Source organism: Homo sapiens, chromosome 5, assembly GCF_000001405.40.
Source record: "Homo sapiens chromosome 5, GRCh38.p14 Primary Assembly".
Taxonomy (NCBI): domain Eukaryota; kingdom Metazoa; phylum Chordata; class Mammalia; order Primates; family Hominidae; genus Homo; species Homo sapiens.
The window spans coordinates 161,254,564-161,807,234 of NC_000005.10; the positions used below are offsets into that span (position 1 = coordinate 161,254,564).

At 35.9% G+C, this 552,671-nt stretch overlaps 2 protein-coding genes, 2 long non-coding RNA genes and 1 pseudogene across 6 annotated transcripts, besides 6 other annotated features; 2 read left to right on the plus strand and 3 right to left on the minus strand.

The window, feature by feature from the left end:
* Positions 31,623-31,992: an enhancer, noted in NCBI's record as "active region_23572". NCBI's record gives its function as "activates an Ori minimal core promoter by ATAC-STARR-seq in GM12878 lymphoblastoid cells {active_cell/tissue: GM12878}" and the evidence as "EXISTENCE:reporter gene assay evidence [ECO:0000049][PMID:35858748]".
* GABRB2 (gamma-aminobutyric acid type A receptor subunit beta2) lies at positions 33,873-293,841 on the minus strand. 3 transcript variants are annotated; one of them, NM_021911.3, is made up of 11 exons: positions 293,496-293,841; positions 292,004-292,232; positions 291,759-291,850; positions 290,664-290,731; positions 205,061-205,281; positions 156,412-156,494; positions 82,069-82,206; positions 80,189-80,341; positions 76,320-76,564; positions 71,805-71,918; positions 33,873-39,865 (listed from the first exon to the last, which is right to left on the minus strand). In NM_021911.3, exons 2-11 carry the CDS (start codon positions 292,078-292,080, stop codon positions 39,518-39,520), a joined length of 1,539 nt encoding a protein of 512 aa, NP_068711.1. In that variant the 5' UTR covers positions 292,081-292,232; positions 293,496-293,841; the 3' UTR covers positions 33,873-39,517. The 3 variants fall into 3 exon arrangements, with proteins under 3 accessions (NP_068711.1, NP_000804.1, NP_001358656.1); NM_000813.3 differs by lacking the exon at positions 71,805-71,918; NM_001371727.1 differs by lacking the exon at positions 293,496-293,841 and having other exon boundaries at positions 292,004-292,162.
* Positions 44,811-44,870: an enhancer, noted in NCBI's record as "active region_23573". NCBI's record gives its function as "activates an Ori minimal core promoter by ATAC-STARR-seq in GM12878 lymphoblastoid cells {active_cell/tissue: GM12878}" and the evidence as "EXISTENCE:reporter gene assay evidence [ECO:0000049][PMID:35858748]".
* Positions 56,749-56,978: an enhancer, noted in NCBI's record as "active region_23574". NCBI's record gives its function as "activates an Ori minimal core promoter by ATAC-STARR-seq in GM12878 lymphoblastoid cells {active_cell/tissue: GM12878}" and the evidence as "EXISTENCE:reporter gene assay evidence [ECO:0000049][PMID:35858748]".
* On the plus strand, positions 126,537-152,861 carry LOC105377694 (uncharacterized). The gene is made up of 4 exons (XR_001742957.2): positions 126,537-126,617; positions 132,608-132,684; positions 146,462-146,520; positions 152,338-152,861. It is a non-coding gene; the product is annotated as an uncharacterized LOC105377694 (long non-coding RNA).
* Positions 356,714-357,215: an enhancer, noted in NCBI's record as "NANOG-H3K4me1 hESC enhancer chr5:161038283-161038784 (GRCh37/hg19 assembly coordinates)". NCBI's record gives its function as "activates a minimal SCP1, AML or CMV promoter by ChIP-STARR-seq in naive H9 embryonic stem cells {active_cell/tissue: H9 hESC(naive)}" and the evidence as "EXISTENCE:reporter gene assay evidence [ECO:0000049][PMID:30033119]".
* Positions 397,092-397,877: an enhancer, noted in NCBI's record as "OCT4-NANOG hESC enhancer chr5:161078661-161079446 (GRCh37/hg19 assembly coordinates)". NCBI's record gives its function as "activates a minimal SCP1, AML or CMV promoter by ChIP-STARR-seq in primed H9 embryonic stem cells {active_cell/tissue: H9 hESC(primed)}" and the evidence as "EXISTENCE:reporter gene assay evidence [ECO:0000049][PMID:30033119]".
* On the plus strand, positions 431,158-448,029 carry GABRA6 (gamma-aminobutyric acid type A receptor subunit alpha6). Its single transcript, NM_000811.3, has 9 exons — positions 431,158-431,464; positions 431,667-431,785; positions 432,373-432,440; positions 434,386-434,606; positions 434,691-434,773; positions 435,073-435,216; positions 435,638-435,790; positions 437,378-437,637; positions 446,935-448,029. Exons 1-9 carry the CDS (start codon positions 431,427-431,429, stop codon positions 447,208-447,210), a joined length of 1,362 nt encoding a protein of 453 aa, NP_000802.2. The 5' UTR covers positions 431,158-431,426; the 3' UTR covers positions 447,211-448,029.
* GABRA6-AS1 (GABRA6 antisense RNA 1) lies at positions 432,779-434,847 on the minus strand. The gene is made up of 2 exons (NR_189170.1): positions 434,697-434,847; positions 432,779-433,083 (listed from the first exon to the last, which is right to left on the minus strand). It is a non-coding gene; the product is annotated as a GABRA6 antisense RNA 1 (long non-coding RNA).
* Positions 458,369-458,975: an enhancer, noted in NCBI's record as "OCT4-NANOG hESC enhancer chr5:161139938-161140544 (GRCh37/hg19 assembly coordinates)". NCBI's record gives its function as "activates a minimal SCP1, AML or CMV promoter by ChIP-STARR-seq in primed H9 embryonic stem cells {active_cell/tissue: H9 hESC(primed)}" and the evidence as "EXISTENCE:reporter gene assay evidence [ECO:0000049][PMID:30033119]".
* GLRXP3 (glutaredoxin pseudogene 3) lies at positions 495,893-497,269 on the minus strand (annotated as a pseudogene).

Consider the following 552,671-nt stretch of genomic DNA (forward strand, 5'->3'; position numbering starts at 1 on the left):
GCTATTTCATTTTATTTTTCTGATTAATGTAAGAAGACAGGAATGTCAGGCCTCTGAGCCCAAGCTAAGCCATCATATCCCCCGTGACCTGCAGGTACACATCCAGATGGCTGGTTCCTGCCTTAACTGATGACATTCCACCACAAAAGAAGTGAAAATGGCCTGTTCCTGCCTTAACTGATGACATTGTCTTGTGAAATTCCTTCTCCTGGCTCATCCTGGCTCAAAACCTCCCCCACTGAGTACCTAGTGACCCCCACTCCTGCCCGTCAGAGAACAACCCCCCTTTGACTGTAATTTTACTTTACCTACCCAAATCTTATAAAATGGCCCCACCCCTATATCCCTTTGCTGAATCTCTTTTCGGACTCAGCCCGCCTGCACCCAGGTGAAATAAACAGCCTTGTTGCTCACACAAAGCCTGTTTAAGTGGTCTCTTCACAGGGACGCCAGTGAAAACGGTTAAAGACCTTGGCTCAAACTTAAGCCTAATATGTTTCCACTGAGGGTTAGACAGAGAAGTGATGTGACTGCATTTCATTTTAAAAGATTACACTGACTGCTGTGGAGAACAGATCAGTGGTCAGGAGTGGGGAAGGCAAGAGTATGAAGTACGGGAACTAAAAATAATCCAGGCCGATTGAAAATTCAAGAATAATGTGGCTGGAGGGTGATAAGATACGAGGTTATAGAGATGAATTGGAGGTGGGGCATCATAGAGTATATTGTAATGATATGGGAAGATGTCTACCCTATGATCCAACAATGTACACAGGACATTCATTTCTTCTACATCCTCCAAGTATTTCTTTGTTTACAAGGCCAGCCATTTGACTACATTTAATGCCTCCTGTCCATCAAATCAATTTGTCCAAACAACCAATTTTTTAAAAGCTAGAGTCTAAAAAGAATACCTTTGATAAATGTCATGATATATCCAATGCCAAGTGAGTTAGTTAGATCCTGTCAGAAAGAAAGAAAGAAAGAAAGAAGAAAGAAAGAATGGAAGACAGACTTTTTATCCTTTTCTTTTAATGCCAAGCCTCACCATTGCAATTATGATTCATTTCATAAGGTAAACGTTTCCAGAAACTAATATCACATTTGCACTTGCATTAATTATTCTGATTATATGTTATGTTGAAAATACTCCACCAAAATGTTTGAGTCTTTTCTCCCCTTTATTTCAGCTTGTCAGGAGCCCAGAGAGTACCAAATGAATAGAATTTCTCAAATAAAAAAAATTAGACATTATATTCTCTATGATTTACAGAGTTGAGCTCAATGCAAGAAGTTCCCAAAAATGATGAGTTCCTCATTTCTGAACACATTTAAGCAGAGCCTGGAAGATTACTTGAGAGCAAGAAGGTGAAGTAGATGCACGAGAAAAAAATGACCTTAAAAAATTCTTCCCAGCTATTCCCTTCAATAATTTATTGTCGGTCCACTCCACATAAAGATCGAACGGCATTTTAGCTCTTAAGCTTCATAACTCTCGAGAAAGTAAATTTTTTTTTATATTTACAATTATTTATCTCCAATTGCAGAATCTTACCAAGGCTATTGGACTTATCTTATTTATCCTGTTTATTAAAGGGGGGTTTAATTCACTGAGAATTAAATGAGGTTGCTTTTGAGTTCTTATGATGTGTGCTTTGCCAAAGCAGATTTTAGAAGATGTTAAGTTTCTATTTGACCAAAATCATGCTTCCAAATGCGACTAAAATCTCTTTGTTTTACAGAGGAGGAAACTGAGTAATTTGAGTTTTGAATATAGGCATTAGCTGATGTAAATACTTTCAGCTTTCTATATCCTTCCATAGCCATACCCCAGCATAGCATGTGAAAAGTGCATAGATTTTAAAGATAGATAAACATGAGTTTATCTCTAGCTCTGATATTTACTGTTTACCCTTGGAAAATTTACTTAACCTCTCTGAGTCTCTACTTTCTCATCTCTAAAATGCAGATGTAGTATTTAACTTGATATAAGTATTAGAACAACTTATGAACAATGCTTGGCACATGGCAAGACACTGGAAATGGAAGTTACTATTATTATTAATAATGACCTCTCACTCCCAAGATACCAATCTCTGTCACATTTTGATTTTTTATCCTCTCCTTTGTCGTATGTAGTCTGGGGTCAACTTGTTTCCACTTTATCTCTGCTTGCTACCTCACTCCTACCTGTTCAAAACCAGATCTGCAGGGCCAGAACTGGAAATGGTAATAGGAAAGAAATGCCTTCTGTTGGTTTACTTGTGGAGCTGTGATGGTTCCAGCCACCTCCCACTTTTTCTGCTCCTTTTCTGGAAATCTGAGCCTCAGCCCAGGAATCCTGAGAACAATATCTTCCAGTGGATGTGGATGAGTCCTCTTTCATCCTTTTCATTCTTTGTGTATAAACACACTCTATTAAGTGGCGACTCTTCCAGGAACTAAGAATAAAAAAAGTAAAATAAAATTATTATAAAGACAGTACCTGCAGGAAAGGAACATATAAACCTCCTGGCCACCTTTCCACTGCCAGCTGTCTGACCCACCCCTCCCCACCTATACATACACTCTCTTTGCACCAGAAGTGAAACTGTGGCCATTCAACATAGGAGGAAGCAGCATAGTGAAGAGCTGGCTGGACTAGAACCACGTTTTATAAAATCTTAGTCTGTGGCTCTTTTTACCAAGGCCTCAATCTCTAAAAGATATTCTTATGTAGAATTTAAATCAACTCTTTGTTTTTTCTAACTTAAACACAGTCAACACCCAATTTCCTGCACTGATGAAGAAAATAAGTTATGGTTGATGCTAGAATACTTTGTATAATGAGTGTTAGTTTTCTAGAGATATACTTTTCTAATTACATTCAGCTGAAGGCAGCATAGTGGAAAGGAATGGGTAACAGCTTAGGTGTCAGAGTGTTTGAGTTATTATTTTGTAGACACTGTCTATATCATCTATCATTCGACCTTAAGATGACAATTCATCTCTCTAGGATCTTTAGCATTTTTTTCCTTTTGGAATATTCATGAATATTTAGAGAAATATGCCATACCAGAATTATGCATTTTAATAAAAGGTCGCATTGTGCAAATTCATCTATGTGTCCATGGCATGTACTGCAGAACCTGGAACATAGTAAAAGTTCAGGTAATGCTTGTACAAAGAAGGGTCTGCTTTGCTTTGTCCTCTGCCATGCACTAGTTGTATAATTTGAGGCAAGACCTCCCTTCTGCTTCTCAATTTCTTCCTCTACTAAATGAGGATTAAAAACCTTCCCTAATAAGTTATGATGATAATAATCATATCTAAAGCTTATTTAGATACGATAATTTACATTGGATACGTCTGTGCACTTTTCTTGCTTCATTTCTTTTGTTCCATATGACAGCTTTATGTAGTAGGCATACTGGTTCCATTTAGCAGGTGAGAAAATAGAGATCAAAAGCGCTTAAATAAATTGGCTTACCTAGAGAATGATTGTTTGAGAAAGAATTCAAACAATGTCTTTAGCTTTTCAAATTTAAGATCTACTAAAGTGGATTTTCATACCCTGAGCACATCACACTGGCTAAAGATGGAAGATGATCAGAAGGTGGCTGAGTGTCACCCAGAAGCCCTGCAGAGGGAAAGTTGCAGCAGGATAGAGTACATTCAGATGTAGATAATAAGGAGTATTGTCCTCTGCCTCAGCCATTTGGGGTAGGCTAGGATATTTAAAAACTGCAGTCTTCTGAGTTGAGTAAGGCTCATGCTGGGAGAGTAAGAGGGGCAGCAAAGTATGAGAAAAATCACAGGTAGGAAAAGAAAGCATGAGAGGACATAGTGTGAAGGCATGGCTGTCAGTAGTGTAGCCTGTGTACAAATCTCTGTTCTTTACCATATGATTTGTGACCTTGAACAAGTTTCTGAACCTCCTTGGACCTCTGTTTGCTCATTTAAAATGTGGATAATAATAGTACTGACTTCCCTCAGTGGTCATCAGTGGAGGATGAGATGATGTAGGTAAGTTCTCAAGACTGGGCACTTAGTAAGTGCTTAGTAAATATTAGCTAAAACTATTAGAGATGGAAAGATCTAGACCATTTCCTGTATGTAAATTGGTGAGTATGCTTAGATGTGTAAAGAGAAGGCATGCTTCCCTGTGCCTGTTTGTGACTGTCCTACTTTGCCTGACAGTGGCTCTTTTTTTGGGAGTGACATTTTAAATCAGTCCCCTCTGGTTTCTGGATAATGATGCTGCCTAATATAAAGGTTATCTCTCAGGATCACATCACTGTCCTGTGGCAGGTGGTGGCAATGGGTTAGATTAGATGTCAGCAATAGCTTAACTCCAGAAGATGCTAAGAAAATCAGTGATGCATAGCTTAACCTAAGCAGTAGTTCAACGTACCACACTTTTCTCCAACTCCCCGTGGTCTTCTCTCTCTGACTTTAGTTTTCTTTATTTTCTCCCCCCGTCCCCCTTCCCCTTTTCTCCTTTGAATTTGTCCCTGAGGGATGTGACTGTATTTTGAATCCAAACATGTATTATAGAAACACAGAAACAGATAAAAATTCTGCTTGGAGTTGAGACTGTGAGACAGTAAAGCAGATATTAAGGGTTATCAGAAGAGCAATATATCTCCAAATGTCAAATCTCTAAGAGTAAAGATCGGAGAAAGGAACCCACTGCCTTACAAACAAAAGATTTTGTGTGTACAATTTGAATGTCCTCACTTCTCCAACACTGTGTCATTTTTTAAGTCGACGAACACAATCTGAGTTCCCATCCTCCACAGCTGCAGGAAATCTGTCAGTTTCTCTCCTTTACCCTTGCAAGTCATTGTGGAAATCCTCTGGGAATGGCAACATATTGTGAAGATTCATTCTAGTTGCTTCTTGCTTTCTCTTACTCTCTTTACTATTCCTCTGATTATCTTTTCCTCCTATGGACACCCTTCCAGCCTACTTCACCCCACACGTGAACCAAACGTACGTCATCCCCCCCACCAACCATGGCTGACACCAGGTGATGGTGCTTAACCAAGCTGAACTAAAGGCTTAAGTGTAACATATAGAAATTTAAATGCAGAAATAGTACACTTCCACCTCTAGAACTGGCTATCAAATACCACTGTCCCCAGGGACCATGATTTCAGCTATTCTTGGGGGATCCCGAGGACTATCGTCCCTTCTTTCTCCTCTGCCCTGACCTACCACACTTTTGCAGATATGTATGTACTGCCCTCTTCTGACCCTTGCCCCTGCCAAGGCTTCCCTGTGGACACAGGAATCAAAATTAAAAATCAAAGTAATCCGTGTGGAGTCATACTCTGCCACTGATGAAGACAAGACGTTCAGCTCCCCATATCTGTACCCCTTCATTCCAGTATAGGCACTCAGCTTGACTTTGCAAAACTGAGATGTTTTCAGTGGCATATTTTTCCCAAAACAAGAGAAATGTGACTCTTAACATCAAGTTTAAGACTCTATGAAATCACAGAAAGTACTTAATAAAACTTGGCATTTAATTTCTCTACTTAAGGCTTCATTCTAAGATCCATTTCTTAGGTTGGGCTCAAGGTCAATGTCACTGGCATTCCTTCCTGGTCCAGACTCAGCCTGTGAGAAGCTTTTTCCAAATCTATGGCAGTGATAGTGGGCAGCATTCAGACCAGGACTGAAGAGATCTTTCTATCCCTTTCAGAACAAAACTTGGGAGTCTCAGATTTATTTTCCTGAAAAATAGTGTAATACCACATCTTTGTCCCTTTCTTTTTGGGAGAGAATTATTCATCCATAATAAGAAATTATTAGTATATTTTAGATAAGCACTTCAATTACCCTTTCTTGACATTCATTAGTTTCTTCATAAGGATTTGAGGAAAAAATAGAGAGATCTGAAGAGGCTAGCACTTCAGCTTTCCCACATATGTACCATGAGCTAAATGTCACTGTGCCATTCATGTAGATGCCATTCAACTTATTTTTATCTGTTGTCTCTTACACAAAGGGTTTCAAATGTTTTACAATGAGAAAGATAAGAAGTAAGAGGAAGGTGTTTGACAAATTGGGAGGAGTTATTGCTGGGGAAACAGAATAAAAATGGCAAAGCAATTTACAAAGAGGGAGAGAAAACTGAACTGTAAATAATGAGCAAGTTTGGAATGCTTTCCTAATGTGAACTTTGTTTGTATAATATTTAGGGGATAGAAAGAGGAAAATATCCAAAAATGTAAGACAAAATACTTGCAATAACTATGTGGTTTAGGTAGGCTTGAAGGTGATCAGAATATAACACCACAAAATAAAATAAAGAGTAGAAGGTGCCATGAGAAAGGTAATAGGAGGCTGAGGAGTGAAGATGGCTTGAGCCTAAGAGTTTGAGATCAGCCTGGTCGACATATTGAGACCTTGTCTCAACTAAAAATCAGAAAAAAATTAGCTGTGTGTGGTGGCATGCACCTGCAGTCTCCCTGCTTAGAAGATTGAGATGGGAAGATTGCTTGAGCCCAGGAGGTCAAGGTTGCAGTGAGCAGTGATTGCACCACTGCTTTCCAGGCTGGGCGGTGGAGTGATAACCTGTCTCAACATAAATAAATAAATAAATAAATAAATAAATAAATAAATAAATAAATGTAATAATTTAGTAGAAATAAAAATATGTTTGTAAAAGTGACTTTATTAAAGAATAGAGTTGGTGAAAAGGTAGTGAAAGGTTTGTGTGGGTGAGGAGTGGAGTCCCCACTTTGTCCTTTTGGATGGAAATTTATCTGGGACACACAAAATGGCACCAAAGTCAGGCCATGTGTAACAAGCAAATGCAAAAACAAAGAATTTCTGTTGTTTACTAAGCCAAGACTCAATAAAGGAGGAGCTGTGAGCAGAAACATAGAAGATAAAATCCTAAAGGTAAGACAATCAATTCTGGAGATTGGAGGTATAAAACCCACAAAGCCCACTCAGTAGGCAGAGAGGCTGCCCTTTCCGAAGGCCTTAACCACTGTACTGTTCTGCCGGTCAATCTGTAACCCGTGAAAGTTAAGGGAAGCAGAGTAGGAGGAGGATACTATTGAATCGATCTCTCTGTGGCTTTGTTTGCCTAGAAAGTGCAGTATTATATTGTAATGGAAGTGTATCGGGTACAACTTTGCTGGATGCCAGACACTGTGCTGGGTTCTTTTCATTCATCATCTCTAACCTCTACCTCCACTCTGCATGCATTTTACAAATGAAGACTGAAATACAGATTCATATATGGTAGTGACTGGTGAAGCTGGGAACAATTAGGGCATTGTTGGAGGACTCAGTTAACAATTCTAATTAATAATAAACCAGGAACTTCTTTTATGAAACTGGGGTTTGGTCACAGGGCTTATCTTCTTCACCTTACAGAATATGCTGTGGAAGGTGCAGGAGTGTGGAAGTCCGAAGGCTCCAGTATATTTCTGTTTCTGTCACATATGACTTATGTGGTTTTAGAGGTTGTTTAACCTTTCCATGCCTCCTTATTCTTATCTATAAAATGAGTTTTGCTTCTATAGAATGGTATGGCAGTCAAATTTTACAGTGGCTGTGAAAGCCCTTTGGCAATGATTGCCAGTTCTGTGAGTAGTTATTTTGAATGACGGTGCCCTGATTTGGCCACGAGTATATTCTTGTTCTTCTTCTGTTCTAATGAATCTTCAGTTACTATCCATTTGTTTTAATCAAGATGAAGAAATAGGAAATTCTCAATCTAATAATAGCAAGAAATAGAAACTGACTTATGGTAAGTTACTAAAATGAGGTGTATTCTAAGAGTCCTGGATATTTTGTAAAACTTGATAAGTAGAGCCCCATACTTCATAAGGACAACTGCCAAGAACTCAAGCAATTTCTTTCCACTTCCTTTTTTCTTTTGACATTGGTATCTTGTAGACATTGGTTTAATCTTTTTCTTTTTAAGATCAGCTTCCCTGCCCATTTACCTACGTGCATATGGCCATTTCTTGCGACAATGGAAACCCCTGTAGTCTACATGATCCTTCATTTTGTCAGCCTTGCATCAGATTCTGTGTTTCAATTCTAAATTCCTAAAGGAGAGCATGTGAAAGGCTCAGGCTAGTTCAGGTATATGCCTCTGTCTTCAACCAGAGAGAGAGGTTCTGGGGCTGAGATTAAGTTCATCTTTTCTAGGCTACAATAGGACATTTGTTACAAGAGAGAAGTGGGGCTGAGGAAGAGGGCATTGGAAGAGGGTGTTATCATCTCTTCTCTAGGTGGGCACATTATATGTCTTACAATAAACCCAAAATGTTTTACATGTAGTATCTTTCTACATTAAAATGATCCTTTGATATACCAGAAATAAAGAGTAAGAAAAGATAAGTCACTTTTCCCAATATTAGTCAGGCATACTTGGATATAATTATGTCACTGAGAAGAGACCTAATGTCATTACAGGCCACGATAAGACATTTAGGATAATACACATTATCCTTTTACTGTACAGCACATGCACTCTCTGTGCTTTACAAATATACCCTACCAGGTAACTTTCATAGCTATAACCTTCTCTGATGCTGAAAATATTCCTTTAGGGTTACTGGAACCCCATAGACAGTGAATTGAAAAGGCAGAAATGCAGTTTTACTATTTCTTTGGACACCTGTAGAGAAATCATTGTCCTGGGTTTGATTTAATCAGCCAAGAGTGTTAAACTCTAAATATTTAAAATAGATAAGTGAATGATTCTTTAAGGATCATAAAGTTTCTTTGCATCCCTTGGCAAATGCATTATTTAAAACAGGACAATCACTCCAGTGTTTAAAAGTTGAGTTCTGCTCCAGGACATGGGCTTCTTGCCAGGAATGAGCAAAGTGCAATAACTTAGAAAAGGCTAATAACTGTGAAATGTTATTACATTATTTGGACACTGCTCTGAGAGAGACTAATAGCAGTGACTTTAATGTGTGAACTGCTGGGCTACAGAAGCAAACAGAACTGGTTTTCTGTCCATCAATAATTCCAAGGGATAACAGACCTTATTCAATTGTCCTGTGTGCAAGCCTCATCAGAATCTGCAGGCTTTTGGATTGCCCCAAAACACTGCCACAGGCTCTTTCCCATCTCCCCACTTTCCTTGGCTGAAGCACTGATTCTTTTTATGCTTGAAAAAGTTGAGACTGATGGAATTAGTTTTTGAATTGCTTAGAGAAGAAAAGTGTGGGACACTTTTGAAAAAGAAAGGTAAGGTGAGAAACAGCCATAGTGTGTCATAATAGCCACCTTTTGGGCAAAAATTCAACCCCATTCTCTCTGTCAGTTGCTGGAAGTGCCTCTCTGAATAACTTTATCTGGGCCAGGAGAAAAAGCTGAGCAATCTGGACTCATTACATTCTCTTCTCAGAGTTTGGAATTCATTTTTCAAAGAATTTAAAAGCTTCTTTCGAGTGAAAGAGAAAAGAATGAGTCAGACGTATACAACAAAAAGTAAAGAAGTGAGTTTACAAGTTTCCATAGAAAGAGAGAGTAAGAGTGGTCGCCGTGCTGGCTGATGGCTTTCCCTCTGCTGATTCATTGTAAAGCATCTCCTGCCTTTGGTTTCTGGGAGATAATTCTGAAATCTTAACTAAAACAATAAATACTAAAGTATTCATATGTGAGGTAGTAGGAACAGGTTTCTGTTACTTGTAACCAAAGGAGCTTTGAGATAATTGACAGCAAGTTGATAAGTCAATGAGAATGGAGAAAGGATGAGATAATAAGGAGATTAATTGAAGAGCCCTTTTACAAAGTTTCAAGACTTTGGTACTTATATTTATTTTGTTTGGGATTTTAAGCTTGTTTTTGAAGGACAAGTCTTACAAATTCCTCTTTTAGAAAATAGAAAATTGAGCAAAATAATTCTTTGCATTTTATTTTACTTATATAAAGCTAGTCAAGATATTAATTTGGGGGAACAAAATAATGAAGCCAGCTTACAAATTCTCAAAATGAATACTTGATTAAAGCAAACCTCTTCCTTGACAATCAAACTCAAAATGAGAGAAACTCTCTCAAAACAGAGCCCACGCTCTTCACCACAGAAACCATGGCCCAAAGAAATTATTTATTTTACATAATAGTGTGGCCACTTTTAATGATTATGGGTGTAACTGGTCATTTTCTTTAATAAGTATGAAGAGATAAGAATGACAAATCCACTATGTATAAGAGAAAAGACTGAATCAAGAGAACACATTGAAACAGAGGTATTGAAGATGGAGCCATTGCTCCTAAGACAAAAATAGAAGGAATGTTGATGGCTGCTGTCATTTCTCATTCAGAATCAGACAATTCTCAGTTGGGGGTGATAAAGAGCCAACAGCTTCTCAGTACCAAAACTGAGGAGAGATGTGATTGGGCAATACTATCATTTCTAGGGGGAGCAGCTAATAAGAATGTAAAAGATGAAAAAAACACATTTATTTGATATAGAATTGAACTATGTTATTAATGGAAAAAATCAATATTTGTCTTCATGACAGGTGACGAGTAAAGGGAACCAGCCGGACTAAGGCTGAGTGTTGAGAAATCTGATCTGTAATAGTGGGAATTACATTCACCCATGTTAATACAAACTTCCTACCATATCGAAGAAACAGATAAGACCATCATGAACATCCTGCTTATGCCTGAAGCAGTTGTTATGCTTCAGAAGACAGAAGCAATAGCCAAAAGGAAAACCTCCTAAGGAGAGAAGTTGGGTTACCAGCTGCATGAGGCAGTAAAAGTGGGATGATGAACTGCAAAAGACAATTACAGTTAAGAAAGTTGCGGTAATGGCATTCTGAGATTTTCTTATCCCATAAGTTGTGTATCTATGTTGTAGTCTAGGTGAAATAAAGTGACAGGGAAAGGTGTGGTTCAATAAATACCATTTCCTTTAAATTAGTAATTCTTGAATTTTAATGCGCCCATAAATTACTTTGGAATCTGGACAAAATGCAGATTATGATTCAACAGATCTGGGAAACGGCCCCAAATTCTGTTCCCAGGTGATTCCAGTACTTCAGGTTTGGGGACCACACTTTGAAAAGCAATTCTTTCCACTCTGTGGAGAAGTGACTGGCAGGATGTCATTGTCGACAGGGATGTTTTGAGGCAGAATCATCTTTGTTTACTCTCAGTACTAAGACTTTTTTTTTTTTTTTTTTTTTTTTTTTTTTTGAGACGGAGTCTCGCTCTGTCGCCCAGGCTGGAGTTCAGTGGTGCAATCTCGGCTCACTGCAAGCTCCACCTCCTGGGTTCATGCCATTCTCCTGCCTCAGCCTCCCCAGTAGCTGGGACTACAGGCACCCACCACCATGCCCTGCTAATTTTTCTTTTTTTGTATTTTTAGTAGAGATGGGGTTTCACTGTGTCCACAGGATGGTCTCGATCTCCTGACCTCGTGATCCACCCGCCTCAGCCTCCCAAAGTGCTGGGATTACAGGTGTCAGCCACTGTGCCTGGCCCTCAGTGCTAAGACTTCTATAGCTTGGGAGACAAAGAGAAGAGCCAGGTGCTGGTGAATGTAAGACTTAATTTAAGGTTGCCTTAAGACTCAAATTACTAAATTCTGAAATAAAAGAGGAAACATTACTATCATGCTTACAAAATAAAATGTATCCTAAGATAATGTAATGAATAGTTGTATGCCAACAGAGTACATAATCTAGATAAAGTGGAAAGATTTCTAGAAAAACTCAACCTATCAAAACTGACTCCAGAAGAAACAGATATTTTGGGTAGACTTATAAAAAGTAAAAAGATTGACTTAGTAATCAAAATTTTCCTATAAGGAAAGCCCAGGACCAATGGCTTCACTGGTGTATTGTACCAAATATTTATAGAATAATTAATATCAGTCCTCACAAATTCTTCCAAAAAATAGAAGAAGAAGAAATACTTTCTACAAGATAGGTTAAAGACTTAAATATTAGACCTGAAACCATAAACATTCTAGAAGAAAACCTAGGAAAAACTCTTCTGGATATTAACCTAGACGAAGAATTTATGACTAAGACCCCAACACTAAATGCAGCAAAAAAAGGAAAATAAATAAATGGGATTTAATTAAACTAAAAAGCTTCTGCACAGTAAAAGAAATAACCAACAGAGTACATAGATAACATACAGAGTGAGAGAAAATATTTGCCAACTACAGATCTAATATACAGAATCTACAAGGAACTCAAAGAAATCAGCAAGAAAAAAATAAACCCATTAAAAAGTGGGCAAATGATGTGAACATTTTTCAAAAGAAGACATACAAGCAGCCAACAAATGTGAAAAAATGCTCAACATCACTAATCAAAGAAATGCAAATTAAAACAACAATGAGATATCAGCTTACTCCAGTGAGAACAGCCATTATTGAAAAATCGAAAAACAATAGATATTGGCACGGATGAAGTGAAAAGGAAAGCTTATACCTTGTTAGCAGGAATGTAAATTAGTTCAACTTCTATGGAAAACAGTATGGAGATTTCTGAAAGAGCTTAAAGTACATCTACCATTTGATCCAGCAATCCCACTACTCAGTATTTACCCAAAGGAAAATAAGTCACTATATCAAAAAGACATATGCATTAATATGCTTATCACAGCATAATTCACAATATGGAATCAACCTAAGTGCCCATCAACTGGTGACTAGATTAAAAAAATGTATGGATTTTCTGTGGAATTCTACTGTGGAATACTACTCAGCCACAAAAAAGAATGAAATAATGACTTTTGTGGCAACTTGGATGGAATTAGAGACCATTATCCCAAGTGAAGTAATTGAGGAACAGAAAGCAAAATACTACATGTTTTCACCTACAAGTGAGAACTAAGCATTGAGTATGCAGGGGCATACCAAGTAGTATAGTGGACATTGGAGACTCAGAAGTGAGGAGGATGGGAGAGGGGTAAGGGATTAAATACTATCTATTGTGTACAATGTACTCAATTATTTCGGTGACAAGTGCACTAAAAGCCTAGACTTCACCACTGTACAATTCATCCTTGTAACCAAAAACCCTTGTAACCCTAAATCTATTGAAATTTTAAAAATCTGAAAAAATTTGTTTAAAAGCCCAGTTTGTAGTCTGTGAGGACATAGAGTACTTTTTATAATTTCAGTAATTCCTCATGCCTTACTTCTTCATATTCCCTGCTTCCTAGGGCTTCTCCATTTCACAGATGTTCTGTTCACTTTGTCCTGCATCCATGTGGAAGAGAAACAGGCTCCTCTTTAGTTTCCTGTAAATTCCTTTACACTGACTATTTTGTAAATATAGGAATTAAGCTTTTAGTATACTTTCCAAAAACTGTGAAAGTTTCTTCAGAAACTTTTCCATTCAAAGTCCAGAGTAATACTTTTTATGTGTTTGTTTATTTTCCTTTAATTGACAAATAAAAATTATATATATTTGTGGTGGATCACATGATGTTTCGATATAGGTATACATTGTAGAATGACTAAATCAAGCTAACATATCAATTACCTCAATACTTATTTTTTGTGTCTGATGAAAACATTTAAAATATACTTTCTTAGAAATTGTCACACATATAGTATGTTTTTATTTCACTGTAATCACCATGTTGCATAATAGATCTCCTGAACTTATTTCTTTTGTAATTGGAATTTTACTTTTCATTTACAAATAATAATTGTATGTATTTGGGGGTGTATAGTGATGTTGTGAAACATATAACATATAGTGATCAGACCAGGGTAATTAGCATATCTATCATCTGAAACATATATCATTTTTTTTGTGTGTTGAGGACATTCAATATCCTTCTTCTAGCTATTTGAAACTATATATTAATTATTGTTAACTATAGTCATCCTTTAGTGCTATAGAACACTGGAATGCATTTGTTCTATCTAGATGTAATTTTGTATCCTTTAACACATTTTTTCCTATTGCCCCCTTTCCCCTACCCTCTCCAGCCTCTAGTATCCTCTGTTCTACTCTTCACTTCTATGAGATCAACTTTTTTTTTTTTTAAGCTCCCACAGATTAGTGAGAACACGTGGTTTTTAACTCTCGATTCCTGGCTTATTTCACTTAACATAATGCCCTCCAGTTCCATCCATCTTGCAAATGACAGGATTTCATTCTTTTTGATGGCTGAATAGTATTCCATTGTGTGTATACACACCACATTTTCTTTATCCATTCAACTCTCACCTGGAAGTGAAATTTTATTTTCTTTGACAAACATCTTCCCAATTCCCCATTTTACCCTTGCCCCGCACCCCTAGCTCCTGGTAACCACTGTCATACTCTGTGCTTCTATGAGTTTAATTTTTTAGATCCACATATAAGTGATATAATGTGGTATTTGTCCTTCTGCACTTGACTTGTTTCTCTTAGTTTAATGTCCTTCAGATGCATCCCTGTTGTTGCAAATGACAGGAATGACTTCTCTTTGAAGACTGAGAAGTATTAACATTTCATTGTGCATGTATACCATGTTCTCCTTATCCATTCATCCACTGATGAACAGTTGGGTCTACCCTATGTCTTGGCTGTTGTGAATAGTGTTATAATAATCTTGGAAGTGCAAATATTTTGTCAATTTACTGATTTCATTGATATCCAAAACTAATACTTTTTAAAGCTACTTGTTCTTCATCTCATTTTTGTATTTTGTATGTCACATACACTATAGCTGCCTCCACAAGCTCTCTCCTCCCACACAAGTCTTCCCCAAACTGCCACCCCCCATCTCAATCTAGGAAGGGCCTATTTTCTCTTTTGTTTTTTAATTCCTGAGTCAGCTCTTTATTATACTAGATTCCTTCATTTAATTTTCTTCTCACCTATTTCCTGGAATTGGTGTAAATAAGGAGGATCCTGAGGTTGATTTTTGAAGGCAAGATTTGTTCCTCTTTGGACCTAGAGATGGAGAAGGTGAGGATATTCTGCAGATGGTTAAGGTACTAGGAAACAGAAGGCATAGCCTTAAATTGAAATATTAAAAATACACATATAACTTTTGTTTGTTTTTTTGAGATGGAGTCTCGCTCTGTTGCCAGGCTGGAGTGCAGTGGCGCAATCTTGTCTCACTGCAACCTCCGCCTCCCGGGTTCAAGCAATTCTCCTGCCTCAGCCTCCCAAGTAGCTGGGACTACAGGCACGCACCACCACACCCAGCTGATTTTTGTATTTTTAGTAGAGACGGGGTTTCACCATGTTGGCCAGGATGGTCTCAATCTCTTGACCTTGTCATCCGCCCACCTCAGCCTCCCAAAGTGCTGGGATTACAGGTGTGAGCCACCACGCTCAGCCAAAAATACACACATAAATTTCTATTGCTATTTTAAGGTAATAATTATTGTGCTTCATAGATGGGATGGCTGAGCTTTTCGAAGGGTGATAACTTTCCCATGATGCATAGTCAGAAAAGTCTTTGGTTTATACTAAGAGGCTTACTGGGAGATTGAACTCTCTCACTCTGGAAAGACCCTCACTGTCTCATGGCTGATCAGTACTGTGGAAGCATGCAGGTCCATGAAAAGATTTAAATATTCCCCAGAGCTCATAATAATATAATAACCAGAAAAAAATAGCTATGTGCCGGGATCTTTACTGAAAGGTATTTAGTATATCTCCTGGTTACAGAAAATGAAACTGAGCCTTAAAGATCTTCAGTGATTTATTCAAGTTTTCCCACCTAATATGTGGAAGATATTCAATCTGTGATACTACATTCAAAAGTCTACGCTCATTTTACTATATCTCTCACAAACTGGTGAATATAATTGAAAATGAAATGCTAATGTTGAACTCTGCCTTCAGAACTCTCTAGGCCATTTTCAATAGCAAATTTAGCATCCCAGAGAGGGTAAATAGCTTGTCAATGGTCATATGAAAAGTCAATAGCAGATCTGGAAGAATTATCATCTGATTTCCATCCAAGTATTTTATAGTGGGGTATGAGACATCTTTATTTTATTCTATAAGTTATTTTCTTGTGTGAATCTTATTTCCTTAACAAGACTTCAAGATCTTTGAGGGAAGTATTGCCTCTTAGACTTTGCTAGCTGCCCCCTTTGTGTGCTCTCTCTCCTGTGTTTGCACACATCCAAGCCTAATTGGAATAACATTGCATTTCCATAGTGTTTTTCAGTAGGGGTTATCAACTTTTGATGCTTTTGACATTTTGGTCCTCATCATTCCTTGGTGGGCATGGAGAGAGGGGGGCCAGGCTGTCCTCTGCATTGTAGGACGTTTCACAATATCCATGACCTTTAATCATTAGATGCCAGTAGTAGTACTCTCCTCCATCAGATGTGACAACCAAAAGCCTCTTTAGGTACTGCTAAATGTCCCCTGAATGGGTGGTGGGGGGAATGGGAGGAAATATCTCCAATTGAGAAGCACAGCTTTCAGTTTGCAAAGGGTACTTAAAATGTTTGCATTTATTTATATATTTTCAACTAACTCATAATTCTTAGCCATTGTGAGGAGGTGGACTGTCACCATTTTACAGAAGAGGCTTCAGGAGACTAAGAGCAGATCAGGTCAACTGACCCATAGGTTCATCGTTTTTCTTCTACTTACCTCCTTCTACCACAAAGTTAAACACACAGAGGTTTCTGGGTAATATACACTAACTTTAACAATCTTTTTAAAAAATGTGCTATTTTCACTCTCAAATCCTTCATCTTTTATGTTCCAAGCTCTCCCATACCTGAAGCCTTCTTCAGTTAGGCAAGGTAGCCATTTTATCCTTTATTTTACATATGAGGACACTGAGACTAAGACAGATGAAATTTGTTGGCCAAAACAAGAAACTGTTGAAGGTGTTCAATGATTGAATGTTCTTCTGTTTTTCCAGGGAACAGAGACTGTCATTTGTAAAGTTTATTCCTACATCCTAGTATCTAACACATTGTCTGGCACATTATAGGTGTTTCATGAATGATGAAGGAAAGAGTAGAGGAAGGAAGAAGGAAAATCAAGATTTAAACCTAAGTCTGTCTGGTTTTGTCTCCTTTGCTATCCTGCCTTATGATCCCCTCAAGTACTGTTGACTAAGTCCCAGTGACCTAGGTGGTCACTTCTGATAGGAAAAGTTTTAAGAATGGAGGGGGTGGAGGCAGGAGGAAAGACATGACCCGGAAGTCCTCCACTTAGCCTGGCATCCAAGGAGGTTGCACAGCCTATTCAATGGAAGAGGTCCAAATAAGAGTGAATCATCATTTGAGTTTGAAATTAGATGAATTCCACTCAAATTGGAGACAGGCTTTACAGCAGACATCAAACGCCATTCCCATGTCTAGATGGGCTGGGGGTCCATTCATTAGGATTCCATCAAAAAAAGCAAGTAGGGATAAATGCAAAGGTTTTGCTTTCAGGACTCCCTTGATCCCAAACTGTTGCTTGCAAACCTATTTCTCCATCTTCTTTACTGGTAGATTCTCACTACTGCTGAGGCCAGCTGCTCACACAATATGCTTGTAGCAGCATTCCTGGCAGGCTCTTTCTCACCTAGTCTGGTTTATGGCCTTTCCAGCTGACTCTGTGCTCTAACACTCACCTAGGCTTCAGAATCAGGAGATCACAAATGCCTGTAGGTATGGATGCCTAGGGTCAGGTCAAAATTAGTGGGTTAGAAATCACAGTTATGACACTCATAGCTTCATATTAATACACCAACGATAACAATGGCAGCAGCAACATCCTGGAACACTTTTGTAAAATGCTTAAAATCAGCCAATCATTGCTGAAGACGACTGACTTTGCTGTCAGAATCAAGGGATGTGGGAGGACAAAGTTGGTTCCAGTTCTTTGTAACCTAGTATTTCAGACCAATGAAATTAGACTCTTAATGGATCAAATCTACTTAGCTCAAGAAGAAAAAGGGATTTTATTTACTGATGTAACTAAAGAGTCCTGGGCTTTTGTGATATTTAGATATAGGAACTAAACAATGCCATCAGGTATCTCTCTCTGTCCTCTGCCCAAGAAAGGAAAGATCTTTCTCCCAAATTCCATTATCTGTCTCCCCAGAAGAACTCCAAGTGGTCTGTGGGTGACATGTCCATCCCACAGCAAATTATTGAGGTGGGAGTGATTGGTTGATTGCTTCACAAACCACTCTGGAGGTAGAGAATGTGGGGGACCTCCACTGACAGTCCCACTTGCACACACGGGATAGGGCCCCTGATGGGCCTACTCCATTGCTTACTGAGTGTGGAAAGTCAAGGAGTTGAGTTGGGCCTCATAGCGTCATGTGAATTGGATGTGCACTGTAGCACATCCATACAGAACGAATCCTTTCAGAATCTTTTCCTATACTTCTGACATTAAAAGCAGGGTCTTTTCCCTGGTCATTCTCTGCCATTTTTACATCAGAGGTAGAGGCTTGTTTCTTATTCATTTTTCTACCCCTAGAACCCACTCATTAGGAATAGTGGCTTTCTTTTTATTGGATCAACTGGTTTGTCTTTGCCAGAGAAAGAAAATTTCAGTAACAACAACAACCAAAAAAATTAAACAATTTTGAAGCTAGGAACTTGCTTCTAGTAATTGAATATATTCATCTCAGATTATATGGTAACTCAATTATCATATAATAATTGATAACTCATAATTTAATTATCATATAATAATTGATATCTTGTAACTCAATTATCATATAATCTGAGAATTATTGTATAATCTGAGATGAGGGGAAAAAGCCTTGATGCCTGTTCTTGTTTCTCATCTTTGGGGTCCGCAAAATAGACTCATCAAATCCTCCTATATTAAATACGTAAAATCTACAAATTACAAGCTCCTGCAACTCGATGTCATGCCATATATATTCTTTGACCTTGCACATAGTACATATTTTGATTAATCAGTTGCTATCTTGGGCTTTACTAAGTATCTATCAAGGGCTAGGAAATTTGCAAATATTTATAAACTTACAAAGAAGAATAACTTTTAGCCACATTTTACAGATAATGAAGTAGATCAGAAAGTTGTTCTAGCAAGGCCACTGAGCTAATGAGAGAATCTAGGATTCATATCCAGATCTGTCCTGGCTCTAAGCCCATCCAGCATGACTCTCAGGACACTACAGTTTTTATACATGAGACACTGTTCTTTGTCATTTGTGCAAAGATGTTTTTCAGTTGACTAGGTCTTATTAAAATAGCTAAGTGAAGGCACTCTTAAATAAGAAATGCTCTGGGTTTTTGGTTTTGTTTTGTTTTCTTTTTTGGCAAGACAGGGGAATATTGTTCATCCAAATCTTCTGGATCATTAATAGTTAATTTTTTTCTGCAAGTTGATTCTCTCACGTCATCGTTTTTCCTTTTTTCTCACTCTACTTGAGTTAACAAGGGAATTAACATGATCAGTGCATAAATACCACAGCAAAATCTATGAGAGGCTGAAATCAAAGTTGAGTCATTCAAATGCTTGCCCCCATCCCCAAAGAAAGAGAGGTAATAATTAAATATCTTAGATAACAGTATGTAACAGAATACCCCCTGACTTGTTTAAAAAATGAAGCTTCTTTAAGTTTTAATTCCAGAAACCATGATTTGATGAATAAGAAATGGGACAAACCCAGGTGATTCAGATGCAAGCGACTCACCAGCATGTAAATTTTGAAAAAGTCTTGTCTAGGGACTCAGGTATTAACTTGATTCTCATTTGATGTGGTCTCATGACTAAGTAGAAGATTGGTAATTATAGTTTATAATTGCTAGATTATATTAGAAAGGAAGTAGTGGAATGATAGCAGACTGGATTAAGTACCAAGGATCAATAGAGTTCTTTTATGACTGTGGAATGTCTTCTAAAATAATTTTGACAAGAATCTAAATCTATTTCTCCAGCCTTTTCATTATTCCAAAAACTAAGATGGATATTTCAGTGTCTCCAGATACATACCCATAACATGTACCTAAAAATCATTGGGAAAAGAACAATAAAATACACTGATTGACAAAGATAGTCATGTTGCTGTTTTTGATCACTCATTAGTAGGAGGAGAAAAGCAAAGGACTTTGCCAGAAGTAATCAGAAATAATACAGTTTTTTTAAAAACATCCTTCAAGAAAGATCATTTGTGGGTATTGGTCCAATTATAAGCTGCTTGTCATTTTGCTGAGCTCAACTCTGTTTAAACTGGTAGCCCAGAAATGTATCTATTTTCAAATTTGTGCCTTCTGGGCAGCTCACAAAATAAGAAATAAAAATGGGCAATAAACATAAAAAAATTTAATCTCACTAACAATCAAATAAATGCAAAAGAAAATGGTTGTTTTTTCATGAATAACAAATTGGAAAATGCTTTAAGATGAGCAAAACTGTAACAGTGAGAGAATTGGGTAAGCAGTTACTATCATTTACAGAAGATAAAAAGCATGGTTCAGTGAAATGTATGAAATTTTCAAAAACATTCATATAGTTTGTCTTAGCAATTCCCTTTATAGTACAGTACTGCAAATAAGAGTAAGCAGTAACTTGTCCAAGACTGATCTTCCAAAACCTAAAGTGCCACCCACTTAAGGAGTTTGTCATAATGGAAAGCTCTATGGAAAGGCTTTGCCTCCAGGAAAAGCCACTCCAGTCTAGTGACTAATCAGTCCTGAGGGAATATAAGGCTGGGCTCTTGTCCTGATCATGTCAAAAGAGAGGTGTCGTTTCCCCAGTCATGAACACTAATGTAGTAAATTATGTCAAATTAGTTGCTACATCACACAGCTGCGAAACATGAAATTCTAAGATGCAAATTTTAGAGGAGGGCCTTTGACAGGAATATCACCAGTAAGGATCTTACTCTAGAACATAAGCCCCTCAAGAGCTGGGGAAAGATCTGAGGCTATTCTCCTTTCAATTTATGGTCCCTAGCAGGTTACTTGCAAATAATGCTGGTGATGATAATAATGCCGGTACAAATTAATGCTGATTGATTGTTTACCAGTATCAGAAATTTCACATTCACTATCAGGAGTAAATTCTGAGCCTTTTTTTTAAGGGAGAAGATGGACTGCAGCTGCTCTAGTCTAGCTGAAGTCTTTCTTACTTTTACTTAAATATATTGCCATTTAGTTTGGCCTCTCAGGCAATCGATTAATATCTTCAGAGCAATAAATTATATTCTATACAATGGATGTATTTTTTCTACTCCTAGGGCCTATTCATTAGGAATAGTGGCATCCTTTTTGTTGGATCAATTGGTTTGTCTTTGGCAGTAAGAAAAAATTTTGATACATAGGATGTATCCTATCCCTTCATAACACACGGAATCCAACATATCACTCTTGTAAGAAATATCCATCCCACGGTATATGGAGTGACCATGTATACAGTGTGGCTGTGCAGTCACTTTGGGATAGCAGCAAACAAGGCCTTTTATGATTTCACAGTCTGGGCAATTAGTTTAGCACCTCTGTCTCTCTTGAGCAAATGGAAGGTGAGTTAAAAACAGGGTAGACAGAGAAAAGGGACCAAAGTAATCTCTCCCCATTACCTATATAAGCAAATGAACCTCTATTTTGGCTTATGTAAATTTGAGTTGAGTTTCTGTTACTTGAACCTTAAAGAGTCCTAAATCATCGAAAGATTATAGAAAACTCTAAGATGAATGACTGAGAAAGCAAACTCTAAGATGAATGATTAAGAAAGTATTCAGCGTCATAAAGAATGTGCTAGCTAGGAGAATAAAAAAGGAATGAAATCTGCTTTAGCAGGCTAGGGCTGCTGTAACAAAATATCATGGACTAGATTGCTTGAAAAACAGAAATTTATATTCTCACAGTTCTGGAGACTGGAATTTCCATGATCAAGATGCCAGCTGATTCAGTTCCTGGTGAGAGCTTTCTTGCAAGCTTATAGATGGCTGCCTTCTCAACAATGTCCTCATACAGCTTTTTATCCATCTGTGCATGGAGAGAGAGAGAAGTAGAACTCTCTGTCTTTTTCCTTTTATAAAGCCACCTATGCAGCCATGAAGGCCCCACCTTCATGACCTAAACTAACCCTGATTACCTCCCAAAGGCTCAACATCCAAATACCATCACAATGGGGGTTATTCAACACCTGAATTTCAGGGAGACACGAGTATTCAGTACATAACACGATCTGAACTATAATAAAACAGTAAATAACAACAGCAATAATACTAGCTAGGATTTATTTAGCAAGCACTTTGTGTGCTGAATATTCAATGATAATTAAATCATATAATCCTCAGAAAGAAATTATGAAATTGGTATTGGTATTTATCATCACCTGTTTACAGATGAGGAGAGGAAATTAAGGACTGGTTCTGTATTTTGCCCAGGGACTTATATCATAAGGAGTAGGACTTCAGTTCTAGAGACTGTGATGCTAAAGCCCTTGCTGTTAACCATGACCCTTTACTTCTGTTGTAAATATTTTATATCCCCTACCTCCCTTGGCCACTGAAGTTGTGGAAATTCTATAAAGTGCATACACTGCCATTTGAACAACCAACCTCCTTTTCAATGTTTAAAATCTATTTTCCAAAATGGACACCTTGGGTATTTTAATGTATTTTCTGCCTTAAAATAAAAGCAACCATGGTCATTCAATCACTCATATACTTATCTGCTGGATACCAGTTGAGTTCCTGCCTGCACAAGCCATATTGCTGGGCATAATGATGCACAGAGAACGAGAGCCTTTTTCATTGTTACTATGGTTACTTCTGCCAAACTTCTAACTTCAGGAGAAATGCTTTAAATGAACAAAAGCAATAAACTGTATGGGGCTTTATCTCAGAAACCATGTTGCCATACAGCTTCAGGAGAAAATTCTTTCCATTCTAGTGTGTGGAAGTGAGGGGTTTTGAACTATTCAAATATCTATGATAGGATGTTGAATCACCAGGTATGGGAAAAAAGTTGACTATCAGATAAAATGACTGCTTCAGAAAAGTCAGAGAAACCTGAAAGTAGATAATTGCAGGGAGGAAAGAAGATAAAAGCCAAGGGAAAAGGACCTAGGTCAATGTAACAGCTTGTTTTTAAAAATGCAATAATGTGATATAGCAAAGAATTCCCATCTTCATAGCTTAAAGGAGCAAGTATTTGTTCTTGGCTCATGGATCTGCTGGTCAGCTGAGAAAGCTCTGCTATAGACAGTATGCAGAATTTAGATCTACTCTCTTTGCCCCTCTTTTATTGGAATCAGTAGCTTCCAGGGGCATCCCCTTCCCATGGTGGGTGGCAGGGCCAGACGCTGCAGGATTTAGGGGAGGATGTTTCCATGCTTCTTCCTAGCTTCTAGTGGTTGCCAGCAATCTTTGGGATTCTTAGTTTGTGGTAGCACAACTCCAATCTCTGTCTTCGTCTTAACAGAGCCATCTTCCTTTTGGTCTCTGTGTCCAAATTTCCTCTTCTTATGAGAACAACAATCCTTGGATTAGGGCCCACCCTATCCCAGTATTATCTCGTCTTTACTTGGTTACATTTTCAGATTTAATATCTCTCCTTCCATCTCCCAGACTTTATAGTCACTTAGGCAATTTCTTTTGCATGATATGTGCTTCCCTTTCTCTGCTTGTCTACTGGTTCCTTAAGGCCTAATTCATCCATCTGCATCCTCCATTACATTCTAAATCGATTGTGTGCAGGTTTGGAAGACTTTTTCACTTCTCAACTTCTATCCTACTTGGTATTTGGTAAGGAGTCAAAAACAGTTTGTTGAATTTATTTTAATCAAGAAAAAAATCAGTCATAAGGATTTTACCCTGTGCCATCACATGCAGGAAACTGTCCTTCCCTAGGAAAATAGAATAAAGGGAAATGGCATTGAAATAAAAGTCTTCTATTTGGAATTCTGATAACTGATACTATTAGGCATAATTTTTTGAGATATCTCTAATTGGAGTCATGCCTCATTCAGAAGTGATTAAAGGTGTCATTTAGGTGAAAAATCAAACCTCTCTTTTTGATTACATCTGTAATTATAATGCACTAACAGAACGAATGTAAATACAGAAGACTCATGTGCTTTTGACACCAAAATGTAGTTGTAATGGCAAAAATGAGATGCTGTGGCAGCCACTCATGTTAATTACCTCAGGATTTCCATATAGTCAATCCAGTGTCGTAATGCATTATAGAAATTATGTTTTGCATGTTTAATTGATATGTTTTGGCAGGTGGTTCAAGGTCCTTCTTCTATTTTCAAAGCTAGAGCAGTTTCCAGAATTTCCGTCATGTACCAAGTTATGCCTGAGATAGACTTGGAAACTTTTGGAGTCTGAAGGAAATTTTGAATCATCCTTCAATCATCTATTCTACTTTTCTCTCCCTCTCTCACTCTGTAGGTGGTGAAACTGCAGCTCAGAAGTGAGATGCACTAGAACTCAGGATTCTTTCATTGGGCCACGTGGCACACTTTACTTCTGGCATGAACTAACCTTTCACTAGCATGCCTCCCAGTGTAAACCAAACTCCTTTTAACAAAGACTTTTGTCTCAGTTATATTCAGAGTGCAAGTGGTAAAATACAAAAATAAGACTAGTTTTGAACTTTCATATTCGCAAAAGTAGAGGCACAGGTGTCTCCATGTGATCCAATGAAACCATCTGGACATGGTCTTACTCTTTGCATTTCTTGTCTCTGCTCTCATTTGTGTTGGCTCAGTCCCCAGGCAGACACTCTCCTTGTGCTGGCAGATAGCTGCCAGGAGTGTCGCTCTTATGTCCTGCCACATCCTCAAATCCAGCTGCAATAAAGACATATCCCACCCACACACTGAAGTCCCAGGATTGCAGGCCATGGATGGGACTGACTTGGTCTCTTACTTATCTTTCTACAAATCCCTGTGGCCAGGTGGGATAGATTAGATTAATTGGTCAGGCCTGAATCATGTGGCAGCTCTGAAGCCCTAGTCATCACAAGGGTTATGAGTGGAGAAAGGTGGTTCCCCAAGGTGTGGGTGGGATAATGAAGAAGTGTGACTCAGTGGGGGAAGTGGTATTTTACCTCTGAAATTGTTGACCATTGAGGGATTATGATGATAAAGCTAACTTTCAGTCAATTTTATTATTGTTTTGCAATTATTTTCAGACAGCATATCTCCTTATTGTCTACATCAGGGAGAACTCTTGTCTTATCTAATGGTAAGCCATTATCCTCAATATGGTATAGACAGGACAATATAAGAAATGTTCATTATAAATGTAGGTCAGAAAATGAAGATGACTAATTATGTCGATGTAAGCAGCATATACAGCATATACACTTTGCATTTATAGCTGCATATATACTTTACACATATAACAATAGGTATAGCATATACACTTTGTACTTTGCAGAATGTTTTCACATAAGTACCAAAAGATTATTTCTTCTACTTTATATATGAGAAAGCTGAACTTCAGAGGGTTGAAATGAAGTTCCTGAGCTCATATAGCAAGTAAGGCTGGTAGCTAGTTTTGTGACTAAGTTTTGGGCTTTTCTATTTATACCCTATATAAAATATCTAGGTCTCATTTTCATTGTCATTCTCCTTTTCTCTAATAGGTGTTGGGGTCAAGAGAAGAGAAAATTGTGAGTTGCAAATAAGTAAGATACATGTAAACATGACCCTGACCCTGTGGCAAACTTCTGCCTGGGCATCCAGATGTTTCCATACATCTTCCAAAATCTAGGCTGAGGTCCGTTCTGAAACCCCAATTCTTAATTTCTGTGCACTTGCAGACTCAACACCAAATGGAAGCTGCCAAGGCTTGGGGCTTGCACTCTCTGAAGCCATGGCCCAAGCTCTGCATTGGCCTCTTTCAGCCACGACTGGAGTGGCTGGGGCAACTGGGGTGCAGGGCACCAAGTCCCTCAGCTGCACACAGCTCAGGGACTCTGGGTTCAGCTCAGGAAGCTGCTTTTTCCTTCTAGGTCTCTGGGACTGTGATGGGAGGGGCTGCCACGAAGACCTCTGACATGCTCTGGAGACATTTTCCCCATTGTCTCGGAGATTAGCATTTGGTTCCTCATTACTTATGCAAATTTCTGCAGCTGGCTTAAGTTTCTCCTCAGAAAATAGAATTTTCTTTTCTATTGCATTGTCAGGATGCAAATTTTCCATACTTTTATACTCTGCTTCCCTTATAAAACTGAATGCCTTTAACAGCACCCAATTTACCTCTTGAATGCTTTGCTGCTTAGAAATTCATTTTGCCAGATTCCCTAAGTCATCTCTCTCAAGTTGGAAGTTCCACAAATCTCTAGGGCAGGGGAAAAATGCCACCAATCTCTTTGCTAAAACATAGCAAGAATCACATTTGCTCTAGTTTCCAACAAGTTTCTCATCTCCATCTGAAACCACCTCAGCCTGAATTTCATTGTCCATATCATTATCAGCATTTTGGTCAAAGGCATTCAACAAGTCTCTGGGAGTTCCAAACTTCCCCACATTTTCCTTTCTTCTTCTGAGTCCTCCAAACTGTTCCAACCTCTGCCTGTTACCCATTTCCAAAGCTGCTTTCTCATTTTCAGGTATCTTTTCAGCAGCACCCACTCCTGCTATGAATTTACTATATTCGTCTGTTTTCACACTGCTGATAAAAACATACCTGAGACTGGGAAGAAAAGAGGTTTAATGGACTTACAGTTCCACGTGGCTGGGGAGGCCTCACAATCATGGCGGAAGGCAAGGGGGAGCAAGTCACATCTTACATGGATGGTGGCAGGCAAAGAGAGAGAACTTGTGCAGGGGAACTCCTCTTTATAAAACCGTCAGATCTCATGAGACTTATTCACTATCATGAGAAGAGCACGGGAAAGTCTTGCTACCATAATTCAATTACCTCTGCCCAGGTCCCTCCTACAATATGTGGGAATTCAAGATGAGATTTTGGAGGGGACACAGCCAAACTACATCATTATGCACAACTTTTATTATCATTTAAGAGAAAAATGGGTCAGCAAACATTTTTTTTCTCTGTTCAGGACGCCCTTTGGGCCATGTGCTGATTTATAGATAGAATGAAATCTTTAACAAGAAGCCTGTTGTGGCAACTCAGGAAGTTTAGGAGGCACTGACCTTGTCAGGGTAAATCAGGACCTTGAGGGATCTTCAGCAGCGATCTCAAACTTTAATGACTATGACAATATCTAGATTGCTTGTGAAAAATACAGGCCAGTGAGTCCACCCCCAAACTTACTAAATTAGAAACTTTGGTTGTTGCCAAGGCAATATTCATCTAGTAAGTGACCCAATTTATGCCTTGGATAGGTATTTGGGTATTAAACTTGTTTATTTATTCATTCTTCATTCAGTAAATATTTATAAAATATCTACTCTACATATTTTTCTACATTGGGATAAATCGGTGAAAAATACAAACAGGACACATACCCTTAAGGATCTACATTCTAGCAGGGGAGACAGGTGACAAAGAGCATAATGAATAAGTTGACTATGCAATAGCCTGGGTAAAGAAAATAACAAGTAGAGCAGAGAATGAGGTAAATATTGAGGATGGTAAATATTAAGGATGGTAAATATTGAGTTAGGGAGTAGAGGGTTGGTAACAAAACCAAGTGAGGTGGTAAGGATTGGGCTCCTTGAAAGTTTTGAAGAGGGTGAGGGAACTAAGCAGATTCCAGGGAGATGGGTCCAAACAGAGCGAGCAGAGTGAAAGCCCTGGCAGGAGTGTGTCTGGCTTGTTGAGCTGAACAATGAGGCCAGGGTGGCTGGAGCTCAGAGTCAGGGGGAGTCAGCATCAGGGGGCCAGTGAGGGGAACCAGGCTGCCTATGGACTTTCAGAACATTGTAAGAAAGTTGTCTTTTACTCTGATTGAAATGAGGAGCCATTACAGTGTTTTGAGCAGAACAATTATGTGATCTGACTTGCTTTTTAAAAGGATTACTCTGCTGCTATGTTGAAAACATTCTGCAGGGAGGCAAGAACAGCAGCGGGGAGACTAGCTAGGAGGCTATTGAAATAATCTGGGGAAAGATAGTGGTCACCCAGAAAGGGACGTAATAGAGAAGGGAGTGAGAAGTGGTCAGATTCTGGTTATATTTTGAAGGAATGGCCACTTTAATTTTCTGATGGATTAGACGCAAGTTCAGAGGAAAAGAGGAATAAAATAGGACTACAAGGTTCTTGGCGGGAGAAACTAAAGTTGCCATCAAGTTTGGAAGAAAGATCAGTTTTAAATATTTTGTGTCTGGGATGTCCACTAGATGGTTGAAGTAGGATCTCAAGAAGATGTTTTGAGTTTAGGAGGCAGATGTGGAATGAAAATGTAAATTTGAGGCATTCCAACACGAAGAGGTTGAGGAGCAGATGAGGAACCAGCCAAGGACCCTGAAAAGGGGCAACCAATGAAGTAGCAGCAAAACTCAAAAATTGCTAACAAGATTGGTTCTATGAGCAAAAGCACCCATTATTAAATAGCATATTCTTTCATTTTTTTTCAGTATTACATAAATATGTGGTAAAATATTATTTTGAATGTCTCTGTAAGGGTGTTTTTTGGGTGAGTTTACATTTAAATTGGTGGACTTTGAGCAAGGTAGATTGCCGTCCATAATGTAAGTGGGCCACATCCAATCAGTTGAAGGCCTGAATAGAATAAGAGATTGCCTCAGAGCAAGAAGAAATTCTGCCAGCAGATGGTTTTCAAACTGGGATGATGACTTTTTCCTGAGTCCTAGCCTGCTTGTCTACCCTGAAGATTTTGGACTTGCCATCTTCCATAATCATGTAAGTAAATTATTTATAATAAGTATTTCTCTAAATGTACACACATCCCGCTGTTTCTGTTTCTCTGGAGAGCCCTGACTAATACATCCTGGAAAGAGGCATTGAAAGCCAGAGAGCCCACCAAGCTCTGCATGTGCTGTATGGGCTTGGGAAACTCCCCCAGCATTTGCCTTTCCCTGTCCACTGCAAACCAGGGATTCCAAAGTGGCTGTCCCAGTGCTCCAAGACTGCTCCTGGAACAAGAACTGTAGCCAGGAGCCAGCGTCCCTACTATCTGCCAAAGCCAGAATGGGAAAAGCTCCCTTACAAATTGGCAAGATCCCCCATGTTATTTAATTTTAGATGAAGCTTCTTAAACATTTAAAAGTTTTTTTATTTATTAATCATTTTGTACTTTGTATGCATCAATAGTTTTGTTTTATATATAGTGAGAGATTCTCTAAATGTTCAAATGAATTCCTGGCAAGTGGAATGACAAATTAAAATGAATAAATAAAGATTTGGCAAGGCACTTCAGAAAGGTCGCCAACCTTGAATGGAGCTTTGATCCCTCTGAGGGTGTTCTTAAGCTTGTAAAGAGAATGAGGCATGGGGAGAACCCTTCCATTTCTCTTCAGTCCAGTTTGGTTTACGCAGAGAATGACAACTGTGACCTCTACCCTGGGCCTCTCCTCTCTCAATGTACCCAGAACTGTGACATGTCCCTGACACAGATCTCACACAACTTTTGGGAGGGATTTATTAGCCTGCAAGTTCGCAAAATCACTTGCTTCCTTGGGAAGCTTCAGCTTCCTCATGTCTAGTTGTCCAGATGATAGGAGAATCATGCTTTCTCTCTCTGTGTTGTCTTAAGTATATTCAAGGCTTTGTTTGGGGGTGTAGAAAAAAAAACATAATCTTCCACATTGAGAAGTATTGCATTTATAAATTCAAAAGTGATTTAAATGAGGGCATAACAATAGCCATACGTAAAAAGAGATAAAGCAAGCAGTAAAGTTGGCTTTCAAAAATTTGTAGAAGACATATTTAAGTTACTCATATTTAAGTTTATTTCAACGACTGTCTCCTGTCACCCGAATAAATTAAGGGAAACACCAACATATCTAGACTTTGGCAGTTCTCAGCTTTTCAGAATAACTGTAAAAATCTAAAACCATAAACATAAAATAGAAGTTTGGAAATAAACACTTCTTTTTTTTCTATCTTAAGGATTTAGCCTTATTTCTAATTTTACTCTCAAAGGTGCTGTATCCCCAGAAGCTAAACAGAAGTAAGTAATCTATTGAGTAGCAGTCAAGTAAAGGGGTGAAGTGCCTGAGGCTTAGAGCTAGCCCCCTGTGGCATGCAATGCCTGTGGTTGGCATTTTGTGTCCTCTGCAGCAGAGATATGGCAATAATTCACACCTTGCTCTAGCGTGTGAATTAAATTCACAGCTCATGCTGGGGGGTGGTCAGGTGCTGAAAATGTTTCCAAATTTCATCTTTTCCTCTTCCTTTTCTTTCTTCCCTCCTTTGCTTTCTTTCTCCTTCTTTCTCTGGTCTTCTCCAGGGACACCAATGGGGGAGACCAGGTTCCTCAGTCCGCCACAAGAGACTAGCAATTTTCAAACTGTTTTCTTTATCAGCTATACACATATATTATTATCATTAGAGTCAATTTCTTCTTCCTATTTGTACACTCCTTCCTTCCCTCACTGCTGATTTATCCCAAAATTTCTGGATAAACTTCTATTAGTTCTGCACTTCAGGTTCATGACTAAACTCCAATCTACATTGAGTCTCAGGGTGGTGGAAATGTGTTAGCAGCTTCTATCGCTCATTTCATTTATGTCCCATTCTCTATCACCAGAGTTGTTGATGTAGTGAAGACAGGGCTCCCTGAGTCTCCTCTTGAGTCCTGAACCCCTGCCCACCCCTTGTCTCTCTCCAAGGCTCTTCCAACCATTCCTTACCCCTTCGTAATCCTTAGCTTCTCACTAAAATCCCTCTTCTGAGGGCTTTGTCTGCTAGTCTAAGTCAGGCCCACCTCAATGCAGAGTGAGTCCAGGAAACGTTGGGAGGGTAAGGGGCTGCTGATGCAGAGGAGAGAGACACTCTGCTGATGCAGAGCGAGCCTTCTAAAAACCAAACAGACTTTGTTCACACTGTGAAAACGTGTGCTTGCAATTTTCTGTACCCATTTATACTAACATGTTTCTATCACTTTCTTCTCTTTCAAGAACACATAAAAAAGCCCTGTTTTACTTTCTTACATTTGCAAGATGTCAACCACCAGGAAAGGGACATTGCTCCAGCTAAAATGGTATAAAAGTTTGCTCAGTCTACATAAATTCTCAGGGAGTTCCTAACATGCTCCCTCCTCAAATTCAGCTTGAGGCTGACAGCTATAGAAACATCCACGTAGAACTCTGGGCACAGGAAAACTTGATTTGCCAGCATCTCTCTGACCATTCTGTACCTGTCTGGAAAGTGGAGGATTCAATGTTTTGGTTTTTTTTTTTTTTTCTTGTATTCAAAGATGAATCTGGCAACACTGAGCTTGCAATTCCTCACGGCAACAATCAGCTAGGGTTCAACAGTGGCTGGGTCTTTAGAGCATGTCATACCAGTTCCCTATGGTTCCCCTGACACCCTATTGTATGACATCAGACCTTTATTACTTGATTACAATTCCCACTAAGCCCCCTGTATGCATTTGGGTTTGCAAGACATAGGATAATGGGCTATATTAATCCTCTACTCAAATTTTGGGTCTCATTAGCCTTCTATCTTTCAGAACTGGAGCCATGACCTCTACACTCTTGGATATCTATTTCTAGGAATAGCATATTAAATTCTGATATCGAGTCCATCTTGTTGTTTCTCATATCACTTCCTGGGGTGGAGAGACCAGGGACCCACCAGGTCCCAGATGGAAGTGTAGTGATGAGCCTCACTTCTTAAATGAAACTGTGTAGGAAATGCCACATTTCCTTTCTGCTGAGGAGTCCCAGCCTGTTTGATTCTTGCCCTGTGTTCCCAGGACTCTGCTGCTTTAGCAGTATGCCTGGGGCGGTGCCCAGGGCCTGGCACACTAAATGTCACTGTGCCATCTGCTCTGAGGCCTGCCATTCCCCAGGTCTCTACCATTGAAGAGATTGCATGTCTCTACTGCTATGGAGCCCTGCTGTCCTTCTTCCCCCTCCCAGTCTCTGAGAAACTGCTCCCCTTCTCCTTTCACGCTTACCCTTATACTTTCACTTTCCTGAGTGCTAAGTTTCATCTGCATGTCTCAGTAGTTTCTCTTTTCTTTACCATTAAGATTTCTGAAGTGCAAAAACAAATATATAATCAATACTGTAGCTTATTTGAAACAAAAGAGGAGAAAAGACCAGAATACACACAAATCAATACATTGATAAAAGGACTAATTGTTTTGGGACTTGTCATCCCAAGATTATTCTTGGTTCTAATCCACGTAGTGGGATGGGGTGCTATGGTGCAGAGGATGAGAGAGGATTTGAACATTTGGCTATTGCTCTGTCACAGATATTTTAGGGAACATTCATGAATTTATGAAAATTTTCTCCATTAAACTGGTATTACTCTGGGAGATGGGTTTCCTGGCTTAGAGAAATACTCTGCATGAAAAATGGCATGTAATATTTGAGAATTAGAACAAGTTTTAGAAGAGAGCAAGGGTATCTAAAGGGTCCACTTTAAGAAAATATAGTTTTTGGAATATGGAGGGGTGAAATTATCCCAACACCAACTGGCCAGCTTTTTTGGGGGACAGTATCTGGAGACTTTCCCTTTCTGAGGTAAGTTGTAAACTGTGAACCCCATCACTGGTAGCATTTACTACTGGCCCTCCCACCTTCCCCTGACTACATGGGCTCATAGGCACACTCACATGCATACACACTAACTCCCTGACATACCATCACCATTTATGTGAGCACGTGCATGTATGTGACCTTACAAATATTTTCTCTGCTGAAAGCAAATACCGAAACTTACCATGAGGGATGTCAAGCACAGATGTAGGTATTTAATATTCCTAGGTTTTACCATTTACAACATAACCTGATAACTGAGTCTTAAGCATTTTATAGGTGGGTCTTTTATGTAGCTTATACTACTCCTCGACCATAACTCTTTTTAGTCTGTGACTTTATTGAACAATTGTGTTCTGATAGCCTCTCTCTCAAGTTAGCAGAGGCTACCAACCTGCTGCTTTGGGCATTCCAAAGTCATTGAGAGTGAAAAACACTAGGCTTGTCACTAAATGATTCACTGGAGTCAGGAGAGTTTCTCTGCCTTTGAGAGGTGCCACATAATTCAAGAAAGCAGAGACTTTGTGTTCACCATTGTTTTTTCCAGTATTAGCACACACTCTGGCAGATGGCAACCTCTTGGCACACGTCTTTTGGGAAATGTTTCTCCTAAATGAATGAGAATTGGACAAACCTGTTCCCCAGTTTTAATGATGAGGTAGAAAGAAGTTTCAAGGATGTGGGGGTAAGTCCAGCCTGGGTAGAAATCCAGGCTCTTTCTCTCTTGCTGGCAAGGAACTTACTCTTCCTGAGCTCAAGTTTCTTGTACTTTCAGGAATATGGTGAGAATTAAATGAAGATCAATTTTTAAGAAGCGATTACCCAAATGTCTTCAGCAAATATATGTTGAATGTGAACTAAATGAACACCTCATGTTTATCCCTTGTTTTCAGGATTAAAGCCAAATTTTTAATTAGTTATCCTTAATGTAAAATATCTAAACTTAAGGAATATTTACTAATTTTGGTGAAGTTTTAGATCTGGTAATAGCATTTGTGAGATATACGCAGAATCATCTGGAACGATGATAATAAAAAACAATAGCATCTACTCTTTATAGACCACTTACCACGTAGCTTGTACTGTGCTAAAGTCTTCTTTGGGGTTATTTCATTTTGCCTTCACAACTACCCTATGAAAAAGGTAAAATCATGTCTTTGCTTTATGGATAAGAAAACTGAGAGGCAGGTTGTCACTACACAATTACGCCTCAGAACTGGCAAATCAATGCTCAAATTCAAGTTTGCCTGACAGTAGGTCCCAAGTTCCCAGGCTTCTTATTTCATTTCACAAAAGCCATCATTCTACAATATAACTCATACTAACAGTTCAAACAAGAAATATTCTGAACACAATGAAACCACACACACAATCTTTTTATTTTTATTTATATTTCTTAGTTCAAGAATTACACACTAGCCAACATTATTATATATTTACATGCTGAAACTGGCTGCAATAAGTTTAAATTCAAGAAAATAATTCTTATGTGCTATTCATTTATAATCCTCATTTTTTACTATCTCATGTATCCCAGAGATTTTAATAGTCCTGTTTTTAGAAAGACATGAAAATAGATGCAATGATATCCACTGTGTTTTGCATTTTTCTAGCCATCGGAAAATGTGCATTATGTGCATATTAAGAAAGGCTACAAGGTAATTAGTAAGGCTGATAATCACTACATTGTGAAGAAACTAGAATATCACTTTTTTTTTTTATAAAAGGACAATTTAGAACTGTGCAGGGACAATATTCGTAACAGAACTATTTAAACACCCATGCAAAATAAATTAAAAATGCTGTGAGGTTTAAATTAAACTATAGGCAACTTTGTTGGGATTAATTATGTTTAAAATGACGATGGTTGAACTCAAATTATTGAACCAAAAACAAAAACAAAAACAAACTGATGGAACTGTCAACTTGCTTCAAATGGCGCAAGGACACACACATGGGCATCAGATTAGAGGATGTGACACGGCAGTGACATTTGGTTTGGGAACTCAAAGGACATACAGTTTTGTTTTTCATCATTTGAATCATATTGATCTTCATCACAAATAAAACTTCTTTAAGCAAATTAAAATTTGATGTCAGAATTTTGAATATATCTACAGAAATATTTTACTTCAATTTCCAAAAACCTAGTAGCTTTTTAAGAGTGCTGCTTTTTTTTTTTTTTTTTGTACAGATTTCTTTAGGGCAGTATCTTCATTAGCATTCTGTTCACTCCTTTCTGGTTTTTACAATGTTCCTAGTGCATTTGGAAAATATTTTTTTAAACCTTTGGTGTGAAGCAGCGTCCTTTTTTTCCCCCATTATCTCATTTTTTTTTTCCTTTTTTGTTTTTCAATAATTCTGGAGTCTTTGGTTGAAAGGAACAATACTACCTAAGGACAAAATACTATTATTAAAAAAAAAGTCTTCTAGTGTATATTGTGTAACACATTTCTGGAGCTGGTAGGAATAACCATTTTTATTTTTCTGTAGTGCCATCTATACAAACTTTTACTGTTTGAAAACTGAGATTTAAGTTGCAAACTTTGGTTTCTTGAACTCTGACATATAAAAAAGTCTATTAAGTTATCAATGATCATTTTTGCTTTTCCCAATTGCCATTTCAAAGGCTATCTCTTGTTTGTTATATTGACTACATAAATAGTAGAGTGTTTCCCATAGACGGGCAGAGAGACAGAGTGGGTGAGCAAAAGATTATGTGTGTTTGAGTGTGTGTGTGTGTGTGTGTGTGACTGTGTGTGACTGTGTGTGTGATAGCAAATTGAAACCCTTCTGTCTGGGATTCCCAAACCATTTATGCAAAAGGGTGTTTAAATTACTCTGCTGGGGGCACTGCAGTAATAGTACTTAGTAAAAAATAAATAAAAATTAAGAAAAAAACTAAACAATTATTTGTATCTATTGACTATTCATTTACAGCATGTTTAATTATTTACATATTATAACACATCAACTTAAGCCATAAACGGAATTAGCACATTGCCTTACCATAAAATACAAATTAGAAGTTAAAAATATTTAAGAAATCTGTTTTAATATTTACACACGTTCAGTGAAAGTTATGGTTGCTCACATTACATGTACTCTGTACATTTAGCCAAATGGCATGATTGCTACAGTTGTGAATACTTAGTATTTTGCCCTAACCAACATGGTGGGGTTTAGTTTTTTTTTTTTCTTCCTCTTTGGAGGAATTTTTATCATTTTTCATTTTCTTAAGACATGTTTGTTTTTGACTCACCAATGGACAATGTTATTTGTTTCCTTGAAAAAGAGAGCAATTAGACAAGCAATGTGACAACTACTTAACTTCTGATGTTCTGGGGTACAGTACTATTGTCGAGTTGAACTGTGCAATGGTTCATAAAAACTGTAGGCATTGATTTGCTGATAGAGAAATGCTCAGTACCCTGTATTACTTATTTCAGTATGTTGATTTTTGTTTGCCAAATTAAAAATACTCATATACTGGTTTAATGAAGGAAATAAAACATATTAGCTTATTCCTTTTGTTTTCCAACATATGAATGCATATATATGTATGTATGTTTATATGAATCTATATATACACATATATACATGTAGATATGTTGTAAGACCTATTTTGATGATGTTGCTTTGCCATTTTTCTTGTTGAGTATGAAGGTAATCATTAAACTGGAACACGGTTACCTATAGAAAATGGAAATTATCTTAGTTGCCAATTTAATGCAAGTCTTGCTTTAAACATGATTCATTTCCCCATTACGCATTCCACTGCTCTTTCTTTATGTGTTGTGCTTTTGTAAGCTGACAGATTTTTTTGTGTGTGTTCCTAATGCTAGAATGTAAAGTCTTTTGGTTCATAAACCATTTTTATTATTATTATTTTACTTAGCACTGCTTTTGAAGAAATGAGAAGAGAAAAGGTCTAGATGGCACTGCTTGAATCTTTTCCCCTGTTAATAAATTGTAGTAGAAAGAATTTTAACATTCCTTATGCAAACACATGATTATGTTGCATGAGTTTTCAACTCTGAAATGCATTTCATACCTACTAGCGGTCATGTACAATATATATATATACAGATTGAGATCAAAGATTTCATGTAGACTGTGCATTTTAGAGTCAGAATTTGTCCATGAATTTCACAAAGATGAAAAAACACCTTAATTGCTGGCTATCTGGCTGTTTATAATTAAAAGAAAATCTATACATATGTATAAACTGATAGTAATCCCATATCAGAACTACTAAACACACCTTTGTGGTCCTTTAGTTTAACAACTGGCTATCAAGCTGACTGGTCTTCCTAGACTTATCAGGTCTAGCACCCCTCCTCGCATTTGATGACTGCATTTCATTTCAACGAAACATATATTTAAGAACAAATTCTACATCTACTGTTATTTCTGGAGAGGCTGAGTCAGTTGTTTCTATCTCTGTGGTTACTGAGTGCCAATGTATGCTTTTTACTCTAGGGCATTGCTTCTAAGGTCCCATCTTTTTTCCTTTGCCTTGTTTCTTGTATCACTGAGAGCAGAAATGAATTCCTGGTTTTATGCTTTTGAGGCTCAAGCTGCAAAGATGCTTCTCTACACTTTGATCTGGATTGTTCTGTTGACTTTCTTGGACATCTAAAATTTTGTTGTAATCATAAATGGCAATATCAAAGATTTTTATGGCTTGTACAGTGATTGCACATAAGAGCCCACTTCTACACTTGGGCTCTGAGTTGACTCTAGAAGAGCCTTTTCAGAATGGCATTTTGGAGTTGTGCCCCTGAGTTATCAATATGTTCCTTCCTGATGTTTTTTAGTCAAACTTTACCCCCTGTTGACAAGGGGCAGGCACTTTACTTAGTGTGATGCCCCAAAATGATTGCCTAGGAGAAAGTGTGTCCTGGAGAAACATGAGGAATCTCTACTCTGAGCCTGTGAGAAGAATCTTGGTCAGATTCTGCCCAAAGATGATACTCAGAGGTGCTCAAGATTATGTAATCAAAATATAATGGCCAAGGTTTCCTACACTGGTGAAAAACAAAATACCATTCCATTTTGGGGCAAATTCAGAAAGCTGAAGGATAAAGGTTTGTTGTTGTTCTTGGACAGCTGGAATGCAAGGGCAATAGTACTCCATCATATTCCAAGCTGCTAAATCATGAAGGAAACAAGGAATCAAGAAAACATACATTATTCACAGGTGGATACTGGCTGCTATGCACAATTAGGGATATTACTCTAAAAAGAAGAGCTTTCTTTGTTTTCAAAATAGAAATAGCAAAGTCATCCTCCAAGAAAAAGTTCAATCAAATTCAACTTTAAGGAAAATTTAGCAATTCACTATTTTCTATAAGAAAAGCAAAATATGAGCCTTATATTGATAGAAGGAAGACATATTAGCTTATTCTCCTCTTGTCCAACATATGAATGCTTATGTCCAATTAGTGTAGAAAGAAGCACAATGGCATAACTTAAAAATAGAAAAAAAATACATCATGCCTGCCTGATTAACAGTTATATATTTTTCTGCAATATCAACTGAGGCTCATAACATTTATCATGTTAATGTGGCTTTGTTATTATTTTCCACTAGTTTTCATATTTTCCTTGATTAGGCAGATTGCAACATATACAATGAAAGCACTCTTAAGAAAATCAAGCCCCAAACCAATGAATGCACAAATTAACTCTCTGTGTGTTCATACTCCTTGAAGTATTATTTGCTTTGAAAAATACAATGGTGAATTTCATTGCATATAAGAAAATATAGTTCACTCAATCTCTCCAAAGCCTTACTTTGCCAGTCTCCTAAGAATATAATCAGAATTTTGGAAGCAAAAAAAAAGCTGGAGAGGACCATGAATCCTTTAAAGTGATGAACAAATCCTTCTCTTGAAATACTCTATTAAATTAAGAAATAAAATTATAGGGACAAAAATTGCAGGGACAGCTGACTTCGTCTGAGAAAAACAATCTGTTTGCTAGTTTGTGCTCTGTATTTGTATATTTGAATGACTCTGAATCTAACCTGAATATCTAAGACAATTCTCATTTCTCTAATTTTTGTATTTCATGGTTATCTTCGATTAAACTATAAAAACCTCTTTAGGTATGCTGTCAAAAGCTAGTGATGTTGGAAAAACAATCTCTCTTACTCACCCTCTGCCACTAGACACAGTATGTATAGACCAGATGCTGTGTGGAGCTGATAAGGGTCATGCTTTCTTGCTTGCTTGCTTTTTGTTACAACCGTCGTTTCTGATTTTCTACTCTGCTCTGTGTTGTTAACTCTTACTTTAACCACCTAGGAAATAGCCGTTTAGCAAAAATTTTCTTGGCCACCATGCATGATATTGTCCAGAAGTCTCCTCATCTCTAAATGCCAAAATGAAAGACATCATAGTTGATTCTCCGTGCTCAAGCAAAGGGACTGGCCAAATCGGTTTCCTGAGTCTCTGTCTTGATTCCCCTAGCCTGCTCAAATCACAAGAGAATCTTTTAGAAACCAGTGGGAATAATCTTCCCATGACACCATTATCATCTCAGTAAGAAAATCATAGATCATCTTCAAGTAATGTGTTTGCATGGCATTACAGATAATGTTTCATAAGGACAATGCCATCTCAACAGCATGCCGACCTTAAAAAGGAAGATGAGGAGTATCTGGTTATGACCAAATGACTGACAATGCTGTTGAGCCTTCTAAGAATATCTTCCAAATTATTCCCCTCTGAGTAGGCTGCATACTAAACAGACAACATGGAGCACTCAGGCTGTCTAGCCACCATGTGTAAAAATCACTTGCGTTTTAACTGGAAAACCACAAGGACCTTAGTGTATTCATTACTTAGCAGAAGCAACCCAAATGGTATGAAATGGACCACAGGATAGGCCAGCAACTAAGGTATTTTAGCGTCACTTTTGTCCTGGATTGATGTGTTTTCCAAGTCCTACATCAGGCTGTACAACTGGTTTGAGGAGGAATCTAGTCCTTGCTTCCAGTGGGAGGCCATGTTTTAGTTCACATAATAAAGCCAATAGACGATGTTGAAGAAGGAAAAAACCACTGGGAAGAATATGCGGGACCACCGATCTATGGCATTCACATCAGTCAAGTCAGGGATGGTGATTTTCAGTTGGGAGGCGCGTCTCCTCAGGCGACTTTTCTTTTGCGCCACATGTCGTTCCAGAGCATTTCGGCCAAAACTATGCCTGGGCAACCCAGCTTTCCGATACTGGATGCTGGAGGCATCATAGGCTAGCATTGTGCTTCTGGGGTCTCCAAGTCCCATCACAGCCTCAGATGTGGCCATTTCATTTTTTATCTCGAGAGTGCTCAGTAAGATGTTCTCATGGGGGTCCATCTGCAAGGGAAGAGAATCAAAAAGACAATCAGAACAATGAAGCTTTACAGGTGCTTACTAGGCAAGGCACTATGATCGGCACTTAAGGGATTTATAGGAGTGGTAAAGAGAGCTACCTTTGCGATTACATTACCAAAGTCTGAATTGAGACTCTACCACTAAAGCTATTTGAGGTTCAGTTTCTCCATTTATTAAATGATATAATAATCCAACCCTAGAGGGTTGCTGTAATGATGTAATTATATAATAGACTGTTGCTAGTATCATTTTCATTAGTTCTACTTAGGGCACGCAGAGAAATCGAAGGCATGGTACCCTTTTGAAGAATTTATAGTCTTGATATGAACACATAAAAATTAAGCTGTGCTAGGCATGCAACAGTGTTAGGAAATTAATTACTGAATTGTGCTCATAATAGTAGCCTAATTATAGATGAATTAATAACAAAACTAGAACTAAAAATAGTGGGTAACTATCAAGTACTTGCCATTTATGTCAGGCATTTTTTTGGATACAATTTCATCTAATTGATGTTTCTTAAAACCCCCAGTTATGAGATGTCACCTTAAATTTGTAATGTCAATACAAATAGGGTAAAGAAATAGTGTTGAAGAATAAAATGCAGGACATATGTGACTTGCCAAAGTAACCACAGTATTCAGAATAAGGAGGAATTCAAAAATAGGAGCATAACAGCCAGATCCACTGTTGGTGGGGAGGGCTGAGAAGAGGAAAGGGAAGAGGGTAGGATTAGAGAGGAAGCAACAAGCCTGCAGCTGACTGTGCTCAACTGAATTCTGGGCCTCAGGAGTACAATTAGTTGGCTATGCAGATAGTCAAATCACCTCTCTTGGATAATTTCTTCTTGCAAAGCTAAAAGCAAAGGATAAATAGATATCATGATTCCCAAACATTAAATTATTACATAATGTTCTTTCTTGTGTTAAGAAGGGAAGATTTGTATGCCTTATTTTTAAGAGGCCTCAACTGCTACAGATAATAAAACCTAGACAGAACAAGTTTTCATTAATAAGAGTATATTTATTTTGGTAGATAATCAAGATATACCAATTACCAGTAAAATTTCTGAAATTATAAGGAAAAAAGATGGCCAGTGATAGGCTCTGATGATATATGGAAACAAGGCATATAACCAAACGCTTAATTGGAAGATACAATGCTCTGAGCTTCATGAATTATGCAGAAAGCAAAAAAGAATGTCATTAAGATTATATATTAACAATTAACTTTCAACTGTGGTTTAATGGCCATGTATTATAAATTCAAATCTAAAATCTTTTGAGAAATAGAAGCTATGAAATATGCTGGGACATAATAATTGACCAATTAATCTCTGCCTACTGATCAGACATTCTGCATGTTTACTTTATGGTATCATTTTGCTTAGAGGAAACACTAAACAAATAGATTATTAAAATGAGTTGTGAAAGTTTATATCATTTGGAAACAAAGCTGAATAAATGTTATAAAAGATCTGCCAAGGAAGGGCCAGGTGGTGGCTTTAATGAGGGCTTCCTTGACCTACAGAAGGAAGGAACATTTAAAGGTTCCTGTTAAGTACCAGTGCTTTGCAGCAACTGATTCATTGAATGCTCACAACATTCCTTGGAAGTGGCATTTTTTCCCAGAGGTTATAGGTGAAGGCCTTCACCAAATTTCTCAAAGCCACATAGTTACTAAATGGTGGAGCTGGAATTCAAATTTTGACTATTATAGTAGAAATGCTGGGAGTGGGGAGTCCTTTCCAACACTTAAGGAAAGTAAACCTGATGGAAATGGGACACCTATCCTTTACTGTTATTTCAACAGCATGGTTGTTTTCTCTTCTTCTCTGGGTTGTTAACTTGCTTTAGTGACTTGGAAAATAACTTAATTTGCAAAATTTCCTTGGCCACCATGCATGATGTTGTTCAGAAATTTCCCTTCTTTAACCACCAGGATATTTGCTTCTCTACTGAGCAATTATAATAAGAAGAGTTATGAGTTGACACCAGACCTGGCTGAGTTCAAACTATAACATAGCAATAATGATCATAATAAAAATTATTGGCAGCTATGGATTCCTATTAAGGGAAATTTGCCTAAAGCTTAAAACAAATTATTTTTGAGTAATTTATTTAATCTTAGTGGGTTTCTGTTTCATTATCCAAATTCAAGAGTTGAATTAGGTAATTCATAAAGTTCTATTAGTTACATAATTTTTTATTCATGAATTAAAAAAAAAATGATTGAACATCCAATGTGTGTTTGGCCCTATGCCAAGCATCACAGGTACAGCGGTGAGAAAGACGGAATTGCTGCTGCATCCTAGTGGGAATAACAATCTCCAAAATAATACTGGGGTTGGAGTCAGAGTCAAAAGATTGTACTTATGGCTCTTCCGTTTGTTATTTTTGACCTGGAAAAATTACCTAATCCTTTCAATCTAGTTTCTTCTGTGGACTAAGAATAGGATTCGGGAAGACTAACTGAAATAAAATATGTGAAGAAAAACTTGGAAAAACTAAAGCACCAGGCAAAGTTGATTATTATGACATGCCATAGATGAAGTTTATTTACTTACTGGTTCCACTGACATGGCAAAAAACAACAAATAATTATACCTAAAAGAAAATTAAGTATGTTGCCCTTGTGGTGTAGATGTATGAGTGATGAAATTTCTATAGGTAAAAATCATCTCAGCCTTACTAGAGATCTTGACAGGCTGAAGTGGGAGGGTGGTAGGGTGGGGAAGGTGAGGTGTATTGAACACCTGTATCAATTTATGAAGTGCAGCTACTCCTTAGTGTCTTTCATATCAACAGAATACTTCAACTTAAAATAGACTGCTTATTTTAATTTTTATTATTTTACATTAAGTTCTGGGACACATGTGCAGAACATGCAGGTTTGTTACATAGGTATAAACGTGCCATGGTGGTTTGCTGCACCCATCAACCAGTCATCTACATTAGGTATTTCTCCTAATGCTATCCCTCCCCTAGTCCCCCACCCCCTGACAGGCCTTGGTGTGTGATGTTCCCTTCCCTGTGTCTATGTGTTCTCATTGTTCAACTCCCACTTATGAGTGAGAACATGTAGTGTTTGGTTTTCTGTTCCTATCTTAATTTGCTGAGAATGATGGTTTCCAGCTTCATCCATGTCCTTGCAAGGGATATGGACTCGTCCTTTTTTATGGCTGTATAGTATTCCATGGTATATACGTGTCACATTTTCTTTATCAAGTCTATCATTGATTGGCATTTGGGTTGGTTCCAATTCTTTGCTATTGTGAATAGTGTTGCAATAAACATATGTGTGCATGTGTCTTTATAGTAGAATGATTTATATTCTTTTGAGTATATACTCGGTAATGGGATTGCTGGGTCAAGCGGTATTTCTGGTTCTAGGTCTTTTAGGAATCGCCACACTGTCTTCCACAATGGTTGAACTAATTTACACTCCCACTAACAGTGTAAAAGTGTTCCTATTTCTCCACATCCTCTCCAGCATCTGTTGTTTCCTGACTTTTTAATGATTGCCATTCTAACTGGCCTGAGATGGTATCTCATTGTGGTTTTGATTTGCATTTCTCTAATGACCAGTGATGATGAGCTTTTTTTCACGTTTGTTGGCCACATAAATGTCTTCTTTTGGGAAGCGTCTGTTCATATCCTTCATCCACATTTTGATGGGGTTGTTTTTCTCTTGTTAATTTGTTTAAGTTCCTTATAGATTCTGGATATTAGCCCATTGTCAGATGAATAGATTCCAAACACTTTCTCCCATTCTGTAGGTTGCCTGTTCACTCTGATGATCATTTCTTTTGCTGTGCAGAAGCTCTTTAGTTTAATTAGATCCCATTTGTCAATTTTGGCTTTTGTTGCCATTACTTTTGGCATTTTAATCATGAAATCTTTGCCCGTGCCTATATTATTTACTTTATTTCTGTCTTCCCCACCATACTATACTTCTTGATGAAGAGAGACACAAAATCTGTCTCACTCATTATTCCATTCCCAAACTTCTGGCATGGCACCTGGCACATAGCAGATGCTCAATAAGTAAATATTTATTAATGGAATTAATTTTGTGAACTCTTAGTAACTCACTTCACCTCTTTGTGAGTCATCAATAAGATGGGTTTAACTTTGCAACACCAGCCTAAAGACTGGAACTTCTGGGACCACCTCTTGAGTTTCTTCCCTGCTCTAAGGCTTCTGCCTTTATTTATACAGGTCTCTTGCTAGAGCAGCATGCTCAAGTACCTGAGATCTGTAAACTGTTATTTTCCATAGTGCTACTTCCATATCAGATGCCCCTTTTTAACCCTAGAGAAAGGAACTTTGTGAGTACAATTAGAAGCCATAACTAACCATTTTACATATTGACCTCTTTCAGTTATCCCAGTATCCCTGTGGGGCAGGCACTGATCTCATGTGTGGAAAATAAGACACAGAGAGGTTAAGACACTTAATACAAGTTTATGTACTGAATAGGTGGCAGAGCAAGAAGGAGAACTGGCTATTTTTATGCTTTTTCATACTGAGGCATGGCAGCCACCCAGATAATCCCTGCAGCATTCCATGGCTCATAAAATAAGGCACTCTCAGTGCATGGTAGGGGCAGTCAACTGGAGGGGCAGGGTAGGCTTGCAAAATTTTCCTTAATGAAGGATGGATAAGAATGTCTACAGTTAAATATGTCACTAAATTTCAGAGTCCTGCTAACTGCAGCACTTGCAAGTAAAGAGAATAGACATCTGTGCTTTGCCTGTTCATCAAGCACCACGCACTCCCATTTCTGTATGGGAAACCACCACTTCCCCATTCTCAGTTACTATGTCTCTGCTGTGGGTGTAGGCCAATCAGAGCCATTCTGACACCATAATTGACTCAGCGTTGGGCTCATGCCTTTTCTGAGCCAATGGCATGCCGTGAGTCTTCAGATGGGAATAGCAGAGTAGACTCTCAAATTTTCTCCCTGGATCTGCACCTAGAAGTGAGTGGCCCCAAATCAACAGAATCTGCTGAGATGGTTCAACTGTAAGAGGAGATGCTAATTTGGAAAGAAGCCAACACTAAAATGAAGAGTCTGTGATCTAATGGTGCCTTGTGTCTATATCTGGACATATCTGACTTGCTGATGCTAAGCAAGACAGTATATTATCTTCCTTCCTTCCCCTGTCCCTTCCTCTTTCTTTCTCTCCCTCTTTCCCTCTTCCTCCTCTTCCTCCTTCTTATTCCTCTTTCTCACCTGCTCCCTTCTCTCTTTCTTTCTTAAGCCAGTATTACTTTGTTTTTCTGTTATTTGCATTCCAAAGAATCCTAACAGATTCATCTCATTTAAAGATCTCATTTAATTCATCTCATTTAAAGATCTCAACAACTCTATAAGACAGTATAGGTAGGGCAGGATGGAAATTAGAGGCATTTAATTTATAACAAAAATTTGCAAAACTCAAATTTTCTTATAACTAGGAAAATCTATTACAATAATACCATCTTCAGTATGCAGAACAGTGTTGGGTTTCAATATTTTAGGCTAGGACCTAAAGAACATAGGTGCTGCTAAATTTTAGTGGCTGACTGCTAAACTGGCATCATTTCCCTTTCTTTTCCTTGTCTTGTTTATTGTTCTTCTTTTCACTTCACAAGGTGTGAGATGTGTTGGGAGCAAAATTACAAGGTCAAGAGCAAAAGTATAGGAGATTGACAGGACCTTTTACATGTGTTTTAAAGGGTAAAAGTGGAGAAAGCCTGCACGTAAACTACCCGTAAGTTTATTGAATTTTAATCTCTTTTACTGTTTATATAAAAGAAAAAATGACTTTACAAATCTAGATGTTAAATTCAATAGCAATTATCATTCCTTTTTCTCCTTTGAAATATCTGTTTTCATAAGGTACTTTCTATTTTTAATTTTTACTTTTTTGGAGGCCTACTACACCACAGCAGAACAGCAGCAGAACAGGATACATTCCCATTTGACAGGGCAGGAAACTGAAGTTCAGAAAAATGAACTGAATTACCCAAAATCTTATGACAAATAAGTCATAGAACATTTTAACAATTCTGGGTTGTTGATGTTTATCTTAATCCAGTAATATTCCATGTTGCCTCTAGCCTGTCTTAAAATCAACCAGGGAAACCTGACTCAGGTAGTGGTTTGGTGAGGGATAGTCTATTTCAGTGCTTCCCACACTTGAATGCATATCAGACTACTCTGGAGGCCTTGTTAAAACAGGTCTGGTCTCCACTCCCAGGACTCCTAAGTGAGTAAATCTGGAATGAATCTCAGTAATCTGCATTTCTAACAAGTTCCCAGGTGATGCTGGGATGCTGGCTTGGTGTCCACACTTGGAAAACTGCTAGTCTATTGGACAGAACGACTTCAAATAAAGGAGTAGCAGAGGCCAGAGAAGTAATACACAAGCTGGAGACTGACCACAGTCCACACCACCAAGCTGAAAAACAGCTTTCATAGACAGAGAACAACATATGCAGCTTCCATTTATTGAGTATTTACTGGAGGCAGGCATTGCATTAAAGGTTTTACACAACTATCCTATTTAATGTTGATCTTGAAAGCCCTATAAACAGGATTATTAATATTCCAATTCTAAAAATGAGGAAATTGAGAATTAGGGATAGTTAGCAATTGGCCCGGAGTTACACAGTAAGCAATGGAGCTGGCATTTAACCTGTTTGTTCCAAGGTTTCTGTTCCCAATTACCAAACTATACAACTGCATTCTCAAAACTCTCCTCAATTACGAGTTCTGTCTTGGTGTGCCTTCTCTGTACCAGGCTATATTTAGGGGACTCAATTTTAGCAAATGGAAGACATAATAATGGTCACATGAATTTAGCTAATCCTTAAAATCGAGTTTCCACACCAGCCCTTTTAGACTTGCCCAAATGGATTTCCTGATTATCTTTCTCTTCACTTGAGCAGTGCAGACACAAGAGAAACCACTAAACTTTCTTTCTTTCTTTTTTTTTTTCGATTAGGACATTAAAGAAAGACAATTTCCCTTTAACCAATCAGAAGGACCATGTGGCAATCTCTATTGCCCTGGAAAACATAGAAAAATATTTATCAAATTTTTCTGTCTTGGCATTTTTGCCTATTCAAGGGGCCATGGGAATTTTGTTGTTAGTAGTTGAAACAAGAGGGAGGAAGAAGCAAAAGTAAATGAAACGAGAGGGAGGGAAGAGGTAGACTGGTGAATAAACTGCTATTCTCTGCAGATAAATTGCCTTTACAAGGACCTATGCTGCAGGCCTTGCTTCAGTACAAGGCTCCTTACCATCTGCTTTCTAGTCCAGCTTTAACTCCCAAGTCCATTCCTGACAAGGTTTTTTGGAGAGGCTCTATTAAGCATGCCAATGCCAACAAAGAAGTCTCCTGCTTCCCAGTCCAGCTTTAAATCCCAAGTCCATTCCTGACAAGGTTTTTTGGAGAGGCTCTATCAAGCATGCCGATGCCAACAAAGAAGTCTCCTGCTTCCAATTCAACTATCTATTCTGGAAATCATGCTTTATCTGGAATTATTGTGCTTATCAATCAAGAAACAAGTGCTGAAATTTTAAGATGGACTGATTTATTTGCACTAACATTCCAGAGCCTTCTCCAGATGATCCTCTGTGAATGAGGGCAGTTTGTATAGCAACTGAATCAGCTGTTCTGTTGGTTGAAAAATGGACTTCACTGCGGACTTGAATTATTTTCCAGACTGACCCATGTGATGATGGTTCTAACAACCATCATGTTAAATGTTTTGGATTAAGAAGTTTCCTTTCCCCTCTTTCTGTGTCTATCCTAACATTTTTCATGACAAGAAAAGAAACAGGCTTGGTTAACAGAGTTCCATTTTATTTAAAATATATTGTATTAAACCCTGAAGAGGGGACCTTATTTTTATATAATAATCAGTTAATTCCAAGTTTGGTTTAGGCTTGCTGCTTCCCTTCCTGCAACTTTCTTCATGGTAGGAATATACTCTGGAGAGATGTCCTTGTGATAGTCTATAGTCATATACAGAAAAACAACTCAAATCCCTCAATAACCTAACAACATCACAGGCTTACCTTGCAAAGGGGAAATGGGACTATCTGAAATCCAAGTTCACCAGTCATATCATCAAGAGAAGAGTGAGAAATTGTAAAAATCCAAGAAATCCTAACTGTGAAATTTCCAGTTACTGTGACTTGTGTGTGGGTAGAGGAGATGGTGTTTTATCTTCCATGAAATGGCACTGTGACCCAAGTGACTTGAAATGCTTAAGCAATGGACTGTTAATCCCCTGGGAATATCCAAAGCGCTCTTTCCAAAAATAGCACTCTGAGACTACCTACCATGCACTTAGTGTTTTAAGAGGTCAAAGAAAGTTCACTCAATCAGAATATGAAATGCAAATTCTATGAGAGCAAGGGAGGGCCAACATCTTTGACTCTTCAAATCTCTGTGCTGAAGAAAATGGAGCAATACCAACAAAAATTGGGAGTTTGGAACTGGAAAGTAAACAGGAAATACTGCTAAAATACCCAGGTAGTTTTATGAAAGTAATTTTTAATAAAAAATGGTAGGAATAAAAGAGTGAGAATTCTTTTTACTCTGCCTTTTTAACTTCTATTATGCAATGATAAAGTTAAATCTTACAGCCAGACTATGAGAATGGAGTTAGTACTACCAGCATTTTATAACAGCCCTTCCCATCAAAACACAGAAATTCATGGCTTGTTCGAAGCTAGGTAAGTTGTAAAACAATAATTTAAACTTATGTTTATGGATTCAAACCTATGCTTTTTCTACTAATTGTTTTCAATATATAACGAAAAGATACTTATGAAGTGGACGCTGTTGGCTCTAAGATATGATGCTATCTAGTTGTTGTTGTTTTGATTCTTAAATTTTAAATTGTAATGAGTAAGCCACCTGAATGCCTATCTTCACGTTTCCTTAGTAAACAAAACCTTTGTTAAAGAATCAAATTAATGAATTCATTCTTTATGGATCGGGGACCTATGTCATCTTCTACTTCTGACACAAAATAATTAATCTGATCAAGTGGGTAAATCAAGTGAACATGTATAGCTTTACACTGCTGTTTCAAGTGATGATGGTTTTGCAGGAAGTAAGAGGCAGATATGTGGAGTACAAAGAGAAGAGTAAGATTTTACTCTTCAAAAGATCCCAGAAGATACAGTTAATTAATTAATCTGTATTAATTGCAAGGTGGTGAGAAGACCTTCGAAAGCATGAGCTGCCAAGAGAACTGACACCCCTTTGCCTTATGGTCCTTCTCAAAGGGGTTCCTGCCCCTCTCAAAGCCCACAAACAGAATGAAAATAACACTAACCTCAGAGATGAGCGCAGGTTCTAATCCCATGTTACTGTCTCTGGCCCTCAGTGTTCTTTATTTAGATGGCCTTGTGGAATCTTCTGCTAACTCCCTCCCCCAGTTTCAATCCTCTAACTATAAGTTCAACAAATTCGTGTTTCCTTTATGATGGGAAACATGTGGGCAGGGACTGTGTCTTGTTGCTTAAGTATCCCTAAAGCTGACCATTACCGTTGGTACAAAGTAAGTATTCCAAACAATACTTACTAAATTGAATTACTGAGAGGGCTAGAGTAAGTCTGGGATCACACTTTCAAATAAGGCTAGGGAGGTCATATAAGAACGTGAAGCAGGTGTAGTGGAGATTAGGGAAAAGTTCATCCTGCAATGAACTAGACTAAAACACAAAAGCCCTTCTGAAGGACATTTAAATTCCAAACTTTAAATATTATAGTGGCCCAAATCACATCTTGGTCTAAGGGTTTAGCCCACAGGCTGCTGCATCAAATTCCTTTTCAATTTAATTTATTAAAAATTTGCCTTCCACTTCCATTTAATATAGAATTACCTACTGCCTTTAAAACATGTATGGCATAACAGAGGGATGAAGGTTAAGAAAAATTTGCCTGGCAAAAATCCCATAGTCTTGTAGCTTCCTTGCTGTGATCTTGACCCAGTGCTAGTATTTCTTTTCCACACTGTGTAGGCCTTGCTGTGGCAACTTCTCTAGTAACCCTTTGGATTAGAAATTCTTGAGGAGCCTGCTTAATTTTTTGTGGCTTGGTATCTTCCATTTCTTTTACTCTCACAGCATCAAATTCATTTCTTTTGGAAAATGGTTCCTTTCTATATATCTGTTAATTTATGTGGAATTCATTAAGAATGGTAAATAAACTATAGATCACTGATTTGTTTTTTTTTTTAAAGAATAATATTCAGGTTGAGATAGGAAGATGAATGTTAAATTTTGGGGAGAGAACAGTACATTCGAATTGTTACATTTAATATTATTAAAGCACATTTAATAAAATGCATGATGAATTGAATAATTTCTTTTAGAAGGCTAGAATTATTTCTGGGTGCCTCTTATTATAAAGTACAGGCTACTAGTTTCAATTAAGGTTGAAAGTAGGGATTCATTTTCGTTGTATGGGGAAAAAGATTGGGATCAGATTGAAAACACCTGAAGAAGGAAAAGGGGAAGAAAACTATATTTATGATATATCAATTTTTTTTTTTTTTTTTTTTTTTTTTGAGACGGAGTCTCGCTCTGTCGCCCAGGCCGGACTGCGGACTGCAGTGGCGCAATCTCGGCTCACTGCAAGCTCCGCTTCCCGGGTTCACGCCATTCTCCTGCCTCAGCCTCCCGAGTAGCTGGGACTACAGGCGCCCGCCACCGCGCCCGGCTAATTTTTTGTATTTTTAGTAGAGACGGGGTTTCACCCTGTTAGCCAGGATGGTCTCGATCTCCTGACCTCATGATCCACCCACCTCGGCCTCCCAAAGTGCTGGGACTACAGGCGTGAGCCACCACGCCCGGCCGATATATCAATTTTAATAGACATTTCTTTCATTCAAAGAAGGCATTGGCTTCAAATTATTATGAACCCTCAGGAAGTGCAGAATGAAGTTAAGTTTTGCAATGAGCTTACATAAGCTCCAAATCCTATTTTTGACAAGTTTCAGGGAGGTAGGAATGAGAATCTGCCTACCCAATCCTGATAACTCAAAGAAGTTTTAACACCTGTGAGCTTACATCCTGACAGGTGAAGGCTTGTTCTAGTTTAATTTTCATCTAGCTTATTGACTCAACTCCCAACCTGGAGAGAGATAACTGATCTAATCTTTTCATTAGCTGGTTCACACAACTCAAAAGCATTATGGGTGATGACTTGCTAAAGATTTTTGTACACACCATTTACCTAGTAATTCAAAGTATCCCAATCCACTTTTAAATAACACCACAGAGGACATTTGTTTTGGTTTCTTTCCACAAGACTGGAGACAGTCCAGTCAGTCAACCATTTCTAATGCACAGGAGTAAAGGCAGTGGGGAGAAGAGCCAAATGTTAGGAGAAAAGGAGCTATGTTTTTTTCCCTGGGATTATACATATTGTCAATGATGATGACAGTGCACATCACTAAGAGGGAAAAGGGGTGGCTGACAGCCATACTCCTTTCCCCTTTATAATCTTCCAAAATCTCTGACAGTGAGTAGTAAATGTGAAAGTGGATCATGTTAAGTTTCAAGATTTACTGACAGGTCATGACTGACTTAAAGGTTGTCATCCAAATCTTCCCAGGTCGTTGGAGGACTCATGGTTCTCTCTTGTTCATGGGTTTTGAAACTGACGTCAATCTTGTCTCAAAAAGTAATGAGGATGGGTTTGGACATACAAAACCAGTCACTGCCTCAGTTCCAGGCAAGAGGGAAATTATAACCTGCCTCTAGTTTTCTGTTGGAAGCAGAGAAGCCAAGGTTTGGTTTCTGTCGCCCTGAGGCAAGGCACTAATGTTTGAATCCTTCTAAAAATCTGACAACTTTTTCTCCCTGGAAGATATTGACTGAAAAAGAATTTCTAAGCTCAGAGACTTCACAAACCCCATCTGGACTATAAAAATTTCTACTCAGATGTATAGAGATATTTTTTTCCATATATTCCTACTCCTACCTCCTCTTGTTTTTTATTTATTTGTCCAAGAAGCCAGAAAGCTGACCTAATGCAAACCTTATGGCAGGACTCCCAGTGAACACAGAACAAAAGGTTAACAGAGAAGCAGCAGCCTTCTTTTTCATAGGTGTGTGGGGAACACAGCCAGTGGACTTCGCTTCTACAGATTCCGAGTTACATTTGGTTCTTGAATAGCAGGGGGCATGAGGGTAGTGCCAAAACAGAGATCTTGAACTGAGATGAGTTGGATGGGGAGGGTACATGGAATCTCATGGATTACTGAATCCTGTGAGAAAAAGTTTTGACACACGTTTAATGCTCAACTAGCATTGGATCTAGTAGCTGTGCTTAAAAAAATTAGAAGCACTGAAGGGAACTGACTCAGCACTAATTAATAAAACATGATGTCATCAAAATAACTCAGTGTATGCTGGTAAGCCTGTGCGCACTGTGTCCAGCAAAAGCCAAATACCTAATGCTAAGGGGAGTGTGATTATGGAACAAATGTCTTTATAACAAATATGTATGGCAAATAACTAACTGCAAAAAGCATTTATAAGCTAAAGTCAAATTCTTACTAGCGCATGGTTGATGCTAAATGATGTGCAGCTGTTTGAATAGAACCAAGGGATTTCTAATATTTGCTGCATCATATAATTGAGAGGAGGATGATCCTTCTTCCTCCTTCCTCACCACTACACAGCTCCCATCTTTCAGACCTCAGTTCAAATTCTTTTTTCATGAGGAAGTCTTTCCTGATCTTCCCTTACCTGATCAGGCGCCCCATTATAGCAATGTAGGCACTTCCTTCACTGCTCTTATTTCCATTTATAATTATATATTACTTCTAAAGGAATTTGTTTAACCTCTGTCTTCACATTAGAATGTGGTCACTGCGAGGGCAAGGCACATATTTGGTAAGGACTCAATAAATATCTGCTGAAATAATAATATAAAATCACATTTTGTAGATGGTCTTTTGAAAGTAGCATCCTGAATTCCAGTGTAGATAAGACCATTTATACAGTTTCTTAAGTGTTGAGGACATGAGGTTTGGAATCAGCTTTGAATGCTAGCTCCTCTGCTGATTAGCTATGTGAGCTTGGGCATGTTCCATTGCTTAGTTGAGCCTTCGTTTCTTCATCTTTCAAATGAAGTTCTATGACCTAATCTTAAAATGAGCAATGGTATTTGTAGGGATGTTTTAAGACTGAGAAAAAAATCATATTCTTTTTGGTGAGATAAGATAGTTATGGAGCCTACCCTCATGTCTGACATACATGGGGGTAGGTGTTAGATGTTTTGTTAGACGTGTAACAAAAGGTACCCATTGCTATGGATACTTGCAACTTTAAACTTCTCTACCTGAGAGAGAATATATAAATTCATTGATTTATATAGGCAGATAAGACTAATTCTTTTTTTTTTTTTTTGACCGAGTCTCGCTCTGTTGCCCAGGCTGGAGTGCAGTGGAGCAATCTTGGCTCACTGCAAGCTCCGCCTCCTGGGTTCATGCCATTCTCCTGCCTCAGCCTCCTGAGTAGCTGGGACTACAGGCGCCCACCACCACACCCGGCTAATTTTTTTTTGTATTTTTAGTAGAGATGGGGTTTCACCATGTTGGCCAGGATGGTCTCGATCTCCTGACCTCGTGATCTGCCCGCCTCGGCCTCACAAAGTGCTGGGATTACAGGCGTGAGCCACCATGCCCAGCTGACTAATTCTTTATATTTTCTCTCTAGCTTCTCACAGTGGATGTTGTAGTTAAATCAATCCCATCCATTGTGACAATAGTTGAGACTGACCCCCTGTTTAGGTGTAGGCCTGATTGTTTTAAGTCAGTCTTGGTACCTCCCCTCCCTTGCCAAAGATTGGTTCAGGAATGGGAAGGACTACATCAATTGAGCCAATGAAATGAAAAGAGAAAAACATTCCATGCTAATGGATAGGAAGAATCAATATCATTAAAATGGCCATACTGCCCATAAGCAACTTACAGATTCAATACTATGCATATTAAACTATCATGGATATTCTTCTCAGAACTAGAAAAAACTATCCATATAGAACCAAATTCCTAAAGTACCAAAAAGGAGCCCAAATAGCCAAGGCAATCATAAGCAAAAAGGACAAAGCTGGAGGCATCACTCTACCCGACTTCAAATTATGCTGTAGGGCTACAGTAATCAAAACAGCATGGTACTGGTACAAGAACAGACACATATACCAATGGAGCAGAATAGAGGACCCAGAAATAAGACCACACATCTACAACTATCTGATCTTCTACAAACCTGACAAAAACAAGCAATGGGGAAAGGAATCCTATTCAATAAATGTTGCTAGGATAACTGGCTAGCCATATGCAGATGATTGAAACTGAACACCTTCCTTACACTATGTACAAAAATTAACTCAAGACAGATTAAAGACTTAAATGTAAAACCTAAAATGATAAAAACCCAGAAAACAACCTAGGCAATACAATTCAGGACATAGACACAGTCAAAGACTTCATGATGAAGACACCAAAAGCAGTAACAACAACAGAAAGATTGACAAATGAGGTGTGATTAAACTAAAGAGCTCCTGCACGGCAAACAAAACTATCAACAGAGTAAACAACTTACAGAATGAGAGAACATTTTTGCAAACAATGCATCTGGCAAGGGTTTAATATCCAGCATCTATAAGAAACTTAAGCAAATTTACAAGACAAAAATAAACAACTCTATCAAAAAGTGGACAAAGTACACGAACAGACACTTTTCAAAAGAAGACACACATATGGCCAATAATCATATGAAAAAAAGCTTTACATCACTGATTATTGGAGAAATGCAAATCAAAACCACAATGAGATACCATCTCACACCAGTCAGAATGGTTATTATTAAAAAGTCAAAAAACAACAAATGCTGATGAAGTTGTGGAGAAAAAGGGATGCTTATACACTGTTGAAAGGAGTGTAAATTAGTTCAACCATTGTGGGAGACAGTGTGGCGATTTCCCAGAGACCTAAAGACAGAAATATCACTTGACCCAGCAATCCTATTACTGGGTATATACCCAAATGAGTGTAATTTTTTATATTATAAAGACACATGCACATGCATGTTAATTGTAGCACTATTCACAATAGCAAAGACATGAAATCAACCTAAATGCCCATCAGTGATAGACTAAATTTTTTTTTTTTTTTTGAGATGGAGTCTCGCTCTGTTGCTCAGGCTGGAGTGCAGTGGCGTGATCTCGGCTCACTGCAAGCTCCGCCTCCCAGGTTCATGCCATTCTCCTGCCTCAGCCTCCTGAGTAGCTAGGACTACAGGCGCCCGCCACTATGCCCAACTAATTTTTTTGTATTTTTAGTAGAGACGGGGTTTCACCGTGTTAGCCAGGATGGTCTCGATCTCCTGACCTCGTGATCTGCCCATCTCGGCCTCCCAAAGTGCTGGGATTACAGGCTTGAGCCACCGCGCCTGGCCCTAAATTTTTTAAAAAAGTGGTACATATATACTCTGGAATACTATGCAGCTATAAAAAAGAAAAACGTTACATCCTTTGCAGGGACATGGATGGAGCTGGAGGCCATTATCCTTAGCAAACTAATGCAAGAACAGAAAATCAAATGCTACATGTTCTCATTTATAAGTGGTAGCTAAATAATGAGAACACATGGTCACATTGAGGGGAACAACACACACTAGGGCCTTCTAGAGGATGGAGGGTGGGAGAAGGGAGAGGATCAGGAAAAAACTAATGGGTACTAGGCTTAATACCTGAGTGATCAAATAATCTGTACAACAAACCCCCATGACACAAGCTTACCTATGAAACAAACCTGCACGTGTACCCCTGAACTTAAAATAGAAGTTAAAAAATAGAGAAATGAAAGGAAAGTTTTCTTGAAGCCTTTGTATAAAAATAAATCTCCATCTCTCTTAGATATGAATGGAGAAACATGAAGCCTTGTTGCTACTGGAAGCCACCTTATCTCAGAACAAGAAATCATTACCAAGATTTCTGGCTGGCTTGCTTGTTTCTCTCTCTCTCTTTCTTCCCATGCCTATGCATGATTTTTCATAGGCCAGATACATTAAAGATGAGTGGAAAATCAGAAAAGCCTCATTATCACAAACTCAAAATTGCAATCATTTCAGTTAAAATTCAACCTAGGACGATGGCATGGTTTCTTTCGTGTACACACACATGCACACGCACGCGCACGCGCGCACACACACACACACACACACAGATTTTTTAATATCTTTTTCAAAAAATAAAAAACTTCAAAGAAAGTTTAAAGTTATGCTACAGCATTTTTTTTTTTTTTTTGAGATGGAGTCTCGCTCTGTCGCCCAGGCTGGAGTGCAGTGGCGCAATCTCGGCTCACTGCAAGCTCCACCTCCCAAGTTCACGCCGTTCTCCTGCCTCAGCCTCCAGTAGCTGGGATTACAGGCGTCCACCACCACGCCCGGCTAATTTTTTGTATTTTTAGTAGAGACGGGGTTTCACCGTGTTAGCCAAGATGGTCTCGATCTCCTCACCTCGTGATCTGCCCGCCTCGGCCTCCCAAAGTGCTGGGATTACAGGTATGAGCCACCACGCCTGGCCGTTATCCTAAAGCAATTTTAACAAAAATGCCCTCATGTAAGTCCCCTAGGTTTTGTCTAACTGCTTTCATATCTTTGATCTCCTTGCCATCTACACCATTAGAATATATTTGACATACCAGGCATGGACTTCCTCATCTCATGGATAATAAAACTAAAGGTCCTGAGAAATATTTTTCCACAAAGTTGCAGAGCTTTTCAGAGACTTAGCTAGGCTGAGTAACCCTGGCTTCTTGAATTCAAATTGGATTCTATGGCTGCCAATAATAGAACTGAAGAAAGATATTTTAAAACAGCTTCACACGCAATCTGTGATTCAAATGTGCAACTCAGATAGAGAAATCTAGATTTATATTCCAGCTTTATTTAGTCCTAGTTCTACCACTAACTTGGTTATGTGACCCTGAGCAAGTCACTGAAATTTCTGGGTTTCAATTTCTGTACGTAAAAGTGAAAGAGTATCTTCAGGTAGGTTTCCTGTTCTTAAACCTGTGTTAGGCACTGCTAATTGACCAGCTGGTCTCAGACTCAACTACAGAATCCTCAGTGTAGTTCTCAAGGCAGCAACCAAGAGATATTCTGAGTTGGTACTTCAGGTATAACTCATTTACATTTCCTAGGATGGATCTTTGCTATTTAATTTAGTCCACAGATCAGCTGCTTTGGCATCTCTGGGAAGTTTTTTAAAAATGCAGAATCTCAAGCCTTACCCTAGACCTACTGAATAAGAATCTGCATTTTCATAAGATCCCTAGGTCATTTTTATGCATGTTAAAGATGAAGAAGCACGGGGCTAGATAATATCTTAGATCCCTTAAAGTTATAAAAGTCAATGACTATAGGATTTATAAAACAGGTGTTACAGGGAAGAATTTTCCAAGAACCTTGGTTACCTCTCCAAGTCTGCTAAATGGTCTTCATCTATTTGGTAAAGGGTAGAAGAGTTAATCAGTAATGTTTTGTGTGTGTGTGTGTGTGTGTGTGTGCTCCCCTTTCAGAATGCTAAATCAATCTCAACCAAGGTACTGACTAAACCCTCAGGGGAGTCTAAGATGTAGAGGGAACTATGAATTCACCTCACCCAGGGATGCCTTGTGCAGCTGCAGTCTGATGGCTTCTGTGCATTTGGCCAATTACACAGTGAATTACCCCAGTGAGTATTCGTCAAATGCACCATCCGCTCTCACTCCTCAACTCCCTTGTTAGAATTCTTGTTAATTTGACACAGCCTTGTCAAATATCTCTCTCTTTCATTCTAACACCAAATTACCCTTAGCTCTGAGATCTGAAGATGACGGCAGACAGTGAAAGTTGCTAACTTTATAAAACATAAGCTGCAAGTTGAGTTGGGAAATTAAGAAAATTATAAATTTAGAAAGGTAAGAAGGAAGGTCAACCCCAGCTGATAATCTGATGCTTTGCCAAAGAATAAAATCTCAGCTAGATTCTGGGTCAAATATTGAAAACTCTCAAAACAAAACAAAAAATACCTGGATTCAAATCCCAGGTTTGCCACTAACTAGCTGTGTGAATGAATACGTTACTTTTCTCTGGGCCTCAACTTTTTCACGTTAGTAAAATTAGAGCACATCAGTAAAACTGAGAATATATCACCTAGTGAACCAGCAAGATTTAAAGTTTTGTGAGCATCGAGTCGTTTTGGAAATTTGCCGAAATTTGTATTATTAGGCAAACAGAAATTCTGATTCAGCAAATCCAGGGATGAGGGACTTTACATTCTTAGATTGTTGATTCTGATGTTACAGTCTGAGAATGAACCTCTCTATAAAGTGCTGTTATGGGGCAGTGGACGATAAGAGATAACTCAACCAGAGCAGCTCCTGGCTTTATGTAAGCTCTTGGTAAACACTAGCTTCTGAAAGACATCATTAGCAGTCCAGATAGTGGAAGTGGCTTGCTCGATTTTACACTGTGGGTAGGAGAAGGGATAGAACCTTTTCTACTGCACCGGAATGGTTTCCTTTGTGCTAGCATTTCTCAGATCAGCTTTGTTGGAACAATGCCAGGGACTGAGGAAGGATGCAGGTCAAGCTGTTATGTCCTGTGAAGTCAAGGAATGAGAAGCAGTGCTGCAGAATGAGCCCGCGATACTGGAGGCCTGGAATAGAGTCTCGTGTTTGTTATATAACTGCTCTGTGACCTTAGACTAGTAACTCCCTCCTCTAGGTATCAGTCTTTTCATTTACAAAATGATAGAATCCTTTAAACCTCTTTCCAGGGTTAAATTACTGTAATTCTATGGTAGACACATACATTCTGGTTGGACTGAGCAGCTCTTTGCGCCCCTCCCCACTACGTTTTTTTCAGATGGAATGTACCTTTTACTGTGTGAATCTTTTCCTCAACATGCATCTGAAGAAAACACCTCCGTCCTCTGAAACTCAGCAGCATGTATTATCTGTACCATAGACTATTCATTCTGATTAATGATTCAAAAAACACCACCACCGAGACAGTGGACTGACTGCCGTTAGACTGAGAGAGCCAATGCTACTGAATTTAGAAATAGATCTTAGGAAAATGGGAAAAGTCAGAGTTCTGCCCTTGTGATCACTTTCCTGGTAGATATCAACTTCAAAGTTACCACCTTCCAAATGGCAGCTGCTGTTCCAAGCACTTCCCCTGTGCTTCTTCATGTGATCCTTAAGACATGTTTCCAGGGTGGGACTGTAAGCCCCATTTTACAAATGAGGGAACTGGTGCTCTGAGCGCTTTCCTATCCTCACATAGTGATTAAGGGACAGTCTTGGGGCTTGGATTCTGGGCTTTCTCCAATCTATAATCGAGTAGGTTTGATTATGTTCAGGACTGCCCGTGCTCTTAACTGTTGGCTTGGTCTCCAAGAGGATTAGTTTAATAAATATTTGCTGATCAACACATTGGTGATGTGCCTCCCAAACTTTGTGAGAAAAGTTTCGTGTTATACTGCAGCTGGCTGCATCAGGGTAGCAATGTGAAGCTGAAAGGCTCTCACGGGAATGCAGCCCATGTCTGTGGCTTCAGAGACCAACATTTTCCACTAAACAACTGAAGTCAACAATCCTGGATCACGGGCTAAGGAAATCTGAAATCCTCTGTCACATGTGAGGACTCACTATTACAGTGTGCTTTCAAGGTGGCAGCTGGGGTTAGCAGGCTTGCCCTCTCATGACTCATAGATGCTTAACCTGAACCCTCTTTAGGGAGCCACAGTAGGTACCCTCTGACTCAAGGCAGCATGCCTGCTTTAGTGCCCTTGAAACCGGTCCAACTTCCAGAAATTTTCTGCAGTAGAAGCTAGCAGAAGTGTTGAGAGGCAAAGAGACAGCTTGTTTATTGCTGAGGGAGATTTCAGGATTATGTCAGGTCCATTTTTGTTATGTCTCCCTAGGTGCCCTTTGCCAAAACTAAGTAAGCATCAAGTAATCCTGCAAACCTCTTCTCAGCAGAGGCCATAAAAAGTTCCTAATTTCTATAGGAGCACAAGACTTGCTGGAGGTATTGTACTTGTTTTATTTTGACAAAATAATTGAATATAATAATAAAATGGTAATAAAAAATTAATGCCAGCCCTTGATTCCCAAAGCTGTTCATGGAAAACAGTTTCTCTCTCTCTCTTTCTCTCTCCCCCCTCTTTCTGCCATCTCCCTTCCTTCCTCCCTTTGTTCTTTCCCTCCCTCCTTCCTTCCTTCCTTTTCTTTCAATAAATAGTCCATAATCTTTCCAGAATTTTCCCAGTGAGAACTACTTTCATGATACCAGAATTTCCTAGGATCTGCTATCGATATATTGACTGATAAAAAAGGAAAGAACGAAATAAATTAAATGTTAATAATATATGTAAGTCTCATACTAACTTTGGGGGGCTTTAAAAAGGTAATCTTTGTCTTAAGATTGAAAACTATGGCACATTTTTCCTTAAAGGCTATGTTAATAATCCACTAGAGGTGGATTTGGCTTCTGGTAGTGATCTAGTAATATGGTAGAAGTATGTTAGTATTGTTGTGTTTCAAATTCTAGAATAAAAATTGAGCATAAAAATAGGCAAAATATTACTGCATGCTTTGAAAAAACCACATGGCATTACATATAAACTTTTAAGTGATTTATTATATTTGGTTTAGTGCTGAGCTAGGTATTCTGACAGAATAAATATGTTTACAAAATTTAACTTATTGATTGTGATTCTTATGCTTGGAAGAAACCCAATTGAAAGAAAATTAGTCATAGTTAAGTCTTTCACTCTTTGCAGGGCAGGAGATGTCCAGGTTCACTGAATCAGGTGCGATTTAGAGAGAAACTGACTGCATTAATAAAATACATGGCAGGAAGATTCAAGGGCTTTGGTCCTGGGAGCATGTTTCATCAATGACTTCCTAGGTGTCTTTTTTCATTTTCTCATCTATAAAATGGGGATTATATCTACCTTCTGTATATCTAGTGATTATTGAGATAAATGAAAATGATATCAGGACCCATTATTATTATAATCTAATGTGCCTGACTGCTTGGTTATTTATTACTTTACAACTTAGAAAATATATAATTTGCATTCTAATTTATCCAGTGTAAGAAGCATCTTTTTATGGATTTTTAAATTATTATTTGTTATAGATACATAGTAATTATACATATTTATGGTGTACATGTGATATCTTGGTACATACAATGTGTAATTATCAAGTCAGAGAAATCAACCACCTCAAACATGTATCATTTCCTTGTGTCAAGAACATTTTAGGTCTTCTTGCTATTTTGAAATATACGATAAATCTTTATAGATGCATCATTTTTAGGACAGAAATCACATCCGAAGCACATTAAATTGTTGCTAACACGAGGAATTATTTTATAATATTTCTTTCCATAGACATTTTTCATATTTCCAAAGGGAAACTTGTTAAAGCGAATAGGTTTTAAATAACAGTAAGATGTATACTCTTTGTAAGTGTATATAAATTGTACATTAATTACCACTCATTTGTAGTAGAAATAAATGAAAGTAGGTTTAACTGAAAGGAGGTAATGAGACTGATGAAATGCAGACAAGGAAACAATGAGTATCTTAGAGCTATGTAATTTTGAGGTTACTGGATGAGATCTTGATGATCACATCCTTATTTTTTGACAGAGGTTGACATTTCTGATATCACATATATGGCTCCTCAGAGTTGAGACCTGAAGCCTGAGACTCCTGAACCTCAGTCTGCTGCAGTGAGGTAGATAATTAATTTGTCTTCGTGAAGACCCATATCTGCAGAGCCATGAGCAACACTGCTATAGGTACATCCAAGATTGGAAAAAAAAAATATTAGAGGTGACTTTGTCTAAATGTGTCACTGGAATCTTGACTCTCTGGTGATAGCATTGCAAGAAAGGCGGTCAGCATGGGTTTGCCTACACCCAAGGCAGGGCAGTTACTGTTCAGGCTTAACTATTCTTTCTTTTTGTTTATTTTTACTTTCCTTCCTCCTTTACTTCTTTCCCCTTTTTCTCTTCCTTGTCTTTTTTCCTTTCTTTCTTTGTTTCTCCCTCTTATTTATTCATTCATTCTTTCTTTCTTTTTTGACATAGAGTCTCACTCTGTTGCCCAGGCTGGAGTGCAGTGGTGCAATCTTGGCTCACAGAAAACCACCTCCATCTCCTGGGTTCAAGCGATTCTCCTGCCTCAGCCTCCTGAGTAGCTGGGATTACAGGTGCCTGCCATTATGCCTGGCTAATTTTTGTATTTTTAGCAAAGACAGTGTTTCACCACGTTGTCCAGGCTAGTCTTGAACTCCTAACTTCAGGTGATCCACCTGCCTCGGGCTCCCAAAGTGCTGGGATTACAGCTGTGAGCCCTTTCATTCTTACTTGACAGCGATAATCATTAGAAATCACTAGAAACGTTTAATGTGCTATTTACATGGGGTTGTAATTATCTTGTGTTACTCCAGTTAAAGGCTATATAAATTGGAAAAAGTAGGAATTTTATTTGTGTGTAGTTTGCATGTGTGTGGCAGGTGTGTGTGTGTGCGTGAGAGAGAAAAAAAATGACAACGTAATGAAAAGATCATACTGGCAAGAATATGCACACAGACACACACTCACACGCTTATGTATTTTAAAAGTGATATATACTAGTTGTAACAATTACTCAATATGAGTACAGTGTATGTTATTTGGGTGATGGATAACCCAAAAGCCCTGGCTCGACCATTATTAAATGTATGCATGTAGCAAAATTGCATCTGTGCCCCATAAATTTATACAAATGAAACAAAAACAAAAACAAACACTTTAGAAAGATATAAAGAGAAAAGCAGAAGTGCCCCTACCATCCCGTCCCACTCTCCAAATGTAACCACTGGGGAAAAGGTTCTAAAATAAGTGAATGATGCTTGTGTTACTCATTTTACTTCTGGAAAAATATAAAGTTGATCATTCTTGCACTAACAATAACTCATCGTTCAAGATGCATTAAATGCAAAACATGAAACAATAAATTAACTATTTTAAAAGTCTCAGAAAAATTTAGAAGAGCATATGCTTAACCTAGCATTCCAAGAGGAATTCAGCTATTCCAGAAAACATACAGAGTATAATAGAATAAGTACATGGACAATTTAAAAATTAAAAACTTGTCATAGCATGAATGAGAGTTTGGGGAAAAATATCTGAAATACACATATTAATAAATGTTAATATTTTATTATACCTAGAACTCTTGAAACTGAAAACAAAAAAAGCCCTTAATAAAAATGGGTAAGAATAAGAATAGGCAATTCACAGGGAAGCCAATTCAAACTGTGTATGAATGTATGAAAAAATGCTTAATATTTTAAGAAATATGATAAATACAAGTTAAAATAACAAGATTATACCCATTATAAACTGCAAAGGGAGAGCAACAATCAGTGCTGCTGAAGGGAAAGTGAGAAAGAAGTTCTTATAGATGCATAAATCGTTATATATATGAAAAACTTGCAAAGTACTGCTGGTGTTTTTTTTCTCAGGAAGATTGGGATTCAGAGAGTTTTACTTTCTTATATTTTTGACTATTATGTAAATGAAAGTAACCATGTGCTTTAAAAATGTAATTAGAAAGAAAACAATATGGTCACTGTGAAAGGAAAAGATTTATCTGATAAGATTGGTAAGAGAGAGAGAAAATATATATAGAAATTAAATATTTTTGCAAGGTTAAGAATACTATCATTCTTTTATAGAGTCTGAATTTTCTGCCGTGTTTCATCTAATCCATGTTTATTCAAACATTTATACATGATTTTTTGCCTTTTATGTATTTCTGCCTATTTTTAGAAAAATATTTCAATCTTTGACTTATCTAAAATTTAATTTGGAGAAAGGGGTAGGTTAGATATATGGTATTATATTTAAATACTCCCAAATCATTGCTCACTGTTTATTGAATAATTCACAGATTTCCAATGATATGAAATTATACTTTTATTAAGAACTTAAATTTGTTATGCTCTAAGTTAATTTATGTTTCCTTTACATAGAGAACACTGGGCCAGTGCTATATTGCATTCACTGCTGTGATTTTATCAGTCACTTAAACTTCCAGTACAAAAATTCTTCTCTAAAATTTTTCACTTTCTGGATTCCTCACTTACATACTTTTCTTTCAAATAAACTTTAGAGTTATTGGGTCAAATTTCTACAATAAACCACCAAAGAAATAAAATCAAAAATAAAACCCATTGGTTTCCAATGACATTACACAAAGCTCATAGAATACTTTAGAAAAAACTGATCGCTTATAAATTTTACCTTTAAAAAATACTTTAAAAAAACACAAAGTTTTCTTTTATTAAAATCTTATTACTGTGAAAAGGGCTCTTTTCTTCCCTTCCATTACATTTTTGTTATTGTTTATATATTTTCTATATAGGAAAAAAGCTGTGGGAACTTCCCAAACTTCTCATATTGTTTCTAAGTCTTTTGCAGTTCATTCCCTTAAATTTTGTTTGAATAAATTGTCGTTGTTCCTGTTTAAGAGTAAAATTATTTCTTATCCTTTTCCAATATTCCTTACTTTCCCTAATGTAATTTTATTAGCTGTTTTTTTTTTTTTTAAATAAACAATAGTGGTGATGGCGGGCATCCATTTCTTGTTCTAGCCTGAACTGTTCCATCCTAAGCCAAGAGGCAAGAGTCAGAGTTTTTCATAAGACAGGTAGATAAAGAGAAATAAACACAGAGACCCAGGCAAGGAAGCATTCTTCACTTTCTAATTTCCTAAGAGATTTTAAATTTATAACCAAGAATGAATATTAAATTTTTGTTAATTTTTCTTAATGTCCTTTTTGGTATCTATGGAAAGGCTATAATATAAAAATATATTATATATATTTTATATATTTATTTTATATATATATAAAGTTTTTCACCCTTTCAACTCATCTATATGGAAAATGTTACCCTTATAATTTGAAATAGCACTCTGTGGTTATGAGGTAGTTTGCTTTCTGTATTTTCCTGATTTCAGTTGAAAAATCAATTTCAAAAAAATTTTCCCCACTAATGTTCACCAGTTAAGTGGGTCCATTGTTTCTTTCACATGCTTTTGTTTTTTGAAATATAGTGTTGGTACCTTATTTACGTTATGTGACCATCTAAATCATTTGGAAGTTTTTCCTTCTCTTTGTTATTATTTACAAGAGTTTAAATACCACTAGAGGTATTTGAATTTTCATGTCTGATAGAATTCATTGTTGAAATCTTATGGGCTAGATGCTCTTTTTGAGTGGGAGTTATATTTTTCTGTCAATTTTGTTAAGTTCATCTTTAGTTAATTGGTCGTTTTTCTTTTCTATTTCATCTAGGCTAATTTTTTTTCTAATTCATATTTTCTAAGGACATGATGAATTATATATCCACATTTTCTAAGATCTTTGCATAGTTTTCTTTTAATTTCCCCTTAATGTTTAATTGTTATGCTTTTAAAAATTACTGCTTTGGTATATTCATATTGTCTTCCTCTTTGTTTCCTTAATAGCCTTTTCCTTTATCGATTATGTCTTTATTTTACTTGTGGGTTATTTTGATTTTCTAATTTGTTAATTTATAATTGATCTTGATTATTCCTTCTGCTTTATTTAGGTATTTTGTTGCTGAACTTTTTCTAACTTCTTAAATTGTATGTTTAATTCAGTTTTTAAAATTACTTGCTAGAAAGATGTTTTAAGCTATGGCCATCTCACTGTTAACTAATTTAACCACACAACTGAGGATTAATTATGTAGTATTTAAAATTAGTATTATTTTCTAAATGTTCTTCAATTTAATTTTTATTGTATCTTTGACACACGTGACTTGTACATAAAAGAGTTTATACAAATAGTAAAATTTATAATTATACCACTTAATGTTTCTGTCATTTCCTCCTTTGATTTCCTATCACTTCAATTTATTTGGATGCTCTTTTGATTTAAATTATATGATTCATAATGATTATATCTTTATTTGGGATAGTAATTATGATTATAAAACTATCTCTTGGTTGTGATACTTTTATCTTAAATTCATCTTTATATAGTAATAATGATCAATTCTCAGCTTTCTTCAGATTTGTAATTGCCTCATTTGTTTTTTCCCATGACTTTATTTAGAACATTTTCTAATACCTTTACTTTAGAAATATCTCTATTATAAAGCATTTTGTTGGATTGGTTGCTAGATTCAATCTGAAAATCTTATTCTTTTCATAGATGAGTTGATATATGCTCTACACAGAGAAGCTTGGCCTTAATTTTGTCATCTGAATTTATGCTCTAAATTAGCTTTCCAGTCATCTTTATCTCTATTTCTGACATCAAGATTTAGCTACATCATCTGTATCTTTCTTCATTTCCTTCAGGTTATGAAGGGTTTTTGCAAGATTTATCAGTTTTTACATCTTCTACTATAATGGTCCTCAGGCTGTCATGCTGTAGTGTATACCACAAAAACGTGGGACATAGAAAAATGTAGATTACTAAGCTTTCCCCACTAAAGATTTTGATCTATATTTTCTCAGGTAGAATCTACTTTTAAGCAGATGTCCCAAGTGACTCTAGGTTGGCAATCTATGATAGATCCCTTGAGAAACACTGTCATAATGGTGATCTATGTTATCTATGCTAATTTTATTATTAATCTTTAACTTCTGGATTCATAAACTCTAAAAATAAAAGAGTAAATACTAAGTTCCTGTTATAAATTAGCAAATGAACATCTCCTCTCTCCTCAAAAATACCACTGCATAATTTTAGTTTACATCATAAGATTATTCTGCTGTTTCGCTGTTCTTACACATATTTATTATCCAGCTTTTTAAAATATTTCAATTCCGTTTTATTTGGAAACCTTAACTCCTGGACATGTATAGCTTTAGTTCTACGTGTTATCTTTAGTTCTAAATGCCAGTACACTGGTCTTTCCTGTTCCAAAGTTCCTAACTTTGACGACATTTTACCAGAGGCTAGATTGTTATATTACAATATTATTTCCCACAAATAAGGACTCACAGAAGCTATTCCTTAATACCTTGCAAATTGAGGATAAAGTATCTTTCATTTGTCATTATGTATCAATAGTAATAACTTAGGTTATACTTTCTCCCTCTCAGAAACTTATAAGAACTTTTCCATTGTCTAACGATATTTAATATGCTGTGGAGTATACTGAAACCTAACTTTTTTTTCTCCCTTGTAGGTCATTCACTTTTTCTTAACTGGAAATTGAGTAATTTCAGAGGAATATACTAAGTAGTTAAATATGTTGTATAATTTTTAATCTTGGAACCCATTACATCCTTTTAAACTTGTTATACATACCTGTAAATAAATTAATTAATGTAATTATTTATTAATTTCAAACGGTGCTAATAGGTACAGCAAAATTTTTCCAGGGAACAACCTGGCAATTAGCAGGATTAATTACTTTCATTATATATATGTACAAATACAGAATGTACATCATAGCAGTTAAATATGTAGCTTCTGTAGTCATATTTTCTGTTCAACCACTGCTTAGCTATCTAACATTAAGAAAGTTAATCATGTTCTCCAGGTCTCAGCTCACTACTCAAAAGAATATAGTAATAAAAATATGGGGTAATAATAAAAACTGACATAATATATGTAAATTGTCTAAGCATATAGTAGGTATTCAAGAAAAGTTTATTATGTTATTATTATTATTGTTTTGAGATAGAGTCTCCCTCTTTCACCCAGGCTGGAGAGCAATGGTGCAATCTTGGCGCGCTGCAACCTCCACCTTCGAGGCTCAAACAATTCTCCTGCCTCTGCCTCCCTTGTAGCTGGGACTACAGGCATGTGCCACCATACCCAGATAATTTTTGTACTTTTTCTAGAGACAGGATTTTACCATGTTGCCCAGGCTTGTCTTGAACTCCTGGGATCAAGTGATCTGCCTGCCTCAGTCTCCCAAAGTGCTGGGATCACAAGTGTGAATCACTGTGCCCGGAGAAGAAGTGTTTATTATTATCAGCATTTTTATAATTAGATTCTGACATTAGACTTAAATATTTTTTTCTATTCCATTTTTTTCCATTCTTTACTAACATTAAGGTTCTGCATGGTTAATCCACAGTACCTGTTCTGTATATTTATTATGCTTCCTCTAAAAGATTTTTATCCATACAACTTTTTCCTCTGCATTTGGCATGATTTACTACAGCCTGAACTTTGTGCTACTGCCTTGATTTTTTGGCCAAATTGATTATCTTTCTTACTGTTTTAGATTGGTTTGTTAGTTTCATAAGGATTGCTTTGCCTTCATTTTCTCTCTTTTAATCGCTTCTTGTTTATTATTTTATTTTTGATTTTTGGTTTCACATATTCTTTCAATTTTGGTGAGAAAATATTTTGTTACAGGAAGTTTTAATTTATCTTGAAATATACTTTTTAAATATACTTTTAAAATACTTTTTAATACATTTTTAGTATCTTGAAATATACTTTTTTTTTTTTTTTGAGACGGAGTCTTACTCTGTCATCCAGGCTGGAGTGCAGTGGTGCGATCTCGTCTCACTGCAACCTCCACCCCATGAGTTCAAGCATTCTCCTGCCTCAGACTCTAGTAGCTGGGATTACAGGCGCCCGCCACCACACCCAGCTAATTTTTTGTATCTTTAGCAGAGGCATGGTTTCACCATGTTGGCCAGACTGGTCTAGAACTCCCGACCTCAAGTGATCCGCCCATCTCAGCCTCCCAAAGTGCTGGGATTACAGGCGTGAGCCACCCGCCCAGCCAAAATATACTTTTTTAAAAATATAAGGGTCATTATCTGTCTTTGCATGTTGAGGTCTTCTCCTTGCCTTCCCCATGTGGTGGTTTTCTCGCATAGCTGTCATGCTGTTTCTTTGTTTAGATGCTTCATCTTGATGGAGACATTGCTTCTGGGTTTTCCCTTTATGTTCACTTATAATTTAGGTAGATTTCTTCTGATTCTGCTTGCGCTAATTATGGGATCTGCTTATGCATCTCTGCATCTTTGCAGAGCCTCAGTTTGAGCTGGGTGTTGATAGTTTCTATTTTATTTTTCTATTGACATTTTATTATTGATGGCTTTTGGAAAGAGAGGATAGAGACTAGACATGGGATTTTGGAGTCTACTCTCTCTCCTCTTCTCCAGCACTTATCACAATTGGACCAAGTTAAACATGTTTTCTGTTTCTTCCTCATTTGTGGGAGTGCAAGGTAATTGTGTGCGTATACACTGTGTGTATGTGTTTATATGTATATGTGTGTACTACCACACTCTCAGATGGCTATTAGGTATGTAAACTATCATAGAACCTTTCTAGTGAACAACCTGACTACATATATCACCACTTTAGAGTCATATAACTTTGAACCTAGCAAATCCATTTTAAGAAATATATCAGGAACAATGGTGTGTAAACCTGTCAGCAATGTGATGTTTATTTTATACTTGTTTATAATGGAAAATCACTTAGAAACAATGCAAACATCAAACAATAGGTGCTCATTGAATATATGTTAAATGAATTATGGCATGCACATTCAATTACATATCTTATAGCTATTAGAAATGGTGTATACTTATACTAAAAGATATGAAAAGTTAACTGGGAAATAACTGTATACAGAAGAGTAGAATATGATTTTTATATAAAATATGTCATTAAATGTGAATAAAAGGCAATGTTGATAATGATTATATCTGTGTGGGAGTGTGCAGGTGATTTTCACTATACTTTGTGTAATTTTAAGAATGACCATGAATTTGTTTTGTAATCAGAATAATAGTTATAGAACTAAATAAAATCTGAGAAAGACACACAATCCCTGGCACCATCTCCAGAATAATTACAACTATTATTTGAATGTCCTTTGCTTGGTACTACATAAGGCCGTTGGTATAATTATCTCACTTATTCTTCTCAGCAGTTGTATAAGACAGAAATTAGTAGTTTTAGTTTTCAGTTGAGGAATTAAAGCTTGGAAAGGTTAAACATGTCTAATGTCACACAGCTTATAAATGACAATGCTTGAATATGAACCCAGTTCATATAGCTATAAAATCCACTAATCTTCCCAGTACCTTTTGCAATTGTGACATATATCTTGATGCTCTTATAGGTTATAAGTTTACTAGAAAGCTTGTTATTTGAACTTTCAAATACTAGACCTTATTTCATAGTGTGAACTTAAAAGAGGACTTAAAGGACAGCATAAAGACATAACCAACATAGAAAAGTATAAAAACAAAAGACGTTAGAATTCATATTTCAATGTAGAATTCATATTTTCATTGAACATTTTTGTTAATATGATATTTTATGAGATAGAGGAAGAGGTCTTAACAAATTAGTGTTCAAATCATGGGATAAGAGAGTATTAACGCTTTCAAGCCATCAACTGCACACTTTAATGCACCAATGAGCAAATTTTCAAAAATATCCTCATCATCTGAGGATATCCTGAATTTTCATGTGGTTTTACCCAGTCTTTACAATAATCATGTAGTGTGTTTGATTTTCGTTTTCAGAAATACAGCCTTCTTCAATCATTTTCATCATAAATCCAACTTTCATACATGTTTTCTTCTACATAATTAACAATTGACCCAGAATAATGCCCAATCAAATCAGTCTACTTTAATTTCAACAAGCGTAACTAAAGTTAAAAAATAAGGACAGCAGCAACAACATCAATGAGATAGTCTGAGAGCACAGACATAGTAGGTGATGGAATGTTTAGGGGATTGGAACAAAAAATAGTGATTAACAAAATTTCAAACATCTCTTCCATAATTTAATTATTACTATTTACTAGACTTTATTACTATATAACACAAGTAATGAAGTCAAAAAGTGACAAAATACCAGCACAAAGGAGCAATTCAGTAGCTTATCCATTCTGTCCCCTACCCCAATGGCAACAACAATGATGTATTAAAGATTCTGGAGTCAAAGCCACAAAATTAAGGGATAGCCTGATACTTAGAAGATATAATAATGGAAGCACTTCTGGCATCAAGTCCTCATAGAAAAGATTCACAAATATCCAATATCATTTGCTAAACACTGGAGTTGAACAAGTAGTAGATGATAGGGTGGAATGGTGACAATTATCATTTTCCTCCTTCAATTTGGAGGGCAATATGAATGACAACTTGCCAATTAAGATCACCAACACATGAGGATTCAGAAACTAAACTATGAGTCAAAAATAGGCTTTCTTTAGAGTTCATTTAAGTCAAGAGTTTTGGTAAACAACAATGTCAATTATTGGCTTTTATCTATCATAATAATGATGAGCCTGCCAATACAATACCTATTTGTGAAATAAATAACAAGAAATCAACAAGGACTTGATGCAAGCATAACATTCTTAGACACAAGTTAGTAATGTAGACAAATTTCTGAATTCTCAGCCAACCAACAAAAGAAATGTTTAATTCACCTATTCAATCCAAAGAGTCTGAAAAAAGCAAACACAACAATAAAACTAAGAAATAATGACACTCTTGTCCTCTCAGTACAAATGAAAAGGATTCTCAAAATACGATCCATTTAATTTCTTTCCCTAACACAACAACAATTCCTGAGTGAAACACTGAAGCTTAGGTTCACCAAAGCTATACTGAAAAAGCAAACCTAGGAAAGTCCCACTAAGGTCTCCTGAAAAAGTTTTAACTTATCCCCAAGACTCTGTGGATACATGTTCATAGGTTATCTGCAAAGATCCCACACATTTTTTAAGGGAACAGCTAAACAAATTGGCCCCAACAGAAATACAAATAAATGGATTAAAAACTGGCTATCTAACCGTATACAGAGAGAAATCGTAATTGGTAGTCCGTCTAGTTGGGGAGAGGTTTCCAGTAGGGTCCCACAAGGATCGATATTGGGTCCCATTTTGTTTAATATCTTTATAAAAAATCTGGAAGACAAAGTAGAGAATGTGCTAATTAAGTCGATTGATGCTACTAGATTAGGCCTGATGGTTAAAGTAAATTGGATATAGATAAATGCTACTGGCCTTTAGAAATCCTTTAGATAAAGGCTAACAGAGAATGGGAATTTGAGTAAGTTTTTAAAAAATGTTTTGTTTTAAAAACATCAAATTCCAAGCAGTAGAAATAAATTGATTGAAAATATCTTAGTGGCTTTACATTAGAAAAGATTACACACAATGGATAAAGACAACACAAAGAGTCACAGCACCCATGAATGCAGAATAAAGAACACCCTTAAATGGAGATCTCTGTGGTGCAGCTTTAGTTAGAAAACTGTTGGCTGCAGGTGCATTTGATATGTGCAAATACCACGGTGGTAAAAAGGCAAGAATAACTTGATTCTCAAATATGCGTGTTCTTAGTATTTGGCAGAAAAATAAACAAGGAAACAATATAAAGCTTAAAAGAGAAGTAAGGGGAGTTGAAACTTGAAGCTACGGGCAAGAACAGTGGGTGAAATCAATCAAAAGCAAATTCCATTAGGACACACACACACACACACACACACACACACACACAAACTAGAAGAATGCAAGGGAAAATAGGAAAGACTCTCCTAGCATTAGAATAAAGATCATGTTTAAACTACTCCAAAGGACACTTGGGAAAAAATATTCAGTAGACCTCATGTTGGTTTAAAGTTTATTTTTAAAATCTTAGTACTTTACTACTTAACTTGGCACATGAAGACAACGGTGAAAGTGACACTTGCTTATAAACTTTCATGTGCAGGTAGCTGGGATTTTTCAGGTGAAATCAACTGAGTTGGAATACATAAACTAACATGGAATTAGCTTTTCAGTTTTTGTTTGTTTTTTACTTTTATTTTTTATTTTATTTTATTTTTTTTTGCCAGCACACTTTTATGTACACTGGAGAAGGATAGAAAAATCCATATCAGAACTTTTAAAAGCTTGCTATGTGACCTTGGCTATTTCACCTTCTTTAGGCACATAGGCTTTTACGTCAGTGAAATGACAGGACAGGAATTATTTTAAGAGCTGCAAATTCACTTATTAAAACAAACATTTAAGAGACGCTAATACCAAAAAGAGGCTGAAAAAAATGCGGTAGCATCTGCTGAATCAACACTGGGCTCCCACCTGGGCAGGCTTCCCGTTTTCAACCCTCCCTGACCTCAGGACAGAGCACAGTTCAAAAATCACTTTAGATAATCTGACACACTCCTTCCATCTTTAGGAAATCACCAAAGGAAGGTGAAAAATTTAATCCCACTCCTGATTTTCCCAGAGCAGCCAACAATGCTTAGCTGATTATAAGTGCTTGATCTTGGAAAAAAAAAAATAACTATAGAATTACAGTTGAAAAGAAGGGACATTCTTGATAAGAAATGGGGTGGTATTATTCATGATGCTGACACAAAGGACAGCACCGCATAATCAGGAGCAATGTGGACCTCCTCTAACCTTTCATGCTGGGTGAACAAAGAAATAGTGGGAGTCTGGAAAGCTTGATGGTCAGCATTTTGTTTTAATCTAATCAAAATGGGTTGTAGGTTTTCTGCTCTAAGAAATAATTAATAGAGTTTGATGCAGTTGATTTGCTATAGATTTTATAGCTAATACCCTTTGAAAAATGATTTTCTTGATTTGACTTTAAAACTTCTAACATAAAACATTCCTGTCTAAACAATACACTGCTTTAGGGATGCTACTGCATTCCACATGGTAGAGCATATAGAACACACACGCTAGCATCACCAATAAGTATGGGGACTGCAAATTTTATTTTAAAAAGTAATAATGCCTACCACTTATTATATTTTAATATTTTATTAATATTTATCACTTCCTGAGTGCTTACCATGTATTGAGGACTATATTACCCTCTTTGCACATTATCACAATTATGTTCATGAGTAACTTTATAAGAGAGGAATTAACCCTGTTTCACAGATGAGAAAACTAAAGGGCCAGAGAGGCTAAATTTTTTGTCTACTGTCACCCAGTTGTTAAATGGGAAGGTAAATATTGAACTTGAAAGACTCTAAAATATTTGTTCAGAACCATTGTTCTAAACCATGACTCATGATGTCTTGATTCTTACACATGCTGCTCAAAGAAAATGGAGAAACAACTTTGCTAAAGAATATTTAGACGACAAGGATATTATTTTTTCAGTACCTCAGTTTCTCATGTTTGAAAACAAGAAGTTACAGGGAAGCTATCCTGCACACTGCCAAATGTGTAGCAGCAACCTGGGCCTCTACACACTAGATACCAGTAGTAAACCTCATCCTATAGTTTTTACAATGAAAGATGTCTCCAGACAATGCCTAATGTCCTCTGGGAGAAGAAAATGACCCTGTTTTGAGAACCACTGAAAAATACTAAATAATCTCTGGTATCTTTTTTGTTCTCTCATATTCCATCACTTGAATGGTAGGGTCTACCTTCAACCAAGAGGATAGGCTTTTCACCACTATGGGGTAACTGCCTAGTGAACTTTTCTCTATTTCCGTTTTAGAACTATCTGAAGCTCTGCAGGTTCAGTTTGTATAAAACCTCCTCCCTCTAGGTCTTAACTTTATCATTTAAATGCAAATTGGTATAAAAAATAGGGTAGATGAAAGTGAAGAGATCAGATGTTATCTTATTAAGTCAGCCTTTCATTATGCAATTGATTTAGACTCATTTTGAAGTCCTATGAGATAGCATTATTTGTTTGTTTATTTATTTATTTATTCTCTTCTCTTCTCTAAGACTACTATGTCATGAAAATCAGAAAATAGGTTTAGAAAATACTCTTTCATTTGACAGCCTGAGAGAACCATAATGGTAAATTGTGATTCCAATAAGTAAAACCTTGGGTGTGGGAAAGAATTTGACAATTTCCTAGACCCTTACGGTTTTTTGGTTTCCAAGGGCCATACTTAAAATTTGCATTGTTGCAAATATCATCTTCTAAGCAAGAAGTGCCTTGGATTAGAGAAGAGTCTAAAACCAAATATTAGACCTATGGATATGTGAAAAACATTACTGAGTTAGAAGCTTCCATATGGTTTGCTCCAAATACAACTCAATGGCAGAGATTATTTATACTTTGCTATCCTTGAAATTAATTTGAAGTTAGAAATATCAAAACATCAAGGAAATAATCAGCTTTTGTTATAATTAATAATTCCAAATGGTTTAAGAGGATTGATTAATGTTTTCCTAGTCCCATCATGATGAACTATTTATTGGTCCAATATTAGACACTACTTCATAAACAGTATTTAGGGCAGATATGAAAATAAGACTTTTCTTTGGCTATTGCTAAAGGTCTAAATGTGGCCTCTGGGAAGATACATATACAAGTATTCTGTTAGTGCAGCAAGTGCTATAACAGGAAGCCAGGTGAAGTTTAATATTGAGAGTAAAGAGAGCTGGCTCTACTGGGACTACCATCAAAAACCTTAAAGTGGTGATTCTCAAATTTGGATGCAGATTAGAATAACTTGGGGAACTTTTTAAAATTGTGTTGCCCATGCTTTCTCCAAGAAAATCAAATCAGATTTTCTGGGGAGGGGACCAAGGCTTCAGTATTTTTTTTTAATCTGTTCAGGTCATTCCATTGGCACCCATGATTGAAAACTACTGACTTAACAAATAAACAGGGTTTATAGTTTTGTGGGAATCTTTGACCATGTCTGACTTAAGCAAGATGGTGGCCTCATATAGTCAAATGCTGCAATGATAAGTGGTATATGTGCAAGGCATTGTCATTTAAAGGAGAAAATTATTTGTCTTTTCCCCCTTACTCTTCTTATGTTCTTCTGATCGCTTCAAAGAAAAAGTCTCAGTTTGTTGCTTGGTGGGTCTGTAACACATCTGTATACTTGCTTATCTTTCCTTTAAGTCAAAGAGAATGCAGATTTCAGGGCCAGAGACTTCATCTAGTATAAATTAGAACTTAATGATATAGTTTTTTAAATTTGTTACTTATATATTTGTAAAGCTATTGTCCAGCAAGTAATACTGACTGAAGCAACATTAAATTTCCTTTTTAAATAAATTAGGTGAATAAATTTAAAGAATGCATAAATAATTATAGGTACTATACTCAATATGTGAGAAAGCATCATAAAGGTCTTCTCATGTTTGGTCACTCCTCTTGTTAATGGAAAGGGCATCCAAATCTTGTGTCATGAGTTTGGTCCCTAATTGTGCTTCCATCATTAATTGTTTGTGTGCTTTGGGGAAAATTACCCATTCTCTTCCCTGGGCTTGGTTTCCTCATTTGCTCAACAAGGTCATCAACCTGTATTGCTAGCATTCTTCCATGAGTTTAAGAAGCAAGGAGGGCTTGCCCTCTGAATTTACCTTGTTGACATCCAGGCGCATCTTCTCATTGTTGGCACTGGCAGCCTTCTCAGCTGCTTTCTTTTGGCGTTGGGGCCCCCTCCCAAAGAAGATGTAGTTGACTAGGGCATATTCCAGAAGGGCCATGAAAACGAAGACAAAGCACCCCATCAGGTACATGTCAATGGCCTTCACATAGGGGATTTTAGGGAGAGTTTCCCGGAGGTGGGTGTTGATTGTGGTCATTGTGAGGACAGTTGTGATTCCTGAAAAAAAATGGGAGAGTTAGAGTAATAATGTTCCTATCTCTTTTCTTCTTTCTTAATAGCTGGAAAGGTGATCTATATTCATTTTCTCATTCATATATGCCACAATCTATTTATTGGGCCTTTACTATTGCATGCCAGCCCTAGGATAGGGAATGGATATAGGTATAAATTAGCTTACAGTGATCACTGAACGTTTGATCCCTTCTTTTAATTAAATTTTTGTATTTATAGTTATATATCTAGTGCGGGGTTAAAACGTGAATTAAATGCTATGATGGGCACATGTGTAAGGTAAGAGTTCAGAATATGGAGAGGACTCTAGGTCAACTTTCTGATGTGCCAGGGATGAGGTTAGGAAATAGAGACTTTTGAGCTGATTTCTGAAAAATGAGTGAAAGTCACCCAGGCAACCCAGAACTGGGGGTCAAAAGTCATTTTTGACTTATGGGGACTGCTGGTGGAGAGAGCTTTTATATCAAGGTTGGATTTGGGGGAGAGTACACAGTCCATTACCATGATCTCGGAAAAATCATTGTGGGTACATTGCAAGACAGGATGGGAAGAATCGTGAGAAGACTGGAGGTTAAGGGCCATGCAGAGAGCCTAATGGGGGAGTTTGAACTTAAAATTAAAGGCAATGTGGAGCAGGGGCCAGCTTCAAGCAAGGGGGCAATTTGCATTTAGAACAATCACTGTGGTGACAGTGTGGATGATGGGGAGAAGCAGGCATGGCAGGAGTAAAGAATGCCAGTTGGCCGGGCGCGGTGGCTCACGCTTGTAATCCCAGCACTTTGGGAGGCCGAGGCGGGTGGATCACGAGGTCAGGAGATCGAGACCATCCTGGCTAACACGGTGAAACCCTGTCTCTACTAAAAATACAAAAAAATTAGCCGGGCGTGATGGCGGGCGCCTGTAGTCCCAGCTACTCGGGAGGCTGAGGCAGGAGAATGGCGTGAACCCGGGAGGCGGAGCTTGCAGTGAGCCGAGATTGCGCCACTGCACTCCCGCCTGGGCCACACAGCAAGACTCCGTCTCAAAAAAAAAAAAAAAAAAAAAGAATGCCAGTTAAGAGGTTTTCAGAGTAATCCAACTGAATGATGGAAGTGAAGTCAATTAAAATAACAGCAAGGGTACTGAAATTAAAGAATACATTATACAGGCAATATCAATAAATGATTATAAACATCTGGGAATTTGGAGTGGAGGGTAACAGAGAAGCAGGAATCATAGCCCTCATGTATATGGATCGGACAATTAGGCATATAATGCCTAGATAAATAACACAGATGCATTCTAGGACTGCTTATGGAAAATGTGACACTGGGTCAGGCTGTAATTGTTTGTCCTGTTGAGTTGGTATCTCTTGACAGTGGGAAGTAGTTTCCCTCTAAGCTGTAATCGGAAGGTAAATGCACTGAAAGTCCAAGGTCCTGAATATGATAAAGTCCAGCTTTGTAGCAAAATAGTGATGTGAAAATAGACAAAGCTCAGAGGTCAAGATCACACAGATGGAAAGTTATAGAGTTGCCATTGGAATGAGAATCTTTCTGACTCAGGAATCCAGGCCCTTAAACACTATCCAATAACGCATCCTGAAGGTTAAATTTCATTCCTATGATTTTGGGGGGACACAGTTTTCTGATTTAATTTTATCTCAGTAGTAATAATGTCATAGTTTCTATTTTGTTTTTATACTCCACCAAGAAACAGCTACAGAATAAAAAAATAAATCTGAGCATTTGATTCTGAGCACGCCCATAAAACCTTGGTCTTGCTTTAGATACAGGTATCTTACATTTCTCGTGTCCTCTTTATAGCTGTCATTTTGAGACATTTTCCAGTTTCAATTTTCTCTTCATCATTTCAACTACGGATGATCCTGTATCATACGTATATAATAAAACTGACATTGCTGATTTTACTACTTATCTAAATCTCATTTTAAAGTATTTCTGAAACTAGTAATAAATTGCTCACATAAAGACATTTTAAAAATGTCTTCTAAAAAGTTAATGAATTATTTATTGTTCCTGTAATCGATACAAAAAAGACATGTTTCAACTTTGGAAAAATGGGATATTTGCAAATTTTATTCCTTCTTTCATTCAGCAAATGTTTACTGAGCACCATTCCCCATGCAAGACACTGCAGATATAAAACTAGATATGGACCTTTCCTCCATGGATCTTTCATTGCTGAAGGGGAAAAGGACATCACACCACTAAGAAAACAAAAGTTATAACTGTGGTTAGTCTACACACAGGGGAGGTCTATGGTACTGCAAGTGTATATATCACAGGTGCTTGACTCAGCCTGAGAGGTCATTTCTTCTCCTTCCTCCCATCCTTGAGCCACATAATTTAATTTTAACCCAGTAGCCGAAGTGATCCCTTTAAAACAGAAATCAAATCATGCCACTTTTATGCTCAGTCAATGGCTATTTCATTCAAAATAAAAGCAAAGCCTTTGTCGTGGCCTACCATCCCTTTGTAATAGCCCTTTTGTGATCCTTTAGGCCTCTTTCCCTAACATTATCTTTGCTACTTCCCCTGAACTCACTTGGCCTCATTAGCCTCCTGCTGACACTGTTGGTTTGTTCCTACCCAGGGCCTTTGCAGTCATCTGGAATATTATCACCCAGGTATCCACATTGCTCTCAATCTTCAAGTCTTAGTTCCAATGACAACTTCTGAGTGAAGTCGGCCCTAATTATTCTAAACTGAACTTCTAGCAAACCCATGCCCCCTTGCTTTATATCCCTCTATAGATTTACCACATTGTATAATTTATGTGGTTATTAAATTTATTGTATATCTTTTACTGCTAGATATAACTTTCAGAAGACTGCTCTATCTCCAGTGCTTAGTACAATTAGCATATATTAGGTATTTAACAATTACTTGTTGAATAATAAATGAGTGGCTCTTCTAAGAAAGTAATGATTGAATTGAGATCTAATGGTAAAAGTGAACAATTCAACATTTTAAAGGGAATAGTCAGAATCCATAATAATCAAGATCGTGTAAAAGGCCATAAATTTACTTTATCTGAAGTTAATAACAAAAATGTTCATGAAATGTAATTTATTCTCCTTTTGTGTTTGTTAGAAAAAAACAGCATAAGATGAGAGATGCCACAGATTACTTCTCAATATTCTTACTTTGTTGTCTCCTGCCTTAGTCATGCTACTCTGAAATGTTAACAAGACTTTAGAATTCTTTCTGCTTATCCATTTGCTACACACAACATCTTCTTGTCTTTCATGGAGAAAAAAACGTAGAAGGGAGGTCTTCTTAGGTAAAGAAGCACAGATACAAATTGAACAATTATGCAAGCAATACTATATGAAATATGTTTCAATAAAAATATCAAACTGATGGGACTAATCTCATTATCAACAGATATACGGTTAACTAATACTGACATGAAAGAGCTTTACTTCGTGTTTAATTGATTTAATGCTGAATCAGATCACCCAAAGTCTCATAGCGAAACTCTTACAGTGTGAGAGGTTCAGTTGCGTCATGCACCACAAATTTCAGGATAAGGAAAACGCGTGCATGCGAACACAGAAATGTACACACAGAGTCAAAATCCACAAGCAGTAATAAAATGGCCTACCTAATGCCACCCTTGCAGCTGAAGCATCGTAATTAATCCAGAAGGAGACCCAGGAGAGGATGGTAATCAGGATGGAAGGCATGTATGTTTGCAGGATAAAGTAGCCAATGTTTCTCTTAAGCTTAAAGCTGAGGGATAACCTGGGATAGGAACCTAGAAAGGCAATTTTAGAACATCATCATTATCAATCAATATTTATAGGATACTTTTCTTTAAAGGTGCATAAACAGTACCTCTTCTCTCAGTTCAGTTTTAGCTCTTAGTGAAGGACACTTTCTTCTGCAAAAGTAGTCTGAGAGCCCTGAGTTTCTAATTACCAGGAGTTACTCAGTGTGGAATGCATCCTGTACTCACCAGTAATTAAAAGAATTCCAGCTCTTCCCTACTCAGCCTCATAGAGTGAATCAAACATACCCCTCCTCTGTAATTGTTAGGACAATTTGGGACAGTTCTTTTTTTCATTCTTTCAATTGTTCCTTAGTAAGTTCATCCTGTAAGTTTAATCTTATGTGAGAGTGAGGCTGCATGTTCTGGTCATAGTAAAAGAAAACTCTTCTCAAGACACAGATTGCAGTTTAAGTCTGTGATCAGTGGTGATGTTTCAGGGAATGCAGGTTTTTGTAGGTTTTCACGTATATGCTTCTTTTTTTTAATAGTTTCATTGCTTCCATTGGAGTTCTAAAAGTATACCTTATCAACCAAAAGGTGGAGACCCATTGCATTTGAGCAATATTTGTGGGAGATACAACTAAAGAATCAGCTTCCTAAATCTGGGTTCTTTGATTGGATGACCTGGGCAATTACCCTTTAATAAAACAAGACAAATAACAGAGCACAGTCTTAGACTATAGGAAGTTCACATGATAAGTAGCTTGGAGAGGATATTCTCATTGTTTGGAAGAAAGCCTTGTTTAGTTTTTGGAGGGCTAGGCTAAGTGTCTGAATACGATAGTAAGAATATTCTAAGTAGGAACTCATTTCCATAGATTTTTAGGAATTCAGCGGACCTCAAACTTAGGAAAAGTTTCTGTTTGTCGTTGTTGTTTTAAAGTTAAAGGCATTGTATTTTTATCAAGTCACAGAGCTTTTGCCTGAAGTGGTTTGTAGGCACAAAAAGTATGTGACTTCTTAGCAGAAGGGCCATTACAGTATTAGTTATTTCTGTGCCTGTGGGGTTTATTTCAATAAGAAAAATATAAAGAAGGATATCCCTGTGGGTTTAATATTTTTTGCCTAAATGAGTGTCTAGCAAATGATTGCTTTCCTCAGCTTTATTGCTACAAAAATGCAAAAATTTTGCTGATGAAATAAAGTATGACCATATAAAATCTCCATGCCGTAAGGGTGAAGATGGCAAAGGCCTCGGGATAATCTTAACACCTGAAACAGCTTTTAGCTCACACAGGAGGTGAAACTGTGTAAAGAAATTCTTATCCTTTGAAGAAAATGTGAATTCCTCCCATTGTCTTTGGAGAATTTCACGTGATCAGACTTGAATGAACTGCAACTCGGGTCTCCCAATCATAATCATAATCAAGGGATTATGGTCAATTCTGTGGGATGTATAATGTTATAATGTTGGGGAACAGCTCTGAGCCAGGTCTTTATTTCTCTTCCTGTATTCTTTCTAAAAATTAGTCGCTTCTCTGGCAAATGGGATACACAGAGATGATCCTCTCAGCTCTGCTGGGGTGGCCTCTGGAAAATAATAGTATGGGTCCCGAGTAGAACAATAGACTTCATGGGAAACTGAGGGTTTTCAGTGGATTTGTCTTGTAAAGTCATGGTGCTTCCCTGGGACAGAACTCTAATATAAGTGAACATGTTTAACAAAATACGGTGAAGATTATTTTCCCTTAACACTTTTCCATGATACAAACCTGTGGAAAAAACAACCTTCTTGGTGATAAGTTTGTAATCTACAATAGAGAACTGTGGAAGTTCAATTTTCGTTACTCCTGTTACTGCATTATCATCGCCACGCCAGTAAAACTCAATGTCATCAGTTGTGTATCCATCTGTGAAAGGAAACATACACACACACACACACAAATACAGAAAACAAAAAAAAAAAAACAGACAAAACAGAAAAAAATACCTGTTTAGAAGATGACCTATATAAATAATATAAAGATATAGCTAAAGGCTGTTATGTGTTTGGTATCATACTAAACATTTCAAGTCTATTACTGTATTTAATCCTCATGACGATCTCATTAGGGTAGTATAATTAGGCCCATATTAGACTTACAAAAGCTTAGAGAAATTAACAGCATAGATTCTCTTGCAACTAGGAATAGTATAGTTGGGACTTAATAATAAAATAGGAATAGGTGTAGTTGGGACTTAAACCCAGGTTTACCTGATTAGGAATCCCATTCTATCAAACATTATCACATTATCATATAACATTATCACATAACACTAGTTTTTACTTTATAAGAAGATAAAATAAGAGAACAATAATTTAAACTATTAGTATAATGCTGATTATCAAATTCTCCCCCAATATAAAATATATGAATTACAATACATTTGAATTTCAAGTCAGAAGAGAAGTGATTACGAAGAAGAATCATCTGTTCAATATTCATGTAGTTGATTTTCAAATTTGACTTTGTAGCATATTTAGTTTCAAAGAAAATCTTCCACAGAAAAACTCAAAACAACATTAACTCCAATCACTTTGAGGAGTAGATATAAATGCATAGTGTACACTGGACATGCACAGTGCATTTTGGAGGCATGCTTCCATTCATTCCACAACTATTTATTAAACACCTACTATGCATATCAGGGCACAGTTGCTGGGGATGAGAGTCTATATAACAAAGACATATTCTCTGTTATTAATGATACTCTCAATACACAGGGTGGAGTACAATCTTAAGAAGTGAGCACACATATAATCCTAGCTAGTAAGCAAACATATAACAGCAATGAATAAGCACATATTAGATTGTAAACAGTGCTGTACAGGGAAGTATGCCATAAAATCCAGTGAATATTAATAATATCTTACAAATTCACCCACCCTCCAAAAAAAAACCCAAATAAAAAGCATATGTCACATTCCATGTGAAGAGATATCACATTTATCTTTTCAAAGAACTTTTGCATCTGGATAGTTGATGTTCACAAGTCTGGGAGACAGGCAAGGTGGACATTGCTCTGCCATTTCCAAAAACAACCCAATAAATTTAAAAGACTGCTTAAATTCTTTGCCTTTTGACATGTGACTAGTCAGTGTGACAGAGATGACAAGAATACCAATCCTTGAATCTTAGCCCCAGATGATTTTCAACAAACCACTTCTCTTTCCTCCAAAGAGAGGGAGTTCAATCTTTAAAATAAGGTAGAAACAAATTTTTTTTTCAAAGAAGTAGGATACCTTCAATTGGAGAATCTACATCAAACAGCACAGCTCAGGCTGTATGGTTTAGCTTTCCTAGAAATCTACAGTTCCCTTTATTCATAAGAGTAGCCATCTTTATCTGATGCAGAACTACAGTTTTTTGGAAGAGTTATAGAGCATTTGAACTTCTAATACCACAACAGAAGCCCTCCGGATATAGTTAATGATTTTTAAAAGGCTTCTTTACTTGCAAACACCACAAACTATATTGAAATCAAAATTGCAGAGTTTTAACTGATTATACGTCAGCAATATTTTATTAGTATGATCTAACGTAGAGCCATCTGCTTTGCTATAAATTCTTTTTTTACATAACTTTCATTTAAAAGTAAATTTCAGGGCCAGGCACAGTGGCTCATGCCTGTAATCCCAGCACTTTGGGAGGCCAATGCTGGAGGATCACTTGAGGCCAGGAGTTCAAACCATCCTGGGCAACATAGTAAGACCTTGTCTCTATGAAAAAATAATAAAAAATTAGCCAGGCATGGTGGTACATGCTTATAGTCCTATCTACTTGGGAGACTGAGGTGGGAGGATTAAGTTCAGGAATTTGAGGTTGCGGTGAGCTATGATGGCACCACTGCACTCCAGCCTGGGTGACAGAGCTAGACTCTGCCTCTAAAAAATATATAAATAAATACATAAAAGTAAATTTCAGACTCATGATTTCAACATACATTCTAGGTATTAAGTGAATTGAACAGTAGGCAAATTCTCAGAAAAGAGCCCCTCGCTTCTGTATAAAATTTTCTACCCAATCCTGAGACATGAGATGCCTATCCCATAGGATAACTGTACTTTTCCTATGATTTCAACTTTCCTAATATGGTGACAAAATACTCAGTCTGAGGCTCCATGTCAAATGTAATCCAATTTCTTATCAGTTCTTTATCCATATCTCTCAGTTATGAAATCGTTCAGAGACAATGACAATCCTACCTTTGATAAACCAGTTCAAAATAACAAAATGACTACAGCTCCTAGAACTGAACTAAGTACTCAGAAATGCACTGTAAAATTTTTTATTACATAAACATGAAAAAGGTTATTTATGAAAAAAGATGGTAATCATTTCCCATGAAGTTAGTCTAACCAAGATTCTCCTTGGTTTTCCAAGATAGTAACTGGCAGCATGTTATAAAGTAGCAACTGCCATTTATTACGTTAGTTGGTGGTATATACTAAGCACTTTGTTAACTAGACACCAACCCTTTCTACAGACAGCTAAAGCCTCTACTTCAGGGATACTGGGTTTAAGATGCCCAAGAAACCAGTAGAGATTCTTATTTAGCTAATCAGGAATTGGCTTGGGGATCTGATTTTCTTTTTGATAAGCATTCCAGATAATTCTATTGTAGGTGACACATAAAAACACTGAGAACCACTTGTCTAGCAAATGAAAAAGATAATGATAGCAATTAAAATAAATGCTGTTATTTATTGAGTGATGTTATTCATTTTACTAGGAAGTCTATTAAGCACTTCACTTCCATTATCTCATTTAATCTTCACAACAATCATTTTATAGGTGAACAGTATTTATACACATTATTTGAAATAATGAGCCCTGATACTGCAAGTTAGTTACTTTTGTCTTTATCTCATCGTTGAGAAAACTAAGATTCAGAGAGATTAAGGACCTTGCTAAAAATCACACGTCTGGCAAATGATAGAGTAAGGACTTGATGCCATATCTATGTGACTGACCTCAAAGAAAGCATTTTTTTCCCACTGCATTCCCTGCCCCACCATTAGGACATAAAAAATACATGCTATGTTTAAGAAATGTCCATTTTTTTTTACAAAAAAATGCAGCCATCTTCCAAAGAAGAGAAAAGAAAAATGAAACAGTATTTCTTATATAAGGAACTAGGTCTAAACTAATAGAGTATATGTGGTCCTCCAGGTTTCTTTCCTCCTAATCTTCCTCAGTATTTACCTTCTTTTATCCATTGCGATAAATATTATAACAGAAGCTTATCTGTAGGCAGAGGAATGCGAATGTCTATAGCATTTCAACCAGGTTATATAAGAGATGCTGATTAGTTTTCCAACAGCAGAAACATTACTAGGAACTGCAAACTTTTGGCAAAATGACAGTGTTTGCTAGGCAATACCTCGTGTGAAGTAGGCACTCAGTAAACATTATTAAATTAATAAAACAATTATTTAATGCACATGTGACTTTGGGCTGGTGTTGGTTTATATAAATGCTTTCTCCAGATGTTTATATATTGTAAATGATCATGCACTGCATTTTTATTTCTGCCTCTTGCTCTTACCATAGTGCTGGCACACAGTTGGCACTAAATAAACATTTTCTGAGTGAGTAAAGAAACACCCAATAAAGAGAACTCTTTAGAATAATTCAAGGTTCTTCACTATATATTTCTCCCTATGTATTAGTTCATCCTAAGTTACTGCACATCTCTTTGTCTTTTGTTTCTCAACCTGTAAATTGCAACACTAATATAATAATAATGGCCACTTCATAGAGCTGTCAGGCAGAAAAAAAAAAGTAAAATGCTTAGAACAGCATCAGCAGATAATAACAAATATTTCAGTTGATAGTTATTCAAATAAGAATTATTAAAAATAAATGTAAAACATATTTTATGTCCCATTTTGTGGTTATTAAGTGAATACATACAATTTGCACAATGGAAAACATAGCTGTTCAACCACATTTATAGAACTCTCCAACGTTCTGGAAATTGCTAATAAGAAGTTTCAAAGTTATTTTGATGTTTTGGGTTTTGGAATCTGACACAATAAACACCACACTGTATTTACTTCTGGCTACTGCCTGTCTTAGAAAATCCAATCCTCTTGACTTTATTTTAGGCTAACCAAGAATAGAAGATTGCAAATGGAAAGCAAATGTTGCTATTGCATCATTGGTTTCTGAAGACGAAAGAGCAACGAGCTCCATGACAGTTCCAGGGTGGTCAAGTTAAAAGCCAACTCAATATACTATGTAGGATGAGTTTAAAGCAGACCTTGTTTTCTTCTTTTCTTTGGATATTCTCTGGAGGAATATTTAGCAGTCTCTCAAAGTGATTAAAAACTAAAAGAAAACATATGCAAATATATATGACCTGACTTTTACAGCTTTCATAATAATGATGAGTAAAAAAAAAATTAGATTTCTTTAAAAAGATATCAGAAGGAAATGCACTGAAGCACTTCGTTAATGTACTGCAAATTAAACTCATCATTTATATTTTATTCATGGGATTCCAGAAACTGAGTCATTAAATAATTTTGTATTGTTATATCATCAAAAACATAAGACACATAATAATTCAGAGGGCCTATAAATAAACTAAAATACAAATTCACTGGCATTCACCTGAAGAAATTAAAGCAATATGAAATGTTACAAGCCTCTGATCAGGAAAAACAAATATAAAAATCTATAAAATATATATCTATAAGATACGAATGGTAGATACGTTCTCATTGAAACATTGAGAAAAACATGTATTATATGTGATCTAAGAAATAGAAATACCATTTTAAAACATTTACACAATAACTAAATATGATCTCACAACTGTGACATTATCTGATTATATAACATGGCATTTTAAAAAGTTATTTTCTCTCTTTACTGTCAATCTATATATTTTGTTATCTACTAAGTCAATATTTCATTTTAGAATTGTTTTACTGTGCAAAAAATCTGAACCTGTGCCAAGATATTAAACAGCAGGAACCAATGAGAACATTTAGAAGAGGTGAATTAATGCCACTATTTATTTTTTCTTTTATATATATATATATATATATATATATATATACATACTTTATTATTATTTTTTCTAGTGGGAAATTAAGGTGACTTATTGTTCTCTCATTACTTTTTTAAACTTTGTTTCTCATTTGGATTGGTAAATATTCTAGGATTGTATCCAATATAACAATTGTCACACAGCAGTTTCTTTAATCTGTTAATTTTGTCATCATAACCAATTGGCAATCAATGAGAACTATGGGTCAATGTTATTGCGATAGTTCACACTAGTCATGGTGGTTTCAGTCTTTTAAGAACCATCTCAAAACGTGCATAAATTTAATGTGTACATCACAGCATTTTATGTGTACATCACAGCACTTTTTGAATAAAATACCTCATCATAAAATAATTTAACACATACCCTCCATTTGTATTTAAAATGTTGTATAGTTACTATTATTAGTCTGTAAATAACTATTAGTAAAACTTGATTTCTGTTCTGAGAAACACTAATCTGTAATGTGTTTCATGGAAAAGGGTTATGCAATCAATATATTTGGGAGTAACTACACATTTTGGCTCTCTATTATAGAGTCATAAAACATTTAAAACAGTAGTTTAGGAAAACCTGCAATAAATAATCTGCTTAATTTTACTTACTCCTGGAATATTCCAAATTTATTTAACCATATACATTTTTTAGCATATAAAAATACCCTCCCTGGTATAATCATTCCATAAAATACTGGATTGCAATTATTCACACATTTTAGGGAAGCCATACACAGTGCTATTTATTTATGTCCCCTCAAAAGCCAGGTAAGCACTGGAGAAGACCCACAGTTCCTCAGAACCATATTCTGATTTTTAGTGGGTTAACCATTTTTCCCTCCAAAAATGTTTCCAGGAGAGAAAAAAGTTGCAATAACATAGAGATAGAATTATCTTTTAATGGAGCAAAAGAGACAAATATTTCAGGGAAGCAGCATGATTGAATGTTCAGCCAGAAGGCAAGCATTCTTCTCATGACTAGCTTGAGTGACCATAATTAGAAGTCTGTCAGTCCACCGTTAGAATGAAATCCACTCCATGCAGAGGCCTGTATGCTCTGCACAGGTACAGGACTGAGCGCAGTCAATGCCAATTAGAGTCACTGGGATCTTTCGAGAGGCAGAGACAGATACACACTTCTCAGTCATAACTCTTTCAACTCAATATCGAAAGTGTTCCAAAGACACTCTGAGTGATTGCTCTGACTCCTTAATTGCATCTTATTCTTCACTCTGCTCTTTAGATGAACTGCTAGACACACATTTTTTTTTGCTGTCAAATCATTTCTAGACCTCAAGTAGCTCAAAATAATCGACCTAGGGTAGGTCAGGCTTGATTATCTAGTGGCATCTTAGTAAGGACACCATCAAGTAAGTCATGGTCCAGCATTCATCCTTCATCAGAGATGACCTATTTTTTTTTGTGCATGTTCAGTTTTTTGAATTCAAATCTTACGATGTAGGAGAATAGGAAATCGTTAACAATCAAGTAAAATGTCAGATTGTGGGTTTTAAAGACCATATATCTATTAAAATTCCAATGCAAAACTGTGTATTTGTTGTCTTTGTATGGGAGCAAGGTGATCTGGTGGCTGTTTCTACAAATTTGGCTCCACGATGTGTTTCTTAAATTTTCTTACGTATGTTTAGAGAGACTAAGCAGTTAATCTACTGACACAGGTAAAAGAAAGCAGTTAATAATAATAAACAAAATAGCCACAACAACAACAATAATATATAGCAGCTATCAACTATAGAGCCCTATGTACCAGGCACTGCCTTAAGCTCTTTATAAGGTCCGTCTCTACAGAGAACTGAAGTGTTATCATTATCAGGATTCTTCCCCTTCATCTAACCTTGATTTGTCCATATGCATGGGCTCTAAGTCCTAAAGTAATGTTGACAAGTCAGAAAACCTTTGGCATACAGAGTAGGCCAATGCTTCTTAAGCTAATGTGCACAGAAATCACTTGAAAATCTTGTGAAAATGCAGATTCTGATTTAATAGGTGAAACCCCAGATAGTGAAGTTCTGATAAACTCCCAGGTGATGCTGATGCTTTTTGTCCATGGACCACCCTTAGCATAGCAGGAGATTGGGAGATTTTTAATGAGCATAAGTCATTTGCCATGTGGTAAGTGTCAGGCAAGGAAAATCTTGTATCTAGCCGTATCCAAAGAAGAACAAAATTTTTTCTGAACAAAGGTTTTCATAAGCTCCAGCATTAAAATATTTTTTCCTAGTTCTATTTCCTTTACAAGGAATAGGAGGAAACATTGCTGATGCTGTCTCTATTCAGGGGCCTGGTTTCCTTAAATAGTCTATAACCTACAATCACCAATAGCAGAAAATACAGAGATGGGGCTAGGTCCAAAATTTTTCTGCAAATTTGTAGTCACGCTAGTTTTGTGTAAATATTTTGCCTCATTAGGCTAAGAATACTGCACTCTGGCATTGGATTTCTGCATCTTTTATTCATATTCTTCAACAGACTTGTCAGCAACCTTTTAGGGTTTCCGCCTTCCTCCAATTTATGCTACATATGCTGGTACTATTTGTTTTTTTAAAAAAAAAAGTTGATGGGAAACAACAGATGCTGGTGGGGCTATGGAAAAATAGGGATGCTTTTACACTGATGGTTGGAGTGTAAATTAGATTAACCATTGTGGGAGACAGTGTGGCTATTTCTCAAGGATCTACAACCAGACATACCATTTGATCCAGCAATCCCATTACTGAATATATACCCAAAAATTATTAATCATTCTACTATAAAGACACATGTACGCATATGTTTATTGCAGCACTGTACCCAATAGCAAAGACTTGGAACCAATCCAAATGCCAATCAATGGATAGACTGGAAAAAGAAAATGTGGCACATATACACCATAGAATACTATGCAGCCATAAAAAAGATGAGTTCATGTCCTTTGCAGGGACATGGATGAAGCTGGAAACCATCATTCTGAGCAAACTAACACAGGAACAGAAAACCAAACACCACATGTTCTCACTCATAAGTGGGAGTTGAACAGTGAGAACACATGGACACAGGGAAGGGAACATCACACACAGGGCCCTGTCTGGGGCTGGGGGCTAGGGGAGGGATAGCATTAGGAGAAATACCTGATGTTGATGACCGGTTGATGGGTGCAGCAAACCACCATGGCACGTGTATACCTATCTAACAAATCTGCATGTTCTGCACATGTATCACAGAACTTAAAATATAATTTAGAAAAAGAAAAAAATTTAATCAGTATACTTCATATTTGTGCACTTTGTATCTTATAGCGCAATAAAAATTTTAAAAGATGAAAAAAAGTTGATGATCTATTTCTATGCTTTAAAAACCAAAACAGAATAAAAAAACAAAAACATAGAAAACTCCTTGATGGATTTCCCAGTTGGGGAAGTGAGAATTTCCCACTTCAATTCAACTTCAATGCAAATTCTTCAGGCATTCAAAACTCCATCATTGTGGCTTCTACCTGCAGCCTCATTTTCTATTATTCTTATTCTTTTTTCAAATCTCTCATCTTTTGCTCATACTCTTCAGCAATCCTCAGAACTCCTTTGACCTCAAGGTTCTGGTTCAAGTTATTTCAGTTACTTGAAATATTTTCTCCTTTCACATCAAATTTCTGCACCCTTTAAAGACACATTTCAACTTCCAACTTTCCCAAGACACTATCTTGGTTTCCTTAAGGTGGAATTGTTCTCTCTTTACTCCTCTAATATTTCCACAGCACTCTAGTTGAATTTCTACTAGTGTGGTCCTCACAGCCACTTTTGCATTAGAGGATTTGTGGATGTGTTGGATAGTCTTCCCCTCTAGACTATCTTTCAAGAGGGTGAAGAACCATGTCCGGTCCTTCTCTATAGCTCTTTTCCTTCTTAATACAGGTCTTAATTCAGAGTGGCATTCACACAAGTTTTTCTGAACTGAACTGTCAACTTGCTAATCCTTTTACTTGTGGCTCCTCAGATCCCCCTCTGAGAATATAGTGATGAGCAGATGTCATTCGCAGAATTGCAAGGTAGTCGGATTGCAATCCTAAGCATCATTAGTGGCTTGGAATATGGAATATCCACGCACTTGTGTCAGAGTATCAGAGTCATCAAAAGAAAGGCAATGCTGCCAGTACCTGTTTATAAAAGGTAGCTACCAAGTTAGAGTAAAGGCCTCTGTGTTGAAGGAAACTTCTTGATGTTGCTGACTTTTAATTCGTAATTTCATTCCTAAGTTGAAGAAAAACTTCCTTTGAATGGCCATGACCCTCTGATAATAACTTTCACTGGCCTGATAGATTTTGGAAACCACTCTGCCACAATTTTCTCCAGAAGGAGCTAATACCTACAGCTCAAATGGAATAATGTTCCCTGGCGAAAAGTGGATATAGTCACACAGAAGAGTTTGTTAACTCAAAAGTGATAATGGAAGATGTTTAAATTAACAAGGCCAATTGAATGGTCCAGGTGATATGCACAAATGTGCAATAAAGTGTCAACTGTTACACCAACATATCTGCTTTCTAATAAGAGGTAACAGAGAAAGTAAAGTCCCAGCTGAATGATGTAGGAACTAGTCTGGGTCTCTCCATCTTAACCCATTCTTTTGTACATCTTCACTGGGATGGGGTCAGCTGAAGACTTGCTTATTTAAGGGATTGCAGGCAGGATGCTCCTGAAGATAAACTTTGGGTCTAAAAGAGTTATTAGTCTGTAATATGTACTGTTAGCGTGTATCTTGACTAATAAGACAAATTTTCATACTGTCCCTAAACTCTAGATATGAACCCTTATCTGTGCTATCCTCTCTTAGCACTTAGTACATTTAATTGAAATTATCTGGTAAGGAAATTATCTTTTTTACTCAACTATGAGTTTTTATTTAAACAGAGATCATTCATTCTTTAAATTTGTAACCATGGCTTGGAGCAGAAAGGAGGCAAATATCAGCTATTTAGTACATATTTACTGAGATAGACTGAACTTGTGTTAGAAGAAAGGGCTCATGTAAATAGCAAGAGAGAAACTTCGGAGGTGGACAGCAGGCCTGCTGCTCATGTAGACATATATGCACAGTTAAACATGGCACTGCTATTTTGTCTAGGAGAGTCAGTTCAATGAATTGATCTAGAGCATGAGCTTTTTAAATGGCCACTAGCTAATATTTCTAAAGCATTTCTTGTGTGAAGCCAAGTACTTTACATGCATTGCCTCATCTAATCGTTAATAGAATCCTTTACTGGAGAAACTATTTTTCTCATTTTACAGATGAAGACTGTGCAAGTTAGAAAGGTTAAGTGACTTGTCCAAATGCCAGAAATAAGGATTGAACTCAATCTGCTTTAACACTGAAATTCAGTCCCATAGTCACTACATTTAACACTTGACACTATTATTCAAAGCCATATTTTTGAATAATTTTGTAAAATTACAAAAAAATCTGTAATTATGTACACTCTACTTTGTAATGTGACTTTGCAGCTCCCCGCATGCAGAGGTAGAGTATTTCCCCACGCCTTGAATGTGAGCTGCCCTTGCTACTTGCTTTAATCAAAAACAGTATCCTTGGGCCAGGTCTAAACTTATGCTGCAAACAGGCCTTGGATAGCCTGCAGTATGATGAGGGCCATGTGATTCAGTTACCTTCATCATGGCAGCTAGCCAGACAGTCTTCAGCCCACCTGTGTGAGGACCACAGATGCATATGTGAGCCCAGCTAAAATCATCTGGGCCTGGCTTGGATTGGCAGAACCTCCCAGCTGACCTGCCTTCTGAGTGACAATAAATGTTTTTTGTTTTAATCTACTAGGTTTTGGGTTAGATTAAAAAGTAGCAAAATCTAATGGAGAATGCTGGGTTCTGTAGCAAACAGAAAACAAACCATTTTTTTCCCCATTCATTGAATGATTTACACATCTTTAGTTCCAGGATGACATTCATAATCACAGCTGGACATTGCTAAAGGGAATTTCCAACTGATTTTATGAATATTATAGGTTAAGCCATATGACATAACACAAATCAGAAGTCCTACCTAGGTTCCTGTCCCCGCCCTGCTATACATGGGCTGTAGAATTTTGAGCAAATCATATACTCTTTATAGAGCTCAGTTTCTATATCTGAAAAAAATTGTTATTCTAAAACAGCAATTCTCAAATTTTTGGTCTTAGAATCCCTTTATACTGCAACATTATTAAGGATTACAAAATAATTTTATGTGGGTTATAGCACTTCATAATTACCATGTTAGGAATTAAAACATAAATTTAAAAATATCATTAATTAATTGAAACCAACAAAAACGATCCTATTATCTAATGAATATAAATAACGTTTTATGAAGAATAACTATATTTTCTAAAACAAAAGAAAATTAAGAAGACTATATTGCTATAAATTTCTGTAAATCTCCTTAATGTTAATGATTAACAGAAGATAGTTGGATTCTCACATTTGCTTCTACATTTATTTTCGAAATACCTTATTTCATTTAGCTCCTGGAAAACATGACTGTACATTGTGAAAAAATGAAAGTGAATAAGGCAAGTCAAGTCTTGTTTTTGTTATGAAGAAAGTGTTGACCTCAAGGACATATCAAAAGGGTCTCCGAAACCCCCAAGTGTCTCTGGACCACACTTTGAGAATCACAGTTCCAAAGGATCTATAATCTAAAATCCTGTGATTTAATTAAAATTATAAACAATTCATTACAATTTTAATTATTAAAAATTACCAAAAAGTAGCCAACTTGTCTTCCTCTGTAGTAGAAGCAAACATAATTCACTTTTGAATAGCTAGGGATTTAAAGGTCATTGTTATGTTTTAGACTAAATTAATATAAATATATATTTGAAAAGTTTTAAATTTAATGTAACTCATTTGGTTATCCTTTGATGAAGTGGAGCTTGTATATTTTAAAAAGGAAACTAATGCATTTGTATATAATTGAAGCTATTGTTCATTCATATCAGACTATCAACCTACTGAAAGGCCAATGTATGTGAATAAGTGAATTGCCAACTCTCTTCATATGCCCCTTAAATATCTATGCAAATTAATTCACACAAACAAGACTCTGAAAGTGACTTCATTAGTGCCGGCCAAGAAGTTACCATTTGGGACTTCTCGCATAGAATAAAACATTTTCATCTCAAAAAACAGTTATGCAGAAAATAGCTCAAGTAATACAAAAAGCCTTGACCAATATTTATGCAAATCTGTTCTTTTCTAAACTACCAATTATATTCCTGGCTTCAGGAAAAAAAATTCCTTAAATAAACTTAAAAAAAAACCCAAAACAAACTACGGGACCTATGAGAGATATTAAATGATTATTAAGATATTGAAAATTAAATAACTGCCATTTATTAAACAATCATCAAGACCCAAATTCTGTCAAGATAAATGCAACATCCTTAAGTATTTATAGTTCTTGTATTCAAGTTGAATATGGAATTAGTATGCTGTGGTGATTTGAAATATATGTACACAAATTCTTTGATAGCCCACAAATGGTGGAGCTTAATTCCCCTCCCCTGGAGTGTAGGCTGTATTTATTGATGCACTTCTGAAAAACAGAATACAAGAGAGGTGGTGCGGTGTTCCTTCTGAGATTAGGTTATAAAAAGACTGAAGGTTCTGTCCAGGATTTCCTTGCAGCCTTTTTCTCTCATTCTGATTTCTTGCTCTTCCATGTTGTAAACTGCCCCATGGAGAGACTCGCATGGTGGGAAACTGAGGGAGCTCTCCAGATAACAGTCAGAAGAACTGATGCCCTTTTCCAACAGCCTGCAGGAAACTTAAGCTTGCCACAACTGCTTAAGTGGGCTTGAAAGAAGAGCCTTTCCTGTTTGGGCTTTCAAACGAGACCATAGCCCCAGAAAACAGCTTGATGGCAACTTCATGAGAGACCTTGAGCCAGAATCCCCTAGCTAAGCCAATCCTTATTTTTGATCCTCAAAAGTTATAAAATAAGAAATGTCTGTTTTAAGCTGTTAAGCTTTAGGGCAATTTGATAATCAGAAGTAAATAAATAACAAACCTTTTCATAATAATAACTCTTAGCAAATTAGGTATAGAAGGAATGTGGTCAGAACAATAATGGCTGTCAATGACAAATCCACAGCTAACATTCTACTTAATGGAGAAAAGTTTAAAGCTTTTACTCTAGATCAGGAATAAGACAAGGATGTCCACTCTTGTCCCTTCTATTCAACTGGAAGTCATAGAGCAATTAGGCAAGAGAATATAAAAGGCATCCACATTAGAAAGGAAGAAGTTAAATTGTCCCAGTTTGCAGATGATATGATATATACAGAAAATCCAAAAGGTGCCACCAAAAATTTTTTAGAGCTAATACACAAATTCAATAAAGACTCAAGAAATAAAATCAGCATAAAAATCAGTAAAGTTTCTGTACACTAACAACAAAGTAACCAAAAAAGTAATCAATAAAACAATTCAATTTATAATAGCTAAAAAATAAAATTAAGAATAAATTAAACCAAAGAGGCTAAAGACCTGTACACAGAAAGCTATAAAACACTCATAAAATACATCGAAGATAATACAAAGAAATGAAAAGATAGCACATTTTGATGGTTAATATTGAGTGTCAACCTGACTGGATTGAAGGATGTTCCTGAATATGTCTGTGAGGGCGTTGCCAAAGGAGATTAACATTTGAGTCAGTAGGCTGGGAGAAGCAGACCCACCCTCAATCTGGGTGGGCACCATCTAATTAGCTGCCAGTGCAGCCAGGATAAAAGCAGGCAGAGGAACATGGAAGGACTAGAATGACTAAGTCTTCTGGTCTCCATCTTTCTCCCATGCTCAATGCTTCCTGCCCTCGAACATCAGACTCCAAGTTCTTCAGCTTCTGGACTCTTGGACTTACACCAGTGACTCTCCAGGGGGTCTCTGGCCTTTGGTCACAGACCGAAGGCTGCACTATTGGCTTCCCTACTTTTGAAATTTGGGGACTGGCTTCCTGGCTTCTCATCTTGCAGACGGCCTACTGTGGGACTTCCCCTTGTGATTATGTGAGTCAATTCTCCTAATAAAGTCCCCTTCACATATTCATCTATCCCATTAGTTCTGTCCCTTTAGAGAATACACACATGTTCATGAGTTGGAAGAATTCAAATTATTAAAATGTTCATATTACACATTAAATGCACTCCTTATCAAAATTCCAATGACATTTTTCCAGAAATAGAAGTAACAATCCTAAAGTTCATAGGAAATTACAAAAGACTTTGAATAAGCAAAGCAATTTTGAAGAAAAAAGAGCAAAGCTGGAGGCATTATACTACCTGACTTCAAAATATATTACAAAGCTATAGTAATCAAAATAGCATGGTACTGGCATAAAAACAAACACATAGACAAATGGAACAGAATAAGGAGCCCAGAAATAAATCCACATATTTATAGTCAATTGATTTTTAACAATGATGCCAAGAACACATAATGGGGAAGGACAATCTCTTCAATAAATAGCATTGGAACAACCAGTTATGCATATGCAGAAGAATGAAATTAAAACCCTTGTTCCATGCCAGATACAAAAATCTATTCAAAATGGACTCAAGACTTAAATGTAAGACCTAAAAATGTAAAACTACTAGAAGAAAACAAAGCGGGAAAAGCTCCATGACATTGGTCTGGGCAATAATTTTTGGAGCTATTACCCAGAAAGCACAGGCAACAAAAGCAAAAACATACAAATGGGAATACATCAAATTAAAAGGCTTCTGCACAGCAAAAGAAACAATCAACACATTGAAGAGATAACCTACAGAATAGGAGAATGTATTTGCACACCATACTTCTAATAAGGGGTTAATGTCCAAAATATATAAGGAACTCAAACAACTCAATAGCAAGAAAACAAATAATCCAATTAAAAAATGGGCAAATAACCTAAATAGACATTTCTTAAAAGAAGACATATAAATGGCAAACAGGTATATAAAAATATGCTCAATCTCACTAATCATCAGAGAAACGCAAATTAAAACCACAGTGAGATATCACTTCATGCCTGTTAGGATGGCTATTATCAACAAGACAAAAGATATGTATTGGTGAGGATGTGGAGAAAACGGGACCCTTATATACCACTGGCAAGAATGTAAATTTAATATAGCCTATGGCAAACAGTATAGAAGTTCTTCAAAAACTTAAAAATAGAACTACCATATATATGACCCAGCGATTGCACTACTGGGTATATATACAAAGGAATTGAAATTAGTATGACAACAAAATACCTGTACTCCCATGTTCACTGAAATATTATTTATAATAGCCAAGATATAAAATGAACCTGTGTCCATCAATGGATAAGTGGATAAAGAAAATTTGGTATATATACCTAGTGAAATACTACTCAGGGTTAAAAAGACAAAAAAAAAATCCTGTCATTTGCGACAACATGAATGAACCTAGAGGACATTATGTTAAGTGAAATAAGGCAAGAACAGAAAGACAAATATTGCATAATTTCAATTGTATGTGGAATCTAAAAAGTTGAACTCATCTAAGTAGAGAGTAGAATGACGGTTACCACAGGCTGGCAGGAGTGGGACTGGGGAGATGGTAATCAAAGGTTACAAAATTTCAGTTAGATAGGAGAGATAAATTCAAAAGATCTATTGTCCCACATTGTAGCTATAGTTAATAACAAAGTATTTTATGCTTGAAAATTGCTGAGAATGGATTTTATGTGTTCTCATTGCAAAAAATAAGTATGTAAGGTAATGTATATGTTAATTAGATTGAGCTTGTCTATTCTACTATGTGTACATATTTCAAAACTTCATGCTGTACATAATTTTACATATATATAATTTTTGTCAAGTAAAATTAATAAATAAAAAACCTAATAAACCTGTTATCTTGGAAATGGCCACACGGTCTTAGTAGAACAAACACAATTTTTGGAATCAGGTAGATTTCCATTCAAATTCTGCCTACTTTCTACTAAGTCACTAAAGCCTAACTACTGTAAAAAAGCCAATGATACTGCTTATATTTTCCATGTTGTTCTAAGAACTATAGAAAATACCTGCAAAGCAATTAGAACACTGTCTTAATGATTACTGGCTATTATTATTCTGATTACTTATATTTATAGCTAAGGCAAAATATTTATTTTTAATTTTAGATAGTTTAACAATTAAGCTTCTAATACAACTTTTGGCTTCAGTTCAAATTAGAAAATAGTTGTTTATTTCTTATGCACAAGCTACTAAGTGCTCACTCAGGGATTTGGAATTGGGCAGATCACTTAATCTGCATTGTCAGTGAATACTAAGCACATTAAAAATATCTGATAAAGTAATATACCTCCTGTTGCAGGACTGGACAGAGTAGTAAAGGAAGGAGTACCTTGACCACTACCTTTCCAAACTTGGTAAACCAGTTGAGAATGGGGAAGCCCCTTCCTTCCACATTGGTTATTGACAGATACAGGAACGTTGCTCTTATCCTAACCTAAAAGTAATTAGGTCAGTGATTTCAAGCTGATAAATATCAAAAGCAAGCTCATAATTTCAAGATAATGAGGTGTTTAGGTGAGGTGTGCAAGCTGTTACTGGCCTCCTGAATTGTAGCTCTAGTACTTACAACTTGAATCTGTAACCCAGCTTGTCTAAGACAAGTTGCCTAAATGTCTAAAAATAATTAAGGCAGTATATTTGATTTGGTAGCAGATAAGTCCAATGTACATGGTGTCTTTGTGCTGACCCTACCAAACTAAATCAACTGTTTTTATTAGTAGTTTTCTATATAAAACTTGGATATTCCTTAGGATCCAACATTAAAGCAAACTAGCTACAGTGATTTAATAAAGCAAAACAAAAAACCTAAAGTACTAAAAGTTATTTCTTTAGTCCCCAAGGATTGTGCAATTGCAGATAATAGTGCAATTTTTTTGACTGGAGCAAAACTCAATTGATTTTCAGATCCAAGGGGCAGTTTTCCCCAAACTACATTATCTTTATAGAGCTACGGTTTTACACACAAATGGTTTCTACGATGAGAGAGAAAAGTAAAAGACTAATATTACCAACACAGCAAATTGGTATTTAAGACAGTAGCACTAAGACTTAGTGGATGATTTTCCTCTACAGTGTCCTCAGATTTTATTGGGCCACCAAATCACCTATAGAACCTGCTAAATATGCCTAGTCCTGGGTCTAACTGTGTAGGCCTGAGGTTGGACCTAGGAGCCTACATATTTAATAAACGTACCAGCTGATTCTGATACAAGGACCACACCTCTATGCATAGAGTGAAACTCTGCTCTAAAGTTTGAAACATTCCTTAAAATAAATCAAGAATGTCCTATTTATATATACATGCATATATTTATATATTCTTAGATATGGGGTATCCTGGGACTGTGAGACTCTCTAATATTTAAATCTATATCTAAGAGAATGAATAACAGATGTATCTGCAAATGTGACACAACCGCATCCCAAAAGAAAACTCTAGCAACTTCTATGGGCTCTACCTCCAAAATATATTCATCGAATTCTCCTTGTCTCCCTCAGCTGATATCACAGACCATGACTACATCATCTCATGCTGGGGAAACTGATATAGATGCCTAATTGGTTTGCCTACTTCCACTTTTATCCCCTTACAATCTATAGTGGAAGGGAGCTTAAAAACAGCAACAAACAAACAAACAAAACACTAACTATGGCACCTTGCTCAAAATCTTTGAAAGGCTTCCCATTTTATCATATAAATAAAACAAACCTTTTTACTTGATCTGACTGTGTTCCTGCCCACCTCTTTGAAGTCATCTATTAAGACTAATGCAAAAAAATTACTTTTGTAATTAAAAGTAATTACTTTTTGCAATTGCTTTTAGTTGCAAAAACTGCAATTACTTTTGTATAATCCTAATATTACTACTTTTTCCCCTGCTCTTTAAGCCAAACTATACTGGCCCTCTCTTTTCTCTTTAAACACAAAGAGCTCATTTTTGTCTCTTAGCACTTGCCTTGTATTCCCTTCATGAAGATCTCTACATGGATGTTTCTTAATCCTCATTCAGGCTTTAGTTTCAATGAACTCCTCATAAAGCCTGACTTCTCTGTCTTATACTAAGATGTCACCCAGGTCCCCTATAATAATTGCTTTTTATAATATTTCCTTGGTTGATTTTCTTTATAGTTGATCATTCAGAAATAATATTCTCTACTAATTAATTCCATTATCTGTCTCCCTGAACTAGAATGTAAATTCCTAGAGGGCAAAAATGTGTCTATTTTGTTCACTGTGACATATATATAATATATAGAAAATATATGTTATATAAAAATACATTAAATATATTATATAACATATGGTATATATGATATAATATATACATATAACAATATATAATGATGTCATAACAACTGTCACAGTTGTGTATATATAACATATATACATGCATATGTATATAACACACACATATATAACAACTATACACATACATATATGTATGCACATTGTATATACATATCAAATGTCATAGGCATTGCATATATATAACATCTGTGACATTGTTTGGAGGACAGTAGGTGCCTCATAACTGTTTTTGAATAAATAAACTCTACTGATTAACATTTACACAACAGAAAAAATTGGTCTTTTTATCTGCTATGTGTTCCAAGTAAACCATAAACATCTTCAGTAGGTATGTAGTTAAAAATCTATCAGATTAGTAACTGATAAAAAAAAAGGATCTGACTCAAACCATGTCAAACATATATACACAGATAGAAAGTTATTCTGATGGTTCTTTATTTAGATGGAAGCTTTGCCATTTTGCAATATGTATAGGAGTGTTTGAAGGTTTATTTAGTATCCAACCTACAGAAGAATAGGTCTTCTCAGTTTATTATTCATGCAAAAGATTTTTATTTATACCAGAAAAAATATCTTACTCAAGAACCAACTTTATTTATTAATTTGCTGACATACCAACTTTAGTTCTCATTCCTTTTCTGCTCTCAACCTCAAGTTTCTCCAACATTAGAGGGCACAGGGGTGGATATGTGGTTTTAGGAAATAAAAGGAGCAAGGATGAGGTGATTTAAATTGAAAACAGAATTTAGAGCCAATGACATACACATGAATAGGATCATGTGAAGGCAACAGTAAACTAATGTTTTGTGACTTTTTCAGATGTAGAAACTTACCCAAATTTAAGCAAATAGTAACTTGAATACGCTAATTAGACAATGTGTTTTAAGATATATTGTAGTAAGAAACCACCAGAATAATTCTATTTATTTTTTAAGTAGCAACATTATCTCCAAGGCCCTATGTGATTTGAATCTGCCTTCTGTCTTTGTAATTTCTTCTAGAAATACGGCACATTAAAAAGGATGACTATAGTGGATAAATTCAGGTTTCTCTGCCCATCTAGAGCCAACCTTATTGGGCACTGCTCCCCTCCATAGCCCCTGATGAACCAAGGACTATGTCCTCATGTTTGGCATGGCTAACTTTCCCTGGGTGGACATCTGTTTTAGGCTGTATCTATCATATTCTTTTCTTAAAAATGTGGACTCAAAATATTGAGAGAGTGAGTCAGTTCATTCATCATTAGAATATGAAAAGGTCATGGTTTGGAAAGGGCGGAGAGGATAGCAACAGAGAGAACATAGCTGCCTATGAGAAAGTGGAAGAAGTCAATACACAGTGGCAGAACAATGAATCGCAGGTGCCATGGAAAACGTGCACAGGGCTCCTGAGCAAACCAGAGATGCAGAGAAAGAAACACAGAGAGGCACTCTTTGTTCCTGAAGCCTGCTTTAGGTCCTAGTGCTCAAAGAACCCTGGATATTTTTGGAATACTGGATTTTCCCAAATCTTGGGCATCCTATTCTGGGATGTGTCTGAGATTGCTTGTTGTGTTCCTATTCAATACATATTTATTTAGTGCATCCTATGTGCCAGGCACTGCACTTGGCACTTATGGCACATTGGTCAAAACAAAAACAAAAACCACAGATTAAAAATATCTGCCCTCATTGAAAATACATTTTAGCAGGGGGAGATGGGCTATGGATAACAGGAGTAACAAATAGGTGAATTACGTACTATGTTTGAAAATAATATGAGTTATAGGTGCTTTGGACAAATGAAAAAGTAGAGCAATCTAAGAAGTATCTGTTGTCTTGGGAGGACACTGAAGTTGCAATTTTAAGCAGAACCATCAGTGAGGGCCTCATTGGCAAGCTGACATAAATGAACAAAGACTTAAAATGGATGAAGGCCTCAGTTATAATCCTATCTATAGAAAGGCATCCGAGGTAGAGAGGGCAGCCAGTGCAAAGGACCAAAGCCAGGAACATGTGTGGTATATTGGAGAGGCAATGAGAAATCCAGCATGGCTGGAACAGAATGTGCAAGGGGAATGAGTAGAAAATGAGGTCAGAGAAGTGCAGGGTTGGCAGTCACATAATACTCAATCTTATAGGCTATTGTTTGGAATTTGAGTGAGAGTTTTCACTATTATGAGTGAGAGTTTTGAGCAAAAAAAAAAAAAAATGATATGATCTGGCCTGTGTGTTAAGAGAATTATTCTAAGCTTCTTTGTTGGGAATGTTCTACATTGGGTTGGTAAAAACTGAAGAAGGGAAACCAGTTAGAAGGCTCTTGTAGTAACCCAAATAAGAGATAATGGTAGCTTAGAGCAAGGTGGAAACTAAAGAAATGATGAGAAATGATGGAATTTTATAAATATTTTGAAGATCCAGCTAATAGGATCTTCAAAATATTACAAGTGGGATATATGAAAGAGAGAGTGGACAATTATGACCTCAAGGTTCCTGATCTGAGCAAATGGAAGGTTGGAGTTGGCATCAAGGAAGATAGGGAAGGCTCCATGCATTACAGGTTTTAGAAAGGACACAGGAGTAAAGTTTTGGACATACAAATTTTAATACACAAAGCTTGGCATTTAAGAGAGAAGCCTGATTGGAGACAAATATTTCAGTGCAATCAGCATACTGATGATATTTAAAGCCATGCAACTTATGAGAAATTCCAAAGAAGTGAATGCAGATTAAGAAGAAGACCAAGAATTAAGCCCTGATGTCTTGTATTAAGAATTCAGGTTGATGAAAAGGAAACCACAAAGAAATCACTGAGAAAAAATTATAAGTAAGGTAAGAAGGAAACCTATTAAGAGTATGGTCAATAAAATCAAAGAAGGAAAATGTATTAAGGAGTGGAGGCTAAGGAACAGTTTCAATTGCTCCTGCTAGAACAGATCATGCAAGATAACACCTGGATTGTCCATTTAAGTTAGCAATGTGGAGGTCACTGGTAACCAAGATGAACACAATTTGGGTGTCATGGTGGAAGGGAAAGGCATACTGGAATAGTTTTATGTTAAAATAGAGACTAGGTGACTAAAGTAATTTTGCTAAAAAAAAAAGTGGGGGGAATAAGTGGCATGGTAGCTAGCAGGTTCACTGGGGAAAATTAATTTTTTTGAAGTTAGAAGAAATAACAGCATGTTTCTAATATTGTCAGTAGAGAAGTAAAAAAACGATGGTGTGGAAAAGAGAGGGTGAATGGCTGGCGCCATCCCCTTGAGTGGGCAAGATGGAGGGATTATATTTAGATGGAAGCATGAGAACAGCAAGGACAAGGCAGAGCATGTGGGTGTGGATTCTGGTAGGTGGGTAGAGGTAGTGGTGGGAGTATTCAGTGCTCTTATATGATGATTCAGTTTTCTTAGTGAGGTGGGAAGCAAGTTCATTAGCTGAGAGTGAGAATGCAGAAAGAGGTGTTGAGAAAGTAAGGAGAGAGGGGAGAAGGTATGAAGTAGTTGTTAAGGACAGAGGGAGAATGAATGGGCCAGGCAGGTAAAATGTTATTTTCCAGCAACGTCCAAGGCCTAGGTGGCTTGTGGTCATGAATTTAAAGTGTGAGCAGTCACTGTCCTTTACTTTAGTGAGCTTAAGTGGGCTTTTTCTTCACATCCAAAAAGCCTTGACCAGAATATAAAATTGCATGGAAACAGCTTTGCCTCCTTGAAAATCTGTGGGTGGCAACTTTTTATTTTGATGTCTTAGTGATGAAAATCTAGGGCACCATTATGTGTGACTGTCTTTTTTTGCATTGGCAGAGAGGGGGAAAAAACAAAAAACCCCTAACTCAACCAAGTACATATAAGCACACTTAGTCCAAACTGTTAATATTTCATGGGTAAAATGTACTAGAAAAAAATACGTATTCAATACTCAAAAAGATGATTATTTGCTATTTTTTCCTCACCTATGTCATTTTCTTGTCCTTCACTATTATGTAGAGTTGACATAGTTGTAAGACTTCCATAAAACAACACTGATAAACTTCTATAAACCTAAATTTTTTCCATTGTTTAAATAGCATTTTTAGCTAAGTTTGAAATGTAATACCTTTCAAGAGCACAAAATTGCATCTGACACACACACACACACACACACACACAGAGATTGCTCATGAAGGCATAAGAAGGCATAAGATTTCTTTCCCTCAGGGTATAAGGATGGCAGTAGAATAGGTACGCTTTTACCATAATATTGGTGATGATAATACATGATAACAAGAAGACTATTTTTAAAACTTTACCATTTGCCAAACACTATAAAATGTTCTAACTTATGTCTTAATACAATAAAACTACAAATGAATTATTTTTATCCTCTCTCTGATTTATAAACTGTTGATAACTGGGATTTTTATTAGGCTAGAAAAGCACTACAGATGAAAGATCAATGAGTAAGTAATTAACTCATGTTATACTTTGTCTTTAAAAAATGGAGGCCGGGTGCGGTGGCTCATGCTTGTAATCCCAGCACTTTGGGAGGCTGAGGCAGGTAGATCACGAGGTCAAGAGATCAAGACCATGCTGGCCAACATGGTGAAACCCCATGTGTACTAAAAATACAGAAATTAGCTGGGCATGGTGGCAGGTGCCTGTAGTCCCAGCTACTCAGGAAGCTGAGGCAGGAGAATCACTTGAACCCCGGAGGCGGAGGTTGTGCAGCAAGGCAAGATTGTGCCACTGCACTACAGCCTTGGCGACACAGCGAGACTCCGTCTAAAAAAAAAAAATTGTAAAAAGATTATGTATTTCATAGAGTAGGCTACTGAAAAGACCTTGCAAATGACAAATCCTGTAGCACTGGACACTCCTGTTACCTAGGTTGTAATCTGTAACTATTATATTCCATTAAAAGCAACAATGGCTCTTTAGAAAAAAAAATGACTGATTCCCAGTCTGGGATAGGAAGAGTACAGGATGAGCTTAGAATATTTTATCATATTAGAAAGCAAGGAAGAAAACAAAGAACACTAGGTTTGTATATAAGAAGGTTCAGATGTTGATGTAAAGAGGTTCCCAAGAGGCAAAAATAAGGGGATAATATGGATATCAATAAAAATGGCATCTGCATGGATCATAATACTTGTAATATGTTTATTTCTACAAGTTGTTCTCTTTTTCTCTCTCTCTCTTCAACAGTCAACACTGGATGATACTACAGAACCAATTTATTATTTTAAAAACTGGCAAATACGGAGCATAAAGCCTTGTCCATTCTCAGGGTAATAAAATCTTTGAAATAAGGGAAATTGTTTTTATGTAGAAATATTCCAGCTAAAATATTAAGAAAGAACAATAGAATGAGAATATGACCATTCTCTGAGGTGTGATGAATAAATGAATTGAGGCTGCTAACACCACAAAAAGAGAGGCAATTAAATGTTACGTATTTCCTGATGCAAATACCTTTCTCATTTTGAATTATTTTGGTCAAAAAATACAGTAACCTGAATATAAGTTTTAAAACCTAAAAACAAACCCAAAACATAACAATACAAAACACTATGGGAAATGGAAGAAAAAAAAAACAGAGATAACATGTTAAAGGATACTGCACCCTCACTTGAGCCCAAGAGTTGGAGGCTGCAGCAAACTATGATTGCACCACTGCACTCCATCCTGGGTAGCACGGTGAGACCCCGTCTCTAATAAAAAAAGAAAAAAGAAAAGAAGATACTGCACTACAATAATACCATCAGCATTCTTTCAGACTGTGAGAAACAAAAAAAAAGACTCAGCTTTTCTAACATAAAAATTATAAAAGAGAAATAGAAAGAGAAGGAGGCAAGAAATGAGAGACAATTACAATTGTATGGGCTTCATTTCAATCCTAATTTGAACAACCAAATTGTTAAAAAAATGATATATCTAAATATATAGGAACACTGAATTTTCAATGATGTTAAGAAATTATTTTATTATATTTTTATTTTTTAAACTTTTAGGGAAGGAATTATTTTAAATTGTTAAGTGTAACAATGGTATTTATTTATGCTTTAGAAATAATCCTTATCTTTTGGTGTTACAAAAGAAATACTTATGGATATAATTGCATGATATCTATGATTTGATCCAGACATATCTGGATCACGTTGGGGTATAATAAGGGTATAGACTAAATGGGACTGTTGAAGCTGGATTGTGAGTTCATGAGAGTTCAGTACACTATATTTTCTATTTCTGTATATGGTTGAAATTTTTGATTATAAAAAATAAAAAGAAATAAGGAAAAAAGACAAGAGAATTTGAGTTTTCTTGCCTGTTGACATAGCACTGGTAGAGAACAGAGGTGGGATTTAAATTCAGGTCCATGGCTTGTGTTTTTACTTTTTCATTTTTTAAGCTACATCTTCCTGTTTCTTCAGCATATCAAACATCAGATTTGGGAAGCTGCAGCTGAAGGAACCCTTGAAGCCAGGAATTCAAGTCCATCCTGGGCAACACAGCCAGACCCTGCCTTTATAAAAAATTTAAAAATTATTTGCCCATACATACCTCCTGAATGGTATTGCCTAGGTTTTCTACTAGGGTTTTTATGGTTTTAGGTCTTACATTTAAGTATTTAATCCATCTTGAGTTAATTTTTGCATAAGGTGTAAGGTAGGGGTCCAGTTTCAGTTTTCTGCATACGGCTAGCCAGTTTTCCCAGCACTATTTATTAAATAGGGAATCCTTTCCCTGTTGCTTGTTTTTGTCAGGTTTGTCAAAGATCAGATGACTGTAGATGTGTGGTTTTATTTCTGAGGCCTGTGTTCTGTTGCATTGGTCTATATATCTGTTTTGGTACCAGTACCATGCTGTTTTGATTGCTGTAGCCATGTAGCATAATTTGAAGTCAGGTAGCGTGATGCCTCCAGCTTTGTTCTTTTTGTTTAGGATTGTCTTGGCTATATGGGCTCTTCTTTTAGTTCCATATGAAATGTAAAGTAGTTTTTTTCTAATTCTGTGAAGAAAGCCAATGGTAGCTTGATGGGGATAGCATTGAATCTATAAATTACTTTGGATAGTATGGTCATTTTCATGATATTGATTCTTCCTATCCATGAGCATGAAATGTTTTTCCATTTTTTTGTTCCTCTCTTATTTCCTTGAGCCGTAGGTATGGGTAAAGACTTCATGACTAAAACACCAAAAGCAATGGCAACAAAAGCCAAAATTGGCAAATGGGATCTAATTAAACTAAAGAGCTTCTGCACAGCAAAAGAAACTTTCATCAGAGTGAACAGGCAACCTACAGAATGGGAGAAAATTTTCGCAATCTATCCATCTGACAAAGGGCTAATATCCAGAATCTACAAGGAACTTAAACAAATTTACAAGGGAAAAAACAACCCCATCAAAAGGTAGGTGAAGGATATGAACAGACACTTCTCAAAAGAAGACATTTATGCAGCCAACAAACATACAAAAAAAAAGCTCGTAGTCACTGGTCATTAGAGAAATGTAAATCAAAACCACAATGAGATACCATCTCACGCCAACCAGAATGGCCATCATTAATAAGTCAGGAAACAACAGATGCTGGAGAGGACGTGGAGAAATAGGAATGCTTTTACACTGTTGATGGGAGTGTAAATTAGTTCAAACATTATGGAAGACAGTGTGGCGATTCCCCAAGGATCTAGAACCAGAAATACCATTTGACCCAGCAATCCCATTACTGGGTATATACCCAAAGGATTATAAATCATTCTGCTATAAAGACACATGCACACGTATGTTAATTGCGGCACTGTTCACAATAGCAAAGACTTGGAACCAACCCAAATGCCCATCAACGATAGACTGGATAAAGAAAATGTGGCACATATACACCATGGAATACTATGCAGTCATAAAAAAGGATGAGTTCATGTCCTTTGCAGGGACATGGATGAAGCTGGAAACCATCATTTTCAGCAAACTAACACAAGAACAGAAAACCAAACACCACATGTTCTCACTCATAAATGGGAGTTGAACAATGAGGACACATGGAGATAGGGAGGGGAACATCACACACTGGTGCCTGTTCGGGGCTGGGGGGCTGAGGGAGGGATAGCATTAGGAGAAATACCTAATGCAGATGACGGGTTGATGGGTGCAGCAACCCACCATGGCATGTGTATACCTATGTAACAAACCTGCACATTCTGCACATGTATCCCAGAACTTAAAGTATAATAAAAAAATTAATTTTTTTAAAAAAATTAGCTGAGCATGGTGGCCCATGCCTATAGTCCCAGCTACTAAGGAGGCTGAGGCAGGAGGATCGCTTGAGCCCAGGAGTTCTAGGCTTCAGTGAGCTATGATGGTGCCACTGCACTCCAGCCTGTGCCACAGAGCAATGCCCTGCCTCAAAAAAACAAAAAGAAACATTAGGGTTAGAAAGCAATCATTCTTTCTTTAGCTGCAGAAACACAAACTATATTTACAAATAAGGCTGGATAGAACATTAGGAACAGTTAGTTTCCTGGAAACATAAATAGCTGGTGTTTCCTGAATAACCAGAGAGGCTAGAATCACTGTAGTTGTAATTGTAAAGAAGATTCTAAAAGAAGTATATTTTAAATATTCAGTGTTTTGTTTATAATTTTAACAAGTTACAGGGGAAAATTGTTGTATGTTTTCGTAAGATTCATTTTCCTGTTTCACATTTTATCCAGGGTGCTGAAGTGATAAAAATCACATAGTATTTTCAAAATATAATACATTAAACACTCATTATGTAAATGTGTAATCCAGGAGTAACATGTGCAAGTTATAGTATTTATTCTATATTCCACACTATGTCATTTTTAATGTATATATACTGAATGGCAGATACACAAAAATAGGATTATTTATGATTACACACACACACATATAAATCTATATAGGACAATATATTTATTTCTATAACCATAATTATATTTGGTAGTCATTTCATCTTTTATTCTTTGAAAGATTTTTCCTCTAGTCTCCTGTTTTAAATTCATCTAGACATTGTGATAGCTAGGAAGAGTATACGATATAGTTTTGGGTTTTTTCTGTTTTGTTCACAGTATTATCTCCATTCCCTGGAACTGTGCCTAGCATATAGAGGTTCTTGATAAAGGCAGAACGAATGAATACTGAACTCTTGATGCTAAATTTCAAAATGGTAACATTCCAAAACATTCATATGTAGGATGATCACTTAAATATAAAATGTTGGAAATGTTGGATTTAAAGGGATCTTAAAATGTCTCTACTCCAACTATCCATTTCATATTTGGTTGTACTTCCCTCTGTATACATAGGTGTACGCCCATAGCATACCTTAAAGTGAGAAATAAAAAATAACTTTTGATACTTCTTTCCCTCAAATATTTACATTAGATCCTTCTGGCTGACTGATAATTAGCCACTTAACCTAAAGAAGTACCATTCTAGTCACTGTAATTATTACATGCCATAAGCCAGGTTTCTTACAAATTCATTTTAAATTATTGAATAATTTTTATATTATTTAAAAGACTCTTCAACTATATAATAAAGAGACTTGTCCAGAACAGCCATTCCGTAAGTACTTTTTAAAATACTTTAATTAAGAAATTTTTTTCTGGCTTTTATTATAAAATATTTCTCCCACCAAATCTCACTCCCATGAATTTTCCTGTGGTCCTTAATCATGATCACAAATGTATGCTTTTTCAAATGAAGAATGGTTTGGCCATGTTAAGACAAATTAGTGGTACTGAGAAAGGCTCAAGCTACAGCTAAAGAGAAACCGTTTTTTGGGCAGAGTTAGTAGGAAGTGCAGACCAATGCTCTTCATCATAGACTTATGATTCTTTAGCCTAGGTTTATAATCCTAGTTTCATGGGTCTCTAACATACATTCCACTTGTGCAGAAAAGAAAACAAGGTGTCAATGTCAATAAATGTCTTTCAAGCATGAGGCCCAGATGAAATGGCTTAGAGGAAGAACTTATATCTTTAGTCCGTATTAAGTTCCCTCTATCTTGAATAACTTTAAAGCAAAATTTGTCATGTCTATAAAGTATTTCAATTTGTTAGTTAATTACACCGTGCCTCTTTGCCTTATTTTGTAATATACATTTCAATGTAGTATTGTTATGTTTTTATATTGACACATAATTTCACATATGTATGGGGTACATAGTGATGTTTTAATACAGATAATGTATAGTGATTAGATTAGGGAAATTATCATATCTGACTTCTCAAACACTTATCAATTTTTTGTGTTGGGAACATTCAATTTTTTAATGCACATTAAGTAACCCTATTAGAAAAACATAATTGTTATGTAGTTTTGCAGATGAAGAATTAGAAACATGGAGAGGTTAAGATATCTGCTCCAATCAACTAGTAAGCAGCAGAGCCATGATTCTTTCCTTTGCCTGTTTATCTCCAAAGCATGTTTAAATTCACTGTGCTTTGGAGCTTCTCTAGCTGACTGCCTCATTCAAGTAAGATGCACAGGAGCCTCTTAGACAGCAGTGTAATGAAGACATTGCTAGTTACTAATGTTGCCATTTTATTTTTATTCTTTTATTCACTACGATTTGGGAATAGCTATTTCTTTCTCTGAAATTTGACTGTATCACACAACTTGTGACACTCCTTATGCCTGGGGTTATACTTAGGTGAGCCTTTCACCTGCACCTGGCAGATACTATTTACTTCAATTGTTCAATGAATTCGCATGAAAAGTTGTCAAGTTATCTAGTATGAACTCCGTAAAGCCAGCTAAGTTGGCACTTTTATGTCAGGGAGCATTTTGTTCTGGCCAATTCCATAGAGATTCAATGTTATAAAAAGTAACCTAGATTCTACAGAATACAATAAACCACTGCGAAAGAAAATGACAGTCATAGAATGGGAACCTCTTTCAAAACTGGATCTAAAATGAAAAGTATGACTGGCACGGCTAGCTGCAAGGCAGAATGCTGCTGATGAAGCAATGACCAAAGAATACCTATTATCTCTCCATCATCTAAGGGTTTCTATGTTTCCATTGCTCTTAGCCATGAAATAGACAAGTGATTGTTCTCCACATTTGGATACTTGAATCTCATTCAAGTAAATGTGCACAAAGGACTATAAATTTAGAACCAATCATTTGACATTATCTGAACAAAATCAGCAGAGATCTAATTTAACTAAAAATTTTTTTTCTATCCAAATGCCAGTCAATCTGGGTACCTGAGAGCAGAAATAACACTCACCATTATACTTTTAGCACAAGGTAAGTGCTCAATTAACTGTTAACTGAAAGAATCCACGCAAAAATGCATGAATGGTACCCTATTTTTAATAGAAAAGTAAGAACAAGGCCAGGCGTGATGGCTCACGCCTGTAATCCCAGCACTTTGGGAGGATGAGGTGGGTGGATCACCTGAGGTCAGGAGTTTGAGACCAGCCTGGCCAACATGGCAAAACCCCGTCTCTACTAATAAATACAAAAATTAAGTAGGCGTGGTGGCAGGCCCCTGTAATCGCAGCTACTCAGGAAGGCTAAGGCTGGTGAATCGCTTGAACCTGGAAGGCAAAGGTTGCAGTAATCCGAGATCGCACCAATGCACTCCAGCCTGGGCAACAGAGAAAGACTCCATCTCAAAAAGAAAAGAAAAGAAAAGACAAATCAGTTAGTATCTACTCTATTGTTGATAAAGATTACTAAAATATTGTTTAAAGAAAAATCAACCTTTTCAGAAATTCAGATATTGCTCTAAGAATATATTCCACTGATAAGGAAAAAAATCTGTGAGAGACAATAACATATTTTCTAAGTTATTAATCTTTCACTGTCTTGTTTAGGAATCTCTTGATATCTATAGTCCATAAAAGTTTCAAATTCTATTCTTTGAATTTCTTCAAATTATCATTTTGCATTTTTAAAACTATTTCAAATTGTCATGAAGGAAATGTTCTGCATGTGATTTAAAAAACATTAAAATACTACAACTTAATTCAAACATATGGGGCTCTTGTGAAGATAAATGAGATAATTCACATGAAAATGCTTAGCATGAGACCTGGCATATACTCAGAACTTAATCAGTGTAATCAGTGTTAGTTATTATTGTTGTTATTATTGTTGAACATTTAAATAAAAATTGAAAAACAACCATATATTTTTCGTTTGCTTAACTATTCTGAGTTAACGTATTTTTTTTCTCTAAAAGCAGAGACTAAGAATTATCATCTTTTTCCAGCCTTTTCCAATTTGCACTTTAGAATTTCTAGTTTGTTGTATTTAATTCCATTTCCCCTCCAAATTTTCTAACCACACAATTCATATGCACATACACATTTATTATATGTTGCATCTTCCTCAGTTGCATTAGGTAAAGCCTAATTTTTTTCGTGCCTCTAAAACACGGCAAAAAAATGTCACTTTGAGTGTCAAAAAATGTTACCACATGTTCCAAAGTTCAGTGGGAATCATATACACATTCAAAGACTAAGTTTAGCTTCAAAATACTAACACCAGGAAATAGTCAACAGAATTTCACAACATTAAATGTCTCTTCCAAAGATAAATAGGCATTCTAATGGGAGATTTTCAAGATGCATCTGGAATAAAAAAATAAAACTTCCCAAGTCCATCTGCAGTCAGGCATCTCATCAGAGATTCAATTCCCTGTACATGGCATACCTGATGTAGGTAGAAATCTTAACACTATTGTCCAATATGCACAGGTTGGTCTATGTGACCCCCAAAATTGGGATCTTGTTTTACAAGAATATCCTATTTAATTTATAATCCAATTCTCCCTCTCTGACACACACACACACACACACACACACACACACACTCTTCCACCTCCTAAAATATTTTGAAAAACTAAGTATAGATAAAAAATAATATTAGGAAAGGTGGAAAAATTGGAGCTCTGTCAGCCAAAGACAAAAATACACACAAGGAAGCAATATTTTTTCTGAAATTAACTGCTGAAAAGTCTATTCAATTAACAGTGAATGATCAATAATAGGCCAGAGATTTGAGGAGAGACCTCTGTGTCACTTTGTTAGATATTACAGCTTAGGGGATGGAATAACACATTCAGCAAGGGGTCTATGATGCCCAAAGCTGTATGATGCCCTTATCTTCAAACAATTGTTTCTCAAATCCTAGTCTAGTAGAAATATCACTTTGCTCATTCTGTAAAAAATTCTACTAGATTACAATTTGGAAGATTTCTAGCTTCTCTTGGAAAAAGAAAATTAGACCTGATGGAAATAATCTCCCGGAGTTGAGTAGAGGCTGCCTGTTCGAGATGTCGCATACTCTGCACACCTGGACAAACTGATGTATACAACCTACCTGACATTTGGAGGCAATTCGTTTTTCAGTGCCAGTCTAAGAAGCGATAGTCATCCAAACAAGACATGATAAAGACTTAGACTAGAGAAGTGTTTGTGGGGTTAGACAAGGAAAGAAGCTGAGGCATTTTGAAGCAGGATTTGTAGAGATGTTAGAGATTAGATGGAAAGTGAGGTGTAATTTTAGTTAATTGTCTTCTAAGTTTCTGGATTGACAGACTGCTGGTTACTCAATCTTTACTTAAGGTAAAGGCTTCACATTTAGCTAAATGTTTGATGGTATAATGTAGGGCCCTGCATAGCAAATTGTATTTATGACAGAATCAGTTTTATTAGATCTTATTTTTAAAAAAGAGAAGGCAGAAATCGATCCAATTATACATGTTGACAACTAAGTAATGCCTATGGGCCCCACCGCATTTACATTTGGCAACTTCTAACCCTGGAGCTTCTTATCTTTGAATTCTTTAGATCTTATTATTAGAACAACTTGCTTTAGAAATTCTGATAAAGTTCCCGGTTTCTCTCATGTGGCTGTGAACTGATTAGTATGCCCAAATCTATGCTGTGAAATAGATTTCCTGCAGGGAAACTGGCAGCTCCTGCTGTGAGACCATTGAATTGTTCTCAATCAAGGAGTTTTAAGAGCAATACTCTTTTTCTAAAAATAATATTTTAAATGACAGTTCTATTTTTGACTCTGTAGATAAGAATATGCATTAAGATAGGCATATAGTGCAGATTTCTCAAACATATGAGTGAATAGCCTCTTTTCTTTTATAAAGACGAAATTTATATGAGATGGATTTAAACTTGTCCTTTAATTTAGAAAGAACGAATGCTTTCTCAGAGAAAGAGAGAGAGAGGAGGAGAGGGAGAGAGAGAGAGAGAGAGAGAGACTGATGTCCCCTATCAGAAATTGGAATTTATTTGCATGTTAAGTTGTTTAAATGATCAAACTTTATTGAGAAAGAGAGAGAGAGATGCTTGGGGGAATGTTTTTTTAACCCTTGGGAATAGATTTGCCAAACTTCACATGGAATTTTCATAACAGGTTTGCTATATTTGCCAATAATTAGAATTTATCCATGTTAATATCGACCTGAAATCTTTCATACAATACTCTTTAGTGTATTTGCCTGACCTCTTATCTGTCTTTCTTCAGTGTTTAATATGAAATGGTGAATTTCTTACTGTGCATCTAACTTGTGAAGGCAATTTTAATGATGTTAAGGAAGTTTCCCTGACTGATCTCTTCAGACCTTTTATTTCAAAATAAATTAAATTGTCTCTGCTTGCCAGGCTCCTCCTTTCAACCTGCTGAAGACCAACTCATGACCAGAATCTCTGGGTAAGATCTAAGTTATCATCTCAGTGATGGCTAAAGTTCAGTATGATGAAACTTTCAGCAGGGCTAAAAATCTTAAGACCAAATTATGAAGAAGAAAAACACAAGGTAAGACTTAGTTCAGTGTTGCATGGCATTGGGATATGACCTTGTCAAGAAGATATTTCCTTTTCAAAAATGAAATAGCAAAAAAGTCTAGATTACTTACAGGAAAACAAAGATAGACTTGCTAAAAAGGAGGACTATAGTGAGTTAAAGCAAGTATCATTTGGTGTCCTGTGCTTTTGTTAAGCAGTAGGTAAGCTTAGCTCAGTCTACCCATCACAGTGATGATAAATCTGAATTTAACTCCAGTTTTGAGAGGCTAGCTTCTGCAGAAGTAGAGTTGAAAATAATTCTAGGAGAACTACGTGACTTGGGATGGCCTATGTGGGAAGAGAAAAGTGAACAGATCTACCGCCTCCATTTGTTAAAATGTGCCAGGGGCTTTGTGGCCAAACTCTGTAGATCTGTCATTTCACCTAGAGAAAACTGCTCTGTGACTTCCTATGGGCTCTGGATCATCCAAAAAATCTTCTCTCCTTCTTCTCTCCCAGCATTCAATTAGGACTTTTGGCAAGACTGGGTACTCAGTGTCTTCCAGCAAGAGACTGAAATCTTCTGCAGCTTGTAAATAAACTTAACAATTTAATAGTCTAGATACTTCAGAAATCCTCCTGCCATGTAGGTGGCAATAAAACCTGAAGTCAACAGGCAGAGGCCACCTTTATTACTCACCGGAAAATTTAACATGGAAGAGTACCCAAGTGGCCATTAAAAATGTCCTCTTAATTATAGGTTGGTGGAAAGAGCCATCCATGTGAACAAGTAACCCCAGACTTTACGTTTTGGAAAAGTCAGCAACGACTTTGCTATAAATTTCCCAGAGAGCAAGAAATAATGTTCCTAACCTGTTTTTCAAAAAATCATGTAGCAGTATGTTAGTATTATTTAAGAGTTCTAAGGTTAGAATAATTCCTACACTTTTTCTCACTTCTTCCTCCTCTTAGCTCTGACAGCTGGTCAGACTGGGCACTAAGAGAGTGTTAAGACATATTCTTGCCTCCAACCCCCTCTCTGACAAGAATCAATCTCCAGAATATAACAGGGTGGATTACAAGGCTGTTATTACAAGACAATACTTTGTTTCTGACCCATGATCTGGGCAGAAACTCTCTTGAAAATATACTTTTAGAAAGACCTCAAAGTTAAAAGACAGGAAAAATAATGACTAATTGTTTAAATATATATTTAAGCCATAAAGAACTGTCCTATAATAATAATCTACATGTATGTATATCTGTATGCATGCATCTGTCTATTTTAGGCCATTTCTAAAATATGTATCTAAGGAGAAGATACAATTCAATCTCTTTTAATAGCCTTCAGTGCATCTTTGCACCAGAAATGAAAAAGCTTATTGGTTTGAATTTCTATGAAAAGAAAGTGCTGATGGGATGATACAGCATAGCACCCCAATCAGCCTATGCAACAGAGCCTTATTCTAGAGCTGGTTGTCAGGAACAAGGGCAAGATCAGGTAATACATTTTCTATGAGATATTGAAAGGAGATAAATTTTAAATTTAATGCTAAAAGTCTGAGGATAAAGAGGGGGTAAAGTCCTGATACTAGAACCAAGGGAAAGCCAACTATATGGCTCATAAAAATGTTGGGGTTTTTTTTTATTGTTTTTGAGACAGGGTCTCACTCTGTAGCCCAGGCTGGAGTGCATTGGGGCAATCACAGCTCACTGCAGCCACGACCTCCCAAGCTCTAGCGATCCTCCCTCCTCAACCTCCTGAGTAGCTAGAATCACAGGTGTGCACCACTATGCGTGGCTATTTTTATTTTTATTTTTATTTTTGTAGAGACAGGGTCTCCTTATGTTGCCCAGACTGATCTTGAACTCCTGGGCTCAAGTAATCCTCCCCTCTCAACCTCCCAAACTGTTGGGATTACAGGCATGTGTCACTGCACCTGTCCATAAAAATGTTTTATAATGAGATAAATTCTATGATTACCTAGTCGATTAAATCCTTTTTCATTTGTTTTACTTGGAATTGGTAAACAGGCCAAATCAGATCTGCAGATGTGTTGCTCTGGACCACCCACAGTATTTTATTTTTTAAAAAATTACTTGCCAAAATTTTCAGGTCCTCATTTTATATAATTGAACTTGCAACTTCTCTTTGAAAAATTAGGAAGTGTGGACCCACTGGGGCTGCATCCCTGAAAAGGATGCCCCTGCATGGCCAGGATCATCTGCAGCTGATGGTGCCTGCCCTCTTTAGGAGGAAGAATGTGCTCTTTTACTTATGCCTAGTCCCCATCACCCCCTTTTGTTGTATACATGGTTAGGCTTACTTTTTTTCTTAACTCCCTAATCGCAATAGGTGTTTGACATGATAGCTCCTATTTGGGGCTGTTTCTAAAATGTGGCTGTAAGTCTGGGAAACTTACTCATTTACATCTTCCCTAAAACCCAGGATAACTTAGCATCCACTGAGGTATGTCTCCCCCTTTTCTTATACTGTTCTGCCCTCAAAGGGAAGCATTCATGTCCCTGTCTTCCCCTATCAGTATTATTTAGATAATATTAACAATAATAAAAGCAGTTAGTATTTACTCAATGCTTACTCTGTTCCAGACACTGTTCTAGGCATGCTACAGAATTCATTCATTCATTTAAAATTCACATCAATTCCAGCTGGGTATTGTAATTCCCTTTTTTACAGATAAAGCAATTAAAGGACCAGTTATGAAAGCAGGGGCAGAGTCAGGCTGTGTACCGAGCAGTGTGACTTCAGAGCCTGCATTCCTCTCTGCTATGCTGCATGCACTAAGCTCTCCTGCATTAAAATCATGGGAACAGTGTGTCTCCATTCAGGGAATAAGTAGCTCCCAGCATGTTTAGGAAGAAAGCACTAACATAGGACATTTATTTATAGAAAAATTCAACACAGTGAAGTGCTATGAGTATCAAGTATTCCAAAGCAACACACTTGCTATTGTATATATTGATGCTTATTTTTTTTTCCACTTAGAAATTCCTAACCGTATGCAAATGTGTGTTACATAAAGACATCCCTTGGGCATCCAAGTGCAGTCAACATGGGTAAATAGTCATTAAAAGAAAACCAAAAGACCCAAGCAAAAGTCCCTTCTCATCTCATACACAAGATATATTAGTCACAGACATGCAAGTTCTGCCTTTCTGGTCTTACTGTCCCCACACATTCCCACTGATTCTGTGACTTGCAGAAGCATTTCAAACAGACAATGTATTTCAAGGGAATCAAATTCAGTACACTCATAAAATTAAGAAGAAGACTAAACAATATATAATATGCCCAACAGCACTGGTATTATCAGTTCCAGAACCATGCTCTTTTGGGGCTCATATCTGAGGAGAACCTCATCTAAAAAAAACCCACCTCCCACATATTGTTCCACTGATCAAACCCATTTTATCAGCCACTGTGTACCAACCCTTTCTACTTTCACTTTGCAACATTTTTCTCACTGTCTCTTGATAACAGGCCTTTTTTTGGAATAGATTCCTAAGTGTCAGAAGTATTGAGGACTGTTCTAAACAAAGAAGATGGGAAACTAAAGTATTTTGATTCTTTCTCAGTTATTATATATTCCCAGCTCTAGCCTCTGTGCATGCCAGGTCTTTGCTGCCTCTGAGTTTATTCTACAGCTTTTCCTCCTTTATGGTCCAACTCATCAGTAAGCAACTTCCAGCCTTTTCAGAGCACAGCAAAGTCTTTATTCTCTAAACCACAGTGCTTCAAGTCTACGCCACTCCCTTGAGTTCCTTCTTTACCATCTCCTTCACGTTGTTGTCTCCAGTTCAGTCTTCTCGTCTTCTTTATTTTATTTTATTTTATTTTATTAATTTTATTTTTGTTGAGACTGAGTTTTGCTCGTGTTGCCCAGGCTGGAGTGCAGTGGCACGATCTCGGCTCACTGCAATCTCTGCCTCCTGGGTTAAAGCAATTGTCCTGCCTCAGCTTTCCTGAGTAGCTAGGATTACAGGCATGTGCCACCATGCCCTGCTAATTTTGTATTTCTAGTAGAGACGGGGTTTCTCCATGTTGGTCAGGCTGGTCTCGAACTCCTGATCTCAGATGATCCGTTGGCCTCGGCCTCCCAAAGTGCTGGGATTACAGGCATGAGCCACCACGCCTGGCCCCAGTCTTCTCTTTTGAGCTCTATCCTATTGAATCCAAGTGCCTTCTTGATATTTCATCTAGCATCACCTCAAACTTAACATGCTCAAAATGGAAATCTTGATTCCTAGGACAGACTATTAATAGTTCCTCACATAATGGTCCCTACTTGTAAATGAAACATCCTTTCAATTATTCATCCATAACTCCTCAGTTCTCTCAAGCTGTTCATTGAACCCATCAGCATACTGCATTGGCACTGTCTTCTAAATATACCTAAGATCCAATCATTTCTTACAAACTCCACCCTGTCAAAGCTATCAGATCTGGAGGCAATTAGCAAAAGCCTTCAAACTGGTTACTGTAGAGTCTTTGCATTTAATTTAGTTTCTTCCTAGGCATGCTGTTTACTCAATAAACACATGACTCAATACCTAACTTCCTTCTGTTCTCTGTTCAAATCCTACCTTATTGGATTGACCTTTCATGATCACTGTATATTGCTTAGCAGTTTTTTCCTCATTACTCTGTTTCCCTACATGGTCTTACTGATCTTCATGGGTACACATAACTATACACCACATTATATATTTATTAGTTTGTTATCTGCTTCCTCTATTACAGTATTATCTCCTTAAGCCCAATAATTTTTTTAATTGCTTATATTCAGCTTATTGCTGAGGACAGGGCTCATGGTGCGTAGTAGACATCCAATAAAGATTTGCTGAATAGATAAATAAATAAATATTCCTGCTAGACAAAAAGTCATTTTTTGCATGTTTTACTATTGCTAACCATGTATAGTTCAGCGTGAGAGACAAAATGATATTTAGAAACTGATTATTTGCTTTTCACATACTTCATTTTTCAGGAAGCTATTTGTGTGCATGAGCTGAGTCCTAGTCGTCTTCCAGGGCTCAGACACTAACATACATCACAGCCCACAGTAAGCATTCAATGACTATTTACCAAATGAATGACTTGAAAGCACCAAGGGGAAAGAGAGCAAGTTTAAATCTTCATGATACAGGTTACAAAGAATTGGCCAGGGGACTAAATCTTATAACAGTGAGTGTCGCTTAAATATAATTTCATATAAAAATTTAGGTGTCTAGTTTCCCTTGAAAAATCAGAAGATCTAGCAACAGCGGGTTGGTGTTCCCTTCAAGGAGTAATCAGGGGAGTGGAAGAATGGCTCATTGTTTCAGAAATGGTATGTGACTGTGATACTGTCTCTGCATTTCCTACTTCTCTCATGGATGTTGCTCCCCAGAGCCTTATGGTGGTTTGTCTTTGTGATTCTTCCTTTGCACAAATAACAATCCACCTCATCCCATAATTAAATAGCTTCTGAATGAACAACATTATAGCAAGAGTAAGAACGAGGCTTTTGGAGTCAAACAGGCTTTGTTTTCAGCACCAGCACTATCTTTCTAGCTGTGGGATTAGAATAACTATTACTTCAGTTCTGTAAACCTCCATTTTCTCATACTTAAGACAGGGGAAACACAATAACATCATACGGTTTAAATGAGATAATGCTTTTAAATAGCCCAGCATTTAAAAATACTCAATGGGTGTTAGCTATGATGTCAATAATGATGAAGAAGATGATGATTATTATAATGACTAGGATGATGATTCTTGACCAACCAGGATAAAAAAGTACTACTATCTCTGGCTAATCATTAGAAAATGTAATCATTGCTTTAGGTTCTGTCATTAACCTTAGCCTTCTGTTGCTTATTCTATTTAATCCATAGTCAAGATGAAACATCTCCTTGGATAAAAATGTGCATCTTGATCCTTTTAAAAATTATTTATTCCATAATACCCTCAGGATTTAGCCACATAGTCTAAAATCTATTAAGTAAAAAAAATTTAAATGGTTCTGCATTCATCACTGAAATAATCAAATCTAAAATCTGAAATCATGCATTGGGGATCACAAAGGCACAGCCTCATCCATCTTTTAAGCAGAAATAGAAAAATAAAAGGGGAAGTGGGAACTCCTCTCTTAAAGACATGTGATGGGTTGATGGACAGATAACTAATTAAACTTAGTTTATGCGAGCAATGGAGCTGACTTTCTATACATGAAAATGTTTGAATTAGAATCAACCATGGTGTCAAGAGAATTCTAGGATACAGAGGAATTTGAACTTTATAAGACCTGACCAAATGCATAGATAGCAAGGTCCATCAGAGGTAAAGTGGAAAATGAAGCCCACATGTGAAAAGACGAGAAAAAAATGCCTTTTTCCTAAGTTGAGGAAAGATAATAAAAAAAGATATTCAAGAGATATTGAGGGAGTGAGGTTGCAGAAACTCTAAAACTTTTGGTTTCATGTGCTGTTCATGTAAGGATATTTATGTGCTGCTGGATTTTGTAGGAAATTAGCTAATAGGTTAATTGAATATAAATTTATAACTAAATATATCTTATCTGCAGTAAAACATAATAATCCCAGCCCAACATTAACCAATACACTGAATGTTCATAAAAAACAATATAAACTGCCATATACCCTAATTCCTGCAATGCATTTTAATTACTGCTGTAATTATGGTAAATTCCACTGCAGGTGCAAGGCAAATGGGCCATGTGATAGAAGTAGGGAGAAAATAAATATGTACCCTGCATTTTAAAATGTTTGAAAAGGTAGCTTGGGTATATATAACAAAAAGAATTTATATAGAAACATCAAAAATGAGCAGGGAGGAAAAGAAGAAAAAAACAAAGAAGAAGGAATAAAAAGTAGGAATGGAACCTAGGGCAGCTAGGACAGGTTATTAATATAACCATGTAATAATATTCAAAGCTTTATCTAAATTAAGAAAAACTATTTTAACTATTTCTGCTCTGTATATGAAATAAAGCATTTAAAAAATTTAAGTCATAATTGGCAAGCTTTAAATAAGTTTTGGTAAATGATCTTTTAAAAATATATATGGGCATAAACATCACTTAATGAGTTTTGAGTGTCTGTAGAATCACTGTGTTTGCAGGCTGACACTCATGTGGAATCAGCTTTTGTAGCCCAGCAGCATTTTGTAAAACCCTAATGAAGGAACAGGGCCTCTGTATCTTGAATCTGCCTCCCTAAAGGTAATCATCATCCCTTATCTTCAGGAATTAGTCATAAGTCTTTGAAGTAAGCTTTTCATTTTTATAGAGAATGTTTACTGATGGAGAAATATAACACATGATGCTGTTACTGAGAGATTAAACCTGTATTACTGAGAAAAGAGTATCCTCAGCAATAAATGTAATTAAAAATCATTCTACCTGAAAAGATTTTTTCTCTATTTAGTGACTTGAAGGTTTTATAAAAAGAAAACAAAACAAAGTTTCTAATGCCTGCTGAACAGAAATGATTAAGAATTGTTTTAGATTGCAACTTCTTTGATGGCAGGGGTTACTTTAAACTGGAAAGCAATTTACAAAATATTCCAGAGTAAGTGTTCAATATATTATTAAATTACTTGTTTTCACCAACTTATGTGTGGCATAGGATCCTAGAGATTTCAACATTTATTTTTCCCCTTAAAAATAGCCCTTTATTAAATTTATAAACCAGTAATTTGGTACGTGAATCTAATTTCCTATAAAAAACACACAGTGTCTACATTTGCAGATCAACTTATAAATATTTTATATATGTTTAATTTGTGTAAAATATTTATGTAATACATATTTGTATGTATTTTTATTACATACATATTTAATACAAATACATAATTTGTCTAAATGTATTATTAAAATTGCTACAAAATATTTAACCAACATGCATAATGCTAATTAGACTGAAAATCTAGTCAGAGTTTCTTTCTTGGAATTCTAGTTTTCATTTTTCTTACCTATTTAGTTGGGGTTGAGAACTCTGGGAACTCTGAAACTAAACATTTAAGACAATAGGCTTACTAGCTTTGTGTCTTAACACAATTTATTTAACCTTTTGGAAAATCTGTTTCATTATCTGTAAATTGGAAGGATAATCATAGCTAATGGGTGGTTGTAGTGAGACTTAAGAAGGCTAAATTATGTAACTGGGTAGTACATAGTAAATGTTCAACAAGAGTTGCTCCTAATCATGAGAAGAAAAATATCCAGTCTTAAGTATACTGAAATATGAACTTCTAGATGAATTAAGCCATTGTTTCTATATCAATTTTGTTTTCCTACAATACCTGTAAATAAATGTATTCCCAGTACACTTATTCTAGCCCTTAAAATGAGCTAATGGTCACACATGTTTGGCTTCAGTTTATGTGTTTTTTGTTTCTTACTTGTTTACTGTGGTTCTAGGGGCAAAGACATGTTTTTATCAACTGGTCATTTCTGGGTTCAAGGTGATAATGGCCTTGGTGATGTATTTACCATGATGCTCAAATGAAAATGCAGTTATGGGAATTTCTAAGAGTAGATAAAGGGCATTCCCCTAACCTATTCCTATTATGCTAAAAATAACATTTAATATATGTAGATTACAATTACTTGGTTTGAAAGTTACAGCTACTAGAAGTGAAATGCCACGAAATGTCTCAATAACACAATAAAGAGTATATTTGAAAAGTGGCATCTTAAAATGTTGAAGCAAAAGTGAGAGCTATTAAAATGGAATCAGTTCCAGTGTAATTCAAGCTGGAGTGCCTCATGGAAGGCAACATATGTTGCAAAGGAGCACCTGCACACAAGGCCCAGGAGAGCTAGGCAAGCCATTTCATTTTAAAGCAATTTGGAGAAGTGGCCATCTAAAATGATTCAAATAGACTAGAAATTTGATCTCCTCATTTTCACCACTCTTCACTAAACTGCCTTCTCTTACTTTTTGGTTTAAAGTACCTTAGAAATGACATTAGTTATCATTTTAAATGAAACATCTAAAATACACTTTTAGTCTTTCAGTGAATCTGGCCCCCTTAAAAAGATGAGGTCTTCAGGAGCTGGTGCTCAGTGAAAGACAGAACTGTTTAAAACATAAACTCATTGTAGTTATCTAAGCAATGTAAGACATATTTGTTAAATGCCAACAAAAGCAAAAGCAACAACAAATTGTGGACATTGATACTCATTTTCATGATGTGGAGCTTACAATGAGATGCAAACACACCTCCTTAATATTCCAAGAATTACTACTACAGGATGTGTGTGAGTGTATGTGTGTGAATTTCCTGAGTTTAAAGAATTTATGCCTTTTCCTGAGAAGTATGCTTAGATTTATAAACATTTTAAATATTTAAGCACAATGTAAAAAAAGAAATCTCACAGCAATCACAGAACAAGACACCTACAGATGATCTGTATTAAGATATTTCAAATAATACATTCTCAAATTTCATTCCATTTCTATTATGTTGATTCGCCTCTTCAGGTGCTGAAATATTCTGGATGATGGAGTCCACACTCTGGCTATAGAAGCAGACATTCATACATTAATTCTAGCATCCATTAAAATAAGTTTTCACTGCCTGCCACTTCCAATTACCCCCTTTCTGAGTCAAATCAACTTGCACTACTAGAGCTTCATTCCTTGGTTGAAATGAAGCTCAGGTTTAACACATGTTAAATTGTAAATGCAGCTTCCAGAAAGGGGAACATTTGAAGCCACTGTCAGTTACCAGTGCCACAGTGTGAAAGGGCTGACTGCACTCTTTCTGGAGAGAAAATGTGGTAAAATATGGAGGAAAATCCTGAAGAAGAAAAGGGACAAGATGCAAAAAGAGGGGCAAAGAACACAATTAACTACAGCAATAAACTGAGGGTCCTGCCAACTTTACAGAGTTTACCTCATTCAATTCCCTTATAAAAAACTTATCTATGTGTCCCTAATTTTTCTTTTTTATTGCTTGGGCCCCTAATTCTATAGAATCTAATTCATTAAGCTTGAAATATGGCCCAGAAGTCTACATTTTAAGCAAATATCTCAGGTATTGATATAAGAATTATAAAGACTACACATTAATAGACAAATAGATTTTGAAAAAGAACCTATTGTTTTTGGAATCAGGTATGCCTTATCTCACAACTCCATAATACTACAATTTCCTTCTATAAAATTTTACCTCTTTAGGAATTTAATTTACTACTGAGGGTGTGAATTGTCACCTAGGCCCTGGAAAGCAACTTTATTATTTTATGAAAAGCCAGATCACTTTCACTGTAGCCTACAAAAATTATGGACTTTACAATTTTCTTTCTCTTTCTTAATGAAATGCTCAAATCTCTATTTAAAACCCAATTGTAGTAACTTTGCACCCAATTGCATTTGCAGGTAACAACTACTGCCTTGAGGCATTGAGAGTTGAGCTGCATTCTGACAGTTGAGGGGAATGAGCTTCCTGGGCAGAGTTTCAGGAGCATTGCTAAGTTGCTAACTTTTCTGTTTAGAACATGCAATGCTCTTGTGAAAAAAAAAAATCTGACGTTTTAAAATTGAAGAGCTGAGAGTTTCCAGAGCTGAGTTCAATCAAGTCTTAAGTAATGCAGAAAATTTGAAAACCATAAATGCTGCAAAGACAAGGGTGAGCACACACTTACATGGAGCCAGAATGAAAGACTGTATAGTGAGGTGGAAATAAAATGGTTGTGTATTGGTACACCACAATCTTGAGGTCAGTTTTTCTCAAGATTTTACAAGGGTAAAAAAAAAAGGGCTTTACTGAATGTGGGGTGAGTAGGAGGGGTTTAAAGGAAAGGTATAAAAATGTCATGGGATTTAAAACAAACAGATCTTTATGTGACTTCATAGACCCTATCATGGAGCTTCAGAACAAAAAACATGCAGAGACACAGAGGCTTGTCCACAAATGACAGAATTAAGAGACCTCTCAATCTTCCCTGTACATATACTTATTTCTCTTTTAATCTTTTTCAGTAGAGAAAACATGAGCTTTGGAATCACACAGTACTGGGTTCAAGTTCTAGCATTTGCATGTACCAGCTTGAGTGACCATGGGTAAGTCACTTCAACTTTTTGAGCCTGAGTTTCTACATCTGTAAAATGAAGATCATAATATCTACTGTTGGGACTACTGTTAATGTGTAACACACTGAGTATAACTCCTTAGATATATCAGATATTCAGTGAATGGAATCCATCACTCTCAGCAGCACTACCATCACATCCTTATAATGACAGCAGTATCATTATAAGAATTTATTTAGAATGATGAAAAGTATATGAAGTCAACTTGTGCCCTCCTTGGCACATAAGGCAAGAGAAAGACTCAGGGTGGGGAATTAAGGGTGAAAAGAGAGTCTGCAGGTGATTTGTATAGATAATTCATTTATTACATGTAGAGATGTACTCTGACATGGTTGATGCATTGAGACAACATCCTAGAAGAGGAGATGGGCTTTATTCTGAAGGGGGTGAGTGGATATTCAGGGTACACTTTACAAAAGGAAAAATGTCTCTGCCACTTGGAGGCAGGTCAGGAGCTAAGTAGGGTGACACTGTCCATGGATCTCCATGCTGAAGATGAAATAATAAAGTATACTGAAGAGGTTACGAGCATGAGCTTTGGAGTGGGCAAACTCAGATTCAAATCCAGTCTCTGCTATCTTTTAGCTTTGCAGTTTATAACAAAAGACAAACACTTCTGAGCTGTTTCCTCATCTACTAAATAATGATAGATATTTCATACATCTGGTGTGCAGATCAGATAAAATGATATTTATATACACAGTACAGTATGGGATATGCAGTATAATTTCAACACATATAACCCATTAATATTATGAACCAGTTACATTATCTGGTTGCATGTTCAGCATCCTGTTCATTTCCATTTTGATGTAATTACACCTTTAGTGAAGTGCTCTTGAAACAGTCAATCTAATCTCAGCCTTGCTGTGCAAATGAAGAAAATATCTGGTTTTTGTCCATACTTGGTCCAATACATTGAAGGCAAAGAAGGAAAGAAGGGGGAAGAACAGGGAGAAGAACCTCTAAGTGGCAGAGGAAAGCAAATGTCAGGGCTATGTGGTTCAGTTCCCTCCAGTCCCAGGAAGTGCGCTATCCTCTACAGCCAACTGGAAAGTCTGGAGAGCATGTCGTTATGGACTAAGAAAGTATTTCATCAGAAACTTTCCCAAAGTTACTGAGATACTCATCAGACTGAGGGGGTACAGAATTGAAGCTTCTCCCTGTTTCCTAGTGCAGAACAAATCCATTTATCCTCAGATGCTTTCACGGATCATAGCTTGAACTTCTACAGTCCTTTATCTGGATCAGCCTTTAATCACATAAGCGAATGATACCATATCAATAACACTTCTGTTAAAAAAAAAGACTGCTTATTCCAAGCCCTTTTCTTAGCTCACTGGGTAAATAACATTAGGATATCTCCCTGATTCCCTGTGTCTTGCTTTATATTTTACCCTGGGCCTTCCTCCTTCCCAACCATACTCATTGTCCCATGACTTGGCTCCTAAGGACCTAAAATCTAGTCACTGGTTTAGAATATTCTGGCTTATGTGACTTGTTATGTGTCTGTCCCTTACACATTATTGGAATGGCAGCATATGGCTCAATTCTAAAGCACTATTCATGCTCACCCTGCAATCTAGTCCTATAGGCCTATTCTTCACTTTGACAGATCAAGCTTCCATTTTCCTCTCGAGCAACTCCGTGGCTACTCAGAGCTGTCATGAGGTCCCCTGAGCCGATCTCTTGGCAACCTCCTCTGAGGAGAGGCTGCCAAAAATCCAAAGAGCCTCTGCTCATCCTGCAAAGCGAGACTTGGATGGACATCAATAAATAGGGCTTTAAAGGCTTAATTTTTCTCCTCTACCTTTGTCTACTCAATGTTTTGTTTTCCCTTTTTTCTTAATTTTAAAATACGTAATTGACAAGTAAAGATTGCATATATTCAAGCTGTACAACATAATGAGTTGATATAGGAATACAATGGTTAATAATTATCATAATCAAATTAATTAACACATCCATCACTAACCATGCTGTACATTAGGTCCCCAAAACTTTTCCATCTCATACCTGAATGTTTGTACCCTTTGATCAACATGTCTTCATTTCCTTCGCTCTCCAGGCCTGGGAATCACCATTCTACTCTCTGTTTTTATGAGTTCAACTTTTTATGATTCTACATATTAATGCAATCATGTGGCATTTGTCTTTCTTTTTTTTTCAATTTTTCTAAATTTTTATTATGGATGATTCCAAACATATAATCAAGAAAATAACTTACATAAGTCATGTTCTCATTACCCAGCTTGAAGTATTATCACTTCATGCCAATTACATTTATCTGTTTCTGTGCTGTTAGTACAGTAGCCCTTCACCACTTATTAATTGATTAAAATTAAATACTATCAAAAATTCAGTTCCTTGACTGCACTAGCCATATCTCAAGTGCTCAATAGCCACATGTGGTGAGTGACTACCATTTTGGATAGTGAAGCTCTACAAAACAGTTGAACATTTCCATCACTGCGGAACAATTTATTAGATAGTGCTAATCTACATCCAACCCTCTTCCCCCACCATAGATTATTTTGAACCAAATCCCAGGCAATATCATGTCATCTAAACTTAACACTAAGAAATTAGCAATACTTGCTGAATGACGCTGAACATGTAGTTGACAAGGTTACAAGCAAAAATTGCTTAAAGTATGTATGTATAGATAGATATATGCATAAAATGTATATATGTGTGTGTATATACACATATATACGCGCAAGCTGGAGTGCAGTGGTGCGATCTCGGCTCATTGCAACCTCCACCTCCTGAGTTCAAGTGATTCTCCCGCCTTGGCCTCCCAAAGTGCTGGGATTACAGGCATGAGCCACTACAACTGGGCCATATAGACGATTTCTAAGGTCCATTGTGTATATACCCACACATATATGCATTTTATGGGAAGATGATTTATGGTGGTTCTCAATTTCTGATAAAGGTCATCTTCTCCAAATTCAATAATTACTCCTTTAAAAAGATATGTGGTCAATTAATAATTCAAAAGATGAGACACTTTAATTGCAAAGGCCACTGCAAAACTACCTTTATAAATATGGAATAAGGAATTTATTCACAGAGATAAACGTCTTGTATATATCTTATCTCTTTAACTTGTTAGAATGTAGATGAGTGCCTGGATTTTTCATCTGTTATATGGTGGTGTGTAATTGAGGAGGGGGTGGAGTGAGGTGAGACATGCTTATCAGTTTGTCTTTGTATTGATTAGGTTAAGACAGAAAAGTGGAGATTGCCTCAGGCTTCTTTCACGGTAACAGTGTTCAACTTCATTCCTTTATCCAGCCATTCAGCCATTCATTCATCCGACACCTGCTTACTAATAGCTCCAGCTATGTGCCAGGAGTATAAGTTCTTGGTTTTAATAAGGATAAGAGATGGTCTCAGCTTTTGGTGAAACTTCACCAGAAATGCAAATTTGGCTCTTGGGACAGTTAGTATTACTGAGGATAATTGTGTCAAAGCCCAGAGACAACATAAGAGAGTTTTCTTAATTTAACAACAAATGTGAGTATTTATCCAATACTTACTCTAAGGCAGGGCTTGTACTAGGTGAACCCAACAGATGAAATGCTTTCCTTATATAGGTATATGCTCCCTTTCTATCCTGCCTACATCCCCATTCTTAGAGTTGGGGGAAGAATTGCCTCTGGATGTATGGTAGAAATGATGTAAGAATGAGAAGATGGGATTATATAGTTACATACATATGCTGTGACTGCTTTTCTTTCATCCTCTGCCATCCTCTCAAAATAGAAGTTTGCCTATTCCCCTTTAAATATGCTTTTCCAAGACCACAGCCCAGGCACCCATGAAGTCGACTACAGAAGAAGCAATCCCCAGCTGCAGCTGGAATCTCCCGCATTGAGCATCCCTGACCTCTTCCAGAAAGTGCCGGGTCTCTGATTTCCTCTGCTCTCTTTTAAACTAAGAGGCTCCATCACAAGAGCTGGGATGAATATTCCTTCCACTCCAGATGCAAATATCTGCCAAGTGTATCTGCATCTCTACATACTCTGCACATATTCCCCACTGAATTCTAGCACATCAATCATTTTTGAAGTGTTTACTGCAAAATCTCTCATAAACATTTCACCGTGAAACTTTTTGCAGCAAATTTCTCTCTCCTTGTTCCTTTCTCATCTGTGGTAATATGTAGAAGCTCTCTCATTTGAAAAATTCTTTTGGAACAAACAGAAACAGTCTTGGTAACCGATGCTTGAAACTGTCATTTCATAGTATCCTTAGTACTTCAAGATTTTTTTCTTTGTGGGTGGAGACAAAAGACTCTGGGTAGAGAAATGGGAGCTAGAGAAATTGCCCTTAGCTTGTTAGCATTTTGTGGTTTAAGAATCACTATATTCATAAAATCTGAAAACAAAATTATTTTATGAAGTCAACAAATATTAGTTGATCATATAGCCTGTGCCATGCCCTGCGTTAACTACTAGGTATAAAATATTGGGTGACACAAACATGATCCCTGCTGTAGTGGTGCTTATACTTGAATGAGTACCAGAGTAAATACATAAGCTTAGTCTTTCAATGATGTATTCCAGTAAAACCGCAGGAGAATTAGTAAGAAAGCAGGTAAGTCTAAAGAGACTGTGTGTGGAAGACAGATTATAAGAAAAAAGTGAGATAAGTCAAGTAAAACATCTAAAACATTTAGGATAGTGCTTGGCACATAGTTAACTTTTAGTAACTGTTACCTATTGTCTGGTGTGTGTGTGTGTGTGTGTGTGTGTGTGTGTGTGTGTGTGTGTGTGTGTTACTTGAGAATTCCCAATTCGAATTATTTCTTTTCTACTGTTCTCCCTTTATGTCCAAGTTATTCAGCTAAATTGACCACTAGACAGTTTCCACAGATTTGTAATTTGATGCAATGGACCCAGTCATCATTTTCACCCATTTGAGGTTTGTATTTATCCTAAGTGGCCCTCATGGATTTATTTAAACCAGCAATATCTGCCAACATTTTAAATAGTGACATGATTTCTCCCATAAAATCTCCTAGCCTAAATGACCCTTATTGTGATTTAATGGCACAAGAACCACTTCAATAATTTTCGATGTCATTCAATTATCTCCACAGTAAAGACAGTCCAGAAGCTAAAAAATGAAATTAGCTTGGTGCCCTGATATGCTATAAATGTAGACTGCGAACTCCCCATATTCCTTTAGGAGCATACAGACCTTATTCCTCATACATTCCAGGAAGCTGAGTGATATTTAGAATGCTGTCAAATAACTTAAGGAGATCAACTTGTTATGGAAATATTGAGTTATACCAATATATTTGAAAAATATAAAATTTCATACTTTTTAAAATTTTTTTGAGACAAGGTCTCACTCTGTCGCCCTAGCTGGAATGCAGTGCCTTTACTTCTGCCTCCCAGGCTCAAGTGATTAACTGATTCTACCCATCCTCGCCCCAGTGCTCCCTTATGTGGGACTACAGGCGTGCTACCATGCCCAGCTAATTTTTGTATTTTTGGTGGAGGTGGGGTTTCACCATGTTGCCCAGGCTGGTCTCCAATCCCTGAGCTCAAACCTCCCAAAGTGCTGGTATTGCAGGCATGAGCCACTGTGCCCAGCCAAAAAAAAAAAAAAATTATTATTGTTTAGTAGCAAAACATCATAAGAGAAACACAAAACCTAGAAGTCAGAAGGCAAGAAGACTAGCTGACTTGACCGCGTAAAAATGTATAGTGTACTTGGGATGGAGGAGGAGGTACAGAAGAGTGTGCATAGAATATAGTTCTAAAGGGCACATAATCTATTAACACTGGCTACCTCTGGGGAACGGGGGGGAGGAATGATAAAGAAAATTTATATTTTAGTTTTTATATTTATATATCATGATCAAATAGAAATGCAATATTTTGTAATTACAATAAATGTAATTATTTTCTAATAATGTCTATTTTCTAATCCTGTGGCAGGTGTGCTGTGCTCCCTAGGTCTGAAGGCCTTGTGAATGACTGACTTCACCCTTCTGCACACTGATCTTCCTAACAATGTAAGTTAAATATGTTGGAATTGTTGGTATAATGTGGGGCTTCCTGTGTCCTGGCAGGCTCTCACCCAAGACAAGCAAAATACCAATATCACGAAACATCCCTATGGAACCGAGAGGCTGTGCTCACTGAAGCATTCTGCAGCCTGGTATCCTCTAGTCTTCTCTGCTGAGAATATATCCTTTGAGGTTATCACAGTAACCTGAAGCTTCTTGAAGGTTTATGTGTGATATTTTAGCTTTTTGTCAAACCTAGCCCTCTGGGTTTTACAGAATCAAAGAGCATGTCCATTAAAATCACTGGTGCAAATGTAAAGAGTGTCAGGTATATATGCCACACAGAATCCATCTACTACCTAGTAACTGCTCATACTTTTCTGTTTTTATGCTGAAATGGGTAATAAATCCCATGTAATAGATCTGAGAGACCCCATCTTTCATGTCAAACTGTTTTCTTTAGGGAAGAACTATATAGCTAAAACTTAATACTTAAAGGCAGAAACTCTAAAATCAAATGCAGTGTTATATTTAAAAACTTAGCTTAAATAAATAGTTAAACTATAATAGACTAGCACGTCTAGAAATTTTTTAAATGGCATGAGTTTTGAAAATTAACCAAACTTAATTAAATCTGGGGATATAGTAATATACAAACCCTAACAGTTTTAAGGATTTAATTTCAAAACTAAACCTTATAAAACTGGCTCACAAAGCCAACAGCAAGTTTTGAAAGACAAAGTAAAAAAAAATGTAGGTTGGTCACAATACCGACAATAAAACTATTATTTGGGATCATAAACTAAGAACATGTATCTTTCAATTCCAAGTTGCTCTTAGTTCACTTGAAGTAAATTTGCTGACTATAATTCCAACAATCCATGGGAAGATTTGAGAGTAGAAAATGCTGTTTCAATACATATTCCTCTAAAGTGACTTTATGGGGTGCAAAAAGTATCTATGGATGTCACATACATGAGTTGCTGTCTCCTTAATTCCAACTTGTAAAAACATTTCTGAAAGATTCAGCAGAAAAGATACTCAAAACAGCATTCATCAAAGCTGTCAATAGAAGAAGGCTTTAAAAATTAATCTGTTAGTATATTAAAAATAGCCATTTAAAGATGTATTCTTCCACAAATTTATTACTTATAGCCTATCGAAATTTTTCAAACTGAGAGGTATAAATTGCTTTTGATGCTAGCTTTTTATTATGCACATCACATATTGCTGGAACAAGTGTTGTCTTATAAAGATACACACATTCTTGACTAATTTTAACCTAGAAGATGGATAATATGTATTAGCATTAATAATCTAATAATTCTTAATGCCTTTTATAATTAAAGAATAATTTAAGAATTAATCATTTAAGAATAATGATATAAGAAATAATAATTCTTAATGCACTTAATAATTCTTATACCATACAACATCTTCCATAAAATTAGATGCTTTAGGGCTTTGTGTCTTTTTTTAGCTTTTTACTACCAATAAGTAGTATAATGTTTACTACATCACCAAATCTTTAGCCTTCCTCATATTCTAATTTGTCTTCAACAGCAACATGTTGCTTAATTACTCTATTTCAGAGTACAATAGTTAGGCTTTATTTTTGGTAAAAATGGAATAAAATCACATACAATATCCATATAATGTGCCATAAGCCTTGAATAATTCTTTTTTATAATGAAATGTTAAAAATAAATATAATTAGAAAGCTTTATTTAACCAATACCTAACTCATTTATTTTCCAGAATCACAGACTATCAAGTAAAAAGAGACTTATAACCCATATGTTCTAGCCCTGATTCTGTCATTAACCAGATCAGTGACCTTGAAAATATTGATTACTTACCTATAAAATTGGATTGTTAAACTAGACAATGTGTAGTTTTCAATTCAGTGAACTTTCTTATAGCAACAGAGAGTGGGAACAATTCTAGAATTTGATGCATCCAAGTTGAGGCTTAAACCATTAGAAGCTATAGTTTTAACAGTTTGTAATCATCCAGATGGTTCAGTTTAGTAGGTGTACCTGATTTGATCTTAGCTTGTTTACCCCGTGGAAACTAGATAATTAAGCTTCTAATACATATTCCCCAAATTATTTCTTCTACTGACTCATGTTAACAGTGAAAAACACTGGACTTTGACTAATATCATCTTGGTACTGAAGCATAAGCAATTTCAACAATTAAGGAGGTTTGTTTTAAAAGTATGATCCTTAATATATCTCATATTCATTAAACCTGCAGATAGATTGATAGATATATAAAAACATATAAAATGTGTATGTGGCCTGTGGGCTCTTGTGTATGTTTGTGGAGTGTGTGTGTGTGTGTGTGTGTGTGTGTAAAGAGAGACAGAAACAGAGAGAAAGAGAAATGAGAAAAAGAGAAGAAAATGAGGGATTAAGGAATTGTTTGGGAGTATGTGTTTAGCAGTGCTGAGGAAATCTTTTTTCTAAAAAGTTTTCACCAATATAATATCAGTATCTTTAATAACTCAAAAACCTCTAGGATACATCTCAAAGGTAATATTTTACATGGGTTTCTCTCAGAGGAGGAACAAATTACCCCAAACCTGAAGTTTTATTTCTTAATGAGTAAACAGGATGGCTTTTGGAGTCAGAAATTATGAGCTGTGCAACTGGGAACTTACCTAAATTTTTCATGAGTTTAAATTTCCTAAATTATAAAATAAAGATAATAATAATGATAGTATTAACAAAAACAGTAATACCTATTTCATAGGGCTGTTTGACAATAACAGTAGGCAATGTATAATTAGGCAACATATATTACTTGGTGTTAGTTTTCTTTCAAGAAAGTGTGAAATCAATTTGCATATGACAAACTTACAACCCATATGTAAACTAATAGATAATTAGGCCAGTTTAATCATGTTGACCTTTACGTGGCCAAATGTAAATATCTCAGTGTAGCCCTGCTACTCCCTTGCACTCAAGTCATCTCTGCTGAATTTTGTGTACTTTCTTAAATAAGTAAATTAAATATTTGGGCAAACCAGTCTAATGATGAGAAAATACCAGACAGAATGAAATTGAATGACATTCTAAAGAATACTTTCCATTTCATGACCTTGCACTTTGGAATAGTACTGGCTCTTCCAAAGAGCAAAAATTTCTCAGAAAGACTGAGAAATTCACATGCCAGAGGATACTAACTAGGCATGATAACTAAATGCAACACCCTAGGTTGGATTCATGAACAGAAAAAGACTGGATTCCATTAGTGGAAAACCTGTTGATATCTGAATAAAGACTAGTCTAGTTAATAAGATTTTATCAATGTTAATTTCCTAGTTTTGATGACTGCCCCATGGTCATGTAAAATATTAACATTAGGCGAAGTTGGGTGAAGAGCATGAAGGAATCTCTGTACTATATTTGCAACCTTTCTGTAAACCTCAAGTTATTTCAAAATTTTAAAAAATTTAAAAAAATAGGTGAAATCTGAGAGCTAACACTTCTTATAAGTCCTCTGGCCTTTGTTACTAGTCTCCATGTCCTTTCTCCCAAATCTTTGCATCTAGTCTCATCCCACAACGTAAGGCTTTCAGCACCATCTCAAACTCGCCTATGTTCTTGCTTCTAAACCAGTAAGCCAAGTAAAACGGTTAAACATATTATATCTACACTTAACCATGTGCATCTTCTTAGGTTTCAAATAAGTGGCAAAAATAGAAAATTTACGGTTCAGGGACTGTCAGTGTTGTTGGACAGAACTCATTCCAGTTAAGTTCTAAGAACACAACATCTTTTATTACTCTAATAAATTAACCAGCAATGACAGTTTTGTGGCAATTAGGTTATATAAACTTTTTCCCATAAAGACACATCATTAGGTTATATTTTTAAACCTCCATATGTCACCCAAACTTAGGCAGAAAGAAACATGCAATGCAATCTTTATGACAGATTTTCTTAAATTCCCCAGTTTTCCCATTTCTCCTGACATTTTGTTGAAATTTTAATACTCTACACTTTGGCATTTGACAGGTTTGCTTCAACTAGCTTTGTTAAGCAGGAGCATATGTTTTAAAATGGCAAACTATGTCCCCCTCTTTTTTTATGTGAGAACTGTGGGTCAATTTAACGAGACAGGTTTTTAAACAATCTGTGATATCAAAGAAGGGTTAGTAGGCTATGCTCTTTGCAAAGCAACTTTAGCTTTTAACTTATTTAATCACTGAGATATTCTCCTGGGTGGTGGGAGCAAGGGAGAGTTGGATGTGAAATATTTCACAGTGGAATAAGGCTTTGTTCTATTTGAAATACAAATTCTGAATTCTCTTATGGATTAGAAAACATAACATCATCGCCAAAAAAAGATCATGTAATATTAGCATTAGGAATCATGCCCAGAGAGAAAATGGGGACAACAAATTAAGAAATGTCTTTATCTTTCTTTCTATATGCAAAATGTAAGTAAACATGTTTCATTATTTCTCCAATTAAAACGATAATAGGTACTGACCCACAGAAGTTGGTTGCAGATACCAACAAGATGTAATGGAAAATTTTGCTTTTCTAGAATGTAAAAGGCAAGAAATGAAAACAGACCACCAAACCAGGAGACTCAGCATTCACTGATCTAAGAAGGGACTGACTCTAAGAAGGGACTGACTGCTATTATGTTCCCACACCAGGGAGCATTTCCTAGCCCTGTAACCTATGCTAAGCCTTCTGCTGTCTGTGCAGCACCTCAAGACTACAGCAGAAAAATTGACAGCAGGATTGGTGACAGATTTTGTGTGTGCAAAATTAAAATGTGGGGTCCCTTGCTCATAAATTATTAGGAATTTCAGTACCATGACAGCAGAGTATTAATGTGAGGCCCTTCTCATCATGGCCCCTGTGTTCCAGGCCCCTTCTCATCATGGCCTCTGTGTTCCAGGCCTCATGCCCATGGAGCCAACGCTGCTAAAATCTAATTCTAAGGGAAGACAGAGCTGTGCTCAAAGCTCATTTCTGTTAGGCACAAAATGTTTATCTAGGACCTTGACAGAAGTACTGTGTAATAGTATTTATGATTATCCTTGCCTCTTCTTCATATGGAAATGATCAAATAGCTAAGTAAACAAGAATAATAATATTTTGAGCTAAAGAATACCTAGTAACTTTTTGGTATAACGCCTCCATTCTTTGAAAAACTTAATTGAAATCTGGTACTTATCAATGGCTCAGACTCAGGTATCATGACCCCAAATCAATGCTCCTTCAGTAACAAAATGGTGCAAGAGAGGTTGTTAACAGCTCAGGCTTTGGGAGCAAACAGCCTGGGACCAAATTCGGACTCCACCACTCTGTGTAACCTTGGGCATGTTGTTTAACTTCTCTGTGTTTCACTTTCCAAATCTGGAAATGTCATTACTGATAGTACTTTACAGGATTAAATTAACTACTTCATATAAGCAATTCAAAACACTGACTGGCACATAGAAAGTGTTTAAGAGATGTTAGCTATTCATAGTTCATGCTTCATTTACAGAAACAGCTGTTTTTGAATATCTATAGATAATCATTTTGATTAGTAGGTGAAATGAAAGCTAAATTAGAGGGTTAAGTAAATCTACAGCTAGTTGAGTAAATTCATAAAAAAATTATTAATGGGTTGACATTTATGTGACAGAGTGCATTATTCTTGTATATTATTCAAACTTTTTATTAACAATTCAGATAAAAGGTATGTAATATAGTTATAAAATGTGTTAACAGTACAATTCTGGGAGAAAATTCTTCTAACCGGGATGCAGAAATGACTGCCAGAAGGACCAAATAAACAAGATTAAATTTCTTACACAGATCTTTTTTTTAAAAAATAAAAAAATAAAAACATGAAAGGTATCTGGTTGAAAATTTGACTGAAAGCTCCATTTGAAATCACAGGATACCTGATTTCCCAGAAATAAGTATAACAATCAAGTTGCATTAATAGTGTATACAGTGAAGGAAAGGGTAATGGGGCCAAAAGGAACTGCTAAGGTATAAGATTTCTTTATATTCTCCCTTTTATAACTCTTTAAAAATGTAAAAAAAAAAAAAAAAAAAAAAAAAAAAAAAAAAAAAAAAAAAAAAGCCACACACCCATTTTTAGTGTGTGGGCAGTACAAAAAGGCCACGGGCTGGATTTGGCTTATGACTCATAGTTTGCCAACTATGGTCTTAACATTCTCATCCAACTAAAAAGCAGGAGGAACCGTCAAAGCATACAAAAAGCCAGACTCTACTATGTGAGTCCTGAAAGAACCACTTTAAATATAAAGATACAGATAAAATAAAAATAAACAAAGAGAAAAATATTTATTATGCAAAAAGTATGGATAATGTCAGAAAGGTTATTTTAATATCCTATAAAATGCACTTTGAGACTAAGAATATTACTAGAGATAAAAAAGGACATTTCATTATGATAAATGAGAAAATTCATCAGGAAGACCTAATAATTCTCAGTGTATATGGAACAAATAATGGCCTCAAGATAAATAAAGCAAACATTTGCAGAATCAAAGGAAATATAAATTACAAAAACATAGTAGGAATTTTTATACTTCTCTCAGCATTTGATAGAGCTAGAAAATAAGCTAATATAAACATAGAAAGTATGAACAACCACATTAACCATTTTGATCTAATTGTCACATTTAGAACAGTATTAATAACCTTCAACTGCACAATACACATTTTTAATGCATGATATATTTACTCAAGATGGACAATTCTCCATAAATTTTAAAAGGATAAAAACTATAAAACAAACTACAAAAGTATTGAGTTAAAAATTGTTAAGATTACTATATATAGGAAAACGCCTACTAACTGGAAGTAAAACAATACATTTCCAAATAAATTATAAGACAAAAATGAAATTACTAAACTGATTGGAAAATATTTTAAAAACAGCATGAAAATACATTAAGATTTTGGGAAAGTGAATAAAGCAGAGTATATAAGAGGGAAACGTGTTGCTTTAAGCCTTTATAGTAGAATTCAAGCAAGATTTCAAATCGGTGGCTCAAAGTATCATCTTAAAAAAATCTAGAAAATAATAAGCAAAATAAATACAAAGGAAGTGCAGGAAGAAATAATAAACAGCAGTAATCAATGAAATAAAAACTAGAAAATAGAGAAAACTAACAGAGTCAGAAGATGATTCTTTGAAAATACTAACAAAATTGACAAATATCCAGCAAAACTGATCAATGATAGAGAATACAAATCACCATATTAAGAAAGAAAAGGGATTATTGCCACAGACACTATAGACATTAAAAGGATAATAGGTGAATACTGTGAATAACTTTATGCCAAATTTCAACATCTTAGAATAAATGGAAAAAAATTATTGAGAACTAAAATGTACTAAACTAAATATGACATACGAAGAAACAGAAAGTCTGATCTTTTTAAAGTCCCATATCTGTTAAAGATATTGAATTTGTCAAGAACTTACTCAAAAGAAAACTTCAGGCCCAGATGACTTTAGTTGGAAATCTATCAAACATTCAAAAACGAAGAAAATGCCAAGTTTACAAATTTTCAGAAAATAGAGAAGGAAGATGGATCACTGTCCCCACTCATATTTTGAGGCCAACATAACTCTAATATCAGTCCTAAAAAGGCATTTCCAAAAGAAAAATAAATAGGAGTTACAATCCAATATCCTTCATGATGCAAAAATCTTCAACAAAATAATAGAATATCACATCTAACATCATGTAAAATGACAATCTATAATGGCTGCATAAGATTTATCCTAGGAATGCAAGGTTGAGATAGGTTTATCATTAAAAATTAAATAATATAACCCATCATATTAGCATAATGAAGAAGAAAGGATATGATCATCCACTGAAGGGGCTACTTATCCTTCATCTTTGGTAAGGTTGGGAAGGATGCCAGCTGATAGCTGGAGCCCAATTTCTTTATGAAGGGATGGATATACTTTATATTCTGCGAGTTTCTAGCCTTACAAAACACAATAGTCCCATTTTTCCCCTTCTATCTTTCCATAGTTTGAAGAGCTAGTGATGACCTGAGTTTGAAGGCAAAAAAGAAAGGAGCTCCTTGAAGATAGTAAATGATTAACAAACATGATTGGGAATGGCTATTCCTTATTCATCCAACTATTCATCTATCCATTCATTATTCAACAAATAGTTCTGAGATTTACAATGCTTCGCCCTCAGCACTTTGGGCATAATGATTAAGAAAATAATCATCGTACTCACCTAATGGAGCTGACAGTTAGGAAAAAAAGGCAGACATTTATTATGAAATAACACATATAAGTATCGCAATTGTGCAAACTCCTGTGAAGAAATGTTACAGGTACTTTGAGAGAGGGAAATTAAGAAAGGCTTTGCTAAGAAATGAAATCTGATTTTAGATTTGAAGGTGTGTAGGAGTTAGCTAAGCAAAAAAGGGAAGAAAATATACTGTAGGCAAAGAGAAGAGTGAGTAAAAAAATCCTTGAGGCTATTCAAGAAAATTTTTTTCTGGTACAATGACTTCCCTCTCTGGATCTTAGAGAATGATTGGGCTGAAGAGCCAAGACTGCCCACTCCAGCCCTTATACCTTCTACCTTGCTGTCATCAAAAGGTAATTCTCTCCAACTCAATGTGATTTGCAAGAATATAATAAGTACTTGATCTTTGGAGAATTTGTGATTAAGATTTTAAGTGGAAGGTCCAGGAAATAATGTCAAGGAGAAGTTTCTATTTTCTGATCTTCTCTTCCTGCATTCTATAACCAAAGAAAAAAGAGAAAAACTTACTTTCTTTGAGTGGAAATTTTAAATGATTGTCTTCTATGTGGCATATTGTGCTTCAGAAATTGTTCCGATACTTTGGGCTCTTATAGCTGCACACAATGGTTAACCAAAAAGCTTAAAATACCAGAAACGAGGCCTAGAAAAATAACAGCTCCATCAGGAAGTGGAAAGCCACACTGAGCCCAAGTAAACCCCATCCATTCCTTCCAGGGAGGAGTTAGATCACAGACTGCTTAGCCTTTACTATGTTAGAGTACTGTGATTAGAGGGACTGAAGATTTCTCCTGGCTTCAGGACTGTCATTCAACTCCTATTTGGCAATGGAGAATTGGGCAGATCATTTGTCTTTTTCTTTCTGGAAAAATGGATACAGCATTCTCCTCATCTCTGGTTTCCCAGAAGAGAGAGGTTGTTAAAACGAGAATAACAAACCCACTTTTGTTAATAATGAATCCCTTCTGTGGCTCTTGAAAGAGTCTTTTTACATACTTTCTCTGAATTCTTTCCACGGTTTTCCAAGCCTAGTAAAGTATCAGTAAGTATATGTTAAATTGATTATCAGCTACAGGATGCCTGTTTTTTGAGCCTGTACTGTTCTTATTAAATAAATGAGAGAGTATCACCAGCATAGTTGAATTATCAAACTCTGTGTTTGTGGTAGTCATTTCATAATGTATTTATATATCAAAATATCACATTGTACACAGTAAATATACTCAATTTTATTTGTCAATTATACCTTAATAAAGTTATAAAAAATAGCTTAACACATTACCAGATTGTAATTAGACTTTCAGGAGTAAATTAATTCCAATCTCAACACTTCCAAATGTAACTTTGAAATTCTTTAAGCCCCAGTCTCCTTATCTGTAAAACAGGAATGACATTATACCTGTCCAAGGGGCTGCCATGAAGATTAAATGAGATGATAAATGTAAAGAGCTTACCTAGAATGTGTAGCACAAAATGACATTCTGAATAGTAGCTATTGCTCATCTTACATTGAAGATATTTCTTCAAAACTTAAAAGAGCCTTTTGTTAAACCTTAAGGTACATTTTATCAATGTATCTTCACAATCAAAAAATTTTATCCTGTTAGCATGACCTTCACTTAAAGCACTAACAAGAAAACAGTGGAATTAGAAAGACACAGTCAAGTAACTTTTCTACATCTGTAAGAAATCTATAATTCTTTCTGTCTTCTGCTCACATTATTAAAGTGATTTTGATACAATTATAATTCAAAGCAGCCACAATGTTACAACTCAAGGCCGGCTCATCTGTAATAGATGTTTCCCATTTCTGTCCACCAACCTTTACCATTTGGCAGTACATTTAATTAAATTTATACTCAATAGTACTTTATGTAAGTGTTTTAAGTATAAGCAAAATTCCTCAATAAATAACCATAATAAATATTTATTTCTAAAGGTCGCAAAAAGTGGCATGTGAAATCAATTTATATAACAATGAGAGTGGCTTTGTGTCTTAATTAAAAATACATCTTTTTAAAGAAGTCCTGTTTATCAGAAACAAATTTAAGAAACAAAGTGAGGAGCAGTAATTTAAAATATTCTTGACCGATTTATGGATATTATGCTGACAATGTATAAACACTTCTCTTAATAACAAGGACTGAAAGGGACAGAAGAATCACTTCCTATATTAAAACAGTTTAACACCTTAACGACCAGTTCTGACAGTGCTCGTATGACTTAAGCATCATTTTTTCTCAGTATATTTTAAATGTAGTTGTAGCTTGTTGTTATGCTGATTGAGAGCATGACACCTGAGGATAGACTGTCTGGGACTGAATCCTGACTTCACATCTTATTAGCTGTGTGACCCTTACTTAATCTCTTTGTGCCTCATTTTATTCTCATAGGGTAGATACACCACAATGAGAAAATGAACATAAGGCATTTAGTACACAGTAAGTGTTCAATAATTGATAGACAGAGGTAGATAGATGATAGATAGATAGATAGATAGATAGACAGATAGATAGATAGATAGACAGAGACAGATAAATAAATGTGACCACAGGATAATTTGCACAAAGTACCGAATATATTTGTTTAAGTAGCCAGAAATCACTTATCAAATGATTTGTGGCCAGGGTTATACATTCCAGCAGAGGGTCATATATATTAGGGGATTCCTAATTTCACTATTTTGTATTTTCTCTTGAGAGGACCTATATCTGGAGTAAACTTTAGTGAAATTAGTTAAATTGATAAATTTCCTGACTGGCTGTCATACACAAAGCAGTAGACAAGATAAAAGATAACACAGGACATAATCCTTCCTTCAATAAGCATAGTAGTCAAAGCACTTAGCTGCAAACAACAAAACTGACTTTGGCTAAATTAAACTGATAATGAACAGATCATAGAAGGCAGAGGACCCACTGTGGAAACTATGCAGTCAGCAACAATGCCCAAATGTACAGGGCAGAAATGGTCCTGTGAAGTTACCAGTGCTGCCTCCACTGAGCATCAATTTCCACCGCAGATACCATCAGCATGTGCCACTAAACACACTAAACACTGCTTGCCATCCACTGCCACAGCAGCCATCCTTAGGCTGGACTTTTCCATAGACACTGTTTTTTTGTTTGTTTGTCTGTTTTTTTTGTTGTTGTTGTTTTTGTTTTGTTTTGTTTTGAGACAGAGTCTCGCTCTGTTGCCAGGCTGAAGTTCAGTGGCGCGATCTCAGCTCACTGCAACCTCTGCCACCCCGGTTCAAGCGATTCTCCTGCCTCAGCCTCCTGAGTTGCTGGGACTACAGGCGCGTGCCACCATGTCCAGCTAATTTTTGTATTTTTAGTAGAGACTGGGTTTCACTACGTTGGCCAGGATGGTATCGATCTCTTCACTGTTTTATTTTTTGCCACCAATTTCCAACTCAAAGTTAAGTGATTAGCAGTGCCTTGGTTTTGCACCTGCCTTCTAGTTATAAGGGTGACTGAGAAGATGATTCTCTGACTTTTTAAACTTCTTTTATGGAGGTGGGTTCTGTCTCATAAAGTAAGGAATTCTACAAATATAGTGTTTGGGTATGGGCCAAGCAAAGAAATGTCCACTGAAAGCGTACACTTCAGTAGGTAGCATTTGATGAAGTTATCATGCAAAGAGGAATGTGTTAATCATATGTTAGATAAATAAACAAGGAAACAATATGTACACTGATTGAAGACATAGGTTCTAAAATCAGAATGACCTCAGTTTAAATCCCAGCTTAGCCACTCTGCTTGATACTGGGTCCTGAATTACCACAAACTACACTTTCCAGGCTCACGTTTTTCTATGGTTCTAAACGTGATCCAGACTCCGCCAGTCAGATGTACTTACGGGGGACTTGAATTCAGGACTGGGTTGAATGGAGAGAGAAGTATGGCACAGAACATCCGTTGTGCTAATACAGACTACATGAGAAGCACTGTGGTTTCCATCTAGCAGCTAGAGCAGTGACTACTTTATTAAGCAGGTGCTCCCAATATACCAGCAGGACTAGTGGCTGCCTTGGCAATACATGACTGGGCTGTAATTTTGAGAGTCATCTCTAAAAGCACAGCCTCACCTCTCTTTCTTCAATCCAGTCAATAATTCCTTAGCCCATATAATCCCCTTCTGTTGAAGCTAGTTTTATTGGATTCAATTTTCTTCAACTAAACCTTAATCAATACATTCACTTGCTAACATGGGTGGCCTTAAGTAAGTTATACAACTTCTCCAAGACCCCATGTCCTCATCTGTAAAGAGGAAATAATATATGTAGCTGCCATATATTACTATAAGAGGGTTGGGTGAGATCTTGTTTGTAAGTACACAGCACAAGATCTGGCACAAAGTAAGCATTAAATACAGGGTAGTTACTACTGATGGTGATGGCGATAATGTAATTTTCATGGAGCTGGCGGCAGTGGAGGTGTGAGCAGGGGTAGATGGTAGATTCTGGAGGCTATCATGAAGAAAGAGGTACTCGATTTGCAAAAACTAGCACGCATTATTGAAAATCTATGGAAAGAAAAATATCTTCAAGCAATAACACAGGAAGCCAAGTCTAGAATCTGAGAAAAGTCAGTCTGTGTTGCAGTTCAATGGGCTGCAACTATCAAACAAAAACAACAGGAGGTTTCTGGAAATGCTTCAGGGAAGGTGTGTGGGTGTATTTACGCCTCTGGCTTATGATGTTCACATCAGGTTTCACAAAGTGCTCTCCAGCATTCACTAAAAATGATAAGAAATCTGCAAATGTGGCATTTTCACCTAATTAGGATCAAGTATGAAATGAAGCCCAGCCAAGAAGGGAGCTTTTGCAGGATGACGGCATTGCTGGTACCTTTCCTGAGCCTAAAAGTAAACTAAGTAAACACGTTTGCATTCCCACCACCCTCCCGCTACAAAATTTGCCCACAGAGAGATTTATAATATGTTGTGAAGTCCTAAACTGCCTTTTTTAGATCTAATGGGCAATTTGAAGGCAGGGGGAAAATTAGCATTAGAAACTTAAAAGAAGGTGTCCATCTTCTTCAGAAAGGTAAATAGACACAATGTCGGTTTTTGAGTAGAGCCTTATCAAACTCTCAGTGTCCTGAGAGACATAGGAAATCATTTAGGCGTTAAGAAAATGCTTCACTTTTGAGAACCCGTAATGGGAATCAGTATCCTTGTAACTGCTCCTGGCTGTTCTTTGAGTTGAAAGCTGAGCCTTGTGCCAACATATTCCTAAGCTTGACAGCTGTGCTTACCACCTGGTCAAAGGGGTGAGTTGTTCTCAGGCTCTGGGCTCATTTAGTTACAAGTCAGCTTGTTACACGTGAGGGATTGGAAGCCAGTGGATTCAACTTACCCAGGTTTTACATAGAATTCATATTGATTTTTTTCAATGTTACAGGGTAAAAATGTAATAGGGGGTGTAGGGGGTGATGTCTACTGCTAAAAGACTTCCCCTCAATCTCTCTGTATCTAAAATTCTAGGTTCCAAAAGGTGTCTACTGATTCACGGGAAAGTCTTGACCACTGCCAGGATGATACAGGTAGTCTACCCACACTCTGCCCTCTAGGCCAGCAGTTATTATGGTATACACATGCCCTTCATTAACTGTTTCACTTTGCACACTGTATCAGAAACAGTCTAACAGTGTCTTGAGGGAATGAACCCAGAAGGTGGGTTTTCACTTGTGAGAGTGGGAGATAGTAATTTGATAACGTTATGTATTATGTTTCTTTCTGGTTTTTCCACTTAGAAATAATAAAATAATAATTTGCAAATACAAAAATAACTATATTTCAATTCTAAATGTACTTGGGGTCCCCTTTACATTTTATCATACAAACAGGAATGCGTAGAATATTATCTACCAAGAGATGAATACATTCAGGGCAGGATTTCATTATTCTTATTAATGTAATAGTGAAACTTACAACCGATAGTATTTAAGGGTAGAAAATAGTTATTTGCCATAGTGATACCTTATAAAATAGATACCCTGCACTGCTATAAGATCTGTTCAAGGCTTACCTTGTACAATAATTGTAATGCCTCAAGTATTAAATTATATCTGCCTTTAACCCATTAATTTTACATTAGAAAAATGCTGCCCATGTAACATTTAAGTCGCATCAAATGTCATGAATGTAAACCAAGTCTAAAGAAATGATACTATAAAACATTCATGCTGGAAGTTTAAGTAGAAAATTTCCTATGGCACAATATCCAACTGTATATTCTCTATGACGTGCAAACTGAGTATTTCAATTACACATTCTCTATGATGTGAAAATTCAACTTCTATGCATTCATCTTATATATTAGTGTATTCAGCAGACTTTTCTGAGATGATGGAAATGTTCTATTTGTCTCTCCTGTCCAGTACGGCAGCCACTTGTTACATGTGGCTATTGAGCACATGAAAATATGCCTCCTGTAAATGGGGCATTAAATTTTTAGTTTTACTTAAGTTTAATTAATTTACATTTAATTTTACATACCATATAGAATAGCATAGTTATATATATTATATAAAAATTTGTTTATATACAAATATATATACATTCATACATATAAAATCATGGTTGTATTTAATGATACAGCCTCAATCATATACAAATTATAACACTTAAAATAGAAACACGATAGAAATAATTTATGTTCTAAAATAGGCAACTGGTTACAGAAATTATGGTTCATTTAAATGTAGATACTAGGGAGGAACTGCAAATTATATTCTAAAGAATATTTCAGAAAATAAGATATATGTGATAATACTCTTAAATTTTTTAAATGAGGTTAAATATTGCATATGCAGTTAAATATTCATATGTGTATTTAAAAAGGTGAGTTCCAGTTTATGACAGCATATTTACCTTTCCCGCCCTACTCCAGTCTCACAGGAATAACTCTAAAAGGAAGGAATAGTAATAAATCCATACTAGCATTACAAAATGGAAAAGAATGCCATCATTCAGCCAAAAATGTTGAAAAATGTAGAAAAGTTAGAATGTAAATGAGGTTACATAGATTCAAAAATTAAAAAGAGAAACATCAACCTAAAAAAGGATTTGGATGAAGCAGGGCTAAGGAGAGAGCCGATCTTCCCACTAAAGTCCAGAGCAGTGACTTTCAAGCTGTGGTCCCTGCACCAGCAGTATCTGTATGGCCTGGGAATTTGTTAGAAATGCACATTCTCAGACCTCACCCAGGTCCACTGTGTTAGAAAGCCTGGAGATGGGGCCCCAGCAATGTGGGTTTTAATAAGCCCTCCAGGAGATTCTCCTGCCCATTCACATGTGAGAATCACGCTCCAGAACACTCATTCCCAATGCTGGCTGTTCATTATAGTCACCTGAAGAACTTCTAAAATTGCTAATTTAAGAGGCCTGTGGTGTGGCCTGATCATTTGAATTTTTTAAAAAATCCCCAGCGATTTTATAATATGCAGCAAGGTTGAGAACGTATGCCCTAGAGAATTTCCAAACTCAGTCAGCAAGTTCAACGTGAGAGTGTGCCCATGGATCTGCCAGACTGGTTCTCTTTCTCTCCTACAACTGGCTGTGGTGATTTAACCCAGGATTACAACGTAAGAAAGCCCCTTAACAAAGTGGGGGCTGCGTAGCTCCTAATTTAGATATTGGACTGAAGAGAATCAGGACAGAGTTTCAGATAGCTCTGGGCATTTCTATAAATAGAGGGGAAAAAATGAATCCCATTTCCTCCTAGGAGTGAGAGTGAAATAATCTGAAGTGCAGGAGGCTCAGATGAAAGTTGTGGTTATCTGTGAAAGGTCCTAGCACACTCTCTTAAAGAGGGAGACTGGTGACATGCCCAGATCTCCTCCTGTACCATCCTCTTCAGCAAAGAGGTTGGCTATGGAAACCATCATGTAAAAGTGCTGAGGAAATGCATATAGGTTTTAAAAACCCATATGAGAGACTTGATCTGGTCAAATTAGTCTTTTATTTACAAACATGAAATGAATTCCAAGATTAGCAGACATCTGAAGAAAATCATCAGCATGAAAAAGGAAAGACCAAGATAAGCCAGCACACATCGTCACAAAAAGAAAGAGAAACACAGCAGAAAACGTGTAAAATAACTTAAATTTTCATGTTTAAAACCAAAAGGATATTCCATGAGAACAAGTGACTATGGAAAATGAGTAACCACATAATAAGAAAGAGTTCTTAGAAACTGAAAACGTGACTGCCAAAACAAAATATTTACCAATAATAATTTATTTAGAATAAAATAAATGTTAGCAATCTGGAAGATAAGAATTGAAAATTTCAGTTCAGATCCATGGCAGATTTATGCAGGAGACCAACAATCTATTTAGTGCAAACCTCAGAGGGAGAAAACAGAGACATTAAAAGAGGACATTAAACAAATATGATTTCTCTTTACTAGGGGAAAGAACACTTTAGATAGAAAGAATTTCCTTGTGTTATTTTTAATATTCAATATTAAGACATATCCTTTATACCCAAGTCACTAGTTTACTTTCTAATATTGGAAAAATTGAAAAAGCAGAGTCTTTGAGTCCAGATACACGTCAAGGTCAGAAATATCCACAGGAAATGTCAGAGGTTCAACATGCACATCCAAGCACTTGTCTATGGTCATGAAGGACCAACTGTTAAACCAAGACCACATTCCAACAAAGTATCTTCACACAGCAAGAATGGAAAATAAATTCCTCACTTCCACAACACTGGACACAATTCAAGAAAATATCAAAATAGGACAGTGATGCAAATTAAATTTGTATGCAGTGACACCATGGAGCATTTGCAGTGTGCTTTGCTTTTTTTTCAATAAATAATTATAACTAAGCCTCACTGTAGTTTTACAGCAGTATTTTTCTAATTTAAAATAACTCAAAGATCACCTAAAATATTTATCAGCTTCATTATGTGACACCTCCACTTTACACCCCCCTTTCACACACACACATAAACAGACACATGCACACATACCTTCTCTTCTGTTGAGCCTTAAGAAGATCAAAATATTCAAGAAGGTTTAGATTATTCAGAAAGACAGAAAAATATTAGAGTTTTAGCCTTTTTCCTCATAGGCACAAGTGTGAGATGTATTCCTATGAGGAAAATCTGAGAGAAGAAAGATTGCTAGCTAAACAACAACAGACCATCAGCAAAACACATACGCTGTTCTACTTTAAATTTTAGCAGGGATGTGATTTTCATCTTTTCCTAAACAGCATTGCTCTCAGAGGTATATGCATATGGGATCTGCATCTTCACATAAACCAGGGCCTGCCTAGTTGTCCTTTAACTCAAGTCCTACATATTTTTGCTTGTGCCAAGTAACCCTTAACCTACAGCTACTTAGAGATCATGTAATCCCATCACTTGCTCAGTGAAATAATTCCTTTATTCCCAGCAAATGGTTTTACAGAATACGGCAGCCCATCTGACTTTTCACCAGCTGTAACTGCTATGAACTTTTCTTTTTTTAACTTTCAGCCAAAAATTGCCTTTTGGCATCTTTTACCATTAGTTAATTTTGTCCTTAGGGTACACAGAGTCTACTCTCTTTCCTTAAGAGGAAATTCTGCATTTATTTGAAAATAGCTATCCTGTTCAACCACTGCCATCCTTCCTAGCCTCAGTGTTCCTTCCTCAGGGTAAATGTTCCGTCCAACACTCCAGTTCCTTCTACTGGCTTTCCAGACTCCATGGTTTATATATCATTCATATTTTGGTTGTTCTGATTGCTACATATCCCTCTTAAAATGTAACTCTAACTGAGCACAGTATTCCAGCAGTAATTTGATAATGATAATGATGATGCTATAATGATAACAGCTGCTACTTATGGAAATATCAGTACCAAGCATTGCACAAAGATCTCTATCTTGATTATCTTATTACCTTTAAGGGTCACAATATTGTACAAATGAGAAACTGCAGCTTGAAGAAGCTAAGTGACCTGTTTAGCTAGCTTGAGGAAACCATAATAGACAAGTCTATCTCTATTCAAACAATACCCTCTTAATACTACACCACTTTTGCAAAGAGCCCCACCTGCTCACTACTTCCTCTGTTACAGATGTTTTGAGACTACTGTTATACTCTAAGGTGCTATCGACGTTTACCTGGGGTGGAGAAACACAATGCACTTTTCATTTTTTTAAGTTATTAAAAATACTGCATTTATGTTTACTGAAATATTAGTGAATCTATAGCATAACCCAATACAAAATATATTAGCTCCTTGTTATAGCAAATTTGGATGTAATACCTCAAATGCTTCAATATATCAATCTATACTGACCCCTTCGACAAGGATGATTTAGAATAAAATTGTTGAATAAAGAAAATACAGCCTTTATTCCATCAATGACCCAACAACATGTTGCCTTTATATAATGTACAAATTGGAATTCAGTAACACAACAGGCACATTTCTATCTTCTGCCTTCCTAAAGCATGGTGCATACGCTAAGAAGAAGAGATGCTTGTACCAAAACACTCTCACACACTCACAAGTACCTTTTGCTATATCAATCAAATAGGCTTTAGATGACCACCAGGGTTGATTGCCTTCCTTGGCCAATTGAAATGTTAATAAAACCATGAAGGGATTATATTTATAAATGGACTGTTCTTTCACTTAATCCAAATCCAGATGTCAAAATGTTTTAAAATACCCATCTTTGGATTTTGAAGCTAGCTATTAATTATTTTCCCTACAAAGTAAAATAAATTAATTTGCATTTTATACTGCAGTAGGCACAGCTGGCTAAAACATTCTATGAGGAAGTAGATAGCACTACAGAAAATGAGACTTACTTGGAATGTCAAAGCAAGGGCCAGAATAAAATCTACGAAGGTTGAGAAGGGTGATGTTGGGCTCTGGGTCTCCTTGGCTAGATTTACTAATCTCATAATTAGTGCAATCCGTGGCAGTATGGGACTTTTAAAATATAACCACCAAAACTGGGATTATTATAGTAATAATAATTATTAATTGCTGAAGTTGCTATTTATTAGATGTCTACCATGGACCAAAGCAATGTGTTAGATTCTTTGTCTAACAGACTTCATGTGAGCTTCATAACAATCTCCTGTGTTAGGTATTATTTCCATTTTACCCCTGAAGAAAGAGGGTCTACTAAGGGAGTGACTTTGCCAGTGTCTCTCAGGTAATCAGTGACTCTGAGAGGCCAGCAACAATTGGTTTCTGATGCTGTCACAAAGGGCAGTGTGTAGGACTTTTTTCTTTTTCTAAATCTTAAAAGGAGATGCCTGACTGTCTGTCTCAGTAAACACTTTGTGTATCCCTGTGAAGGCCTATGAAAGAGCTGCTGATAAAGTTTTATGTCTTCTAGTTCTTTGTAGATCCCACTATGGCTGAGATTGACTGAGAAATCCACAATGTTGAAAACGAGAACACTAAGCTCCTTCTCTGAGACACTGACTCTGGCCAGTCCAACTTACTCAGAGATAAGATGAGACCAAAACACGTAATGAATGAACAAGAAATGATCCTTTGGAATTTTAGTTATTTGAGCAGCTTAGTTTAGAGAATTCCTTCTTCCTTTTCAGACAAGCAGTTCACACGCCCTAAGTGGAAAACCTGGAACCAGAGTGAAGACTAGATAAGGCAGCTTTTCTCCTGAGGGAGGGAGGAGGGGGCATGATGAGGCCATGTAGTTGACATTGGTATTGTGTAGCTGAGCTGGCACAGAATACAGCAGAGTATCCCCCTGACTATTCCTATTTCAAAGATATATAATACTTTCACCACCTCCTTTTCACTATTTTTTATATCTGGATGGGACATATTAAGTGGCCTCACAGTGTAATGAGTTTCAATGTCCTCCTGACAATGTGATTAAAACTTATTTTTTTTTAAAGAGAGAAATCTTTGATTTGTACTAACAGTTCTAAATTATACTTGGCAGCATCAGATTCCTAAAGCATCGGCACACCTGGGAAGATTCACTATTTCTGTACTAGAACTCATTCCTAAACAGCAAGTACATTCAAAAGAACTTTGTTTATGTAGGCTTGGGCATAACTTTGTTGTTGTTTGGTGCTTTTTGGGTGACATTTCCCTAGAAAAATAGGCAGTATTCCAGTGTCCCTTTCCCAACCTGTACTAAAAGTTTCAGAGAGAGATATAAACACAATGCATTCTATGTAGACAAAATATGGTGAGTTGCCTCTGACCACACAGGTAACGGCAACATTTAAGTAAAAGGGGGCTTTAGGAGCTAGAATTGGAAAATGCCTAGGAATGGATATCTCCTTTCAATTTTAGCAGTTAAGTTTCATGGCCCTCATAGTGATAAATATTATCAAGACCCATTTAATTCTGCAAATCTCAAGAATTCTATGAAACACCCCCCATCCCTGTATATTTAAGAAAAGTTATGAAGTCGGTGTAGTCCATATTAACCTTTTAGAGCCCTCAGTACTTTATTTCAAGGCTTGCTTTAAACAGCCTTTCTTTAAGATGCTATAGAACTAAGTACTTCATCTTGGCAGCAATTTTAGCAATGCAATTTTATATTCATGCATGTATTGACTTAAATTAGACATTGAGTATCCTTAATCCAAAAATCTGAAATATGAAAGGCTCCAAAATCCAAATCAATTTGAGTGCTGGCGTGACACTCAAATACAATGCTCACTGGAGCACTTCAGATTTTGGATTAGGGAGGCTCAACTGCTAAGTATGGTAATATACTACTTACAAATATATTGCAAATATTCTAAAATCTGAAACAATCTGAAATTCAAAACATTTCTGGTCTAAAGCATGTCAGATTTGCGATACACAATCTATATATCTATCTCTCTCACCTCAATAAAGGAGGCCAGGGATATTGTATATTGCTATTCACTATTAGATCTTTAGAGCTTATTACGATACCTGGTAAAAGATTAGTGTTCAATAACAATTTAATGAACAAATACATTCCTGAGTGAATGAATGAATGAACAATTAGCTCAATCCTAATGTTCCCTGACTCCAAGCTGCCAAGAGTCAGGTTATGTTATCCTCTCCTGAACTGACCCAATGTATTGATTGTCGATATGCTGACAAGGTATTAATAATTTAGCAATGACACAGTTAGGTTAATTTTCATTTGCCAGAGGGAGGGAGGAAAAGAGGAAAGCAGAGAAAGAAGGGAGGGAAAAACAGAGGGAAGGAGGAAGGAGAAGGACAGAGAGAAGGATAAAGAGAGAGATGAGGGGAGAGCTGAGATGGGAAAGATGAGAGAGGAAGACAGATGGGAGAAAGAGAATGAGAGTGAATGAATGCCTAGGGTATGATTAAAGTAAAGGAATGGATGAATAAGGCAGAATGAGAAGCATCAATTGGAGAACCAGTAGTTTAAGGAATGGGATCCTAAATTCACTTCAATATGTTTAGTTAGTAGACAACCTATTTACAACAATAAAGCCTGGATATCATGTATATTATTAATATAACACCATATCTAATTCTCTGTAGCAATGATTTGTTAACAGTCTAAATATGAATAAGCCCCAATTTTCCATAAGGCCAGGCTATTTCTTGCTTTTTAGACTAAGGGGTTTTAGAATAAGGGTCTGTTAATCTGGTCCCTCCAAAATCAGTGTCTTTTCTAAGTAAGAAGTCAGCTATCTTCCAAATCAGCACAGAGCCACTGTACCACTAAGTGACTGAATGATCTTGAACAAATCACCTTACCTCCTTGATTTTGATTCCCTATAGTTGTAAAGACGGAAATATTAATATTGACCTTATTTAACAAGGTGATTGTGAATTGAAGTGAGATACGTAAAGCCTAAAGAATTATCATGTTAATTTTTAAATATTTGAGTCAAAATTATAATTTAATAACAGAAAAACACTTGGGTGTTGCCTGCATAATTAGGCATCCATTCTTTAAAATAAAGAGGCCTTGTTTACTTATCTGAGAGGGTTGTGGAAGGCTCAAATGAAATAATATCCATGAAAGTCCTTCACCTACCTACAACTGTGATTATTTGATATCCCAGAATAATTTTCCCACAAAAAAATGCTCTTATGTTCTCTCTGGCAGCATATATACCAAAACTGGAACAAAACATACTTTCACCACAGAAATTCATGAGTGGTACATAGCAACGTGCTTATTTCAGCATATTCTTACATCAACAATGTGAAATTACAAAAGAATTTGAACTTTGTGAAACATTATTATGCTTTCTAAATTGTAGCCGTAAGTTTAGAAAAAGCAACATGCAATGCTATCTTAAAAATATTTACATAAAGTTAATAATTGAAATCCTATGGACTAATTTCATTAACTAGTTCTATAAGGCAAAAACATAATTTGAAAATAATGATGATTTGAAATACAAGTATGCAATCAGTTTCTTCAAAAATACATGTAATTTAATTACCCTGGAAGCTATCTTTTAAATTGGGCAAAAATATCCACAATGTGTCACAAATGCCATATTTCTGCTCACAGCAATGATTTAGTCATGCTGCTTGCCAGAGCTAAAACTCCTCATAAAGGCTAAGAGTACCCTCACAACAGTCCAGTTACTCATTATTTAGAATTCTGGATATAAAATTGTCAACTTCCAGTTATTTAGTGGGATAAAGATTTAGTGAAATAAAGTATGGAAACATTGCAAAGAAGTGACAGAGACTCAAAATGTTCTTCTACCTCAAACCACCTCCCTATGTGACCTCCAAAATGGAGATGCGTTATAAAATCACCATTTTAGCCCACCCAATAGGGCAGCTGACTGAATCATCAATGTGGAAGCTAAAATCATGGCCTAGGAAAGCAAGCACATTGCAAAACAAGTCAGCACAGTAAACAGAATTCTCACACACACACACACACACACACACACACACACTCACAATCTTGCTCATCAGATGGCCTTCAGCAAAAAATATACTTTAGAGACTGAAAATAGTCCCTTGAAACAACAACAGAAAACATTCTATAAAACCTTACTCTATGAATGTTTTAACTAATCTGAAAGACCACATTTATTTTGCAATTACAAAGATAGAAAGTTTATGAGAGGCAAAGACAGGACAACTTGTGACACTCTGCCACCTCCACCTATTTTCCAAAGTCTGTTGTAACTGTTTGCACCAATTCCATATTTTAAATGCCTGAAATAGCCCTCGGTCTCCTTCCAGGCTGTTAGCATATTCCTTTTATTGCCAGATTATTTCTTCCCTAAATATCTCTCGCGAAGAGTTAGAGAGTTAGAGATGAGACTAAGAGGGTGGCAGCATAACTGAGAAAAGATGCTGTCAATGCTTCCCTCAACCAAATTTAGTTGGGCTAGCAGAACCTTTGCAGGGCCTGTGGTCTGGACATGAGCCAGGACTGGAGGCCTCTGCGTAAGAACCTTAAAGCAGAGTCCAGTCTAGCTGGATTCTCAGAACGACTTACAGCTCTCAATTTCCAAGGTGCAGTTTTGTTCATCCAGTGGGTACCTCCTTAGGTCCATCATGCAGGCAGCTGTGGTTGTGATTCTAGAAGACAAATAGCAATGATGAGTGTTGTTAGCAGGTCTAAGGCTGGAGCTGGAAATTTAAATCTAAGTATCAAAGAAGAGACTGTGATTTACCCTAAGTACTAATGAAAATGACTGATGCAACTTTGGATAACCATATTCCTTTATGAATCTCACACTGATTCAGAAGATAGAGACTGGACTAAATCTGCATTTCCCAAAGTATGGTCCATTATCTACTTGTATCAAAATAATCTGAGAGGGTTTCTTCAAAAGGCACTTCTCATGCCTCCAGCATGTGTTGGGGAGAGGTGGAGTGGTGCCAAGACTCTATTTCACAAGCATCACTGCTGACTGAGAATGTGGGCAAAGAATATTCCCATTTCTCTCACATTTATTTTCTTCTCCTTTCCTCAAGATCAGAAACATGTAATCTATCAATCTTAGTTTTGATCCATCATTTTTCACCTTTCTATACATAGTATAGTATTTTGCAGTGCTTTAATATAACACACAATCAGCCATTTATCTATACCTGATTTTGGTATTTTATCTATACCTGATTTCTGTCCTGAGTAATCTGATGTTTTCATGATCCCCTAGACAATATACTCCTATGGGATGGCATAGTTATATATTTAGAACACTTAGTACCTTTATTATGTTACCACTAATAAATAAATACGTTCCTTCAATTTGTCTTTATATTTGTCATGATTTTTTACTAATCTTTCTATTGACCTTCTAGAAGCCAAAAAATATATACATTTAGAGTTTATATATATATATATATGAGTTATCAAGGTATGTTTTCTGATTAATGAGGCATCATAGGATCATGAAAGAACACAAGTTTTAAAACATTCCAAATGTAGGTATGAGTTCCATTTTTTAGTAAAAACTCCAACAGAGTACTTGGCACATAGTAGACCCTTTAAAAATTTCCATCTGCTGAGGGAAATTAAAAGTAGAAACTAACGTTGAATCTGATCAACTTTAGCTTACTGTAGTGTGAGGGGCACTATACTATGTGTTGGGAACACAGAAGTAAGATATAGCTCCAGCTTGGGAGAAACGATCTATAGCTAGACATTTTTATTTAAAAAGTCTTGGACAAAATCTAAACCGTAACCCAGGTAGACTGAGCCTATGGAATTCCTGAGTCAGGTGTGGGAGTCTCACTCCTCAGGTGCAGAATGGAAACATGTGATTAACTTGAAGTAAGTCATTCTTGGCTCTTTTGTTTGATTTCTGTTACATTAAGGTTTGTGCTCTGTTAATTCTGTAAGTCTCCTAGAGCTGACATTTGTCCCAATTCCTTCATTTCTTTCCCCAAGTCCTGTTGGCTCTGCTGCACCGATTCCTTACCATCTCCACTGCCTCCCCTCTGAGTCTACATCCCCGATGCCTTACATCCAAATCACTGCAGGAGCTTGGTCTCCCAGCCACTCTATTCACTGCCCCACTAAACATTATCCACACAACCGTCAGATCTTTTAAAAACATAAATTAGATCTTTTCACTCCTCTGCCTAACATTTTCAATGGCTCTTCCAAGATGAGCCAGAGTCCTGGCTATAGCCAGTATCTGGAGTACTCTAGTCCTTTCCTTCCTTCCCAGTATCATCTCACTCCATGTCCTCAATCAATATCTTTCGGCCTTCTTACTTGTTCTCTCTGCCTAGAACACGTGTCTCCCTGATCTTTATAGAGCCCTTGCTCCTGATCCCTCAGTTAAAAATGACCTTTTCTGAGAGTCCCTTTCCAAGCAGCCCACCCAAAGTGGTTGCCTTAACTAATGCTCCATCTTATCTTTCTGTTTATTTCCTTCAAGCAGTCACCAAAATCTGAAATTATTTTGCTTATTTATGGCTTGTCTGTTTTTAGAGACAGGTTCTTTCTTTGTTGTCCAGGCTGGAATGCATTGGCACAATCTCAGCTCACTGCAGCCTCAACCTCCTGGTCTCAAGCAATCCTCTCACATCCTCCCAGAGTGCTGGGATTACAGACATGAGCCACTGCACTCCCTTATTTATGTTTTATAAGAATCTGTCTTCCAATAAAGTTTAAGCTGTTTAAGGGCACAGACTTTGTTCTATTTGCTGTTAAGGAACTCAATAAGTATATGATGGATGAATAAATAAATAAATTTATAAAGATGCCAGGAGTTGGTTTTGCTCATTGTAAGTCTTTCTATTAATATTTGGAAGATTATTTTATTACATTATTTCTCTTTTTTTAATTTAAAATTAGAATGTGTCTTAGGTTGTAGAGGTTCTTTTTATATTTTAACAATAGATACATTTTAATTAATTTAATTAAGATTACATAAATAGTACCAGAGTTTATCTTATCAACTTCATTGTTTATGTTTTCAATGGGATTTACCAAATTCTTATATTCTATAAATTCTATTAAAAGTTACATTCGCATTTTATTGTTCACTCAAGGTCAAAAAATTATAACTTATTTTGGCTCTGTGACACTTGGCTAAATTTCTCACTGGTCCACTGATGTTTTTTGTTTTTTAGTTTGGTTTTACATGTACATTCTGAATTGCCAGTAATATACAGAGATCTTTACTATAGAGAGCAGGCATTTTCAACAGAAATAAAATTAGGTACATGATGGGCATATTAAACACCAATGCTATTTATGTAAAATGGCAGAAATAATCCTGTCTTGAGAAACTAGAGAAAATTAACCTCATCTGATAGAATGAACACAAAAGATATGAAAGTTACAAGGACAAGGGCATATATACAATTAAAAAAAGAGAGAGAGCCAAGTATAGAAGCCTTGATTGTGTTAATGAGTGAAGTTTGCAATTGCTACTAGAGATTGTGGCTCACACTTTCTGCTGATACATGTTCACGGCAACTAGCATCCGTGAACTGGTGCTGGAAACACCAAGAAAAATATGTTGGCTAATGCTACTGCAGGAGCAATGAGTTCTACTCATGTTTTAAAAATAAATTAGAAGAAAGTGTTTTCCTCACAAACACATTCCTATTTAGTCCAGCATTTTACTGTTGTTTTAATGATATAATACACTTCATAAAGCTAAAAGACATTTATAATGTCTTCTAGTCAATATTTACAAAGCATTTGTAAGTGTCTTCTATTGGATTAGAACAGAAACTTTGGAGCCAAAATAGTCCACTTGGAGTCCTGATCATATGGTCGATGATGAGTAACAGACAAGTCATTGTATTCTCTGACACTTAGTTGCCTCATCCTGAAAATTTCAATGAAAACTTGCCACCTTACTTTGCTGTGATATAACAAAAGTAGGAATGTTTTTAACTCATAAACTGTTATGCAACTTTTTTTATAGTTATTACTACCTGCTAACGTGTAGATACTGTGATAACTCATTTTACTAGAAGTTATTTGGCAGTATGAGTACATGTTTATATACATAAAGACATGTGGAATACCCATACACTTACATTATAAACAAGGCAGAGATATCAAGATGGATGTAAATAGCTTCCCAACACATAAATATGCAAAATAAATAATTACTCCCTACATATACATGGAATTCTATGCAACAAAATATAGATATACAACAAACTTGCATCTTTCCAGGTGTGTTATGAGATCAGGAGCCACATCTGTTCTGTCATACTTATATCTCAAGCCCTTTGATAAGTACCTGGCACATGCTACCAACCCCAAATAAAAAATATTAATTATTATTATAATAATAAAACAAATATAACAATAAATAAAACAAAGGGAGGGATCAATAAACATAAGCATCCCAAAGCTAAGGATTTTGATGCAATTATCTATATTTAGTAAGTGCCTTATTTAACTCATGTAAAAACTCTCAAATATATTTGGAAGTTAAAATATAGAAGAAGCTGTCCTGGAATTAATCTATTCCAAAAAGCTCAGGAATAAACATCTAAATCTGTTGTTTGAGACTTTTTGATTTATAACAGAGCTGTTTCTACAGGAAGAAGTCAATACAATAAACACAGTTAATGAGCTTTTCATGAACATGTCTTTCTGAGTCATGACAAACATGCTTAATGGACCTTAAATAACTCAACGCCACTACTAGGTGTCTTTGAAGTGAGGCTAGTACATCATTATGCAGGTATCCTGATTAATTTTTAAGACCATTGTGAAACAGCTCTGTCTTCAATCAAAGGAAAGAGTCAATGATGCCTCAAGAATGTGTCTTATTTATCCGTAGTAAGTCGTCTATAGTTAAAAGTGGAAATGTGCCTTCTGTAGGGTAAATTCTATTGTATGATGAAGACCACCCTTGGGAAACATCAATATTCTCACTGGACTAAGAGATATTTGGGTAAATGTTTTACTACTTAGCCATTGGGAAATATTATCCAAAAATGAATTGTATCGTAAAATATTAACACAGAGCAAGAAAACAAATACATAGCACAGCCTAAACAGTCACTCAAGGCACCTATAAAATCAAGAAATGCAACAAGTAAGCCAGGATTTTGTACCAAAGCCATACGAAATATTTTATAGTGTCATTACCTGAGATTTATTGATGCTAACATAGTATTCCAAGTTTGGGTTTTTTGTTTGTTTGCTTTTGTTTTTTGTTTTGAGATGGAGTTTTGCTCTTTTGCCCAGGCTGGAATAAAGTGATGCTATCTCAGCTCACTGCAACCTCCACCCACTGGGTTCAAGGGATTCTCCTGCCTCAGCCTCCCTAGTAGCTGGGATTATAGGCAACTGCCACCACACCCAGCTAATTTTTGTATTTTTAGTAGAGATGGGGTTTCGCTATGTTGGCCAACCTGGTCTCAAACTCCTGACCTCAGGTGATCCACTTGCCCCAGCCTCCCAAAGTGCTAGGATTACAGGCGTGATCCACCGCACCCGGCCCCAAGTTTGTTTTTGTTTTGTTTTGTTTTGTTTTGTTTTGTTTTGAGACTGGGTCTCACTCTGTCATCCATGCTGGAGGGCAGTGGAATGATCTCAGCTCACTGCAACCTCCACTCCCCAGGTTCAAGCAATCCTCCTACCTGAGCCTTGTAAGTAGCTGGAACTACAGGTGTGTACCACCATACTTGGCTAACTTTTTAAATTTTTTGTAGAGACAAGGTCTCACTATATTGTCCAGGCAGGTCTTGAATTCCTGTGCTCAAGGAATCCTCTCATCTCGGCCTCCCTAAGTGTTGAGATTGCAGAGATGAGCCACCATGCCCAGCCAGCATTCCAAGTTTGGATATGACATCTGGATCCAAGTTTGATAATGACCAAAGATAGCCATTAATCAATAACAAATGACTTTGCCAGCCAATACGAAAACCTCAGAATCATAATCAAGGTGACATAACTTGGGCCTTTCAGTAGACTCCTTAAGAGGGGCTTCAGGACTAGAATATATGTTCAAACATGTGACTAAACATGTGAGAATCTTGTTAGGATTTTAACCAGAAATTATAAGAAAGTGACTTTGAACTTCTACCTTGTTTGATTTCTTTATATAAGCAACCATCCAATTATTCCACGAGAAAAAAAAAAATTAAACATCTTTGAATGTTTAAAAAAATTAGATGCCTTGGCTGAGGCAGGAGAATGGCGTGAACCCGGGAGGCGGAGCTTGCGGTGAGCCGAGATCGCGCCGCTGCACTCCAGCCTGGGCGGCAGAGCCAGACTCCGTCTCAAAAAAAAAAAAAAAAAAAAAAAAAAAAATTAGATGCCTTAACCCTAACTATATTCAAAACATATTGTTGTAATACACAGCATGCTTTTACTTTGCTCAAAATGTGCATTTACATAAAAGCACAATTTATTCTAATTACAAAGAATAAAGACATTCTCCAGCATTAGTGGGCATCAGTTACTAAAGAAAAATTAACATGTTAAAAAGGCCAATTATAAAAAATATATTGATATATATTTTTGCAAACTACAAAGCAAACTAATATAAAAACTTCAGCTAGTGGGGGGAAAGATCTAATTGCTGAATTTAAGCATTAGAGTATGAACTAAACTTCTGAAAATTCTACAGAGCTCACCTGAGTCTTTTCCTCCAACGTCACTTCAAAAAATTCTTACTTTCAAATTCTCCAAGAAGACTTGATGTTATTCTGTGTCTCACAACCATTTTAGTTAGAAAATGGAAATAATATCTTACTTATATTTCCCTTATAATATGCTCTTATGTTTTGTAGAACAGGTAAAACATTGCTTGTAGGAGTTAGGTGACTTTCACTTTGGCACTCTCACTAATAACTAACATATTAATTGATCACTTACTATGTTCACGACACTAGTGTCACTGACATATATAATCTCATTTAATGTGAGTTAAGTCATATTGTTATTCCCATTTTATACATGAGAAAATTGAGGCACAGAAAAGTAGAGTGATTTTCCCCAAGAGTCACACGGTGAGTGGTAGAGCTGGAATATGAATTTTGGATGTTTGACTCCAGAGACCACATTTTTAACTAGAATGTGGTAGCTAACTTCCTAGTTGAACTTGGTAAAGTCATTTAGCTTCTCTGGAGGATTGATCAATTTCTTATATACCAAATGAGCTTAGAAATTCTATAATCCCATGAAAATACATTACATGTTCTGTGACCTTGTATATTTTGTAATTTTGTTTTACCCACACATTCAAATGCTGTATTTCACAGCTGTTCATTCTGTTTTAGTCAATTATGTAGATTAGCCCACCCCAGACAAGCAAATACAGGCCTCTCCCCAAGGAGTCCCACTTAATATTTTTCCCTGATTGAAGGTCTCCCTCAGCATTCCTCGCCATTCTATCCTCTTGATTTACCTCCACAGAGGCCTTCTGCTCAGATTAAAATCTCCAAGACTCATGCATAAATGTTTTTAAAAGCTCTTTAAAAGTCCTCATAGTCATATGCACTACTACGCTCAACTTTGTAATCACCAAAAAAAGTAAGATTGCTAGCAATCATGTTCCCATTTGATAAATCATGCATTTCAGATTAGAGCTATTTGTACTCTTCTGCAGCTGTTTGGCCTTCTGTGACTCTTTCATTTTCTGGAATCTTATCCTCTGCAAAGAAACTGTGACCATTAAAGGGCTACACAGGTTTCTGCCACAAATTCAGGCACTATTATGAAGACATTCCCTTAAATAGCATCCTGTGGAATCAAAGCAGCACTATGCAACAAAAATCTCATTTTTGTGAGCATATAAATACTACTCAATTGAAAATATTAATAGATATAGATACATCAGCCTCAGTCATTATTCTTCTTCTGTTGTTAGTTCTTTGATGACCAACCTTTCTCATATTACATTCCTGGCGGTCTCATCTATAGGTACTTTGTTTATCTCAGAGGTGAGAATATACTGTCTTCTAAGTTATGTCTTAGAGGAAGTCTGCATCCCTGAAAAAGGGTAATCATTCTCTTTTTTAAATTGTAACCACTGAAATCTGGACTCCTATCTCCCACCATATACAAAAATTAACTCAAAATGGATTAAGTAGTTAAATATAAGACCCAAAGCTATAAAAATCCCAGAAGTAAACGTAAGAAAAACTCTTCTTGACCCTTGATCTAGGCAAATAATTTATAGACTAAGACTTCAAAAGCAAATGCAACATAAACAAAAATAGACAAATGGGATTTAATTAAACCAAAGGGCTTCTGCACAGCAAAAGAAATAATCAACAACAGACAACCTATAGAATGGGAGAAAATGTTTGCAAACTAGGCATCTGACAACGACTAATATCCAGAATCTACAAGGAACTCAAACAATGGAACAAGAAAAAAAATAACATCATTAAAAAGTGGGCAAAAGATATTAACAGAGATTTCTGGCCAAGTGCTATGGCTCACACCTATAATCCCAGCACTTTGGGATGCCGAGGAGGGCAGATTGCTTGAGCCCATGAGTTCGAGACCAGCGGGGGAAGCATGGCAAAATCCTGTCTCTACAGAAAATACAGAAATTAGCTGGGCATGGTGGCATATGCCTGTGGTCCCAGCTACTCGGAAGGCTGAGATGGGAGGATCACCTGAGCCTTGGAGATCAAGGCTGCAGTGAGCCTTGGTTGAGACACTGCACTCCAGCCTGGGTGACAGAGCGAGACCCTGTGTCAAAAACAAACAAATAAACAAACTAACAAAAAAGATATTTCTCAAAATAAGCCATACAAGTGGTCCACAAACATATGAAAAAATGTTCAACATCACTAATCATCAGAGAAATGCATGTTAAAACCATAATAAGATACCATCTCATCCCAGTCGGAATGGCTATTATGAAAAAGTAAAAAATAGCAGATGTTGGCAAGGACATGGTGAAAAGGGAACACTTATACACTGTTGGTGGGAATGAAAATTAGTATAACCTTTATGAAAAACAGTATGGAGATTTCTCAAAGAACTAAAAATAGAGCTACCAACCAACCAAGCAATCCAACTACTGGGTATCTAACCAAAGGAAAATAAACCGCTACGCCAAAAGGATAACTGCTCTTATATGTTTATCTCAGCACTATTCACAATAGCAAAGTCATGGAATCAACCTACGTGTCCATCAACAAATGACTGGATAAGGAAAATGTGGTATATATACACTGTAGAATGCTATGCATTAATGAAAAAGAATGAAATCTTGTCTTTGCAGCAACACAGATGGGGCTGAAGGCCATTATCCTGAGTGAAATAATTCAGAAACAGAAAGGTAAATACGGCATGTTCCTCACTTGTAAGTGGGAGCTAAAAAATGTGTACACATGTACCTACAAAGGAAAGCAACACACACTGGGGACTGCAAAAGGCAGGGAGGTAGGAGGGCAGTGAGGGTTGACAAATTACCTACAAAGTTCAGCGTTCACTATTTGGGTAATGGGTACCCTAGAAGCCCAAGCCTCACCATTATGCAATATATCCACATAAGAAACCTGATCATGTAACCTCTGAATCTATAAAAATAAAAATAAATAAAAATTTAAAATGATCATGATAAGAAATATAGTTGAACCAGAGTCTCTTACAGACTAGAAAGCCACTCTCTGTTTCAAAAGTGATTAATTTTTTTCTCAATGTAAAACAAATGCCTCAATATGCCAGATACTTTTTATTGCATTCATTAAAATATCTCTCTAATATTTTATTTTGATTTGTGACACATCAGAGTCATACCATTTCAGAACAAGTTTATCAGTTTTATCCCAGTCTTTTAATTTTTTTAACAAATGCAAAAAAAAAATGTGGCTTGAAGATGTTGATGTACAACTAGCCAGTGACAGACCAAGTGACAGCCTCAGCTGGGTCTCTTTTCACTTATTCCAAATATTATTTTTCACCCTTGCAAATATTATTTTAAAATGTGAGCTACACATGTTGGGTGTCTTCCCTTCCTTTTCAGTTCCACAATCTACCTTTAACCACCAAGTTGTGTATCCCTAAAGAGTAGACAGTTTGGACTTCCGAAACAGGCTCCCTGGGCTTCAGGGCAGATGTGGCCAATGGGGAGTAGAGCAGGAGTCTGGGCTTGGAGGAGCGGGAGACCAGGGAAATTGTCTCCCTCTGCAAAACGTGTGGCCAGGTTGCCCTGTCTTGCTTCTGTAAGACCTGTGGCCAGGTTCCCTTGTCTGTCCCCTCCTTTTCTCCTTCAGAAATGGAAGGCTGCAGAGCGGGTGGCAACCTGGGGATTCTATCTCTGGGAGGGAGGGAGTGCTGCTCTTCTTTTTGTAAATAGTCTTTTCATTGCACTCTCCTCAAATTACCCCATTTTCAGTGTGCCATCTGCTGCCTGTCAGGTCTCTGACTGATAGAATACATTGCAGAAGTGTACTTAAAATCTGAGGTTCTTCTAGCTAGGCTGTCCATCAAAAAATTAGAACTCTTCCATTCCTGGGTCCTTTGTGTTGGGATTTTGGGGTTAAGGGAATGAAAGTTCCTACCACCTTAAATGAACTTCCTCCTTTCTATCATTTTGATGTCAGCTCATCATAACCCACCTAAGGAGCCTTCTCCCACCACCCAACTAAAGCAGCCCTCCTTCCCTCACCATTGGCCACTGCCTCATCCCCAGTTTTATTTTCTTCATGATATTTGTCACCATCTGAAACTGTCCTGTGTGTGTATTTGCTTAATTGCTATTTTCTAGGCACTTTAGTGCATTCAGCTCTGTCTAGTGTTGGGTTTTCCAGAAGCAGACCCTGAAGGACATTTATTAAGGACCACCACCTGTGAAAGAAAGGAAGCTGTGGGGTTGAACAAAGACGGCAAACTGTGCTACATGATGCAAGCTCCATGGAGCCTCAGCAACCCAGCAGGGGAGATCTGGCAGGAGTGTTGCCATTAGAGCGACCCCCAGATAACTGAAATGACTTTTATATCCTCTCTTTCCCACCGCCACATGTTTACACACCTTCCTGGGACACGCAGCATCAGTAGATGGAGGAAAAAATATGTGCAATTACTTTTTTTCTCTCTCTCATGGTAAGGCACTTGCTGAAAGTTCAGTGGGCAACATATTCTGTGGCTGACTCAATGACTCAATCTCTAACATGCCCCCACACATATTTTCACTGCAGTACATGGTTGCAACTGCATGGAAAATATGTGTGAGAGCTTGTTAGAGGGTCCTTTGGTGTCGGCTTCAGGAGAACCCAACATCAGACAGACCCCTCAATCCACTATGGGGCCCAGAAAATAGCAATTAAACAAATACATCCACAGGATATTTTCAGATGGTGACAAATATCATGAAGAAAACAAAACGAGTCAGTGACCAATGGTCAGGGAGGAAAGCCTGTTTTAACTGGGTGGTGGAGAAGGCTTCTTAGGTGAGCTATGATGAGCTGAAATTTTCTATAACATAAAATAAAATAAATATTTCTTTTATATAAAATAGGCAGTAAATATGTGGAAAAATTCTTAGCAGCATTAGAAACCACAAATATGTATTAGAAATAAAACTTAAGCCATGACAATTATTGCTTATCTAATCAGCAAAAATTAAAGGAATTATAATATCTGGTACTACAAATTCTGGAGGGAAATAGATCCTCTTGCACATACTGGCAGGAGGACTGTAAATTGGCACAAACTTTCTGGAGGGTAATTAGACAATATTTATCAAAATCCACCAAATGTGCAAACATGTGTTCCTAAAAATTCTACTCTAATAAATTAATGTGAATTTATACAAAACTGTATGCCAGGATGTTAAACACAACTTTATTTATAGTTGGGCAAAAAATCTCAGAAATATTCTAGGTAAGTACTATATAGGTATATATGTATATATAGCTAATATATAAGTAGATTTAAATGAATTTTGATTCATTCCATATACATACTATATAGATGTAAATGTATATATAGCTAATATGTAAGGATGTTTAAATGAATTTTGATCCAGTCACATGATATAATAAAAAACACTTTAAGAAGAGTGAGGACATAGGAAAGTTTTATTAATAAGTGAAAGTTAAAATAGCATACAGGAAATCAAGTTGTATAGTATGATTTCACATTTATTTAAAAAGGTTTATTAAGTGTACAAATGACTAAAATTATACTAAAATAGGCAGTGCAAATATAGTTGATTTTTGTTTTCTTATATTTTCTACAGTTTCACTGTTTCTATGGTGAATATGCATTTTTCCCTCTAAAAAATGTTATTAAGAGAATTTTCCCTAAGTTTGCACTAAGGGCATTCCTTGTCAATAACTTACTCTATTTGCATTAGCTTATGTTCTCTACATGAGATATGGAATATGCATGGGATACTAACATTCCATGGGTTGTAAATGATCAGCATAACTATATCAAATGTAGGCGCTTCCATAAACTGCATGTGCCATTTAAATGTTGGTGGAAATATCATCATTTAATTACAGGTTTTCAAAGTAGAAAAGATGATAAAATGATGTCTATACAAATATCTTTCTAATGATTGAATTCCATCCATAAGATCTCTATAATTATTGTTCTAATGAATCTCTTTAGTGCTTTGGAACTCATTCTCTCTGAAAGGGAACTATTCCATCTTTGAAAAGCTATGATTACCAGGAAGTTTTTTCTATATTTAACAGTTTCAATTCAGTTTTTTAATTGTAAATTATTTATTCATGTATTTGCAGGTTGTTTTTGTGTGTGTGTGTCTGAGGGGTGTTTCTCTTTTGCTTAGTGATGCATTCTAGTTTTTGATATTTTGTTGTGATAAAAGTTATCAATCATTTACATTGTTATTTCTTAAACTGTTTTGTGTTGGGAAAAATCCCTCTTCATCTTGAGAGAAGAAAGATTTCGAGATAGGCATACCTCCTTTTATTGTGCTTTGCTTTATTGCACCTTGCAGACATTGTGTTCTTTACAAATTGAAATTTTGTGGTAACCATGTGTCAAGCAAGTCTATTTGTTCCCATTTTCTTCCAAATCATGTGCTCACTTCCTGTCTCTGTGTCAAATTTTGGTAATTCTTACAATATTTCAAACTTTTCAATTTTTATTATGTCTGTCACAGTCATCTGTGATCAGTGCTTTTTGACATTACTATTGTAATTGTTTTGGGGAGCCACGAAGCATGTCCATATAAGACAGTGAACTTAATAGAATGTTTGTTTTATGACCAGCCATACCTATCTCTCTCTCTCTCCTCAGGCCTTCCTATTCCCTGAGACACAACAATATTGAAATTAGGTCAATTAATAATTCTACAATGGCCTCTAGGTGTTCTAGTGAAAGAAAGATTTCCATGTGTACTTTAAAGTAAAAGCTAGAAATGATTACTCTTAGTAAGAAAGGCTGAAAACTAGGCCTCTTGTGCCACAAAGCCATGTTATGAACGCAAAACAAAAGTTCCTGAAGGAAATTTAAAGTTCTATGCCAGTGAACACATGAATGATAAGAAAGCATAACAACATTATCGCTGATGTGGAGAAAGTTTTAGTGCTCTGGATGGAAGATCAAATCATCCACATTAAGGGAATCAGCTTAAATTCCCTTAAGCTGAAGCCTAATCCAGAGAAAAGCTCTAAATCTCTTTAATTCCATGAAGGCTATGAGAGGTGAGGAAGCTGCAGAAGGCAAGTTGGAAGCTAGCAGAGGTTGGTTCATGAAGTTTAAGGAAAGAAGGCATCTCCATAACATAAAAGTGCAAGGTGAAGTTCAAATGCTGATGGAGAAAAGCTGTAGAAAATTATCCAGAAGATGTAGCTAAGGTAATCAATGAAGGTGGCTACTCCACACAACGGAGTTTAAGTGTAGACAAAACAGCCTTCCACTGGAAGAAGATGCTATCTAGGACTTTCATAGCTAGAGAGGAGAAGTCAATTCCTCGATTCAAAGCTTGAAAGGACAGGCTGACCTTCTTGTTAAGGGCAGGTGACTCTTGTTAATGCAGGTGGTGACTTTAAGTTGAATGTAGGGCTCACTTACCATTCCCAAAATCATAAGGCCCTTAAAAGTTATGCTAAATCTGCTTTGCCTGTGCTCTGTAAATGGAAAGACAAAGCCAGGATAATAGCACATCTGTTTACAGCATGATTTACTAACTATTTTAAGCCTACTGTTGAGACCTACTACTCAGAAAACATAGGTTCCTTTCAAAATGTTACCCTTCATTGACAATGCACCTGGTCACCCAAGAGCTCTTATGGAGATATACAAGGAAATTAATATTTTTAGGCCTGCTACCATGACATCCATTCTGCTGTCTATGGATCAAGGAGTAATTTTGACTTCCAAGTCTCATTATTTAAGAAATACATTTCATAAGGTTATTGCTGTCATGTATAGTGATTCCTTTGATGGATCCAGGCAAAGTAAATTGAAAACCTGGAAAGAATTCACCATTCTTGATGCCATTAAGACCAATAATGATTCATGGGAGGAGTTCAAAATACCAACATTAATAAGAGTTTAGAATAAGTTGATTCTACTCTCACTGATGACTTTAAGGAGTTTATGACTACAGTTGAGGAAGTCACTACAGATATAGTAGAAATAGTAAGAGAGCTAGTATTAGAAGTGGATCTTGAAGATGTGACTGAATTTATGCAACCTCATGATGAAACTTTAAGGATTGAGAATTTTTTTCTTATGGATGGACGAAGAAAGTGACTTCTTGAGATAAAACCTATTCCAGGTGAAAATGCTATGAATATCATTGAAATAACAATGAAGAACTTACAATATTACATGAACTTATTTGATAAAACAGCAGCATGGTTTGAAGGATTGACTCCAATTTTGAAAGAAGTTCTATGGGTAAAATGCTATCAAGCAGCAAAGCATGCCACAGAGAAATCTTTTGTGAAATGAAGACTCAATAAATATGACAAACTTCATTGTTGTCTTATTTTAATAAATTGTTCCAGACACCCCAAATCAGCAATCACCATCCTGATCATTCAGCAGGTTGGTGAACATAAACATCAAGGCAAGGCTCCCCACCTCCAAAAAGATTATGACTCACTGAAGTCTCAGATGATCATTAGTACATTTTTAGCAATGAAGTATTTTAAATAAGGAATGTACATTATTTTTATTAAATATAATGTTACTGCACAGAATACACTACAGTATAGTGTAAGCATAACTTTTTGTGCATTGGGAAACAAAAAGTTGTGATTCACTTTATTGTGATATTTGCTTTATTGCAGTGGTCTAGGAAAAAAACCTGCAATATCTCTGAGGTATGCCTCATATTTCTATCTGTCTTATGGTCTCAATATTTATAGTTAATTATTAAATCTATCAGAAGTTAATATTGACATATGGTGTGCATGAGGACATAGCTTACATTTTTCATAGAAATAATGGGGTACCATCTTTCTCCTAGCAAATTGTCTTTTGTTTTTTCAAATATAATATGTGATGAGGATGTGAATAAACCGAATTTCTCATAATTGCTTGTAGAATATAAATTGGCTCAATCTTCATAAAGGGTAACTTGGATATCAAGGATCTCTCACATGTTGACCCAGTAGTATTACTTACAGTATTTCATCCAATGGAAGCAATTAGAAAAGATAAAGAAGCGTACACAAGGATCTGCATCACTACATGACTCATAACAGTGAGGAGTGGGAGCACAGTGTTAGGTAAAGGAACGTAAGTTTGTCATGCACACAGGCACCGAGGGCAAGAATGGGATTATAGAAATCAAGCAGTGCTGGACTTGGGTCTTGATTTTACCTCTTGCTATGTAGAGGAGCTGCTAATATGCAAAAGGTCCTTTTGAACTTTGGACAAAAATTTATTCAGAACTGAGTGGAAGCAGAACCCTAAGACTCTCCCCAAAAAGCAATAAGTATAATTTTCTTCTAACTTGTGGAAATCATTTCATTCCTTCAGAAGCTTTTAATTACTTAGAGGAGTTCTAAAGGGTCGACTGGGGGAGGGTGGTACATGCAAATCAGGGCAACCAAAACTGGAACTGAGAGAACCTTTTATAATTGAAGACAGATTAAAACAAAAATCATCTAGAAGACAAATCAGGAAAAAAAATGTACTTGACTGAAAATTCCCTCTCAAAACACACATCTGTAATGCAGGGTTGTTTAAAAACACAAGATGAAATGAAGAAAAACATCCCCTTGTACCCAAATGATGGCATATTTAGTAAGAAGCTCAGTTGACTAAATAAAGAATTAAAGCAGAATGAAATGAATCATAATAAAAAGAAACTGGGTCTCATTTTAAAGAAGGATTTCAAATAAACAAAAAAGACTCAGAAGAAAAGGGTATAAATACTCATGTTGGAAATTACACACAATTTACAATAAGAAGCACTAACAATATTATAGCACATTGGCAAAAAGGCAAGGATTAAAGCGATCACACTTGATCTCTGGATGAAAAAAAAGAAAATTGATAACAGGAGCTATTAGAAAAGAAGATGTGTATGACACCATTGTCATATGAACAATTTCATTTCATACAAGCTGGAAGATGGGAATAGGGTTGAAAGAATGAGAGAATGGTCAACCAAGATAAAGAACAGCTGTGTTGTGACTATTTCCCAATAATTCCCCATCCTGGTCTCTGACTTTTTCCTATCTATGTCTTCTGTTTCTCTTTCTCTTAAAAAATAAAGAGCAAAACCTATGGCAAAGGGCTTCATATTTCAGTGAAATGATACTGGATATTAAAATCTGAAAATTAGTTGTTTGACTAATAGCTGAATGAACTCTGTCTAACTGGAGAAGAAGAAGACTAACAGATGTAATAACAGTCTCCATTTATATAGAGGGCTTTAGGGAGTGATGATCAGCTGTTCACATTTTCTGCAATGGACCAAACAGGAAGCTTTGACCATAAATTATAACATAAATGACTTGGAGGATTTGGGTTAAATAGAAAGATTACTTGGCGGATAGTGAGGGCTGTAAAATAATGAAATAACTCTACTGAGTAGATGGTAGATTTTCCTTTCTGGAGATGATGGGTAAAGAATAGGTTCACCTGTCAAGGTGATGGAGGCAGGGCCTACCAATGACTCATAATGGTCTCAGTGGGGTTCTGTACGTTCAAGTTCACCAAAGCAGCCTCTATCTTTAATTCCTAGGAACTGAAGCAAATGCCTAAATCCTTTGCAGCCTCAGCACAACTTTGTTAATTTGGGTTGTAATGAATTTTAGCTTAAAACAACAGACAAAAACTGTAGGGACTGCTAAATGTAATTACATAACTAAAGAGTGCTAATACAGCCTAGAAATATTAAAGTATTTCAAAGCATGTTTAATGACAACAAGGGCTAGGTAAAGATATATTTCTGTCAGGTAATTATTAACAAAATGGTTTAGGAGTATTCTCAGAGCACTGGGATGCAACATTATAAGTTGGTTACAATTTTCATGCCCAGTGTTCACAGTAGTTAAGGCATTTGAGGTGGTGTAACACTACAACATTGCTAATGAGTCATTATTTCTAGAGCAATTATTTTTAAGTGATTAAGATGCATTGTACTGCTGTGACACAACTGATTTTACATTTACTTTCTCAATAGTCTCCTTGCTTTTCCCACTTCATCCCCTCTCCCCCTGCCCCATTCAAAAGCATATTAGACTCTGTTTTCCTGAGAGGAAAAAAAGATCGTCTAATAATTACCAAATGTATGCCATCTCTTGAGAGAAACACAATGCATTAGGCTAGTGGCTCCTAAATCCTTTGTTTTGTTTTGTTTTTTGTAGTTGCAACTTTGAGGTTTACAACAGAATTAGACAGGATACATATAGACAGTAAAATGGTTACTACAGTGAAGCAAATTAACATATCTATCATCTCAGAGAGTTACGTGTGTGTGTGTGTGTGTGTGTGTGTGTGTGTGTGACAAGAGCAGCTGAAATCCACTTGACAAAAATTACTAACACAATTTTATTTCTATAGTCTTCATGCAGAACATTAGCTTTCCAGACTGGTTCATCCTGCATATTTGCTACTTTGTATCCTTTGACCTATATCTCCTCATTTCATCCCCCACACCCTGGGTAACCACTGTTTTATTCTCCACCATCAGGGAGTTAAGGCAAGTATAAGGATTTTGAATAGGATAATGTATAAACTTAAAACCTAAAATGTGCAAGTTTATTATAGTGTCGTCAATAAATTTCAAAAAGTCATTAAACTACTGAGTTCTAATACACCTGAATGACAATAAATGAATATTAATCTATTCATAGATAGCCTTCATTCAGCATGGTGCTTGCTAAACCCTGTAGAAGGCATTGTATAAAATTGTTATGATGTGGTCTTTGACCTTAAGGACCTTAAAATCAAAGCTCAGATACAGGATAAACTAATCTAGGAAGCTATCGCCTCTGCAACCTTGGATACATTATTTAACCTACTTGAGACTCAATAATAATGAAAGCACAAAAACAATTAGGGCATCTACCTCTGAACATGGATATAAAGACTAAAACAATGCATAGAAACTGTTTGGCATGGAAAAAGCATTTCCACAAATTTTATCTATAAATGTAAAATAATTATATTTATTTTTATTTATGTTTATTATTATTAGGCATCACACGGTAAGTACCAATAATGTATGTTATAAGACCTGAAATTGGCCAGGCATGGTGGCTCACTCCTGTAATCCCAGCACTTTGGGAGGCTGAGGCAGGCAGATCACCTGAGGTCAAGAGTTCGAAACCAGTCTGGCCAACATGGTGAAACCCCATCTCTACTAAAAATACAAAAATTAGCTGGGCATGGTGATGCACACCTGTAATCCCATCTACTTAGGAGGCTGAAGCAGGAGAATCGCTTGAACAAGGGGGCAGAAGTTGCAGTGAGCTGAGATCGCACCACTGCACTCCAGCCTGGGCGATAGAGCAAGAATCCGTCTCAAAAAAAAAAAAAGAAAAAGAAAAAAAAAGAAATCCTGAAATAAGGAAAATGATTGGAAGCTGAGGCAGCCATTGCAGAGAAAATGAGCTAATGAGCTACAAGTTAGGTGATGAAAGATATACCAGATTTTGCTAGATACAGTGTTTAGCCTGGAGGGATAACCAGTCAGCATGGAGTAGTGTGAGCACATGACCAGAACCAGGACATATTGGTAAGATGAATAGGTCAACTTGACTGGTAAGCAAATGTGTTGAGATTTAAACCTGGTGAAGGATGGATGAAAGTAAACAATAGTTGACTTTAAATTCCAGGCTTACTAGTTTGTATTTTATCCATTGAAAACTTCAGAGCATAATTATGACATAATACACACAGAATGCTAAAATTATAAGGGATTTAAGTCTAATCAAGGAGCCACAAACTCAGACGCATAGAGGGCAGGCTTATGACCTCTGTAGTATGAGGAGTAGGTTCAACATAAGACAAAAGGGAATGGTGGGGAATGTGGTGAACTACAGAAAACCCTCCATCTAGATAAGGTATCAATTTCCCAGCTTTAGCTTATTGTTACCTGTGGGAAAGAAGGCCCAGTGTTCATGCTCTTTAGATTTTTAAAAAGATAATTAGGAAGTCTAAATTTTAAAACGAAATGTCCTAATTTTAAAAGTATTGTGTTAGTCAAATAAAATAGTTATATGAATTGGTCTGTCCTGAGGGCTAATGTTAAGCAGCCCTTGATAAAATCTGGAATTTGTAATGTGGTATAAAAGCCTCCGAGAAACTAAGTGATTCACCCTAATTGAAACAGAGAGTTAGCTAGAGGTTAGCAATGGCAACTCTACCCAACACCAAACTAAAACTCACTGAAGGTTAAGGATTTATTCCAGTCAGTATGGAACTGTATGAGTACATGGCCACAGCCAGGATATCTATGAGGTTTCAGAGCAACTTTTCTTTTACTAATACAGTACATTTCTTTGAATTTTAGATTATTTTTTCATCACAGCCTTAAATAATGTAGCAGATGAACACAGGACAGAAAAAAATGTTGTGAGTGTTAGCCCACTTTTCTCTGGTATCACTTCAGTAGAGAGGAAAGAACATGCCTTGGGTAGCTACCCAGTCACTTAGACTTGGGGACAAACACCAGAGTTGACCATTTTCTAGTCTTGTAACCCAAAGAGGTCAGTTTGCTTGTCTTTAAAATGGAAATAATGATGCCTAGCATATAGAGTTGCTGTCAGGATAACATGGAATTGGATAGCTTGATAACATGCTATCATGACCATTTGACTGACAGGGTCATGAAACTTGGTTTAAAAACATTGATTTAAGAAAGAAAGAGAAATATTGAATTAAGGATCAGGAAAGGATGTTCTGATGTGAGTACTTATGTTCAAGCGCCCTGGGAAGTGTAATTTAAAGCTCAAACATGATAAAAGCCAATTAAATTACTATTAAACTACTCTCCCATTCACCTAATGTAAGTAGGTGAAAATTTCATACTATGGTAAAGCAGAAGTAAGAATAGGTTATGCATGGTATTGTTAAGACAAATTGCTTTTATAATTCATTACAAGATAGAAGACTTGTGAGTTTAAGTCAATTTTCACAGTTCAGGAAACAAAGCAAGATTTGTAATAGAACAGGGAAGTTCTCCTGGATTTACAATTGTGTCTCCAAAAACACAGAATTATCATTTTGAAAAAGAGATGGGATAACATTTGGAACCAGGCTTGGAAATAAATCTGGACCTGGCATTTCCAGCTCTGTGACACTAGTATTTTATTAATTCCTCTAACTCTGTTTCCTTTTCTATGAAACTTAGATTAAAATGCCTGTTTTATTTCAGTGCCTGTGATAATTCAAACAAGAGGATATATATGAAGTGCTTAGAACAATCATTTGCAAATTATTGTTCAATATATGCTAACCACTCTTATCATCATTATTACAATCTATTTTAATACTCTGAGTGAGGTCAGGGGAAGCATGGTAGAATATTTTCTGCCATGACAAGAAAGACAAGAAAGAATGAAGCAAGAAAAATATCATTGCAAGAGATAGCAATTAATGCTTTAAAGACATGTATGCATGTATGATGATGTTTTCTATTAAAAGTATACAACTTATAACAGGTCAAATTAATGTTTATGCCTTCCTTTTACATAACTGGCAAGAATGCTCTGCCAAACAGTAGCCTCCATAACAATAAATAACATGTTAAATACACCTTTTGTTTCATCACAACAATTAGTATTCGACAAAAAGCAGGTAAAGTGCCCAAGAATATAAAGCAGTTTCTACATTTCTCCTGCACAGTCTTTATACTTATTTCTCTAAAACTGTTTGTTCTTTAAAGAAGAGATGCAAACCACACAGACAGATATACCACTTACATCCTTAGATTCATTTGAAAATAAACATCTAAGATTGATAACTTCCTAAGGTGGATATTAATCAATTTTCTTAATTCCGGATAACACGGTTTTATATTCAATGCATAATTACTGTAAGATTTAAGTAGATACTGAACTGGTAGCATTTATAGAACAAGTATTCATATGAAATGTTCAATAAAACTTTCCAGAATACTTTGAAGAACTAGGCCATGTGCAACAAGTTATATAGAGCAGAGTTATACACAGAATAGTTATACAGAGAAGAATACAATGTATAGGACAAATTACTGGACCACAGGGTGCATTTAATCAACAACTTACTTCAATTGGTTAGCACACTGCTTTAACAATGTGAGCCTGAATGCCTTTCAGAAGAATGTGGTTTCTGCAGTTTCTCTCAGTCTCCATCCTTTGCATCACACCAGATTCTCCTTACTTTGTAATATAACAAGCCCCAGTGGGTGTCTGAGTTTGCAACCCTGCTCACAAGATACTTGGTCTGCCTCATAGCAGGTATCAGCAGTCCAAGGGCAGAATCCTAACAAGGTTTTGAATGAATTAGTCTGATTCTTGCTTTTTATCATATCAACATATAAGAGTGTTTTGGAATTCGGCTAGCACAATTTATACTGTGAGCTCCCTCCATTTTTGAGGGAAATAAACTCATTTCCAAGTCAAATGGATAGATTTATGAGTTATCAGTGCAAAGGACAATCAAATTAGGTAAATAGCAGCATCTTTAAGAGATCTCAACAAGATAGTGAGAAGGTACTCTAAAATTCTGGGAGTCATGCACATGCTCTCCAGAGTCTAATTTAGCAATATGTCAATGAATTATAAAAAGGTGCATGCTTTTTAACTTTTATTGAAATAAAACAGTTTAAAACTTTTTATTGAAACATATGTCTGGAAAAGGGCTCAATGTATAAGCACAAACTAGATGAGTGTAGGGCCCAGAATTGAGTGACAGCACCCAGATGAAGATGAGTTATTATTTCCAGTACCTCAGAGTCCTCCCCATGGGCTCCCCAGAAACTGCTGTTCCCCGAGAGTCACCACACCGCTGACTGCCATAAACTTAGACTGGCTTTGCCTGTTTTTGTACTTCATATGAAAGGAATATTAATGTATGCTCCATTTTGTGTCTGGCTGTTTTTGTTCAATATAATCTTTGAGATTCACCTCGTACTTTATGGGGATGAGGAGATCATGTGTTTACACAGCAGAATCATATTACATTATGTGCCAAGGGCTTTGATGGTGTGCTCACAGGGATGCATACCAATCTGTATGCTCTTCAATGTGTGAGCAATTTGGAGGGATGATGCACAGTAGATACCAAAAAAATTCACAGATATAAGCTGTAACAGGTATTATGTGTTAAGAAGCACTCCAGAAAAAAATCCAATATTTCTTTATCTATAGATATATACATTGAGAAACATGTATATATCTACAGATAAACATCCAAGGTGTTAAACAAAATCACTTTTACTAATTTATACAGTAATTCCAGTAATTCTTTGGCAGTAGTTTTTTTGACCTCTGGCCATACGAAAGGAGAATTATGGCTAGGTGTGATGGCTCATGCCTGTAATCCCAGCACTCTGGGAGACTGAGGTGGGCGGCCTGCTTGAGCCCAGGAGTTTGAGACAAGCCTGGGCAATATGGCAAAACCCTGTCTCTACTAAAAATACAAAAAAAAAAAAAAAATAGTCGGGCAAGGTGGTGCTTGCCTGTAGTCCCAGCTACCCAAGAGACTTAGGTGGGAGGATCCTTTGGGCTGGGGAGGTTGAGACTACAGTGAGCTGTGATCCTGTCACTGCACTCCAGCCTGGGCAATGGAGTGATACCCTGTCTCCAAAAAATAAAAATAAAAATAAAAGAAAAAGAAATATAAAACAGAATTATGCTTATTATTTTTATGAATTACCCTCTTCTCATCAATTCTTGATTACTTACCAAATAAACATTCATTCAACTTTATTAAAATTGTCCCTAAAAATACATTATTAATTTATTTACAGGTTCTTTCCTATTGGAAGAACCCTGCAGGATGATTCTCTGTTAATATTCAATATTGAAAAATAATTTATAAAGTAATTATCTTCCTATGTTTCTGTGAAAATATCATTCATCTGTCAATCCTTTACAAAAAAGAGTTAAACTTCTTAGAAAATGTTATAGATTTCCTTAAAACATGCTAAATCTCTGTCTCAATGTTTAATATTTATTTATCATGATGAAAATATTACCGAAATGTCTCATTATCTTTTCCTATGTATTCGAATTTTAGTGTAATATTTTCAAAGAAAAAGCACCATGGAAGGATTTCTAAATATTAAAATAATGTATTGTGGATTTAGACAAAATGTGCACCCAGGTATCACTCTGATGTAAATATCAGGGCTAAATTCAGCTCATGAACTGAGAAAATGTTAATATTATATGGCTTACATTTATTATTCTATCAACTGACACTTTGTAACCAACAGTTCAGAAAATTTTCATTGCAATAATAAATGCTATTTATTTGTAGTCAAGACCTAAGAACTCAAAAATTCTAAATTGATTTCTAGGTTATCAAAAAGACAAGTAAATGCAAATTTGATCATGTACTCTCTGATTAAAATTATCAGTGACATCCCTTCCCCTAAAGATAAAGTCCAGGCTCTTAAAAATTACTAACAAAAGACTCTTCTTCCCTCTCTAACCTCTCTCATTTCTCATAGTTCTCCAGCTCATAGCCCATGTTCCAGCCTTTCTCAAAATCTTTTACTTACCTTTCTTCCTTTACTTTCATTCATCACATATGCTGTTCCCTCTACCTGGAATCCCCTTCCCTCTGCTCTTCTTCACACTCTACTTTATCTGGGTAACTCTAAGTCTTTAAGTTGTCCCCTATGTCTCAGTGTATTTGTCACCCCCTCCCCATCACCTCGTAAGCATACACCAAACAGATTATTTAGAAATGTATTTATTTATTTTTTACACTTCCTCATCTGATGGGACCTAGGTGCCCTAGGTAGCTAGGTATCCTGGAGGCAAATAAGCTATTATAACTATTTTACAAATGAGGCCACAGTGGCCAATGAAATCAGATGATTTTGCAGGAGGGAACTAGAAATCTGGATATCAGTCCACTATATCCACACTAGTGAAAAGTTCTCTCCATATTGCGACTCTGGTTTGATGAACAAGCATGTCCCATTCCCCAGCTGGGTCAGAAGTCAGGTTACTATCATTATCACAATGCGGTGTTATATAGAGATGTCTGTGTTTCCAAAGCCTTAAAATGTTCATACACATTGACCCAGGAATATGGGTCTAGTTATTATTATAGATTTTTTCTCTCTTCTTAAAAATAGCACTTTATTTTCCTTATGAAAATTATACCAGTTTTGAAAAATCTAGTCAATACTAAAAATTATAATCAAAAAATGGAAAATCAACAAGAAGGTATCAATGAGAACATTAAAATAGTAAAAAGTTGGAACACACTTAAATATTACAAAGCAGATTTTTGGCCAAATACAGAATTATACACAAATATGGTAGATTATGTAGCCTTCAAGATAAAACTGCACAAAAAGGAATAAATATTCACCACATAATAAGTGAATAAAGCAAATTATTAAATGGACATATAATCACAATTTTCTGTGAAAATAAAAAAACATTTATTCAAAGAATATAGAAGGAAATTCTGCCTAACCTGTTAGTGATGAGTATTTCTAAAGGTATAATTATAGGATATTTTTTTCTAACAGTTAACATTTTAAAATTATTTACATTCCAAATTTTCTAGGATGAACATGTGTTATTTAGGTAACCAGAAAGGAAACTCTTACTGTTATTAAAAGGAAGTGAGAGGGAAGAGGGCGGGAAAGAGAAAAATACAATTTTTAAATAAGTTAGTACAGGATGGTGGGCAGAGGGCCCAATAATGGCATCCATTGCCTCATATTTCTACAAGCACATAATTTTACATGAATGTCAACAATTTATGTTGCAAACCTTAGCAGCCCATCTAGCCTATAGATATAGTAGACGTGGAACAGTAATATCCTAAGTTGAATAAATATATCAGCAAAACTTCTTGCCTACAATATATGTGGCTTGAATTTAAATTTATAGATTTTGTTTTCTTTAACATAGGAGCTATAACTAATAAAGCTAATCATTCACACATTATGTATCTTCCAATATAAAGAGGATCTTTTTGTCAATTATAATATTATGATTTCATAGAAAGATAAAGGTAACAGGGGCAATACAGAGTAACTGTTATAATTTCAGGGGTCAAAGAGACTTGGATCAAATATTTAGCTCTACCATTGCCCTCTGTGTGACTTTAGGAACATTGCTTAATCTTTCTGAGATTCACTTTCTTCGTGTGTAAAAATAGCCACCTCTTGGATTGAAAAGCTTGTAAAATATTTAGTATAGTGCATGGCAGAAAATAACTACTCAAGAAACATGAATTAAAACAAATGATTGGAAGCTGAGCACAGTGGCTCACACTTGCAATCCCAGCACTTTGGGAGGCCAAGGTGGGTGGATTACGAGGTCAGTAGGTCGAGACCAGCCTGGTCAGCATAGTGAAACCCCATCTCTACTAAAAATACAAAAAAATTATCTGGGCATGGTGGCACACATCTGTAATCCCAGCTACTAGGGAGGCTGAGGCAGGAGAATTGCTTGAACTTGGGAGGCGGAGGTTGCAGTGAGCTGGGATCTCACCACTGCACTCCAGCCTGGGTGACAGAGCAAGACGCTGTCGAAAAAAAAAAAAAAGAGAGAGAATGATTGAGGGAGGTGGAGCAAGAGCAAGATGGCAGAATAGAGAGCTCCACTGATTGCTCCCCTCACAAGGACACCAAGTTAACAACTATCTACACAGAAAAATATACTTTCATAAGAACTAAATATCAAGTGAGCATTCGTAGTACCTGTTTTTACCTTCATATTGCTGAAAGAGGCACTGAAGAGATGGAAAAAAGAGTTTGAATTGCTAGCGCCACCCCCTCCCCATCCCTAGCTGTCTTAGAGTAGTGCTGAGAGCATCTCTGGTTGCTGGGGAAGGGAGAACACAGCAATTTTGAGGCACCGAATTCAGTGCTGTCCTGTTAGAATAGAAAGGAAAACCAGACCAAACTCAGCTGATACTTGCCCACAGAGAAAGCATTTAAACCAGCCCTAGCCAGAGGGGAATCACGGATCCCAGCAGTCCAAACTTGAGTTCCCATGAACCTTGCTCTCAAGGGCTACAGTACTCTGAGTCTCCAAGTAAACTTGAAAGGCAGTCTAGGCCATAAGGACTGCAACTATTTTGTGAGTCCTAGGGCGGATTTAGGCCCAGAGACAGTGGACTGAGAGAGGGTATGTGACATACTGAGACAGCAGCTGGGACAGTCAGTGGAGTGTTAGCATCACCACCCCTCCACCCAATCCCAGGCTGCACAGCTTGTGGCTCCAAAAGAGACCCCTTCCTTCTGCTTGAGGAGAGGAGAGGAAGGAGGTGGGAGGGCTTGGTCTTGCATTATGAATACCAGCCCAGCCACAGCAGGATAGGCCACTGGTCAGAGTTATGAGGCCCCCATTTCAAGCACTAGTTCCCAGACAACATATGTAGACACATCCTGGGACAGAAGGGAATACCTCGCCTTGAAGGAAAAGACCCAGTCCTGGCAGCATTCATCACTTGCTAACTGAAGACCCTTTGGGCCCTGACTAACCAGCATTGATACCCAGGTACTACACTGAGGACCTTGGGTTATCCTTTGAATCTTGCTGGCGTCAGGTAACAGCATAGCCACAGGAGAGCAGAGCACCAAGTGGGCTCTTGGGGTCCCCTATTCCAGGACCTGACACTTGGACAGCATTTCTGGACCTGCCCTGGGCCAGAGGGGAGTCCACTACCCTGAAGGTTGAGTCCCAGGCCAGGCAGCATTCACCACAAGCTGACTTAAGAGAACTTGGACCTTAGGAGAGCAATGACAATAGTCTGGCAGTACTCCTCATAGCCTGGGGTGGTGTGGGTAAGGGTGAGGCTATCCTGCCATTGGATAAGGGGAGGGAAGGGTAGGAAAGACTGTGTCTTATGGTATGAGTGATAGCTCAGCTGCAACACAACAGAACACCAGGTAGACTTCTAAGGTTTTTGGCTCCAGTCCCTGAGTACTGCAAGGCACTTCTGGACCCACCTGGGGCCTGGAGGCCTTGCTGCCCTGAAGGGAAAGATGCAGGCCCAGCTGGCTTTGCCACTTGCTGATTGTAGAGGGTTAGGGCCTTGAATGAACCAAGGCAGAAGCCAGGGAGTGGCTACAGCAGGCCTTGTCCAAGACCCAGCATTGTCCTGGCTTTAGGTTTGACCTAACACAGTCATAGTGGTGGTGGCAACAGGGGTGCTTGTATCACTCCACCCCCAGCTTGAGGTGCTAAGAACAGAGAAAGAGACTTTGTATGTTTGGGAGAAAGTAAGGGAAGAGAACAAGACTCTGCCTGGTAATCCAGAGAATTCTCCTGAGTCTGGTCTAAGACGATCAAAGTGGTACCTTTACAAGTCTGCAAGAACCACATCATTACTGGACTTGAGGTGCTCCCTCAAACACATACAGCTTGGATCACAACATGCAAATCATTTCAAACATCTGGAAAGCCTCCCCAAGAGAGACAGCTACAAATAAGTCCAGACACTGAAGACCAGAATACACAGCTAACTCCTAAATGTCCACATGCCAAAGAACATCTATTGGCATGAACACCATCCAGGAAAACATGACCTCACCAAATGAATGAAATAAGTCACCAGACACCAATCCTGGAGAAAGAGAGATGTGTGACCTTTCAGACACAGAATTCAAAATAGCTGTGTTGAGGAAACTCAAAGAAATTCAAGATAACACAGAGAAGAAGTTCAGAACTCTATCGGATGAATTTAACAAAGAGATCAAAATAATGAAAAAAGTGTCAAGCAAAAATTGAGTGGAAGAATGCAATTGGCATACCAAAGAATGCATCAGGGTCCCCTAATAGCAGAATGGATCAAGCAGAAGAAGAAATTAGTGAGCTTGAAAACAAGCTCTTTGAAAATACATAATCAGAGGGGACAAAAGAAAAAAGAACGGAACACACTGACATATGCCTACAGGATCTCTCAAACAGCCTAAAAAGGGCAAATCTAAGAGTTATTGGCCTTAAAGAGGAGGTAGAGAGATAGGAAGAGAAAGTTTATTCAAAGTGATAATAATAGAGAACTTCCCAAACCTAGAGACAGATAATATCCAAGTACAAGAAGGTTATAGAACACCAAGCAGATTTAACCCAAAGAAGACTAATTCAAGGCATTTAATAATCAAATTCTCAAAGGTCAAGGATAAATAAACAATCCTAAAAGCATCAAGAGAAAAACAAACAAATAACAATGACACTCCGATATGTCTGGTAGCAGACTTTTCAGTGGAAACCTTACAGGCCAAGAGACAGTGGCGTGACATATTTAAAGTGCTGAAAGAAAATAACTTTTAGGCTAAAATTGTGTATCCAATGACAATATCTCTTAAACATGAAGGAGAAATAAAGACTTTCCCAGATGAACAAAAACTGAGGGACTTCATCAATGCCAGTCCTGTCTTACAAGAAATGTTATAAGGAGTACTTCCATCAGAAAAAAGGCCAATAATGAGCAATAAATGATCACCTTAAGGTAAAAAAAACTCACTGATAATAGAAAGTACAAAGAAAAACACAGAATAGTATAACAATGTAACTGGGGTGTGTAAGCTACTCTTTTCCTAAGTAGAAAGGCTAAATGATGAATCAATAAAAGTAATAACTACAACAACTTTTCAAGACATAGTCAGTACAATAAGATATAAATAGAAAAAACAAAAAGTTTAAAAGTAGGGGGACGAAGCTAAAGAGTAGAATTTTTATTAGTTTTCTTTTTGCTTGTCTGCTTGTATGCTTACGCAAATAATGTTAAGTTGTTATCAGGTTAAAATAATGGGTTATATGATGAGAATACATGGACATGTGGTGGGGAACAACACACATGAGGGCCTGCCATTGGTGGGGGTAGGGGGAGGGAGGGCATAAGGAAGAATAGCTAATGGATGCTGGGCTTAATACCTAGGTGATGGGTTGATCTGTACAGCAAACCACAATAGCACATGTTTACCTATATAACAAACCTGCACATCTAGCACATGTACTCTGGAACTTAAAAGTTGTAGAGAAGAACAAAATAAAGACAATCACATAAAAATGGGTTAAAAAATACTATTTGCAAGCCTCATGGTAACCTCAAACCAAAAAAAAAAAAAAAAACAAAACACATACCACATATACACAAAAAATAAAAAGCAAGAAACTAAATCATATCCAGAGAAAATCACCTTCACAAAAGGGAGACAGGAAGGAAAGAAAGAAGAGAATACCATAAGCAACCAGAAAATAAATAACAAAATGGTAGGAGTAAGTCTTTATTTATCAATAATGACATGAATGTAAATGGATTAAACTCTCCAATCAAAACACATTACTGGCTGAATGGATGAAAAAACAAGACTCATTGATCTGTTGCCTACAAGAAACGCACTTCAACTATAAAGACACATATAGACTGAAAATAAATAAATGAAAGAAGGTATTCCATGCCAGCGGAAACCAAAACAGAGCAGTAGTAGCTATACTTATACCCGACAAAATATATTTCAACATCAAAACTACAGGAGACAAAGGTTATTATATAATGATAAAAGGTCAATTTAGCAAGAGGATATAATAATTGTAAATACATATGCACCCAACATTGGAGCACCCAGATACATAAGGCAAATATTATTAGAAGCAAACAGAGATATAGGCCCCAATACAACAAAAGACCCAGAATAGCCAAAGTTATTCTAAGTTATTCTAAGCAAAAAGAACAAAACCAGAGGAATCACATTACTTGACTTCCAAATATATTTACAGTACTCTAGTAACCAAACAGCATGGTACTGGCATAGAAACAGACACATAGACAAATGGAGCAGAATAGAGGCCCCCGAAACAAATCCACACACCTACAGTGAACCCATTTTTGACAAAGGTGCCTATAACACTTACTGGCGAAAATACAATGTCTTCAATAACTGGTGCTGGTAAAACTGTATATGCATAAGCAAAATACTAAACTAGACCCCTATGTATCACCATATACAAAAATAAAATCAAAGTGGATTAAAGACTTTAAAACTTCAAACTATGAAATTTCTACAAGAAAACATTGGGGAAAATCTCCAAGACATTGGTCTGGGCAAAGATTTCGTGAGCAGTACCTGCAAGCACAGGCAACCAAAGCAAAAATAGACAAATGGGATCACATCAAGTTAAAAAGCATCTGCACAGTAAAGGGTACATTCAACAGAGTGAAGAGACAACCCGAAGAATGAGAGAAAATATTTGTAAACTGCCCATCTGAAAAGGAATCAATAACCAGAATATATAAGGAGCTCAAACAACTCTTTAGGAAAAAGTCTGCTAAAAAATTGGCTAAATATTTGAATAGACAATTCTCAAAAGAAGACATACAAATCACAAACAGGAATATAAAAAGATTCTCAACATCTCAGATCATCAGAGAAATGCAATTCAAAACTACAATAAGGTATCATCTCAAACCAGTTAAAATGGCTTATATCCAAAAGACAAGCAATAACAAATGGTGATGACGATGTGAAGAAATGGGAATCCTTATACACTGCTAGTGGGAATGTAAATTAGTATAACCACTATGGAGAACAGTTTGGTGGTTCCTCAAAAAACTAAATATAAAACTACCATATGATCAGCTATCGCACTGCTGGGTATATACGCAAAGGAGGAAATTTGTGTATCAAATAGATTTCTGTACTCCTATGTTTGTTGCAGCACTGTTTACAATGGCTAAGATTTGGAAGCAACCTAACTGTCCATCAACAGATGAATGAATAAAGAAAATGTGATACCTATAAACAATAGAGTCCTATTCAGCCACAAAAAGGAATAAGATCCATTCATTTGTAACATGAATGGAACTGGAGATCATTATGTTAAGTGAATTAAGCCATGCAGAGAAAGACATACATCTCATGTTCTCACTTATTTGGGGAATCCAAAAATCAAAACAATTGAACTCATAGACATAGAGTGAAGAAGAATGATTACCAGAGGCTGAGAATGGTAATGGGAGGCTAACTGGGGTGGGAGGAGGGAGATGGGGACGGTTATTGCGTACAAAAATAGAAAGAATGAATAAGACCTATAGGGTGACTATAGTCAATGGTGACTTAATTGTACATTTTAAAATAACTTAAACAATGTAATTGGATTGCTTGTATCTCAAAGGATAAATATTTGAGGCTATGGAAAACCCATTGCCCATAATGTGTTTACTTCACATTTCATGCCTCTATCAAAACATCTCATGTATCCCATAAATACAAATACCTACTATGTACCCCTACAAATGTACTTTTTTAAATAAATAAAATAAAAATGGAATGATTGAATAAGCATATGAATGAATGAAAAAAATAAAGAAACATGTAAGTAAGTAAAGTATCATGAGCAAAAGTATATGCTTTTTGTCAACTTGGGGGAAATTAGTGATGATGAGGTACCCACTCTCGTGCAGAATCTTCCACCAGGACACTGAAGCAGCCCTTTTACTGGCCTGTAGCCATATGGAAAACTTAATGGAAACCAAACCATGCTGTCCTCCCTGTGGAGTTGTAACTGACAGCATCAGGGATCTCCTCTTGTCAGCACAGAGAAACAGAGGTATGTGCCCATTCCTACTGCTAAGCAATATGCCTGCTGTAATGCTGAGCAGCACTGTCCTGGGGACCCATGGACTCCACAGGTGGCAGCCATTCAGTGACCACTACCTGGGTCAGGTTGCAAAGAATTCCCAGCCACTGACACTCAATCTGCTTTACCCTGCCATTGCATTCCCTCATTCCCTTTTCAATTCTCTCTCTCTCTCTTTCTTTTTTTTTGATCTCAGAGTCCCCTTCTAGCCCTGTGACATGTTCCCCCATCTGTTCATGCAGATGGTGCTACCCAAAGACATCAAAAAGTCTAGTGTCCCCAAATCTCTCTTGATTCAGTTGGTCCCCTTTACCACAGAGCAGTGGGAAAAATAAGAAAATGAAAGCCACATTTTGAAGCACAGAGATGTCATGGCTCATATGAGGAATACATTCACGTTCAGTACCTGGTTTGAAGTAAATGCTATCTACAGAGGTAAGCCCTTACCCTGATGTTCTCCTGAACATAAAATTGTGTCTGCAATAACTGGATAGCACCTAGAATACAGAATTACACCCTCCCCTCCCTGCTTCCTATTCTTCTCCCCCACCAAATCTTTGTTGTCAGCAACTACAACAATGATCTATTTTAAATTTAGTTATATGTATATTTTACACTCTGTTCTATCCATGCCTACAGAAACTGACAACTTGCAAGGATAAAATAGCTTTTTGTAATTAAGGAACATTGTCACTGAACAATAATAATTTCAACAACAATAACACTTTTTCATAATTTTAAAATACTACAAGTAACAAAGGTGAGCCAAGGATCCCATTTATGATAGAACAAACAGAAGTCCGAACAGGATACTAAAAAATCAAAATCACAAGAAAGGAAAGTGGCCTAGGGATATAGCCTCTTCCTTGTCTAAGATGCGTGAGATTTTCACAATAAAATAAATATTCAACCTAAAACCTATTTAGTGACACAGATTTTATTCAGCTCCATAAGTCAGTCCAGAGTTTGAGGTTCCCCAAATCAGAATCTCTGATAATCCATATTATTTGGAACTTGGTCTTTCAGATTAAAACCTGTTTTTCTCCTGCTTAGAATTTAGGCAAAGTTCATTTTCACACCTGTGTTGTTGTTCTCCTCTGTTTTTTCAGTTCATAGCTCTGCCCAGCCCCTGGCCACCCATGTGGTGGACACAGCATTTTTCTCCTCCTTGGTAACTTCATCTGCCATCAAGTAAGGGCCAGACATGTGGTTTGTCTCATGCCATCATCAGGGGTAATGACCAATGAGTAGAGCAGTAATTTAGGGAGGCTCCATAAATTAACCCTTAATGAATCATCTTAGTGTATCAGTAAGAAATATAATTTATTCACACACTAAATTAGCTAAGAAGAGCCAATTTGGGTGGGAAAAAGCATTTCTCATTATCACATCATAAGCCTTGTTTACACTGGTATATGACTAATCCTCATGTTATGTCTAACTTCCCAAAGGGAAAATCAATGTATAGGTCCAGTCAAAGGGGCTTAAATACTTAATATTTGGGAAAAAATACTGTTCTGAGGAAATGCATTTTCTTTTTCCCCAGATAGTATTCTCCTTTCATTCCTTACACACATGTGCATGCACATGCACAGAAACACACATTCCCTCTGAAGGATAGGCAAGATACTCCAAATTACATAAAGACATACCCTATGCCAATGAAATAATATGATACCACTGCTCTGCAATCAATAAAAAGTTACATACATTTTAGTCATATAACATTTGATTATCATGAATAAAAGAGAACATCCCTTTGAACTTAGCTGTAATGAAGTTCTGAGACATGTTTCTGAAAAGCACTGGCTCTCACTAGAAAGGGTTTTCTCATTGACTCATTCTATGCTAGGAGGCTAATATGGGTCACTTAATTCTACCACAGTACAATTCCCTCTACTTTGACATTTCTGTTTATCTTTGAGAATATCGCAGTGATTGCAAATGATAACATAACATAAGAAAATGCCATGCCAATGGAAATTTTAACACGGTCAACTCATATTTGCACTTAATTTATAATTTGGGAAACTGAATTCATGACAATTGCTGATCTTATCTTTAAAATGTCTTCTTATCAGCTGTTGAAATTGACATCACCTGAAGCACAGTCTCACTACTAATGAAGTTTCTTACCAATACAGTGAAATGCCACACGTTTTCTACTAGATGGGACAATCAGATTTTTTTCACCTCATTTAAACATAATAGTCTTTGATAATTGGGTTTTAAATAATATCAGTTTGATTTAATGCTTCTCTTTTTACTCCTCTTAATTTACCTCAGTATGCAAATCCATTGTTTGACCCTATTTTGTATGAATTGCATTCATTGACAGACAGAGTAATAAATCAATTTAAGGTAAACCCTGCAGAAACCTCAGATCCCACAAACTGATAAACAGAGTCAGGAGTCAGACTGATAAACTAGAAAAGTGCTGTGGCGAAACGGCAATTACTCATTCATGCGTACATATATTCATTCAGCAAATTTTTTAAATTGGCTCTTGTAGGATGTGCACTCCTCAAGATGCTGGGGTATAAACAGTTGGGGAAAAAGCAGAGGTTTCTACTCTCACAGAGCTTATATTCTAGTGGTGACAGGCCATTAAATAGTAAACAAATACATAATGCATATAGTTATAAAGAATAAAAAAGGCAGTGATATGAAAGAGAGGGAACATAAAGTTCAGGGTAAAGTAGTTGGCTTTCTCTTCTTGCAAGCACAGGAGTTTGTTCTGCCATTAGGACTACTGTATTTTCATTCTTTCTAACTGGAACACTCATTCCTCAGATCTGTGCTTTTTGAATGTAAACTAAAAATAAAATTCTAAGCCCCCCAATCCCCACCATCTGAATGGATCCCTCCTCTCAGCAAGGACATTCCAAAGTTAACCTGAAAAATCAGTTCAGGCCATGATGGGAAGGGGGAGTTGGACATGTCTCATTACAGCCTCCTCCCTTTTGCAATTACAAATAGAAGAGACTCTTTAAGTCTGATAAGAAACATTTACAATTTTCTCTCTGAAAGCTGCTATCTGGAGGCTTCATCTGCATGATAAAACCTCGGTGTTGAAAACACCTTATCACAACCCAGACATTCTTTCTATTGATAATAACTCTTTCAACCAATTGCCAATCCGAAAATATTTGAATCCATTACCTGAAAGCCTCCCGCTGCCCCACCCTTCTGGGCCAAACCAATGTCCATCTTACATGTATTAATTGATGCCTTGTATCTCCCTAAAATGTATGAAAACCAAATAGTGTCTTGACCACCTTGGGCACATGTTCTCAGAATTTCCTAAGAGATGTACCATAGGCCACTGATAACTCATATGTGGTGCAGAATAAATCTCTTCAAATATTTCACAGAGTTTGACAAAATCATCAATACCAACCTTTAGTGATGATATTTCAATTCAAATGTCACCTCCTAAAGTAGGATTACACTTTCTCCTCCAGTAACTCTTTATCATATTATTATGTTTAACTTCCACAATTCAATTCATCACAATTTATAAACCTTATCATTAACATTAAATATCTCTTTTGCTGGTAGTTTATATCTTTCCTTCTCCAAGTACAAGCTTATGGAGTAAGGATTATATGTAGCTTATTCACTACTGTACCTTCTATCTTCCACCTAGAGCAACAAGAGGTGCTCACTCAGGACTTGACTGGATGGATTGATGGATAAATGAATTAAAGCTTCAGTGATTCACTTACCTGGAGTGTGCCTGTTTTATTAAACATAAATTAGAGTTTATTATTATTTTTTCTGGCTTCTTTCTGGAACACTGTACAGACATTCCTAATATTTAGGTAATCAAAGTGAATAATTGCATTCAGCTATTCCTCTTAAGAGAATTCTGAGTACGTCCCTGTCTGCTCTGCCACTTCCAACTGCATGCATGGGGTCATTTCTTCACATTCAACCCATTAAATCATCATGAAAGGCACAGACTTTGGAGTCAGGCAGACTTGGAACCTATCCCCATCTTTGACGTGTATACTAGTACAACTTTGAACAAGTTACTGAATTTGTCTAAGATTCAGTTCACTTTTCTTTAAAAATGCAATGATTTATTATTTACTTTTGACAAAATTCCTATAAGTTAAATAATACTATTTTGGATTGAGAGTCATTAGTTGACTTATGAAAGACACATGGCCCGTAAAACAACCCCTGTGTCTTTGACTCCAGATTTTGGCTCTTACTTAGCCTATCCTACCTCTCATCATCTGTTACATATTTTCTTCTCCCACTAGCCTCCAAGTTTTTGAGTCACAGAGACTGGATGTGTCATTTATCTTCCTGTATCTCCAAAGCCTGGCATGGTATTGATACATAATAAGAATTTACCACCACCATTTTCTCTTGCCAAAAAAAAAAGTCATCTCCCTCTTATCCTGATGAAAAATGCAGAAAAGGTCAAGGCTGGTACCAGCAGTGAGGCTAATAATAGCAACCAATCTTTACAAACAACTTATGTGCCAGGCACTTTAGTAAATTCTTTACAAGCATTTTTTTGTAGCTTAATCCCCTCAGTAATCCTACAAGATAGGAACTATTAAGCCCTATTTTACTGATGAGGAAACTGAAGCTTAGAAAGATAGAGCACAGCTAAAGGTATTGAAGCAAGGCAGTCAGGTCCACAACCCATACTCTTAACACATTGCAATACTGCTATTCTAAGTTTTGTGTTGTCTGGCCTCATTATGCAATGATGTAAAATGCACAGATGCCTCCTAGTATTTTTATGCCAGAAGATTTGTTCTTTATCCTGGTCTTTTCAATAGTTTCTCTTAGTTGTCAGCCTGTTACAGCTGCTAAAATATAAAGTCCTAATTATTTTCTCCATTATGGCTAGTGGGAACAATTCAACATGGAATTAGTATCTTTCTCTAGGGATTTATGGTCATTTAGCATTTTGTTGCCTTTTATTCTGTCCATAAGAGTGCAGATAATGAGCTACTTCTGAGAAGTAAAATAGCTTGAGCATTTTGTAAAGTGGTGAATGTGATTTGAGTCATTAACCTATTACACCGGTTTGGTTTTTCAAGGAAAAGCTTGCTTTATATGTGATCTCCAAAATAAGGAGACAGGAATGAGGTAGAAATCTTCCCTGAACATTCATTAGCAAAGCAAGTGATTAAAACTTTTACCAAAAGTCTTTTAACAAACATTTTTGGCAGTAACTTCCATAGGTTGTGTAATTTTTTAATCTTCTACCTATTTTTTTCTCCCCATGGGAAATAAGCCTGAAACTCCTGTTACTTATTATAGAAAACAAGTATAGATTTTCTTCATGTACTTTGGGATCCTTCCTAATATTCTGGTAGTCAGAGGTACTTTTCTAGTTGCTTGACAGTTAGAGAATAGCTATTGGTCCAGTACTCTCTGATTTCCCCTTTAGAATGATTATTGATGCTCAATATAGAATCAAGAAACTCAAAGGGATAATGATGTTTGTGCAGCCTTGAAATTAAAATGTACAGGTTATTTGGGTAATTTCTTCTTGAATTACAAAGTAAGAATTAAATTTCTTGGGGAGAGGAATAGTCGCTCATGCCTGTAATCCCAGCACTTTGGGAGGCCAAGACAGGAAGATCACTTGTGAAAAGGAGTTCAAGACCAGCCTGGGGAACATAGTGAGACCTTGTCTGTACCAAAAGTTTAAAAATTAGCCGGATGTAGTGGTGTGCACCTGTAGTCCCAGCTACTGGGGAGGCTGAGGTAGGAGGTTTGCTAGAGACCAGGGATTCGAAGCTGCTCTGAACTATGAGAACACCAGACTGGGAGGACAGAGTGAGACCCTGTATCTAAAAAAACTGAGTTTCTTCAATCGAGCAGAAAACCTGTGGGCAGGATAATTCTCTGGTGGCCTTCAGAGTCTCTGGGAGCCTTAGAAGTCATGCAGAGATATTTCCCTGCAGACCACTTTGCATGGCCTCCTAACTTCCAGTAAAGTTTTGTATCTTTGGCTAATTAAACTGAGGGTTAATCTAATCTTTCAATGGTCAGTTTTCCCTAATCTGGAGTTTTTTTGAAACTTAAAAACATGGTTGTATAACTGTGAAATAGAACAGATTTTCAAAATTTCTATACCTCAAATTACAAACTATATTGCATGTAGCTTTTACTTGGACTTGGTCGTTCAGAAAAGTGTAACAAAATGACCTTCCATGTGTAAGTAGTTGCATAAGAGAAACCCCTTTAAGAATAATAGATAAAAGGAATTATCATATTAAGTTACACCTGAGGAATGTACTTTATGTGCTGTATTTATAAGAAAAGCAATGGGCCAGCCAGAAACAGTGCATCAGTCCATATTGTGGAGTCTTGTTTAAAACTAATAGAGCCATATTCATCCATTAATGAATGATGACTAAGACATCTCTCCAGAGGGGAATCTCTTTAGAGGGGAGATGAATGAATACTCAGTTCTTTTTAAGGGACCTTGGAAATCTAGACTCTTCAGTCTTCTCCATCCATCAACACTTTCAGTACCTGCTTTCTCAAGAGTCTTTTGCATTCATTTACTTGGATGAAGATTGCATTCTTTCAGACTTTGAGTAAGTGACTTAGATCATGGGTTTTGAGTTCAATCTGAGCCCTGAAACTCATTAGCAAGTTACTTATTCCCCCAAAGTCTCAGTTTCCTCAGCTATAAAATGGACATAACAATAGCTTGTTTCACAAAATTGTTTGATGTAAATGAGATAATTCAGGACTTGACATATAAAAGTATCCAATAAAGGTTACTACTACTACTACAACTGACTCAAGTATTCATTTGCATTTGCTTTGAATGTCTTTATCTAATTAAAACTCTGCTTTAAGTGAACTCATTATACTAGTCTAACTCTGTATGTTTCCCATTTGCCAAGTAAGCTGCCAGCAAAAGCTGCCAACAAAATTTACCGATTTCATGAAATCAAAGTGATGCAAAAGTTACTCCAAATGTAATTAGAGAAAACTTAATCATTAAACCAACGCTGAGAACAATCTGCATTATTTCAAGGCTTGAAACAATGGAAGTCTCTTCTGTTGTTTTTCAGTCTAAATGTAAGACAAATGAAAAAACCGTGCCCTTATGGGTGTGTGTACTACACATATACAAATATATACAAACATATCTACAGACATATAGATATATATACACCTATACCTATAAATGAAGATACACACACACACATGCACACACACAATAGCAACAATTTTAAACATCTACTGGGAAATACTTTGCTAAAAAAAAAATAGAGTAAAATGAAGACCTGGCTTCTTTCCACGTTCACAGTATTCTGGTGACTCAGAAGGTTCACTCCTAATGAAATCAGGAACATGCAAGTACTACCTTTGAATGTACTATGTATATCAATGCTATATATAGATATTTTCAAAAGCCCATTAATAAAATATCCTCAATGGATTTCAATAATTTTCCTCTTTGCAGACAAGGTCTACTTCCATAACACTACTGTACACATTCTTCAGGCCTGCAATATAAAATCCCTACATTTCTTGGAAGCGCAGCTGGCTTCTTCCCTACTTCAAAACCTCTGGAGTCTCCAGCCATTCCTCTTTCCTAAAGCAATCCCCTTCACAACTTTGGTTTCAGTGCTGCCACAGCGAACTTTCATTCCGTTGAAATCAACAGACATGAGAACAACTAGGGACCCACGTAGCCAACAGTCAAGGAGATCCATTGGCTACCAGAACATGATGGGTCAGAAATATTTTAGAAAAAAAAGAAAAGAGGCAAACTTGCTTTTCCTCTTTAAGTGTTTTTTATTTAAAAATACAGTAAAAGGTTGCAACAAAATGAGCCCTGGATTATTTCCTAGGGTTGCTAAATACAAGTCTCTCCATTTCTAAGGCTGAAGAATGATGTATTTCTGATCCTGCTATTGTTGGCTTGGATTTAAATTGTTTTCTATCATCAGTCAGGCAAGGATGACTCCAAGTAACTAAATAACTCCAGCAGTAGCAGTAGCAACAATAATAACAAGCCCTGGGCTAAGAGTTAGGAGCTTGGGATTCTGCTCTGTGGTTTGCCATCGTCTCTAGGATGTTAGGCACAATTACTTCCCGCTCTGAGCCTCCCTTTTCCTTGCTATAAAAAAAGGAGGTGAACTTGAATATATCAGAAATTAATTCTAAATATATTTACTTTTAATCTTATAGGACAATCATGGAAAACATATTTTTTAAAAAGGTAATTGCAGTTCTTTAAAGAGGTTGCATTCTATAACAGCCTATCGTATGCATTTTTTTCACATACAGGTGGAGACAGGTGCTTTGAAGACTGGCAAAATTTAGAGAATAGGTTCTCACATTCTGTCCAGAAGGACTCATATTCTTAATGAAATCTCTTTTGTTCTGCTTGACAAAATATATTCACTCAATATCTTTATGAAAATGAATTAGGAAATCTGAGTTAAAAATTGATATATTAATGTTTGATAAAATATATTTCAGTGTGAGATGACTACTCAGTCATCCTGTGGTAAAACTTTCAGAGTAGAGGAAGAGGATAAAATTAATAAAATCCTGCCTGTCTAAATTCATTACAGACTAACATTGTCTTTTGCCATTTTACCAATGACAGAACATACAAAGCAGGAGGTGGTTGAATTACCTTCTGCTTCCTGCTGAATCTTTCTTTAAGAATGTGAGCATTTAATCAGAAGTGACAAGTTTCTGATCTAATGTTACATATGGGAGGTGTATACACATGTGAAGTCAAGGTGTCCCCCCTTATGCAGAAAGACAAACAATTGTTTTTAGATGGGTCAGCTACAACTGAGAACATAAGAAAGTCATTCCTTCCATAAGAACTGTCCCAACAAAATCAGTAGGAGTATATACCCTGAGCCATTTCTTCAACTAATGAGACTATAAATTACAACAAGACAACTATAAGATTATAAATTGTGTCACAAATAATTTTGCCTATTTCTCATTAAAATAAGAAGTAAATTTTAAATAATAGTCCTGCATTTGATAGCCACAACCAAATAGTCCATCTTATATAAAAACCATAAGCCATATCCTATATTAGATCAAGAAATATATTTTAAATATGTCCTATCATGGATGAAGAATGATGGTGAGGAGGGTTTTATTGACGTGACAAACATGCTTACTATACATTCATTGTTAATTTAAAAAGATACAAAATTGTATATATAAGATGAATGTTTTCATAATAAACTACATATATACATTTTTAAAAGAAAAATACTTTAAAGGCATATACAGCAAGACCAAGGTGGTGGTTATCTCTGTGTGGTAGGATTGGGGTACTTTTATTTTCATAAGAACTATAGTTTCTAAATAGTCAATAAGAAACATGGATTATTTCATGATTCAACGAAGATTTTACTGTGTTTGTTGAAGAGTTTTCAATGTGATTAAGTATGATGTAATATTAATGACTTGGTATAAATAATATACAGCCAACTTATATTTAGATTCTAAGTTTTAATGAAAATATGCACTGTTATGCTCACAAAAACATGTCATCAATTGGTAATTCAAGTTGACTGCTCTTTTGTGTACCTGAATGTTATGATATTTTTGATTTCTTAATAAATCAGGGTTTTCTTCAAGGAGATAAATAGTTTCTTGAGCAATTGAAATATTTTAAATACCGTTTTATGCGTAATGAGATGGAAGTGCTAAAAGGATATATGTCATACATTAACAAAGTCACAGAATTAATGGGCTTAGGGAAGCTAGAATAAACATTTAGCAATCATTTAAATGAGTGATCAGAAGAATCACTAATTTTGGACAAGAATGCAGGTGTTCTGATTTCCTGTCCATTGTAATTATTCATTAGTTTTTGAAACCCAATAAATATCCTATTTTAAGTGAATAATAGTCTGAATTATACCTATGTGACCTTCTTTATGATGAGCATGTCAACACCAGATTAAATCTGATTTTTACCTGCTTGCGCTTCAGCTGAGTTCATTGATAGAATTCTGCTTTCTATTTAATATTTGGGTGATGGGCTCAACAGAAGCACAAACCCCAGCATTGCCCAATATACCTCAAGTATACAAACCTGCACTTATACCTCCTGAACCTAAAATTTTTTTTTTTTAATTGTAGGCCAAGCACAGAAGATCAGACCTGTAATCCTAGCACTTTGGGAAGCCGAGGCAGGTGGATGGCTTGAGCCCAGGAGTTCAAGAACAGCCTGGGTAACAAGGCGAAACCTCACCTCTACAAAAATGATACAAGAAATACCCAGGTGTGATGGCACATGCCTGTAGGTCCAGCTACTCAGGAGGCTGAGGTGGGAGAATTACTTGGGCCCAGGAAGCAGAGGTTGCTGTGAGTCGAGATTGCATCATTGCACTTTAGCCTGGGTGACAGAGTGAGACACTGTCTCACACACAAAAAAATTTCTGTATTTTCTATATCATTTTTCTTTAAACTATTCTGAAAATGATCTAATTGGGTCAATGTTATTTTGGAATAGACCATATTTCAGTCTGTTTTAAATATCTGCTTTTTAAATCGCTAGGATTTCTTCTGCCTAGTCAACTGGAATGTCTTTTGTTGCCACATCTACAGCTAAGCTACTCCCAAGAAAACATTCTTCCCCATATCTAGCCATATCTCTTGATGGAAATCTCTAAAGAGTTTGGTAAATTACAGGAAATATTTAATTTTATAATTAGATTGTCCTGAGTTATCAACAGTGACCAAGAGTGAAGGTGAGTGGTATCTTGTGATTGTCTGTGTCCCACAAATTCATGAGTTGAACCTAATTTCCAATGTAATGGTAGTGGGAGAAAGAGCCTTTGGGGAGAAGATTAGGTCTTGAGGGCAGGATCTAATGGGATTAGTGCCCATAGTTTGCCTTGCTGCTTTCACCTGGTGAGGACACAGTGAGAAGGTATCATCCATGAATCAGGAAACCTGCCCTCATCAGACACCATATCTGCTGGTGACTTCATTTTGGACTTCCCAGCCTGCAGAACTGTGAGAAATAATTTTCTGCTGTTTACAAAGCCTCCCAGTTTATGGTATTTTATTATAGTGCCCAAATCAACTAAGACAGTGAGGATTTTGTATTCAAGACTTTCAATATTCTTTGGTCACAAACTGCAATTTTAAGCTTTTTTAATAAAAAAAAGAAGCACTTGGCCTAGCATAGTGGCTCATGCCTGTAATCCTAGCACACTGGGAGGTCGGGGTGGGCAGATCATTTGAAATCAGGAGTTGAAGACCAGCCTGGCCAACATGTTGAAACCCTGTCTCTACTAAAAATACAAATAATTAGCCAGGTGTGGTGGTGAGCACCTGTAATCCTAGTTACTCGGGAGGCTGGGGCAGGAGAATTGCTTGAACCCGGGAGGCAGAGGTTGCAGTGAGCCGAGATTGCACTACTGCACTCCAGCCTTGGAGACAGAGTGAGATTCCAAAAAAAAAAAAAAAAGCACTATTCATAACTTAATTATTCCTGAAATTCCTGAAGCTCTTCAAATAAAGTTAAGAAAATGGAGGAGTGATAAGACATGATGAGAAGAAAAGGAGAGGCTTGGTTTAGGAAGAACCATACAACACATTATTAAATGAAAATTATTGAAGGCATGCTACAACTGAGGCGCTTGCCTTGGGGATTGAGGGTCTCAGTTAAGAGTTGTCATGACCACCTGGGTCCCATGCCAGGCATCTAATTTCCTCACTTGTGATCTCAAACTGACAAATGCAATGGCTGCAGATACCTGGTTCCTCTACAAGTTTGCATCCTCAACACTGTTTGACAATCCTTTGAATTTTCTTTAGCGGTTTTCTTTTGCATTCTAGACATGCCTGGCCTAGGTTTTTCCCATTCCTTTCAATGCACTTGCTCAGTCCCACTCTTTCTGTTCTACACAAAGAAACTAGTGTCTTACTTCACAGAACAATGAAAAGATAACTAGGGTAAAGTTCTATAATTTCCCATCCATGCTTCCATTTATTTATTAAATATTAAGTGGTACTGAGCACTTACTATCCACCAATTACTGTGCTACTCCAACTATATGATTTCATTTTTTATTCTCATAGATTATACATTATTTTACACTGATTGATCACTGACTCAAAGAATGACTGGGTAGAAAATATTGATAGCATCTAATTCACCCCTCTTCCTATGAATGAGGACAATAAAACCTGGAAAATATGCTTAAGGTTCAATGAGAAGCCACCGACAAAAGTCCAAATTAAAACCCAACTTCCATTATCATTACTCTTTGTTAAGGAAATTGGTTGGAATCTATCTGCAAAGCATTAGAAATCTGTTCCCAGAGCCCCTGGAATGATTTTCATACTGAAAAGCAAAGGAATAACTAAGAGTATGCTGCAATCGTGTGCTTTTAGAGATGAGAAAACAGAGATCCAATAAGGATGAAAACTGTTAGAACTTAGTCTATAAAAAAAGGGTCCATATTTCTAAATCTTCATCTCATCTCCTGAAATCCTCAAGACCACTATAACTTAATGCAAGCTTGCTGAGCAGCTGGTGTGCATGCTTAAATTTCTTGCTAACCAAGCACAAAATATGAGCATGAGTAGACTTAGAGCTCTTGTGCACCATCAGAAGCAGTGGGCATGCTTTTGCAGAAAGAAAATTTGACAAGAGTGGTAGCAAGGTTCTGGCTGACGAGCTTTGAGCACCCCTCTCCGGATAATGGATCAGCCTGGCTATCCGTGATCATGGATCTCACCCACTGAGCCACACATCCTCTGAGATGAGATGACCACCTCTTCTGACACAGGTACTCAAAGGATGTGTTCATAGAAGATTCTGTACACACGAGAGATGGGAACTATCATCCCATGGCTGCAGACCTTTTAAATGTTGAGTGGTATTTCCCAGATAATAGAACAAAAGGTCCCTAGGCCTCTGAAACATGAAATTTTGTTCCCCAATTTTTTTTTTTTTTTTTTTGAGACAGGGTACGGCTCTGTCATCCAGGCTGTAGCGCAGTGGCATGAATTCGCTCATTGCAACATCCGCCTCCTGGGCTCAAGCCATCCTCCCACCTCAGCCTCCTCCAGAGAAGCAGGCACTACAGGCACATGCCACCACACCCAGCTAATTTTCATATGTTTTGCAGAGACAGGGTTTTGCTATTTTGCCCAGGCTGGTCCTGAACTCCTGAGGTCAAGCAATCTGCCCACCTCAGCCTCCCAAAGTGCTGAGATTACAGGCATGCCCAGACCCAAATTTTATTATGAAGACATTCAAACAGACAAGCTGAAAGAACAATACAATGAACACTTACATACCTACCGTTAAATTCAATAAGCATTGATATTTTGCAATACTTCTTTCTCTATCTTTATTATGTTTTAATACCTGAAGATTTCACTGAAGAAAACCTATGAAAGAAACTTACTCAGATACTGTAAATGACTGTCCCTCCTTTAACCTACCCCACCAATCTTTGTTTGTCTTAATGGGAAAGAAGTTTAAGCCCTTAGATTTTGCCTTAAACTCACAAGACATTCAGCTTACAGGCTTAGTTCTACCCAATTTCTTGGTCACTGCCTTGATATTTAAAGTTTTTCTTCTGCCAGCTTCCCATATCCACATCTTCATGGTTGCCCTTCAATATGTCTTACCCAGACTAGTAAATTTTGCCACTGCCAAATTATTTACAAAGATCTTGCCTGTGCCTCAGAAATCCACACAGCAAAATTCCCTACTAAACTGGAACCAGTGTGAACCACAGGACCTAATAATGCACCTTTCATAGAAGACTCAGGCAGGTTGTTCATTAGGGCCTTATTTTTATCAGTCCAGAATAAAGCCTGTACTTATGGACTAATAAAAGTTGTTTCCATCTAAACACTTTTTTATCTTTTTTGTTCCCTGCATGCTCTCAGGTGATTCCTAGTATTCTTTATTTCCATCTTGCCAGTACATAAGCAGGACAGAATAGTGAAGATCAACGTCTTTACCTTCAGATAACTAAGCTCATCTGCAGAGCAGCTGTGTAATTTTGTCAGCAAGTTCCCTCATTTCTTCATGTAAGATGGAGAAAATGATGGTACCCATTTTGCTGGGTTAAAGTTAATATAAATAAGATAATATATGTAAAGTTCTGGCACTGTGACAAGTACATGCTAAGTCTCTTAATGAGTACTAACTACTGATATTAATATTATTACTATTTTAAGTGTCATTTCAATGCAGACCTATGGAATACAGACACAAACTTCTCACTACATTGTCAGCAATAGAAAATTACTGGCTGGGGGTGGGTAAGTAGCAGGAGGGGCAAAGTATTGTAGAATCAACTGTAACAATAGAATAATATATTTTAGCATTATATAAAATGGAGCTAGAAATTAAATAGAATAAAAGCTAACTTTAACTGAATTCCTTTTACCTATCTATTGCAAATGAACCTCCTTGAGTTGAGAAAGATCTGATATGCATAAATTTCTCTCTAAGGAATAAATTGTTCTACTATTTGCCCATTGAAGCTGGAATTGGACATTTATATATTTCCTGATGAATGTTCTTATTAATCTTCTCTTCACAATTAACAATACAGCTGAGAACAATCACCATTCATGAGCCCTCTCCGTGGGGAAGTGTTAATTCTATGTATGTTAGATGTGTTCAGGAACCTGCATATTTTTTAATAGCCCTTGATGGAAGTGGGAATGGGAGAATGATTATTTTCCAATGACATGAATTAAAGGTACAGCAATAGTGTCCCAGTGATCTTAATGATAAGAATAACTTGTCGTCATTTTTGTTTGATTAATGACTTAATGATATAAAGAAGCCAATTTATCATCTATAATATTGATTTACCCCTTTTCCCTCTCAATTCTTTTTTTTTTTTTTTGAGATGGAGTCTTGCCATGTCACCCAGGCTGGAGTGCAGTGGCGCGATCTCGGCTCACTACAAGCTCCGCCTCCCAGGTTCACACCATTCTCCTGCCTCAGCCTCCCGAGTAGCTGGGACTACAGGCCCCCGCCACTACGCCCAGCAAATTTTTTTTAATTTTTAGTAGAGACAGGCTTTCACCGTGTTAGTCAGGATGGTCTTGATCTCCTGACCTCGTGATCCGCCTGTTTTGGCCTCCCAAAGTGCTGGTATTACATGTGTGAGCCACTGCGCTCAGCCCCCTTTTCCTCTCAATTCTAAAGGCATTCTGATTTTGCTGTCCACTCAACTTTGCCTACATGCATTTATGAATTCATCCTCAACTTTTATTGCACTGCTATTTACAGTGTAGGTGCTTAGTCAGTATTGGGTATACAAAGGAGAATATGACATGTCCTGTGCCCTAAAAATAGGTATTCTGGAGAAACAGGAAGAGTGCAGGGTGATTTCTGCATTATTTCTGTGAAGATGAAGTGATATGATGGACAAAATGCATCCAGCACTGGGTCTGCTCTGGGTAACTTATCATTTCTAAGTCTCCTGCCTTCTTCTAGATTCTTACCTCCCTCCATGCTTAACTTTTTAAAAATATTAAACTACAGTCTTTTTTCATTCCCTATTCTCCACTGCACACATGGTCACCCTCTCATCAAGGTCTCTCTGATACTGTATGTTTTGTAGTTGATTCCAAGTAATAATTTTAGTATCATGTATCTGCTGAACACAATTCTTTCCATTAGTACTTTCGAAGTCCACCACTTCAGTAGAATCTTTTCAGACTTTGCCAGTCAACTTACCTTCTCTCTCTTCTATTTCCTTCTTTTCTGAGGCATGTATGTGAGCAGTGCCTGTATCTAACTCATTTGTCTACCACCAGTGTTTGCCACAGAGTACAAATGTGCTCTCATTCTGCCTCTCTTATCCCTCCCTCCCTTGAAGGCCAAATGCCTTTTTCTCGACAAATGTCATAAACAAAACAGCTGAATCTAAGGATCTAAGATAAAGTATCAGTCAGGAGTACTGAACAAAGCAGAAAATAAAAATGAGATAGAATAGACAAGAAATATGTGGAATTGGAGGCATCCTGTTGAGGGCTTTGGCTCTGAACTTGGAACAGGGTTTATGTACCATCTCCAGAGATTACTTTCTTTGTAATCTTTGGCAAATTGCATCAGCCTCTGTTTCTTCATTTGAAAACAAAGACAATAGCAGTTCCTAATGTATGAGGTTGTTGTAAGGGTTAACTATAATAATGCATGAAAGCACTTAGCTCAATGTCTGACCCATAACAAGTGTTCAATAAATGAATATTATTGTTATTATTATCACCATTATGAGAAGGTAACCACATATTCATGTAACACAGAATAAATTAGGCAACTGAAAATCTGAGTTTAGAATTTCTTCCACTCTAATGAAGAGAAATCCTTTATATTATAGTGTTTTCAGAGAAAGATATATTTTTTCTTCTTTTTTTCTAGAAAACCATCTTTTAATATGAAACCATGCTTTCAGTACAGAATAAACTTTAAAAGAAAAACTATCTTATTCTATAAATTATCCTCACCCAGATATCAGAGTATCACAGTTATTTCCTGACATAGAGGTATATTTGAGTATACATTTCCCATTAATAAACATGAGATGACTACTTTATTTATTTGCAAGTCTGATTGCTCCTTGGAAGGTAAGAGGTCACAATAAGCTTTCTCATCATCAGAGGGCCATGATCCCGTTGAGGCAGCTCAGAAGCAATTTACAAAACACAGCATCTCCCATATTCAAACAATTAGTTGGCATTCACAATGTTTTTGTATTTTAAAGAAACCCTATGTCTCAGCTATTTTGATATTCTTTATCCCTAGTCCTTAAAGAAAGCAGCTTTAGGATCAGCAGCTGATATTGGAAGATAATTCAGAAAAATGTAGTCTTAGCTGAGGTTAAGTTCCTTTGTAAGCATGCTACCTTAAGCTCTCAAATGTCTAGTGGATAGGAGGCTTAACTGTTTCTTAGTAGAATTGAAGAAAGATAAGGAAAATAGCACAATATTTCCATCCAATGAAAATTAACAGCTATTTTGTTCAGGAAAAGTTATATTTTGAATTGGGGACAACAGACCTGAGTCCATAAAGGACGGTGCCATCAGGATGCAGGCGAATCATGCGGTTCTTAACAGTCACTCCGTGCACAAATGACTTCTTATCGTTCAGGAAATAGGTATCAGGCACCCAGAGCTGGTCTGCCACTCTGTTGTCCAGAGTCAAGTTTAAAGGTATTACATTATAGGACAGCCTCTTATCTCTCCAGGCTTGTTGAAAGTACATTGTCAAGGTATAATCCTGTAAATGTGAGAAAAAAAAACATGGTTAGTTTACACCCAGACAGATCTGGGGGATAAGCAAACATCTCAGTATTAATAAGAAAATGAATTTATTTTTAATTTATTTTTATTTTTTTGAGACAGGGTCTCACTCTGTCACCCAGGCTGGAGTGCACTGGCACGATCTCGGCTCAATGCAGCCTCCCTCTCCCAGGTTCAAGCAATTCTCCTGCCTCAGCCTTCCAAGTAGCTGAGATTACAGGCATGTGCCATCGCACCCAGCTCTTTGTTTGTATTTTTAGTAGAGTTGGGGTTTCACCATGTTGGACAGGCTGGTCTCGAACTATTGACCTCAGGTAATCTGGCTGCCATGGCCTCCCAAAGTGCTGGGATTACAGGCATGAGCCACCACAACCGGCCAAGAAAACAAATTTATATATATATGTGTGTGTGTGTGTGTGTGTGTGTGTGTGTGTATGTATGGCCACAAATACAAACATATACTGTTCACATATAGAGGCAAATACTAATTTATTAAACCCATTCTTACCCAGTACCTGGCATGGGCCAGGCACAGTGGTGGGCACTATGAATACAGAAGTGAAGAGAATATATTCACATGAAATTTATGAAATATTTCCGAGGAAGAAAGATATTAAGGAATAATTACCTAATGATTAATTTGTGCTTCCCAAAGTGGAGTACACGGGACTCTTTTAGGTGAGATATAAACACAATTTTAAAAATAGTTATGTATTTGTTTCTATGTATACTAAAAAAATTAACTAGCACATCCAAACCTAAGAATCCATCAATTCATTCTTCCATTCATTCATTCATTAAATATATAATTTGTATCTAGTATTTGACAGGAACCATTGAGGTGCTGAGATGAAAGTGGTAAACAAGACAGATTAAATGCCTGCTCTCAGGGAATTTAAAAACAAAGCATAGATAAATCAACAGAATCATGTAAAATTATGCTACATTTTATGAGGCACATAAATCAAGGTGCGAAATATCTAACTGGAATGGTGACAAAAAGCTTTTCTTGGGAGTTGGCATTGTGCAGAGAGCAGAGAAGGAGCCCAAACCACTGGCTCTTGGGAAAAGAACATGCTGAGCAGAGGGGAATCTGTAGAGGCCCTAAGATAAATAGACAGGCTTGACATGTTTGAAGAATCAGTAAGACCTGCTTGTTTGAGCCAGTGATACATAGGGAGAGTAGAAACACAGCAGTCAAGAAAATTAGCCCCATGAAATTTTAGAAGGGTATGCATATTTAAAATAGATTGTTACAAAGTGGCTAACTTATTATGGTAGTAATTGTAAGAGTTTGTAAATGAGAATCCTAATCAGTCTAGTCTGATCAAGGTGGGTTTTCCAGAAAAGGCGACATGTACACTGAGGCTAATGTAAGCTTCTCAGCTATCTAAACAATATTAATTCAGTCAGTTTATCATGAGAATTTTAATCCCAGCCTTACGGACAAGTAGGCTGGGCTGCAACTTTTAGAAACAGTGGGCTGGCTCCTGTAATGTGAGCATTGCTCTTGGGGTCCCAATTCTACCATTTCTCAATTCTGTTTCTAGGATGTAAATATACATAACTTCTTTTAGTTTCAGTTCCATTAAATATAAATGGGGCTTTTAATACATGCCTGATCTAATCAGAAGGTTATTATGAAAATTAAATGTACAACTCAAATGCAATTTGTAAACTACAAAAAGCTATATACTATGAATGAAGCATTTATAAGTGACATATTTTATCCATTAGAAGCCTATGGGTACAATGTAATTGCTCTCTCACCCTCATCTGAATGACTAAGTGAAGGTCCAAATATTCATTTGAAAAGCATAATTACAATTCTATTTTAAAATCAGTTCACAATGCCCTACTTGAGGGTTTTTTAAAAACTAGAATCATGTATTAATTATCTCTGCAACCTGAGAGGCTAGAGCAGTGCCCAGGGCTCAAATAACAAATGAATGAAATAATATATGTCCAGTAAGCTATGCCTAGTGGATTTCTGCACAAATCTGCATAATTTTGTGTATAAGACACATACTTAAATTTCAGTAAAATCTTGCATTTTTCTAACCTTTGTTGAGATTTATACATCTTAATTGGTTTATATTATTTTAAAATATGACTCATATTATCTGCTCTAACACCGAACAGTTTTCATGGGAACAACGTAACTCGTTGTAAAAAATATTTAAATATTTTCTGTGGCTTAGAAAACACACACATTTTGACCTCACTCAGAAATTAGTGTAGGACCCTCCAATTTTACAATCAAACTTCTATCCTATCAAAAGACATATTAATATCCTAAATGTGTATCAAATAGTTGTCGGTGAAATTCGCTTTAGCGGATTACTCTGGTTAGCATTCTGGACTGTTCTGCAGCACTCTGCTTTAGGGAAGAATTAGTTTGAGGATCTCTAGAGGAGCATGTTAATTTACAATAGAAGCAAGATGAACATTCATGAATTATATAACTAGAAAACAGTAAAAGGATCAGATATATATTTTTGTGTGTGCCTATGTTACAAATAACCTAAAAACAGGACATAAAAAATAAAACATGCAATTAATATTGTGCTAGAAAGAACGCATTTAGTGATTTCCAATTCTTGAAATGGAAAATTTGACTATTATCTCTACAAGAGGAGAAAGCTACTTACACTTCTTTCATAAGCCCTCTTGAGAGTTAGGAGAAATAATACCGTTTGGAAGGTGCTGAAGTTTACAAATCAGCTGAGATGTGTTTGGACACAGGAAACTATCTTATCTTTTGGACTAAATAAATGTTAAGATTGTGAGACCCTGCATTACATGCTAATTTCTGTTATTTGTCAGCAAGGCAGTGCCTGCTAAAAAATGCTCCCAGACAGGCCCTGGTGATTCTGCAAACTGTCACATCAATTTTGATTTCATTTATTTTCAAATACACATCATGACACTGTCAAGAAAGGAAGAAGCTCCTGATTCGAACTCAATGTTAGTGCGCATAAAAAGAAAGCATGGTCCTGTCTTCTACCCTTTCCCCTAGGCTCCTATCCACCTGAGATAAATCCTTTGCACTTTAATATTACAAGGCTATCCTTCACATTTGACAACTCCACCTTTGGGAACTTGTCTCAGAGTTGGTTTATTCAAACTGAAAAACCCCAAATAAACCACTTCTGGGTGCTCCTTGATCCACGTTATCACCACCCGAGAAGGATTTACATAATTAAAACTAAAGCCAATTGATTTTCAATACCAAACAAGATAAAGTAAACCCATTGCAGGTTATTTCTTCCACGAATTACAACTAAAAATTCTGGACGAAATAAAACCACAACTACCTGATGACTATGCAAAGTAGAAAGACTGAGGAAATAATCAAAGTGTGAGAAATACTACTATAAGAGTGAGTTTCTCGATTATTTTTCTTCTTCCTCTTGTACTCCTTAAAGTAGCATGCATGTACACACACACCACACACACACACACACACACACACACACACCTGCAGCCAAAAGTATAAAGACCTCAATAAACAGAGAGAGATATTTCTGGACTCACAAAGTGAATATTGTTAAGATGTTGATACTCTCTAAATTGGTCTACAGATGAAATGCTATCTCATTTAATCTCAAATGTTATTCACTTCATTTCAAACCCTATCAGGATTTTTTTTGTAGATGTTGACAAGGTGATTCCAAATATTTTTATTTATATATATATATATATATATATATATATATATATATATATATATGAAAGAGAATAGCCAAAACAGTTTTGAAAGAGAAAAAACAATGCTGGAAGACTCACACAATCTGATATCAGGACTTACTATACTGATTTAAATACTTACTAATACTACCACTGTGTGGTAGTATTGATAGAAACATAGGGTCTAAAACAGAAGAGTCTAAAAGTAAACCCATGCACCAATATGTTCAATTGATTTCTGACAAAGGTACAAAGACAGTAGACTGGAGAAAGCATAATCTTATTATATAACAAAAGGTTTGGATCAAATGGAACTTCCATATACAAGTAGATAAATGGATACGTAGATTAAAAAATTTGACCCATACTTCACATTGTATATAAAATTTAATTCCAGATATGTCATCGACTTAAGTGTAAAATGTAATACTATAAAACCTTAAGAGAAAAACAGAAGAAATTCTCTGACTTTCGCTTCAGCAAAGACTTCTTAGATACAAACCTAAAAGTATAAGCAATAAAACAAAAAAATGATAAATTGGACCTCAACAGAATTTAAGGTTTTTTTTCCTTTAGCAATGACACTATTAAGGGAGGGAAAATATAAACTACAGACTGGAAGAACATATTTGCAAATCACATATCTGACAAACAACTTATATCCATAAATATAAGCATATAATAATTCTCAAAATTCAAACAATCTAACAAAGATAAGCAAAAGATGTGAACAGACACTTAACCAAAGATACAAATATAGTAAATAAGTTTATAAAATGATGCTCAACACCACTAGTCATTATGGAAAACAAATTAAAAAACTCAATGAGATGCTACCACACACTCATTAAAAAAGTGCAAATAAAAATATCAAAAAACAACTGACAATTCCGAGTGCTGGTGAGAAGGTACACCCAAAGTCTCATACATTGCAAGTGGAAATACAAAACTGTCAGCCATGTGGGAAGCAGTTTGACAATTTATTATAATGTTAACATACATTTGACACAGAACCTAGCAATCCCACTCCTTTGTGCAATTGTTTACAGCAGTTTCATTTTAATTGCCAGAAGTGGAAGCCATCTGAATGTTCTTCAGCCGATACAGGGATAGACAAATTGGAATGCATCCCTGAAACAGAATACTACTCAGCAATAAAAAGGAACCAACTTATTGATATAAGCAATATCATTAATGGTTTTCAAATACAGAAAGCTAAGTGAAAGAAGCCAGATTCAAAAGGATACATATTGTATCATTCCATTTGTATGACATGAAAAAGGTGAAACTATAGAGATGAAGAACAGATGAACGGTCCCCTGGGGTTCAAGATGGGGGAGCAGTTGACCTCAAAGGGCAAGCATGAGAGACTGATTTTGGGTAATAGAACTGTTCTGCTTCTTAATAGCAGTGGTGGTGTTAGGACTTTAGGCATTTGTCAAAACTCAGAACTGTATACCAAAGCGAGTGCATTTTTCTGTATGCAAATAAAAAATAAATCTTTCAATTGCTTTCAAAAAAGCATAGTCTCTGGGGTCAGACACACCTAGGTCCACATCCCAGTATGTTTATGTTCCTCTGATGTGAACTTGAGGGAATCCTTTCAAATCTCTGAGCCTGTTTCCAAGTCAAAAGAACAACTATAGCTAATTAACATAGGAACTGGGGGAAACAAAAGATATCTGACATCTGGAGGGAAAAAAAAAGGTAGAGTTATGCTACAGATTAAGTCTCCTTCATGAATACACAGGGACATAGGGCTCCACCAGGACAGGCTGACAAGGCCACCATAATGGTTATAGGCTCTCTATTCTGAAATTGTACAACAATGCACTTAGAGTAGGTGGTTTCAAAGGCCATTTCTAGGGATGAAATAATTCCATTCTAGAAAATCCTCTGCTGACCTTATATTCAAACTCATGTTGTCATTTAAAAATCTTCTATATGTCTAAACACTTTTTGTTTTTGCTTTTATTGTCTTTATAGTTTGTTTTCTATTGCCAAGATTTAAACCTTTCTTGTCTCTCTGGCTCAGTGTCTAAAAATTACATACTGTAAAACGTGTGTCTGTGTTTCTTATCTTTTTTAAGTTTATTGTTTTGTAAAGTGCCTATTCATCCTCATTGAACATTTTTTTATTTGGACATTTACTTCTTGTTATAGGATATTTAAATATACACAATACATACACACACATACATATACATCATATGTTATTGTCTTTTACATTCGTTTTAACTTTATAGTTTGAAACAAAAACTAGTACAGAGTTTCTGCATAGTTTTTACATTGCTTTCTCTAAGACTAACTTTTGCAAAGCCATAAAGTAATATAGAACCAGGAAATTGACATATATAATAATATTAACTACAGACCTTATTACACTATCTCTCATATCAATAATGCCCTTTTTCTGTTCAAGGATCCAACCCAAGAACCACCTTACACTTAATACTTATGCTTCTTAACCTTCAACCTGTGACAGTTCCTCAATGTTTCCATGTCTTTGATGGGTAGCAGTCAGTTTTTTTTGTTGTTGTTGAATGTCTTTCAGTTTGGATTTGCTTGGTGTGTGCTTATGATTAGATTGAGATTATACCATTTGGGTCAGTGTATCACCTAAGCAATATTGTATCCATCATATAAAGTGTACATATAAAGTGTACATAATGTCAAAATGACATTCTGGAAAATTCCTGGTCATCTTAATCTTGAATCGTTGGTTAAGGTAGCATCTGCTGGGCTTCCGCACTGTGAAGCACTATTATCCTTTGTAATAAACAAATATCTTTGGTAGATATTTTAGGATTATGGAAAGTAATAACATATTTACACTGATATCTATAACCACTGCATTATTGTGGGGTATTTTTGCATGCTTTCTAAATTTCTCTTCACTCATCTAAACCTGAATCAACATATTCATTCAATGACAATTTTTAAGTACTAATAAGACAAACCAAAAAAAAGGAAACACCAACATCAGCCATTGAAAGAATTTTATCATTAGAAAGTGAGAAGTATCCCCTTGAGAATTACTTTCCATTTACCCTCATTTTCCATGCCAGTGGCATTGTTCTGGCCACTTGAAGCTATAGAACTGCATTCTGGATGTGTGGTGCAGCATCTCCCCTTGTCTCAAGCCTGCAGGTTGCATGTGAGTGGCCTCTATCCCCACCTGGACCTTAATGACTATTCAACCATGAGCTTCGGCCCTCCCCTTCCCCTTCATTTATCTTCATTTATATGGTTTCCAATATGCATTTTTTTCTGTAGAGACTTCAGCATTTATTATCTATGGAGTTTTTCCTCTTTTCTTTTAAAGCATGGCTATGTATATGGGGAAATAGTCAATAAAATTATGTATTTTTCCCTACCATTTCTCTATTTGACAATAAGATAGCAGGGTAAGGGGTTGGTTTCACATGTATTTGGTCTGCCATTTAAAGACATAAAGACACCTAACAGCTTATTTTTTAATGATCAGAGTTTAAAGTTTATTTTCATCAGTGATAAGGTATAGTCTGTTTAATTTGCTTTGTCCATTAGAACTACACTTTCTAAGTTTTGAAAATTACCATTACTGAACTAAAATCTTGAGCTTTGGTGATTAAACTTGCTTGTTGAGTTCTTCTAGATAACAGCTTTGTCTCCAAAATTAGATGGTTTCAGAGAAATCACTCTCTCTGCTATCAGGCTTTTGTAATTTTAAAAGACAAAATATTTAACTTCATCTTAATTACCGCTTGTTGAAAGAACAACTGTGTCTAATATACCATCATTTGTTATTTTCTTTCACTTACGCTATATCAAAGTTGAGGTTTTGAGCTGAGGATCTGACCTTCTGTCTTTCATAAGACAAGGCTAATGTTTTTAAGGTAGTAAAAATCTGTGATTTGGAAACTACAAGAGCAAGTGTTATTTAATTTAAATGTAATACAAGTTTCATGTGAATAAAACTCCACAATTGTTCAGCATAGCATATTTGTAGCTTTTACTATCATTCTGGGTAGAATGTTTTAACTTTAGGCATTTTAGAAAAGTATTTCAGTTTTTTTGTCAGTATTTCCACTTTTCAAAAATATGACACAACAGGACTGATTTCCAAAGATTGGAATACCAAACTATTTTCACAATTAAAAACTTATTTTTTTCCACTTCATGGGAGAAAATACATCTGATGTGTAAATTATTACCTGAATAATATCAAAATGAGGCCTAAGTCATATAGTATGTACATTCTCAACATCATAGGCTGTGAGAGTAAAGATTCCATCTTAGTTATGTGTATAAAGTCAATATTTCCAGTAAATGGTAGAAACTACAATTGCCTCTTACGTGGTATAAATTTCCTGTTGGATACATGGGAATATGTACAGAGATTTCTAAAATGTGCATATTCTTTGCTCTGATCTTTGCATTTGCATGCTTTGGAATATTTATAGAAAATAATTCAGCAGCAAGTTTTGACAGCTTTATTTCCAAATATTGTCACAAGTCTATTACATCTGTCTCCAATACAAACAATCTAGTTTAAGGCACTATTATTTACGAGTTCCTGTAATGCCATTGTTACTATCTCCTTGAGGCTAACCCTTGCTCCTACAGTGTAGCAGAAATGTAAAGCAAATCATGTCTTTTCCTTGCTTAAGATGGTCTAAAAGCATTTTATTGCACTTAGAATAAAATCCAAGCTTATTACGATGGCCTTTAAGGCCTATGTAACCTGGATTCTGCCTACCTCCTTGATCTCACTACCTATTCCCTCTTCCTTTCCCTGAACTCCACTCACTAAGCCCATCCACACTGGCCTGTTCTGTTTTGCAAATACTTCAAGTTCCTTCAGACTTCGTCTTAACAACTGACTGAAAACCTAACTGACAGGCTATGTCCCCAAGCATGGTTGGTTCCTTCCTGGGACTCAGAGCTCAACTCAAAGCTCAAACCTCCTTGGTGGGGTTTTCCCTTCCTCTCAGTCCTAACAATCTCTGTCACATCCCTCATTTTTATAATGTTCACAGTACTTACTATATTTTTTCAGTTAATAACATTCATTTATTTGTCTCCTCATGTATTTTCATGTCGCCCAACTAGAAGGTAAGTTCCATGAAAGTAAGAAGCTTTCTTAGCTTATTCACTGATGTACCCCTATGCCTAAAACAGAGCTTAGAACATAGTAGCAATAAAAAACCCCCCAAATTATTAAAAGATATGAAAGCATGAATGAAAGACACCACATAGACCTTAAGACCCCCAAAAAACTTACTGTTATATTAGCAATAAAATAAAAATTAGTAAAAACCTAACTGTTCATCAATATAAAATTGTGTATATGAAACATAGTACAAATATATAATGAAACACATACAGTCATACATATTATAAAAATATTTATGACATGAACAGATGTTATTACTATAACATCTTATTATATTATTAGATCTTATCTTTTTGAGAAGACTACAAAACAATATGCACAATATGTCCCAATTTGGGAAACATACATATAGATTGAGAAAATGTGTCCAAAAATATTTCTAATATTAATAGTAGTATCTCTGTGTGATGACATGTCAAGTGATTTTCAATTATTTTTGTTAATCTGTGTTTTTTTAGGTGTATCATTTCTATAACAAAACTAAACAAGTAATTACTTGTTGAGTTAAATTATAAAACTAGTATCTAACATTACAAATATGTCTTTATGCATATTTCAGAGGTTGGTATGAAGAGAAAGAAAATTTACTCATAGTCACAAATAAATGAGAAGTCTCTACCTTTAGGCTTGTTATTAACAAAGCATAAATTTCTTTTATATTGAAAAGGAGTTCATTTAGAATCATACAAAAAGTAAGAGCACCAATTGTTCCACCATTTTTCCTTTTCCAGGGAAGCAAACGCTTAAGCCATCATTGATCAGTGAAATCACTACTATGTTTCCTCTTAAAAACCAAAAAAAACCAAAAAACAAAAAACAAAAAGAAAACAACAACAACAAAAAAGGCAACCTAACTTCAGTCTTCTTCACCTCACCAGGAAATGTTATTTCATTTTTAAGGTAAAGACTTCATATCTGCTTCATGTCTAATACTCAGAGGAGATGGAAACATTATTCACACATACACATACACATACACATACACATACACATACACATACACATACACATACACATACAGCTGTTCACTTAAGTCTAATAGCACCCTCTGTACTGCAATGGAAGTTCAAGTCAAAGGATTCTTCTGCAAAAGCTTTCAAAGAAACCCTATGGCCATGAAGTACAAGCTCCTTACAAAGCTCTTCACAATCTGTTCTACTCACTTCACCTTTCTTCATCTCTATTTTCTCATCCAAAGTGAACAATCTGAGATAGAAAGGATGATCCCTGTTTAAGAGTTTCAGACATCCTATGCATCTCTGACACTACACTTACCTTCAACGAATCACTTTCCTGATCTTTTGCTTGAATTAAACTTTTCTATCTCTCTTGATACATCTTTTCTTTCCTTTCATGTTTTTTTTTTAATCATGGAGAATTGCTGCCCCTCTTTCCTGTCTATCCAAACCCTGCCTATCTTTCAAACTTCCATGAGGATCCTTCCACTTCCCCTACACATCAACATTCATCCTCTGAGCCTTCTAATGCATGTTCTGTGGTAAGCCGAACACTACTGAATTGAACAGTTATTTAGATGAGGGGAATAATCTCCACAACTAAACTACACAATAGCCCCCACTTTATCCATGAGGGACACGTATCAAGACCCCCATTGGATGTCTGAAGCCACAGATAGTGCAGAACTCTATGTATACTATGATTTTTCCTATGTAAACATACCCAAGATAAGTTTAAATTATAAGTCTGGCACAGTAAGGAATTAACAACAACAATAATAAAATAGAACAACTGTAACAATATGCCAGAAGCTTTTCTCTTGAGCTGTATGGCTATCATTAAGTAAAATAAGGGTCACTTGAACACAAGTAATGTGATACTGTGATAGCTGATCTGCTAACCAAGAATGCTACTGAGTGATGAACAGGCAGATAACACAGACAGCACGGAGCTGCTGGACAAAGGGATGGTTCACTTTCTAGGTGGGACAGAGCGGGATGGCGAGAGATTTCATCACACTCCTCTGAACGGCACTCAATTTACAGTTTATGAATTGTTTATTTCTATAATTTTCCATTTAATATTTTCGGACAGTGGTTGACCACCGGTAACTTAAACCATGGAAATAGAAACCTGAGATAAGGGGAAACTACCATACTATGCTCCCGAAGTCAGAAACCATGTCATCATTTCTTGGTTAAGTGATCCAGGCGTCTTATCTTTAACACAGGTGACCCTTCATGAGTATTTCTTCATCGATACACTAAAGCTTGTTCATGCTTCCTGCATGGGTTTTAAATGTTGATTTTAAAATCCTCTTTAGTCATCATTATTCCTGAATCACCCAAGAAATTTGTTCTCTCCACCCACTGGCATTTGAGAGCTAGGTTTCATTTTTTCTCTTTCTTACCTGTTTCAAACACCCTCAGAGCTACTGGTGATCTCTCAGTGTTTCATAGCTGCTCCAGTTCTACCAACCAAGGTCCCACAGCTGGGAATAAGGATTTCTGAAGGACATAGTTTATCTATCAAAAGCAAACGAAACTCAGAGAGGAATGCAAGTATTCCCACAAAGCTGTTTCCACACTCCTAGTTCTTTAAAATGCTCCATCTTCCACATCTGAGCCAACAAATTGCAGATCCAATTATAGGTCATGGTAATATTTCCTCATTCTCAACCTCCTAAACTAGAATGTAATGGAGTAAAACTCAGCTCCCCCTTAATAGAAGGCATCACGCCAGATGTTCAATTGCAGCATTTTGGAAGAAGCACATGGTAGCAGCCCTGACTAATTGCTAGAGACACATTCAGGACATGGAAGCTGCACCTAAGATCACCCATAAGGGAAATCCAAGTTCAGAAGTGACTAATTATTTTCTTGTATGTGAAACACAAATGCACATGGTCCAGGCAATCAGTTTTTCCACTATGTTGCTTAGTTCATTTTACATCTTATCATAGACCTACCTTCTAGGTGATAACGGGACTGGTTCTAAGGATTGCTAAAATAATCCAGCCCTATAACTGCCTATCTCTGACCCTTATCTTAATATGTAAAATTCCTAGCAGAGGACTCAGTTCACCTTGAGATAATCAACATTAAAAGTGTACTTTGTGTATATGATTTATTCGCTATCAATTTGTGCTTTTTATTGCCCTATAAATTCATCTCAAATTGCTTTAGAGTATTTTCTCTTCTAATTAGTCTGTACCCAATGTTAATACTTAACATTGTCCCTAGGTTCTTGCTTTTTGCATGCATTATTTCATTAATCATCACAATAGCACTATAAGTTATATATTAGATTAACCACTTAACTAGCTGCTGTGAGACCTTTGGCATGCTACTTAACCTTCCCGAGACACCATGTTTCATAAAACAAGAGAGATCACAGTTTCTATGAGTAAATAAATTCACCCAAAGAAAGTGATTAGTAGAATGCCTGGCTCAGATTAAATCTACAAATGTTTGTTATTATTATTAATGTTTGTTATTATTATTAATCTCATTATTTCCATTTTCCAAGTGACACATCTGGCAAGTGATAATTCCAATATCACTCAGTCAATAATTTTCTAAGACCTGCCTGGTTTGGTTGTGGGATTCTCTGACCATTAGCCCGTGTTCTTAGTACTATACTAAGCTGCCTCTGGAACACCCATCTTACTGCCAGTTTTGATTCTGACCCATCCTTCGCCAACATTGCTTCTATTACCCTCCACCTTCCCTCCAAAACACACACACACATACACGCACACACACACATGCATACGCACACATGCACACACACACACACAGTCATATACTAGAACTATTTGGGACATACATAAAATAAATTATTTCTCGGGTGGGGGTGGGGAGATGAATGTCAGTCCCTGAGAATTCTGTGTGATTTGAACTCTGAAGTTGTGCAGGTATACACGTGCTCCTAAACACACAATTTTACACAAAAGGTAATTACATAAACTTTGTGTTAAATTATTAAAGCATCCCTAGTTTTGGCAGAGGGTGTACTTTAGCACTGAGGGGCCTAAAGTAATTAGAGGGATGTACGGTGCTACCTGTAATAATGTGCTCATTCAGAAATAATTCAACTGGAGAAATATGTCCAACAAACTAAAACATGCTCAGCATAAATTCATACCATCAGGAAGATTCTTTTCGGCAGAATGGTGACAATTATTACTTAACACTTGGGTTGAACCATTAAAAATTAACTTTTTTTTCAGTTAAAAAAGGTGTGACTTTTACCAATTTCATGTGGTTCAACATGGACATAGTAGAGAATATAAGCATAAAGTTATTAAATTTATTTGACTGTGATTAAGAATTTCAGATTCTAAATAATTAGCAACACTCACACAGCCTAATTTATCAAGTTATCAAGCCTAATTTTGAAAAATGAAAAGCTTATTATTTTTATATTGAGTTTTTTAGATGGCTCTGTAATTTGTGTTCAGAATAAGACGGAAATTCAGATTATGCCCTAATGCTTAGAGGATTTTCCAAATTCTCTATTAAACATTTTGCCTTGATAAAGCAATGATAGTAAAGCTATGTAGATTGTATCCCTTTGAATGCAACCATCCCATAGAGAAACTCAGCAGATTTTTCTAAATAATACAATGATAGCCATTTATATAACTAACTTATTACAAAATGCTGAAGTTGGGCAGTAGGCCATGATCCAAGATGCGGAAAAAGTGTAAGTAAGGTGGCAGGTTCCGTGAATATAAAGCATTAAAGACAACATTGTACTTACCTCGAGGAGGAAAAAAATACAAGAACAAACTTCCTACCAAGAGCATAGGAACACAAATTGACGATTTCATTTGTTTCATGTGTAAGACACCAAGTGGGAGTAATTTTGTTTAAAGGAAAAAGAACATTAGAATAAGGGTTTGATCTCACTTAAAAATTAAATTGAATTTTGTTGCTTGATTTGGTGGATTCTTAGGAACAAAAATAGCATCCTCTGCCTCTCTCCTGCTGCTCTTACCCAGATTGTATGAATACATTTTTATCATTAATAGAAAAATCCTATTTGAATATCATCAGCCACTGTTAGACCCAACAAGCTCTCCAGCCATGTTAAAGGTGCTAAGTGGCACCTCAGTATTTGCTGACTTTTTAAGATGTAGAGTCAAGTAAAATTTGCTGTCTCCATTACAGACTAGGAAATGTGCTAAGGGCTGAATGGATCTTGGTCTAAGACAACCAGAACCCCTGTTTTCACCAGACATCAGTCTGGTAGAAGAGAAAAAGTATAAACAAGGAAACAAATATCAGAAAACAGAAAGGGTAGATGAAGAAGTAACCTCTGAGGAGGTGGATATTTGAGTAGAGAGGTGAATGTGTAGAAAAGCCCAGCCATGCAAAGCTATGAAGAAAGTCCCAAGCCCAGGAAACAGCCAGTGCCAAGGCCCTAGAGCAGGGATGGATTGGGAAGAGACCAGCTCTAAGCATCTTATAATGTATTTTTGGCGTACTGGCTTTTCCTTATCAGAGCTTGGGGAAGATCTAAAGATTGGTCTATAGCTTTTGAGAGGCAAACCTTCCAAAGATCATCAGCAATTCTTTCATTCCTCCCTGTTATCTTGCAGATGAACTCAATTTTGCGATGACATTCATTTAGTCAGGATGTTTTGCTCAGTTTCCCTCAGAAATTGACTCATTACAAAATCCTAAATGGGTTTTCTCCCTTTCCTATGTTTCCCATTCTTTCTATACCTCCATACAGTGCGGGGCCTAATTTTATGAACTAGAGAATTTTCTTTGTTACATTTTAATTTAAGAAAAATATCATAATTTAGCTTTTCTAATGCTTCAGAATCATTGCTATTTTCAGAAACACAACATTGTATATATACAAGAGGTAGCATGGCAATTTACTTTTTATTATTATCAGTCCAGAAGAAACACATTTTCAGAAGAATAGGTATCAATGTGTTCTGCTATTCCCCTTTTGCTTTATTGCTCTCTCTTAGAAGCATTCGGTGATTGTTGGGAAATCATTCATTTTCAGGGAAACTCATAACTAGAAGGAAATTACATTACGTCAGATATAATACCAGAGTCTTTAACACATTTGTCTTTTTCTCTAACTACATTCAAAATAAATTGGTTTTTATATCTGCTCATAACTTTACGGTATAGTCAATTACATACCCCAAAATCCTTTTCGATCAGGAGTTAATTTTATATCCCTAGGCCAATACTATAAAAGCAATCTCCTAGGGGTGCATCTAATTATAATGTCTCTGAGAGCTGGTTGTTCTAGACTAAACGTGACCACCAAATCTCATGTTGACTTCTCATATGCATTCAGAGAAGGCAAAATGTCAACACACCAGCTGGAGAGAGGGAGAGGGTGCAATGAAAAGAATAGTTAATTGGCAAGTTGGAGGGATGCTTGAGGACTACCTCCACCAATTAACACCTGATGGTTTTAGAGAGAAATAGCTTAATATCTCTAAGTTTCATGTTTTGCTTCTGTGAAACAGAATTACTACTACCTCTGTAACATGTCCCAAGATATAGAATTACACATGACATGTGAACTTTGCCCCAAGACACACAATTACATATGATATGTGAAAGTCTAAGTCTACATGTGGGAAGACAGTGTGGCTTAATGTTAATCCTCACTTTATTATTATTATTCCTCACCTTACAGTTGAAACCCAAGAGAAGATGACTTCACTAGTGAATCTGCCAAACATTTATAAAATAATTAGAATCAATCCTCTCCAATCTCATCCAGAAAAAATAGGGAACACTTCCAAACTCATTTTATGTGGCCAGCATTACACTAATCCCAAAGTCAAAGACACTATGGGGAAAGAAGACTAGAGACCAATATTGAATATTGATGCAAAAATCCTCAACTAAATACTAGCAAACTGAGCTCAATAGCACATGAGAAGGAATACACATCATAACAAGTAGAATTTATTCCTGGAATGCAAAGATGGTTCAACATATGAAAATTAATCAATGTAATACACTGCATTAACAAAATTAAGAAAAAATCATATGACCATTTCAACTGATACAGAAAAAGCATTTACAAAATTTAGCATCTTTCATTATGAAAACCCTCAACAAACTAAAAAGGAAACTACCTCAACATAATAAAGACCATATACAAAATGTCCATAGCTAATATCATACTCCATAGTGGAAGACTGAAAGCTTTTCTTCTGAGATCAAAACAAGACAAAGATGTCCACTTTCACCACTTCTATTTAGCACAGCCCTAGAAAGTCTAGCCAGAGCAAATAGGAATGAAAAGACATCCTAATTGGAAAGGAAAAAGTAAAATAATCTCTGTTTGCAGATAACATAATCCAATATGTAGAAAATCCTAAATATTCCACAAAAAACTGTTAGAATTATTAAATGAATTTGGCCAAGTTGCAGAACACAAAGTCAATATTCAAAAATCAGTTGCATTTCTATAAACTAACGATGAGAAATACAAAAAAGGAAATTAAGAAAACAACTTCATTTACAATAGTATCAAAGAGAGTAAAATACTTAGGAATAAACTTAACCAAGGTAACAAAAGATGTGTACTCTGCAAACTGTAATATGTGATAAAGAAATTAAAGACACAAATGAATGAAAATAAACACCACCTTCAAGGTTTGGAAGGCTTAGTATTGTTAAGATGTCAACACTACCCACGGTAAACTACAGTTTTAATGCAATTCTTATCAAAATCTGAATAGCACTATGGTATTTATTTTCAAAATAGAAAACTGTATCCTAAAATTTATAGAAAACCTCAATATACCCCAAATAAACAAAATAATCTTGAAAAAGAGCAAAGTTGGAAGTCTCACCCCTCCTGACTTCAAAACTTATTACTAAGCTATAGTAATCAAAACAGTGTGGTAGGGGCATAAACACAAATGTATGGCCAATGGAATAGAATAGAAAATCCAGAAATAAACCCTCAAATGTACGAATAAATGCTCTTAAGCAAGGGTGCCAAGACTACCCAATAAAGATGAGACAGTGTCTTCAACAAATGGTATTGGGATAACTGGATAACTCTAGGCAAAAGAATGAAGTTGGGCTCTTATTTTATACCATATATAAAAATTAACCCAAAATGGATTAAAGGCCTAAATGTAAGACCTAAAGTTATAAAATGCCTAGAAGAAAGTACAGAGAAAAGTTTCATGACATTGGATTTTGTAATAATTTCTTGGATATAACCAATAGCTTCAGCAACAATAGACAATGGGATTACATCAAATTTAAAGACTTATGCATACCAAATGAAACAATCAGCAGAGCTAAAGGGCAACCTAAGGAATGGGAGAAAATACTTGTAAATAATGTATCTGAGAAGGTATTAATATACAGGATATATTTTTAAAAACTCCTACAACTCATAACAAAGGAACAAACAACGTGATTAAAAAATTGGCTGAAGATTTTAATACATTTCTCCAAAAGATAATATATAAATGACCAACAAGCATATGTATATATTCTGAAAATCACTAATCATTATAAAAATGCAAATCAAAACTACAATGAGATATCTATCACTTTGTATATATTATTATAACTACTATAGACAAACAAACAAAAGCAAAAAAAAAAAAAAAAAAGAACAGTAAGTGTTGATGAAGATGTGGAGAAACTGGAACCCTTATACTGTTGGTAGGAAAGTAAAATGGTGCAGCTGCTTTGGAAAACAGTATGGCTGTTCCTAAAAACATAAAAATAGAATTGCTATACAATCCAGCAAGCCAAGTTCTGGCTATATATATCCAAAATAATTGAAAGTAGGATCTCAAAGAGATAGTTGCATATCCACGTTCATAGCAGTATGAATCACAATAGTCAAGAGGTGGAAGCAACTCAAATGTCCATCAGTGGATGACAGGATAAACAAAATGAGGTCAAAACATACAACGGCATGTTTTTCAGCCTTAAAAAGATAGATATTCTGACACATGCTATGACATGGATGAACATTGACAACATTATGCTAAGTGAAATAAGCCAGTCACAGAATGCCAAACACGATATGATTCCACTTGTATGATGTATCTAGAGTAGTGAAGTTCATAGAGACATAAAGTAGCATAGTGGTTTTCAGGAGCTGGGGACTGAGAGAAATTGAGGGTTGTCGTTTACAGGGTATAGGGCTTCAGTTTTGCAAAAGAAAAAGAGTTCTCAAGATTGATGGCACAACTATGTGTATGTAATAACACCACTGTAAACTGTTCACTTTTAAAAAGTATATTAGGGACATTCGTTAATTACAGCTTTGTGTATAGTAAACACAAAATCATTTTGCAAAGAAACCTTCACTTGCTTTGTAAATTTGGATTTCTACGTAGTTATTTAGCAAACTTTTCTATGTTTTTAAAAAATATAAGAATAACTGGAGCTATTCTTCCCCTCTCCTTTTGAACAATTACACTGAGCAAATAAACCATATTAATCACAAAGTCTCTGTTGCTACAGAGTGCAGAGAGATCGGTTTGTTCAAAGTGATCAGGAAAAAATTAACTTGGAATACATATATTCTCTACGAAGGGAAGACATGTAAGGGAAATTGTATTTATGAGTCTCTGACATAACACCATTAAGTTATTTTTAAACCTCACCTTGAATTACAAAGGTTGCATACATATTACCATTCTATTTTCAAACCAAATAAACTCACTGACATAAATTGCTACTTTGACCAGATATGGTAAATCTGATGTTGGTCATGAAAATGATCTTTGAAATCTGTGCCATCAAGTTTTAATAATTAATTTTCTGCCTACAACACATTGGCCAGAAGTACATATTATTATTAAGCACATCAAAACAAAATTATTTACAATATGCTTGTGTTTTCTGACCTTCATGGAGTTTTCTTCAAAGGTTGTTAGTTTGCTGGTTAGAAAAGAATAACCTTGAAAGAGATATTGGGAGAGGATTGGGAAGACAAACTGATATTCCACCTAGATTTCCATGAATATCTTTCATGGTTGAGTACAATGCATACTACATCATACAATGTGCCCTTCAGATAAATATGCCTTATTTATGCATACTTGTGATGAGCAGGGTCCATCCCATCTTAACTGACTATTTTATTTTTTCCTTCAATTCTAAGCAGTGAAAAAGTGTGAGGAAACTGGCAGAGAGAGACAAAAAGTGCTATGTAGATCCTTTTCAATATTTTAGGTGCTTATTTTCATTTTGCTCAGCATGGGCTAGGCTCATTCTCTCTGAAGCAGCAAGCTCTGAAGAGATCTGACAGTAGTAAAAAGAAAGGACATTTTAAAATAAGTACATATCCCTGCTTTCATGCTTTTGACAAGCTTGTAGAACCTGAGAGGAAGACCAATTTGCAGACCCAGGCTGGTACAACAACAAAAAATACACTTAGTCAAGAGAATTCTCATGCTTCCAAGAGAATACCTGATGGACCAAGATGAAACATAAATGCATATGACTACTTTTAGATGCAAAGACAATGTTTTTTAAAAAATTGACACCAAAGTGTCTTTGGGCACAAAGTTTTATCACTCACTCTGTCTACATCAGATATTCTTTATATACACTGAATGCACAAACAGGCCAGGATTGTCAGGGTTGAAGTGGAATACCCTCCTTTGGCGAGAATGACCTCCCAACCACCACACAGCTTACCTTCTGCAAGTGCAGAGTTAGCATTTACACAGTACTTCTTACATTGTGCAACCTAATCAGCTCACTCTAGTCCTTCCTGCGTGATATATAGACATGAATTTCAGTAGTTTCTAAAATGATGACTATCAATTTTCATTGACATAAAATCACCAAAAATTTGAAGACCATGAAAAATTATAATGAAGAAAATTTAAGTTGCTCAAAATAGCAGAGTAACCATGAACACATTGAAACAATTTTTTTTTTTTTTTTTTGAGGTGGAGTCTCACTCTGTCACCCAGGCTGGGGTGAGTGCAGTGGCACAATTTCAGCTCACAGCAACTTCCGCCTCCCAGTTTCAAGCAATTCTCCTGCTTCAGCCTCCTGAGTAGCTGGGAGTACAGGTGCATGCCACCACAACTGGCTAATTTTTGGATTTTTAGTAGAGACGGGGTTTCACCATGTTGGTCAGGCTGGTCTCCAATTCCTGACCTTGTGATCCACCCGCCTCAGCCTCCTAAAGTACTGGGATTACAGGTGTGAGTCACCGCACCCAGCTGAAACTTCTTTATAAAGTACCTTTTTCAATGCAGTGCTCTCCCTATTGCAAATTTAGTATCTTATACTACATGAGTATATGTGTACATGTGTACATACACCCATACACACACAGACTTCATAATCCCTGTATTCTGTGAGGCCACTACACTTTTTCCTCAGCTTTCCCCACTGCCACTACCACTACCTCACTGTTATCGTTTTGAGGCCATCAAATGTCAGTCAGTACAATGGTAGTCCTTTCTCTTCCTCTCCATGAACCTGAAGAATGACACAGCCCCCAAAATGGAAATGGATGAGTTCCTGAGTAACAACATAGGGGAAAGCTGCTTGGTAAAATAAGAGCAGTATCACTGGTCTGTTCAATGAGTGAGAAACAAACTTTTATTGTGTTAAGTCACTGAAATTTGGGGTTTGATTACAGAAGCTGGTAATATATATGTAGATAATAATAATAGAGAGATGATGTTTTACACACAAATACATAAATATATTAATGAGATATTTATCTATTAAACTCACAGGTCATAATAGGTATTCCTTGACTACTTTTGTGTGGCTGCCAACAAGGGGAGTCCTGCAGTCTCCTCTGCAAACTGGGGATGATGTTTACAAAGTAAGATTATTATAAGAATTAAAGAGCAGATGTGCCTGGTACAGCACTTCTGTGTCTGATACAAAGAAAGTGTTTGGCATTGGTGGTAATTATTTAAACAAACACAGGAAACAAATAACAGCTATTATGGAAACATATTAGCATTCCTTTACTACCTTATATTTTGTACCTCACCTAATTCTCAAGATGATTTGAGTCAGCTCATTTAAAACATGTTTACCAGGAATTAGTGTTTAAGCAAATCATTTATCACTAAAATGGTAAACCTGGCCAAGTTGGGGCCATTAGTGCACTTCATAACATTTAAAAAGTGCCACTTTTATCCATTAAGAAATGCATAAAAGTTTAATTTGAGGGTGAATGTGGCAATGCTTCTTATTTTAGCATATCTTAAGGAAAATGATGGGAAAACATTCCCATTATCAATTAAGATAAAGGGTCATAGATTTGGGATTTTAAATCAACAGTAAGTGTATACTTTCATTAACAGGTATACCACAGACGAAAAACTCATATGAACACTATATAAATATTAATGACATAAATCTACATCTATTCAAACAACAAACGCATTTAACCAAATATGTGGTTATCTGGTATGTATCAAGTGCCTTGCCAAGTGTGATACATGGGCCCAGTTTTCAAGCACAGCATTTTATATACTAAATCCAGTTTTCCCTGAAAACATTGATTAAAGGTAACTAGATGAATGGAATCCATATTAGATGTGGCCACATAAGTGAAGAAGCCAACTGGCAGAATCTTTGTAACTATGAGAAGTAAAATATATAAAGGCCTGGCACACATAGGAAATCAATATGTGATCACTATTGTCATTTTCAGTACTTTCTCTTCAATAGGCCTCCTTCTAATTATTACTCATACGTACTACTGAAAAGAAATTGCCGTAGACAGAGGTACCGGGACCGTATAGTAAATGAACTTCTTCCTTACACCAAAATGAATTTCTGACTTCCCCAAAGTGAAGCTGTAAATGACAGCTTAAAAATATGTTACCTACTTCCATACATGGCACAAATATCACTTAGAATAGCCCTATTTTGTGAATAATTTTTCTGCAAAGAGTAACAGTATCTAGCCTCATCCAGAGCAGAAGGATGCTAATAGTATACAGTTCATTCCATCAAAAATATGGTATTAACCATGTTTAGCTTTAATCCATTCAAGAAAATTTAATATTAAAAGTATGGTAATACTCTTATAAAAAGTTCATATACATCTTGACCCACAAGCTTTGAAGGCAGAGTGGTTAATGTGCTTTCAGGGCTTAATAAAAATGGAAAATTCATAGTCTGGAACTAGAATGACTTAGCTAAAGGAAAAATTCATTTTTCCCAGGCTCTAGATTAAATGATCCAGAAAGGAGTCAATGGTCATAAATCCCTCAATCATCACAAGGAATCCAATACTTAGAAACGGGAGGCCTTTATTCCACTGAGAGCCCAATCCTCTAAATTCAAAGAAGATAAAATTGAAACCCTGAAACTTGTCATTTTGCCTGAGACCACACAGCCACTTCAAGGCTGGCTGGGGACAGACCCTAGTGCATGGGATTCCCCTGTCTCAAACTCCTTTCCCATTCTCAGCTATACCATGAATAGTAAGCTTTGCTGCCTTCAAACTTTCCCATTCAACATTAAAGTACTCTCCAGGGATGTGGGTTGCAAACATCCCTCACGAGGTGTGCATGTGTTTCTTGGTTTCAGCGATTTAGAAGATGAACCTATGTGCCTTCTACAAAGGAGACCTACAAAAGGAGTCTGCTAAGTCTATCCAGCTATTGTTTCTGTTCTTTTTGGTTTCATGTAGTAGGGGTGATTCTTGATTGAAAGAATTCAGATAACATTGTGGCAAAGTGGTTACCTGTGACGATTTTCAAAGTCCAACATCATTTCTTCTCACTTTAATTCTTCTTTCTCAATATTGTCTCAGAGACTGCCTCGTGGCAGAAAAGGAGCATCTTGAATGTCTGTTAATACTGTAGCTCCCTTCTTTATTGTGGCCACTCAAATGTAGTTAGAGCACTGTAACTTTCCCCAATATAGTGTTAAATCCACAACTTCTAGTTTAAAAAGGTGATACCTCAAAGGCATGGGCATAACTATGGAATTTATTTTAAAAATAAATGCTTTATAAATCTGCATGTCATAGTTATCCAAAGATGCCCCTATGGCGTACAAGCCCATAGATGAAGTCTGCTATATATAATGCAGAAGTTTGACAAGGCTAATAAAATACTATCAAACTTATTTTAAGTTTGGTATTTTGTTCCATATTTAATTGTTACTTATAAAAAGTTGTGAAAACTAGGCAGCAACTGTTCTATTTGATTTCAGAGTCATTAGACTTTCACAGAATATTTCCTACCTGTCTGTGCTAGGATTTTACATATCATCAGCCTAGACAAAATGTGCTCCACACAATGATAGTTCCACTAATTTTTCAAAAAATATGTGTCATGATCAAATGTGTCAGGAGAATATTACATGCATTCTGTATTTTTCTTAGAAATTTGCTATGCACATTAATTTAATGGCTACCAATAAGTCCTACAGCAAAGAAATTTCTTAATCTTGTGTAACTCAGCATTTCTCAAACTCATTTGACTGTGTAATGAGTAGGAACTAGTGGGGAATTAGAATTCTTCAAAACACACCTTGAGACGTGATAACATATTGCATCGAACACCATTCCCAACCTTTTATAATTTATAATTGACGTCTCTGTGTTATGCAGCTTCCTCCATTTGTTCTTATTTCTTCTTAGCCTGCAAGCTATACCAGGACAAGACTTCTCTATGTTTGCTTCTGCATATTTCCAGGGATGAACAGAGAACAACACGTGATTGCCTCTCAAAAAATAATTCTGAATGAATAAAGAAAAGGATTCGTTATTTAAAAATTAAGATGAAACCAGGGGCAAGGGGGTGGTAGGGGAGGATAAAAGACTAAATAGTAGATGAAATATTCCATAAGACTCCTGGCCTGACCTCTTTATTGAAACAGTGTTATAAAAAAGAGACAAATTAAAACAGAATTTACATGAATAACTCTCAGGTGCATGTTGTAATCCTGGATTCAGCATTCTGGTTCAGAAAGGCCTACTGTTAAAACTTTGGAAAAATTTTAATGTGGTATGGGGTAAGAACAAACACATTGTAACAGAAAGAGAGAAATCATTGCTAGTTTAAAATACAGCATAAAATAAATATATTTATGGTTTTGACTAGAAAATACAGTAAAATGTTAAAAGTGGTGGGATTATCATGATTTTATTTTCTTTTTCCAACCTTCCCCTTTAATGAAAAAAGTCTTTCTCCCAAATCCCTGACAGATGGTAACCCAAATTCTGCTTGGATACTTCCAGTAACAAAAATCTCTACCTGGCAAGGTTAGTATGGCACTTTTGGATGGTTACAATTGCAATAAATATGCTTCCTTGTGATTTTCACCCATTGGTATACTAAAGAGGATTCTATCTTTACCAATCTAACTGTTGTGGCTTGAGAAAATGCCATAAATTAAAGCTCAAAAACAAAGAAAATGAAAAAAAAAGCAGAGCTTTATTTTATCTGAATATGTTCTATACCCACTCTGATTGACACTATGCCTATCTTAATTGGTTCATTCCATCAATTTGTTAAATGGATGACTTCAGTGATTATCACATGTACTTTATAAGCACTCCCAGATTTAAAACATCAGCACAAAAATATTTAGAGAGAGAGATTTATTTTCTGGAGACATCCACAGGTATCTACCATTCACTCTAAAGTTAAAAAGAAGTCATCAACTTGTGTTCATTTCTTTTCTTTCAGGAACTCTTTCTTACTAACTTCCCTTCTCCAGGGTGCCCTAGACACTCCACCATATGGTTAAGTGTAACTGCACACTTCTCCACTGAGAAATGACCCACCTTTCAAGTACAAAAGTGGAGCAAAGATGAGACAGTCTCAGAGCAGACCGGCTGGGGAGAAAGGCCTCCAACAGTGTTGGTCCATAAATTCATCCTCCCACCCTATTCCTCTCAAAGGAAACTGAAAGTAATGCTTAGTATTTTCATTGTTAATTTTACAGAAATACTAGGCTATGTATACAACTGAAAAACATAAAGGGACATCCAAGGTCCACAGCAAAGAGCTTACTTTGCGTTATGTAAACTCTACATATACAATGAATTCAATTGTCTCTATCTCACAGCCTCCACTGTATTTAGGCCCCCATCATGTCTCACCTGGATTATTACAACTAGTCTCACTTCATCTGGCCTTGTTACCTCTAAAGCATTTTCCACACTTTTGCTAAAGACAGCTTCCCAAAAGGCAGTTTTGGCCACTGCATCACCCTGCTTACAATTCCTTCAGTAGTGCTCCAGAGCCTTCAGCATAGGGTTCAAACTTCTTAGTATGGGTTATGAGGACCTGCCCAGGCTCACCATTTATGCTTCTGAATATTGAACGTCCTTAATTTGCTTGATCTGCTAGGATCCCGAAGAGCTAGATCTTTGCATAAGCTGTTTCTTCTGTCTGTATGACCGTTCCCTTCTCCTCTTCATTTGAGCAACTCCTTTTCATTCTCTACTAGGTCCTAAAATATATACCACTTTCTATAGGAAGCCCTGTCTAAGGACGGACTCCTCACCTTCACTGCCATCCTCTACCCCTGCATCCTAATCTGGGTTAGACGCCTTCCAGTATACTGTCACAACAATTCATATTTCTCCTGGAACAGTGTTTATAATAAGCCATTGTAATTTCTAATTTGCTATTTCCCCCAGTGGTCTATAAATTGTATTAAAATAGAGACTATGTCTGCCATATTCAGCCTATATTCCCAGTGCCTAGCAATGGCACAGAACAAGCAGTTAATAAGGTTGGTTGGGAACTCACCAATATAAGAGAAAATGGAGGTCACTACCTTTGCTTTCATTGAGCTGAGCATCATTCTTTTTAAGGCATACATAGCTTTCTTTTCATAGAAACTCTGCCCTGACCTCTACTGAATAAACAGGTCTTCCAGTTATACAATGTCAATTCATTTTATAGTACCTGTCCAAAAGCATCCATTTGTAGCCATAGCAAACCAATAATTCCCTTCGAAAATCAGCCCTCTCCCACTCCATGTTCATGTCATTCAGATGGTACTGACCTACCCCTTCTAAGGTGTTCATGAGAGATAACAACTGCTTAGATTATTTCATCCTCCTAGTTCATAGATTGCCATGTGATTCAAGCTAGGTCAATGGTCAGTGAGACTCAATTCTGCAACTCCTATTGTAGCAATTTGGAAAAAAATAATCTGTTTTCCTTTACACCCTGGAACTTTCCAGGGCAGAGTGATTTGTGGGGTGTTGCAGTGGGTGTGGGGGTGCATTAGGAAAGCACCTGCCTGGGAATGAAGGCAACAAAAAGGAAAGTACAGCCAAAAGATGGAAAATGGTTGGTTCTTGATGGTATTGCTTGAGCACCTAGTCTCAGTCATACTCTAGACCAAAATAACCCCTTGTTATTTTAATTACTGGGACTGGGACAATACGTTCCCTCTTTGCTTATGCCTATTTGTGTTCTGTTTCTGCCACTGGCCATTTAAGTAAACTGTAATACATTGAATGTATACTTATGGTTACGGTAGTCACAGACAGATGGGTCTACACTGAACTTTGAAGAATAGAAAGGATTAGCAGAGAAATAAAAAAGGCAAAGGGTCTTCCTCTTCAGCTACACAAATATTTCTCAAACATCCACCCTGTACCAGATCACTTGTTTGGAAATAAGCACCATAAAATTAATAAGACAGCATTCCTGCCCCTAGAGTTCACAGAGTTTGGTCTGTACATTTCATCTACCACAAATGAGCAGCCTCTGGAAGTAAACATCTTGCCCATTGACTCTAAATTCCTGGAAAATGCGCACTGTAAGGCACGTTGTCAACAATGATGGATTGCATTTTAATCTCTTACATATATCACTGAAAAATGTTCTGATCCCGTCTATGATATGCCCCAGCCTGGTTCTTCCAGGCATACCATCTCAGCCTGGGCACACAACAGGTTAGTCTGGAAGGATGGCACATCGATTTGAAGTGCATCAGTGTGTGGCATGTGAAGTGAGCCATGTCATGCATAAATTTATTCATCATCTCGGTGACTTTCTTTGTGCCACTCTGAAAAAGACAGATATGCTTTTCCCTCCCATTCAGTTCTATCCTCCTAAGTCTCCTCCTCCATGGCTGGAGATAATAAATACTCATTTCAGAGAGGCTTCAGCTCAACACTGGCACTCTTCTGTTTTCCAAATGCCAGAAAGGTCATTGTGATGAACTACCTCAGACAAAGAATTTTGGACATCATTGAACATAGCTCATGTGCCACTAGCTTTTTGATATCCTCTGAAGTCAGGTAGAGAAAGAATCTTTACCAAATCTAACAGGAGAAAGGCTGAAATTAAGTCTTCAATTTAGCAACAAGACTAGGGAGTTCCTAGGCAAATTTCAAGTAAATTACAAGTTCCTTATTCCATAGCTTGTCTTCATGCTGCCCAGAAGAACAAAGAATTGATATTCTTTCTAGGTCTGCCTGCCTTTGTGAAAACACAGATACTGAAAATGTTCTTTTCCCAATATTTTCTGGTAAAAACTACTCATCTTTTGTTCCTTGCTCTTTTGTGCGGTGACAAGCCAATCAGGAAAATCATTCTACGTTTTGGTATTTTTTAGCTCATTATAGCACTTTCATTGATATATATAAAACAATCCTAGATGAATGATCACAGAGACCTTCAATACTTTTCCCAAAGTGGTAAAGTGGTACAAATTGGACTGGAGCAGGTAATAAGAGAGATTTGAGGGACAGTCATTGTCATTCCCATTGCCCACACTCTTATTGAATGCTTCCGTGAAAAATGCCATGCATGATCAATTGTAAACATACTACTATTTGGGTTGAAAACTATGGAACTTGAATGAAAGGGAAACACTCAAATTCATTTTTGGCATATGGAGTCAAACAGAAAAGGTTTTAGAAAGGTTGTTAAATGTGAGGACAGTACTTCCTATCAAGCCCATGCATGGGTTTGGAACCCAGTCCTGGTTCTGCTCCTGTTTCATTTGTATGAATTTGGCCTGCTTATTTATCCTTTCTGTCAGTTTTCTCATCTGTAAAATAGTAACATTAATGCCCAATTTCCAGAGTAGTTGTGAAGACTAAACAAAATAACATGTAAAAAGCTCTTTCTCTAGGACCTAATATATAGTAAACACTGGATAAATGGTAGCTGGAGTTACAGGAATTACAAATGGTTAAAGAGAACTCTCCCACTGCTGTGCTCCTAAATTCTTACAATTTGTACTTTTACTACCCATGAGTTCGAAGAAGAGTTTGGCAGTTCCTAACACTGAAAAGCTATTGACTGATCCCAGATGATCCAGTGTCATAGGCTAAACATCCCTTAAGAACTACAAGAGAACAGAGTTTGTCCATCTCTATTAAAATACAGATGAACACTTTTTTATATACCTTCCTTCACAAGAATAATTGATCAGGTGAATGGGATAAACAAATCAATCATTGTTCCTCCTCTATGGCTTTGTCTTTTAGTAGGATTACTGCTTCAAGGGTCAAAATGATTTGGATGAAAAGTGGAGGACCCTAGAGAGAATGGAATAGAAAAATTTGGCTTGACACAAGTGGATTGGAGTTTTGCTTTTAGTTTTTTTTTTTTTTTTCCACTTCCTTCTAAAAGGAACTTAAGACTCCAATCACTTCAAGAGGCCCTACCAGTCACATACTGATATGGACATTTAGGTTTAGTCCTAGGAGTATGTTTTGGGGCCAGTAAACCTTGTTCCTTAGCCTCTGGAGGAAGGATATGCTATTTCTCTCACTGTGGTCTTTAGTCTTCTTTACCTATGGATCATTACCTCACTTTAACATGTAGTTTTGGTGAAATATGATTGTATAAATATGTTTTTACAGCTAGAAAGATACTTATGAAACCTCTAGGCTGAGAAAAAAGATATTGCCTCTAACTACTTTATGATTATTGGCTTTTGATTACAGAATGTTTTAAAGAAATCTCCCAGTTATAAAAATGGCTGATTTTTGCACATTGCAGTTATATTTTTATTATCCCCAGTGCTAAAATTAATTTCTCTTCTAAATTCTCATATAATCCATTCAATAGTCACTACACCAAGAAAGATCCTTTCCAGACTAAAGCAAAATATGTTTATCTGTTTCTTTGTTACTAATGTTATGTGGTTCCTTTCTGAGAAAAAAAATATTTACAAAAGGTATACACAAATGTCATGGCTATACAGCAAGCAATTGGTGTCATTCCTAGCTAGGAAAAAATAGTTAGCAAGCTCATGAACCAAAAATGTGTTCATGGTTATGTTGCAAAGATCATGATTTTTTACATTATGTTAAGTGACTATACTTTGAGTTTGTGTCAAGAGATAAACATGTTATTAGAGATGAGAGATGCTTTCGAAAGAAATGCAAGACATGCTGAAATTTAAGCTGATCATCATCTGATGGTTGAAACTATGAAATCTAATGAAACCGCTGCCATTCTTCAAACAAATAGACTATTAGTGCTGAGAATGGATGGCTTGTGAGTAACAAAGCCATAAGTAATAGATTTTCTAATCAGTTTCTTCCCTACAGAGAAGATCAGCCTAGTTTTTGCTTAAACTGTTTATTTTGTAGTAATATGAGCACAGTAGAAGATAGAATGACCCTTATATTTATGTATACAGCTTTTTCTTAGTAGCCCATGAAAAAAGGCAAGCAACATAAATGAGGCAGATAATAATGGGTAACATTGATTTAGCTCGCAGTCTGTGCCAAGCAATTTACATAAATTGTATCACTTAATTTAATCTTCACGAGTAATGTTATCAGATAGACATTACCATCATCTTTCTTTCTTATGTATGAGGAAAACAAAAGACAAACAGAGTAGATAAATTTGTTAAGGTCACACTGGTAGGAAATGAGAGGATCTAAACTCAAACTCAGGTGGTTTGACTAAGGAGCTGAAGTCTTCACTAGCTTAGCATCTCAGTGAAATTACTGAGACAGGCTACATTGATAAAGGTATATCAGGTCATAAGCTCAAGCAATATTTCAGCTGCCATGTAGGTCTTTTTCTGCACAGCAAGTTAAATGAACTGCATTGAGGGAATATTTAGTCAAGAAGCTGTTCTTTGAGAAGCAAAGAAAAAATGCTACCCAAAAATGTTTAGCCTTAGGCTTATCAAAAGTCACTACTTACATTAAGCCTAATAGCTTTAGGCTTATTTTAGTCACCACTTGAATATAAGAATACAAGCTCCTTCTCTTTATGAGATTGCACTGTTTTATAAACTTAAATCCAAAGTTAAATCAAATGTTTCCCTAAAGCATACCAATGGGTTTCAAATTATAAATTGTGGATCAGGGGATACGGAAAATGATTTCTGTAGTTAAGTCAGAAAATCCAATGTTTGTGCTGTAAGCATAGAAGCTGATCACTAGACTTCAGAGAAAAAAAAATCTGCCCTACATATAAATGTTTTCAGCAAAAATATTGTCTCAGCTGTAAATGTGTTTAGTGATAAACCATTTATGCCACTTACCTATACTTACTGTCTCTGGCTAGGAGCCTTAACAATTTCACAAATTAATTATCTCGTTTTGTGTTACACATGCCATGTCTAAAAACAATTTTTAAAAATATAAACTGTATGTCCAGCATTTTGAGAGATAGAATAAACATAAATCTCCACAATAAAAAAATGTCCAAAGAAGTCATAAACATTTGAGAGTACCAGTTGAGAATTCAGGGTTAGAGCCTGGTCAGAGCCTTGTGAACACATGGTTCACAAGGGTGGTTTACAGTTTATCACCAATGTGAACTCAAGTCACATAGGCACCTCCTAAAGCCTTTTCATCAATTATAAAATAAGGATGAAAAACTCTGCCAGATTGAACCCTTATGAGGCTTAATTGAGATATTATAAGTCATTAAGCATTTAGTGTACTGCCCAGCACAGCAGAAGTGCTCATAAGCATCCAGAATCATTACTGTCTACCCAGCCCATAAACTCTAAGACTGTTAAACTCATCTCAGTTTTACAGAAGAGGAAACATGGGTCTAAAATTAGTGAGTAACTTGATAGAAATTTCAAAGCCTTATATAGTACTTGTCACACAGTAAACTCACATTAAATTTTGATAAGGAGTTAATAAAAACACGTAAGTGCCTCCTGGTGAACATTTTCTTCAAAACATTCTCTCAAACTATGCTTCAAGAGCAAGATATCCTTTCTCACGTGCTTATTGTTATTAAGTTGTTTCTAAAAAGTTCTTTCCTCTGGGTCTGTCTCCAAATAACCGTCAGGTTAATGCCAATTGAGAGATTTGCTTCCTCACTCTAGTATCCAATTACTGTTCTGGGAGGGTTCTTAATGCTATCACAATGCCATCGGTCCCTTCCTTGTTTGTAAAACTTTCTGCATAAAAGGGAAGTGCTTTTTGGGAGTAGATAAAGCCAGCATTATAAAATTAAACTAATACTTACCAAATATGCCCATGACAGCAAAATTGATTTTTAAAATGACATAACTGTGGGTCTTGTAATTCACAAAAAGGTCAGAAAAATAGTAATAATAAAAGAAAACAAGTTTCCTATGTATGATGCATGAGTTCCAGCAAATTATTTATAGTAAAAAATTGTTGCTATATATATAATAAAGGTAAAAACTGAATGAGGAGTTGGAATACCAAAGTTTGATCCTATGAGATTTAAGTCAATGGCTCATGACTTAATGGCACTTACCATTAGTTAGCGTTCCTTAAGAAAGAAATGTATTTATTTATAGTTCATTAGTTCATGTTCTCGATTTAAAACTTCTCAGATGCAAATACAATTTATGGGAATTATGCAAATTAAACTATTAGAATAATTACAGAAAAGCAATTATTTGATCATCTGATAAGAACGGTACTGGTTCCAAACCAGAAGAAAGGCTTGTGGAGATGTCATTTGGAATCCTTTTTAAGGCCCCATCAATACTGCAATGATTGTTTTATTCATTTGGGGAGGTGTTTGCCTGAGGGTATAGTGGGAAGCACCCCATTCAGAACCTTCAAAACCAAGAAGGATGACTGGTCTTCCAGCTCTTAATTATAAAGGTAAGAGAGGTACGCCTAGAAAATTCTCAGCTTGAGAACTCTATTCCATATTTTACTGGAGATTATGTCTTAGAGCAAATTAAGTAAAATGGCATTCTGAATTGCAAACACACTGCATTCTGTCTACAAAGGAGCATCTGTTTTATCTTTCGATATGCATTCAGCCTCATGAACAGAACCAAAATGAGTAACAAGAGGCAGTGACATATCTGTCAAGTCTTGATAACCTTAATAGCATCATGTGAACTGCTCAGTAATGAAAAGAATGTGCTATGGAGGGTGACTCCCTGTAACTCAGATGCAAAAACAGATTAATAACTAAGTTAATGTACCCATTACTGAAAAAAAAGTATAGTAGGTTTGTGAATTCTATCTGATTAAAGTCCATATTTCAATCTTGCTTTTTAAATAAGAACTTATGCCTTTACTGTAAGATCTCAGAAAGTAAATATCATTAGGATTCCAGAACTTTTCTTAAAATTGACTCATAAAATACCTTTCATCATGCCTATAATCCAAGCAGAGGGTCTTAATTTAGTAATTAAAAAATAATCCTCCATGTTTTATCATTGGACGTTATCGTTTGTGCTTCTTCGTCTCTTCTCTTTATCTAATCACATTGAATCTGCCCTCTAAATAGCTACAGAATCTAGTCCCTTCTCATTATTCTATTCCCTACTTGATAAGTGATCGTCTATGCCTGAATTAATGCAGGCCTTAAAAGTTCTTCTTGCTAATCATCCCATTTCCTTGAAACCCAAGGAAGACTGTTAAACTAAGCCGTGTTAAACACGTCACACGGCTACCAGGGTCTAATGACTTTGCATTTCTTTATTGTTTTCCTTTGGAATTTCTTTGTTGTAATTTGTGTGTGTGTGTGTGTGTGTGTGCTTTTTACCCACACTACACAGATGTATGTTAGTTGTAATTTAAATAGTAACAAAGACATATTTGGTCATAAATTCTAATAATGAAGTATACAACGTAAAAAGGAAATGCTCCTTTGTTACCAGTTTTACATCTACACCACAAAAGGTACCCACCGTAAAACAGTCTGGTATGAGTCAAACGGGATCGTCCTGCACATGTTTAGCTCCACAGGCATTTTCACTCTATGATAGATCTCAGACATCTTTCAAATGAGTACATGTGAGTTTACTTTACTCTTTTTATTTCTACCTCGTATTCTATTTTATTGGCTTACAAAAGTATATACATTTCTTCTCCCATTGACAGATTTTATGTTTTTTCAATCTTCTTGTTACAAATAATGCTAGAACAAATATCATTGCAAATATATATTTTTGCACTAATGCCAGCATTTCTGAATGATAGATTGCTAAAAGAAAGATTGTGTTAAGTGAAAGTAAGCTGCACCAAGTGATATATGAATTTTTAATTTTGATACATACTATTAAATGGCAAACAAAAAGTTTTGAATTGTTTAGAATACAAATAATATTTGAATGTCTTCCAAAAATAAGGTGGTACCTCTTTATTATTCTAATTTATAATTCCCTTAATTTTGACTGAAGCTGAGGAACATTTCACAATGCCTCTTCTCATTTTTCCATTTTTTCCTTATTGATACAAATGAGATGCTTAGATATTGTAGATAATTACATTTTGTTCTATGTGTCCCCACCTCCAACCCCCCGCAACAATTCTGGAAAATAAGTATGAGAGAAAAATCTTCTAATTTATTAATTATAAGTTTTGCCATGTAGCTACTAATCATTATAGTTATTTCATTATTTCCCCATTGGTTTGAAATGTCACCTTTTTATATGCTAGGTTTCACTGAGCTACTTAATTTACAAATTTACTCTTCGAGATGAGAGATTCTGTTTAAAAAAAATTCTCATTGAAATTTTGATGAAAATTCCAATGTGTTTTCAGATCAATCTGGAAAAACTGCTGTCTTTATACCATTGATTCCAACAAAGTAAGAAAGTGTATATTTTAAAAATTATGCAGGTTTAGTTTTGCTCTTCCTTCCACAAATAACTATGCATATTTCAGGGTATGTTTCCATCACATTGTAATGGATTGTTGCTGGTACAGAGGAAAACTACCAATTTGATAGAAGTATCTGACCAACTTCATGGACTATCTTTTTAGAATCTAAGGAAATTATATTATATTTTTTGCCTTTAATCTATTCATATAGTGAATTATCCTAATGCATTTGCTAATGTTGAAGCATTCTAGGTTTATAAAACTCTTACTTGATGTGAAGTAATTACATATGTTAAGTAGCTTGATTTAGTGATTCCACAATGTGTACATATTCCACAATGTATACATATTTTGCAACAAATACATACAATTTTTGTCAATTAAAAACCAAAATTTAAAAATCCTATTTAATATGGTACATCTTTCTCAAAACACACTGCTAAATATATATCTACAGTTACCATAAAACATAATCTCTAAAAATATCACAAACTTAAATGCTTATAGCAGCCAAGCATTGTAGGTACTATAGTAGTGACAAGATTGGATAAACATTCCTTTCTTTCAACTAGATTATTAGAGCTTGTAATCTATTTAGAAAGATACCCAAAAACATTATATGAGTTATTAGATTGTAGTATGCTATTGACTGTCTACACTTGATGACACAAAAAGAAGAATTTAAGAATGCTTACTGGATTACGTAATAGATGAGAAGAGACCATGAGAGTTGACTTTATTTTTCTCCTGCTGTCCTAGCTCCAATATGTAAATCATGGTTGTTTTACTGTATACTGTCTAAGTAAGTTGACTTATGGTTAGAAACACATTTACACTCACAATTTAAAAGGCAGTGGGAATATATTTACTGTTAGGTATGCGTGTGTGTGTGTGTGTGTGTGTGTGTGTGTGTGTGTGTACAATTACTGACAACTGAAAACATTTCCAGAATCTTCCAAAGTATAAAAAGTAAGTTTACTTTTCTAAGTGGAGAAGTATTAAATGTGAAGGGTTTTCTTAAGTGAGTCCATATTTTGCACTATATAATTTACTTGATGTTTCTCCAGGCAGCAAATAATGTTCACAAGGGAATACTGAACATTTTCAAACTTTAAATGCCACCTGGTGTCTTTGATGTTTTTAATTGTATTTAAGGAAAGTTCAGATCAGTAAGGAAGCATTTCATCAACATTTGTCATAATGCTTCCTCCAAGACAGTATATGCTATTACTCAGAAATTCTCTCTATATAAGTAGTAAAAATTTAAAATATAAGCCTATATAAAGTATTTTGATTGTTTTCAGGCTTTTAACTCATCTTTCCTAGTACTTTGACATTTGAAATTCTAATTGAATTACAAAAGATTCCTTATTTAAAGTGGTTGCTGTTGTGATTGTTTTTAGTTAATACCAAAGATCACATGATGCTTAGTCACAAATTAACATCCAGCTATTCCCAAAGTTATAATCTTCATATTTTGAACACTTAAAAGTTTATTCACAAGTATTATTCCATTTCTATATGGTAAATGTCAGATCATCTGAACACTGTTATTGTAAAGAAACTTTCCTTGAATAAGTCCTACCTTAATACTCAGGAGTGTTATCTATTATTTATAATATCTAGTTATTTGAAACCTAAGTTTGTTCAAAAATAAATATAACAATAATATACAAAAAATCAATGATTATTCTATGGCAAAATACTATAGAAGAAAGAAAAAACTGATTAACATAGCAAAATAATTTGAAAACAAGTGAATGGTTTAATGCCATTAGACCTTATGAAAAAATCCTTCTATTTCACTGATTTTAATGAATTTTTTTAATGATTTTTTTCTAATAAAGAAATTTGAAAACGTTTGCCCCAAATTATCCTGATAGTTCACTATATCAAGGTATCCCTGAGAAATTAAATGTTAACAACTCAAAATAGTGTATTCTATACTCCAGAAGGTGAATGGCATTCAAGGCTCAATAATTAAAATTGTGGCCATAAATGGAAGATTTCTTTGCTAGTATTTGTAGGTTTTCAAGCATGTTATTAGCTGAACCAGAGATAAAGTCAGGGGCAACTCCAAAAGGAGATGTACTACTGCAAAATAGGGGCTGTGTGAGACTTCCTCATGAGGTGGCAGCACACAAGAAAGGGATTTTGTAGTTCCCTATCCTTATATCTTCTATAATGAGTTGGAAAATTAAAATAAACTGAAGCAGATAAGCTGGCATGCTTCCTTTGATCTACTACTGCAAACCTTCATATTATACATTCTGTAATCAAGTAGAACTTCACATTTGCATCCCCACTGGACTTATGAGAAGTCAGGAATGTTGCTATAACCCACACGGGAAGGTGGAGGTGTTAAGGAGGTCTACTAGCAATGGTGACAAGAACATACCATCTCCGCTTTCTGAGGCTGTTAAGCCACTGGGAACGGGCCACCAAACTGCAATGTGGCACAGGAAGAAAACTCAGAGAAACCTGGGAGTGATCCCTGATTCTATTCCTTACTAGCTGTGTGATTTGACTTTGAACTAATTATGCAACCTCCCCAGCTCTTTTTTCCTACCCATAAGATGTGATCATAATACCTCCTTAGAGGATTGTTAGGATTAAGTAAATCAATCATTCAAAATGTCTAAACAAGTAGATAGTAGCTACACATTATTTTGATTCATTTTTTAATTTATTTAGTCTCTAGTTAAGATTATTTTCTCAAAATTAAAATGCGGTTTATTGATTTTCTTAGAAAAATAATCAGCTAGTTATTTAACAACATATATGTACCTTGAAATATTATGTTATACATGATAAATATATAGTTATCTGTCAAATTAAAAAAGAGAAAAAAGAAAAAAGAATCCATAGTAATTGTAGAAAAACTGGAAGTCAGAAAAAAAAAAGAAAATAAGCCTAATCTACAACCTAGAAATAACCACTGTTAGTGGCTGTCATATATCCATACAGAAGAGCAATATGAGCATTTTATGACCTTACTAAATGTGATATTTTATTTTTAAAATTTAAAACGTATCTTAGGTATATTCGACATCATAATTTTAACATCTGCAGAGTAGTTACTTCAGTTTTAGACACCACCAATACTCTTGTACTGGATAATGTGATATTTTTCTTTGTAACATTTTTTTCAACTAATATTGATAACTCTGCAAGGTGCATTCTTAAATATTACATCTTTATGCCCTTGGCAAAATATTTTATCCAAGAATAGTTTAATCATATATATGTATACACCCATATCAAATTTACTAAAACTGCTTATAATAAGGCTGTATTTCCCATCAAACTCATGATCCTCAGATGCCTTTGGGTATTTTTCCATTCACAAAGTACAGAATTCAGTAACATCCAACATTTAAGGGGAGACATCCCTCATCCTCATGTTAGAAGTTTTGTATTTTAGGTATGAAATGTTTAAAAACTGAGTTCAAAGTTATTGAACCTCCCAAGATAAGTTCTATGGGAGCTCTTGCATTATGCTTTAGATCAAGAATATATTGTTGAAACTCACAGGTGATCCCAACATGATTGCATAACTTCTTTAAGTCCATAAGGCAGCAGTGTCCCTTAGAAACAGTTCTCTTAACATCTGGCAAACCTCTCCCAAACCCTGATCTTTAAGGCTTGCTACAGGACTGAATCTGAAGGACACAGCCCCAGGTGTGGTGATGGACATTAGCACTTCTCAGGAAGAAAGCACCATTGAGCCTATGGCATGAGGATTGCTAAAGTGTTCTATCTCATAGCTGGAAACTAATCTGAACTCAGGAGAGTATAATCATGAGATCCCATGGGGACTCAAGTTTTAAATGCATTGCCATTTTGGACTTTGTGTGTGTGAGTGTGTGTATATGTGTGTGTGTGTGTGTGTGTGTGTGTGTTTTATTTAGTAACAAAGACTAGAATCTCCCAAGGCTGAGTTCAGTCAGTATGTGATGCTGATGAACACCTGCAAAGCCTAGACTATGAGACAGCACAATCAAGACAATAATACCAACATCATTCTCTTCACAAGATCCCTTAGCTACTTGTCCACTCTGCCCTCTAGAACATTACACAAGCTAAGTTCTATTACAGCCTTTCAAGGTGAGTGGTAAAGGAGACAGAGAGGCCTTGGGGCATTCATTTCATCTTCAGCTAGGATGCTGGCCTGCCCTCAAACCCAGCTGGACTAAAGAAGCCTCTGGTGACTCTGACTTTGCTCTTGGAGTGCAGCTGTCACTTGTCTATCTCTTTGAGTAAAAATTTCCCTTATTTGGGGTTTTTAACTCAAATGCAAAATTATTTTAAAACTAAAAGAGAGTGAAATGTTTCTTTGAGAAACATTCTGAAATACTCAACATTAAGAAATAGAGTAAACATAGCTTCACCCATAATTTTTGTTGAAAAGCTAACACATAATGCAGCCATAAAAATAATACTTTATTGCATGAAATTTAGAAGGCTTTCCATGGATCTTTGAGTCATGTTTCAGACCTATGTGAAACAAATATAAAAAGAGAAAGGGGACTGACATGGATGTCTTAAAATAAATCATATTGGGTCCTTATAAGTATTCAAATAACAAAAAGTGTATGTGTCACGTAATGCTTCACATTAACTCTCCTGGATATTTTTGATGAACCACCACTCTTTCGTTAATGAAAAGTTGAGACAGAGTCAAAATCTTTAGTTTTTTTTTTTTAGCTATACTTAAAATGGCATAATGCATTTCTATTCTGTATCTATTGGCTTTGAGATGCTGGAGCTGAAATGACCCCGTATTTTGGTTGAACAGCTGTCCATGAAGTTGCACTCACCAAATCAAGAATGATAACCTACTAAATTCTTCTTGCAGGTACCCCTTTTCAAAGCCTATGCATTCATCATTTTCTTCAATACTACCTTATCAATCACTGTATTTTTAAAATGTTGGTAGAAGAGCTGAGGCAGGACTGGCTTGTCTGTCATAATGTAAAAGAGTCTTGGAACATGATCTGGGTCCAGGGTCCAAACTCCCTCATGGCCTTTGGAACACAAGGCTCTGTGCCAAAGGGTGGAAGTCTGCCCTGACACACCACAATATAAGCCCAGGCATAAAACCCCTTGTGGCTTGAATGGAATCCAAGGCTCAGGGCATAAAAGCCCTCGTGGCTTCTGGAATGTGCACAGACTTGTTGGTTCCTTGCTTCTTGCTCTCCCAGGCTCATAAACATGTTCTCCATTATCTTAAGCAGTAGAGCATATTACATATGCATCAAATAAAATGCTAAACCGTCACAGCTACGCTTGATGCTCTGCTACCTTTCTACCCCCACGTCCTCACGTCCTCACATCCTCGAATGTTTACCCCCACATCCACACATCCTTACCACCTGCTTCTTTGTTTGATCACCAATAAATAGTGTGGGCTTCCAGAGCTCGGGCCTTCACAGCCTCCATACTAGCATTGGCCCCCTGGACCCACTTTATGCACTCTTCACTTGTCTTGTCTCATTCCTTTGACTCTGCCGGACTTCGTAGCCCCCACTGCCAGGTGTTGGGGCTGATCACCCCAACAAAATATAATTCAAAATAGAAAAATAAGTATTATTTCTCTCTCTTATTTGAGAGAGAAACCATGCCCCACTTATTGTGGCTCAAATTATGAGCAATAATAAGTAGCAAACATGGGAACAGCAAACTGGGAGTCAAAATGACTTTAAGCAAATAATTCTCCTTATTGGGGTCCATTTATTCATCTCTAACATAAAGACTAGCTAACTTCCATAGGCCCTTGTCAGCTGTGAAAGTTCATGGACTTCCTCCTAAACACCCAACGGTTTAAGATTTCAATAGGCAGTTGAAATTAGTCAAGTGTATGCAGTGTAACTATCTCCAAATGATGGAATTTCAGAACCTCTGGATATCACCAATACCATACTTGTTAATGGCCATGCAGTATTTTTAAAACAACCAACTAAACAAAACTAAAATACAACAAAAATAATTGTTCTTCTAATATAAGAACTATCCAGGGAAACATTTTCAAGTAATTTATCACAATCCCCACTGGATAGACTGGATAAAATAAAAGCATGGAAAGGTCAAGCGTTCTGTCATCATTCTAGGAGGATGCATAAGGCAGTGGTGGCAGGGGGCAGTGCAAAGCATGGTGAACATGAATGCTTCCTAAATTGCCTTGCTTGTCTCTATTAATAATTTTTTTTTAGAGAAAGTACTATATCTTGTAGCCCTTCACACTCTAAGATGAGGAAAATTGATTTCATGGTTCAAATACCAAGCCCACTGGCTAGGAGAGCAATGAAAAAAAGAAGTCATTCAAAAACAATAAAACAAGCCAAGTGGTTCAAAGTCCTCAGGATGTAAGTTCCATGAATTCTATGAGTGCAGAATTTTAGCTTTAAAAATAATTGAATATGTTGGTTTTCTCTTAGTTCATTTACTAAGATAATTTTTATCACCCTGAGGATAATGTTCCCGAGTCCACTACAGAGAATGGCACTGAGGATATGGATATCCAAGGCTGAATATTCAGACTACTACTTACTGTGTGTCCTTAATTAAGTAAACTAAGTACCTCCATCTTTCTGAGACTCAGATTTGGTTTTATGAGTTTGGTTGGTTGGTTGGCTTTTTTTCTCCTTTTTTCATTCTTTGCTTTTTTTTCCACCCACATATAAAACAGATGGCTGGAGTGGATGACCCTGAAGTCAATATAGAGTAATGCAAAGAACACAGCCTTCCTTAGGGTTCTGGTAAATGGGCCTCCATTTGATTGTTACCAGGATAAAATGTATATTAAGTGCCTATTATTTTGTGTAATCTGTAACAGGGAATTGGTTAATAGATTTTTTGGCTGGCTTCTTTCTCATTTCTGTTGTCCTTGTTGTGTTTTCCTTTCCCTTCTCTCACTTTATAATCCCTTTTCAAGTAATGTCTAAACTACTAGCATGAATCTTTCTTATGTCTGCAATGATTATAGACCCATATGTAAAATATTTTTTCTTTGTGAAAGTAAAAATCCATTTCATTGCAGGGAGATTATTGATAAGTGAATTCCATTTCAGATTTTATGCCACTGAAAGATGTTTCCAAACATAACAGGCAATGTCAAAATTTCCCCCAAATGTTTTAAACTCAAATTGTTAACTTAATCAAATGTTTCTTGATTTTTTTTTCTTTTATTATTATACTTTAAGTTTTAGGGTACATGTGCACATTGTGCAGGTTAGTTACAAATGTATACATGTTCCATGCTAGTGCACTGCACCCACTAACTCGTCATCTAGCATTAAGCATATCTCCCAATGCTATCCCTCCCCCCTCCTCCCACCCCACAACAGTCCCCAGAGTGTGATGTTCCCCTTCCTGTGTCCATGTGTATTTTTAAATGGGCATGTATCATCTAGTTACAGAATGTTTTAAATAATAAACTTCCAGCACTAGTGTAACATCTGAAAAGGTCCTGAATAAGTGGCCCTGTAAAAACATTCATTATAAACTCACTGAATAAATTATAAAACTATCTAGAAATCAAGAAAAAAATCACAAAGAGCTACGCGCATGTATGAGATTTGCCTTCTAAAAGAAGTCTGAACTTCTTTTTAAAAAATATGCTTTGTGACAAGTCTTTGTTAAAAAAAAAAGTGCTGTGGGTAGTATTCAAAGGATGAGAAAATAATTTGCCTTTAGCAAGGTGGAATTAATTACCTTTCAACAGAGAGTTGTGATTTTTCCATTATCTATTTTATATAGCAGTATTCTTTTGAGTGCTTTATTTTTGAAGTTGTTAACTATGCTACTATGCTATTTCCCTTTTGACAGTTTAAAAGATAGTGACCTAATTATGCTTTCATTTTTCAATGTTATTGGCACAGATTCAGAGACCCACTAACTTAAGTGCTGGGGCTTAGCTTACTACCACAGTTTTTCAATATTGCACAGATATTCCTAATGTATTTTCCAAGGATAATTTGGCAAAATTTGTTTGACATTGAACCCGATTATCTTTTAGGTGTATTGTGTTTGTGTCTGCATTTAAATATAGGTTTTCTCTTGTTATTCTTATCTACAAGCAAAAGAAAACCAGATAAGTTAAATAACCTAAAATATAAATTAAATAACCTAAATATAAGTTAAATAACCTAAAAATATAAACTATAACCTAATATGAAATATAACCTAATAACCTAAAATATAAGTTAAATAACCTAAAATATAAAATATCTTAATAAACATTTCATTATTAAAATTATTTTATATATACATATAAAATAAATGTAAAATATGTAAAGTAAATATAATATAAATTACTTTACACATTTTAAATTATAATTACTTCATGAATTTATTTTATATTTATTCTTATATGGTATATAAAAATTTTATATATTTAAGGTAAAAATGTTATATTATCTTACATAACATACTTTATGCATTATATAATTTATAATAATTTTTCTACATTTTCATAACGTTAGGAAAACCTAAATGTACCTTCATTATGTTGATGGGGAAATCATGATCTAAATTAAAATATAAAACAGGGTGAAAAAATAAAGTTGATTTGATACAATGAACTTCACTATACTATAGACTTAGCTATATTCCAGTATAAATTATGATAAAAATAGATTAATTAAAATATCAGTACTTTCATTATTTAATATACTCATAAAAGAAATGCATTATTTATTAGAATAGATACAAAACACATACATTTGTCTGCAAGAATTGGGCTAATCTACAAATCTAATGTTATCTTGGATGAGCAATACGAGATGAAAACATATTTCTAACTTCTGGTTCTGACTATGAGGAGTATGAGAATCAGACATGTTGCCACACCTCATGTTTCTTCTCTCTCTACTGCCTACTTTAAACAGTCAATCAAACTGTATGAAATATATGAATCAATTGTGTTTAAGTATTGAACATCAGACAGCCCAGGGCTGTGATCTTTAGAGGAAAGAAACATGGGAAATTGAGGTTCGTAAACACCACGACTTCCTGCCTGGGATCAGTGCCTAAAGCACAGCAAAGGAAATTATACCTTCAACAGGGAGCAATACCTTGGCTAGGAAGAAAAAAGATTAAGATTTGGAGGCTGATGAAGTAGCCGAAATTTGTAAAGCAAACTACTGGGTAGGATACTGGAGAGGAGGGAGTTGCACAGAGAAGAAACTACAGAAATCTCCATAAGGTTTTTTCATTGAGACATGGCCAAATACTAAGCTGTGGTTGAACAGGTGAAAACTTTCTAAGGCCTTGTAGAAAACAATTTCTGGAGATGTGTGAGCTGACTGGGAATTACACAGGTCATACAGTATTTGCAGACACTGGACTTCCAACAAGACAGAAGATGAAAAACATTAAAGGAACTCCTAGACTAGAAGCAGCAAGAAAATGAGACTGATAAATGGGAAAGAAAATAGTTGGTGAAAGAAGATCAAGAGGCGATTGTTGTTATTGTTTTTTTTTTTCCAGAAATTTTGGTATTCTTAGATAAAGACTTTAAAAGAGTTTTTATACATATTTTTATGTATTCAAGGGAAAAGGATGTGTATAATAAGATAACAGATGGGAAATCTCAGCAGAGATATAGAAACTATTTTTAAAAATCAAGTAGAAATTCTAGAATTGAAAAAGAGCAGAAAAATTGGTAACTAAAAGATCTTCAATAAGCATGGCAGAAAAGAATAAAAAAGAGGAACAAAAGACACTTAGGACAAATGGAAAAGAAATAGTAATAAGGTTGGTTTAAACTTCCAAATAGATAATTAATCACATTAAAAGTAAAATGTATTGGGAGGCTGAGGCGGGCAGATCACCTGAGGTTGGGAGTTTGAGAACAGCCTGACCAACTTGGAGAAACCTCGTCTCTACTAAAAATACAAAGTTAGCCGGGCATGGTGGTGCATGCCTGCAATCCCAGCTACTCGGGAGACTGAGAGCAGAAGAATCCCTTGAACCTGGGAGGCAGAGGTTGCAGTGAGCTGAGATCGCGCCATTGCACTCCCACCAGGGCAACAAGAGCGAAATTCCTTCTCAAAAAAAAAAAAAAAAAAGTAAAATGTAATGAAATAGATATTCCATTTATCAGACAGAGATTGTCAAACTGGACAAGAAAGGAAGACTCATTTATTTGCCCTTCATAAGAGAGGCATTTTAAATATAATGATACACACAGGTATGAAAGAATGAAAAAAATATCCTAATACTAAAAATAGGAAAACTAGAATGATTACATTAAAAACTGACAAATTAGACTTCTACATAAGGAACATCTCTAAATATAAAGATGGACTGTCACAATGACAAAAACATCAATACATCAAAAAGTCATAGTATGAAATGTATATGCAACTAATTACAGACCTTTAAAATAAATGAAGCAAAAACTTACCTATCCAAAGGGAAAAACAGAGAAAAATCCACAATGTAAATTGGAATTTTAACAACTATCTCTCAGCAGTTGATGAATCAAGTAGACCAAAAAAAATCAAGAAGGATATTGAAGATGTGAATAAATCTACAAGCTAAGTAACTTAATGAATATTTATAGAACACTACACCCAGAAACAGCTGAATACAATACACATGGAATATTTACTAAAATAACCTAATAAACCATGTGCAAGGATATTCAATGAGTCTTAATAATTTATGAAAACTAATGTCATTTACTGTATGTTCTATGACAACAACAGAATCACATTAGATTTTCATATCAATGACAAAAAAATACCTTGGGAAATCGCACAACATTTAGAAATTAAAATACTTTTAAAAAATTCACGGCTTTTGTAATAAATCACAAGAGATACTAAAATATTTTGAACTCAATAATAAAACAATAATATCTCAAAATTCTTGAAGCACAGCCAAAAAACTGTTCAGAAGGAAATTTATAGCTTTATATGCCTATATTTGAAAGGAAGAAAGCCTTAACATTAATGATCTAGGATAAACCTTAACGAATTTTAAAAAGAAATGCAAATTAAGCACAAACTGGAAAGAAGGAAATAATAAATATGAGTAAAATACAATAAAATGAAAAACAGTTAAGTAAATCAATAAGACTAATATCTGGAATTAAAAAAAAAAGGTATATCACCACAGATCCGAAAGGAATTAAAAAAAAAAAAGGAAATATTATGAACAACTTTCCATGAACATTTTAGAAATTAGTTGAAGGGGAACAAGTTCATTCAGAGAGACAATTCACAAAACTGACAAAAAGAAGAAATAGTAAATATGAATAGGCCAATAACTATGAAATATTATTCCAAATGAAAAATTTTACACACAAAAATCCCTCACAATTGCAGATGACTCTGCTGGTGAGTTCTATCAAATTTAAACAAGAAATGCTGTAAATTCTATATAAACAACTTTAAAAAATGAATGAAGAGTCCAACATTCTGAAGTCTTTTCTTTTTTCCTTTTCTTTTTTTTTTTTTTTGTTTGTTTGTTTGTTTTGTTTTTTGAGACTGAGTCTCGCTGTCTCTCAGGCTGGAGTCCAATGGCACCATCTCGGCTCACTGCAACCTCAGCCTCCTGGGTTCAAGTGATATTCCTGCCTCAGCCTCCCGAGAGGAGCTGGGATTACAGGCAGGTGCCACCACGCCCGACAAATTTTTGTATTTTTAGTAGAGACAGGGTTTCACCATGTTTGCCGGGCTGGTCTTGAACTCCTGAGCTCTGGTGATCCACCCGCCTCCGCCTCCCAAAGGGCTGGGATTACAGGCGTGAGCCACCGCACCCAGCCAAGTCTTTTCTTGAGACCAGCAAAAACCCTAATACTGAAACCAGGAAAAGATATTATAAGGACAGAAAACTGTGCACCTATTTTTCACAGGAACAAAACACAAAAATCTTTAATAAAATATTTACAAAAAAATTAATAATATGTTAAAAGGGTAATAGAGCACGATAAAATAGAGTGTAGCCCAGAAATGTCAACACACTTTAAAATTTAAAATCAGTTAATACATTTCCGTGACTCATTAACTGAATAGAAAAGAAAAATAAATGATCTCATCACTAAGTTCAGAGAAAACGTGGCAAAATTCAACACTGATTCATGATCTAAAAAGAAACTCTGCAGCAATTATAAATAGGATGGAATTTTCTTCCTCCAGTAAAGAACATCTATAAAAACTTTGTAAATAATATCAGACTTAATATTTGGAAACTTATTTCCTTTCAGCACTAGAAATCAAGCTAGCATGCCTGCTATCACCGTTTCTACTTCTATTCAATATTGCATTAGAAATTAAAGCCAACGTGATAAGTAAGTAAATAAGTAAAATCACAAAGATTAGAAAAGAAGATGTAAGACTGTCTTTTTTCATAAATGACATGATTTTGTGTGTATATATATATATGTATATATAACCTAATGAATCTACATACAAAAGTACTAGGATTAATAAAGGACGTTAGAAAGCTCACAGACTGTAAGGTCAGCAATTATACATCAGGAAAATAAATTCTCATAAACTTTATAAAAACACTAAAAATTCAACATACTAAGGAAAAGTTTTAACAAATGGGCAAAACCTCTATACAAACATTTAGGAGATAAAAAAGACCCATATCAGTGAAGACATATGAAAAAGAAAATATTGTTAAGATGTCAAATTTCCCCAGATTGATCTATAAACTCAGTGCAAATAAGGTAAAACTCCCATTAGGCATTTTGTAGAAACTGATAAGCTTTTTCTATCATTTACATGAGGCTGTGTAGGAACTAGCCTAACCAAAACAATTATGAAAAACAAGAATCAAGTTGAAGGGCTTACATTATCTGATTTCAAGTTTTACTCTAAATAAATAGCAAATAATTTTCCACACATTGTTGTTTTTGTAAATTACATTTCAGTGGATCATAGCCACAGCCATTCATTTATATATTATCTATGGCTATTGTCATGCTATAATGACAGACCTGAATAATTGTGAGAAAGACTTGATGACATGAAATTATAAAATAGTTATTATGTACCTCTTTTGGAAGAAGTTTACCAACCACTACTCTAACATGACAGTAATCAAGGTAGTGGTGCTGGAAAAAGAGACAAGTAGAGCAATGGAGCCAACTAGAATCTGGAAATAGACCCATACTTAATATATTTTATATTTTTGAAAAAGACACCAAAGCAATACAATGAGAAAAGGTCAATCTTTGTAAACAAATAATGTTGGAAAATCAGTTATCCAAATAGAAAAAATGATTTTCTACCTCAAATCCCTACATAGAAATTAATTCAAACTTCTTGAAGGAGCCACAGGAGAACGTCTCCAGAACCTTCAGATAGTGACAGATTTTTTGACTAGGACGTAGAAATTAGTCGGGTAAGAAAACATTGATGAATTGAACTTTGTAAGAATTTTAAAGCTCTGTTCATCAAAATGCCCAAATTAAAGGACATTCTGAAAATACCTAAGTGGAACTCTGAAAAATTGTCATGAAAGACAAGGGAAACCTGAGAAACTGTCATACAATGGGAGGGAAATGGGAGTCATGACAAACAAATGTAATGTAGTATCCTGGATAGGGTACTGGATTGGATCCTGGAACAGAAAAAAAATGTTAATATAAAAATTGGAAAAGTATAAATAAAGCCTGTTATTTAATGGCAAATAATAAAGTAGGACAGTTAATAGTATTGTCCCAACGTTAATTTCTTAATCTTGATAAATATAACATGGTTATATAAGATGTTAACATCAGAGGAAGCTAAGTGAAGGTTATTTGGGAACTTTCTGTATCATCTTTGCAACTCTTCTGTAAGTCTAAAATTATTTTGAAATAAAAGTACTGAAGGATAAAAGGCTGTTATGAAAGTGAGTAGGCATGTCAAAGGCAAGGAGAAAATTTATCTATATGTAAAAATATATGTGTGTACACACACACATGCACACACATGCATATATGTCTTGTAACAGACTATACCCACAATGTATACACAACTGCTACAACTCAATAACAACGTGACACACAACTCAATTAAAAGTGAGCAAAAGACTAAAACAGACCCTTCACAAAAGAAGATATGCAAAGTGGCCAATAGGCATATGAAAAATTGCTCAACAGCATTAGTCATCAGAGAAAATGCAAATTAAAACCACAATGAGATACCACTACACCCCCACTAGAATGGCTAAATTTATAAAGAACAACACCAACTGTTGTCAAGGATGTAGAGCAACCCAAATTTCCATACATCGTTGGTGACAGTGAAAATGAAGGGACCATTTTGAAGAACAGTTTGGCAGAATCTTATAAAGTTAAACATACATCTACACCAAGACCCAGTAATCCCACTTGTAGGTACTTACCCAAGAGGAATGGAAACATATGTATGCAAAAAGACTTGAACAAAAAATACTCAAGTACTGTTTAAATATAAATACTGTTTTAAGTACTATTTATTAAATAAAAATATTTTATATCACTGAATGCCTACTCTGCTATAGGTACTATACTAAGAGATTTCTAGATATAAACCTATTTATGCCTCACTAAATCTCTACCTAGCTACATGTGCTGTGAATTAATTCATCTATTCCACAGCAATTTATTAAGAGCTTATGGTGTGCCCAACAATGTTTTAGACAATAGAGACATAGCAAAGTAGATACCAGGTTCCCTGATCTCATAAACTGGCATGCTAGATGGAGAGGCAAGTGATAAGCATATTAAGACAACATTGACATGAATAGCAATGTTGTCCCAATTTTAGAGATGAGGCTTGAGAGGTGGATAATGGGATTTGCATGCAATTCCTTTGATCCAAGACCCAGAACCCATGACTACTACACTACACTCTCATGCCAAAACGAGTAACTTATTTCTTGTCTCCCACGATGATGTTCCTCCTCTCAAGTTGTTGCCACTTTAACAAGTAGATAGACATTAAAATACACTTGCATAAGTAATTGTAGTTACATTCATAATAAGGAAAATAAACTGTCCAGTTTTCTAAACGGAAAAAAGACTGAGTCTGTGGTTTCCATGAGGAAGAGACAAGCACAGATCTGAAGGCTGCAGTTGTCTCGATAAGAGGATGAATGCATAGCATTTTGCCTGACACCAATTCAAAATAGTGTAGGCCAAATTATTTCTCCTCTGTATTCTTAATTGGTTGCATATGTCACATAGATACTATTCTTCGTTCCTATACTATCCTAGGAATCATAAAGTGTTCTGCTAATATAAACACACAGCATGAAAATATATAATCCTCTATTGTATAAGTAAGGTAGAATAATTAATTTGCCAGAACAACCCAATTTCCTCTAAGCTATTCTGTCTTTGGAGAGGCTTTGTGGCTCTTTTTTTAACTAGCAATATGAAATTTCATTATAGATAGCTATATAAAGAAATGAGGCAACACTACATAAATGGAGTGCTAGATTTCTCTTATTTCATTCATTCTGAATTAGCCTCAAAATAAGAGACATAAAACACGGCATGGAAAATTCACCCTTTGATTAAAGCATCCCAACAACCAGTACAGAATTATGTACTGATACAAAGCATATATTAAATATGATTAGCTGAGTAAACTCTAATGATTTCCATCTATGACAATATTTTGTAAGATAAAAAAGCTTTCCACTAATATTTCTACCATTTCTTCATATTTTGTAAATACAGTCCAGCAATATCAATTAATGTGTAGATCCCTGGATGTCACATTCAATTTTAGCACTTCCCACATTGGGAGCATGCAGTTTCCTTTGCCTGAAAAGCACTTATCCCATTTTCTGCATGAGGAAAATCAGTTAAGGCATCACTTTCTCTGAAAAGTCTTTTCTGACATCCTCAGAGAAAGAGTTATTCACATTCCTCTTGGAATCAGCTCCACACCTTACACATATTCATGTCGATTTCTGTACTCATGGCACTCTATCGTATCATTTATTTACACATCTCTGCTTTTGACTCTGTCTCCTAAATATTTCCCAATCATCTCTTCACATCACCACCTTCAAGGAGTAATACTCGAGATATTTTACACTTAGAATGAGATGCAAACTAATCAATCAGAACAAACAGTGGCTCCATACAACCAGCACAGCTTTATTGCGTGAATAGGAATCCTTCTTCCACACTCTATTGCTACTATCTTAGGAAAGGCCACTATCATCTCTGCTTTGCCTCTTGAAATAGTTCCTTAAGGCCTCCCTACCTCATGACCTGCATGATCTTTCTATAACATTAATCTATAACTACTCTAAGATTAGGATGGAGTTTCACCTTCCCAGAAAATTATTTCTGTTTTGTTTTGCTTTTATTTTTAATTATTTTTAGTTTTAATTTTTGTGGTATACATAGTAGGTGTGTACATTTACGGGGTACATGAGATGTTTTGATACAGGCATGCAATGTAAAATAATCAAATCATGGAGACTGGGGTATGTATCCCCTCGAGCATTTATCCTTTGTGTTACAAACAATCTAATTATACTCTTTTAGTCATTTAAAAATGTACAATTTATTATGACTATAGTTACTCATTGTGCTATCAAATAGTATGTCTTATTCATTCTTCTAATTATTTTCCTCCCCCAGCTCCCCCCCAACCTCCCCAGCCTCTAGTAATCATCCTTCTACTCTCTATGTCCATGAGTTCAATTGCTTTGATTTTTTAGACCGCACTAATAAGTGAGAACATGCGACATTTGTCTTTCTACGCCTGGCTTATTTTACTTAACATAATAATCTCCACTTCCATCCATGTTGTTGCAAATGACAGCATCTCATTCTTTTTTTATGGCCAAATAGTACTACATTGTGTACATGTACCATATTTTCAAAAAATTCTTTTTGAACATAAATCAAAAGCACAAAGTTCTCTCAGTAACCATATTTAAAAACATCTTTTATTACATAGCATTTGTGAATTTTAATTATTGAAGCCTAGGTTTTCACTATGGCCTTGAGGATAATAAATGTTTTGTTTTGTTTTGTTTTGTCTGAGATGGAGTCTCATTTCTTGTCACCCAGGCTGTAGTGCAATGGCATGATCTTGGCTCACTACAACCTCCAACTCATAAACAGATATTTTTATTTTCATATCTATGAGTGTAAATGCCTACCCTTATGTCCAGCATTTAGGGTTCACTTAAAAAATCATTATGGGAAGAAGACAAAGGGGAAGAAAAAATTCATTTCCCATGAGGATTTGTATATCTCCAAGGTTTTACACCTTCTGCTTTCATCCCTTGAAGTAATATCCATAGTTGCTTAGAGGCTCATAATCACATTCTTTCTATATGGTAACCAAACTAATGATGATCACATTGTAGTAACAATCATAACACCAACAGTATTTTGATTATTTGTACCCATACTAATAATTGATCACAGTATAGTTTTAAAGAAAAATAAAAATATTTGCCTATAATAATTGAGAAAGTGGCAACATCACAAATGTACTAAATGCCTCATTATAGGGGTACTTTCTCAAAAACAGATTTAATTTCATAGCAAAAGTGATGGTTCTGTCCTACATCAAAAGAGAGAAGGAGCGGTTAAAAAGACAGATCAAAGTTCCTAAATAATCTTGCTCTTTTCTTTTCTAAACTGCATAAAACTCTGTTATGTTTATATCTAAAAGTTGACCTTTAAATTGTTCTTTTCAGTTTGTAAAATATACAATCTTTGGGAAAAATTGATAAAAATCAAGAATTACACACAAACTTGGGTAATCACTGTTCCCCAGTTCTATTTCACATAAACTGTTCTTATTAAGCTACTAGTTAAGACAAAACCAAACAAGGCTTGTTCATCACTCAAACTGAAAATGTGGGATAATATTCTGGAATAAAAAATATATCCAAGTACTATTTTTACCATAGGTATATTATGTATGTCTTGTTTTCATAATTAATGGTTATCTTTGTTTGCTACAGCTGACACAACAAAGTACTACAAACTAGGTGACTTAGGCAAAATAGATTTATTGTCTCACAGTTCTGGAGGCAAGAAGCTCAAAATTAAGGTGTCTGCAAGACTGGTTCCTTCTGAGGGCTGTGAGGGAAGAATCTGTTCCAGACCTCTCTCCTAGGCTCATGGATGATCATCTTCTCCCTACGTCTCTTCATATTGTCTTCCCATTATGAATGTCTCTGTGCCATTCCCTTTTTATGAGAACACTGGTCATACTGAATTAGGAGCTACCTTCCTAACCTCACTTTAACTTGATTTCCTCTGAAAGACCCTATTTCTAAATAACGACTCATTCAGAGGAACTGGAAGTTAGTACTTTAAAATATGAATTTGAGTCACACAATTCAATCCATGGTTAATATTAACAAGACAGACTAATTCATTTTCAAACAGCATATTATAACAACATACTTGGGTTTTGGTAAAGCTCTACCCCTCGAATCTCCTGTAAGAAAGTATCTATAAAAGTCAATTAAAAGTGACTATTCCATGCTCAAGAGTTGGAAAAATCAATCTACTTAAAATGGCCATACTGCCCAAAGCAATCTTCAGATTCAACTCTATTCCTATCAAACTACAAAAGTCATTTGTTCACAAAATTATTTTTTTTAATCTAAAATTCATATGGAATGAAAAAAAGAGCCTGAATAGCCCAGGCAATACTAAGCAAAAAGAACAAAGCTGGAGGCATCACCTTACTCAACTTCAAACAATACCATAAGGCTACAATAACCAAAACAGCATGGTACTGACACAAAAATAGACATGTAGATCCTGAAATAAAGTTACACGCATACAGCCATCTGATTTTGACAAAGTCAATGAAAATAAGCAATGGGGAAGGGACTCTCTACTCAATAAATGGTGCTGGGATAGCTGGCTAGCCATATGCAGAAGAATGAAATGGGTCACCTACCTTTCCCATACAAAAAAACTAATTCAGGGTGGATTAAATATTTAAATATAAGACCTCAAACTATAAGAATCTTAGAAGAATACCTAGGAAATATCATTCTGGACATTAGCTTTGGGAAAGAATTTATGACTAAGTCCCCAAAAGTAATTGCAACAAAAATAAAAATTGACAAGTGGGACCTAATTGAACTAAAGAGCGTCTGCACAGCAAAAGGATTGACAGAGTAAACACATGACCTACAGACTGGGAGAAAATATTAGCAGAGAATGCATCCAACAAAGGTCTAGTACTCAGAATCTACAAGGAATTCATATGATTAAACAAGCAAAAAAAATTAAAAACTGGGCAAAAAATATGTTCAGACACTTCTCAAAAGAAGACATACAAGAGCAAACAAACACATGAAAAAATGTTCAACATCCCTAATCATCAAAGGAATACAAATCAAAACCACAGTGAGATACCATCACACACCAGTCAGAACGGCAATTATTGCAAAGATAAAAAGAAAAAAGAAAAAAAAAAACAAAAAAACAAGAGATGCTGGTGGGGCTGTGGATAAAAGGGAACGCTTACACACTGTTGGTGGGAATGTAAATTAGAACAACCACTGTGGAAAGCAGTTTGGAGAGAGGACTTAAAATATTAAGAACTACTTAAGCTACTTAACTACCTGAACTACCAAATTGTTAAAATAATAACAGAACTACCATTCGACCCAGCAATCCCATTACTGGATATATATTCAATGGAAAATAAATCATTCTACCATGAAAACACATGCACTAGTATGTTCATTGCAGCACTGTTCGCAATAGCAAAAGACATGGAACCAACCTAAGTGCCCATCAACAGCGGATTCATAAAGAAAATGTGGTATATATATACAATGGAATACTATGCAGCCATTAAAAAGAACAAAATCATGTCAGTTGCTGCAACATGGATGCAGCTGGAGACCATTATCCTAAGTGAATTAATGCAGGAATGGAAAACCAAATACTGTATATTATCATTTATAACTGGGAGCTAAACACTGGATACTCATGGACATACAGATGGCAGCAATAGACTCTGGGGCTAATAGTAGGGGAGGGAGGACAATGGCTGGCAAGGGTTGAAAAACTAACTGTTGCATACTGTGCTCACTATCTGGGTGATGGGCTCATTTATATCTGAGGCCTCAGCATTCATACAGTATATCTGTAATAAACCTGCACGTGCACCTCCTGAATCTCAAATAAAAGTTGAAATTATTTTAAAAATTAAAAATAAAATACAGATAAATTTCCTTCCCAAAAAACTCCACAACTGACAGTTAATAGAAATTGCAACAAAAATCACACACACTGGAAATGTTAACTACAATGAAGCTGGAGATGAGCTATAATATTACTAAAATTTAGCTTCCTCATCATTCTGTTGCTTTTTCAAAAACAAATTCATTTCAGTCAGTCATTTTTGGCCACATTTCATTTGAAGCAAGAAAGCAGATGTTTTTCATATAGTTGTACTCTTCCCATGCCAAAAATATCAGCTAAGTGTGATTTCATTCCAGAACTTCATGATCGCAGCTCCAGGGAGCACAGTGATGTGCTCATCACCTGACACTTTTGCTTAAATGGTTACAAATGTGTTTGCTGATTATATGACCAGAGTGCAGACACTCTTCTCCCACCTCTTCCCAAGGCTTGCCCTCCCATTCTTCACAGCCCAGCTTAAATAAAACCTCCTTGAAACTCCAACCTCTTGTTCTAAAACAGTTCCTCCATCCATAAGCTACTCTCTCATACATCCACCTGCTTAGTTCCTGCACAGAATACTGTGTAATTTTCTTAATTGCATGTTGACTTGATTATTGTTTGTCTCCTGCACTAGAATAAGCATCATAAGAGAAAACATCTGGTCTGTCTTGTTCATCTTTTTATCTCCCAGATATAGTGTCTGACCTAGAGCAAATGCTTAATGAGTATTTGTTGAATAAATAAAATGAAAACAAGAGATTTGCCTTTTCTCTATCCCTAAAAGTATATATACGTGTGTGTGTGTGTGTATGTGTGTGTAAATTGGGTCATCCATATAAGGTGTACTGCCTCCAAATGGTCCTTAATGTGCATGTAAAATTATGTGCTCTAAATTATGAAACACGTACAGTGGCTCCATAATCACTTAGATTCATGGCTATGAGGTCTCCCAGATGTCTCAGCCAAGATTAATGTCTACATACCACTCGAAATTCTAGTCATCTCAAGCCTTCGCTTGAATTTTGAATCAAACCAATCTCTTTCATTTATCTGTGAGAGTTTAGGAAATTGATTAATCTTTCTAATCTCTACTTTCGTCACATTAAATATACTTTACTCTCATAATTGTTAATGACTTTAAGATGAGAAAATGTATGTGAACCCAAGCCTTACCAGAGAACATGCTCATTAGGGAGTAGCCATAATAGCATTCATCCGTATTTGTCAATGCTGCCATGCATAATAATGTATGATAAATTTAGGTCAGTTAATGTCAACTGCTACTGAGTTCACTTGAATATGGCTTAGATAGGTAGAAAAAAGGACCATGTTAAGCAAAATAAACCCTGTTTCTAAAGTTAATCTCTTCTTCGGGTGACATTATTTTTCATTAAAATATCCCTTCTTATCATTCCCACATTAAAATCTTCAAGTTTTTCTGAAGCTGTATTTAACATTTTGGGTAAATAAAAGTAAAAAGGGAATTAGAATTTTTTAAAAAAAATTCAAAAGTAAAAGGAACTGTTTTGTTTTCAGCAATATTTGGTCTATTATTAGAAAATATGTTCTTTTCTATTCGGGGGATAGTTTGCAAAACAGATCTTTTTATTTTGGAAAATGAATGAGTATATTATTGCCTACAACTGTAGCTATGAGAAACTCAATTTTACTAGAGATTTTTCTGTTTTTATTTTTCCTAAGCACTTTAATTAGCTAAAAAGAAAAAAAAAGGATGTTTAAGGTCTGGTATGCTTCACATATCCTATTAATTCCACAGTGGATTTAATTTCCTTTAAACGTCACTGAATTTTAATTACCATGCAAACGTATTATCTAAGCTTGTTAGAGTTAAAGGTTAGAAGAACATGTAGAAGAACTCATAAAGGAATTTATCTCTTTCATGTTAGTAACAAAAATAATTTGTAAATTGCTACTCCATGGCTGGAAATTTTTAAGATTATTTCCAATATACAAAGAATGTAATTCTGAAATAGCTTCATTTGATAAGTAAGAAAACATGCTCAATTTCAGTCTACGGACTAATCAACAGGTATCAAAAACAGACATAGTAACATAGGTAGAACAAAAAAACAAGCAGCATGCAGTATTAGAAACGTATGTGAAGAAGTCAGAGGCACTATTAACCTGACATGCAAAAGTCAGCCAGATTCCATGGCAGCTTTTCTGCCTGCTGCTTCATGGAGGTTTGTCAAGAGGCAGTTGCTATAGAAAATAAGCCTGGACTTTGTAGTGTCACTCCTAAGCCTTGGAGTCTTCACTCTGACATTTACTACATAAGTATTTTACTTTATCTCTCACCTTTATTTTCCTCAAATGCAAAATAGTACCTACTAGCAAGTCTGCATATAGTAGAACCTAAATAAATTAAAGACTTTTTTTACTGTTGTTGATAAAACTTAACTTCTTTGGATACATATATTGACCATCAATATTTTAGCTAATATCAATTGGTTGTGTAGTACATACCTGAAAGAAACTATGCTAAGGGCTTTATATGGATTCTTTCATTTAATGCTCATAACAACCCCAAGAGGTAGGTATTATTGCCACCCCTGCTTTGCAGATGAGGAAATTATGTGAGTTCGCCTTGCCTTCACTCAGGATGGGTGAATGAGTGCCTACCAACAATGTAATTTGCATGTAAGCAGGTTACTCCTTCTATGCCCGTATTACAGAAGATGGAAGTGAAGTTAAGAAAGGCAATGAAACTTCTCCAAAGATAAATAATAAGGGAGCAAACAAATTTGAACTTGGCATTTCATAACTTCAAGGGCAACGTTGTTTTTGATATGCCACACATTCCCTATATATTTGCTGTAGGGTTTGCAAATAAAGTAAAGATTTTTTTTTATTGAAAAAGTTTATAAATCAATGGATTTTATTATTGTAAGTTTCACTGTCTGGCACATTTCACCAAATGCTCATACTGAGAAGATGAATTTATTTTGTCCAGAAATTGTTTTGCTCAATCCATGTTCAAACAATCCAACAACAAGGTAGTGTGGACTGCTATCAGTATCCCAGGTGACAAAGATAAAGATGGAAATAAAGCTCTGACCCAAGAACTGAAAAACATTGGTACCCATGTCTATTAGTTCCCAACCCTTCAGATGTCTCCCCTTTTGTATCTAGTAACAACTTATACTTTACTTCAGAGAGTTAGCAAACATCTCACTTCTTTCATGTCTTTTGTCATGAGCCAATTTGTCAGAGAGGCTCCTATGCCCTGTTCTGCTCTGTGACTAAGTTTTGATGGCTCAGGGATTTCCTATGGTTTGAATATAAGAATTACCAAGACAGCAAGTGACACAATGAAGGTTATTATATAGAATATTCATTAGGTGTTTGGGACCCAGCCTTTCATAAAGATAGCTGTGATGAAGGGGTTATATTAGTGACCCTGAGAAAATATCTTACATCATTCTGGGAGAAGTAAAATGGTCCTACCTGCCAAAGTCAACATGGAAAACTATTGATCTAATAGGATATACGGGCTTCTCAGGGCTAGGGTTAACTCAGATTTGAGTTTTTCTCCAAAAATATATTTGTGTAGCAAAGGATGATATCCTTATTTTTAAAATGTGAGCTAGATTATAAGGGTTAGCTTTCATCTCAGTTTATAAGTAATGATAAATAACTACTGTTTTGTTTCTTTTTCCCCAGTGACATAGGTTGAAGTCAATTGAGGAAATATATAGATCATATACTTTTCTTTTTTAATGTATGTGCATCCTCATTGTTGCCTGGAAAAACACTTGAGGGGGGACTGGTGTAAACACTCTCTACAGATACCCAGGGTAAATTAGCTGGGCACTGCCGCTATTGCAGTGGTCCACCGCCTGCATTACTGCATCATGTGCCCAAAAGGTGTCATAGTAATTCCCAGAACTGTGACTACAGTGGCATAAAAGTCAATTTAAAGGGCCAAATCTAATCAACACATCTTATCTAAATTCTGGCATGAAGGAAGGAAGTGCAACTGAAAATTTCTGATTTTTTTTTTTTTTTGAGACAGAGTCTCACTCTGTTGCCCATGCTGGAGTGCAGTGGCATGATCTCAGCTCACTGCAAGCTCTGCCTCCCGGGTTCACACCAGACTCCTGCCTCAGCCTCCCAAGTAACTGGGACTACAGGCGCCCGCCACCACACCCGCCACCACGCCCGGCTAATTTTTTGTATTTTTAGTAGAGTCGGGGTTTCCCCGTGTTACTCAGGATGCCCTCGATCTCCTGACCTCGTGATCGGCCCGCCCCAGCCTCCCAAAGTGCTAGGATTACCGGTGTGAGCCACTGCACCTGGCCAATTTCTGATTTTTTCATGAGAGAATGCTGAGGTACATTTGAAGAAAAGAATTTTAGCCAATCATTCTCCATTGAATGGGGGAAGATTCTATTCTTAACATTTTATACAAAATAAAAAGTATGAACAGTAAGAATTCCTTTGAGAATAGGGAAAAGCAGTCATTTTTCAGAAACCCTGAGCTAGAAAAATTCCAATGGCTTAAAAAATGAATTATTTACAGTTTCAATCCATCTCCCAAGTGGAGGCCTCATACAGACCTCAGTAGTTGTGGACATTACTTACCCCTGTTGACATAACTTAACTGAGAAACAGGTAGTCAGGATTGCCTTGTAATGTTTCTAATAGTAAATTAAAATCTTCTGAATGTCCTTGACTTTTGTGATGGTTCATAGTAAAAAATCGCATTTGACTGTGAGAACTGAAATTATATCTGTTACTATCTATGACCCCAACATAAAACAAGTTTTTTATAGGTGATGCTACTAGACTATAAAATTATTCTTGATTATTGAGAGCACAACATTCATAAACACTGCATCCTGCATAAGTCAAAGACTTCTAGGAGTTACTCTAAAAATACTCACATCATGGAGATATTTTGATTCATGCACAGTAACAGAAAAGAGATGCTGATAAAGTCACTGGGTACATTGAGAGGTCACCTTAAAGCATGCTCATTATTTTCAAATGTAGAAAAAGACATATGACAAACTGCAATTTATAAATTAATATCAGAACTCTTTGTATCATACCTACAAATTATTGAGTTATGCTTAGATATTAAATTTTAGTTAAAAGTGGAATTTATTAGCTTTTAAAACAAATCACTGTAGACAGCAGTAGTGATGGTTTCTTAGGCACCAACCTCACAACGACCACCTTTTGAGCTCTATAAGGTTAACAAAGAACAGTAAGTAGCTTCAGGGCAGAGTTTATGAAGTGGTAATGAACATGTTGAGATGGCCATTTCAGAGGCTGTAAAGAAAGGTTAAGTTTCATGTCACTATTTTGAAAACCACTATGCCCTTTAGCGCAAACTAGAAAAGAGATGAATAGGCAGGTCACAGGGTCTCTTTTGGAGACTGTAAGCCACAACTGAACTGATAATATTTTGGCAAGTGAATAGAAATTGATCCATGCACACATATAGACTCACAGCTTTTCATTATGTTCATCTCAATTATCTTGCAATTGAAAACTACTTTGCTTGGCATTACAGTAATTATGTTGGGCCTACATTAAGGCATTACCCCTTGTTTAAAGAAGAATATATTTCCCAGATACACACCCATGACTTTACGAAGAAGGCTTTATGAAGCTCTCCTCTAGGTGCCTGCTCTTCTGACAATCATTCTACCACTAAAGGTGGCCACATGATCTTCCAATGAAGGCAAAAATCAATGAAGCCTCACATTGAACCCTCTAGGATGTAACAGTTATTTAATATTTTCATATTAGAGAAATTCATTAAAGAACCTTGTTACTTGTAAATCTCATCAAAAATTGAGGATTAATTAAAGCATAAAAACTATCAATAAATGGTTTATAATTACTAAAAAATGAAAATTAAAGGAATGGGACTAAATTCAGAAAAATCTTTCACATTTTTGTAGGAAACTAAAAAGAATCGATACCATCCCAATTTAAGAAGACAACAAATTTGATTTTAAATGATCAAGGTGAGGAAAGATGAAATTTTACAAGTCATTCTGCAGTTTGTTTTTTAATCTGTGAAACTTGTGATGTAAAATGTAAGTCTAAGAAATCATTTCAACAAGCCAAGCAAGGTCAAAGAGGAATAAACTATATTTGATATTTTAAATTACATATCTAACATCATGATCATATTTTCTTTTTATAGTTCTTTTTTCCAATGTTGGTTTTTCCTCCTTATCCAATGTTGATACTATATTAGATTTTGCATGAAAATGGAGCATAAAATGGGCCATAGCTACTTGCTTTTAGGATAATTTAATACCAAGTGAAATATAAGGACATTAAAGATAGGAGAAAAAGTTCAGAGCAACCTTAAAAAATATAACCACACCTTCCAGCTGGCCATGAGATTATGTGAGTTGTATAATTAGGAAGTATGTCTGCACCTGCCCCTGGTAGTAGGTTAAGCGCTGTAGCTTATAACAACAGCTGGATGTCAGATTACTTGTGTCATCTACAACCTTGAACACTCACCTAACTGATACTCAGTTCTTCCATCATAAAATAGAGGGATTTGAACTTGGTGAAATGTAAAATGTTTTTTGCTTTGCTAATTTGTATTTGTATGCTTTAATTTAACAAAGAACAAATCTTCATGAAACCATGTAGTTACAAAATAAAATGATCCTATTTTTTATTTTAGTCTGTTCAATTTCTTAATATTCAGTTACTGGCTGCCCACTATTTCATCCTATATGATAATATGGATATACTATATGATAAAAGTATCATACTTCATCTTCACCCAACTTCAAGAGATTTATTTACCTCATTTTACAGTTGAAGAGATTGGGGCTCAGAGATTAAGTAACTTGCCTAAATTCGCAAGCGTTTATGTTATAAATGCCAGCTCTCTGGGTTCAGACCCTTCAGTGCTGTGAAACTGGTTCACAAAAATGCATATACCCTATGCTAGCTGGTACTGTAGCTAATCCCAGAAAAGAAATTCTGTTGTTTTGGTGTGGGCTCCAGGACTATGGACAAAGGATATTTACCTTAGTGAAATGAATGAAAAAAGCACTGCCAAACTCCTCATCACAGCTTGCCATATTAGACCCTAATGATCAATACATCTTGCCAACAATCAATAGTTGCTGCAATACATTGACTCACAAAACAGGGATAAAATAATACTTATTGATTTTTATGCTGTCTGAAGGAGGTCTATGTCTTGTTGCCTGTGACTGAGAACATCCATGATTTACAACACTTAATTGAATGTGTCAATTCTTTAGACTAAGACAATTTCCTATGGACGGGCAAGCTGGAGGACTACTTGTTTTACTGCTTTTCTGAGGTTACCCAATGCATTAAAATGAAATGGTGCTTGGCAAGTCCTAGCTGCCCCTTTAGGATTTACTATTAGGTTTATTGGCTCTTTGAAGGAATATATTTGGTGTTTGCCCCAAGTACCTTACCCATAATCACTAAAACCTCCACCACTCTTTATTCCTATCTTTATTTTTTGTTACCTTGATTATACTTCCAATAACTTGCTTCCTGAATCAGTAAGTAGAGCAGTGAATGTGAGTCTGTAGAATCAGAATTCTAGTTGAAATTCTATTTACGAACCATATAACTTTAGGTGATAACCAGATGCTTAAATTTCTGGAGTTTATTTTCGAAAAAAAAGAAAGCAAAGAAGGAAGGAGAGCAGTAGGAAAGGAAGTAATGAAGAAAGGAAAGGATGAGGAAAGAAAGAAGAAACACAAACACTTGTTATGTTCACCTCACAGAAACGGTGGGAAAATCAAATGATGTGGATCATATTAATCAAAATCAAACGAAGTGGATCATCACTTTTAAAGTCCCAGAATGTGGTAAAAATGTTAGTGTTGGTATTATCATTGTTGTACATATTTATACTCAATCAGGAAACGCCACTGGTAAAACAGAGTAAAGTTCAGAATGTGATAGCTCTTAATGCATGGTAAAAGACCATATCTAAACCAACTTATGGAGGTTGATACCTGAACAAGTTTGTAATGTCAAAGTCATAAATCTCTGCCTCAACAAAGCAGGTAAACCAAACTTTGAAGGTAGAATGGGCCATGTGTTCTGAATCTTTGTATTTTATTTTACAATTTTTTAATACTCTGAGAAAGACCTTGACAAATATTTCCAAATGAATCAGAGAAGATTGAGTTGCCTTTCTAGCATTACTAAGCTGCACAACCAGTTCCTTAATTTTTCCTCTATCACAGAAGTCAAATAGAAGTTATAAAGTTAGTAGGACATCTGCATTTCCCTACGTGCAATCCTATGCTATTTTCAGTAAGAAGGGTGTCATTTTCTGTATATGAATCTTGGATCTTTGTCATTTGAAGATAAAGCTCTTGATAGCCTCATGTACATTTAATAGGCCCCTAGGTGTTATCACACATTTGAGATTAGACACATTTGATTCAGAAATAAAACTACCTCTGGAAAGAGTATCCAGTTTTGCATTTAGCTTTTCAATAAAATTCTTCTCAGCCTTGTGAACTGACATTACCATATAAAAAATACAGCATCCAACAACACTACTGCAGACTCCTGCAGGCACGATACCTTGGGAGGATTATACCTCTAAAGCACTACAGAGTTAGCAATGCACTTATTCTGAAAAACAATTGCAAACTACTCTGTCGGAAAAAAGCAAACTTTCTGATAAACAACACAACCACTGCTTGTCAGCTCTTTTTCTAGCCTAATAAGCAATGCTTGTTTTTTTCTACTTCTTTCCAACTTTGGTTGCAAATTTTAAAATAAAGATCTAGTGTTTTTTTTTCTTTTTGTAACTCAAAGATTTTGAGGATTTCAAGACTAAAAGGATATATCAACCCCTTCCTTTCTTCTCCCCACAGAAATGGAACTAAGTTCCAGAAAAACAACAACGAAAAGAGACATACTCAAGGTCACTCATGAGTGAGTAGGTGTATCAGGTTTAAAATCTGGGTGTCCTGAATCGTAGCCCAGTGTCCTAGGATTCTCCTTTAACATACAGCTGTTTTGACCATTAAATTTTAATGTGTTTTTCCGGATATTATCATTATTGACTTGGTGTTAATTATGTATAAACACAGGTCATGAGTGTTTCGGAGGTTTTGTGACATCATGTAAAATTAAATTTGTGTATGTGTGTGTGTGTGTAATATTATTAATAGATATAATTTATTGAGTTTTAGTATGTGCAGATAATTTTAATAAGCCTTATACATATAGTAAATCATTTAATTTTTGGAATCTTTTGAGCTTGATACTATTATTATTTATATTCATACCCAAATTATTCATATGGAGGAGAAAAGTTATGATTTAATAAATTAAGTAATTTGGACCATATAACATAGCTAGTAAGTGGCAGAGCCAAGATTCCTTAACCCAGGTCTTTAACTACTATGAACTGCTACCAATGTTTATAAACACATCAAGTGAAAATACATGCATCCTACAAACTTTCACAAGTAATCCTACCTTTATTAGTTTTAAGAAAAAATTCCTGCATTTCTACCAGTTGGAGAAGTAACAACCAAATGCATTTAATTCTAATCAAGCTAAAAATCCGACTGTGTTACATTTGTTCTTTAAATACATTTCAACCAATTTCAAAGACATTCAATATTAAAAGACATTCAAGAATTGTAGTTAAAATTGGACTCTGACAGGCCACATTAGTTCATTGCTGACTTTCCTGCTTTTCTTACATCTGAAATTACAACAATTTCAGATGTAAGAAAGTTAAGGTTAAGTTGAGGTTAAGTTACAACAATTAAACCTCATTTATGTACAATCTGGTACTCCTGCTTGGCTCTGTTCTTTGGTTCAGTTTTTAACCCTAGCCATAATTTCAGTGTACAAATTTTGGAAATGAATGTTGTCTGCATAACGATGTCAAGTTGCATCTGGTGACCAACAAATAAGAACTACACTTTGAAGAGTTCTGAATATTCTATTGTCACCTCCATTGCTACACAGGATCTTATATATATACTGTAGGACTACTATGATCCTGCAGTATAAAAGCTTCCAGAGAAAATTCCAAAAATCAAAGGAAATATTCTGAGTAGATACTGAAAGTCGAATGGAAGCAAGAATTTCAATTTCTGAAGGAAACAATAATTTTGTTGTTCTATAACTTCTTAGTAGCAAGAAAAACTAATAAAAGGGATTGGAGGTTATTCTGACATCAATTTCAGTAGTTTCTTATCTAACCACCACTAGTCAGATTCCTTTTGAGTTAGACATGACTTGGTTAGAATAGTCAGAAAAACAGACATGGCCCTGACTTCATGAAGCACAGTCTAATGGGATCTGAGATTATTTCTTCAGTAGAATGAAACTTTTAAGAACCAAGAGTAGAAAATATTGTATTAATTCTCCTTCTTACATTAATGTAAACATTAATGTTCTCAAAAGTATCCATATGGTATTTGGCCATAAAACTTCATAATTTACTACAAAGCAAACTTGAACATAAGCTACAATCACTCTCCTCATTTTATAGTAGAAATGTGACAGTAAAATATGTAGAACTCTTTAAACAATGATTCTTATTTGCTGGCAAGCAGACGCAACTTGATATCTATAGACAGACAACATCAATTTCTGGAGTTTGTATCCTGAAATTATGGCTAAGAGTAAAAATTAAACCAAAGAGCAGACCTGAGCAGGAGCACCAGATTGTACATAAAGTGAGATTCCATTGTTGTGACTTAACAGTTAGCAAACAGCAAATACACCATAATACCTCAGATGTAAGAAAAGCAGAAAAGTTAGCAATGAACTGATTTAGCCAATCAGATCAAGAAAGCCAAGTTTTAACGCAATCCTAGTGAGAATCTTTATTAACACTGAAAAAAATTCTTTAAAATAGATTAATAGAATAGAATACAACATGATCTGTTTTTAATGCAAACCTCAGACTCATTAATATGAGGCAGAGACCCTCATATTATTTTCTGTAATTCTTTCAATTTTACTACTAAAGATATTTTGCTTCTTACACTTTCCATAACATGATTTTTTCCATAAAATGTATTTAGCTATGAAATCTCACACTTTCAACACAATTCTTATTTAATTTGAACCATAGCTCATTCGAGTAAAGTCTTAGCAAATATATAAGCATGAAAAATAAGTAATAATATACAATTAAATAGGCTATGGCTTTCATTTCTTGTTTATATACAAAGTACTTTCTATTTTATGTTGTAGTTAATGCTCAGAATCAGAACAAAAATTTCTGTACCAACCAGGCAGTATTTTGGACTTTGCAAGCCATATAGTCTCTCTTCTAGCTACTCAATTCTGTGTTGGGAGTGCAAAAGCAAGCATAGACAGTGTGTAACCTAATGGATACAAGTGTGCCCTAATAAAAATTTATTCATCAAAACAGTCACCTGGTCAGATCTGGCTGACCCCTGATCTAAAACATCAATAATGTTTTGGCCAACACGAGTTAAATAGAGATAAGCATGATCATCAAGATCATTGTTCCCTGAATTCCAGTTTAACAAATAAAATATTCCAATGTATATCTTTGAAGATAAAAATTTAATAATTTTTAGATTGGAAAATAAATATATAGACCATTAAGAGTAAAAAAGGTCTTTCAATTGTAATTTAGTAAGCATTCTATTTACGAAAGTATTTTCTCTGTATTTTTTACAAAAATATACAGAACTAATACACAATTGTCAAAAGACCACACTTCTCTTGATACATCAAATCAGAAGCCTGAAATTATAGAAATGTAGTGCATTATATACTTTAATATGAAAACAACCATCTAGTATAGATATTTCATTTCACATTTGAAATGTATATTTAGTAAAATAATGCATAATAGCATGGGATACCAGCTTTGTTTTAATTTGCCTAGATTGAATTATAAGAAGCACTTTTTCTTATCCAAGGACATAATTCTTTCAAACTGACACAAGTGGCATTGTTATTTATTTTACCTTATATCCCATCCAACTAATGCATCTAACTTAAGTTTCCCAGTATTAAATAAATCAACCTGGGGGTGATAAGTTCTTATTTAAACAGAAAAAATAAAAATTTCATACCCAAATTTATATATATATGTGTGTAGAGGTGAGTGTACACATGCACATATCTACATGTATGACAACGAAATATTGCATGCTGTTGATAAGGCTGGCCTAGTTGATATAAATTCTTTTCTCCTACAATTTCTGAGCTTTTGCCTTCTTCTCAAAGGTACATTTGATATAACCAACACAGGAGTTACAATTCAATGAAAGACTTTCTAAATCTTCTAAAATGTATATGGTATATGTATTCCAAAAGACATAACATATTTTGAGATAATTTCTGGAAATCTTGAACTTCATGCACAACTAAACCATTCTTAGCTGAGTGGATCAACATGATAATAAAAATTGTTCGGTAAAGTAGACTGGCAATTCAATGTGTTCAAAATGGTCAAACCAATTGTGAACTTAGACTACCATAGTGGGAGAGCTTTTGTGACCCTCAGTCTTTAGGTGATCAAGCCTCTGAATGTAAGTCATGTCCTGGTTTAGTATTGAATGGAGACAAGTTATCACTCTAAAACAGGTGTATGAGGCACTATCACACACATTGTGTCAGTTAAGCTGTTTTATTCTGAGTGTAGATGCTCTTATTATGGAAGATCTCTTATTTGTAATGATATCATTTATATTTCAATTAAGGGACAACAGAGTTTAGACACAGCATGTGCTGATGATTTGGCTTACTACATTCAAAGAAGTTTTTTTTTTTTATTTCTATAAGACATCCAAAGCACCTCATGCATACATTGAAATGGAAATGCTAGCCTAAGTTGTAAAGTTAAAAGACAACCATCTTCTGATAGTTATATAATCTTTGTTCATTTGGCCAAGAATCAAAAATAGTAATTGAATATAAGAATCCCATTGACAATAACCATAAAAACTATAAAGTACTGAAGTATAAATTTAACAAGAATTATGTAAGACGTATGGGCACAATTTAGTAAGAAATATGCAAGACCTACATGGAGAAAACTAAAATTTTACCGAAGAACATAACAGAACATGTATAAAACAGGAAACATACCGTGTCCTTCAATAGAAAGAACCAATCCCGTTGAGAAGTAAATTTCCTTCTGTATTCCTCAATAAATTTTAAAGCAATTACAACAAAAATAGGGGTAGCATTTTTAAATTGCCAAAACTTAAAGATTGTATGGAAGCATAACTATTTCATAATGGCCAAGTATAATTAAGTAGAAACATAATAAGATATCTGTCTTACATTTAACGTTAGAGTAATTAAAACCACATAGTGTTGGCACAAAAATAGGGAGAAATATTAATGAAGCAAATTACAGGGTAGAAACACAGACCTAAGGACAAGAAGGATTTCCTATGTGGTAAAGAACATTTCAAATTAGTAGTGAAAGGACAGATTATTTCAGTAAATTTTATTATTACAACTATCTGTCAATCAATCTACCTACCTGTCTACCTATCAGTATTTCTGCTTCAGAACTTACCCCAAAATATATTTCAAATGAACTCAAATTTTATATGAAAATTTTCATAAAATACTGGAATAATATCTGAATATTTATTTTTTAAAAATATTGGTGTGGAGTTTTCAAAGTCTGAAAACCAGGATCAAAAATCATAAAGTAAGAAATAACCCTATTTTGGTGTGCATAAATAAAAACCTTCTGGACAATCAAATATATTATTCACAAAGTTATTATACAAGGAAATAAGTCTGCAATATGTGATATAGGCTCAATAGCCTTAATACATAAAAAGTTACAACAAATCAATAAGAAAAAAATGAATTGTCCAATAGAAAATAAATTAATAAATGACATAAAAAGGCAACTCAGGGAGAAGAAATACAAATGGCCTATAAACACGGAAGAGTGTCTGAGATAGTTAACTGGCAATAAAATTTAGTTAATCATGGAAATTAACTATTTTACAGATTAGCAAAGATGAAAAGAATGTATATACTGACAGAAATGCCCAGGACTGAGAGGTGTGACACAGGTGGTGTGAATATAAACTAGCACACTTTTAAGGAACCGTGGCTTTGTAACAAGTATCAGTGCCTAAAATATACATGTTCTGGGGTCCAGTAATCCAACTCCTAAGAATTTACCAAAGAAAATAATTTTACAAATGCATCAAATATGAATACACAGGAGTGTTTAATATAACTTAGTTCACAATAGCCAAAGAACCCAAATGATCATAATGTCCATGAACAGAGGACTGATTGAACAAGTATGCTGCATTCACACAAGGGAATTCTATGCAACTGTTATAAAAATTATAGATTACATCAAGAGATGTTCACAAAACATTAAGAGCAAAAATCATATTTGAAACACAATATATAACACATTTTATTTCATGTGCATTCATGTGAATTCCTATGAAGTCTGAAGATACTGTGATCGTTTTGCTAACAGTAGTTGTATCTGGGTGATGACACTGAGATCTTCATTTTCATTATTGTTTATTATGTTTACCGATTTCTACAGTGGACATAAATAAGTAACAAAAATGATTCTGATAAAAATATGCCAGAATATTAAGAAAATTATGCAACAAGGAAATTTACCTGCTTTACAAAGTAAACATAATGGCTTTCATTTAATTTTCATAATTTCTAAATATAGAAATAGTTTTCTAGAATTTAAGAAATTTGTACAGGTTTAAATATCATCAGTGACAAATTCAGGACAATGCCAGGACTGCCAAGTCTCCTGTCTTTGATACAAATGTTGACCTTTTCAGAATAATTACAGAAATAATTTATCAAAAAATGTAATAACATCTTTTAACCTAAGGATTGTTTGCTTTCCAAAGAAATACAGAACTTGGTTATTATTTTTAAATATTAGGCATATATGTAGTATTATACATATGGTACATCTAAAATGATTTTGTTATTAATTTTTATTAATCCAGTTGAATATTTGATAAAGCAGAAAAAAATAGATTAGAAACTTTTTTGAACAACAGATTATTCCCGATCTTAAAAATCACAAGTGAATTCAAACTAAAGTCTTTGAATTGATCTTGAAATACAACACAATTGTTATTTCACACAAAGTTTAACATCAGTTTACTAAGTATTCTGAGATAGGTATGCCACCTCATTAAAATAACATGTATGACATGAAGGGCTGCATCTAAAAGTCTCTTATAAAATTTAATCAAAACATAATTTTGCTCTTAATTCTCAGGATTAGCATATACTTTTTTTCAGAATGGATTTTTGGGGCAAGAATTGCATTGATTCTCCAGTAATGAAAGATGATTTACAACAACCAAGAAAAAAGTCAATTATAATTTTTCAGTGTATACACAAATTTAAATGATGCTGCAACAGTGATAATTACTAGTTGACTTAATTTCAAAATGACTTAGACTGTGTACTTCTACAATAGTACAGATTTTATTATTTACGTTCTATTTGTTCGATTTATGTGGGTTTCCCAAAAGTCATTTAGGAAGCTGGCATGCTGACTACTAACAATCAACCTGGGAGACTATGTTGGAGGCGATTCCATTTGAAAATTTCACATTTTCTTTCCCTTAACATCAGAAGAACACAAAATAAATGGGATAGGAGAAAAATCGGGCCCAAATCCCAGCTCCAGCACTTTCTAGCTGTAGCATAGGAGGTTTGTATTGTCTTGGTTCTCACAGGTTCTAGCTTCACAAAAATCTAACCTTCAATTTCTCCATTTGTAAAATGTGATAATCTTATTTCATAGCTTTTGAGAATGAAATAGGAAATTATTTTAAAGTTACATTTCATTTCACAGAAGTTTCTCAATAAATGGTAATAATTTTTAGTAGTGTTACTAGTCGTAATCAAATATATCCCAATTGTATGTCAAAGTTCTAATGTAATTTTTTCAAATCTCATTTTCAATTGACCCTTCTAAATTAAAATTTTGGTTTTAAACTATTAAATGGTTAAAAGAACAGAGAGAATTTACATGTATTTTGATATTTGTATTCCGTATTATTTAAATCCAAAACAACAATTCCTGATTATAAACACATTCTTACATGGTAAGTCTTTACTACATACTTTTAATATTCTTTTATACCAAACAGAACACAGCTACAATGTAAAATAGGCCTTCTGCTATTTCTCAAATACTGAATACACATTCCTTAAGGATAGTAACCACATATGTCTTTCCCTCTCTCCATCTCCCTCTCTGGATCCCTCTGTCTCTGTATCTCCTTAAAGTCCAACAGCATAAGTAGCGTTTGATTGAATTGGGTTTTAGTCTCACCTCGAGTGCACTATGCACTAAAACAACAACAAAACAGGAAACCCAGAGCTCCAGCATTGTGACTATTTTTTAAGGGAGAACATGAACAATTAAGACGTATTTTGTCCAAATCTGGGAATTTTAACACCTGGACATATTTCTAACATTTTCCTAAATGCTATATTTGACTAAAGCAGCCTAATTAAAAATGTCCCACTAAATGACAAATTACTATCTAACTGGACTACCTGGTGATAATTATCAGAGCTGGTGGTAAAATAACAAGATAAAGCCATTTTAAAACATGGTTTTCAAGCTGGCCCATTAAATAGACAGGAAGAGGTTTATGGTCTCTTAGGAAATGTACAATTATGATATTAAAACGATAGTTGATCTTTCTAAATAACCAGAGGGATATATTTGCCAGGAAATCCTACTCTGTAGTGTTACAAAGCAATTGGAAAAAAATATATCTCTTCCAATGTCTTATAGAAGAGAAATTTGCCTCAAAATTGCAGTCTAAGATAAAGCATTCCCCCAAATCTGAAGGAAATGTAAAGAAATTCTTTGCTTTTTCTTGTGGTCTATAATTCTACAGCTCTTTCCTCTGAAAATGTGGCAAGGACTTAAAATATTATGACTTTTAAAATAACAAAGGTGCCATTTTTCAGTGAATTCTGTTTAAAAAAGAATGGTTTGCTACACATGCATACTAATAGGATTCAAGTAAACACTTGTGAGCATTCTCTCAAGGCATACACCAGATGCAAATGTGCACAGCCTCCCAGATCTGCCCTACCCACGTCAGAAGCACACTGGCTTAACGGTGCTTGAAAGAGGAATGGTGCACCCAGCTGATCAAAGAACACTTCAAGAGATCTTCAGTCTATTAACTCAAATATTCATTTGGCAAAAGAAACACAAATATGAATTACAGAATAAGTCCTGAAGTTTCTTTGTCTGTATGTCAAGGAAAATAATAAACAAAAGTATCTAAATTGTGTTTTTTGGAGTATGGTGGCTTGAACAACGAAAGGCACACAGAAATGGTGATTAGATTTTACAACCTAAAAATTGGCACCTGCTCACTCATATTTAAAACTCTTTTAACATCTCTGCTTCTTAGTTTATGGCATTCTTTAAAATAATTCACAAATCATTTCATTCATGATTAATGTTAAAAGTATTTCTGGAAAAATCTACAGTTGATGAAAATTCTATATCCTCACAGAAACCTGACAATTTTTTAAAGATTATCTTTATATGCTTGTTTAAAAGCCAGCTGTTCAATTATTTAGCCCTTTGTCAATTCAGTTAACTTGTAGTTCAAAGAAACAAGAAAATTCAATACTGATTTCAAAACAAACACTCCCTCTTGAGAGGGATGAAAAACACACTCTACAAAACATTATTTTTTTTCTATGTTAATGCTTTAGACTCTACAGAGGTTTAGACTCTAGAGGTTGCAAGGTAGGAATAAATGTGACTATATTCATAGAAAACAGTAATCACTTTTGAGTGATCCATGTTACATACCTATGATCCAATATCTCCCAGTAGCAGACTAATATGCAGAACAAAACCAACTGTAATCTTCCATTATTAATCACTATATTTTTTCTATGAGAAATTAAAAAAAAAACCTCAAAACTGGTGTCAGGGTGAATATGAGATGAAAACATTACAGCTTGCTTATATTTCATCAGATCCTCTTTAAATTTCTATTTCAGATATGTTTGATAACATACACTGCATATTAATACATAAATAAATATTTATTTATTGAGTCTCCATTCTCAACAACGCTGCTTACCAGCATGTGACCTTGGACAAGTTCACTACTCAAACTTTAGTCTGCTCATCTTTAAAATGAGCACAGTTTAATAGTCCTTAAGTTATGAAGCTAATGTGAGGTTTAAGTTACCTAAAACTTACTATACATCTTCACGCAGGGTACTTAGCACATGGTAAGAGCTCAACAGTGATGAGCTATTACTAGAGACACATACAGGGATGAATGCTTGGGTGGTCAAATTTTGAATTATTTTTTACACTTTTGTTTCAATCATCACAAATTTGTATGTAACACACCCTAGGTAAATAAGCATTCATATGTATGTATATATGTGTATATCTATGTATACGTGTAGCATATCTGTGTGTATATGTATGCGTGTGTCTGTATTACCCACTCAGTCAGTCCACTTCAATTATTGTCACAAAAGCCCATATTACAACTAGAGATTGGTTAGTTGCTGTCCAATTACTTTATACATGATAATGTTAGCTTCAAATTTCACTATAAAACTACTATTCCTAAAACAGCGATCCTCCCAGAGACTACCTGAACGCCATCTCGGACCTACTGACTCGGATTCTGGTGTAGGCCCAGAAAATATAAATACTCACACTAGACTCAGATGATTATTGCACAGAAAAGTTTGAGAATCACTGTAAAAATGTATACTCAACATTTTATTTTGAGTCCTCTACCTGAGGGTTACACCCCTCTCATGTCCCACTGTCTAAGACATTCTTCTCTCCCTCAACTCTTCACTTCCCCCATAGGGCAATTAAGATGATTCTTTCTAGATTCCAGAGAGAGCCATACCTGTGTGTAAGAACTATCTCATATCTTTCTTCTACACAGCTTAATTGGTGTAGAGCCAATTAAGTTAGCAGTTGATAAATATTTCCTGGTTTCCTGATAAGACAGTCCTTCAACTACTCCTCCAACAAATTCATTCCATATTTCTTGAGCTTCTAAATTGAATGGCATGTGAGAAGTACTGGGGATGCATGCAAACACTGTCCATATATTTGTGCACCTGGACATCTCCTGTTTTTCTCTGTGGCTTATTCATGTATTGCTTTTCTAAGACACATGCCGATTCACCTTAAAGACTTCATTAATTTAATGGTTGCCTTTGTGTTAGGAGAGAAGTCATTTCATCTTCAATTGCCCAGACAATTACTTCTAGGTTAAGACCTCTTGGCAGGTAAATGGGCAGTAGATGCCAAAGTGTATAGCAAGAAAATGAAACTTGGCAATAGGAATGCCGATAGAATGTGAACAAAGAGAACAACAGCAAGAGCCAATGGGCTAAATGTACCCCCTATATTTTTCTATATAAATCATGACAAGATATTATAAACCAATTTGTCTCCTTGTGTAATAAAATATATATTTTTCAAATAAAATGCACAAAAGGAAGCAACATAAATCCTTCATTTGTATCTTTTAAAACTCACAGATATCTAATTACTTTGTTCTCTTTTAACAGTCTGTTTCAAAGTATCTTTATGCCATCCAAAAATGTAATTGATTTTGGAAAAACTAAGTAATATTAAGATGGAAACAGAGTAAAGTATAGCTGTATAAATATGAGTTAGAGTCATATAAAGCTTAAAAAATAGATTTCATTTAGATGCTATTTAAATTCAGTTATTTATTTTGCATATAATTTGCATGTTATTGTTATTGTTGCTTAAGTAAATAATGGGTTCCTTTATTTTCAAATAATCTATAGCAGAAATCTTGGCCAGTAATCTCTAAAACATATTTACTAAGACTCCTTTCTTTGCAAAAAAAAGATAATAAATTAAAATGTAATTATCAATGTGCTCATATGTTTGCATATGTTGTAAGCTCATAGAACATGGAAAAACACACAATAGTTTACATCAGTGGTAGTAGTGGTATGTATTTTTTAATAAAACTGTAAAATTATTTATGGTCTGTTAATTGCAAATGTAGACTATAATACTCTATAAAATAAGTGAATGCAATGTGTAAGATATGAATAAGAAAATAGACTAAAACTGGAAGGTAATATAGGCAAGTGAAAACACAATGTTAATGAAGTGATAGGGATATAGATAATATTTATCTTTGATGTTTGTTGGTATTTTAAAATTGTTTTTCCCACAATGTGCTAATAACCATAAATGAAAATGGTAATTAGGCACAAAAACCATTACTCAAAAAGAAAATCTCTCCTCTACTTTCTAAAAGCACAGCACAATTTTTTACAATAGTGGCTCTCAACCTGAAACAATTTTGCCCCCCAGGGTGCATTTGATAATTTTTGAAGACATTTTTGGTTTTCACCATTTCAGGGATGCCAGTGGCATCCATTAGGTAGAAGCAAGGGATTCAGTTAAACATCTTACAATGCACAAGATAGCCCTGACAAGAGAGAATTATCTGGCTCCAAATTCCAATATAGCCAAGGTAAAGAAAACCTGCTATAGAATGATTATAAAACAAATAATTGCCCTTTCCCCTCACCAGAACTAAGCCCTCCTTCCCAAGAAAAATACTTTCTCTGACTTACATTCTTGTAGGAATTTCCATGAATATTTAATCCTCTCGGGAAGAAAGAAAGCTAAAACATGCATGATGCGCTTCTGAAATATGAAATTCAAGATACTTCCCTTGTCTATTTTCACTTGCAGGGTAAATGCACAGTCAGATGCTTACTTCACACTAGAGTCAAGTCAGAGGATTGTTGAAGGAAAAAAGCAACAGTAAAGGATGTGCTGTAAGAATTAACCAAGAGAAATAGAAACTGGCACTGTCAAGTGGGTACTGCCTAAAAATAGATGAATTAAGTATTCTAGAGATGTAAACTTTATGATTAACTGTATTTATATTACGTGGAATAGAGCGAGGAAAAACTGGAAAGAAAAGAAGAAAAAACCCCAGAGAAGAAAAATACTCAACCACCTTTAAGAGAATCATATGCAGGAGCAATTTCTCAGTAAGCATAAAAATTCATTCTCATTATTGAAAATTCAACGGAAAATTAGGTCTTGATAATAAAAGAAAAAAAGAAAAAGATGTAGAATATTCATATAGTGCCCACACATATCCTAAAACTACTGAGACAGCTTACAGTTCTTGAACATATACCAGGCAACATTTCCTGATAAATATTTACCATAAATTTTTGACATTAATGGTTACCTGACAGATTTTGCTGAAGCAATAGGAAAATTATTAGACAAGTTAACAAATGGTACCCATTCACAATGAAAGAAATTATGACAGAATCAACATCTTCAACTCCTCAATGTTTTATATAAATCTTTCTTTATTGCTTGGTTTAAATTGTGCTCAAGAGATGTAATATAAAATATAAGATTATCAAGGAGAGTTATATTATTCACACTGTGAATATTATATAATGCACTGTGTATTACATTTAACACACTGTGAATAAAGTACCTACTTAAAAAAACATATATTTTAATTAAATTAAGGTTTTTTTCAAGGTGGAGTAGACAGCAGAAACAGTAATATTTGAGGAAGGATTAGTTTATTTGGTCCACCAACTGTTTCCAAAAAAATAAGAGTAAAAACAACTATAACGAAACAAGGTCCTCATGGAATGCAAATGATCAAGAAAATGGCTTTGCTACATTTTAAAATGCAGTGTAACAAGATGGCTAAGATTGAGAGATGTGAAGGCAGTCATTTGCTAGCTATGTGACCTTGAACAAATCATTTAACCTCTCTGGGCCTCAGTTTCCCCTTTTTAAATAGGCTAATAGTGGCTGTCTCAGTTTTTATAAGAGAACTGGTTAACTTGAAGTGCATTAACACAATACCTGCACAAGTTAAAAACTCAATACAAGGTAGTGCCCTGGTTTGGATGTTTGTCCTCCCCAAACCCCATGTTGACATTTGATCCCCAGTGTGGCTCTGTTGGGAGTTTGGGCCTAATGGGAGGTGCTAAGAGTCATGGGGGCAGAGCTCTTATGGGTAGATTGATGCCTTATCTGAGGAGTAAGTTCTCATTCTATCAGTTCCACTGAGAGCTAATTATTAAAAAGAGCCTGGTACCTCCCCCTACTGGCTTCCTCTTGTACCAGGTGATGTCTCTGCACAGGAAGCCGGTTCCATGTCTGCTTCTGCCTTTAGTTGAAGCAGCCTGATGAGGACCTCACCAGATGCAGATGTTCAATCTTGAAATTTCTAGCCACCGGAATAGTGAACCAAATAAACTTCTTTTCTTTATTGACTATACAGTCTCAGGTACTCTGTTGTAGCAACACTAAATGGACTAAGACAAGTAGCTATAATTATTTCCTTATATTCATGTTATGATGATGGTGGAGAATGTTGAGCGCTGTACGAAAGTTCAGGAGGGGATGAGAGGAGAAACGGAAGGGGGATGAGAGGAGAAACCGAAGGAGGAAAAGAGGAAGGAGAAAACAACAGTTCGCCAAAATTGTGCCCAAAATTGTGTGGGCATAATTTGTTTGGAATTAAGGCTGTCTGTGGTCACAGAGTGTTCACACCTCCTTTACTCCACTTTATGCTTCCTGAGTGAACTCATTCACCTATTTTCACAGCAGCCAATTTTAACCTCCTCTGATTTCAATATAAAGTGTTTAGTATGTTCACAGAGAATATGTAAGTCTTCAGGCAAGCCTTTAGTTTCCAGTCCTGCTACCCACTTTGTATCTTCAACCTACTCCTTTCTAAAGATTGTTTCTCCACCAAACTATATATGACTCTCACTCTGTCGCCCAGGCTGGAGTGCAGTGGCACGATCTCGGCTCACTACAACCTCCGCCTCCCAGGTTCAAGCAATTCTCCCTGCCTCAGCCTCCTGAGTAGCTGGGATTACAGGCATGCACCACCACGCCCAGCTAATTTTTGTATTTTTATTAGAGACGGGGTTTTGTAATGTTTGCCAGGCTGGTCTTGAACTCCTGACCTCAGGTGATTCACCCACCTCGGCCTCCCAAAGTGCTGGGATTACAGGCGTGAGCCACCATGCCTGGGTATATATGACTTTTTAAAAGCTGTTTCCCTCTCCCTACATCCCTTCAGAACCAAACTTCTCAAAAGTGTAGTCTTCGACCACCGAAACTCCTCTTGCTACATTTCACCAGTGCGCTCCTGTTACTCTATCTGGGAGAAAATTTTCATGATTTATTTCAATTGATCACTGTGGCATCTGACGCAGCTGACTATTTGCTTCTCAAACTCAGGTTTTAAGACATGATTATCTGGAGTATCTTGTACTAACTCTCTGACTGCTACTTATTTATCTCTTCTGTGAGCTCCTTTTCTGTCTTCCACTATCTAAAATACGGGGCTCACCAGATTTCCATTTTTAGCTGTCTTTGCATTTTGCCTTTTAAATTTTATGTATTCACAAAGTTAGAAGCACCACTTATATGCTGACAATGCTCAGTTCGTCTCTCTATATAACTGCTTCCTAATTTGTACACCTATATTTTCCAATCGCCTGCTGGTTGTATCCATTTGGAGATTCCATGTGCATAGAAAAAAAAAATCACCATTTCCCAAAGTGAACTCACTATCTGCCCACATGCCTCATCCCCTTGACCTCCACTCCCCTTCCTGTCTTCCCTACATCAGTAAAGGATACTATGAGAATCATGGGATTCACCAAGTCCTGTCACTTTCATCTTATAAACACAATAATTTTATATCTTCTTTTTTTGCATTCCTGTCTTAGTTCATCACATCTTCCTGAAATTTTGCAGTAGGTTTTCAACTCATCTTCCAACGTTAAATTTTGCTCCACTTCAATCCACCCTCTACACTTCAGAACCATCTTCGATAGGTGTGAATCTGTTCATGCAATTCTATTGACACTATTTCATGGGCCCCTACAGGCTTTGGACAAATATTCAATTATTGAGCAAGACACAAAAATGGTCTTCATCTTTTGATCCCCACCTACGGCTTCAACACCAAATCTACCCTTTCCTCACTCCCACTCCAGTCTTTTAAAATGACTTCCAAATCCCTAATACCATTTATTTATCCTGTGTCACACCCTCCTCTATGTTATTCTTTCTGCTTGGAACATCTATCCACACACTTCTAACCCCCTTCTTCACCTGACTCGTTTCCATGTAATATATTAGTATATTCCCACTATGCCCTGTGTATATCCTCTTTCAAAGCACTCATGACCCCACATTGTGATTCTTTCTACACTTGTTGTTCCAAATGGTGAATGCCTGACTTTGTGCGCTATGATTCTGTGTTCTATTTCCCCACATAAATAGTACAGTGTGTAGCAAATAATAAATTACTACTATAGAAGTGAATTTTTCACTCAATACTTGTGGCATTCGCCCGGGGTCAAATATCCAAACAACCATTTGTATATAAAGCAAAACCACACTGGGAGAGACACCATAACCTTGTCGTGATGTAATTTATAAACATGATGGAGGAAGACAGAATAAATACGTAAAATATAAACCATTTGAAATACCAAATACCCAGACAAGTGACAAAATCAACAAGTGACGAAGGAACTTATAGGAGACAAAGACCATGAGGCACTTACTTGGCTGCTAAGAAAGTCTTACAGAAAAGGAAAGACGTAAGCTAGGCATAAATACAGTAAGAATCTGATGTAACTATAAGAATAGTAAACGCCTACCTGGGCGGTGGTGGCTCACGCCTATAATCCCAGCACTCTGGGAGGCCAAGGGTGGGGAAATCGCTTGAGCTCAGGAGTTTGAAACTAGCCTGGGCAACGTGGTGAAACCCCATCTCTATTAAAAATACAAAAATTAGTTGGTCATGGTGGCACGTGCCTGTAGTCCCAGCTACTCGGGAGACTGAGATGAGAGAATTGCTTGGGTCCAAGAGGTGAAGGTTGCAGTGAGCCAAGATTGTGCCACTGCACTGCCCAGGCAACAAAGCGAGACAACTGTCTCAAAAGAAAAAAAAAAAAGTAAACACCTAGATAATATATTTCATGAGGTCAGGGGATGGGTTGGTCTCATTCACTACTCTGTCCATAAGGCCTAACACATGCTTGGATCATAGTAGCTGCTAAATAAGTTTGTTGAATGAAATTTTAAACTGTGCAGCTGGTGATGCAAGAAAACATCTGTTTAAAAAACAGCAGCACTTTTCTCCATTTGCCATTCCATAAAAAGGTAATTTGTGTATGTGTTTACTAGAACTCTTTCCTCAAAAGTGAAATATTGCTTCACTCTTTGGTTGGCAAATGTGTTGTTTTAAGATGGAGAAGAATCTGCTTTAAATGAAGAGGAAGCTATTTCAGTCCATAATCCTCAGAGCCAAAATTTGAATCTTAAAATGCACTTTTCATCAAAGAATCTTAACAAAAAGATTCCTGCCAATTTAACCACGACATCTAAAAATATTTCATTCCAAGGCCAAGCTTTCTGCTCAGGAGCATTCTAATTGAGACCACATTCTTCCAAAGATCTATTGAGCTGACAGTCACCTAAGTCACATGGTTCTGACACCACCAGTAGCTTCCTCAGTAAGGACTCACAACTGCATGCCATTTAGGAGTTCTGCATTTTCCTCATGATTTTCTAGATTTTCAAATTTTCCTGGAACTTCTTTATATCCAATAGAGCTACTATAACTAGCCAAGTCAGAGAAACATGGAACTTTGAGTTGCAAGCCAAGTTAATATATCCTTTCTCAATTAAAACATGGTAAAACTGAGACTTAGTAAATTATATTGCCAACCCAAGCACACTTAAGACAGCAGCTGGAGTGGACATTGGGTCTCTTGAGTTGTCTTCATTAAGTATGTTCATAGACGACCAATAAACTTACATGAAGGCATACCACAGAAAGATACTGCTGGCTCAGTTCCAGACCACCACAATAAAGTGAATATCCCAATAAAGCGAGTCTCACAATTTTTTTGGTTTCTTAGTGCATACAGAAGTTATGTTTACACTATACTGTATCTAATAAGTGTGAAATAGCATCATGTTAAAAATGTACATACCGTAATTTTAAAATACTTTATTGCTAGAAAATACTAACAATCATCTGAGCCTTCACGGAGTAGTAATCTTTCTGCTGATAGAATGTCTTGGCTCCATGTTAATGGCTGCTGACTGAGCAGGGTTGTGGTTGCTAAACGCTGGCGTGGCTGAGACAGTTTCTTAAAATGAGACAACAATGAAGTTTGCTGTATCAGTGGACTCTTCCTTTCACAAAAGATTTCTCTGTGGCATGCTATCCTGTGTGATAGCATTTTACCCACAGCAGAAATTCTTTCAAAATTGAAGTCAAACCTCTCAAATCTGGCTGCCGCTTTATCAACTGAGTTTATGTAATATTCTAAGTCCTTTGTTGTCACTTCAACAATGTTCACAGCGTCTTCACCAAAAGTAGATTCCATCTCAAGAAACCACATTCTTTGCTCATCCTTAAGAAGCAACTTGTGCATTGAAGTTTGATCATGAGATTGCAGCAATTCAATCACATCTTCAGGCTCCACTTCTAATTCTAGTTCTCTTGCTATTTCCACCACATCTGCAGTGACTTCCTCCACTCAGGCCTTGAACACCTCAAAGTCATTCATGAGAATTGGACTCAATTTCTTCCAAACTCCTGTTAATGTTGCTATTTGAACCTCCTCTCATGAATCATGAATGTTCTTAATGGTATCTAGAATGTGAATCCTTTCCAGAAGGTTTTCAATACTTTGCCCAGATTCATCAGAGGAATCACTGCCTATGGTAACTATAGCCTTACTAATTGTACTTCTTAAATAAGACTTGAAAGTCAAAATTGCTCCTTGATTTATGGGCTACAGAATGGATGTTGTGTTAGCAAGCATGAAAACAGCATTAATCTCTTTGTACCTCTCCATCAGAGCTCATGTGTGACTAGGTGCATTGTCAATGAGCAGCCATTATTTTCTTGTTGTTTTGTTTGTTTTCTAATTGTAATCTCATTATTATTATTATTATTATTATTTTGAGACAAGTTCTCACTCTGTCACCCAGTTTGCAGTGCAGTGGTGTGATCTCAGTTCACTGCAACCTTTGCCACCCAGGTTCGAGTGATCCTCCACCTCAGCCTCCTGAGTAGCTGGGACTACAGGCACATGCCACCATGCCTAGCTAATTTTTGTATTTTTTGTAGAGACAGGGTTTCACCATGTTGCCTAGGCTGGTCTTGAATGTCTGGGCTCAAGGTATTTGCCGGCCTCAGCCTCCCAAACTGTTGGAATTACAGGCGTCAGCCATTGCACCTGGTTGAGCAGTAAGTCAGTAAGAATCTTTTTTTTTTTTTTTCTGAGCACTAAGTCTCAACAGTGGGCTTAAAATGTTCAATAAATCATGCTGTAAACAGATATGCTGTCATCTGGGCTGTGGTTTTCCATTTCTAGAGCACAGGCCGAGTAGATTTAGCATCATTCTTAAGGGACCTAGGATTTGAGACAGCATTCACTTAAGGTAACCAGCTGCATTAACACCTAACAAAAGTCAACCTGTGCCTTGAAGCTTTGAAGCCAGGCATTGACTTCTCCTCTTTAGCTATGACAGTCTTAGATGTCATCTTCTTCTGATAGAAGACTCTCTTATCTAATAAAGTCTTTTGTGCAGAATAGCCAGCCATCTTCACTGATTACCTTGCATCTTCTGCATAAATTGCTGTAGCTTCTCCATCAGCATTTGCTAATACACCTTGCACTTTTATGTTATGAAGACAGCTTGTTTCCATAAACATCCTAAAGCAGCCTCTGCTAGCTTCCAGCATTTCTTCTGCATCTCCTAAGCCTTCATAGAATCAAATACAGTTAGGGTCTTGTTCTGGTAATCTGGCTTTGTCTCTAAGGGAATGTTGTGACTAGTTTGATCTTCTATCAAGAGCACTAAAACTTTCTCCATATCATCAGTAAGCCTTTTCCATTTTCTTATCTTTCATGTGTTCACTGGACTACCACTTTCAATTTCCTTCATTGACTCCTCCTTTGCATTCAAAACTTGGCTGCTTTGAGCAAGAGACCTAGCTATCTGCCTGTCCCAGCTTTTGACACACTTTCCTCACTGATCTTAATCATTTCTAGCTTTTGATTTAAAGTGAGAGATGTGCAACTCTCATTGTAGGGCTGTGAATTGGCCCAATTTCCATATTGTTGTGTCTCAGGGAATAGGGAACCTCACAGAGAGGGAGACGGACAGGGGGATGACCCATTGGTGGAACTGTCAGAACACACACAACATTTATCCATTAAGTTTGCTGTCTTACCTCAGTGCAGTTCATGGTGCCCCCAAACAATTGCAATAGTAACATCAGAGATCACTGATCACTGATCACCACAGAAAATATAATAATAATGAAACAATTTGAAATATTGTGATAATTACCAAAATGTGACACAGAGACACAAAGTGAACACATGCTACTAGAGAAACAGGCTCATTATAGACTTGCTCATTTCAAGGTTGCCACAAACCTTCAATTTATAAAAATGCAATGTTTGCAAGGCACAATAAAGCAAGCTAGAATAAAACAAGGTATATCTATATTCTGGTATTCACCCAAGATAGGTAAAATGGGACTATTACTCCCCTTTAATGAATGAGTAAAGTGAGCCCAGTCTATCTGTGAATATCCTCAGGATGACTAAGCATCAGAAGTAGAACTCGCATCTGAGACTCCTGATTCACTTCAGGGTCTTTCTATCATTGTGATTTACAAGGAGCATCACACTGACATGGACATTTATTTGTCCAGTACAAATGAGTCAATGACAATTTAAATGGTCTGGTTCCCTACCATTCTTCAAAGAAAGACATGCTATATCATAAGAGAAAGTTACAATTACCAGAGACTGCAGTCCACAAAGGATAATGAGGGATAAATGTGTCTGTTAAATCAATTTTGAAGTTTCATTTAAGTAACCAATCAACCATTCTTTCACACCTGAAGCTAATCAAAAGGCCCTAACACTCAGACCTACATACAGGGTACAACACACCATAAACATCTGTTATTTAGACACCAGAGATGGAATTTCCCATCTGTTGCTTCAAAACAAATAATCATCTTTAAAAAATAAAACAAACATCACAAAAAAATTTCTTTGAAGATAATTTTAGGTTATTAAGGTTGGAAGCTGAAAAAAATGTTAATTTTTCAACAAGTGACAATCTAGCTGGACAAATCCATGGGTGTAGCATAAGGCTAAGTAAGGAATCTGGCTTGGAATTTTCAACACTTGGTTCTAATCATTAATGTTGCAATGTTGTCCCATTTACAACCTGATATTCATTTTTGCACTTCAACATCTCATGATTTTTCAGCAACAGTAAATAGCTTTAAGTGATGACACCTTGCCTTAACTGGATCTATATTTTGACTAGCAGGTCTTGGCATTGTTTCCACCTCAGATATCTCTCCAAAATGTTGCATGTAGGCAAAAAATGAATAGAACTTAAAGGAAAGAAAAATAAAAATTCTACCACTCTAAACAATGTTAGGATATAATACCTTTAAGTTATTAGCTAACCTACTGCAGCAACCTCTAGTCATCTCATGATTATCTCTTTGGGTTCTAAATTTTTCTTGATATGTTTCACAAAATCTCATTTTGTGATGCTCTAAAGAGGGAGGTGGTGGTAAAATAAGACTTGGGACTGAGAGAAGAGCATAAAAAAAGCAAAATGCAAAAGAGAGGAGTCTGAATCAATCACGTGTAGGATGCACAGAATCACACCTGATTTCTATATTACTTTGTTTTAAACAGCATAATTTAGATTCACATTCCTGAGACATAAGAAGGTACCCACATTAAGACATCTTTTATTTTTATGCTGAAGCTCAAAATATAAACTGATAAAAGACCTTTCAAATTCACCAAAAGTGAATATTTGTATATCTGAGAAATTAAATACTATCCCAAGAAACATTCTCTAACCACACAGATTTTCATAATGTGAGGGAAATTTTTGGTTCTGAAACATCCAATATTATCTTTAGTCTGCGTTTATATTGCATGTGATAAAAACTTTCTCTAAATTAGAATATGAGAAGATTAATGTCATTAAAACATTTCAGAAATAGCAGAATTCCCTTGCATACTCATAAGGTATAAGCACAGTATTCATTTGCTTCAGAATCTTATGAAATCTCGGGATTATCTCTTATCTTTAGACAGTGTATGAGGACTATGTTGGTTACTGAGCTTCTTCTTGTTTGAATTCTGGGAATATGGAAATTTATATAATGTTGAGAACTAATTTTCAAGTCCTGAGGGGTGGCTTAGAAATGTTTTGCATAAAAGTTTATATACTATACCCCTTTATTTAATAATTAATCCAATTTCTAGACAGAACTATGCCAAAACACAACCTTCTGAAACGTGCTGTGTACTATCAGGACTGAAAGTAACACTGGAATTCTACATTAAAATGTGGCCTATCTAGAGGGACTTCTCCAAAGCATGAGATTTTAAAAACACAGAGTAGAAAAGTCACTGGAGGAATGCCCCCAAGTATGTGGGGGCGTCTGGGACGCTTGTCATCGCATTGCATGTCTGCAGTGTTCCAATATGGGCAGCAGGGGGAGCTCCCGATTGAAGCAAACCCCCCAACACGTGTTTCCTAGTTGGGAACACAGGCTTTTTCCTCTTAACACTTGCCCCAAGTCCACGGAGGCAGCCACTAAGGAGTACTGCTGTCAATTAACTGTACAAGCTTAGGACATGTGGTGAATGAATTGCTAAAGTGAACGGGGATGACACATGGGTCTGAGCCTACCTTTTAGAAACAGGATGGCCAATTTTTATTTTGGTGGGCAGGAGGGATTAAAGCAAGCAGCAAACAATGGAGTTGGGGCAGGAATGGGGGATGGGGGCTTGCCATTAACAGTAAACAGTGATCTTTGAAAGCAACGAGTGGGCATCAGTATTCCAGGGCCTTTATTAGTTTTGTTTGTAGGCTATATTCTCCATTAAATGTCAAATCAAAACTCTCCCTTCTTCCCATGACCCCACATCAAATCCAGAAAATCACTTAATGAACTGGGTTTCTCATTGAGCCTGAGGAGATGAGGCTTCTGTAGGGGGTCTCCTGCACGTGGTTGCGTTTTACACATGAATGTGTGATGCATTTTACTCCAAGTATCTGAACCAGGTTGAAAAAATCCTTAGGGACCAGAAAGAGTCAACTCTCTAACCTCAACACAGGGTATTCTAGGGTGAAATTCCATGCTCTCACCCCCACCTCATACACATAGCCAAGCACACCCCCACCCCCAATAGCTGGCTCATTTCTCCTTCCTGTCCCCAAACGAAAGTTTGCAAAGAAGTAGTCATAAATGTCAATACTCACCATATTGACTTCAGAAACCATATCGATGCTGGCAATGTCAATGTTCATCCCCACAGCCACGGGGGGACCTGCAAAGCAAGACGGCCAGCCACGTGATTTCTTTGAACTTCATTCATTCTCAGCAAGAGTTATCCCTGAGCATAAGACACTCTGCCCAAAACCCTTCTGCACTACTCAATCTCAAATTTTTCAATTCTCTGCTTTTTTTGTTAAAAAAAAAAAAAAAAAAGGTAGCAGGCACACACTCCTCTAACAAATGCTGTATTGAATATGCACACACGTATGCTGTGAACAAGGGATTCCAGCTCTGTCTACATATGCATATGTCTCAGCATGTGAATGCACACAACTCACAGAAGCACAAGAATCCTTCTAGTCTAAGGGATTTTTATATTTTGCGCTGAAACCCCCTCCTCCTCAGTCTTTCCCACCCCCTTCTGTGCACAGGTTTTAACTCTTTGAGCTTCATAAGAGTCTGAAGCAATATTAAGTGAGTCTATCAGCATATCTAGGGCTGCAGCCAGAGAGAGATTCTTCTTTCCCCTACCTTCTCTAACCCTCCCATTTTCTCCCTACCCTCCCATCCCCCAGTCCTCCCCATTTCTGTGAGGCTGGGAGGAGTGGATTATATCCAGACATGAGCCACTGTAACCCTGGCCAGAAGAACTCTTCCAAAGTAGGCAGGCACAGGGGGTTAACGCCACCTCTCAACCAACTGCCTGCACGTCTTGTCCTAAAAAATGTTAACGGTGGCCTTCCGCAAGCCGGGTTCTCTCGGCACACCATTAACTAAACTTAAGAGGTTTGTGTCTCAACAAAGCAAAGGCAGGGAAGCAAAGGATTCATAACAGTGAAGCTGAAAGACAGCAGTCACCAAATTTGAGTACACACTAAGAGGGTCTCATTGAAAGACCACGGAAGTGGTGGGTAGCAATAATCCAGCTTAAGTTTTGATCAGTTTCTCAATATGGTAAAATAGAGACACATTCAGGACACCACATGCACCCACAACTAGGGAGAGGGAAGAGAGCGCGCACAAAGCTCAAAAGACAGCTTCGGCTGTGGCTGGACTTATTTGCAAGGCAACCCCATTACCTCCAAAATCTGGTCTCAGACGAATGTCATAGCCTTTCAGGAGTCTATCCACCGTCTCTTTAACCAGCGACATATTACTAGGGTCATTGACACTAAAGAAAGAAATGACAATAAGCAGGCATCAATAAGGAAGCAGGCATAGCGTTTTCAGCATCGGATCCCTACTACATTTCCCTGCTCACAGAGGTATGCAGACAGAACCCTTCAAAGTGAGAACGGAAAAGAGAAACGCTGGGCACACTTACCTCTGCGCACAGACAGCGGCGATTATTAAGGGGAAGGACCAAATCCCAAAGTAGCCCCTTTTCCGCACTCTCCACATCCCTTTAGTTTTTGATGGAATTGAGGGTTTCACTGAAGAGAGGAGATCCAACTTAGTCTGCCCAGTGCAGTAATTCTAATGTGAGGCGCATGCGCACGGCGTACCAAAACATCAAAGGGGAAGCGGCGGCTGCCGGGGACCGAGCAGATTTCCTTGTTTAAAAAAAAAAAAAAAAATTAAAAGGGAAAAAGGAAAAACATGTATATGTATAATACATACATATTTGAATAATATAGAAAAGTCACCCCACAGCAGCATCCAGAATAAAATTTTTGTTGTTATCCTTTCGTTAAGACAAAATAACTACAGCGTCTGGTAAGTTTCGGTAGTTGCAAGAGGCAGTTTTGCACCGAGCGGGTTGTGGGTTTTTGGTGTGTGTGTGTGTCCTTTTAAATATGCAAAACCAGATTAGAAAATTAGAGGAGAGCAGGTGTGGCGTGCCAGCGGAAGATAGGTGCCGGTAAGCCCACTTCTGGTCTCAGCCGGACACGGGGCAAGGAGTTTGAACTTTATTTCCTTGGCAAATAGCATGCCCTGCCTGGGGCGAGACTGGGATGGGGGGGGCGGGGGTTGTGCAGCGGGTGGGAGGAGGGGGGAGGGGGCGTTGGGAGTCGAAGCGGGAGGGAGGGAAAAAACCAATGGGAGGAATGCTGAGCAACCCGTTGGATTTGGGGCGGGGGGTTGGGGAGGCGGGTACAGAATAAGAAAGGCACGGAAAAATAAAAAAGGAAGAAAGAGAAAGAAAAGAATAAAATAATGGCTGGTCTCTTCTAGTAGTCAAAGAGCAAGCTTTTCTTCACTACTCACGAGCGATTTCTTTCTCCTCTCCTCACCCTTTGCCCCCTATTCCCAGAGAAGAAAACCTCGGGGTCCTGTTTTCTCGCCGTGTGACGTTCCTGACCCGCTAGTCCGGGTTATTTATAGCAGGAGGGGAGGGGGGCGAGGGGAGCAGAAAGGCAATGCTGTCTCTCCAGGTTTCGGTCTGATTCTGCAGTGGGAATTATTAGTGGGCAGGGTGGGGTTTGCATGAGGGGGAGATGGGACGTGGAGGCGTGAGGGATGCGGGTGACGGGCGCCCTAGCGCAGGTGCGGGGGACTGGAGGGCGTGGGCGACCGCACAGAGCAGGAAGGGCAGGTGGCCGGGTGGGACGCGCCCCGGCCGGTCCCCCAGCGCCCCCTCCGCTGCGCGCACCCGCGCGCACACACGTGCAGGCGCACTCCCCACCCGCCGCCATCCCTCCTTACCTCGCAGGCCCGCGCTCGCCGCCCACTCCCGCGGCGTGCGGAGCTGGCGCCCCCGGCCCCTCGTCCGGGACAGGGGACGGGGACTCCCGGCTGTTCAGGGGCTGTACCTCTGGATACAAGAAGCCGGAGCGGTCCCTAGAAGGCAGGCAAAATGAGGAAGAGCCCCTCACCTCCGGAGGCACTGTGTTCTCCCGCGGTCTCCGCGCCACCTCGTCCTCTTCTTCCCTTCCCCGCGCCCAGGGGACTCGCACACCCAGAGGCTGCCTCTTCCCTTCCTCCTGAAGCTCAGGCCGCCTCGCCGTGGCCGCCGGGACCCGGAGGAGGCAGCAAGCTTGGGGTGGGGAAATTGGGGGAGGGAGATACTCAATTCACAAAAGAAGTCTTCCCTCCGCTCCAGGGAAAGAGAGGAGCCACGGGCGGCGTGAGGTGCTACGAGTCTGGGGACACAAGGCCGTCCGAAGGAACCGGAGTCCACACCAGCGGCTCTCCGGGTACTCCTGAGTTTATCTTGGAACTGGGGAAGAGGCGGGAAGAGTAGACGTTCCCGCTACCCCTCCCCCAACCCCACCCTGGGTGAAGAACTGGAAAGGCCAGAGCTCAAATCTCTATTCTGGACCCCAATGCTTAGCCTCTCACTGCTGCTGCCAATCATGGTCACTATTAAGTGAGTTCCTACTTCGTGCCAGAGCGCTGCATTCATTAATTCTGACAACAGTTCTAGCGTTTAGCTATCACTTCAGTGTCCCCATTTTATAGATTCAGAAATTGTCTCACTGAAGTCAAGAAGCTCGCCCAAGGTCACTCAGATGGCATGAGGTGAAACCAGGATTGGACTTCAGAGCCAGCGTTCCTAACCACTGAACTAGACAGCCTACACTCCGAAGTCTCCTGAGTCAGCGACCTTGCCCGCTGCCAGCGCTTTGCTGTGGCGGGTCAAGCTCCTGGCGCCCGAGGAGCCCGCGGCGGCTGCGGGTGGAGTTGAGCGCGGACCGCACGAGCTAGACCCGGCCGGTGTCTGCGGAGAGGAGGGGTCGCCGGCCCGCAGAGTTGGCGGCAGGCGGCGGAAGTAGCTCCACAGGCTTGCGACCCCGGCAGCCCTGGGGGCTCCTCAGGGTCCTGTTCCGTGCTGCACTCTTGACCCACTTACCTTCTGATAACCTTTCCCCTCCCCCACCTTGGTCAGAGGGTCATCTGGGGGTAGTTTGTGGGGATGACTCCGGGGGAAGTGTGGAGGCGGGAGGGCTTTAAAAGGGGGGAATCCGACAGCTCCTCTGGGATGGATGATAAACAGGAAAAGAAAGCCGAGTTCCTTCACCGACCAAGGGAGTTTCTAGGTTAGGAACAGGTAAAGCCCAGCACCATGAACATACTGCTGATCTACCGCGCGGCGCTCTATAGACTCCCAGGCTCATAGGAGCCCATCCAAAGACGCGCGCTTACTCACACACACGCACACACACATACACACGAGGGTGGGGGAGGAAGGTCTGTAAGTCTCCCATCTGCAGTTACTTGGGTTTAGCGTTACCTCAGAATGTAGAACTATAGCCAAGGAAAACTGCTGATTTTCCTTTCTCTTTACTCCTATACACAGTGAGAATCTTTTGCACCAGCTGAGTAGAATGATGGGTAGGGGGAGGATCGGGGTTGGGGGGGTGGTTAGGGCATTATCAGCATGATGTCCAGAAGATTCCTAAAGCAGTTTAGTCTCAAGTAACAAAATGATGAAGTCCTAAAATGCTCCCCTTCCCCTCGAACCTCTAACACATCTCAAAATAGGGTTTTCCTTCTGACCCTCAGTTACCCACGTTTTTCTTTCTGCACCATCAGCCCCTTCTACCTAGGCTCGCTTCAGTGTAAGTTGAGAGAACAAAATTCAGTAGACAGAACAAACCACAAATACTGTCACCCATCTATAATGATAATAATAATAATAATAATGGCCCAGGGAATGATGAAACAAGTATATATTAAAGGTCTACTATATACAGAAAGTTAAGAAAGAGAGGGGCAAAGAGTTAAAATAGCTTGCATGTCAGCAAGTAAAATTGTGTAGTGTAAACTGAGAGCATAAAAGAACCGGAGGTAAATCTTTGGGTTCAAAACCCAGGTCAAATACTTAGTAACTTTGTAACTCAGGCAAGTCATTTAACCTCTAAGCCTTAGTTTCCTCTTCTGGAAAACTGAGAAGGAAAAGAATACCCTCTCCACTGGATTGCTCTAGAATGAGGTACATATAGGTGTAGTATTTGGCTGTGATTAATAAATATTAGTAATCTTTTAATGAATAAGCCATAATGAATGTACAGGAAAACAAACAAGGTTTAGTGTCACTCAGCTATACAAACTGAGTAGATATAGATTTGGTGCCATTATTATTATTATTTAAATATACTTTAAGTTATGGGATACCTGTGCAGAACTTGCAGGTTTGTTACATAGGTATACACGTGCCGCGGTGGTTTGCTGCACCCATCAACCGGTCATCTACATTACGTATTTCTCCTAATGCTATCCCTCCCGTAGCCCCTCACCCCCCAACAGGCTCTGGTGTGTGATGTTCCCCTCCCTGTGTCCATGTGTTTTCATTGTTGAACTTCCACTTATGAGTGAGAACATGTGGTGTTTGGTTTTCTGTTCCTGTGTTAGTTTGCTGAAAATGATGGTTTCCAGCTTCATCCATGTCCCTGCAAAGAACATGAACTCATCCGTTTTTATGGCTGCATAGTATTCCATGGTGTATATGTGCCACATTTTCTTTATCCAGTCTATCGTTGATGGGCATTTGGGTGGGTTCCAAGTCTTTGCTATTGTGAATAGTGCTGCAATAAACATACATGTGCATGTGTCTTTATAGTAGAATGGTTTATAATCCTTTGGGTATATACCCAGTAATGGGATGGCTGGGTCAAATGGTATTTCTGGTTCTAGATCCTTGAGGAATCACCACCCTGTCTTCCACAATGGTTGAACTAATTTACACTTCCACCAACAGTATAAAAGCATTCCTATTCCTCCACATCCTCTCCAGCATCTGTTGTTTTCTGACTTTTTAATGATCGCCATTCTAACTGGCGTGAGATGGTGTCTCATTGTGGTTTTGATTTGCATTTCTCTAATGACCAGTGATGATGAGCTTTTTTTTGTATGTTTGTTGGCTACATAAATGTCTTCTTTTGATAAGTGTCTGTTTATATTCTTTGCCTACTTTTTGATGGGGTTGTTTGATTTTCCCTTGTAAATCTGTTTAAATTCCTTGTTGATTCTGGATATTAGCCCTTTGTCAGATGGACAGATTGCAAAAATTTTCTCCCATTCTGTAGGTTGCCTGTTCACTCTGATGATAGTTTCTTTTGCTGTTCAGAAGCTCTTTAGTTTAATTAGATACCATTTGTCATTTTTCACATTTGTTGCCATTGCTTTTAGTATTTTAGTCATGAAGGCTTTGCCCATGACTATGTCCTGAATGGTAATGCCTGGGTTTTCCTCTAGGGTTTTTATGATCTTAGGTCTTACATGTAAGTCTTTAATCCATCTCGAGTTAATTTTTGTATAAGGTGTAAGGAAGGGGTCCAGTTTCAGTTTTCTGCATATGGCTAGCCAGTTTTCACAACACCATTTATTAAATAGGGAATCCTTTCCTTATTGCTTGTTTTTGTCAGATTTGTCAAAGATCAGATGGTTGTAGATGTGTGGCATTATTTCTGAGGCTTCTGTTCTGTTCTATTTGTCTGTATACCTATTTTGGCACCAGTACCATGCTGTTTTGGTTACTGTAGACTTGTAGTATAGTTTGAAGTCAGGTAGCATGATGCCTCCAGCTTTGTTCTTTTTGTTTAGGAATGTCTTGGCTATACAGGCTCTTTTTTGGTTCCCATTGAAATTTAAAGTGGTTTTTTTTCTAATTGTGTGAAGAAATCAATGGTAGCTTGGTGGGCATAACACTGAATCTATAAATTACTCTGGGTAGTATGGCCATTTTCACCATATTGATTCATCTTATCCATGGGCATGAAATGTTTTTCCATTTGTTTGTATCCTCTCTTATTTCCTTTCGCAGTGGTTTGTAGTTCTCCTTGAAGAGGTCCTTCACATCCCTTGTAAGTTGTATTTCTAGGTATTTTATTCTCTTTGCAGCAATTGTGAATGGGAGTTCACTCATGATTTTGCTCTCCGTCTATTATTGGTGTATAGGAATGCTTGTGATTTTTGCAGATTGATTTTGTTTCCTGAGACTTTGCTGAAGTTGCTTATCAGCTTAAGGAGATTTGGGGCCAAGACAATGGGATTTTCTAAATAGACAATCATGTCATCTGCAAACAGAGACCATTTGACTTCCTCTCTTCCTATTTGAATACCCTTTATTTCTTTGTCTTGCTTGATTGGTGCCATTATTATAAGTCAGCCTGAGAATAAAGGAGCAGATATTTCATGGGAATTAAGGAAGGGTGAAGAAGAAGAGGTATTAAAAATCCAAGCAGCAATCAAACAGAGAAAAGATTAAAGAATATGCATTCTCTATGCAATAACATCTCAGGGATATCCCTTACCAACAACAGTAACTAATATAATTAAAAATACATTTCTGGCTGGGCGTGGTGGCTCATGCCTGTAATCCCAGCACTTTGGGAGGCTGAGAAGGGTGGATCACAAGGTCAGGAGACCAGACCATCCTGGCTAACATGGTGAAACCCCGTCTGTACTAAAACTACAAAAAAAATTAGCCGGGCATGGTGGCACGTGCCTATAGTCCCAGCTACTCCAGAGCCTGAGGCAGGAGAATGGCTTGAACCCGGGTGGCGGAGATTGTAGTGAGCCAAGATCACGCCACTGCACTCCAGCCTGGTGAAAGAGTGAGACTCCGTCTCAAAAACAAACAAAAAAACATTTTGACTAGTTACAAAGCTAAGGTCAACTTATGCCTAAAGTGAGTCTCAGTCATACAACAGGAGCAACACTGGCCATCTATCTGGACGACTTTGCTGACAATACTGCCTCAGAAGATGCAAAATGAGAACAATAACGTGGAATCTGGAGATGTGTTAGTTGCTGAAGAGTATCCTCCACGATCCCAAATGTAGAATGAGAAGGCAAAATGTAAGTACTCTTAACAGGCCATATTTCAAAATCATCTCAGTATGAAACATATAAATACAAGTTTAAAAAGTCACCAACCATCTTCCATTAGTCTTTAATGTAATATGGAAACATTATTCAGTAAATATGTAGCAGGCTTCTAATCTTTTTTTTAATTTTATTATTATTATATTTTGAGTTTTAGGGTACATGTGCACAATGTGCAGGTTAGTTACATATGTATACCTGTGCCATGTTGGTGTGCTGCACCCATTAACTCGTCATTTAGGATTAGGCATATCTCCTAATGCTATCCCTCCCCGCTCCCCCCACCCCACAACAGTCCCCGGTGTGTGATGTTCCCCTTCCTGTGTCCATGTGTTCTCATTGTTCAATTCCCACCTATGAGTGAGAACATGCGGTGTTTGGTTTTTTTGTCCTTGTGATAGTTTGCTGAGAATCATGGTTTCCAGTTTCACCCATGTCCCTACAAAGGACATGAACTCATCATTTTTTAAGGCTGCATAGTATTCCATGGTGTATATGTGCCACATTTTCTTAATCCAGTCTATCGTTGTTGGACATTTGGGTTGGTTCCAAGTCTTTGCTATTGTGAATAGTGCTGCAATAAACATAGGTGTGCATGTGTCTTTATAGCAGCATGATTTATAATCCTTTGGGTATATACCCAGTAATGGGATGGCTGGGTCAAATGGTATTTCTAGTTCTAGATCCCTGCGGAATTGCCACACCGATTTCCACAGTGGTTGAACCAGTTTACAGTCCCACCAACAGTGTAAAAGTGTTCCTATTTCTCCACATCCTCTCCAGCACCTGTTGTTTCCTGACTTTTTAATGATCGCCATTCTAACTGGTGTGAGATGGTATCTCATTGTGGTTTTGATTTCAAAATTGTTTTACAAGTACTGGGGGATGGTCTGCGGAAAAAGCAAACATGTGGTCCTTATCCTCTTGGATTTTACACTGTAGTGTAGGAAGGAGCCAAGAGCCATCATGGAATTTATTATATGTATAACATGTAAACTGGGAAAGATAGGAGATTGTGGAATTCATAATTGGTGCAGATAACTCAATTTGAGGATTTGGGAAAAGCTTTTTTCTGATGAAGTCATGCTTCAGTGGAAATTTCAAAGCTATGCTAGCCTGATGAAAGATTGTGGGAAGAAAGTTCCAGACAGAGGAAATAGTATGTACAAATATCTTGAGTCAAGAGAGGATAGTATGAATGAAGAATGAAGGAAGAACAGTCAGACTAGAGGACAAGGGCAAGAGTGGCTGTTGACACAGTTGAAAATTACAGACCAGGATAGGTTGAAGCAGAGGGGTGACAGGATGAGTTTTAATCACACTGGAGGAAGATGATAATGGCTGTAGGGGATCTGTTAGGAAGCTATTGCAAGAATCCAGGTGAGAGGTGATGTTGGTCTGAACTATAATAGTGACAGTGAAGATGAAGAGAAGTGACCATAGTCATGCGGAGGAAGTGGCTAAACTTTGTGACAAATGTAATGTGGAGAATGAGGGGAAAGAAGAATTCAAGCATGACTCATACATTTCTGGCTTGAGGAACTCAGTGGTGGTGGCAGAAGAAAGTTGATGAGGGTGATACATTTAGTTTGGGTCATGTTGAGTTTGGGGTACCTGATAGCCATCCAAGGTACACTAGACATTTTGATAAATGCACCTAAAGCTCAGCACCAAGGGCTGGGCTGGGGCCAGTGCAAAATCTCCATGCTCCATCTTGACAGTATATTTCCCTTTCTTTATTTAAATTTTCTCTGTATAATTCATAACTGTGTAATCATAACCGTATTTTACCCATTTTATATCCATCTTCCTTCATGGAAAGAAAGTTTTAAAAAATTGTGTTTTTTGTTGGCTTGGTCATTGTTGTATCCCAGTAACTAGTTCCCATAGTAGGCATCTAACAGGTATGTTTTGAATGAATGAGTATATGTGTGATGATCCTGAAGATGTAATCCACTTATATTATGAAAGTGTATGAAGAATGAACAGAGTGGGAAGACTGGAATGCCGAGAAGATAAACTTCTGGTAAAGGACAGTTGCAGCCACCAGAAGGGTCAAATTAACATTGACACAGAAGGTAGAAAGAAAATGAGTGCAGTGTGATCACAGCCAAGGAAACAGAATATTCTGATAAAGGATGGACTAGTCAACTGTATTAAATCATTTACAAAGATTTTGCATTTTAGAGCAGGTATTGCAGTTTATAGTACACAGTTCAAAAGTAAGTCACTCTGTCCTTCTGCCACCATGATCCTTTTTCTAAAAACTAACACAGTTCATTTTCTGGGAGGAATAGTAATGAGATAGTTCATATCATAGCATTTCATCTGTTAACAAACAGGTATGAAATATGTCCACAGGTGCCAGGTAGCCCTCTCTGCCTTACTCCTGCTGGTGAAGCAGCAGAATGATGATTTTGAAGAAGGTTCTCATGGAATGTGTATTACCTGTTTTGCCTAATCATTTAAACTTTTGAATTCATAATTCTTTAAATAAATGAATGAAAGATCTCTTAGCTCTGAATATTGATTGGGGTCTTTTGAAATAGTGTGCAGAAATTTCAGTAATATTGAAGGGTAGGAAGAAAGTCAGAAATAACATGTAGAAAGAAAATATATGCCTAATACTGTCAGCATATACAATAGCACAGACTTTCCAATTACTAATAAATTCTCAAATATATGGCTTTCTGAGCCTATGTAATATACATATAAGAACTCTTTTATACAACCTTTTCATGTATCTTATATATAAATGTAGTTTTATTTATTTTATGTACTAAATTGTATGTCTATAGTAGTTTAAATTTTATTAAATATTTTTCCCTTATGCTCATCAAAAATGCCCTTTATTTATTTGTCTGGCAAGCCTTGCCTTCATAGGTACTAGAAAATAAATTTCTCCTAAATTACCATAAATTCCATATTATGGGTTTATGACTTAATGAGATTTTACTGTGCAGAATTAGAAATGCAAATCACATGTCTACTGAGTCCACTTTCTCCTTCAGCAGGTATAACTAATGCTATACATGAGTTTCTGTAAAACTATCAGCCATATTAACCCTTATGACATAGAAATCAATTTAGATTATTTAACCAAAAATATAATATTAATAATAAAATAAGACCAATGTGTCACTGTTCCAAATCCTGTCTCTATTGTAACTTATTTAATCCTTACAATATACCTGTAAAAATGTTCATCATTTTTAACCCCATTTTGTATGTGAGGAAACAGCAGCAAAAATTAATCGCTCTAAGATCACACAGTTAATTTTTTAAAAAGTTAAAGGGCTCAGGCCCTTCCTGACAACTATGTGACTTTGTAAGTGAAACTCCTGTAGATTTGTCTACTGTACATTCTCAGCTTGTCTCATTCACTGAGTTAATATAATAGAAACAAAACCTCAGCCCAGTCAGAGGATCTCTGCACTTTAACAATCAAATGACTAATAGGAAATTTTGAGAATTGAGTTTCTGGGCATCTTTTAAAGGAGGACTACATCAGATTAATCGATCTTCAAGAGCATAGAAAGAAAAGTATGCCTCGGAGTACAAAATGAAATTAGTGATGCTTCCAATGGAGGTAAAATTGTTATATGAGGAAATTACCTAAGCTCTGACACCGTGGGGATGCTAATTATATTCACATACTGTCTTGGCAGAAATAAAGCACCACATCCTTTATGCTAGAAAAGGATAAAATGGGAAGGAAACCCTTTTTTACCAACTGCTATTCAAAGTCCCAAGCAGGGAGAAGAGGTATGCCTTATCAATGAGCAAAACTGATGTACAAACAAGAACATTAAAAAGTCTGAGCAATAATTTCTCAAAATCCCTATCAGGTTGGTTTCTTAGGGATGGCCATTGACAGATAGCCAAAAATAGCTAATCCAATGTGTAAAATGGGGTTTTCCCAAATGTGGGTCATGCATCTCAAAGGCCTTTCCCAGTGCTCCTTTACCAGAACTGTGTATCCACTTATATACCATAGTTAGGGATCCTAAGGTTAATAAGTCTTTTGCAGCTCTACCAAAACTCTTGAAATTCTAAAAAATGTACATAATGACTCTAAATTTAAAAAATAATTTAATGTTGAAATTAATATTTAATTAAATGTCTATAACATGTAATACCATGCCTATAATTATACATGATTATATTCAACATAGGAAATATAAACTTTAATCTGCTTTGTATTATGTGTCAAGGGTTCTCCACGACTTAAAGAACTTGGGCATATGATGGTTTTTCAAAGCTCCAGGTAGCTACAGCCTCAGGCAGACTTAATCACTTTCAAATTCTATGCATCTAAAGCCAATTGCAGTATTCTGTTCTTTTTTTTCCCTTAAATCCTTTTTCAAGGCATTCCATTGCTAATTCTACAAGAAACAAGACTGTATTTTACTTTTGTTTTTATTATCCAATGTATTATACTCAGCACACTTACTTAACTTGTATTAGCACTTGTAAGTTATAATTACAATTATTATTTTTGTTAATACTTATGTAGTGCTGACTTACTAGCTTGTTTGCTCTTTGATGAACAACATTAATTCATTATTCATTTAAGTCTTTCAAGCTTATGTGTAGTGCTTTTGGGGTTGTAAGTGACAGAAACCAAGCGTAAACTATCTCAGACAAGTGAATTTTAGGTCATGTAGCTGAAACCGTCAAGGATGAGCAGCATTGAGGACAGGTGGATTCAGGGGCTTAAGCTATTTTATTTCTCAATTCCATTTTATGAAAATTGGCCATATTCTTAGGTGGGGTCTCTTGTCAAAATAACAAGGAAGCAGTTACTCCACTTTAGCAACCCTGAGATTAACAATTTGGTAACACCAAAATTGCAAGATAAAATACTGTGTGAAGGCTTGGATCATAGACCTATATTCAACCAATCATTTGCTCTGATCAGTGGTCTTGTGCCCACCTCTGGTCCTGAAGCTGGAGTAAACCATATCTAAACCATGTGGACCATGGGTTGTTGAGGAATGAGAACCCAAAGAAGGATCCTTAACATATTGTTTCTACAAAGAGGAGGAATGGATCCGGAGCAGGCAAAAGTCAAAGATGTCTACTATGGGCAGAATAGGTGTCATTAGTAACCACATCTTTTCGATAAATCAGTTGTGGCATAGGGACTTGAATATGGCTAAAAGAGAGACCCAAATTCACCACATCCATCTTACATGAATGTCCTTGTAACTGTCCTGTAAAGATGAATGAATGAACAAATACATAAATCTAGGACATCTGGGATCTCATATTTATGTCAATTATGGTTGACTGCTACTTACATTTTAGAAATTTGCATAGTCATGTGTGAAACAATCACCTCGAAATTGTTTGAAGATAGTCATGGTATAACTGGATGCATATAAGTAAATACATGCAGGAATTGATATAAAAATTTAGTAAAATTATAAGCAAGAATGGCTAGGGATAGAAGGTCCTAAAAATTCATTATTTGAGTAACTGAGAACTACTAGTAAAAAATTATAATGTTAGTATTAAATAATTGCATTAACTTCACTTCTACATAGTAAAACTTGATTAATATTTGTTGAATAAATAAACATTTGAATGAATAAATTCCTCAAAAACCTTTTTGGCTGCCTGATATGGTTTGGCTGTGGCTTCACCCAAAATTTCATCTTGAATTGTAATTTGCATAATCCCCATAATCTCCATGTGTCAAGGGAGAGACCAGGTAGAGGTAATTGAATTGTGGGGCCAGTTTCACCCATGCTGTTCTTGTGGTAGTGCATGAGTTCTCAGGAGATCTGATTGTTTTATAAGTGTTTGTGTTCATTTCTTATTCCTACTGTCTTGTGAAGTGGGGGCCTTGTTTCACCCTCACCTTCCCCCATGATTGTAAGTTTCCTGAGGCCTCCTTAGCCATACTGAACTGTGAGTCAATTAAGCTTCTTTCTTTTATAAATTACGCAGTATCAAGGAGTTCTTTATAGCAGTGTGAAAATGAACTAAAATATTGCCTAAGCATTTAAATATGCCCATGCTAATAATCATAAACAGTTTCTAAAATTTTTGTTGACATATGATTTACCTTAATAATAAAAATGTATTATTGTATATAGTATTTAAAATATATGTCATTGTGGATAGAAAATTACCTTCCTAGCCAGGCACAGTGGCTCACGCCTGTAATCCCAGCATTTTGGGAGGCCAAGGTGGGCAGATCACGAGGTCAGGAGTTCGAGACCAGCCTGACCAACATGGTGAAATCCCATCTCTACTGAAAATACAAAAATTAGCCGGGCATGGTGGCGGGTGCCTGTAGTCCCAGCTACTCAGGAGGCTGAGGCAGGAGAATTGCTTGAACCCGGGACATGGAGGTTGCAGTGAGCCGAGATCTGAGATCATGCCACTGCACTCCAGCCTGGGTGACAGAGCGAGACACTGTCTCAAAAAAAGAAAAAAAAAAGAAAGAAAGAAAAAGAAAAAGAAAAAAGAAAATGACCTTCCCTGATACTTATATTCTAACCTCTCTACAGTTTTTTAATTCTCAGAAAACACTATGAGTTATATTCTAATGTTATCTTCATTTCACAATATTCTGAAATTGTCAAAGGTTTTGTGATTAAGAAAAGCGTCTTTTCAGAAACAGAAGAATGGAGAAGAACTAGTCAAAGTCTGTCAGAGTGAAGATTTTCTTTAATTGGAAACCTAATGAGTAGGTGATAATAACCATTGTTTTCTTTCATTTGTTTTAGCATAGTTATCTCATAATAGAAACGGCATGAAGACATTTTTTGTTCCTAGTTCCTGAGAAGATTAATTTGGTTCTAGCTTCAAATAAGATGATTAAGGGCTGTGAGTGGAAGTGTTCCTACTAAGGGTGTGGTATGTGGTGGTGTAGAGCAAAGTCATAGCTCTGTAAGATAAAGTCTTTTGCAGGAAAGAAAGTCCAACAACCAATTCCACTGATGTTTATTTTTTAAAATGTAATTTCTTTTAATGTGAGCTCAGAATTAAGTGATTGGCTTTTGGAACCAGTGATGCATCAACAAGAACCAATGAGTACTTTGGGGATTTGGTATGTTCCAACCATGCATTTTATCCAGAATTGGGCGTGTGGATTGTTCAGGAGATGATTTTGTATATTACATGGACATGTGTTGTAAATTTACGGAAAATAGATGAAGTAGTAATGCAGTTGGTACTTGGGTGTGACAAAAATAATGCAGGTGGTATGCCAACATTTGGGAATTGTTGACTAAACAAATTAGGAAAGAACTATCTGCCAAATTTCTGTAAGAGAAATTCTCATACTTTAAGCTGAAGTGAGGAACTTCCAACTCTTAAGTGTCTGTGGTTATTAGAAGTCCCTAGTGTGGGTGATCAGCAGCCATGAGATGTGAGGTGAATATGAACATCATCAGACAACAAGGTCACCTTTTTGACACAGGGATCAAAATCTAATTCAGGAATTCAGTGAATATACAGACCCTCTGTGTATGTGGACATGTTCTGCAGGGAACAAACAGATGAATTTACAATATTATTCCCCTCAAGAAGCTTACAGGGGGAGGGGGAGGAAGAATGGCAAAATGATTACAATTACTCTAAGCAGCAGAATAGTAATGTCACAAGAAACAAAGGAAGAAGGGAAACTGGCTGGGAGTAAATGGGAAAGCCTTTACTGAAAACATGCTGCTTGAAGTGGACCTCGAAGGATGGCCAAGATATTATTGCAGTTTTTAGTGGATGATGGGAAGTTTGAAATAAATTTTTGCATAGATGTAGCATCTAGCTAAAGTACAAAATTGGCCAAGTTGTGAAGATCCTTGATATCAGGATAAGGATTTTAAATGATGTAGATAGATGTAGGGTACTCTGGGATCTAGTCCTCCTTCCATCCTTCATCAGCAATGTTATAGTTGCCACATCATTTTTATCAGGGATCAGCTGACTTGTTATGATAACAAGTATCAGGCTTTGCAGGATACTCTGATCCACAGTAGTATTATGAAAGCAGCCATAGAAAAACAATAAAGGTGAGTCATGATTTAATAGGAGTAATAGAAAAGGTTAAAAATAAAGGAAAAACACAGTAAAATTTTTATCCAGAAAGAAATAAACAACCAAACTAGCAGTTTATCATGTTACACAAATAGGCACTAGTAATCTGAGAGGGTCTTTTATGTCACCTCCATTTTTAAAGGGGCATGAGAGTATTTGAAAAGAATGGCATGACATCATAGATCATTTTAATCTTAGTGTGAAGTTGAGCTGACTAGAGGAAAAAACCTCAGATCTCAGATTCTTTTAAAAATATACTGGAAATGTACTTAAGAATTTACTGTAAAAGATAGTAAAGTGGATGCTTATCTAATTGTTCTATTTATTTTCTTGGGAGCTGGAGTACGTAGTGCCCATAGAGAAGCTGGCTGTCCCCTTCCATTCTTCTATAAGGAAGGGAAGAATAAATGGGACAGGAGAAAAGAGAACCATTAAGATTTTATTTTAACTAAAAGTTCTGGGAGAGTAAATTTTTTTTTAAAAAAAAGCTAAAATTTAAATATTAAATAAAACAGATATCAGAGAAAACAACTTCTGAAGATAGCAAATCAAACTTAAAGATTTGGAAAGACCCTGAAGCAATCATTGATATATTACAGAAAATAGGCAGTTCATTTGAAAATTCATAGATAAAACAAGAAACTTCAAAGAGCTATCTAGCTTGCCGTGGGCATCTTTGATCTATACCTTTAAACATGTTATGTATTTTTCTCTATTATTAAAGGCACGCAAAAGATGGTTATGTTGGTGCAGCCTCTCAAGATGCCCATCACCAGTGATTATGAGGTGAGGAATAGAACAATTCTTGAGAAACTTATGCTCCAGAGCTTCCTTATAGGATCAAACTCAGCCTACCCACTACATGGCTCTTCCTTGAAACCTCCCTTGTCTTAGTTTCCCTCTTTCCCTGTCTTACTTTTTCCTGTTTCTCATCATCTGCACAGAAATCCTTCTCTCAAGGTCAGCTTCTGGGAATTGAACCTAACACAACTGGGTACTTTTGGATGCATTCTGGAGGAGAACTGTTTCTGGAAAATAAGACATCATTACTGGAACTCTGCAGATGAGAATGGCACCATGAGTTGTGGAAGAACAATAACTAGCTGCTGTGTTGCTGTTTAACACTTCTTGTATGATTTTTTGAGACATGGGGTGACTCCCAAGTTACATTCTCTTCCTGACTTTTAGTTGTATCAAATGTAAAATGAGGGTGTAAAATTAGGTGATTGCCAAAGTTCCTTCCAGCTGGAAAAATTCTATGATGTAAATCAGGGGTTGGCAAATTATGGACCTCTGGCCAAGTCCAGCCATACCTCCTTTTTTTTGAGTGAAGTTTTACTGGAATGCAGCCCTGCTCATTAGTTTAGGTATTGTTTATACCTGCTTCGTGCTGCAGAGTTGGGTAGCCTAGGCTACTCTGCAACTCTATGAGACTCATAATGATTATTATCCTCAACATTTTAAAAAACAGGTGAGGAAATTGAGACAAAGCAAATTTAAGTTGCCCAAGTTTACAGGATGAGTAATGGCAGAGCTGATGTTCGTATTCAGCCAAACTGCCTCCAGAGTTGGTGCTTTTAACCACAGTGCTAAACTGCCCTGATTTAAGAAGCCCACAATGAAAGTGAATGTTAAAACCTTTTGACTCATAGTAATTAAGATGTGCTTGCTTTGTTTTTAGTATGAGGGTTAACATTAACAGGAATACATATGGAAGAATGGATGGAGGAGAGGGAAAGGGGAAAATTCTGCAAGCTCAACAAAGTTAGAAAATAATATCAACAATAAAATATGGCCTGTTTATTTATTTTTTTTTACCATCACGTGCAATCCTACAATGTGGTTTCATGTTCCCTTCATTTTTCCTCATGGTGCAAATCACAGACACATTTACAAACAAATTCACAACTAAGATGCTTAACTTGGTCCTCAGCATGCCAGCATCCTGTGTCTGTGGAGCAGAACTAATCATTTTATGTCACTTCTCACTTCTCCTCCCCTCCCACTTCCTTTGAGATTGCAATTCTGCTTAGGCAATGTGATGAATGACAATGCCAAGGGTAGATAATTTTGCTTTTGACAATTTACACTTTCACAGTGCATCAGCACAATGTTTTGTAAATGTTTTTGGTTTTTAGATCACATTGACATTAATCCTCTCAAAATATATTTGTGTATCCTTTTCCACTGTGGTGAAGGCTCATTTGAATGGAACAAGTTTAAACACTAACTTAAATTGAAGAAGGAAATATCTTAAAGAAGAAAGGATGGAGAGGTATTTTCCAATTTATCTTTCTTAAATCACAGCTAGAATTCAAGTCATAGAGGAGTAGGAGTGGCTAATATAAATTTTTGTTTCCTTTTCTTTTTTTCTTTTTTTTCTTTGAGATGGAGTATTGCTCTTATTGCCCAGGCTGAAGTGCAGTGGTGTGATCTCAGCTCACTGCAACCTCCGCCTCCTGGGTTCAAGCAATTCTCCTGCCTCAGCCTCCCAAGTAGCTGGGATTAGAGGCATGTGCCACCATACCCAGCTCATTTTTGTATTTTTAGTAGAGATAGGTTTCACCATGTTGGCCAGGCTGGTCTCGAACTCCTGACCTCAGGTGATCTACCTGCCTAGGCTTCCCAAAGTGCTGGGATTACAGGTGTGAGCCACCGTGCCTGGCTTCTATTTCTTTTTTGGTAAATATTTTGTCATAGTGTTTTAACAATAACCCACAATGTAAACTCATCTCAGAAAATTTGGTTTTGGCCATTATAGCTGTAATTTAACTTCTTTCCTAATGCATGTAAAGTGGCTGATAAATTTCTTATTCTGCTCAAGTCAGCACTTCCTAACCTTACTATTTTTGGCAGTGTTTGGGACTATAATAAGATTAAACCAGTCTTGCTCTGTTCCTCTCTGTCTTTCTGTGTCTGTCAGTCTCTCTTTCTATCCTTCTCTGCCTCTCTCCTTCTGTTTGTTTTATATTTCCATTATTGCCTGATTGCCTGAGTACTTACTTGTGCTAGCCACTGTGCTATTTAATATGCTGTACTTCATTTATTCTTCACAGTAACCACTGAGTTTGGGATTGCCATTGACAATTTTCAGATGAGGCAACTAAGGATGTACAAAGTTAAATGTTACACAACTGTAGTAATAATAATGTAGTTTAATAATAAGTTGTTATATTAATGCAATAATAATAATGATACACTCAAGATTCCAATTCAGAATGGTCTTCCTCCAGGTAGTAACCTTAAACACAGTGCAAGAACACAAAAGGTTCAGAAATCCTCAAATAGTAATGTGAATCAAGAAAGATACAGGCTTCCATGTAGGAACCAGATAGTCATGATCCTAGGCCAGCAGACTGAAGGTAAAGAACAGACTGGTGATAATCAATCATGCAAGAGGTTAGAGAGATAAACATTTAACTTGACCAGAACTTGAGAGAGCTCAGAGCTTTGATGACAGGTATCTGATGTCCAAAACAGCACCTGGGCTAAGAACCAGGATTGTAGGACCTGTTAACTCCAGCACCTTTTCTTTGCACAGAAAAGATAAAAGAACCTGATTCTGTAGCAGAAATTTTCTGAACTTGCAAAAGGGGATCAGCACTTACTAAGTACTGATTTATGTAGTTTAATAATAAGTTGTTATATTAATGCAATAATAATAATGATACACTCAAGATTCCAACTCGGATTGGTCTGCCTCCGGGTAGTAACCTTAAACACTGTACAAGAACATAAAAGGTTCGGAAGTCCTCAAATATTAATGTGAATCAAGAAAGATACAGGCTTCCATGTAGGACAATTTTCTCTTTTTGAGCACCGTGCATAGACTAGTATATGTCAGCTTATTTAATACTCTTCACAAACATACGGGAAGCAGCTATACTGCCTATAGCTACACAGGTAGTAAGACTGCACATAGATATGGGTAGCATTGGGAAGCTTGCTGGCACTTAACTGAATTTAAAAAAATATGTGCGTAATAGAGTGGTGCTACTATAAGCTTGTAAAAGAAAAAGAGCTCTGATAGCTTAGAAAACTTTGAGTTTTGTTTTTTCTTATAAATTGAAAGAGAGCAGGGAAACAGAGTATGGTGATTTGGGGGAAGAAACTCTTCCATATATTATTTAAATAACATCTACTTGCTTTGAAAGAAGTGTATACCATTCTTCATCTACGTTTGAATGCTATGTATGTTGTTGAATCTAGATATATAAACCACCAATCTGTCTGCAACTGGAAAAGTATCAGGAAAATCAGTAAGGGGAAGACCTCTAATATCTTTTGATGAGTAATATAAAAAGTTAAAAACAGGCTGTTTAAAAGTATAAATTGTGCCTCCCTAACACTTTAGTTTTAGGAGGATTCTCCATAAAGAACATAATGCATTTAGAATCTAACTTGATTTGTCAAGTTTCTCTTAAGATTTGACCAAGAAGAAAACTGAACTGTTCCTCAAGTGTTTGCTAAGACTAAAACAGAAGCAAAAACAACAAACCAACAAAAAAACAAAACGGAATCCAAAATGGTGAAACTAGCCCTGGAGTATATTAGAATTGGTAATTAACTTCTGTTGACAGTCCACAGACACCTTTTAAGAAAAACTAGTGACTGTGGCATCCAATTCCCTTTGCTTGAATCTAAAGCACTACTTTGAGAACTTATACAAATAACACCTTTTCATTTCAGCCAGGCTCATTTTTGCTTGTCTAATTATTTTCAATGTTTTTTTATCACCCAGGCTGGAATGCAGTGGCATGATCACAGCTCACTGCAGCCTTGACCTCCTCAGGCCCAGGGGCTCAGGTGATCCTCCCACCTCATCTACCTGAGTAGTTGGGACTACAAGCATGCACTACCATTCCCGGCTAAGTTTTGTATTTTTTGTTGAGATGAGGTTTCATCATGTTACCCAGGCTGGTCTTGAACTCCTGAGCTCAAGCCATCCTCCCACCTCGACCTCCCAAAGTGCTGGGATTGCAGGCATGAGCCACCGCATCTGACCCTTGTCTGATTTATTAGGCTAAGGTTTCTTTCTTCTACAGTGGTGGTTTTAGTTGTGCTGTTTTCTAGCACAACTTTAGTGGGTGCAGCAGATTCAGCTAATCAAATCATTTCACTCCCTGGCCCTCCACATGTTCTATGTTACTTCTGGAATCTCACCTGGTTCACTTTCTTCCTCCTTCACTACTCTCCACCTACGCTTCCCATCAATACCAAGCAGGCTCCTGCCCCCGAGCTGTCAGTGTTGCTTCTCTGCCTGGAAAGCTCCTCTCCTAGATCTTCCTCTGGCTAGCTGCATATTCAGATCTCATTTCACATATGACCTGCTCAGAGTGGCCAACCACATGCCTCCTCAGCACCAGTCAGTATCACTCTATTATATTACAGCCTTTCAATGGCTTTTCATCTGAACTGTACTTTTTAACTTGTTTATTGCCTTCTCCTATTAAAATGCAGACTTCAACAAATGGTTCTGGATTGAATGGGATATGGTTTGGCTCTGTATCCCCACCCAAATTTCATCTGGAATTGTAATCCTCACGTTTCACTGGAGGGACCTGGTGGGAGGTGATTGGATTATGGAAGTGGTTTCTCCCATGCTGTTCTCATGATATAGAGTTCTCATGAGAACTGATGATTTTAACGTGTGGCACTTGCCCTTTGCTTGCACTCTCTTGCCTGCCACCAGGTAAGATGTTCCTTGCTTCACCTTCTGCCATGATTGCAAGTTTCCTCAGGCCTCCCCAGCCATGTGGAACTGTGAGTCAATTAAACCTCCTTTCTGTATGGATTGCCCATTCTCAGTAGTATCTTTATAGTAGTGTGAGAATGGACTAATACAAAGGGAGTCTACTGGTCAAACAAATGTGGAGTTGGAGTCATCACCATATATTTCTTATGAGGAAATACTTGAAGGGAATAGTATAGTTATATGTAAAATTTAACCAGCCAACTCAAAATTTACTCAAGGAAATTTCTGGAAATTGACTTGAGGTAAAATATTTTCTTATGAGATTACCAAGTCCTATCACAAAATTCTCCTATTGAAATGAACTCTTAACCTCAGGTTACTTTCTGCTTCTGAGAATTTTCTTGAATTTACATTGATTCTCAATGACTTCCTACATGTAAATCACTTTCCAAAAAAACTAGCAGACTATTGAATGGGAACAGTATGTATTGAGTTGGTAATTAATTTCTAAACATCAGTTAAGAACACTAAAATGAGGAAAAACAACTGTATGTAAGTTACATCACTTAATAAGACTGTTAATGAAGAAAACCAATTCAATTTTAGGAAATAAATCAGCTTATACTTACAAATATTTAATATTCAATGCTTTTACTGAGCAACTACTGTGTAGCCAGGTATTTTTCAGGCACTAGAAATACAGTGGTAAAAAAAAAACACTATTCCTTTGTTCAATGAAGATATATTTTAGTAGGGAGTAAACTGCAAGTAAATATAAGAACAAATTGTGATACAATGGTTTTTTAAATAAGGGGAAATTATGAGGGGAGGAGTTAGAGGTCAAGATATGCTACATGAACAAATTATGTTTAATTGGAATCTAAAGGTTTTACCCAAGCTTAGGGTGGTAGTTATAAGGTTCTAGTGGAAGGAGGATAGGGGAGTAGGGGAAGACGAGTCTAGTGGAGGGAAGAGCAAAGGTGAAATCCCCCTCCCATTCTAAGGCAGAAGAAAGACTGACTGGATTGAGGAACTCCAGCATGGCTGCAGTAAAGTGAGCATTCGAGGCCCCAAATAAAGAGAGCAATCCACGTTTGGTAGGCAAACCAAATAAGGTAGAGTGAGTGACAGTGGCTGTTGAACATACATTATGATGTGTGGTTTTTGTTTTTGGGTTTTGTTTGTTTGATTTTTGGTGATAGGCCTGATTTGATCAGCTACCTCTGTTTTCTTTTACAAAGTCCTAATGAGTTCATTTATTTCATCATTTAAAAATAAGTTACTGAATACCTTCTATATGCAAGAGAGTACAATATGTGATGATGACATCTAGAAATGGCCAATCACATCTGAACATTTACAATCTGAGTTATAGAATACAGAATAGTTATGTTCATATTAAGAATTGCTTTATATTTAATAGCCTTGGGTTATTGGGTTAACAGGAAAAATGAAAGAATCTACAAATTGTTCTCAGAGTTTATAATTTGGACCAAATATCAGGCTCCAAGTCTCACTTCCTTAGGTTGAATCCTGACTTCACTGCTTCCTAATTTTCTGTGTGTGGGCAACTGCATTTTTTCTTTAAGCTTCAGTTTACTGTTTTATAAACTGAGAGTAATGGCAAAATTCTTACATGGTTATCTACAGAGGAGGGGATAAGAGAGGTAAAGTGACAGAATAGATATTACATGAAATAGAGGTCTAATGTATGGCACATAATATTGACTTAATAAATAGTAAGCATTATATTTTACTCCACACAAATAACTCAAAGATAATTTTTTATTGTAATCCTCAGTTTGAGGACATGTACTTGATGTTTCTCGTACTTGTCTGGTTGTTGGAAGTACCAGACATAATCATTTGATTGGTCTGTGGATACGGCTGGGCAACTGTAGTTGTTAAAGCTTCCTAGGTGATTCTGCTGTACAGTGATAGTTGCAAACCACTGACCTAGAGGCTGCTGGAGGATGACAACATCCTGCTCCCCTCTGCGTCCTGACCTACCTCAGTAAGAATTTAAGTAAGTGGCGAAATCGCCAAAGGGCAGGTAAAAGAAGGTACACACTGGGGTGTTACAGGAACCTGATAGATTTATATAGTGTGTCCTTAGGGCCCTGTTTGTACTGTATTTTCAGTCTGTTTGGTGAGAGTTTCTAACCAGATGTGAATATTCAGTTTCCCTCATCCCTGGGATCCCATTACATCTTTGCAGAATTCATTGACACCAAGAGTGGAAATTACTCTTTAAAGTCATTAATAGGCACACTGTTGCATCATAAAATGTTAATACATTTAATAGTCTCCCAGCATCCTGAATAAAGCCTATGTATTTCTGAAAATGTCTGATGGACTTGAAGGAGTATCTGACATGGAAGATTTTAGACTAAAGATCCCTCTGCTCTTTCACAAAGGATATCCTTTCCCCAACTATGCTAGATAAATCTTCCTAAGCCATCCCTTTGATTATGTCATTCTCCAGTGCAAAAACTTCCAATGGCTCCCCACAACTGCAGGAAAACTTCTAACCACTTGAAAATGGCTTTCAAGTTTCTTGACTGCCTGGATCAGTCATCATTTATAGACATGCCAATATTTTTCTCTTGCTCAAACCCTGTGCTTTAGCCAAATGATCTATTGACTGCACCCTGAACATACTTTGTGCTTTTCGCCCTCTATATCAATGTTTCTCAAACTTTCATATGTATACAGATCAACTGAGAATCATGTTAAAATACAGATTTGGGTTCATTAGCTGGAGTAGAAGTGCAATGAATTTCTTCATTTCTAACAATCCCTCAGGTGTTGTATGTGGTGCTGGTACCACAACTCCACTTGGGGAGTAAGGCTCTACGCATAGGTTAATAAAAGCTGTCAGGCAGAGCAAGACTCCGTCTTAAAAAAAAAGAAAGCTGTTAGGTAAACCAGAATAATTTATTGTCTCCACGTTGCGTATTTCATTCCTGTTTATTTTCAATGTTTATGTGACAAAGTTATTAACTGAGATATTAATTTTTAACTCCTCATGGTATCTCTCCTTTTCAATCCATTTTCCAAAAATATCATGGTCTTGTGTGACCCCTTCTCTCCGGACAGGTTTGTGTTTCTGGGCCATGAGAAAGGTGGCTTGCAAGATGCATCCTGGTCTGGTTTGGTTTTCCTACAGCCTAAGACATTCAAAAAAATGTTGCTGGATTTCTTGGGGAAGAGGAAATGGTCTGGCTCTTTGAGGAGCAGACAGCAGTGAGGAGACTCCTCTAGCCTAGAAGGGGATGGAGGTTTGAGGAGGCTACTCTTCTGAGGGATGGCTGTGTGTTATACACACACAGGTTACTGGAACCTTGAGAACACAGCTCCAAAGCTTGCCAGAGAAGTAAGTACCCCAAGCTTGACAAGTAAACTGTAGAATCTTGTGCATTAAAGGAGAGAAGCTGCTTTGTCCCAATTTTAGAGCAAACTTAGAAGCTCTGCAAAAATGGGGCTGGGGTGGAATAAAAAATGACTGATAAATTAGATGCCCCACATGTTGGGGAATTGTAAAAGGTTTTAGGTAGAAAAGAAATTGATATTCCTTTTAAGCTTCAATGTTTGAATCAAAATCCATATGTGCTAAACTTATTTCAGATCCAGTATCCTCCTGAAACCTGCTTTGGTGTACACAAGGGCATCATGACTGAGGGAAGCAGACCTGACTCTGGGATCAAATGAGCCCAGTTTGAAATTTTAATTTGATATATATGTGAGTGTCAGAATTTTTATTTGCAAAAATGTGGCTAATGACATTTATTTCACTGGATTGTTGAGAGGGTTAGAAATCATAAATATACCCATGTTGCATGTGGTGTATAGTCAGTAAATGCTATTATTATAGCTATTGCTTCTTTACTACTACCTGTAACACTTTTACTATGATCCAAGTAGCATTTGAGGATGTCAAATGCATCCAAAAAATTCCTAAAATTGTGTTGTCTACATAATTAATTTGAATATTATTAATAATCTTTGATAGTAACCAGACACTAATAACTTTTGATCATAATGATGCTCGTTAATTTATTACCTACTTTTAACAGTTATTTCCCAAGTGTCTCAGTATTGCACCTGCAACATAAACTCTGAAGCAGGAGATTATAATTTGTACTTCTTGGTAATTCATTGATGTTTATTCTAGTGTCTCATATATAGTAGATACTCAGCAAATCCTTGGCACCTGGTATTGCAAAACTATGACTTCTCATAATTTAGTAGAATGTTAGGGGACAAATATTTTCAATAAAATTTTTGCAATGTGGAATTAGGAAAAGTACTGCATTTTAATCTACATTACTTCCTTATTGCTTGAACAACTATAATATACTCTCAGTCTGAAGCAAGTGAGCTTCATGCTTCATCACATCCAAATCTGCTTATGTTTTGTTTCTTACGAAGTAGGCTGAATTTTAAGGTAGATGCAACTATGGAAACTCCAGAGTGGGGGCAAGCAGACCAATGAAGAGAATCATTGTTTCTTTATCTGTTGTATAAATATTTTTGCAGAGCTTTTGAACCCAGAATATCAAGGCAAAAGCCATTATGCTCTTTAATTTAATTAAATAGGATTCAATATTTTTCAAGTAATATCCTGATATATATTTCAGGAAAATATAACAAAGAATCAATTTTGTAGAATTCAGTTAGCTAGGGGTTAAATTCTACCCTAGCAACAGAAACTTTACAGCTGCTGTCAGAAACAGTAATTACTCTGGTCAATATTCTCTAAGAAACTCCAGCTGTCTTATCAAGCTTGCTTTGTCAGAAAGACTCCTTTCCTGTTAGGGGCATCAGTTGTAGAATAACCATGATGGTGCCAATGAAAGAGTTGAAAAAAATGTTTTAGAAGCCATAATGTGGCATATATATATATATATATATATATATATATATTTGTTTTTTGCTTAAATTTAAAGTTCTGATAATATCTACTGTGCTTTTAGACAATCTTCCACTGAATTTTAAAGAAAGTACAAAAATGAGAATTTTTCTCTTTGAAACAAACTCCTAAGAAATTAATACTAATGATGGCCTTCAATGCAAATTTCAACCCACCTGGCAAACAAAGCTGAATATAGTAGCAACTTATATCCTGGAGGCTCTAAGATGTTATCACCTCAATGTGACATCCTATGAATAGGAGCTTAGCTTTAAACCTAGTCAGAGGTCACAAATGATTCATTTTGTTCATGTATATATTCATGGGAATTCTCATCATTCTTAGAGATATGGTTCTTCAGAGGTGACTTTTAGCTCATACAATTACTTATCATGGTATTTCCCCTTTTCTACTGGTGGGGAAAATTTAGGAAGGAGGAAATAGGGACTAATGAGCCTATACTCAGGTGACAAAAAGGGATATATGAGGAAGTGAATGAGCGGTTGGTGTTAATGGAACTGATTAGAGTACAATTAGAATTGAAACCCTATGTTATAGCACTTAGCAGTGGAAAGTTTCAGTAGAAAACTAGAGCTAATTATTACCATCCTCATTTTACCTAAAATAAAACTTCAACTTTTTAACCTGAGTTAATTTCCATGATCGATGCTTAAATACTTTTTTAGCATCGTCCTATGCCATGCTTAGACACTGAGACCTTTTTTAATTCTCAGACTTACCAAGCCTGTTCTTAACTTAGGCACTTTGAGCTAGATGTTTCTGGGGTTTTCTTTCTCACATTATTGTTCCCTCTGTCCATGTTGCCATCTCCTGATCTTTGTATAGCTGGCTCCTGCTTACAATTACAATTTCATCTTAAATGCCTCATCTCCCAAGGGGTCTCACTTGATCATCATACATAAGGTTGTCATCCACTAGGTTTCTATCTGCCTTAATTATCTATATGACACTTACTATTACTTCCCCCTTCTAAATATACTTGATTATTATCTTCCTCCACTTGAAGATAAGCTCTGCAGAAGCAAGGATCTGGTTAGTTTTATTCACTTTGATATCAGAAATTACAATGATGCCAATTATTAGTAGACACTTACTAAACTGGTCTTTGAAGGGGTGAATGAATTTAAGAACACAAGTTACCTTAGAGATTTTTATTCATGGCATCCTTAAATTGAAATCCATAGATTACATAAATATTTTCATATGAATAATACTTTCTTTTCTCAGAAGATGAGCCATGGTTTTCAACAGAGTCTCAAAGGGGTCTCAACCTATTGTTTCAAGTCTCAAGCTGGGTTTCCCAGAAGTGGTGCTGAGATGAGAAATCATGTAAAAGTGGTGTGTTAAGAAGTGTTTTTAGGAAAAACAAGTTGTCAAGTAGGAAGCAAGGCTGGGAAGGGAAGGAAGCCAAGCAAGGGTGTGGCATCAAACCAAGTCCCACTGGGGAGCTTTAGAGACAAGCGGCCTCATTCAGAGCTGTATCAAGGGCCTAATGAGTTTATACCTCCACATCCTTAGTCATTGGCTCATGGTTTCCCTGGGGAAAAGGAGGGTGTAATTCCGGCTCTTTCAGTTTGCACATAAAGCGGTATCAGGAAGCCTGAGGGTGGCCCTGCAAATGAAGGGAGGTGAGTTCTAGCCATTAGCAGTAAAATTTCCTGAGATCTCATGTTCATGTTCCTGAGATCTCATAATCATGGAATCATGATCATCCATGTTTCAGAGGCTATGGGTGGAACACTCACAGTATATGCTACAGCTCCTTCAAAAGAAAAACAAGTGGTTTAATAATTATCACTCAGTCTATTATAATTCCCTCATTCTATAAATTGGGAAAATAAATTCTACTGAAGTGAGGTGGTTTTCTTAATAATACTTTGGTAAACTTTGTTTGGATCAGATCCAAGATTGAAAGACTACCGGCCTATTTATTCATTACTGAAAACTCTGTAAATAATTACACACATATATACAAATAGATTTTTATTAAATGTAAGATTTCTTCCCAGAAGTTATGGAAAATACAATATCAATAAATTACTACCATCCTCAGTGACTCTGTAGTGCAGTCAGACAAAAGATATATATCAACAATGAGCACTATAAAATATGATCACATAAGAAGGAATACATTTTTACCGAGATACAGAGCAGAGAGTAATCACATCCAGCTTAGGGACTCAAGGAAGAGTTCACCGAAGTTAAGACCCTTAACCTCAACATATCTTTCTTGTTAAAAGAAAATGTGTCCATTTAGAGATATTTGAATGAGTGTCTACTATATTCTAGACAGAGTAATGAGCACTGAGAATATGGTGGCAAATGAAAAAGGCAAAGTTCCTACTCTCCTCTACTTTATATGTATTTGGATAAAGAACAATGATGACCAGGAAGAATGACAAACAAGAGAATGTCAAATACTGACAAGAACTATAAAGCAAGGAAAAATGAACAGAAGTGGAGGGAGGAAAGTTGACACTAGTTTAGATGTAGTGATTAGGGAAGATTCCTCTGACACTAAAAATTTGAATTGAGACCTGAAGAATGAAAGGAGCCAGAAGCAGAGAGGAACACGCATAGGAGAAAAGAAATCCAAATATAAAGGGCAAGTTCAAAGGCTCTGAGGCATGAACAAGCTTGGAATAATCAGGAAATAAAAAGACAGTTAATTTGTATTTCAGTAGTCAAAGAGGAACCCAGTAAGAGATTATTTTAGAGAGATTGGCAGGGTCTTGTAGCCCAGAGTGAGGAGTTTGCCTTTTAAGTGCAGTGGTTAAACATGACATTGCTCATGTTTTAAAACCTCTGTGTACCAACTATTAGAAACTGGAATTAAAATTAAAAAACATACTGTTTAATTAGCATCAAAAATTTATTAGTTATATACGTAACAAAATATGTTCAAGATCTGTAGGAGGAAAACTAAAAACAACAACAACAACAACAACAACAACAACAAAACACTGATGAGAGAATCAAAGAGCTTGATAAATCTAGAGGTATTCCATTTTCATAGACCGGAAGACTCAGTGTTGTTCAGATGTTCTTCCCAGCTTGATCTATGAATTCCATGGTATCCTAATTAAAATTCTAGCAAGCTATTTTGTAGATAACAACAAACTGACTCTATTATTTATATACAAATATAAAGGAAACAGAATGACCAACACGATGCTGAAGATGTAAAACAAAATTAGGGAACTGACACTATCCTACTTTAGGATTTACTATAAAGCTGCAGTAATCACAATACCTTGTTATCAGTGAAGGAATAAACACATAGATCAATGTAATAAAATAGAGTCTTCAGAAATAGACTCATACAAATTTGGTTAACTTATTTTTAACAAAGCCAAAAGGCAATTTGATGGAGGAAGGATAATCTTTTTAACCAATGTTACTGGAACAATTGAATGTCAATATAAAAAATTTGTACCTAATCACAGGTATTACATGTTACATAAAAAACAATTTTAAATGACTTAGAAATTTAAATGTAAAATAAAAAATATAAACCTTCTAGAAGAAACCATAGGGCAAAAAAATCTATGTGAACTTGGGTTCGGTGATGACTTCTACATACAACTCCAAAAGCATAATTCATAAAATAAAAATATGATAAATTGAACTTTATTAAAATTAAAAACTTTAACTCCACAGAAGACAAAGAAGATCTCTCGGTTTCTAATACTATTTTCCAATGAAAGAACACAGATCTCTTTGAATAAAAGCCTCTTCCAAGGCTGGGGCAAGGTATATACAAACTGAGCCTAAAGCACATTGTAGTGCCAGAAAGTAAGGAAGTGCTGAACACACTCACACAAAAATGAAATCAAACTCCTACACAATGATAGAGTATGCCAAAAGGCATAGAAGCCAACTGACAGAGCTCCCAATGGCCAAAACTGGAACAATTTGAGGGGAAAAATAAATAATATACTGTTAGATTATAACACAAAGTATAAAATAAATATCATTTAATCTGTACTTATATAAATGGTTAAATAAATGAATGAATGGGAAATGAGAGACATATTTCCTTTGCAGATGAATTCCAAATCCTTTTTGTAGATACTCCACCCTCAAGTCAGGGTTGGGTGGAGCATAATTCTCCACCTTCCTGTTGGCTGTTCATGGTCAATTCCTTTCAAAGAGTGCAGTATACGAAGGAGGAAACAGAGTACAACGATAGTGGATAAACCCGACAGACACGACCTCAGCTAGGTAATCACAGTTTAGACCCAAAGTGATATCATCATGTTGGTATCATGAACCCTTGCTATGATGTGATGGCAGTGGAACCTGACCTCTGTAGCTCTTCCGCAAAACCTTAGTTTAATCATAAGAAAAAGAAGAAAAAAATAACTCCACCAATTCAGGGCTATTCTACAAAATGTCTCTCCAATACCCTCAAAACTCTCAAAGTCATCAAAATAAATGAACAGAAAAGTTTGAGATAAACATATCAACTAAGTGTAATGAGATATCCTGGAATCAAAATGGAAATAAAGTAAACTGTAAAGAAATATGAATAAAATGTGAACTTTTGGTAATAATGTATCAACATTGGTTTAGTAGTTATGACAGATGTACCATACTAACATAAGATGCTAATGATAGGGGAAACTGGGTGTGGGGTGTAGGGGAACTCTTTTTACTATCTGTATAACTCTCCTACAAACCCAAACCTCTTCTAGGACAATGTTTACTAAAAATTCTGTGGCATTATAACCAAAAATAGGAAATAAAAGTCCATCTGACGTAAAATGGTTATGCAAATTTAGGTCCACGCTCATGATGGAATACTACACTGCATTAAAAATAACACACTTCTGATGCATGCAATAACACAGATACATTTCAAAGTATTTTGTTGAGGATAGAAGCCAGAGAAGCCAGAATCAAAAGAATGCATACTCCATGATTTCATTTATATAAAATTCAAGAATAGGCAAAGCTAATTCATGTAAAAGTAATCAAAATGATGATTGCCTCTGAGGGGTAGGGATTGAAAGAAGGCATGAGAGAAATTTCTAGAGTGTTGGAAATGTCTTGTATCTCAATTTTGGTAGTAGTTGATGAAGTATATATTTATCAAAACTCATTGAATTGTAATTTTACAATCTGTTCCTTTCATGGCATGCAAATTTTACTTCAAAAATGCCTACATTAAAATTCTATAAAAACACTTGGGCTACTGGGAAGAGAATGAGTTTCAGGGAGCAAGGATACTACCAAAGAGATCATTTAGGAAGCTACTTCAGAAGTCTAAGAGAGAAGTGATGGTGACTTTTCATCGTGATATAATAGAGAATGAGATAAATGTATGTTTTTAGATATATTTCGGAGCTGGAGGCAACCAGGATATACTGTTTTAGTAGATAGAAAAAGTAGAAATTCTTATAGAAAGAACACTGAGCTTAATCGACAAATCCAAATATGAGCTTCAGCTTTGCTATCTTTTCAATTTTGTGATCATCCACAAATAACTTAATCTATCTGTGCCTTTAATATCTCATTTTTAAGTGAGCTGATTAGACCCATTCTAGGTAGCTCACAGGTTACAGAATGTGTATGTGGAAACAGTTTGTACATTGTAATATATCACTTATGTTAAACTTACTAAATACATTACATAAGGAATATGTAGTACTGGAAAATATATCATGGATTACTTAATCATCAACCACAAACAGATAAACTATTCTGACTTAAACAGCTCTATTTCTTTGCACTAACACTCTATTTATTTGACTTACTACACAGCTCAATTTCTTTTTAGTTGGGATAAAAATCTCAACTATGGACATTAAGAATCTGAGACTACAGATCAGAAAAAAAATGTTGTGTACATGGTAAGAGATCAAAGTTGCAGTACTGAGGACATTTTGTTATACAGTGTCTAAAAGTTCAAAATTCCATGGACAGATCTTACTGAGACATGATGACACCTCAAATAAACTCAGTTTAGTTTACATCTGTTTGCAAGTAAGCACGGAAAGCATTCTTATATCTTCAGAACGATTTAACCAAGGTTATGCCACTCTAAATCTATGCTCAAAACTCTCATGATAAATCCAAGAGAACAGCCAATCAAACCTTAGTCTACTAAGGTTTCCTAGGAGACTTACACGCAGTTAGAGAAATGGATTGTACACAGTTGAGAAAAAAAAAATGCTGCAGCAATTTCACCTTACTGAAACTTTCCCTTTCTAAAAAGATCACACACACACACACACACACACACACACACACACACACATACCCCTAATTATTTGGAAAATAAAAAAGGACCATCACAGCCAAGAGGCAAAGGACCTGAACACTCATTAGAATCTATGAGTACCATTGTCTTCTATACTATGGTTGCAGATGATAATACTGCAAATAGTGATGTGATTTGAAAAAATGTGTTTAACTTCCTAGGAATGCTCCTTGGGATAGCATCCATGTTATGGTCTCATTCTAAACTGGGAATTGTTAAATTATATTCGTACAAAAACCTGATTGGGTGGGTATTCAAAAATGTGTATTTATTTCTTTATTCTCAGAATGTAGAAAGTGCTCAAGACATAGTAGCTGTTAAGTAAACCTGGTTGCATTATTTGAGAAATAGCACTGAAGTTCCTGATTTTATAATGTCCTATTCTATCCTCAACTCAAGGCACACTCATGATTAGCTCAGTGGGTGACCAATAAGCATCAGTATTCTTGGCCATTTCCCCTTTCCTAATTTGACTCCACTGACTCCATATCTAGAATACAATCAATTTGCCTAGTTAAGCTTAAGTAGATGAAATGAATCCCTTCCTCTCACCATTATATTCCCGTATGTGGATTTGGCACTTTGAGAAAAGGTGAAACTGAGTAGTTAATTCATCTAATACATATTTATTTAGTATTTAGTATGAGCCAGGTAATGGAAATGTTGATTGGTATCCTAACTAATTTTGTACAAATCCTTAACATCTAAAATTTATTGTAAATTGTGCCTAGACAAATCTAATAGACTTTTATAGCTAGAAAGAACTCTGCTGGCATGTGGCAAGATTCAGGATTTCTAAATCCTTAAGTGCTATCTCATCAGCAACCACCATGATAGATTAGAAACTGAGTGATGCACACAGAAAACTAGCCAGCCAAATGCATTTTCTTTGTTACTAGCTAAGATTTAACTCTCAGTCCTACCTGTGTGATCTGTTGCCCTCATATGCCACACGTGTGCCTCTAGAATTTCTAAAGCCAGGTTGAGTTATCAAATCTAGCCTAGAAGATGGTTGAAGTATCAGAATATAAAAGTTGTTAGATGGAGTTCATATCTGCTTGTTTACACCTATATTCAGAGTGCCCAGCACTGAAGCTGAGTTTAAGTTTTGTTGGGTGAAGACATGAAGGTAAACTGCTTCATGCTTCTTTTCCTTAGAATCTCATTTCAGTAGGCCAGGAGAACAGGGACACTGATTAGGGATCTGAGAGGAAGCCCTGATCTCCATGGAAGGATTAGATGAAGTCACTACTATTCAACAGCCATTTATTGTAATTCCTTCATTGAATAGATACAAACAATTATTCCAGGAAGGGCAATGTTTGCTCAAGGTCATTGTGTTAGTCTGTTCTCACGCTGCCAATAAAGACATACCCAAGACTGGGTAATTTATAAAGGAAAGAGATTTAATTGACTCACAGTTCGGTATGGCTGGGAGACCTCAGGAAACTTATATATGTGATGGAAATGAAGCCAACATGCCCTTCTTCAAATGACGGCAGGAAAGAGAAGAAAGAATGCCTAGCGAAGGGAAAAGCTCCTTGTAAAATCATCAGATCTTTGTGAGAACTAACTCACTATCATGAGAACAGAATAGAGGAAACCACCTCCATTATTCAGTTATCTCCCCTTGGTCCCTCTCATGACATATGGGGATGTGTCAGTTCAAGATGAGATTTGGGTGGGGACACAGCTAAACCATATCAGTCATATGTCTAATTTGTGGGATATTTTCAAAACATGTTCCATTTTCCTATTGCACCACAGTGTGATTGAAAGGAATTAACAGACAGATTGTTGGATGATGAAATTTGGTGCAGCCTCTCTGAAAGGAAATATACTTGATTGTTCAGAGGGCGGAATCTGGACTACTGAGAGTAAATATCTGCATATTAATGATAACAAAAAGGTAATAAAACTGAAAAACATTCATTCTTATGATTTTTAAATCACACTACATTTCCAAATGTTCTGTGGATCTTATTTTTGAAAGTTTTCTATGTAAGAATACGTAAAGAGAAATATCTAGAGTGATCTACAATGAAATATTTTCAGAGCTCCCTGGGAAGTAAAATTTTTGGTCATCACATACTTATTGAACAATAATGTTGATTCTAAGACCATTTTTCAGCAACATGTTTATTACCTGTATTAGGTCTAAGATAAATATACGAATATACAACCTCATGCATATAGACATATGAGTTTGTGTATAATACAGTGCCTGGCATATAGTAGGTGTTTAATGTACGTTAGAATGGTTTATATGTAATTATGCAGATATACAAACATTCATGCATATATACAAACACACTATATAGAATTGATTGTACTGCTTTCAGAGTTTTGGATTTTATGAAAATCTTAAATCTTTTATTTGGCTTTATGCATACACCAAAAGATATATCAAAATGAATGATTTTAAAAGGAAAACAAGGCTGCAAATGAAAAGTAAGGCAGGACTGCTGCTCTTCCAAGTATAGCTCACCAAAGCAAAAATCACTAAAGTAATTACAGGCTTGATTATGGTCTTTAAACTGTCAAAATATTCAATTCCATATACTCTCTATTTTCTCCTGTTTGTGGATTGCCAAAGATAGAGGGAAAAGGATAGAAATATATACTGCTCAATATAGCTATTCTTAGATGATTCTCTCAGGTGGTTAATCACTGGGATTAATTAGCAAGCAGCTACTGTGAGAACTTGATCTTTTTCCTTCATTCTTAGTCTTACATCACCAGGTATTTTCTAAAATCAGCCTGAGCACATCCATAAATTAAGTATCAAAGCTTGTCACTGAGGGAAGAATACTCACAGGTATCCATCCTGACAGTAGGAGTCGCGCTTTGTGTGCTAAGTGAGGCGGTGACTCGAAAAATACATTTGTTTCCACCCACGCCATCTCCCACTGACAAATGCTGTTCCTCTCAGGGCCAAAATTCTAGAATTATATTTCAACAAATAGATTTACTAAAAAAAAAAAAAAAAAAAAAAAAAAGAAAAAGAAATAAGAGAAAATTAAAAGTTAAAAAAAAACTGCCAGAGTTATAGCACCTGCCTAAAATTGGTTATCTAGTTGTTCCCCTACCCCAAAAACAGTACTTTCTAAAGCAATCTAGTGTTGCTGTCTCAAACCAGGGCACATGTCTAAATGGGCCCATAGTTAAACACATCTGGTCATAGGGCTGGTAGACTTGCTGGAACTATATAAAACATCTATTCTTTTATAACTCCAAATGCTCAGCTGGTTAAGAATACCGCCTACTTTCTGCCACCTCAATCTGGAGCACCATATCGAGAAGCTTCTCTAGGCTTTCAACACATAACCAACTAGATACCTGAATTGGTATTAAGCATTATCATCATTTTTATCTGTGTTTTTTACAGACAGGGTCTCACTATGTTGCCCTGGCTTATGTGGAGTGGCTATTCACAGGCACCTGCAACTCCTGCGCTCAAGCAATCCTCCTTCCTCAGCCTCCTGAGTAGCTGGGACTACAGGCAGGCCCACTGTGCCCAGTTCACCATTTGTTTTTTAATAAACATTTTTAAGCCTGTGATGGAGCCGTGGGGAGGTGGTGAGAGAACGAGGGATGGGGACAGGTACTACCAAATATACATGACTCATTTCTTCTTCCCGCATGTACCTTATCGTTGAATAAGTTTATTATTTGTCAATCATATTATTAATTTATATATCCATGATTTTGTGTAGAACACCTTTACATTGTACATAAAAATACAGAAGCTGAATATTCATTAGTACATGATTGAAAGAAGGCTGAATAATTGATATCAGGTTTCAAAGAAAAATGGATAACTGGAAGACTAAGAGGTAATACTGAAACCATCTAACTAAAAAGAAATAGTCACTGAGTGCATATGTATGAGGAACTATGCGAGTCACTTTCTGAGAGCTTTTGTTTTCTCCATTATTTCCTCCTCTGACTTGCTTATCTGTAATGGTTATCTGGATTAGAAGGTTGAATATTTTTGAGATCACAGAGAGTCAACCTGAATCACAGTCTTCAGAATGGAAGAACAGTCAGAGGGCTTCCGGGAAAGAACCACAAAGTCATTTACAAAGCAAGATCTATTTGCAAGCCTTTTTCCTTTTTTGAAGCATCAGGAATGATGCTCAAATAAAGTAGATTCAATAAAGTAGATAAAGTAGCTCTCAATAAAGTAGATTATTTCAATAAAGTAGCTATTTCAATAAAGTAGCTCTCAATAAAGTAGATTCAATATGTGGTACACATGTACTTAGAAACTCAAAGTGCTTTGCAATATCATAAAATATTCCCACATAATCACAGTATTTCTGTTTGCAATTATTTTTTAAGGAAGCAAAATAAGTATTTAAGGGGGAGAGAAATTATTTCATGTCACAGAATAAACTAGGCACTCAAGTTTCTGTTTGATTGCCCAGGTTTCTGCTTCACTGGGCAAGGCATCGTAAGTGTGGTTATGAAAACCTCAAAATCATTTCTGTGTGTAAAACACAACTTAACTGAAATAATAATAATACAACATAATAAAACTTTATTGAGTCTTTCATATATCTGCCAGGCATTTATGAAAAGAATTTCATCTTTATGTAATTTTACAACTAGTTTGTGCCAATGATTTGGGCTGCCCTTCAAATATTTCCAAATCTCCTCCAAGGCATATGATAGGATTACACATTTCTGCCCCCTTCAAGTTGAGCGAGGCCATATGGCTTTCGTTGGCCCCCAAAATATAAGCAGTTAAAACCAAGTCAGGGCACAATTAGCTGCTCACACTTTCCCTCTGCCCTGGTGATCAACAAAATCTTATGTGGTGGCTACTCTATCAGCAAAAGTTTCTGAGTGAGAAGGAATGGTGTTAAACCCACAACTGACCCACTAAGGACACGTAGCATAAGTGAGGAAGGAAAACAAACAAGACTGTGTTGTGTCAGACTGTAAAATTTTGGAATTTTTTTGTCACTGCAGCATAACCTGTACTAGCTTATCCTAATTGATAGGTTATCAAATAGATATTATCTACATTTACTGATGAGAATTTGAAAACTCAAATAATACTTATAATATGGCCTAGGTCAAAGAGTCAGTAAAAGAGTGAACTGTGATTTGAACTCAATTCTTTCTGACTTTAGAGTCCAACTCATCACCACTAAACTTATTTCACTAACTTTATTGCTTGCAATAAGTTTACTTTTATGTGATCTTCCTTAGACTTAGTGGTTCTAGGAAAGACTTGTTTTTGACACTGTTTCATTGGAATATATTTTTAAAGCTAAGCTGAAATAATAAAACATATCTTCTATAGCACTTTATGATTTACAAAACATTTTCACATATATTGTTAACTCATTGTTTCCTCACAATAAACCTGTGACTTAGGCAGGGCAGGTATATTATCCCACTGTTACAGCTGAAGAAAATCTAGGTAGCAAAAAATCAATAGCTAATTGATATTCCAAGGTCATATAGCTAGGCAATGACAAACTCTGGAATCAGAACCCCATTCTCAAGAATTCTACTTTAGTAATAGCAGCAGGAGGGATGTCTGTAGAGGCTGATTCCTGGCACAATAGAGAGAAGCTGGTTGTTAAACTCAGCTCTGCAATTTGCAATTTCATTTTGCCATCAGGGTCATTGATAACATTTTCAAAGCACTCTTCATCATAATCAGTGGTAAAAATAGCATTGATTAATAATGCCATAAAACAGTAGAGCAATTCAAGTTTAGATAGTAAAATGATAACAAGAAGTTAACCCAAACCGCGTCCTAAACCTATAGGGACATACTTTATAAATACAGCTTATTTCTGATCCTTTAATTATCACCTGTGTCCAGACACACTGGATCGTGTCTATAATCTCAGCACTTTGCCAGGCCAAGGTGGGAGGATTGCTTGAGCCCAGGAGTTCGAGACCAGCCTAGGCAACATAGTGAAACGCCATGTAGAAACGAAAAAATAGCTGGGTATGGTGGCATGCACTTGCGATCTTAGCTATTTGGGAGGCTGAGGTGGGAGGATCACCTGCGCCCAAGGAGGTCAAGACTGCAATGAGCCATGATCACACCACTGCACTCCATCCTAGGCAACAGAGCAAGACTGTCTCAAAAGCAAACAAAGAAACAAACAAACATCACTTGAAAATTTCTAAAAGACATAGATTATCAATAAGGAAAAACTTTATATTGTCCAGAAAATTTGCTGGATTTTTGTGTAAAAGCAAACATTCTAATAATTTGACAATGTGACTTTGCTGTTATTTTTTTAACTTAAAAAAAAGCAATTTGTCCCATTGATAATAATTTCAAAGGTTTATTTCAATGAAGGGTTATTCATCACTAATTAAGAATATGCTTGATTAAATGTTTTATAACTTCATTTTATTTTTATTTTATGTGGCTAAAACTATTTTTTCAGCCTGTAGTTATTAAATGTGGTATAATAAAAAATTCTGAAAGTGCCACAAGAATATATGTCAATTTCAGCCTGATGGTGCTTACACTTTTATAGAATGTTGACAGAATCATTTTTGTAAATGTTGTCTGGAAAGGAAATGAGAGGGCTTTGGGGTTTTTGGGGTGCTGTCCCCTTTCAATTTTGAACAAAAGATATTGTTTCACTAGGCTAACTTCACAGCAAGTAGCTGAGTCAGGGCTAGAACCCAGAATTCAAAAATATTTGTCTCCCTGTCATTGAATCACACTGTACTCAAATGGTTAGCTCTCTCTTATGTTAGTATAGCATGGCTTACCAGATCATCTAGGGTTGTTAACATTTAGTCTTACATCACAGAGAAGAAGGCTGGAATATTTTATGTAATAAACTCCATTTGTAGCACCACTGGAATTTCAAATATCGTCTGAAGCCACCAACAGATTAGCTTCAGACATAGCAAAAACTTAGGACTGAGGCACACATTTTGCAGTTCTCTTGAATAAGAAAGTTTGTATCCACATTTTAAGTGTCAGACACGTTGCTAATTATGATTTTAGCATGTCTCTGATGAAGGGAGTAAAATAATTCTGGTAAATGCATTGAACTCGTATGTTGCATGATTTTCCTTGATCTCTTTAGATTTGCAAAAGTATTAGTATACAGGTCTTTTGACCTTGTTCTTGATGTATTTTTAAATGACATTTATAATTCTCATGTATTTTCTTAAATGCATATGTTTGTATTTATATCGATATAGACATTTAATTTGTATATACATCTACATCTGTATCTATATATATCCCTATATACATCTTATATATACAGGTATGCATAGATACATACATATATAGATAATTGTGTATGTAAATACATATATGTATACAAAGATGTATATATAGACACATACATATAGATATCTAGATATAGACTATATCTTTACATATACAGACATAGATATACACATGTGGATACTTATATGCTTATAGAGATGTAGAAGGATGTATTATGTATATGTGAAACACTGCAAGCAAATATCTTGAATTAAATAACTTCCATCCCTCAAGGCCTGCCTCAAATGTTAAATTCCCCTAAAGAGCCTCTTCTCCAAATGGAAATTGTTGCTGCCTCCTTTGAGCCTCTTAACAGTACTCTTCTCAGGAAACTTTTTTCAATCAACTTTGGAATAATATTAATGAGAGCTCACAACTGTTGATGTGCCAACAGTACCTAATTCACTTTATCTCCAACTGAAATCTGAGAAGTAGCTATGTTATTCTCTTCATTTGAAGGAAGAGAAAATCTAAGACAAAGAAGTTGAGAGACTTTCCCAGTATCAATATAAAAAAAAATGCAAAGGAGGAATCTGAACTAAGGTCTGTCTGACTCCAATGCTTCATGTATTGTTTAGTCTCATTAATTAATTAATTAACTAATTCACATTATTTATTGAGGCTTACTAAAGGCTGTACCAAGTTCTAGGCAGTGTGGTAGGCTGAGGCTCCAGTGTTAAGAGTACATACATGCAGCAGCAAGCATCCTAACAGGAAGCCAAAACCAGGGACATCTGACAGGCAGAAACTGACAGTTATTAATTAAAGGATTATTAACTCTATTTTAAGGCAACTTCGGCAGCTACAAAGTGAAACAGGAAATGTTTGAAAGAAGAGTTACAGAGTACATGTCCCCAGTTCTTCATATAAACTCCAACTAACTGTCTGGATAATCATGAACTATCCATGTGTGGAACAGAATCCAAGATTACTAGCTAAGACAAATGAACTGAATAGAACTCTCAGAGATAGGAAACAGTGTACAGTGTTTGAGTTCAGCAGCCTACTTTTATAAATTTTACATTCTTGAGAAGACCAGAATAGAATCCGCAGTATCCGTAACAAATTATTGACAATATTTGGGATACAATCCAAAGTACAATGTATAAAGAAACTGAAAAACACTTTCCATACTCAATACAAAAGACAATCAATGGAGACTGACCCAAGATGAGCCAGAATTTGGAATTGGCAAACATTTTAAAGCAACCATTATAACTATAGATGTAAATGACAGTAAGATCATAAACAATAAAAAGCCTCGAGAGGCTGAGGTGGGAGGATTGCCTGAGCTCAGGAGGTTGAGACTGCAGTGAACCATGATTGCACCACTGTGCTCCAGCCTGGCCAGCAGAAAAATAAAAGCTATAGAAAGAATCAAGTGGAAATTAGAGGACCAAAAAACACAATGTCTGAAGTATAAAATTCACTTGATATATTTAAAAGAAGATTTGAGATGACAAAAGGAGATCATTAAGATAGATTCATAGACATATCCAATCTGAAAAATGGAGGGAAAAAGATTGGAAATGTTGAGCAGGAACTCAGAGATTTGTGGAGAGATAGCAAATGGTCTCACATGTGTAGTTGAAGGCCTAGAGGAGATCAGAAACAAAATGGAGGAGAAAAAAATTTCTTAAATTTGATGAAAGGCAAAAATTATGTGTTTCAGAAAACTCAGCAAAGTCTATGAAGTATAAATGCAAAGAAAACTACATTTGGTTTATCATAGTTACCTTACTGAAAAACAAAGATGAGAAAAATATTTAAAGTAGCTAAAGAAATATGACACGTTATGTAAGAGAGAATCAATTGTCTCTCAGTCAAAAAGATATCAACTATTGCTGAAGAATTATCAGAAACAATGGTGGTAAGAAGACAGAGGAACAATATATCTGAAGTTCTGAGAGAAGGATTAAAAATCTGTCAACAAAAAATTACATATATAGGCTGGGTGCGGTGGCTTACACCAGTAATTCCAGCACTTTGGGAGGCCGAGACAGGCAGATCATCTGAGGTCAGGAGTTGCAGACCAGCCTAGCCAACATGGTGAAACCCCATCTCTATTAAAAATACAAAAATTAGCTGGGCATGTTGGTGGGCGCCTGTAATCTCAGCTGCTGGGGAGGCTGAGGCAGGAGAATCGCTTGAACCCGGGAGCCAGAGGTTGCAGTGAGCCGAGATCGTGCCACTGTACTCCAGCCTGGGTGACAGAGCAAGACTCTGTCAAAACAAAACAAAAAAAATAAAATTACATATATAAAAATATCACTACACAATGAAAATTAAATACAAACATTTTCATAGTAATAAAATCTATATGTGTGACTTGCAAACACGCACGTGAAAGAAATGCCACAGGAAGTTCTGACTGAAGGCAAATGATCCTGGATGAAATTTGAATCTTCAGAAAAGATCACTAGACATCATAAATATGTAAGTATAAACACGAGAAAATGCGGTATTTGGTTTTCTCTTTCTGCATTAGTTTGCTTAGGTAATGACCTCCAGCTGCATCCATGTTGCTGCAAAGGACAAATTATTCACGTGTAGAAATACTTTTTTTTTTGCTGTGTAGGTTTCATGGTGTATATGTATCACATTTTTAAAAAATCATATCCACTGTTGATGGGCACCTAGATTGATTCCATGTCTTTGCTACCATGAACAGTACTGCAATAAATGTATACATGTGTCTTTTTGCTAGAAAGATTATTTTCCTTTGGATACATACCCAGTAATGAGATTGCTGGGCTGAATGGTAGTTATATTTTTAATTCTTTAAAACTGCTTTCCAAAAAGGCTGAACTAATTTGCATTCCCACCAGAATTGTACAAATAAGTGTTCTCTTTTCTCCACAACTTTCCCCAAATGTTTTATTTTTTGACTTTTTAATAGTGGCCACTCTGACTGCTGTGACATAACATCTCAAGGTGGCTTTGATTTTCATTTCTCTGAACTTTAGTGATGCCGAACAATTTTTCATGTTTATTAGCTGTTTGTATGTCTTCTTTTGAGAAGTGTCTGTTCATGTCCTTTGCCCACTTTTTAGAGGGGTCGTTTGCTTTTTCCTTAGATGATTTTTAAGTTCCTTATACATAAATCCTGGATATTAATCTTTTGTCAGATGCATAGTTTGTAAATATTTTCTCCCATTCTGTAGGTTTTCCATTTGCTCTGTTGAGAGTTTTTTTGTTTGTTTCTGTACAGAAGTTCTTTAGTTTAATTAAGTCTCAATTGTCTATTCTGATTTTGCTGCATTTGCTTTTGAGGTCTTCATCATAAATTCTTTGCCTAGGCCAGTGTCTAGAATACTATTTTCTGTTTTTCTCTAGAATTTTTATACTTTGAGGTCATTCATTTAAGTCTTTAATTCATCTTTCTTTTTTTTAATTATTATTATACTTTAAGTTTTAGGGTACATGTGCACAATGTGCAGGTTTTTTATATATGTATACATGTGCCATGTTGGTGTGCTGCACCCATTAACTCGTCATTTACATTAGGTATATCTCTTAATGCTATCCCTCCCCCCTCCCCCCAATCCACAACAGTCCCCGGTGTGTGATATTCCCCTTCCTGTGTCCATGTGTTCTCATTGTTCAATTCCCACCTATGAGTAAGAACATGCGCTGTTTGGTTTTTTGTCCTTGTGATAGTTTGCTGAGAATGATGGTATCCAGTTTCATCCATGTCCCTACAAAGGACATGAACTCATCCTTTTTTATGGCTGCATAGTATTCCATGGTGTATATGTGACACATTTTCTTAATCCAGTCTATCATTGTTGGACATTTGGGTTGGTTCCAAGTCTTTGCTATTGTGAATAGCACTGCAATAAACATATGTATGCATGTGTCTTTATAGCAGCATGATTTCTAATCCTTTGGGTATATACCCAGTAATGGGATGGCTGGGTCAAATGGTATTTCTAGTTCTAGATCCTTAAGGAATCACCACACCGACTTCCACAATGGTTGAACTAGTTTACAGTCCCACCAACAGTGTAAAAGTGTTCCTATTTCTCCACATCCTCTCCAGCACCTGTTGTTTCCTGACTTTTTAATGATCGCCATTCTAACTGGTGTGAGATGGTATCTCATTGTGGTTTTGATTTGCATTTCTCTGATGGCCAGTGATGATGAGCATTTTTTCATGTGTCTGTTGGCTGCATAAATGTCTTCTTTTGAGAAGTGTCTGTTCATATCCTTTTCCTCCTTTTTGATGGGGTTGTTTGTTTTTTTTCTTGTAAATTTGTTTGAGTTCATTGTAGATTCTGGATATTAGCCCTTTGTCAGATGAGTAGGTTGCAAAAACCTACTCATCTGACAAAGGGCTAATATCCAGAGCTAATATTTGTATATGGTGAGAAGTGGGCTACAATTTCATTCTTCTTCACACAGTTGGCCAGTTTTCCCAGCACCGTTTGTTGAATAGGGTGTCCTTTCCTGCATTGTTTATTTGTGTTGACTTTGTTTTAAGTGTGTGGCTTTACCTGAGGGGACTCTGTTATGTTCCAGTGGCCTCACTGCTTATTTTTGTGTCAGTACGATGCTGTTGAGGTTCCTTCAGCCTTATAGTATAGTTTAAAGTGCGATTTGTCTTTTTTTTTTTTTTTTAGGATTACCTTGGCTGTTCAGACTGTTGTTTTGTTTGTTTCATATGAATATTAGAATAGTTTTTTCTAATTCTGTGAAAAATGATGTTAGTTTCGTAAAATAGCATTGAATCTGTAAATTTATTTGGGCAATATCGACCTGTTAACAATATTGATTCTTCCAACCTATGAGCATAGCATGCTTTTCCATTTGTTTGCGTTGTCTGTGATGTCTTTCAGCAGTGTTTTATAGTTCTCTCTGTAGAAATCTTTCACCTCCTTGGTTAGGTGCATTCCTAGGTAATTTTTTTTGTAGCTATTGTAAAAGGGACTGTATTGATTTATTTTTTAGCTTGAATGTTATTGGTGTATAGAAATGCTACTACTGATTTTGGATGTGATTTCATATCCTGGGATTTTGATGAAGTCATTTATCAGGTCTAATAATCCTTCGGCGGAATCTTTAGTGTTTTCTAGTTATAGAATCTCGTTGTCAGGGAAGATAGATAATTTGACTTCTCCTTGTTCTATTTGGATACCTTTTTATTTCTGTCTCTCACCTCACAGTTCTGATTAGGACTTCTGCTACTATGCTGACTAGGAGTGGTGACAGCGGGCATCCTTGTCTTGTTTCAGTTCTCAAGTGAAATGCTTCCAGCTTTTGCCTGTTCAGTATTATGTTGGCTGTGGATTTTTCATAGATGGCCTTATTATTTCTGAGGTATGTTCCTTCAGTGCCTAGTTTGTGGAAGATTTTTATCTTGCAATGATGTAAGATTTTAGTGAATGCCTTTTCTGCATCTATTGAGATGATCATATAGTTTTTGTTTTTCATATTGTTTATCTGATGAATCACATTTATTGATTTGCATAAGGTGAATCATCCTTGCATCCCAGGAATAAAGTATACATGATTGTAGTGAATTAACTTTTTGAAGTGCTGCTGGATTTGGTTTGCTAGCATTTTGTTAAGAATTTTTGCCTCTACGTTCATCAGGGACATTAGTCTATAGTTTCCTTTTTTTTTTGTTGCTGTGTCTTTGCCAGATTTTGCTGTCAGGATGATGCTGGATTTGTAGAATGATTTAGGGAGGAGTCCCCCCTCCTCAATTTTTTTGAATAGTTTCAGTAGGATTGGTAACAGCTCTTCTTTGTACATCTGGTAGAATTTGGCTGTTAATTGATCTGGTCCTGGGCTTTTTTAGGTTGGTAGGTTTTTATTATTTATTCAATTTCACTACTCATTATTTGTCTGTTCAGGATTTCTCTTTGTTCCTGGTTCAATTTTGGGAGGTAGTGTGTTTCCAGTAATTTATCCATTTCCTCTAGATTTTCTAATTTTTACACATAGAGATGTTCATAGTAGTCTCCAGGATCTTTTGTATTTCTGTGGGACTGGTTATAATGTCACCTTTGTTATTTCCGATTGCACTTATTTGTATCTCCTCTTTGTTTATCTTTGCTAATCTAGCTAGCAGTCTATCCATCTTGCTTATCATTTAAAAAAACACACTTTTTGTTTCAATGATCTTTTGTATGGCTTTTGGGGTCTCAATTTCACTTAGTTCTGCTCTGAGTTTATTATTTTTTTTTCTTCTAGCTTTGGGTTAAGTTTGTTCTTGTTTTTCTAGTTCCTTTAGGTGTGATGTTAAATTATTAATTTGAGATCTTTTGATCTTCTTTATGTTGCCATTTAGCACTATAAACTTTCCTCATAACACTGCTTTTGCTGCATCCCAGAGGTTTTGGTATGTTGTGTCTCTATTTTCATTTGTTTCAAATAACTTTTTGATTTTGGTCTTAATTCTGTTGTCTACCCAAAAGTCATTCAGGAGTAAGTTTTTTGTTTGTTTGTTTTTGTTGTTGTTTGTTTGTTTTTAGCTTAATTGTATTTTTTATTTGAGTGTCCCTCTTGGTATTGATTTTTATTTTTATTTCCTTGTTTTCTGAGAAGATGCTTGATATAATTTCAATTTTTAAAAATTTATCGAGACTTGTTGTCTGACCAAGCATGTGGTCCATCTTTGAGTATGTTCCACATGTAGTTTAGCAGAATGTATATTCTGTGGTAGTTGGGTGCCATATTTTGTGAATTTTTATTAGGTCCAATTGGTCAAGTGTCAAATTTAAGTTCATAATTAGTTAGTGCTATGCCTTGATGCTCTGTCTAATGCTATTAGTGGGATACTGAAGCTTACCACTATTACTGCGTGGCTGTCAACATCTTTTATTAGGTCTAACAGTAATTGTTTTACAAATCTGGGTGCACCAATGTTTAGTGCATTTATATTTGCTAGAGCAAGAACCTTAACTAATGCCATCTGCAGTTTAGGTCCCATGAATTTTCTTTAGATTACTTCCAGGATTTTTGAACTAATCTCCAGTGTTCTGGTCTTCCCATCTGTTTCCATGTCTCCGCATCCTACCTACAGATCTCCCAGTAGCTGCAGGTCACAGAGCCACAGAGGCTGCAGCAGAACGACCTGGGGCCTCTAGGAGTGGCAGAGACACAGCAGTGAAGATGGGACCCAGGGCTGACAGTTGGGTGCATATATATTTAAAATAGTTAAATCTTCTTGTTAAAATGAACCCTTTATCATGGTGTAATGCTCTTTGTCCTTTTTTACTGTTGCTGGCTTAAAGTCAATTTTATCTTATACAAGCATAGTGAACCCTGCTCCCTTTAGTTTTCCACTGAAGCAAGACATTTTAGAATGATCTAAGGGTCAATTCTTTGCTAGGACAAAACAATTATATTTTGCATGCACATAGTAGCAGAGCTTCGAAATGCATAAAGCTCCTTTTGACAGAATTGAAGGGAGAAATATATAAATACACTTGGAGATTTAACACTTCCATTCAGTTATTGACAAAACAGTGAGACAAAAATGTTAGTAAAGGCACAGAAGATCTGAACAACACTATGGACCACATCGACTTAATTGACATGTATGGAACACTACCCCCAAGAACTTCAGAATACACATTCTTTTCAAGTGCATATAGCACATTCACTGAAATTCTAATATAAATTAAGTTCTAAGTATAATGCCTACCACCATGAAATTAAAATAGAAATCAATATATTTTGAAAATCCCCAAATATTTGAAAATTCATCAACATGAGATACTGTTATGAAAATAAGCAAGCTGGCCGGCACGGTGGCTCACACTTGTAATCCCAGCACTTTGGAAGGCCGAGGCAGGAAGGTCACCTGAGGTCAGGAGTTTGAGACTAGCCTGGCCAACATGGTGAGACCCCATTTCTTCTAAAACTATGAAAATTAGCTAGGCGCGGTGGTGCATGTCCGTAATCGCAGCTACTCGGGAGGCTGAGGGGAGAGAATCACTTGAGCCCTGTGCCTGGGAGGCAGAGGTTGCAGTGAGCTGACATCGCATCACTGCATTCCAGCCTGGGAAACAGAGCAAGCAGAGCGAGACTCAGTCTCAAAAAAAAAAAAAAAAAAAAAGCAATGGGCTGGAAAATATTTCCAAACATATATCTGGCAAAACAAGTATCCTGAATACAGAAATAAATTGTAAATACCAGTAATAAGAAGATAAACAATCTAATTAAAAATAGGAAAAGAGTATGAACATAAGGATTGCCAAAAGAACAAAAACAAGTGCTGAACATTATTAGTTATCAGAGAAATGTAAATTAAACTACAGTGAGATACTACTACATACCCACCAGAATGGCTAAAGTTAAAAAGCTTGACCACTTCAAATGTTAGTGACAATGCGAATCAACTAGAACTCTCATGCATTTTTGGTGTGAGAGTAAAATATGACAACCGCTTTGGAAAAATGTTGGATAGTTTCATATAAAACTAAACAATCATCCATCAATTCTGTTTCTAGATATTTACTCAAGATAAATTATAATATTTTTTCACAAAAAGACTTATACAAGAATATTTACAGCATCTTTTTTCACAATAGACAAAGACTGAAAACAATCTAGGTATCCATCAATAAGAGAATGACTTAAACACACACACACACACATTGTATGCATGTTCATATAATGAAATACTATTTAACACTGAAAAGAGAGGAACTAATGCTACACACAAAAACATGGATAAACCTCAAAAATAATAGCTACATAAAAGAAACCTTACCCAGAAGAGTACATACTGAATGATTTCATGTACATGAAATTTTAAAACAGGCAAAATTAATCATGATGAAATGTAATCAGAAAGGGGACTGCCTCTGGGGGTGGCAGGAATGGGATTGATTAAGAAGGAGCATAAAGAACTTTTCTGAACTGATGGAAATGCTTTATGTTTTGTTAGGATTTGGATTCCATGGGCGTATTTATACTGAATGGTACAGTTAAGATGAGTGTTATTTTAGGAGGGTGCCTTCTCCATTATCACAGAAGGGAAGGAGAAAATTGAGCTGTTTTCCTTTTATACAATAATGTTCAGGGACTGAGTTTCATTATCTTTGATTCCTCATCATCACCAGCAAACTGCTCTCAGAAATATTCTTCTTAGCAAATGTTAGATAAATATATATGCTTCTGTTATTTTCTTTTCCTGTTTTGTTCTGTGTTCAACATTTTTATAAACTACAGTAATAGTGAGCTCATTGATGCCATTGTCAAGTAATTTAATGGGTACATATTAGTTTTAGTTCTCACCAAATTTATGTAGTTCATGTGATACACAGTAACAAATACATAGCTTTAAAAAGGTAAGGTCAATAGCTTATACTTTCGACCTGCTCATAAAAATGCCAACAAGAGAAAGCAGGAACGATCTAAAATTGACACCCTAACATCACAATTAAAAGAACTAGAGAAGCAAGAGCAAACACATTCAAAAGCTAGCAGAAGGCAAGAAATAACTAAATCAGAGCAGAACTGAGGGACATAGAGACACAAAAAACCCTTCAAAAAAACAATGAATCCAGGAGCTGGTTTTTGGAAAAGATCAACAAAATTGATAGACCACTAGCAAGACTAATAAAGAAGAAAAGAGAGAATAATCAAATAGATGCAATAAAAACTGATAAAGGGGATATCACCACCAATCCCACAGAAACACAAACTACCATCAGAGAATACTATAAACACCTCTATGCAAATAAACTAGAAAATCTAGAAGAAATGGATAAATTCCTGGACACATACACCCTCCCAAGACTAACCCAGGAAGAAGTTGAATCCCCGAATAGACTAATAACAGGCTCTGAAGTTGAGGCAATAATTAATAGCCTACCAACCAAAAAAAGTCCAGGACCAGATGGATTCACAGCCGAATGCTACCAGCGGTAGAAGGAGGAGCTGGTACCATTCCTTCTGAAACTATTTCAATCAATAGAAAAAGAGGGAATCCTCCCTAACTCATTTTATGAGGCCAACATCATCCTGATACCAAAGCCTGGCAGAGACACAACAAAAAATGAGAATTTTAGACCAATATCCCTGATAAACATCGATGCAAAAATACTCAGTAAAATACTGGGAAACGGAATCCAGCTGCACATCAAAAAGCTTATCCACCATGATCAAATGGGCTTCATCCATGGGATGCAAGGCTGGTTCAACATATGCAAATCAATAAACATTATCCAGTATATAAACAGAACCAAAGACAAAAACCACATGATTATCTCAATAGATGCAGAAAAGACTTTTGACAAAATTCAACAGCACTTCATGCTAAAAACTCTCAATAAATTAGGTATTGATGGGACATATCTCAAAATAAAAAGAGCTATTTATGACAAACCCACAGCCAATATCATACTGAATGGGCAAAAACTGGAAGCATTCCCTTTGAAAACTGGCACAAGACAGGGATGCCCTCTCTCACCACTTCTATTCAACATAGTGTTGGAAGTTCTGGCCAGGGCAATCAGACAGGAGAAAGGAATAAAGGGTATTCAATTAGGAAAAGAGGAAGTCAAATTGTCCCTGTTTGCGGATGACATGATTGTATATCTAGAAAATCCCATCATCTCAGCCCAAAATCTCCTTAAGCTGATAGGCAACTTCAGCAAAGTCTCAGGATACAAAATCAATGTGCAAAAATCACAAGCATTCTTATACAGCAATAACAGGCAAACAGAGAGCCAAATCATGAGTGAACTCCCATTCACAATTGCTTCAAAGAGAATAAAATACCTAGGAATCCAACTTACAAGGGATGTGAAGGACCTCTTCAAGGAGAACTACGAACCACTGCTCAATGAAATAAAAGAGGATACAAACAAATGGAAGAACATTCCATGCTCATGGATAGGAAGAATCAATATCGTGAAAATGGCCATACTGCCCAAGGTAATTTATAGATTTAATGCCATCCCCATCAAGCTACCAATGACTTTCTTCACAGAATTGGAAAAAACTACTTTAAAGTTCATTTGGAACCAAAAAAGAGCCCACATTGCCAAGACAGTCCTAAGCAAAAAGAACAAAGCTGGAGACATCACACTACCTGACTTCAAACTATACTACAAGGCTACAGTAACCAAAACAGCATGGTACTGGTACCAAAACAGAGATATAGACCAATGAAACAGAACAGAGCCCTCAGAAATAATACCACACATCTACAACCATCTGATCTTTGACAAACCTGACAAAAACAAGAAATGGGGAAAGGATTCCCTATATAATGAATGGTGCTAGGAAAACTGGCTAACCATATGTAGAAAGCTGAAACTGGATCCCTTCCTTACACCTTATATAAAAATTAATTCAAGGTGGATTAAAGACTTAAATATTAGACCTAAAGCCATAAAAACTCTAGAAGAAAACCTAGCCATTACCATTCAGGACATAGGCATGGGCAAGGACTTCATGTCTAAAACACCCAAAGCAATGGCAACAAAATTGACAAATGTGATCTAATTCAAGTAAAGAGCTTCTGCACAGCAAAAGAAACTACTATCAGAGTGAACAGGCAACCTACAGAATGGGAGAAAATTTTTGCAATCTACTCATCTGACAAACGGCTAATATCCGGAATCTACAAAGAACTCAAACAAACGTACAAGAAAAAAACAAATAACTCCATCAAAAAGTGGGCAAAGGATATGAACAGACACTTCTCAAAAGAAGACATTTATGCAGCCAACAGACACATGAAAAAATGCTCATCAGCACTGGCCATCAGAGAAATGCAAATCAAAACCACAATGAGATACCATCTCATACCAGTTAGAATGGCGATCATTAAAAAGTCAGGAAACAACAGGTGCTGGAGAGGATGTGGAGAAATAGGAACACTTTTACACTGTTGGTGGGACTGTAAACTAGTTCAACCATTGTGGAAGACAGTGTGGCGATTCCTCAAGTATCTAGAACTAGAAATACCATTTGACCCAGCCATCCCATTACTGGGTATATACCCAAAGGGTTATAAATCATGCTGCTATAAAGACACATGCACACATATGTTTATTGTGGCACTATTCACAATAGCAAAGACTTGGAACCAACCCAAATGTCCATCAGTGATAGACTGGATTAAAAAAATGTGGCACATATACACCATGGAATACTATGCAGCCATAAAAAAGGATGAGCTCATGTCCTTTGTAGGGACATGGATGAGCTGGAAACCATCATTCTCAGCAAACTATCACAAGGACACAAAATCAAACACCACATGTTCTCACTCATAGGTGGGAATTGAACAATGAGAACACTTGGACACAAGGCGGGGAACATCACACACCAGGGCCTGTCACGGGATGGGGGGAGGGGGGAGGGATAGCATTAAGAGATATACCTAATGTAAATGACGAGTTAATGGGTGCACCACACCAACATGGCACATGTATACATATGTAACAAACCTGCACATTGTGCACATGTACCCTAGAACTTAAAGTATTAAAAAAAAAAAAGGAGTTAGCTGCTGAGTCACATGGTTTAAATGATTGTGTGAGAATTTCACTGATGCAATTTGCAACTGTTAATCAACACCATTTAAGCCTGTTCTGCAAGTCATCAGTTTTAGTGGCTATATAAACCCTAGTGGTTTTGTGAAATAATTTGGATTTGTTATTTCTTGAAGCAACTTTGTTAAAGTCAGCAAATTGGAGGTGGAAATATCTATTAGAAAAAAAATAACAAATATTGGCAAAGGTGCGGGAAAAAAGGAATCCTACTACACAGTTGGTGGAAATGTAAATTGATACAGCCGTTAAGGAAAACAGTATGGAAGTTCATAAAAAAAAAATAGAGCTACCATATAACGCAGTAATCCCTCTTCTGAGTATATACCCAAGTAAATACAAGTCACCACTGTGTAAAGATACCTGCACTCCTGTGTTCATTGCAGCATTTTTCACAATAGCCAATGTATAGAAATAACCTAAGTCCCTATTTATCAGCAAATGAATAAAGAAAAGGATACACACACACAAACACACACACACACACACACACACGTATATATACATATATATATATATATATATATATATATATGGAATGTAACATTAATCCATTATTCAACCTTAAAAAAGAAGGAGATTCTGCCATTCGAGTCCATCTGGTTTCTTTGGATGGACTCGAAGAACATTTTGATAAGTGAAATAAGCCAGATAAAGAAAAAAATATTGCAAATACAAAGAGATAGAGAGTAAAACAGTGGTTGGCAGTGGTTACCATGGGTGAGTTGTGGGTAGGAGAGGAAATGCGGATATGTAGGTCAAAGAATACAAAATAGCAGATATGGAAGATGAACAAGTTTAAATAGCTAATGTATAACATGAAGATTAAAGTTAGTAAAATTGTATTGTATTAGGGATTTTTATTAAATAAGAAGATTTTAGCTGTTCTTGTAACAAAAAGTAACTATGTGAGATGTAAAACGTGTTAACGTATTTCACTATAGTAATCATTTACTATTTGTATGTATCCCATAATATCATATCACCATGTTGTAAACCTCAAATATACACAATAAAATGTATCCAATTTTGTAAAAGCCTAGTCGCTGTAACAGAAGTCAATGGAGGAAGGAGATATCCGCTGGCCAAGCTCCTTGCTTTCAATTCCCCTGACTGACACCCTCTCTCGGGAAGTCGTCCAGGAAAAATGATAAGTCATTCCAGGCCCCATCAGGAAAGCTGTTTGGGTTGGAAGATGATTTTCCTTGTTTTCATCAAACTCTCCCAAAAATGAAGTGAAAATATATATGTATAAAAAAGAAGAAGCTGCAAATCTTCACTCTAAATATTAACTTATTCTTACATTAAACAACAATATCTCTGGCTGTAGGATCTAATTTGTGGTCCTACTCGAAATGATAAATCTTGTCCTGATGTTCTTCATCTACAAAATGTAAAGCTTTTCTTTTGTGTATGACCTCTCTGGGCTCCCTACATTTTATTTTATTCATTTAGCTTTATTTCCACTCCTATTTTCAGAAATCGTGCTTGAGGGTCACTCTTGTTACAGTTTTACTTAGAAATAAGAAGAAAAGGCATTCTTCATACCTTAAATTAAGCATATTCAAAGGGCAAATTAAAATCAACTTAGGTCTAAAAAATTTCTACAGGTGAAACAAACTCATCCAGTGTTAGCTGAGACATTGTCTTCTCATTTTGAGGTTTCTGAAACTCTGTATGTCTGTGTGTGTTTGTATATGTGTCTATCAGGTGTATAAGTGTTTTCTTATAAGGTTGACTGAGATATAACTTTCATAATACTTTGTCATTGGGCCAATTTAGCTTTCTTCTGTAACATTTTTTTTAAAAAAAACAATGTTTCAGGCCTATATTACTAGACTAGTTTTAATAAAAATCTTATACTTTAGCATTATTTCAGTAAATACAGTGCTCCATAAATGTGTGTCTTAAAGATGAGGGCATTGCTAAGGCCAGTGTCATAGATTAAATTGTGGCCCCCTACTGTTGATCAGTTTCCGTGCAAAGCCCCAGTACCTCAGAATGTGACTTTACTTGGAAATAGTCATTGTGTATATAATCGGTTAAGATGGAACTCATCCTGGAGTAAGGTGACTCCTAATCTAATGTGAATGGTATCCATATAAAAGGGAAAATTTGAACACAGACACACATATACGGGATAATTTCATGTGAACATGAAGAAAAATACTAGGCAAGGAAAGCCAAAGATCGCCAGCAAACCCCTCAAAGCTAAGAGACAGGTGTGGAAAATATTTTCCCGCCTAGTCCTCACACAGAACCAATCCTGACAACACCTTGATTTTGGATCTCTAGCTTCCATAACTGTGAGACAATAAGTTTTTCTAGTTTTAAGTCATCAGTTTGTGTCACTTTGTTCAGGAACCCTAAGAAGTAGAAAGAGAAATAAAAGGGTCAGTTATAAAGTGGCCAAGAAGAGGGAGAACAGAAGTTATACCCAAGGAGGAGTAAGTTATTCTTGTTGAATCTTGCTGACAAGTCTTGCTGACAAGCCACTTTACTCATGAGAAATGCCATGCGAACATGCATGTCTGTGTGGGTGGTCTCTACTTTACAGACTCCTGGGTCTCTCTCCCAGCTGGTACGCTACATGCCACCACCAAACCTGGTTGTTAGAAATTGAAAAGGGTAGCAGCGGGAGGATTCCCACCACTGTGAAGCCACTGGAGAACAATGAAGGATTAGGATTGTTAGTGATGGAAGTCCCTAGGGTAAGGAATTTGGAGGCTTTTTCCACCTCATCAAAGCTCTTCTACTTTATGACCCTCTCTCTCCCATACCTTTTTCTTAACATTGAACTTTGATTCCTAGAATTTTTTTTTTTAAGAGACAGGGTTGTGCTCTGTCACCCAGCTAGAGGGCAGTGGTATGATAATAGTTCACTGTAGCCTCCATCTCCTGTGCTTAAGCAGTCCTCCTTTCTCAGCCTCCCAAGTAACTGGGACTACAGCTGCACAATACTTACTGAACCTGGCTAATTTTTTCATTTTTTATAGAAACAAGGGTCTCACGTTGTTGGTCAGGCTGGTCCTGAACTCCTGGGCCCAAGAGATCTTCCCACCTCAGCCTCCCAAAGTGCTGGGATTACAGGCATAAGCCACCATGCCTGGCCTGAGTCCTAGCATTAAGACTATGTCTTCTGTTTCTTTTGTCCTATTTATTGACCGGCATGACCCTCAGATATTCTGAATAAATTGTGTTTGGAATTTAGGTTTGTTTTTTTGGTTTCAGAAGTGGTTAATAAAAAAAAAAAAAGAACGGCAAGTTAAATAAACTTTTATTTTAAAATTTAAAATGGTGAGGGTTATCACAATACAGTCAGAAGTAACTGACCAAAAATTTAAGTAACATTGATAGAGGACTGTTTCCTTCTATTTCTCAGATCTGCCTTCTTTTCTTGGTGGGAGTTTTAAAGCAATTGGGGGCCATATTGAAAACCCCCTCCTCCTTGTGGTGGCTCCTTAGAAAGTCCTGGCATTCGCTCTGATTAGACCAACGTGGATCATGTGTCTATTTATGAGCCAGTCACTGTGAAAATTGTTCAGATTGACTTGGGCTTAGATGGCATACATTTATCTGAAGTTCTGATGGAGCATGGATTAAAGTCATGGAGAGATGCTTTACCAAGAAAATTAAGGGGTTGTAATCAGAATAAAGGGAAAATGATTGTTGTTATTAAATATGAAAGAATTCTGCTCACATCATCTTAAAATAGGTTAATATGAACTCTGTAGAAGGTACTGTGCAAGGTACTGAGCATTCAGAGTTGAATTAGACATGGTCCTACTTTTGAGAGGTTTATAGTCTACTGAGAAGACAACTGTATAAGGCAATAAGTATACTAGTGTGTTATGTGTTTTGTAACAGCAGTGCAAGTGAAGTGGTAAATGAAAAGAGAGGACGTAAAAGTTACTAGTATTCACTCCATCTGGGGTATGGCAGGTCTTGGAGTTGGTGGAGATGTTTGAAAACACTCCACATAATGAGTTTTTTTGAACTGGATTTGACAGATAAATGAGGGTAAAAGAGATGGGGATGGAGAGGGAAGCATTAAATCAGAAGAACAAAATATTTCTACCAGTTACAAATAGGAGATATAGCTTCTGTGAGGATGGCCTGCCACCACTAAACTGTTAAAATGATTAGACTTAAAACATTCATCTCTGGCTGTTTATGTGCCTGTCCAAACCAGAGCTTATGTTTGGTTTCATTTCTTTTTGAGAATTTTAATCACATACAATTATGGCATATACTATATTTATTGTGTGGAGGTGATCAAGAGTGGAGTCTGACAGACAAATGTATTTAAGTGATAAAGAATTAACTCATCTAATCCTTATAACAAAGCTGTCTTATGAACATATAAACAGTCATTAATTTCATGCCAATGCCCTTTGTGTTTCCATGTTATTTCTACTTATTTTATGTGGGGATATCACTTTTTGTGGTTAAATACTCTAATTCACTGGAATGTTAAAATATTAAATTCAGAGTCCTATTGATGTTTTTATAATAATAGTTAATGGTAGTGCCTTTAATCCAAATAAGTTTGTATTTTAACCTTGGATTCCAACACCAGCTGTGTGATCTTGTAAAATTACTCAGACTCTCTGGGCCTCTATTCTATCATTAAAGTGATTATAATAGTATAATCCCTTAGGATTTTTATGGCGATTAAAGACATAATATATGCAAGTGCTTAGTAGAATCTTTGGGACAAAATAAATGTTTATTAAATGTGACTGCTAGAATGACAATAAAAGCAATTTGATGGTTTAATAACCAAATCACTGTTGAAATGGATTACCATAGACCCATTTTGCTCAGAATGCTGATCTTCATTATTCTAATTAAAGATAATTCAATCATAGAGCCCCATTTTAAAAAAATGAATTTTTTCATAGAGCATTGATCACAGGATTGGGTGTGACAGTGTCCCAATCTTAGTTCTTTCACGGTTAGGTTTTGTTATGAACCCAAAGCTTCCTCTTAAGACTTCAGTTTTTGCATTCATAAAATGACATTAATGACCTCTACTGCCTTTTAAATAAAAAAATTATATATTTTTAATACCATAAGTAGCCCTTTACAATAGCCCTTCTTGCTCACTAGCCTGTGGTTTTATCAAAAACATTTTGTTTTGTATAGTATATTCAGGCATTACATCGGAATATGAAAGTGCTGATTCAGCAAATGTGTTAAAGTTTCATTTTATGGTGAAGCATTTTATGAGAGTATGTGCATTAAACATCAAGTACAGAAAGCGCATACCCATTTAAGTGTAAATATATGTATATGTGACATTTATCCTCCTATAAATAAGCCTGTGGATATACAAAAAAAGCAAAATATGATAAATATTTATTTCCTAAGCCTAGCTCTAAAAGATTTCACTTCCAAGCACTGTGAGCCTACCAGACAAATGCTGGCCTAAACTGAAAACTTTGAAATGTGCCTTAGGAGACAGGAGATTTTGATTTTGTAGCAATGATGCAGAGGGCCAATGTCAATGTAGCTCTCCTTCGAAGCATTTTGACTCAATAGCGAGGTCCATTTTCACATATGATTCTGATGACATTACCTAAGTGGAAAAGGATCCTCTTCCTATAGTACCAGATCAATCTAAATGCTTTTGATAGTCTTCAGAAAGAAGAGCCAAGTACATTAAACAAAGTGAAGTCCTGGGGACTCAACAAAGCCTTCTAGCCTAAATGTATTAAGAGATTGTCTGAAGCAACAATTTCACTATCATGGCAGATGTGTTTATTTGGTTTTGATGCTGATATATATCCTCTTGTATTATCCATCAATGGGAAAAGGGTTGGACACCACTAATGTACACTATGATCAAAAAATAAATACAATAGAACAATAACAAAAAAGAAAAACCAATTTTCTTAGAAGGTCATCTGAACTTAGTATACATTATTTTATTATTCATTTATTTTAGAGAGAAGGTCTTACTCTCTTGCCCAGGCTGAACACAGTGGTTGTGATCACAGCTCTTTGTAACCTTGAATTCCTGGGCTTAAGTGATCCTCTGCCTCAGCCTTTCCAGTAGCTGGAGACTACAGGTGTGGGCCACCATGCCCACCTAATGGATATCAGGTTTTGCTATGTTGCTCAAGCTGGTCTCGAACTTCTGTCTGTAAGTGATCCTCCTGCTTCAGTCTCCAAAAGCACTGAGATTACAGATGTGAGTCACTGTGCCCGGTCCTTAACAGCATATTTTAAAGAAATGACACAGAAACACAGAAATCCCCGGAAGAACTTGCTATAGTACAGCATGGGGGCTGGGAGGGTGTTCTGCCATATTTAGTAAAGGACTGCAAAGATGGACACAGAGTACATATTAGAAAAATTCTGATTACCTGATGTACTCAAGCAAAATGGGAGTAGAATGTAAACCAGCAGAGCATTTAGAAAAGAGTACTGAACAATGAACTGGCTGTCCCAGGATGAAGCCCTGAATCCTCCACTAATAATGTCAGAGATATTGGCACATTCATAAACTCTCTGAGTTTCTTGTGTAAAATGGAATTTGTTTAGTCAAACTCATGTTATTGTGACACAAACTGTATAACATGTTTAAGTAATTTATAAATTTTATTTGTTAATTCAAAATTTAAATCTTGCACATTTATGAAGACCTACCTAAAACACTACAGGGAATGGCCAAATAAAAGACAAGGTATCTCTTACATCAAGTTCTTCCTGTATAGTTTACAGACAAGTGACATGCATGAATCAAGTAGAGAATGAGAGACAGTGAATTATGATATCTCTTCAACTATGTATAAACATAGCAGCTAGAAGCATTAAGTATGTATATTGAGTTTTTTCTCCTCTTCCAATAACTGGACTTTTGCTGGGCTCCACTTTTAATGGCTTTTTATATAAATGTTCTCCACAGCCTTCTCTCAACCATTTTTGCTGTATCCTTTCTCACAAGATGAACTTAATTACTCTGCCATCAATGCAAGGTGGAACTTCCTGTATTCTTCACTGATACAACTATACTGGCTACCTACAGCCGGCAAATGTTCTGATTGCCCAGAGCCCATGCCCTATTGCTGATGACCGGTACCATGTTAGTTATTAACTGTCGGCTTTACATGGATAACTCTTGTCCACATTTCCATCCTCCTTTCCAAACACTGCACCTGGAAGTCTTGCCAACTTGTTAAGGTTATTGCTAAACCTTAACACATCACCCGCTTTCCTCACATTGGCTTTCTTTTTTCTAGTGCTTATTTTGATACAGGGTTTATTGTTTTAGTTGTCTCCCTTTCTCCATACTTATTAAGTGCTTTTTCTTTTCTTTTCCATTTTGAAATAACTCTTGTACACTTTTTTGTTCAGTTCATAATTACTGTACCTAAGTTGAGGGCCATTTCCTTGAATCATTGCACATTTTTTTTTTTGCTCCTACTTCATTTTCTCTCTAATTTCACAACCAATGTTTACAAATTAACCTTAAGTCATTTTTTATTTTTAAAACTTCAATGCTACTTCTCTAGTTAATAAAATCACCATTCAACAGGCTTTAGATTGATACTTTGAGTCCAACATACCTTCCCTTTCATATTTTCACTCACACACTGTATGCTGTGTTCAAGTGCACTGAGACTTATTATATGCTAATCAGAAAAGACTTCATAGAAGAAGTAGTATCTGATAAGTGTCAGGAACCCTGCTTTATGCTTGTGTGAAACCCTGAATAAATCCCTTATAATATAATTTTCTCACTAGATCAAGTTTCCAAACCCACCCACCTCAGTGGTGCCTTCCCTGATTTTCGCACGGTAAAATGTGATTTCTCCCTATTTGAAAACTTCACGGTAGTTTGTTCTTGTTTAAAAATGACTTACTACTTTCTGCCTTTCATTATAATGATTTGTTTTATACTTGTAGTTCTCCCTCATTAGATTTCATGCTCCTTGAGAGAAGGAACTTTATCTTATATTCTTTGCAGTATCTTTGACTATATTTATATTTGATTTTTTGCAGTATCAGTGGCCATTGAATTGAAAGATTCCAACAGACAAACTAATGCTTGTTTTGACTCTCATTTACAGGACTGCAACTAAACTAAAATACAAAAATTACACACACACATACATTCACACACAGACACACACACACACATACACACACACAAACACTAAAATTAATCATCAATGGTGTGCTGGTATATCAGGTAATCAGAGTCTTCCTAGCACATAACCTGTGTCCATCTTTATTGTCCTCTGCTGAATGTGGCAGAACACCCTTTCAAACCCCATGCTTTACTGCAGATAGTTTTTTCTTTTATTATTATACTTTAAGTTTTAGGGTACATGTGCACATTGTGCAGGTTAGTTACATATGTATACATGTGCCATGCTGGTGCGCTGCACCCACTAACTCGTCATCTAGCATTAGGTATATCTCCCGATGCTATCCCTCCCCCCTCCCCCCACCCCACAACAGTCCCCAGAGTGTGATATTCCCCTTCCTGTGTCCATGTGATCTCATTTTTCAATTCCCACCTATGAGTGAGAATATGCGGTGTTCGGTTTTTTGTTCTTGCGATAGTTTACTGAGAATGATGATTTCCAATTTCATCCATGTCCCTACAAAGGACATGAACTCATCATTTTTTATGGCTGCATAGTATTCCATGGTGTATATGTGACACATTTTCTTAATCCAGTCTATCATTGTTGGACATTTGGGTTGGTTAAAAGTCTTTGCTATTGTGAATAATGCCGCAATAAACATACGTGTGCATGTGTCTTTATAGCAGCATGATTTATAGTCCTTTGGGTATATACCCAGTAATGGGATGGCTGGGTCAAATGGTATTTCCAGTTCTAGATCCCTGAGGAATCACCACACTGACTTTCACAATGGTTGAACTAGTTTACAGTCCCACCAACAGTGTAAAAGTGTTCCTATTTCTCCACATCCTCTCCAGCACCTGTTGTTTCCTGACTTTTTAATGATTGCCATTCTACCTGGTGTGAGATGGTATCTCATTGTGGTTTTGATTTGCATTTCCCTGATGGCCAGTGATGATGAGCATTTTTTCATGTGTTTTTTGGCTGCATAAATGTCTTCTTTTGAGAAATGTCTGTTCATGTCCTTTGCCCACTTTTTGATGGGGTTGTTTGTTTTGTTCTTGTAAATTTGTTTGAGTTCATTGTAGATTCTGGATATTAGCCCTTTGTCAGATGAGTAGGTTGCGAAAATTTTCTCCCATTTTGTAGGTTGCCTGTTCATTCTGATGGTAGTTTCTTTTGCCCTGCAGAAGCTCTTTAGTTTAATTAGATCCCATTTGTCAATTTTGACTTTTGTTGCCATTGCTTTTGGTGTTTTAGACATGAAGTCCTTGCCCATGCCTATGTCCTGAATGGTAATGGCTAGGTTTTCTTCTAGGGTTTTTTATGGTTTTAAGTCTAACCTTTAAGTCTTTAATCCATCTTGAATTGATTTTTATATAAGGTGTAAGGAAGGGATCCAGTTTCAGCTTTCTACATATGGCTAGCCAGTTTTCCCAGCACCATTTATTAAATAGGGAACCCTTTCCCCTTTGCTTGTTTTTCTCAGGTTTGTCAAAGATCAGATAGTTGTAGATATGTGGCGTTATTTCTGAGGGCTCTGTTCTGTTCCATTGATCTATATCTCTGTTTTGGTACCAGTACCATGCTGTTTTGGTTACTGTAGCCTTGTAGTATAGTTTAAAGTCAGGTAGTGTGATGCCTCCAGCTTTGTTCTTTTGGCTTAGGATTGACTTGGTGATGCGGGCTCTTTTTTGGTTCCATATGAACTTTAAAGTAGTTTTTTCCAATTCTGTGAAGAAAGTCATTGGTAGCTTGATGGGGATGGCATTGAATCTGTAAATTATCTTGGGCAGTATGGCCATTTTCACGATATTGATTCTTCCTACCCATGAGCATGGAATGTTCTTCCATTTGTTTGTATCCTCTTTTATTTCCTTGAGCAGTGGTTTGTAGTTCTCCTTGAAGAGGTCCTTCACATCCCTTGTAAGTTGGATTCCTAGGTATTTTATTCTCTTTGAAGCAATTGTGAATGGGAGTTCACTCGTGATTTGGCTCTCTGTTTGTCTGTTGTTGGTGTATAAGAATGCTTGTGATTTTTGTACACTGATTTTGTATCCTGAGACTTTGCTGAAGTTGCTTATCAGCTTAAGGAGATTTTGGGCTGAGACAATGGGGTTTTCTAGATATACAATCATGTCATCCGCAAACAGGGACAATTTGACTTCCTCTTTTCCTAATTGAATACCCTTTATTTCCTTCTCCTGCCTAATTTCCCTGGCCAGAACTTCCAACACTATGTTGAATAGAAGTGGTGAGAGAGGGCATCCCTGTCTTGTGCCAGTTTTCAAAGGGAATGCTTCCAGTTTTTGCCCATTCAGTATGATATTGGCTGTGGGTTTGTCATAGATAGCTCTTATTATTTTGAAATAAGTCCCATCAATACCTAATTTATTGAGAGTTTTTAGCATGAAGGGTTGTTGAATTTTGTCAAAGGCTTTTTCTGCATCTATTGAGATAATCATGTGGTTTTTGTCTTTGGTTCTGTTTATATGCTGGATTACATTTATTGATTTGAGTATATTGAACCAGCCTTGCATCCCAGGGATGAAGCCCACTTGATCATGGTGGATAAGCTTTTTGATGTGCTGCTGGATTCGTTTTGCCAGTATTTTATTTAGGATTTTTGCACCAATGTTCATCAAGGATATTGGTCTAAAATTCTCTTTTTTGGTTGTGTCTCTGCCAGGCTTTGGTATCAGAATGATGCTGGCCTCATAAAATGAGTTAGGGAGGATTCCCTCTTTTTCTATTGATTGGAATAGTTTCGGAAGGAATGGTACCAGTTCCTCCTTGTACCTCTGGTAGAATTCGGCTGTGAATCCATCTGGTCCTGGACTTTTTTTGGTTGGTAAGCTATTGATTATTGCCACAATTTCAGCTCCTGTTATTGGTCTATTCAGAGATTCAACTTCTTCCTGGTTTAGTCTTGGGAGAGTGTATGTGTCCAGGGATTTATCTATTTCTTCTAGATTTTCTAGTTTATTTGCATAGACGTGTTTGTAGTATTCTCTGATGGTAGTTTGTATTTCTGTGGGATCGGTGGTGATATCCCCTTTATCATTTTTTATTGCGTCTATTTGATTCATCTCTCTTTTTTTCTTTATTAGTCTTGCTAGCGGTCTATCAATTTTGTTGATCCTTTCAAAAAACCAGCTCCTGGATTCATTAATTTTTTGAAGGGTTTTTTGTGTCTCTATTTCCTTCAGTTCTGCTCTGATTTTAGTTATTTCTTGCCTTCTGGTAGCTTTTGAATGTGTTTGCTCTTGCTTTTATAGTTCTTTTAATTGTGATGTTAGGGTGTCAATTTTAGATCGTTCCTGCTTTCTCTTGTGGGCATTTAGTGCTATAAATTTCCCTCTACACACTGCTTTGAATGCGTCCCAGAGATTCTGGTATGTTGTGTCTTTGTTCTCGTTGGTTTCAAAGAACAACTTTATTTCTGCCTTCATTTCGTTATGTACCCAGTAGTCATTCAGGAGCAGGTTGTTTAGTTTCCACGTAGTTGAGCGGTTTTGAGTGAGATTCTTAATCCTGAGTTCTAGTTTGATTGCACTGTGGTCTGAGAGATAGTTTGTTATAATTTCTGTTCTTTTACATTTGCTGAGGAGAGCTTTACTTCCAAGCAGGTGGTCAATTTTGGAATAGGTGTGGTGTGGTGCTGAAAAAAATGTATATTCTGTTGATTTGGGGTGGAGAGTTCTGTACATGTCTATTAGGTCTGCTTGGTGCAGAGCTGAGTTCAATTCCTGGGTATCTTTGTTGACTTTCTGTCTCGTTGATCTGTCTAATGTTGACAGTGGGGTGTTAAAGTCTCCCATTATTAATGTGTGGGAGTCTAAGTCTCTTTGTAGGTCACTCAGGACTTGCTTTATGAATCTTGGTGCTCCTGTATTGGGTGCATATATATTTAGGATAGTTAGCTCTTCTTGTTGAATTGATCCCTTTACCATTATGTAATGGCCTTCTTTGTCTCTTTTGATCTTTGTTGGTTTAAAGTCTGTTTTATCAGAGACTAGGATTGCAACCCCTGCCTTTTTTTGTTTTCCATTTGCTTGGTAGATCTTCCTCCATCCTTTTATTTTGAGCCTATGTGTGTCTCTGCACATGAGATGGGTTTCCTGAATACAGCACACTGATGGGTCTTGACTCTTTATCCAATTTGCCAGTCTGTGTCTTTTAATTGGAGCATTTAGTCGATTGACATTTAAAGTTAATATTGTTATGTGTGAATTTGATCCTGTCATTATGATGTTAGCTGGTGATTTTGCTCGTTAGTTGATGCAGTTTCTTCCTAGTCTCGATGGTCTTTACATTTTGGCATGATTTTGCAGCGGCTGGTACCGGTTGTTCCTTTCCATGTTTAGTGCTTCCTTCAGGAGCTCTTGTAAGGCAGGCCTGGTGGTGACAAAATCTCTCAGCATTTGCTTGTCTGTAAAGTATTTTATTTCTCCTTCACTTTTGAAGCTTAGTTTGGCTGGATATGAAATTCTGGGTTGAAAATTCTTTTCTTTAAGAATGTTGAATATTGGCCCCCACTCTCTTCTGGCTTGTAGGGTTTCTGCCAAGAGATCCGCTGTTAGTGTGATGGGCTTCCCTTTGAGGGTAACCCGACCTTTCTCTCTGGCTGCCCTTAACATTTTTTCCTTCATTTCAACTTTGGTGAATCTGACAATTATGTGTCTTGGAGTTGCTCTTCTCGAGGAGTATCTTTGTGGCATTCTCTGTATTTCCTGAATCTGAACGTTGGCCTGCCTTGCTAGATTGGGGAAGTTCTCCTGGATAATATCCTGCAGAGTGTTTTCCAGCTTGGTTCCATTCTCCCCGTCACTTTCAGGTACACCAATCAGACGTAGATTTGGTCTTTTCACATAGTCCCATATTTCTTGGAGGCTTTGCTCATTTCTTTTTATTCTTTTTTCTCTAAACTTCCCTTCTCACTTCATTTCATTCATTTCATCTACCATTGCTGATACCCTTTCTTCCAGTTGATCTCATTGGCTCCTGAGGCTTCTGCATTCTTCACGTAGTTCTCGAGCCTTGGTTTTCAGCTCCATCAGCTCCTTTAAGCACTTCTCTGTATTAGTTATTCTAGTTATACATTCTTCTAAATTTTTTTCAAAGTTTTCAACTTCTTTGCCTTTGGTTTGAATGTCCTCCCATAGCTCAGAGTAATTTGATCGTCTGATGCCTTCTTCTCTCAGCTCGTCAAAGTCATTCTCCATCCAGCTTTGTTCCATTGCTGGTGAGGAACTGCGTTCCTTTGGAGGAGGAGAGGCGCTCTGCTTTTTAGAGTTTCCAGTTTTTCTGTTCTGTTTTCTCCCCATCTTTGTGGTTTTATCTACCTTTGGTCTTTGATGATGGTGATGTAGAGATGGGTTTTTGGTGTGGATGTCCTTTCTGTTTGTTAGTTTTCCTTCTAACAGAGAGTACCCTCAGCTGCAGGTCTGTTGGAATACCCTGCCATGTGAGGTGTCAGTGTGCCCCTGCTGGGGGGTGCCTCCGAGTTAGGCTGCTCAGGGGTCAGGGGTCAGGGACCCACTTGACGAGGCAGTCTGCCCGTTCTCAGATCTCCAGCTGCGTGCTGGGAGAACCACTGCTCTCTTCAAAGCTGTCAGACAGGGACATTTAAGTCTGCAGAGGTTACTGCTGTCTTTTTGTTTGTCTGTGCCCTGCCCCCAGAGGTGGAGCCTACAGAGGCAAGCAGGCCTCCTTGAGCTGTGGTGGGCTCCACCCAGTTCGAGCTTCCTGGCTGCTTTGTTTACCTAATCAAGCCTGGGCAATGGCGGGCGCCCCTCCCCCAGCCTTGCTGCCGCCTTGCAGTTTGATCTCAGACTGCTGTGCTAGCAATCAGCGAGACTCCGTGGGCGTAGGATCCTCCGAGCCAGGTGCGGGATATAATCTCATGGTGCGCCGTTTTTTAAGCCAGTCGGAAAAGCATAGTATTTGGGTGGGAGTGACCCGATTTTCCAGGTGCCGTCGGTCACCCCTTTCTTTGACTCAGAAAGGGAACTCCCTGACCCCTTGCGCTTCCCAAGTGAGGCAATGCCTCGCCCTGCTTTGGCTCACGCACAGTGCGCGCACCCACTGACCTGCGCCCACTGTCTGGCACTCCCTAGTGAGATGAACCCGGTACCTCAGCTGGAATTGCAGAAATCACCCGTCTTCTGCGTCCCTCACGCTGGCAGCTGTAGACCAGAGCTGTTCCTATTCGGCCATCTTGGCTCCTCCCCCTGCAGATAGTTTTTTTAGAAAATTTATTTCATTCAACAATCTGAATGAATTTTTCCTCTTATGCATAAACTTAGAAGCCATGATTGCTACTATTTGTGTTTTCTTTTCTAATATATTTTAATATAATATCTTATTCCATTGGCAAATAAAATCAGTGCTTCCAGGTAAATAAAAATTGGCTAGCCTATTTATTTATTATTTATTTATTTTAAATTCACTTTCTAGTTGAAAGAGACTTAAAGTGCTGTCAATTCACAAACTTCTGTCTCTGAAAATAACATGGCAATTTTCCCCGGTGATAGTGTTTCTGTAGCTGTTTAAACCCAGTTAAAATTTCACATACAATAATGGGTTCTATTAATCTTTTAGAAAGCAGTCACTTTAAAAGACAATAGTTAAATGAGATGAAGAGTGATGATGCCTCATCAGTATATAGAGTGAAGCTAAAAGTCTTTTAAATATATCTCCATCCACTGAGGTCACTGTCATAAAGATAAACTATCTCCTTATCACCACAAGATGGTGACACTTTCTGAACCAGGATTTGATAATGGATGGACCTTAGATGTAAATTATTATGAATGTACATGCAATTTTAATTACCATTTATTCTTTCTGCAGAATTGTATCAAGTGGCCACAGTATCCTGGGAATTGTATGAGAGGCTAAACCTATAAAAAAGATTTTGTTCTAAATGTATTCTTTAATATATTTACTGTAATAGATGCTCTTTGGAGAAAAAAATCCTCTTGTCAAATAATGTTGGGAAACATCTCTATCTCCCTTTTAGAAACGTACGTGCATATTAGCATATGACAATTTCAGATAATGCCGGCACTAAAAAACACCCTGCTTGACTTTGTTTACTACAGTTTCTCCCACACGTTTTTGACAAGAAAATGTTTGTGTTTATGTCCCCTCTTGCCTGGTCATAACTGTCACCAATAGATAATGCTCTGGATAAGCCTCTGGGACTTTCCATCATCTCAGTATAACTTATAAAGTCTTGATTACACACTGACATACACATATGGAGGAAGACACACATCCCATAGGAAACTTGCCCCTTGTATGGAAGATGAATAAGATTTCAATTTTTATCCTCACTCGCAATCTGTTTAACTTTGAGAAAATCACTTCACCTCTCTGGGCCAAATTATTTCCATTGCATACAAGTAAAAATAACAATGAATTTGTACTCTAAAGTTGAGGAGCAGATCTTATGATGGCTGTTAGTATTATGATGATAGCATAACCTTATGATGATATTACCACCAACTTTGAGAATGAGAATGTATGCTTATAATACTATTAGGATGAAATATAAACTATAGTGCACCTAACAAGTTATGAACACATGTGAAGAACATGTTGGGTTTGGCTCACATCCAGGTGATATAGCTTATTTAAAGATACATGGCTCTCCTGAAGCGACGTCTGGAGATTTTGGGTGATTTTCTCCCAGTTTTCTAGAATATAGCACTAAAAGGTTTTTACTGTTCACTTATACATGATTAGATTTGGCTATGCATGTCCCTGAAATAGTTGATAAAGAAAATATATGATTGACTTGAGCAATTGAAAGGATGTAAAATTTCATAATAAATAAAAGCAGTTATTAAGAATTTTTAGGGAGCCAGTGTACCAAGAGAAAATTGAATGCTGTGATGATATTTAATATAAATTCAATCCAAAACAGCCATTTTATGGAAACCCAATGAGTTAATCAACACTATTTCAGAGGTTATATAGACATGGGCAAGAGATTTATGCTATTTTACTAATAAATAATCTTTGTTATACTTTCTTTTAAATGTAAGAAATTTTAAAGTTTCAAAAAGAGGTAAATTTATTACCTGAGTTCTAAATCTGTCCCTAAAGAGCTGTGTGACATTAGGCAATGTCACTTTACTTCTATGCTCTCATGTTTTATATATACAGAGAAAGACTTCAACCATATCTATTTTCAGATATAAAAATTATTATCAAAGAAATAATGCAGAGATGTCAGAACTCTGATGAAAATGAAGGTAAGTCATTCCAATACATATTTTCTATTCACCTCAGTTGAAAAGTGACCTTTAGTATAAAGTTATTTGAAAATACTAATTCATGGGTAAATTCAGTTATAGCTACTTTGAGTTAATATGATTTGTGGAAATGCACAATTCAAATGGTATTGGATGTATATTTGAGAGATTGCAACAGTCTAATAAGTTACTAAATATGAAGGAGTCATGAGACAGACATCATACTCAAGCATTACAAAATTTAGTTGTGTGGTCCTTCTACAGAGCCAAAGAAAATATCTTACTTAACATCTTAGAAAAAGTGTGTGTTTGAGCCATGGAAATAATAATATAGATACATTTTAATCACCTTTTGGTAGCAAGGAATAAATGCAATGTATAAAGACCACAGGCCACATTGCCTATCTTTAAACTCTAGAACTGAAACTCCCCGGGCAGTTCTTTCAGTTATGTGCTTTGGGGAAGGAACCCTCATTCTCTATGGTTCAGTTTTCTCATCTGAAAAACAGGAATAATAATAGTAAGTATCTTACAAAACGTTTTTTGGTAATTAACAATGCATGCAAAACATAGTAGCTGTTTCTTACAGAAAGTGCTTTATTAATGTAAGCAAATTTTAAGATTAATACTCAAAAACTAGTTTCAATAAAGGTAGAGTAACTTGATTTATACTAATTATTCTGCTAATAACAATAATAAGCAATTATTAAAATACTGCTATAAAACAATTGTCTAAAGCACTGGAAACTAGAAGAGAAACAATCCTTTTTAAAAAAAGGATTTTAAAAAATTCTGAGAGTTTTGGAATTCAATAGCTTTTCTCCAAAGGAACCTCTAATATACCTTGGAACCTTCTAGGTGCAAGGCCTACAAAAACACAGAAGCAGGCTGCATCTGGGAGAATAAAGACTTGGGCAGAAATTAAAGCAGCTCTATGTTTGAGAAACATTTGGGGTTCAAGTCTTAACAAGTTAGAGGGGTTCAGTAAACACCTTGGGATTTTCATGGAAATCCCAGAAGAACCATGTCTTACAAGTAAAGATAAACGGCTACATCCTAGTTCTAAGAGCAAAACCAGTATTCTTAACAGCCCCACTTAGAACAGAGCTTAAATAAGATAAATCAAACTTCCCATTTTCTAATTCCCTACTGAAACAAAACACTTTTTTTTAGAAATGATGACATAATTCAGATTTTCTACAACATGGTATGCATAATGTCCGGTGTGCAGCTAAAATTTAAAATGTGTAGCAATAAAGAGGAAAATTGAACACAAAATTAAAAAGAAAAAACAGAAACAGACCTACAGATGACCCAGATACTGGAATTAGCAATAAAATTCATTAAAGCAGGCTTAATATACATTAAAATGGGTTTTATACATATATGAGAGGAATCAGGAAAACATGATGAAAATAGGTAAACAGATGGAGAGCCAAAGCAGAGATGGAAAAATCTAAAAAGGAACCACATGGAATTATTACAAGAGAATAATATATCATCTACAGTATAAAAGATCTTTGGACGGACTAGACATAGCAGAAAAATGAATCAACATGTGAAAACAAATAAAATATCAAAGATGCTAGAACCCCCCAAACACTTTAAGCCTTGAGAAAGATGTGACTGTAATCCAAGTCACGTATGGTTACAACTTCTGTTCTTAGATTATAGATTAAATCGCTTTCTTTTTTTTTTAATTCTTTACAATGACTGGAGAGAATTAAATGATGTAAGGAACAAAAAAATCCTGCTTTTCTAATTAATGACCCTTATTATAGATTAACTTCTTGTTGTCCTGCTTTGATTAGACAAGATGACAGAAAACCCATGTTTATTACATCTTGTGTAAAACATGTTAAATGTTCATTTCCTAAAAAGAAGCACTGACTATAACCAGTCAAAATGCCGTAACTATGTGCCAAACTTGTGTGAATAATGTTGTAATCTTCCAAAAAACTCCTTTGTCTCTGCCTATAGAATGAAACACTAACTTCTCTGCTTCGGAATGCTGACTCCATTGCTCTGCAGTTGGAGTTTCCAGGTGGTCCATTCTCACACTTTGTGCTAGAATAAGCTTTTTAAATTCGATTCTGACCCTTTTGGTTAATTTAAGTTGGCAAACAGTTACAAGGACACATCACTAGAAATTATTTGAACTGAAACACAGAATATATGAAAATGAAAAGTCATAATAGAGCCTGTAAGTCTTGTATCATGGCCAGGTGCAGTGGCTCACATCTGTAATCTCAGCACTTTTGGAGGCTGAGGTGAGAGGATCACTTGAGCCCAGTACAAGATCAGCCTGGGCAATATAGCAAGATCCCATCTCAAAAAAGGGCCTGTATTATAATACCAAATGATAATATGTAATTATCAAGCAGAGGAGTGAATAGAGAAGAAAATAAGTATTTGAAGATATAATAGTGAAAATATTTCTAAAAATGACACAATGTATTTAGCCATAGACCTAGAATCCACAAAACTCTAAGCAAAAACAAAAGCAAAAAAGAAAAACACACCTGTAGGCATTATATCAGACTATAAAAAACAAAAATAAAGAACAAAAATGATAAAAGCAGTCGAATATAATGGACAATAATAAGGATTTAACAACAGTAAGGATGATAACTCACTTATTATCAGAAAAAAAAGAAAGCCATGAAATAAAAATATATCTTCTAAGTACTGGGGGTGGTAGTGAAAGGAGCTATGAACCTAGTATTTTCCAAATGTCTTTAATAGAAGAAGAATAAATTCTTTTGGATGGAGGAAATAAAAACTAAAATAATCTGTCATGAAAAAGTGAAGAAAAGATTAAGACAATTGGAAATAGTAAATATGTGGGTATATAAAATAGGTTATATTTTTCTTATTTAAAAATGTCTAACTGTTTAGGGCAATAAATACTGATATTCACAGAAGTAAAATATTAGCAGATTTGGCAAATAAAATTATACATGTTAAGGTATAATATTAACTTGAGTAGCAACCACTGATAAATAAAACAAAGAAATATAGCTAATAGATTACAAGGGGAGATCAGATGAACTAATATGAAGTACTCAACTAGGACAAAAAAAGAAGGAAGAATGGAGCAAAGTATCAGGCAGAACTTTTAGGAAACACATAGCCAGATGTCGGACTTAAACTCAACATAACTATAATGTTATTTGATATATATGGACTAAACTCTCCAATTAAAAGAAACATATTGTCAGACTAGTTTTAGTGATGAATCATACTACAAGCATGTATGAAGACATGGCCAGGTTGAAAATGATAGATTGGGAAAAGATAGGCAAAGCAACCACATATCATAAGAAACCCATATTAATAGCAAACAAAGTAGATTTCAGGAAAGTGAGTATTATCAGAGGTAAATAAGGATATTTTACAAATATAAATGATTTTTTTTCAAAAATTAATAGAACACAAAGACAGAAATCAGTAAGGATATATAAAAATTGGGCAACAGTAGTAACCAATGTGATGAAATTGACATTTACAACATACCACCTGGAACACCTTCAGAATACATATTCATCTTAGGTATGTATAAAACATTTACTAAAAAATAGACCATAAGCTGTAAATCAAGTACTAATTGATTCAAGATTAAAAATAAACAGTATGTGTTCTTGGCTCATAATAAAATTAAAAATACATGACAAAAATAAAATTAGAACTTTTCAAATATTTGAAATCAAGCAACACACTTATAGTCAGTGGACTGAAGAAGAAATCATGAAAGACATTAGAATAGTCCAGGTGTGGTGGCTCACCCCTGTAATCCCAGTCTTTGGGAGACTGAGGTGGAAGGATCTCTTGAGGCCACGAGTTCGAGACTAACCCAAGCAACATAGTGAGACCCCACTCCACACACAAAGACACACACACACACACACACACACACACACACACACACACACACACAAATTTAAAAAATTAGCCAAGTATAGTGGCATGCCTCTGTATTCCTAGCTACTTAGGAGACTGAGGCAGGAGGATCACTTGAGCCCAAGTGTGTGAGGCTGCAGTGAGCCATGATCCAGCCACTGCACTCCAGCCTGGATGACAGAGTGACATCCTGTCTCAAAAAAAAGAAAGAAAAGAAAAGAAAGAAAGAAAAGAAAAGAAATTAGAAAATATTTTGACATGATAATATATAGAAAATTTAAAAATTGAGAGGGAAATATTTATGGTCTCACATTTATACATTAGAAAACATGAAAGTTTTGAAATAAGATAATAACTCAAGGAGATTTTAAAAAAGATGAGCAATTAAACCCAAACGACAAGAGTAAAGCAAACATAAATAAGAATAAGATGGTACTGCCATAAAAAGACACATAGACAAATGGAACAGAATAGAGAACTGATAAGTAAATCTATGCATTTAAAGCCAACTGATTTTTTACAAAGACACCAAGAACACACACTGGGAAAAGAACAGTGTCTTCAATAAATGGTGCTGAGAAAACTGGATATATATTTGCAGAAGAAAGAAATTAGACCCATATCTCTCACTACATATATATATATGTATATATAAATCCTAAATGGATTGAAGATTTAAATGTAAAACCCAAAACCAAAACTGTGAAACAACTAGAGTAAAACATAGGGGAAATGCTTGATAAAATTGGACTGAACAAGGATTTAAAAAAAAAAAAGCACAGGCAACAAAAACAAAAATAGACATATATTATTATGTCAAGCTTAAGAGCTTCTGCACAGTAAAGGAAGAAATAGTGTGAACAGATATCTATAGAATGGAAGAAAATATTTGAAAACGATTCATCTAACAAGGGATTAATATCCAGAATATATAAGGGACTCAAACAACTCAATAATGAAAATACAAATAATCCAATATAAACATGGACAAAGGGTTTGAATAGGCATTTGTCCAAAGAAGACATACAAATAGCAATCAGTTAAAATTTTTTAATAAAACATTTCAATATCACTAATCATCAGGGAAATGCAAATCAAAAATCACAATGAGACCTTACCTTGGTTGGAATGGTTACAATAAAAAATACAAAAAATAACAAATGCTTGTAAGGATGTGGAGAAAGAGGAACTCTTATGCAATCTTGGTGGGAATGTAAACAGCTGTTATACAAAAGAGTATGGGCCGGGTGCGGTGGCTCACACCAGTAATCCCGGCACTTTGGGAGGCCAAGGTGGGCAGAACACCAGAGGTCAGGAGTTGGAGGCCAGCCTGGCCAACATGGTGAAACCGTCTCTCTACTAAAATACAAAAATTAGTCAGACGTGGTGTCGGGTCGGGCGCCTGTAATCCCAGCTGCTTGGGAGGCTGAGGCAAGAGAATCACTTGAATCCAGGAAGTGGAGGCTGCAGTAAGCTGAGATCGTGCCACTGCACTGCAGCCTGGGCAACAGAAAGAGACTCTGTCTAAAAAAAAAAAAAAAAAAAAAAAAAAAGACAGAAAGAAAAGAAAAGAGTATGAACGTTCCTCAAAAAACTAAAAATAGAACTACCATCTAATTCAAATCCCATTATTTGGCATATATCCAAAGGAAATGAAATTAGTATTTTGAAGAGATAATTGAACTCCTATTTATTGCTGTGCTATTCACAATAACCAAGAAGAATGCTCCACCTAAATGTCCAACTACAGATAAATGAATAAAGAAAATGTGAATAGTATTCTTCATAAAAAAAGAGTGAAACCCTATCATTTTTTGGTAGCAGATATGTACCTGGAGGACATTATATGAAATAAGCAAAGCACAGAAAGTCAAAGACCACATGATCACACTCACATGTGGGATGTAAAATTGTGATTTTATAGAAGTAGAGACTAGAACAGTGGTTATTAGAGGCTGTGGAGGATAGGGAAGATGGGAGGACTAGGAGATGTTGGTCAACCAATACAAAGTTACAGTTAGGAATTGTAAGTTCTGGTGTTCTATTAGACAGTAGGGTGACTATAGCTTATAACAATGTATTGTATATTTCAAGAATAGAAAATATTTAAGTCAAGAAAAAAACAATAGAAAATAATTAACAAAAGAAAAAGTTTTTTTAAATTAAAAATTGACAGGATCAATATCAACACTTTTCAAGAAAATAGAAGGAAGGAACACAAATATCTAGAAAGAAATAGGAAACATCACTATATAGGTTACAGAAACGAAAAGGATAATGGAGGGATAACATTAAAAACTTTAGCCTAATAAATTCAATAATTCATATGACAAGGACAATCTCCCTAACTCACTAAAATGAATACAAAAAGAACTAATAACTAGACAACTTCTCACAAAGAAAACTCCAGGGCCAGATGGTTTCACTGATGAATCATATCAAATATTTAAGAAATAATACCAATTTACATTAATTCTTTTAAAAATAAATGAGGAAATGTGTATCAATTTTTTAAAATGGTGTCAGTATAAATCAGATGTGAAAATCTGACAATAAACATTATAAGAAAAGAAAAATTTAGACAGTATTCCTTACTAACACAAATGCAGACACGTCATTGAAATCTTAACAAACACAACAATATATAAAAAATGATAATATACCAGGATTAAGTTATTGGAACACAAAATTGACATATCTTTGAAATCAATTATTGTAATTTGTTACATAAGAATAAAGAAGAAAAATCACATAATTATCTTAATAAACAAAAAACTCCTTTGATAAAATTCAATAATCTTGAAACTTGTAACAAGTAGAAATTAAGAGATATATTAAAATCTAAAATTAGATATTTATAAAATGAAGCTACAGCTAACATCATACTTAATGGAGAAGTGTTAACATTTCTACAATTAGGAGCAAAGTAAGGATGCCACTTTCACGTTTTCTCTTCAACATTATTCTGGATTAGCATCATGGGAGTAAGACAAGAAAGAATAGCATAAAAATTAGAGAACAAAAAGAAAATGGACATTTGTTGACACATTGTGTAACTAACATTTAAAATAATCTACAGATTAATAATTAGATTTTTTAAAGTAGCAGGATACAAGGTCAATATAAAATAATCAACAGTATTTCAATATTCTAGTAAAAAACAATTAGAAAATATATTAGAATTCTCTAGAGGGACAGGACTAATAGGATAGATGTATATATGAAAGGGAGTTTATTAAGGAGTATTGATACACACGATCACAAGGCGAAGTCCCATAATAGGCCATCTGCGAGCTGAGGAGCAAGGAAGCCAGTTTGAGTCCCAAAACCTCAAAAGTAGTGAACCCAACAGTGCAGCCTTCAGTGTGTGGCGGAAGGCCTGAGCTGCCCCGGCAAACTACTGGTATGAACCAAGAGTTCAAAAGCTGAAGAACTTGGAATCTGATGTTCCAAGGCAGAAAGCATCCAGCACGAGAGAAAGATGAAGGCTGGAAACCTCAGCCAATGTAATCCTTCCATGTTTCTCTGCCTGGTTTTATCCTAGCCACGCTGGCAGCTGATTAGATGGTGCCCACCCAGATCGACGGTAGGTCTGCCTCTCCCAGTCCATTGCCTCAAATGTTAATCTCTTTTAGCAACATCCTCACAAACACACCCAGGAACAATAGTTTGGATCCTTCAATCCAATCAAGTTGACAATATTAACCATCACAGAAAAGAAATTTTAAAAACAGCATATTTATGAAAGCATGATAAAACCTAAAATTCTAAGAGTAAATTAATCAAAACATGCAAAAATTTTACACTGAAAGCTTTACACTTTGCTGATAGAAATTAAAGAAGACCTGCATAAATGGAAAGATTGAAAAAGGAAATACTGTTAAGAGATGCTGATACTCTCTAATTGTGTCTACACACTTTGCAACCCCAATCAATATCCAGTAGCCTTTTAAAAAATTGACTAACTGCATCTAAAATTTGTATAGGAATGCATAGTATCTACTGTATGCAACACAATCTTGAACCAGAAGCACAAATTTGAATTACTTACACTTCTTTAATACATGTTATAAAATATGTAATTAAGACAGTGGGGCCGGGTGCAGTGGCTCACGCCTGTAATCCCAGCACTTTGGGAGGCCGAGGCGGGAGGATCACGAGGTCAGGAGTTCGAGACCAGCCTGGCCAATATGCTGAAACCCTGTTTCTAATAAAAATACAAAAATTAGCCGGGTGTGGTGGCGGGCGCCTGTAGTCCCAGTTACTCAGGAGGCTAAGACTAGAGAATCACTTGAACCCAGGAGGTGGAGGTTGCAGTGAGCCAAGATAGCACCATTGCACTCCGGCCTGGGCAACAGAGTGAGAGAGATTCTATCAAAAAAAAAAAACAAAAAACAAAAACAAAACAAAACAAAAAAAACCACAAAGACAGTGGAGTATTTGTGTGACCACAGATAATTATTGGAATAAAATCTAGAGTTCAGAAATAGATCCACATATATAAAGTTAATTAATTTTCAACAAATACATCCATATAATTCTGGGTGAAAAAATATACTTTTTTTCTCTGACAAATTATGCTGAGTAATTGAATACCTATATAATATATAAATTTTCAATCCCACCTAATACATTAAAATATATAACTATATATTATGCCTATAAGTTTTTTTTTTTTTTTTTGAGACAGAGTCTCACTCTTTTGCCCAGGCAAGAGTGCAGTGGCACTATCGGCTCACTGCAAGCTCCACCTCCAGGGTTCATGCCATTCTCCTGCCTCAGCCTCCCAAGTAGCTGGGACTACAGGCGCCCGCCACTGCGCCCAGCTTATTTTTTGTATTTTTAGTAGAGACGGGGTTTCACCGTGTTAGCCAAGATGGTCTAGATCTCCTGACCTCGTGATCCGCCCGCCTCGGCCTCCCAAAGTGCTGGGATTACAGGCATGAGCCACCGCGCCTGGCCGCCTGTAAGTTTTATTTAAGAAAGCAAAAGAGAATATATTCCAGAGGCAATAATTTTTCAGAAAGAATACAAAAACTTTGACAATAAAATTCAGAATTGAAAATTGGACTTTGCCCAAATAAAAAATGTTCTGCTAATCAAAAGACACTTAGAATATATATAATATATAATATATATATATATACACACACACACACAAGACACAAGGAGATAACATTTTTCATATATTTATCTGAAAGAATTCCTATCCATAAAATATATAGAACTTCTACAGATCCCTAATGAAAAGATAAGTAGTAGAAAAAATTTGGGTCAGGCATGGTGTCTCATGCCTGTAATATCCCAGCACATTAGGAGGCTGAGGTTGGGGGATTGCTTGAGTCCAGGAGGTGGAGGCTGCAGGGAGCCATGATCAGGCCACTGTGCCACTGCACTCCAGCCGGGGTGTCAGTGAGACTCTAACTAAAAAAAAAAAAAAAAAAAAAAAAGATAGATAGATGTACTATATATATGCAAAATTCTTTAAGCAACAATTTATATAGGAAGGATAAAAATGGTCAATGATCATATGAAAAAATTCTCACCTTCCTTACATATCATAGAAAAGCAAAGTAAAGCCACCACACACTCACTGGCATAGCTAAAATTAAGATCTCTCTCTGTTCCTGTGTTAGTTTGCTGAGAATGAACAGAAAAATAAACACTACATGATCTCACTCATAAGTGGGAGTTGAACTATGAGAACACACAGACACAGGGAGGGGAACATCACACAGTGGGGCCTGCCAGCGGTGGCGGCTAGGGGAGGGATAGCATTAGGAGAAATACCTAATGTAGATGACGGATTGATAGGCGCAGCAAACCACCATGGCACGTGTATGCCTATGTAACAAACCTGCATGTTCTGCACATGTATCCCAGAACTTAAAGTATAATAAAAAATAATAATAATTTTAAAAATCTCTCACAATAACAAGCAAGTATTGACAAGAATGTGAAAAAACTAGAAGTACGTTGCCGGTAGAAGTGTGAAATGGTAAAACCATTTTGCAGGAGTACTAGACAGTTTCCATTGATTTCAAAGATATATGTACCCTATAATCCAGAAATTCCATTATTAGTTGTCTATTTAGGAAAAATTAAAACATATGTCTTCAATTATAAATAATATTTACAGAAGCTTTATGCATAATAGTCAAACACTGGAAACAACCCAAACGTTCATCAACAATGAGGGAATAAACAAATTTTGGTATATAAATACAGTGTAATATAATAAAAATGATGCACACGACAACATAGATCATTCTCAAAAATATACTGCATAATTCTTTTATATCAAGTCCAAAACAGGCAAAGATAATCCACAGTAACAGACAACATATCAGCTATTGTTTCTAAAGACAACTGACTGAAAAGGGGCATGAGGGAACATTGTGGGGCGATGGTAATATTCTATATTTATGTTTGTGTGATTGTTACATTGACGTATTTATTTGTCAAAACTTATAGAATGTAAACTTAAGATTCATTCTTTCTACTATATATAAATTTTTTCTCAATGAAAAAGAAAAAGAGAGAGAACAAATGCCCAAGGTCACAGAGTTAATGGTTGCAACACATGAGTTAGAATGTCAATTGCTCATTTCTTTTCTAGGACATTTAGGATTTCAATAATCTTAATGTGAGCTGAAAAATCCCTAACAGTAATAATACCAGTCATTTTGGACTGGTGTGAGACATTGAATTTAGGTTAATATCTGTGCCAAGACATTGAACTTAGATTCACCTATGCCAAGGAAATCTTTTTGGTATTAAAAGTTTACAGCACGTTGTTAAAGAATAGTGGAACTGGATATCACAGGGAAGTACCTAAGAAACAAGCAATGAAATGTTATTTTTACCTACAGAGGCAGCTAAGAAAAATACATATTAGAGAAAGGTGAAGATATCAAGTTTTATAGCACAAGCAAGACTGAAGAGGTAAAAGTTTCAAATAATTTTTGAAATTTTAAAAAATAATCAATGATATAGAAATGCTTCCATATGAGAAGAGACTAAAAGCTTTCTTTTATTCTAGCAAGACAGAAAATAGCAAGGGCATGACTAACAAGCTTTAAATGGATGGGAGAGATAATTGAATTCACTTAGAAGGAAGCTTTGGTAAACTCTTCTAATCACTAACTTATTGAGGAGTTTCTTCTATCTCCTCAATAAATAGCAACAATATTTCAGCTAAAATACTGATTATTTCATTAGTAATGGCTGCCTGAAATCCTATGTTAAGACATATTCTGGAATCTATCTAAGTGCAGTGTAAAGAACACCATAGTTGACATGTTCTCTAGTCATGGAAGAGGAAAAGTGGAGTGCTCTCCAGCACTCTTGACCAAGGATTATAAAACATATTCCCTGAATAGCTACAGTCTCCAGAGAGCAAGTGCCAATATTGGATTTCCCATTTTAAACTATAGGCAAGTATAGTGTCTCTCACCATGTCCCCTCCATTACATAGGGAAATGTCTGGCATACAATAGATGATCAATAAAATTTTGGTGATTACATGGATGATAGAATGAATTCAAACAACCATCTCTGCCTTGAAGCTTTTGCTAGTAGTTCAACATTGATCTTTTCCTGTTTGAATCAGCAATGGCAAAATCATAGGTTTTGAACAGCGACTTTGTTCTAAGAATTTCACTATATACTTTACATATATTATTTGTTCCACAGCACAATTTATTAGGGTCAAAATTTCATTATATGCATGACTCTCTACTCTGCTACTGCCAAAAAATATACATTAGAAAATAATTTCTTTAAATTTGTGGATCATAAGATGAATGCTGTGTTACTTATAAATGACAATTTTGCACACCCAATTAAGCAAAAGTGCTGTGTAAACAGAAAATTCTATGTTACTGCAGATAATATCTATGTTTCTGGTGAATATTTTTGAAAAATTACAAATTAATTTTATGCTACTATTAATTATGATTTTATAGCGCCATTAAATTTAAGATAGTTTCTTTTATGATACAAATGTAATTATTTGGAGTGAATAGAGGTAAAATAAATTATTAACACTGATGTATATTGCAATTAACTCCCAAGACAAATAATTTCATTAATAATTCTGTGTCAAAACTACAGTGCTTTCAGCATTCATTATACAAATTATCTTTTACATCTTTTCATAATTTAATTTACTCACCTAAATGAGTATAAAATACATCAAAATAATTAGGAATAACTGATTATGTCATTCTTATATGTCTGTAAGTATATTTAAGGTGTTATGCTGCATATATTATATTAATCTCTAATAAAGTAAACTTCTAAAAAATCAAATTTATTTTACATTAGTATAATTTCCCTGGGATACATTTTTTAAAATAATAACACAATTATCACATTGTTTCAAGATAATTAGCAGATCTAGACTAAAAGATTAGTAATAGTTTAATTTATAACCCAAGATTATTGTTTGTTTGTTTGTTTTTAATTGGCTCCCAGGGTGTCATTTCTACTATTTTGTGATGTTGTTCTTTCCATGAATACACTTCTTCTTCAATAGAAAAACTCATAATTTCCACACATCACCCCCCCACAAGACTTTAAAGCAGTTTCAATTCCATAAGCAATAATTACAGTGCAATTTATAAATAGGGAGTTACAAAATAACAGAGTATGGTGTTACAATACCATCCCACTTCCCACTCTACCATCTCTTCGAATAAAGATGTTAAGATAAGTTAATTTCTTCTAATGAAGTCAGAGTGTATGGTTCTCCCAAGAACTGAGTGTGAGTCACTTTTTACGGTATCTCCGATCTTAGAAGGGAAGGAATTGCTGGTGGTGATATGTTACAGTGGTTTCTAAAAGGTAAGATATTTTGATTTGTACATGATAGAGGTTGCATTTGAGGCCCAGAGAAGTTGTTGTGTGCTGGAATTAGTAATACAACTAGTAAAGTCCTAATACCTCAAGTTCCTGGATTTAGATCCAGGTTTAGTTGCTGTATTATGTAAATTTGTTAGAAGAAATGCTTGTTCTCTTCCATTTGTGTTTCTAGAGAGAGAAAGAGACTTCCGATTCTAAGGGATGATTATTTGGATGCACATTTCCAGCTCCTTCCTTCGGCTCCTTATTTTTTCCTTTCCACGGTGACATCCATCAATCTAAGGAAATTTAGCAATAGGTCTCAAATGCATGCTGGATAGAATTTGCCAAGGTTTTTTGTGTTACATTATCTATCTATTTTACAGTAATGTTGAGAACTCTCCTTTATTTGGCTAATAAAGACTATTTATTAATATGTTAGGAATCTAGGAAAGGAGGGGTGAATGACCAAGTGGCCCCACATCTCCAAAAATTGGAAAAAATTACCACCACCAATTAAGATTCTAGGGTCACATCAAGACACACATATGAAATTACATTCTTTAGCACATTAGGGTAAATAGAGGAGGCTGTCTGGAAATAGCCAGAAAAGGAATCCCACTGCCTTAGACCCAGACCATTCCCTCCCAGATGCAAAGACAATCTCTTACTGAGTGTTTACCAAATTTTTCTTCCGTCCTCATTCCCTTCCTCCATCCTTCTCTCTCTTTTTCTATCTTCTCTCTTGTCTTTTCCGTTCCTTTCCTCACAGTTGTTTAAGAGTAGTAATCTTAAGGAAAAAGCACCCTCATTGCATGAAAGCCAAGGGCAGTCAAGGAGAGCTAGAAGCCAGCCAATTATAACATTAATACTAGTAGAAGCCAGATATACCTAACTGGTAGTTTGACATGCGAATTACAACTCTTCTTATATATTCCTTAAAAGTCCAACAGACTTTTATACTAGGCAACATTAGAGAATGGTATAGTGTTGCAATTACTTGCCTACTTTTCTAATAAATAACAGTCTCTACGTTAAACCATCTGTTTCTCAAATGTATCCTAATTAGGCTAAACCATAACAGAAAGAGGACAATTTTCTGTTTGAAAAAACTTTTGTCATTTACCAAGAAGGAAATATTTCCTTTTTTTTTTTTTTTTTGCTTTGATTCTATCCTCCTCTTCCAATTAAATGATCAAGTAGTGCTTGGTTCAGTTGAAAATGTATTATTAATTATCTCTGATGCTCTATAATTCAGTGCATGCCCTAGATAACTTAGCTTCGTGATCTGTTGGTTTACTTGGCCCAGAAGAACATGAATAGTGAGGCTTTGGAACTACAGAAGCTCAAGGCAGAAAGTTCTAAGTAAGCATCTAAACAGAGATAAGCATCTAAGCCATCTAAACTGCAAAGCGTCAAATGGTGTCTTTTCAGCATTGCTGACTAGACAGGTCGCCCTAGGGACTACTCAACTCTGCTGTTGTAGGGCAGCCAGGCAGCCATAGACAATACCTAAATGAATGAGTGTGGCTGGCTCTGGCCCATGGACTATAATTTTCCAACCTCTGATCTAAATGTGCCATTTGTAGATATAGAATGTGCTATCTCAAGAGGATATAACTTCTGTATGGTCTCAGATCCATGGCAGGAAGCCAGGTCTCCTACCTCCCAGATGTTCACTCTTTACATACTATCACACTTCTTCCACTTGCGGCCCAATACTAGGGCAGATAATGATGCTAAAATAATCAGAGGTGTTTTATTTGTAATGCAAATATAAAAACTAAACAGACAAATACTACTAGCTAATATTTATTTATACAGTACTATGCATTATGCAATATGCTAAATTTTTACACATACTTATTTAACCAGCTCCCAACCCTGTGAGAGTAGATAGTTTTATTATGCCTAGTTTGTGCATAAGAAGCTGAGGCTTAGAGATTTTAAGTTAAGTTGCCAAGGCTACAACGTCAGTAAGAGACACAGCTAAGATTCAAACCTGTTTACCAAATCTGATAGGGATACTCATATCATATTGCTTCCACTTACAAATACGTTGACTGTGTGGGGCATCCATTGTTTAGGACCACTAGGCTCCCATTTCATATTGTTGGGTAACTGTAATAGGTTGAATATTATCCACTCAAATGTCACCAGGATAATGCCAGCCTAAGCAGTTGGAATTTTTATTTTGACAGTTTTTTTCAATTTAATCTCCTGATCCACAGGCATGGCTACTTAATGAACCCCAAATAGCTTGGGATGCCCCAAGAGATTTATGATCCTTTGCCAAATACCAGAGGGAAATAAGAACCATGCCAGATGGGTTCAAGTGAGAATTGGTGCCCCCCTTTAAATCATTAACATATAATTGTAATGCTAAAGTCCCCACCCATAGGAGAAAATCATCGTGATTTTCTAAATATACATCATACGAAGAGGGATGTGTATGATCTGCGCCTTCACTCTGGAGTTCCTGCCTGCATGTGTTTACGTACCTCCCCACCCCACATCTCAATTTTGAAAATTCCCCAGCTTCACATAGCTCAGCTTCTGGAGGTAGGAAGGGGTTCTTTAGAGTGACAGCTCACTCCATCTCCATTCCTGGCCAGGAATAAAACCTGCTTGCCTTTTTCCCAATTGGGTGTTCTTTCTTTGTGATCAAAATAAAGTAGAGAAAGAACTCAGTTTACCAGTGACACAAAGACATCACGTCCTAATCCTTAAAACTTTTGTACATTTTATCATATTTGGAAAAAGAACCTGTGCAGATATAATTAAAGATCTTGAGCTGAAGAGATCACTGTGGATTATATGGCTGGAACATAAATAAACTTACAGATCTAATAAGAGCTTTGAGAGAAACAGAAGAGGCAATGTGATGATGAAATCCAGGCTGGCAATGGAGTGATGCAGCCAGAAGCCAAGGAGTGCCTGGGGCCATCAGAACCTGAGAGAGGCCTGGATCCCATTCTTCCCTAAAGTCCCTGGAGGGAGATGGCTCCTGCAAAATTTTGAGTTTCTTGCCAACAAAGCTGTGGAAGAATAAATTTGTATTGATTTAAGCCACCCAGTTTGTAGTAACTTGTTACAATAGTCTCAGGACACTGATCCAGAAACCATGTCCTGATTTCCCTCTGGACCATCTCCCCTTCCCCACCCTCTGCCCATGTGCTTCGCATTGGAAGTGGCTGCTCCCTTTTCTCTAGGAGTGGTATATTTGACCCTGTCCTAAGCCAGTTCAACTTTACATTTCTTTGGCCTCAAGATTAGCTCAGGAATGAACACATAACCCAGACATCCAATGAAAGTGAGTATATGACATTCATAGCTACTAGAAATACTTTATCTTTCCTGCTGGATTGGAAAACAAACAAACAAACAAACAAACAAAAGGGGCTATAGTTGGATTACCTGAATGGTATCCTGCAACCATGAGGGAAGAGGTTGCTGAGTAATGGAAACATCTTGAAGAAATCAATCCAGAGACTGGTAGATTTGAGTTCGAGTGGTTTCTTTCGGGCTCATGTCTAAAGCTTGCAGTAGGACAAGCCCTGCTTTTGGAATTCCTGAATACAGGAGCCAAACATTTCCTTTTATAGATAAGGGTAGATAATAATGAGTTTTCTGTCATATCAGCATAGAAGCTCCTAATTATGGTGGGCTAAGCTTTTTAGAAACTTTATATAAAGCGAAATTTATGTCAGCTTGTGAAATCCTATTTTATGAACTTTCAAAAAATCTCATTGATAATGTAGAATCTGCCAGAAAAATATTTGCACATCAAAGTATGCTGTGTCAAGACTAGTTGATATTTTATCCTAGTGAAACGGGAGAGTTCTCTTATCCCCCACGCAGGGTGTGTGACAGGGGTTTGGTCTCTTCTTCATACCCTGATGCTCAAACCCCTGGGGGGAGCATGCAGGCAGGTGGTAGGGAGTGTTTTGGGGCTCCCACCCCACGGCAGCATCTTGGGGTGAGTGTTTACAACTCCCGAAGCCCCAGTGGGCGTGTGTTAGCGTGCTCTTTCAGCTTTGCTGTCTGCAGGTGGCTTCTGTTAATCAGCTCAGTTAGACCCTCTGTCTTATCGAAAGGACAGAGGGCTTTCTGTATCCGGAGTTCTTGCTCTTGTGTACTGGAAAAATTGGATCACACGTGGGCTTGGAGGATGAGTGCAAGATTGTATTGAGTGGTGAAGGTAGCTCCCCGTGAGATGGATGGGGGGCCAGAAGGGGGATGGAGTGGGAAGGTGGTCTTCCCCTGGAGTCAGGCTGCCCAGCGGCGGGACTCTCCTCCCATCGCCCCGGGGCGTTCCCCTGGCCTCCACCTTGTTTAGCCTTCCGTGGCCTGTCGGTATCTGTTGGTGTCTGACAGTGTGTTCTTCTGCGTCTCTTGATGTCCAGCTGCTTGTGTCTATGCCTGCTAGGGTCTCGGGTTTTTATGGGAACAAGATGGGGGGCGTGGCAGACCAAAAGGCAACTTTTTGGGCAGAAAACAGAAATGCCTGTCTTCGTTTAGGTCTGTGGGCACAGGCCCCAGGGTGGAGCCCTCCAGGGACCATGCCCCTTTCTTTTCTACCCAACACTTCTCTGATCCCCTGCCTTATCAATAGTGCTTTCAGGGGAGGAGAACAGCCTCCTTTTCAGTCTTCATTTTTTATCTAACAGCTGAAATGGTATCACAACAGTAACATTATTTTATCATTCTTTCGTATTGTTCTCCAAACCTACTTCTTGCTTCCAAAAATGTTCAGCAACTGTATAATTCTTGTGAATTTGTCACTGTTTCTCATTGCTGCATTAATCTCTTACTCTCTTCCTCGTTCTTTTTTTGTTTTGTTTTGTTTTGAGACAGGGCCTTACTCTGTCACTCAGGCTGGATGGAGTGCAGTGGCACGATCATCACTGCAACCTTGACCTTCTGGGCTCTGATGACCCTCCCACCTCAGCCACTTGAGCAGCTGGGACCACAGGTATGTGCCACCATGCCCTGCTAATTTTTGTTTGTTGTTTGTTTTTGTTTTTGTTTTTGTAGAGATGAGGTTTGGCCATTTTGCTCAGACTGGTCTCAAACTCCTGAGCTGAAGTGGTCTGTCTGCGTTGGCCTTCCCAAAGTGTTGGGATTACTGGCGTGAACCACCACACTCAACCTCATTCTTAACTCATACATTTAAGTATTAGTTTTATTTTCTAATAAAAGTAATCAGAGGAAGATAATTTTTCCCTATTTTTTGGACAGGTGCTTTTGTATTTTACCTCAAAACAAATGATTTCACATACTTATCTGTAGCCGAAATGATCTCTCTTCATAGTTTGATTAAAACTAAAAACTTAAAACCAACTAAAAATTCAAGTGTTCATTCTGGAAGTTTTTTTTTTTTTTTTTTTTTTTTTAGACAAAGTCAGCTTATGTGATAGCACATTCAAGAGGGCTTTTCCTAATTTAATAAATATCAACCAGTAATAAATAACTAAAACAACACAGTTTAATTAATTATCCATAATTTCTATGTTCCCAACTTTGTTTAAAACCATTTTTCTTTGGGAGGCCTAGGTGGTCAGATCACGAGGTCAGGAGATTGAGACCATATTGGCTAACATGGTGAAACCCTGTCTCTACCAAAAAATACAAAAACAAAATTAGCTGGGTGTGGTGGCGGGTGCCTGTAGTCCCAGGAGCCACTGCACTCCAGCCTGGGCAACAGAGTGAGACTCCTTCTCAAAAAAAAAAAAAAAAAAAAATTTCTTTTGTCAACCCCTAAATAGAAAAGGTAGCTGAACAAACGACATAAACTTTAAAAAAAAGAAATGAAATAATACAGGCATTGAATATGCACATATGACAATCATTACAGCATAGTGCTTCCTTCGATTGAATTTTTTGCTAAGAAAATTACTGAATATAGGAAGTTTCTGGTAAAGACAGAAAGAAACCAGTGACTAAGTTAACAACACTTTGTAATACTTGGCATATCCATATTTTCATGCAGAATAAAATTGTTTCATAATCTAGCATGCATGGTTTTCCTTACATCTAAGAAATGTTGTCATCACAGCTATTGCTGATGCACAGAAGAAATAAAAAACATGGAGTAAGTTGACTATATGAATTATAAGAAGTTGAACACTTTGGATAGAATGGTCTTATGAACTACAGTTCCCTGATGCATTTCCTAGTTTATTTGCATGGTGGTTGAGCTAAGTGTGTGGGTCACAGTACTCGTTATTTCATACATAGATGATTAAATTAACACCATGCTTGGTTGTTTTAATCTTCAAATCACCATATCCCAAATTTTTCTGAAATTCAGGTTTCTTCTATCTAACATTCAAAACACTACTAGAAATATAGTCTTGATATCATAGACACATTGTTCTTTTGTGCAAATTTGGGCAGTGTGTGGAAACACACCTGGGAAAATTTTTGTTTGGACTGTTATTCTGGGAATAGATAGACATAACTGAAATTAATTTCTTTTGCATGGGTCATCCTTCCTATCAATGAGATCGGTATCCTGCCTCTAGACGCTGTGTCTTATTTTCTTTATTCCCTTATTTTCTGAATAAGTAGATCTGTCGAATATTGAAATTCCAAAAATCCTCATATAGAAAAAAGGGGAAGGCGAAATATTTTGAGATGAAAGGCTTTAGATTAGTCTCTGGTGGTTAAATTTAAGAAATGAAGAGGGCCGGGCGCGGTGGCTCACACCTGTAATCCCAGCACTTTGGGAGGCTGAGGCGGGCGGATCACGAGGTCAGGAGAAGGAGACCATCCTGGCTGACACGGTGAAACCTCGTCTTTACTAAAAATACAAAAAAATTAGCCGGGCGTGGTGGCAGGCGCCTGTGGTCCCAGCTACTGGGGACACTGAGGCAGGAGAATGGCGTGAACCCGGGAGGTGGAGGTTGCAGTGAGTTGAGATCACGCCACTGCACTCCAGCCTGGGCGACAGAGCGAGACTCCATCTAAAAAAAAAAAAAAAAGAAATGAAGAAATATAGAGTGATAGAAAGAGGACTAAACCTTAAGCTAATAGCACATGATCCAGAATGGTTGTGATACCAGTTAATCAGGAAGTCTTAATATAGTTCTTCGTTCCTACTAAAGTCATTATCAGCATGTGCTAGCAGGTATGGAGGCAGATAGTATTTCAAAAGGAAAAGAACAAATATTCATGGGTGTCTGCTTTGTGCCAGTCAGTTTGCCCAGTAGTCTTCTTGCAACATCATGTGTGATGCTCATGACCTCAACATAATTAAATAGTTAATAATATATGTTAAGTAAATACTAGATAGAAAATGAAAGAAGACTTATAGTTCAACTGCTGAAAAGATGGATTATTCAGTATTTATTTTGGTAATAGGAGAAACAATGTAGAAAAAAATAAATTATGCATCAAAATAGATTTTGAATGCAATAACAAGTTAAATGTAATAAATAAAACATTAATAATACAACTTAAAAGAATCATAATTAAATAAGCCAGCAATTTTTTATTCAGTGCCTACTACATATGCTGCACTAGATTTTATGGTCAATATAAAAGTTATATGCTTTTCAGTTTTTCTGAGTAACATAAAGTTACTTAGAAACAATTGGTTCTCAAAATGGTTTCCCTAAAGAAGGTGGAAGTAGAGTGTATTGAACACCTCTTATACACTGCTTCAAAATGTTTTGGTCCCACTTCTCATTCCAGTACTGCTTCTATGATCAATTCAGAACAGGTTTTTAATTGCTTCATCCAAACAGAACCTCCTAGCATTTGCATCCAACTCTAGGATTTTTTATTAGGTACTCCAAAATGCGCAACTTGGAAATGAGCTTGAATTAATTTGCTGGGGGTCACTCCTGGTCAGTGGAGGATGAGACTCTGTGAATAAATAATACCCCCTTTCATCACCAGGTGGACATTTTTGAGGACATATTTTATAAGATTCCTTAAAATATCACTCAGGATGCAGAATCAATAGTACATTAGTGGTGGCAACCTGGATAACATGTTTGCATTAACTTATTTCCTGTTTTACAACTTTGTCCTGAAATCTGGCTGTCTACAAGTAATCACAAGAATCAGAAGGACTGTGTTTTGAATATAGGCTCCACTCATTCTAGCAAAGTAAATCTCAGACTACCTAATTAATAGATCTAAGCCTCGGTTTCCGTATCTACAAAGGGTTAATGATAGAATTTTTGTGAATTTAATGTGATAATGTTTGGTAAATAGTAAGCATAAAATAAAAAAAATGACATTTTTTTCAATTAAGAGGGCAGTATTAGGAAGAGAAGAATTTTTATACCATGGACATTTAAATATTCAGTAGGGTATGTTTGGATTATACTCAAAATGTTGCTATTAGGGGCATCACATACGTAAAGAAGCTGTTAAAGACATAATTGTGTATTATCATTCCTCACTATTGGATTTGTTTGCCATATAGATAAAACAAATCCAATGCAAATCCAAAAATCAAATCACCGCTGATCAATTTCATTTCTTATCTACTTTATCAGAGAGTAAAATGAAACCAATGAACAGGAACGTTTTCTTCTCTATGTTAGAGTCTGTTCAGCAAATTCATTTTTTTAAGATTCCTTACCCCGTCGACATCCCTAGCATCCTTAAGGCCAAGTTCAAGACCTAAAAATGGAATGATTGACAATATTTTAGTAGGTGGTAGAGGAATATGTGACTGATACCCACTAAATTATTTGTTCTGAGCTCTTTCAATTTTACTTGTTTAGGAGAACCATTATCATATCATTTTCTTAAAATAGATTGTTGGTTACTTGTTAAGTGATCTTTGTTAAAAAAAAAAAAAAGGTAAAGTTTCATTTTTGAGGTAGACAGTATTTTCTAAGGACCTCTGAACTAAACTAAGGCTTCCAGCTCTGTCATATTTTACATACTTTTTTTCTATTTGCTATAACATTTCTTTTCTCTACTCTCAAGGCTTGATAGCAAAGAGAAATAGCAAAATTCTATTTGTCATAGCAAATAAAAATAGTAGTGCTACATTACATAAGATTCAGAAGATATGTCAAAAAAAGCAATTTTGTAGATTTGGTTACCCAAGTTATTCCGCTATATCCATTCATCTGTCTCATGTATATGATGAATTGCTAATTTTTCTGTAACTCAATTGTATTTTTGCTAACATGTCTTAACTTCCACATTAATCATTTCTGCTGTTTTTATTTTTGCTTATTTAGATATGTTTAAAATGACTTATAGTGCTTTTTCGGTGGCGTAGACTATTTAAAAGATTGTTGAATTTACTTAACTTCGTAGTTTGTACGTGTGGAACCTGTAACCACAATAATTTTAGACCCAACATTAAGTACAGAACAATAATTTTGTGCCAGCTTCATGCTTGTCTAGTGACTTTTCTTTGCATTTTTGCTTTGAAAGCTGAACATTTTTATAATTTTATTGGTAAAGAATAGAATTTTCAATTTTTTCTTTTATCATTGTTTATGAAGTTTTTGATCAGTTATCTAGATGCATTGAATAAAGTAGACTTATAATCTAAAATTTGATGTACTTTGTATATTCATTATTGAAAAATTGATTACATTTTCTCTTTCTTTTCTTTATATATCAATTTCTTTTTCTGTAAATTCCTTTTCTATGAATTCAACAAATATTTGGATGCTATAAAATTCCAACCATTATTAAAATATTTTCATTTTATACAATTTAACTGAATTCATCAATTCATATAGGATTTAAAGAGTAATGACTTTATTAAGTGTCATGAACAGTATCCAAACTGAGCATCACTGTCATGATCCCCACATAGGAATAACTATTTCAATAAAACAAAGGTTTAATTTTGTTTTGTCAGTTCGTTTTCATAAAAAATTTTAACAGGAAATTACACACTTCTGAAATTCACTTTTTTCTTTCTTTCAATAATAATCAGCCCACTGAGACCAAAGTCCATGTGGTCAGACACAAAAGAGCCATCGATTGCTGAACCTGTTCACTCCTACCTTCAAAGGCACAAAAAGAACACAGGAAGTCAATATAAAGCAGGTAATTTGATGTGATGTTTTGTAAGAGGTTATGTGGAAATTACTAATGAGTCTGTATGTGCAGAACTAAAGCTGTTAAAGTTACATCTTAAGAAATTGCTGAACCATAAACTTAATCTTTGTCTTTGCTTCCAAAGGACTTACATAAAAGAAATACTCTTTTTTTAGAACCTCACTTGGCCATTTTGCTGTCAAACAATAGCCATTGACAAGCCAGAGGCAGGACATAAGGTGTGAAAATAGAATGATAGCTATGAAGGAAAGTACTCCTAAAAATTTATGTAGGTGTTAACTCAGTAGTATCAAAAGTGAGAGGAATGCTAGTCTCCTTTCACACTTTGGTGATACATCCTTTGAACATATGTCCAGCATCAAAGACTCTTCCCTGAAACATCTTTGGATCAAATTGAAGTTAGGTGACATGTTTCAGGCTGAACAGATCTGTTAAGATGGCATTTTCAGGAACAGGAAGAGCACAGGGAATTGAAGATCTGGGATGTGAATCTCTGTTTTCCTGCTCTCAATACTCAAAGGACACAGATTGTACTGAAATACCCTGTGTCATCACTTCCTGGGGAGACTGGCACTTATTTAAGTGATTCTAGACTCTCTACTAACACTCTTGATAGAATTATGTTGGTGAAATTAACTGAGAAGTTAGTTCTTCTCATTTTATAACCTCATTTGTCTTTTAAAAACCCATGCCTCTTCTGAAGTGCAAAAGAAAGAAATTTTGTAGCCAAAACACATCCAAAAGTAGATCGAGGACAAATCAAGTAAGAGTACAGAAATGCCTGCTTTTCCCTATTTTACACTCTCCCCTTTTCACACAACTTTTCTTTCCTATGTCTCTCTTATAAGGCAAGCAGCTTCCTTGAGATATTGGCAAGAATTCTCCCCAAAACTACTGTGAACTTGAAAAGAAAATGGGATCTGTAGATATTTCAAAAGTATCACTCACCTCCCTGCCAGACCAAATGTGTCACTTTCCTTCCAATTTGCTTTCCATCCAAGTAGAATGAACAACTATATGCCAGAAAGCTCCAGGCTGGTTTACCTGAGGTACTTTATTGTAATCAATTCCCTGAAGCCTTTTCAATGTCAAGGGCACAAACTCTTTAATTGCTACCCAGTAAAAAAAAAAAAAAAAGAAAAATGTTGTATTTGGTGTTAAGATAAGCAAGAGTACTGAATAAGTCTAAAATGTTTTTTATAGGAATTTGGGAAAGAGATGTATTTGAATGCAATTTTAAGTACATGGGTACCATAATGATGCTTATCACAAAACTCTGAAAGAACCACATTGTAATACATTTTGTAAATAAAACAGAAAAAAATTATTCAATCATTGGGAAGGAAGTATCTTGATACTGCATTTTCACAGCTGAAACACTGAATTTATAAGGACTTATATACCTCTTGTACAAACAGAAAAACATCCTTTTTCTCTATCTGTTTTCCAGAACCTATAACATGTAGCCTATAGGCAAGCAGAAGAACTACTCACAGACTGCCTTTTTTTCTCTTCTTTTCTTCCCCTTCCAAGTATCAGTGATGTGACTCAAATTAAGTTCTAGAAAATTTGCATCTCTGCTTTCTGAATTTGAAACCACCAATTCAAAACACCATGACTCAATTTATTTTTCTTGTTAGGCTTTGCCCTAATAATTTATTTGTCATTATTTTATAAGACAGGGAGCTAATACTTGTTTTTATTATGTAGTGTAATTTAATAGAACAAACCCCGTAAGAGCTAAACAAGCACTGTAGAGTACAAAGTAAGGAATTACAGAATTGCCAATAGTTTTATTAGGCTTTCAAAGGCTCAAGAGTCATAGGTTGTAAGAAAGTAGTAGCAAAAAACCTTACCTTATATCTGACAGTCTATTACACTAGATAATATCTTTTTATACTACTATCAACATTTATATGTCAGGAAGTTACGAACATAATTGGATGGGATGGAGTTGGGAGGAGGCCAGCCAAGGAGGGTGCAACAAATGCCTTTAATATAAAAGGGAGCAAAAAGATTTCAGTACAGTGAGAGAAAACATGTTAATATACAAAAACAAGAAAGATCTGAATAGATAAGAACTCAAATACAGTGGGATATGGAATACAACTTATAATTCATGAATCAGGTAAGACGCTCCTATGCTAAGAATATAACAGCAATTCTCATCTGGCCTAGATTCAATGATCTTTCTCGCTAAGGGAGGACAAATTCATATCCATAATAGAAACTTGTTCCTGTCATATCGTATTGCTTGCATATAGATGCATAGATGTTACAAACAATAACGTTTGAACTTCAGTTATGCAAAATATTATGTCAAAGAACTCACTTCTATCAGTCTGAGTGCCTTCCAAGGATTGGAGGACACTTAAGTAATTGGAGAAATTTTCTTATGTTTTCCCATATCTAGATGTCCTATCTGCAAAATGCTTACAGATGATAAGTGAGAAGTGGGAAGAATTCACAATCCTTTTTTCTAGTAAGAAGAACTTTTTATAATAACTTTTAAAAAACATTTTCTGCACAATTTTCCTGGTGCCATTTTTTTCTATTTTCTTGTTAACTAAAAAGATAATAAAATGAACTTATAAAAATAAAATTGATGGTCAAAACCCCACAACTCAATTATCCAGTGATCAACAGTTTTGCTGTTTTAAATGATTTTATAAGTAGCTATAATTATATTGAAAAATACATGTATCATATAGAAAAACTTTATCATTACTTCCTCATTTGCTTTTAATCAACAAATTTTGTCAATAATATTTAATTACTTCTCACTAATTTATGTAGTCATTATTTACTTATCTTTGTTCTACATCAATGCAGAAAGAACATTCTTGATTTAAAAGGTTGATTAAAAATATAGCCATTGTTTAATGTTTTTCTCTCTCAAAGTTCTTTTAAATTCTTATTTTAATAGACCAGATAAATTTATTTATTTGACAATTCACTCTTCCTTAAAGCTGTTACTATAAATGAACATATATTTTTGTTGCTATGGAAAATTTAATTGTAAATGTATTCTCCTTTGCTAAAAAGAATCTCGATTTTACAAATGGAACTCAGATTAACTCATATTTTATTAACATTTTACAATTTTTCACAAAATTTTACAAGTTGCAATCTTGCAAAATTCAAATATTACCCACTACAAGCTCTCATTTTGAAGACAAAATAAAGAACAAAATGACAAAAGTTTATCTCAAGATCATTTTGGAACTTTAAGGTTAAGTGACTGCCCTACTGGATTTCAAAATTACGTGGGGCCTAGAAGCCCCTTTGTTTTGATCAATTTCTCCCAGTTGGAATGGGTGTATTTACCCATTGCCTGTATCCCTATTGCATCTAGAAAGTAACTAACTTGCTTTTGATTTTACAGGCTCATAGGTGGAAGGGACTTGCCTTGTCTCAGATGAGACTTCGGATTGGACTTTTGGGTTAATGCTGTAATGAGGTAAGAATTTGGGAGACTATTGGAAGGGCATGATTGTGTTTTGAAATGTGAGGACATGAGATTTGAGAGGGACCGGGGCAGAATAATATGGTTTGGCTGTGTCCCCACTCAAATCTCACCTTGACTTGTAATAATTTTCATGTATCAAGAGCAGGACTAGATGGCGATAATTGAATCATGGGGGCAGTTTCCTCCATACTGTTCTTGTGATAGTTAGTTCTCACGAGATCTGATGGTTTTATAAGGGGCTTCCCCCTTTGCTTGGAACTCATTCTCTCTCCTGCCACCCTGTGAAGAGGTGCCATTTGCCATGATTTTAAGTTTCCTGAGGCCTCCCAGCCGTCCAGAACTGAGTCAATTAAACCTCTTTTCTTTATAAATTACCCAGTCTCAGATATTTCTTCATAGCAGCATGAGAACGGATTAATACAGTAAATCCATTTCCCAATTCAGCTCTCTTCTCATATCATTGCACCATTTTGAGGCAAACTTTTCAACTGTTTATTTGCTTTTACTGCTTCTTCACATTTTATTCTTCTATCTCAATCAATCAGATTTTTGTCTCCACCACTACTTAGAAACTGCTTTTGTCAAAGTCAACAGTAACCCTCAACTTTACTGAAGTTATTTCTGAATATATCTTATTTATTCAGTGTTTAACTCAGTGGAACTTTTTATTTTTTCTGAAGAATAAGCATCTCAACTTAACATAGTCAACAATGACCTCTTAATTTCTTATCAAGTACCTCCTCTCCTCCCAACTGTACCTCCCTGTATCCCCTCTCTCAATTAATTATGTATCATTCACTTAATTATCCAGGTCAAATACCTAAAAGTTTGGTCCTATCCCTTTTTCTCCTTCTTGATAGTCAATTAATCAGCAAATTCTCTTAGCTTTTCCTTCAAAGTACAGCCTGAATATAACTACATCTCATCAACTCTTCTGCTTCTGACTTGGCCCAAGTAAGCAGCTCCCTCTTGTAAAATGTAACTGTCCTCTTAACCAGGCATCTTGCCTCATTCCTTGCTACACACCTTTCTTTGTATATTCCAAAGAAAATAGTTTTGGCATTTAAAACTGTGAAACAGATAATATGGTTTCCCTGAGTAAAACTGCAGTAGCTTCACACAATACATGTTTTAAATTGTACAATGTTCTACATAATAATTAATTCTAAACTCCTTTCCGTAACTCATGTGGCCCTCTCTAAAAGATGTTTCCTCTATGAACTTTCCTCCTACTCATGTATCACCATCACCCATCACTCTACAGACACGCAGTTTCGATTTGGTCATAGAACACCCTGGGCTTTTCCCTGTTTTGTTGACTTTGGGACTCTGTACTTGAACTTTCTTTGTTGGGGGTGACAGTTTGGAAGACGTAAGTAGGTGTAGTAGACATTATTTATTATATTATTCAAGCTTCTTCCCTTTCTTATTTCATGTAGTGTTGATGTATCTGTAAATCAAGGTAATATTTTTCTCCTGGCCAAGAGTAGGCACGTTACTTAAGCTTAGTCAATAAGCTTCTTTCTTGCAGAATTGTGTACTTTGATTCTGTAAGGATGGGCAGAATTCACACTTTATCAGTGCAAAGGCTGCAGTTCTGAAGTAAATATTTATTAGTTTTTAAGACAATTCCTGGATATAACCGTATTTTCATCCTTTCTGAGACTTGATTCTTCAGGAATGTATCTGTTTGCTAGGGCTAGCATAACAAAATACCACAGAATGAATGATTTAACAACAGAAATTTATTTCCTCACAGTTCTGGAAGCTAGAAGACTGAGTTCATGGTTTGGTTTCTTCTGAAGCCTTTCTCTTTGCCTTGGAGATGATTGTCTTCCTCCCGTGTTTACACATGATCTTCTTTCTGTGTATGACTGTGTCCTAATTTTCTCTTCTTATAAAGGCACCAATCATATTAGGTTGGGGTCCACCTACATGACCTTTTTTTAACCTTAGTTGCCTCTTTAAAAGGTCTGTCTCAAATACAGTCACATTATGAGGTACTTGGGGTTAGGACTCCAATATGAATTTTAGGAGGACACAGTGTAGTCCATACCAAGTAATCTCTTTGATTTTATGACTGACCCTATAACCTTCCCCTATACATACGTATTTTATTTTGCATATCCTGAGTCAGTCTCTGTTTCTTGCAAAGAACCCACTGACTAAAATGGACTACTTATTTTTACTCAGTATATGTGTATCTCAGATACAGGACTCGTTGAACTATTATGCCATTTTATGGCCTGTTTACAGAGAATATAAAAATACATGGCCATTCAGTTGTGTGAGAGAGACTTTATGAGGCCTGACTGAGCAGGGACACTTTTGCTCTCTTTATTTAGGGCCAACTGATTTCTTTGAAATTTTGTATTCATAGTTTTCTTGTTTGTTCGTTTTTCATTCTGGTTACAATGAGAATATTTTGCTTGATCAAGGGGAAGAAAAAGCCATTTAAGGAACTAGCATAAATAGCAGTCAAACTTTATTAAGCTTATACTAACCTAGAATCAGATTATTAAATTTGTACACACGTTTTACAATCAGACTTTATTTTGCTATGGAAAGTCTAAGTTACCTAATAAAATGCAAAGTGATTTGAGACACTATTTCAATCTTCATTAAAGCATCATCATTTATTTATTTAAGTTTAAAGAATAACATATTATACTTACCCTTCTTCAAAAAGGTGCATCGCATAATCAAATGTCCAGTCTTCTGTACACAAGAATGCTGGTAGTAGGTTTTTAAAAGACACTATATGGCTGGGCATGGTGGCTCACACCTGTAATCCCAGCACTTTGGGAGGCTGAGGCTGGCAGATTACAAGGTCAGGAGATGGAGAACATCTTGGCCAACATGGTGAAACCCCATCTCTACTAAAAAGACAAAAATTAGCTGGGTGTGGTGGTGCGTGTCTGTAATCCCAGCTACTCGGGAGGCTGAGGCAGGAGAATCACTTGAACCTGGAAGGCGGAGGTTGCAGTGAGCTGAGATCGCACCTTTGCACTCCAGCCTGGGCAACGAAAGCGAAACTCCTTCTCAAAAAACAAAAACAAAAAGAAAAACAAAAACAAAGACACTATATTGATACAATATTAAAAAGAGAAAAAAGTATAGTATATAAATTAAGTTTTTTTTATTTTTCTACCTTTGTTCACTAGTCTTTCAACCTGTATTTATCATTAGACAATATCAATTGATTGTCCCAATGACATCGGAAAACTGGATATGATATCCTATTCTTGCCTCAGAGGTACTCCTATTTCTATTTTTACATTTACTGACTTTTTCTGTGTTTACATATATTCAGTAACTAAGCCAAAGACTTGAAATCATACTTATTGATGTTTTTTTTAATTTGGACTTGTTTTATCACCAAGACTCATTTCTCTTGAGTTACCACCTCACTGTCAGTCCATAGGGATTAGGTAGAGATGATTGTATCATTGGGTTCTGAGGCATCCCACTGTACTTTATTGTAGTGGTAAGTGATGAACCAAATTAGCTTGTCCAGTTAGACTCAATCTTGGATTTTTTGAGGGGAGTGATTAGCAAGGAGTAGCCATATTTTCTAGAGATGCCACTGAGCTGGAAAAATATAAACCTGGAGTTGTTACTAGTCACCTTCTGTCATAAGGTAGAAGCCTTTCAAAAATAAAGCCAACCAGGGTAAACCAGTGACTAACTATAGAGAGATACACATATTCAATGACACTTTGGAACTCCTAGTTCCATTCATTTTTCATGTCAGCAGATATCTTTGAGCTTTTTAGTTCCCTGAACAAATAAACTTTTCTTTGTTGCTTCAGTTTCAGTGGAGTTCTGTCAATTACGGTGGAAAGAATCCAGAATATTGTAACTCAACAAACGAATAAGTATCATTTTAGCATTTTGGGAAGTCATTTTCCAAATGCACTAACACTCATGGTATTCCCTGCTTTCATGGACTCCACTTACTTCCTTTATGTTATTATTTAGATGCTTGTTATAACATTCTTTTTTTTTTTTTTTTTTTTTTTTTGAGACGGAGTCTCACTCTGTCTCCTAAGCTGGAGTGCAATGGCGTGATCTTGGCTCACTGCAACCTCTGCCTCCTGGGTTCAAGTGATTCTCCTGCCTCAGCCTCCTGAGTAGCTGGGATTACTGGCACCCACGGCCATGGCCAGCTAATTTTTGTATTTTTTATAGAGACGAGGTTTCACCATGTTTGCCAGGCTGGTGTCAAACTCCTGACCCTAGGTGATCCACCTGCCTTGGCCTCCCAAAGTGCTGGTTGTTATAACTTCTATTTCTCTTATCCTTTGGCCCAGTTTACAGAAGAAGTACACATTTGGATCTTGGCTGTTCTGTAATTGTTAAAATTGCTGAAGATCTCTGTGAGTGTGTGTGTAAAGCGTGGGGAGTTATGCTCCATTTCCTCGAAGTTAAATACTAACAAAAATTTCTTTGAATTCTTCTACGTGGTAGATATGTCCATTTCCCCCATTTATTTATTTCTTTAAGGTTTTTTATATTAGCATAGACTCATAGATATTTATTTTATTCTTCATGTTATATTCCAATACTAAATTATTTATTTCGTTTCTCAAGGAGCTCTTGATTTTTTTTTTTTTATTGCGAATAGTAGGAGCAAACAAGATCTGGGCAGTAGGTGTGCTCACTGCTACTGGGGAATCATGCTTCTAGGCCCTCTCAGATGACAGAGGAAGAAAACATATGTATATATACTATACCACGTATAAACTCTTACTATAAATATTTTTATATTTATCCATCCATATGTATATTCAGGTAGACATGAGATAATACTGATGTATCCTACTCTAAACCATTACCATATGAATTATCCTAGATTTCTTTCCTTCATTGTCTGTAACCTCCCAGTTCAACAGTGAGAATCCTGGCTTCCACAATTCACCACTGATTTACTTAATTATTTAATTGCTTTTACATGGATACTCATTTCCAAATTGTTAATCACAGTCTTGTGGGGAAAATACTTTATGAGCTAGAGTATAGTGTACGTATACAGTTCCTTTTGCTTTAGTCTTGCAGATTCCACTTATTTCCAAAGCTGCTTAGATCAGCAATATTTTCCCCAGCCCCTTCAGTGAGGTGGTTTCAGATATTTGTAATACAATTTGATTTTTTCATTCTTAATTTTATTTCTAGTTCTGCCAAATTCCTAAATAATTTAACTTATTTAATTTGTGTATGCTAAAGTTCACCATTTCTTTTTCAATTTTTAAATTTAAAAAAATGTTTTATTTATGTTTTTTTAAATTCAATAGTTTTTGGGGTACATGCATTTTTTTAATACATGGATAGGTTCTTTAGTGGTGATTTCTAAGATTTTGGTGTACCCGCCACCCAGGCAGTGTACACTGTAACCGTTGTGTAGTCTTTTATCCCTTGCCTGCTTCCCACCATTCTGTCCAAGTCCCCAAAGTCCATGCCTTTATGTTCTCATAGTTTAGCTCCTACTTATAAGTGAGAACATCTGATGATTGGTTTTCCATTCCTGAGTTATTTCACTTAGAATAACGGTCTCCAGCCAGGCGTGGTGGCTCATGCCTATAATCTCAGCACTTTGGGAGGCCTAGGTGGGCGGACCACTTGAGGTCCAGAGTTCCAGACCAGCCTGACCAACATGGAGAAACCCCATCTCTACTAAAAATATGCAAATATATATATATATATAGCTGGGCGTGATGGTGCATGCCTGTAATTCCAGCTACTTGGGAGGCTGAGGCAGGAGAATCACTTGAACCTGGGAGGTGGGAGTTGTGGTGAGCCAAGATCATGCCATTGCACTCCAGCCTGGGCAACAAGAGTGAAATTCTGTCTCAAAATAATAATAATAATAATAATAATAATAATAATAATAATAATAATACTCTCTAACTCCATCCAGGTTGTAGCGAATGCCATTATGTCATTCCTTTTTATGGCTGAGTAGTATTTCATGGTATGTAGGTGTGTGTATGTATGTGTATATATATATATATATATATATATATATACACACACACACATACACACACACACAAATGTATATACACACATATATACACATTTTTATATATACATGTATATATGTATATATACACATCAACCAACAAGTGGAACATATATACATATATTTTTTATATACAGATATATAAAATGTATATATATACAGATATATATATATAAAATGTGTGTGTGTGTATATATATATATATACATACACACATATATATTCCACTCATTGGTTGATGAGCATTTAGGTTGGTTCTATATTTTTGCAATTGCGAATTGTGCTGCTATAAACCTGAGTGTGCAAGTTTCTTTTTCATATAATGACTTATTTTCCTCTGGGTAGATACCCAGTAGTAGGATTGCTGGATTAAGTTGCAGTTCTACTTTTAGTTATTTAAGGAATTTCCATACCGTTTTCCAGAGCGGTTGTACTACTTTACATTCCTACCAGTAATGTAAAAGTGTACCCTTTTCACTACATCCATGCCAACATCTATTTTTTTTAATTTTTTAACTATGATCATTCTTGCAGGAGTAAGATGTTATATCATTGTGGTTTTAATTTTCATCTCCCGGATAATTAGTAATGTTGAGCATATTTTCATATGTCTTTGGACATTCATATCTTTTCCTTTGAGAATTGTCTATTCATGTTATTTGTCCACTTTTTGATGGGATTATTTGCCTTTTTCTTGCTGATTGTTTGAGTTCCTCGTAGATTCTGTATATTATTCCTTTGTTGGATGCACAGTTTGTGAATATTTTCTCCCACTCTGTGGGTTGTCTGTTTAATCTGCTGATTATTTCTTTTGCTCTACAGATGCTGTTTAGTTTCTATTATAAATTTCTTTAGGTTTGATAAACACATAGTGTCATGATCTACGATTACAGCATCATACAAAATCTTTTCCCATCCTACAGTAATCCCCTATACTTTACTTCCTCAATCCATATAACCTATTTTTTGAAAGGCATTGTTTTCTTTTTTTAAATAGCTTTTTAAATTTACAGTAGTTTTACATTGACAAAAAATATGCAAAGATAGTATAGAGTCCCCATATATCCCAAGCCAGTTTATTCTTGGTGGAGATACTTTCGTTTTTACCTAGATAGTTTTGAGGGACAGTGGCCAGGTATTTTTGTAGGATTTCCCTTATTGAGATCTATCTGCTGTTTTTCTCATGATTAGACTGAGATGATAGATTTAGGGGAAGCAGATCACAGAGTTAATGTGCCATTCTTGTCACGTTATATCAAAGTTTCCAAAAAACCCTGGCAATCACTGAATTGTTTACCATCTCTATAGTTATACTTCTTACAGAATATTTTATGACTGAAATCATACAGTATGTAGCCTTTTTATAGACTTTTAAGAAAAGAGCAGTTTTAGGTTCACAGAAAAATTAAGAGGAAGGTACAGGAATTTCCCACATACTTTTTGCTCAACACATGCACAACCTCCTACACCATCAACATACCCCTTCAGAGTGATTCATTTGTTACAAATGATGAAGCTCCACTGACATATCATCAACACCCAAAGCCTCTGGTTTAGGGTTCACTCTTGGTGTTGTAAATTCCATGGTTTTGGATAAGTGTGAGTTGATATGTACTCATTATGTTAGTATACAGGGTAGTTTCACTGCTCTCAATTTTTTCCATGCTCTGCCAATACATCCCTTCCTTCCCATCCCAACTGCTGACAACCACTAATCACTTACTGTCTCTGTAGTTTTGCTTTTTCTAGAATGTCAAATAGTTGGAATCATGCAGTGTTTAGCGTTTTTATATTGGCTTATTTTACTGAGTAGTTTTACCCAAGGTTCTTCTATGCCTTTTCAGGACCCCATGGCTTGTTTTTTTTGTTTTTTTTTTTAATCACTGAATAATATTTCATTGTCTGGATGTACCACAGTTTATCCATTAACCTTCTGATGGACATCTTGGCTGCTTCTAAGTATTCGTGTTTATAAATAAAGTCATATAAACATCTTTGTGCAAGTTTTTGTGTACACATATATTTTCAGTTCCTTTGGGCAAATATCAAGGAGCATGATGGCTGGATCATATGGAAAGAATATGTTTAGTTTTGTAAGAAGCTGCAAAGCTGTCTTCCAAAGTGGCTGTAGCATTTTTCATTCCCACCTGCAGTGAATGAGTTATTGTTGCTCCACATTTTCTCCAGAATTTGGTTTTGTTCGTGTTCCAAATTTTGACTATTTTAGTAGATGTGTAGAGATGTCTCATTGTTTTAATATGTATTTTCCAGATAATGTATAATGGGGTGTGATATGGTTAGGCTCTGTGTCCCCACCCATTTCTCATCTTGAATTGTAATCCCCATAATCCCCAGATGTCGAGGGCAGGACCTGGTGGGAGGTGATTTGATCATGGGGTGGTTCCCCCATGCTGTTTTCCTAATAGTGAGTGAGTTCTCACGAGATCTGATGCTTTTATACGTGTTTGACAGTTCCTCGTATGCATGCATTCTCTCTTCCCTGCCACCGTGTAAGACATGCCTCTTCCCCTTCTGCCATGATTGTGTAAGTTTTCCGAGGCTTTTCAAGCCATGCAGAACTGTGAGTCAATTAGACCTCTTTCTTTTATAAATTACTCAGTCTTGAATATTTCTTTATAGCAACATGAGAACAGACTAATACAGGGGGCATCTTTTCATATGTTTATATGCATCTGTGTAACTTTTTAAAAGAGGCGTCTATTCAGGTGCTCGGCCCATTTTTAAATAGAGTTGTTTGCTTTCTCATTGTTAAGTTATATTACTTCTCTGTGTATTTTGGATAACAGTCCTTATCAAATGTGTCTTTCCAAATATTTTCTCCCAATCAATGGCTTGTCTTATTCTCTTGATATTGTCTTTCACATGGCAGATTTTTTTTAATGAAGTCCAACTTATTCATTTTTAAAAAATAGATCATGCCCTTGGCATTACATCTAAAATGTCATTTCAATACCCAAGGTCATGTAGGTTTTCTCCTATGTAATTTTCAGGGAATTTCATAGTTTTACAATTGACATTTAGCTCTATTATCCAGTCTCATAATGCAGTCTTTTCAGACTGGCTTCTTTCACTGAGCAATGTGCACTTAAAATTAATTAATATTTTCAGGGTCTTGATTCCCTTTAGTTCCTGAATAGTGTTCTATTATATGCATGTACTACAGCTTATTAGTATGTTCACTTTTTTTGTTATTTATGAAACATTTTGGCTACCATAAGCACTTACATGCAAATTTTTGTATAGACACAACTTTTCAGATCAGTTGGGTTGTATGTTTTGCTGTGTGAGAAACTGCCAACTGTCTTCTAAAGTTTCTCCTCCACTTTGCATTCTTAGTAGCAGTGAATGAGAATTCTTGTTACTCCACATCCTTGCCAGCAATTAATATCAGTTTTTTTTGGACTTTAGACATTCCATTATGTGTGTAGTAATTTCTCACTGTTGTTTTAATTTGCACTTCCCTAATGATGAATTATGCTGTACTTTTTATCATATGCTTATTTAGCATTCACGTATATTGTTTGATATTCAAATCTTTTGTTTATTTTTTAATTAAGTTGTTAGTTTTACAGGACTTTGCACATTTTGGATGCAATTCTTTGATGAAATACATGTTTTGCAAATATTTTTCCCAGTCTGAGTCTTGTCTTTCCGTTCTCTTAATGGTATCTTTCTCAGAGCACACATTTATAACCTTAAGGAAATAAAGAATATCCAGGAATGATTTACATGTTAGTAATTTATTTACTAACAAAAACATTATTGGAATGATGATGAGAGCCTGATCCCATTTTCTTGCTGTCCCTGAAGCCTAGCTTGCCCTCATCAGGAAACAGTCTCAGTGAACCAATGTCATCTTTAAGAAGCTTTATTTTCACACTTAGACATGTGATTCATCTGGAATTGATTCTGTGTATGGTTGGAGGTACAGACCAAGGTTTCTCATGTAAATTTCGTGTTTATTTAACATTTATCCAAAGGTCATCATTTCTGCACTGCAGTGGTACCTTAATGATAGATAATTCATTTGTCTGGAGTCATCGTGGATCTAAATGTGAATTCACTATTCTGTTTCTGGTATAATTATTTGTATATCCCTATGCACGTACACATCTTTTAAATTACAATAGATATTTAAATATGTTTGAATGTCTAGTAATATGAGCTTCATTATTTAGGGTCTTTTGCTTGCATTTCTACATAAATTTTAGAATTAGCTTTTTTGCTTCCATAAAAGAAAATGCTTTGCTTTTGAGTTATAATGGGTAAATCTATAGATTAATTGAGAGATAAGACCTTTATCATATTGAATTTTGCAATCCATAAACTTGATATAGTTCTCCATTTGTTTATCTTCTGTAATTCTTACATAAATGCTTTAAATCTGTGTAGATCTCTTTCACATATTTTTACATTTATTTCTATAGATTTAATTTTGATACTTTTATAAATGATAGCTTTGAAAATTTTCACTATTATCAATTTGTTACAGTAGATAGAAATATAGAAAATATAGAAAATATAGAAATACAGTTGATTTTATATATTAACTTGTATTCAGAAACCTTCCTAAGATAATTTATTGATTTTTAGAGTTTATCAGTGAATCCTTTTGTATTTCTCAATATAAATATTTATGTCATATGGGAATGATAACAATTTTCTTAGTTCTTTTACTTTTTGGTAGAGGGTAGTGGTGAGGCTTATCCACTAGCTTTGACTTTCTAATATACCATTGAATAGGGTTCATGTCAGTGGATATCATTGCTCATTTTTTATCTCAGGAATAAGTTTTTAATATTTCACAGCTAAATAAAATACAATATTTCATGGAAATGTTATAAGCTTAAGAAAGTTTAATTTCTTCCCCTAGGTATTTGGGAAGGCATTTAAAATTATAAATGGGTAATTATCATTATCAGATGTCTTTTTTGTGTATATATTAAATGATATTGTGATTTTCCTATTTTACTTCATTAATATGGTGACTGACATTGATTATTTTATGTTTGGAGAGCCTTGCATTGCTGGAATAAATACCAACTCATCGTAATGTACTATCGTTTTTACATATTGCTAACATTTATTTGCCAATGCTTTGTTTAGTATTTCTGCACTTAAATTCATGAGACATTTGTCCTCTGATCTTACTAACTTGCAATATTTTGGTCAAGTTGTGAAATCAATGCTTATCTCATAAAAGGCATTATCGGGGGACCTGTCCCGATAATCACATAGGTTCTTTTCTATTTTTCCTAAGTGTCAGCCGGCTTGAGAAATAAAAGGACAGAGTACAAAAGAGAGAAATTTTAAAGCTGGGCGTCTGGGGGAGACATCACATGTTGGTAGGATCCGTGATGCCCCACAAGCCACAAAATCCAGCAAGTTTTTATTAGGGATTTTCAAAAGGGGAGGGAGTGTGCAAATAGGTGTGGGTGACAGACATCAAGTACTTAACAGGATAATAGAATATCACAAGGCAAGTGGAGGCAGGGTGAGATCACAGGACCACAGGACCGAGGCGAAATTAAAATTGCTGATGAGGTTTCGGGCTCCATTGTCATTGATAACATCTTATCAGGAGACAGCGTTTTGAGATCAACGGGTCTGACCAAAATTTATTAGGTGGGAATTTCCTCTCCCTAACAAGCCTGGGAGCACTATGGGAGACTGGGGTCTATTTCACCCCTGCAGCCTCAACCATAAGAAACAGGCCACGCCCAAGGGGGCTGTTTATAAGCCCATACCTCCAGGCGCTTATTCTCTTTCTCAAGGACGTTCCATGCTGAGAAAAAGAATTCAGTGACATTTCTCCCATTTGCTTTTGAAAGAAGAGAAATATGGCTCTGTTCTGCCTGGCTCAGAGTTTAAGGTTCTCTCTCTTATTCTCTGAACAATTGCTGTTATCCTATTCTTTTTTCAGGGTGCTCAGATTTCATATTGCTCAAACACACATGCTATACAATTTTTGCAGTTAACGCAATTATCACATGGTCCTGAAGCAACATACATCCTCCTCAGCTGACAGGATTAAGAGATTAAAGTAAAGACAGGCATAGGAAAGCACAAGGGTATTGATTGGGGAAGTGATAAGTGTCCATGAAATCTTTACAATTTATGTTTAGAGACTGCAGTAAAGACAGGCATAAGAAATTACCAAAGTATTAATTTGGGGAACTAATAAATGTCCATAAAATCTTCACAATCCATGTTCTTCTGCCATGGCTTCAGCCAGTCCCTCTGTTTGGGGTCCCTGACTTCCTGCAACAAGGCATAATCACTTTTATAAAAATGGTTGCAGCAGTGGCTTTATTTTTCATTCTTTCCAAATCCACAAATAAAAATATGTAGAACAACTCTAAGGAAAAAAAACAAAATCCTTGGACAACACTGACAATAAAACTAGATGAAAAATTATTCCTATGGATGCTAAAATAAAAGTGGGTACACATACGCCATCAAAAGGCCTGAATAGTATTGGCATTAGTGCTGGAGAAATAAGAAAAACAAAATTGGAGTGGCATCTGACAATGACATGAGAAAAGGATAATACCCAAATAGCCAATTGGTATTCATTGTAGCATAAGGAGTTTGGTTTTAAGGCAGCAGCTAAAATGGGCAGGGGTTTTGTTCACTCTAATAGTGAGTGAGTGCAAAGGGTTCCCAGAAAGGGATAAATGAACTTCCCCAGAGGCAGTCTTGCTCTCACTGTTTCTCAAATTGATTCATCGAATTTTCCTTCAAAATACAGCCTGTGAAGATAAACTGCTGATGGTGGAATCAAAATTGATCAGGATAGGGACAAGAATGAAGAAGGGAAGAGAGTCTACAGACCAAAGATTCTGAGGGAAGAGCCAGAAAATCTCAAAAAGCAAGCATCTATAGTGTTAAACTTTACACAAAAACAATAGAAGAGTAAGTTCTGTGAGGCTGGAAATTGTTTAGTGAACCACACTTCAATTCTAAGAGTTTAAGGATACTAATTTTACATGAGGAAGAGCAACAGAAAAATATCATGATAAGACCCAGTACAAAGATGTAGAATAAGGAGCAGAATAACCTCCCTGAAGACAACAAAAGCACATCAGAAGGCTAGGTGCACAACCAAAATCAGAAGTGTAACTCATTTTAAAATGAGTTAACATATACTTGGAAAATTATGAAAAACATGAAGGAATAATGCAAATCAGAATTAGAAAAAAATCAGAAATGTGATGAAGGAATTCAGGAGAGTTTTGATGTCTTATCAATGGCTTTTAGAAATGTTACTATGATATGCCAGGAAATTATTTGTTTTGTTTGTTTTGTATCTGTACTAGGTATTTATAAGTTTTCATACATCTGTACATTGATGTTTCCCCTTTTTTGGAAAAAATTGTAGCAGATATTTCTTCAAATATTGCTTCTATCTAAGTATCTTTCTTTCTCCTCCCCTTCTGAGACTTCAACTATACATACCTCAGATTTTTCACTATGCCACACACACACATATTGATAGGCAAATATGATGTCCATTTCTGCATTTTAAAATATGTGGGTATTTTCTACCAATTTACTCTCCAGGTTACTTATTCTTTCCCTGACATGTCAAATCTACTATTAAATCTGTGCTTTCAATTCTAAATTTAAATTTAAATATTTAGTTCTTGGCAGTGACTCTTAAATATTAAGGTTATTTGGTGAAAATTTCTAATTTTTATAATATTTATGAAAATTATTCATCATACGTTTAATAATATTTCTTTCTGGTGACTAACATATCTGAATCAGTATGGGTCTACTTTTATTATTTATTTGTTCTCTTGAATTTTGGTCATTTGCTCCCTGATGTACATCAGTGCAAAAATCTTCAATAAATTACTGACAAACCAAAAAGCTTATCCACCATGATCAAGTTGGCTTCATCCCCAGGATGCAAGGCTGGTTCAACATCAGCAAATGAATAAATGTAATTCATCACATAAACAGAACTAAAGACAAAAACCATATGATTATCTCAATAGATGTATAAAAGTCCTTTGATAATATTCAACATCCTTTCATGTTAAAAACTCTCAATAAACTAGGTAATGAATGAATATATCTCAAAATAATAAGAGATATTTATGACAGACTCAAAGTCAATATAATACTGAATGGGCAAAAGCTGAAAGCATTCCCCTTGAAAACTGGAACAAAACAAGGATGCCCCTCTCTCACAACTTCTATTCAACATAGTATTGGAAGTTCTGGACAGGGCAATCAGGCAAGATAAAGAAATAAAGTGTATTCAAATAGGAAGAGAGGAAGTCAAATTGTCTTTGTTTGCAGATTACATGATCCTATATCTAGAAAACTCCATCGTCTCAGTCCAAAAGCTCCTTAAGTTTATAAGTAACTTCAGGAAACTCTCAGGACACAAAATTGTTGTGCAAAAATCATAAGCATTCCTATACACCAACAACAGACAAGCAGAGAGCCAAATCATGAATGAACTCCCATTCACAATTGCTACAAAGAGAATAAAATACGTAGGAATTAAGCTAACAAGGAAAGTGAAGGGCCTCTTCAAGGAGAACTACAAACCACTGCTCAAGAAAATTAGAGAGGACACAAACAAATGAAAAAGCACACTGTGCTCATGGATAGGAAAAATCAATGTCATGAAAATGGCCATACTGCCCAAAGTAATTTATAGATTCAATGCTATTCCCATTAAACTATCATTGACGTTTTTCACATAATTAGAAAATACTATTTTAAAATTCATGTGGAACAAAAAAAGAGCTTGTATAGCGAAGACACTTCTAAGCAAAAATAACAACACTAGAGGTATCATGCTACCTGACTTCAAACTGTACACTACAAGGCTACAGTAACCAAAAGAGGATGGTACTGGTACAAAAGCAGACACATAGACCAAGGGATCATATAGAGAACTCAGCTATAAGACCTCACATCTACAACCATCTGATCTTCAACAAACCTGACAAAAAGAAGCAATGAGGAAAGGATTCCTTATTTAATAAATGATACTGGGAGAACTGGCTAGCCATATGCAGAAAATTGAATCTGGACCCCTTTCTTACATCTTATAAAAATTAACTCAAGATGAATTAAATAATTTAATGTAAAACCCAAAACTATAAAAACCCTAGAAGAAAATCTAGGTAATACCATTCAGGACATAGGCACAGGCAAAGATTTCATGACAAAATTGCCCAAAGCAATTGCAACAAAATCAAAAATTGATAAATGGTAGTTAATTAAACTAAAGAGCTTCTGCACAGCAAAAGAAAATTTCATCAGAGCAAACAGACAACCTCCTGAGTGGGGGAACATTTTTGCAATCTATCCATCTGACAAACGTCTAATACCCAGGGTCTACAAGGAACTTTAACAAATTAACAACAACAAATAGAAACTGTTAAAAAGTGGGCAAAAGACATGAACAGACACTCCTCAAAAGAACACATTCATGTGGGCAACAAACATATGAAAAAAAGTTCAATATCACTGATCATAGAGAAATGCAAATCAATGTCACAATGAGATACCATCTCACACCAGTCAGAATGGTGATTTTTAAAAAGTCAAGAAACAACAGATGCTGCCTAGGTTCCAGAGAAATAGGAATGCTTTTACACTGTTGGTGGGAATGTAAATTAGTTCAACCATTGTGGAAGATGGTGTGGAGATTTCTCAAAGATCTAGTACCAGAAATACCATTTGACCCAGCAATCTCATTACTGGGTATATACGCAGAGGAATATAAATTATTCTGTTATAAAGATACATGCACACGTATGTTCTTTGCAGCACTATTCACAATAGAAAAGACATAAAATCAACCCAAATGCCCATCAATGATGGACTGGATAGAGAAAATGTCAACATATACACTATGGAATACTATGAAGCCATAAAAAAGAACAAGATCATGTCCTTTGCAGGGACATGGATGGAGCTGGAAGCCATTATCTTCTGCAAACTAACACAGGAACAGAAAACCAAACACTGCATGTTCTCACTTATAAGTGGGAGCTGAACAGTGAGAACACATGAACACAGGGAGGGGAACAACACACACTGGGGCCTGTCAGGGGTCACGGGGAGGGGAGAGCATTAGGGAAAATAGCTAATGCATGCTGGGCTTAATACCTAGGTGATGGGTTGATAGGTGCAGCAAACCACCATGGCACACATTTACCTGTGTAACAAACCTGTACCTCCTTCACATGTACCCCGGAACTTAAAATAAAAATAAAACAATTTTTTTAAAAAAGTTATAAAATAATAATAAAATAGATTCTGAAGTTTAAAAATACAATAATTCAAATACAAATTTATTAAAGAGCGTCACAGCAGATGACAGCTAGAAGAATAAATAATCAATAAACTTGGACAAAATTAAATTGATTTTTTTTCAGTGTGAGAAACAGAAATAAAAAAGAATGACTAAAGACAACCTATAGGATACCATCAAACATACATATGTATGTGTGTGTGTGTGTGTGCATATTTATATTGTGAAAGTTCCAGAAGGAGAATGAGAGAAAATGGGCAGACAGAGTATTTTAATAAACAATGGTTTGAAACTTTCTAATTTTAATGAAAAATATTAATTCACACATCAAAGAAATGCAACAACCTCCAAATACAATAAATATACAAGATCTACAGCTAGAAACATCATAATAAAACTGTGGAAACAATATAAACACTTCATCAGTAAAAATAAATCCATAATTTTATTAACAGGTGATTTCTGATCTGATTTCTAGTATTCAGAAAATATAAAGATCACATAATGTATTGATAGTAAAATACTATCAAAAAAGAGTCCTATATACAGAAAAAAAGAGTATCCTTCAAGTATGAAGGAGAAATTTAAAATTTTACAGGTACACAAAAACTTAGAGAATGAATCTCTAGCAGTTATATCCTGCATAAAATTCTAAAAGGAGAGCTTTAGGGTGAAAGGAAAGGATACTAGATAGTAAATTGAATCTACAGGAAGAAATAAAGAATACTGATAAAGGTGCTTAAATATAAAAGAGGTTATGAATGCATTCTTGCTTGTAATTATTTTTCCTATCTGATTTAAAGAGAAAAGCATTCAAGAAACATAAATCAGTGTTAATGAACTCAGAAAATATAAAATAAAATTAGCATGACAATTGTAGCTCAAGGTCAGGAGAAAAAATGGAAATAGGAGCAAAAATGTTGTGTAATCTTGAAACTAAATTCATTTCATCCAATCTAGATGGTTATAAATTAAGATGTTAATTGTACCTCGAGGGAAGTGACAAAGAAAACAAATACAAACATGGTAAATAAGTGAATTAGAATGATATAGAAGATAATATCAATTTAACACAAAAGGAGGTAGTAAAGGAAGGAAAGGGTTTCATAAGGAATACAGAAGATACTAAATTGAAAAATGTAAATCTAACTGTATCAATAGTTAAATTAAATGTGAATGTATTTGAAACTCCAATTGAAATGCAGTCTGAAAGAATGAATTAAAAGTACATGCATTTTGAATTACTTGCTGCTTACAAGAGATATTATAGATTTAAAGACAAATAATTTCAGACTTAATCAAATGGAAAAATATATACTACAAATGACAATGATATGACAAATAGAGTGGGTATTCTAATATAACCCAAAATAAACTTTGAGACAAAGATTATTATTAGAGACAAATAATAATACTTTATAGAAATAAAAGAATCAATCCATCAAAGACATAGCAATTACAAATATGTATGTAACTAACAACAAAGCTTCAAAATACATGCCACATCAAGTGACAGAATGAAAAAGAGCCTTTGAAAAATCAACAGTAATAGCTGAAGACATCACCATCCTATTTTTAATAACGGATGGATTAACTAGGCAGAAAATCAGCAAACAATTACGAGACTTAAGCAACACTATAAATGAAATAGACCTAAGAAATATCTACAGACTGTTCTTCTCCAAAACATCAAAATACACATTATCCTCAAGTACATATGCAATATTCTCTAAAACAGATAATGTATTAGGCCATGAAACAAGAATAGGTAAATTTAAGAAGATTAAAATTGTATGTATATAGTATCAAACCACAAGGAAATGAAATTATGTATCTTCAAAGATAGAAATTTGAGAAATTAACAAATACATGAAAATTCAATACACTTCTAAATGACCAAAGTATAAATGAGAGAAATTTTTTAAAAAATGCTTTGAAATAAGCCAAAGCAAAAGTACAGTATACCAAAATTTATAAGATGCAGTTAATGCTGTGCTTAGGAGAATATTTATGGATATTTGCATACAGTTTGAAGGAAGAAGTGCTAATGTTCTATAGTAGAGTAGGGTGACTGTAGTTAGCAACAATCTGTTGCATATTTCAAAATAGTAGAAGAGAGGACTTGAAATGTTCCTAACACATAGAAATGATAAATGCTCAAGATGGCAGATATCCTAAATACTGACTTGATTATTACATATTCTACGCATGTAACAAAATATCACATGTACCCCATAACTATGTACAAATATTATATATTAATAAAAAATAAAATAATAAATCAATGATTTGACTTTCTACCTGAAGAAACTATGTAAAGAAGAGCATGCCAAATTCAAAACAAGCAGAAGGAAGAAAATAAGAAATGTTAGAGCAAAAATAAAGTAGTTAATGGAAAAAATAGAGAAAATCAATGGGACCAAAAAGTTTGTTCTTTGAAAACATCAGTAAAATGAACAAATATTTAGCTTGATTGACCAAGAACTGAAATCAAGAATGATGTTGCTAACATTAGGAATAAAGTAAATTACATTACTGATGGCCCTTTAAAAATATGAAAAGAATTAGGGTTCTATGAACAATTGTATTCCAGCAAATTAGATAAATCAGGTGGATTGGCCATATTTCTAGGAAAAAAAAAATCAAAACTGACTCAAAAACAAATACCAAATCTGAAATGACCTAAAAAAAAGTAAAGAATTTGAATTAGTAATAAAAATAATTCTCATAGAGAAAAACTCTGGCCCATATCTCTTTACTGGTATGTTCTACCTTAATTGTAAAGAATAACTAACACTAATTCTTTACAAAGTCTTTCAAGAAATAGAAGAGGGCACTTTTCAATTTCTTCTATAAAGTGATATATTACTTGGATATCAAAGCCAAAAATATCATAAGAAAAGAAAACTAGAAGCCAATATTTCTTATGAAATATTGATTCTCTTATGAAATATTCTTATGAAATATGGATTCTCAAACCAAATCCATCAAAACCCAAAAAGCCTACTATACACTGTGACCAATGAGATTTATCCCAGGAAGTCAACATTAGTTCAACCTACAAAAATCAGTGAATGCAATGCACTGTATTAATACAATGAAGGACAAAAACCGTGTGACCATTTCAGTTGACATAGAAAACACATTTGACAACTTCCGATATACTTCCATGATAAAAGTGCAACAAAATAGGATCAGAAGGGAACTGTCTCAAAGTGATAAAAGGCAGCCACAAAACCCCCAGGTAAACATCATAGTTAATGGTGAAAGACAATGCTCTCTCTGAAGATCAGCAAGAAACAAGACAAAGGTATCTGATCTTGATACTTCTATTTAATATTGTGATGGAAGTTTTAGTCAGAGCAATTAAGCAAGAAAAATTATTAAAATATGTCAACACTGGAAAGGAAGAAGTAAAACTGTCTATATGAAAACGAGATCTTATATACAGAAAATCCTAAGGATACCATGAAAAGGCCATTAGAAATAATAAACAAGTTCAGGAATGTATTGGGATAGAAGATAAATGTACAATCTATTGTGTTTCTACAAACTAGCAATAGGCTACATATAATTGTAACGAACAAAATAATTCCATTTACAATAGCACCAAAAGAATAAAGTGCTTTCTAATAAATGTAACAAAGAATGCAAGACTTGTACACTGAAAACTACAGAATATTATTGAAAGAAACTAAAGAAACCCTAAATAAACAAAAAGAAATCTCATGTTTATGGATAGGGAGAGTTAATGTTAAAATGGCAATAGTCCTCAAATTTATTTTCAGATTCTATTCAATACCTATCAAAATTTATGCCACTCTTTTGAGAAAATTGACAAGGTGATTATAAAATTCATATAAAGATGCAAAGGACTTGGAATAGCCAGAACAATTTTAAAAAGAACGAAGTTGTTATGGTTACACTTCTTGATTTGATATCTTACTACAGAGCTACAGTAATCAGTGTGATATGGTAACAGCATAAGATTAGGCATGAAGCTCAGTAGAATATAATTGAGTAAAGAATTATACAATACGGAGGGAAAGGAGAAAGAAGAGCTGCAGGCCCTTGGGGAGCCCAGACCTAGGAGGTCCCTTGAGCCATGGCTGTGACACCCTCTTTGGGGCTCTGCAATTCCTGGCGTCTCCAAGCCTCTGAGAGCCGATGTGTTCCCCGGTGCCAGCTGTGGAAGTTGCTTGTGGTACGCCTGGTCCAGCTGCATACTCACAGGCAGCCGGCACCCATGGCGGCGCCTGGAGTTGCCTACCCCACTGCAGGCAGCGAATCTGGCTATGCGCAGTGGCTAGACCCCAAGCTCACTTGCTTGCACCCCCCTCGCTGCTCCACTTGTCCTTGGCAGGCATGGGATCCAGGCCAATAGCACAAGTCAAGCACAGCCTGCCAGGCCAAGTGGGCTTAGTGGTCCCGAGCAAAACTGGGGCAAAGGCACCACTGGCCACAGAGGTTTCCTGCTGGTGAAGTGACGCCCCAAGGATCCTGTAACACAATGATCTCCAAAGTTCTTTGATTACATATTCCAGCAATGAAGAATATTTGTGTCCCGTTTAACAGTAAATGTACATTTCGTTATTTATATATAGTGGTACTAATATATAAGCTTAATATAATCTGAAAAGAAATCAATAAAAAGTAAGCAAAACATGGGAAAAAAAAGAATTAAACTCTAACATTTACGGTTAATTGATTTTTCACAGAATGCCAAGACCATTCAATAGGGAAAAGATAGACGTATTGACAAACGGTGTTGGAAGTACTGGATGTCTGCATGCAAAAGAAAGCAATTGGACACCTACCCCACACAATAGATGAAAAGTAATCAGTATGAATGATATAGACCTGAACATAAAAATAAAATCTATAAAACTCTTAGTAGAAACCATTGAAATACATTCTCATGATCTTGAATGAGGAAATTTTTTTAGATATGACACCAAAATCACATGGGGAAAAACAAAAAAAAGGTAAACTGGACTTTATAATTTAATTTAATTGAAGTTTGTAATTAAAGCCTTTTGTACTTTAAAAGACACCATTGAGAAAGTGAAAAAACAATCAACAGAATGGGAAAAAAATGTTTTAATGAGGGACTTGAATACAGAATAAAGAATTCTTATTCTCAGCAATAAAAAGACAACCCAAGAAAAAATGGTAAAAAGGATTTGAGTAGACATTTTTCTAAAGGTAATATATAAATGACACATAAGCTCAACAAGATAATCAAAATCATTACTTCTTTAAGAAATAATGATCAAAACCAAGGTGAATTGCCACTTCACATACACTAACATGACTAAAATAAAAAAGACAGAAAATAACAAATGTTGACAAGAATGGGGAATAACTGACACCCTCATGTATTGCTGGGAGAGGAACTGTAAAAGGCTGCAGCCACTGAGAAAAAGAGTTTGACAGTTCCTTAAGATATTAAACATTGGTTTACCATGTGACCCAGCAATTCAACTCCTAGGTATAATCCCAAGGGAATTGAAAACCCATATCCTCACAATAACATCTATAGAAATATTCATAGCAGCATTATTTATAATGGCTCCAAATGGAAACAATACATTTAATTACGAATAGATAAACTATGTGAAGTATATTTATATAATGGAACATTATTCAGGAATAAAATGGATTAATTCCCAGTATAAATAAATGATTGAGTAAATAATGGGGAAAAAGGCAATTCTCCCATGCACAAGAATTACAAATAATTTATTTAGATACTCCTCACCCAAGGAAGTGATGCATGAATCCCTTCTCCTTATGTGTGGCCTATATATAGTGATTTCTTTCCATAGAGCACAGTAACTTAACAGTAAAGATATCTGATAAATGCTATTTCAGCCAGGTTTTCAAAGCCAATATCAACAATAATAAATCATTGACATTAAGTACCTTTAATGTCATTGATGAAAATGACGCTTTTCCCCCAGGCTCTTCCTCTCCCAAATCTATAACCCCAGTTTAATCATGAGAAAAATATCAGACATATCCCAGTTGAGAGACATACTGCAAAATATTTGACAAGCACTCCTTAAAACTGTTAAAGTCATTGAAAACAAGGTAAATCCGGGAAACTGTCATAGCCAAGGAAAAACTAACAAGACTTGGAGAAGAAATATAATGTGAAATCCTAGATGAGACCCTGGAACGGAAAAATTTTATTATACAAAAACAAAGGAAATCTGAAAAAAGTATAGACTTACAGTTAATAGTAATGTATCAATATTGATTGTAATTACTGTAAAAGTACTAAATTAATGTAAGAGGTTAATGGTTAGAAAGCTTGTTATGGAGTATATGATAACACTTCTCCTATCTTCACACTTTTTCTGTAAGCTAAAACTGCTCTAAGAATAAATAAAAAAGAATGAAGTATTGATACATGCTGTCACATGGATTCACGTTGAAAACATGCTGTGAAAGAAACCAGTACAATAGACACCAAATGGTATGATTTCATTTCTATCAAACATTCAGAATAGGCAAATATATAGAAGCAGAAAGTAGATCAGTAGTTACTAGGGGCAAGAAAGGGGAGTTACCGGGCGAGAGTAGATGAGGATTGTACTCTGTAGTGGATACAAAGTTTCTATTTAGTATTTAAAAAGTCTTCTGGATTTAGTAATGATGGTTGCATAACCTTGTAAATATACCTAAAATTACTGAATCGTCTAATTTTAAGGGTGAATTTTATGACCTGTGAATTAAATATCAATAAGCATGTTATTTTAAAAAAAACACACAGAGATACAATGTTAAAATAAAATTGAAAATAATAATGACAAAATTGTAAAATCTGCCAACATCCACCACATTTTTGATGAATCTATTTGATATGGGTAACTTTCATTTAAATAATTTAAATAATTTAAATGATTTAAATAATTTAAATAATTTAAATGATTTAAATAATTTAAATAATTTACCATTTAAATAATTGCTTTTCTTTACAGCTAATTGGTTTAAGTATTTCTGTTAAACAAATGAGTTTCATATTTTGGACACATTTACTACTGTCTGTGAAGAAGAGTGAAGGTGAGAAAGGTGTAAAATGTCTATATTGTTCCATTTCCTGACCTGATAAAACTATCCAAATTTGGAATTTTGAGGTACAGCATGAGGTGTTAGGAAGCTGTTTGTAAGTTATTTATACTAAGAAAAGGGAAATTTTTCTTAGTACAAAAATTAACGTTGCAAAATTTTCCAATTTTTTTTTTACGTTCTTCTCCTTTTATCATGTGGTTGTTTATGGTGTTAGATTCTGTATTACCCAACAGGCAATCTAACCATGTGCATAATTTCCATCAAAATAAAAACACCAGGGTAGTAAAAATAATGGAATGAATTTGTTATATAATATTTTTTAAAACTCCATGAGCTACCTTGAATTAGAAACCAATAACATTTATTGGCTTTCCTTACTCATATTTTGTCATTTGGGTTATACAGTTTGAAATCCCTATGCAGAAACATGATATTAGTTCAATAATGCTTTTAAAATGTTCCTGAACACTTTGTAATAGAAAGGAAGTGAATAATTGGCAAATAATTGTGATATTGAAATTTATACATTCTGTCCTTGAATATCTTTTTTTTTTAAGCATCTAGTCTTGGAGGATATCGTGTATTCAACAAAATCTCCTGAGTCTTTACTAACCAAGTACTTTCTGTGGAATCTTGTAGCAGGGAGAATGGTCCTTATTAATTGACTCAGGTGAAGATTTATAACAGGCATCAGAGAGCATGGAGGAGCAAGGTGATAAGGAATAAGCCAAAGGAGTGATAATTATATACATAGGCCTGATAATTTTGGGCAATATGGATTTAAGTGTGTTTATAATATTGATGGTTTGAGATTTTTTTTTTCCAACAGTAAATAGCAATCTGAGAAGGTGGTGCTCTGAATTGAGTTGTTTGCTTGGCAGATATGGTAGCGATACAAATGTGGCAGCAAATGAGGGCTACTGGGTAAGAAAAAAAGTTGAGACAATCAAGCCTGTGATTCCATTAAAGTAGGGAAGAGCTACTAAGAAGAGGCTTATAGAATGAGGGAATTAGAAATATCAAAAGATTATACACCTGTATAACAACAAAGAGTAGAAACAATGAGAATGAGGTGATCAGAAATGGGTTGACAAGGCTTCATGCTCAGACAGTAAATATTGTTCTGTATGACTTTTTAGGTGGGGCTTTTCTAGGTCCTGAAGATTTTAGGATATGTGTCTGGAAATAGGTGGATAAAGTACAATCAAAGAAAACATTGTTGAAGTAAAATAAATCCAGAATGAGACAGTTACGTGGACAGTTAAATATCTCATAATTATGATTGAAGTTTTAGTGGAGATAAAAGCTGAGCAACATACTTCTAAATGAGTAAGGCTAAGTGACTCAAAGGAGAATAGGTGACTTTAGATTCCCTGTCATTTCTTTACGAAAATATTTGAACTAATCCACAAGACTCCCTCTCTATGGCAGTCACTCATGTGATTTGTCTAATATACTGACTCTTTGCCCAACAAATACATAATAGAATTGTACCTCATAGCCCTCTTGAAAACCAAGATGGTAGATTTTAGATGCACTCAAACCTTTATTAGTTCTATTAATTCAATTTAAGTAATGGTAATAACAGTTAATATTTATTATTTCTTTTGGTTCTGCCCTGTGCCGAGCAATTGAAATATATTATCTCATTTAAACTTTACCACCACCCTAGGAAGTTGAAGCTGCTATTACCTCTGGGAAACAGATGAAGTGAAGGCACAGAATGTTTGTAACTTGAAAGTAATGTAACTATTTTCAACCAAGGCATTCTGACAATGAAAGAATAAAAATGGGTTGTAAAGTTAATTTTATGTGTCAATTTGATTGGGCCATAGGGTGCCCAGATATTTGGCTAAATATTTTTTTCTAGGTATATCTGTGAGGTGTTTCTGGATGAGATTAGCATTTGAATTGATTTATTTTGGCCAAATAAAGTAGACTGCCCTCCCCAATGTGAGACATCATCCAATCCAGGGGCTAACTAGGCCAAAAAGGTGTCGTAAAGCCCAATTTCCTTTCTCTCTCTCTCTCTCTCTGCCTGACTGCCTTTCAGCTCAGCTGTGATGTTTATCTTCTCCTGCACTTGGACTGGAATTCACACCTTTAGCTTTCCTGGTTCTATCGTCTTTGGACTTGGATTGGAATTACACCACCAGTTCTCTAGGGTCTCCAGCTTGCCAACTACAGACTGTAGGATTTCTCAGCCACAACCTTTTGTGACTATGCTTTATGAGAAAACTTTCTATACACCTATCTATCTATCTTATTGTTTTGGTTTTTCTGAAGAACACTGATTAATACAAGGTAACTAATTAATTACATACAACTTTCCACTACAGAAAAATTAGAAGTAAAAGTACTGCTGAAATACCTAGTTTTGTGTTAGTATCCATATCCACTTGTATTCTAATCACTCACATATTGACACTTGCTAGTGGGTATGAATTACATTATTTGTTGCCATGTAAACATTTTCATAGCCCATTAAATATATTTTTAATTAAATACATTAAGCACTACACATTATGCTATCTCACAGATATAAGCAGTACATAAAAGTAAAATTTAAAGAAACTATATCAAACCATGAGGCAAAATGAGTGCCTTTTAAAAATTATTTCCTAATCTTGTGCATCAAGAGTAGGAATACAACAGAAATCATAAAAGTTATCTTAATGTTTATTTTATATTTATTAAAACAACATGCTGAGTATGTGATTATGCCATTTCTGATCCAAGTCACCTAAAACAGAAATGAACTGCCTGTTACCAGGTTTCACCTCTTGTGTAATTTTTTTTATTACCACTCGTAAACAATAAGATATTGTGCACTAATGGGAGACCATATTTTATCTGTCACAAATCTTCAGATACTTGTGTTCTTAGGACCTTCAAATGTAACTGATCGATGTGATTGATATGATGTGACAAATTACAAGTAATTTTTAATGGGTTGGTTTGGTCACTTTGGGAACTGCATTTTATTTTGCCATTTTCATTTTTTTTCTTGACAATGTTCTTTGACATTAAGGTTCTGATATCTACCCACACACTGCGGGTTGGAGGTATGTAATTATATTTTTTCTTAATGAGTTTTTTTGCATAAAAAGCTAATCTGGAGCCCCATAAATCTCTCAGATGTGCAAATACATGAAGAGTACTCCAGGAGAGATGTGTAAGTGAATAACAAACTTGAATTGCTCATCACATCATGGCTCTCATTTAGGCACATAGATATCCTTGAGTATGCTTTTTTGGAATATTACACAAGCGTGGTGCAACAGCAAAGGCTACAGAAAGGAATGCAACAAAATCTTTCATTCAACTTTCATGTTTCAATCTACTTATTCTCATAAGAAATGTTAGCACCTGATATATTTCTTACCCTTTGTAAAATGACAGTCATTTGAAATATTATCTTTCAAATAGCTAGTGCATGTGGGGCTTAATACCTAGGTGATGGGTTGATAGGTGCAGCAAACCACCATGGCACACATTTACTTCTGTAACAAATCTCCACATTCTGCACATGTATCCCGAAACTTAAAGTAAAATAAAAATAATTTTTAAATAAAGTTTATTATATCTATATATCTATCTATATCTCTATCTATGTATCTATCTACCTATCTATCATCTATCTATCTTACCAGTAACTTAAAGAGAGGATAGAATATATTCTACAAGTAGAATCAAAACACTAGTAAATCCCTGCCTCAAGTCTTCTTGGAGTGAGGTCATATGCAAATAAGCGAAATCAACATAATTTAATTTTGTGTATGCCTCTAATTTTTTTCCATCAGCTCTCAATTATCATGTAAAAGCTCTTGCCCCTCTGAGTTCATGCTCAGCTCTATTCCACTCTCTCCATCCCCAAGTCCCTTTCCGTTACCTCCTGATGTGTAGACATTCCCTTTATGGATAAAGACTCTGGTACCTCATTTGGGGTCTTCATCATAGAAAAAAAAATAAAATGTTGTCTTTTCATAGAATATATGCACACACATACACAAACATGCATGTATGTATACATATATGTGTATATATATAATTGAGAAGAATTGAAACAGTAAACTGAAATTTATTCAGTCACATACTCCCTTTCTGTGACAGTCAGAAATATTTATTAAATAGTTACTGTGCTAGCAAAGACTTGGAACCAACCCAAATGTCCAACAATGATAGACTGGATTAAGAAAATGTGGCACATATACACCATGGAATACTATGCAGCCATAAAAAATGATGAGTTCATGTCCTTTGTAGGGACATGGATGAAATTGGAAATCATCATTCTCAGTAAACTATCTCAAGGACAAAAAACCAAACACCGCATATTCTCACTCATAGGTGGGAATTGAACAATGAGAACACATGGACACAGGAAGGGGAACATCACACACCGGGGACTGTTGTGGGGTGGGGGGAGGGGGGAGGGATAGCATTAGGAGATATACCTAATGCTAAATGACGAGTTAATGGGTGCAGCACACCAGCATGGCACATGTATACATATGTAACTAACCTGCACATTGTGCACATGTACCCTAAAACTTAAAGTATAATAATAATAAAATAAAAAAATATATATAGTTATTGTGCATCAAACATTGTGCTAAGTGCTATGGAAGTAACTCATCAACTAACATTCTAATTGGAAGGGAGCCCGAAACAAAGAATTACACACAGAAAAGATTTTACTATGATTAAAAGTGCACAGTAGAAGTATTATGTGCTTTGAGAATACATAATTGAAGAATCAAAACTTGTTATTTTTGGAAGTTGGGAATAGGTAGATTTAGCTTTGGAATTGACATTTAAACTGCGACTTGGAGTATGAGCTGAAAGATAATGAGGAATAGCAAGTGATATCCATCACAATAGATTCATTCCTTAGATAATAAATTCATACATTTCTCAGGGATATGCCTCAGTGGGAACAATGTTAGGTAATGAATAAAAGCTTAGGCATCAAGTACGTGAATATTTAGCAAACCCTCTACCACCATTATAAGTGAGATTTTGCAACTAGAGACTGAGGTTAAAAAGTGTTTCTGAGAAGAAAAACTAGTTCATTGCTTCCATTCCTCTAAGTATTGTTTTCTGCATAAATTATTTTCTCATTTTGACCCCCAACAGTCCTAAAGGTGGATTATGAAATAATGAATGAAGTAGTATTTGAACAAAAAGCAAATAATAAACAAGAGACCAAAACCTTACACTTTTCTTGCAGACTTAGATCTCAGTTGACAAATTCTGGCACACAAGAAATGAAGCTTTCTCTCTCCTGATACTACAGCAGTAGGATCCTATGCAGTGCCAAGACATGGGTTGAGGACAGGGCATCTGTTCTTAAGCATCAGTTCACTGAGTTGACAGTGAAATATAATTGTCTCTGTCTACATGGTCTTGTGAGATGTAGCAGTTTTCTATGGCTTCTGAGCTATTCCTGTGGGACAGACATCTGCTTGTAGTCCCATTTGCTTGACCTCCCATGACACTGTTTCTCCTCTGGTACTATGTGTCCAGGTGGTGTAGCTAGGATGCATGGCACAGTTCTTTTGTACTTTCCAGACCTACATATATTTCTATGTTTCTCTACTCCCCTAGCCTGGGGGAATCTCTTTGTAGTCTGTGTGAAGTGTTCCTCCTTTTATTTTTCTCCAAACAACCTTGTTTATGCCTATACCTTCAGGTCTTTCTGAAAACAAATCTAGAAACTAGTGTATTATCTGCTTTCTGCCTTGCCACAAACACTCCTGAGGCAAGAAAAGACAGAATTTGCCACTGCTTGAAGAGGAAAAAATATACAGTTAAGTTAAAGGGGAAAAAATAAAACATAAATTAAGATATCAAAATATTTTTCAAAAAAATATGGAATAAGAATTGTCCAGAAGAAATAGTTAAAATGAGACAAATAATTCATTAATAACTGGAATAAAATAAAGCCTTCAAGTGAGATCTCAATAATCTGATTTCTCACTGCATTCTGTACCTCTGCATTGCGTTGATAATAGCCTGTTTGCATTATGTTATTTCATACTTGTCTTATTATTCCTTGAGACAGGTATAGTTTCTTGCTTTTCTAATTGTTTTCCTTTAACAAAAAACACTTCAATATTTGGCTCATAATAACTGCCCACTGAATATACTAAGCAAATTAATAAATATGAAGGAGGAATATTTGAATCACAGCATTTCAAATATATAGTCAAATAGAAATATTGGCATAGTGGTTAAAAGGAAGCCAATGGATGGGCAAGAGGCTTCATGATGCCCTTTTTTAAAAAATTTCTCGAGTCATGTGTAAGCTCTAGTACAAAATAGATGTAAATGCAATTTTGACATTTTTTTGGGGGGGAGGGAAAAGCATAGGGTTTACGTTTTCATGATATAATCTTTCAAAACACTCTTTAGTGATACTTTTGAAATTACATATATGTTATAACTCTCCATTTTGACATAGTGGCAGATCTTAAGAACAGGTAGCAGACCACTTAAAAAGATAGGGGATAAAAATTAATATATATTTAAAACTGTACTGAAGACCACAAACTGGCAGATTGTCAATAAAATCTGATTTGAGTCAGAAACTGTATTCTTCAGAAAGCAGATTCTGAGACAGAGGTTAGCCTGCAGGCGATTCAGTAGTGAGTTCCTGTTGAATTACTACGTGTGGAAAGGAAGGGGGGTTGGGCTGGAAAAGTTCCAATCTCAACAATTGCAATCTCAAAGTTGCCTCAGCCAACCCCATGGAGCTCTGAAGATGAGATGATCCTAGAAATGTGTTTCAAAGCTTGCGGAGAGGGCTGTACGTTCATATATATATGTCAGTGAATGTTTCCTGCCCAAATAAAGGTTCAACAAGTTTATTCAACTGAGGGAATTTCTAAGGGGACTCACAGCAACTAGAGAAATAAATCCTTTGGTCTCAAATGGGATTTAGTGGGAAGAGGAACACCAAAACATCCAAGACACATTTTATCTAAGGGAAAAAAAGTGAAACAAACAGGTGTGCATATAACTTAAAAAGTCAGTGAAACAGAGTCAAGAGTCCAAAATACATTCTCCAGCAAAAATGGGAAAATAATTATATTATAGAGTGGATATTAAAAATGTGTCTTACTCCAGTTTCTGTTGTTATAGCAAAAGGCCACAGACTAGGTAATTAAAAAGAAAAGAAGTTTATTTGGCTCATGATTCTGTAGGCTGCAAAGTCCAAGAACATGGTGCCAGTGTCTGGCAAAGGTCTTCATGCTATGCCATCTCTTGGTGAAAGGACAAGTGAGCATGCTAAACAGAGAGGAAACTGGACCAAGCCCATCTTTTTATCTGGAGCCCCTCCCATGATAACTAACCCACTGCCATTATAAAGGTGTTAATCTATTAATGAGAGCAGAGGTCTCATGATCTAATCATCCCTTAATGATTCCACCTCCTAATGCAACGTATGTGTTACAATGGCAATCACATTTCCAACACATGAACTTTAGGGAGATGCTTCAAACCATAGCAAAACCAATGGGGAAAAAATAGACTATTCCCCACTTGCTATTAGAACAATCGCATTATAATTCGAAAAATAAAAGAGAGTCTTAGTACTACTCATTCATAAAAGTATGTTACAGATAACTAAGAGTTTAGGCTGGGCGCGGTGGCTCACGCCTGTAATCCCAGCACTTTGGGAGGCTGAGGCGGGTGGATCACAAGGTCAGGAGATCAAGACCATCCTGGCTAACACGGTGAAACCCTGTCTCTACTAAAAATAGAAAAAATTAGCTGGGCGTGGTGGTGGGCACCTGTAGTCCCAGCTACTCGGGAGGCTGAGACAGGAGAATGGCGTGAACCCGGGAGGCGAAGCTTGCAGTAAGCCGAGATTGCGCCACTGCACTCCAGCCTGGGTGACAGAGCGAGACTCCTTCTCAAAAAAAAAAAAAAAGAATTTAAATGGTAAAATTTAAGTGTAATAATTATCTACCAGCTAACTAAGGATTTAAATAGAGTACTGCTAAACTATTGGAAGAAAATGTGTAAGATTTTTTTTTAATGATTGCAGTGTACAAATTTTATTTTGTTCTCATAAAAAGTATGTGAAGTATTATTAAGCTTGGATTATTGATGAGGACACTGAGGCTCAGGAAGTTAAGTGACTTACCTAAGGACTCACAGCTAGTAAGTGGCAGAGTCTGAAATCAGATACAAATTGGTCTGATCCCCAAATCAGAGCTCTGAACCATCACAAAGTACAAATACAATTTTGTATTCTGAATTTTGTTTCATGTAACTCTAAGTATTTCCCATGTTGCTATGAATGCTTTGTAAAAATTTGTAATAGTTGTGTGGTATTTCACCATGTATGATCATTTATTTTTCTAGATTTGAAAACTTAGCTTTAAAATTTTATCTAATATCTTCAATCATTTTCCCAACAGTATTTTTAGTTTCTTATTTAGGATCCATTTTAGGCAGTGAAATCTCTAGGTAAAGGGTGTGAACATTTTTTAACTCTTATTTTAAGTACAGGGGTACAAGTGCAGTTTTGTTACATAGGTAAACTTGTGTCATGGGGATTTGTTGTACAGATTATTTCATCACCCAGGTATTAAGCTTAGTACCCATTAGTTGTTTTTCCCCTCCCTCCTCACACCTTCCACCTTCCAAAAGGCCCCAGTGTGTGTTGTTCCCTGCTATGTGTCCATGTGTTCTCATCATTTAGTTCCCACTTATAAGTGAGAACATGTGGTATTTGGTTGTCTGTTTCTGTGTTAGTTTGCTAACAATAATGACCTCCAGCTCCATCTATGTCCCTGTAAAGGATATAATTTCATTCTTTTTTTTGGCTGCATAGTATTCCATGGTGTATATGTGCCTGCCACATTTTCTTTATTCAGTCTATCCTTGATGGGTATATAGGTTGATTCCATGTATTTGCACTTTAGAATAGTGCTGCAATGAACATATGAGTACATGTTTATTTATAATATAATGATTTCATATTCCTTTGGGTATATACCCAGTAATGGAATTGCTGGGTTGAATGGTATTTCTGCCTCTAGGTCTTTGAGGAATTGCCACATCATCTTCTATGATGGCTGAATTAATTTAAACTCCTACCAACAGTGTGTAAACGTTCTTTTTTCTCCATAAACTCCCCAGCATTATTTTTGACTTTTTAATAATAGCCATTCTGACTGGCATTAGATTGTATCTCATTGTGGTTTAAATATTACCACCAAATTGTACCTTATTATAGAAAACATTGACATATTGGACTTCCTCAAAATTAAATATCCTTGTTCTGCAAAAGACGCTGTTAAATAATGAAAAGTCAAGTTACTGACTGGGAGCAAATTACCTATTTGAAAAGGTGTTTATTTAGAAAATGTTAAGAACTCTTAAAGTTTAAAAATAATAAACAATAGAATATTCTCAAAATACGCAAAAAGTTTGAACCAAGATATATACATAGCAAATAAGCAATTATGCTTATTGGTCATTAGGAAAAGGAGATTAAAACAATGCCACTGTGCACCTATTAGAATGATAAACAATTGTGCCAAGTACTGGTATAAATTTGGAGCAACTGAAACTCTCATAAATTGCTGATAGGTGTATAAAATAATACATATACTTTGGAAGATATTTTGGTAGTTTTTAAATCAAATTAGTCATCAATTTATAAAACAACCTAGCAATCTCACTCCTAGATATTTAATCTAAGTAACAGAAAACTTACATTTACACAAAAATCTCCATATGAATGTTTATAGCAGCATTATTCATAATCACTAAAAATTGGAAACAACCCAGTTGTCATTTAATTGATGAATGGATAAACAAATTGTGGTATATTGTTACAATAAAATACTACTTTTCTTTAAAATTTGAACAAATTACTGACGCGGTCAACAACATGGATACATCTCTAACGAATTATGCTAAGTGAAAAAACCTAACCATTAGATTATGTGCTGTGTGTATGACATTCTGAAGAAGACAAAAGTATAGCTGTGAAAAACACCATTGGTGGATGCCAGAGATTAGGGATTTTTGGAAGGTTTGGCTACAAAACAGCAGCATAAGGGAAATTTGGGGGAGTAAATTTTGGGGTTTATAATAATTCAAAGAGCTATACACCAAAATAAGTAAATATTAATGTATGTAAAAACCAAATTAAAAAAATTAACATTAAAAATGGCAGTTTCACATAAAGAAAAATTTCTTCTTTAAAGACTGGAAGATATGTAATATTTTACTCAAGTAGTTTCAAATATAAGTTGGCTGAAGGTGAACAGTAACTGTCTCCTTTCTGTAAAACATATACTCTACAGTTTAGTGCCTGATTTTCCTAGAACCTTCTGGTTCTAAGTCTCCTTTAAGAGTTAATGTCTTCTCCATTCTGGATTCATCCATTTTGTTCTCAGTTTTAGTTTAAACACTACTCCAGATCAAGTAATCGATAGGTAATATGAATATAATTGATTCGAATAACTCAGTGGCCCAAGAAAATCATCAATTACTATCTCATTCACTACTATTTATTTGCATCCCACTCCTTCCTGCAGAATTTTGAGGAACCTCCTAAAACAAGACAAGTACTAAGTACAGAGTAGCAATAGAAAAACAGGCACAAGAATAATAGAAGACCAACACCAACAAAAGTCAGCTATACTTCAGTTTTGACTTTGAGTTCCCTGGCAGCAAGGCTGCAAGGAGAAACACCCTCAGTTATGCATTTGTAGAAAGAAGAAAGCATGTCAAATCCTCATGAAGACAAAGATTTTCCTATCACTTAATTTTATATGAAATTTCTCAGGTGGGATTTAATAAAATGAATACTAATTGATGGAATAGCTTTAATTTGTAAAAATCATTTCCTGTAAGAAACTTTAAAAAACTGCCAGTATATAACTTAGAAATACAACACAAAAAGGGAAATTCTGGGAAGTGCCAAACTAATGTGTTTCATGAATTTCAGGCCTTTTGAAGGCCTGGATTCTTTAACTAAATATCAGGTCTCACTTGCCATCAGCTCTTGGAAAGTAACTGCATTACTCATATTCAATGGCAATGGAATTCTTCAGAATATCTTAAAAATACTAATGACTTTTAGGAAAGGACTTCTCATAATTCTCATTAGAATGGGCCATTCACTAGTTCGCTAGGCTTCTGTACATATGTGTGCAGATTGAGCATGGCCCAAAAGCTGAGTGGGCAGTGGCAACAGAAGTGCAGGCTACACTCTACTCCCTAAGTATTCATCCCAGAGTCAAGGATACCTGCTGTAATTAATATGCCTGGAGGGAGTTCTCTGACTGTGACAAATCTTTCAGATGGCCAATTTAATAATGATTTCCAACTCTCATCTTTCTCTGCCACCTACAATTTAAAGAATGAAAAACTTAATAAGACTATCCCTTGCTATTGAAATCTGTTCATTTTCCTAGGTTTCAATAGTAACAAAAGATATTTTGTAGAATTCATCTGAACATTTATCCATATATATTAATTTTCTAATTTTCCAATTCAGAAATCAAGGGGTAGCTTACAATTTCCCTAGCCACACTGTAGCTAGAGGTGGCCATGTGACTAAGTTTTTTACTTCTGTTGAATGCCGATATGAAACTGAGGCAATCACAAGTTAAGGCAACATGAAATACAGAGATGTCAGCTCTGCTGTCTCTTAGCTGCCAAAGCCAGGAGTTGCCTCCCTCCATATTTTTTCTAGTGTAAGAAATGTAAGCCATTTTGTTTTACCGCTGGAAGTTAGATCTTTCTGTTTTAATAACTAACATGTTCCTTAATAAGCAAAAGGATGACAACAATAAACCCACAGCAAGTCCACAGTTATATACCTCTTTTAATTTTGACAGTACCAAATACTCTACTCCTAGCACATTCTCTCCAAAGCCTGTTTGTTAAAAATCTATTTTAAATAACTCATTTATTTCTTGGAGAGTCAGGATTTGTTAGAGAGAATCTTTACCAATTTTTTTTGGTGCAATGTTATCAATCACCAATGAGTCAGTAGCTCCAAATTGTGCATCAAACACCTCTTAGCTTCTTCTCTGAGTCCCCCGAACCCACCATTATTTATATTTTTCTTCTGTCACATTGAATCACTCATATAAAAATGGCAATTTTTTTACATTTAATCCTAATACAAAACACTGTCATTTAAAATAATAATATGAAGAACACATTAATATTCTTCACATAATAACATGAAGAACCTGTATTCCCATGAAATCCTCTGACCTTTCCAAGGCACTTCAACATTTTATTTGTACTCTTGCTCTGAGAATGTCCCTGTGCATGACAGTAGCTTTGGAGTTTACATCTTATCCAAGTCCAACAGAATCCATGTTTAATTGACTTCCATTCTGCTTGTGCTTCTGTAACATTTCCCCAGAGCACATCACTGGGCTTGAACCCAAAATTCTGTCCTCTCTTTTCTATACTCCAAGCATTTGATAAATAGGCAGATTCCAGGGCATGAGTAGCACTGCCAGAAGACAATGCTCAGTAGTCCCCTAGTGGCCTGAAAGAGTTCACACAGTTTACTAACGTGCTTATTCTGTTCCATGGAGGTGTGAGAGACTCATTAAGCAGCAGTTCATTAAGTAACTGCCAATTAGCTTGATCCTTTCTGGAATGGCCAGGAAGCAAGTCCAGGATTCCACCTTTTCTAGGTTTTCTCTCTTGTGGGTCACACGACCTATCTGAGTGTCCTACTGTATTGTCACAATCTGAAATTCTGCTTTCATATTTGGAATACAGCCTTCTGAGTTAAGCTCCTTTGAGAACCCAGTGATAGAAAACATTTAAGTTGCCTTGAAGAAAAAAGAGGAATTTATAATAAAGACACAACCCTTTCTTGGGGGAAACCAAAGGCAGAAATGACACCTAGATTATGAAGGAATAAAATCAGGGAGGCTGTCAGAGATCCAGACAGCTGCTCTCTCAGATTTTGGGGTTGCAGTGACTCTTGCCTATGCCTCCTTCCATGGGGCTGCTGCAGTTCGGTTTCTTTCTGTCTCTGTTGTTGCATTAACTCAGCCAAACATGCCTGCCCCCAAAACCGACAGCCTTAGGAAATGACACTGAGCAAACGCTAATTTCTCAATCCCATTTCTAAATGCTGGAGAGAAAAGGTTTGACATGGCCAAAAATGATGATGACAATGATGATTATGGTGATGATGGTGGTGATGATGTTGATAGATATTTTTATTTATTGTTTACTATGGATGTGCCCCATGATAATTACTTCCATGCACATTTCATTTCATCCTTGTCATGAACCGATTACCCCATTTCATAGGTAAGGACAATGATGCCTAGAGATAGCAAATAATTTTCATAAGTAACTTGCCTGCTGGTGACTTCAAGTTTCCTGATTCCAAAGGCCTCTAATCAATACATGGTTAAGCCTGTAGCACAAACATTGCAAGGCCCTATTTCATGCCTGAATTTCTAACAGCCTCCCTGATTTTATTCCTGAGGGCAATTCTCAGAGAAACAATGCTGTTAAAAATTGTTTAGGCAGTCATGTTCTGGTCTGCTATAGAAGTCCATGCCTTTTCTCAAATCCTCCAGTGAGGAGCATGCTCCTCTATAGGACTCCGTCTTCTCTTCCAGTCTTTTCATCTATTGCATTTCTCTTTGCTTCCTCTATTTTCTTGGTTTGTTGTTTACAAACACAACATGCATTGTGTCACCTCTGAGCTCATAATGCAGCCTGAAATGGTCTTTTCTAATCTGCTAACAGTTTATTCAATCTCAGAATTTTAGCCCAAATATCATTTCTTTGATGAAATAATCCCTGATCCCATTCTTTACCATTGGTGCCTCCTCATTCAGTGTCTCCATAGCACATGGCTAACAATTCTACTTTTTAGCACCTGACATCTTGCCAGTACTATTATGTTGCATAGGGATACCTAGAATGTGAGCTTTCTGAAGGTGATCTTTCTCAAAATATAAAAAACCACTTGATAAATAAAAGTTAAATTGAATGAATACCAGTTGAGCAAATATAAATCATACATTCATATACATGTGCTCTTTAAGAAGTGTCTTTTTGGTTCTTTGGTATTTGTGTTTTGAAGATTGAAACAGCTATTCCCTGCCTATATTTTTTGGGGGTCCCAGAATGCCCTCTCATGTACTCAACTTTCTACTCCTAACCAAGCCAAAACAATTTAAAGCTGCAGTCCAGAGAAGTGTCGCTTTATTGTCCTTTGCTTCCCAGAGCAATTAGGTCCTTATTGCACCGGATCCTCCAAAGGGATCACATGGGGATTTAGTCACAGTGTCCACTGAGATGGTGGGTATTATTTAACAACAATATAAAAACTATTATTGGTCCAGAGAGTTTAAGAGCCCTAACTTTAGAGAAAGGATCAGATCTGATATAATGCACAAAGCACAATGTATAAAAGAGTGTATTTTGGCATCAGAGGTAATAATAGCTCTGAGTCCTCAGGTAATAACATATTTTTGTGAGTCTCATTCTCCTCTTTTGTAAAATGAACATAAAAAGGCTATTTTGTAAAGTAGTTGCACAGATTAGAGACAGTATCATTGCATATGCTTGAAATATGTTGTGTTCAATAAATGTTATTATATAATCCTTTACTTTTGCTCCCTCTTTTAGTATAACTCCGTAAGCCCTCTCCTTTTTTTCTCCTTAACAGTACATTGTACCACCAGGGATATCTTTAAATTTCCTTTCTCATGTCACTCCAAAGAAACTCTGTGGTAGAGTTTTCATTACTCCAAATATTGACTTGAGATGTCTATCAATCAGATCTTCTTTAGAATACCCACAAGTAGCCTCAGTGTCCTGCTGAATGTTCATGGGGACCATGTAATTTCCTCAGAAAACATACATCCCCAGCCAGGCATGGTAGCTCAAGTCTATAATCCTAGCACTTTGGGAGGCTGAGGTGGGCGGATCATGAGGTCAAGAGATTGAGACCATCCTGGCCAACATGGAGAAACCCCACCTCTACTAAAAATACAAAAATTAGCCGGGCATGGTGGCGCGTGCCTGTAGTCCCAGCTACTCAGGAGGCTGAGGCAGGAGAATCACTTGAATCCGGCAGGTGGAGGTTGCAGTGAGCCAAGATCACGCCACTGCACTCCAGCCTGGTGACAGAGCGAGACTGTCAAAAAAAAAAAAAAAATCCCCATACAGACCGTATTCCATACTATATTTGAATACTGTTGTTAATGGGAAACTCATTTTTTCCTATGATAGCCCATTCCACCCCTTCAATAGATAATGACAGTCAGAACTTTTTCCTTTAATAGAACTGAAACTTACTTTTCACTGACTTCTGGCCATTGGCCTTGGTTTCTACCTAGCTGCTTTTGAGTTAGAATAATCTAGTTTTAAATCTTGATTCTGCCACTTGTTAGCAATGCGAGATTGTGCAAGTTACATATCCTGCTGATCTATCAAATTGGCACAATTATAGGCAACTCATAGACATTTGTGTTAGCAATGAATGAGTTAGAGTCTGTAGATTTATTAACATAATTCTTGATACACAGTTAATGTTAAACATTTGCTATTATTGTTACATTAATTTCTCCATATACAGCCCTAAATTTTATTTATTGTTTTTTGACTGATTTGATCTTCATTACAGGTTCTAAGACAGTTAAGGAAAAAGTTCCAAGTATTCTGGTACTGAATGGGAAGTAGTTACACAAATACTGAAATTCTTTGGTTCCAGACTCTCATACTGTTGAGAAAACTAATACTCAGAGAGAAGTAATTTGAGTTATTAGTAGACAAAGCAAGGGCTTCTGTTTTTGAAGCTCAGTTTCATTCTCCCCTGTCATTACAAGATGACTGAAAACTATTTTAGTCAAAATCAACTTCGTGGCAACAAGAGCCTGGCATATTGGTTTATCTGGCTTACTTAAGAATTATTTGAATATGAATCTACAGATTTGTGTTCAGCTCTACCCTTTAACAGCTTTGCAATCATGGAGACATTATTTGACCTCTCCAGGTCTTATATGTACCCAAGTAATGAGAATAATAACACCATTCTGCTTAACTTGTTTGGAGAGGGAGATAAAAGTGATATATTGTACTTATAAATGATTTATGCACCTGAATATGCTACACAATGAAAGCAAATTATATCATATGTTTATGTAGTATCAAACTTACATGTTACCAATAATTTCACCTATGACAAATATCTCAAAAGAAACTTTTAAATCCAATTTACTCTTAGGACTTCTGGAAATTATGTTAAAAATCCCTTTTCTGCTTACCTTTTTGGCTCAATATCATTAATATTCTTCTTTCTACCAATCTCCAAATAGGCTTTAGAGTATTTGGGGATTATTTTTAAGCCACATATGTTTAAAGAGGAGCAAATTACAAAATGCAGGATGTACAGCACATAACTGGTGAGATTTGTTCCTGTAGCTAATGCAAAGATTATTGGAATACATCCTTCATTGTGCAGATTTAGATGCCATTTAATAATGCTAGAATAAAGGAGGAGCCTGCTCAAGAAAATTGCATTTGAAGGAGAGAAGAAATTGCTGTTCAGCCTTGCTGTAACCCCTTCTGTGACAGGTTGGACAAACAATACAGCTTCCAATTGCTATATGTCCTCAAAACCTTTTTTGGAGGTAGGCCTCTTCTTGCATGGTCAGATGGCTACATGGAGTGATCAATGTTTCTGCCCTTCCACCTGCCTTTATGTTCCTTCATACAAAGCCATGTGAGTCACTAGAATCCACTTGTGCACTCTTGCAATTCTTCCAGGAACTGGAATGGAGAGGGTTACTTCCCTCTTTTCTTAATCATAGTACATCACACTGTGTTCAAGCCCCACTAAAATTTGCTATTTTGGGAGTCCTCTGGTATATAGATTGGAAGGTAGACCAGTCTATGTGTTTATATATGTATACCTATGCCTCAGGAGAACAATACCAAACTACCTTGTGTCTCTCTCTGGGGCCTCTGTGTGGGCCTTCTGCTTTTCTCAGAGCAAGTGTGTTGCCAAGAAAGAAGATGTCAGTAGGTTCTTCTTCTAGAGATTTTCAGTTTTTAGGAGTGAATAACTTACCATTTTATCATCTCTTTTACTTGTCAGAGAGGAGACTGGCTCTTCCTACAGAAGGTGATAGAAAACTTTAATCCAATGGTTTTTCCCAAATATCTATGTCCTTTTTCTTCTCCCCAGTTATGTACTTAATTTGGGAGGGAATAGTTTAATGAGATTAGTTCTGCTAATCTACTGTAAACTAATCTAAGTTTTTGGATGCAGAAAGATGGCTGATCCAAATAGCAGGTACTTCTTTGAACTTAGCCTGCAGAGCCTTTAGCACATTTTAGTTTTAATTATGAACTCTAGTCAAATTATTGCATGTTGCACTCATAATGTTCTCAACTGGGAAAAATAACTCCCCACTATAAAGCATTTTAAAATATGAAGAGAATATTTGGTTGTTAGCACGCATAGAGAACACTAGAGACACTCCGTGAGTAAGAGCAAGAGATCCTAAGTATGCTGAAATGTGTGGGACTGTCTCGCCTAGTGAGGAATTGCCCTTCTTCAAATATAAATAGCATATCCCATTGAAAACACTTCACTGAATATCAGTCTGTAAGAATTCTTAATAATTTATGACCATGAGATAAATTTACAAAATTTTTGTTTCATTTGAATTGAATTGATTTCTCTTAATCAAGAGACCACCTTTTATGTTTCTTGACTATTTTCATTGTGAATTGTAAACTTATATATATCCATATATCCATTGAAGTTATTGGCCTGCTTTTTACTTATTGTATATTTACATAGCAATCCTTTTGTAAATTTGCAAATCTAATCTTTATATTTGTGTTGCTTGCTTTAACTCCCTTAATAGTGTGCTCATTTAACATCCTTATTTGTCTCAGAAACATAGGTATGTTTGTATGTTTGGACAAGTAGCTACCCTCAATATATCATAAGGGGGAAATACTTACAAGAACACTATGCTGTGGAAATACTGTGAAATGAGTGGACTTGAGAGGCTAAATCATTCATCGAGGAACATTTTACTAAAGTTTGAGTGGTTTTATTCTAGAGCAAGTTTTCTCAGCATTGGTACTACTGATGTGTTTTGGCAAGATAATTATTTTTTGAGGGGACTGTCCTATGCATTGTAGGATAACAGCATTCCTGGCCTCTACACAATGGCTGCCAGGGTATATAATCCCCCACTTGTGGAGGAACACAATTTCTGTAGAAAGCACACTTCCAATGCTGTTTTTGAAAAGATCAATGGAGATTTTTAGGGAGAAAGTGCAAGTAAATGTTATCCAAGAGGCAATTCTGTAGCTAACTTGAATATTTGGTTTGTTTATATATGCATACATAGACATATTGATTTTTTGTATTATAAAAAGTGCCATTTAGTGTCTGGTGCCAAGTTTGCTCTTTCTGTGCAATAATTTTCTCTAATTAACACTACATCTTTAATAAGTCATTTTATATAAACAAAGCAGTGTTAGTGTGAGTGGTATATGGAATTAAAGTACAGGACACAAAAGGAATGATTTCACATTATTCTTTTACAAAATCCAGCATGTTAATAGCACTATCGTTGAAGATGATGGTAGTTCTAGGCTTCCCAGTGGAGATAAATAACAGAGCATGCAAGTGCTTGTCTAAGGTGATTCATAAAAGAGAAAATATTTTGGAGAAACAGCTATGAAATATGCAGGTATAAGATAGATATTCTCAAATTTGCCAAACGGAAGTAATTCTCTAAATGAGAGAGCTCTGATAACTGGTTTACGTAGTCAAAACGCTACATAAATATGACCATACATCTCCCAAAGTCGTAGCCATTGTCGAATTCTTAAACTCTTTTTTTTTTTTTTGCTAATTCCACAGGAGAATAATAATTGCAATCTAATTAACAGTGTTGCTAATAGATCTTGTCTGCCCGAATTCTGACAGAGATGTGTGAACAAGGGACTTCATTACATACAAATTCTCAGATTACAGAACTTGAGTATCTTAGATATTGCTAGGTCTATCACATTCTTTTAAAGGTAAGCTCAGCAGAGGGAAAATGACTAAGATTACATAGCTCATTATCCCTTCTAGCTCTACTAATATTTTTTCCTATTGAGAGTAAAAAAAGTCTTCCTTCTCTTACATTAATTTCTTATTAATTAAAACCTATGAAAAAATAAAATCAAGTGTGTTAATCTTTTGTTTAGAGACAACTGTAATTTATTAAGTGTTTCTTGTTGAAAAAATCATTTTAATGAGAAATTCTATAGGAATATTTGTAAAACTGTACAATATCATCCACGATTTTTTTTACATGTGAAAAAATTTCTGACAATCTGCAGAATGGGAGACAACTTTTGCAATCTATCCATATGACAAAGGTCTAATATCGAAATCTACCTGGAACTTAAACAAATTTACAGGAAAAAAATATTAAAAATTGGGTAAAGGAAATGAACGGACGTTTCTCAAAAGAAGACATTTATGCAGCCAACAAACATGAAAAAAAGTTCAACATCGCTGATCATTAGAGAAATGCAAATCAAAACAATGAGATACCATCTCACACCAGTCAGAATGACGATTATTAAAAATTCAAGAAACAACAGATGCTGGCGAGGCTGTGGAGAAATAGGAACTTTCTTCACTGTTGATGAGAATGTACATTAGTTCAACCAAGATAGCGTGACAACTCCTCAAAGACTTAGAACCAGAAATACCATTTGGCCCAGCAATCCCATTACTGGGTATAAAAGAATAAAAATCATTCTATTATAAAGATACAGACATGTGTATGTTCATTGCAGCACTATTCACAATAACAAAGACATGGAATCAACCCAAATGTCCACCAATGATAGACTGGATAAAGAAAATGTGGTACATATACACCATGGAGTACTATGCAGCCATATAAAGGAATGGGATCATGTCTTTGCAGGGACATGGATGGAGCTGGAAGCCATTATCCTCAGCAAAATAACACAAGAACAGGAAACAAAACAAAACACCACATGTTCTCATAAGTGGGAGGTGAACAATGAGAACACATGAACACAGGAAGAGGAAAAACAACACATGCTGTGGCCTGTTGGGGATGTGGGGAAAGGGAGAGCATCAAGTTAAGTAGTTAATGCATGCAGGGCTTAATACTAGGTGATGGGTTGATAGGTGCAGCACAACACAATGGCACACGTTTACCTATGTAACAAACCTGCACATTCTGCACATGTATCCTGGAACTTTAAATTAAATTAAATTTAAAAAAGAAAAAACAAAAACATTCGGTCTGAAAACCCTCACAAAGCTTTCTCTCTGATGACACAAATCAGAGATGAGTGGTAAACATTTCGATAGGAAAAAAAAAGAAACACAGATCTAAAAAAGATAACAGGGATAAATATAGGGTTCTCTGGTTGAAAAAAAGTTGTGATTAATCTGAAGAGAATTATTTCATAGCATCATATATACCAGATATTTAGGGGATTTAAGTAATAGCACACTTAATGTGAGTTGAAAATACATTGTGATCACCAGTGGTAGGAGGTTTAAAGGAGAATAAAAAGAATGAGTAGAGATGTGAAAATTGGATCCCATAACAAACACGAAAAGGTTTTAGGGGTGTTTCCCTTAAATTAGAGAAAACATTGTAGGTATCTTCATTTAATTGGCTGCCATGTGTCTTTCCCTGACAATAATGTATTCAAACGTTCCTCAAATGATTTATGTCATGTTCTCAAGTGTGACTGTTACGGCTGTGCTAGATGTCTGCAATAGTTACCATGGCCTTTGTAGAATTTGAATTCCAAAGGTACAGACTGTGAACTGGGTGAGTAAGGAATGAATTTGGCAGGAGGATGGTGAATTGAGACTTTTGATCCTCAATCTTATGTTCCTGAATTTAAATATCTGTGTGTATGTGTGTGTGTGTATAATATATATTATAAAATATAATATTTTATATTATATATATTTTTATAATATATATATTATATTATATTATATAAATATATTCTATATAATATATATTCTATATAATAGATATACACACACATATCTATTCACAATGCCTTTTAAAATTTTTTTATTTAATAAATTTTTTATTTAATAAATTTTTATTTAAAGAAAAGATTAAAAGTTTAAGGCTTAAATGAACTTTTTTTGACTACAACTTCCTCCTAGCAGAACTGAGAATAGAATGCTGTTTCTTGGATTCAGACATTTTCCTTTCAACCTGTGGCAAGCCTGAGAAAATAGTGCCAGAATCATCAACATTAACCACGTCTATAGATGCTTTATTTTTGCAACATTTCTGCATGAGGAGCCTTAACCTGCTATTTCTCAGGCATTGTCTCCTATAGGTGGCATTCAAGAAACTGACCAGGTCTCTAATGATAGCAGTAGATCCCACTTCTGTCTTAGCTTAAGATGACACACCTTTGACAAGAAGGGTCAGCAAAGTATCTTTAAAAAAATATTTAATCCACAGCAAGATGGCCGTGAGTTGTTCTGTTGTGTTACAAGTGCTGGTAAATAAATCATGAGCAATAATCTTTAAATACATAAGGGTGTGGCTGTAGCTAGTAATGCTGATGAAAATCAGAAAGGGAATCCAAGAGGGTCACAATAGTGTTAGACTTTTTAAACAGTAAGAGCTGTGTAGGAATCCTTCTGTGAACCATAAAAATAATAAACGCTGAGCCTATTGGAACATAATCTCAATCAGCAAGATGCCAATGCTTTCCAGATTTCCTCACAGGGCCCTGCTAATTCCATGCCAAAACTGGCAGTGGATTTCTTCCTTCTAATCTCCCTTAATGCCTTATTCGATTATTGTCACTGCTCTCCGACCATGCACTGTCCCTTCAGACTCTCCTTTCCCAACTGAGTCAGTCAGAGGAGCCTGGGTGTCTGCAGGACATAATCTAAGACCACAAACCACCTTGTTCCACGTGAGAAGGAAACAAGAAAGAAGGGAGCCAGGGGAATCCTGCAAATTTTTAGGCAACCTCTTTATCTATTGGATTACTGACTTGAGGCAAACAAGGAACAGAGATATGAAGGGTTTGAAAGATTTCTCCAGTTGATTGGCAGAGAAGAGCTGGCTAGCAGGGAGGACGACCCTAGGAGGGTGAATTCTGCATTTCAGTGCACTGCAGGATGGCGTCGTCTCTGCCCTGGCTGTGCATTATTCTGTGGTGAGTAAGATCCTTTTTCCTGATTTTTCTTTTTATCTCAGAGGAAAGGAAAAGTATACATCCATTGGGTGACTCCTATATCAAATCATGAAAGAGGCCAGAAGTGGTGTTGCATGTATTTGTAACAGGGTGGAATAGAGTAGATTAGACAAAACCTCTTCTCTGAGCCTGGGAGTAAGGATCATTGACTGTCTACACACAGGCTAGAAAATGCCCTAGGGAAACTCGAAGTTGAAGGCAACTTCTACTCAGAAAACGTCAGTCGGATCCTGGACAACTTGCTTGAAGGCTATGACAATCGGCTGCGGCCGGGATTTGGAGGTAAGAAGCTGCATCTTTGCTACACAAACACCTGTAGTTTCCTTCCTCCGTTTCTGCCCTTTGAAGACCCAGAAGAGTCAGAAACTAGGTAGTGGGAAGGGGCAGGGTACGGGAGAGAGACCATGGGTATGTTCCCATCCAGTCTCTGCCTCATCCACCATTAGTAGCCTTGTTCAAGTTATCTGAACTCTCTAAGCCTCATTTCCTAAATTGTAGTGTGGGTATATGATCAATGTTTGCCTCATAGAGTGGTATGAGTGCAAAATGAGATTATTCATGTAAAACAGTTTTATTAGCACTTTCCCATTAAAGCCATCAATATACATTAGTTATTATCATTTTCGTTAGAACGAATCTAGCTTCTTTCATTCTTTAATGTTCTCCCAATTGACTAGAATAAATTCTAAATAAGGCCACTGACATGAGTTTTCAGAGTTGAGAGACCCAAGGATCCCCACTACTGGAATGCAATAGGACACATTGCAGATACTGGCTATGATAAGTAAGGGGTTTGGTGGTAGAGGGCTGAGATCAATCCCCTTAACATCAGTGGTGATAATTGTTTCATCCCTCTGGGCTAATTTCAGGTGCTGTCACTGAAGTCAAAACAGACATTTATGTGACCAGTTTTGGGCCCGTGTCAGATGTGGAGATGGTGAGTAAGTTCTAAGTGAGTTGGGTGTTTTCATTTCGGGGAGGAGAGTGGAGTCCCAAAACTAATGATAATGGGCATTGCCGCCAAGCTTGGCTCCAGATTCATGACACAATATTTGTATTCATGCTGGGAGGGCATGACCATTAGAATGGATTCCTGGCTTAATCTTCACATTTCACTAAGGGCTTGAACATTTTAAGCTGAGGGACTTTTTAAAATTATGTCCTCTCTTCCATCCACATGCTATGCACTAATTCTTCCCTCCAAAGAGAAGAGATTTTCCCCTTTCTTTGTGAAGCTCCAGCAAATTTATTGGAGGAAGAAAAAAAACACACAGATCTTATTCCATATAAAAGTTTATTGAGTATGTCTATAAAACCTAAAGCATAATTGTCTTTTGTGGCAACATCATTATCAGTATATTTTATTAAAACAGTAAAGAGGTCATTTGGAAAGGCTGATGCTCTCCACCTTTTACATTGAGGATGGACCAGTAGGTGTTCTGGGGACTCTGTTCCAGGTACAGATGGCTGTAGCATTCATAAGAGGGTATTTATAGTAAGTAGCAATGAAAACTTGAACTCATCTTTTAGAACAAAGTGTATCATGGTATTCTTTTACGGTTCTCAGGTGGCATTTCTCTCTAAAACGGAAGTGTAAATATGAATGCTGAAGTAAACATAACTGTCTTTAAAGAGGTTCACCATTAGATTTTATTAAGGAAATGTAATTCTAAAGAAACAGTTATTGGAGACTTTTTCATTTTCTGCTTTTTTAAGTTGGCAAGAAAAGAAGATGTAAAGAAAGGAAAAAGGAAGGAGTAAAGGAAGAAGAGAAAGGGATATGGAGGAAAAGAAAGAAGAAATAAAATTGAAAGAAAAGGAAAGAGGGAGGAAGGGCTTTATTCAAGAGATAATTATCTTACTATATAAGGAGAAAGAGGAGTTAGCAATATTCAGAATCCTGAATTATTTTAGTATCATATTTTTCATTCGTGTTCTAAGCCACTCCAAGTATAAACAACTACAACAATTTGCTATTGAATTGTTGAAGTCTGAGTATACTTAGTGTTCTATCTTATGCTTGTGTCTGTTTTTACAGTTTATTTGTGCAATAGGTCCCTATTATATCATGAGTCATTATTGTATGGATATATTGCTTGTCAAATTATATTTTTAAAATGTAATCACTGCTTGCCATAATACGTTTCATAAAGGAATTTATATAGTAGGCAAAGCAATTATTGGCAATACTTTGATATAATTACAAGTTGTTATTTGTTATTGACTTTTGCAATAGCTCTTATTATAATTCTTAAACATTTTAATGCTATTTCATAAAAGCCACAGATTAAGTCATAATTTTGATGATACATACTTAAATGATACCCTCTTTAGAATAGTCACGGTAACACTTGTTTATATGTTCCCTGAGAACAATATAAAATAATTTTGATGTGCAGCTATAGTGTGTTTATCAAGTAAGGTTTATCTATGTGTGGAATTTTACTGAATGGTACTCTGAAGCTCTGAAATACCTTTGAGGGTGAATGAGGTGCAAAGGGGAATAGTTAGTCTAACCGATGGTATAAAGGCCAGCCAGCACAAAGGCTAAACTAAATATTTCCATATTTTTTTTCTAGATTAAGAAGGACATATTGATAGATGGAAATATGGATGACTGGATAGATAAAGAGGAAGAATATTAAGGAAAGTCAAGGTGGAGGAGGGAAGTTTACATATCACAGCACTATCTTTTATAACAATGCAAACTTTCTGAGTTTGAGAACAATAATAACTAGCTAAAATTATAGCTTTGTGAGAAATTATTGCGATAAAAAGTTGCTTTATTGCTTAAGTTTTGAGATTGGGTGTATAGGCTAGTGAATAAACTATTCTTAGCAAACTATCTTTCCAGCCCACACAAATATTTTATTTTCTCTTAGGAGTATACGATGGATGTTTTTTTCCGCCAGACCTGGACTGATGAGAGGTTGAAGTTTGGGGGGCCAACTGAGATTCTGAGTCTGAATAATTTGATGGTCAGTAAAATCTGGACGCCTGACACCTTTTTCAGAAATGGTAAAAAGTCCATTGCTCACAACATGACAACTCCTAATAAACTCTTCAGAATAATGCAGAATGGAACCATTTTATACACCATGAGGTGAGGTTTCTCCAATTCTATTTCCCCTGCCTAAATGATATGTCCATAATACTAACTCAGAACCGTTGATTTCAATGTTTCTAGGCTTACCATCAATGCTGACTGTCCCATGAGGCTGGTTAACTTTCCTATGGATGGGCATGCTTGTCCACTCAAGTTTGGGAGCTGTAAGTTACAACAGGCTTCTGAGAGTCAAATAATACATCCAAAATATATAATTACTTGGTTTTAGTTGATACTGGAAATCAAGGAAGAAATAGAATCATGACACTATCAGTGTGATTCTAGGAATATACTTAATCATTCTGTCAATCTCATAAATTGAGGCTTTAGTCACCAAGATTAAAGAAAACATTAAATACAATCTATGTTTGTATTTCCTTTTTTATAGACAATGTGCACTTTGAAGGAAAAAAAGACAACTCGTCAAATTCACTGCTATATTTAATTTGTTTCAAATATTTAGATGCTTATCCCAAAAGTGAAATCATATATACGTGGAAAAAAGGACCACTTTACTCAGTAGAAGTCCCAGAAGAATCTTCAAGCCTTCTCCAGTATGATCTGATTGGACAAACAGTATCTAGTGAGACAATTAAATCTAACACAGGTAAGAATTTGACCAAAGGATGGAAATAATCCCTCAGGATGACTCCAGTGCACATTTTCAAAATATCTATTTCTTTTTCCTTCGCCTTAGCCATTCTCAGCTAAGCATGCTGTTTTGCAGTGATGAGTAGCTTTCCTTAAAACTGATTTTGCAACCAGGTGCATATAAAGATTTGTGTAATCTTGGAATAAGTAGTTTTTTTTATGTATATGATATAAAGAACCCTACTGAAAACAATAAGTTGATGTGTCTCTTCGCTCTATCATCTGCTGATCAAGTAGCTTTCTCATATACTGAAATGTACCTTTGCTTGTTTTCTTCCAGTCAATGTTAATTTAAAAGTTGTCAAGATTTATATTCAACTGCATTCTTTTTGCAGACTGTCAGCAGTAATAATACTGATGTATGTGTCTTCCAACAGGTGAATACGTTATAATGACAGTTTACTTCCACTTGCAAAGGAAGATGGGCTACTTCATGATACAGATATACACTCCTTGCATTATGACAGTCATTCTTTCCCAGGTGTCTTTCTGGATTAATAAGGAGTCCGTCCCAGCAAGAACTGTTTTTGGTATATGTCACATTTTGTACTTCACGTACATTCATCCTCCACCTTTCATTGCTTGTGTATTTTGAGTAAATATTTACACTGGTGCACTTTTTCAATCCACAAAGAAAATAGGTTCCTGTCTCATCCAGACATATGTATCATGCAAAATCACTGTCATTATATCACAAATTGTGTGATGAATCAAAAAAAATTTTGTCTCAGTGAGAATTATGGCTGGTTTCCTATGACTTTCATGTGTCCTATTTGCAGTGCTTTATCTTGATTTTCTTTGTCATAACTGAGGAAAAGCAGAAAGTTAAAAACTGCATGTAAATCCATGAAAGCAAAAGATTAAGGTATTGAACACAGTAATACATAGGTTGTATACCCCTTTTATTAGGTTGAACCATATAAAATTGTCATTTCGTCAATTTTTTATGATTCAACCTACATATTTAGTTCCACTTATAGATAGAATCACTACTAATTTTAATAAAACAAAATTAAATAATAAGAAAAAGAGCTTCAACTGGAAACATCAGTGACACATTCCAGTGTTTTTCCTGGGTTTAATGTTTATAAATTTAGTAGTCTCTAAGATAGACCTGAATTGAATAGAAATCATAAATCTTGATTTTTTAAATTTACTAAGTTAAAATAGATTTTTTGAAAATTACAAAAGAATGCCAACATAATGATGTTGACCATCAATATTATACATCTCCTAATAGTATAAATTCCCCAGGCCATAGTTCAAGAAGGAAAACTGCCAGCAAGTGAGTGATAAATTTTATCTTCTAATGAGTAAATATTATACCTTAAAATCTAGCTAGAAACACAAATTAGGTAACCTAATTTTATGCTAATATTTATACCATATTTATTTATTAACTATCATTTAATATGTTAGCTGGTAAAATTGGTCTGAAATTCAAGTTTTTTTTCTTTTTCTTTCCTTTTTTTTTTTTTTTTTTTTTTTTTGAGACGGAGTGTCCGTCTGTCGCACAGGCTGGAGTGCAGTGGCGGGATCTCGGCTCACTGCAGGCTCCGCCTCCCAGGTTCACGCCATTCTCCTGCCTCAGCCTCCGGAGTAGCTGGGACTACAGGCGCCCGCCACCAAGCCCGGCTAATTTTTTGTATTTTTAGTAGAGACGGGGTTTCACCGTGTTAGCCAGGATAGAATGGTCTCGATCTCCTGACCTCGTGATCCGCCCGCCTCGGCCTCCCAAACTGCTGGGATTACAGGCGTGAACCACCGCGCCCGGCCTCAAGTTTTTTTTTCTTAAGTGGTAATAATTTGTTACAAGTTCTCTCAAGCCCTAAACAACTAGAACTATTTACGACTTAAATTTTACAATAACTAGTTCAATTCAGCAAACTCAAAATTTTTTGAGCAGTTATAATGTATGTCACTTCACTAAATATTGAAAGATTCAGAAATGATAATACTTATGATAATAATTATGAACAATTATAATACAAAAAATATTTTTAAAAATGACTTTGCCTTGGTAGAGTTTTTTGTCTTCTCCTCTGACACATTCTCATTTGATTTTGCCATAGGATTCCCAGTACTAATATTACAATTCCTATTCTTTTTTATTTTAGGGATCACCACTGTTTTAACTATGACCACTTTGAGCATCAGTGCCCGGCACTCTTTGCCAAAAGTGTCATATGCCACTGCCATGGATTGGTTCATAGCTGTTTGCTTTGCATTCGTCTTCTCTGCGCTTATCGAGTTCGCAGCTGTCAACTACTTTACCAATCTTCAGACACAGAAGGCCAAAAGGAAGGCACAGTTTGCAGCCCCACCCACAGTGACAATATCAAAAGCTACTGAACCTTTGGAAGCTGAGATTGTTTTGGTAATTGTTTACTTTTTCTATCATTACCTACCGTAGGAAAAAGCAGCCTAAATAGTGATCAGAAACAACGAAAGTGTCCAAAAGTAATGTGAGTTGAGCACAGGTTATATAACTGTAGTTTCAAGAGCAAGGCCAGTTTCTGTTCCAACTTCACAGAGAAAAGCTATGGAACAATCCTTCATTTATCTTTGCTGTAAACTTTGGGCATTCTTCTTTCATCATCCTCACTTATACTGGCAGATTCCAGGCTCTCAGAGGAGACTAGAAAATTCTAAGCCTTTAGATGTTTCTTTTGAACAAAATCACTTGTACCAAGTAGGGGCAAAAAAGTTAAAACAAAATGTTTTTTCTAATGAGGTTTCAGAGTGCAGGAAAGACACAAGGACTTCTATGGAATGGACAATTTTTGTTATAAATCTGCTTGCTGCTTTATTTCAAGAGGGCAAGGCATCTGTGAATAATGAATAATAGATTCTCTGAATGTTGAGTCATAACCCAATAATTTGATTCATATTAAAACATTTTCATATTCACATTTGTATATTAAATATATGTATATCAATGAGTTTATAGTCAATGGCTTACGTTCAGTGAGAAATAGTTATAAATTTTTGTTAAATTTGCTGTGGCTAAGTTCTGGTCCCCAGAGGTTTTTGAATAAGAAACAAATGGTAACATTAATATTTCAAGGGCCATTAATATGCCCCCAGATTTCAATTTTGCATAAAATTAAATTATAACAACAATTAAGCTGAACATACTTATTTTAATGGATAATAAAACTGATTGACAGTCATAAATTTTTATTTTAATACAAATCTTAAAGAGTAGCTGTTAGAAGAGGAATGTTTTGCTCTGTGAATTCAAGTAAGGCAGACACTTTGAACTGAAATTTTTTTTACAACTGATCCATTCTAGTAAGCATTTCCATATCTGAAAACTACACGCAGCCCAGTAATCCTCAGTTTAACTTTATGATAAAAGTTTTAAAGCGATTTGTTTTTTACTTTTCAGAATCTGTGGCACTTGTTGACTGAAAAGGTGATCATTTTCTTATTGACATTTTGTCTTTGATAAACTAAGAAACTTGTTTGAGAATTTATATTTTCTCCAAGAAATGAGAGGCATCCCCATAATATGTAGAAATATATAATTTAAGGATTTTTTATTAGCCCTTATTTAAAAAAATAAAGAAAAAAGAAAAAAATGCCATTCAGTGATCCAGTTTAATTACCTTCTTTTATAAGTGAAAAACACAGTCTAGGAGAGGGAAAATATTAGTTTCTAGTTGGTAGAAAATCTAGGAATTGATTCAAAAACTTTGTATAAGCCGAGTGCAGTGGCTCACACCTGTCATCCCAGCATTTTGGGAGGCTGAGTTGGGAGGATCACTTGAAGCCAGGAGTTAAAAATCAGAATGGGCAACATAGCAGGCTGACCCCCATATCTGCAAAAATAAAAAAAAAAATTGCTCTGTGGTGGTGGCATATGCTTGCAGTTCTAGCTATTCAGGGAACTGAGGCAAGAAGATTGCTTGCATGCAGGATTTTGAAGTTACAGTGAGCCATGATCACACCGCTGAACTCCATCTTGGGTGACACATTTAGATACTGTTTTTGTAATAATAATAATAATAATCAGAAGAAGAAGAAGAACCTTTGAAATCCACAATATTACAGAGACTGAGGCCACCCTTCCCAAGAATTCCCTAAAGACTGAAATATGCCAGGGTGCATACCACAGGATAAAACATTTTAAGAAAGTAGTTGAGTCCCAAAATTCTTCCTTTGACTTAATAATATATTCTTTATGTATCTGTAGTTTGAAAGGTTACCAAAATATAAATTTTGTAACAAAATATCCTAGTCTGCAGACTTGCTCCACAATGTTAAAACCATTTTTTGTCATGATAAATTCCAAATGTTTCTGAGAATTTTTTCATATTAGTAGAAATAAGTGATTCTGTTACAAGGTATCCGTATGCATATAAGTATATAATCTATATATTGTCCATAGGTCATCTATATATTAATATATGTCTATAAATGAAAAAAGTGCTTATCAGGATTCAGCTTACCAGTTTCTTATTTGAGTAAAGTAGTAAGAGTGAAAAAAAAAAAGATCGTCAAAAACAGAAAAAAAAGGATCCATTTTGAATATGCTCATAGATCAGATATTGAAATAAAAACAAAGACCAATTTTTTGCTTTACCTTTTTTGAAATATGCAGTACTGAGAAGAGGATGATTTCAAATCCTTGGAGAAAACGTAATCACCCCCTCAGGCTATTATTTTAAAGATATAATTTATTAATTTAAGATGGAATTTAAGATCTCAGGTTTTGATATAAACTGTCTCCTATAAACCTAAAATAGTAACATATAATGAGTAGGTCCTCTGGGAAGCTAGATTTTAAAAAATGGTATGTAAATTATCTCCAAGTACTTTTTTCCTGCAGGTAGCATTTATTTTTTCTTGTGAAAAATTATATTTCTGAACCTGGTTTTACTTAAAATGTTTTAAAGCAACACATAGGGAAATTTTGATTCTAAAAGGCTGAAGTGTAAAAATAAACATAAAAACAACAATGACCAAATCAAACAATGTAAACCTTGAAGGTATCAAAACTAAATATAGGTGATTACATAGGACATTTGCATTACATTTGTTCGTGTCAAACCTTGGCAAGTTGTCTTATATGATATAGAGGAACAAACATAAATTACACATTTGCAATTTATACTACACAATGGTATATTTTGATTGCAAGACATTTTCTCCCAAATACCATGACATTTAAAAATATCTATTCAGTTGTAATCAAAACAACATTATTTGAATAAGTTTGACATTGAAACAGCAAACTAATGTGGTGAAGTTGAAATGAAATTAAGTGCTTGGATATTTCATGTGATTCTATGTTGTATATTTTAATATGTTCATTGCTTTTCACAAGAAACTACTTACAGTGAATGTGGGTAAAAATTTATTCATTTTATCACTTTGATTCTGACCTTAAAACATGATAGTAATGGAGAAACTCAAGCATTTAAAATCTAGATCTCAAACCCAAAAAGGCACCTTAAAGCTAAATCTTCAGAAATGCTCTATAGACTAATTATCTTTCTGTTTTTAAGACATATGGAATTGGATATTTTATTTTTTATTATTTATTTCTGGAAAAGAAATTGTCAACAGTGTTTTTCCCGCTTATATGGTGATTTTTTCTTATTGTTTTTATCTAGCATGCTACCTTAATATTAGAGAGTTACTTATATCTTCATGAGTTTCAGAGCCTATTAACATGTCTGGAGTATACCTGTACCTATACTGTGTGTAAGACCAACTTTGGTCCTTGATTTGTTTTTGCATAGTTTGCTAGTTTCCTTGTTATTTTAAAGGCCTAAGCCCTTATCACTATGTTCCTGACAGTCAATCACTCACCCATTCCATCTGCAATCCTTTGAGCAGTGTCATTACTCTCAATGTAGCTTCTCTTCTTTACATGGGTGTGATGCCTTTTGTAAATTATATAACATAAAATTAACCAAAATTTCATTAGTCAGGACAATTACTATATTTATGTTGATTGCATTATTTATTCATTTCTTTTTTTTTCTTTCCATCTGGCACCTATTTATTGACTATTTATGCATTCGTTGAATTATTCATACCATATATATTTGATAAGTGCCTTTATGTGCCAGGCCTTTTGTAGAGTGCTGAGGATATATTAGTGAGTGATATCAGAGGGCCTCTTCCCTCATGGAGCTTCTTGTCCAGCAGGAAGTGAGAGAGATCAATGAGCCTTAATAATACCTTGGAATAAAGTCCGTCATTAGAGATGTATAGTGAGCTGCAGAAGAGCCATGCAAAAGTGTCTAACTCAGTCTGGAGAGGTTTTCGTTTCTAGCAGAGTGATGTCTAAGCTAAGAACAAAAAAGAAATTAGCCTGGCTCTGTGCTAGAAACTCTAAACCAGTTGCTACAAACTTGGGCATAGAGAGGGAAATAAGTTATATACCCTTCCTGTGCTCCTTTTTAAGGTGGTAAGGTGCACTGGGCCATTACCATGCTGCTTTCATCTATGTAGAGAGATGTGAAGAATAGAATACTGAAAGGTTTACCTTGCCTACTCCAAATATTGCACAGATTTTTTTTTTTTTTTTTGAAACGGAGTCTTGCTCTGTCGCCCAGGCTGGAGCTGATTTTTTTTGAGTACTGTCATTCCTCCCTACAATTAAGGACTGAATTAAGACCATTAAAGACTCTATGTGCCAGAAAGATCACAGTGCCCTTCTTGGTTGTGCCATTGTATGATTTATGGGGAAGGCAGGATGGATTAGACGAGGGTTGTAGGTGGTTAGCCCCTTCCCCATACCTTCTATCAAATCCCCACCCAATATTTTATTATGAACTCTCCAAACATTCTGATATGTTTTCTAGAGATGTTCCCTAGCACCGTGGATCAATTATTCAATATATTGCTGCCAATAAGCTGTGTGTCTGTAGAAATTCTGGAGTTGTGTCTGTTTTCAACTCTACCAGCTGAAACACAAACACAGGAAAACCCAACAGAGTTCTAATTTTCCCCATAACGATTAATATGATGACTTTTGCAAACTATCAATACTGTTTTCAAAAAAATATTTTCTCTCATCTGTGTTGTCCCTCTTTGCTCTTTCTAAAAACAAATGCTTGGTTGATCCCTTCAGTAAGGCAGCCCTGGTTAGAATATCGTTTTAAATGGTGGGGGTGATAGGTTACCTCTCAGACCTACTGAGACTCATTGAATTACATATAAAAATCTGTCTAAATACTTCCTAAACATCTTTTCCCTCTATCAAATAGTTGATTGTCATAAAGTCCAGTTTGACTTAAAGTACCTTTGCAATATGACATTACTTGAAACAAAGCAGCGCTCTATAAATACCTAAAGCAGGATGGCACTCAGCAGCAGGGGAGCCCTGCAAAAATTCAAAACCACAGGCGTTCCACTCAAAACAGTGACAGCCCCAAGCTGAGCCCTCATCTGGACTCTGACAAAAGCCTATTTTACCATCAGCTGAAGCTGCTATGCTTACAATAGAGCAGGAAGGGACTGAAGCAAACCTGTAGCTTAAACGGCTCACAAAATTTGCTTTCTTTTCATTTCAGAAATTCAGCGTGTTCCTTCTAAACTGATGTCCAATCTCCTTGTTCTGTCAATTGCCAGTTATTTAGCAGCTGATTATCCAGATGTAGAGTAGCCAGGCCTCTTGCATTTCCTTTAGCCTATCATATTTGCTGCCTGTAGAAATTTCCCCAATCACTCCCGGGCAGTGGGACACTTGTGACTCTAAGCCAGTGATTTCCTATGGGGAGCTATTTCCCCCAAGAGACATTGGGCAATGTCTGGAGATACAACTTGAGGTGGAGGTGGCTAATGGTATCATGTTGGTAGAGGCCAGGGATGCTGCTCTACATCCCAGGACACAGAGGATGGTCCTCCATAACAAAGAGTGATTGGCCCCAAAAGATCAGTAGTTCTGAGCTTCAGACACTGTGCCCAAAACGCTAAAGCTGATAGGAAGAATAGCATAATAATTGTTAAGAGCGCGGTCTGTGGCATCAGAGGGAAATTGAATTCAGGTCCTGCCACTCATTATCTTTGTGAGCTTCCTGCTTAAGCCTACGTTTGCTCATCTATCAAATGAAGATAATATGACATTGTGGATTTTTTGAAGAAATTCGTGAAATAATATTTGAAAATTGCCTTGTAATGCTAGTCAACAATAAACATTTAGAACCGGTACTTATAATGTAATATAAAAGTGCATTAAAATACAATGTAACATAATCATAAAACTTTTCATCCCCCTCTTTGCCTACTTCCTCCAACAAATCTTGGGAAATGTTTAGATTTTTTTCATTTGTTGATTCGGCATTTGTTTATTAAAGAAATACTGTGTTTTAAATACTTGCTAGGCACTGTGGAATGCTCATACATATGAATAATGTGCCTTCTACCATTAAAGAGTTTCCATGCTAGGAAAGGAGATAAGCCACAACAAAAATAATTATACCTACAAAACAGAAAATAAGAATATCTACAAGAGTCATAATAACTAGGCAGAAAAATGCATAAGGCTGGAGAAATCAGTGATGGTAGGTGTTAATGAGTTTGGTAGCAAAAGATATGAGGGAAAGATAAAAATGGGTGGCAGGTGGATGTTATTTCAGACAAAGAAGAAATAAAGATAGGTGAGTGGTGAGAATGAGAAGCAGACATATTTTGAAAATGATTTAAAAAATAGATATAGCTAAGATTCCTGAGCAAAAAAATATGTACATATGTATATGTGTATATATATACACATATATATGTTTGTGTATATATCTTTAAATCATGCCTTTTTCTTAAATTCTTAAAAACATAGGAAAAAAGTTACTTGTTAAGTAATATTTGTCCCTACCTTCACAGAAACTTGAAGCTGAGAGAGAATTAGAGCCTATAGCACCTAGGAGGTGTTTAAATTATATTGCACGCAATTAGTAGCTATGAAACTGTAATCTAGGGATTTCCAACTCTCCTTGTTCTCTTAACTCCTAGAAAACCCTCCACAGAGATTGTTTGGGGAAGTAGATGAGGCAAAAGGGAATGCTAATGTAGGAAATCTTTAATTTCAATATAATTTAATTTTAATTTTTTAATTTAGGTAAAATTACAGTATCCATTTTACTACAAATTTTTTGTGGTGTTTGGTTCTGAATGGTACTTCTGACTTCCGGACCATAATTATTTGGGAATCCTCATTCAGTCTTTTGTGACATTGTGACAATGCACAGATTCACAAATGACTGCCCCCACCACATCTCTAAAAAACGGGGAGAATAAGCAAGGCTTTACATTTTTATGGTATTTAATGTTTTATAATCACTGCTTTATTCCAAACAACTAGGCATGTCTTCCCTCTTTCTACCTAAAATAGAAAGAAAAACATGTTTCAGACAGATAATGCATGCTGTTAAAAGTCAAAATGAGTGTAGAAAGAAAATCTGCTCTGAAGGCTGGCTTCTTTCTACTCTATCATGATTCTCATAAATGTTTGCTAGAGGAAAGTATTTTAGTGTTCCATATGTGGGAGGAGGATGGCTCTTTTTAGAGGGTGAAACAGTGACACCTTTTGCTCTTTCAGGTAGAGAATATTTTAATACTATATTTAATAGGTGAAAATTTAGAGTCTGAGAAACATGATAGAAAATTCTTGAAAATGGTTCTGTGTTCTCTAGGAGAGGCAGCATGCACTGAGACAGTTACTCTGCTTCTATCCACACACAGCCTGGTGATCCTGGGCATAGTAGTCCTCAGCTGTCATCTTTTTTTTTTTTTTTTTTAATGCAGTCTTGCTCTGTCCCCAGGCTGAAGTGCAGTGGCCACCATACCAGCTAATTTTTGTATTTCTAATAGAGACGGGGTTTCACCATGTTGGCCAGGCTGGTCTTGAACTCCTGATGTTGTGATCCACCCACCTCCGCCTCCCAAAGCTGGGATTACAAGCATCAGCCACCATGCACAGCCCATCTATTTTTAATAGAAAGTTTCCCTCATCTCCTCTTCAAGAGCAGCATACTAGCCCTTCTAATATCTTAAACTCTCTTCTACCTCTAAGACCTATGACTAATTTAATTCTGTCCAGAGTACCACAGTACTGGGCCAATAGATAATAAGAAAGATAGCCCTTGCTTGGAATTCACTGTGGTTTTTTCAAATCAAATCTTGACTACACCATTTGTTTTTGCTTTTGGTAAAGAAACACATTTCTCCATGGCCCCTAAAAACAGTGAATTTAAGCTCTCTGCAATAACTATTATTATTTAGATACCCAGTAAGTTTCATGGCAAATCAAACAGCAAAATCAAGAGGAGAATATAGAAAAGAAGTTTTGGGAGTTGTTGTCCCTTTAGTCCAAATGTCACCACATCGGCAGGTCATTTTGGTCCTGTGGCTCAACCAGCACAGGGGAGGAAGCTGTCTTATACTGTTGCCGCAGTGTTGCTGGCTAAAGCCACGGGAGTTTGCCCACGTGGGTCACATACCCTGCCAGGCAGCAAAGTGGTGATTTTGCTGCCAGCAAGGAAACAAGGCCATTTTACAATATCAGGGGTAATGCACAGCAAGTGTTTGAAGGCAGAGGCCCAGCAAAGACAAGCTAGCCACAAGGAGGGTGTTTGTTACAGGATGCAGACAAGAAAAGATAGGAATCAGAGGAGGGCCCCCTAGACACCAACGGCATGAAAGGAATCTAAATCAAACAGAATCAGAGTCTCTGAACTAGGCCCAATACTTTAGAATAAAGATGAGAAAAATGTTGGAATGAAACAGGCACTGAAATTGACCATTGGAGTTTATTGCTAGCCCTGCCATCATGGAGAAGGCATTTCCCCTATCTGGACCCTAGCCTCACTTGCCAGTGATTGTGTTAAACATCCCATTCAAGACTATAGTTGATTGTGTCATGATTTCAGTGAGACAGGAGGTTTAGAGATAGAAAGGAGCATATAACAAGTCTGAGTTTAGTAAATGAATCATTTTTAGTGACTGAAGATAGAGAAAGACCAGTTAGAAAGTTCTGAGCGGGAAGTAAGGAGTGTACAATATAGAAATTCTGAGCTAAGAGGCAGCTATATTTCAAGGTATGAACAGTCATCCTACTCAATGTAAGGATATTTATTCTTTGTCACTGGCCTTTGGCATACATAGGCTAATTTTATTTATTTTTTAAATCCTTAAATCATAGCTGATTCAAGCTTATGAGTGTGCAAAGATGAGAATGTAGGCTGGGAATGTGTACAGAAGAATGGCGTCAATAAACCAGGCTGTAATTTTTTTGTACTAATTGTCCACATATTCCAAATTGGAATTCACCCCTCCTCCCAATACACACTATTGCCCAAACCCATTGCCCTACAGACTAATGCACAACCAGGAGTGGCTAGGCCTCTGCAACCTGGCTCGTCTTTCCCTAAGGATACAATGCTTACCGTAGTTCTATGACATGAAACATGCTTTGTGTTGTTTGCTGATGTATTGAGTAATAGAATGTCAGATGGAAGCAAGTAAATTATTTTACAATGTATTTTAAGCCTTACTTGGAAAAGTAACACCAACAAATACTATTAAGAATTCATTGATGTTTGACCTTACATAGAAAGTAAGTCGTCAATAAATATTTGTCAATGGTGAAAGAGTGAATAAATAAGCAATTAAGCAATATCTATTCTTTCATTTGGGCTTAATATTTGTCTTTTTTCCACAGCATCCTGACTCCAAATATCATCTGAAGAAAAGGATCACTTCTCTGTCTTTGCCAATAGTTTCATCTTCCGAGGCCAATAAAGTGCTCACGAGAGCGCCCATCTTACAATCAACACCTGTCACACCCCCACCACTCTCGCCAGCCTTTGGAGGCACCAGTAAAATAGACCAGTATTCTCGAATTCTCTTCCCAGTTGCATTTGCAGGATTCAACCTTGTGTACTGGGTAGTTTATCTTTCCAAAGATACAATGGAAGTCAGTAGCAGTGTTGAATAGCTTGCGGCCAGGACAACCTGAATTCTATAAGTTCTTGTTTTCTGTTTCCTATGTTTTCTTAAAAAATAGCATTGAGACTTGTGTAGATGCTTCTCAGAACATGAAATCAAATTGGAAATCTGTAACGCAGCTTCCGTAAGCATGTGTGGGCAAAAAAGCAATAATCCTACTCCTCAAAATAGAAAGTTGAAGATTGCTGAAAAATATGACTTTTCTGTATGTTAGAGAAAAACTTTATGAGGATGAAATGGGTTCAAGATGAATTTGTCAACTTTTGTCTTCCATTGTTCAGTATTTTTAATTGTCACTGTAAATAACATTTACCACAAGGCAGATAAAATAAGAAATGCTGACACTTCCAAAGGTTGCCTTAAAATATGTTTATTTTGGCTTAGTTCCCGAGAGGGCAAAATATAAATACAGTCTAAATATTTATCAGTAGGTTAATACCAGCATGTTGGAGGCCTTTATGCTAGTAAAATGGCTTTCAGTGGCATTGTAAAGCCTACATTGAGCTTAGCCATTTGTTTTTAACCTCGCTGTGCTCTTTTACCTCAATAAAATGTGGTGTTTGTATACATATAAATTATACATAGCTCATAAATTATGTATGCATATGTACATAGCTGTAGTTGGACTAAAATTCAGTGTGTTTTATCCTACTAAATTCTCCTTTTAAAATAATACACTTACCATAATTCTATGAGGTTGTAGAAAAAAGTACTCATTATAAGGAAGCCTTGTATATTATGACTATGGTTATCTCTTGTGTTTTCCACATTTCCAATTATAACACTAAATAAAACAACAATAAACATGGTTCTCTGGATCTGTCTCATACAACTAGAGAGAAACCTTCTTTAGGTGTGAAGAAGTGAAGTGGTTACCTCTACCCCAATGTTATTGCCCCTGGTGAGAGGTAGGAGAAATGGGACAACCAGGCTCAGTTACCTAGTGCTGATAAAAGATTTGAATTTATATTCAAATAGTTAATCTTTCCTCTATTCCTGCTCAATCAACAATGAAAAATGAATAAGACTACTCTTCTCCCTTTCCATTACTCCCGTTCTTTCCTGATGCTTCACTCTAACAGTATTTCTCCCACACAGAATTCTTATAGGGAAGTAGGAACTAAGAGTAGGAGAAAGCATGTGGTGTGATTTGTTGAAATGGACAAACCCCTCATTAGATGTTCCTGGGTCTTAAACATCATAGAGATCACCTTGAGACCAGAACCCAGAAAAAAAAATTTGAATACTACTACTGTCTTATTTTTACCCAGAAAAATGCAAACATACTACAGCTAAACAACTTGAAGTTTAATTGAAACAGCACTCTACTAAGTGTGAGGAGACTGAGGTCTCTGTGCAACTTCTGTATCATTTAGCTCCTTGGCCCAATATCTTTGTTTTGGGGAGACTCAGCTTTATTCTCATCTATAGAATGAGGGAGCTGATTAGATGCTCTTCAAAGACCCTTTCATTTTGAACCATGTACGTTTGTTTCATAATTATTATTTTCTGTCTAAATAAAATTGGTATAATTATACAGGGTATATTAAATAATTAAATGTCAGGTGGGTGTTAATCATCTTATATGCTAGGTCTCATTTAATCTACCTCACAAACCTGTAAAGAATATACTGCTATTATCTCCATTTAAAGATGAAGAAACTAAGGCTCAAAGAAGATGAATAATTTTGTTCAAAATCAAAGAGCACTCAAGTGCTATAGCTGATAATCAAACCCAAGCGATGTGAATCCCTAGCTTTTTCATTTAACCATACCTATAGATGTCCTCATCTAATATGATATGACCCTATTCTTTTATCCCTTCTTCTATTCTCTAGCATTGTTTCACTTGTATGCCACTTTTTGTAATAATTGTCCTGGGGTTCTGACATCACCTGTGCCCCTCCTCAACATTCATTCTACATCTCACTCATTACGCTCAGTCAGCATTTATGCTTAGAGCTGGAACAGATAGATAAAATCAAGTAAATAATTATAGACCTTATGTTCCTCCCCTACGAAGGGATCTTTCAAGAACAAAACTTTATACAATTATAAAACTTTCAAATTCTCAGGATTCCAGAGAATGCTGTTTCTCAATGTATGTCATGGGATGGTAATAGTGGTTAAGTGAAAATAAAACAGTTTCCTTAGTTAAAAAACTGGAGGAGAGATGTTGAGTCAAGGTGAGACAAATGTCTTTTCTGCTGGACTTCTCACAGCCATGATGATACTTATGTGCACTATAAATCTCTAATACTGTAACATTTCCCAAATTCATATAACTCTAAGTATCATTTTGCACGGAGGAAATCCTGGGAGTGGCATTTTCCAGAAAACAATTTAGAAAACACCACATAAGATTCTATTTATTCTATTCCCTCTGAGGAGGGGCTCATCAGAGCAAAGTCTCAGATCTCTGTGGTTTGTCCATGGCTGCTGAAATCTCAGGAGCCTGAAGGAGAACAATTGTATATTTGGGCTCAGCTTCTTGAAGAAGGGCTGCTTGGCTGAAACTGTTAACTCTGGGAGGACACAATGAGGCTGGTTCTGGGAATGAAAAAAACTGGAGACTGAAACCAACTGTTGTCACAAGGTGAAAGGTAACATCGAGAGAAAAAGCAAGTCAATGAAAGAGATAAAATTCCTTTCCTTTTCCTCCTGTCTTTCTGTCTCACTCCTCTGCTATCAGCAGAACCTCACAGAAATCCTTGTGTCAGAGAAAAAATGAAAAGTACAGAGTTCCAGCCCAGGCATCAAGAAATAGAGTATAGAGGTTGGATATAGAGCTGACAGATAATTGCTTACTAACTAGCACAGCTTGCCCCTTTGTTTATTCAGTACCATACACACACTTTTGTATATATTAATATTTATACTGTTTCACAGCAATAAGATGCAAGTATCCTTCATACAAACAAATATGCTCTCATCATTTGTCCAAAAAGGAGGTATACAAAAATCCCAACAGTTACAGTATCCATCTCTAGGCAATCATCACATCTATTTCTGAGTGATGCTATTTACTCTTTGACAACCACAGTCCCACCAGAATATTCTGTTTCCTAAAGACTCAATTACAAAATATTGTATTAGTCTGTTCACATGCTGCTAATAAAGGCATATCATAGACTGAGTAATTTATAAAGGAAAGAGATTTAATTGACTCACAGTACCACATGGCTGGAGGGCCTCCCAATCATGGTGGAAGATCAAGGGACATCTTCCATGGCAGCAGGCAAGAGAGAGCTTGTGTAGGGGAACTCGCCTCTATAAAACTGTCAGATCTCATGAGATTTACTCACTATCATGAAAACAGCACAGGAAAGACCTGCCCCCATAATTAAATTACCTCCCACCAAGTCCCTCCCACAACACGTGGGAATTATGGGAGCTACAATTCAAGAACAGATTTGGGAGGGGACACAGACAAACTGTATAAAATATCTAAGATAAAAAAACTTTATATAAAATAGTAAGGTGACAGCAAAAGGGGGATAAAAAAATGAGACCTTTTAATATATGCAAAGGCAAATATATCTAAATATCTATTTGACAATTGTGCATATATAGCTTTATCTATAAAAAGGATAATCAGTGAAGAGTAAGATTTGTATAGGCGCTATAGTCTTCATGGCTGTAGTTGATATTTACAAATTCCTTCTTCCACTAGCCTTTTCTCTTAGTATCTTAGCTGGTTGAATTGAAGTTCTTTACCTGGCAGAGTTACTGAAGGGTCTTAATCCATAGTCTTGTCAGATCCAGGAAGAGGGATTCCTTTCACTAGCAAGAAAATCTTAGAAATTCTTGAGTGGTAAGATTCTCAGTATTAACTGAGTCCACTCAGATGTCATCATACAAGTTTCAGCCTCATTGTTCTTCACAATTCAGGTCCTGAAATTTTCCTAAGTGGCATAGCAAGTGCAAGATTTCAATTTATATTGGAATTCTACAATTAGCACAAATAAAATATGCATCTGCTTTTTAAAGAGAAGACAGTCCTGCAGCTACAAAAACTAAGAAATTATTTTGGCTGCCATAGGAGCGCTTTTGTTCTTTTTTCATTCAAACTGAGAACTAAAAGTGCCAAACTCACACTTCTCTGTCTGTAGATTCTCCAGTCAGAAGAGGACATCCCACCCACAGTTTTTGTAGTCATCATAACTGCTATAATAATTAAGTGTAGAAGACTTAGTGTCTTTTACTGCACTATAATAAACTAGAAGTGATTTTAATTAACTGATGTGACTTGATGTCATGAATTACTAGTATCTCATTTCCCATTTGCAAGGAAGTCAGTATTTCATTAAAAGCCATAGACATGACCAAATATATCCTAGAATCTCTTGGTATCAAGTGCATTCAAGACAGAAAAATAGCTACCGTTCTTAAGACTGGGGCACAAGAGAAGAAAGGAGTTGGGATTATCTTCTTGGGGGAAGATCCCCAAGAAGCTGGGGCCCAAACCTTTAAGAAAGAAGTAATGGCCGGGGGCCTGGTGGCTCACGCCTGTAATCCCATCACTTTGGGAGGCTGAGGTGGGTGGATCACGAGGTCAAGAGATCGAAACCATCCTGGATAACATAGTGAAACCCCGTCTCTACTAAAAATACAAAAAATTATCCAGGCATGGTGGCGGGAGCCTGTAGTCCCAGCTACCCGGGAGGCTGAGGCAGGAGAATGGCGTGAACCCGGGAGGCGGAGCTTGCAGTGAGTCGAGATGGTGCCACTGCACTCTGGGACTGAGCAAGACTCCGTCTCAAAAAAAAAAAAAAAAAAAGAGAAAGAAGTAATATCTGTATTAGCCTAATGAGGCTAATCCTGGAAATATAATAAGAATTTAGAGCCCGAAACAACTGCTGCTGCCGGGATGGAGGGCCATTATCAGGACGGTCCTCATGCAGGAACAGCATTAGGATGAATCAAAGAAGTCTTTTCTTCCCTTTTTCTCCTGCCTTTTTATCTCCCTATCCTGCCTTCTATTCTCAGAACTGAGTAGGAAGCATCTGAAAAGGAGAAATGAAAGCTGTGCAGATCAGCACCAGCATTACAAAGTAAACTATAGAAGCACCTATAAGAGACAATACCTTAAACACAAACACACCCTGAGACCTGAACTATTTGGGCATCCAGTGTAAATCTTTTAAAATGCTTCCTTAATGGTTGAATTTCAGGAGCCATAATCTGTTGTAAGAGCCATACAGGAGAAGACACACTTTTTGTCATAAAGTACTTACTGGTTAAAAATTCATTTCCATATGCTACATCAAATGAATTTATTATGTAAATTCCTTAGAACAGTGTTTGCTATATGTAATAATTACTGACAATATCATCATCATTCATCCTATATCCTAGCATTAAGCATTGATACGCAATTGATACAATAAAGATTAGAAGCATTTCGTGTCAGATTTGTGAAATATGTAATCATGAATGAACTTGCTTAAAATAAAAATGAGCTAATACAAAAATAAAACAACTGCTATTATACCAGAAACAAAGCAAAGCAAAAACCCAAATCACTGCTGAAATGGTTGAGTTGTGTGCAATGCTAGTAACCAAATGGGTACATTTTAAAGAGCTTCTCACAAAATTTCACTATTTGATTATGTTTCATTGTTTAATAATGTCCTTAGCCCACAATTTTGGCAGTCTAGTGCTTTCTGTTCCAGAAAAATCGATAACAATTATTGTTTTAAATCTTCCAGAACCTGGGTTTCATTCATCTTTCTGACTGCATGTGTTAGTGAGCATTTGAGTAAATACTGAGGGAAAACCTGAGCATATTTCTCCAATTACATAATGCTTGTTTGAATGGGATTCTTCAAAACTAGACTCTTTACATACAGAGTCAGAAAGATAATATGCACATATCTATTCTTAGCATTTCTTAAATTAGATTGCTTTCTTTTCAGTGATTACAAAATAAATTGACAAGACTATGTTCTTGCATAACTTCTACATTTTTGTTCTAATTGCACACATTAAAATCCCATAATTTTGCTACTATTCTGGGATTATTTCTTCTTCTTGTTTTGGTGGTGGTTTATTAACTTGTTTTCAATGTCTAACCTTAACATTTATCCAAATGTTTATGTAGCAATCCCTCACTTTCATTTGCAGTTCACTTTTCTTAATTTCTCAGAAAACCAATTATGTTATACTCAGGCCAGAATCTTCCCAACTCTTGCCACCATCTCCAACTGTAGAACATAGTCAAAATAAATAAACCAAAAAAAAAAAAAAGAACTGAAACACAAGCATTTTATTCACAGTAGTCCCTACATCCTCATTCAAAGATTACTCACTCATATATTAAATCTAGTTCAGATAGTTTATTTGTTTCTTAGCCCAAACTGGATAAGAGGAATAAAATATAAAGAAATAGGGGGGCTTTAGAATCAGAGCAGAAGTAGAAATGACAGCGTATGAGAAGTAGTAAGACAAAAGAATATAAACATCAGGTTCAAAATTATGGACTCATTTTTGCATTGGGGGCATACAGCCCTCCATTATAAAAGTAAAATGGTGCAGTCTTAATGGCCTGATGCCATCAGTGCACTGTAATAGATCCTCAGTCTGGATCAGGAAATCCACAGGGAATCACTTACTTCTCAGGGCCTTCAACCCTATATCTTTATACTTTGGGAGTTTGATTTAATGACTTCCAAAATCCTTTTAGAATCTAAATTTATATTATTTTATAATAATTTTATAAAGAGTTTTCAGTGACATTTAAAATGTCAGAATAGTGACACCTTTTAAAATATTTCTACTAAAATTATTAAAGTCAATGAAAGTAGTTTATTCTTAATGTTAATAAATTAACTTGTGATTTAGCATGTGTCTGAAATTTTTCCATGTTTATATATATTACTTGGTTTAATCTTTACAACATTTCTATCAAGTAGATTGCATTGATGCATATTGTACAAATGAGGAAACTGAGGCTCAGATGGGTGGTGTTAATTGCATAATATATCATGGTCAGAAAAGGTCCAGAACTTATTTTTTTCTTCTAGAAAACTTTGTACTGTTTCCCTAAATAGCATAGGTAATTTTCTGTTTTACAGAGGCCCAGACAACTAGAAATTTTCTGGTTTTCAAAATTGGACATGCAGCTGTTGCTATTCCAACCATGGTCAGTGGTTAGGAGCATTGCTCCTGACCTTGGCTATGTGCAGCTGTAGATTCTGCTGTTGTACTAGGTGGCCCAAGTTTCTGCAGAAATATTCAAATGATTGAATGTGATTCCCACTCTAAGCCACCGCTGGACTTCAATACCCTCTTATTACTAAGGGCTTGCTGATATATGGAAAGTTTTTTTCTCTCTCTTTTTCAATATGACTATTTACTTATTTATTTTTTGAAAAAGCATGGTATTTCTATGTATTTTGAGTAAAGAAGTATGCACATATATTCACCCATGACATCTTGATCATAAGTTATTATCTCCTTTCTTCAAGAAGTTATGCGAGAGTGGAAATAACACAAAAGAGGTAACATTTCATAGCAGTGAGCAAGGGCTATAAAGATGGTCTTAAACACCCAAATACTTTCTAAATACGCCATCTTAGACAAGTTACATAAACTCTACTAACCATGGTTTTCTCATCTATAAACTAGTGATAATAATATTAGATTGGTGCAAAAATAATTGCGGTTTTTTGCCATTAAAAATAATGGCAAAAACCGAAATTACTTTTGCACCATCAATTAATACTTCTTAGCTTATTGGGCTGTTGTGAGAATTAAATGAATAAATATATATAAGTATATAAAATAGCCTCTGACATATAACAAGTTGGAAAAAAAGTTATACTTCTTAGCTTAGTGGGCTGTCGTGAGAATTAAATGAATAAATATATGTAAGTATGTAAAATAGCCTCTGACATATAACATGTTGGAAAAAAGTTATTATTTGCTGTGTCAGAACTACCTCTTATTAGCCCAGTGACAATTAGAGATACCTGAACACTACACATTGGGATTTATTTTTCTTTACTGCTCTAGTGCCTAATGCAGTATCTGGTATATTATAGATACTCCATGTTTATTTTAAATACATCTCATTTACTTTCTCAAAGATTTTTTTCATCTCTAGTGGACCCAAAATACCACTTTTGCCTACTTGAATGGGTTATTACAACTCATATAATATGTTTGCTTTTATAAAGCCTGTTGAGGAATATATCATTAAGATACTTGCCTCACACTTTAAAGACAAAGAGACAGATCACATGACTTGCTCACAGTCAACAAAGAAGGGGAGAGCCAGAATTTGAATCCAAGTCTGTCTTGTGTCTGCACTAGAATGCTTTGTTGCTTTTCTCAATTATCCTATGCATTACAAATTCGTTTGTGAGAAGGGGCTTAGAATACTGAGAAGCATTACTTGAACATAAGGCACTTGTTTATGTTAGCGAATTTGTAGCAGTACTCTCTTAAGAACAAATTTCCCTCATTGAATCATGCACCCTCTTTCTGCTTATGAGTCTATTTTAGATATTGAGAAGCAATATGTAGGGGAGAGTAGATGAAGGTGGAGTACTCTTGCTATTGCCCCACAGACAATCCAAATGGGTCTTTATCTAGTATATGCACTATTCATACTGTTTCATCTTTCTAGTAATTGTCCATCTACTGGCTCTTATCTCATTGTTATTATCAAAAACAGATTTAGATCAGACCATTAGGAAACTCATTAGCAGGTCACATTGGAGAAAAAAACTCACTAACACATTTGTAAAATTATCTATGAATTTAGTATTGCCATTTATCACCAGAATGCTTCAATGTACTAGGTTGAAAAATAAGGATACCAAAACTCCTTTATTATAATTGCAAGGATTAAAATGTAAAATACAGAGATTCTTTTATAGTGCCTGACACATATTAAGAGCTCAATAAACTATAGCACATTGGGAATAGCAATTGAGATGAAGTATGTAGTTTTTTTAAACCAAAGTACCCATAGATAAATCAATGTCAAAGAAAGTGCCACATTCTTCATATATTAAGCAAATATTAAATAGGGAATCCTTTCCCCATTGCTTGTTTTTCTCAGGTTTGTCAAAGAGCACATAGTTGTAGTTATGCAGCGTTATTTCTGAGGGCTCTGTTCTGTTCCATTGATCTATATCTCTGTTTTGGTACCAGTATCATGCTGTTTTGGTTACTGTAGCCATGTAGTATAGTTTGAAGTCAGGTGGCGTGATGCCTCCAGCTTTGTTCTTTTGGCTTAGGATTGACTTGGCGATGCGGGCTCTTTTTTGGTTCCATATGAACTTTAAAGTAGTTTTTTCCAATTCTGTGAAGAAAGTCATTGGTAGCTTGATGGGGATGGCATTGAATCTATAAATTACCTTGGGCAGTATGGCCATTTTCACGATATTGATTCTTCCTACCCATGAGCATGGAATGTTCTTCCATTTGTTTGTATCCTCTTTTATTTCATTGAGCAGTGGTTTGAAGTTCTCCTTGAAGAGGTCCTTCACGTCCCTTGTAAGTTGGATTCCTAGGTATTTTATTCTCTTTGAAGCAATTGTGAATGGGAGTTCACTCATGATTTGGCTCTCTGTTTGCCTGTTATTGGTGTATAAGAATGCTTGTGATTTTTGTACATTGATTTTGCATCCTGAGACTTTGCTGAAGTTGCTTATCAGCTTAAGGAGATTTTGGGCTGAGACAATGGGGTTTTCTAGATATACAATCACATCATCTGCAAACAGGGACAATTTGACCTCCTCTTTTCCTAATTGAGTACCCTTTATAAATGGTGCTGGGAAAACTGGCTAGCCATATGTAGAAAGCTGAAACTGGATCCCTTCCTTACACCTTATACAAAAATTAATTCAAGATGGATTAAAGACTTAAACGTTAGACCTAAAACCATAAAAACCCTAGAAGAAAACCTAGGCATTACCATTCAGGACATAGGCATGGGCAAGGACTTCATGTCCAAAACACCAAAAGCAATGGCAACAAAAGCCAATATTGACAAATGGGATCTAATTAAACTAAAGAGCTTCTGCACAGCAAAAGAAACTACCATCAGAGTCAACAGGCAACCTGCAAAATGGGAGAAAATTTTCACAACCTACTCATCTGACAAAGGGCTAATATCCAGAATCTACAATGAACTCAAACAAATTTACAAGAAAAAAACAAACAACCCCATCAAAAAGTGGGTGAAGGACATGAACAGACACTTCTCAAAAGAAGACATTTATGCAGCCAAAAAACACATGAAAAAATGCTCACCATCACTGGCTATCAGAGAAATGCAAATCAAAACCACAATGAGATACCATCTCACACCAGTTAGAATGGCAATCATTAAAAAGTCAGGAAACAACAGGTGCTGGAGAGGATGTGGAGAAATAGGAACACTTTTACACTGTTGGTGGGACTGTAAACTAGTTCAACCATTGTGGAAGTCAGTGTGGTGATTCCTCAGGGATCTAGAACTAGAAATACCATTTGACCCAGCCATCCCATTACTGGGTATATACCCAAAGGACTATAAATCATGCTGCTATAAAGACACATGCACACGTATGTTTATTGCGGCACTATTCACAATAGCAAAGACTTGGAACCAACCCAAATGTCCAACAATGATAGACTGGATTAAGAAAATGTGGCACATATACACCACGGAATACTATGCAGCCATAAAAAAGGATGAGTTCATGTCCTTTGTAGGGACATGGATGAAATTGGAAATCATCATTCTCAGTAAACTATCGCAAGAACAAAAAACCAAACACCACATATTCTCACTCATAGGTGGGAATTGAACAGTGAGAACACATGGACACAGGAAGGGAACATCACACTCTGGGGACTGTTGTGGGGTGGGGGGAGAGGGGAGGGATAGCTTTAGGAGATACACCTAATGCTAAATGACGAGTTAATGGGTGCAGCACCCCAGCATGGCACATGTATACATATGTAACTAACCTGCACATTGTGCACATGTACCCTAAAACTTAAAGTATAATAATAAAATATATATATAAAAAAGCAAATATTTATATTCATATCAAGTGCAATCATTAAGTTTAAAAGAGAGCCTGCATAGACAGGGGCATGCTAAACACACGCAAACTTATCAAATATGATGACCATAAATTATGTATGTCATGCTCTCACAGCTTCATAGATTGATTTGCAATTCAATACACATCATATGCAAGGTTTTCTGTATTTCCCCTTTTTATAAACATATTTTCCATTATTTACCTGAAATGTAAACTTCATCCATTCATCATGAGCATTTATCATGTCCTAAATCTATACTGAAATTTAAAAGAAAAAAATAATATATACCCTATGACCTCAAGGAACTCAGTCTAGGGAAAAGAAACATCAGCAGATAATTAGAATCCAGGAAAAGAAGTGCTAATAGAGATATTTACAACACAATATGGCACTAATGAAGAAGACATTAGTAGTTGAGTGCCATACTCTGCTGGGGCGTTAAGCAACACAGGAAGAGAAAGTGATCTTTATCAAATTGGCTCACTCCCCAAACTTGTTCATTTTGTAGTTCTCAATGGAAACTATTGCAATAGAAGTTAACAGATACAGAGGCAGAGTAGGCATATCCACATGCCAATGCCTATGCACGCCTTATCCATGGCCCAGTCCAGAGGAGGAGAAAAAGAAGAGCAATGGAAAATTGAATCAAAGAACATTAGTAGCAGAAAAAAAAAAAAACAAAAAAAAACTCTTCTGGTAGGTCTGTGAAAAAAGAAGCACACCACTCTATTTCTTTTAAATCCCCTGTTCTTCCCTCTTTTATTCTCCATACAAGTATTTTGAATGTATTGCTTTGTTTATCACCAATGGTTTGACAAATTAGAAATAAATAACTCAATTATAAAACTTAAAAAGATGAGGGACTAGGTTTTGGCCAAGTCTATAGAGTTCTTCAGTGGTAGAGTCAATATTCAAACTCAGGTCTATCTGTCTCCAAATACTTTTGCTTAATCACTATACTACACAGCTTTAATGTATTGAAAAATGAGAGAGCAGGACCACATTATTACCAGGGTCATTTCCAGCTCTAGCACTCTATGAATCTATATATACCTAAAACCTCTAAAGAAAGTCTCAAACTTTATTTTTGCCCTATCCATAATTCTCTTCTTCAATGGAAAACAAAATAATAAGGAAGTGACACCTATTGAGATATATGCTTTGCACAGACATTTCTGCAAACTTAAGGAAGTGTTAGAACATTGGAATATAAAACATCTAGTCATTGTTTCCATTGACACTTTTCCTTTTAACTGATAAAGACTGGTATTAGGCATAATGACAATAAAATTATTTCAAGTTTGTACAATGCATCTAAGAAATTAAAATATTAACAGAGTAATTTAATTATCAACTTTTATAAAGGAAAAAATGAGGGACAAAAAACTTAAAGAACTTGGGCAACAACACACAGTAAATTAATGGAAGAGCCGATAAGCTCATGAAGGCTGGTAAAGTCAATTTAGTTATTAAATTCTTATTTATTCGGAAAACTAAGAGCTTGAATGCACTAAACTGTAGTACAGAATTACATTTCTTGATATATCAAATTCATAAAATACAACTGAAGACAATATATTTTTGACCACATGAAAAGAACATATGCGGTTCTTATTGCAATACTTTACCATGTTCTAGACAAAGGGCAATTAATGTTAAAAATAAAGCTGTGAGAGATACCTCTCAGAGTAAAATATAGCATCTTTATTCATCAAAAAATGCCAGCAACTTAACTTCCTCAAGGGGACATTATGATAATTAATTGAATCATGGCTAGAGAGTTGTTTATTTTAAAAAAAATAAAACCTGAATACCTTAAGTTATCATCATGATTTCACCACAATTATCTCCAATTTTTTCCCTTTCTTGATTTAAATTTCAATAGCATTTTTTGCTTCTTTGAGAAAAACAGAAAATCACTGATTGCTAGAGCACAATCTGTTTTAAGAGGTTATGAGAAGGGGCCTGGCACAGTGCCTCACAGCACTTTGGGAAGCTGAGGTGGGTGGCGGATCACTTGAGGTAAGGAGTTTGAGACCAGCCTGAGCAACATGGTGAAACCCCGTCTCTACTGAAAATATAAAAATTAGCCAGCCATGGTGGCATGTACCTGTAGTTCCAGCTACTTGGAAGGATGAGGCAGGAGAATCGCTTAAACCTGGAAGGCAGAGGTTGCAGAGAGTTGAGATCGTGCCACTGTACTCCAGCCTAAGACAAAGCAAGACTTTGTCCAAAAAAAAAAAAAAAAGGTTATGAAAAGGATAAAAAGATGCAAACTTAATTTTGTTCAACTTTATTCCCCAGAATAAGTGTACTTCCGCTGTTTGGCAGCTGTACCTCAAAGGATTCAGCAGAGACCAACACTTCTATCTGATATTAAAAAAAACATGGCCGGGCACAGTGGCCCACGCCTGTAATTCCAGCACTTTGGGAGGCCGAGGCGGGTGGATCACGAGGTCAGGAGATCGAGACCATCCTGGCTAACACGGCGAAACCCTGTCTCTACTAAAAGTACAAAAAATTAGCTTGGCGTGGTGGCGGGCGCCTGTAATCCCAGCTACTCCGGAGGCTGAGGCAGGAGAATGGCGTGAACCCGGGAGGCGGAGCTTGTAGTGAGCCGAGATCGCGCCATTGCACTCCAGCCTGGGGGACAGAGCGAGACTCCATCTCAAAAAAAAAAAAAAAAAAAAACCTGAAAACCAGAATATTAAATTGACTTACCCCAAGTTACACTCTTGATTGGTGTACCCTTGACTTCTAGTCCTCTCATTCTATTAGATTGTTCAATGTTTCTCTCTTCAGTCTGTGAGCATTTTGGGTTTAAGTGCTCATAGAAGCATAAGGATATATTTTACTTTCAATATATAAGAGGAATGCCCTCTGGAACAGATGTTGTTTCTGATACATGAAACAAACAAACAAACGAAATACCAAAAACATTTAGATTAACAGTTGACGTATGCAGGAGCTCACTAACTTCAGGGCTTATCTATAGCATGAAGATTGTTCAACTGATAACTCTTGATCAGAATATGTCCATAATTAGAATTACCACAAGAGAATGCCAGTCATGAATCCACTCACAGAAATGTGAAAAACACTCTAGACCTCTAGACTATGGTAGGAAAAGAGAAAACATACTTACCTGATAAAGTAAAATTTATTAGGACATAACCAATGTAGCTAACCAGTTGTTTTGAACTCAGATAAATGATATCAATTATTTCTTTCTAAATTAGATTAAAAAATAAAGTTCATATTGGATATTTACTATGATGCCACAACTAAAAAATTAATGTTTAAACTGACTTTAAAAGCATTAAATCAATGGGTATAAAGGTTCTTTGGTTTGTAACTTAGTTAGCTCAGGTAATCATAACAGGATACCATAGACTAGTTGACTTAAACCACAGAAATGTATTTCTCGTGGTTCTGGAGGCTGAGAAGTCCAAGATCAAGGCACAGGCAGATTTGGTGTTTGGTTTGGGCCCTCCTCCTGGTTTGCAAACAGGCTTCTTCTCATTTTGTCCTCACATGTAGTGGAGAGGGGGATTAAAATCATCTCTCTCAGTTCTCTTCTTACAAGTACACTAATCCCATGATTAGCACTGCACCTTCACGTCCTAAGTGCTTCTGAAAGACCCCGCTTCCAAATTGCACTGCATTAGGGATTTAGGCTTCATTGTATGAATTTAGGGGGAACACACACATTCAGCCCATATCAGTCCATTTGTTAAGTTGCAAGATTCTTTCCTTTTTTGTTTTAGCATAAATTCTAGACTCCTGTGAAGCACTGTATGTACCTTCTTGATTTCCTCTTGAAACCAATCATGCATTAATTTGTGAAGTCAATTACTCAGAAGTTCAATAAAGTTCAAATAATTTTAAAAATCTGTTTTAAAAATTAACATTTTTAAACTAATGACCAAACAAATCTATATAATGCTATAAATGTCATTTCATTCAAGCAGTCATTTCTATAAGCTCATATTTACCTGATTCAATTTGTTTGCCTCCATAGGAAAGGGAGCGAATAATGAAACATGTTTTCCTGCAAGATTTCTTAAATGTTTCTTTTAATTTTAATTTTTTAAAATCAATGCAATTCTCTCATTGTTTGGAATAAGCTTTGTAATGTGATATCAATAATTTATAATAGTGAATTATTTATTAATTTTGGTGAGGTCAAGTAAATCCACAGTACATCTTTTAATGTATCTGTGTGTGTATGTGTGCACTGTAGTTTTATGTTAAACAATTTTTTTTTTTTTTGAGTCAGAGTCTCACTCTGTCACCCAGGCTGGAGTGCAATGGCGTGATCTTTAGCTCACTGCCACCTCCATCGCCTGGGTTCAAACAATTCTCCTGCTGCAGCCTCCTGAGTTTCTGGTATTACAGGTGCCTGCCACCACACCTGACTAATTTTTGTATTTTTAGTGGAGAGAGCGTTTCACCATATTGGACAGGCTGTTCTTGCCCAGGCAGGTCTTGAACTCCTGACCACATGATTGGCCCGCCTCAGCCTCCCAAAGTGCTGGGATTACAGGCGTGAGCCACCACACCCAGGTTATTTCAAACAAATTTAAATGTCAGCTTGTCATATAAATCTTAATGTGCAAGAACAAACAAGTTTTTCTAAGTTTAATGAGAGAAACATATCTGTATACTTATTCATAAGTATAATATTTGTATGCTTATTCATTCTATAAAATTTCACTTATCATTTCATTGATAACATTTGACTGCTGTCCGCTTGTTTTATATATTTCAAGGCATTTGAAAATGAAATCCATTTTCCAAGTTGATCAACTTGGAATCTCAGTGAAATACTTATGAAGAGGTGCCATAATTCCTCTTTTGGGAATAAGAAAATAGGGAGATGGGTGGTCAAATGATTTTCTGAGATTTTGATAGCAAGTCAATTGTTATGCTTTGTCTAGAAGTGTTGTGATTCTCAAAGTTTAGTAATTTTATACCATTCTAACCCATAATGTTATAATTCATGCCAAACCTAAACAAAGCTCACATAAAATATAATAATATGGTCAAAAACTACTATAATATTAGCTTAGAGATGTATTTCACAGCTTCTGTTTGGACTTTCATAGACGATGTTGTTTTTTTGAATTTTTTATCATGATAAAACACAAGCAACAAAAACTTTATCATTTTATCCACTTTAAAGTACACAGTTCTGTGTTATTAAATACATTCATAATGTTATACAAACATCACCGTCATCCATTTCCATAACTTTTTCTTTTAAGCCGAAACTCTAAACCCATTAAACATTGACTTCCCATTCCCCATTCCCAGCAGCTTCTTGCAACGCCATTTCACTTTTCGTTGCTATGATTTTGACTACTCTAACCACCTCATGTAAGTGGAATCAGACAGTATCAATCTTTTTATGACTTGTTTATTTCACTTAGCACAATGTTTTCCAGATTAATCCATGTTGCCTCAAATGTCAGAATTTCCTCCCTTTTGAAGGATATATGATATTCCATGGTGTATATTCCATATTTTGCTTATCCAATCGTGAGTCAATGGATGCATGGGCTGCTTCCACATTTTAGCTTTGATGAATAGTGCTACTATAAACATATTTATTTACATATCTCTTTGAACCCTGTTTTCAATTTGTTTCAGTACATACCTGGAAGTGGATTTACTGGATAATATAGTAATTTTATTTTTAATATTTTTAGAAACCACCATACTGTTTTCCATGGTGACCATACCATTTTTCATTCCTACCAACAGTGCACAAGTGTTTAAATTTTTTTTACACCTTTAGCAACACTTATTTTCTGGGTATTTTGGTAGTAGTCATCCTAATGGGTGTGAGGTAGTATCTCATTGTAGTTTTGATTTGCATTTCCCTCATCGTTAGTGATGTTAAACATCTTTTCATATGCTTGTTGACCATTTTATATCTTCTTTAGAGAAATGTTTAGTCAAGCCTTTTGCCCATTTTTTAATCAGGTTATTCATTTATTGTTATTGAATTTTAGGAGATAACTATGTATTCTAGATATTAATTTGTATCAGTTATATGATTTAAAAATATATTCTTCTATTCTATGGGTTGCCTCTTTACTCTGTTGACAATGTCTTTTGATGCACAATTTGAAAAACGATTCATAAAGTCTACTTTTTCTATTTTGTTATTGTTCCCGGTGACTTTGGTGTCATCCCCCAAATTGTTGCCAAATACAATGTAATGAAACATTTGCTCTTTGTCTTCTAAGACTTTGACCATTTTCGGTTTGATATTTAGGTCTTTGATCCATTTTGAGTTAATTTTTGTATACGGTGTTAGGTAAAGATCCAACTTCATTCTTCTGCATGTGAATATCTAATTTTTCCATCAGCATTTGTTAAAAAAAACTGTCCTTTCTCAATTAAATGGTATTGGCCTCCTTGTCAAGAATCACTTAACAAATTTTTGAGAGTTTATTTCATGATTATCTATTCTATTTTTGTATGTCTCTGTGCCTGTGTCACAATGTTTTGATTACTGTGACATCGCAGTAAGTTTTGATATCAGAAAGTGTCAGTCTCCCAGCTTTAGTTCTATTTTATAAGACATATTAGGCTATTAAGGATATCTTGAAGTTTCATATACATTTTAGAAGCTTTTTTCTATTCCTGCAAAAGACATCATTGGAATTTTAATAACATTTGTATTAAATCTATAGATTACTTTAGGTAGTATTGACATTTTAACAATATTAAGCCTTCCAATTCATTAACATTTGTATGTACATATGTCTTCTTTAGTTTCTTTCAGCAATGTTTAGCAGTTTTCATTGTATAAGTCTCTCATTTAATTGGTTAATTCAAAAGTATTTTATTTTTTCCAATGCTACTGTGAATGAAACTGTTTTTGTAACTTCCTTTTCAAAGTGTTGTCAGTGTATAAAATGCAATTAACATTTGTGTTGAGTTTGTTATCCTGTTACTTAGCTGAATTCATTTATTAAACAATTCAGTGAAATTTATAGTGTTTTTAACGTATAAGATTATATCATCTGCAGAAAGATAAATTTTTTTCTTTTCAATTTGGATGCTTTTGCTTATTTGTTTATTTATTTATTTTTGCCTAATTACTCAAGGGTGAAAAGAATTGGAGAAACTGGGTAGCCTTATTCCTGATCTTAGAGGAAAAGTTTTCAGTCTTTCAACATTGAGTATGATGTTTGCTGTCGATTTTTAATACATGGCTTTTATTATGTTGAAATTTTTTTCCTTCGATTTCTACTTTGTTTTTTTTAATCATAAAAAAGTGCTGAATTATACCAAATGCTCTTTTTACACCCATTGAGATGATCATTTGTTTTTTTTTCTTTCATTCTGTTAACTTGGTGTATTATATTGATTGCTTTTTTATGTTGAACCATTATTGTGTTCTAGAATTAAATTCCACAGGTCTATTAAGATGGTCTATTTCTTCATAATTTAGTCACGTTAGGTGTTGTGTTTCAAAAAAAGTGTCCATTTTATTTAGATTTTTTAATTTGTTGGGCTACACCTGATCACTTTAATCTCTTATAGTACTTTTAGTTTCTGGAGAATCCATTGTAATGTCCCCACTTTTATTTTTGCTTTTAGTAATTTGAGAATTTGTGTGTGTGTGTGTATCTAAAGTTTTGTTAATCTTTTCAAAAAACAATTTTTTGTTTCATTGATTTTATTTTTTTGTTTCTTTTTTCTGCTTTAATCTTTGTTTTGTTTATTCTGCTGGCTTTGGGTTAAGTTTCTTCTTTTTCTAGTTCTTTAAATTGTAAAGTTAGGTAGTTGATTTAAGTCCTTTTTTGTTGTGTAAGCATTTATAGCTATAATTTTCTCCCTCAGCACAACTTTTGCTGAATCCCATAAGTTTTTGTATATTTTATTTTTATTAGACTCTAAGTATTTTCTAATTTTCCTTGTGATTTCTTCTTTAACTCATTGGCTATTTATTAATAAGAGTGTGTTGTTACATTTCCACAATTTTGTGAATATTTCAGCTTTACTTCTGTTATTGATTACTAACTTCATCTCATTATGATCAGAGAAGATACCTGACCATATTCATATTTATATATCCATTTTCAAACATCTGTTAAGCGTTAATTTGTGGCCCAATATATGATCTATCCTGGAAAATTTCTCATGTGTATTTGAGAAGAATGAGTATTCTGTTGTTGGTCAGTTCTGTATCTGTCTGTTAGATTGAGTTGGTTTATTGTATTGTTTAAATCCTCTATTTCCTTACTTATATGTCTAGTTGTTGAGAGTAGGGTATAGAAGTCTCCAACTATTATTGTAGAACTGTTTATTTTTCCCTTCAATTCTGTCAGTTTTTGCTTCATACACTTTGATGGTCTTCCATTAATTGTGTAAATGTTCATAATTATCACATCTTCCTGCTGTATTGAACCTTTTATTAATATATAATCTTTTTTTGTCTCTTGTAATTTTTTTTCTGATTTAAAGTCCATTTTGTCAGACATTTGTACATCCACTTTTGCTCTGTTTTGGTTATTTGCATGGAATATCTTTTTCAGACCTTTCACTTTCAACCTACTTGAGGTTTTGGATATAAATGAGTCTCTTGTATCTCTTTTTGTCTATCCTGCCAATATTTTAGAGTAACTACTGATAAAAGGAGACTTCTATAATTTTTCTGGATATTTTCAAAAAATATGTGCTTTACTGCTCTTTTGTCCCTCACTTCCTATATTACTGTATTCTTTCATGTTTAGTCGATTTCCTATAGTTAAGTGTTTAAGTTAGATCTTTCTTATCTCCTTTTGTATTTATTCTACAGCTGTTTTATTTGTGATGCCATGGAGATTGCATTTAATATGCTGAAGTTATAATATTTTAATTGAAATTGTAGCAGCTTAACTTTAAATGATTGGGCTATTTATTTATTTTTAAGATGGAGTATCACTCTTGTTGTCCAGGCTGGAGTGCAATGGCACGATCTCGGCTCACTGCAACCTCTGCCTCCCGGGTTCAAGTGATTCTCCTGCCTCAGCCTCCCAAGTAGCTGGGATTACAGGCACATGCCACCACGCCTGGCTAATTTTTGTATTTTTAGTAGAGACAGGGTTTCACCATAGTGGTCAGGCTGGTCTCGAACTCCTGACCTCAGGAGATCCACCCACCTTGGCCTCCCAAAGTGCTGGGTTTACAGGCGTGAGCCACTGTGCCCAGCCTGGGCTATTGTTTTTTAAGTTCAAGGGAAAGACCTAGTCTGAATTTTTTTTTCTTGAATAGCAAGAAACTTTTACTTTTCTACCTATATTTTACTGACAACATGAGGCATGCTAGAAAGGCAAAGACTTCAGAAACTTTTCTTTATTCATGTATTTTTCTTAGCGTTCAAGTACCATAAAATTGTTCAAAGTCTCTTTGAAAAAGGAAAGGGGACAGATATTATTGCTTCATTTCTTTACATTTTAAATACATTTTTGGAGTATTTCTTCAAAGCTAAATGCATAATGGAGTTACAGTTTCTCTATGTTTTCTATAAACCTTAAGAGAGGAAATAATTTTACATCAAACTCTGGTTACAGTGCTATGACACAGATTTAAAGCTGTTGTTCAAAGCTTTTCTTGGTGTGTTTCTTGAGCCACTGTGGAAAATTAGGAAGGAAAAAACCCTCTAAAATGGTTTATACTGTGTTTACTTATATATTTTTGAGATTATATGCTGTGAGATTGGAGAAACATTTAAAATTGGTGCAAGTAATGAAAGAAATGCTGAAACATTTTAATGGATGATTGAAAATGAGAGGATTAGAGAAAAAATTAATTAGGTTATTTATAATATATTGTTGCAGTTTTCCTCTTCTGTTTATCTTGTAGAAATATTCAAAATTTTAATTCTGTTTTTCAAGAAAGCAAAGGACTTACAATATTTTTATATGACTTTATATAAAAGGACTTTATAGAACTAGTCTCATAATACAGCATTGATAGTAAAAATTCTTTAATTGCTATCTATTATTTCAAAATAATGGCTTAAGTTAACCCACTATTTAGTCTTATAGATAATGTAATTCACAGGATGATATTTTTAAAAGTGTCTAGAACTTATTCTAAAAGAGTAGAATTAATTTTTTTCACAATTCCTAGTAGAATTGACCTTAATACTTGAGTGAACATTTTTCTCTGTTGATCAAATTTATAAGTAAATGCACAAAGGTAGTAAAAAAGAATACTCAGAATGTCTATAATTTCGTGTCTCTTAAAGGCATCTTAATTGTTAATATTCAGGTAATGGCATTCTGGTAAATGTAACATATAAGCATGCTTTTCTTGACAGATTGGGACACTAATAAAATTAAAAGCTTTATAATCACCAAGATGGTAGTCTGGAAATAGCTGCATTTCATTAATATCTGAAGTGGTGATTTCACCTTCATCATGATTGTTTTCTCATTTTTCTTTTTATTGTTATTACCAAAGTGGTAAATTCAGAGACAGACAGACACACACACACACTCTCACACTGTTATGCATACATTTTACACATATCTATCTGTGTGTGTGTGTGTGTGTGTGTACGGTTTAAAAAAATTTGGTTTAGGATCCATCCTGGCAGATATAATTTTACTGTAATTTGGATTCTGTACATCTCTTGAGTATAGAAATATTTGTACCTCAGACAATTTAAAGTATCTACTCCTACCACAGAATGTCTCCATACAAAGGAGGCAATTTGAATATTTAATTTCTATCTTTAAAGATATATAATTTTTGTTTGTGTATTTATTTTAGATTCAGGGTGTACATGTGCATGTTTGTTATGTGAGTAATATTGTGTAATGATGGGGATCACATATGTTTTTGAAAAGACGTCTTATGTGTATCATAATGTATACTGGACTAAATTATAAAGAACCGTTACTTTTAGAGATCAGTATTTATTTTACCCTAAAAGATAATTCTGATATCTTAGCTACTACTCTTGAAAAGTACCAGTTTTTCAATACAATACTGGGTCCTTGTGCAGCTACATCAACATTTTAATTTACATTTTCCTGTATCTACGATACAAAATGGTACTTCAGATTGATTTGGCTTCTGTCCTTAGAAAGATGCCAAGAAAAATATGGTGAGTGATAAAGTAAAGATAAAATATCTAGAATTATTAAAATATAAAAAGATAAATTTTATAGCTTGGAAACTTTATTATAATAACAGTAACAATCATTAACTAATTATAATAACACTAATAACAATCATTAATTATACATGTGACTATATATGGTATGCTTCACAAACAATTTCGCATTTTCTCCTCCAATCGATCTTTTGCAGAATGTATTATTAGTACCCCTATTTTACAGAAAAAGAAATTGAGGCTTTATTATTGAGAGATTCAATAATCTCCTCAAGGGTTTGCAGATAGTAAAAGGGTGGCAGGACTGGAGCCAACCTAAGCTGGTCTAACTCCAAATCCTGTGCCTATCACCACCTTGTTGCAGCTTGTAAGAAACTTGAAGAGCTAATGCCTGAATTCCATTTATCCATTCATATTAAGTGGTTCCTTTGTCATTTCTTGAGCTCCTCAAGACAGAACTCTCCATCAACCCATTTCTGAAACCTTGTCTAATGAATTTTATTTATTGAGTTGAAATAAGTCTCCCAATAGGTTGAATGTATTGGTCATATATTTTTGCTTTGCTCATAAACACAGAATATTTTTTACACGAGTTATTTTGTATATGTCTTCCTCTTATTCATTCAAAAATATGATTTGAGTGCCTACTATTATTCCCAGAGCCAGAAATATAGCAGTAAACAAAATAGATCAATTTCCTGCCCTTTCAAGGTTTTAGATGGTGTGAGGAGGTAGGCAATAAAATAAATGAATGCAATGTGTAATAGGGAAGGAAGCTAGGCAATGTGGGCAGTGACAGGAATGAAAATTTTAAGCAAGGAATTTGGCAAGGGCTCACTGAGAACTTAGCCTTGAAGGAGGTGAGAATATGGCCTATGTCATATTCTCTGAGAAAAATGATTTGTAAGGAGAGCAGGTATAGTACAAGCCTTTTCAGGAAGAAAAAATATAAGAGACAGCAAGGGAGCCAATATGACGGGAGTTCAACAAACATATGGAAAATTGGAGGAGATGGGAAAGGAGAAGTGACTGGAGTCAGCTAGTGAAAGGCCTCAGGCCATTGTAGAGCAGTTTCTCAGCCTCAGCACCACGGATATTTTGGACTGGAGGACTCTTTATTGTGGGGGACTGTCCGGTGGTCTATAAGATGTTTGACAGCATCCCTCATCTCTGCCTACTATTTTCCAGTAGCATACACAGCCAATATTGTGGTAAACTCAAACATCTTCTGATATTGCTAAATGTCTTCAGAGGAGGTAAAACCCACCTCTCTCCAACCATTGAGAAGCACTGTTTTAGAGGCTTCAACTTTCAATGAAATGAGAAGCCACTGGACTGTTTTAAGCAGAATAAAATGATCTGACTTACATTTTAAAAGCATTATTTAAGGCTGGGCACGGTGACTCATGCCTGTAATCCCAGCACTCTGGGAGGCTGAAGGGGTGGATCACTTGAGGTCAGGAGTTCGAGACCAGCCTGGCTAACATGGTGAAACCCTGTTTCTACTAAAAATACAAAAATTAGCTTAACATAGTGGTGGCTGCCTATAATCCCAGCTACTCAGGAAGCTGAGGCAGAAGAATCGCTTAAACCCGGGAGGCAGAGGTTGCAGTGAGCTGAGACTGCACCACTACGTTCCAGCCTGGGTGACAGAGTGAGATCTTGTCTGAAAAAAATAAAATAAAATAAAAGCATTACTTATTTTTAGGCCTTATTTTCTTATACTAAAGAGTTTCTCACCTGCTTTCAATGAATGTCCTTGTATAATGTGCCTTTGTTCTCTCTCACTATGTTTGACTTTCTTCTGTGTTTCACACTTCAATTAAAAGTGTGTTTCTCACACTTCAATTAATAATTAAGATATATATATATATATATATCTTTATTAAGTCATATCATTCATTTCCTCCCATATGATGGAGTACTTAGATGGAGTGAAAAGCTATGGAGACATGGGGAAAAGTATCATTCCTTCAAAATTTCTGTAAAAGATAGAGATTTTATTGAGTTTTATAAGTACAGTTCCCCAAGAAGAGCACATTAAAGCAGTAGCTAGTAGATCATCCATACTAAAGAGATGACCTTTTAATAGCTTGGTTACATAGCAGCCCGGTAAAATCATCAATCAACAAGTATGAATGAAGCATCTACATATACAAAGTACCATATTAGACATAATAATCAATATTTATTGCTTTGCTTTTAAACATAGCCGAGCATATCTACAACATAAAGCTCTTTTCTGTTTTATTATCAACAGCGTTTCTTGTGTAATTGGAATTATAAACTCTGTAGAAAGTGTGTCACTGCTATAGTCACCAGTACTCGTAATCACTAAATTGTCCTTTTCCTCAATGCTTTTCTCTTTCTGAGTGTGTGTATATGTGGCTCTGTGCAAATGATATTCATACAGTCCAGTAATGTAGCCATGTTTTACTATTCTGTTTTTGAATTTAAGATACATAATTTCACTTGCCGATCTGCATTATGTATTCTGGATTTATCTATGAAATCTTTAACATGGAAAATTGTGTGTAGGCAGGATGCAACCCATATAGTTAGATATACCTATTTAGTGAGATACGTAGATAGATAGGTATATTTGTATCTCAAGGCAGAAATTTGTTAGAAAATATAAATTTTCTTAGATGCCATGCAAGGAATCAGCATAACTAATTATTTTTAAGAATCCCATATTAATGTTCTCATGTCTGAAAAACAATTTCCAAAGTTTAAAAAAGAGGCTAAAAAATGAAACTTTAGTAGAAGTTAATGGGATTTGGAGGTATGTAAACATCAAGTAGAATAATGGTTTATTCTTCACAAATTATTGGGAAATTGTATACACTACCATGTGACTTTTATTTATTTTTAAAAACAAATTCATATTAGCCTTAAGATAAATATATTTCTAAAATGTATCTTATATATTTATATTAACACCATTTAGGATTTTCTTGAGGTTTCATTGACCTCACTATGAATATTGATTTTTTATTGCATTGTAATACGTAGAAGTTCTTAAAGACTATTGAGATGCCTTAGTAGGTCTCTTTTCTTTATACCAAGAACTTCCAGATTAATTTATTTTGGAGCAGTGTGTTCATTCATTCATTTTCTCAACTTTTCTATTCAATAATGAAACATTTATTTAACTTCCCTAGACCAAGAATGGTGCTATGCACTGAAGATACAAATATTTTTAAAAGCTTTATATCCTTTCCTTAAATATGAAAAAATCATTTTCCTCAAATACGAGTGCAATTCTGAGTAATATAAATAGGAAACTATGGAGGCTCTGGGAGAGAAACAAAGTTCAACTGAGGGAGGTGGGTAGGAGGATAAAGTGAAAAAGATGAGGGAAAGACTTGCTCTGGGAGGGAAAAAGGCGACGTCTAAAAATCTTGAAGTTTAAGAGAATTTAGCCTGGTTTGGGAATGGTTGTGTTGGTCTATTTTGCATTGGTATAAAGGAATACCGGAGGCTGAGTGCTTTATAAAGAAAAGTTTATTTGGCTGTTGGTTCTGCAGACTGTACAAGAAGCATGGCACAAGCATCTGCTTCTGGGGAGGCCTCAGGAAGCTTTTGCTCATGGTGAAAGGTGAAGGGGGAGCAGGTGCATCTTATGGACAAAGAGGAAGTAAAAGAGATAGGAGGCGGTGACTTGCTCTTTTTAACAAGCAGAGTTCCTGTGAACTAATAGGGTGAGAACTCACTCATTACCTCAGAGAAGGCACCAAGCCATTAATGAAGTTCTGCCCTCTGGACACAAACCTCTCTCACTAGGCCACATCTCTAATATTGAGGATCACATTTCAACATGAGATTTGGGGGGGACAAATATTCAAATCATATCAGTTGTATAACAAAAAGCAGAAGGAGTTATAAGTGGAGGACATGGAAAGTGCTAAGTCTTGAGACATTGATCCATTCATGCTGTACAAGCAGCTCATTTAGTGGAATCACCAAGTCAAAAGGGTGGGAATAGTGAAAATAGTTTAGATTAAGGTATGGAATGGTGAGCAGGGGAATATTTCTAGTGGGGGACTTATATGCATGTTGAAATTTTAGATCCATTCCTAGAGGTATTGGGATGACATTAAAGGGGCTTATGCAGGGATATAACATAAGATTTGTGTTAAAGAAAGAGTACACTAATGGCAAGTACAGAGATGTGATTAGAGAGAAGGAAATATTATAGAATTAGGAAGATCAGTTATATATCTGTTGTATACCATAGAAAATCATTCCCTGAGCTCAAGGGTACAGAATCTAGAAATATTGTGGAAATCATATTAAAAGTTGGTGAATGAATATGAAGGAAAATACAGGAGGGTTCTAAGATGAAGCCTTATTGTCTAGGTCACACAATTGAGAGATTCAAATTGAGCTTCCCTTCACTGAGATAGAAACAATAAGAACAAAAATCAAATTTGGTGTGGAAAATTAATTGTTTCATACAGATATTGTAAGCTTAAGATATTTGAAGAATTCCCAGGTTTGGCTATTTCATAGACTGTGTGTATATTCAAGAGCTCAACAGAGAAATCTAGGTTCAAAATTTAACAGTGTCTATAAAGTTATAAACCAGGAGTGAATTTCACTAAGGGAGAATGAGCAAGGCTGCAAAGTAGGAAAGATGAGAACTGAGCTGTGGGAAGAATTAATTGGAATAGGAGGGATAGCTTTCAGATAATACTAATGTGTTTATTCAGTAATAGGAGGGCAATTACAATGTTAGCGTGTTCAAAATTCAAGAGAGGAATTTCAAGAACAGAAGAATATTAATACTGAAATGAGGAAGGGGGTTTAAAATAAGTAATTTTTTGTAGGCAGAAGGGATGATTAAGCAAAAGAAGAGTTACTGATTTCCTGATAGAAACATTTTTTCAATGGAATATAAGAAGTGGATCTCTAGATGTAGTGAATGAGTGATTAGGATATGAATAAACAGAGCAGTGGTGTACATCTCTCTATCAAAGTCTTGGTTGTAGACAACTGGTGAGGAAGAGTTTCAATATAATGCTTCTGAGCTGAGGACTGCTCCTAAGCCCAATTATTACACTGGCACTTCCTCAGCTTTGTCTTTAGCATGCAGCAGATCTAGATTTAATGCTCCCAATTCAATGATTCAAAATTTAATAAAAATTAATGTCTTGAAATCCATGTTACATATGCCATTGTATTAGGCCAGACTTGCATTGCTATAAAAAAATCTGAGACTGTAATTTATAAAGAAAAAAGTTTAATTGGCTTACAGTTCTGCAGGCTGTACAGAAAGCATAAAGCTGGCGTCTGCTCTGCTTCTGGAGATGCCTCAGGGAACTTACAATAATGGCAGAAGCTGAAGCAGGAATAGGCACTTCTTAAATGGCAGGATCAGGAGCAAGAGACAGAGCCAGTGTGGAGGTGGGCTACACACTTTTAAACAACCAGATCTCATGAGAAGTCACTCACTCTCACAAGAATAGCACCAAGGGAATGCTCCCAAGCTATTCATGAGAACCCATCCCTAGGATCCAATCACCTCCTACCAGGCCCCATCTCCAACACTGGGGATTACAATTTGACATGAGATTTGTGTGGGGACGGAGTTCCAAACCATATCACCATGTACATATATTATTTTAAAAAAGAAAACATAAAATAAAGAAAGGCACATGGAAAACTAGAAATTAGAATAAGTTCATAAGAAAACATAATAGTTCAAGCAACTATGTATCCATATTGCCAGATAATTTTTTTAAAAAAGTTGTCATTGGAACAAAAATCTCAAAGAAGAGAGACATAGATGAAAAGACAGAGGATTCAAAACAAACAAGAAGATGTTGAAAATTAACTAACTATAATGAGGAACACAAAATGCTTGCCAAAATATATAAGCCAGATGAGAAATGGCAAAGAGGAGGGAAGACATTACTTCTGAAATGTTAGTGATATAGGAAGAAAAAAAAAAGCTAGGGAAAATTCAGCAAAACCAAATGGAAAAAGAATAAACACAATAGCCTTTAGAGAGGAAGCTATAGATATAGAAGAGGGACAAATGTCATTGAACATATGCATATGTGATGTTCTTGAGGGTTGAGGGTACAGAAGCAAAAACAGCAAAAAGGCAATAAATAAATTGTTTTCTATGATAAAGGAAGATCTGAATCTGAAGAAGAAATAACAACAATTAAAAAAAGTGCAGGGTGGTGAAAACAGAGACATTTGCTGATGAGTTTCTTAATATAAAAAGATTCTAAAATCCTATGAGTATTCAGGACAAAAATTTAAAAAGAAGAAAAAGTTTCTTTTAATAGGCATAGCAAAAATTTCAATATAAAGAAGACATTAAAAAGGCATTTAAAAGAGAGAGAGACTAAAATAACAGAACTAAATAAATCACATTTATATTAATAAATATAAATGTTGTAAATTGATTATCAAAAGCAAACATTTTCCAGTGAAAAAAATTGAAAGTCTTCATCCTGAAGGCTCCTGTGATCCACATTAAAGAAATTTGTATGCCTTTTCTCCTATTAATCTGCCTTTTGTGAGTTGATTTTTCAGTGAAACTTCAGAGGGCCAAGGGGAAAGCTCTCCCTTGGCCCCCACAGTTATGGCATAGTCTAAAGGATCCCCAAAGCCACTCTACTCTTCTGGAAGCCACCATGAAGAGAACCCACAAAACTGAAAAGCCAGCAGAAGGGTAAGAACTTCTCACCAGTCTGGCTCCCAGTCTTTCCCTCTGTGCAGTCTGGCTGAGTAGATGGTAAAATTCACTGTTCTGTCTCAAGGTTTTGATTAATGGGGAAAAAGGATTTGTGTGACTAGGCTTGATATAGTGACTCTGGTGTACTTTTCATACTTCACGATATGAATATTTATATTGCTTGATCTCTTTCCGCTCAGAAATAGATTTGTTTTTGCTGCCATTTTCCTTTGTCATCGCTTTGTTCTGTCATAAAGAAAGTCACCATAGACATAGAACCCCTATTAGCCTGCTGTTCAAGATGGCCCTACAGACTCGTAGGTTTTATGGTGCTTACTTGACCAGTGTCCCCATTAACACAAATTTTTCTGCGATTCTCTAAAATAAAAAAAGAGTGATATTTTCCTCTCGTCTTATCTTATGTCCTCCAGAGCTTGATTTGTGACCACATGGGGAAACTTTCTCTTGGTCTCTGCCATCTAGAGGGAGTGATTTTTCAGGTCACTTAGGCGGCCAATCTGAAAAGATTGTGAGTCTGAGGAATGTAAGACTTTAAATAGTACACTTTTTGTTCTGAAAGTGCAAAGCTTTTAGGTGAGTTTTGTCTTAATAGTTCCTATCTCTGTGGGGTTTTTGCCATTTGAAGTCTATTTCTAAAAGTGAATTTTTGGGGATCATGGGGACTGCCCCTTCTATGCCCTCTCCAGGAACACCTCTTGCTTATACGGTAAAAACTTGGGAAATTACCACCTAAACTTTACATGAAGAGGCTTTGGGGTTTAGTCACTGTTGGAATTAAGTACACCCTTGAAAATTCTAATTGCAAAAGCCAAAAGATAGGTCTTTCAAATTGGACTAAAATTCCTAAGTTTAAAACAAAAGATTTTAAAGACCTCTTATTATAAACGATTGATGAGAAGACCAAATTAAATGAAGGACACATAATAGTGTCATAGTTATATTTAAAATTCTCTTAACTAAATTAAAGAGCCAAAATCTGACCTAAAACAGTTAAATGCAAACTGCACATGTGGCTTCCATGCAGGATCAACGATGGAGCCTGCTCCCATTAGTAGTCTGGTACTTAAAATTCCCACTGCAGCTTGGATTCACCTCCTGATAACTGAACAACAATGGCCACTCTCCCTTGTGGTTTAATAGTTAAAACTCTGCACTTTAACCTCCACAGCATGGGTTTAATTCCAGGTCAGAGAACCAGTTCTTCTTACTTTGATATTTGTGTGACATTAGGATTGCTAATTTATTATTGATACTTTTCTCTTTTGGGGATTGCTTTTAATTTTCTGTCATCTTCCATTATTGGGGTATATGGAGCTTTTGAGTTTTTGTGTGTGTGGATAGTCAGTTGAGAAGCTAAGACTCCAGAAAATATGACAAAAAAGAAATGCAGGTTATACTCAATTAATGGATAGCGAAACTTGCCCATCTTTGAGCTGTGTTTGAGGGTTCTGGATCTCATAAAAACCAGTTGCCACCTCTTTGGAGAAATTTTGTGCATCCTTGGTGAAGTCATAACCTTGCTTAAGGGACTTAGGAGGATACCTTTGGTAAAGAAGTTCAAAAGCCCAAAATATCAGCTGTTTGTCCCAGCTAAAATCTGGTAATAACAGATTTGGAAGAATGTTTTCTATGAGTTCTATGTTTAAAGTCAGCTTAATTAAAAACTAATCCAAACTATACGTAAATGGCTTTCTGCCTTTTCTCTTTAGATCTTGTTCTGGAATTTTTTTTCAGTTGACTAAAATCATTTTTTAGAATTATGCGCTTGATTTCTCTGTTTGCCTCCTTTCTTAAGAATTGTTCTCCTGTTTACTTTTCCCTACTCTTTCTTTGTCTTTGCCCTCTTAGATACCACATGGAAAAATCTAAAGAATACTTCTGATGACTGAGACATCTTAAGAAAATCAGAAAAGGCACACCCACTCCTTTTGCAGGGCGGAGTGGGGGAGGGGGTCGTCTGTTTTCTTTGTGGAGTTTCAAGAGTAATAGGCATATTCTTCTCAGACCGAAAGCTTGGATGTCTACAGTATTGTGTTGTCTGATCTCTTTGGCTTTTGAGTATGGCAGAAATACTTTGTATTGTGAGAAAACTTAACCTTGGTGTGTATGATGGATAGGTAAGAGATAGAGTTTTAGAGGTGTCTGGTAGCAGTTGGTTAGAGTAAATGGTTATTACTACAGGGGGTTGCTTGTCTTTGCATGTCTGGGTAGGAAAAGCATGGTTTGGAACACCTACAGGTTATGGAAACACTCCTCCACTAAGGCAAAAGCCTACTCATAAGGGATGGAGAGATAACAGAGTGGGCAGTCCTTGCAGGGGGGTGTACTGTGGAAGCATTACACTATCTTGCCCCATGGCATTGTCCTGTTTTTGAAGACCTAGGATTTAATGTAGAAATGAAATCCGGCCGGGCACAGTGGCTCACGCCTATAATCCCAGCACTTTGGGAGGCTGAGGTGGGCGGATCACGAGGTTAGGAGATGGAGACCATCCTGGCTAACACGGTGAAACTCCGTCTCTCCTAAAAACACACACATACAAAATTAGCCGGGCGTGGTGGTGGGTGCCTGTAGTCCCAGCTAGTCAGGAGGCTTAGGCAGGAGAATGTTGTGAACCGAGGAAGCGGAGCTTGCCGTGAGCCGAGATCATGCCACTAAACACCATCCTGGGCGACAGAGCGAGACTCCATCTCAAAAAAAAAAGAAAGAAAGAAAGAAGGAAAGAAAGAAAGAAGGAAAGAAAGAAAGAAAGAAAGAAAGAAAGAAAGAAAGAAAGAAAGAAAGAAAGAAAGAAAGAAAGAAAGAAAGAAAGAAAGAAAGAAAGAAAGAAGTCGATTTGGAGGTATCCACGTTTGACTTTTCATCTGTGCCTGCCTCTCACATATTTAAATATGCGACTCAAAAAACTGTATATTTTCTTTCCTCTACTCACTAAAAGGCTTCACCCTAAAGCCAATAATCTAATTAAGAAACAAAGTAGCTAATAGGCCAAAATACAACTTTCTGAAAAGAATTCTTCAATTGTAAGGGTATCTCCCTCCCTGTACCTAAGCCTCCATTAACTTTTAGAATGGGGAAGACAATGGCTTAAAGTTCATACAACAAATCTTGCCTTTGTTTAGATCTAAGTTCTTTGCCTTTCAGATGTACATTTTCTACTTGGCTCCACCTAAGAGTCATGGGCTCTGGAGATCCAAATTTAGAGTTGCCTAGTTAACAATTGTTTATGACATAAAACAGATAGTCAAGAGGTTAATAGTCTAAAGTAGGGGAGAAAAATATTTGAGAACTGGCAAATGAAAACTCTTATAAATCTATAAAATTTGCTCTGTGTATTTGCATGTCTACATGTTTATATGAGTCATGTGTTTGTTGTACTTTACTACCAAATTTTATGAAAGAGTTCTAATTAACTGACTTAAGGAAAAAGTAAATGCTTTAATCAAATATTTTATCAGAAAAACATTGAAATGCCTTATAATTCACATGACTTCAGTAATCTTTGGTAAGTAAAAGTAGTTTGAAATTTTTTATAGTAATTTAAAACCTGAAAGTCATATTATATTACATTAAGTAATCCTAGGTGTTTCACCAAAAATTAGATCTACTAAGAGTTAATATGCTAGTTAATCTATGCAATTAATACTATTAGATAAAGAGAAACAATTCTATATACAGAATGTATAAAGAAAGGTGTCTTTTTAGTAAAAACATTTACAAAAAGGTATAAAAATATAGTTTTTATTAAGGGAAAGGTAATGTTTGGCTAGTTTAATGGTTTTTAAGTATTTTTTTAATTGAAGGAATAAATGGAATGACAGATAAAACTGCATGAATGTAGAAATTTAGGAAAGAAAGAATGAAAGAAATTATCAAAATTTATAAAAGGTTTAATACACTAATGCAAAGGTAAAATTTGGTTTTCTATTTTGAACAAAATTTTAATGTACTATTAATAAGGGATAGTAAAAGAGTTTTGTTTGCATTTTGAGTGAACAGTAAAAAAAAAAGGGAAGAGAGAGATCTAATTTACTTCTTTTTCAGTTTATCTTTCATTTTGTCATTATTAGGCCTTCTTAATTGTTTGGAAACTGAGTCTCTTCACTGCCAAGAGTAAAAAAGGGTTTTACCTTTTGAAATCTTTCAATTATCACTTCGACTAAATGAATGACTTATTTTACAGTGACCCTATTTTATGATATCTTTAAATCTTTGATATTTGACAAATTTTCCACAATCAAATTCCAACTTCAGTATTGTCAACATTATTGCACAATATTGTCTTGGAAGCACCATCTAATGCAATTAAGTAAAGGGAAGGTGTGAAGTATAAATAATTGAGTAGAAAAATTTACAATTTATTTGTATGTACAACTCAAAAAATGATCTTAAAAGCAATGAGAACTACACAATTCCTAGAAGCTAACATAGGAGAAACTCTAGATGGCTTTGTGTTTTGATGACCTTTTATAACACCAAAGACATGATCCATGAAAGAAAAAAAATTGATAAGCTGCATTTGATTAAAATTATAAATTTGTGCTCTGCAAAAGTTGTTATCAATAGAATAAAAGTACAAGCTACAGATTGGATCACATCTTTGTAAGAAATGTACCTGATAGAAAACTGTTATCCAAAATGTAAGAAGAATTCCTAAATCTCAACACTAAGAAAACAAACAACCCAATAAAAAACAAAACAACAACAACAACAACAACAAAATACAAACAGAACCATGGGCCAAAGACCTCAATAGATAACTCTCCAAAGAAGATATACAAATGGCACATAAGTTTATGAAAAGGTGCTTCCCATTATAGGTCATCAGGGAAATACAAATTAAAACAATAATTAGGTACCACTACATGCCTATTAGAATGACCAAAGTCCAGAACACTGACAATATCAAATTCTTGTGAGGATGTGGAGCAATAGGAACTCTTATTCATGGTGAGTAAGAATGCAAAATGGTACAGTCACTTTGAAAGGCAGTTTGGCAGTTTCTTACAAAACTAAACATACTTTCACCATATGTTCCAGGAATCACACTGCTCCTCAGAATTTACCCAAAGGAGTTGAAAACTTATGTCTATACAAAAACCTTCATGTGGACGTTTATAGAAGCTTTATTCATGATTGCCAAAACTTGGAAACAACCAACATGTCCTTCAATAGGTGAATGGATAAATACACTGTGATACACTCAGACAATGAAACATTGTTCAGTGCTAAAAGGAACTGAGCTTTCAAGCTATGAAAAGACAGGTAAGGACCTTAAAAGCAATATACTAAGTGAAAGAAGTTAATCTGAAAAATCTACATACTGCATGATTCCAACTATGTGGCATTCTGGAAAAGGCAAAACTATGAAGACAATGAAAAGGTCAGTGGTGGCCAAGGGTTGGAGCTGGGGAAGGTATAAATAGGGAGAGCACAAAAGATTTTGGGGGCAATGAAACTACTCTGTGTGATCCTATAATTGTGGGTATATGTCATCATTCATTTGCTCAAACCAACCCATAGAATGTACTAATACCAAGAATGAAGTCTTATGTAAACTATCGACGTTGGGTGACAATGATGTGTCAGTGTAGGTTCATCAATTGTTAACAAATGTATCACTCTGATGAGAGTGTTGAGAATGGGGAGGCTGTGCATGTATGGACGGAGGTAGTATATTGAGAACTCTCTGTACCTTTTGCTCAATTTTGCTGTGAACCTGTGAATTCTGTTCCTATAACTTGCTGTTTCCCTGATGACACATGATGGGGAACACGTTTTCACGCACTTATTTGCCATTTGTATATCTCATCTGGTGAGATTTCTGTTCAGGACTGCTGCCCATTTTTTAATTGGGTTGTTTTCTTATTGTTGAGTTTTATGATTTTTTTTAAAAAATAAAGGTAACAACAGATTTTATTTACTGATGGAAATGATCTAATAGACTGTAAAAAATGATATACGGGAGAGAGAGTAATCCTGGAGCAAACTTCTAGGATACAAGAATGATTGTATAGTGTCCAAGTCTCTTAATTATCCCATCACTGAATTTTTATTATATTATCTTTCCCCTTTACTCCTTTCTGCTATGTCCTCTCTAACCTAACGCATAGGCTTGGATGTCTGTTGCTATCAGTAGACTAAGTGAGCCCATTTTAGATGCATTTGTGTTTTTTTTAATCCTCTTTTTTCTTTTCTGTAATGTTAATTTTCCTACTCTTTCACATTCTTCTTTTGCCATGTCCTTTAGTCTTTTGCTCTATTTTTATGTCCTTTACAACACTGACTTTAGTTATAAAAGGATGCTGTTGAGCATTCTTCGATATTTTGGCTTAATGAAATTATTCTAAGATGTTACCATCTCTGAAAAATATATTAAAATTTATTGTAAAGTGTAAGTGTTTACTCATGAAAATTCTTCTATTTTCCAAATTTATAATTCAAATATAATTTTTAAAATCTCAGCCCAATTATTCTGGCCTTCTTATTCTGAGACAGAAATAAAAAAAATTACAAAAAATTCTTGGCTATATATATAGTATATAAAATATATATATATATATATATATGTATGTATATATATAAAATGTTCATTTAGCTGGTATCTACCGACATAGCTCCTGCCCTTAAGTTGCTTAGTCTTGTTGAAAACAGTAAATAAATAATTACCACAAAAATAAGAATATTTAAGATCCAAATAATAAATAGTTTGTAACAGTTTCTATTTGTTGTGAGATAGTAGCCTCTCACTGAGTGCTCTTCTTAGGGTCAAATGAGATGATGCATAAAAATTGCTTAATTTAGTACCTGTTGCACAGTAAGTGCTCATTAAATGATAGTGCTAGTAACTGTTGGTTCATTGCTCTTTATCTTGGTTTCAAATATTCAGAAGCAGCAGATACTAAAACAAGGATTTCAGTGTAAATATACTACTTAGTAGATGATTCTAGAGTACCAACACAGTGCATTAATACTATCAAACTAGTTATCACTTTGAGTAAATGGATCTTGGTCCTGCTGGAGAACTCAGGGAAATGGTGTAGATCATAAGAACACAATTCAGAATCATCGTCCACCCCTACTCCATTGATTATGGACACTAACGGTACTTCTCCAACGCATTGACCACCATTGGGTAAACAGGGATTCCAAGGACATTAATTCCCTTACACTTCTGACTTGTACTTAGTGTGGATTCATTGTGCCTATCCTCCCCCACAAAAGTTGTCAGGTGGGGAATTATTCATGTTAATCACAGGAGGCTTTTTGTTGTTGAGGTGAGTGCCAAACACCCACAGTGTGTGCTACCCTCCATTATGGTTATAACTGTTATTACTAGAGTAATTTAGGACAACAAGCAAGAGTTACTCAATTCAGTTTATGAAAATAAAGACTTTCCAAAGAAAGGAAAATCAGTGCTAAATGTAATAATTGAAAAACACAAGTGTGGAAGTCAAAGTTTGCCAGAAAAAAAGAAGAAATAAGATGTAGAAAGGTCTACAGGCTCTGGAGAGCATACGGGAACTGAAAATAGTGTAGTCTGCCTGCAGTGCAAGTTGAGGGTTGGCTCTCAGAGGGATAAAGACAAAGAGCTCCGAAAGGGCCAGATGACAATTAATGTCACATGCAACTTGACAGTATTTGAATTTTAAGGGCAATGGTGACCCACATAAGTATTGCCTGATTTGCGTTTTAGACAGATTGCTTTTGCTGCTATAAGATGATAAAAAAGAACATGCAAATCAAGAATGAATAAAAAAGTTTGATGTAGTCTCCAAAGAGATTATAAACCATGTTAAATTAAGCTAAAACTGCTTTTTACATAATTTTAGTTTGATCTCAAATTTCTCCATACACAGTGAACTATAACCTAACTGGATGTATCAACAGACTATAATCTCCTCTTCTACCAATCACAGAGTTTTGATCAATCGCAGGTGGCCAACTATTTAAACTATGTTCGAGGAGACAAACTCTAAGTTGTAACCAATTCAGTTGTTTCTGTACCTCACTTTCATTTTCTGTACATCACTTTTCTGTTTCTGTCCATAAACATTATCCAACAACGCAGCAGCCTCAGAGTCGCTCTGAATCTATTCTGGTTCTGGGGTCTGCCTCATTCACTAATCTTTCTCTGCTCCATTAAACGCTCTTAAATTTAATTTGTCCAAGGTTTTCCTTTTAACAGCATAGTCTTTGACCATGAGGCTAAAACTGTGCCACAGGTCCCTTCTAGGAATGTGATGTACCAGGTGGTCAACCCAGCCTACTGGGATATGAGGATTTCTGAAGCTATGAAACAAAATTTGTTCCCACAGGGAACCATTTTGATATCTACAGTTATAAATATTCTAAGCTGTCACACCAGTATCTGCTTTCTTAGAGGAAAGACAAAAATTGTAAGGATTGCATCTCACATTGAGAAAAAAAAAATCATTAAAATGCCTTGAGAATGAATCATGTTAATCTGTTGAAGTTCCACATAAAGAAATCTTGTGTACCTGTGTGGCATAAACTGAAAATAAAAAAAAATAGTCCAAACAAAGCATTTTTAAGAAAAATTAGCACTGCATACAGAACTAAGAAAAAAATTCTAAAAATATTAATAGTAGCTATCTTTGGGTATGGAATTTGTGCTGATTATTGCTCTTTATGCTCACCTGAGAGTTTTCATTGTTGTTATTTTTTTTAAATCCACATCTCTACTTCACATGAAAACAGCATTGACCTAAAACAAATACAGCATTCTATAGAATTATCCTATTTGAGGATTATTAGTGGCATTAGAAGCATAAGAGATCTGGCTGCTGATTGGTAAATATATTGTATCTTATTTGCTAGCTTCAGTTGATTCACAGTTGCCTAGTACAATATGTTAAGAATGGTTCCGAAGTTGCACTTGACTTAAGTAGAAGAGAGGGCTGTGATTGATTAGTTATGTCTGCCATGGGTGCAGAATGTGAAAATTGTGATTATCTCTCAAGTGTTTATGGTTGTCTCTCAGGTGCTTGTCATTTGTTATCTAAATTAATTCCCTCATCTGATATATTGCAAAACTGAAGCCCTTTAAAGGAATTTATTGCTTAAGATCATACAGAATTCTAATTACAGATCAATTATATACACTTCTAATTCAATAGCAAAAGATGTATGCCTTGAAAATTTTCACCCATGTACTAAATGCTTCTTGTGTTGAATCTACAAATAATCTGAGGATCCTTTAAAAAGCAAAATTAAAGAACAAATAAAAATAGTTCCCCTAAGTTGTCCTAGTCCCTGAATCATTTTCCCTATTCAGAATTCCACAGTCTGAGCTAGCTAATTCCACCTGACTCTGAGATCTCACATTTATTTTTAAAACCACAAACTAGCATGCCCAGACATGAGGTAGCATTTTCTCCAAATTGAATAACATTCAGGACTCTGTCATTTTCCTAATGAGGACTCACGCATAGCACCAAGCTTTCTGAAGCATATCCAGGTGAGGACATGTGATTTTAGCATCTAGACTTGCTAAGGGACTCATTTAATGACAAAGTGTCCTTACAGGAGATCTTGAGAGTCAACACATGATTAAACACGGAAAAGCTGGCAGAAATCTGTGTTTTTCTCGAAGGAGAGCAGAAGTACAAGGTTATCCCTTTTAGGATGAGAAGTACTACTGACTTATTTAACAATGATTACAGGAAATTTTGACGAAGGTGGAAAGTAGCGATGTTGAGGAGTAATTGTGACTGGGTACTTGTGGACCATAGTTCAGATTGCTTTTCCTCTCATGATTCAGAGCTAATCTTATACATAGGTCTCCTAATATCAATCTCTGCTTGCATAACTTAAGTGAAGAGGTGCCTTCTATTTGTTTTTAGATTTTAGCTGAGTTGCCACTTTGGTTAGGAAGTTTTTCCTTTATTCCTCTAACTGAGTCTTGATGCCCTTCCTGTAGATTTGCTTACTGTGCTTTATTTTGGGGAGCCACAGCACATGCTGGTGTATTATCTTGACAATTTACTTGCATCTTTCTTCTACTTCACTATAAGCTTTGTAAGAGCAGGGAGTTTCTTTCGTCAACAATGAGAATTCTTCAGTTCTATAATGGTGTCTATTCTAAGTGATTACTAAATATCTATTAAGAAAAGGAGAGATGAATGAATTAAAGACTTACCTATTGTATTTTTAGAGAAGTATAAGGAACAGAAATGGCTAGACCCATCTCACCATTGGTTCTAAGTCTGCCATGCAATTTACATGGGACTTGTGAGAAAGTGGGCATGGGAATGGAACTGGCTTACATGTACATTACTCCTTGTAGTCATTAAAGAGGTTCTGAAGGGATAAACTCCTTTCATCCTGACTTGTCCTTGAGATCTAAAGTACCACTTAGGTTAAAAAATGATACAGGAAAACCTATTCCTCTCATCAGATCAAAGGGATATTACATTGATCTTGAATGCCAAAATTCACAACAGTCACAACAAGTAAAAGTATAAAAATTGTCGGCATACAAATCTCATTAACTTGCACATTTTGAAGTTGATAAAAACAAGTAAAATTGGCTTTGCTTCATTTCAGAGTAATTACTGTACTCGAAACTTGGAAAGTCAATAAATGCATTTCAATGTATATGATACAATAATCACGCATTATGGTCCATTTTCAAACAAATCGTAATTACTGTCTGAATATGACTCAAATCACCAAGGAACTTTCATAAATGCTAAATTACTTGCAATTTGAACATGCTAAAAATGCCATGCCATTTGCAACACAGAACAGATGAGCAATGGGCCAAACTTAGAAGATGCAATTCACTCAAAGTGATGTTACTAAAATGTGTAACAGATGGTATGGTCACTGAGGTTACAAAAGGCCTGTTTATGTAAAAAAACAAATAGAATTTTAGATATTTTCAAGTATTTCTAAATAAGATGTTCTTAAATAGCTTGAACATTCTCTATTCTGGGAATATTAATCAATCTCCAAAACTTTTTTTTTTTTTTTTTCAAAAATCTCTCTTCTGGCAATGTAAGCAGGTAAGCAGTTTGGGCCCTTTTAACATTTCCCCTTTGGGTACAGGTATTTACACACACACACACACACACACACACACACACACACACATTCTAAATAAGATTCCACTAAATGCCAGGTTTTTTGCTAGGGAATGATTAAAAAGAGATGAAAGATACCATCTTTCCTCTAAGAGATTCATGGTTTAGCACAAGCTGATCAGTGGTGACTAAACAGTGAAATTATCAGTCCTTCATCTCATTGACTGCAGGAGAATCTTTCTGAGCCTTAGCTTGAAGAATGAGTAAGGACTCAGAGTAGATTGGATGAAAGAAAACACAGAATAGTCAGAAACACTTTAGAGGACTGGCAATAGACAACTCAAGAGAAATAGGCAAAGAGATGCCTAATTACAGTGGACCTTCAGTGTCATGCTAGAGTGTCGATTTTATCGTAATGGTAAAGATAATCTATTGAAGGTTTTTAACAAGGGAAGCAATCCTTCAGATTTATACATTAGAAGGACTCATCTGGCAATATGGACGACTGATTAAAGAGAAGCAAGACCAAGCAAGGATTCCAAAGTCCATGTTAATACACTCATCCAAGTAAGATATAAACCACTTAAATAAAACTCTTTCAAAATATGGGAAGGAGCTTATTCCTCACTGGTAGTACCACTATCTGAATGACTAGTAATTTAGTACTTCCATATCTTGTTGTCTGGGTGGAGTAAAGTAAGTCTTTCCTATAGCTAAATTTAAGCTGGTCCTATATATGTATTTCCTAATCTCCACAAACAGACATCACAAAAATATTTAAGCAAATTTTATAAATAATATTTTATGCACCCCATTTAGCTTTATTATTTATTTAACCATGCCAATATTTGTTGAGCACTCATTATTTGTGCAGCACAGTGGGAGACATAGAAGGAATGGTACAGGCATAATCTTAATCCTGAAATATCTAGAGTTTTTTTAGCAAAATACTAATTACACAAAAAGATTTATTTTGAAGTATGTGAAGGCAGAATTTAATAAAATGGCCGAAGGGTTCATATATATATATGAATAGATATTTTTAGAGTAGGAAAACCAGAGTAATTTGTCTAGACTGCGGTGGTATAGGAAGATTTTCTTGTTTAAATGGTCCTGTAGGCATGCTTCATTGTTTTTTTATTCTTTTGTCTCCTCTGACTGTGTATTTTCAAGTGGCCTGTCCTCAAGCTCACTAATTCTTTATTCTCCTTGATCAATTCTGCTGTTAAAAGACTCTGATGCAGTCTTTAGTATGCCAATTGCATTTTTCAGCTCCATAAGTTTCTGCTTGATTCTTTTAAATTACTTCAATCTCTTTGTTGAATTTGTCTGATAGAATTCTGAATTTTGTCTCTGTGTTATCTTGAATTTCTTTGAGTTTTCTCAAAAGAGTTATTTTGAATTCTCCATCTGAAGGGTCATATATCTCTGTTTCTCCAAGATTGGTCCCTGGTGCCTTATTTAGTTCATTTGGTGAGGTTATGTTTTTCTGGATGGTCTTGATACTTGTATATGTTTGTCTGTGTCAGGGCACTGAAGAATGAGGTATTTATTGTAGTCTTCTCAGTCTGGGCTTGTTTGTACCTATTCTTCTTGGAAAGGCTTCCACATATTTGAAAGGGCTTGGGTGTTGTGTTCTAAGCTGTATCAGCTTTAGGGGACACCCCAAGCCCAGTAATGCTGTGGTTCTTGCAGACTTGTAGAGGTACCATCTTAATGGTCTTGGATAAGATATGGGAGAATTCTCTGGATTACCAGGCAGAGCTATTTTATCTCTTCCCTTACTTTCTCCCAAACAAATGGAGTCTCTCTTTCTCTTTTTAGTTACCTACAGCTGGGGGTGGAGTGACATGAGCACGCCTGTGGCCACTACCACTAGGAATGCACTGGGTCCAGCCTGAAGCCAGTACAGCACTAGGTCTCCCTCGAGGCCTGCCATGATCACTCCTTGGCTACCACCTATGTTTGATCAAGGCCCTGGGGCTCTACAATCAGCAGGTAGCAAAGCCAACCAGGCATGTGTCCTTCCCTTCAGGGAGATGAGTTCCCTCAGCCCCAGAGCAGATCTGGGGGTGCTGTCCAGGAGTCAAGGACTAGAGTCAAAAAGGTTCAAAGTTTACCTGGTGTCCTGTTGTACTGTGGCTGAGCTGGGAGTCAAACCACAAGATGCAGTCCTTCCTGCTCTTTCCTCCCCATTCCAAAGTCAGAAGGACTTCACCCCATGGCCACCACTACTGCAGGCCCATGGAGAGTACTACCAGACTAATGCAGGTTCCCTTAAGACCCAAGAGTTCTTCAGTCAGCTTGTGGTGAATGCTGCCTCGCCTGGGACTCACCCTTTAGGACAGTGAATCCTCGGGCCCAGGGAAGGTCCAGAAATGCTATCTAAGAGCCAAGTCCTAGAATAAGGAGCCCAAGATCCTGTTTGGTACTCTACCTTTCTGTGGCTGTGCTGGTACCTAAGGTGCAAGACAAAGTTGCTCTTACTTTTTCCCGTTACTTTTCTCAAGTGGAAGAAGTCTTGTGCCCTAGCCACCACAGCTGGGAATGTGCTGAGTCTCTCCCAAAGCCAGCAGATTTCAGAGTCTCACCCAAAACCCTCAACGTAGTACTTGTGTATTGCTGCTGGTTATTCAGGGACCATGTGGTCTTGAGTTGGCAGGTGACAAATCCTGCTAGGACTGGGTTCTTCCTGTCAAGGCAGTGGGGTCCCTTCAGCCCAGGGTGTGTACAGAAATGTTGTCTGGGTACTAGGGCCTGGAAGGCGGGGGGCCTTGTGACTCTGACTGGTGCCCTGCTGTGGCTGAGCTGATATCCAAGAGGTAAGACAAAGTCCTTCCCACACTTCTCCCTCCTCTCCTCAAGCAGAGGGAAGGGGTTTCATTTGGAGCCATGAGCTGTGGGGAGGTTAGGGGAGAGGTGATGCTATCACTTCTTTAGCTGCCCTGGCTGGTGTCTCAGTAGGTCATGTGCTCCCCCATCCCCCAGGTCACTGGCTCTGGTCCCAGTTGAGCACTAGGATTCACCTAGGAGTTGCAGTTCTTGTGGCCTAGACTGCTTTTCAAGTATATTTAGGGCCCCCATATCACTTTAGCTCCTGGTGGCGGGGCTTGCAGGAAGTCAAGCTTGGACCACTGGGATCAGCAATTCCCCTCTGACTAGGGCTGGTTTAACTGATCCCTCCATGTGCGGGCATCAGCTGTGTTTGGTCTGGTTTTGTTTTAGGCTATGACAGGTCAGCATGAGTTCAATGCCCCAACATTGCATGCTCTCCCTCCCCAAGAACACAGAAATGCTCTCTGGACCACATTGCCTCTGTCAGGGGATGCAGGAGCAGTGGCTTTAGTGATTCAGGACTATTTTCCCTACCTCTTTATTGCCTCTTTGTGATATGAAATTAAAAACAGGTGCTGTGGGTACCCATTTGATTTTCACTTCTTATTCAGGTGCTTGTTGTGCAGATAGTTGTTAAATTGATGTCCTTGTGGGTATGGGGGATAATGGGTGCAGCCTTCTATTCCTGCATCCTGCTTCCTCAATTCTCCTGTATATATGGGATTCAAATTGAGCTTTGAAAAAATGATGGAAAAAGACTAGAGGCTATTCTTGATTACACAACACAAATAAAAGTGTAGCAAGGAGAATGAGTTTTGGGTATATGCTGGGACAGCATGGTATAAATAGATATCAAAGTGAGCTTGGGAACTTGGCTGTTCCGGATCTCCCCCATTTATCTATATTTACAAGGAAAGTTCAGCCATGTGGCCCGAGAAGCTGAAAGAAAGGGTTAGTTAGAAAAAAACAGGGCAAAAACGTGGAGATGACTCATGGTAGGAGAGTCCTCTCAGATGTCAGTATCATATTTTGGTTTCTTCCTGAGGCTATTATAATCTTGCCTTTGGTTTCTTTGACACACCTTGTTGGCATCATAGTTAATTCTTACTTTGACTTGAGGCACTTGAATTTAGTTTTAGTATTGTAATAAAAACCAGTCACACAGGTAATGTACTTTACTAAGGTCAAAAAAATTAAATTCTTAGCATGGCCTCAATGATTCCCAGCTTTTATTATGCCAGCTTCCCAATGTGAGGCAAGGTGCTCACATTGTCTTTTATCAGTTCACTGGGCACAACAAACTTGTATCCTTCTGAGGGTCCTTTTAGATAATGGTTCCATTTCCTTACACTTATTCCCCTCTTCTTTGTTGACTACTCCTACTTCAAAGCTTAAATGTTACTTTTTTAGACAGAACTTTCCTCGTAGTAATTCTAAGTTTGTTTTCTCTGTTATATTTATTACCATGTATGACTTTATATTTGTATGATGTATAGATACAACTATATATATTTGTTTTGTATATATGTATTTGTATATTTGTATTTGCATATGTATATATTTGTATATATGCATATACAAATATCTGTATTTGCATACATATATACATCTGTATGTGTATGTGTGTGTGTATATATGTGTGTGTATAAGCATATATACATATATATATATAAGTATATAGATAGAGAGAGAGAGAGAGATAGAGAGAGACAGAGAGACATGGGCTTCCTATATCACCCAGGCTGGAGTGCAGTGGCACAATGACAGCTCACTGCAACCTCGACCTCAAGGGCTCAAGCGATCCTCCCACCTCAGCTTCTTGAGTAGCTGGGATTGCAGGTGCATGCCACCATGCGCAGCTATTGTATGATATTTTAAAACCTGTCTTCCTATAAATTTATGAACAGCATACTTTTCATTAATTTTTATTTATAGAGTGCCTATAACATTGTGAATGTGCTCATACATATTTTTAATGGATAGATGAATGGATAGAGAAGTGAATAAATGTATGAGGAAAAGAAAGATACATTTTGTTATATTGATATGTAAGTATTATTTTTCAAGGATATTACAAATGCATTGTTTTCTTTTAACATTCAATTTTCAAATGTTTATAGTTGATATATAAGAAAGCAATTGACTTTTTTCTTTTTTTTTTTTTTTTTTTTGAGACAGAGTCTCGCTCTGTTTCCCAGGCTGGAGTGCAGTGGCGCAATCTCGGCTCACTGCAAGCTCCGCCTCCTGGGATCACGCCATTCTCCTGCCTCAGCCTCCTGAGTAGCTGGGATTACAGGCGCCCACCACCACGCCCGGCTAATTTTTTGTATTTTTAGTAGAGACGGGGTTTCACCGTGTTAGCCAGGATGGTCTCGATCTTCTGACCTCATGATCCACCCGTCTTGGCCTCCCAAAGTGCTGGGATTACAGGCGTGAGCCACTGTGCCCAGCCAGCAATTGACTTTTTATATATGGACCTTGTTTCCTGAGACTGTGCTTTACTTATATGTTAACTAAAGAAGCTTTCTCTTTCTTTTTTGGGAAAGGGAAGGGTGTTTAAATTTTCTACATAAACAATACTGTAATTTCCTTATCAAAAACAGTTTTATTTCTTCTTTCCAATTTGTATACCTTTCATTTCTTTTTTTCTTGTTTTCTTGTGCTATCTAGAGTTTCTAGTACAATATCAAATAGTATTGCTGAAAGAGGACATTCTCACCTAGTTTCCCATTTTATGTAAAAACCATCCAGTCTGTAATGAGTAAGTATGATGTTAACTGTACGTTTTTCATAAGTGTTCTTTATCAAGTTAGGGAAGTTCTCCTCCATTCCACTTTATTGAGGGTTGTTATTTGAATGGGTGCTGAGTGTTTCCCATTTTTTCATTGTTAATTGATTGTAATGTATGATTTTGAATATTTAGCCTGTTGATTTGGTAGATTACCTTCATTAATTTTTTAATGTAAACCCATCTTGCATACCTGAATTACTTTCCACTTGTCCATGGTTTATACTCTTATAATACATTGTTAGATTTGATTTGCTAATTTTTTGTTGAGGGTGTTTGCATCAAAAGTTCATGACAGATATTGATCTGTGCTTTTTCTTTCTTGTAATGTCATTATCTGGTTTCAGTATTGTAATGTTTTTAATCTATGACCTCATCAAATGGGTTAAGAAGCTTTTTTTCTGCTTCTAATTCCTGGAAGAGATTATGGAAAATTGGTATTATTTCATTTTTTTTCTGTATTTCTTCTAAAAAAAAAGCGGGGGGGGGATACATGTGTAGAACGTGCAGGTTTGCTATATAGGTATACATGTGCCATGGTGGTTTGCTGCACCTATTGATCCATTCTCTAAGTTCCCTCCCTTCATCCCCCATCCTCCAACAGGCCCTGGTGTGTGTTGATCCCCTCACTGTGTCCATGTGTTCTCAATGTTCAACTCCCACTTATGAGTGAGAACACGTGGTGTTTGGTTTTCTGTTCCTGTCTTAGCTTGCTGAGGATGTTGGCTTCCAGCTTCATCCATGTCTCTGCAAAGGACATGATCTAATTCCCTTTTTATGGCTGCATAGTATTCCATGGCATATATGTACCACATTTTCTTTATCCAGTCTATCATTGATGGGCATTTGGGTTGGTTCTGTTCCTCTATCTATCTATACATACACAAACACACATATGTATATATGTATGCAAATATATATTTGTATTTGTATATATATACAAATACATATATGCATATGTGAATATAAATATATATGTATAACATATACAAATATATATACAGTAGTATACATATATACATCATACAAATATAAAGTCATACATGGTAATAAATATAACAGACAAAACAAACTTAGAAGTACTGTGAGGAAAGTTCTGTCTAAGAAAATAAAACTTAAGCTTTGAAGTAGGAGTAGGAAAGATAGAAGAGGGGAATAAATGTAAGGAAATGGAACCATTATCTAAAAGGACCCTCAAAAGGATACAAGTTTGTTGTGTCCTTGAGAAAAGACAATGAACTGATAAAAGACAATGTGAGCACCTTGCCTCACATTGGGAAGCTGGCATAAAAAAGCTGGGAATCATTGAGGCCATTTTAAGAATTTTAAATTTGCTAGAATTCAACAGTGTAATAATTTGGCTCTGTTTTCTTTTCAGAGGTTATTTTAGTTGATTCAATGTATGTAGTAGATATGGGGTTTTGCATGTCATATAATTATCTCTTGTGAGTTTTGGCATTTTGTGCCTTTTAAGAAATTTATCTATTTAATTCATCATGTTTTTAAATTTATGGGCATACAGTTGTTCAGAATATCTTATTATTTTCCTCTTAATATTCTGAACAACTGTATTCCCACAAATTTAAAAACCTGATCAGTAATGATTATTCTTTTTTCATTTGTCTGATTTTTTATTTTCTTGTTTAGCCTGGCTACATGTTTATTAATTTAATGACTTTTTTGGTTTCATTAATTTTTTCTATAGCTTTCCTGTTTTCAATTTCATTGATTTTTGTTGTGTTATGTTTTCTTGACTTCTACTTACTTTTGGTTTATATTTCTGTCATTCCTCTAGCTTCTTAAAGTGAAAGTTTAGAATCTTAATTTTTAAATACTTCTTCTTTTCTAAAGTACATATTCAATGCTGTAAAATTCCCTCTCACCACTGCTTTTGTGCCATCCAAAAAGTTTAGTAGGTTACATTTTCATTCTTATTTAGTTCAAAATATTTTTTTCATTCATCTTGAGACTTCTTTTATCTATGTGAAGTTCAGAAGTATACAAATTAATATCCAAATATTTGGGAATTTTCCAGCTCTATTCCTAGTTTCCTATTCCTTGATTTCTAGTTTAATTCCGTTATGGTATTAGAATATACTTTGTAATATACTTTCCCTAATACAACGTTAACCTATGGCTTTATTGTACAAAATATAGTTCGTCTTATTCAATTTTGTTTTGAGTTTAAAAGAAACTCTATTCTGCTTCTGTTGGAGTATTCTAAAAACATCAGTTAGAACAAATTGACTGATAGTTCTGTTCATTTTGTCTATATCCTTACTGACTTTCTGCCTACATAATCTGTCAGTTACTGGCAGATGAGCATTGACGTTTCCAAATGTAATAGTAAATTTGTCTATTTTCAGTTTTAGCAGTTTTTCCTCATGTAGTTTGATTTTCTATTGTTAGGTTACATTATATTATCTTGGAGATTCAATCCTTTATAATTATTTTATGCCCCTCTTCATGCTAGATCTATTTTTGTTGTTCTGAAGTCTGCTGTGTCTGAAATAAATACAACTACTACACTTTAAAAAAAATTAGTGTTTGCTAATTACTATAACTTTCTTCTGTTGCTGAATGGTATAACTTTCCCTATTCCTTTGCTTTTAATCAATCTGTATCTTTATATTTAAAGTGGGCTTCCTGTAGACAACATATAATTGGGTTCTGGGGTGTTTTTTAATCCATTCTGATGATTTATTTTAATTTATATAATTAGATCATTGTTATGTAAACTGATTATTGAAATAGTTACATTAATATCAACATATGTATAACTTCAATTGTGCTTTTGTTTTTGTCTCCCAACCCCATTTATTTTCTTTCCCTAGCCTAAATTGAGCACTTTATAGGATTCAATTTTGCCTCATCTGTTAACCTATCTGTTATTATTATTATTATTATTTTACTTTTTGAGTGGCTGCCCTGATCATTTATGATATATATTTTCTACTAATCTCAGTCTTCAAATAATACTGTACCACTTCATGGGCAGAGCAAATACCCAATATCAGAGAATTCCCATTTTCTCCCTCCTATCCTTGTGACAATGTTGTTGGCTATATTCACCCAATACAATTTTACAATAATTACTTCATTTTATTTTTTTCATCTATAGGTTTTTATTAGAAAAGAAATTAAGTGTCGTCACTAGAGACTGCAAAAGGAAATTAACAATCTTACAATTCTAGAACAGGCAAACTTCATGATAAGGGATTCTTAAGTTTTCAAAGTGTGGGGGCTCCTTCACAGATACACAGTTGGTATAGTGGGCTGTAAGTTTTCTCAGATGTTTTACATTTCATGCTTTAATCTTTGCTGGTAGTCTAAATCAAATAAATACATCGTGTTCAGGATTATCTGGATAGCCATCTTAAATAGCAGAGTGTTCCGCATGACCACAGCCTCTGCGCTTGTGCCTCTGATCCGTGTGACACCAAGACCAACCATGCTTTTCATATGATTTCTCCAATTGGGTCCTGCGACCTTTCACAGAATTTTTGAACATTTCCTACGAGATCTGTGGAGGACAAGGTGGAGAACACTGGTTCAGAGCAGTGATTTTCAAGGTGGGATGGGATGCGATGGCGTGGAGTTGAGTGGAGAGATGCATGTAGTTTGAAAGAACACATTCAGAATACCCACTGATTTCATAATACAAACTCCAGAAAGTCAAGCAACAAAATGATTTCAGCTAACGGGCAGTAGCAGATAACCAACTATGGATTCATCATTGTGGAGAAGAAGTCAGGATAACCATAGTTGAAAAACGCTGGCTTAGAGGTAGAGACATGCCGACACATGGAGAACAGTAAGAAACGCGTGCCAAAGAGAACAAGTGAGGATCAGTGAGCGAATCCTGGGCCAGAACTTGTCACAGTCTTCTGAAAACCAAAGACCACATCCAGAAGAAAATCAAGATGGCCCATCAACCTTCTTGGCCCTGTGGTTAAGATCAAGTTGGTCCACTTTTAAATACGGAGCCAAAAGAGGAAAAAAGCTGTATGTGTCCCCAAATTCATCCACCAGGAAGTGCTGTCATCATATGTAATGCCATCCAGCTCTTGAGGAGGGACGTCAGCATGGGGCCTGCTCCGTGGTTACTGCAGAGCTCCAATCTGCTTTAGCCGCGTCAGCAGTTCCCCAATCTGTTGCATAGAGACTAGATCACTGCATCCGCCTATACAATCTTTACCGATAAAGACTCGAGGCACCATTCTCGCTCCTGTGAGCTGTTGCAAGTAATCTTGAATCTTGTTAGTGTGGTTGGAGGCTGTGATATCGACAAATTCCAGAAGCCTTTGTTTGGTGGACAATTGACTGAGGATCTCTTGGGCCCTCCTGCAGTATGGACAGGTGGGCTTGATGAACACAACCAGCTTCCCAGGCTGGATTTTGCAGTTCACGAACTCTTGAGCCATGCAGATGGGCTGCGATCTCCCCGGGAAGAATCCTCAGTTGCAGGTACTGCTTGGGGTATTGAGCCACGATAATTACTTTAAATAGTTATCTTTCAAATGAATTTTTAAAAATAAAAGATTTCACCTTCATTTATTCATTCTCAGATGCTTTTTTTTTCTTTATGTAGATCCCCGTTTCTGACATATATTGATTTTCATTTCCTGAAAAACTCCTTTATTTTTCTTGTAGGGTAGATCTGAGGGCTGTGAATTCCCCCCACTTTCTATTAGTCTCAGAAAGTCTTTATTTCTCCTCCATGTATGAAAAATACTTTCACTGAATATAGAATTCTAGGTCGGTGGGGATTTTCTCTCAATACTTTTAAGCATATCACTCCACTTTATTAACATTTACACCGTTTCTGACGAGTAGTCTTTTGTAATGTTTGTCCTTGTTCTTCCATTTGTAAGGTGTTCCTTTCCTCTAGATACTTTCAAGACTCTGTCTTTGGTTTTCTGCAGTTTGAATATGACATGCTTAGGGTGTGTGTGTGTGTGTGTGTGTGTGTGTGTGTGTGTGTGTGTGTGTATGCGTGCGTGCGTGCGCGCGCGCACATGCATGCGTTTTTCTGCTTGGTATTCTCCGAAATTCCTGAATTCCTTGTTCGGTCTGCCATTAATTTGAGGACACTTTCAGTCATTATTACATTACCTTCTTTAGTTGTATTCTCTCTTTCCTTTTCTTCTGGTATTCCAATTACTTGTATGTTTTACTTTTGAAGTTGTCTCACAGTTCTTAGGTGTTCTGTCATGTTTTATTCATTCATATTCTCTATGCATTTAGTTTGGGAAGTTTTTATTGACCTATTGTCAGGTTCACTGATTCTTTCTTCTGCTTTTTGAGTGTACCAATGATTCCATCACAGGCATTTCTCATTTCTGTTACATTTCCTTTTGATTTTTAGAGTTTCCATCTTGCTGTTCCTCTTACACATCTATGCCTGCATGTTGTCTACTCTTTCTGTTAAAGAATAAAGATTTTCATATGCTCATGACAGTTATTTTAAAGTCTTGTCTGATAACTCCAATGCCTGTATCATATCTGCATCTTTTTCTGATGATTTAATTGTCCCTTCATACCATGTTTTTCTTGTCTTTTGGCAGGCCTTATAATTTTTGTTGTTGTTTAAAACCAGGTATATTGTATCAGGTCATTGAAACTGAGTTACATAGGCCTCTTGTGTGCTGGTTTACGGTCATCAAGTTAGGAGTTACGCTGTGCTTAATGTGTGCTATAGCCATAGGTGTCAGAATTTCACATTCTGCTTCTGTCCTAGCTTTGTTTTCCTCTTGACTTTGGGCTTTTCTAAGCACTTCTTAGAGAGAATATGAGCTCTTCCAGCTCAAATTCATGATTATACTGGAGCCCTGTTGGTGTGATATGAAGGTTTGGGGGAGGGAAAGTATTCTATAATCTTCTGATTAAATCTCACTATTGTAATGTAGTGTAGTATGTTGGTGGAGTATAACATGCACAGATGTGTTTCTGGTGATATGACTATACTTTCTCTCCAGGGCCCTTTTCTCTGCCCCAGCTGCAGCAATGCCAATGTGTTTTTTGAAATCCTGGCCCCAGTTTGGTTTTTTTTTTCCTTCCTTAGAAGACACAGGAAGGATAAAGGGGGCTGGAGAGCGAGGCATGCCCTTAAAAGTCTTTTCTTCTGGAGGATACACCTTTTCTATGGAGGGGTTTCAGGGCTTATTTCACAGTGATTATGCTTCCTTTCCTGTTATTAAAACCACGACTAGATATTTCTACAATCTTCAATCTGGGAATCCTGTGGTGTTCCTGTATGTAAAGCCCACAAAAATGTGGGACCCTTCCCTCAGACTGCAGCTTCAGGGGCTTCTTACTCACATGCTAGTCCATATTTAACCTCCATCGTTTGTCAAAATTGTCATTTACATGTTCCTATCAGTTTATGTTTCTAGCAGCTATTGCCTCAGGTAAGCAGATCTCAGCTGCATATCACTAAATGATCCTTTCTCCCCAGATTTTGGGATGGTGGTTTGTCATGCAGTCTTTGTCCTTTAATGGGTCAAAGAAAAAATATTGATTTTCAATTTGTTCAGCTCTATCTTATTGTAATGATGGGAAATACAACTTTCAAGTCATTTGCATGTCAGAGCTGAAATTTGAAGTTATTGCTTTATTTTAAATTATTATTTTGAGATATTTGTAAATACACATGCAGTTTTAAGAAAAGAGGGCTAAGAATCTCTCAATGATAACATTTTGCAAAACATTTTTGCAAGACATCACAGACAGGATATGATGATGATATAAGCCAGTTATTTTATTCAGATATGTCCAGTTTTACTTCTACTCATTTGTGTTTGTGTGTCTTCATGTATGTGTGTGTGTCTGTGTGTATGTGTGTGTAGTAAACTCTATGCAGTAGTCTCCCCTTATCCCTTGTCCATAGTTTTGCTTTCTGTGGTTTCAGTTACCTGTGGCCAACCTTGATTTGAAAACATTAAATGGAAAATTCCAGAAATAAACAATTTCATAAGTTTTTTAAACTTTATTTTAGGTTCAGGGATACATGTGCATGTTTGATATATTGATAAATTGCTTATCACTGGGGGTTTGGGGTACACCTGACTTTGTCACCAAGGTAGTGAGCATAGTATCAAGCCTACTTGATCATGGTAGATTAGCTTTTTGTCGTGGGGCTGGATTTGATTTGCTAGTATTTTGTTGAATAATTTTTGTGTCTACATTTATCAACTTCATCCTGAAGTTTTCTTTTTTTGTTGTGTTTCTGCCAAGTTTTCCTCATGGAAAGAGTTAGGTAGGAGTCCCTCCTCTTCAAGTTTTTGGAATACTATCAGTAGGAATGATAACCAGCTCTTCTTTATATTTCTGGTAGATTTCACTTGTGAAATCATCTGCTCCTGGGCTTTCTCTGGTTGGTAGGCTTTTCATTACCAATTCAATTTCAACTCAGTTTTGAATTACCAGTTCAACTTATCATTCTGTTCAGGCATTCAATTTCTTCCTGGTTCAATCTTGGGAGGTTGTATGTTTCTGGGAATTTATCCATTTCTTTTAGGTTTTCTAGTTTGTGTGCATAGGCATGTTCATAGTAGTCTCTGAGGGTTTTTTGTATTTCTGTGGGGTTGGTGATAATGTCACTTTTGTCATTTCTGATTGTGTCTATTTGAGTATTCTCTCTTTTATTCTTTATTAGTCTAGCTAATTGCCTAGAAATCCTATTTATTCTTTCAAATAAAAAATTTTTGGATAATTGATCTTTTTTATGGTGTTTTGTGTTTAAATTTCCTTTCAGTTTAGCTCTTATTTTGATTATTTCTTGTTTTCTGCTAGCTTTGCAGTTGGTTTGCTCTTGTTTCTCTAGTTCCTCTAGGTGTGATGTTAGGTTGCTAATCTGAGAACTTTCCAACTTTGTGATGTGGGCATTTAGCACTACAAACTTTCCTCTTAACACTGCTTTAACTGTGTCCCAGAGATTCCAGTATGTTTTATCTGTGTTCCATTAGTTTCAAAGAATTTCTTGATTTCTGCTTTAATTTCATTATTTACTCAAGTTATTCAGGAGCAGGGGGTTTAATTTCCTTGTAATTATATAGTTTTGAGCAAGTTTCTTAGTGTTGATTTCTATTTTTAATTGAGCTGTAGTCTGAGAGTGTGTTTGGTATGATTCAAGTTTTTCAGAATTTTCTGAGAATTGTTTTATGTCTGTGTGATCGATTTCAGAACTTTTAATAGTATGCTGTACTAAGTAGCTCAAGGAGATCTTGCTCCCTCCTGCTCCATCTCTGTCCAGCATATCCACACCATATATATGCTACAGGCCCATTGCTTACTTAGTAGCCATCTTGATTATCAGATTGAATGTCAAGGCACTGCAGTACCTGTGTTCAAGACATCCTTATTTTACTAAGTGATAACTCAAAAGAAACAGAAAGAAAAATATTGCATGTTCTCATGTAAAAGTGGAAGCTAAATAATGTGTATACATGGATGTAGAGTGTGGAATGATAGACAATGGAAACTGAAAAGAGTGGGAGGATGAGATGGGGTAGAAGATGAGAAATTACTTAATGGGTAAAATGTACATAACCTCAGAGATGGATATGCTGAAAGCCCTCATTTCACCACTTTGCGATATATCCACATAACAAAATTATATTTGTATGCCATAAATTTATAAAAATAAAATAATTTTTTAAATTGTCCCAGAGTGCAAAGGTGGTGATGCTGACATGTTGTTATAACGATTTGATTTTGTTATCAGCTCTTATTGTTAATCCCTTACTCTACCTAATTTAAAAATTTAATTTTATCATAGGTATGTATGCATAGGAAAAAATATATATATACAGGGTTTTATACTATCTGGGGTTTCAAGCATCCACTAGAAATCTTAGACAATACCCCTCATAGTTAAGGGGAGATTACAGTACAATATTATTAACTGTGTAAGTTTGTGTATCTACTACCAACATCAAGATACTGACTGAACAGTTCCAGCACCACAAGAACATTTATGTTGTACTTTTATATCCACATCAACCTCCCTGCTTACTAACTTTGTCCCCTAAGTCCTGAAAACCATAAATCTGTTCTTAATTTCTAGAATTTGTAGGTTTTCCAAACAGTGTGAAATGAAATTGTACAGTATGCAGTCTGGGACTGACCATTTTCACTCATTGTAATTCTGTTTGCATTTACACAGGTTGTGGCACATATCAGTATTTCATTCTTTTATATATGTATTTGGTATCACTTAAGAAAATTCCATGGTATGTGTGTAGCACGATTTAATTAACCACTTACCCACTGAAGAACATCACTACTGACTCCTGTTTGGAAGTATTACAAATAAATCTTCCAGGAAAATTTATGTACATTGTGTGTGTTTGTGTGTGTGTGTGTGTGTGTGTGTGTGTGTGTATGTTTTCATTATTTCTGGGCTAAATATTGACAAGTACAATTGCTGGGTTTTTGTTAAATGCATGTTTAGTTTTATAAGAAACAGATACAGTTTTCCAGAGTGGCTGTACACTTTTACCTACCCATGGGGATTTTTGGGTTATCATGATCCAGTTTCTTTGCGTCCTTGTCAGAATTTGGTGTTTTCCCTGTTTCTTAATAGGTCTGTGGTGATATATCATTGTAATTTTAGTTTGCATGTTCTAATGGCTAATTAAGATAAATGTATGTCACCTGCTTATCTGCCAATGACATATCCTATTTGATATGTTTATGTCTTTTGCCCATTTTTGAAGTTATATACAACTTATTTTATACTTTGTTGGATTTTTTTTAAACTAAGGATGTCTTGCTTTCCTCTTTATTCCTGAAGAACAATTTCATGGAGTATAGAATTTATTGATAACAAGTCTTTGTTTCTAGTGCCTGATAAATATGTGCTCCTTCCTTTTCTCTTCTGGTTTGAGAACTATGAGGCACCAGAACTATCACCTGGTGTGGGGCAGAGGATGAATCAACCAGTCGAGGTTCCACCATTGCCACTCCAACTCAGCAAGGATCAGCCCCACTGTTGTCAGCAGGTATGGGTGAGGTAGGTGCTGGTCCCTGAACTCTGCTGGTAACATGGCTATAGGCAGATCAGGCCTGCGGCTACTGGCATGTGTCCAGCATGGGATGGATCAGGTCATCTGGGTTCTACTAGTGCTGTTCTTGCAGGCAGATCAAGCCCACCACAGTTACTGAGTATAAGTGTCCTCATTAAGCACCTTCTAGGCTTCCCCTTTGCTGATGCTTTAGACAGAGAGAGGGACATTTCCTTTTTTGTTATTTTTATGTCTGTTGGAGTTCTGAATTGCAGGTCTTTCTTGTGCCTAGGATGAGAAACATGGGAATTAAAAAAAAAAAAGCAAAACAAAACAAAAAAACTAGGAATTCACTGTGGTGTCATTCTTTAAGCCCTTGGTTCATAGGCCATGAACAGCCTAGCTGCTTTCCATATTTTAGAGTCCTTTTATGAATAACTATAGAATTATTTTCAGGGTATTCAGTTGTTAGAATACCCTAACAACTAAATACCCTAAAAATAGAGAATTATTTTCAGGTTATTCAGTATTAGAAGGGAAGATCAGGGAATAGAGAATATGTGCTATCATGCTCCAGAACTTTTCTTTTCTTTTCTTTTTTTTTTTTTTTTGATGGTCTCCTTACTGTCTATCAGGTTTTTAATGTATTAATAGGTGTATTTGCCTTCCCATTGTCCTTTGGTGTATTTAACCTGTTTCTATCCCAGGACCATAATTATTTTAATGAAAATGGTTTTGAAGTTATATCTCAATATATAGTAGGATAGTATCCATGTTCAGTTAGACTTTGTATTTACTGTGGATAAGGGAAATCTACATAAATAATGCAAATCTATATATAGTAAAGTATTTTTCCCAGGTAATAGGAGGTCTGAAAGATATCAAACCCTGACATTAATTCAGTAATTCTGTAATGTCAATGTCAAGTTCTGTGTGGTTTTTTTCGGACTTTTCCACTTGGTGTTAAGATGACTGGTCAGGCTCCAGCTCTGAAGTCAGCAATTCCAGAAGAGAACAAAGGACAAGAGGGGAACAAAGAGAAGAGGGGAAATAAAGCTTTCCCCTCAGATTGGAGACAAAAAGGATATACATCTCACCACTCTTATTTAACATGGTGATGAAACTTCTATTCAGTGCAACAAGGCAAGGAAAGGAAACAAAAGACATATGGTTGGGAAAGGAAGATGTAAAACCATGCGTATTTCCAGATGATATGATAGTCTATGTAAAAAGTCTCAAAGAATCTACAAAAAAAAACTGAGCATTCATGAGTTAAGCAGTCACAGAACACAAGATTAACATGCAAAATGCGATTTCTTTTAAAAAATACAACAGCATTTAGCATTAATACAGATATTAAAATGTAGTATTATTCTTAATTTCTCAAAATGTAAGTACTTAGCACTAAATCTACTAAAAATCTTCAGGACTTATGCTGAAAAGTACACAACTCTGATGAAAGAAATAAAATATCTAAATAAATAGAGGGACACAGAGTTTTCGAGGATTTGAAGGCTCAACATGAAGAATTAGTTCTCTCCGAACTGACACAGAGATTTAACACAAAATCATATAAAATCTTAGCAATAATTTAATAAACATAGACAAGCTTATTGTAAAATTTATATAAAAAGCAAATAAACTAGAATAGCTAAAGCAATCTTGAAAACAAGAAAATAAAGTGGATATAGTCTACCTTTTCAAGACCAAATATATATACAAGTGTAGTAATCATGACTGTATGAAATTGCTGGAGAGATAGACACATACATCAATGGAACAGACTAGGAAACCCAGAAATAGACCCACAGATATAGCCAAATGATTTTTGAAAAGATGTTAAAACAATTCAGTGAAGAAAGTATAGCGTTTTCAATAAACGGTGCTGGAGCAATTGGACATCAATATGGAACAACTGAAACTTTATCTACAACTCATGTGTTATACAGAAATTAGTTCAAAGTAGAGCACAGATTGAAATGTAAAATGTGCAATTGCAGGACTTAAACAATAGGAGAAAATCTTCAAACCTAGGGCTAAGTAAATAGTTCTTAAACTTGAAACCAATCAATCCACGGGGAAAAAAGAGTATATAAATTGGACTTCCTCAAAACTAAAAATATTTTTGTGTAATAGACTCTGTTAATAAGATGAATGGACAAGCTAAAGACTGGCAGAAAATATTTGCAAACCACATATCAGAGAAAAAGAATACCGTCTAAACTATATAAAAAACTCTAAGAAATATACAAGAGAAAACTCAACCAATCTAATTGGAAAATAGGCAAAAGACCTGAACAGACATTTCACCAAAGAGGATAGATAGATGGCATGTAAACACGTGAAAAGATGTTCAACATCATTAGCCATTAAGAAAAATTAGATTAAAACCACAGTGAACTATCACTACACATCTGTCAGAATGGTTAAAAATTAATATTCACAAATAGTGACAACATCAGACATCAGTGAGGATGCAGAGCATCTGAACCAGTCACACATTATTGTTAGGAATGTAAAATAGTACGGACTCTCTAGAAAACAGTTTGGTGGTTCCATTAAAAACAATAATGAGCATACAGCCCAGCAGTTGCATTCCTGTGGCATTTATCCAGAGAAATTGAAACTTATGCACGGAAACCTGCACATGAATGTTTGTAGCTGATTTAGTTATACAGGCTACAAGTTTGAAGCAACCTCATTGTTCTTCAACTGGTAAATATTTAAACAAGCTGTGATCCTACAAATCTTGCGTTACTACTTGGCAATAAGAAGGAAAAAAAAACTATTGATGAATTTAACAACCTGAATAATCTGCAGAAAATTATGCTGAGTGAAAAACAGCCAATCTCAAAAGGCTATATACACTGTGGTTTAATTTAGATGACATTCAAGAAATGATAAGATTACAAAAAATAGAGCAGATTATTATTTTCCAGGTGTTAAGGAGGGGTTGGAGAAGGGAAGGGAGTGTGCCCTCAAAAGGGCTACATGAATGATCCTTGTGGTGATGGAGATATTCTATGTCTTCATTTCATCAATGTTAGTATTCTGGTTGTGATATTGTACAGTAGTGATGCCACATGTTCCCATTGGGGGAAATTTGGTAAGGAGCAAATTTGGTAAGGAGCACATAGGATCACTCTGTATAATTTCTTATAACTGCCTGTGAATCTATGGTTATCTCAAAACAAAAAAGTTAATTTAAAAAAATGTCAAGAAATATGTCACTCAAATGCAATATAAGAATTCTTAGCATCCTGACTTAAAAATCAAAAAGCAAAAAGCTTCTCAAAGGATTTTGTGACAATTAAGTAATCTGAATATAGACTAGTTATTGGATGACCCCAAAAGAACTAGTGTCATTTTATTAGATGTGGCAATGGCAGTATGGTTATGAAATAAAAAAGAAGCAGTGGGTTATGTAGTCAAGAAGCATATTGCAGTACTAGGGTGAAATGAAAGTGACTTGGTTTGAAATACATTCCCCAAAATTATAAAAGTGTATGCGGAAGGTTAATTAAACAAGATTGAAAATATTTGCAATATAAAGTGGTATATAAACTATTTTCTAGTTTTGTGTATCTTTCAAACTTCCATTAAAAAAAAAAAACTAAAAGAAAAGATTGGATTACAGTCAATTCTCCAATCACCCTGTGCCCCGGCTGACTTTCTTTTCCCACAGCAAAGTACAACTTTCTTCTTTTTCTAAAGTGGTTTCAGAGTCTTTATGTAAGTTTTTCAGATGCTCCCCTGCACGTTTTTTTTTTTTAAACTGCTGTAATAGCTCTAGAATTGGACTGTGGCAGGCAGCCAGAAACTTGTATCCTTCTCTTTATTGCTGTACAGACTCTCCTGTAACACCAAGTGTGTTGAAATTTTTGGACTTTATTATTCTTAATTTTTCTCTTAGCTTTTTGTTTGTTTGTTTAGTCATTTTGTTTTCCTGAAAGATTCCCTGAATTCAATCTTTAAGGTCACTACTTCTTTCTGTAATCAATGAGCTGTAGTCAATCTATTGTGTTTTATTTTAACCAAAATATTTTAAGTTTAGTATTTCTATTTAGCATTTTAAAATAGCAAATTGTAAACAAATAAGCAATAAATGAAATAATGAAACAATAATCTATTTTTATTTTATTGCTGTAGTATCCACTGTTATTTCTCTGAGGTTATATGGCATGTTAAATTTTCTGTTGTTTTGTTTTAGTAATGTTTTTCTCAAATCTTCATTCTTCTATTTGTTAATTACATGACTCTTTTTCTTGGTTTTATTTTTTCTACCTGAAAATGTGTTTTTATTTCTGCTGGTAGTTATCACTTTTGTATCTGAGGTTCCTTTTGTATCTGAGGTTCCATTTTCCTGTGTCTAGTTTCAGTTTCTGTTTACAAAATCCATAATCCTATCTTTTTTCTAATTTCCAATAATTTGTCAAGATTTCATATTTGCTCATGGAGCTTGAGATGGAGCATATGTGTCCAGACTACTTTGACCTTAATATCTCGATTCCTGTTGTGGAACTCTTTCTCTCTCTTTCATATACACTAACACACACACACACACACACACACACACACTCTCTTACTTAGACATAAAACTTAGGCCACAAATTAGGGTGTGCAAGTAGGAAAAGTTCAAACATTTTCTACTACTGAATTTGATTTCCCCTTCAATTATACACTTTACTGGGTAAAAAACCCAAATCTCAATGAAATCAGTCTCTCCCTATATTTAATGAAGTTATATCTGAATTATGAGTGTCTGGGGTAGTACAATGCTGGGAGGAAAGGATTGGGAGGTGAGCTTCTGGCTCTTCTATCCAAGTTGCCTTCTGCTGCAATGTGCTGTGGTTTATCATATCCTTTGTTTTATGTTCCAATACTGTTTGATAGAAATATGATGCAAGCCACAACTATGAGCTGCCTATGCAATTTTAAATACTGTACTGTCCAAATTAGAAAAGTAAAAAGAAACAGATGAAATTTATTCTAATCATACACTTTATTTAACCCAGTAAGTCTAAAATATTATTTCAACAAGTAATCAATATGAAAAATTAGTAATGAGTTAGGTTATATGTTTGTCATATTAGTTCTTTGAGATATGGTGTGAATTTTATAGTTAGAACACTTTCTAATTCGCACAGGACACATTTTAAATGCTCAGTAACTGCTTGTATTTAGTGGCTCCCATGTTGGACAGCACACGTTCTATCCATACAGACGGGTAAAACCTGCAGTGCATCTTGTTTATTCCAGATCTGTTCCCTATAAGATATATCTAAGTTCTTCTGAGACATTCAGGACTTTTTCCTTGTAGATGAATAAATCTCCAATAGGGGTTTTCCTTAGGGCAAAAGTTTAATCGAAAAGTGATAGAAGCTGAGGCATAGATAATGCATGGAGTCAGAAACAGAACTTCCTGCATCACCCTTTTTTAGGACAGATAAAAAATATGTTGATTGTTGATTATGGTATGGGAGGTTCAAAGAACTAGACTAGATTATGGGTCTATCTTGAGAGTCCCCTGAAAGAGGTTTCAACTTCTGTTTTTATCAATTTCAGAGTCTGGTCATAGCAACAAGAATGTTAGAATCCCAGGGTAGATTGGGAACATAGGGGCAAAAGCCCCATGTAATCCAGGTGAGTGCTGGTGCAGTTTCCCCCAGCCTACTGTATACAGAAAAATGTTTCCACAGGTCTACAAAGGATTAGGGATATAGCCGAGACCTTGATTTAGAAGCAAGTCATGACACACTCTCTGGCGTTGATGCTCATAGAGGAATGGTTGGGCTGACACAGACTGCAACAGAGGCAGTCATGGAAAGATGATGACCCCCCCACTCTCTGGTCATTAAGTGAGCCAGGAAAATCTTAAGTCCAAACCCGGTAAAAACTTGGAGATTTATCCCTTAATTAACTAAAATTTCAATTTCACTATATGGAAAAATGAGAACTAGAAATGAAAAATAAGAGAAAAGCAAAGTTACTGTCACCATATTCTTTATATCACATAGGCGGTAGCTGAGTTTCACAGAAAGATCTTGATGATATGTTCTGAAATGTATCCTTTTTTATAGTCCTCTTTCACACTGAACCTGGACTGGACTGGTTCCTCACTTTAGCCAGTGAAATGGGGCACAAGTGACCCCATCTCAGTTCAAGGTCTAAATCTAAAACAGTCTGAAAGCATCTGCTTTAGTAATCTTGGCAGCCCTGAGCTACTATGTAAGAATTCTGGCTACACTGCTGGGGGATGACATGCAAGGCATGGGGAGAGCAGAGTCCCTGAGGACACATGGAGGTGGACCAGGAAACCCAGTAGATGGGAAGAACCAAGGCCTCAGACGTATGACCTCAGTGAAGTCTCTCCAGCTGGCTCCTGGTTGTTTGAGTGATTCTTGCTGAGGTTCCAGAGGTGTGAATGAAAAAGCTATCTTGTCCTCATAGTCAACATGTGGAATACACTAAGCAGTCTCTGATAAGCCCTGTCTGAAGCTTCAACCCAGGAATCATGAGAATAATGAAATTGTGGTTGTTTTAAGTCAATACACTTTGAGGTAGTTTGTTGCACAGCAATACACACCTAAAGAAACATGTTGATATTAAAACATTGTAACTGAGAGGAGTGGGCGGAATTGATAGTTAATCATATCTTCTCTCTTCTCGCCTGTGCTTCTGTTGCCTGTGGACCAGTATTAACTGTAAAATAGTATTAAAGCTAAGATAAAAGTAAGCTTGTCTATAGGTAATCTTGACCAAAATACTGAGTAAACACGATTGCAATCTTGCAACTGTATTCAGCTGATTGTAGAAAAGCTTTCCTTTATGGCTTATTCCTCCAAAGAGTTGATCTGTGTCTCTATGAGGTAAATCATGTTTGCATGCATGCTGCAAGGAAGAGCCTCTCCCTTGGAAGGAGGTTCTGTGATTTTTCAGTCCTATCTATAATTCGTGGCTCTGATATTATAAAGCAATTAAATACTCCAGTGGTTTCATCCCTTTGTCTTTCACTATTTAGTTTTTTAAATTAAATTTAAACTAAAAATTAGATGTAAAACATCAATCTTATATAAAAGAATGTAAAATCATTTTTATTTGAAATCAAGCTAGAATTTTTGGCTCCCATAATTTTCCTCCTACTACCTTCATGTAACATTACTGGAGTTGGAGACTATCAACTCCAGACATTTATTTTGGTAATTTTTCTACATATATATGAATCCACAAACCATATTCATTACTACTTTGTGCATTTTAAAGTATTGAATAAATAACATTTTATGACATGTACTCATGCAGAAATAGTTTATTCAAGCTTCTGTGTAATATTTCATTGCATTAATAAACCATATTTTGATTTTTTCAGTCCCCTACTGAGTTATACTTAATGTATTTCCACTCTTTCAATATATCAAGCATTGTGAAAGTGAACATCTTTGTAATTGTTTAACCTTGCAAGTTCTTTAGTGTTTTTCTGCAATAGACACCCTTAAAGTAAAATTGCTCTATCATGGGTAAATTTATTTCAAATTGTTATTGCCAAATGTCTTTTGAAAGAGGTTGTATCAATTTACCAATAATATACAAGACAAATTTATTAGTAAGGTATAAGATAAAATTTCCCCCTAACATTCTATCCAAATTTAAGGTTTCAAGCACATTAATTTGTCAAACTGATGTGTAAAATTTTTCTTTAAATTGTCACTTTTTAAATTACTAATGTGGTTTGACATAATTTCATATTCATTTGCCGTTTAAGTTCAATTTTATGTTTCATATAATTTATCTATTTTTCTATTGAACTATCTTTTTGATTTGTAGTTATTCTTAATTCTGGTTCCAAATTCTTTTCAGTTTAATGATTTGCCAATATCAGTCCCTGTATGTGGATTGAATTTTCAATTTGTTTTGACATACAGACATTTTATTTTATGGTTTATGATTTTAATCTCTTATTTACAAATTGTTTCCTATACTGATGTTACAACTTTGTTGTAAGTCATAAGAGTTATTTCATTGATTTACTGGGTTGAGACAAATCAAAATGAGAATCCAGGATTAATTCATTTTAAACGTATTGCCTGGCCATTATTTCAATTTAAAATAATTTAATATTAAAAGTTTGACATTTCTAAGTAAGTAAAATTCAGCCTCACTTAAAAATGTTGTCAAGTGGCTATTCCTTAAAATTCTGCCTGAACGACTAAAGTGTTACGTAAAGGGGATATGAGTTGTTTAAACAAGGGCTGAGAAAATATACGTATATTTATTAGACTACATATCTCTTACAACACATTTCTAATATTTCTATACATTTTTATTTAAAGAATAAATTAAAAATACTGCTCATGGTTTGAGGACAGAATAAGACCAAGCTAGCTATGCTAAAAAAACCCATAAATTCCATGTTAGTGGATTCCAGCTGGATAAACTGCGGGGTGTCTTGATTCACCAGTTTCCAAGCTTGATAAAGTGACATTGAAAAGGAGTTGGCATTAGCCTGTTTGTGTCCACCTAAATAGTACATTTGACATCCCACAGATACTTTTATTTAAGCTGGATTAAATCAGAATTCCAGTGGAAGCAGTAATGCCAGAAAATTGTGTGAATGACTATGTATAGGATTGAGCTTTTTCTTAGAAAAATGAAGTTTTTTCATTGTCAGATATCTTGAGAACATGTCAGTCATGTGGCAGAAAAATGAAAACTCAGGAGGAAAGCTTCATGTTGTAGTGAGATAAAACTTCCTCCTCTCTATGGATATGAGCCAAATTATGCTCCAAAACGTGGAGATTCCTAGAGTATTTCCCATGGCAGGAGTGGGGGTTGAGCTTCTCCTGGGGATGTGGAGACAGCGTGGAGCAATGTAGATAAACAGCCCAGGCAGAGATCCTGGGGAGAAGCTGAAACTTCATCTATGTGTTAAGCTTCCTTGACATTATCTCAAGCTTTAAGTTAATTATTATAAGAAAGAAGAGCCTGGACTCTTCCACAATGTAGTGGATGGAAACAAAGGGCTTCCCCCATGCTTGGGTTGAAGTAGGAAAGTGGAAAAGGGGGGATTTTTCACTGAGTTTATGAAGGTGGGTAGTGGGATGGTCACTAAATGCTGCAGATCTTCATGTGGAACTTTGCAACAGCAGCAACAGTTTGGGAGTAGAACCAGGATATCACAGTGAATGACCTGCTCCTGAGGACAAGTAAGTATCAACCCGGGACCTCTCAGAAATAGTATACACTTACAGGGAGATGAATTTTAGCCTTTAAGCAAATGAGAGCTGGTGGTATGAAAATGTGTATTTCATGAGATTTTTCTGCACTGGACTTTTCCCCATACTGACTTACTTTTTATGTAAAGCAAAGTCTGGGCTAGAGTTTACCAGTCTCATTTCTGAGTTTCCTGTAAGCCCCATCTTCTCTACAGAATCTTCACACTGCATCTTCCTAGTCTACACCTGCTATTTCTTTCATTTCCGCAGTTCATAACAGCTCTGCAAGTGTGAGAGGCATCTTAACACACTGGTAAGTGGCAGAAATTCCAAGGTTGGGAATGGGGAGGAGGGAAGAAAAAATGAAGAAAGGGAGGGAGGAGATAATCACATAGATTAGCCTCACTTACTAAAAATAAGATGTGTGATACTCTGAAAAGTAGAGAATTTAACTGCAGAATCCAAATTTCTAAATGGAATGTGTCTCTCTAGGACATGAGATTTTGCAAAAGAAATGAATAACAAATATCAAAGATTTCAGACTCCATGGGCCCATTTTACATTAAATCCACACTATATAGAAAAATTTATCATCTATCCTGACATGAATGGACAAGCATGATAATCTATTTTAATTCAAAAAGCAAGTACTTAAGCTTTTAGTAAGAAATGCATCGTGGTTCTGCCCTTTGTCCCTCACCTGCCACTTTCTGAAGAAGCTCTACCCTAGTGTTGAGTGTTGTGTTAAACTGTTACACACTGAAGTGTGATGCTGCATGAATTATATTGAGTGGTAGGGTAAGAACAGAGCTACACTTTTGTTGCTTGGGGTGGTGGGATGCTATTTCTTTAAGTCATTACATTACAAAGGACTTTATAATGTATTTACACATATATTACACACTTTGTAATATATGTAATATATTTACATGGATTCTACATAAAATTAAATTTAAGGAAAAGGCAAATTCAGTGGGCATGTGAATAACACAACCATAGTTAGGGGTTTTTGCTTCCAAATGAATTGAATATTTCCACTCTTTTTTATTATACTTTAAGTTTTAGGGTACATGTGCACAACGTGCAGGTTAGTTACATATGTATACACGTGACATGTTGGTGTGCTGCACCCATTAACTCATCATTTAATATTAGGTATATCTCCTAATGCTATCCCTCCCCCCTCCCCCCACCCCGCAACAGGCCCCAGTGTGTGATGTTCCCCTTCCTGTGTCCATGTGTTCTCATTGTTCAATTCCCACCTCTGAGTGAGAACATGCGGTGTTTGGTGTTTTGTCCTTGTGATAGTTTGCTGAGAATGATGGTTTCCAGCTTCATCCATGTCCCTACAAAGGACATGAACTCATCATTTGTTATGGCTGCATAGTATTCCATGGTGTAGATGTGCCACATTTTCTTAATCCAATCTATCATTCTTGGACATTTGGGTTGGTCCCAAGTCTTTGCTATTGTGAATAGTGCTGCAGAAAACATACGTGTGCATGTGTCTTTATAGCAGTATGGGACGTATCTCAAAATAATAAGAGCTATCTATGATAAACCCACACTCAATATCATACTGAATGGGCAAAAACTAGGAGCATTCCCTTTGAAAACTGGCACAAGACAGGGATGCCCTCTCTCACCACTCCTATTCAACATAGTGTTGGAAGTTCTGGCCAGGGCAATTAGGCAGGAGAAGGAAATAAAGGGTATTCAATTAGGAAAAGAGGAAGTCAAATTGTCCCTGTTTGCAGATGAAATGATTGTATATCTAGAAAACCCCATCATCTCAGCCCAAAATCTCCTTAAGCTGATAAGCAACTTCAGCAAAGTCTCAGGATACAAAATCAATGTACAAAAATCACAGGCATTCTTATACACCAATAACAGGCAAACAGAGAGCCAAATTATGAGTGAACTCCCATTCACAATTGCTTCAAAGAGAATAAGATACCTAGGAATCCAACTTACAAGGGATGTAAAGGACCTCTTCAAGGAGAACTACAAACCACTGCTCAATGAAATAAAGGAGGATACAAACAAATGGAAGAACAGTCCATGCTCATGTGTAGAAAGAATCAATATCATGAAAATGGCCATACTGCCCAAGGTAATTTATAGATTCAATGCCATCCCCATCAAGCTACCAATGACTTTCTTCACAGAATTGGAAAAAACTACTTTAAAGCTCATATGGAACCAAAAAAGAGCCCACACTGCCAAGTCAATCCTAAGCCAAAAGAACAAAGCTGGAGGCATCAAACTACCTGACTTCAAACTATACTACAAGGCTACAGTAACCAAAACAGCATGGTACTTGTACCAAAACAGAAATATAGACCAATGGAACAGAACAGAGCCCTCAGAAATAATGCCACATATCTACAACCATCTGATCTTTGACAAACCTGAGAAAAACAAGCAATGGGGAAAGGATTCCCTATTAATAAATGGTGCTGGGAAAACTGGCTAGTCATATGTAGAAAACTGAAACTGGATCCCTTCCTTACACCTTATACAAAAACTAATTCAAGATGTATTAAAGACTTAAATGTTAGACCTAAAACCATAAAAACCCTAGAAGAAAACCTAGGCAATACCATTCACAACATAGGCATGGGCAAGGACTTCATGTCTAAAACACCAAAAGCAATGGCAACAAAAGTCAAAATTGGCAAATGGGATCTAATTCAAGTAAAGAGCTTCTGCACAGCAAAAGAAACTACCATCAGAGTCAACAGGCAACCTGCAGAATGGAAGAAAATTTTTGCAATCTACTCATCTGACAAAGGGCTAATATCCAGAATCTACAAAGAACTCAAACAAATTTACAAGAACAAAACAAACAACCCCATCAATAAGTGGGCAAAGGATATGAACAGACACTTCTCAAAAGAAGACATTTATGCAGCCAAAAGACACATGAAAAAATGCTCATCAGCACTGGCCATCAGAGAAATGCAAATCAAAACCACAATGATACCATCTCACATCAGGTAGAATGGTGATCATTAAAAAGTCAGGAAACAACAGGTGCTGGAGAGGATGTGGAGAAATAGGAACACTTCTACACTGTTGGTGGGACTGTAAACTAGTTCAACCATTGTGGAAGTCAGTGTGGCAATTCCTCAGGGATCTAGAACTAGAAATACCATTTGACCCAGCCATCTCATTACTGGGTATATACCCAAAGGAATATTTCCACTCTTAAGTGAGAAACTGTTGTGTTCATAGTCACCTCCCCCTTTAGAGTAGTGGTCTCTGGTGGATCTCAGCGTGAGCTAAAAAACACAAAGGCACAACAAGTTTTTGGGAATTTGGACAAGTGTTTTGTTATCATGAAGTCAGTTTGTACAGAAGTAAGCATGGCGCTCTCAAGTTTATCTTAGAGGGATATATTTAACCCAGGTTTATAAGAATCTTCCAGAAAGTACTTCACCACAGGAAATAGCAGGAAGGGGCAATTGTGGATTATGTTTTTTTCTGAGTCACATATACCTTAGAATATTTAAGAAAGAAAGCATCTTGAGATGTTTGCCTCTAAGCATCTTACTCTTTTATATCCCAAGTTGTCTAACTTTGGAGCTACGGGGAGAATCTGGGTCCCTATCAGAACTATAAAATATTAGAAGCAAAAGAGACATGCAAAATTAGTAGCGGTGTTCCAGAGTAACTGGCTAAACTAGTGATTTTAAAATATTTTTCAGTGTGATACACTATTAAAATGTATTTTATATCACAACCCGATATACACTTACATATACATATGTATATTTCCCTTTGCTATGTCTGCTGCAATCATGTTTCTTTAATTTCTATTCTATTTTGTTTAAAATTGCTTATGATCAATTAAGTTGCTACAGTGTCAACTTGTGTGTCTCAATATACTGTTTGGAGAACACTTAGGTTTACTAATGAAAAATAAAAACAGTAGGTTATTTCATATATGTGGGTGTGTATGAAATATAAAAGTGCTCTGCCTTGCCTGCACGATGTATACTACTTTAATATTAAACTTCTATAGGCATCTTAGAATAATGACAGGTGACTTCAACCAGTTTCTCTGATAACAAGCCCTGAGCTTGGTCACAAAGATTGCAAGGAGAAAAGCTTACCCTTCAAGAAAGGGTGGCTGAAGAGTGATTGGAAAGGACATTTTAAAAAAACAAAATGAAAACAAAACAAAACAAAAAATCCTGTACCTATGGAATTAATGGGAGTTTCCTAGAGAAATGGAGGGGAAACTTAACCTGCACATATTAACCAAGGTCAGGAAGGTCAGGGAGTCCTGGATAGTGAAGAGACTATGCATTGTAACAAGCCAGCTCTAAGGATGGGAAAAGGAAATAAGATAGAGAAAGAGAAGAAAAAATACCCTCTTTCAAGGAGTTTTAGTGGTGAAGAGCTACAAATGAAATGAATAAACAAACTACGTTACTAAGAAGGAAGAGATGAGTTCAGATGAGTAGACAGGAAGCATAGTTAGATGAGGCTTTGTAAGGAATAGTAAAAGAAAAAAATGAGGTTTTCCTCTTATTGAAGAAAAAAGTAAGTGAAAATGTACTTTTAACTAAGTTAAGACAAGTATTCTCTGAGATAAGTAAGTTTTAAAATAATGGTTTCGCTTTTTTCTTTCTTTTTTTTTTCTGATTGAGAGACTACTGCATAGTTCCTGAGAAAGTAATATACAAGATATTTTGGGCTCCATAACTAAAAATTAACAGTGGCAAATTCAAATGTGTTCAGGTTAGAGAATCTGAAATAGTGAAAACTCTAGAATGAATACTCTATTAAGAACACCAAAGGATCTAGATGCACTCACGTTAAAGAAATCAATGCTCCAGGGAGAAGAAGTTTCTCTCCGCAGGTAAAAAGTTTTTGTATAGAAAAGGCCAACACATTTTTGTGGTTTGAAACAGGCACATACAAATCAAAGAAGGACATCATACTTCGTGGTGATGGGAATCGAAGATTGTTGATACCATCTCAAACCCTGGGACTCTGACTCTAAGTTTTGGTGAAGAAAACTTGGAAGATTCAAGACCAATATAAATTTTGCCTTTCTCATGAAATTATCTCCTTAAGGTTTGCTCTGTTAAGGGAGACAAAAACATCCAGGATGTCTTAGAACGATAATCCATTTATACAGGAATTTTCAAAGAAATTTCAGCTTTCTTGCCAACACAGATGGATTGGTACTGGCCTCCTGTGCTATACTGACATATTTTATAAGGCTTGCTTGCAATGTCAGTCATGAGTATAGTAAAAGGAAGAAAAGTTCTTTAAACTTGATTTTTTTTTTTTTGGTCCCTTCTCTAGCTCCTAATTTTGAGGCATTAGAAGCAATGCATTTATCTTCTAAAGCAAAAATGACAGAAATAAAACACACTTCCCTTCCTGTGACCAATTGTTCTCATTGTTCAATTCCCACCTATGAGTGAGAACATGCGGTGGTTGGTTTTTTTGTCCTTGCGGGGCCTGTTGTGGGGTGGGGGAAGCCAGGAGGGAAAGCATTAGGAGATATACCTAATGTAAATGACGAGTTAATGGGTGCAGCACACCAACATGGCACATGTATACATATGTAACAAACCTGCACCTTGTGCACATGTACCCTAGAACTTAAAGTATAATAAAAAATATATATTAAAAAAATAAAAAGAAATAAAACACACTTTACTATTTAATTAGATTTTTCATAGTATTTCATAGCTACTCAAACAAAGGATGTCAAAAATTTTGAAAGTCTAAATTTGGACTTAACCGATGAATCAACAAGAAAAGAGCTTTAATTCGGGCGGCCTAAGCCTGAGCTTGACTACAAACCATACATTGATGCTGGGCTCATTGTTGAATACTCTGGTTTACTACAACCACTGTAAAGTTATTTTTATTTTCATGTTATTGATCACCCAAAATGATGGGTTTTAGTAACTAAAAATAATAGAAAAGGGTAATGAACCTTAAAGAAGTATTTTAAATTTACCTCCTGTTGTTTTTTAAGCCAGGGCAGCTTCCTCTTTCTTAGCTTTATTGAGGTATAATTGATAAGTAAAATTTTATATATTCAAAGTATACAGTGTGATGTTTTTATACGGGTATACACTGCAAAATGATTGCCACAATCAAGCTAATTAACGTATCTATCAACTCACATAGTTACCTTTTTTTGTGATGAGAATACTTAAAGTCTTTTCATTTGGCAAACTTCAAGTATATAAAACACTTTTATTAAGTAGAGTCACCATGCAATACATTAGGTCTCCAGAATTTATCCATCTTATAAATGCAAGTTTGTACCCCTTGACCAGCATCACCATATTTTCCATGTCTCCGGCCCCTGGAGCCTCTCTCTTAATGCCTAAGATACAGTATTGTGCTAAGTTAGATTTCTTTGCAAATCCCATGAGTTGTTCCAGATTTTTAGTAATTTAAATAGTAGCCTAGATATAATCCATTTGTTTGCCAAATAGTTCATACTAAGATCTGAGAAACACAAAAGGAAAGCTGCATTCGGAGTATTCTCATAAATACAGTTGAGTATTTTGGGGGTAGCCTTGAGGACAGAAACCTGCCCTCTGCCTGGTATAAATTATAATTAACTAGTAGAAAAGAAATTGTTTTTTTTTTTTAATTTGAAAATGATAGACTAATAAACACATGATGCCTATAATTGTAAATAGTTTTTCTTTTTTTAAAAAGTGTGATTTCAAGTAAAGTTGATTAATAATGGACTCTTAAATCATATGCCTTTTATTTAGGTTGATCTTGAGAGAGGCTCATTTGCGACATAACTCTTTTAGGCAGGGTAAAGATGCAAATTTTCCAAGTGCGTACTATGTACTATTATTAGGAGGATGCCTGAATATACTTTTAAAAGAGACTTTTAGTTAATAAGTAACCTCTAAGTTAAGAGACCCAGTTAGTAAATTTCTGATTAATTATAGTAAAATGTATAGGAATCATGAATTATTGAATTTTCTCTGAACATTCATATTTTAAGAAACTAAAACACCATGTGAGAAAATACTATTGTAATGTGTTTGTAATTAGCTTAGTTTTATATCCAGGTGGCAAATTCCATGAGGGCACAAACCTGTTTGTCATGTTCATCATTTAATCTTTTGGGTCTAGGAAAGAACATAATAGATTTTAAAAAGTTACCTGTAGAGTAAGTGGATGAATGGACCTGATAGAACGTAAAGCAAAGAAATAACCAAAAGAAACGATTCCTATGTTGGCAATACCCAAACATCTTCTAGAGCCCAGGCAATACCAGCCAATAGTCTTTAATTTTAAGTTTATTGAAAATGAAACACTAGCAAATTCTTAATTTTTAAAGATAGTGTTAACTATAGCATCCCTAGGCCTTTTTTTTTTTTTTTTTTTTTTTTTTTTTTTTTTTTTTTAGGGCGGGGTGGAGTTTCACTCTTATCGCCCAGGCTGGAGTGTAGTGGTGCAATCTCACTGCAACCTCCGCCTCCCAAGTTCAAGTGATTCTCCTACCTGAGCCTCCCAAGTAGCTGGGATTACAGGCGCCCGCCACCAAGCCCAGCTAAGTTTTTGTATTTTTAGTAGAGATGGGGTTTTGCCATGTTGGGAAGGCTGATCTCGAACTCCTGACCTCAAGTGATCCACCCGCCTTGGCCTCCCAGAGTGTTGGGATTACAGGCATGAGCCACCACACCCAGCTAGCTATACTTTTTGTGCTAGAAATGTAAGCATAAATTAATAGATATATTTCTAATGGATCAAAGGAACGGTTTAAGCTCTCTGATTTTGAATTAGTCATATCCAGCTTCAAATACTCACTCATTTATCTCTGTAAAATACCCACTTTTGTAGTCTTGGTCAAATTACATAATCTCTGTAACCTCCATTCTCTCATATGTAAAATGGAAATAAGAGTATTTACCTCATAGAATAGTTGAGAATGTAAAATAAAGCTGTTATGCTATACACACACACACACACACACACAGTGATAAGTAAATGGATGTTGATAAACAATAGGTAGTAGCTGTGATTCATGTGATAAGAAAATTCAATTTACTAACAGATTGTATAACCAGGTTTATTTTAAAAATTAAATATTTTTTCCTATACTGATACGTAGTTTTTAAGAACTTGTTTTTTTTTTAAAAAAAAAAAGTAAGTGGATTTTCTAGTGAATTGAATTATGTGGAATTTTTTAAATACAGACTTTCCTAATTTAGCCACAAAAAATTTACGCATATATAAAAAGGGGTCTGGTGTCCACAGGAAATTGAATTTGAAATATTAGATGCTATAAAGGATATAAAATTATTTAGAAACTGATTTATTATATCTGAAATTATGACGTCAATTGGAAAATATAAATCACAATAGACACGTTTTTGGGAACATGAATAACTACTGTAGGGTAAGAGACCTTAAGGTTTTTTGAGTCGATACAGCCTTAGTTTCCTTACTTTTAAGTGAAGATAACAATAATTGTGGGCTCTTCCTCTTTCTCTCTCTTTCTTCCCCACTCAGTGAATAGACATGTACACATAAAAAAGCAGATATAAATGGAGTTTGACATGGCAATTAGTACAGTCCTTGGCACATTACTGACAATGACAATAATGAGTTTGATAATAATGCTCATCATAAATATGTTTAGCCAATTAACACTAAAAAAAGTATCAGAGTCCAGAAAAAACACTGTTGTAAATACAGTAAGGAAGCAACCACTGCATTGAGAAATACCCTTGATTATATTAATTTACCTTCAGAGGCTCATTTTAACTTTAAGATTACAAGATTAGTTTCTCTGCAAAATTAAACTGAAAAATATGACAGCCTGCCTTGGCTTCTCAAAGTGCTGAGATTACAGGCATGAGCCACCATGCCCGGCCTCTAGTTTGATTTCTTAATGTAAATGAACACATAAGAAATGGAGCTTATTCTGTAGCAAGTTTCCTGAAAGTGGAAGTCTGAGGTAATAAAACCTGAAGAAGCACTTTGCCTTTTCCTATCCTGAGAAATACATTAGATATTGTGAATCATTTTTGGAGAGATGGAGTCTCAGTCTGGAATTTGCTGGTAATGTACAAACACCTGGGTTTTTTCCAATTGAAAAGCTTTGGCTTGAATTACACTTCACGGTTTATTGCCTTGTCACGGTGGTACCCATGACAGGTGGGACCTTAGCAGACTTAGGTGTGTGAATTAATTTAGTTTGTGGCTTTGAGCAGAGGAAGAAAATTGAAGCACACCTCCAATAACTGATGACATCCATTACGTGTCTGCTGACATTTTGAGACTGATGCCGGGCATGGGGAATTACAATGATACCATTTTCTTTCATCATTCAACAACAAAAAATACCTACTGACTTCCCTTAGCGCAACAAACTTTTGTTTTCCTCTATAATATGCATGCTAACAGCATCAAAAATTCCATTTTTATGAACTCCTTTGGAAAATTGCAAAGGCAATTGAGGCTTTTGAAGTGATGAAGAGTTTCTTTGCCAAGCAAAGTTTTGACTGTAAGAAAAGTGTATGCCATCTGTGATCTTGGCAACAAATTTAGTTTGCTACTCTTAGACAAGAAACTCTTCTGTCATTGTAACCTGTGGGTATCAATGGATATATGGATATAAAGGATACTGCCAGCAATCCTCAAATCTTTCTTTTCCACTGACTTAAAAGTCGCCAATTAAAGTTTTGGCATATATATGTATGTGTGTGTATATATATATATATATACACACACACTTATATGTATGTGTGTATATATACACATATATGTATGTATGTATATATACACATATGTATGTGTGTGTATATATATACATATATGTATGTGTGTGTATATATATGTATGTGTATATATATGTATGTAGATATATATGCAAATACATTGCCATATATTATGTATGGTAAATATATATGTATATACATAAAATATGGAAGAGCTATGGCTTCATAGCAATAGATCTTAGGGAATTTGAATGAAATTCAGTCATCAGCTTCACTTTTTTGAGAAGAAAAATGTCCAGATTGCAAAATAGTTTGACAGTAAGAAATTCATCAATTACTCGGATTGTTTAGTAAATAACTTGAGCCATAAAAATAAAATAAATTTTATTGTATGATGCAAGGTCATCCAATCAGTCACCTCAAGTGCTACCTAAGCAGGTGGCTACCTCACCTATCTGTCATTTAACAATGGAGTATTGATGCCAACTAATAATGGATTTTCCTGTGTTGTAGGAGGTGCTTCTTAGTAGCAAACGCAGCTGATTTCTCTGCAGTTAAAAACAAGCACATTAGAGTAGTGTTAAACTTATCTGAAGGTTAATTATTCTTAGGTGACTTGAAAGTGTGATTTCTCTTCCTTTACTACATCTCAGAGTATTAATGACTTGAAACTTGCTAATCTGGTAAGAAAATGAAATACTCCAGTTCAAATTCCCTCAATAAGTCCTGTAGAATCTTGTTATTCATTAATGCATGAATATCAGTGTCAAGCAACAAAACTTTTGACAATTTTTATTTTGTTTGCTAACCTTGTGAACTATGATATTATTACTGTTGTCATCAAAATAGAGAAGTTCAAATCAAATAGATGTAAAAAAGGAAATACATTAATTATTTCCAGGGGAACATACTCCTCAAAATTTAACTTCATCTTTAAAGCAAACAATATTGACTTATCAAAAAATATGCATACTTTCTAGCAGAATTGAGGCTTTATTTTCATTTTGCTTTCCCCTTTTAGGTTTACAAATATAAGACAAGTAGAAGTCCTGACTTTTAATAAGAAACATTTCATTCCATGTGAAGGAAATTAATTTCCAGCTTGATAAAATAAATTGCACATGTATGTTTGCTGTGTTTAGAAAACTTTTGTTTTATTCTTTACCAAATTAACTATTTTATGTACATTTTAAATAAATCATTCATTTCTGAAGAAAGTGTTTTCTAACTGTCTTTATAAAGGCAAATTTGCCTATTCTACATTCTCACATGACCACATACCAGCCCCCTTATAGCAGTTATCATATGTGCTAGTTTACATACTTGTGATTTCATTAAGCTAACATCTCTTCCATTGGCCTACAGCTTCCAGGAGAGCAGGAGCACTGCATGTTTTTTCAAAAAAATTATTTTATTTCATTTTATTTTTTATTGAGACAAGGTCTTACTCTGTTACCCAGGCTGGAGTGCAGTGGGGTGATCACAGCTCACTGCAACCCAAAACTCCCTGACTCAAGCAGTCTTCCCACCTCAATCCCCTGTGTAGTTGGGACTGTAGGTATGTGTCACTGTGCCTGGCTAATTTTTTTTTTTAGTAGAGAGAAAGTCTCACTATATTGTTCAGGCTGGTCTTGAACTCCTGGGCTCAAGTTATCCTGCCGCCTTGGCCTCCCAAAGTGTTGAGATTACAGGACTGAGCCACTATGCCCACCCTGTCTTTCTTTACCATTGTCTTCCCAGCCCCTAGAGAGGGCCTGCACATGATAGGAAGTTGTTAAATATTTGTTAGACAGTGAAGACTTACCAAATTGAAAGATCCTTAAACCCGAGGGAAGAGAGCCATAGTTTTGTGGTGAAGAAGACCTCGTAGCTGCTAGACAATTGATTTGCTCTGGTTCTAGAGATTTTTAGAAAAAGAAAAAGAGAGGTAGAGAAACAATCAGGGGAACTGCAGATCGTTTTTGGACTAGATAATTTTGTTAAGCCCTTCAAATAAGATCCCTTAAAATATTCTTATACTATTTGTATTATTTATTGTTTTACTGTTTTATATATACACACAAATTTATATATAATAGATATGATATATACATTTCATTGTTCTACATAAATTTAAAGATACACATTGTCTTCAGTGCATCATTATTTTTACATGTATATTCCAAGCACTCTATGAAATAATTACATGATTAACCTGAAGTGTTCATGCCTGTGACCTGCTCTTCACATGTTTCCATTTCGGTGACTCCTAAGAGACATGTCAGTTTTCCGGGTATTTACCAGGGGTCACCAAAGTTAGAAAGTGTTTCTCCAGTCAATAGCAAAATGTTCATCTTTTCTCTAAGGTATGAAGAGTAAAAACTTGTTATCTGAGCTTGTTGGCATGAACAGATTTTTCTAAGATATAAACAAATACTGTGCAACAATTTTTTTTTAAATTTTTGCTTAAACTAAAAGTATGAAACCACTAATAAATAAAATGCCAATCTGGGAGACATCACTATCAACTAATTACTTTGATAATTTGGCTCATAAATACATGATTTTTATCATATTACAAATAATAAATAATTTTGTCAGCTATGCTTTCACAGTAAGTTCAAGATGTTCATTTGTTGGGGGAACTGTAATGAATCAGATAGGACCTGGAAACATACCACAATGTGCAATAGCACCCTGCACCTTGCATAAGAGACTACGCAACCTGTTTAATCTGAATGTTAAAGTAACTGCCACCTTCATAAACACCCACTTCACCCTGATTTGATTTAAACACAGCTCTTATTAAGAGCAATCTCAGATCATTGCTAACTCTTACAGAGGCTTAACCATGCAAGTGCAGTGCTGAGATGAAGAATTCAAGTGACATTTAAGGTCCACTTAATTCCTAATAACAGAAAATACACCTCAAGAAGAAAGCCTGGAGATATAAGAAGAAATAATTATTTCTCTCTGCTCACAGATCATCATAGTCGATTCACTATTACTTTTGATAGTTTCAACAGCATGGAATTCTCAACTTGTGATTCTAGATGATTGTTCTGGTCAAACTGAGTATACATATTAAGTCTGAGAAGCCATTCAGGCCCCAGGCTCTAACGGCAGAACATATCTTTGATTAGGCATAGCAAAGAGTATGATGGTTTTGAAGAACCCATCTATGCTAGCCTTACAAGTTCCTATTTTTCATACATTTCCATTTATTTAATAAATTTGCCATTCAAAATCAATATAAAAATGTGATGAAATCTTAAAATCTACATATATTTGCACATGTATGGATGAATATATAATTCAGTGCATTTTTTTGCATTTACTCTATGAAATACTATCTGGCCTGCTAATCTTAATTTGAAATATATATTGTGATTTTACTAAAAATTGTAAGATCTATAGTAGGATTAATAAGAATAATAGTAACAACAACAAGAGGTGTCTTTAATAGGAACTTAGTGTGTTTATTTTAATATGTTTTCTAATTTTATTTAATTGCATTGTCATGAAAATAATGTTTATGCTAATAAACATATTATGCATTATTATAATAATAATGCAATAATAATAGTTGCATTGTCATGAAAATAAGATGTGTATATATTATTATAATTATTATTCCTTCAAGTAGACCATGTGCTGAAGCCCTAAGATTTCAGAGAATTACATAGTTTATTGTACTCATCCAACATGAGCGCTCTTCACCAGTCTTCCATTTTGTGTGCCTATTTTGCACGTCTTTAGATTATTCTGCATTTATTCAATGGGCAGGGACAGGAAATGGGTAGAGGACTTTAGAGCAGTATTTTATGGGATAAGACTCAAAGTGGTCACCATAACTTCTATCCATAATCTATTTAGCCAGAAAAGAGTCATGTGGCCATTTCTTACTGCAATTATAGAAGGAGAAAAGTGAAACATTTTTTGGTGAACACATGATAGCATCTGCCAGATTCATATTTATTAGTGAACAAAATAATAATCAGAGAATCACATCATATTCCCAGATCAAACAAGCAATTGGGACTTGTATTAGTCCACTTTCATGCTATTGATAAAGACATACCTGAGACTGGGTAATTTATACAGGAAAAAGAGTTTATTGGACTAACAGTTCCACATGGCTGAGGAAGCTTCACAATCATGGTGGAAGGCAAGGAGGAGCAAGTCACAGCTTACGTGGATGGCAGCAGTCAAAAACAGAGAGCTTATGCAGAAAAATTCTGCCTTATGAAGCCATCAAATCTTGTGAAACGTATTCACTATCATGAGAACAGCACGGGAAAGACTTGCCCCCAGGATTCAATTACCTCCCATTGGGTCCCTCCCACGACATGTGGAATTCAGGATGAGATTTGTCTGGGACTCAGACGAACCATATCAGGACTCTATGTGTCATTTAAAGTCAGGTGTGGCATTTCTAGCTATGATGAAATAAATAGAGCTAGACATGATGTCCCATAATGGAAAATGAAAAAGTAGATAAAATGTAAGAATCAAGCGCTTGTAGATGTTGATCAACATGCTGCATAAGACTGTGGGGCCTGAAAAGAGAGAAAAAAAATGAAGCAAGCCTTATAATTACCCTTGCTTTCTGGAAGCACTCTCTGGACCACAGTAGAAGAATAGGGAAACTAAGCAAAAAACAGCGAATTATCAAATTTGCTAGATAGAAATTGGAGTTTGATAAGCCTGAGCCAGCTGATACTAGTGATCAGAGGAACAGAGAGGATGGAGCTATGCAGAGAAAAATCATAAATCTACTCAAGGGTCCTTGAGTGAAACTCTCCAGTATGGGGAAAAAAAAAAGATGGGAGCTGTCAGTAAAAACAATCTCATAGTCCACTCAGAGATGGAATAATTTAAGTTCGAAACAGCTACAGAAGGAAGGCTTTGTTAAACACTCTGGCCCTTAAGGAAAGACCACAGATTATCATGCCTTTTGACCAGGACTAAACTTCCCTAGAGTGGAGGCTGTAAGAGATCTACCACAACAAAACATAAACCAAGTTTCAAAAGGATCCAGATGTCCCACAAATAACTTAAGTGTTAGCAAGAATAAAGTGTAGGGATATATAAAAAATCAGAATAAAATACAGCTCTCAACAATATAATATTCAAATTGTCCAGCATCTCCTATAAAATTGTTATGTCAAGAAGCAGGGGAAATATGAGCTAGCTATTGCTACATATAAAGGATATATATACATATACATATACATGCACAAACATATACATACACATATATACATATATATGTGTATGTATATATATAGCAATATATATACATGGAAATGAAGGAAAAGTTGAACAGAATGAAGAGATAAGTTATAAAGTAGAACTGAGTGGAATTTCTGAAGCTGAAACATTCAATACTGTAAGTGTTAAATTCGCTAAATTTGATTCAAAGTAGTTTGGAGACTTCAGAGAAAAGAACCAAGAATTTGATGAATCTATATTGAATCTATACACATTGAGACAGAAAAAAATGGAGGCTGATCATACATTTGTTAACGTCAAGGTAACTGTGAACTTGACAGACCTTGAAAAGTCCTTATGTGCAAAAAAAAAACAAAGAAGAACGAATTTCATAATAAGCTCAAATACAGTTTCAATACACAAATTTTCTTTTTCATTTTATTATTTTAAATGTTCTTTTTATACACCATATATGATACAAAGGAGTTATATATCATAATATGAAGAATGGTAATTTGAGGGGTGTTGTGTAATAGACAATATTCTCAATTCATAAAGGTTTTAAGATGATTGTGAAGGCATTGCTAATTTTCTTCTTCTAGTTGCCTAACCACAAATGACACCTCCATCCATATAGTCAGTTGCCCAAGCATCAGAGTCATCCTTGACTTACTGCTTTAGTTCTCTGTACCCTTTAACAATTCCATGACCAAGTTTGTGGTTTCTGTTCCTTAAATTCTGTCCATTCCATCTCTACAAACCACACTGTCTGGGCTTACTCCAAAATTGTTCAAGTTGGTCTCCTGATTTAGCCTTGTGCTTCCAAAATCCATTCCCCATGATGTTGATAGACTTGATCTTTGTAAACACTTTTGATCATGTAAACCTCACTTAAATGCATTCAGTGTCTCCCCATTAATCCAAATAAAAAGTGTATGTTTTATTTTTGCCATAGTTTATAATGTCGTATATAATCTAGCCCCTAATTACCTCTTCAGCATTATCTCCTGCAAATTTTCTCCTTTCACTTAAAAAAAAAAATGAGATTACATTGATAGTGAGTCACAAACAAAAAGCTTATTGCTGTAATACTTTAGGATAAAATCAATCAGATTCTAAGATTAGACTCTCTGCTTCTAGTTTATACAAGTAAGAATTTATACAAAGAGCTGAAAATCTTACAATGCTATGTTTAAAACTGATTTTTTAAAAGTGGTGTTTGTACAGTAAAACACAAACAAAATGGCTGGTGCAGTGGCTCATGCTCATAACCTTAGCACTTTGGAAGTTTAAGGCGGGACAATCGCTTGAGGACAGGAATTCCAGACCAGCCTGGGCAACATAGTGAGATCCCTGACTCTACAAAAATATAGAAAAATTAGCTGGGCATGGTGGCTCATGCCAGTGCTCCCAGCTACTCAGGAGGCTGAGGTAAGAGCATTGTTTTGGCCCAGGAGATCCAGGCTGCAGTGAGCTGTGTTCATGCCACTGCACTACAGCCTGGGTGACAGAGCAAGACTCTGTCTCAAAAATAAAAAATGAAAATAAAATGCATCATGTTACCTAACAGAATTATTAGGTCTCTACTTATATCTGTTTAATGTGTTTTCATCTGTTTTACATTATGGACCTTGTTTTCTGGTTATAATTGTAAAGAAGAACTCTGAGAAAGTTCTGTGATAGTTACCTAAAATTGTAATGTGTTTTGTAATCAAGTTTGGGATATTTGTAAATATCTTCTGAATTGAAATTTTAGAGAATTCCTCCTGTTCAAGGAAATGTTTTCAGTTTAAAATGAGATTATTTTTATTTAAAAAAAGGTCTATACTTACTGCTATGAAGTTTAGAAGGATCTAATTTTTTGTTTGTTTTGGGAGAGTTAAATCATATATTTTAATCTTTTCTTCCACTATCAGATCATAGAATTACGAGTGAGTCAAAATGTTAGAGACAGATAAAATACTGACTAACATACAAATAAATCTTCAGTGACAAAGCAGACATATTCTGCTTACGTTAGCTTTTAATATAAAGGTTATCATTTTGCTTTAATATTCATTGACATATACTATTTTACATTTGTAAAATAACTTATTTTTGAGACATTTGCATATTTTCTATATCCAGAGACATGATAAAACCACTTTGTATGTCAATAAATAAATCTTTCAAAATATGATATAATTGATTTTAGTATCTCTTTTCCAACTTCAAAATTAGCTCATCTGTATAGAGGATATTGAAAGAAAAATTTTGTTACAATTGTTACTTAACTCTTAGTCTTCCCATGAAAGCATACAAGAAAATTTGTGAGAGCAGAGTTCTTGTCTTCCATTATATTTTTAAGATCCAGCATATGTGAGATGCTAATAAACACTCGTTGAAGTCATAAATCAGAATAAATGCATCTGTATTTTATGCTTATTTGATAATTATGGATGCTTGGTATGTAAAATGTTGTATTCTAGGCACTGGGACAGATACAACTGTATAAGGGATATAAGGGTGGGTTAAACAAATTCTCTACTTTCCCATTTAATTAGAATGGTGGCATGTATACAAATTAGGTCTTTATCTCTGAATGGGTTCTTTCATTTATCATTTAAACTTATATAAACTATAGCATTATCTTTTCAAATCTCCTTAGTTCTGATAATGCTTTATTTGTACCACTTTTTTAGTATTTGTCATTTTTTATTCTGTGTCTACAACTAGAAATACCATTCAACCCAGCCATCCCATTACTGGGTATATACCCAAAGGATTATAAATCATGCTGCTATAAAGACACATGCACACGTATGTTTATTGCGGCACTTTTCACAATAGCAAAGACTTGGAACCAATCCAAATGTCCAACAATGATAGAATGGATTAAGAAAATGTGGCACATATACACCATGGAATACTATGCAGCCATAAAAATGATGAGTTCATGTCCTTTGTAGGGACATGGATGAAGCTGGAAACCATCATTCTCAGCAAACTATTGCAAGGACAAAAAACCAAACATTGCACGTTCTCACTCATAGGTGGGAATTGAACAATGAGAACACATGGACAAAGAAAGGGGAGAATCACACACCGGGGCCTGTTGTGGGGTGGGGGGATGGGGGAGGGATAGCATTAGGAGCTATACCTAATGCTAAATGACAAGTTAATGGGTGCAGCACACCAACATGGCACATGTATGCATATGTAACAAACCTGCATGTTGTGCACATGTACCCTAAAACTTAAAGTATAATAAAAAAAAGAAAGAAATATTTACAAGACCTTCATTCTCCACTAGACTGCAAAAAAAAAAAGTAAGGTTAGATCCATGTTGATTGATGATTAATACTTTCAGAGTCCTTAGCAAAAGGAAGAAGTTCAGAATATATTTATTAAATTTATGAATGATAAAACTACTCTGTCAGGCAATATATAGTGAATGCATATGAATGATCCAGTATGATTTAGAGAAGGCATATATCATTTCCAATTGGAGATATTTCTTCATTCAATACACATTTACTTATTGTCACTATGTGTCAACTGTTGGGTGCTGATCATAGAAGTGAATAAGATTGATATATTCTCTGACCTTGTGGAAATAAACATTACTTACTTAATAACTTTAAAAAATAAATGTGAATAAATATGATGAAGAAATCACAGTGATTATGAGTAAAGTCTGTGGTAAAGGAAGTGAAGAAGTAAGAGTCTATTAGGGTATTCCTTCACAGAGAAGAAAAGAGTGGAAATTCTCAGGAATTAAAGGTATATGTGTGAAGGTAGAGATTGAAGGGACTGGATCATGGGCAAAGGAGAGCAGTGATGAAATCATAAAAATGTGGGGTGAGTTTGGCAGCCCTGAGTAGACCAGGAATAAGAAGGAATTCTAATGAGATCAAGAAGGTCAAACTCTAGAGAGGCATCAAATGTTTTAACTCTTAGCTTTATCCTGCAGTAGGGCAAGAATTGGAAGAACTGGGGGGTGGGGTATGTACTGGTAACACAAGCAAATGTTGATGAAAAGAGTGAAACTCTGTAAAATATTTCAAGAGATTTATTCTGTGCCAAATATGAGCAATCAATGGCCTGTGACACAATTTTAGAAGACGTTGAGAACATGTGCCCAAGGTGGTCAGGTCAGAAATGTGGTCAAGACAACAGGAGGGGGTATTGCTTCCAGGTCACAGGCAGATTCAAACATTTTCTGACTGGCAGTTAGTTGAAAAAGTTTATCTAAAGACCTACAATCAATAGAAGGGAACATCTCGGTTAAAGTAAGGGGTTGTGAAGACCAAGGTTCTTATGCAGAGAGAGACTCCAGGTAGCAGGCTGCAGAGAGATTTGATTGTAAATGTTTCTTATTAGACTGAAAGAGTCTGTTCTATCAGCCTTAAGTCTCTGTGTAATGTTAATGCTGGTCAGCTGTGCCTGAATTCCAATGGGAGGATGGTATAATGACTCAACTCCAACCCCAACTTCCCATTATGGCCTGAACTAGTTTTTCAGGTTAACTTTGGAACACCCTTCACCAATAGGAGGGTCCATCAGTAGGTTGGGGACTTAGAATTTTATTTTGAGTTTACTAAAAGAAGCCTATGTGTTGGTTACAGAAGGGATGTGGGATGGAGCAAAGGAAGAAGAAGGGAGGACACATAATAGGAAAATCAAGAATTAGAGATATGTGTTAAAGTACTGCAATTGTCCAGTATTTGCCTGAACCAAGGTGAAGAGGACTTTGGAATGACTGTCTTTAATTGGTTAAAAACTATACCTCTTCCTCATACGAGCTCTATAAGGCAAGGTAAAGGTAAGAACTCTATAGATCTCTTCTTAAGGTCAGATTTAAGAAGCCCTAAGATGATAACTGCTCCTTTGGTATCTCGTAATTAAGCCCCAATTTTGAGAAATTCTTGTAGGAGTTTTACCTTAAGTATATTAAAAAAAAATCATAAAGTCTAATAAAGCTCTCATCACTTTTACACCAAATGACTTCTGAAACTCAGAAATGAAAAAGGTGGAGGAAGTTAAAGGCCAAAGGCAGTTGAAGAAACAAACTATTATTAAAATAGAGGATGGCCGGGAGCAGTGGCTCACGTGTGTAATCCTAGCATTTTGGGAGGCAAAGGTGGGCAGATCACTTGAGGTCAGGAGTTCGAGATGAGCCTGGCCAACATGGTGAAACCTCATCTCTACTAAAAATACAAAAAAAAAAAAAAGAAAAAAGAAAAATTAGCGGATGTGATGGCGGGAGCAGGTAATCCCAGCTACTTGGAACGCTGAGGCAGGAGAATTGCTTGAACCCAGGAGGAGGAGGTTGCAGTGAGCCAAGATTGTGCCACTGCAATCTAGCCTGGGCAACAGAGAGAGACTCTGTCTCTAAATAAAGGAATTAAATAAATAAATAAATAAATAAATAAATAAATAAATAAATAAAATAGAGGAAGTTCAAGCATCCTAGTCATCTTGAGATTCCCAATTTTAGTGCTTAAAAGGAACATGCACAAACATTCATCCAGAGCTACATATATTTTAACCACTATTGTACTTTCATACATAAAAATGCTCATACATTTGGAAAAATCTTCCTATTAATTTTCTTCTTTTTAACCTGGACAAAACATAAGCCATTTTTTTGACGTGAGCAATAAGGAAGATTTTATTTCTATAGTTCTCTAAAGCGATGAAAATAAACACGTAGGAAAAGTTTATTACCATTATGAGAAATACAGTCTGTCTCTTAGTAAACAAAGGAACACATCACTTGTCATAAAAATATTCAGTAGAAAATTAAATTTTGACTAATTTACTGTTCCATGATCAGTGCTACTTTTGTAACTATTTCTCCTGGAAGATCCGTGAGTCTCTGAAAGTGTTATTCAAGTTTTCCCTAGAGTCTAATGAAAATAATTTGCTAATGGATGTTTCATTTGATCTGTATTCAAAGGCAAAGAAGGGCATAAATGATTAGCATCTGAATGTGAGATATAAGAGAGCTTCCTTTAAAAAATGATGCTCTCATAATACAAACAAAAGGCATGATAAATGTTTTTGTCAAATCCATAGAAGAAATAATAGAGAGGACACTGCCCTCCCCCATGAAGGATGTGCAAGGATGAGGAAGATGCCTTGGCAGATCATTTGTACATTACTTTTTGATATGGGACTAGCTCACCCTTTTGAGTGTCGAGTTGTGAACAACTGAAGAGGCTTCAACATTTTGATCAATCTTTAGTTCTGCCTTGCAAGTTCCATGTTTTTTAAATGTATGGCTTTAGGCTTGTGTTACCTGAAATAAACTGTTACCTTGATGGAAGTAGGTTTGAGATAATATTTTTAAAAATACATTTTTGGAAAAATATTTTTAGAGTAAAATAATAAAATTTATAAGGATACATAGAAGTATAATGTATAAGCTTTCTTTTGTTTTTAGCACCTTCAGTTTTACTCGCCAGACTTAACTGCTGCTAACAGTTTCTCATTAAATAAAATATGAAACATAGAAGAAATTACTATGATTACATAAAATAATACTATGCATATTCAAAGTATTTTGTGATTTACTAATAACTTTTATATACTGTTAAAATCTGCATACAACTTTGTATGGAGGAGAAAACAAATTTAGAAAGAAAAGTGGCAAATTATATCACTTGGCTAATGATTATTGGGTAGAATTTTGATATGCAACTGCTGTCTTTAAGACTACTATCCAATACAAGTGGACATGCTTATGCAATCTGCAGAGGATATCACTATGCAGTGGAAGAAAACAAGACAATAAAGATTCCTAAAAGCCAGTCGGTAAATGAAATTAATTTTAGAAAAGCAATCTTGTGGTAGCATAGTACATAAACATCATTAACACAACGTGAGGAAATGGCGATATAGGAAACAGGAAAATCGAGGAATCTGTCCTATGCTGTTAAACTAAGTACTAAACAAGTGAGCAATCAAACTCAAGTTAATATTGGACTTTTGCCCTCAGAATAAGAAATGGTCCATTGCAACTGATAATCCATTTCCAAACATTATACATTATATTAGACGTGCCTGGAATTTCTACTTAGAGTTTTCAACAGTAACACCATGGAATACAGATTTTAGAAGATGAAACAAACAAAAAAACACGATTACACAGACCTGGGATAAGTAGTATACCATATTTTTTGTCCCATCCCTTTGGAAGTCACAATAGACACAAAGATATTAAAAGCTCAGTGGATTCTTACAGAAAAGATACCTATTTAATGTTGTTTATACCAGTTTTTCTCAAATCTATTTGACCCTTTGTCCCATTATTGAATTTACACTATTAAGTTCACTGGACAATATTTTAGGAAATGCATCTTCTTATATGTAGAAAGATTGGGACTGGAAATGTAGCAAGTCAGTTAAAGGAGTAAAGGACACTGTCCATTACATGTCATTTTATACTTTCTTCTTGTTCTTGATTTTGTAGACAAAGGCAAAGAAATCTGTGGATGCTTTGTTGAGAACTCTCACAATTAATTCTTAAACACTAACATACTCAAGAAAACTTGATCTGGGGAAGACATTTTTAACCTTTTATTATACATACTGTTGGACTTATTTCAATCTACATGGATACCACCAATCAATTAAATAATCAACACACATTTTCTTTGTTTACATTTCATTCTGCAAGACTGACATGAAATCTGACTCAAAAAACTTGCAATTTAATTGAGGTGGCTAGGGCACGGATACACTGGCAAATTATAAAACTATGAAATGTTAAATATACATTATAGGAAATGTCACAAGCAGGAATGATTAATTACTGAGTGAGTGTTATGCTGTGAGTTCGGAAGCAGTGAGATCACAGTGGGCTGGTTGTGACCTGGACTGGTGATGAGGTTTCTGAGATTCATATATGCTAAACCATATATTTATGGCTAAGTTCAGGCACAGTTTTGCAAAATGGCAGAATGCTAAAAAGCAAGCAAGTATACTTATAGATTTGCATTTTTGAATTAGAAAAGACATTTACTGGTAAGAAAAAAAAAAAAAAGAAGCTAGGAAATTGGCCACTCCGCAGAACTTCAAGAAGATGTTTTTGAATTAAAACAGTAAAACAAATGGAATGAGGGACTAAAACACGTGTATTAATTAGTTGAGCACATTACTCAATCACAGTTCGTCATCTTTGCCCACTGTTAAAGGAAGAAATGCACAAATAGGTCTCCATTTAGATGGCACTGAGAGTTAGGAAAGGAATGGAAATTTCCCAGTGAGGCAATTCTAAGTTTTGGCTCAAGGATTTTAAGTAAAATTAGACATTAGAAATTCATACAGAGATATTTCTCTGAATCTATAAGTCAGGAATTAATTTGGATAACAAAACTGCTTAGAAAAATAAGGAATGTAGCTAGATGGAATAAATCTAACAATGCAGGATTTGCTATATTGTTTATATCTGGAAGTTGATACGGGCTTATAATCTCAAATATATAGGTATCATTGCTTGGCATACTTTAATGAAATCTGTATTTTCACAAATATGAATATAGGCCACACAGTTTACTTTCCCCAGAATTTTAAAGCATAAAGGAAATTACATCTTATTGAGTCAACCATCCTTTTCTTCATGTAACATATGAGGGTACTAGGCAGAAATAACTTGGTGTATACAAAGAGTTCTCCCAATTCTGCCTCCTACATTATTTTGACAACACTATAATCCAAAAAAATAGACATTAAGCCCCAGAATAGTGCATTTAAATAAATATTAATATTTAAAACATAAGAGATATATATATATATGTTTTTCTTATATATACGCATACAAGTTTGCTCAAAGAAGCATGCTGAAATGTAGTTTATCATTAGGAAACATGATCTGAAAACTGTTGGTTAAAAACTGAACTACTTAAATGCTCCTCTTTTACTGAATCCCAAACCATATCACAGTTCAAGACATTTTTACAGAACAATTAAAAATGCTAATCCAATAATAATTTGCCAGACCTAACCATGATCTAAACCGTTTCAAATCTTTTCTGAACCAAAATCATCTACAGTGAGTCAGTAGCTCTAATTCCCTTGCTTAGTTCAGACTACTCTGAGCTGTGTTATTTCCAGTCATGAGAATGAGCCAGACTCATCAAGGAACCAGCAACTCATTGAAATAAAAGGACTTAAATTAAGCAGTTGGATGATCTTCTTTTTGCTTCTTCTGAGAAAGCTGATGACATGTCTCATGTATTCATTTGTTCATTTAAAAATATTTACTGAACACCTACTATATGCTCTGTTCTGAACAGGGCACTGGGAAATATAGGGGAAAAGTTGACAATGATGTTGCCCTTGTGGAACTTACTAGTTTAGGGGAAGAAAATAGACACTAAGCAAATATTTTCCCCAAAACTAGGGCATTTGATTGTGACATGCATGCAGAAAAAGAAACAAAAGTACTTATAAGAGTAAATGATACAAGGGTCTCCTAAGCAAGTGTTGCAGTTAGAAACTGGAAGCTGAATCCAAAAGCAATAGTCTGTTAAACTGAATTTGGCTGGTGAGTAAAATTTTTTTGAATGTGTAAGTGATGCAAATCTATGCAAATACTTTATATCCTGACTCTTCACACCCCTTTCCATATAATTTCTGTATTGGGCTCATTGCAGTTAAAATAATGTTTATACTATAGAGAATGGCTTACAACTGCATGAGCTATGGAATGATGAGAAGATCTAGAGCCAAATTTTTGTCTTGGCAGCTTTACAAGCCTGTAATTTTTCAGATTGCTTAAAAATGTGATTATTATGTTTATTTTAGCAAATCTATTATTTTAATCTGACATAATCTCTGGGTCATATTTAAGTTTCATATTTAAGTTAAGTCTGACTTAACTTATTTGACAGCGTTTAATTATTGTCTAATTAATTTTACTTCTTATTTGACTAGTGGAGATCAAACTATGTATTACAAGAACACCGAAATATTATCATGTTTAGAGAAAAAATACCAAGGGAAACTAAGAAAAGCATAAACCTGAGCATCATTCCATGCTGGAAAAATATAGTAAATTTGAAAACATTTGTCATCTCTAAGTTACAGATTTGAAGAATTTAAAATTATATATAATTTAATATGTTAAAAACACATGGGTATAGATGCATTTCACTGATTTATTTTGCATTTATTTATGTTTCCATTCTTCAGAGCACCTTTCTCTTTGTATTCGTTTCTTGAATGGCAGGCCGTTTTTCTTTACACCTTGCTTTGTAAGACTTAACAAAAAAAAAAAAAAAAAAAAAAAACAGAAAAGAAAAGAAAAACTCCTACGCATCACGAATATAAAGGGATGTAATTTGTGAGGTTATAAACGTCATCTTTTTACTGTAATAAAATAAACAAAGAATAAATAAAACAGAATTAAACTGAAGCTCATTAGTGAGATATGAAACAACACAAAAAGGGACTCAAAGGATTTCATAGCAAATCTTCAAAGAGCGTTCTTTTGTGTAATAAATGTTTGACTAAGGAGGAAAAACTCCTCAAAATGCCCTTCAGCCTCCCAGGATTTCCACTGCAGGTAGATGGGGGAGAACCGTGTTTTCCACATAAGTAGTAGCGGCTTCCTTTTATCTATTTGAATTCAGAAAAGGGAAATTGGGAAGCATTGAAATAAAGTCTAATTCTAACATAATTTATTTTTAGTTCTGTCAATGACTTAGAAAGTTACTTAACTTTCCAAAACTCAGTTTTCTCATCTTGAGTGAGTACAACAATAGTCTACTGCATAAAGTGACTGTGAATATTTTTTTGAAATGCAGCATGTAAAGTGCATTACACAGTGCAGCATACAGTAAGCTGTCTATTATGAGGAACATTAAAACGAAGACATTATATGCTAAACACAAAAGAAGTAGTAAATACAGATACAGTGATTAAATAGAAGTCAAGCGAAGAGGGGACTGTAAACATAGTAGCATTTGATATATTTTTGTGGTTTCAACACATAAAGAATGGAATCATATTTAATAGTCTTTTGAAGTCATATTTTGTTTTCAGAATCTATGTAATCCAGAATCTATCCCTCAACCCCCAGCACCACCCCAAGTTTTATATTATGCTCTCAATTAAAAAATGTGCTTTGTTGTTAAAGAATATCTTATTGGTTAAAAAACTCACATGGGTGTTGCTAGTCACTACCAGGTGCTAGAAATAATGAAGAGGGTTTGAAAGCATCTAATTTGGGATTGAGACTGCAATAGTTTCTTAGTAACTGTATAATATCCTGTGGTGGAACTTTATATTGTAATTGATATTTGAGGAAGATTCAGACATTCTGGGGCTAAAACTTCTATGCTCAATGATTTATTATGTTAAATATTGTTGAGAGTTTCAGTTCTAAACATTTTAATCCATCGGACAAATTATCATTGCCTAACCCTGTTCTGTCAGTCAGTTAGGTAAATCGGTAGTCATCAATTGGATGATAAGGTGCAAATGAATTGTTCTGTTCGCTCTGAACATAAATGCAGCTGACTCTCCTTAGTGACAGAGTATAAATAGATCATGTTATATAAGGCACATTGAGGTTTTTTTTTAACCTTTCAAAAGAATTAGCATTGCACATAGCATTACTATTTAGGAATTTCCTCCACATAGAACATGGTGTTTAAAAGTCTACTCCTACTGACACCCATCAAAACCAAGAGAGCAAACAGAGATTGAGAATCTGTATTTTCAGGAGTCTTTATAGGTGAACATAGATTTATATAGTCATAGGCACAGATACCTTGCCCAACACTGCAAATTGGAAGCTGGTTAAGTGAAATTTCTATTTAAGAGAGAGACTAGCACAAACTATTTCCTTAGTTGCCTGTCAGGTGGCTATTTTTACTGACTTAGTAAAAAGACAGATGGCTATTTTTACCTACTTAGGAAATAGAGTAGTACACAGTACAGTCCTTAAATTTCATACCTACTTTGAAAGTCCTAACTGCATTGTTATATGCTTCTAGTAGTAGTGAAAGCCAAGAGATATAAATCTGTTTAATATGCAGAGGGAAGACCTCAGCCTACTGAGGATGCAATGCTTTAGAAATTCATGATTCACCCGGAAATTCATGAATCATAGTTATACTAGTGGTTCTCAATAATTTGCCCCAATGAGCATTTCTGTAAGTGTCTAAAAAGACACTGTGAAGATCCAGGAGAGTGTAATCCTCCTTTATTCCATGCCAATCAACATGATAATGACAAGACCAAGCTTCTTGAAGAAGACAGAAGCTTTACATGAATCTCTTCGTTCTTTGGCAAGTGGGAACCATATTGGACACTTGAGCATCTGGGCAGTTTTCCCTGCAGACAGAGATGCAGCGTTCCTGTGATCTATGTGTGCTTTGTGTGAGCCAGGTTGTTATCTCACCCACATGAAAGAACATCTGATCATTTCCCTGTATCTATGGTATCTTTCTATCAATCTCTCTCACCACTGCATGTAACAAGTTTGTATTATCTGGAAACTTTGGTGGAATCCAGATATTATATTCTGTTCCTATCATCTTACTGCCTTGGCAATACCACTGACACGAGAGACAGGTGGTAATTGTGGATTCAGAAATATTGGAAACTGGAAGAGTTATATTTTCCCACCTGGAGCACATTTTATTAATACTTGGAAATGTCTGGACATATTTTAACTTCATATTTGTCCTTCCAGAAAATAAATTGAATAGTCCTTTAGGAATTATAAGGCCAAAGTGAGGGAAAATAAACCAGAGTACTGAGTGAATCTCGTTTTATTATAGAATCTGGGACTGACTGGCCATATAATTAGGTAACTAATTAGGAAAAATAATTAACATCTGAAGACTCTCAGTTCATTATCTGTACATTGGAGACTATATTTCTCTGGAACATGTTTTAGATAATTTTTAATTTCTAAGAAAATGTATATCAAATAGACATTTGAAGATTATAAAATACTATCTTGTAAGAAATAGTTAGCAACAATTATTTGTACATAAATTAAGAATAAATGGCCAAGAAAGAAGTTAATTACATTATAGTCTGAAATTATTTGATAATTAACCAACTGCAAGTGCATTTATTTATGTATGACGAAATGACATATGAGGATAAAATATAATTGGAATATGTTGATTTGTTTATTAATATTTTTAGCTGAACTTACCCTGAGTAAAAACATGATAAGAATGTAACTGTTTTTTGATTACCACAGGGTTAAATTTGTCAATTCCATGACTCTCTTTTATTCAAGACCTTGGAATAAAATAGGAAAAAAATGGGTTAAGGTTTAGGAATAAAGTGAGCATACTTTTGAGCTGATGGAAGAAAATATCAGTATAGAGATGAAAATACAAAACAATAGAAAAATAAATTAATGGCCAAACCATTCAATTCCTTTTGAACAGTCTATTTTAATGGCAATTGTGAGACATTAACCTGAGAAGAAAGGAATTAGTGAAGCAAAGGTGATTAGATAAAGGTGCTTTAACTAGTCATTTTTCAGCTGCCACAAGATATAGCAGTTCACGAACATTAGCAATTCATCTAGTCTTTTTCCTTGCTTTTAACAGTATTCAACATAAAGTCTTTTATCTGTGGATATAAGTTAGAGTCGCAAGATCCAGAGAAGGCTGGGGTTTCAGTAGAATAAATGTTTGGATTCATTCTTGTATCTCTACCAATGATGGGAATGAGGTCCAGAATTGCTCTATGCTTTACCTGAGGCAAGTCTCCTGACAACTGGTGTTTCCTTTCCAATACACTATGCTGATAAGTTTTGAAACTTCTTAATAAAATATTTATCAATGAAATCTCTGGTGGGTTCACCAGTGATTTTCCTAGAAATTAAGATATGACAATGTAGTTTTCTAAGGAAATAGCGAAAGAGTATACTATTGAAAAAACTTTTTTCTAATACTTCCATTTTTTAAAACACATTTAAACACAAAACAATACATCTCTACTAAGTGTTCAGAAAGAAGTATATTGAATAAAAAGTAAAGAACTCTCTTATTTTATCCCAATCCCACTTTTTCCATGTTTTCTTTCTTAATTCGGGTATATTCTTCCAATCTTCCTTTAATGAATTGATGTGGCCATACATATATATATCCACATACAAATCCTCAGAAAGACTTTGGCTGCAACAAGCTAAATATGTTAAAGAAGCCAACTTGTGCACTAAGAAGATTCATCAGCTCATTTTATCTAAAAGTTTACATAAAAGTAGCCTTCGAGGATAAACTAATTCAGTGCCTTGGACTATGTCTCCTCGTGATTTTCTGTTAATCTCTGCCTCCCCTGCGAATTGAGCTATTAGCAGGATGGTTTCAGCAGTTCTCTGTCTTACAGTCCCATACAGCAACATCCTGAGAAAGAGAGGGTTGCTTTAATAAACTATCCCAGAAGGGAAAGAACTTTCCTAGAAGGTCCCCAAGAAACTTCTTTTTATAACACATAGGCCTATATTGGGGCACTTTCCTGAACCAATCACTGTCAAGGAAGATGGGTTTGGAGAATTTTGGGTGAGACTACTTTCTACGGAGGCATGTGATACATGAAGAAATGTGAATTCCTCAAGATGATTTGGATGATCAAGAAGGAGAAAGAAAGGTATGGATGATAAGTAGACAATTTATCATGTTCACTACACACATACAAATAAATAGTTCTTTCTCTTTTCCTGTGTCTCTCTGTATATATAAACATGATAACATATCTTGAACACTTTTTGTGCCATTGCATACAACTCTACCTTATTATTTTTAATTGCTTTATAGTAGGCTATAGTTCAAATATACCACAATATCTAACCAATCTCCTAGAGATGTGAATCACTTTTTGTATTTATCAAGCCTTTCTCTTAAATTTGAAGGATGCTTGAGTTAAAAACTTCTCAAAATTTGGAAGATGCTCAAGTAAAAATTTTTAAAATGACACTCATTGCCATACTAAAACCAAATGTAAAATACAATCCTAGGTTATCTGCATCTTATAAACATTTATATGAAACTACTGTAAGGAACAGCAATGTGTGCCTGGTCCTGTGAGCTTAAAATGCATACTGTAAACAGTTGTTGACAAAGTTTCAGGCACCATATTTCTCTGGTTCTCATGTACAGCAAAATAATAATTCATTGGCAGTGAAAAAAAGGAAAATGAGTGTGGTGAAATGCTTTATTCAAAAGGCACAAAGATCCAGCTGAAGCCAGTCATAGCAGTACACACCTGCGGTCCTAGCTATTTGGGAGGCTGAGGTAAGAGCATCCCTTGAGGCCAGCCCAGCCTGAGCAGCAAAGTGAGACCTTGCCTCTGAAAAAGGAGGAAAAGATCTAATTGAGACAGAATTTCTTCCTAGGAATTCATTTTAGATAAAATATTATGAAACCAACTTTGAACTAATTAAATATCTAACTTTCCCAACTAAGTGAACATTTAATTTATCCCTTATCTAATGTCAACGCCTGGAATTTACTTCCCTTCAATGGACTGTGAGTCTCATGTGATCAAGGACAATGACTGTCTTGTCAATTATTGTATCCTCAGAGTCTAGCACCATGTTTGGCCCTGGAAAACAGTAGTCCCTTAATGAATATTTATTGACCGAATAAATAAAGGAACGAAATTAAGAGCAGTGAAGAATGGTATTGACCTTGTCTTTTCCTGGGGGTGACAGAATAAAAATAGTTGTATATCAAGATCAAATTCTAAGTGCTCTATAAGGAAGGGCAAAAGTCCTATGTAACAAGTGAAATTAATAACAGTTAAAAATTAATAACAGTTAAAATGAATAGAAACAAGGACTCACTAAATGTTTAAATGATCATACTCCTGTATCCTACCTATATGAACTATTACTTATTTTACTTAGGGTTATTTGGTTGCAAGGAATAGTGAAATACTTAAGTAATCTCAAATAAATAGGAGAGAATTTGCTATAATGGGAGGTGTATTTCAAGGGGATTGAGTTACAGAGACCACTATTCGTCTGGGAATCGTAGAAACAGAGTCAGTTCTCTCTCTAGCCCTACTACTCATGCCCAGTCATCCTCTCTCACACTGACAAATTACTAATTCGGCTTCTTCATGCTCTGAATATATCATGGCTAGAGATTCCTTCTCCCTCCTTGTGTTCTTTTGCCTCTTTCTTTATCAGTTTATTTGAGACAGGGTCTCACTCTGTCACCCAGGCTGGAGTGCAGTGTCGTGATCTTGGCTCACTGTAGCCTCTGCCTCCCGGGTTCAAGCAATTCTCCTGCCTCAGCCTCCCAAGTAGTTGGGATTACAGGAGTGTGCCACCAAGCCCAGCTACTGATTGTTATTTTAGTGGAGACAGGGTTTCGCCATGTTGCTCAAGCTGGTCTTGAACTCCTGAGCTCAAGCAATCCACCCGCTTCGGCCTCCTAAAGTTCTGGGATTACAGGCGTGAGCCACTGCACCCGGCTGCCTCTTTTTAAAATATAGTAATGGTACTTTGTTCCAAAGTTTCACTGATCAACACCTTCAATATCCTATTTTTAAAATGCAAACTAAAATATCTTTTTTACTAAGCTTCTATTTTCTGTTCAAGCAGTAAGTAGCCAGCCACCCTCTGTAGGCTACATCTAGGGCAATGTATGGCTCAGAGTCATGTAACATACTAACCTTTCAGCAGGGTTGTAAACTGACAGCCTTTCTGAAGAGTTCGTGGGAAAGTGAACAGGCACAAAATAGATACGGTGCAAACACTTCCTTATTGGCTATTTTTTCAAATTATAAAATCAATATATGTTTATCTCTATATTTCATTATATGTACTTGTATATTTTCTTCCAGTCTGATTTTATTTATATAATTCCAACAGCATATAAAATTTTTAAAAAGAGATGTAGGTTCACACTTTACTTATTTTTATAGATCTCTCTTTTTCTGGTTGCTTATGTATATTACTTACTCCCTCAGAAAACATCAGTTTAAATGACTGTATAATGGTCTGTCTTATGAATGCATCCCATCTTTATATACTTACCTGCAAATCTCCTACCATCAGACTTGTAGACACAATAACAAAGTAGTAAATATCATTTTACCTTAATATTTCTATGCACTCTCATTAGATTCTTAGTATAGATTCCTAGAAATAAATTTTTGAATAAACTTTCATGAACTTTTTAAAGACCATCAAAATATATTGTCAAATTGCTTTTATAAAAGTTTGTATTTACTTTTGGCAAAAGTGAAAGATGCTGTTATTTCATCTTCAGTAATTATCCCTAGCATGAGGCTAATGACCTTATCTAGTAACTAGACTATTTCTATAAAGTACAAAGAAGGAATTTCTAAATAGTAAAAGAAGGCATTGATAGTGCTTGCAATACTGAAGTCTAGACTTCATTGAGAATGTTTATTATTTTGAAGTTGCTTTCAAATTTACTTTTAGAATTTGTAACTTATGTAGGCTAACTACATAATCAAAATTGTCTTAAAATTTGTATCATGGAATGTGTTAGACCCCAGACCATCAATACAATCCTAATAATTTTAATTAATTAATTAATTTGTTTATATTTTTCAATCTCAAATATTAGATATGCAGGCTAACCCTAGGCAGTGCTAAGGTAGTGAGGATGCAAATATGAATAAAATGTTTTTCCACACCTCCAAATTACAAGGTAGGAAATAGGAAAAAACCATTGCATTGCAAAAAGTCACATAGAAGAAGAATACACACAGAGCTATGGGTGTTGAAAGGAAGAAATGAGTAACTGCCACTAGAGACAAGCAAGAGCATCTTCCTAGAGAAAATGACATTTCTCTAAGTGTTAATACAGAAACTCTTATTAGAAAGCAAACAGTAACTGAGTAAGCCCATGGCTGGAGAAGAGAAAAAAGAGATAGATTTGGCCAGATAGTAAAGTGTCTCTATGTCAAATAGCTTGGAATTTATTGTGAGAGAAAGAACAAGACACTGAAGGCAGAGGCAAATTAGAGGTTGTTGGAACTATCTAGGGAAAGATGAAGAGGTGCTGATAACGCTGAGTCCCTGGAAAGCAGTGAAGAGACTTGGCGATATTCAGGAGATAAAATCAATGATGCTTATCGACCAATTAGATGTGGATGCTAGAGAATGGAGAGCTGAGTCTTTTTCAATGGGTTTATTAGTAGATGGTGAATCTGTGAACATAATACAGAGCCATCTGGGGGCAGTTTGAACTTTATTAAGTTTTCAGTGATCAAAAGATATGGTGTGTGTATAAATTTGGAACGCTTGTGGGGAAGTTGAAACTGGTGAAAAAAATTTCAGAGTCAATTTGAGAAGAAAATCACCTAATGTTTGACAGATCAGTAGGATGACTATAGTTTACAATAATCTATCACATATTTTGAAATAGGTAGAAGAGAATAATTTGAGTGTTTCTAACATAAAGAAAGGCATATTTAAGGTAATAGATATCTAAATTACACTGATTTGATACTTATGAGTTCTATGAATATATTAAATTATTACATGTACCCCCAAAATATGTACATATGTTTAAATAAAAAATTAAAGTAGATAAGAAATTTGAAAGTCAAAACCAAATACATAGAATATAAATCATATTCAAAAATATCAACTGGAGAGAGTATAAAAGGAAAGAATATAAGATATGAAATGGAACACTGACAAGAATAAATGTCTTAAAAATTATACAGGACAAAGGAACTATTAAAGGGACAGAATCATTGTTTCTAAAATATCAGTGCAGTGTCACTAAGGAAGAGAGTTAGTGTTTCAGAAGCTCAAAGATAGGAAGTGATCAACTTTGTCAAACACAGCAGAGAGAGCAAGACAAATGAGAGCTAAACTTTGCACAGGGCAGTGTCACAACCAATGAAGTTTATCCAAAGTGCAATTATTGCTAATTAAAAAATTTTCCAATGCCCCACCATGACAGCTTAAAATATACTCAGCATTGACAAATTTTTCTCATTTGGAGAAATAAAAATAAAATATCAGGACTAAAATTGCCCAGTAGACTTTGTAATTATGGACCATTGCTGACCCGAACCATTTACATTAGCTTTTTGAGGAGGAATAAGCCAGATTGTACTAGATGAACTAGAGAATAGTGATATTTAGATAGTGGAAATATCAGCTACTGTCTCAAGAATTTGATGATGGGATGAAGACTACAATAGATGTAAGAAACTTCATTGTGGACTGAAAATATAGATTGAGAATGCTTCTGAGGGTGAAGAGTTTGAACATAGAGGAAATAAATAGTGATGAGAAATAGATGAGTCTGGCAACTCAATGCTTTAACCCAAGATGACAATATGAGAGTGAATTTTTATTCAAAATGGCAGTTATATGTTTTTAAAATTCCATAGAGTTAAGATTTAGTAGTTTTATATGGCATTTCTGATTGACAAAATGAATTTTCTTTCCTACCTGTTCAAATATACAAACCCCTGCAACTTGCCACCATAGTCAACATGCCCAAAGCATTTGGTGAATCTTTTTTCTTTCTTCTTCTTCTTTTTTTTTTTTTTTTTTTTTTTTGAGACAGAGTCTTGCTGTCTTGCCCAGGCTGGAGTGCACTGGCGTGATCTTGGCTCACCGCAACCTCCACCTCCCAGGTTCAAGCAATTCTCCTACCTCAGCCTCCCGGGTAGCTGAGACTACAGGTGCATGCTGCCATGCCTGGCTAATTTTTGTATTTTTATTAGAGATGGGGTTTCACCATATTGGCCAGGCTGGTCTTGAACTCCTGACCTTGTGATCTGCCCGCCTCGGCCTCCCAAAGGGCTGAGATTACAGGTGTGAGCCACGGTGGCCAGCCCCATTTGGTGAATCTTATCCATGTATACTTTGTACATTTCAAATGCCATGAGTGTGGCCAAGAATAAAATGTAGAAAAACATAACACTCCATTGGATAAAAATTATCCTAGTACAGCATGCCTCTTGGAGACCTATTAGAATATAAAATCTATGAGTGGAGAAATCCTGTCTATCTTTTTCATTACTTATCTCCATAACCTAGCACAATTTCTGGTACATGCTGGACATAATAAAGTGAATTGAGTAAGTGACTTTTGGGAGCACTAGATTGGAGACCTTAGATCCATGGAAAACTGAGTTATTCATATGTGTATTGTAACAGGGAACAGGAGAAGAAATGAAAAGGTAAAAGCCAAATAGCTGGTTTCTAAAAGCAAATTAGCACTGGAGAAAAGATAACAATCAAGGATTAAACAGAGGAGAGGTGAAGCAGGCATAGAGACCTTTATATTGTAATCATTCACATGTTTCCTCTGCTTTTCTATATCTGCTTCCTATATTATTTTCTATAATCATAAATTTACTACCCCCTTCCTTTTCTCCTTTCCGTCTTTGCTAGTGAAATTTTAGCATTTAGTTTTGTAAAGTAACAGCTTCTTGGCTGATATCCTTCCGTGTATTAGATAAAGAACAACCAATGTCATTTTTTCCAAATTATAACTTATGTCCTGCTCCACACTGTTTTCAGGAACAAGTCTAAAATCCTTTAGTTTTTTAAGCCCATGCTTAATTTGACCATACCTACTTCCCCAGGATTATTCTATGTCTCTTTTCTCTCTTCCTTATCATGTTTTTCAATTGTTCTCATTTTCCTTACCAGAGTATTTGTAGCAGCCATGCCTAAAATGCTTTGTTCAATCCACTTTCCTTTTTACAATTAACTGCTACTGACCACATACACCATGGCTGTTTCCCTAATTCTAAAACGTTACTCCAGGCTGTGCTCTTTGTAACAAATCTTCTACATTTGTTAATTAACTGTGTGTTTTTTCTTGTGTAATATTATTTGCTCCTATAGAATATAAACTTCACAATGTCAAGGGTTTGCTCATTTGTTTATCTCTGTTTTCCCATTGTCTGATATAGTGCCTGAACATAATAGGTACTTAGTAAATAGTTGTTGGAAAAAGAAATAAATGGGCTGGGCATGGTGGCTCATACCTGTACTCCCAATGTTTTGGAAGGCCATGGTGTGTAGATTGCTTGAGCCCAGGAGTTTGAATGCGCCTGGGAAACATGGCGAAACCCCGTCTCTACAAAAAACACAAAAATTAGTCTGGCATGGTGGTGCATGCCTGTAGTCCCAGGTACTCAGGAGGCTGAAGTGGGAGGATCGCCTGAACCCAGGATGTCAAAGCTGCAGTAAGCCAAGATTGGGCCTTAGCACTGCAACCTGGGCAACAGAGTGAGACCCTGTCTTGATTGATAGATGATAGATAGATGATAGATAGATGATAGATAGATAGATAGATAGATAGATAGATAGATAGATAGATAGATAGATAGACAGATAGATAGATACATACATACATACATAGATTTATACATACATTCATACATACATACATAGATGTTGGGGAAAAACCATGAACCACTAAAAATTAGTATAACTTTAAGTGATTCTCAAGGAAAAGTATTTGGGATCATAGTTCAGAGAAGATCCAATTTAGGGTTGATTGTCAATATTGTGGTAAGAAAGTGGGAAAGTTGAAATTTTGATTAATTGAATCTAACCACTTAAAATTTGTAATATTCTCAAGTAAATGATTGCTTAATATCCAATTATAATTAAAGAACTAATTCCGATTTTTAAAATATTGGCAATCATCGTTACTTATGTTACACAATTGCAGGTTTTATCCAGGTTTCAGCATATAATCTATTAAAAATTCTCAGAATTAAATATTTTACATCTTCACCATTTCAATACTAGATAATGATTATTTCTTTCTTTGATGAGTGAAAGTTTTAATCAGCTGCTGAACTATCAATCTGGATGCCAGAAATTACAAACCATGTTGTACTGAAAAAGTCAGGAAAATGGACTAATTAAGTTTCATTTTCAACAATAAGAGCTGGGACAACCCAGAGGTTCCTTTTTAGTAAATTTTAATGATCCAGAAATTCATTGTATCTACAGTTCCTATTCCACCAACATTTTTTTTATTTTGATAATGTGTATGCAACATAAAATTTACTATTTTATCCCTCAATTTTAAGATTTAATAGAGACAATGAAATAGTAAACACTGGTTAGCTGTTGTTCTCCAAGTCAGTTTCTTCTATTTCCTGTACTCACTGTTATACTGTATTTCCCAGTGGTTCTATTATTTTGGTTTGACCATATGGCTGGGTTGTAGCTCATTGGATGTGGATTGTGAGCCAAAGCTGATATGCACCCCTTCCATACCTGCTCCATAAAATCCTTCCATTGTGAATTCTTCCATGCCTTTTCCTCCTCTAGTAGATGACTGAGAGGACTCCAGAGAATAATAGACACAAAAGTTGAAATGATGATGGTTTCCAAATGACCATTTTGATGGTGATCTGCCACACTGGACCACTTGTGATCACTTAATATGGAGTGTAGTTTGGAATTTGGATGTTTAGCACTTACGTAAACGGCATTACCCTAACAAATACAACTTTCCACAGCAGATATAAGTATAAACTAATAGCTTTTCCAGGTATCGGACGAGTGAAACATATGGTGGGTGCTTTTTCTTTTGTTTGTTTGTTTTCTCTTAATTGACCAACATCTGGAAGTTGAAGGCAACGATTGAGAAGACTGCTCTACATTATCAGTGGCAGAAATCCTAGCTAGGATATGGTGTCCACCTTTTTGGAGTTGGCACAATTCTACATAGGATGCCAAAGGAAGACCTGAGTTTACATCAGAGTGTAATGATGTTAGCTATGACAAAAAGGTGGTGGCATTTATTTCTGCTGAAAATATCTGAAGTGGATGCTGCCTGCACCTTTTCCAAATGGAACTCTCCACTTAGAGTAATTTGCACATATTCCCAATCCCAAATTGCTGCAACTCTTTACAACAACTTCTTACCTTGCTGAGCTCCATTCCTTACTATTTAGGGAAAAAGGTCTCAGCACAGACTTGCCATGTCGCTGTTGGCTCTCTTTTAATCCCATCAGGAAGGTGAGAGGGGAGTACAGGATTGCTGTGACTGGGGAAACCTGAGCCTTAGCTAAAGAGGATAGGGTAGAAAGTGTTCCTTGTGAGAGAGAGGGAGAAAGTTACTGCCTCTGCTCTGAATCACTGTATTTGGGTGGTTCTGATAGTGAACTCTGCTAGGGGTAACTCAATAGAAAATATAAATAAATTTTCTCTTCCAAAACCATTAAAACAATACTATTAAGATCTGGGAGGTTGGGGAGATATCTAAGTTAGAGAATCTTACTTAGAATGATTTTTTTTTTTTTTTTTTTGGAAAACAGCCAAAATTACCAAGGCGTGATTACCATACTCCCTTTGCTTAAAATAATTTAGTGGCTCCCCATTAGGAAAAATATCCAAATTCTTAAGGAAGCCTACAGGGGTCTGAATAATCTTGCCCCTGCTGACTTCTGTAGATTTGTCTCAGGACAGTCTCCCTTTCTCTGTCTTTATTTCAGGTGATTCCTTTCAATTCTCCAAGACCAGGCTCACTTGTATCACATGACGTTTGTACCTGCTGTTTCTACCACATGGTATGTTTTCTGTGGAACACAGTTTTTAGTTAACTAAACATCATCCCTGAAAACTCTACTGAGACAGTGCTACCTCAGGCTTTCATTGACTCCCAGGCCAGGTCAGGGACCCCTTTCATATGTCCATTCTGAAGCATACTGTTTTATTTGCTTAAAATATGACCTGCTTTTTGGGATCATTTGGGTAGGACACCTCTGTGGTGTCTTTTCCTATAGATGGAATATATTTCCTACTCCATTGTTGCCCAGTTTTACCTTGAGCCTTGCTTTGTACAATAAAATGCTAGTGGAAGCGATGATGTCATATACATAAACCTTTAAGGGTGGGATAGCTAAGGTAGGAGATGCTCTTTTAGCCTGGATCCAGCAAGAAAAAGACATGGAGCGGAATTGCGGCTGGACCTGTACAGGACATTAACATGAGTAATAAATAAATAAGCCTTTATTATTATAAGCCACTAAAATATTGAGTATGTTTGTTAATTCAGCATACTGTAGTGAAAGCTGACTAATGCAGTGTCATAGCATGCTTTGTTTTAACATGCAAGGAAAGATGACATGGTACTATTAGATAGGCTGTAAAGTTCAACTTCCTGTAGTCAATGTCCACTCTGCCACTTGGTACTTCGCATTCTTAGACCACATTATTCAATCTCCCCTAGCCTCAATGACTTTACTTGTAAGATTGTATAATACTATAGAATACTTTCATAGGATGATGGTAAGGGTTAAATGAGTTAATACTGTTCAAGTATTTTTTTTAAGATACAAAAATATTTTCATTTAATAAATATCTTTGTATGTCACACATTTAATGGGAAACAAAATATCATGTGAACAGTCTAGTAATACAATTTTATTATCTTTCAGAATTTTTTTTGTCAGCACGTATTCTTTTTGTTTCGTTTTGTTTTTGAGATGGAGTCACTCTGTTGCTCAGGCTGGAGTGCAGTGGCACGATCTTGGCTCACTGAAACCTCTGCCTCCCGGGTTCAAGCAGTTCTCCCACGTCAGCCTCCTGAATAGCTGAGACTACAGGACAGGCATGTGCTACCATGCCCGGCTAATTTTTGTGTTTTCAGTAGAGATGGGGTTTCACCATACTGGCCAGGCTAGTCTTGAACTCCTGACCTCAAATGATCCGCCCCCCTCGGCCTCCCAAAGTGCTGAGAATACAGGCATGAACCACTGCACCCAGCCAGCACATATTCTTGTTATGTTTTTAAAACTAGTTGTTAAATTAGATTTTACTTATTAGTAGATTCTAGTGCAGAAGCTATAGAACAGCAGTCCCCAGCTTTTTCGGCACCAGGCACCAGTTACGTGGAAGATAATTTTTCCACCAGTTTCTGGCACAGAACAAGTCCTCAGTAAATGTTAATTATTAGTATTCATATGACTCAGAAAAATTTTCAACCATATATTTTCTATGATTATTTGATTAATGTCTGTTTCTGCCACTAGACTGGTAGGATTCTGAGAGTAGAAACTTCACTTACTTTGTCATTTTTATGTAACCAGTGACTAGCAAAAATCTGACACATGTAAGTGCTTAACCAATATTTGTGCAGTGAATAAAGAAAATGAATGAAAGAGTAAATAAATGAAGGTAAAAGCCCAAAGCTGTCATCAGTTATGGTAGTTAGAGTAATTCAAAATAAATACTATTAAAATTTTAAATTACTTATAGAAGGAGTAATTTTTCACGTAATACTAGCTTTATGCATCAAATTTTATAAAATATAGACTTAAGCAAAAACCAGACTTCTGGTTGAACTCTACGGGATGGAAGTTCCTATAGTGGTTTGCACTGCTGGCCTAGTGTCAATAACATTGCTATTTCATAAGGGTCAATGGTGCAAAATGCAAAAAGGTAATTATTTGTCAAGATATTTTATATCCTTCCCCAAATCTTTTTATTATCAACTTTTATTTTAGATAAAGCGGATACAGGTTTGTTTGTTTTGTTTTTTACCTGGGTATACTGCACTCAGGTAGTGAGCATAGTACCCAGTAGGTTGTTTTTTTACCCTTGTCCCTCTCCCTTCATGCCTCTGATAGACCACAGTGTCTATTGTTCTCATGTTTATGTCTGTGCATGCTAAATGTTGTGCTACTGTGAGTGAGAACATGCAGTATTTGTTTTTCTGTTCCTCTGTTAGTTGTCTTAGGATTATGTCCTCCAGCTCCATCCATGTTGCTACAAAGGAAATGATTTCATTCTCTCTTTGTGGAT

Coding starts and splice junctions, on each gene's coding strand:
- GABRB2 (NM_021911.3), bottom strand. CDS start 292,080: ATGTGGAGAGTGCGGAAAAGGGGCTACTTTGGGATTTGGTCCTTCCCC. Junction 290,732..291,758: donor TCTGAGACCAGATTTTGGAG/GTAATGGGGTTG, acceptor CTTGCTTTGCAG/GTCCCCCCGTGGCTGTGGGG. Junction 39,866..71,804: donor ACGATTTCTCTCTGTATACG/GTTAGATAGCCA, acceptor CTTCCCTTGCAG/ATGGACCCCCATGAGAACAT.
- GABRA6 (NM_000811.3), top strand. CDS start 431,427: ATGGCGTCGTCTCTGCCCTGGCTGTGCATTATTCTGTG. Junction 432,441..434,385: donor CCGTGTCAGATGTGGAGATG/GTGAGTAAGTTC, acceptor ATTTTCTCTTAG/GAGTATACGATGGATGTTTT. Junction 437,638..446,934: donor TGGAAGCTGAGATTGTTTTG/GTAATTGTTTAC, acceptor TTTTTTCCACAG/CATCCTGACTCCAAATATCA.